Here is a 551,680-nt window from a genome sequence, read left to right as displayed (position 1 = left end):
TTCCGCGAACTAGTCTCGAACAATCCGGGCGGTGTGGCATGGCGCATTATCCTGCTGAAAGACGGCACCGCCAGAGGGGAACACCGTTGGCATGAAAGGGTGTACCTGGTCAGCAATGATATTTAGGTACAAAGTACAAAGTGTGTTGAGGGTCAAACGGCGCCAGGAATTTCTCCCATCTCCACGAGTGTTCGCTGTATCGAGGGACAGTACTCTGTCAAAGCCAGAGATTTAAAAGTGTGTGGATCATGTGTTATGTAGTATGTTGTGCCCATTGTTCTTCTGGACTATTGGCCGTTGGGCCTCTGATGGGACCCGACGTTGTCCGTATTATGCCAAGGAGGAGGCTGGTCAGGTGTACCCTGTAATTTTCTGTACTCTGGCAGGTCCCGCCGCCTAATTTCCTGGGATTTCAGTGGCTGGGTCCCAAAAAAAAAAAAAAAAAAAAAAGATAATTGCGGTTGTATTTTTGCAAAATCACTGTTAAGAGACAGTATGTGGGGTTTGTTCGCTGAAATGACTGTGGGGTTGTAGGCTAAGATGATAAATTCTAGAGGCCTAATGGATTGGGCAATAATTTTGATGTTAATTTCAATTTGGATGTGTGGGGATTTCGTGGTGTAGTCATTTCTATGAGACCTTGCATGGTAGTCTTGTTGTCTTGATCAGGTTGTCAAATGCCTGTGCTGGATGAGGCTGTCTAATAGGGTTGTCACAGTGTGATTTTTTTTTTATTTGGTCACGTCCAGGTCAGGTCCAGTTATCTTATCCATGTCATGTTCATGTATTGAATGAGATTGTAAAGTTAGGTGAATACAGCTGTGGTGAAATCGTCACGTCAGGTTGCCATAGAGATTGTCACTTCAGGCAGACTCAGTTGTGATGTTTGATTCCATTGTTGTTACACCCTGGTCATGTCCAGTTCATCATCTGGTTAGTTCCCGGGGCATGTGTAGACTTTCTGCTGGTCTGCACGGCATCGTTGTTTACGGTAGTGGCTGAGGCTGCGGAAGCGTCCTTCTTCTTCTGAAGAGGTCCTTGGCCAACTGCGTGAACGCCTTGTATGTGTCGACTTCAGTTATGGCGAGGTGTTCTTGATTACGGATGTTAAGATATGTTATAGTGATGAACCTGCAATAGCGGTCCTCATCTAGTGGGCAACTGTACATTAGGCGCTTACACGTTTTACTTTCACCACAGAGGCAAAACGGCATTTCACAATCCAAATCCTTGTAGTTTGTCTCTAATGGCCCCGTGTACCATTAGAAGGTAGGTGGTCGGTGTAGAGTCCTAGTGAGAGCCATGGCGGATAATCCGGGTATACCAGCCGTATGTTGGGTAGAAATCTTCTAGTTATTGCACCTTTGCTGAGGTCTCCCAGCGGACCTGCCAAAATTGTTGGAGGTAAGCAGAGAGACGGTTCCTTTCTACTTTGGGATCATTTGCCTGGTCTGTGGTATAGTCTAGGCATGTTGCCTTTTTGCCTTTGGTCGGTTGATAGAGTAGCCCTTAACAATCTCCGGGTCCAGAGTGAGGAATCCCGTTAGGGCCTGGAGTGCGTTGGTACTTACAGTGTTACGTTCTTTCAAGATGGTTACAAGAATATGACTCTGTGGTCTCCAGTTTATTCCCGTACACTGCAGTGGTGACCTTGTGATACCATATTCCAGCAGCATATCTAATCGCTGGCAGGCAAATGGCTATATAATAGAGGCTGAGGGTTTTTCTCTTCAAGCCCCATTCATTGCGCGGAGTATCCAATTTTCTTCCGTAAGTACACAATACAAATTTGTATGTGGTGTAAAGCTCAGATTCTTGTCTAATACGACTCCAAGGTGCTATAATTCGGTGGTAAGCTTAACTGTGTTACATTGTATCTTGATTTGAGGGGGTCGTCTGATACCTGTGGTTCCTTTTAATAATATAGACCTTGTCATCGAGAATGAGACCTTCAAGTTATTGCTGTTAGCTCAGTCCTGTAGAATTTCTATTGCTCTGGTGGCGGTGGTGTTCTCCAGTTGGACCCTAGACCTCCCAGGCAGCATCAGGACCAAATCGTCCGCGTAGGCTAGGGGAACGACTTCGCCTAGTTTCAAGTTCAAAGAGCCGTCTAATATTTAGGTATATATATTTTTATAGGTATAGGTATGTTGAGGGTCTAACGGCTCCTAAGATTTCTCCCATCTCCGCGTACGTTCTATGTATCGAGTAACAGTACTCTGTCAAAGCTAGAGATTTTAAAAGTGTACAGATCATTTGATATGTTGTGCGTTGTGCCCATTGTTCATCCGGTCTGTTAGTCACCAGGCCCCTGGTGAGAGCCGATGTTACCATACCCAGCCATGCGTAGGCCGACCGGGTGTACCATTACGACAAATCTACTCTGGGAGATCCTGCCACCTAATTTCTTGAGATTTCAGTGGCTAGGACCTAAGAAGAAAAGGACGACTGTGGTCTATTCTGCCAATAACTTTAGAAATTTCTGTAGATGGGGTTATGCCCTGGAAATATCCAGCTATGGGCCCAATAGGTCGGGCAAGAATTTTGGTGTTAATTAATTTTGGATGTGTGGGGTAGATGCGGTGTGAAGTGAAAGAAGGGTAGGGAGACTAAAGGCTGGGTTGGAGGAAAAGGAAGTGAGGGGCCGATAGAGTAGATGCTCCCTGCCCCAACAGAAGGAAAATAGGAGGCAGGGGAACAAATTCCTCTCCCCCAGGTAGTGTGTTTAGTGTCAAACGGCACCACGAATTCCCCATATCCGTGTAGTATACATTGTGGATGTGAAACAGAACTGTCAATGCCAGAGGTTTAAAAGTGAATGGATTTTGTATATATGTATTGTCGTTCCTCTGGTCATTTAGCCGCTGGGCCACCTAATGCGACCCAACATTGCCCACTCTTCCCCGTGGAGGCAGACCAGATACCCAGTAGTTTAGATATTATTTACTCTGGCAGGTCCTGCCACCTAATTTCCTGAGATTTCAATGGCTAGGACCTTTAAATAAATACATAATAATAAAATATTTAAATAAGATAAAAAATAAAATAAAAAAGGGCGAAAACGCTAGAATTGGTAGCCAAAAGTCGTGCGAGGTTCAATTTTGACATGAGGGGCGTACTCTGGTGTATAGGTAGAGTGAGGAAGGGAGACTGAAGAGTGGGGGGAAAAGACAGAAGAATGGGGACAATAGAGAAGACGACCCGGTGGTCAGTGGGACCTGCTCAGACCCCACCAAAGGAAAGGAGAGTATAAAGTAAATCGAGACAGGCAGCTCGATTTAGACCGCCAATAAGGCAGTGCAGCAGAGCTCCACTGCCAGGTCCGATGGTATCTGTCTAGCCTCCACAGAGGTCCAATCAGGTAGTTGTCATTCATGAAACTCAGGTCCCGTCCGTGCTGTCTTCAGTGTAGTCCTTACAAGTGGTAGTCAGGTCCAGTGTTTGTCACCCCAGTTAGGTTGTTGATGTCAGAGTGCCCGCCAAATGGATGACTGTACCCAGGATATTCCAGCAGAACATCGCCCAAAGCATGACACCGCCGCCACAGGCTTGTTTTGGTTCCATGGTGCATCCGGGCGCCATCATTTCCCTTGGTAAACGACGCACACGTACCAGGCTATCCACATAGTGCAACAGGAAACGTGATTCATCGGACCAGACAACCTTCTTCCAATTACTCAAGGTCCAGTTTAGATGCTCGCGTGCCCATTGGAGGTGCTGTCGCTGGTGAACCATGGTTAGCATGGGCACTCAGAGCAGCCTGCGGATACGCAGCCCCATTTTCAGCAGGGTTCAATGTACTGTGTTGTGACACATTACTCTCGTCTCGAGCATTCCACAATTACCGGCGAGTTGCGACACAGCCGCCCTTGCATTGCAATGTACCATCCGGGAGAGCCTTCCCTCACCTCGAGCATCGATGAGTCGTGGTCGTCCAACACCTCGCCAGCAGTTTGTGGGTTCCCCCTCCTCGTACCACTTTCGGTAGGTACTAACCATGGCTGACCGTGCTCTGACCTAGGCACCTCTGTAGCCAGGTGGAAAGGAGCAGCAGCGCGTAGCACACGCTTCTTGATCAGACCGGGGTTCGAGCTCGTCACCACCAAATACGGAGGATGCGGAAAGGTCAGGGAATGACCACCGCATATCCCGGAGCAATATGGCCTTAGTTGCTAATGCTCCTAAAAACCAAATAACAAACAAACAAACAATGCTCTGACCTAGTCGTCTGGCCATTACAATTTGGCCTTTGTCAAACTTGCTTAAGTCCTCTGCCTTTCCCATCTGAAGAACAAGAGTGACTGTTTAACAGAGCCCAGTATCAGCTGTTTTTTATAGCGTGTCCCGACCCGGGCACGTGCCGTAGTTCACCTGCGGTTGCTTCGATTTGCATAACGACCTACTGGTCATAATTTTTTGGCTCATTGGTGTATAATGAAGATCTTGAAATTCAATATTAAAGTCTTCTTTCTGTTTCTTCAAATGGAACATCTACAATAGCAAATAGTCATATGAAATTGAATCTTTTTCCATAATTGACAGGAGCGACAAGTTAGGTAGCCAAGACCTCTTCGATTCATATGGATATAAATAGGTTCATTTCATTTCTAACCCGAGAATAATTTTCAGAGCTTTAATTATATTCATATCTCTGCCTTGTAGTCTTGTTTGGATATCATTAAACTTCCAATATACACTCACTGATCGCTGAATCCTGACCACCTACCTAATGTGTTGGGCCACTTCGCAAGGATAACAGCCGAAATTCGTCAAGGCATTGACCCCATTAGATGTCTGAACATGACCGTAGAGATTTGCAAGCAGTGGTGTGATTCAGCTAGTTCGCACGAACCTGTTCCTAGAACTCTTCCTGAGTTTGTCGAAACGGTCCCTAAAGGCCGGTTCACACCGAACGCCACGCGAGCTCTGCTACTTTTAGCCTGTTTGGTTTTTTTTTTACCTTGAAAAGGGGAGTAAGGTGATATAGAAACAGTTTTTAAAATTTTTGATTCCCACCACTGTCTGCAAAGCTTTCGCAGTGTGAGAATTAATGATGGTTGCGTGTCTACACTTCACTTCACGCTCCAAAACATCCCACAGATGTAAAAAACCTGGATTGAGGTGAATGTAATTTGGAGGCCAGTCAAAAAAAAAAAAAAAATATCTTGGAAGATCCCCTTTCTGGGAAAAAAATGCAACAAGGCAAGGTGCACATGGTCTACTAAGAACTTCTGATAAAAATTATATTAAGGTCACCCATAGATGATTACATCTACCAATATATTTATTTTGACTGTAAATTGCATGTGTAATCTGGTTGATTGGCCTGTTCTGCTGGATGAAAAAACCCGTTGCTAGGAGGAAAAAAACCTTGCTCTCTACGTCTGAGACCACCACTGGTCTCAGACGTAGAGATGCGGGCTCAATTGGAGCATGTTGGCAGGCCCCCCTTGAAAATTTTAATATTAACTCCTCAATTAGAGAAATAGAATGGGCTAGTAAATCGGAATGTCTTATAATGGGGGATTTTAACTTTCCAGATATTGACTGGAACTTGTGTGTTGGGCACTCACACACTAGTCGGACTTTTGTGGATTTATTGGATGATTGTTTTCTGCAGCAGCATGTTCGAGAGGCAACCAGAGAAAGTAATACTCTTGATCTGGTTATCAGCAGTGAACATTCATGTATTAGGAATTTGCAGATAAAAGAACCACTAGGTGGCAGTGATCACAGTGTACTGACGTGAGATTTACTTTAAGACTTAATTACCATCGGGGGTAAAGGAAAGGGTTTTTGCTTCCGTAAAGGCGAGTACAGTCGTCTCCGACAGCTTTTACCTTGACAAATGCAAAGTACTGCATATGGGTAGAAGTAACCCCAGAGAAACTTACTAACTGTGTGGTACTACACTTAAGATGGTAGAAAATGAAAAAGACCTTGGAGTAATTGTGCAGTCAGATATAAAGTTCTCTGAGCAATGCAGTCAGGCTGCCAGGGCAGGTCATGGGGTTTTGTCAATGATATATAGGAATTTTGCTAGCAGGGAAAAGGAGGTGTTTATCCCTCTGTATAAGGCAATGGTCAGGCCACGCCTTGAGTACTGCGTACAGGTCTGGAGGCCTCATTTTAGGAAGGATGTAGATTTGCTTGAGCGTGTACAGAGAAGAGCAACAAGATTGGTGAGGGGAATGAAGGGATCCTCTTACCAAGAGAGGCCTAAGTTCTGCAAATTGCAGTGGCTGGAGACTAGGCACCTGCGCGGTGATCTGATTGAGGTATATAAGGCCTTGAATGGGTTGAGCATGCCGAATTCTGATGGGATCCTTCCACTTGTTCAGATTACGAACCTAAGGGGGCATAAATTCAAATTAAGAAAAGACAGATGTAGAATAGATGTGCAGAAATTTGCCTTTAGCCAGCGGGTGGTTAATTGCTGGAACAAACTTCCATCTGTCGTTATGGAAGTTGATAGGTTGAATAAATTTAAGAAGGAACTGGACAGGCATTTGGAGGGAATGGTGTTTTTTTTTTTTTGGCTGATGCTGCATAAGCTCATACATTTGCTTTCTTGCATCACATGCCACTACTACTACTACTACTAATTATAGATTAAGGAATAATTACAGATATTCTTAGCGATATGAATAAATTCGAAAATCCAGTGACTGTTTCATTGGTTGCTAGAAATTTTAAAATATTTAAAGTACCACAGGGGCTCACATCTGATGAGTACGGGCTTGGCAACCCAGGGTCCTCAACTGGATATCATCATTCTTCTCTTTCTTGGTGATTCCTTTCTACTTTCTACTTCTGACTCTTTTTTGCTCTCTTTTTCTCTCACTCTCAGGGTAACTCAGAAATTTTGTTTTGGCTGGTGCAGCATAAGCCTCATGCTTCCTTGCACCATATGGCTAATAATAATAATAATACAAATTTATTTATCATTTGAAGTTGTTTACAATACAAGAACTCGTTAAGAAAAGTAAATTTCTTGACAAGTTGCAATTCAATAGTTAAATCAGTTTTTGGATACAAAATTGTTAGCTAACAGAAAAGACAATGAACTCATTACACATAGTACATTCCACTCTGTAAACAGAGGTAGTGATTGATCTGCATTGAAAATCTATTCTACTGTATCATTGAGTATCAAAAATTTTTTAACTAGGAATTTTAATTTGGAGATTGAATAACCTCTCCTGAGCCTGAAATCAACACTTGCCAACAAGTTATATAATATGTTCATTGCATGCCTATCTCCAAATCTATTTAGTACCCTAGGGTGAGGCAAAACAACTGCTTTTGGATTCCTTAAATTGTGTGAAACATTCCTTTGAAGATTCAACTCTTCATAAATAGTGTTAAGATTTTTCAAGAATAAATTTAATTTCAGTTTTTGAATTGGATATAGTACAGTATTTTGTATTTTAATAAAAATTGCCTTCTCTTATTCAGATCATTTCAAGAGTTTGTCCACATTAACAGTTTCAGAATCCTGTTTAGTAAATTGTTTTTAACCCTTATTTCAGTTATATTTGCTCTTGCCCATACATTTACTAAATAATTGAGTTGGGAGTCCACTAATGAATAATATAAGGTGACTTTTGTTCTTTGATTTAATTTATTTTTAATATAATAAAAGAAGTACACATAAAATCTAATTTTTTTGTACAAATTTGTTATTTGCATTGCCCAACTTAGATTATAGTCTATCCATAACCCAAGGTAACAGTGATTTGAAACTTCTTCAACTGTTAGACAATTGGAATTCTGGAAGTTCTGTTCATGTAGACATTCATGTTTATGTAATTTAACAGAAGGATGAATGTCCAGGGTTTGCTGAGAGGGTCTAATTACCAAGAATTTGTTTTTTCAAAACTGAGTGCTAATTTATTGTCATGCAACCAATTTTGTAAATGTATTACATCCTGCTGTAAATCTAATGCCATTTTTGTAAGGTTCTTTCCAATTGTATATAAGAATAAATCATCTGCATAAATTTTTAAAAAGGAGTTCTTAATTACTTGGAATATGTCATTTATATAGATGTTGAACATGATTGGCCCTGCATGGGTGCCCTGTGGTACTCCTCTCTTTATACTGTATGATTTTCCCTTTGTATTCTCTATTTCAACTGTGATTTTTCTTTTGGTTAAATAAGAGATGTTAAAAGTTGATTGACTGTTCTCCTTATACCATATTTCAGTAATTTCTGTTTCAAGATTGAGATTTCAATTAAGTCATATGCTTTGGTCAAATCTATAAATAAGATAATTATGAAGTTATTGTTGCTCAAATGTACCAAGTTAAAAGAGTCTACTAAACTCTCTAATAATGTCTGTGTGCTCTTACCCTTCTGATATGAGAATAGAGTTATTTAACAGTCCATACTGATGTAGATATTTACTTATATGGGTAAATATATAATGTTCTATTATCTTATTTATAACTGACTGTATTGTTATTGGTCTATAATTACAAGTCATCAGGTGGTCCCTTTTTATATATAGGGATTATTTTAAAAGAAAGTAAGTTTGTAGGATAGACTCCTGACGCCATCATCCGTGCTATAAGCTCCACCAAGAGAACAGTGAACGTTTTTTTATTTCTCTTTACTTCGGTTACTGTAATACAGTCAAGTCTGTAAGATTTCTTGCTCTTTAACTGTTCTATGATCTTGAGAATCTCCGTGTACTGTGGAGCAAAGATTACACAGGAGTTCACTACGTGAGGAAGATTAACTTTTTGAGCAAGGGCATCTTGGCAATAGTGTATATTGTATCTGCTGAGCTCTAATACAGCTTTGGCAAATCTGTTTGCAGCCTCATATTGTTTATTTGTACCAGATACCTGTTCTAATAGTGTTCTGATTTGATTTCCCGTTGACTTTTTCTTCCTTGTACTTAGCAGGTTATTTATAATGCTCCATTTATCCTTTTGAGTTATTTGTTTATTCATAAAAAGTTGATTGTAGCAAGTATTTTTCTGCTTTCTAATCAAACCTGTCAATTTATTTCTAATTGTTTTATAATTGTGATAATGTTCTATCTTTGATGGACAATTTCTATACTGCCTGAAGTATTTTATCTCTTTGTACCATTAATTCTTCTATTTCTCTTGTCATCCAAGGTTTCTTATTTCTCAGTTGCAAGCTGAGAGATTTATTTTTATCTCTGTATTAATCCTCGAATTGTTTATTATTTGTATTATTTTATTTGAAAAGACATTTACATTAGTTGTGTAAGATGCTTGCTCTTGTCTTAATATGTTTTCTGTGTTGTGTGTTTCAGCTTGCCTGTTGATAAATATTTGTTCTTCGCAACATTTGTTAATTTTTTATGTTCACATGGGTGTTCTTTTAAGTACATATCTATTATTAGTATGCATGTTCTATGATCTGAAAGTTGAATTAGTAGTTTGTAGGAATTTGCATACTTCAACTTTATATTTGTTATAAGATGATCTAAGCAGGAGCTTACTGTTCTATCTCCCTCCATCCTTTGTTGCCTTGTTGTTCCAAATAAGGTATGTTCAAATCCATAATTATTTAATATTGCAGAGAATCTGGGTATTACATTTTCTGTTTCATCATTTAGTAAATTGATATTGAAGTCTCCCACTAGTATGGTCTTATCAGCTTGTATGTCTTCCCATTGCAGAATTATGTTATCTAATTCTGACAAGGACAATGATGTCCAAGAGCTGCCAACACCACCCAAAGTCAGCCGTGGAGAGACTCACAATTGCTCGGAAAGAAGGAGGAAGGGAACTGGTAGACCTCCTCGAGCAACAGAAAATAGCGATTGCTAACATGAAGGATAACTTCCAGAAACACACAACGGCACTCCACCCGGCCATAAGGAATTTAGACAAGAGGTATACCCCACTCAACCTAAGCGAGAAGTCTGCTCCCAACCATGAGGCACAAATGAAGTTAGAAAGATGGGCAAAGAAGACACTCCATGGCAGACACTACAGTGATCTCCATCAAGATCACATAGATAAAATTGCTTCCAATGCATGGTTCACGAGCGGAATGCTCTTCCCCAAGACTAAATGAATCATGCTCGCCATCCAAGAACAGGTAATCAACACTAGAAACTATAAAAAAAACTAAACTAAACTATTATATTTAAGCCACCTGAATAATTAAATTCATCTGCCGTGCTGTGTCTTATGTCTGGTAATTGGGTGTGTTCTATAGTCGATTTGTTTGTTTTCTGGATGAAAAACCTCAGTTTGTGGGGGGAAAACCTTGCTATCTACACCTGAGACCGACTAACTCAGCTGCGGAGTGAAAAAAAAGCCCACTAAAGTTCCTTGCGTCATCGACGGGATTCGAACCTGGGCCTTTTCTACCCGGTGTGGGGAGGATGGTGGCGATACCACTGCGCTACACGTGCAGAGAGCAAGGAAATACCAGCTGATCGAAGAAAGTGTACCTTACTACAAATATGAACCCCAGGTATTACACTAAAAATCCAATCCATAAGCTGTACCGGAACCGCTCCAAAATAACGGATAAGACAATCCCACACAATAGACCGGACATAACTCTTGTAGACAAGAAGGGAAAAGGCTACCTATCTAATTGACATAGTGGTACCCAACACTGGCCACCTGCAGAAAACCGATGGGGAAAAATCAAGAACTACACGAACCTAAGACAAGAGATGAAAGATATGTGGCATATGCAATAAGTTACGACCATCCCGATCAACTCCACCAATATGATGCCAAAGATCCTACATAGCAGCAATAGGTCTCCCAGCGAACACCTACAAGGAACTCCGGAAAGTTGCAATCCTGAACACCTGTGAGATAGTCAGAGTTTGTCGACCATCGGTGACACCGGACACAACAACAACCATTCTGTGTACTTGGTAGCAATACCCGTCACGAGGTGGAACCCCCAATCAGGGAGAAATAATATAAGAGCAATAATAATAATAGAACTTAAGATCGTCATTATGCAGTCCGCAGATTTGTCATTGTCATGTTCGTTGAGCAGCGCTCATTCATTATCTTAGGCCTGACGTAGCCGAGTGGTCAAGGGCGAGAGCGAGATGCAGGGAAACGCGCTCTTTGAGTGGATCGTGGTTGAAGCTCGTGACTGCTGAATATGATTAATGTTTATATTGATGATTTATTGTAAACTCCCCTGACCTGGTGGTCGTGCCGGAGTATAAACAAGAATATGTTTTATGGTGTACCGTAACAAGAACCCACGGAAATGAGGACTAACAGCTTGGGGGGGACGAAAATTCCACCACACGTGTATCAAAGTTGTCTGCTACTTCCGTTTTAGAGTTATATCGGAAGTAGCAAACCAAACACTGAAAATTTTAATTTTAGTACGCAAATTTATAAGTGTGTACGTAACTAACGCATAACCAGATAAATGCGTATATTTTCAATATCTTTGATATATAATGTTTTTATTTCTGATTAATCACAAATAAAATTTTAGTAGCAAATTAAGAAAATACGGAAATTAGGCTTGACTCTTAGAGAATCGCTGGAAAGGTGGATTAAGTTATAAACATTTAAGATGTTTCATGACTATTTAAACAAAAACTGGTGGTAATGCTGTTGCATCTGTCGGTTGTGTTTACAAGACAAATGCGTTTATTGGTTTGCGCGAATGTGTATCGTGCGATTTTCGGAAATACTAACAGAAATATAATGAACAGACTCCCATTGTCTTGCGATGTGGAGCGCACAAGCAGTGAAGTCTTGGCAGAAAAGAGGATACTTGGGATAAACTTTTCTCATTGTTTGTATAAGCTTTTGATAAATGAACGTTTATTTTCGTCTTCATGTTTGGGGCCAGCCACCTTTTTGTTTCCAGTAACGAAAATTCAGGTTCGTTACAGAAGGAGCAAAAAAAGTGGGAGACAGGTATGTTCCAATATGATAACTACAAGTGGATAAAATAGTCTGAAAAAAAAAAAAAAAAAAAGGTCTGAAAACTAAATATAAATATATAAAACTACCTTTGTTTTATTCACCATTTGTAATTTGAAAATAAAGGAACATGGTGGTCATATGCTCCTCCCGCAACCCAAAGAAGGAAGTAATTAAAATAAGTATTGGACAATAACTTTTTTCTGTATTGCCCTTCAGCTTTTTTTCCCACCTCCTGTAGCATATTAACCCCTTGTTGCCAAGTGTTTTGAGTTAATGCTCTTCCATGATTCCTTCATATAATTCCATTTACTGTCATTTTGGCACTAGCATTAGTAGAGGCGGCATATAATGCAAGAAAGCAAGCTAATACAACATCAGCCAAAAAAAAAAAAAATGCATCCAATTTCACCCATCGATTCAATTCAAAACTTTGTCTAGTTCTTCCTTGAATTTATCAACTTCTACAACAGATTTGTTCCAACAGTTTGTTCCACCAATCAACTACCCGCTGGCTAAAGGTAAACTTCTGCACATCTATTCTACAACTATCTTTCCTCAAGTTGAATCTATGCCAAATCAGGTTCTTGATCTGAGCAAGTGGAGGAATCCCATCAGCATTGAGCCTGCTCAAACCATTCAAGGCCTTATACACCTCAGTCAGATCATCTCGCAGGTGCATAGCCTTCAAACGCTGCAATTTGCAGAAGGGCAACAAGATTGGTGAGAGGAACAAAGGGGTGATCTTACAAAGAAAGGCTTAAATTCTGCAAATTACAGAACTTAAGCCTTTCTTCGTAAGATCACCCCATTGTTCCTCTCACCAATCTTGTTGCCCTTCTCTTTACTCATTCCAGCAGCTCCACATCTTTCCTAAAATGAGGTCTCCAGACCTGTACATAGTACTTAAGGCTTGGCCTGACCATTGCCTTATACAAAGGGATAATCATCTCTTTTTCCCTACTAGCAAAATTCCTATATATCATTGACAAGACACCATAACTGTTCTGGCAGCCTGTCTGCACTGCTCAGAAAACTTCATATCGGACTGCACAATTACCCACAGTTTTTTTTTTTTTTTATTCTCTACCACCTTGAGTGTAGTACCACCCATTTGGTGTGTTTCTCTGGGGTTACTGCTACCCATATGCAGTACTTTGCATTTGTCAATGTTAAACTTCTCAGCCCATCTGCCAAACTTATCTAGATCATATTGCAGTAGCATATTGTCATTACTATTATTACAACCCTGCCAACCTTTGTATGAAGCCTGATATACCTTCATGAATGGCATTTATAAATATACAAAAGAACAATGGGCCCAACACCATACCCTGTTAATACCGTAATCCTGGGGAACTCCACCTATAAAATTATTTCATGAAGAGCAGTATCCATTGATTATCACTATCTGTCTTCTCCTACTCAATTATCCTTTTATCCATTGTAGCAACTGGTCCCTAATGCCATACTGCTCCTATTTCTAGAGTAGTCTTCTGTATGCAACATTATCAAAAGCTTTCCTGAAATTCAAGTAGATGATAACAAAATTAATTTTTGTATCCAGTTCCTTTGTGACCACATCATATCCAATAAAATTGGTCAGACAAGACTTCCACTTAACAAACCTGTGCTATGTCTGAATTATTACTGCAGTCTTGTCTAGATGATCCTGCAATGCTTCTTTAACTAGTGACTCCATTATTTTCCCTAGAACAGAAATGAATCTAACAGTTATGTAATTACTTGTGTCACCCTTTGATATCCCTTTGTGAATTGGGGATACATTACACATTTCCAGTCTGTAGGGATCTCCCCCGAGTCCAAGGATGAGGATGCTCTTATAATTATGGGCCGCCTCCGTAGCCAGGTGGGAAGGAGCAGCAGTGCGTAGCACACGCTTCTTGATTAAACTGGGGTTCGAGCCCGTCACCACCAAATACAGAGGATGTGGAAAGGTCAGGGAATGACCACTGCATATCCCGGAGCAGTATGGCCTTAGTTGCTAATGCTCCTAAAAACCAAACAACAAAACAAACAAACATCTTATAATTATGGTAAGGGTTTGCTTACTTCCTTTGCTGCCTTCTTTAATGTAATTCGATAGATCCCATCCACCTCAGGTGCCTTTCTTATGTTTAACTTTAACAATTTCTCCTCCACTTTGCTTTCAGTTATTACAAAATTATTTAGCTCTCTGTTAGAGTTTAATAAGCGTCTGTCCTCCAGTTTTCTACAGAATTCCTCATGTGTGAATGTAGATGCAAAATACTGTTCAGTTTGTCAGCTATCTGAGCAGGATCATCGATATCAGGTGGACCAATCTGATTTATCCCCTTCCTTTTAGAGTTCGTATTAGTAAAGGAGTCTTTGCTGTTTTTCTTTATATCTTTTGCCAGAGATTTCTCGTAATCTGCCTTCAGTTACCTAACCTTTTTTGTGACTTGATTACAGAATAACCTATATCTATTATATGCTTCTGTGTCACCTGATAATTTATATGCATCCCATGATTTTTCTTCCCTCCCACGTGTTTGATTAATTTATGAACTGAACAACAGCAGCAGCACAGTACACGTAATGCAAGTATGATAAGTGGATGCAGTTCAACGTAAACAGCCCAACACAACAGTTTGATTGATCAGGGCACAAATTTCATAATGCTGCCCATCAACCAAGGGTTATAATATGAGTTGTATGTACAAGGCAGCCAGCCTAATAATAAAAGTTAATTATGCTAATTATGTTAAAACATGAATTAACATAGGCAGATGTTTTCGTGACACTAGTAAAAGAAAAATACTGCACCACAAAAATTTCACAGAACCATTATGTAGTAGTATTTATGTACCTGACACAGGTATTCAGAGTTTTATCTCCAGCTCCCTACCCCCCAGTAATGCCATGGAATTTAAACCATTACAACTTTGCATTTATCAGGTGAGGTCTGACAAACCCATGTATTTATATTTTAATTTGCTCATTACTTATTTTATGCATGATTTTGTTGGTAATCAAAAAAAAAAAAGTACTGACCTTCTGGCCAGTACTTTTTTTTTTTTTTTTTTTTAGTTTATTAGGAAATAATACCAGTACTATCTTTGTTGTAGTCTGAGATCCAACCTGGATGCTAATGTCTGTAAAAGGGAGAGTTGCTTGTCCAGTTGTTTCACATATTAGATTGTTGTGTGTACCACTGTTCTCTACTACTGTAAAATGACCAGTTCTGCAAATTTCAGTGTCTGGAGACAAGGCACCTATCAAGTGATGTGATTGGAGGTGTTTAAGGCTTTGAATGTATTGAGCAAGGTCAAGGCTGATATATTCAAAGGTTGGTTGCAGAATGGGTAGACATGTGGAGGTTTGCATTCTGTGAGCAGGTGGTTGATTGTTGGAACAAACTTCCATCTGTTTTTGTGGAAGTAAGTAGTTTGAATAAATAAAAGGAAGAACTAGACAAAATTCTTGGAGGGGATAGGTGAGGTGGTTTTTTTTTTTTTTTTGGGTTAAAGCTTGCTATCTTGCATCATTTACCACTACTACTGTTCATAATAATAATAAATATGGGTTGGATGCACTAAGTATCAATCCCAGTCTGCTTACAGCTATTTACAGAAGTAGGCTACACCCAAGCATGTACAATAATGCTATATAGCTTTCATAGTTTTAGGCTTTTGTTTTGCCCTAGACTTAACTATATAAAAAAAATTTGTAACTTCTTCCAGGCTATAAACTTTGCAGTTAAAGAATTTTCGGCTTTTGGAAATGGGTAAAGTTTTCGAAAAATTTTGCCTTTTTCATTATCATTATTAGCTATGTGGTGCAAGGAAGCCTGCGGCTTTTTCTGCACTAGCCAAAAAAAGAAAAAATTCCTGAGTTACCCAGAGAGAGAGAGAGAGAAAGGAAATCACCAAGAAAGAGAAGAATGATGATATTCAGCTCAGGAACCTGGGTGTGCCAGGCCCATACTCACCAGATGTGAGCCCCTGGGATTCTTTTGACTTAACATATTAAATTGTGTTCAATAAATAGTTTGATAGTCCTAGTTATGTTTATTAGCTTATTTTTAAATTTAGTTAGAGATTTTGTAAGTTACAACTTAATATATTTAGAGCTTTCTTAATTGTGATTGGTGCAAATATTGTATCAAGTAACTAGTAGTGTAGCACATGTTATTGGAATTGTAGGTTTTCAGTTGTGGTTTTTTTTTTTTTTTTTGATTTGGTAGTTGTTGGCGCATCGGCTTCTGTGGCCATATTGCACCTCCCAAGGTTTTTGCAGTACTTTGATCCAAGCCCGAGGCGGGAATCGAACCCGCGACCTTTGGGCTGCCGGGCAGGTACTTTACCCACTCGGCTAGCCCGGTCGGCCTCAGTTGTGGTAAATAAGTAGTTCGAAGGTTCTAATCATGTAGATTGCCACATATATATATATATATATATATATTTTTTTTTTTTTTTTTAGCTAAGAAATTTTATTTTATTTTATCTAATAAGGCTAAAACCAATTTAAAAGTCTGTGAGTATAACAGCACATTGCTGTCAAGTTTACATATAATGTAAACTTGATAGTGTAGTGTTTATTATTTTTTCGAAACCTGCGAATAGAGTAGTGTTATTATTGCATTTAGGTATCTATTAGTATAGTGTAGTATTCTCAAATTAAATTGAATTTAAATGGAAATTGATGCCTCAGTTTAGAGCAGTAAAGGAAGGGGCTGAAAGTAGAGGGAGTGCTGTGGCTTGGTGGAGAACTGAAGGGGGATGGTTCTATTATGAATCATGGCCTTACAAAATGCGCTACTTGTTTGATATTATTATTATTATTAGTAGTAGTAGTAGTAGTGGCGGCATACGATGCAAGAAAGCAATCTGCTGATCTGCTTATAAACCATCAGAGAAAAAAGAAAAAAAAAAGCTCTATATCACCAAGTCCATCCCCTCCAATGATTTTTCTAGTTCTTCCTTGAATATATTCAAACTATCCACTTCCACAAAACAGATGGAAATTTGTTTCAACTGTCAACCACCTGCTGGCTGAAGGCAAACACCGTTAACCAATTTGATTTTATGCCACTTCATGTGTGTAGTCTGAGCATGAGTAAGAGTGCCATCTGCATCGAGCTTGCTCAATCCATTCAAAGCCATATTCACCTTAATCAAATCACCTCACAGTCCCTAGTATCTAGATGCTTCTATTTTCAGAATTTCGTCTTGTTACCCTTGGCGCATTATAGCCATAGTTGCTGATGCGCCAATAAAAACTCAATCAATCAATCTTGTTACCCTTCTCTGCATCCATTCCAGCAGATCTACATCCTTCTTAAAAGGAGGCCTCCAGACCAGTATGCAGTACTCAAGATGCAGCCTAACCATTGCTTAGTACAATGAGATAATCACCATTATCCCATTGTACAAGGCAATAGTTAGGCTGCATTGTACAATGAAATAATCACCTCCTTGTCACTGCTGGTAAAGTTCCTGTATATCATTCACAAAACCTTGAACTGCCCTGGCAGCCTGCCTGCATTGTTTAGAGAACTGTGCAGTCATATCTGACTGCACAATTACCCCTAGCTCATTTTCATTTTTCGCTACCCCAAGCGTAGTAAAACATATTTGGTATGTTAATCTGGGATTACTACTAATTCATATCAGTGTTAAACTTTAACTGCCATTTCTCAGCTGATCCGCTTAATTTTTTTTAGATATTGTTGCAGTAGCTTACCCTGATTATTGTCATTAACCACCCTGCCAACCTTTGTATCATCTGCAAGCTTAAACATTAAGCCTGATATACATTCATCAATATCCTTAATAAATATAGAAAACAACACTGGGCCCAGCACTGAACCCTTCGGACTCCATTAATAACATTAGTACATGAAGATCTGTGTCCTTTAATAACACTCTTTCCTATCCCACTCAACCATCTATTTATCTGGAACACTTATTTCACGATGATCCACAACAGGGCTGGAAATCCCTGACACCGAGCAACTCCAATCGCCCTGCTGAATGCAGTATACATCAATATAAAGTTGTTTAGTAATATTGGTGGGTTTAGTAAGAGAGGACATAAGAAAATTTAATGCAAGAAAAGTAGAACAAGCATTAAGGAAAAACAAAGGATTTAAATCAGCAGCCATGAGCAGTAATACAGAAAGACAAATGATACTGAAACTGAAGAATAGTTATGGTGTACTTATAAATAGCAGAGAAGGCATAATTCAAATAGCAGAAGACTACTATAAAGAGTTATACAAGGAGCGAGGGAATGATGCCAGCAGTGGGGAAGATGGATCGCAAATTAGTAACAAATACAACACACCTGATGAGGTAGAACATGCGTTGAAGAAAATGAAGAATCAGAAACCCCCGGGAGAAGAGGAAGTTACTGTAGAATTGTTAAAATTGGGAGGAAGAGACATGACACTATCTGGGAAGACTCTTCACAAAATGCATTAGAAAAAATGTGATGCCTAAGGAGTGGAATAATGCAATCATAGTTTTGCTGCATAAGAAAGGAGATAAATCAGAAATTGGAAATTATAGACCAATTAGCTTGTTATCCCACATCTACTAGTTGTTTACAAAGGTCATTACTAACAGATTAGAAAGAATACTTGATGAGAATCAACCAAAAGAGCAAGCTGGCTTTAGGACAGGATTCTCAACTGTGGATCACCTTCGTGTAATGTCACAGCTAATGGAGAAAGCAAATGAATATAAAACACCATTATGCGTAGCATTTGTGGATTATGAAAAGGCATTTGACTCCATACAGCATAAGGCAATTTCGGGCATTGGAAAGACAAGGCATAGATACACCATATATTATGATTTTGAAGAAAATATATGAGAATGCTACCTCCTTTATTAGACTAGACAAAGCCAGTAGTAAATTTAAAATTGAGAAAGGAGTTCGACAAGGAGACACAATATCTCGGAAGTTGTTTACTGCTACCCTTGAGGAAGCTTTCAGAAGATTAGACTGATTGCACAAAGGAGTCAATGTGAATGGAGAGTACCTAAACCATTTACGGTTTGCAGATGACGTTGTTGTCATCATAAGCCATGATCCCAAAGAATTAGAGGAAAATATTAGTCAGTTATGCAGAGTTAGTAAGGATTTTGGACTAAACATGAATATGGCTAAAACAAAAGTAATGATGAACAAGTATGCCACAGAAAGGGATATAATGATTGAAGGAGCAGTAATTGAAAAGGTGGAGTCATATACTTACCGGGGACAAGTCATTAGCTGTAATAATGATAAATGGCTGGAAGTCAAGAGAAGAATAAATTTTGGATGGATAGCATTCAGGAAATACAGTCACATACTGAGAAGCAATATCCCAATTTGTCTGAAACGTAAAATAATGAACCAATGTATACTCCCCACCATGACTCATGGAAGTGAAACTTGGGCACTCACCAAAAGAATGGAAGAGAAGCTGAGAATTACACAGCGAAGAATGGAACGAATTATATTGGGAATCAGACTGTTAGATAAGAAGAGAAACACATGGATCAGGCAGTAAACTCAAGTAAAGGACATTCTTATCAAACCTAAAGAACTAAAATGGTCTTTGGGCAGGACACATAGCTCGAAGACATGATGGACTAAGAAAATAACAGAATGGTACCCGAGAGGAGCTAGAAACCTGGAAGACAACAACGGAGATGGACAGATGAAATTCATGAGTTTGTGGGTAGTAAATGGATGGCCATTGCACAAAACAGAAGGAACTGGAAAGTTGCTGGAGAGGCCTTCATCCTGCAGTGGATTGAAAATGGCTGATGATGATTATGATGTCTGCTCTTGAACATATATCAATTCTGTTTATTTTGGTAATAGTTTATTTACTGAACTAAAACCATTTTAAACCTTATAAGACATTGGAAAACAAAGATGTACTTTGGCCATTTCAGATCACATTGTTGGATAAAGAAGTTTAGTTGTTTTTGATCCCCACAACTCAGCCATTCCACCTTTTTTGAATTTCAAATATTTCCACGTTTTCAGTGAAGGCTTTTAATACGCATTTGCAGTCTATCACCATAATTAATTTCCCTTGAAGTTTGAAGTGATACCTCATTAAGTTTTCGAAAAATCCATGCCATATAGTATGTGTTGTTTGCTAAATCTGTGTCTCCTTCACTTTTTAAAAAACTAATTATCATATTAAAAAGGTTTACAAATCTTGTTAGACACTTTCCTTTAGAAAGCCATCTGACTTCTGTATGTAAAAGAAGCCTCACACACTGTTCCTCATTATCAACACAAAATTTTCTGAAAAGGCGATCATAATTGGTATGTGACTATTTTTTTGATGGTTTTAATAACTATACTGAGAGACTGATAAAGAACTGGACTAATATTTTTTGCAACCAGATGATGTCAGTGCACTGCAAGAACTTTAGAACATACTTCCTTTAGGTGGCCTATAAAACCTTTGTCTTCCAACCATGGATTTAGCACCATCAAGGGCACAGGATACCAAATTTTCCAATGGTACTTGTTTTTCATCAAACCATGTTTTTACAGCAGCAAAAATGGATGCTTCAGTACATTCATTCAAGATACCGTTAAGACACCCACCACCCAAGCCGAAGCTTATATGTGGCTTAGAACTTAACTTTTTTTTTAACTCATGCCGTATAATAGAACTCAATGTATTAATTAATTAATTAATTTAACACAACTCAAAATAACACGAGTAACTAAGATTGAGAGCTCATTATGCCGCTTGGCCCAAGCCAAGTTAGATAAACTTTGGACATTCATTGTAAGTCCTGCTTATCCTAGTGGACTTGGTTTCCATCCCTGCCATTGGGAGGCGGGCTCTGCTATTTTACTTTTATTTGCTCTCTCCTTTTAAATACAGCATAAACAAAATCATTAAAATAAGCAAACATATTTTTCCACAAACATAGTCCATAAGGATCTTTTCTCAAGCCTTCCTATCATTATCTCCAGTCGACTCCTTATATCGACATAACAGCTGCAATAGAACATTATATGTTCAGATGTTTCCTCATGGTCTCCACATGGGCAATTCTGATCTTGTGCCAACCCATAACTCATAGTCTTTTAGCAAGACCATGCCCAGTAATAAGGAAGGCTGCATTCACACCAAACTGCTGCCAGACTTTCTTCCTTACATCAATAATATTAACTTTTGGCAAGAACATGTAGGTAACCCTACCTTTATCTGAGGTGTCCCACCTCCTTTGCCATTCTAACATTAACTCTGACAGTATCCTTCTTTTCTCAGCTTGTACATCTTGGCTGGTATACAGCCTTCCATCATCCAGGCACGAACTCACATTTAATATGGTCTTTCTTATATTCCTCCTTGTGCAATACATCAAAGAGGACAGAATAATCAACAAATCTGCCGGCAGCCTACCTGAAACAACTTGAAGAGCATCTGTCGAAACAGTTCGACATACTCTAGTAAATCGACAAAAGAGCAAACCTTTAAGCCTGCAATATATACTTTTTAATTAATGAATTTGTCATTCTATGAAGCCAAGCTGCTGAGGCATAAGTTATTATTGGGACGGAGAGGCAGTCATACAATAGATTAAGTGCTCTGCCCTTTATGCCCCAGTCCACCCTTATAACTCTCTTTAGCTTGGCCTATAAAGTTCTTATCTTATTTTTCAAATACTTAGCATATGGGACAAAACTGATTTGCTTTCCTATCAACACACCCAAGTACTTAACTGTCGTGACATATCGAACAGACACTCCATATGCACAAACCAAAGGGTGCCTATTCTTGCTCAATTGTCCTTTTAACAATTGTTGCACAGTTTGTTTCAGAAATTTGTAAGCCGTACAATGTGGACTATTCCATTAAATCTCCCAAAACTCTTGCAGCCTGTTCTTCTATATGAGTTCAAGCATTACCATATGGCGCCTTCGTAGCCAGGTGGGCAGGAGCAGTAGTGCGTAGCACATGCTTCTTGATTAGACCGGGGTTCGAGCCCGTGACCACCAAATACGGAGGATGCGGAAAGGTTAGACAATGACCACCGCATATCCCCGGAGCAATATGGCCTTAGTTGCTAATGCTCCTAAAAACCAAATAACAACAACAGCATTACCATAACACCAAAAACAGAAGGTCATCGGCATTGGCTATCACATCAACACCTGCATAATTTCATTTCAGGAATTCATCTATTACTATGCACCAGGCCTGAGGACCAATCACAGAGCCCTGAGGACAACCTCTCACTACATTTTTTACAATTTCTGTGTAAGCTGTTCTTACGACAACTTTCCTACCTTCAAAATATTGTCGAAACAGAAAACAATTTTTCAGAAAATTTTGTTGCTCTTAACCTAATTAAGATCCCTTCCCACCACAGCCCTAAAATGCACCATGAAAATCCACAAAAACACCAAGTACATACTGCTCCTCATACTCCTGTGTATACCTCACCATATGACACCAGCATCTTCTGTTGACCTTCCCTTCCTATAACCAAATTCATTATAAGAGGACAACAGGTTTTGTTTGTATGTAATCATAATTTTACTAATACATAGTCGTTCGTATGTTTTTGCCAGCACAGATAGTAAAGCAATTGGGTGGTATGCACCAGGCTCCTCTGGTATCTTATCTGGACTTTTTATAATTATTCTTAATAGTGCAGTTCTCCAAGCCGGGGGACAGGAACCTTTATCTAAACATTTATTATACCTATCCACAAAGACAACAGGTCTCAAATGGAATGCTCTTTTCATTACTTTCACCTCTATCAAATCAAAGCCTGGCAATCGGTCGTTCTTAGCCTGTGCAATCGCCTCTGAAACCTCATCTTGAGAAAACAACACTTCATCCTTATCAGATTGATATGAAACATTGCCTCCGACCATCCCTTGATGTGCGTCTCTTTGTTCCATTTCTAATGCGAAACAACTGATCCAAGATAATGTTTGTGAAATTGTACTAATCAATGGCACTAAAATTTCCACTATTAATTGCATAACTCATTTCATTAAAACATACTTTTTTCAGTTACAATCTTAAAAATTGATCCCCATGGGTCTCTAAATCCTTTCTCATTCACAAATTTCTTCCAAGAAGTTTCTTTTACAACCTTTATAGTCCTAACATATTGTTTCCTTAACCTCCTATATTCTAATTTATATATATCAGCTATATTAACATCACCAACACGACAATAAAATTGAAATTGTTTTTCAACAGTCCTTAACTCCTTTCTCCGTAAATCCAATAATCCACTCCACCAATTTACAGGACACCTTCTAAATTTCTTTTTACGCATACTACACTTTGATGATACATATAAAGCTTTTTGTAACTCTCGTACCTGCTCAATATCCGACAATTAATTTCATTTGACATTATTTATCTGAGTACAGAAAGCCAGGTCGAATTTGGTCCAGTTTGCAGTATGCACTGCAAATCTTGCTAACTCCTCTTCTCTGGCAATTACAACACTACTTATTTCAAAGAGAATTGCATTGTGGTCACTAGTCGAATAGTCTTCAAGGACCCGCCAATTTTCTATCTTACTATAAACAGAAATCGTACTCACAGTTAAATCTATATGGGACTCCCCATGTACAGTGGAATAAGTAGGCTGATGTCCTTGTGTATTTATTACCACCAACCCCAAGGCAGAAAGGAAATCCTCAAGAATCTCACCTCTTTCATTGGACTCCTCCCACCCCAGAGTGGGGAATTCAAATTAGAATCAAGAGCAACAGTTATATCATTAGGTAACATGGCATGTCCCCTCTGACTTATTTATATATGGCTCAATTTCCTCAGAAGGTGGACAATATAAGGAAACAAAATAGATCTTCCCAATAATTTCACAACATATTATACTTTCATCTGAAAGATGAGTTAATTTGGTTGCCACCATTCTTACATTCCTTACCAAAATAACAGTTTTGGGATGATCACCTTCAGACACAATCCTATAACTCATAGGATATCCTCTAACTTTACCCATCACTTCATAAGGTTCTTGAACCAGAGCAATATCTAATTCTTTCTTCTCCATCTCATATGCCAATTGTGATGCTACACCTTTTGCTCTTTGTGCATTTAACTGTACCACACTCAGTTTTTCAGTCATAATTTATCTTCTGTTTATACATTTGCAATGTTCTTTTATATTCTTGGAAATTCTTATCCACTGCAACATGGTTTCGTCCTCTTCCTCAGTTTGCAATTATTACAAACCGGTCCTTCATTTTTAAGAGTACAATCTTTGTAAGAATGACCTGTTTCGGAACAGTTAAATTTATGGTTTTGAGGTTCATTTGCCATTTCCACAACAACATTCTACCCTTGTCTATTGCTTTGTTTCCATACAGCCAACAGACTCTGGAATAATACATTTTATAATGCTTTTACATGTACCTGTTCTGTTTTCATTTGTGGCGGGAAAATTTGTTGCAAAGTTATTTGGAGTAACTGGGAAATGAAACAAAAACATTTTACCAATTACAGATATTTTCATTTACTTTATTGGCAGAGAAAGAAAGTTCTGCAGCTCTTATCAAGCATCATGTACCATTCTGTGATTCCACATTTTCAAGTGCAGTGATTCTACATTTTTAAGTTTCTCAGAACGTGAAAAAATTTACACATTACCACCATTTTTTTCTAACTTTAGAAAGGCTGAAGATGTAAGTAAATTTATTATTCCAGTTTTCATTCACAAAATTGTGGATTCATAATTTGTGAATGTGGACCATTCACAAATTATGAATGATCCATGACGTCAGCGATTTATTTATTTATTATTTACTATTCCTTTCATGTTGTTACAGTTTGACAGAACGATTTTTTATTTTATTACTCTGATGTCAGTAAATTGTTTTTATTGAATAAAAATGTTGGATCATTTACAGATCAGAGAAATATATATGAATTTCCAAAAGTTATTTTTCTTGTCTGCACGTTGTTTTTTTTTTCTTATGCACTCAGTGAACAATAAATGTGCACCTCTGAATAGAGAAGTATGCATTTATTTGGTTTGTGTGCAATGCAATGCCAACTTTGTAGTGATTCTATAATAGCTGATTTTATTATTCCAAGTAAGTGAATTTATTATTCCAGTATTTATAAGTTTACATGATAGACCATTTGCAAATTATGAATGGTCCATGATGTTGGCGATCATCAAACATTGTATAGTTTGTAATAATATATGTTACTCATTGCTGTAGATTTATTTTATTTTATTTTATTTATTTATTGTTTCTTTTTACTGTTCTTTGCATTTTGTTACAATTTGACAGAATGATTTGTAATTTTATTATTCTGATATCAGCAATTTTTTTTTTTTTTTATTGAAAATTTGTTGCTGGATTATTTACAGATCAGAGAAAGATATTATAATGTGAATTTGCACTAATCACTCCGAACTCTTCAACTTCCTTTCTTTGAAACTTTCAAATCATGATCAATGGCTTAAAGATGACTCTGTAGATTAGATGGTGACTATTTAAAATGTTTTTGTAAATATTATAAATGCATGCTGACAGCCAAATTAAGTAATATTGAAATTATATAATAATATTTTTGGTTTCTTGGGTAAATTTCTAAGAAATTCAAAGGATGAGTTAAGAAACCACGCTGCAAATTTATAAATCACACTTTCAGATGCCAAAATCATTGAGGGCAACAAATTGGTCAAGTCTGTGAAGGTGACAGATATTGATGGCCATATGCTAGTGGAGGAAATGGAAGCACTAAAACCAATTCTTCCAGAATTGTGCTTTGAAAATCCTTTAAATATTTAAAAATTTCTCACAACTAATGAAAGAGCCACTGGATTTCTGAATTTATTCATATCGCTAAGACTACTTTAATGATTCCAGTGACTGCAGTGTCAGGGGAAAGAAGCTTTTCCCGAAGTTAGTTAAAACATATCTGAGATCGACGACGCTTCAGGAGAGACTCAACAGCCTTGCAATTTTATCCATTGAATGAGAAGAAGCATAGAATTTAAATTTTGAGAAAGTTTTGAAAGATTTTGCCGATAAAAGGGCAAGAAAAATATCCTTCTGATTAGTTTTGTTTATATTATCAAAATGTCTAGTCAATTGTTAATACATTGTAATATAAAAATAATGAAGAATTATTAATAGTTTGTTTTTCATTTTTTCAAATAACCCCACCAGCATGCTCCAATCGGGCCTGCATTTTCTGAGACTGGCACAGAGACTGGAAGGTTCATTTTAGAAGGACGTGTTTTTAAACAGAGTTCTGAAAAAGAGTTCTCTGAGGCTTTAGCCAAGAGATGTGTTTTAAGATTGGTGACAATAACAAAAAGGGTGCTATTACCAGGAAAGGCCTCAGTTTTGCAAATTGCAGGCATCTGGAGACTAGACACATGTGAGGAGATCTGACTGGGGTGTTTAAGGCCTTGAATGGATTGAATTAGCCCAGTGATAGTGGAATCTTTTCTCTTGCTCAGAGTGTACACATGAAGGAGGTATAAATTGAAATTGAGAAAGGATAGTTTTTCAGATTGAATGTGCATAAATTTGCCTTCAACCAGAGGGTGGTTGATCGTTGGAATAAACTCCCAGCTGGTATTGTAGAGGTGGGTAGTTTGAATAAATTCAAGGAAGAACTAGATAAACTGTTAGAGGGGATGGAAAGGTGAAGTGAGAAGTGCTGGTTTTCTTTTTTAGTTGATGCAGTATAAATTTGTTTTCTTATGTCATTTGCTAGTAGCGCCTCCGTAGCCAGGTGGGAAGGAGCAGCAGTGCGTAGCACATGCTTCTTGATTAGACCGGGGTTCGAGCCCGTCACCACCAAATACGGAGGATGCGGAAAGGTCAGGGAATGTCCAGAGCATTATGGCCTTAGTTGCTAATGCTCCTAAAAAAAAAACCAAATAACAAATAACAATAACAGCTAATAATAAAAATTAGGAAGTCCCCATGTCTTAAGGCAAATCTTTAAGTATGCCTTTATTCATCTTTATTCCTTGTTCTGTGGTCTTCAATCATTTTTATTTTGTTGATTCCTAAAAAAAAAAAAAACCCAGAAAATGCAAAATATGGTACTCAAAGTACCATATTTTGCATTTTCTGGGTTTTTTTTTTTTTTTTTTTTTTGAGACTTGATTATGGTATACTTTAAGACGTGATTTGATTTTTTACACAAAATACATTAAAAGTTTTACATTAAAATTTTATTGTCTTTAAGGAATATCTTTAAAGTTATCCTCAGTTATTCAGTAACTTTCTTTTAGGCAAATGAAGATACTGATGATGATGATGATGATGATGAAGAAATTGAATTTGATGATGATAGCTTTATCAAAGACTATAAGGATATGATTGTTGTTGTACCATCACTACGACTGGATGTTGTACTGAAGTCAGGTTTAAATGTTTCAAGAAGGTAATTGAATTTTTAGTGAAATATTAAATTTTTTATTTTTTGAAGTAAGGTACTTGATCCTTATTAAAGATTCAAGTTGTATAGTGTTAATTGCAATGCGGCTCCGGGGGTTTTCCCAACTCGACAATCCCAACTCAAGCAATATGATGAATATAAAACTCTGTAAAGGCCAGATTTATATGGTATTAGTGTGAGATTGTGTTGGCTGTGTTGTTCCTCTTAGCCTAGGGGCTTGTATTTTCATATGAAAACCTCTAGTTTATCGTCCAATGCTGAGGAGGCTGGCTGGGCACTATAGTGGCGAACCCTGTGGTGGTCAAAGCTACAGACAAGGAGAGCCCATTAAAAAAAAAAAAAAGTGAAGGTAAAAAGGTGGTAGTGAGGAGATAGGAAGTGGGAGGGGGTAAAAGTGGCAGAAAAATAGAGGGGGCAGTAGTGAAGGTGCCTGCCTGAGTGAAAGGGGAGACAGAAGGTGACCCCCAGGTCAGGATGCCCATCATGCCCTGGGGATGGGAGTTGAGATGGCAGTGGGATTACCCAACAGGCAAAAGGGGGGGGGGAGTGTGGGAGCAGCCAACTCAGGTGGTAAGAGTGATGGTTGATAGGGAGAGGGATCCCAGTGTTAGAGCACCTGTTTGCTGCTCATTCTCATACTAGCCAGGGGTTAAGCTCAACTGATCAGTGTCTGTGTCCCACACCATGCCGACTAAGTAGTTATGCCGTGGTGTTTGCATGGTAGGTAGGGGCCCATACTGGTCCTTCTGCCCACCAGTCATTCCAGGGGGAGGATGGGGAAGTCATGCAATTCTTCCATTCAAAATCTTTATTTACTCCCTGCTGGGTTTTTTTTTTTTTTTATACACTGATTTTATGCTTTTCTTACATTTACTGTTAGGTTATTTATTTATTTATCTTTTTATTCATCCATCTTTTTTTCTCACACCTGGGGGAGGTGAATGCAATGGTATGTTGTGTAGCTTAATATACTAGGACATAATACTGAGATGAAGTAGATTAAGACTAGTGGTTAGTGAATTAACTGTAACATTATGTGGCTTGTGTTCTTTCTCTCACACAATTACATTCACATTCATTTTTCTGGCTTTCATTTCATTTGTTCAGTGCTTTCTTGCTTCACTGCACTCTCTGGGCACCTCAGCTTACTATTATTCTTTAATTGAGGTGCAAGCCTGGTTGCAATTTTTGCAGACCAGGAGAGAATGCAGTGGGTAAGATCCAAGTAATGTCAAAGATAGATATATAACACTGCAGGAACCATTAGGAGACAGCAGCTACAATATTATAAAATGGATAGTGTCCAAAGAAATTTTGGCCAAAGAAAAGATGAGAGACTTCTTAGGCTGTCATCTGGCATGGCAATTTCAGGTTTCTGGATACCAGTGCTTTTAACAAAATCTTTAAACAGATTATGATGGAAGCCACAAACATATTTGTTCCAAACATAAAAAGGACGGTGTCAAAATGAATGACAAGAGAATTGACAGACCTAATACAACTAAAGAAAGAAACATGGTATAGTTACAGATTACCATCTGACATTGACACATATAAGAACTGTAAGCTGATATGAACAGTACTACATATCAGGTAATAAATATGAGAAATCACTGGTGAAAAGGATAAGAATGAGGACAAGGAATTCTTCTCACATGTGAATTCAAAAAAAGAAGACATTAAATCAAATAGGTCCCTTCCAGATCCAAAATGATGAAGGCATGAGCAGTCCAGGTGGAATTGCTGATGAATTGGAACAGATATTTGGGCCTGCTTTCCCCAAAAAACATCCAAACCTCCATCATCATTATCAGCCCCAAGTTCCTTAACAGCCAAAAATGCCTGTGAGCTGCCACTCTATACCTTGGCATGTCCTTAAAACATGTGACCATGACCACTGACTTGCTATAACCCTTCTAACAAGCTGGGTCAACACCGTTGCACAATATGCCTCCTCAAAGAAGATCAGGATGTCGTGGAATCCAGAGGAAAACATGGCTTTTCTATTAAAGCAGCAGCTGCACGGTTTGGAAAAGCACTCAACGTGTTTCCGATATAAATTATATCTTACTCAAGAGCACAAGTGTAATTTAACAGGGAAAAATCAAGAGCAATAACAGCACACCTTGGTGCCCAATTTCAACAAGTGAAAATCTCATACAGCTTCAGAGCCCATAAGCCCATACCTTCCCTAGTCAGCTGGACCCAACCCAATGGCTAGAGCATATCACTAGATTCAATACGCCTGCAGAAAGGCTAAACCCTCTTCTACATTCTAACCATGAATCACAACAAGACATCCTACATTCCATCACCATCTCTACATACCAAACGATAGCAGTGATAAATTTGCTTCCAGCGACTCCAACCGCTTGGGCTGACAAAGTGTCGCAATTCATGGTAAAATGCCTTAGCCTGTTCATCCTCCAACTACGCAGGCTCATCTTCAATGTAATTCCGATCACAAGAACCTTTCTAAAGCCTGGAACAGCCACCACATCCAAAAGCTCAAACTGCACTCTACCCACACACTTTCAGCCGTTATCTAACCCCCTCAGCACTTAAAAATCCCAGAAAGAATTATTCTGCCCATCTTAATGAATCCACACCCTTGGAGATAAGCCATAACAGATCCACTACACCATCTGAACCAGTCCACAATGATGAACCTCCTTGCAGCCACATGTACTATATTGTCTACTTTTGAGTGTCAAGCAGAACTCGCTATCATGTGCCTAGATATTGAAGCTGCCTTTGATGCAAAAATAAATGTTAGCACTCCTCTGCATATCTGAAGCCCACTGTCTAATCCAGGGTGATATCTTCTGGTTCATAGCATCACTCCTCCATGACAGGGTCAATCTGTAGTACAGGGTACTACAGATTGATGCCCATGGACAATCACACAAGAAAGCAATTTCTGCTGGTGTTCCACAAGGAGGAGTCCTATCTGGCTTGTTATTTATAGCCATCATCGCTCCTCTTGTCCGTAACAATGAGAAAATCATTGTGTATGCAGACAAAAAAATTCTGATGCCTATTGCTCCCAACAATGATCCCGAGGCCACCACATATATTAATAACAGTCTTGTCGACATTGCCTTATACCCTGAATAGTATGGACTGTCCCAAATAACAAAATGAATGGTTTTTCCCCCCCTCAAATCAACTCCAACAGTAATAGCTGCAGTGTTCGACCCCAGGGGCTCACATCTGGTGAGTATGGGCTTGGCACACCCAGGGTCCTGAGCCAGATATCATCATTCTTCTCTTTCTTGGTGATTCCTCTCTCTCTCTCTCTCTCTCTCTCTCTTTCTCTCTCTCTCTCTCTCTCTCTCTCTCTCTCTCTCTCTCACACTCTCTCAGGGTAACTCGGGAATTTTTTTTTTGGCTGGTGCAGCATAAGCCTCAGGCTTCCTTACACCATATAGCTAATAATAATAATAATAATAATAATAATAACTGTATTATCACATATTACAGTTATTATTATACCACTCCTACCAGCTCAGATTTGAGAATAGTATTTGATCCAAAACTTTGGCTTTATGTTGACATGGACAAGCTTACTTCCAGAGCAGCCTCTCTTCGATGGACTGCTAAACAACACTTAATCTATATCAGTTATCCTCAAATAATTAGGAAATACATTAGAACAGTAATCTGTACTCCACTCCTCTATGCTACAGAAGCGTGGGCATTGTCAGCTACCACAATGAAGAAGTAAATCCTTGCTGCAAAATTTGTGCTCCTTTAAGCAAAAAATATATTCAATTTTTGCGATCAGTGGCTCAAAGACGTTAAATATAAGAACTGGCTCTGCAAATTAGATGATGATTATTTAAAATGTTTCTGTAAATACTGTAAATGTAAGCTGACAACCAAATTAAGTGACAACCTTATAATACAATGAAGCACAAGAAAGTCAAAGAGCCTCTTAGTTTTCAGTATTAGTTGAATTTCCATTCAAGAAAATTGGCAAAAGAGAAGGTGCAAAGGCAGAAAGTAGCATAGTTTTTGAAAGCTGTGCATTAAGGGTAGTTAATTATTTGAGTGACCTTTGTAAATTTCATTTTTCAGATAGCAAGGAATGTAAGGACTTCAAAATGTGAAGAATAAAATGTACTTCAATAATATGCAATGCTATAGCACCACATTTCACAGATGATTTAAAATCTGATTTAGGAAATAGAAACTTTGGTTTAATTATTGATGAAAGTAATGACACAAGCATTATAAAAATATTGAAAATTGTAATATGGTACTATTTGAATTTCAAGAATCGATTTGTGGTAACTTTTCTTGACATGATTGAACTCAATGAATGCAATACAGAAGGAATATGTGAATCTTTGAAAACATTTCTAAGAAATAATGGATTAAATATTCACAGACTTATTGCACTTGGTGCTGATAATGGATCTGTAATGGTTTGTATTAACAATGATATATATAAGAAATTACAGGCTGAGATTCCCCATCTGCTTCTTATCAAGTGTGTATGTCATTCGCTCCAACTAGCAGTGTCCTATGCTGTCGATGAGTGTCTGCCACGAAACTTATTTTCTTATTAAAGAAATGTACAATTGGTTCTCACATTCACCTGTTTAATCAGTTTAATGAATGATGGAGTTCAAAGGAGGAAGTTAATTCAGTACAGTCAGACAAGATGGATGTCAGTTGAAATTACAATAGTGAAATTACAATTCTGCTGCAGTCCTGTAAACTTGAGTATCATTTTGAAATTTTGAGAAGAAATGAACACTATTATACATCCAAAATACAGGATGTCCCAAAAAGGTGTAATCAATTTTAAATGTTTGTAACAAATGTAATTTTAATGATAGAAACACAAAACCTGCACTAAATGTGAGAAAAACAGTTAAAGTTTTTACTGACATTCAATATGTGCACCACTTGTCACACGAACAAAAAGGTGTAACCAATTTTAAACGAGCAATACAAACATGTTGGAGAAAATGGAACAAGGTGAACGTGTAATGACACAGATTTGTTTCATGGGCAAGTGCATATTTCATGTTTCGGGAAAGGTGAATAAGCAAAATGTTCAGAATTTGGGTGACTGAAAACCCATGCTGCATGCAGGAGTATCAGCAAGATAGCCCAAAGGTGAATGTGTGGTGTGGCATCATGGTTGATCGTGTTATTGGACCCTTTTTCTTTCAAGAAGTGACTGTGAGAGTGGATAATTACCAGGACATGCTTGAGCTTTATGTGTATCCTCAATTGGATGAATTGCCAAATAGGGTTATTTTCCAACAGGATGGAGCACCTGCCACATTGGGCTTTGAGTGTGAGGAGGTCTCTTGATGACAAGTTTCCTGGCCATTGGATTGGGCGTGATGGTCCCATTGTGTGGCCACCACGTTTACCAGATTTATCTCCTTGTGATTTCTTCTTATGGGGATTCATCAAAGACAGTCTACAAGACCCCTGTTGCAGACATCGCAGACTTAAAGCGTAGGATTACAAATGCAATTACCATGATTAAGCATGACATCCTTGAAAAAACATGGGATGAACTTTATTACCAATTAAATATTGTTCGTGTGACAAGTGGTGCACATGTTGAATGTCAGTAAAAACTTCAACTGTTTTTCTCACATTTAGTGCAGGTTTTGTGTTTCTGTCGTTAAAATTACATTTATTACAAACATTTAAAATTGGTTACACCTTTTTGGGACACTCTGTATTATATTCAATGTTTAGTGATAAGAGAAATTAGTTTCTTTTATTTTTGAAACAAATTCTTTGAGAAGTGCAAATGGCAAATAAGAAATTTGAAGCTGAAGTAAATGACCCTTCAAAGTTGCTGAACGACTTGGTGCATTTAATTAATTCTATGTGCTCAAAAGTTGTTATTCCAGGAACAAAAATAATCACTGATAATATAACTAAAAATAATTTAACTGTGAAGTCTTACTTGGTTTATGAATTTGAAAAGGTAATATGTGACTGAAAACTTTCGGATGAAGATAAAAAAATAAATATTTGCATTAGTTGTGCGTTAGTTCCTGATTGAACTCATAAAACAACTTTGTCAACATTTGTCAGCATATGTTATCGTCTTAAAGTCAATGTTTAAGTACACGTGAATGCCTAAATCCTGTAAAGCAAGATATTTTGGATCTAGCATAAATGTTCTATAGTGGTGTGGAAAAGCTTACACGCATTGATTTTCAATGAAAATAATTACATCAGATTAAATGGATTCAAGTCTCTGAAACTCGGTTTTGGGCAGAAATCACAAATTACAGAGATGCTACAGGTGAAAATCCATTTGAAGATATATATATATATCTTTATTGCAATCATTGAAAATCAGTGAAGATCTTTCTCAATTTGCTTTAACAGTAATTTCATTACCTCATTCTAATGCTACTACTGGTGTAGAGCATTTATTTAGTCATACAAACATTGTAAAATCAAAGTTATGTAACAGAATGAAACTGAAAACTTGGAACTCAATTTTGTCTGTCAAATATGGATTGCAATGACATGGAAAATGTCACAATTAAGAGTTGCCTGCAAATGTTTTACAGAAAAATACCACATTGAATGTGTATAAAATTGGTGTTAAAGTAGACACTTTGGAACTGCTGAAGAGCAAACTAACAGCGAGGATGATGATTTCATTTTTTAAGGGGTCACATAATTGATATGCAATATTTTTAAGGGTATTCTATAATAAATTTTCAGTTATTTCTTTTTATTGAAATTTAAAAAAATAAGAGCATTCATTAATTCACTAGATGTGTGTTCAGAACTCAGCATTGGTGTATATTTAGGTCCATTCTGTTAAAATCACTTTGTTTCAAAATATAAAGAATTAATTTTATTATGGTTATAACTAATTTAAATAGGAATTAAAATGTGTTCTGCACTGCTGTAAGCTTCTTTTAGAATTTCATTTTTAATTTAAAGGGAACTCTGCATGCATGCATGTATGTAATAAATGTATTTGATAGTATGAACTAGAGCTGTAATACAAATTTGTAAATGTAGGAAAATAATGAAAGAAAAAATTTCTTTTCAGCACTTTAGTGAAAATTAGCTAAAAATAATTTTAGCTAATTTTTATAGATTATCTAGCACAATTTAAATATCTCAAACTGCAACACTGTTTCTGTAGATAAAGGAATAGTTGAGTGAGAGAAGACAAGTGGTTATTAATGGACATTGCTCTTCATAGACTAATGTTATTAGTGGAGTCCCTGAGGATTCAGTGTTGGGATCATTGTTATTTTCTGCATTTATTAATGATAATGATGAAGGTAAATCAGGTTTAATATCTAGTAATCAAGGTAAGTTACTGCAGCAAGATCTAGAAAAATTAAGCAGATGGGCTGAGAAAAGTTTAACATTAACAAATGCAAGGTACTGCATATGGGTAACAGTAATCCTAGATTAACATACCAACTATATGGTAATATGCTCAGGTTAGTGAAAAATGAAAAAAAGACCTGGAAGTAATATGTTGTCAGATATGAATTTCTTTGATCAGTGCAGACTGGCTGCCAGAACAACTGATGGGGTTTTGTAAATGAAATACAGGAATTTTGCCACCAGGGATAAGGAGGTGATTATCCCATTGTACAAGGCAGTGGTTAGGCTGCATCTTGAGTGCTGCACACAGATCTGGAGACCTCATTTTAGGAAAGATGTGTACCTGTTAATATGGGTGTAGAGAATTTAACCAGATTGGTAAAGGGTACAAAAGTGTGTGCTTACCAAGAAAGCCTTCATTTCTATAAATTGCAGTTTCTGGAGACTAGGCACCTGCAAGGAGATCTGATTGTGGTGTTAAAGGCTTTGAATGGATCGAGTAAACTCAATGTTGATGGTTTTGCTGATACTAAATGTGTGAAGGCGCATAAAACAAATAAATTGAGAAAGAATGGTTACAGGATAGATGTGAGAAGTTTGCCTTCAGCCAGCATGGGATTGATTGTTGGAATAAACTTCCAGCTGTTTTTTGGAAGTGAGTAGTTTGAATAAATCCAAGGAAAAACTAAAGAAATATTTTGGAAGGAATGGACCGGCGAGGTTGGTTTTTTTTTTTTTTTTTTTTTGCTTTATAAGATTGCTTTCTTGTGCATCATTTGCCACTACTAATATTAAATAACAAATGGACCCTGAAAGCATGGATTTTCACAAAATTTCAGTGTTTTAAAAATTTTTTTTTACTTCATTCATTCCAAATTAAAATTAAAGTCTGACAAACAAAATCGTGTAACTTTTGATTTTTTATATACATAAGTATAAAAATATATGATTATAAAAGGAATCGGAGAGCGTTTTTTTATACATATGATATAGCATATATTGTAATTTAGAATGTTACATAAAAATAATTAGATATAAATAATTAGTGATTAAAATTTTGAATTATATACCTATATTTCTAGTTGTATTTAGAGGATTTTTGTTTACCTGTCTACTTGGAGTTTGCATTTATTTATGCTAAAGAGTTGGTGTATGGTAAGTACAATGACAAAAAAAAAAAAATAAGTAAAGAAAACCAACAACTGACTGCATATTGTTTGACTGGTAGTGGGGAAAAATATCTGGTTTTCAGATTATCATGGTTTCTAGGATTGTGTAATCCTTAGATGAGAGGTTCATCATTTATATGGAGGTTGAAGCACAAACATTTTACTATGAGCATGCACCACTTTCTCTTGTGGTTGCCTGTGATTGTGTTTTCTTGGATCTAATTTGAAATTATCATTACTGTCTTTTTCAATTTGTTCCCCAATAACCTTTCAGAAACAGAATATACATCCTCTCACCTATGCCCTTGTATAAAAATCAGAAAAATGAATGCAAGCTTTGGTGCACCCGGATCATTAATGGAGAACATTTCTTAAACTCCCATTACTTCCATTTTTGACTTGTTACCTTTACTGAAATACAAAGTATTTGAGTAAACATTTCTTTGTTTCAAGTATTTAAGTATGTGTGTGTGTTTTTATATACAGGTAGTTCTCAACTTTATGAGTTAATTCGTTCCTAGCGCGTGCTCGTAAAGCGGGATTTATTTCCCATAGACATAAGGTTAAAAATAGGGGTTACCTTCTCAACAATATAATTAGTTAGCCTAATTAGTTTGTTTAAACAATGATTGATTTATCGAAAGAAATGAAAACATAGCCTGTAAAATCAAGCAAATTATAATAATAGAGAAATTATTTACGACTTACAAATGTTAAAGAATGTTTATTCTTCATCATCATCATCGACTAAATGCACACTCGTTGATCACTCATTATTGGCTCGGCACTCATTGGTTTGTTGCACAAGTTTGTTGTCTTTTTCAGAAATGTTTCAAGAGGCATTTGTTTCCAAGATAATCTTCTCTTTTAATTATAAATTTTACGATTGCATGCATAAGCAGTTTTTAACGGCACACAAAAATTGCGACTAACACGATTCGCGTGGAGTAACAAGTTTATTAAGCTTTTAAAAAAAAGGAATGAAGAGAAGATTTTGAAAACTTATGTTTTTTATACAATTGAAGATTTCAGTAAAGGGGAAACACATTTCACCATAATAACGTAAAGAACCACACAATTCCAGCTATCGGTATTTTCGCAAATGCAAGAAGATCAAGTTTACTACCTGTTTAAAATTGCTTGTAGTGACAGAAAAGCCCAATAAACCAAAAAAGTGCAAATTGTTTTTATTGTTTTATGGTCATGACCTCCAAAAATGTGCTTTAGAAAAATATCACAAAGGCGTTTAAAATTGATTCTTATAGAGCATATGATAATGATGAAAGTGTAGTGCATTTTAATGATTTGAATTGGTAACTAATACAATTTGCAAACCAAGCTCACAACCTTTTATATGGCCTTAAGGTCAAGCTCCTGACATTAAAAATTACATTTTAGAGAGATAAATAGCTTAGTTATACAGTGAAAATTTTAATTTCCGAGATCTTGAAACGAATTACCAAACAACAACGTGTTATTATTGGGTTCACATTACAATATTTTAACGATACGATGGTGTCTCTGGAACTGATTAATATCGTAAAGCAGGGTACACTGTATTGTATAGCTACGCACGTGGTTTGGAATGCGGTATTTATGAATGTTTAACATTAATTTTTTGCAATTAATGTTCATATTTTCGATTTTGTTGATACTTGATACGTGGGGGAAAAAAACTCGTAAAGCGAGAACTGCCTGTATATACATACATAGTGAAACTGTTAGTAATGTTATGGGATTCTGATTAGCCTTTTTTGAAACTCCTTACTGAGTAGTGAAATGTGGGCTTACTGAGCCCATATTGGCTATGTAAAATAGATTACATATACAGTAGAACCCAGATAAGAAATTCCTGCATAAGAAGTTTTCCCCTCTACTAGGTTTGGTTTCTTAAGTCCCAATTTCAACTCTATATATATTGTAATGTATTATTTTCCCTTCCAAAAGTTCGTGGTAAAGAATACACAGTGTATTATTATAATGAAGTTTTCCCACTTAATGTTTTTTAAATATAGAAATTCTTTATTTCTATATTTGTTTCTTTATTTCTATATTTGCGTTGACCCCGTGAAGCTTTTGCCATTAAATTCTCACAGTTCTGAATTACTTAGTGGACTGTTGCTGTGTTTATTGTAATTGTGACCTTTTAAGGTATGTTGAAAGCTGAACTTATAATACTGTACTGTACTTTATTTATTTCTGTAGATTACCAATAGTATTTTTGATAATTGTTTGTCTCCCCCCTCTGGCAGTTTTATTTTAACACTACAAATATTAATTATTAATTATACTATATTATAATTTGGAAGGATGAACTCGAAAGAAATAAAAAGGTAGGCTTTCACATTAAAAGAAAAACTTGATGTCATAAAAACCGTGGAACCAAATTCCTCTTGCACATGAGTTGAGGTGGCAAAAAAACTTAATATGCAGTTTCTACAGTAAATGGAATTATGTTACAAAAAGAAGTGCTGAACTCAAATGTCCTTAATGTTTCATGTAAAGTTAAAAGGAGATGAACTGGAAAATATTGTGATATGGAGAAGGCATTAGTGGTTTAATTTTAGCAGATATCTGCAGTAAATGTTCCAGTTAATGGCAATTTGTTGAGAGAGAAGGGCATCGAAATTGCTGATAGGCCTGGAGTGGATTTCATTCCTTCCAATGGGTGGATTGATAGATTTAAGAAGAAATACATTTTAGTTTACAAAGTAATTTGTGGAGAATCTTCTAATGTGAATGTTACTAGTTGATGAGTGGAGAAAAAAGGAAACTACATGTTTTGATCAAACAATATAGAAAGTGTGATATTTTTAATGTTGACAAATTAGGACTCTTTTATAACCTACTTCCTAATAAGACTTACGCATTCAAAGGACAGAATTGCCATGGTAGTAAACTGAGTAAGGAGAGAATTACAGTGTTTGGGGGGGGGGGGGCTAATATGGATGGCTCAGAAACTACCATTAGCTGTGATAGGAAAACCCAAGAAACCATGCTATTTCAAGAATGTGAAAACACTTCCATGTAAATACAAGAACAGTAAATAAGCATGGATGACCTGTGCTCTTTTTGATGAGTATTTAAGGGCTCAAGATTCAAAGATGAGCAGGAGAGAATAAAAAAATTCTTTTATTTGTCAATAACTGCCCTGCTCATCCGAAAAACAATGAGCTTTTAAACAATGTCTACGTGGAGTTCTTCCCTGAGGATTCCATGTCAGTTGTGCAACCGATCAAGGAGTGATCGAACTTTCATCTTTGTAAGCACCTTGTACATAAATTACTTACCCGTGTAAAACAGAATAGAAAAACTGAAAAGTTTAAAATTTCTTTGTTAGATGCAATGCATTCTAAAAGATATTTCTTGGCCTAAGAGTATGAAGGAGTTTACTTATGCATGGGTAATGCACACACATCATTTCTGCTACTGAGGTAGTTTTAATGCATTGTTTTAATCATATCTCATATTATGAATACCTTCACAACGAGTTGCCATGGTATTGCACTACCTACTAGTCTTCATAGATGAGGCATTACTTATTCGAGGTAGTGCAATACCATGGCAACTCATTGTGAAGGTATTCACAATATGAGATATAATTAAAACGATGCATTAAAACTACCTTGGTAGTAGAAATTATGTGTGTGTGCATTACCCATGCATAACTAAACTCCGTGCAGTGCAGTGCATTATTTAGAAGCATCACGAGATACACTGAGCTCTACTGTTATAATTAATTCCTTTAAAAGGCTGGGTTCTATGATGATATAGAAGAAAATGTTGAAAGTGATGAATGGGAAGGGATTCCTTTTGATGAATGGGATTTCCTACAGAGTGCAATAGAGTGTCAGTTATCTGGAATAATTGATGTCAGACCTCTTCTGGTAACCAAATTTTCCATATAATTGATCATAAGGAAAATAAATTTAACTTTACCTTACGATTAAATTAAATAATTAAGATTAATTAAATAAAAAAATATTGTAAACCAATCATGGAAAACAGAAACATCCATCAGGCATTTTTATGATTTTTAAACAAAACAGGAAAATTAGAAAGATTTTTAAATGCTCTTGGTTTTTTTCGACTTAGTGATAACGAGCACAGACAATCTGTACGTCCCAGTAGCATTTGCACACATAGCAATTGTAACTTGCTCTTTTCTCATCTTAAAACCTGGTTCGTGCATCTCTCTTTTAGTGGCTAGGGTTTTTCTCAATAGTGTTTTCCATAATAAGCTTGTCTCATCAACATTATAAACATTTGATTTCTCATAATTTGCTATAACTGAAGCAAACTTACTTTTAAAGGACACTGCTGCCGATTTGTCTGCAGAAAGTTTCTCGCCTTGAATATCTAGTTCACATATACCATGTCTCAGTTTAAAGTTTTTGAGCCAACCTGTGCTTGCCTTAAAATCTTCATTACCTTTTAATATTTCATTAAAATCCAATACTTTTTCACACAACATTGGGCCAGACACTGGTTCACCTAAACTTTGTTCTGAAGAAAACAAAAAAAAATAAAGTGAGTGCACTCTCTAAAGTGGCATTTTCAGTTTTTGACATTGTCTTTTTCCTGCTAGATCCTCCTTCACTATCCATAATCGACACAAATTCTGTTATAGCATTGGAATTTTTCTTGATGTCATAAATTGTTGAAGTCCCCACATCTTTTTGGAGAGATTTCTTAAATTTTCACCTTTTCTAATTCTACTAATAATTTCCGTTTTTTGTTGCAATGAATGTTAAAACTACACATTTTCTTTTCGTTCACATTTTACTGTAAATAAATCGGTCAACTACTGAGTGCCGGGCACTCATTATGAATAGTCTGTAGTCACGAATGGTTGTTAGTGTAGTATCTCAAATAGAGAGCTTTATGGTAACTGAAAAAAAAGTTCTAGTACCCCGGCTTGGCCTAAAACTGAGGAACTAACAAAAATGTTTATTTGAGTCTTTTCAGTTGTTGCGAATGACAAGGGTGGGAGAAGCAACTCCGACTTCTTCCTGGAGAAGCGATTGAAGTCTTGGGGGAGAAGCAACTGACAGGTAAGGGCTGTGCAAGACTCCATGCAGGCACCTCCCCACCACCGCTGCCTCAATGCTGGCTCTCTGAGTACCTCCTTGCTGGGACAACTTCATCTTTGAAAATTGTTAAAAAATACTTCTCATTGCAAAATTTATAAATGAGCTTTATAGGATTATTAACCAACTGATACATTTAACAACCTTTTTGTCACCAAAAGGAGAGTTACTTAGTACAAAGACGTGTGCTATCAAAGTGCAATAAAAAATTTGCTTTTTAATTTTAATGCAAAAAGTAAATGATAGATTTCAATCAAAATAGTTTTCCTTTGATAAGCATCACATAATGCATAGCCAATGTGATTTTTAAATTTTTAGTTCCGTTAGCTACAGAAATAGAGGGGGGAACATGAAAATTACTCACATTTTCCTGTCTGGCGCCATCATTTTTAATTTAAAAATTATATTTTAAACCTACTCGTTGAATTCTTTCCAACGGTGTATAAAGCTATAGGTTGTCGAAAACATTTTTGTCCCCCCCCACATTTTATCCCCCAATTTCTCAGACAAATTTTTGTCAACAACGATCAACATCATATGTTGGCCCACATGATGTACAAACCCGTGCAAAATTTCAAGTCAATAGGTTGAGTGGTTCCAGAGATACAATGCTGTGACATACAGACAGACAGACGGATGGACAGACAGACAACTGAGTGACATTATAAGGGTCCTTCGTTAGATTATGAACCCTAAAAATTGAGAAAAATAATAAATTACGCAGTTTAGGGCCGATATTATTCTTACCAAATCTGGGCTAACAATCTGAAATTCACTAATGGTTTCCTAGAAAACCCAGTAGTCTCTGTGATATTTTTCTAAAGCACAATTCTGAAGGCCACATAAAGTTCTAGAGGTCACAACCATAAAACAGTAAAAACAATTTGCAGTTTTTGGTTTATTGGGCATTTTGTTTGTACAATCTGTTATAAACAGGTAGTAAACTCAATCTTTCGCTTATTAGAATCAAAATTCAATTTGCAAAAGGTGATCACTACTACTGGTGCTTACTGTTCTACAGGGTTAATAAAAAAAATAAATAAATAAAATAAAAAAAGAAGAAGAAAGATCAGCCTTTCAAATTATTCCGGATAACTGACGTACTACTGTAGTTTGGGATTTACAGTAAATTTTTATGATTATGTTAATGTAGACAATGATGTTATTATACGTGAATTGCAAAGTATTGAAGATATTTGCAATGAAGATCAGAACATGACCGATAGCGAGTGAACAAGAAGATGAGCCTGCTGTTCCAACATTCGGCGATGCAATGATTGGCTTCTATTCACTGCAGTAATTCATTCATAGTGTGCCCGATGTTCCTGAGTCAGTGTTGAAATGTGTTAGGGGAAACTGATTTATTCTGTATAAAGCTCTCCCAAAAATATTTGAAGCAGTCTTCTCTTGATAGCTACCTGAAAATTTTAAACATTTTTTAGTTATTTTTATTTATTTATTTTTTGTACTACAGTAAACCCTCGATTTAACAGACCCCGATATAATGGATTTAACAGACCGGACAAATAATAATACAGTAATGTACATATCGACCTTGACCATATTACTTTTTTTTAGGTTATACTTCAGTGTTATTATTAATTAAAAATTAATAATAATTACCTATTTCCATTATTGTTTTGATAATTACCTATTTTTATAATCAAATTCAGGAAATTGTTTTTTATTCTTTCTGAAAACGTGTTCAAATAGCTGTTTTCCCAGATAACAGATAAGAGCAGGCGGTGACTTGCGAGCTGAATGCGACTCTGAACACTAAACTGCAGGTTTACTGACTCACTTTGTTTTGGTCTCAGTCTGCCCAAAGCTATTGTGTGGTCAGGTTGTATGCAGAGTGTTTGTGATTTCTGAATTGTGACTTTATTTATTAAATAATTTTGCAATCCTTACAATTTAAAATGGCATCAAGTGTTAGAGGAGTTAAAAGAAAGCATGTGAACTTAAATGTGGCACAGAAATTACAGCTAATTGAGAAATTAGAACAAGCCGTCTCAGTAGCATGTGTTTGTGAAATTTACGGCGTAAAAAAAAACAAACTGTTTATAATATCCTTAATCAAAAGCCAAATTGCAACATTTTTATTTAAAATACAGTGTTGATAGTTCTAAATGTGGTTCTACAGAGGGGAGTAGAAAACATGAAAATTGCGCAAGATAAAAACTTAGAAGCTGTGTATAAGTGGTATGTTCAACAGAGATTTAGTGGTGTTAATGTACGAAGTTTTGAGTTGAAATCTGCATATGAAACTCTTGGAAAATACATGGGACTTAATGTTAAGGCAAGTGATGAGTGGCTGTGGTGTTTTAGAAAAAGGTATGGCATTGTGGACAAGAAAACCTGTGGTGAATCTTTAAGTGCAGACACTTCACAAGTTGAGCCATTTAGAAAATTTATAAATGAACTTTTTAAATCTGAGGGCCTTATTTTATCACTGGTTTACAATGCCGATGAAACTGGCCTGTTCTATTGTGCTCTTCCTGAAAATACGCTGGCCTACAACATGAACACAGCACTCCTAGTTGCAAGTTAAGTTAGGAGCAAATTTCTGCCTTACTTTGTGCAAATGCTGATGGCTTGCATCGCTTGAAGCCCATGGTGGTAGGGAAATCAAAGAAACCACACACTCCTAAAGACATGAATCAGTTACCTGTTATTTACACCAGCTCAAAGAATGCATGGTTTACTTCAGAGATTTTTTCTGACTGGTTCTTTTAACCACTTTGTCCCTGATGTGAGGTGCTTCCAGACAGATGTTCTGAAAATTTCCCCCAATAATGTAAAGGCATTGTTGCTACTTGACAATGCCTCTGCTCATCCTGGTGCTGAGAAGTTAGTAAGGATGGCAGAATTAAATGTCTTTTTTTGCCTCCTAACACAACTTCAGTTATTCAATCAATGGACCAGGGAATAATTGCAGCCTGCAAGAGGCTGTATAAGAAAAACTTTTTGGAAGAAGTAATGGTTGTGTTGGAGGATGAAGAAGAAGAAGAAGAGGATACAAGATGAACCAGGACACTTCAGAATCTACGAGCCTAAAACACCCCTTCTCCCCTAAGTCTGTGCTCTTTAACTTTACAGTTTCGTTGGAAGGAGATGAAGGCTACGACTTTGGAAAATGGTTGGAAGAAGCTGTTGTACAATATTGAACCTGATTTGGATTTTGAAGGATTTGAGTCAAATGACTTTCGGCACACCCTTGTAAATGCTGGCAACCGGGAAACAACTCAAGATGATGTTTTGAAATAGTTTGAAAATGATGGTGATCCTGCCTGCCAAGTCCTCACTGAAGAAGAAATTGTGGACGAGGTTCAATATGGCAAGGCAGGGGAAGAAAAAGACATCGAGGAAGAGCAAATTACACCAGCATGGCCTACGCTGTCTGAAATGAGAAATCTCACGGACATCGCTGTCTACTACATAGGGACATCTTCTGACCCTGAAATTGTCCCTTACTATGAACATTTTTGGCAGTTCAGAGTGATCATTATTAAGAAACAACATCAGAGTGGGAAACAACTGAAGCTGGATGCTTTCTTTAAGCAAACTTCACCGACTCCCAATCCTATTTCACCTCCAACTGCTTGTACATCTCAGACGTCTACAAGCAAACAGATGGCGCCTGTGCCTCCATTTGTGAACATTTCAGAAGAATCTGAAGCTGAGGATTCCTCTTCAACTCTACCTTCAGATACTGAATAACGACTGCTGTACTACTACCACTACGGTCACAGCAAAATACTCTTCAACTACACTGTCAAAAAGTTGAGTAAATATTACATATTCTTTTTTATAATTTAATAATTTTATATTGTACATTACTGTATATTATATTAAAGTTTTTTTTTTTACATTAAGAACAATAAAAAATGCTCCCTCCCCCCCAGGTTCCATTTGATTTAATGGAATTTTGGCATTAACGGACACCCCTTCTCCCCTATTAGTCTGTTAAATCGAGGGTTTATTGTACTTGTAATTATGGTAATTGATTTTTATCATTCTCATTACCTTTCTTCTCATTGAATCCTTGTTATAATTTTGAAATCTTATTAAATCGTGACTAATAAATATTAAATGACAATTTTTATTCTCGATAGTTTCCCTAGAATTCACATGCTCATTCACATGTATGTGCATCTTTTCATTTTTATTAGTTTAGTTAATATTTCATACCCTTAGGTAGGGGCTACTCGTCCATAGGCACTGCAGCACCTCCAGCTATTTAAATCTAGATATACAGTGAATGCGGGCGCCTCGGTAGCCAGGTGGGCGGAGCAGCAGTGCGTAGCACACACACTCCTTGATTAGACCAGGGTTCGAGCCTGTGACCACCAAATACGGAGAACGCGGAAAGGTCAGGGAATGGCGACCACATATCCCCGGAGCAATATGGCCTTAGTTGCTAATGCTCCTAAAAAAGCCAAATAACAATATCAGTAAACAGAGTTATACGAAATTTTGTGAAGAACAATGCAACGCAATGAATATTTTTATTAACAGGACCTGCATATAGTATGCACATCCTCTGTTTCCAGTAATTATTTCAATAATAAAAGAATAAAAACACGAAATCGTTTCCAACTTTGAAGTTTAATTAACTGTAGGCCTCACTGTGCACTAGGCAATGACACATTTTGCATTCCAGTGAATATCTGGTAGCTGGTTGCCATTGGAAATTTGCCAGTATACATTTTTAGAGGTGAAATGAATCAGTCACTGTAAAGCGTGCAGTGCAGATTTCATCGTTGACCATGATGGGTGTGTCGCCACAATATCAGTGTCTTTTTGTTATTCGCCCGAATTCCTATTACCTAACTAAATAATATCAGTGTTAAGTCAGTACTCAACATTCAACAGTGCAATTATGTGATTACAGCTTAATTGCGAATTGAGCTTGAACTTGGGAAGTTGAAGTTATATCATGAGGTGATGTGTAAGTAAAACATTATTTCTGTGACACACAATTTTGTGAAGTTTGATTCGATCATGGCCTCCATGCTTCCCCATGAAGTAAATTGCGTGAGAGTGAATAAACTTCAGCAACTTAGTTTTTGACAATTATCTCTCCAAGAAAAAAATGTGAATAAAAAAGAAGGCTGCCCCACATCAAAGGCCAGGTGGGAAGGAGCAGCAGCAGTGCGTAGCACACGCTTCTTGATTAGACCGGGGTTCGAGCCTGTCACCACCAAATACGGAGGATGTGGAAAGGTCAGGGAATGACCACCGCATATTCCTGAAGCAATATGGCCTTAGTTGCTAATGCTCCTAAAAACCAAAATAACAAACAACAAACAAACCACATCAAAGATTCCAATTTCTCAGCGGGAAATATGTAATAATAAGAAATATATTTGCAGTTTTAAAACTGAATGGTACCAAAGGAAAAGTTGGCTTTGTGATTGTGAAGTTAAAAATGCATTGTTTTGTTTTCCATGTTTACTGTTCCGAGGTGACTTAACGTGGACAAAAAGTGGCTTTACAAACAAACAGGATGAAAGAAAAAACTCTAAAACATGCAAGTTCAAAGAAACATATTGATAATGTGATTTCACTATTGCTTTTAGGAAGTGTAAATATTAAAGAACAGCTTAGTGAGGCCTACAGACTTTTGACCTGCAAACATAACAGAAAAGTTACCAAGAATTGTGAGGTATTATCTAAAATAATAGACTGCATTAAATTTTGTGGACAGTTTGAAATTCCTTTAAATGGACATGACGAAAAAGACGATTATAAAAATCCAGGTATTCAGAGGATTAATAAATTTCGCCTGTACATTAGATTCCAATTTAAAGAACCATTTAGAAAGTAATGCAGCATTTAAAGGCATTTCAAAAACTATTCAGAATGATATTCTTGACTGTTTGCTGCAAATATGCTGCTCGGATGAAATAAAAAGAGAAATTAAAGAAGCTTCATTCGTAGCTATCATGGCTGATGACACAACAGATGTTTCAGAACATATACAAATGGTAATTGTTCTGAGATATGAACTGAATGGAGACATTTTTGAGTGTTTTTTGGGGTTTTTTCACTCTGGAAAACCAAACGGCAGATGGAATATCGAAGTGCATTCTAGATCAGTTAGACTTAATCCTTGAAGGAAATCTCAAAAACTGGTTTCTCAGACATTTGTTGGCGCAAGTGTGAGGAAAGGCAAGAAAGGGAGAGTTCAGGCTAAAATAAAAGAAGTGCACATTTTATTCACTGCTATGCACACCAACTGAATCTGATGATGAGAAATGCAGCAAGTAGTACCCGAGATTCAAGAATATTCGTTTTGAACCTCATGTCAATACCAACATTTTTCTCGAGATCACCACAGCGTCTCTCTGTTCTCAGAAAGCATATGGACAGCCGTGTTGCCTGACCTTCCCCTACAAAATGGAACTTCAATATACGCACCGTGAACAGTGTTTATGAAAATTTTAAATCCTTAAAAAATTGCATGGAGGAACTACAAGCGACAGCAAACGCAGATAAGATGATTTCAGTAGAAACTGGAATTTTGCACATCTTGAGTAATGAACAATTCGAGTTCTGGTTAGAACTTTTCCATCAGATAATGCCTCACGTGGAAGTTATTTATTTATAATCAAATGCAATATCGAGAAATTGAGGCAGTTAAAATACATGAATATATAGGAAACTTTAAAAATGCCATTTTAAAAATCAGGAATTCAATGTACTGTGAAAATCCTTCAAAAACACTCACGATTGAAGCGAAGGAAGTATGCGACTATATGAATGTTGACATAGGTGAGAGTTATTCTTTTACAAAGCAATTAATTGCTGCTAAATTGTTTAACAAGGAGAACTTTGTTATTTTTCGTACGAAAATGCCCATTGAAGAGGTACGGGAGACTACTGAGGCATATCCCATGATTGAAAGAGAAAAACTTCTTATGGAATTACAAGTTTTCTATAGCAGACATGATCTACACAATTATTGAAAATTGACTGACTTGCTGAAATTTATCTCAGAAAATAATCTAGCTGAAGTTCTTGGTGAACTTACAAAACTCATAAAAGTTCTTTTGACCATTCCGATTTAGACTCCTTCAGAGCCCAAATGCTGCCATTTGACATTAAAAAGAATAAAAATATTTTTAAGGAGCACTATGAATCAGGAAAGGCCAAATGCTCAAGCAATGCTTTCAACAGAGAAAAGCTCGGTCAACAGTGCACCAAACATGAATGAAAAAGTTATTAATCTGTTTTCAACCAAATAAAAACCGAAGAATGGATTTTGTTTTTAAATAAAAGTTCAAGTCTGTTAATGGCAAATGTCTAGTTAATGTTTTGTAGTATTTTTAACTTGCTTATTATTATTAGTGTGTATGTCTACATTCTTATAACCAAGGCAATTTAATGTAACTTTAAGACGCAGCACCCCCAAACATCAGAGTCACAAGCCGCCACTGCCCTTAGGTCATTTTCCCTTCTAAGAAGATTTCCCTCGTAAGAAGTTCTAAATCCCTCTGGTATCTTGAAAAACTACTTATCTGGGTTCTACTGTATATTTATTACAGTATTTACAATATGTCAGAGGTGCCTCCGTAGCCAAGTGGGCAGGAGCAGCAGTGCATAGCACACGCTTCTTGATTAGACCCGGGTTCGAGCCCATGATTACCAAATATGGAGGATGTGGAAAGGTCAGTGAATGACCACCGCATATCCCCAGAGCAATATGGCATTAGTTGCTAATGCTCCTAAAAAAAACCAAAATAACAAAATGTCATATTTTAGTGTAAAGTATACATGGCTCAAAATGGAAAATTTTACTACACAATGCTCATTAACAAAACATTATTTTTAATAATTAAGTATGTGCATGATATGTAATGAATGGTTATAGTTATATTGAATAGTGTATGATATTCTGTGGATCTTAAAAATTTTGTAGCATCAAATTTCAGTATTTTTTTTTATTTAACTTATAATTTATCTTCTAATTTATAAGGACTGTAACTCTGGAATTTTTCTGCATAACCTTCATTAACTGAGAGGATCTATACTAAACACATGCTCTAAACATAATGTATATATATTATTGATCCCCAAGGTGTGTGCTCATAACCATAAGTGCATTATGTTTGTAGTAGTAGTGTGTATGTGTTCTGGGCCAATTTGCATGTTGTGTGGGCTTAAAATCTTGAATGACTCATAGGAGGAAGTCCTTCTACAAGTTGAGCTTTTTCACCATTATGACGCCCATGTAATTGGGATGCCTAGATAACCAGGCATTTTTGCACTTTGAGGAAAAGTACTAAATCTGTGTCCCTTTTTCCAATTTAGTCAGATGTTTTTAGGATTGTTATGCCCCTGACTTTGGTGCCTCTTTATGCCAGCTTATATTGTGGTACTGGTTCAAAGTTTTAAATCCATGTTCAAGGTCATTCCTTCAAAGGTTATTTATCATTAAGTTTTGTTTCAAAGGAAGGGTGAGATGGGCAGAAACTGTTCTCTTTTTTCCCTTTCCCTGACTGGAACCTCAATATACATGCCATAGCAAGAAATGGCAAATTCCATTTAATTGAAACATTTTTAGTCCTAGATGAGGAATCGACAGCTTGCACCTTGTCCTTGAAATAAATAAAATGGTCCTGAGTAAGGAACAAAAGACAACACTGATTATTTATTTATTCACAAAACATAAGTTTGTACACTACATGTAGTGTGCTAACTACAGAACAGACAGGCCAGTTACAATTGAGCAACTTGGGGTAAGTAAGTGTGTACTTATTGATATTCATGGAGATAGGGGTTGCCGCCTTGGTCATAAGTACAGTCCTGCACTATTGACTGAGTTCACTCATCACATCATAGACAAACTATTGAATAATTTATCATATAATGACTGTTATTAGATTTCCCAAATTCTATTGTCCCCCCCCCCATCAGCAATCTCTGCCAAGTCACCAGGAGCCAGTCTGCCCCTGGTACTTTGCATTTCATGGCATTCATTGGGAATGTAATCCCAATGAATGAAGTGTACTTAGTGCATTATGTTTTGTGTCTGAAGAAAATTATTGATATATGCACAATTTAAATTATTAAAATTGTGCATATGTTAATGAAAAGTGTTGTAAAGAAAACTTGTTTGTCAGTATTGGTAGAGTATATGAAAACTGCCAGATGGTCCAGTATCTTTACATTATGTATTGTTATGAAGGTACACAGAGAATATGTATAGAATCATATAGTCATCTACCACCTATCGGTAACTCTTGGTAACTCTTTGGGAGGCTTCCAGGTCAGCTAGTGTATAATCTTGCTATTCTGCCAGATAATGACTGGAGGGAGTCCAAGTAGTGTGTATGTGTGTGTGTGGGGGGGGGCATTGTCGAGGCCACATTATGTCAAGAATCTGGGTATATTCTTACAATGTGTACGCCATATTCAAAAATTTCATTACTTCATACAGCATATCCCCCCCCCCACACACTTTTTCTTACTATTGAATACACCACGAATTGTCAAACTAATAGAGTAAGCTTATCTCCAAAAAGATCTAAACATCCCAAACGCTTCCTAGTTCATTTCACAAATATACGTGGTCTCAATTCTAATTTCAATAACGTCCATTTCCACTTGCAGTCTTCCAAACCCCATGTACTTTTTCTGACAGAATTTTAATTATCGGTTGATTCAACTACTGCTCATCTCAGTTGTCCAAATTATTCACTGTATGATTCCTTTCGCCTCAAAGGTGGTGGTATTTGTGCATATGTCCATTCCGATATTCCCTGTCAGAGACTTGGTAATTTAAAATCTCCTCTTTTCGATCTTCTCTGGCTTAAAATCTCTACCTCATTGTGTCAAATTCATCTGTTGTCTCTACCGTTCTCCCAGCTCCACTAATCACTTGGAGCTTAGCATTAGCATTAGTAGAGGCATTTGATGCAAGAAAGCAAGCCTATGCAGCATCAGCCAAAAAAAAAAAAATAAATAAAATAAAATAAATAAATAAATAAAAAATAACCACTTCCACTTCACCCCTCTGTTCGTTCGAAATACCTGTCCAGCTGAGCCTTAAACTTATTTAGGCTAACAACTTCCACAAGGGATGGAAGTCTATTCCACCAACCAACCACCCGCTGGCTAAAGGCAAATTTCCTCACGTCTATCCTACATCTGTCTTTTCTCAATTTGAATTTATGCCCTCTCAGGTGATTATTCTGAGCAAGAGGAAGAATCCCATCAGCATTGAGCATGCTCAAACGATTCAAGGCTTTATACACCTCTATCAGATCACCTCGCCGGTGCCTAGTCTCCAGACACTGTAATTTGCAAAACTTAAGCCTTTCTTCGTAAGAGCACCCCTTTGTTCCATTCACTAATCTTGTTGCCCTTCTCTGTACTCATTCCAGAATCTCTACATCCTTCTTGAAATGAGGCCTCCAGACCTGTATACAGTACTCTAGGTGTGGCCTGACCATTGCCTTATACAAGGGAATAATCACCTCCTTATCCCTGCTAGAAAAATTCCTATATATCATCGACAATACACCATGAGCTACTCTTGCAGCCTCTGCACTGCTCAGAAAACTTCATATCTGCCTGCACAACCACCCCCAGGTCCCTTTCATTCTCTACCACTGTCAGTGTAGTACCACAGAGTTGATACGTTGCTCTGGGGTTGCTGTTTCCCATATGTAGTACTTTACATTTGTCAATGTTAAACTTCATTTACCACCTCGAATCCCATCTGCTCAACCTTTCCAGATCCTGTTGCAGTAGCATAGTGTCAGTAGTGGCATTGACAACCCTGCCAACCTTCGTATCGTCTGCAAACTTGGACATTAAGCTTGATATACCATCATCAATATCATTTATAAATACAGAAAACAATAATGGACCCAATACTGAACCCTGAGGGACTCCACTAATAACATTAGTCCAGGATGAGCAGTGTCCATTGATTACCACTCTCTGTCTTCTCCCCCTCAACTACCCCTTTATCCATAGCAGCAATTTGCCTCCAATGCCACACTGCTCCAATTTGTGCAACAGTATCAAAAGCTTTTCTAAGATCCAAGTAGCAGGAAGCAGTAGAGGAACCAGTAGCAGGAAGTGATCACGGAGTTCTACGGTGGATGATGACGAGAGAGGTAGCAGAAGTAAAAGGCAAAGGAATGGGTTTTAATTTCAGAAAAGGAAATTATGATGCCTTAAGGTACTACATGGCCTCTATTAACTGGGTAGATATCGCACAGAGAATGAATACATTTGAACTGTGGTACGCTTTTAAAACATTAATCACCGATGCCTTGAATGCGTATATACCATTAAAAAAATACTCCACGAGAAGGGTTCCAAGTTGGATGAATAGTGAAGTTGCCACATTACTTGAGCAGAAAAAAAGGTGGCATGGAAACGTTACAGAGCAATAAAAAGTACTGAAGCCTATAACAGCTACAAGGTGATGTGTAATAGAGCCACAGAAAAGGTTCGACAGGCAAAGGCAGTTTATGAGAAATCACTAGCAAACAGAGCAAAGAGGGGGGATAAAGAATTCTTCACATATATAAATGCCAAGAAGAGCAGGACAAACCAGATCGGACCTTTACGTAAGGGAAAGGGGATAGTAATAAATACACCAGCTGCCGTTGCAGATGAACTCAACAGTTATTTTGCATCGATATTTACAAATGAAAAGCCTTTTGTGGCAATGGGAAATTGTGGGAGCGAAGTTAAAAAATATGTAATTAATGATATTGAAATTTCGCAAGATTATTTAATGAAAAAACTTTCAAGCCTACAGACTAGTAAGGCTCCTGGAGTTGATGGAATATACCCTATAATCTTGAGAGAGGCGGCAAGCGAGTGCATTGAACCACTGAGGCTGGTTATGCGAGCATCACTAGACTCTGGGGAGATTCCCTTGGATTGGTAAAGTGCAAATGTATCTCCCATACATAAGGGTGGCTCTAAAAGTGAAGTGGGAAATTATCGACCTGTCAGTCTGACTTCAGTAGTAGGGAAAATCATGGAGGCATTGATCAAGGGTGGAATTCAGGATCATTTGTATCGAATTGAAATTCTCAAGGATACTCAGCATGGTTTTGTAAAGGGAAAATCATGTTTAACAAATCTGGTTCGCTATTTCGAAAGGGTCACTCACGAGCTGGATTTAGGGAATAATTTCGACATTGTTTATTTAGATTTCAGCAAAGCTTTTGACTCAGTCCCACATGAGCGGTTGCTTTATAAGCTGGAACAGGTTGGAATCACTGGAAAAATCCTTAGATGGATAGAAGGATGGCTTCAGGGCAGGAGGCAGAGGGTTGTGATAAATGGCTATTCCTCAGATTGGGTTGATGTAAGAAGTGGGGTTCCCCAAGGATCAGTATTAGGACCACTGTTGTTTTTAATTTTCATAAACGACATTGATGAAGGGATAGAGGGCGTGATGTCTAAATTTGCAGATGATGTTAAAATTGGTAGAGTAGTTAATGATCACTGTCAAGCTGAGCTTCTTCAGAGAGACCTAGATAGACTTCAAGAATGGTCAGAAAAATGGCAGCTGTGCTTTAATCCAACAAAGTGTAAGGTATTACACCTGGGAAACAGTAATCCCAAAATAACTTATTCACTTGGTGGAGTTCAACTAAACCCAGTACTGGAGGAAAGGGACTTGGGTGTTACGATACGGTCAGACATGAAATTCTCTGAGCATTGTAAACAGGTTGCAAGGAAGGCCCATGGTGTCCTATCGATGATCTATCGAACTTTTGCAAGTAGAGATAGGGACGTGATAATCCCATTATATAAGGCCTATGTTAGACCAAACTTGGAATACTGTGTTCAAGTATGGAGACCGCACCTAAAGAAAGACATCGAGCTTCTTGAAAGGGTGCAAAGAAGGGTAACTCGCCTGGTGAGATCGGCAAAAGGGCGTCCGTATGAAGAAAGACTTCGAATATGTGGGTTGCAGAGTTTGGAAACTAGACACCTTAGGGGAGATTTGATTGAGGTGTTTAAGGCTCTGAGAGGCATCAGTAAAATGAATGAGGACAAAATTTTCAAGATTATAAATGATGCTAGAACTAGGGGACATAAATTCAAGTTACGCGGGGAAATGTTTAGATTGGACTGCAGGAAGTTTTATTTTAGCCAGCGAGTTATAAATTACTGGAATAAATTGCCTTCATGGGTGGTAGAGGCCGACAGTTTGGGGAAATTCAAAGGTCATCTGGATAGTACTTTCGGGTAAGGGAAGCGCATAGGATGATAGGATTAATTTCCTTTTTATTTAATTTTTAATTTCATTTTATTATTTTTATTTATTTGTTTATTATTTATTTATTTATTTAATTTTTGTTTTTATCATTGTTTTGTTCGGATTTTTTTTTTTTTTTTTTTGGCTGGTGCAGCATAAGCCATAGGCTTTCTTGCACCATACGGCCATTACTAATACTAATACTAATATCGAAGTTATTCCCTGTATCCAGTTCTTTTGTTACTGCATCATAGTATCCAATCAAATTGGTCAGGCAAGACTTCCCCTTAACAAAACCATGCTGTGTCTGAGCTATGACTGAAGTCTTGTCTAGATGATCCTGCAGTGCTTCTTTAACCAGTGCCTCCATTAATTTTCCAGGAACAGAAGTTAAACTAACAGGTCTATAATTATTTGTGTCGCCCTTTGATCCTCCTTTGTAAATTGGGGTCACATTTGCACATCTCCAGTCCATGGGTACTTCCCCCTGTGTCCAAGGAAGCTCTCATAATTATGGCTAGGGGTTTGCTTACTTCCTTTGCTGCCTCCTTTAATATAACTGGGTAGATCCCATTCACCCCAGGTGCCTTTCTTGTATTTATCTTCAACAATTTCTCCTCCACTTTGCTCTCAGTTATTACAAGATTCTCTAGCTTACTGCCAGAGTTGAATACACCTCTGGCATTCCCCTCGCTGAATAACCTCATGTGTGAATGTCGATGCAAAATATTCATTCAGTTTGTTAGCTACCTGAGCAGGATCATCAACAGTTGACCCATCGATATCAAGTGGACCAATCTGATTCATCCCCTTCCTTCTAGAGTTTACATAAGTAAAGAACTCTTTGCTGTTTTTCTTTGCATCCCTTGCCAAAGATTTCTCGTAATCTGCCTTTGCCTGCCTAACCTCCTTTGTAACTTGGTTACAGATCAACTTGTATCTATCATAGGCTTCTGTGTCACTTGTTAATTTGTATGTATCCCATGCATTTTTCTTCTCTGCCATATGTCTCATTAGTTCATCTGACATCCACTTAGGCCTAAACCTTGAACAATATTTCTTAGTTGGTATGTAAAGCCTAGTAGCATTCCAAGATAAGTTCTTTGAATGCTTCCCATTTTGAATTTGCTGTTGGTAACATCCTCAGTTGGTCTCACTGTATAGAATTTAAATACTGTCTCAGTCCATCGTAGTCGCCTTTACAAAAGCAATAACCCTTCCCTTTACCCCTAATGGTAGTTATCTCTTTGAGTAAATCCCACTTCAGCACACTGTGATCACTGCCACCTAGTGGTTCATTTACCTGCAGATTCTTAATGCATGAAGAATCACTACTGATAATCAAATCAAGAGTATTACTCCCTCTAGTTGCCTCCCGAACATGCTGATGTAGAAAACAATCATCCAATATGCTTCGACTTCCTCTTTGCAACTTGACTTTCTCCAGTCCAACTTTCCTAACAGTGAGATACAGCAGGCCTCCCCCCCCCGTTATAACACGGTTCGCTTTACGCTGATTTGCTATAATGCTGTTCTTATATTATAACCTGTATCTGACTATAACGCTCTTTTACAGATTGCATTTTTGGCATATTTAACGAAATCGTTTCATTTGATGGAGTCGATAGCTTGAAAATGAATATCAAAACAGCATTAAAACGTTTCCCACGGCAACTTGAGAAATTTTCCCACGCTCAGTGATATTTTTGTGCATGCTAATTTATTTGCAGTACAGTGACTTGTTACGTAGTTCCGAGGTCAACATTTTAAAAAATTATCAAGTATATTATTGTAATATTTGTGTTATATGCATTTATCTGAAGTCTCATCATCACTAAGTACAGTATTAGACATCGTGCGTAACGGACAGTTTACTCGAACGTTGAATCATAATTAATGCAACCAACGCAGTTACATTTTCGAAGAGTTAATAATGGCGGATAAGAATGAAAAAGCAATAACGTCTGGACACAGTACGAAGACTAATAAATGTAAGAAAAAGACTGAATTTGAAAATTAAATTAGACGTTTTGAAGCGAATCGATTCCAATCATAGACAAGTGGATGTGTACCATAATTTAGGACTTGCAAGTTTAACTGTAAGAACAATCATAAAAATAAATAAAGAATTAATTTTAGCAGCTGGAAAAATAGCTGTTCCATTGCAAGCAACTAGGGCTAGGCCTGCTATTAGGATTTAATTGAAGATAATATCCAATGTAGAATTCAGTTAAGTTAAATATTATAAAAAAAAAAAAAAAAAAGAGAGAGAGAGAGATTAGCCAATATGATGATCTGAAGAAAACTCACCTGAAAAAAAAATATATATATGGAACCATTTAAAACTAGTAAGGGCTGGTTGAATAGATTTAAAATCCAGGGAGAAGCCGCAAGTGCAGATTAAGGAGCCGAAACTTTTAAAAAATAACGTGTTAAAATTATTGAAGAGGGATATTATGTGTTATACTTCTCAACAAGTTTTTAACATAGATGAAGGAGGACTTTTGTGGAAACGAATGCCTAAAAGAAGTTTCATATTGAAAGAAGGGAAAAAAACATGCCCGGTTTCAAACCGGCGAAGGATCGGTTGACTTTATTGTTGGGTGGTAAAGCTGCGGGGAATTTAAAATTAATACTCCTTTTAGTTTATTTGGAAGAGGGCCAAAGTTCAACCCAAAATCGACACATTTTTCTTGATTAAATTCATCAATTAAATTAAATCAATTAAATTCATGATTTTAATTGAAATTTTAAGTTTAATTTTGATTCGTAAGTAGTTACCACATAATTATATACGTATGTAATGCAGAATATTTTATATGTACAAATATTTGAATATTAAATATTTTGACCGATATTTGTGCATCTTTTCACCACTGTTTATTATTGATTAGGAAATATCCTATGGCGCCGACCGCAACTCACAAGTACAATTGTTACCTTATGGGATTGCGGCACTTCCCTAGCGCGGATTCACTTAGTGCTCTGTTTTTCCGGAACAAATTATCAGCGTTAAGCGGGGGTCACCTGTAATTTTCCTTGGTGATTTAAATGTTCACAACTCCGGCTGGCTTCTGTTTTCTAGTTACACCGATCCAGCTGGTTGAGATGCTGAGGCTTTTGCAATTTCTAATGACCTTGCACAGATTGTTCATTTACCTACAATAATAACGGACAATCCTAGCCATACAGCCAACATGCTTGATCTTTTTCTCACAAAAAATCCTAAGTATGCGGTCGAAGTGAAGGGTCCTTTAGGCACCTCAGATCACAAGTTGGTGATTGTCTCTTCTCCAATCAAGGCTTTATCTCATGGCTATTCCCAACCTCGTATTGTTTGGCATTACAAGAATGCAAAATGGAATGACCTGCGAGATTTCTTTTCCTTTCCAAGGAAAAGAAGAAAAGAAATTACCGTTTCAAAACTTCTGATGTCAACGTTTGTTCAGATTGCGTCAGTGAAATTATTCTTGTAGGATTGTAATCCTTTATTCCAAACCACTTTAAAATCTCGTCCTAAACTTTGATTTTTCAATAAATCTGCTCAAGAGAAGAACGTTGCATAGCATAATTGGCTTGTTTCCAATTCTTCAGTTTCATTTTCTGCCTACACCAAAGCTCGCAACAATTGTAAAGCAGTTATTAATCAGCGCAAACTAGATTTTGAACAGGCTAAGGGCAGAAAACTTGCTTCTTGCCCTAATGGTAGCCGAGCATTCTCGTCTCTTGCCAAAGCTATGGGCTGCAACTTTTGCCCATCTCTGCTCCCACCTGTCAAAACCAGATGGTTCTGGTGTCACTTCAGCCATGGATAAAGCTTGACCTACTAGCATTCCATTTTTCTTCCAACTCATGTATTAATGATCTTGGTAAAACACCTCCCACCATTCCCAACACACTCCATTCAATGCCTCCTGTGGTCTTCCGTCAAAAGGATGTCAGAAGAATTTTGACGAATCTTCATGTGAAGAAAGCTCCAGGTCCCGATGGTATTTCTCCACATTCTCAAAACCTGTGCTCCTGAACTTACTCCTATTCTTTGCCGCCTTTTTTCACTTTCTTATTCCAAAGATGTTTTTCCTTCTGCTTGGAAATTTGCTCATATTCAGCCAGTTCCTAAAAAGGGTGACAAATCCCTCCCATCCAATTATCGTCCCATTGCAATTACTTCTACTCTTTCTAAAGTAATGGAGAAATCAATTAACCGCCAACTCTTAAACTACCTAGAAACCTTCTGTCTGATCAACGATCGCCAATATGGATTCCGTCAGTGTCGATCCACTGGTGATATTCTGGCTTATGTTACCCATTTATGGACTAATTCAATGGAAAGGTTTGGTGAAACGCAAGTAGTTGCTCTTGACATCTCAAAGGCTTTTGATCGTGTTTGGCATAAAGGTCTTCTAAACAAGCTTCCATCTTATAGTTTGCCAACTGTTTTTTAATTATTTATCCAGTTTTCTCTCTGATTGCTCACTGTCTTCTAACTTCTCCACTAATGCTGGTGTCACCCAAAGTTCAGTTCTTTCCCCCACTCTTTTCTTCTTGTATGCTAATTATCTTCTTCCATTGACTGGAAATCCTATCCATAGTTTTGCATTCCACTTTCCATTTTGAGAGACCTTGCCCTGCTCATTCAGCTTCAACTTCTCGAATATCCGCTACTATTTCCTTAAATGTTGATCTCCAGGTAATTCTCCAGTGGGCCAAAGACAACTTAGTTGATTTCAATCCTTCTAAAACTCAGTCTTGTATCTCGCAAAAAGGATTCTTCTACTCCTATGCTTATCTTTGGTGTGATATATCATTTTGCCAATTTCTAGGCAAAATGATATATCTCCTTTGGGGATTACCCTGACTTCTAATCTCTCTAATCTCTCTTGGCACAAGCACATTACAAATATTGCTTCCTCTGCATTTAAAAACTTGGTTTTTTCTTTTGCTCTCGCCTTTACTTTTCTTCCAAACAGCTGTTCACTCTTTACAAATCGCAAATCCGTTCTGGAGGTGGTGCCCCCAGAACCTCTCTCAGGCTTCTTGATTCCGTTCAGAAGAGCGCGTTAGGTTAATTAATGATTCATCTCTAACAGAGTCTCTCCATTCTCATAGACTTACTGTTTCTGCTGTATGCATCTTCTACTGATATTTCCATGGGCACTGTTCTTGTGAATTGGCTTCTATAATTCCCATTTTCTCTTTCAAAACAGTCTGAACACATGCTGCCATCAGCCAATATCCATTTACTGTCCAACTTCAAACTCACAGAACCAACTTTTCATCTTCCTCGTTTATTCATTCAACTGCCGTTTTCTGGAACAATCTTCCTTCATACGTATTTCCTGAAAATTACAGTGTACAGAAGTTCAAGTCCAATGTCAACAGATATCTTCTTTCATCTTCTCAACCTCCAACCCAAGCACAGTACTAAGTACTATAGGTTCTAATACCTCTCGTGTTTGGGGTTTACATAAAAAAAAAAAAAATAATAATAATAATCAACTATCCATTGGCTAAAGGCAAACTTCCATACATCTATTTTGCATGGTGCCTCCGTAGTCATGTGGGTAGTAGCAGCAGTGCGTTGCACACGCTTCTTGATTAGACCGGGGTTTGAGCCTGTGACCATCAAATATGGAGAATGCGTAAAGGTCAGGGAATGACCACTGCATATCCCCGGAGCAATATGGCCGTAGTTGCTAATGCTCCTAAAAACTAAAATAAAAACAAATAACTATTTTGCAACCGTCCTTTCTCAATTTCAATTTATGTAGTCTGAGCAAGAGGAAGAATCTCATCAGCACTGGGCTTTCTCAATCTATTCAAAACTTTAAACATCTCAGATCACCACAGATGCCCAGTTTTCAGATTCTGCAATTTGCAGAACTGAAGTCTTTCTTTCATGTTAAAGAGCAGTACTTTGTTCTCCCTCGCTAATCTCATTGCAATTCTTTGTACCCATTCCAGCAGCTTTACATACATTGTATGTGTGGAAAAATGTTTGTATGGAAAAAATAAATTCTTATATTAAATTGGGTTTTAATGCAATATTGTTAACTTTAGACAGTCCTGTATAGTTTTGCCTGTATTCGCTTTGCACATAAGAAAGGAAAAGAAGAATAAAAAAGTATATAGGAGAAGAATAATCTATATTATACAGTTGTAATTAAACTGAATGGCAGAGTTCAGAGAACTATAGAATTTTATTAAGTGATTTATGAATTTATAATCTTGGTAAGTAATTGATAAATAGATAGCTGTATTTATTTTTCACTTCTATTACTCATAGAAAAAGAAAAAAATATATTTATTTAATAAAAAAAAAAAATCCAATTTAATTGAAATGTAACATTATCTAACTTGTTTAATTATTTGAAGGAAGGTTGTTCCAGAAAGTGCCAAAATCCTTAACTTATATTATATTTTCTTGATATAACAATGTTCCAATATGTCGATCAATTACATTTTGCTTTAGTGCTAAACAAAATATATGAACCTATATTAAACATCATAAATTGTCACTGTGTTATGTAATTTATTGCTGAAACTAACTAAATTTTGAATTTTGTTTTTAAGTATTGTTTGTCTCGCCCTTTTTTGTGAAACTTCTTACCCAGTTCTTCCAAAAAAAACTACTGGGAACTAAAGTCTTGCCTTTAACAGGAGAAAAAAAAAAAAAAAAAAAACCCAGAGAAACAATGTATCACTTGTAACTAAATTTAAAATTCAGCAGAATTTGTTCAGATAGTATGCAGGTATATATGTGGTGGTATTTGCAGATTAGATTTTTTTACCTGTATTGGTGTGTAGAGTAACTCACTTTGTATCAGCTAAGCCAGTGGCTCCCAACATTTTTTGACTTGCGAACCCCTTTCAGCATTATATTTTTTATTGCAAACCCCTTTCAACACAATATTTTTAATGCAACCCACTAAGCCTATATTCTCTGAAATCGTATAATATTTCTGAATTTTTATTAAAAAATATTTCCAGTACTACGTTTTTATAAGCGACATTGTTAAATAATAAAAATTATTAAGTATTAAAAAGAAGAAACCTTTATTGTACAATAAAGATACAATATATGCCCGCCACGGCCAGGAGCTTGACAAGGTTATGGGGTAATATAAAAACATGTATGACAAATAGACAAGAATTAAACCATGACATTAAATTAAATTTAAAATTATTATTTTAAAAATGCAATAAAATTACATTTTAATTAAATAAAATTAAAATATATTATTTATACTTTGTAAAGCAGTTATAAATCAGGCCACACTAGATTTCAAACAAGGCTAAGAGTAGAAAACTTGCTTCTTGTCCAAATGGTAACGGAGCATTCTGGTCCCTTGCCAAAGTTATTGGCTGCAATTTTTGTCCATCTCTGTCAAAACCAGATGGTTCTGTTGCCACATCAACCAAAGATAAAGCTGACCTGCTAGCATCCTATTTTTCTTCAAACTTGTGTATTGATGATCTTGGTAAATCACCTTAAACTGTTCCCAGTACACTCCATTCAATGCCTCCTGTGGTCTTATGTCAAAAGGATGTCAGAAGTATTTTGATGAATCTGATGCTAAGAAAGCTCCATTTGTTCTCAAAACCTGTGCCCCTGAACTTACTCCTGTTTTGTGTCGTCTTGTTTCACTTCCTTATTCCAAAGGTGCTTTTCCTTCTGCTTGGAAATTTGCTCATATCAGCCAGTTCCTAAAAAGGGTGACAAATCCTTTCCATCCAATTATCGTCCCATTGTGATTACTTCTACTCCTTCCAAATTAAGGGAGAAATCAATTAATTGCTAACTTTTAAACTATCTGGAAATCTTTCATCTGATCAATGATCGCCAGTATGGATTCTGTCAGTTTCATTCCACTGGTGATATTCTGGCTTATGTTACCCATCGATGGACATATTCAATGGAAATATTTGGTGAAACTCAAGCCATTGCTCTTGACATTTCAGAGGCTTTTGATCATGTTTGGCATAAAAGTCTTCTAAACAAGCTTCCACTTTATGGTTTGCCAACTGGTTTTTGGTATTGGTTATCCAGTTTTCTCTCCGACCGCTCACTGCAGCTGATGGTAGACGGCTCTCTGTCTTCTAACTTCTCCACTAATGCTGGTGTTCCCCAAGGTTCAGTTCTTTCTCCCACTCTTTTCCTCTTGTATATCAATGACCTTCTTCCATTGACTGGAAATCCTATCCGTAGTTTTGCTGATGATAGCACATTGCATTCCATCTTCCAGTTTGAGAAACCTTGCCCTGCTCAAACAGCTTCAACTTCTCGAGTATCCACTGCCAGATCTTTAAATGCTGATCTCCAGGTAATTCTCCAGTGGGGCAAAGACAACTTAGTTGATTTCAATCCTTCTAAAACTCAGTCTTGTCTTATACCTCGCAAAAAGGATTCTTTTACTCCACTTATCTTTGGGGATTACCCTGACTTCTAATCTCTCTTGTCACAAGCACATTACAAATATTGCTACCCCTGCATCTAAAAAACTTGGTTTTCTCTTTTGCCCTTTGCCCTTTTCTTCCAAACAGTTGACTGTAGAAATCGCAAATCCAGCCTATCATGGAATATTGTTCTCACATCTGGGGGTGGTATCCCCAAAACCTCTCTCAGTCTTCTAGATTCCATTCAAAAGAGGGTAAATGGTGATTTACCATTTGCCCTCTTTTGAATGGAATCTCAAAAGTTCTCACAGTTCAACTCGTCTGTAACACTCTCTCTGTCTCTGTCTCAACACATTCTGCAACCAGTCAGCATCCTTTTACTGTCCAAGTTCAATCCAACAGAACCAACTTTTCTTCTTCCTCATTTATTCATTCAACTTCTGTTTTCTGGAACAACCTTCCTTCATATGTATTTCCTGAAAATTACAATCTACAGAAGTTCACAGCTAATGCCAATAAGTATCTTCTTTCATCTTTTCAGCCTTCAACTCATGCACGGTACTGAGTACTATACTATAGGTTAAAAAAAAAAAAAAAGTACCTATACATAACAATGATCCTTGAGAATTTAAAAAAATTTAGTATGGGAAAACTTATTTATTTAACATGATATACTGTAAGATACTAAAGGAACTGTGGGAGACGTGGTTTCTTTCTTTGGCAATTCTTTACTTTTTATTTAATTTTATTTTACTTTATTATTTTGTAGTTTACAATAATATACCTATGTAAATCTAAGCAGATGCCATTACAGAATTTTTAGTGCTAACCCCATGGAACACTTTTACAAACCCCTAGGGATTTGTGAACCACTGGTGGGAACCGCTGAACTAATCCAACGTTCAGCATCTTGTCACCCATGAGTCACTGGGTGACCAGCCATCACAAGTTTTTTAAACCACTTATCAGGTTCCAATATATAAATAAACTCCAAATACTTTTTTAAAAAAAGTTAGATACTAGAAAATAATATACCAGACTATTCTTAAAGCTCTCAATGATTGTGTGAAGAAAAGGTGCAATTATTTGAAACTCTTCATAAACTGATGAGAGTATTAAGGTTTTGGCCAATGTTTACAAAGTTAAGTAAAGATGAACTATAGGCCATAAGCTTATTTTTTTATTTGCATATTTATTTGGCCTTGGTGTAGTTTAAGTGATTCCTGGTATGCACATTGTCAGTTCAACTCCATGTACTACCACAAAAAAATGCATGGCCCATTCTTAAAATGTGCTGCTATATTGCTTTATGATAAACTCTTTTGACTGCTGATATCGTTAATGATTATAGACAAAATTTATATACTAAACGTAGGATGCCAAGTTTATAAACCACTCGCTTGGTGGAGCTGCAATTGATTTTATTAAAAATTACATATTGGCAACATAAGGTGTTGCAGAAAAAATTACATGTTGGCAACATAAGGTGTTGCAGAAAACAAATATTTACCAATAATATAAAAGGTTGCTGATCAGTGAACTAAGCTTCACTGATCTTACAGATGGTTCCTGTTATTCCATAGGATTATTAGGAAGCAAGTTTTTATATTAAAAATCTTAGGGAAAGACATTTTCTAATGATGTTATGAAAGCAGATCAAAAATATTTTGAATAATAATATAAGACAGTACTATAGCATTTCATGGGGATAAATGTAGCTCAGTTCTGAGGAGGGGGGTTAAAGGTACACAGTGGTTATATATTTAAATGATTTTCTTTCGATGCACTGCTTGGTTGTTAACTTAGACAAAATACATTATTCATAGTTCAGCATTCATTCACTAATAGAGGCTACCCACCAACTGATGAGAAGCCATTAACTTCGAAAAGCTGTCGTGACAGCGTTTCAGCTTTTTAAATGTATAGCAAATTTGTCTTTTGGAGTGATGATTTACAGTTTAGAAAAATAAAACTTAGAACCATGGATAATGGTATTTGTGTCTACATTGAACACAAGTCCAAGCCTTAGTGCTCAGCCCTGGTCTTTGGTAGGAGCAGAAGGATCCCCCATGATTGAAAATTGAATGCAGTTATACCATACCAATTTTATTTAAACAAATATGAGACATAAGTGTAGCACAGTATACTTTATTTTCAATTTAAGTTCCAAATGATCCGAAATATATATTATAAATATCTGGAGAATATTTATTATTATAGAAATATAGGAGATATTTCCTATAAGAAAGATGGTTATAATTATCAGCATTTGGTAATCAACTGAAATTAACATGAAATTTTTTGATTCTGCAGTAAAGTGCAACAATACTTTTATGAAGGTAAAATTCGAGTGAATGGAAAGCAAGCACATAAAAAGAGTCAACAGGTAAGTTGGCAGAGAGCTTTTGTATGTTATGAGGGAAAAATTATTGAACTTTGTATAATTAATGTCAGTTTATTTAATGTGCAAATGAGTGTACTATATAAGATTCCAGTTTAAAAAAAAAAAAAAAGAAAAAAAAGAAAAAGAAAATTGCTCAGCAGTAGTATAGACACAGAATACTATACAGTATGCAAATAAGCACCAAAATATTAATATATGCACTGCAATTTTTACATCTATTACTCCTTTATTACAATTAATTAAACCACAGTTTGTATTCAATGTGTTAAAGTAATAAAACTGTTTATAAAAGTTTTCCCTTTCAAGCTACACCTGGAATAATTTTTGTTACAATACTCAATAATATACACTAGTGTTCAAAGAATGCTTCACCTAGGAATTTCACATTTCTAACCCTTTTCGCAATGGGTTACATTAATGACTAAATGACTAGCATCACAAATAGAAGTATAAACAAAAGATATTTATTAATAGTTAAGGCAAAGCTAAGTAATATTTGACAGGTGCTCTCAAAATATTCCAAAATGAGCATTTGCAACCTTTATACAACAGTTTTTGTAAACACGATAATTATGGCTGAAATGTAATCGGAAGCCCTCAGTTTGCTTAAGTTTATCATTTTGAATGGAAAACAAAATGAAAAGTTCACCAGATGCAAACTAATATTTAGTTTTTTTTTTTTTTTTTTATGAAAACCCCAAACACGAAAGGTATCAAAACCTATAGTACTTAGTACCGTGCATGGGTTGAAGGAGAGAGGGGGATGCCGGAAACTTTGCTCTAGAGACTAAACATGGGTTTTACCACTTCAAGCCTCCAATAAGCAAAGTGGTGGTATTTCACCGGTTGATGAAAGTCATCTAACACCGCCTCTGGCCCTGATGACAGCAGCACACTGTTGAGGCATTGACAAGATCAATTTTTGAAGATAATCAACTGATAATTTGTGGTTCCAAACATGAATTATGGCTTTCTGAAGTTCACAAAAGGGTCTTTGGTTTCTATAGGATTCAGGTCCGGGCTGTTTCCTGGCAAGCTAGGAGTTGTAATAGACCCTTCTTCCAATCATTTTTTCACCTGTAACAAATGTAAACACATTATTGTTGAACCTCTAATGCAAAAATTAAGCTAAAGTAACTGCAGAAGTGCCTACTTACACTTTTCTGCTCTTATATAGAGCATTGATTAGATCCCATTTAGATTATGGAGCTCCAGCTTATGATTCTGCCCGAAGGAGTATACTACATTGGCTTGATCCTATTCAACATAATGCACTGCAGATTTCAATTGGTGCGTATAGGACATCTCCAACTCATAATCTATACATTGAAGCTCATGAGCAGGGGTGGACCGCTAACTTTGGGGGCCCTGTATTAACACTATTTGGGGGCCTACCCAATTAACCCAAGTTTGAGTTAGTTGTGGCGACTCATTCGCCATCTTGTCAAAAAACTGTTTTTTTACCCTTTTTTAAATAGGAAAAATTATAGGCAACAGACATTGAAGAACTTTTTTATTTTATTTGATGCACTTGGATATACAAACTTTTATATACAGTTATAATGAAAAAAGGTTTTGTATACATATCAAACATAAATAAAATGTATTAGATATTACTTTTAGTAACAAACAAAAAAACGAAACAACAAATTGTCAGTTCAAGAATAAAGACTAAGAAAAAAAAACAATAATAATACTTATTCTTAAAAATAAAATAAATAAAACATTCTAAGAGTTATATAATGTAAGTATTTTTAATACATTAAAGACAGTTAAAGAGTAACTCTTCTGCATTTCTGTGCTGCAAATTCTTTTATTTGATCATCACATTGTAATTCTTTTGTTAAATCACAGTTTATGGAAAGAATTGATAAATAATGTAATCTTTCATTCGTCATTGTTGTCCTATATTTGTTTTCTATATAGGACATCCTGGAGAAGGATCGCTCCGCCTTGCAGCTGGTGATTGGCAATGCCAAAAAAATTTAAGATTGTATAGCAATTTGGAAAAACATCGACAAGTTTCTTTTCATAAATTAGCTTGAATATATCACCGCATGAGTTGTATGAATCTGGCTTAGTCTGTAAGTAGGATTTTAACTGAATGCATTCATTGACAAAATGTTCGTCTATGTCATCCGAATAATAATCAACAACATTACATGCACTTTCCAAGTCAATATTTTCAATATTAATGTCTTGCAAATCCATTAAAAATTTGAATCTTTTGCTAAATTCCCCATAGACTCTTCTGTATAAATCCATAATCAACTTATCTAATGCAACGTTTAGCGTATCCCATTTAAATTTTTCTGCGCCATTTAGTGAAACTTTCTCTATAGATTTATCCAAAAAATTTGAAGTAATACGTTTCTTTTTTAAATCACTGTATTCTTTTTCCACACTAGTACTTAATTTTTTGGCTGTCTCCTCATATTCGTTTAGTTTCTGATGTGATCTGATTGTTCTTGTATGTTGCTCACGAACGCTTCTAATGATGTAATTAATTTCTCACCTTCACATATGTCTAAGCCTGGGGTCTGCACTTTTTTGTTAACTAAATTGAATCTCTCTAAAATTTCTTCCCAAAAATCAGTTAAAATCGCAGTTTCAAGTTTTGCCAAATTATTATATAAATTCTGTGCCTCTCTTCGAAAATCAAGTTTCTCATCCATATTGTCACTAAACGTTTTTAATATGTTCATGATATCACCGTAACTATTTTTTAAAGCTCTAACAGCATCATAGTGACAAGACCGGCTAGTCTGGCTTAAACTTTTTATTGAAAATTTTAGTTTTGTTTCACGATTTAGAAGCTCCCACCTATGGGTAGTTGCAGAAAAGAAAACATATATTTGTTGCACTACTCCAAAATTTGAGTTGCAAATTTTCACAACAATTTGAGTTGCAACATTAACCGCTTCCCTACCAACTATATTTAGGGAATGTGCAGCACACAGCACATAATCAGTGCATTTATTTTTTTGTTTGAGATGTGCTTGCAAGCCATTGTATCGGCCGGACATACTTGCAGCATTGTCAAAAGACTGTCCTCTACAATTATCCAGTGGCAGTCCATGTTTTTTCTAGAAATTCTTGTAAGGAATTGAATAAAGATAAGCCACTGTGACTACTAATTTTGATGAAAGATGCACATCTTTCATACACTTTTCCCTCAAAACAATATCGTACTATAATAGCTAGCTGGTCATTGTGGTAACATCTTGGTCGAGTCCATCACAATTGAGTAGTACTTTGCATCGTCACTATTTATTTCAGCTATAATTCTTTTTATTACTTGTTTTCCCATAATCTCTATTATTTGTTCATAAACTGTTTTTGATAAGTACGAAGTGAAAGGCTTTGGTCGCAGTTCTCGTTGTTGGATATGTTCGTGCATAAATGGATCAAACTCTGCTAGTAATTCCAAACCCCCATAAAATTACCATTGTGCGGAAAGCCAAATATTTCCTCGTAACCTCTGAATGCTAAGCCCCTTACACTTCAATATTTCACCACCGCAATAACACGTTTTAGGACATTGTGGTAATATTCCGTATCTTTTCTTAGTTGCTCCTGCAACTGCTTGTCAATAACAGACTTATTTTCTTTACGTGTAAACCATACAATGATTTCTTATGTTCATTAGAATTTTCGTGACTTTCTAAACAAGGTCCCATATGTTTCCAGTCAGAGAATCCGGTTGTGTATTGAGAAGGGATTTTATAGAAAAGTTTGCAGACTAGACAAAAAACACTTCTCATTCTGGTAGAATAGCACAACCAAGATCTTTCCGGCGCCTCCGTAGCCAGGTGGGAAGGAGCAGCAGTGCGTAGTACATGCTTCTTGATTAGACCGGGGTTCGAGCCCGTCACCACCAAATACGAAGCATGCGGAAAGGTCAGGGAATGACCACCGCACCGGAGCAATATGGCCTTAGTTGCTAATGCTCCTAAAAACCCAACAACAACAACAACAACAAGATCTTTCCAGTAATTGACCATTTTTAATTTTTTTTCATAAAGTACTTATTTGAAAATGATCTGTTTTGTTCTTTGTAATTCCTTATTGAAACTGGATATATATTTTTTGGATCTTTATTTTGGAAATAAGTCATTTCATGTGAGAGACAGTGATTAATAAAATTATCATTTAACTGTGTAGGCCACGAACCTACGTCAACATATTTAGCAAGCAACTCTGCATTTTCTAAAGCCTCTTCTGCCTCTTTATCACTATCTTGCAAAACAGTAACAGAGACTTCAGAGAACTGGTCGTCGTCTAGATCTTGTATATTTTTTCTGGTACTGAATGTCCGTCAACGTCAACATTTTTACAGGTTTTTGGTCATGATTCTAGTTCTAGTAATTCTTTGTTATTGTTATATACATTTTGTTGTTTTTTCTGTTTCTCTTTGGTTAAGTTATTCTCTCTTTCACTTATTACTGCATCTACATCGTTTAGATTCTCATTTTTATTTTCCAATACTAAAAAATTTGAAATTTTGTCACATTTAATTCTTTCTTTTTCTCTATTTAATTGTATTTTTTGTTTTTCAGCTCCGCTTTTATATTTTCTACCAGACATTTTTTTAGGTATTTATTTAATCTGAAAAGAAATAAAAAAAACCTAAAAAAAAAATCCACCACCATATTAGGTTAGTTGTCATTGTCAAGTGGGCAAGCTTATAGCTTACGCTGCTTACTAGTGCCTACCACTTACTTCAAATAAACAAGTGTCCAGTTATTTTTATTATGGCTCATTTCGAGGAAATGCAAAAAACGATTGAATTTACGTGCCGACAAAATATTTCAGGAGAGTGATTTAACTTATATTTATTTAGTATTTAGTAAACTTTTCTGATACTTACCAGTGAAGAAACGAAGCACCTGAACAGTACACTTCACTGAACGAATGACTATTTAATGTTCAACTATACATAACCTCAAATGTCAAACGGAGAGAGCTACGCCAAGCTAACATGCTTTAGAGGAGCTAGACCTGCACTCCCATTCCGACGTTGCCACATCGTTGGAATGGGACACAGCATGGGTTTGTTAAGGGAAAGTCTTGTCTGACAAATTTGAGAATATTATGATGTGGTTACAAAGAAACTGGATGCAAAAAATAATTTTGATATCATATATTTCGATTTCAGGAAAGCTTTTGACACTTTGCACATGGAAGACTATTGTACAAATTGGAGCAGAATGGTATTATAAGGGTAAGTTGCTACAATGGATAAAAGGATGGTTCAGTAGGAGAAGACAGAGGGTGGTAATCAATGGGTTCTGCTCTTCGTGGACTAATGTTATTAGTGGAGTCCCACAGGGTTCCATGTTGGGTCCACTGTTGTTTTGTATATTTATCAATGATATTGATGAAGGTATATCAGGCTTAGTGTCGAAGTTTGCAGATGATACAAAGGTTGGCAGGGTTGTTAATGACAGTAATGGGCAGTGTGCTACTGCAACAGGATCTAGAAAATTTGGGCAAATGGGCTAAGAAGTGGCAATTGAAGTTTAACCTTGACAAATGCAAAGTACTGCACATGGGTAGAAGTAACCCCAGAGAAACGTACCAACTGTGTGGTACTACACTTAAGGTGGTAGAAAATGAAAAAGACCTGGGCGTAATTGTGCAGTCAGATATGAAGTTTTCTGAGCAATGCAGACAGGCTGCCAGGACTGGTCATGGGGTTTTGTCAATGATGTATAGGAATTTTGCTAGCAGGGAAAAGGAGGTGATTGTCTCTCTGTATAAGGCAATGGTCAGGCCACACCTTGAGTACAGCATACAGGTCTGGAGGCCTCATTTTAGGAAGGATGTAGATTTGCTTGAGTGTGTACAGAGAAGGGCAACAAGATTGGTGAGGGGAATGAAGTGATCCTCTTACCAAGAGAGGCTTAAGTTCTGCAAATTGCAGTGGCTGGAGACTAGGCACCTGCACGGTGATCCGATTGAGGTGTATAAGGCCTTGAATGGTTGAGCACACTGAATTCTGATGGGATCCTTCCACTTGTTCAGATTACGAACGTAAGGGGGGCATAAATTCAAATTAAGAAAAGACAGATGTACAATAATGTGCGGAAATTTGCCTTTAGCCAGCGGGTGGTTAATTGCTGGAACAAACTGCCATCTGTTGTTGTGGAAGTTGATAGGTTAAATAAATTTAAGGAGGAACTGGACTGGCATTTGGAGAAAATGGTGCGTTTTTTTTTTTTTGGCTGATGCTGCATAAGCTCATAAACTTGCTTTCTTGCATCTCATGCCGCTACTACTACTTCTACTACTACATTATTTACATAATTGACAAATGCCAAAGTATATTTTGATTTTACCAACTACCGACAGAGGCGATAGAAGACACAGCCGTATTTACTGTCATTTAAAACATTGATATTTTATTCAAATCCAATAGTGTTGCAAACCAACGATTTAAACTTTATCCAGGTATGAAAAAATTTTGTATAATTTATTTTTTCTTAAATTTTTAATTTAAATTGTTTTTATTTTTATTTTTTTGACCGTGAAGGGGCACTTTTTAATCACCACTACAGAAATAAACCAAGTAAAATCTGACCAGCTTGCCTACGGCTCCTTGAAATATCACAGAACTGGAATGTTCCTCTCCACAATAGGCAACAAATAAAAAATTACTCTCGTCCACCATTGACCCCGTTTCCTCAACTGACCTATGTATGGGGAAGGAATCACCTACCGACACTGAATGTGCAACAACTCCATGCTAGCGATATTGAAAGCTGTGCTGACTTCTTGCCGATATATACGGATGGTTCCAAATCTCTTTCAACTGTTGGAGCAGCAGCAGTGTTTCCCTCTGCTATCATATCAGCTTCCCTTCCACCTGAGTATCAGCAGAGCTCTATGCAATACAATTAGCTCTAGAAAATTTGACTCTACATCAATCTGCAAAATATATAGTTTACACTAACTCTCTCAGCTCAATTAGAGCAATACAGAATCCCTCTCAAAAGAATCACCATATTTTAATGAAAATCAGGAATTTGCTATTGCAAATTGATCATCGTCTAGTGAAGTTTTGCTGGATTCCAGCACATTCAGGCATAAAAGGAAATGAACTGGCTGATATATCTGCTAAAAATCCATCAACCTTAGACTTAACCTTTGTCTTCATTCCAGCTTCTGATTATAATATCATAATATAAACAGCATACCATGCACAGTGGACAGAGCTATGGCATAAAGAAACAAATAACAAACTTTTCCAGTTGAAACAGGACCCAAAATTATGGCACTCATGCATTCAGATAGTTTGGCAAGAAGAAGTGGTACTCGCACGGATTTGAATAGGGCATACCCATCTGACTCACCTCCATCTACTTACAGGCGATGATCCTCCTCAGTGTTCACACTGCTCTGAACTTCTAACAGTCAAACATATTTTGATTCACAACTATCAACCACATCGTACTTCAGTACTTCAAAATCTGGCTAATCTTCAAGAACCATTGACATTACATCATTTCATTGGAGAGGAGGCAAATATTAAGGAACTTTTCTGCTTTTTGAAACAAATTGGAGTGTATAATCTTTTATGAATAGGTTTCAGAACTGAAATGAAATTGAACTGTTTCATTCTTAATTATTTTCTGATATTCCTATGAATAGGCGCACTATAGCCGTAGCAGCTAATGCGTGAATAAACAACCACACACACACACACACACACACACACTTTTTGCCCGATGATAAGGAGCAGAGTTGTCCTGAAAGATGCAGGTTGAAATGGTCTCTAATGGTTGGCAGCAGTTTGCCTTCCAATATAGCCAGGTATCCATTGGCATTTACAGAACCTTTTATAAACTGCAGGTGACCTACTTCGTGATACAAAATGCACCCCCCATATCATTTGACTGGTAGGGAATTTCACTGTAGACATCATACAGTCTGGATGGTATTCTTCACCACGTCTACGCCAAATCGTTTGTCTCCCATCAGAGCCATGAAGGTTGAATTTCTTCTCATCTGAGAAAATAACTGACTTCCACTGCTCGGGTGTCCATTTGACATGCTCCTTACACCAAATTAATCGGGCCTTATTCATTTTTTGTGTGAGGAGGGGCTTCTTCTTATGATGACATGCTACAAGTTATTTTTTGAAGAGGCATCTTCTGATTGTTACTGCACTTGCTACCACTCCTGTATGTCCTTCCCATTATCTTTTCAGCTCAGACGAAGAAGCGTTATGGTTTTTAAGGCATAAGCACTTCAAAACATGGTGCTGTTTTGGCATAGAGATTCGTTTGCGTATGGTTCCTTTTTTCCTATCAGCAGAACCAATATTCTTGAGTTTGGCAAGAAATCTACTCACTGTCGACTGATTACAAGAATCTCTATAAGCAATATGATGGGAAGAGCATCATTCCTCACGTAAAACAACAATAGCACTCTTTCTTCGTGGTGTCAACTGCATGTAATTCGCCATCCTGATACAAGCAAGGAATGACTGCAACTCTTGCAGAGCGTGCTTATATAGCTGAAAGTAACAGCTGATGCAATATTACATCATCACCTACGCATGTCGATCTTATCTGATGCAATAACTTATGTTATTCAGGCGAAAGTTATAATTTTAAGGGGTGATGCACTTTCTTTGAACATCAGTGTATTTCTCAAAGTGGTCCATTGTAAATTTGTGGCATTAGCATTAGTTGTTGTTGTTATTTGGTTTTTAGGAGCATTAGCAACTAAGGCCATATTGTTCCAGGGATATGCGGTGGTCATTCCCTGACCTTTCCGCATCTGGTGGGCATGAGCTCGAACCCCGGTCTAATCAAGAAGCGTGTGCTATGCACTGCTGCTCCTGCTCACCTGGCTACGGAGGCACCATTAGCATTAGTAAGGCATATGATGCACGAAAGCAAGCTTATATAGCATCATCCAAAAAAAAAAAAAAAAAAAACTCCTTTCTCATTTCACACATCTATTCACTCCAAATGTTTGTCAAAACTTGGAAGTTTGTTCCAACTATTTGTTCCACCTGGCTAAAGGTAGTTGATAGTTGGAACAAATTTGGAATGCTGACTAAAGGGGCGAATTTCCATGCATCTGTTCTATAATTGTCTTTCCTCAATTTGAATTTATGCCCCCTCAGGTGAGTAATTTGAGCAAGAGGAAGAATCCTGTTACCATTGAAGGTAATGGGATTCCATTCAAGGCCTCATACACCTCAATTAGATCACTTCGCAGGTGCCTAGTCTCCATAAGCTGCACCTTGCGAAACTTAAGCATTTCTTAGGCATTGGCATACCACCACATTATCTGATGCCACAGAGACCACAACAAAAACAACTCCAAAAACTGCTGTTAACCAGATCCCGGGTGCCACTGTGTGCTCTGCAAAATTAAATTTAAGAAAGAAGAGGGTAAACGTGGCCACATGGAATGTAAAAAGTTTAAAAGAAGGCAGGATAGATATGGTCATCAATGAAATGGATAGGTATAAAATTGACATTTTAGGAGTAACTGAAGTCATGTGGACAGGACAAGGTAATTTCAAAACCAGAAATGGGTTTTTGGTTGTTTTTTTCTGGACGTGACCAAATAAAAGAACATGGTGTCGCTGTCATTTGAATAAGGAATGTTCAAGGTCTCTTCTTGTATACAATCCTATTAATAATAGAATGATGGCAGTTAGATTTCAGAGCCAGCCAGTAAATCTCACAGTTTTAGTTGCATATGCATGACATCAACATCCACAGACAAAGACAAGGTGACTACAGTGGTCTTAGACAGGTTTTAAATTCTGTACAGTGGGATCAACTGATGATGTTACCAACAGCAAATTCTAAGTGAGAAGCATTCAAGGAATTAATCATGGAAGCTACTAAAAGTTTCATACCTATTAAGAAATATTGTTCAAGGTTTAGGCCTAAATGGTTGTCAAATGAACTACTGAGATTCGTGGCAGAGAAGAAAAATACATGGGATCCATATAAATTATTAGGCGACATAGAAGCCTATGGAAGATATAAGCTAGTCTGTAATCAAGTCACAAAGGAGGTTAGGCAGGCGAAGGCAGATTACGAGAAATCTTTGGCAAAGGATGTTAAAAAAAAAAAAGCAAGGATTTCTTTATTTATATTAACTCTAAAAGGAAGGGAATGAATCTGATTGGTCTACTTGATATTGATGGTTCGACTATTGATAATCCTGCTCAGATAGCAAACAAACTGAATGAGTATTTTGCATCTACATTACACATGAGGAGTTATTAAGGATTGAAAATGGCAGAAGGTTATCAAATTGTAGCAGGGTGCTTAATGATTTTGTAATAACAGAGCAAAGTGGAGGAGAAATTGTTGAAGTTAAACATAAGAAAGGCACCTGGGGTGGATGAGATCTATCCAGTTATATTAAAGGAGGTGGCAAAGGAAGTAAGCAAACCCTTAGCCATAATTATGAGAGCATCCTTGGACTCAAGGGAGGTCCCCATGGGCTGGAGATGTGCAAATGTATCCCCAATTCACAAAGGGGGGATTGAAGGGTGACACGAGTAATTACAGACCAGTTAGTTTAACTTCTGTTCCGGGTAAAATAATGGAGTCACTGGTTAAAGATGCATTGCAAGATCATCTAGATAAGAATGCAGCAATAATTTAGACACAGCATGGGTTTGTTAAGGGAAAGTCTTGTCTGACAAATTTGATTGGTTATTATGATGTGGTTACAAAGGAACTGGATGCAAAAAATAATTTTGATATAATATACTTGAATTTCAAGAAAGCTTTTGACACTGTTGTGCATGGAAGACTACTGGACAAATTGGAGCTGTTTGTTTGTTATTTGGTTTTTAGGAGCATTAGCAACTAAGGCCATGTTGCTCTGGGATATGTGGTGGTCATGCATAAATATCATGACCTTTCCACATCCTCCGTAATTGGTGGTGACGGGCTTGAACCCCGGTCTAATAAAGAAGCGTGTGCTATGCACTGTTGCTCATTCCCACCTGGCTACAGAGGTGCCACAAATTGGAGCAGAATGGTATTAAGGGTAAGTTGCAAAAATGGATAAAAGGATGGTTGAGTGGTAGAAGACAGAGGGTGGTAATCAATGGGCGCTGCTCTTCGTGGACTAATGTTATTAGTGTAGTCCCACAGGGTTCGGTGTTGGGTCCACTGTTGTTTTGTATATTTATCAATGATATTGATGAAGGTATATCAGGCTTAGTGTCGAAGTTTGCAGATGATACAGAGGTTGGCAGGGTTGATAATGACAGTAATGGCAATGTGCTACTGCAACAAGATCTAGAAAATTTTGGAAGATGGGCTGAGAAGTGGAACTGAAGTTTAACATTGACAAATGCAAAGTACTGTATATGGGTAGAAGTAATCCCAGAGGAATGTGCCAACTGTGGTACTACACTTCAGGTGGTAGAAAATGAAAAAGGCCTGGGAGTAATTGCGCAGTACGTATCTATTTTTAACATTTCAGGAATTTTGCTAGCAGGGAGAAGGAGGTGATCGTCCCTCTGTATAAGGCAATGGTCAGGCTACACCTTGAATACTATGTACAGTCTGGAGGCCTCATTTTAGGAAGGATCTTTTTTTTTTTTTTTTTTTTTTAGGAGCATTAGCAGCTAAGGCCATGTTGCTCCGGGGATATGCGGTGGTCATTCCCTGACCTTTCCGCATCCTCCATATTTGGTGATCACAGGCTCGAACCTCAGTCTAAACAAGAACTGTGTGCTACGCACTGTTGCTCATTCCCACCTGGCTACAGAGCACAAATTGGAGCAGAATGGTATTAAGGGTAACTTTCAACAATGGATAAAAGGATGGTTGAGTGGTAGAAGACAGAGGGTGGTAATCAATGGGCACTGCTCTTCGTGGACTAATGTTATTAGTGTAGTCCCACAGGGTTCGGTGTTGGGTTCACTGTTGTTTTGTATATTTATCATTGATATTGATGAAGGTATATCAGGCTTAGTGTCGAAGTTTGCAGATGATACAAAGGTTGGCAGGGTTGTTAATGACAGTAATGGCAGTTTGCTACTGCAACAGGATCTAGATAATTTGGGCAGATGGGCTAAGAAGTGGCAACTGAAGTTTAACCTTGATAAATGCAAAGTACTGCATATGGGTAGAAGTAATCCGAGAGAAAAGTACCAACTGCATGGTACTACACTTAAGGTGGTAGAAAATGAAAAAGACCTGGAAGTAATTGTGCAGTCAGATATGAAGTTTTCTGAGCAATGCAGACAGGCCAAATAGACCAAAATCCTTTCCCTCACTCATATTAAAACTCATCATTAAAACCCACAGAATTCCAGCTGTCGGTATTATTGCAAATTCAATAAGATTGAGTTTACTATCCGTTTGTGATAGATTGCACTAACAGAAAAACCCAATAAACAGGTGACTGCCAATTGTTTTTATTGTTTTATGGTCGTGACCTCCAGAAATCCGACCATACCTCGTAGTTCGGTCAGAGACAATTGTAGGGTAAAGTCCAGTGCAAAAGTCTCCTGCCCCGATTAAGCGGCATATTGTCCCAATTAAGTGACCCTGGCTATTTTCTCAATTGTGTTCTGTTCTTTAAGATTTGTCCCAAATACACAGTTGCCCCGATTAACCAGTGGTCCAAATAACTGGAATCCACTGTATATTATATCTGTTATAAAAGCCTATTAATTTTAGGTAGTGAAAGACTTTTTTTATATTACTTTCTTCACTTAAAATGTTTTCCACAGCAAGGGAATCTTGTATTTTAGTTACAGACTTAAAGGCTATTTTTCTTTCATTTATAAAGGCTGGACAATCTAGTAGCAGATATGCCCTGTACAACAAACGTGTTTGTTGCTCATGGCACTGGATTACACTGAGGCAGATAGGAATGAGTAAGATATGTAGGTCCTATCCTTAACCTTGCAAGGGTTACTTCTTCTTTTCGGACATCTCTTTCACTGCTTTAAAACTAGTTTAATTTGAAAAAGTTTCTTATAAGTTTGCTCGTTCCATATTTTTCACCATTGTTCCTTGCTGTTCGCTTTGATGTTATATCTGTAGTCTGTATATGGTACTTTGGTGGTTGGAGATATGATGTCTGTTGCTATTTTTTCTGCACAGTCAGCTTGTTCATCCCTTTTAATTCCTGTATGTCCAGGAATCCAACAAAAGGTATCGTTTTGTTTTCTTTTAAGCAGTTTCCTTAGAGTGACTTGAATTTCTCTCACAGTTGGATAGAGATTCTTTGAATCACGCTGAATTGTTTGCACTACACTGAGGGAGTCTACGAAGATCAGACTATGGGGTAATTTTTGGTGCCATATATAGTCTATTGCTAACTTCACTGCTTGTAGTTCAGCTGTAAAGATGCTACATTCTGTTGGGGGAACTTGGGTTATTGTAGTATCGCAGAAAACTGCTGCTGCACCTACTTTTGTATTGGTTTTTGATCCATCTGTATATATTTATGTATACTGTGTATGTCCAGATAGATGGCATGTAGTTGAAAGCTGTTTCCTGGTAGGAATGTCTTCCCACTTATGGAAGTAGGTATCACAGACTGGCGATACTGTATCCCAAGGAGGGCTTGGTGTGTTACAGCTAGATTGTTGAAATCTAGAGAACAAAGTGGAAGAGCTGCTTAATGTGTATGTTTGCTGTTGGTGGATGTATTCTGTACATATTTTCTCATATTGGTGTATATAACGTTTCATACAAAGGATGATATGGAATGCACTTTATTTTAGCTGCATAAGTTAAAAGTAGTACTTGTCTTTTGAAATGGAGTGGTGGTTCATAGGCTTCAGCATAGAGACTTTGAACTGGAGAAGTATGATATGCTCCTAGGGCTACGCGTGGTGCGTTTGGTGTACAGGGTCTAACCATCTTAAGGCACTTGGTCTTGCAGAGCTGTAAACTGGTGCCCCATAATTGAGTCTGGATCTTATCAAGATTCTATATAAATGTAACAAAGTGTACCTGTCTGCTCCCCACTTTGTTGCAGATATAACTCTCAAAATATTTAATTTGTTTAGACAGTTTGTTCTAAGACATTTTATATGATCTAAAAAGGTCAGTTTCTTATCAAGTGTTAATCCAAGAAAAATTGTTTGATGTTATTGAGATTAGTTGTTCTCCTAGCTTTAGTTCTGGGTCTTGGTGTAAGTTTCTTTTCCTACAAAAGTGTATTCCAACTGTCTTTTTCTTAGAGAGTCGAAAGCCATTGTTTTGGGTCCACACTATTACTTTATTAATTGTTGATTGCAGTTGGTGCTCTATTGTTCGCATATTTTGTGAGTGACAAGAAATGGTGAAACCGTCAAAGTGCTGCATCTACAGTATTTGGTATTTGTTTAGCTATTGTGTTGATTTTTATGGCAAACAGGGTAGTACTGAACCCTGTGGTACTCCTTGTACAATGACTGCAATAGTGTGGTTAATATCCTAACTTGGAAAGTTTGTTGTTGCAAAAAATTTCAGATATATATTGGGAGATATCCTCTCATTCCAAAGTTACGAATGTCCCTAAGTATTCTATATTGCCACGATGTGTCGTACGCCTTTTCTATATCAAAACATATCATTACTAAGTTTTGTTTTCTTATGAAAGCATTCCTTATATTGTTTTGTGCTTTTATTATTAAGTCTAAAGTTGACCTGTTTTTTCTGAAACTACATTGGGCTGAGTTTAATAGGTTATGGGTTTCTAAGAACCATATTAGTCAGGCATTTACCATTTTTTTTCAAGTATTTTTCCAAGGCAGCTAGTTAAGGCTATGGGGAGAGAGTGATTCGGGATTGTGGGATTTTTATCTGGTTTTGGAAAGGCTAAGACTATTGCGTGATGCCATTGATTCGGAAAGGAATTTTCTATGTATATCCTGTTATATAAGAAGAGCAACGATACCAAAGATTTCTCATCTAATTGCTGCACTATCATGTACAGGTAGTTCTCGACTTTACGAGTTAATTTGTTCCTAGCGCAAAAGCGAAAACTCATAAAGAGGGAATTTATTTCCCATAGACATAAGGTTAAAAATAGGGGTTACGTTCTCAACAATGAAATTAATTTTAAACAATAATTGATTTATAGAAAGTAAAATCAAGCAAATTATAATAATAGGGAAATTATTTATGACTTACAAATGTTAAAGAATGTTTATTCTTCATCATCGAATAAATGCACACTTGTTGATCACTCATTATTGGCTCGGCACTCAGTTTGTTGCACAAGGAGTCTTCTTCAGAAATGCTTCAAGAGGCATTTATTTCCAAGATAAGCTTCTCTTTTAATTATAAATTTCACAATTGCACGCATAAGCATTTTTTAACGGCAAACAAATTGCAACTAACACGATTCGCTTGGAGTAACAAGTTTACGAAGCTTAAAAAAAAAAAGGAATGAAGAGAAGATTCAGAAAATTTGTTTTTTATACGATTGAAGATTTCAGTAAAGGAGAAACACATTTCACCATAATAACATAAAAAACCACACAATTCCAGCTATCGATATAGGATTTACTCGATCTTCTTGCATTCGCAAGAAGATTGAGTTTACTATCCGTTTATAATTGCTTGCAGTAACAGAAAAGCCCAATAAACCGGAAAGTGCAATTGTTTTTATTGTTTTATGGTCGTGATCTCCAGAAATGTGCTTTAGAAAAATATCACAAAGTCCTTTAAAATTGATTCTTATGACAATGATGAAAGTGTAGTGCGTTTAATGATTTGAATTGGTAACTAATACAATTTACAAACCACGCTTGCGACCTTTTATATGGCCTTAAGGTCACACTCATGACCTTAAAAATGACATTTTAGAGAGATAAATAGCTTATTTATACAGGGAAAATTTCAACTTCCGAGATCTTGAAACGAATTTCCAAAAACCAATGTGGTATTAGGTTCGCATGACGATATTTTAACGATAAGATGGTGTCTCTGGAACTGATTAATATCGTAAAGCGGGGTACACTGTATTGTATAGCTAGCACGTGGTTTGGAATGCGGTATTTATGAATGTTCTACATTCATTTTTTGCAATTAATGTTCGATTTTGTTGATACTTGATACTTGGGAAAAAAACTCGTAAAGTGAGAACTGCCTGTATAATATTTCATCTGGACCTGCTGTGCTTTGCTTTGTCTGTGAAATAGCTTTATGGAGTTCTCTGAGAGTGCATGGTTTGTTACAGGATTCATTACTTTTAGTGGAGAAATTCAATTTAAGTGTTTCTGCATATGCTCTTAAGTTTTTGGAAAGCTGGTTCATAGGAGCTACTACCCGATATTTTTTTAAAGGCTCTGCCTAGAGCATTTGCTATGTCTTCAGGCTTAGATATATCTTGTCCATTCCATTTTATAAAAGGAGGAGAAAATTCTTTGATATTTGTTGCTTATTTTATTTATTTTGACCCAAACCTTCGGGCTGTCTGTTTCCTAGTAATCGTTGATATAAAACAGATCCAAGTTTCTTTCTTATTGATCTTAGTAATGTGTCTGACATTTGCCCTTGCTTTTTGAATTATATCAGGTTCGTTGTGGTAGGGTGTCTTCAGAAAATATTCCATGCTTTAATTTTCTCACGTTTTTGATATTGTTAATTTTGCAGCTTGGAGGAGTTTGTCAGTTACATATTTCACTGCAGAGTCTATTGACCCCTGTTGGAATCACGAATGTATATAATTTAAATTAATAAAGAACCTTATTATTATTAAATAACATCAAAACAGTAATCAGAAAACTGCTGAAGAATAGCCACTGCAACAGTAGAACTAATGTTGGCATTAACAAAAAAGAATCACGTGCAGTCACTTTCTTTTTCCAAAATGAATTTTGAACTTTTCGTTTCAAACATGACTTCAGTGTCTTGCTGTATCTGGAATAATTTTATAACATCTTTCTCTCTCTCTTTTTTTTTTTTTTTTTTGAAGAGTATAGTGAAAGCAATGAAAGGAAGCAGTAAGCTGCAATGTGCAGCATTGTTGCGAGCCTGATACAGGGGGAAAACAAAAAATTCATGCAACTGTTTCTTGGCATAAGAAAAGTAACCGAAAGAGAACTGCAACAAATTCTTTTTTAAAAACAAAAAGATCGTACTTCCTTTCTTCAATGTGTATTGCATATACTAACACAAAATCAAGGAAATTCATCTATTTGAATCCACAGTGGAAACAGGAAAACTGGTATCTTTGATCTTACAAAATTTCAAGAAAATATTTCTATTGATAGCCGCATTATAAACTTCTAAATCTGGTGTTGAAGGAACTTCGCACGAACATTCAAACAGTAGTAATTGTTTATTGCACGGAAAGTAATCCGTTACAGTGTGGGTAGTAGAGAATGTTTTCTGCTTCAAATGGACGGAAAGTACTTGTCAACATTCCATCTGGAAATAATGTCAACTGGTGTGAAGACAATAACAATAGGTGTTTTATTCTGAGTAGTCCCTTTCTGTAAAATCTAATAGGTAGTTACCCTTTATGTTTCCGAAAGTAATTCATTATGGTGGGGAATGTGAACTGTTTTCTGCTTTGTTTTTTTCTTTCTACCCGAATCAACTGTATACATAAATGCGCAATACAGTAAACCCCCGCTATTCGTGGGGGTTACGTTCCTGAGAAATGTTGCGAATACCGAAAACGCGAATACTGAGTTATGGCTCCCATAGTAATAAAGGGGTTCCATTCCAAAGTATGAAATATATAAGAAAAACTAGTCTAAAATTTTGTCTATGTATGTATTATATGTACCTTCATAATATGACTATGTACATAGACAGTACATAGTGAAATGCAAGCATATGGCTTCGAAATGAAAATAAGAAACAATTTAATATTAAATGTAATATTTATTAGATTTTTCAAACAAATCTTTCAAACCAGCACCTTTGCTAGCAAAAAAACTTATCCCGCCAGTGCTATCACCAGTTTTGCTAAAGTGTTGATAAAGGAGTTTTGCCTTTTCATGAATGATGAGTGAACTTAACGGAATTTTATTTTGAGTTCGGTCTTCTATCCACAGATTTAAAGCCTTTTCCATTTTTTTCTAATTTAACATCACGAGTTACAGAGCAAATTTTTGAAGCAATTAGCACGTTTTCACGGACACTACGGCAGATTTTTTTCTTCTGATTTTTTGATTGATCGTACCTTTGACTCGTTGATTTTATAATGTTTTGCCACTGAAGAGACTTTCACCAATAGAAATTTTATCTAATAACTCAATTTCATTCGCTAATGTCATCACCTTCTTTGATATTTTCACATTTCCCTTGTTATTCGTAGCCATATGTATGTACTACGTTTTGTACGGGTAAAAAAGAACTTGTCCACAATAAAGGCACTTTCTTCCGTTATTAACTCGAAAAAGTCTGTTTTACACTGCAAAATGGTAGATTTATCACTTTTGTAAGCATATCAATTTATATATTGATAAATTTATTCATTTCTAAGCATATAAATTAAAAGCAAATGACCAAACCTTCCATGACAAGCGCATTACACATATTGAACAAGGATTAGCGAGAAACATCCACGCTCGTGATTTTGTCACCCCTCTCCCCCACCCACTGAACGCTGTTTTGACCGGGAAAGATAATTTTAGCCACGCCCATGTTTTTTTTATGGCGGAAAATATTCACAGCGCATTAAAATTCACAATTTTTTAGGTTTCATTTTATATTAAATCAGCGATCGCGAATATGCGAAAACCGGGGGTTTACTGTACATCCAACTTGAACAACGTCCATCTTGAAATTGAGAATAGAAAAAGTGAGTTGCTGGTGATATCCAGTGTAACGTTATAAACATACCTTCTAGTTTGAAACGATCTGACATTAGGAATGCTACGTGTAGTTTGCTGTTTTGGAGGCATTCACAGTGCCAGCTGACACCGGCACTTTAAGCGCTCATCTAGTATAGCCCTAATGGTTTGGAAGCTAATTGAAAAGTTTTCACTTTACTTTTTTTCTTAAAAATTTTAAACTACCTCATCATCATCATCATCAGCCATTTTCAATCCACTGCAGGATGAAGGCCTCTCCAGCAACTTTCCAGTTCCTTCTGTTTTGAGCACTGTCCATCCATTTACTACTCAAAAACTCATGAATTTCATCTATCCATCTCCGCCTGTCTTCCACGTTTTCTTCTAGCTCCTCTTGGGTACCATTCTGTTATTTTCTTAGTCCATCTGTCATCATGTCTTCCAGCTATGTGTCCTGCCCAAGACCATTTTAGTTCTTTAGTTTTGATAAGAATGTCCTTTACTTGAGTTTGCTGCCTAATCCATGTGTTTCTCTTCTTATCTAACAGTCTGATTCCCAATATAATTCGTTCCATTCTTCGCTGTGTAGTTCTTAGCTTCTCTTCCATTCTTTTGGTGAGTGCCCAAGTTTCACTTCCATAAGTCATGGTGGGGAGTACACATTGATTCATTATTTTACGTTTCAGACAAACTGGGATATTGCTGTTCAGTATGTGACTATATTTCCTGAATGCTATCCATCCAAAATTTATTGTTCTCTTGACTTCCAGCCATTTATCATTATTACAGCTAATAACTTGTCCCAGATAAGTACAAATGTATATGACTCCACCTTTTCAATTACTGCTCCTTCAATCATTATTTCCCTTTCCGTGGCATACTTGTTCATCATTACTTTTGTTTTAGCCATATTCATCTTTAGTCCAAAATCCTTACTAACTGTGCATAACTGATTAAGATTTTCCTGTAACTCTTTGGGATTGTGGCTTATGACCACAATGTCATCTGCAAATCGTAAATGGTTTAGGTACTCTCCATTCACATTGACTTCTTTCTGCGACCAGTCTAATCTTCTGAAAGCTTCCTCAAGGGTAGCAGTAAACAGCTTCGGAGATATTGTGTCTCCTTGTCGAACTCCTTTCTCGATTTTAAATTTGCTATTGTCTTTGTCTAGTCTAATAAAGGATGTAGCACTCTCATATATTTTCTTCAAAATCATAATCTATGGAGTATCTATGCCTTGTCTTTCCAGTGCCCGAAACATTGCCTTATGCTGTATGGAGTCAAATGCCTTTTCATAATCCACAAATGCCAGGCATAATGGTGTTTTATATTCATTTGCTTTCTCCATTAGCTGTGATATTACGTGAAGGTGATCCATAGTTGAGAATCCTCTCCTAACTCTCTAGCTTGCTCTTTCGGTTGATTCTCATCAAGTATTCTTTCTAATCTGTTAGTAATGACCCTTGTGAACAACTTGTAGATATGGGATAACAAGCTAATTGGTCTATAATTTCCACTTTCTGATTTATCTCCTTTCTTATGCAGCAAAACTATGATTGCATTATTCCACTGCTTAGGCATCACACCTTTTCTAATGCACTTTGTGAAGAGCCTTGCCAGTTTTTGTGTTATGTCTCTTCCTCCCAATTTTAACAACTCTAAAGTAACTTCATCTTCCCCCGGGGCTTTCCGATTCTTCATTTTCTTCAATGCATGTTCTACCTCATCAGGAAGAATATTGGGTATGTCGTATGTGTTGCTACTTTGCAATCCATGTTCCCCACTGCTGGTATCATTCCCTCGCTCCTTGTATAATTCTCTATAGTAGTCTTCTGCTATTTGAATTATGCCTTCTCTGCTGTTTATAAGTACACCATCGCTATTCTTCAGTTTCAGTATCATTTGTCTTTCTGTATTACTGCTCATGGCTGCTGATTTAAATCCTTTGTTTTCTCTTAATGCTTGTTCTACTTTTCTTGTGTTAAATCTTCTTATGTCATCTCTGAGTCTCTTTCTAATGGCTTTGCATAACTCAGTATACGCAATTTTCTCCCTGTCAGTGTTTTTCTTGCTCTTCATTTGTTGTCTTTGGTTCATCATGACAAGTGTTTCTTGGGCTTTATCACTTTCAGAAAGTTGTAATATTCCTCGTCGATATCTTGGTTCTGAGCAGTCTGCAGAAGCTCAAACTTGTTCTTAAGTTCCAGTACATACTGCTTTTTCTCCTCCTCTGTTATTTCAAAGACCTTTGTATTATTTACTCGAGTCAGTTTTTTCCTTTCCTTTCCTACATCTATATCAAGTGTACATCTTACCATTCTGTGATCACTTCCAACATTTACCTTATTCAGGGACGGTAACATCATTCACAATATATCTTCTGTTGGTGAGGATGAAGTCGATTTCATTAGTTGTTAATCCATTTGGACTCTTCCATGTCCACTTTCTGTTCACCCTTTTCTTGAAAAAAGTGTTCATTACTGACAGTCCTTGAGATTCTGCAAATTCCACAAGTCTTTCACCTCTTTTATTTCTTTCACCTCTTTTATTTCTTTCACCAATTCCAAAATTTCCCATAGTTCCTTGTTCTGCACTGTTTTGCCTTTTTCCAACCTTAGCATTGAAGTCCCCCATAATAATAGTGTAGTGGGTTTTCTGCTCATCTAGATGACTCTCAATTTCAGTGTACATGTCTTCAACCTCTTCTTCATCATGGCTCGATGTTGGTGCATAAATCATTATAATCTTTAGCTTGTACCTCTTAGAAATCTTGAATATTAGTCTTGACACCCTTGGTGATGTACTTTTGAATTCCAAAATGTTGTTTTTAAAATCTTTATGGACCAGAAACCCAACTCCACCTTCACTCCTTTCACTGTTTCCATTGGTGTACAGCAGATTTCCACTTGATAAACTTATAAGTGATTCATTTCTTCTTCTTGTTTCAGCCAAAATGATATTCCAATTCACATTTTCTAATTCCTTTTCCAGCTCTAATATGTCTTCACCGATGAGTGATCGTACGTTATAACAGGCCAAGTTCAGTTTCCGTGCATGGCAGCCTGGTCGTACCCAGAGATTCTTAGCACCCTCTGCTTCCACTCTGATCCTCTCGCTGCCGTAAGAGGGAGAGTGAAAGCTGCTGGGGACTGAGGGCCATTTGTATTGTTGTGCTCTCATTGCTGGAGGGTTTGGTCTTTTCCTCTTCACACTGACCAGGCGTCTTGAAGAGAACCACTCTACACGTTCGTTGCCATCTAAGTGACGTAACAGGGCTTACCATCGAGAAGGTGTGCATGAGTGGATTTTAGGGAGGCAGGCCAACCGGACTTCTCCTAAATCTTCTGTAATAGAGAGATATTGGATTCATCAGTGTTTTAGGCTGAGTGTCTGATAACACACAGGATACCTTTTCCCCTCTAAACTACCTAATGAGTCTTATAACTGGTTATTCTTATGTCTCAATTAAAGGAAGAGCTATTACAATGTACAATACAATTATATATGTACTTAAGAATTATTTAATTTTTATTCAATTTTTAGCTCTCAATAGGAGATGAAGTGGATTTAATTAAAGAAACTGATCCTGAAAATGAAAGCTTTCTTTATGTCAGTAGAGTGATTGTGAAATCAACAGGAAAAGAAAAGGACACAGGACTAAGTGTAAAACTGCGGCGATTTAGGCACCTTCTTATTGCAGATAATGCAAACAAGTGAATATGGCGAGGTGAAGAATGGATAAGTGAATAGATTTATAGGCTGCATTTAAACTCTTTAATTTTAAATTTCTCTCCTTTTATAGATTAACAGTTTTAAAATTAAAAACATTTGTGCAACATTTATCACATAAAACAGATGCAGGAATATTCCAAGAACATAAAGAGAATCGAAATAGAATCAAAATTATGTACAAAACAAGAAAATTAGAAAACAAAGAAAGTAAGATCAGGAAAGGAATTAAATGCAGAAGAAATTAAAACAATAATAGGAAAATAGCAGATAAAGATAAAATAAATAGTTACTAAACTATGCAGAAGAAAAGCTAACTACAGAATTAATGATATTATTGAAATCTTTACCATGTCCCATAACTACTACTTTATCATTTTGTCTTGCACGACCAGATGCAAATTACCACTGCTGTAGTGTACGAAAGTGTTCATCTTTTTATACTACAAGCAAGTCCATTATGGATTGGGTGGTCATAATTCAGCGATCACTGTGTGTGTACACGCGCGCACGCACACACACACAGGGCTCACATATATACAGTAATACCCCGACTTACGTGAACTCGGAGTTACGCGGTTCTTGATTTTTTTCGTTTGGCAACGCTGCCGCCCACTATCTTCAAGGTCTTTTTTCATATGTTATCGATATACGGTGCGACGGCGGAGAATGAGAGCGAAAGATGAACAAAATTCAACTTTGCTGCTTTTATGTTTTTTATATCAGTGAAGGGGAAACACATTTCACCATAATAACGTAAAAACCAACACAATTCCAGCTATCGGTATAATCGCAAATGCAATTAGATCGAGTTTACTACCAGTTTATAACAGATTTCACTAGCAGAAACGCAACTGGATTTTTATTGTTTTATGGTAGTAACCCCTAGAAATGTGAGGTGTTAATAGTGTATCTCTGCCTTTATGGTGTTGTTTATTCAGTTGCTACATGCGCGCAGCTTTGTTTATGCGTATCAAGCGTGCCTCCTCGTTTTGTAATTGTGCTTTATTCCCTAAAAATGAGTAAAATACTTAATTAAAAGGTGTGAAAAGGAAGCGTCTTGGTGAAGACACTGCAGATTCAGAGAGAAAAAGAAAAGCAATTCTCGATAAACAGAGGCGGACTGGGTCAAAAATTCTTACCCGGGAAAATTTATAGTGGCCTCATACTATGGTTTATGGCCAAAATCACACTGGCCCACCGGGGTTTCCCCGGTAAGGCTTATGGCCAGTCCACCTCTGTCGATAGAGAAAAAATATGAAATTGTGAAACGCTTTGAGCGAAATGAAAGACCATGTGATATTGCACGTGCTACAGGCCTAAATGAACCAACGGCGAAAAGCACATGACAATTGCAAACTTGACAGGTTGAAAATTGAAAAGGGCTCAATTGTAAAGGGCTTAAAAATTTTAGAAAACATAGACTCCAACGAAGAACGCGTTATAGCTACAAAGCAAGGAATAAAAAAAATTATTAGCTTGCTACGAAGAAATTCTGCGTGAAAAAATGAACGCGCTGTGTCGTCAGACGAATTTGTTAGATTTTATGAAGCCATCGACATCGAAATAACTTTTTTACGTAAGTCATTTGTTTTTTTTAATACATATTTTGTATTAATATGTGTAAAGAACTGCAATTTTATTAATATTTTTCTTCTAAACTAGGTTTATGTTAGTCCTTGGTTCCAATTAAGCAAAATTTATATGTATTTATATGCAAAGTTGTACCCTGACTTACGCAAATTTCGTCGGACCCACCTATCGCGTAACTTCGGGGTATTACTGTACAGTGGATTCCAGTTATTTGGGCCACCGGTTAATCGGGGCAGCCGTTTATTTGGGGCAAATCTTAAGAAACAGAAACCAATCGAGAAAATAGCCACAGTGTTTACTTCGCTTAATTGGGACAGCATGCCGTTTAATCGGGGCAGGAGACTGCAGCACTGGAGATTACTCTACGATTGTCTTCGACGGTACCACGTGGTTCAGTCGAAATTCTGGAGGTCACAACCATAAAACAATAAAAATAAATTAGCAGCCACCTGTTTGTTGGGCTTTTCTGTTAGTGAAATCTATCATAAACGGACAGTAAACTCGATATTACTGAATTTTCGATAATACCGACAGCTGGAATTCTGTGGGTTATTATGGTGAAATGTGTTTACACTTCCATGAAATCTTCAATCATATAAAAAAACTAATTTTCAGAACTTTCTCTTCATTCCTATTTTTAAAGCTTCGTAACTCGTTACTCCCTGCTCACTTGCGCAAATTGTGTTACTTGCAATTTGTGTGTGCCATGTTCTTTGTTACTGATTGCTTATCTTTTTACTGTTTTAAATTTTAACCCCCACCCACAAATGTCAGTGAACAGAAATGTCAACTAGTTGGTATGTACATATTACAGTAATTATTCCAATTATCATGTATATTCTTCCGATTTTCTCATATCATTTAATTATTTAATTGGTAAGGTAATAAAGGGTAAATTTGTGCTTAATATATCTTTACTTTTATAGCCCGTGGATAATATTGCTCCTATTTTCACTAATTACAATCGCTGTTTAATAGAATTAAAATTCAATTCACAAACGTGATCACAATGACCGGCGCTTACTGCACATCGTATCGCGAACGATACTTTACTATGTTGAGTTCGTCGTAACATGATTTGATTGTACAGTGAACCAATTGTAAAGGGGGGGGGATACATTGTATTTTTAGCTATTTACGTGAAACTTCGGATAATTGGGGCAGCTGCACTAGTCTCGATGTGTCCCAAATAACTGGAATGGACTGTACACGTGTACACACACACAAACACACATTAAACCCTTGATTATTTTAACGGATCCTGATCCAACGGATTTTGGATTTAACGGACTGGACAAATAACAATACAGTAATGTATATTAATCTTGACCATATTATTTTTTTTTAGGTTATACAAAACTTCAGTGTTATTATTAATTAAAAATTAATAATAATTACCTACTTTTATTTTTATAATCAAATTCAGGAAATTGTTTTTTATTCTTTCTAAAAACACGATCAAATAGCTGTTTTCCCAGATAACAGATAAGAGCAAGCAGTGACTTGCGAGCTGAATGTGAAACTGTTTCTGATAATCAAGGGCCAAATTGCAACATTTTTCTTTAAAATATAGTGTTGATAGCTCTTCCCCCCCCCCCATTAAGAACAATAAAAAATGTCCCCCAGGTTACATTCGATTTAACGGACATCCCTTCTCTCCTGTTATCCGTGAAATAGAGGGTTTACTGTATATATTTATATATATAAACATATGTGAAATTATGTTGAGGAATAGAAAAGGAGTATCAGAACAGATTAATGCCATCAAAATAATGATTGAACATTACATCAGTGTGTAAAACATATATTACATTATTTATTAAACTGATTACCAAGGAAATACAACTGATGAAATTTAATAAGAATTTGGAATATAAGTAATAGGGGTGAAAAAATATACCTATGAGGCCATAGGGCCAAGTATTTTGGTAACCTAAGTTGGACTTCATTGTTACACCCTATAAGTTATTGATAGGATGTATTGAGTGGAGTTAGCCCTAGTTAACATTCCATTCAATGTATCCATTAATCAATAATTTGCTATAGTTAGCGGCCTGTGTGTGCTCTGGATTCATTATGGTGAGTTATTACGTAGCACAGAACGAAATGGAAGACAGAATAAATAAATGACAAGTTTAATATTAAATTGTAAGACACATATATTAAATACATGCAGTACAAATAGCTTTCGGTTATTATGGTAACCTTCATCAGTCAAACTGACAGTTTAGGAATGTAGAACATAAGGGTGTGTAGTGCCAGTCATGTATAGTGAACTGCGTGATGTAATAGTTAACTGTTTGATGTTGAAGCCTGTGGTTGTGACATATGTGAACGTTTGTCACTCATGAGAATGGTTGCTTCAATAATAGGGTGGACATGACATCTGTTGACTGAAGTATTAGAGCACATGATGTGCAATGACTCCAACCAGGTGCGGTGCCAGTAACGGTGGGACTGATCAACAACCACGACTCGCGGTGCGGGTCAATGTCATGTAGTGCTGACCAGAAGTGCTCAGCAATGGCCGAGTGTTCTATGTCCGCTAAGCAGATGGCTCTTTCGTGTTCTGAAAGACGTTTGCCAAGATGTCTCCCAGTTTCTCCGATGTAGCAGCTAGTGCAGTCATGGCAAGAAATGCAGTAGACTAGTCCACTTTGTAGTAAGGTGGGAACCTGTGTTTTCACTCTAGAGTTGAGGGATCACAGTTTCCCATACTACCCAAACCTATCACAGCAGGTTTCTAGGGTCCTGAAATCACATGGAATAAAGTGTGTACAGCTCCCAGGCAGGAATTTGTGATCCCTCATGGCGCCTCCGTAGCCAGGTGGGCAGGAGCAGCAGTGTGTAGCACATGCTTCTTGATTAGACCGGGGTTCAAGCCCGTGAGCCGCCAAATATGGAGGATGCGGAAAGGTCAGGGAATGACCACCACATATCCCCGGAGCAATATGGCCTTAGTTGCTAATGCTCCTAAAAACCAAATAACAACAGCGATCCCTCATCTCTACAGTGAAAACACCGGTTTCCACCTTACTATAAAGTGGACTAGTCTACCTCATTTCTTGCCGTGACTGCACTAGCTGCTACATCAGAGAAACTGGGAGATGGCTTGACGAACGTCTTTCAGAACACGAAAGAGCTATCCACTTAGCAGACATAGAACACTCGGCCATTGCTGAGCACTTCTGGTCAACCTAACAGATGCCAATGAAACAAACTTCATATCTTGGCAAGGTAAATTCTATAAATTACTGTAATATTTGTTTATTTATTAGAAACTTAAAATGTTTAAACCTGTTAGCAATTTTATTAGGTTTCTATCTTTTTTTTAGTGTTTTACTTACCAGACTGAACATTTTTTTAGTGCTCTGCCCCTATCCCTATTTTTCCCATGAGCTCTGTTGTTTTTAATACACGAAATACGATCGCAATTTCCCATACTACCCAAACCTATCACAGCAGGTTTCTAGGGTCCTGAAATCACTTGGGATAAAGTCTGTACAGCTCCCGGGCAGGAAATTGCAATCCCTCATCTCTACACTGAAAACACCGGTTCCTACCTTACTACTAGTGGACTAATCTACTGCATTTCTTGCCGTGGCTGCACTAGCTGCTACATTGGAGAAAGTGGGAGACAGCTTGGCAGATGTTCTGAAAGAGCCATCTGCTTAGCGGACATAGAACACTCGGCCATTGCTGAGCACTTCTGGTCAACACTACACGACATTGACCTGCACCGCGAGTCGTGGTTGTTGATCGGTCCCACCATTACCGGCACCGCGCCTGGTTGGAGTTGTTGCACAACACGTGCTCTAATACTTCAGTCAACAGAAGCAGCAGATGTCATGTCCACCCTATTATTGAAGCAACCATTCTCATGAGTGACAAACGTTTGCATATGTCACAACCACAGGCTTCAACATCAAATAGTTAACTATTACATCACACAGTTCACTATACATGACCGGCACTACATGCCCTTATGTTCTACGTTCCTAAACTGTCAGTTTGACTGATGAAGGTTACCATAATAACCGAAAGCTATTTGTACTGTATGTATTTAATGTGTCTTACAATTTAATATTAAACTTGTCATTTATTTATTCTGTCTTCCGTTTTGTTCTGTGCTACGTAATAACTCACCACAATAATTTGCTATGTCATTTTATTTTTATTATTTTATTATAATTTATGTGTTTATTTATAGGATACAACAATGAAGTCCAACTTAGGTTAACAAAATACTTGGCCCTATGGCCTCATAGGTATATTTTTTCACCCCTAATACTTTATTCCAAATTCTTATTAAATTTCATCAATTGTATTCCCTTGGTATTCAGTTTCTAGTTAAGAAACTGAATACCTCCAGACCTGTAGGCCTCATTTTAAAAGGATGTAGAGCTGTTGGAATAAGTACAGAGAAGGGCAACAACATTAGTGAATGGAACAAAGGGTTGCTCTTATGAAGAAAGGCTTAAATTTTGCAAATTACAGTGTCTGGAGACTAGGCACCTGCGAGGTGATTTGATTGAGGTGTATAAAGCCTCGAATGGTTTGAGAATGCTCAGTGCTGATAGGATTCTTCCTCTTGCTCAGAATAATCACCTGAGAGGGCATAAATACAAATTGAGGAAAGACAGATGTAGGATAGATGTGCGGAAGTTTGCCTTTAGCCAGCGGATAGTTGGTTTGTGGAACAGACCTCCATCCCTTGTTGTTAGCCTAAATAAATTTAATTGTTGGACAGGTATTTGGAACAAATTGGAGGGTTGAAATGGGAGCAGTTTTTTTTTTTTTTTTTTTGCTGATGCTGCATAAACTTGCTTTCTTGCATCATATGTCTCTACTAATTAATGCTAATAGCTGACAACCCAGTTGTGAATTTTTCAGCTGTTATAACATCAAATTGTACCCAACTATGAGGGACCAGATAGCCCTGAAACAGCCATCTGTGTGGTGGTGCCCACTGAGAATAAATAACAATTGGTGTCTCGATGATATAACAGCTGACAACCCAGTTGTGAATATGTCAGCTGTAATACCAATGGATTGTACCCACCAACCAATGAGGGGCCCAATAGCCCTAAAAGGGTTGTCTAATGTATTGTGTTACTTATTCTCTGTGGTGCCCGCTGAGAATAAGTGACAATCAGCACCTGTATGGTATAACAGCAGACAACACAGTTGTGAATATATCAGCTGTTATACATCGGATTATACCCACCCACGGAAGTTTTGTCTGTGGTCTTAAATTTAATTTCACAATGTACCTAAATATTCTAATCTTTTCTTTACTACTGATAAAGTCTCCGACTCTGAATTAACGCGATGAATAGGAGGTGTTTTATGCACTTCACTGCATTTTAAAATGAGTTATTTTACTGAGCAGTGAATTTGCCTAAAATTTTGTTTCAACTTAGGGAATCCCACATAATATTAAAAACAGCTTTCAGTGGTGCTGTGTTGCAGTAGTTGGCCGAATTTAAAGATAGAGGGCCACTTATCCATAAAAGATGATCCACACTATAGCTGCCCTTCTACTTCAAAAACCATTGATTCAATTGTTCATGATCAAATCAGGAGTGATTGATATTACTATCCATAAAGTTGCTAGTGAAATTAGTATTTCTTATGGGACGTGTCAATCAGTCTTAACTTGTGAGTTGGGAATGCCAATGCATTTCAGTCACATTTATGCTTCCCACCATTAATGATATTCACAAGAGAGCTGCAAGTTCTTGCACTTCAGGAGTTTCAGCAACTTGCTGCCACTGACTACACACTTTGTTTCTTATGGCTATGACTCAAAACAAATGCTCAGTCCTCTCAGTGGAAGACTCCACCAAAGCCCAAAAAATAAAAAATACAAGCAGGGGCCAAATTGCAAACCAGCTATTCTATAGTAGTTGTGCAACTTATGTTCAGAGAATATGGCCAGAAAGTGCCCTTCAGGGAATTGGTGCTGGCATCACAACACCCCTGCTCACCTGGCACTTTCCATTCAAGAAATTCTTGTGATATACTCCATCACTGCAGTTTCTTATCTACCATATTCATGGAATTTAGCCCCTTGTGGTTGATTTTCTGTTTGTTTCCCAAGCACATTTGAAAGTCATAGCTTTGCAACTGCAACAACCTAAGGAAATTATTTAGAATGTAATACTAAACAAATCCAAAAGTAGTGTATCAGGAATTCTTCCAGAAGCATTGGAATCTATGTATACAGTATCAAAGAGAATAATTCAAAGAAGATTCATCCAAATAGCTGATAAGCTGCTTCATCATTTTCCAAACATTATGTTCAGGCTCCATTCTTTTTGATCACATCTGTTAGTTTTTTCAGTTTGATTGTACAGGAAGCTATTAATTAAATGTTTTACCTCATTTCTTCTAATGGCTCATTTTTTACACTCTCTGTTATTGGTTACTCTTTCATCTAGAAAGAGTGATGGCAGTGTAGCCCACACAAAACAGTACTGTTAGTAAACAGAACTAAATAACCTTCCATTACTTGCCTTTTTGTCTGGGTCATTATGTATTGCATTAAACTTATTTTTATTTTTTGATATAGGAAGCTTCTTTTCCAACTCGCTAATAATTCATGGGGAAGGCGATATCAATTTTGCAAAACATTGTCATAAAGTTAGATTTTGAAGGTCTAAACGGGCTAATAATTAAGGATCGATTTTTCTTTTTGGTCCTGTGGCTGGAATTTTGAGTTAAATTTAGGGGTCTAATAATTGGGTAAGGGGCGGGGGTGGGGGTAGGGGTTGGGGGTTATTCTCTACATTCCTTAAGTTGGACTAGAACTTTTCGGGGCATCATGTTCACAGGAAGAGAGTTACTCACAATTACTCACAAGTTGTGTTGAATATTTATAATTTTTACTGAATTTTTTTATAATTTTTGTTGTTGTACAAAACAACACGAAGCTTCGGTGCGGGCGGGTCGTTCAAATGCATCGGAACTTTCGTTCCACGCAATAAATGAACGACATACATTCGGCTTTACTGAAACAAAAATTATAAATATTCAACACAACTACTACAAACTACTCATTGCAGAAACCTTAGAGATGAAACTACATGAAACTTCAATCAATATCCGTAGGCCATTCCTATTGTCCGACGATTGGTCACTTATACGCATGCGTGAAGAACAAATACTACAACATAAGGAAAGAAAAAAAGTTTCGGATTAATTGTGAGTAACTCTCTTCCTGTGAACATGATGCCCCGAAAAGTTCTAGTCCAACTTAAGGAATGTAGAGAATAACCCCTACCCCCCCACCCCGCTCCTTACCCAATTATTAGACCCCTAAATTTAACTCAAAATTCCAGCCACAGGACCAAAAAGAAAAATCGATCCTTAATTATTAGCCCGTTTAGACCTCCAAAATCGAACTTGATGACAATGTTTTGCAAAATTGATATCGCCTTCCCCATGAATTATTAGCGAGTTGGACAAGGAGAGTTGGAAAAGAAGCTTCCTATATCAAAAAATAAAGGTAAGCCCTGTTGATTCATAATATAATAGAATATAGGAATTATCGAGCTCTCTAGTATCAAATTGCATTAAACAAAGGACACCTGAACTCCCCTTCACAACCTTGGGTTATGGTCTATGCTAGATTATACAGTTTTCCGACCATGGAAGGTAAACTAACACAAATAATATTTGTTATTTTACATTTAAGAAAATAATATTAGCATAATTACATACAATAGCAGCAGAAAAACTGCATTCCTTTGCTGAAACTGACTGCATGGGCTTAGCAGTTGGATGTCTTTGTACATGTGAAATTGTCACCTGAAGGCACCATTTCATCATCATGTAATACTACAATTCTGTTGCATTGCATCATTCTGTATATAAAGCCATGTTTCTATTCAGCACCAGTATGGCACACTAGCAGGAAGAAAATTAATTATAATTCTTGAAAGGGAGGGCTTTTCTAGTTTGTATATTTCACAAAGTAAATGAATTAGTACTCCAGCACAGGAAAGACTTAAAACATTTCAGCTACTATAGACCTAAAAGCCACGTGGTAGGGACATACTGGGTTTGGAATGAAAGAACTGTTGGGCAACTTGTTATGAGTGGTTTTAAAGCATATATCAACCTCTTAAGAAGCCCTTAACTGACTAAATCCTTGGGGGGGGGACATAACCTGGCCTAAAGAACATGCTAATTAGACAACTGGGCAATGGAAATTTAATCTAACCTCCATTGGTCAGGTGGGAACTACATTTGCTGTATACCCCAATTGCACTAACTCAACAGTGATGTTTCCACTAAGCCGTTTGGGGTTGTATAAAAAACAAAGGGGTGAGCAGAATGCACCTTGTTAACGATGGCTAATACAAAAAAATTTCAAGGAGACTCTTCTGCCTGTTACCATTTTTAGGAAAAAGGAAAACTATTTCCCAGCATGATTCTGCTCCTTTCCCCATTTGTAGGCAATATAAGTACATTCTTACATACAGTGCTCACTTACAATATAACTGGAGAATTGTATTTGAGTGATTTGGATATTATTACTAATTTGGTGTGGTTGAGATGTCCCCAAGCATCATCTTATGACTTGAAGTATCATATTGATTGACATGTGGGTGGGGGGAGGGTACACAACTGCAATGCAGTCTGTGTATATATATATATATATATATAAAAAATCACTTATTGATGGAGCTGATGAGTGAAATAATCAATAAGTTCATCATAAACATATAATAGTGGTAGCATACATCCTAATGCCATAAGTGGTGTTAGGATTATGCACACACAAAAGATGCTGTATCACTAGCATCAGCAACAATAAAATTTTGCTGTGTACTTCATCACTGAGAAACTCAGTATGTATGTTTTTCAATAATTATTTAATACAAGCTTCTTGAATATGTTTCTTTTGTTCTGCCAATACAGAACATCACACTATTCCATACTGATAAAATATCAAATCTATCTAAACTTTTTTTTGTCACTTTCAGTACAAGAATTTTCCCCCCCCATGCTTAAACCGGATGTAAATCGAATATTCAATTTACATCCGGCCTATACTGGTTTATATTTGGTCAGATTTAAATTACTTAGCATATATTGATCATCACAGAAACAGAGAACTTCTTGTCGTTTTTTGCCTTCATTCTGGGTGGTTGGCCCCAGTTGAAGTCATCTAGATTGTCGGTAAAAAGCGATGATTATATATATATATATATATATTTTTTTTTTTTTTTTTTTTTTTTGGTTTTCTTAGATCCCTGATGGTATTATTATTGGATTGATTTACTTATTCCAATGGTTCTTTATATTATCCTTAATATTATAGGCATTATGGGTGTATTGCATGATTGCTTGCAACTGCATTGACTCAAATATTATTTACATATTAGTTACAGTTATTGTCGTTTTAACTTTCTTTCTTTATTTTTTATCAATAATTATATATATATATATATATATATATATTCATGTCTAAAAATATATATAAGTTCATACACCGACCATTGAATAAAATTTAAAATTTAATATGACTACAATCTTAAATATTTACAATAAACTATTGCGGAATGCTAAAAACTGTAATAAAAGATCATTTACAATAAAATTTGCTAAAATATAAAACATTAAAAGCGCTAAAAACCTGAAGCTTTCGGGAGCGTCAGCTCCCTTCTTCAACAGTGAAATGACTTCCTGCAACATCTCCTGAAGTAGCAGGCTCACGGTAACTCCACACGTGGTATTTCTCCACGTGGTTCAATCGGCACATGGTCAGAACTGGAAGCGGAAATGTCTCGGGAACGTGGCAAAGAAAATCGTTCATCCAACCTTAATATAATTGTTTCAAAGATAGGATTAATACGTATACCTCTTTCTCTATTGATGGTATTCCTACTGGATGAACTAATCCGTAAACCCTCGAGCCATTTACGCTCCCAGTATCCATGTGCACGATCCAAAATAATAGCGTCCTCCGGGGAGATTAGCAGCATCAAATCTCCCCGGAGGACGCTATTATTTTGCGTTTTCCCGACATGAGTTTTCCCGACCTCAGAGGCCTCTTTCAGGATATAATATTCAGTTTTGGTATATTCTCCACCCCATTGAACCATTTTTTCCCCAGCCCACTGGACAAGGTTCAAAATTCAGTGTATTACTTAAATATCTCTAGCAACCTTGTTTTCCTCTTAAATGTTTATAATTAGGAGTCATAAATCTCTTACCTTAAAATAAAAATAGATATACATAACCTTTCATAGGATATGTTTATACAGTACTGTGTACAATAAGTTTCAGTGTGGAAAGGTTTGACTGTATATTCAAATAACATCACATCATTTTTAAGTTTTCCTCATTGCTGAAAAATATATGATGCTAACTTGTGGATTCATTTATTTTACTGTATCACACTTCTGTAAACATAAGATAAATGCCTATTTTTTTTATATAAGAAGTTTTTGTAGGTAAACAGGCCTGTGCATTCTGGATTCATTATGGTAAGTTATTATGTAGCACAGAAGACAAAATAAAATAAAATAAATGACAAGTTTAATGTTAAATTGTAAAACACAATGTTAAGTACAAAAAGCTTTCAGTTATTTATGGTAACTTTCATCAGTCAAACTGACAGTTTAGGAATGTAGAACATAAGGACATGTAGTGCCAGTCATGCACAGTTAAACTGTGTGATGTAATAGTTAACTGATTGATGTTGAAGCCTGTGGTTGTGACGTATGCAAACATTTGTCAGTCATGAGGATGGTTGCTTCAATAATAGGGTGGATATTACATCCATTGCTTCTGTTGACCGAAGTATTAGAGCATGTGATGGGCAACAACTCCAACCAGGTGTGGCATTGGTAATGGCGAGACCGATCGATATGTTTTATGGTAATGACCTCCAAAAACGTGCTTTAGAAAAATATCACAAAGGCATTCAAAATTGATTCTTATAACTGAACATATGATAACGATGAAAGTGTAGTGAAATTTTAACGAAACTTTTAACGATTAGAAGTTTTTGTTTTATAAAGCAAGTATAAGAAATAATGGTTTATTTCAAAAGTGAAGCAGACTACCTGGGGAGGAGAAGAAATCAACAAATGGCAAGAGCTTGTCTTCATAAATATTTATTCACCTATATAACAGTGAAAATTTTTATTACAAACATCCCCTCACATATGCATGTTTGAAGGTGACTAAAATTGACACTGCTGCAGTTGTGTGACATATAGCTTCCTTCGCTAAAATTTCTTTTAGATCAATACAGAAAAACACTATTCTATATATATGATATTTGGTCATAAACAAGTGACTAATAATATGTGGGGCTGCAGAGAATAAATGGCAGTTTTAATTTCATGTGCATAAATAATTAACTTGTATTTACAAACATTTTTGTTTGATAGAACTGCACAAAAAATTTTGGCATATAACACTTCAGAATAAAATGGACATCTCATTCTGAAATATTTCCCTATTATTACCCTTTTTGGCGCCTCTGTAGCCAGGTGGGAAGGAGCAGCAGTGCGTAGCACACGCTTCTTGATTAGACCGGGGTTCGAGCCGGTCACCATCAAATACGGAGGATGCGGAAAGGTTACAGAATGACCACCGCATATCCCGGAGCAATATGGCCTTAGTTGCTAATGCTCCTAAAAACCAAAAATAACAATAACAAATATTACCCTTTTAACAGCTGTTTTCAACAACAACAAAAAAAAAAAAAAAAAAAAAATCAGAATAATTTCTGATTGCTATACGATGGACTCTCCATAATAAAATACTATTCACTATATGTAATGTGACATGCTGGTCATTGTGATCATGTTTGTGAATTGAATTTTAATTATATTAAACGACAAGTCTAATAAGTGAAAATAGGAGTAATATTATCCACAGGCTATAAAAGTAAAGATCACAAATTTGCACTTTATTACATGCCGTATTTCCCATGTATAAGACCCACCTTAATTTTGGGGCCCGAAATTTGAAAAAAAAAAATGTATTACATAAAGTTATTGAATTCAAGTTTTATTCATTATAAAATTCATACAACTCCTCATCACTGTCAAAACTCTCATCCATTAGCTTGTCCTCATCTGTGTCTGATGACGAATCACTGTCTTCATATATTGCCTCGTCCTCAGTTCCATCTATGGCATTTGAAATGCCACACTTCTTAAATGACTTGACAACGATCTCAATCTTGATATTATCCCAGGATCTTTTCACCCAGGTACAAACTTCTTCTATAGTTGGTTTCTTCACTCTTCCTGCTGGTGTCAAATTGTCCCCAGAAGACTTCATCCATTGGTTCCATTCATCTCTCATGGCAGCTTTGAAGGGTTTGTTAATGCTGACATCAAGTGGTTGGAGCTGGGATGTCAAGCCTCCAGGTATGATGGCAAGTTTTGTTTTTTGCTCTGCAGCACTCTTCTTTGTGTTTTTTGTTATGTGTGCCCTGAACTGATCAAGCACCAATAGGGCAGGTTTGCATAAGAGCCCACCTGGTCTCCTGCTCCAAACTTGCTCAAACCAGATCTTCATCCCATCCTGATCCATCCAACCCTTGTCATGAATGTGGACAATCACTCCTCGAGGAATGTCTTCTTTTGGCATTGTTTTGCGTTTGAAAATCAGCATAGGAGACAGCTTGGTTCCATCGGCACAACAAGCTAGAACAACTGTATAATGGCTCTTTTCATGTCCACTTGTCTTTACAGTTACAGTTTTCACCCCCTTCTTATCAACAGTTCTGTTACTTGGGACATCAAACTGAAGGGGGACTTCATCCATATTTGCAATCTGTCCCAACTCAAACTGATGTGTCTTCCGACACTGAATGACAAATCGATGAAATTCAAGGACCTTCTGCTCATAGCTTTCAGGCATCTTTTGGGCAAGTCTGGTGCGTGTACGCATGCTTAGTCCACTTCATTTCATGAACCTTAAGCACCAATTGTGTCCTCCTTTGAAATCAGTAACTTCTTTTTCATCAGCAATTCTTCTTGCCTCATGCTGAACCATCTTTGTGGACACAGTAATTCCAATTGCCCTTTGCTCTTCAATCCATATCTTCAATTCCCTCTCTAAATCAGGCCATTTTGCTGACTTGCCTCTCATGGCCTTCTTCTGCCGTGGCGTTTTCAGTAGGGTGTCTTCTTCCCGTAGCCAGTCTTGGATTGTTTTCTCAGTTGGAGGAGGACTAAACTTACGTTCAGCAGCACGATTTCCATTCACTTTTGCAAACTGGATCACGTTTAACTTGAACTGGTTCACTGTACGAAAATCTTTTCTGAGCCATTTCTAGGCAGAACGTGACAAAATGTAACCTAATATACCAGTAACAAGTGTGAAACAATGAGCGCAAAGACAACAAACACGAAAAATGCAAGTAAAAAAATCTACAACCACTGTATAAGACGCACCCAGTTTTTAGACCCCAAATTTTTCGAAGAAGGGTGCGTCTTATACATGGGGAAATACAGTAAGTGAAAATTGGAAGAATATTTTCCACAGTTTAGCAAAATAAAAATAAATTTATGCTTACGTACATAGCATAATTAACCTAAATTATGTTGTAAAATTTACTTTTAAAACAGTAAAAAAGATAAGCAATCGATAACAAAGAATACGGCATGCACAAATTGCAACTAACACACAAGTGAGATATGGAGTAGCAAGTTCACAAAGCTTAAAAAAAATAGGAATGAAGAGAAGATTCTGAAAATTTAATTTTTTTTTTTTTTTTTTATATATATATGATTGAAGATGTTGGAAGGGGAAAAATATCACAAAGGCATTCAAAATCGATTCTTATAACTGAACACATGAGAAAGTGTAGAGCATTTTAATGATTTGAATTGTTTTTTTAAAATTAAAGCGGCTGATTCCACTAACCAGTGATCATGTTAACCGCGCTCAGCCAATAGCAGCATTTGTAAACATGTTGGCCATGTGTTTTGTTTTTGTATCCTTTAGTTGAAGTGATTTTTTTGTGTTGTGCTTTAATCAATATATTAGTTTTAATCAACATGTATAAAATTCACCGTTTAGAGAGATAAATAGCTTAGTTATATAGCAAAAATTTCAACTTTCGAGGTCTTGGAACGAATTACCATAAAACAATGTGTTATGGGTTTTCGCATTATATTTTCACGATATGATGGTGTCTCTGGAACGGATTAGTATCGTAAAGTGGGGTCCACTGTATATTATATAGAAACTATGTAGCAAAGGTCTGTTATCCTAGGTGAACTGGGCTGGACATATTTTGGTTAATCTAAAATTTTATCTGCCATTCTCAGTAAAATACAAAGAAATTTGGTTTGAAAAAAAAAAAAAAAAAAAAAAATGCTCTGCATAAATAATAATTACAAAGTTGATATACATTTTCATTTTTAAAATATTACTTATGAATTATTAAAAAATAGTTAAAAAATAAATGGAGGAAACTACCTGATCTTGAAAATTCTCTTGAACATTAGCTCATTTCTCTTTTGTCTGTGCATTAAGTGATAGCAGAGATGAAGAACAGTAGCAGTACAGCCAAGAATTTTGTGCCGCATCCTGTATTTAAACTATTATTCTGACTACAAAATAAAGATGTACTGCAAAAATACTTCATGCCTGTACCTACTTAATTTTTTTTTTTATTTAAGGTTTCTAAAATGTACAGCTCTTTTGTGTTAACTCTTATTGAATTAATTCACTAGAAACATAACAAATATGTAAGTTTTAAAAATATATAGTAATCAGATCTAAAGTAGGTTCTTAGACATCCAAAGTAGGAGTAGTGCTTGAATAATATGAAATTAGGAACATTAAAAAAAAATGTTCAACATTTATATTTAAAAAAATATAATAAAGTAGAAATTAGGAAATGATTTAAGCTGATTAGAAAACTTTTTTTTTTTTACTTTTTTGCCAGAATTATAACTTTAATTGTGTTTTAACCCATGCCAGTAGATGGATTTGATGAGTGTGCAACAAATCTTTAGTTAAAGATAACTGTTTTTCATGATTTCCCTCTCAAATATTAAAAAAATAATAATAATATGGTTATAAACACTTTGATTGAAGTTAACTTGATAAAAAAAAAAATTTTAATTTTGTGATGGGTTTCTTATTTCATGAATTTGCAGTAGCTTGAAAAATTTCTCTTTGAAAAAAAATAAAATGTTCTTGCAAGTTAAAGAGTATTTACTAAACTCAATCATGAATCTTGAATAAATAAAAAAAACCAAAAAAAAACAAAAAAAAAAAAAAAAACAGTTTTATGTTTATGGGAGAAACCAAGAACAAATACAGCAGCGAAGTGTTTCTAAGTTTGATTCGGCATTCATGTCTTCTATCCTTATTGTGAAAACTGCTGTTTGTGGCTTAGAACATCCATTAGGAACAGGTTGTGTACATCTGAAATTCATTACTGTTTGTAATGGCTCTATGACCTTCTACAATAAGCAGTTTTCTTGTTAAATTTAATCAATGATGAGCCCAAATTCAGTCACCAGAAAAGACTATAAATGGTGAGCAAGTACATGTTGTACACATCCTTCCAATCCCTGGCTGGCATTTGTATAACACATTATTATATATTTTCTTTCTGTCTATAAAAAAATGCTGCCCCCCCCTTCCCTTCAAGAGAATTACTAGCTTGGCTGATTAAATATTTTACACTGAGTTGCCACCTTAATAGATACACCTACCCTTTTCACAAAATAGAGCACTCCTTCAGTAAACCATCATATGTTCATACCCTTTGATATAAAGCAGATATGTATGGACGTTGTATGTGTGCAATTCAGAATGAAATATTTTAAGTAGCTTTAAAGGTGGTGGGGGTACTCATTGGCAGATGCACTGACATAAATATTTAAGAAACTACAGCCCTGCTTTAGTGTATTATCGTGTCTCGCTAACTTATTTTATTTTATTATTTTTTTTTTTTATGAAGATCCCAAGCATGAGAGGTATTAGTACCATGCATGAGTTGAAGGGTGAGAAGATGAAAGAAGATACTTGTTGACACTAGACTTGAATTTCTGTAGGTTATTCCAGAAAACAGAAGTTGAAGGAATAAATGAGGAAGAAGAAAAGTTGGTTTTGTGAGTTTGCAGTTGGATAGTAAAAACATGCTGACTGGTTGCAGCCAGGGCTGCATTAATGTTACGGCCAAACCAGTCATGGCCGGGGGCCTCACCTGAAGAGGGGCCTCATTTTCAGTATAAATATTTTCTAATAATAATAATAAAGCAAGAAAATGTGTAATATTAAAACATACTTAAACTAAACTTGTTAATGTGTTTAAATTTTATTCTTATATCTTTTTATTGTACAATAAATAAGTTAAAAATTTCTATTAAAATTGTTTTTATTGTTACTTTATTTTTCAAGTCAAAACACACAAAACATTTTTGACCTCTTAGTTTACATTTTTATCAAGGCATCATTATTCACAATATAAATATAAAAACCTGTGTAGTATTTATATGTATGTGCTATATATATATAAGGGGGCTCAAATTTAAATATGGCCAGGGCCTATTTCATCCTTAATCCAGCCCTGGTTGTGGCATGTGCTTGGACTGGTTTGGAAGAAAGAGAGCAGGAATTATAGATATTAAGATGAATTATAGAAGCTAATTCAGAAGAACAGTGACCATGGAAGTATCTATAGAAAAGGCATACGTCAGAAACAATGTCTATGAGACAGAGAGTGGAGACACTTTGTTAGAGATGCGTCATGGAATATAGAAGCCTGAAAGAGGTTTTATTTTTTTTATTTATTTTTTATTTTTTATTTATTTTTTTTCTGGGGTGGTGCCCCTGATGTTCCCACATCAGGGGCACCACCCCAGATGTGGGAACAATATTTCATGGTAGGGCAGGTTTGCTATTTGTATAAATGAGCAGCTGTTTGGAAGAAAAGTAATATTGACAGTGAATTTTGTGATGTGCTTATGCCAAGACAAATTAAAATTTAGAGTAATCCCTAATAGAGATATGTGATCTTGTCTAGAAATCTTGAGCATCATCAAAGATAAGCATAGGAGCAGAAGAAACCTTGATAATTGGTCCAATAATCAAATAACATCTTGTCAATGATTGATGCAAGAACAAAGGTTGACATTACATGTGTAAGGTAACAGTATGGCTATATTCAGTCAAATAACAACTCACTATAACAGTGGAGGATTGGAAAAATGTTGCTTTGTTAGACAAATCCTGGTTCCTGCTGTTTCATACAAATGGGAGGACCAGAATATGGGGAAACAGCACAAGTCTATGGATCCATCCTTGTCAGGAAGATAGTTCCATGGTGTACATTGAGCCCCTTATTACCAGTGGAACAACATTTGCATGCTACAGGTTATTTGGACATTGTTTCTGAAGGAACATTCCTTCATAGCTGCAGTAATATCCACCTGAAAATGGGTTCTACCAACAAGTTGTACAGAACTGGTTCTAAGAACACGAGAGTGAATTCACTCTACTGTGGTGACCTCTCTCTGACCACATATCATAGGTACTCAATCCACCTGAGCATTAGTGGGGATGAGCTCTTCAGAGCAGAGATCTGCAACCGACATATTTGAAACAGCTGTGAGGACTGACTGAATCAATGTGGACCAGTTTGTGGCATGCTTTTAACACCCCATCAAGTCCATACCATGACAAATCCAGATTGTTCTGAGGACTTAAATTGTATCGCATAACCTATATGCTGTTAGTTAGGTATACCGAATAAAGTGGCACTCAGTGTATATGAAAATCCCTTCAGGATTTAGAACTAATTATAGAAAATAGTGCTAAATTTTGAAGCATGATTTTTTGAAGATAAAAGGAATTTGGGTGGTAGAAGTAATAATAATAAAAACTATCCCAAGCTTTGATATCATATTGACATAAACAACCATGCTATACTAGTGTTCAAATATTTACAAAATCTCTGTGCGGCAGAATTAAGCTTATCACAGAATAAAGGAATATTTTAATGCAGAAGTCAAAATCTTCTGCGGGATGGACAAATGATGCAAGTATTTTATTTTATTTTTTTTCCCCCGTAAATCTTTCTTGCTTCATTTGTCACTCCTAATACATGTGGTATAACCTATATGCAGCACTATACAATTTAAAAATATATTAATGACTAAGGCAGAACTGTGGATAATGGTATTTGTTTCTAAGCTGAATGTAAGCCCAAGCCATAGTGTTGATTTATCAGCCTTGGTCTTCAGTAGAATCAGAATGATTCCCGTGACTGAAAATGGAATATAATGAAGCAAACAAATTTATTTTATTATTCATCCCAAGAAATCACATTCCAAAACCCAAATGGCAGTGAAAATACAAGATATAAAAATAAGCTAGCAAGGTTCCTGGGAAAAGTTAAGTGGAATAAAAACCCTTTTTTTGGAAATAAAAGAAAATGCATATATAAGGTTTGTACCAAAAGCGATGAGCACCAGGCTATTGGTGCACACCACACTGGAGTGCAAAATTTAAGGACCAGTCAGGTTTTCACCTGTAGCTTCTCATAGGAGTGGCCTGGATATGGGAAAAGCATACCAAAGGAACCTCGTGAGGTATAGAAATGATGAAGGAAACAAAATGGTACAAAGGGACTTTATTCAAAAATGGCAACATAGCACTGGCTGCCATGATACAGATGCATCACGGCCAAAGATGGAACAAAGGGAAGAGGTGGTCCTCAGTAGGAGATATGGCCATCCCTAATGTAGATGCAGGCTTTGCACCACCTGTCCATACTTAGAACAATGTTGTTGATAAGTTCTTGCGGTAACATTGTCCATTCCTCTGTCAGCGCCGTCTTCAGCTGGTGAATATTTTCTGGTGGGTGTAGACGTACCGCTTGGCATCTCCCCAGAGCATCCCATATGTGTTTGATGGGATTTAGATCGGCAGAATGGGCAGACCAATCCATACAAACAATATCCTCACTTTCTAAAAGCATATCACAGCTGCAGTGAGATGGGGTGTGGCGTTTTCATCCATAAACATGAACTCGGGGCCCATGGCACCTCAGAACAGATGCACACGGGGGAAGGATTACCTCAGTACAGTAACGTGCACCGGTTACAGTACCACCTTCCAGTATCTGGAGTTGTGTACGTCCATCCAAGATAACATCTTGACCGCCATATCAATCCCTTTCAATGATGTTTGTGGGGTGATACCGTGTACCAACCTCTTGCCAGATTAGCTGACTTCCAGAATTGCTGCTGAGACTGAATCTACTCTCATCAGTAAAGAGTATCTTAAGTAAAGATTTTGTGGTTGTAACCTTTAGAATAGTGTTGGTCCTTAAGTTTTGCACACCAGTGTATATTGTGTAAAACAGGGTTATCTATTCTTTCCACTAAGAATCATATTTCATCAACATGCAGCAATTGAATTACTGTGAAGTAGGGGAACTCAGCAGCAGGCAACTACATGATATATACAGCTGCCAGCATGAGTGACAAGTAAAGTCAGAAGATGGATGAAACACTTCAAGAATGTGAATACAGATTTTGTTAACAGCTATACTGTGGTTTACCAATAACTACAGGAAGTCAAAAATCGCATGATGGCTTAGCAGTAGATACCATGCCATATACGAAATTATAGCATCCTTGGAATATAAACTTTCATTGTACAATCAGAAAATAAACAATATTGTTATACAAGCCCTTCACAGCCAAAACTGCACAAGTTTGGGTCCAAACTTGGTCCCTCACCTGAAGGCTTTTGAAAAATCATGGGGTGGGGGAATTATGAGAGTAATACAGTGTCACCGTATCTCCCATATGTGTTACAAGAAGCTAAAACACTTAGCAGTATTTAACTGTCTTGAGATAGCGGAGAATGAAAAAGACCTGATATTCATGGATTTATCTGCTGCTTTTTTTTTTTTTTCTTTTTCTTTTTACAGAAGGGTAATAAAGTGTACAGGTATTTCTGGGACCATTTGTTTCTATTTTTGTGCCTTCTCATTTGTCTAAAATAAATGTGCTTTTTACTTTTATCACAACCCTTATAGTATTTAAGAAAATTATTGTGGTTTACAACTGACTATTCTGTACAAAAAAAAAAAAAACCACATATATGCTACTGTTTTTAAACAACCATTGATATACTAGTCACGATTATGGCAATCTCATATTATAGATACAAACCTTCTTTAGTGACAGAATTTGGTTACCCTTATAATCATTAAGTATGACTATTATGATAAACATTATTACTCACTTTCCAACACAACAAGAAATGAAACTGGTTTAATCCCCAGAAAAGCAGCAACACATTCAACAACACAAACTTAAGTCTTTGTATTGTACCGATACATTTTTTTTTTACCTGAAAATTTTAGAGCTTATAGGTTTCAACTATTTTTAATAAATACATTAATAACTAACATTATTGTTTATGCTGAATTATGAACAAAAAATAAATTTTCTTTTGAAATTACTGCAATCTCCACAATACTGAATTTTAAAAAAATGGCATATATTCAAGAGCCAATAAAAATGTTATGTTGCATTTCAACCACTGCAGACTACAAAAAAAAAAAACCCTAAATAATTCCAACAAAATCATTTGAGATAGCACATTTTAGTTAGACTAAAACACATGAAAAATATGAACATACATACATGATTGGTGCAAATGTCAAATAGCTTACAAACAGGAAGACTAACTGAGCATATGACTGGAATGTATCATTTTGATGAGATGATCATAGTTAAAATTCTTTAAATTATGCTGTTTATAATGAAATTATCAACTCAATCATCAAGTTTGCGCTTCGGTTTCTTAGGATTTCTTGATCTACTTTTGGCTTTACAAAGTGGGCAAATGGGAGCATTTCTATGTATTTGCTGATGACAAGAAAGGCAGGACTAGAAGGGGAAAAAATTATGATCAATTATTAATAGAATAAGGTTATATATTTTAGTTTTAAATGAGTTTTAAAATTTTGTGTATTAAAATGTTCAGTTAACATAGCAAACTTCAATATACTAAGTTTTTGAAATAATTTAAACAGTTTCTCAACAAGTACCTAGACATCACCAATTAATGCAGTTCTTTAGAACATTTTTTAATTTAGTATATCCCACACTATGTATGGTGGTTGATATCAGTAGGAAATCTCATGATGAGTACTGTGATTGTGAGATTTCTTTACACAATCCAAAAATGCAAACTAAGCCATTTTTTAGCTGATCTGTGCCTAATGTGAATACTGCATTCACCTAGGAATGACATTCATAAACTCACTACAAGCCAGTTAATCATTTATGCAATTATTCACGACATGTAAATTTGGGTGGTAGATTGGATGAACACCATGTTTGCTATTTAATCAATTTAAAGTGACATAACAGGTCAAAAATGCATGATATTGTTTAACAAAATGTTGCCACATGTTACTTCACAAAGGTGACTAATGGCGTATGGAACACAGAAGGATCTAAAATATAGACCTTTGGCTGTTACTCCGTAATCTCTTTTGGGCATTTAAAATATTTTTACATAATTGTGTAAAATGTGTTGTTTTTATTACTTTCTAAATTTGAAATATCACTCAGAACTTCTTGATTTCTTTGGAATGCTACTTTCTCCAATTTAAAGTTTCAAACAGGGAAGCAATTATCCTTGCCAATTTTATAATAACATTATTTGCAATTATGATTAGGTAAATGTTCATGGTGACAGCTTGTAATCTTCCAGAGTTTAGAAGGAATACATTCATATTAACTTTTTCCCTTCACATGAATTTAAAGTTTAATGGACACATTGTTTGAAGCAATTCAAAATCTAGAGCTAAATGTATCCTTCCTGAAGTATCCTTCAGGATATAAATGTATCCTTCCACACATAAAAAAAAAAAAAAAATATATATATATATATATAGATCAGTGTTCCCTCATACAAGGGTTAAGTTGGAATGGTTGCATCTTTACAAAGGGATTATTTTGCAACAAAGTTCCTTTCTTTTATGGATGTGGGTGGCTACATTTTCAGCTCTCAAGTTACTTTGCTTATCCATAAAAATGTTAACTTCATTTAGTATTACTTGTTAAGTTGTTATTGGATTATTTTGAATTGTGATGTATTTTGAAGTCACTGCTATTCCCCCAACCAATGATATGGGGGTTTTAATATGCATTTTTATATGAATTATTCAAAATGTCATCAATGAAATTCAAAGTCCCACAACTTGTGAACAGCTTTAATCCAAAAAGAATGTTGAAACCATATGCAAAACATTGTTAAAACAAAATGTCCTACTTTCTAGTGTAATTTTATAGGCTGGAATACCTATTTAATAAATGACATAAATTCTTTATATTTACTAAAGGCATTACAATATGCAGTAAATGTGTAAATTACTGCAGGGAAATTAATTATATCTGCTGTTGATATCATACCATAACTGCTACAGTCTTCCCTCAATGATTGTGCAATGAATACTGCCAGAGCTTATAGAAATTCTTTCCATACGTGTTATGGTGTTTCAGACTTTTTTTTTTTTTTTTTTTTGCAGCCCACCTTGGCAATAGCAAAGTTTTGTGTTAAAAACTTGCTTCTTGTCCGAACGGACAAGAAGCAAGTTTTCTATTCTTAGCCTGCTCAAAATCTAGTTTGGACTGATAATAACTGCTTTACAATTGTTATAAGAATTCTTGTAGGCAGAAAATGAATCCAGAGATTTGGATGCAACATTCTTATCTGGAACAGCCTTAGGACATTTATTGAAAAACCAAAGTTTTGATAAAGGATGAGATTTTAAAGTAGAGTGTGAAATAAAGGATACCATCCCTATAAGAATAACTTCACTCACACAATCTGAACAAATGTTGACATCAGGAGATTTGAAACAGTAATTGACCAAGGAAAAGAAATCTCGCAGGTCATCCCATTTTGCATTCTTGTAATGGCAAACAACATGAGGTTGAGAATGGCCATGGGAGAAAGGCTCCACTGGAGAAGAGACCATCACTAAGTTGCATCTGAGGTGCCTAGATGACCACCCACCTCAACCATGTAATTAGAAGGGTTGTTAGTGACAAAAAGATCTAGAGTGCTGGCTGTATAGTTGGTATTGACTGGTATTCACATAGGCAAATAACAATCTGTGCAAGATCATTCGTAATCAAAAGCAGACCAACTAGTTCTGTGTGACTAGAAAATGGAAGCCAGCTGGAATTGTGAAAATAAAAATCACCAAGGAAAATTACCTCACTGTTAGGAAAGTTGGACTGAAGAAAGTCATGTTTCAAAGAGAGGAAGTAAAAGAGTTCCAAGTGATTAATGGAGTTGGGAGAACGAGAGAGAGAGACAATAGAAAGATTATAAGCCAAAGAAGAACAAAAAGAGGATTCTAACTTACTGAGTCTGTGACAAAGAATATCAGAACATACATATACACAATTACTACCTTTGAAGTGAAAGGAATTATATAGCAAATAATTCAAACTGAGATGAGCAGTGTCTGAATCAACTGATAATTGGGATTCTGTCAGAAAAAGTATGTGGAGTTTGGCAGGTTGTAAGTGGGATTGAACATCATTGAGTTTGGAACTATGTATATCTTATATTTGGAACTATTGGTATATTTTGAAACTATGTATATTTGTGAAATGAACAAGGAATCTTTTTGCATGTACGTTTGTTCTATTAGTTTGACTATTCATGATGTATTCAGTAGTAAGAAAAGGTAGGGAGGACATGGTGTATGAAGTAATGAAGTTTTTGGATATGGCGTACACATTGCAGAATATATCCAGCTCCTTGAAGTAACATGGCCTTGGCAATGCCCCCCCCCACATACTACTTGAACTCCCTCCACTCACTATATGGCATATAGAGGCAGTGAGCTAATACATTAGCTGATCTGGAAGCCTCCTAGAGAGTTACCAACAGGTTCAGTCTGCTGAACTATCTAGTAAATAGCCTGAGAACACATTTTTAGAGCTGTACCCTCAATGTTGAATCTTGCCATGATGCCCATCATAACTGCAAAAGACACCCATCATGGTGTGTGTGTGTGTGTGTGTGTGTGTGTGTGTGTGTGTGTGTGATTGGAAGAGATGGGAGGGTTGCTGGAGCTTTGCTGTGCAAACTAAACATGGGTTCCACCACCTCAAGCCTCCAATAAACAAAGCGGTGGTATAATACTGGTTGAGGAGAGTGCCTGATAACACAGAGGGGTGGCATTCCTCTGTGTGTTAGGGATGAGACACCTCTATCCCTGCTTGCATTAGTCCACATCTGGGTGGTAACCTCCAATATAATAGGCAGCATATTTCAGGACTTGCACATGGGGTTATACCCAAAGCTACTAACAGTCCCACCATCGTGAAGGTGCAAGCAGATTTGGCTGTCACAGACCAACCAGACTTGGCTGAAATTTGGACTGCTTGACTTTAGTGTCACCCAAATATTAATTCCATCAGTATTTTAGACTCCATGTAGCGAGCCAAGCTTGACATATCTGAGATAATATAACAGCCTCGAGGATCAATGGGCAAGATATGTGCCTTCGAACCATCCGTTATCTTCAAGACCACATGTAACAGATCAAAAAAGTAACCCCCAATCACAGTTCCACCAAAAATCATTTTACACAATCAAATAAGAAAGAAACCACAAAGGCTAGATGCAGTTCAATCAATACAGGTGACCCCCACTTAACGCTGATAATTCGTTTCCAAAAAACAGAGCGCTAAGCGAGCACCGTATTCCCGTAATGTAACATATGTATTTTTGAGTCGAAGATGAAAAAGAGTAAATGACCAAGATGGAAAGAGTAATTGATCTTCATGCAGAAGATGATATGGGGATGGGATGCTCTCTTGATTCAAGCATAGAAGAAGATGGTCAAGACTCTAGATACCCCTTTTTTTCCCTTAAGAAAGAAAAAAGTAAAAATGATTGGCATAAGCAAACAGCCCATAAAAAAACAGACAGATTCATCTTACACTAGCAAAGATAAATAATGCAGTATGTCCTTCAATGGAACTGCAGAGGTTTACGGAGCAATATCGATGATCCCAATGGTTTAATCTCCTGATATAACCCAGTAGCTTTGTTTTAAAGAGACCAGTTTAACCCCACTGATTAAAAGTTATACATTTTATTGAAAGAACAGAAATTTAACTTCTCACCCCACGGAGGTGTGGCAGTTCTAATAGATTTGAGAATACCATTCAGTCATATCTCTTCTCAAACCTTAATTGAAGCAGTTGCATATCCATGATATGTTTGTATTTTATTTAACTATCATTTCTGTATGCCTGTTGCCAAATCATCCATTCACCACCAAAGACCTAGAAGAACTTGTAGCACAAATACTTGCTCCTTTTTGTTTAGCCAACTTCAATGGTCACCACCAATTAGGAAGTTGTGCCCGTATGGGCAGAAGAGGACAGATAACAGAAAATTTACTGGATGAGCAAATGCAAATAAGTAACGTTACTTAACACTAGATCATATACTCATCTGTACTTCCCAGCAGGACTCACCTCTGCTATTGACCTCTCCATATGCTCCCCATTCTACTCCCAAGCATAGAGTGGATTGTACTAAATTATCCTTATGGCAATGATCATTTTCCATCTACAAACAACAAGATTATTACATGCAGAAAATTGAACAGCCTGGAAATTTTCCAAAGCAGATTGTAAAAATTTTTTTGCAAGTATCTGTCTTAAGAGTCACATTATACAGAAACAACCCATATGCAATGTGACTGAATACATTACTAAGCAAAAGCTAGGCAAATTAGATGAACTGGAAAAAAAAAAAAAAAAAAAAAGGCTCATGGATACACTTTGCATCTACTATTACTAAAGACATGGATATCAACATAATCCGGGGGAAAAAATCAAACAGTTAAAGGGCAAATATCCACCGATATACCCCCCCCCTCCAATTTTCAGCTGGAATGGATAGGACATATCCTCCTCTCTGGAGATAGCAAATGCCCTTGCTAAAATATTCTATAAAGCATCAGCTGTAACTACATATAACCAATCAAGGACCAAAAATTGCCATTGTAAGGGGGAAAAAATCTTATTCAACAGAAGATTTAATGTGTCTAAACTTGAAGAGTACCATTTCCCATTGAAGCATTTTAACAATAATACATGAGCATTTACAGATGTCCAATGTTTGGACAAGGTGGATTTCTGGAAACCCCCTCTATTCATGACAAATATTGGAAGGTGGAATCCTAAAAATAGAATTTAAACTAATTCTTGCTAATCCAGACAGATTTTTATCCCATTTGATGACTGGTGGTAAAAGGCTAAATTTTTATGGGCTAAAAAAAATAGGGATAAGGGGCAGAGCACTAAAAAAAAAAAAAAATGTTCAGTCTAGTGAGTAAAACACTAAAAAAAGTTAGAAACCCAATAAAATTACTAACAGGTTTAAACATTTTAAATCTCTAATAAATTACTGTAATATTACAGTAATTTATAGAACTTTACCTTGCCAAGATATGAAGTTTGTTTGATTGATATCTGTTCACTGTCATTTTCTTTCTTTTTTGGATTGTAAAATTTAAAACAGTAAAAAAGATAAGCACTCAATAACAATGAACATGGGATGCACAAATTGCACAAGTGAGACTAGTTTACAAATCTTTAAAAATAGGAATGAAGAGAAGATTTTAAAACTTTGTTTTTAATATGATTGAAGATTTCATGGAAGGGGAAACACATTTCACATTAATAATAAAAAACCCACAGAATTCTAGCTATCGGTATTATGGCAAATGCAGTAAGATTGAGTTTACTACCTGTTTATAGGTAGTAAACTCGATAAAATAGTTTTGGTTTTATGGTAGTGATCTCCAGAAATGTGCTCATCTGCTCACGCCTCATGAAATTTTTGTTTGAACAGAAAAATGTGAGCTCCTGAAAACATAAGTCAGCCTACAATTGTGAATACACTGAATGAGAACAGTGTGTCTCCGACCAATACAACTACAGTAAATGGGGAAATATAGCTCTCACACATTTGTCGTTTGACATTTTTTAAGCTTCGTATTAACTTGTATGTATTGCTGCACAGGTTGACACGTTCAACTTGGTGCTGCATTCACCTAATTTTACTCACAGACAAAATCGCGCATCAGCCAACATGAAAATCGCATTATACTCACATTTTTCCCTAATATATCAGTCGAATTGTGAAAATGTGCATTATAGCAGAACTGACTGTAACAATAATAAAAGAATTTTGTGCCCGTCTTTTTTCAGAACTTGACCACCTCTCATATTACATTCACTTATGGCATTATTAAGAATATCACTCTGTTAAAGCTCACTGCTTCTTAATGGTTTTCCATACTCTTCCCCCAACCTCTTGCAAGGAAGGTCTTATCAACAGATCTTAACAGGTGAATTATCTTTATAAAGAAATCTATAATATTTTGTAATAATCACATTTCTTATTAAAGCAACTAAGAAATATGATAGTTTTCAAAAGATCGTATACTGAATTTAATTTAAGAATTTGCTTTTTTGCACCTCTGCTGCTACTTTATTATATAGTGGGAAAGGTGATGTGATCAAGCACCTTTCCACAGTAATGAAACAAAAGGTGGGAAAGCTAAAGACCTGTTATTTTTTAATAGGTCTTTGGCCACTGAAATATAACCTCCCCCCCATATACAAATGGGAGTGGGATGGACCTCCTTAAATTTTGTAATATTCACTTGAAAATTTAATTCATGAACTAGTAGTTGTACCAAACATGGAAAAATACTCGAAGAGCTGTTATACACTTAACGGACAGTGAATAAATAAAGTCTGTGGAGCAGTACCTACACTACAGTAAAACATTAGTGCCTCCCCTTTTTTGCTGATGCACTATATGATCACAGTACTTCTGATTAATTCAATGTTCAATTGACCAAAATGCGTCTTTTGATTTAAATGGGTTCAAAATATACATAAAAGTTCAGTACATTCAGTATTAATTAATCAAGAGAAATTTTTAGTCAGATACTCAACAAAACTGCAGAATTTTCATAATTCTCCTTTAAAATTTTATTCTTTTAATTATATGAATAATATTCACAAGTAGATGGATGTTAATTTAGTCAATATGAGAATGATAACAATTTCACTGAGAAGAATTCTGTTGATTTCTCGCATGTGATAGGATTGCATGGGTTCTTTTGGCTGCCATTTAATAGTCATATAGTTTTATATTAATGTACATATACACAGCCTGTGTATATGTACATTAATTCATTAAAAATAAGTATTATATTGTTTATTATGTATAACTGTACATATATACAGCCACTTCCCGGCTAACGTAATACTCGACTTATGGACATTCGACTTTACGTAAGTTTTTGCTGTGCGGTGCAAACTTAAATAAATCATGGAAGCGTATTTTGCATCCCATAGGAATAAATGGAGGTATCTTGAAACTAGCAGGGATAGGGAGGTGATTATTCCCTTGTATAAGGCAATGGTCAGGCCACACCTTGAGTACTGTATACAGGCCTGGAGGCCTCATTTCAAGAAGGATGTAGAGCTGCTGGAACGAGTACAGAGAAGGGCAACAAGATTAGTGAATGGAACAAAGGGTTGCTCTTACGAAGAAAGGCTTAAGTTTTGCAAATTACAGAGTATGGAGACTAGGCACTGGCGAGGTGATCTGATAGAGGTGTATAAGGCCTTGAATGGGTTTGAGCATGCTCAATGCCAATGGGATTCTTCCTCTTGCTCAGAATAATCACCTGAGAGGGCATAAATTCAAATTGAGGAAAGCCAGATGTAGGATAGATGTGCGGAAATTTGCCTTTAGCCAGCGGGTAGTTGGTTGGTGGAACTGACTTCCATCACTTGTTGTTGAAGTTAATAGCCTAAACAAATGTAAGACTCAGCAGGACAGGTATTTTGAACGAATGGAGGGGTGAAATGGGAGTGGTGTTATTTTTTTGGCTGATGCTGAATAAGCTTGCTTTCTTGCATCATATCCCTCTACTAATGCTAATGTCGATATGAACCCAATAACACATTAGTATTTTTTTGATAATTCGTTCCAAGACCTTGGAAGGTGAAATTTTCTCTATATAACTAAGCTATTTATCTTTCTAAAAGTCATTTTTATAATGGAAATTGCACTACCCTTTCATCGTTATCATATGTTCCGTTATAACAGGCCTGGGCAAACTTTTTGGCTGAAGGGCCACATTAGGAATTCAAAAAGAAGGCGGTCCACATGTAAAATACTATTTTTAGATATATATTATTTATCATGAAGAAATATAACATAAAAATTATTCTCTAACAACCAAGAATTTAATGAGATGAATGGAACTGTTTTACATCTTTTAACATTTTTTTAATTTCGGGTGTTAATTTTGTAGTTGAGATTCTTAAAACTGCTTGTAAATGTTCACCAATGATGCTTGATCGTAAAGAATTTTTATTTAGATTCATGATGGAAAATGTTTGTTCACATATGTAGGTTGATTCAAAAATAACCAACATTTTTCGGGCAAAATCTTTAACTTCATCGAATTTGTCCGAATTAAGAGTACAGTAAACCCCCGCTATTCGCGGTATCTGTATTCGCGGTTTCGCGTATTCGCGATCGCCGATTTAATATAAAATGAAAACCTAAAAAATGTGGATTTTAAAGCGCCGTGAATATTTTCCGCCATAAAAAAAACATGGGCGTGGCTAAAATGATCTTTCCCGGTCAAAACAGTGCTCAGTGGGTGGGTGGGGGAGAGGGGTGACAAAATCGCGAGCGTGAATGTTTCTCTCTAATCCTTGTTCAGTATGTGTTATGCGCTTGTTATGGAAGGTTTCGTCGTTTGCTTTTAATTTATATGCTTATAAATTGAATAAATTTATAAATTGATATGCGTACAAAAGTAATAAATCTACCGTTTTGCAGTGTAAAACAGACTTTTTCGAGTGTGTTAACGGAAGAATGTGACTTTATTGTGGACAAGTTCTTTCTAACCCCTACAAAAATATGACTACGAATAGCAAGAGAAATGTGAAAATATCAAAGAAGGTGATGACATTAGCGAATAAAATTGAGTTATTAGATAAAATTTCTAATGGTGAAAGTGTCTCCTCAGTGGCAAAACATTATAAAAATCAATGAGTCAACGGTACGATCAATCAAGAAATCGGAAGAAAAAATCCGCCGTAGTGTCCGTGAAAACGCGCTAATCGCTTCAAAAATTTGCTCTGTAACTCGTGATGTTAAATTAGAAAAAATGGAAAAGGCTTTAAATTTGTGGGTAGAAGACCGAACTCAAAATAAAATTCCGTTAACTTCACTCATCATTCGTGAAAACGCAAAACTCCTTATCAACGCTTTAGCGAAACTGGTGATAGCACTGGCGGGATAGGTTTTTTAGCTAGCAAAGACGCTGGTTTGAAAGATTTATTTGAAATTTCTAATAAATATTACATTTAATATTAAATTGTTTCTTATTTTCATTTCGATGCCATATGCTTGCATTTCACTATGTACTGTCTATGTACATAGTCATATTATGAAGGTACATATAATACCTACACAGACAAAATTTTAGACTAGTTTTTCTTATATATTTCATACTTTGGAACAGAACCCCTTTATTACTATGGGAGCCATAACTCAGTATTCGCGTTTTCAGTATTCGCGGCATTTCTCAGGAACGTAACCCCCGCGAATAGCGGGGGTTTACTGTATTGTAAAATTTACAGATTTCCTCATGACGGTGCAATTCCCTTAAATCTGTATCACACTGCAGATTTATAATCTGAAGTTGCAGTTCACTCGGTGCACTATCAGTTTCTATTGAAAATGGGTCGTGCACTATTGCCAAACTTGTCTCAATTTTTCGGAGGTCTCCAAATCTTTGTGAAAAGTCGTCATTCAGTGCGTTGATAATTTCACAATATTTTTCAAATTTATTTTCTAGAATCTTCAGCAACTTCATGGTTGGAAAGTGGTTTACCTTGTTCATCAATAAATGTCGAAGGAACAACTGGAATTTTAATTGAAATCCATTCAAACTTTTTACCATGTCGTGGGCATATAAATTTTTCCCTTGTAACACGGTGTTGAAAGTATTTAAGTGTGTCACAACATCCAGGGTAAACGCAAAATCACAAATCCAGTTATTATCAGTTAATTCGGGAAAGTCCATAATATTTTTCAGTTTTAAAAATAGAATGATGTCATCTTTAAGATCCCATACTTGTCGAAGAACTTTTCCTAAGCTAAGCCATCAAATTTGGCTATGATAAGGAATATCTGTGTACTCGGATTCAATATGTTAAAGAAAATTAACGAATTGTCTGTCTCAGGCCCCTCGATCATATTAAATTTACTAGTTTAATAATACAAGATGTGACATGTTCAACTTTTAACACAATTTTACATAATACTTGTTGATGTATAATACAATGAATTGTAATTAAATTATAATCAGGATAATTTTCACAAATTTTATCCTGAATTTTCTTTAACGCTCCAACATTTTTACCTGTCAAACTTGGTGCTCTGTCAGTTGTTACGCTTACCATTTTGTTCCATTGTAAATTATATCTTGTTAAGCATTTTTCAACTTTTTCAAATATATCAGCCCGTTGTTTGGTCTTTAAGAGATTCCATTGAAAGAAGCTCTTCAATAATTTGAAAATTAGAGGTGGTACATCCACGTATGAAAATTAATAACTATGCAGTATTCTTTAGGGTCATTACTTTCGTCAAGAGCTATTGAGTACCATGTTATGGATTCTAATACTGATAATAATTGCTCATTCAAATTTGTATCGATACATTCAATTCTTCTTACTACGGTTCGCCGAGATAAACTTATATTCTCAAATTTGTGTTTAATGTCAGGACATATAATTCCACAAACTTCAGTCATACATTCTTTAATATAGTCTCCATCAGAAAAAGGCTTGTTGCTTTTTGCAATTATATGAGAAATAACAAAACTTGCCTCTACAGTAGCTTCTTGTTCCTTAGTTAGCCGCATAAACACATTTTGTTGTCTAGATAAATTTTGAATCGATCCATCAGCAGTTTTCTTTCTCACTTCCGGAGTTAAATTGGCACCATATTCAGAATGTTTAGTAGTGAAATGTCTTTTAATATTGTACTCTTTCAACACTGAGACACTCTCCCGGCAGATGAGACAAATAGTCGTTATTTATGTTAGCAAAAAAATATTTTGTGTTCCACTCTTCATTGAAGACACGATGCTCTTGTTGAAGTTTTAATTTTTTATTCATTTTTAAAAGGGCATAAATATTATTTTTATCGCTACGGCACCAAGATAATAACCAAAGATAACTAACTGCGGGATGACCGTCAGAGAAAACAGATTGGAACTGCGACCGGTCAGCAGTTCTATCCTATTACTCTGCCACCACAGCAAAGCCGTTGTCGTCATCACCGGTTGTCTGTTACTGTAGTTTTGCGCAGTTAGTTTATAATCGCAAATTATACTGTTATAAAAGCGCCTGTTGGCTCGCTCCGGTTCGTGCACAATTTCAAATTCTATCTCAATTTTAACAATACAAATTGGCACCATATTCGGTAGTTCATTTTTACAAGTTACAAGTCGACAAATTCTATAATGTATTACATATACAAATTTAATTTTCAAAAAGGCATCGCAAAAGGCATAAAATAAGTAAACTTTTTTCGAAATTACAATTAAAGCTCATAGGCCGCATGCGGCCCACGGGCCATAGTTGTTCAACTTTATTATAAAAATCTGATTTTATTGTAAGAGCCTGTGTTATAAGAATCAATTTTGAATGCCTTTGTGATATTTTTCTAAAACACATTTCTGGAGGTCACGACCATAAAACAATTTGCACTTTCCAGTTTATTGGGCTTTTCTGTTAGCGCAATCTATTATAAATGGGTAGTAAACTCGATCTTATTACATTTATGATGATACCGATAACTGGAATTCTGTGGGTTTTTACGTTAGTATCATGGTGAAATGAGTTCCCCTTCACTGAAATCTTCAATCATATAAAAAACAAATAAATTTTCAGAATCTTCTCTTCATTCCTATATATGTATTACAATGGTGAAGGGAAAGGACCAATGGAAAGTGCAAGTGCTAGGAAACAAAACAAAATTGATTTAGAAATGATGATTAATTAAGAAGTACAAAGCAGGACAAAGTTTGCTATCTATTGTGCGGAATTAGGTCTTGCTGCTTCAACAGTGAATACTATTTTAAGGGATAGTGCATGTATAAAAGATCATGTTAAAGGATCAACGCATTTAAGATCAACAGTGATCACAAAACAGCGTTCAGGTACTATATATCGAAGATGGAAAAGCTATTAATAATATGGATGGAAAATCAGATTCAGAAGCAAGTGCCCCTGAGTCCAATGACCATTCAAGCAAAAGCAAGAAATATTTATGAAGATATTATGGATAAGTACGGTGAACCCCAAGCCAAGTTCATGACAAGCAATGGGTGGTTTAAGCATTGTGCTGGTTTCCAAAACATTAAAAGTATGCGGTGAAGCCACCAGTGCTGATTCTGCAGCTGCAGAGAAATTTTGTGATGTGTTGGAAAAAACTCCTTCTAAATCTCCAAGGCCCTCAACTTCCACAGCTGTGTGCTTGTCAGCTGGAGAGTTAATTCTGGCAACGATGCTCGAAAGATAAAATTTGTTGACATTATACCTGTCTCTTCTCTCTTTTTGTAATTTTATAATTTTGAAATTTTTGTAATTTGGTACACTTTTGTCAAACATTTCTTTTTTTCTTCAATCAAATTTGCGAGTGCTGCATAAGCATTTAGGGAAATTCCATCTTACATAGATTTCCGCAGAACGCAACCCTCATGTAAGTCGAGGAGTGGCTGTATGTGTCCATGTCTTTGGAATATTATTTGCTTATTTTATACTTGTAATTCACATAAAAAAGGGTAAACTTTGTAACTAAGCACAAACTGCTCTTGCTAATTACACTATGTGAGCAGTGACCAGCTTGTTGCGGTGGCATAGCCAGGATTTTTTGTCAATAGGTACATTCACATAAAAAGACACCAACTGCCTAATGCTAACCTACCTGTTATTTTTGGTTTAAAAAAAAAAAAAGAGGTGCCTGAATATCTGTATATGCCTGTATTACAAAAATTATATATTAAATATGTAAATAATAACAAACTATTTTATAAATGATTATTTTATTAATATATTTAGTAAGTACTTTTAGTTTTTTATTCATTACATACATGATATCATATACAGTATGCTATAAATTATAAGCAATGCATAGGCATTGCTTATAATTTATAATTACGATAATAAACATGTAAAACAAAATAAACTGCAACAATGATACATAAATAAAATATTACAAGGAAAAAAAAACTAGATATACATAAGGCAGAAAATTTTAAATTAAAAAAGTAAAATGTTTTACTTTTTTTTTTTTTTTTTTTTCATTCTTGAGAACTTTTCTAGAACTTTATCGTAATTTAACTGTAATGATAAATCACACTCAATACTTAAGAGAGATGAGAAAGATACAGAAGGGTAGAATATTATTGTGAAAGGGGGAAATGAACCTCAAAACCATAAATTTAATGAAACTGAATGCTTTAGAGTGATTGGAGTAGACTCTTTACTCTGCCTGTTCATTTAACGCTTCTCTGAACAACACGGGATAAATGCTAATTACAGGAAGGGGTGCGTTCCAATACAATAGTCAGTTTAAAAATGTCATCGACATATGCAACAATCAAAGGGTCTGCAATTTAGATGTGCCCCTGGTTAGCACAGTAATATCTCATTCATAGTCCTTTTTCATTTTGGATAAAATGTGCAGCACACAGACCTCTATCACTTGTGAAAATTATAATCCTTTCCAAAAGAATGCAGCGACCTTCTGAAATGCTTAAGAAATATGATACCCAGGAGAAATCATGTATGGGTATTGGGGTAGCAAGCAGTGCCTGTTGCTACAGGCTAGTTGCAGTGGGCATCACTGTTGTAACATAGCAGTGTAAGTATGTTAATGATCATTAAAGACAATGTATGATGCATGTAATTTAATATTTTTAAAAACATTGAATAAATACTTAAGTTGTACAATGTATATCGTGGTATTACTTTTCTAAAAAAGTGTCACAATACCAGATTCCAGCATCAAGGGGTACATAACGTACCTGCTGACCCTACCCTGGCTTGTCACTTTAGAAGAGCTGAAAAAATGTTTAATTACGGTTGTGAACATTTATATTTACTATATCACTATTTTCTAAGTTCACAAAGGAGAGAAATCTAAATTGATGATACATTTTTTTTTTCTTTTTTTCAGTGATGCTTTAAAAAAAATTCTGAAAAAAATAAGTAATTGGGATCTTTTTGCAAAATAATCTTCAACAAGGAATAAAAACATGATTACTATAAATTCTGTTATAATTTGTTTGTTGAGTTACTTTTCACATTTGCTTTTTTTATTTATTACTGTTTTTTTTTTTTAATACACCATTAACCTCTTGGGTTATTAGGCAAAATTTAGTGCCCTGAGTGCAAAGTCATATCATCCATGGGAAAGTGCAACTGACTTTTGGATAAAAAAAAAACACCACCACCAGTTAGAAGTGTCAAGCTCATCATGTACCACTTGAGTTTTTTTCTCAATGGCCCAACTTATTCCTCTGCATAGAGGAACAAAAGTTAAAAGCTATGTTCCTCTTATATTTATAAAAATTGGACACTGTTAAATTATAATCACTTTGTTATTGCTGACAAGGGCACTAAATTGCAAAAATTGGCCCTGAAACATGGCTATAACATTTGTGTAAAGAAAACCAGTCCCAGTAGTAGGAATGAAACATTCCCAACTTTCTCATGTAATACAGTCCTGATCGAATTTAAGTTGCTTACTACTTGGAATTTTTTCAACAATGGCTCCCCACTTATGGGAACAAAAGCTAAAAGTAGGTTATCCCTCTATCTGATGGAAAAAATTTACCACAGATAGAGGGATAACCTACATTAGTTTGGCATTACTAATGAGTGCAGGGGATTCACTGAAACTTCGGATAATTGGGGCAGCCGCTTAATTGGGTATTTGCATAAAGCTTTTCTGACCCTTTCTCCTGGAAAAAATTCAGATCTTGATTTTTTTTTCTCTTTGGCAAAGATTTCAATACTTTCATTCTGAACTACTCTGAACTCTATACAGTCCTGGATTGAGTCTAAATCCAAGCCCAGAAACTTCAGTTTTATCATTCCTCGATTGTGATTCCTAATTAGGCACTAAAATCGCAGCAAACTTGAGAACATGCATAATAATTTTGTCAGCATTACCATTGGTGTGGGAGAATATTTACCCAAAACTAAACACATGTGAAGAATCCTCTCTATTCTTTCTTATTGGTTTATCAATTGGTAAATCAGAAATAAGTGTTTATGACATTCACACATAGAGAAAGGTGGTAGAAGAATGTTTTACAGAATCTTTTGTTCATCAAAAGATTCTGTAAAAAATAAATGCATTGAGGTACTTCTTCCCCCATGCTACTCTTCCCGGTTATGCCTTCAATAGGTGTCAGAATGCTAAGATCTTTTTAGCAGTCACAAACAGTTACAGAAGGACCTCTATTGCTTCTAAGATATATATATATATAAAAATTGTATTTATAAGAGGTTGAAGAGGAATATTAAAATATAGTAATATGGATTATGGACTAGGGACACAACGGCTGTAATGAATATATAAGTTAATTGATTGAGAGCACTAGAATAGGAAATAAGCTACCAAACAGGAAAGCACCTCTGTATCCAGGTATTTTACTGTACAGTAAAATCACGTTACAATGAACTCACCATAGTAAGGTACCGTTCACTATGTGTAGTAAGCGCCGGTCATTGTGAATTGAATTTTAATTCTATTAAACAGCGATTCTAATTAGCGAAAATAGGAGGAATATTATCCACAGGCTATAAAAGTAAAGATATTAACCACAAATTTATCCTTTATTCAGTGGTGAGCTGTGAATATTTTAACAATGGACTCGCAGTTTTTCCAACTTTCAACCGAGTAAATTTGATCGGTCACGGAGGTGACGTCATCCACGGCTTCCACTAGAGGAACTTCCTATGCTGCACTACTAGTAGTGTGATTAGAGCGCGTGACCGTTATGATATCTGGAGTCAGGGGCAGATTTAGGGGGTGATACAGGTGCAGCTTATTACCCCCTTAACCATGCGTATAAGTGAATGTGTAAAACGTCTAGGTCTATCTAAAAAAAAAAAAAAACTTAAAAACCTGGTCATCATGCCTTGCCTTACGATGATAACTGGATACAACAGTGACTTGAGTTCTAACTTTTTAGAATTTTTGAATAGTATGACATCACAATCATGCTTCCTGAAGTTACTACTGCAGTAAGTATAATTGCAACAATACAAATATTTGTCAACAATTTCTTTTTTCGTCTTGCATTTTCGTTACATTCCATTGTTAGGTTCCCCTAACAGCTGTGTATGTTGCTTCAACTACAAGATCGGTACATCAATCGGTGCTGTTTTACAGAGATATTTAGATATGTTGCACTTGCAAGTATACATCTTACTTTAGTTATCATAAATACATTGTATCTCATCTGCCAGAAATTATGAAAATCTGTGAATGATCAATAAAATACAGTGCATTCCCGTTATTTGGGCCACCGGTTAATTGGGGCAGCCGTTTATTTGGGGCAAATCTTAAAAAACAGAAACCAATCGAGAAAATAGCCGGGGTTTACTTCGCTTAATTGGGACAAAATGCTGTTTAATCGGGGCAGGAGACCTCAGTACTGGAGATTACCCTGTGATTGTCTCCGACCGTACCACGTAGTTCGGTCGGATTTCTGGAGGTCACACCCATAAAACAATAAAAACAATTAGCAGCCACCTGTTTATTGGACTTTTCTGTTAGTGCAATCTATCATAAACAGATAGTAAACTCGATCTTATTGAATTTGCGATAATACTGACAGCTGGAATTCTGTGGGTTATTATGGTGAAATGTGTTTACACTTCCATGGAATCTTCAATCATATAAAAAAAATAATTTTCAGAATCTTCTCTTCATTTCTATTTTTAAAGCTTTGTAACTCGTTACTCCGTTCTCACTTGCGGCACATATTGTGTTACTTGCAATTTGTGTGTGCCGTGATCTTTGTTATTGATTGCTTATCTTTTTACTGTTTTAAATTTTAACCCCCACCCACAAATGTCAGTGAACAGAAATGTCAACTAGTTTAGTTAGTATGTACATATTACAGTGCGTATTAATTATTCCGATTTTCACGTATATTCTTCCGAATTTCACGTATCATTTAATTTTTTAATTGGTAAGGTAATAAAGAGTAAATTTGTGCTTAATATCCTATTTTTGCTAATTAGAATCACTGTTTAATTGAATTAAAATTCAATTCACGAACGTGATTACAATGACCGGCGCTTACTACACATTGTATAGTGAACGGTACTTTACTATGGCGAGTTCGTCGTAACATGATTTGATTGTACGGTGAACTAATTGTAAGGGGGGGGGGGGGTACGCTGTATTTTTAACTATTTACGTGAAACTTCGGATAATTGGGGCAGCCACTTAATCGGGCCAAAATGCACTAGTCCCGATGTGTCCCAAATAACCGAAATCGACTGTTACAATAAAAAATCTCTTTTATTTCATAATCGATATATATAAATCAAAATACCTAAAAGAAACGCAAAGGATGTTTCGCATAAACCATCTACCGCGCGCGTGCTCGGCACCTGTGCAACTTTTTTATTCGTCTTTTTTTAAACAACTAGGGATACATTATGATGGATACATTTTTTTCATGATAAAATTTTAATATTGCGAATAAAAAATAACATGAAATATTTTTCATATCACAAATAACATGAAATATTTTCCATATCACAAATAACATAAAAACTATCACAAAACATTCCACAATATAAAAACAAATATTACATAAAAAACAAAAACAAACTTTCTATAAAAAGTACACAAAAAAATCACAGATTACACAAAAAAATTATTTTACAAATATTCAAGAAAAATTTATTCTAAAAATTGCCATATAAATTTATTTCTTTATTAATACTGTATTTGTTGTCAATCTTCTGGTTTGCTCAATAGCTGAGCAATGATTACAGAGGAATGATTTGACTTAACGATACGGATCAAATTGAAGGAATGGTTTCCCATTTAGATGTACGGTCATCATAATCTGCAACGTGTTCAACTGTCACAATATTATTCATTACGCTGAAAGCTGAACTCAGCTTCAGCACTGCTAATCGCAATGGTTTCAAAGATAAACTTTTTTTGACAAAATCTCTAAAATCATTAATTTTTATTTCATATTTTATCAGAAAACTTAAATTTCTTATTCAGTTTTCACTATTTTGCCACCGAGACAAAAGTTCTTTCACATTCCACAATTTCAGGTGGCATACGTTTAAAATTTCTTTCAATGGTATCGTTATTTTGTTTATTTAATTTAAAATCACCCTGTTGCATTAATAACTTATCCTTTAAGGATAAAACAGTACATTTAATAACTTGTCACAAGGTAATTTTTTTACTTTCGATTTTGATTCCTACAAATTCTTTCCACTTCAACAAGCTCTCAATTTTAGCTTCATAATTTCTTTCAGAATTTTTCAAATTAGCAATAGCATTGATAGTTTGAATAATTAATTTATCTGCTTTTATTACCATTGTGATTCTGTAAAGCTCCTGAAATGCAAGAGCACTCCTGCAGGATGTCGATCATTAGTGCTAAATGGCTAAGAAAATTCCAAATTTAAAAGTCAATTTAATAATCTGGAATATTTAACTTCTGATTCAAAATGTTTGCACAAAACGGGATAATTCCTCCAATCTACAACTGCTGTCCGCAAGCTACAAGCTACTCATCGTGGCCCAAACACCCGACCGATCTTTATAGTTTCCACATCAAGTTCTTTAGCAATCATCCTTAATTTGCGCTAGTTTTTTGGAAATTGGTGATATAATGCTAATTATTGCCTATATGCCATTATATTTTAGAACATTTTCTACATGGTGAAAAGCTCGACAAAGTTTCAAAATCTGCCAACATTTCATCTTCTTAAAGTTTATATAATACTTTAGTTGCCTCAATCCCCCCCCCCATCTACGTTGCTACTCTCACTGGTTCTTTGAATACAGTGCAAAATGTCGGAGCTGTTGTTGTTGTTGTTGTTTTGGTTTTTAGGAGCATTGGCAACTAAGGCCATATTGCTCCGGGAATATGCGGTGGTCATTCCCAGACCTTTCCGCATCCTCCGTATTTGGTAGCGATGGGCTCGAATCCCGGTCTAATCAAGAAACGTGTGCTACGCACTGCTGCTCCTTCCCACCTGGCTACGGAGGCACCGCAAAATGTCGGAATCACACGGATATTCAGCTACTGCGACCATGTAAACATAGACAGGAGATATTTACTGGAAGGCATGGATCACTCACTTCTCCGAAAAACATATGCCTGTTTGTCGGAGAATATATAATCCGTGTCGAGAATCTTCTTAATCCTCTGACTGGCTATGGAAAGCATATTGACTAGTGCGACTTCTCGGTACGTGACTGCATGGGTTTTATGGACACCACTAACATTGTGAAACGGTAATCCCTTTCACCCTTAATTAACACTTTCTAATTACCTAAATTGCCTAAAGGCCAGGGGTGAGAACAATGCATACAAAGTTGTCTCTCTTAATCTGTTCGTTACAAGCAAATTTTCTTTGTTCAACGGAAACTATTTAAATATAATTACCAAGGGGTATCAAAAAAATTCGCTATAAAGAAGTTTGTTAAACAGAGGTCCGACTATAATTAAATCAAAAATGAAGCAATTTTAAAATACATAACCGACTGATTGCGCCATTAAAATGCTGGGAATGAGCCCCGCTCTCCCCACCGTAGTTTCGGCTCTGGATATTCATTAATTGCATTCAGGATTTTATTTGTAAAATAAATGATCGTCTCAACAACAGGCTCGCAAATTTTCAAAAAAAATAATGGGCTCTCGCAAGCCCACTATAGCTCACCACTGCCTTTATTACCTTACCAATTAAAAATTAAATGATATGTCGAAATCGGAAGAATTAATATGTACATACTAACTAGTTGACATTTGTGGGTGGGGGTTAAAATTTAAAACAATAACAAATAATCAATAATAAAGAACACGGCATGCATAAATTGCATGTCACACGATATGTGCAAGCGAGAATGGAGTAGCAAGTTAAAAAGCTTTAAAAATAGGAATGAAGAGAAGATTCTGAAAATTAATTTTTTTATACGTTTGTAGATTCCATGGAAATGTAAACATGTTTCACCATAATAACCCACAGAATTCCAGCTGTCGGTATTATCGCAAATTCAATAAGATTGAATTTACTATCCATTTATGAAAGACTGCAACAGAAAAGCCCAATAAACAGGTGACTGCTAATTGTTTTTATTGTTTTATGGTTGTGACCTCCAGAAATCCAATGGAACCACGTGGTATGGTCAGAGACAATCGTAGGGTAATCTCCAGTGCTGCAGTCTCCTGCCCTGATAAATGGCATGTTGTCCCAATTAAGCAAAGTAAACCCCTGGCTATTTTCTCGATTGGCTTCTGTTTTTTAGGGTTTTTCCCAAATAAATGACTGCCCCGATTAACCGGTGGCAAATTTACTGGAATCCACCATATTATGTAGGCAAATCTATGAGAACTGCAATCCTTAGTAGTTCTTTTAGGTGAGACTTTTGAAACTGGGCCCAAACTCATACTGGCAGTCTTACTTTTTATTTATTTTTGCTATTCTTTCATCACCTTGAGTTTGAACTTCCTTGATTTAAAATAACGTGGGATGTACTTTTCCCTCCCACACCACTAGAAATACTGGAGGATTCAAACATCTAAAAGGGGGGGGGAACTGGAGGGGCTGTTGATAGCTAACTGTCCAGTAGACCTAATTAAACTATTAATGGAAAAAGGAAGTTGAAAAAGCAGAAATACTCCAATTTCCTGGTTTTTTTTATTAAATAGACCAGCGGTTCCCAACCGGTGGTTCGCGAAAGTGTTCCAGGGGGTTTGCACTAAAAATTCCATTATGGTGTCTGCTTAGATTTACATAGGTATATTATTGTAAACTACATGTTAAATAAATATCTAAAATTATTTCTTAACTAAATGTCTACGAGTATGAAAAAAGTTGTTTATGCATGGGTAGTGTGAGATATAATCAGATGCATGCATACTACCAGGGTAGTAGAAATGATGGAAGTGTATTACCCATGCATAAACAACCTTTTTCATACTCTTGGAGGTTTAGTCAAGAAATAGTTTTAAGCCATGCACATCATCAAGCATCTCTCATATTGTGTAGTTATACTTCATAACCGGGTTGTCACTATTGCAACAACAGGGTACCTGCCCAACCAGCTAACTTGTAAGCGAACAAGCTTCGAACCGGTACCATCTGGGTGGTGGTAACCGCTGAGAATAAGTAACATTAGTCTGGTGAAGTTACTTATTCAAAGCAGTGCAATACCTCGGCCACTCGTTCTGAAGGTTCATTCACATGAATAAACGATGCATTCATACTAACTGGGAAGTAGAAATGATGGAAGGGTATTACCCGTGCCTAAACAACCTTTTTTAAATACATGTTTTCCGTACTATTTTTTTTTTTTTCATTCTCAAGGATCATTGTTACGTATAGGTACTTTTTTTTTTTTTTTTAGAACAGATAGTACTTAGTGCCGTGCATGGGTTGAAAAGATGAAAGAGGATATTTGTTGACATTAGACTTGAACTTCTGTAGATTGTAATTTTTAGGAAATACGTATGAAGGAAGGTTGTTCCAGAAAACAGAAGTTGAATGAATAAATGAGGAAGAAGAAAAGCTGGTTTTGTGAGTTTGAAGGTGGACAGTAAAAGGATGTTCACTGGTTGCATCATGTGTTTGGACTGCTTTAAAAGAGAGTGAGAAATATAGAAGCCAATTCAGAAGAACAGAGCCCATGGAAGTATCTGTAGAAAAGACATGCAACAGAAACAACATCTAAGAGACAGAGTGGAGAGACTCTGTTAGAGATGAGTAATTAATTAACCCAACTACCCTCTTTTGAATGGAATCTAGAAGCCTGCAAGAGGTTTTGGGGACACCACCCCAGATGTGGGAACAATATTTCATGGTAGGGCGGATTTGCAATTTGTACAGAGTGAACAGCTGTTTTGGAAGAAAAGTAACACTGAGAGCGAAAGAGAAAACCAATTTTTTAGATGCAGAAGAAGCAATAGTTGTAATGTGCTTGAAGTCATGGTAATCCCCAAGATCTTGCCTAGAAATCGGAGTGTCATCGAATATAAGCATAGGAGAAGAAGAATCCGTTTTACGAGATATAAGACAGGACTGAGTTTTAAAAGGACTGAAATTAAGTTTTCTTTGCCTCACTGGAGAATTCCTGGAGATCAGCATTAAAGGATTTGGCAGTGGATACTCGAGAAGTTGAAGCTGTTTCAGCAGGGCATTGGAGGCAAATTGCTGCTGGGGTGGCTGAGGGGGAGAAGACAGAGAGTGGTAATCAATGGACACTGCTCGTCGTGGACTAATGTTATTAGTGGAGTCCCTCAGGGCTCAGTGTTGGGTCCATTATTGTTTTCTGTATTCATAAATGATATTGATGATGGTATATCAAGCTTAATGTCCAAGTTTGCAGACGATACAAAGGTAGGCAGGGTTGTCAAGGACACTACTGACACTATGCTGCTGCAACAGGATCTGGAAAGGTTGAGCAGATGGGCTGAGAGGTGGCAAATGAAGTTTAACATTGACAAATGTAAAGTACTACATATGGGAAACAGCAACCCCAGAGCAACGTATCAACTCTGTGGTACTACACTGACAGTGGTAGAGAATGAAAGGGACCTGGGGGTGGTTGTGCAGGCAGATATGAAGTTTTCTGAGCAGTGCAGACGGGCTGCAAGAGTAGTTCATGGTGTATTGTCAATGATATATAGGAATTTTTCTAGCAGGGATAAGGAGGTGATTATTCCCTTGTATAAGGCAATGGTCAGGCCACACCTAGAGTACTGTATACAGGTCTGGAGGCCTCATTTCAAGAAGGATGTAGAGCTGCTGGAACGAGTATAGAGAAGGGCAACAAGATTAGTGAATGGAACAAAGGGGTGCTCTTACGAAGAAAGGCTTAAGTTTTGCAAATTACAGTGTCTGGAGACTAGGCACCAGCGAGGTGATCTGATAGAGGTGTATAAAGCCTTGAATGGTTTGAGCATGCTCAATGCTGATGGGATTCTTCCTCTTGCTCAGAATAATCACCTGAGAGGGCATAAATTCAAACTGAGGAAAGACAGATGTAGGATAGACGTGCGGAAATTTGCCTGTACTCACCCGTGCAGGGCAGACGGGTGGTTGGTTGGTGGAACAGACTTCCATCCCTTGTCGTGGAAGTTGATAGCCTAAATAAGTTTAAGGCTCAGCTGGACAGGTATTTTGAACGAACAGAGGGGTGAAGTGGAAGTGGTTATTTTTTATTTATTTATTTTATTTATTTTTTTTTTGGGCTGATGCTGCATAAGCTTGCTTTCTTGCATCAAATGCCTTTACTAATGCTAATGTTAATGCTAAAAAGGGCAGGGTTTCTCAAACTGGAAGGTGGAAAGTATTGTGCTATCACCAGCAAAACTATGGATAGGATTTCGGGTCAATGGAAGAAGACCATTAATATACAAGAGGAAAAGAGTGGGAGAAAGAACTGAACCTTGGGGTATACCAGCATTAGTGGAGAAGTAAGAAGACAAAGAGCCATCTACCATCTACCATCACCCACAGTGAGCAGTTAAAGAGAAAACTGGATATCCAATTACAAAGCTCACAAACCATAGGATGGAAGCTTATTTAGAAGACCTTTTTTATGCCAAACACAATCAAAAGCCTTTGAAATGTCAAAAGCAATGGCTTAGTTTCACCAAAAACCTTTCCATTCAATTTGTCCATAGATGTACTTCTTCTTCTTCTTCAAGGGGAGTGTTTCCATTTACAATGGGTTTCCTCAGCCTACAAGTTATTTTTTGGTAGGAATTTTTTCCCACCATAAAGTGCAGTTCAAGATGTCTTAGTCAGTTAAACCCCGGGCTGTCATGCACTCCCGTTCTCCATCCATCCATGTCCTCCTTGGAGGTATCCATTCCAGGATAGCCTTTGGATATCTGGTTTCTTGCATCCGTTTTACATGTCCATACCATGTGAGACGCTTTTCTTTGATAGTGTTAATATTCTTTTCACTTCTATTTTCTCTCTTATGGTTTCATTTGTTTTCTGTCTCTTCTAGAAGTTCTTGCATAGATGTACATAAGCCAGAATATCACCAGAATATCAACAAAGACACTGACGGAATCCATGCTGGCGATCGTTGACCAGATGAAAGATTTCCAGATAGTTTTAAGAGGTGGCAGTTAATTTATTTCTCCATTACTTTGGAAAGAGTAGAAGTAATCACAATGGGACAATAATTGGATGGAAGCGTTTTGTCACCCTTTTTTAGGAACTGGCTGGATATGAGCAAATTTCCAAGCAGAAGCAAAAACACCTTTGAAATAAGAAAGTGAAGCAAGACGACACAAAACAGGAATAAGTTCATAGGCACATGTTTTGAGAACAAGTGGAGAAATACCATCAGGACTTGGAGCTTTCATAGCATCAGAATCATCAAAATCCTTCTGATGGAAAACCACAGGATTCACTGAATGGAGTGTACTGGAACTGTTTGAGGTGATTTACCAAGATCATCAATACATGAGTTGGAAGAAAAATAGGTTGCTAGCAGGTCAGCTTTATCTTTGGCTGATGTGACAATAGAACCATTTAGTTTTGACAGAGGCAGGAACAGAGATGGGCAAAAGTTGCGGCCAATAGCTTTGGAAAGACCAGAATGCTTGGCTACCATTTGGACAAGAAGCAAGTTTTCTACTCTTAGCCTGTTAAAAATCTAGTTTGGATCTTAATAATTTTTATTATGCAATATCGCTTATACAATCGTGATTGCTGGAAATATTTTATAATGAAAATTCAGTACTTTTATATGATATCAGAGAATATAGGCTTGGGGATTCACAATATAAATATTATGTTGAAAGGGGTTCGCGAGTCAAAAAAGGTTGGGAACCGCTGAAATAGACAAATCTGACTGTTTGCTCAAAAATGCGTCAAAGCAGATTGTGCAATTACAGATTTTAACTCAGAGCCACAGAAGTTCATAATACATACTACCCACAAAATTCCAAAATATAAATATATGGCATACTGCTGAAAGGATGTGAGACTGAAATTCTTTCAGCTAAACATCTCTTCATCTTTCCTTAATTTCTATTATCTATTTAATTTCTTTGCCAGAGTCATATCTGTCTACTGCTATTTATGGCAAATTATGGCAAGATTGGCAAATTATAATTACTCAGTTTTTTCTGGATCTCTCAATTCATAAGGTAAGCATTAAACAGATGTAACACATTCACTAAACGACTTTTAGATTGTTTGTAAACGGCATCAACACAGCAACTTCATTTGTACTTGACCATATGCTGCTTGAAAGAAAAGTAGGTGGCCCAGAGGATTGTGGTGCAAATACAAATCATTATGTATTGTGAAAAAGGCTGCATTTTGACTCATCCATGAGCGAGTTTCTCAAATGGGCTTAGTGTAGTGAATTTTTGATAGGGGCGGGAAACTTTCACTTTCATTTTGAAAGTAAAAATGAAAGCATGTACCTACATGCTTTTAAATATTAATTTCTTCTTATTTTGCCACAAATGCCCACCATTAAAGTAAAAAAAATTGTAAAAAGAAAAACTTGTTACTTTTTTTTTTTGAAGCAATGATATCATCTACATCACCAGCTCCCAACCTTTTTTGACTTGCGAACCCCTTCTTCCACTTCCACTCGCAAACCTTTTCTTCCTTCTTCACACACTACTCTTGTTTTCATGCCAAAATTAAAATAATTCCAAGCCAAAATTCCATATAATATTCCATTTATAATTTATATAATAATCATATCACAGAAGAAATATATCATGTTTCTTCCATGAACCATTTCCCCCTTTCTACACATCACAACCCTAGCCAATCAAATCCCTCTCTATTTATTTTGCCTCATTCCTCCTTGCCTTCATTTAATTATTACATTTATACAAATTTATTTGCCAGCTTCTCAAGCTAAGTATCTCTCTCTTTCCTTCCCTACCTTTCTCACTGAAACATTTCACAAAGCTTTCAACTGCCATTCTTTACAATTCGTTCCGGTTAAAGGCACTCCTCTCTGTGGGAAACATAGAACTCATTATGCTATTTATTTTCCACTATCTAAAGTCTATTCTTATCCTTCAATTTTTCCTAATCATTCTGCCTTTTTCAATTCAAAAGCTTGTTTCCAAGATTTCTTATGTAAATCTAAGTGGACGCCATTACAGAATTTTTAGTGCGAACCACAGGTTGGGAACCGCTGCTCTACATCTATTTATGTATCATTTGATTTTTTTAAAGCTAAAAATAGACAATGGCTGACAGGTGTAATGTCCCTGTTTGATTTTCAAAGCTATTTTTTGTGCTGTCATCTAATAAAATCATTATTAGTCAGAAACACATGGCTGCATATACTAGAAAAATTAAGAAATTCATACATACAAGAACACATTATTTGAAATATGTTCAAAATGACCTCCAAAAACATAAATTAACATATATGGTACTCCACAGACCCAAAACAAGAAATATGTATATCAATATGTTTACTCATAAAAGGATTAAAGAAACTTGATGGGGAGACTTCAGTCAGGAAACTGGCTGAAAGTTTTATCAATTGTGTATTGTATATTTTAAAGGGGAAATTATACTACTTTAAATGAACTGTAGAATATAATACTTTTTTAATGGACTCTGTAAATAATAAAGTGCTGTTTAGAAATGCTGTACTTTTTGTCCCTCCATCACAACTCTAATATAACTACCCCAAAATTCAGCAAGGATCAGGTCCTAAGATTTTCCAATTTGGAAGGTTCTGTATAAACAAATTTTAACCACACAATTTGTGGTTAAAATTTGTTTATGGAATTTATTGAGGGCGCTGACTCTATTTAAAAGTTACAGCTGACAGTTACAGGCTCCGCAAAAACGATAAGTGTTTGCCTTTTATTTACATGATTGTTGTTTTATATTGTACTTAATACGTAGTCATATAGTTATAGTTACGCTGGTTATTTTTTATTTTAATTTAGATAAAGAGTTTTTGTGGATTTTACTTACGATAGGTAAAACCGTTATTTTTGTTCGATTTTTGTAGCCATTGTTTTTGTATATAGGGAATTCAAAGTTTTTGTAGGGAATTCAAATTTTTTAATTGAGGTAGCTCTAACGCATAATTATATAGTAATACGCTTCACTGTTTCTATTTCATAGTTTCTATTCAAATACTACTGACATTTAATTTATTGATTTTATTAATTTAAACTACCATGCCCCGAACTAGAGCAGCAAAGCAACGGGCACAAAGTGGCAGGAGTGTTGTGACTCGGGGGAGAACTGAGGGGGGGCGATTCTCCAACGCGTCACAGCCTAAAAAAATGTGCAACTTGTGAAATGTTTGCCGAACTCTCTGGAACGGAACATGATATTGCCATGGGGGATGTCTTTGTGTGTGCGCGATGTAAGGAGTGTAAGGAAATCAGGCGACAACTCAGCGTTGTTATGGGCCTATATGAGAGTTTGAAGGACAGGGTGGATGCCCTCGAAGGAAATAAATTGAGGGGCCCATCAAGCTCTCAGCTGCCCACATCAACGCCAGAGCTTGCACTTGGTCATAACGCAACACAGCGGCAACCCCCAAGGCAGAATGCGCTGGTCCCACAGGAACTATTAGTTGTTGGTGACTCTATTGTCAGGGAAACGGGGAACATGCTATGTAAAAAGGATAGGTGGAACAGGACCAGGGTATGTCTGCCAGGGGCAAAGGTTGATGACGTTGTAGAGCGGATATCATCTTTCAAGGGCACAAAAGGTGATATAGTTGTACACGTTGGCACTAATGATATTAAGAGTAGGAGACCGGCAGAATTACTCAACAAGTACAGGTCACTGTTGAAAAAAAGCCGAGAATTAGGGTTGAATTTAAAAGTGTCTGCAATTCTGCCCAGACACGATAGGAGGGAGTATATGACGAGAGCCTTGTCGATCAATTCGGCCCTGGAAAGATTGTGCAAGGCTCAAGGGGTAGAATTTTTTTCAGCCTGGACTGTACTTGTTAACAGGAGAGATTGCTTCTACAGGGATGGGATACACTTAAATAGAAAGGGTGCAAGAATATTTGCTGATGCTATCGAGGCAGTGTTAGGTGGGTCGGAAAACTGCTAGCTTGGGGGGATACAAAGACTAATAGTTTAACAGTAACCGCAGGCAGAGGTGAAGGTGATTCTTGCACAACTTCTATTAGAATAAGAAGCAACCTGGAGCGAGGGGTGTTGGGGGTTTCAGGGACGGATGGCAGTCATCCTGGAATAGTTGGGTATATGGGATGTGTTAGGGTAATAAGGAATAGGCATAGGAGCATGTATGCTTGCATGTATACCAATGCTAGAAGTATAGTAAATAAATTTGATGAATTTGAAGTGTTGGTCAAGACATCAAAGGCGGATATTGTTGGGATAGCAGAGACGTGGTGTCACAAAGATATAAGGAATGCAGAACTGGAATTTGGGGAGTACAATGTGTACAGAAAGGATAGACAGGACAGAAAGGGAGGAGGTGTTATGCTGTTAATTAAGAAAAACATAAAATCAAAAGAAGTGCATCCAGTTGATATAGATGGACAGTGCACTGTTGAGTCAGTTTGGTGTGACATAAGCACTGCAAAAGCAAAAATAAGAGTAGGAGTGTGTTATAGGCCTAATGACTCGAATGAGTACAATGAACAATTGTACAGAGAAATAGAGTGGGCCAGTAAATCAGAATGTCTTATAATGGGGGATTTTAACTTCCCAGATATTGACTGGAACTTGTGGGTTGGTCACTCACACACTAGTCAGACTTTTGTGGATTTATTGGATGATTGTTTTCTGCAGCAGCATGTTCGAGAGGCAACCAGAGAAAGTAATACTCTTGATCTGGTTATCAGCAGTGATCATTCGTGTATTAAGAATTTGCAGATAAAGGAACCACTAGGTGGCAGTGATCACAGTGTGCTGAAGTGGGATTTACTCAAAGAGGTAACTACCGTCAGGGGTAAAGGAAAGGGTTTTTGCTTCCGTAAAGGGGAGTACAGTGGTCTCAGACAGTTTTTAAATTCTGTACAGTGGGATCGACTGACGATGTTACAAACAGTAAATTCTAAGTGGGAAGCATTCAAGGAATTAATCGTGGAAGCTACTAGACTTTTCATACCGATGAAGAAATATTGTTCAAGGTTTAGGCCTAAATGGTTATCAAATGAACTAATGAGACTCGTGACAGAGAAGAAAAATGCATGGGATGCATATAAATTATCAGGCGACGCAGAAACCTGTAGCAGATATAAGCTAGTCTGTAATCAGGTCACAAAGGAGGTTCGGCAGGCAAAGGCGGATTACGAGAAATCTTTGGCAAAAGATGCTAAGAAAAACAGCAAGGATTTCTTTACTTATATAAACTCTAAAAGGAAGGGGCTGAATATGATTGGTCCACTTGACATCGATGGTTCGACTGTTGATGATCCTGCTCAGATAGCAAACAAACTGAATGAGTATTTTGCATCTACATTCACACGTGAGGAATCATTACAGTTTGAAAATGGAAGAAGGTTATCAAATTGTAGCAGTGTGCTTAATGATTTTGTAATAACTGAGAGCAAAGTGGAGGAGAAATTGTTGAAGTTAAACATAAGAAAGGCACCTGGGGCGGATGGGATCTATCCAGTTATATTAAAGGAGGCGGCAAAGCAACTAAGCAAACCCTTAGCCATAATTATGAGAGCATCCTTGGATTCAGGGGAGGTTCCCACGGACTGGAGATGTGCAAATGTATCCCCAATTCACAAAGGAGGTTCGAAGGGTGACACGAATAATTACAGACCAGTTAGTTTAACTTCTGTTCCGGGTAAAATAATGGAGTCACTGGTTAAAGATGCATTGCAGGATCATCTAGACAAGACTGCAGCAATAATTCAGACACAGCATGGGTTTGTTAAGGGAAAGTCTTGTCTGACAAATTTGATTGGTTATTATGATGTGGTCACAAAGGAACTAGATGCAAAAAATAATTTTGATATCATATACTTGGATTTCAGGAAAGCTTTTGACACTGTTGCGCATGGAAGACTACTGTACAAATTGGAGCAGAATGGTATTAAGGGTAAGTTGCTACAATGGATAAAAGGATGGTTAAGTGGGAGAAGACAGAGGGTGGTAATCAATGGGTGCTGCTCTTCGTGGACTAATGTTATTAGTGGAGTCCCACAGGGTTCGGTGTTGGGGCCACTGTTGTTTTGTATATTTATCAATGATATTGATGAAGGTATATCAGGCTTAATGTCGAAGTTTGCAGATGACACGAAGGTTGGCAGGGTTGTTAATGACAGTAATGGCAGTGTGCTACTGCAACAGGATCTAGATAATTTGGGCAGATGGGCTAAGAAGTGGCAACTGAAGTTTAACCTTGACAAATGCAAAGTACCGCATATGGGTAGAAGTAACCCCAGAGAAACGTACCAACTGTGTGGTACTACACTTAAGGTGGTAGAAAATGAAAAAGACCTGGGAGTAATTGTGCAGTCAGATATGAAGTTTTCTGAGCAATGTAGACAGGCTGCTAGGGCAGGTCATGGGGTTTTGTCAATGATATATAGGAATTTTGCTAGCAGGGAAAAGGAGGTGATTGTCCCTCTGTATAAGGCAATGGTCAGGCCACGCCTTGAGTACTGCGTACAGGTCTGGAGGCCTCATTTTAGGAAGGATGTAGATTTGCTTGAGCGTGTACAGAGAAGAGCAACACGATTGGTGAGGGGAATGAAGGGATCCTCTTACCAAGAGAGGCTTAAGTTCTGCAAATTGCAGTGGCTGGAGACTAGGCACCTGCGTGGTGATCTGATTGAGGTCTATAAGGCCTTGAATGGGTTGAGCACGCTGAATTCTGATGGGATCCTCCCACTTGTTCAGAATACGAACCTACGGGGACATAAGTTCAAATTAAGAAAGGATAGATGTAGAATAGATGTGCGGAAATTTGCCTTTAGCCAGCGGGTGGTTAATTGCTGGAACAAACTTCCATCTGTCGTTGTGGAAGTTGATAGGTTAAATAAATTTAAGGAGGAACTGGACAGGCAATTGGAGGGTATGGTGTGATTTTTTTTTTTTCTTTTTTTTTTTTGGCTGATGCTGCATAAGCTCCTACACTGCTTTCTTGCATCAAGTGCCACTACTACTACTACTACTACTACTACTAATATGTTGAGCCTCTAATATGATGTACTGTTTTGACACACAGTATGTGCATAATGGCAGACTGAAAAGCAATACCCCTTACTGCATACATCTTTAAACAGGGATAAATCAAAAATAAAAGACATATTTATAGATAAAAAAGTTCTCATTAATTTGATATATCATTATATCATTTTTATACATGTGCCTCACCTAACTCAATACATTTTATCTAGTGCTTAATAAAATTTTATATGACATACAAATAAAATTCTTTGAGTCAAAAAGAAAGTTGTCTTTAATTTAATTATATAATTTCTTCAGAATCATATCTGTTGCCTCTGAAATGCTCTTTAAGCATTGGAACAAAACAAAACAAAACAAAACAAAACAAAAACAAAAAAAAATTTTTAGTCAAACTTTGGCTATATAGGAGAATGCAGGACAATTTTAAATCCAAGCAATGAAGTTCTTGCCATTACTGCATATATACGTGAAGGTGTTGAAGCAGTATTACTCTACTGCCAGGCCTTACTCATTTAATTTTTTTTTTGGAGCTTGTCAAGTAAGTAAGTAAGTAAGTAAGTAGCAGCCATTATCAATCCACTGCAGGATGGAAGCCTCTTCAACAATTTGTTGTTGAGGGAAATAGACCATAATCTGCCACGCTGGTCCAGTGCAGGTTGGCAGATAGACTGTATTTAGCAGTCAGAGGCTTGAACCCCAGTCTACTCAAAAAGCGTGTACTATTGCACTTGTGCTACTGACCACTAGGCTATGGAGGTACAAAATAAAATTCTTTTAGTCAAAAAGAAAGTTGTCTTTAATTTAATTATTTAATTTCTTCAGAATCATATCTGTTGCCTCTGAAATGCTCTTTAAGCATTGGAACAAAACAAAACAAAACAAAACAAAACAAAAACAAAAAAAAATTTTTAGTCAAACTTTGGCTATATAGGAGAATGCAGGACAATTTTAAATCCAAGCAATGAAGTTCTTGCCATTACTGCATATATACGTGAAGGTGTTGAAGCAGTATTACTCTACTGCCAGGCCTTACTCATTTAATTTTTTTTTTGGAGCTTGTCAAGTAAGTAAGTAAGTAAGTAAGTAGCAGCCATTATCAATCCACTGCAGGATGGAAGCCTCTTCAACAATTTGTTGTTGAGGGAAATAGACCATAATCTGCCACGCTGGTCCAGTGCAGGTTGGCAGATAGACTGTATTTAGCAGTCAGAGGCTTGAACCCCAGTCTACTCAAAAAGCGTGTACTATTGCACTTGTGCTACTGACCACTAGGCTATGGAGGTACAAAATAAAATTCTTTTAGTCAAAAAGAAAGTTGTCTTTAATTTAATTATTTAATTTCTTCAGAGTCATATCTGTTGCCTCTGAAACTGGAACAAAACAAAAAAAAAAAAAAAAAAAAATGTTTAAAGTCAAACTTTGGCTATATAGGAGAATGCAGGACAATTTTAAATCCAAATAATGAAATTCCTGCCATTACTGTATATATACATCAAGGTGTTGATGCAGTATTACTCTACTGCCAGGCCTTACTCATTTAATTATTATTATTTTTTTTTTTTTGGAGCTTGTACAATGTCTCAACGTATCACGCTGAACTGCAGTGGTACTTTTTTTTTGAAGTTCAGTGTGGATAACATTCACAGAATCCCATAAAACAGCCAGTATCACTTTGCCAGCTGATGCTTGGACTGAATTTTTTTTTTTGATATGGAGATGTTTTATGGCAAAATTCCTTGGACTGTCTCTTGCTCTCTAGATCGTAATAGGGAATCCAAGGTTCAGGGCTTGACACATCTAACATTTTTGGCATTTAGAAACTCATTACCTGTACATTGTTTGAACCACACATTCAAAGACACTACCATTTAAAACAGTGTAAACCTGCAAATGAAACAGCAAATAAAACCCCCACTGTAAATACTATACAGAAATTATTAACTAAGAGGCAATACTTTTCAGCACACCCTTGTATAAGTCTACCTTGGAAACACTAATTTTTCATATTCTGTCACAGAAAGTTAACAGAAGAATTATTTTTCACTTTCTGGGAATTGTAACCCTTCTCTTCCCATTATTAATAAGTATTTTCTATATGTCATTTTGCTGACTGCAGCAGTCTGCTGGTCCCAAACCCAATATTGTTGGGGAAATACCCATACATACTGTTCACATAATTTTACCTTCATTGGTGGAGGCTGTTGCCTGAAAGCAGCAGGCTGAGGTCTGTCTTGAGAAGCTTTACGACCAGACTGCAATTGTTGGGCTGATGCAGCTGATGCTGATGTAGTTAATGATGTCTGTAAAGCTGCTTCAGGTGCTTCACTCTGCCAGTCTATTTTCTGCTTTTCAAAAAATCTGCAGATAAATGATTAAGAGCTCGTGAAAACAAAATAATAAAAAAAGAGGGTTATAATAAAGAAGACAGATAAAGACAGAAGAATAAAAAAGAAAGCTTGTTCAAATAATTTATAATTTATACAAATTCTGAATTAAAAATTAATGGAAATGAATTTAAATGATAAAAATGTTCATTATTACAAAATCACTATACAAAATAGTGAAAATAGTGAATACAAAATGTTCATTATACTAAATAAATAAATAAATAAAGACTTAACAGTAAAAAAAAAAAAAAAAAAAAAAAAATCATCATTAGCATTCTAATCATATTCAAAAAAAGATGATGGAATGTAGAAAATATTTTTAAAAAAAAAGAATAAAAAAAAAAAGATCTTGGACACCCACTAATGCAAATATATTAACTTTTTGAAATAACTTATACAAGGATAGGTAATGCCTCCTAGCTTTTTGCTTTCAAATGTGGCGCCATAGATCTTTTCACGTGAGTGGTCACTAGAAGTATCTAGTGACCACTCAATCTAGTTTCACCATACTGAGTAGCACTGTAATTGGTCTTGTGAGTACAGCACATGGATAGTTCAAAATGGTGGATGTAACGGATATATGTATCAAGCAAAGAGTGGTGATCGAATTTCTTACCAAGGAAGAAGTGACACCTATTGAAATCCATATGAGTCTCAAAAATGTTTATAGTGACAATACTGTAGATGTGAGTACAGTAAACCTCCACTATTCGCGGGGGTTACGTTCCTGAGAAATGCCACGAATACCGAAAATGCGAATACTGAGTTATGGCTCCCAATAGTAATAAAAGGGTTCCGTTCCAAAGTATGAAATATATAAGAAAAACTAGTCTAAAATTTTGTCTATGTATGTATTATATGTACCTACATAATATGACTATGTACATAGACAGTACATAGTGAAATACAAGCATAAGGCATCGAAATGAAAATAAGAAATAATTTAATATTAAAGGTAATATTTATTAGAAATTTCAAACAAATCTTTCAAACCAGCCTTTGCTAGCTAAAAAAGTTATCCCGCCAGTGCTATCACCAGTTTCGCTAAAGTGCTGATAAAGGTGTTTTGCCTTTTCACAAATGATGAGTGAACTTAGAATTTTATTTTGAGTTTGGTCTTCTATCCACAGATTTAAAGCCTTTTCTATTTTTTTCTAATTTAACATCACAAGTTACAGAGCAAATTTTTGAAGCAATTAGTGCATCTTCACAGACACTACGGCAGATTTTTTCTTCCGATTTCTTGATTGATCGTACCATTGACTCATTGATTTTATGTTTTCCCACTGACAAGACACTTTCACCATTAAAAATTTTGTCTAATGACTCAATTTTACTCCCTAATGTCATCGCCTTCTTTGATCTTCTCACAATTCCCTTGTTATTCGTAGCCATATTTTTATAGGGGTTAAAAAAGAATTTGTCCACAATAAAGTCACTTTCTTTTAACCGTTAACACACTCAAAAAAGTCTGTTTACACTAACACACTGCAAAATGGTAGATTTTTTCACTTTTGTAAGCATATCAATTAAAAGCAAACGATGAAACCTTCCATGACAAGCACATAACATATACTGAACAAGGATTAGCGGGAAACATCTGTGCTTGCGATTTTGTCACCCCCCCCCACCAACTGAGTGCTGTTTTGACCAGGATTTTAGCCATGCCATGTTTTTATGGTGGAAAATGTTCACGGCGCTTTGAAATTCATATATTTTTAGGTTTCATTTTATATTAAATCAGTGACCGCAAATACGCAAAACCACAAATACAGATACCGCGAATAGTGGGGGTTTACTGTACAGTTATATGTCGTGTAAGACACTTTACCGACAGCCTTCTGCTGGTAAAGTCATGGCAACAATGTTTTGGGACCATATCTTGAAATGGGCAAGACCCCATTTCAAGATGGGGGTCTTGCTTCTGGACTTCTTGGAACGTGGCACCACAGTCAACTCAGATCAATATGTGGAAACGTTGAAAGCCTGCATCCGTAGAGTTCGAATGGACAAAAAATTTGAGGTTCTTCTCTCCAGGACCCCACACCAGTCTGCACCCGATGAAGGCCATTGCAAAACTGGGGTGCACTGTTCTTCCTCACCCCTTAGTCTGGATCTTGCACCTAACTATCACCTCTTCGGATGCTGAAGGATGTACTCCATGAAACCCATTTTGTGGATGATGACCATCTCAAGCACAGTATTCGCAAAGCCCTCTAGAGCAAGAGTAAGGATGTTTACAGGATTAGAATACAGCATCTGACTTAGAGATGCTGGAAGTGCATAGAAACTGATCGTGACTTTGTGGAAAAAATAACAGTGTTTATCAATGACTGAGGATTAATTGATGCAAAAGGTGTAGTTGTAGGAATTAAATTTTCTGAGGAAAAAATAGGAGGCATAACTTTCACATATCGCTCCTTGTATAATAAAGGTAGGGGGGGAGAGAAGAATTTCCAGGCATCATATAACCTTTTTTAGAGGAAATTCTGAAAAAAATAGATCAACAGTGGTAAATTATATTTAAAATAGCAGCAAAAATCACCTTAGAGATGATTCAAGTAACTATTCATGTAATTATTTTTGTTATTAGACTTAGTACAGAATCTGGAACTTATTATTAGAAGCCATAAAAGGAAGAAATCTTCGGTTTTATAAATAGTAAGTTTGACCAATGTTTTTTAGACTTCACTCAGTACCCTCCAGAAAATGTCTGTAAAATTAAATTCCACCTTATGGGGGGAGGAAAGGAGCCAGCTTGGCAAAAAGACAAACCAAAGTTGAATAAGGAGACCAGGTTTCATTTGCTCACTCTCCTTTTTTAGCTGACTTGTTTTGTTTTGTTTCAAGTTTAGAAATGCTTGCAGCTGTACAGCATTCATCATCTGAATGCCTTTAGTCTATATCAGCCAACTGGGCTTCAGTATGCATTTACTTACATTATAAACTATGCCAGAAAATTGTTGCCCCATTCATGCTGTTATTTTCTCAATATGTTTTTCCAAACATTTGGCAATATTATTTTTGGGGGGGGGGGGAATCTACAGATCTCCTAATGTAGTTGACAAAGTACACTGTTATGGACAAGTGAATAGATACACAGATGCCAATTTTGCCTTTCAAAAAGCTGGAGATTAGTAATTTGTTGGAAGGAGGAAAGCAAGAGATTTTACAGAAAAAGGGAAGTTTTTCAAAGACTACACTGCACTAGAAATTAAATTTCAGTGATATAATACATATTTTTTATTAAAAATATGTATTATACCACAGGACTGTTTACCAGTACAGTATGTCTTTAAACATTAGCTTACTTAACACTTTCCTGATGTGGATTTCTGTTTGGATTATCTGTTACACATCAACTGATTATGATTGATTCAAGAAAGATACTGTAGCAGACTTTGCACCTCATAAGAAATGATATGTGCAAGTTTTGTTCATAACAATGACACTGCTGTTTAGACTCGGCTGTCAGGGGCATTCGAAAACTGCACCAGCAAGAGACAATCTAAGTACTCTCTGACACTCAGAATTGCTATGAGGAATTATTAAAATGTCAAGAATAATTTGGGATAACTTTTTATATTTTCTGCTTCTTTGCACACTTTCCCAACCAAAGGTTACTGTATGTCAATTCTTTCTTCTTTCATAACAGCATCTGATTGGTTCTCATACTGAAACTGACAGAACTAATCCAAAACTACCTATTTCTTTATTTTCAGTGATATTGAGCAGTACTGCAAACTTTCTGCAAAATCAATTTGTTTCAATAGAGTTCTGTGACGACCACTTAAGTTACAAAACTTTTAATTAATTAATTATTTTTTTATAATTGAGATATTTTATTTTTATAAATTTTATAATGCATCAGTGATACTAACAAAAAAAAAAAAAAAAAAAAATTCTCTGTCAATCTACTAAATTATGTCTATATAAAAAGTTAACGGACAGGAAATTTTATTTATCTTTAAACTAAACTACTGCATTAAGAACATAAAATTTATGTTTATAGATTATAAAATATTTTGATTTCTTAATGGTTGTAGTACTGGTGACCAAGAAACAACACAATATTTCAGCTTTAACTACAGAATTGCAAACAGAAAAAAAAAATAAATTCAATGAAAAATGCTGACATGCAATTACAACAGAAATTGGGTGCAAATTAGTTACAAACAGACAAATAAATAAATAAAAATAACACATGAAGTATTCACACATGGCTGCATGATAAAGTGTTAAATACTGCACATATAAAATTGACAATGATCCTTTATATTATGAATTTTCTTATAAGAGGGGGGTTCAATAAATTATCTAGATAATTATGAAGGAAATGAAAAAGAGGCAAACATTTGTTTTTATTTTTCAATGTAACTCCCCTGGACTTCAATACACTTGTTCCATTTTGTTGGCAATGAGGAATACCAAACAAAATTCTTTGTCCTTCCATCAAAGAATGCAGAAACAGCAGGCTTAGGTTTATTATCATCAGCAAAGTGACATCCATGTACGATTTTTTTGAGGTGTCGAAACAGGAAATAGTCACTGGGGGAAAGATCCAAACTGTAAGGTGGATGAGTAAGTTCTGTAAATCAGTCTCTCAAAGCAGCAGCAGCAGCATGTGACCTGTGCACCAATGCATTGTCGTGAAGAAACAACACACCTCTGGAAAGTTTTCCATGGTGTTATTACTTTATAACATCCCTTAGGTTGTACAGTAGGGATGCATATGACTCCTGGTGACTGTCTACTTGTGTTCCAAGTAGTGAATGTACAAAATTCCCTCAGCATCCCAAAAAATGGTGGCCATAATCTTTCCAACTGAAGGTTGTGTCCGAAATTTTTGGGTGGGGGGAGAACCCTTGTGCTTCCTTGGTCTCGGGATCCCAGTGATGAACCCATGTTTCATCACCCATAACAATTCTGGAGATAAAAGTTTCAGGATCCATTTCATAAAGCTCTAAATTCTCCTCACAACATCATACTCTGAATTGCTTCTGTACAGGGGTCAGAAATTAGGGGCCCACTTTGCACTGATCTTAGTCATCCCCAAATGTTCATGGAGGATGGTTTAACATTCAGCACAAGGGTTTCCATAGCTTGGCACATTTCTGGAGTGGTCAGTGTCACAGGCCTTCCTGAACGTGGATCGTCTTCAATGGACTCTCTACCCGCATTTGAATTGTTTTGACCAGAATTTCACCTGGTACTCTGAAGGTGCACTGTTGCCATACACAGCCACCATCCTTTCACAAATGGCCTTTGGCCTATTTCCTTCTTTGGTGAGAAACTTGACTTAAAGATGCTACAATTTCAGCAAATCCATAATTTGACATAGGTGTCTTCCTTCTTTCTGTTACTGCAGCACAAACTAAAAACAGTGAGATCAAAATTAGTATGATTCAAGTTGAGATATGTAGGAACATGAAAAATCATGAATCATTGAAATATAAATATGGAAAGTACCTTAGATAGATATTTGAATGCCCCTAATAATTTTGATTAGTGAGACTATAAATACAATAGTTTAGATTTAAGGAGACCACAGAATTGTAAACAGGCAAAAATTTTGACGAAAAATACTAACAATCCAGTTACATTATTAATTTTTAGTTGGGGGGATGTAAAAATCACCCAGTATATCCACTTTACACCATGAAGTGAATAAAACAATTAATCAATAAAATAATAAAAAAAAAAAAATTCAGTGACAGACATTAAAAATGTCTGTGCTAGATTTGAGGATAGCTATTTCACATGCACTCTCTCATGATTTAAAAATGAACATGCCTGTTGACAAGTTAATGATGTCCTTAAATTAGCAATTTTACTTTAAAAATGGCTTAGTAAAATAATAAGAGGAGTTTACCTCAATATAGTACGTAGAACACTTCCATATGATACCCTCCAGAAATTAAAACGGAAAAAAACGAAAAAATTGAAAACTTACCGGTACATTAGAGTAAAATATAAATAATTAAATAATCAATTTAACACAATTCAAATCAATTTAAAACAATTAAAAATCAAATTAACGCAATTAAAAGAATCAACAAAAATATTCAAAACGGTTTTCCTTCCTGAAGCTGACAACGCTTTTTGACCGTATGTCGTGATCACAGGAATTAAAATTACCGAATCGGGTTAAACCTGATACTTAAATAGAGATTATTTGTCTTCGCGCATGCGCGTAAAGGTCCACGCATCGGAGATCAAATATGGCCGCCGAACATTAACAGAATTCTCGTGTAATTTAATTTCAACGGTTTCTGCAATTAATAGTTGTGTATAATTACGTTGAACGTTAAGTATTTTGGCTTCGTTTTTATTTAACGAAAAATAAATAAAACTTCGTTTTATTTATTTTTCCGTTTTAATTTCTGGAGGGTATCATACGGAAGTGTTCTACGTACTATATTGAGGTAAACTTCTCTTATTATTTTACTAATATTATTATCAACTGTACTACTCAATTAGGACATATTGAGTAGTACAGCTCTGATTCATACTATTTAAAAATGGCTGTATATCACATAGAAATACTAAATAAGCTACATATATCTTTTTATTTTATTTTAGTAGTGTACTTTCAACACAGCACTCAAAACTTCTTTCATAAATGAAATGGTAACAGCCAAGTAGGAGGAGTGCAGAAGTACACATGCTTGAGTGATTACTTCAAGCTCAGGTGACTATTAAATACAATTATGGTCTTGCTTATTCTATCATCAGAGTTTCTTGCGACACCGACTAACTGGTTAAAATAAATTTATTAAAATAAAAATATAATATATACATAAGATGAAATAAAATAAAATCGTTAAAATATAATAAGATAAAAGAGTTAAAATATTTTAACACTTTTATTATATATATTTTAACTCTTTTATCTTATTGTATTTTAACACTTTTATTTTATTTCTGTTTTATCTTATGTATATATTATATTTTTTATTTTAATAAATTTATTTTAACCAGTTAGTTGGTCGTCGCAAGAAACTTTGATGATATAATGCAACCCAACGCCCAAGGCCTGTTTTCTAATGAAACAAACTGCATGATTGATGATTCCTAGAATATATTATCCTATATTAGGATAATATATTCTATATTATCCTATATTATCTGTTTCTCATAGTCAAAAATTAAGAGGAAGAAGAGGTTAATATGTGTTTATTCCTTCCAGGGACCTTTAAAAAAAAAAAAAGGTGATTTAAATGGGAGCACTATAGCCATTAAAAAAAATACATGATATATCAGGGGATTGACAGTGAAACCAGAAGAAATGGCTGTTTAAAGCGGGATAGGGCTATAAGGGAGAGTTTACTGTATTTCATGCTCCCCATAAAGCTGAAGGCAAAACTAACACAGATGGTGGTAGTGTGTTAGATCCTTTCTGCATATATTCCAAGAAAACAATAACACGTCACTTAAACTGCTCAAGTAAGTCTGTATGTATAATTATAAAGGTAGACAGGGTTTCGACCACTAATCTGGAACAGAGATTAATGTGCAATAGACATATTGCAAATTAATCTCTGGCATACCCTAAAATTTATTTATCAGAATGAGTGACTTGTGATTTATGTTAAAACTGTTTAAGTGAACATAATTTGACATACTCAGGCTTGAAATTTTCATCTTCTTCATGAAGTTCTGGCAATTTGTTTAAACCAATGTCTACCCTAAGACTGTCAAGCAATTCTTTTATAGGCTTATATTCCTGATGCAGCTGTTTGGCAATTTCTAAGTGTTTGTTACGATCTTCTTCTGACTGCTTGATAACAGTCTCCATCTAGAGAAAATAAGAAAGGGGGAAGCTTAAAAATAAATGATATAAATCTGTTCTAAAATTACAAAATATATTTTTTCAACACAGGCAATGCAATGACAAGAATAAAATATTTACAGGGTGTCTATATCTTATATTCCTAATTATGAAACTCAATTAAAATTTTATTGTAATAGGTACTGTAAAACGATTTGTATGCTGCACTTAATAAAGCAACTCAGAATTTATCACACACCACACCTCAGTAAACCTCCACATGAACACTTTTGGTGATATGCAGACTATCAAGATGGCAGCTTATTTCATTCCAAGTGTTTCAAAGCATCTCTTGAGAAATGGAAGTAACTGACTGTTCAATCTGGTCTTTTAATTCTGTGATGTTTTTAACTTTTTTTTTTTTTATACACCTTGTCCTTTATGTAGCCCCATACAAAGAAATCCATATTATCCAGAGAACAAAGGGCCATCCTGGCCAATCCATTGGTTAGCAAATTTTTTATTGAGGAAATCATGCACATTAAGTGCTCCAGTGTGGTGGTGCCCCATTTTGCTGATGTACAGCATACAATTCAAGCATATCTAGATAATTTGCAGAGTTCAGTGTTTTTGTAGAAGAAAAAAAATCCAATCACCTAGCAGCTGAAGGGACAGTACACGCCACACATTTACCTTGGGACTATTGCTCTTGTATTCACAAACTGTGGGGATTTTCAGATCCCCATATGTGACAACTGTGTTAACTTTACCAGGCAGGTTGAATGTTGCTTCATCACTGTAAACAATATTTTCCAGAAAATGCTCATCTTTGTCTATACAGTTGAGAATGCGAACAGTGAATTCCTTTCATTATAGTTTGTCACAAGGCTTAATTTTCTTGACGATTTGCACTTTGCAAGCATAAACTTTGATCTCTTCTGAGCTACCCTATGCAATGTTGCTTGCCTAGCAGTAGATTTTGTAGGACTTTAGTAAACATCTGAATTTCCAAAACTTGATCTGCAGATAAACTAGACCTACCTGCTTCTTTCTGGTGCAGCACACTGCCAGTTTCCTAAAAGTGTTTCAACCATCACCTTGATTGTTCTTTAGGTGGATCTTTCTGGCATTCCAGAAAATGTCTCTTAACAATCACTGGAAATTTGGTATCCCATAGTTACAACACACATGCATCGCTTTCTTCTGGACTCTCACCATTTTAATGCTGTATTGTTGCAGTGCTTTCTCACATCAAGGCTGCCAACCACATGAGAAAAAACTCATTGGGTTGCTTTGAAAACTGCAACAAACCACTTTAAAATACTATTACAGTAAAATTTAAATTGAGCTTCATCAGCTGAATAATTGAATAATCCTGTATATCAGTTCATGTGCTACAAAAAGGAACACTGATTATAGGCATTGCCCTCATAAGCACTATATATCTCATATATGCATATGAGGGCAAATCAAATGAAATTTCTAATGCCTGAAGATAAATTATTTGCTGTCATGAGGAAGGGTATTGTGTGAGGATTACTGGTTCAGTTATAACTAAGAAAATAGTACGACAGTTCATGTGGCAATACTGTGATGCAGAGAAGCACAACAGCATTTGTGTTGACAGTTATATCTAATATATCTCAATGCAATGTGATTCAGTTTCTTACCACCAATGTCCCTATGACAAATGTTCACTAAAGCATATGGAGAAGACATGCATGAAGAACTACATGTTCCATCCATGAGTATGTATGTGAATGATCAATACCGTAAATAAAATGCTCAAAAAAAAAATCCACTCAACCATTTGCTATGAAAAGTAATTTTAAAATACTGACAAGTACATTTTTAACTTCACCCATTACAAATTTAAAATTAATAACAAATTTGGAGACAGCAATTTTTCTTTCAACAGTAAAAGCAAGATATTTATCTTGCTTTTACTGTTAAAATAATTGTTGTGGTAATATTTTAGTAATTTCAGAAAATGGCATGACATTAGTTCAAAATTGTACCATTTGATTTTTATTCTTGAAGCTGCTTTCACCTTCAATAATTATTCAACTGGAAGAACAGCTGGAAGAATAGCTTCCATATAAGCTATACTCAACTGTTGCATTAATGTGGTGGTTCCAATCTTTTTTCACTCAAGTCACACTTTAAGTAAAAGACGAATATTAGCAGCACATCGAAATAATGATTGCCATTGAACAAAGTGGAATTTTTCCTAATCTTGCAGCACACTTGAAAAGGGTCACGGCACACTGGTTGGAAACCACTGCATTAATGTATTGTGTTAAGCAATAATGCCATATTTATAAAGTTGTTAACTCAATTCATGTCAATTTATTCTCAAAAAAAAAAAAAAAAAAAAAAAAAAAAAAGTAACTAAAAATTTTCATAATTTTGGTTCACAAATTCCCTCCCCCCACTTATGCTGATGGAATTGTTAAGATGGTTGGGCATTCTTTGGGGATTCAATTATTTTTACCACAGTACACTAGTTCATATGGCAGTGGTTCTCAACCGGGGGGTTAGGGTTTCAGGGGGCAAATTGGGACCGCAGATTGACTGACTCAAACCATTGGAACATTGATCTTTCTACAAACTACAACTGTACAGAATCTATGGGACATCACACTTTATTGGATGTCACATATTAAATTAAAAAATAAATAAATATTTCACTTTTTTATTTGTGGAAACATTCCATTTATAGTTATATTTGACTTTTTGTTTTTTATGCACAGATTTTGGAGCCTTTTGAGTCAGACAATCTTGGAAAGGGGGGGGGGGATGGCATTCTGGCATACACCGATGAGCCAAAACATTATGACCAGTGAGTTATGAAAATTGAAGCAACTGCAGGTGAACTACAGTGCGTGCGTGGGTCAGGACATGGTATAAAAAACACCTGATACTGAGCTCCATTAATCAGTGTTACTCTTGTTCTTCGGATGGGAAAGGCAGCGGACTTAAGCAAGTTTGACAAAGGCCAAATTGTAATGGCCAGACGACTGGCTCAGAGCATATTCTAAACAGCACTGACAGTTGGGATGCTCCCGGTCAGCTGTGGTTAGTACCTACCGAAAGTGGTCCAAAGGAAAATCCACAAACTGCCGGCGAGGTGTTGAGCGACCAAGGCTCAACGATGCTCGAGGTGAACGAAGGCTCTCCCAGATGGTACATGGCAACAGAAGGGCGACTGTGGCGCAACATGCCAGTAATCGGAATGCTGGTGATGGGAGTAATGTCTCACAACACACAGCACATCAAACCCTGCTGATAATGGGGCTGCACAGCCGCAGGCCGCTCCGAGTGCCCATGCTAACAATGGTTCACCGGCGACAGTGCCTACAACAAGCACGCAAGCATCAAAACTGGCGTGATTGGAAGGTTGTCTGGTCCGATGAATCACATTTTCCTGTTGCACCACGTGGATGGCCGGGTAAGTGTGCGTCATTTACCTGGGGAAGTGATGGTGCCTGGATGCACCGTGGGACGAACACAAGCCAGTGGTGGCGGTGTCATGATTTGGGCGATGTTCTGCTGTGATACCCCGGGTCCAGTCTACCACCTACCTAAACATCACTGCTGACCAGGTACATTCTTTCATGGCAATGGTCTTCCCCTCTGGCAGTGCCGTCTTTCAGCAGGATAATGTGCCATGCCACACTGCCTGGATTGTTCGAGACTGGCTCGCAGAACATGAGGAAGACTTCCAGGTATTGCCCTGGCCTCCAAATTCCCCAATCCCCTCAAGCATCTGTGGTTTGTGTTGTCCTTGCAACTCCTGCTGTTGCAAGGACCTGCTGGTTACATGTTGGTACCAGATACCACAAGACACATTTAGAAATCTTGTAGCATCCATGCCTCGCAGGGTACGAGCTGTTTTGGCTACACACAGATAACCAACATTATATTAGGTAGGTGGTCATAATGTTTTGGCTCACCGGTGTATGGTGAAAAGGGTGCATGGAGCAAAAAAGGTTGAGAACCACTGTCATATGGTATTGGGCATGATCTTTATTGTGAACTATGTCAGCATACCACAAGGAAAGTGGGAGAGAAAATGGAAAAGAGATAGCTGTTGGTTTTCAGTAATGGTAGAGTATTCTGAATGTAAATCAGTTAAACTGAAACAAGATGATATAATATCATATTGTAAGGTTTCGATATAAATTTATCATCTTATGTAAAATTATAATGTAACTTGTTTGATGTTGCCAAACTTATAAGCTGTAAATCAAAGTCTAGTGCAAGGTCACTAAATATTCTTCCATTTTCTGAACTATAATAAAATAAAATAAATATCCAGTGCTATACACATTACTTTAATATAAAAATAAATCAAAGCTACAACACGAGAATAATATAATTAATACAAATCTGTAGCTGCAGTCATATTTTATTTATTGATGAGTATTTATTTTAATATTAGTTTTGGCAAACTGATGTAAGGAAGCAAGTTTATGTAGCATCTTAATAAAAAAAAATAATAAAAAAAAAAAAAAAATTAAAAAGCTGTACTTGTACAATCATCCTCTCAATTTAAATTGATGTCCCTTTATGTATGTCATGCTAATTAGTTAAAAGAGGACCCTCAGCATTTAGTTTTTTCAACCCTTTCAAGGATTGAAAAATCTTGATCAGATCATCCCAAAAGTGTTTGGTTTCCTTACATTGTAACTTATAGCAAGGGTGGCCAACTTAATTGTTGATGCGATCGACTTTTTTTCTTCAAAATGTGCCACGATCTACCATCTCAAGAAGTTCATTGCATATGGTTAAAAATGTTAATCAACACATTGGAAAATGTTTATAAATTTTAAAATTAAATACAATTCAGAATTCTTATTTTAAATTTATACATATTTAAATTTTTAATTTATATGATGTTTGTTTCTTAATGTCATCTGCCAAGCTTTCAAAATCGGGGATATACTATTTAACCCCAGGGGCTCACATCTGGTGAGTATGGGCTTGGCACACCCAGCGTCCTGAGCTGGATATCATCATTCTTCTCTTTTTTGGTGATTCCCTTCTACTTCTGACTCTCTCTCTCTCAGGGTAATTCAGAAACTTTTTTCGGCTGGTGCAGCATAAGCCTCAGGATTCCTTGCACCATATGACTAATAATAATAATAATAATAAGGCCAACTGTAAAGAATCTTCTGTATGCAAGTCTGTAAGAGTAGAGCGATTCCTCATTTTTTTTTGTTTCAAATACGAAAAGGCTAGTTCACTTAGATATGTGGAACCAAAACAGGAATTTAAAAGTTCACTGCATTTTTTTACAGTACTTTTCTCAGCAAACATATTTCCAAAAGTCTTTCTAATGACCTGGCATTTAAGAAGATATCGTTTTGCAATGTAATAATTTCATTTTCAAGTAATATTTTCTCCGTGTGAAAAATCTCAGCGATTTTTTCTGCAATTTGTTTCGTATCTAAGTTGTACAAGAAATATATTGAACAATGTCTTCAATTGTTTTAAAATCACTGAATTTAATTTAATTTTTTCAATGTGTTAAATATATCAAGACCTCAAGTTCTTTCTTTTAACAAAACCATACCCAGCAGTTCTTCTCTAGAGGCAGAATCATCGAAAAACATACGAATAACAATGAGCAATTGAGCTATATCACTGATGTCTGTAGATTCATCCAGTTGTAAAGAAAAGGACACACAATTAGCAATAAGAGCATGCAATTGTTCGCTCACATTTTTACTCATTTTTCCGATCCGTCGCATCACAGTATTTCAAGATAATTGTAGATTTTGAAGGGCACTTTTAATTCCATTTTTGTTCTTAAAATTTTCAAAAAGAGAATCTGTTATTTCTAAAAATGTATCTTTGATGAATTAACCATCAGAAAATGGTTTGCACTTTTTTTGCAAGAAATGACTCACTTTAAATGATGCTACAGTTACTGCTTTAGATTGTAAATTAGGTGTCATGAAGAAATTTTGTTATGCGAATAATCTGGATTTAAGTTCTTTTAATTTATTTTTTCTAAGGCCACTATTAGGTGAAAAATCTGATTGGTATTTACCATGGAGTGCTCTGAAGTGCCTTTCTAAATTTCCTTTTTTGGGTATAGCCACAGAAGCATTGCAAATCAGATAACATTTTTCTTTTATCATTACAAAAAAAAAGTATTCTAGTTCCCATTCTTCATGAAAATGATACGTTTTACTCTTTTCGCAGTATTCATTTTAAATCAAAGGGTATAAGCACTATCCAGTTATTAATATTAAATAAGCTAAATAAGAATTTGACACATATGCTATGCTCTCCTCAACATAACTGCGTGAATTTTCACTAGACAAGCTAGCGGCTGTGCGGCCACAAGAGTGGTCATGTGGTTCAAACGGATTTGTAATAAGCATATGCAGTGGGGCGCATAATAATAATAACATTTAGATTTTGACTAATCTATTTTTTATATATATTTAAAATTCGTCGTGATCGACCGAAATTAAAGCCGCGATTGACTTGTTGGCCACCCCTGACTTATAGAACAAGTCTGTCTAGATAAGAATAGCCCTTAACCAATGTTGTTGATCTTTCCTCTTTCTCCAAGGAGTTCACATAAATTAAAATTATTGCTTATTGACAGAAACAGAATAAAATTCTAAAAAAAGGGCAATACAGGTGACCCCCGCTTAACGCTGATCATTCGTTCCGGAAAAACAGAGCGCTAAGTGAATCTGAGGTAAGCGAGCGCCGCTTTCCCATAAGGTAACATATGTATTTGTGAGCTGCGGTCGGTGCCATAGGATATTTCCTAATCAATAATAAACGGTAATGAAAAGATGCACAAATGTCGGTCAAAATATTTAATATTCAAATATTTGCACATATAAAATATTCTGCATTACATACGTATAATTATGTGGTAACTACTTGCGTATCAAAAGTAAACTTAAAATTCCAATTAAAATAATGAATTTAATTGATTTAATTTAATGGATGAATTTAATCATGAAAAATGTGTGGATTTTGAGTTGAACTTTGGCCCTCTTCCAAATAAACTAAAAGGGGTATTAATTTTAAATGGCCCGCAGCGTTACCACCCAGCAATAACGTCAACTGATCCTTCGCCGCTTTGAAACTTGTCATGTTTTTTCTTCTTTCAATATGAAACTTCTTTTAGGCATTCGTTTCCATAAAAGTCCTGCTTCATCTATGTTAAAAACTTGTTGAGAAGTATAACACACAATACCCCTCTTCAATAATTTTAACAAGTTCTTTTTTGAAAGTTTCGGCTCCTTGATCTGCACTCCCTGGATTCTAAATCTATTCTACCAGCCCTTACCAGTTTTAAATGGTTCCACATTTTTTTTTTTTTTTTTTTAGGCGAGTTTTCTTCAGATCATCATATTGGCTAATCTCTCTCTCTCTCTCTCTCTTTTTTGTTAATATTTAACTTAACTGAATTCTGCATTGGACATTATCTTCAATAAAATTAAAGTCTTTCCATTTCAATCCTAATAGCTGGCCTAGTCCTAGTTGCTTGCAGTGGAACAGCTACCTTTCCCGCTGCAAAAATTAATTCTTTATTTTTTTATAATTGTTCTTACAGTTAAAGTTGCAAGTCCTAAATTATGGCACACATCCGCTTGTCGTTGACCGGAATCGATTCGCTTCAAAACGTCTAATTTTCAAATTCAGTCTTTTTCTTACATTTATAGTCTTCGTACTGTGCTCAGACGTTGTTGATTTTTCATTCTTTTTTCATTCTTCGAAAATGTAACTGCGTTGGTTGCATTAATTATGGTACAATGTTCAAGTAAACTGTCCGTTTCGCACGTTGGCTAATACGGTACTGGGTGATGAGTAGACTTCGGATAAATGCATATAACGCAAATATTACAAGCAATATACTTCGTCATTTTTTAAAATATTGATCTAGGAACTACGTAACAAGTCACTGTACTGCAATTAAATTAGCGTGCGAGAAAATTTCACTGAGCGTGGGAAAATTTCTCAAGTCGGCGTGGGAAACGTTTTAATGCTGTTTTGCTATTCATTTTCAAGCTATCGACTTCATCAAATGAAACGATTTCGTTAAATATGTCAAAAATGTAATCTGTAAAAGAGCGTTATAGTGATCTGTGACAGCGTTATAGTCAGACACGGGTTATAATATAATAACAGCGTTATAGCGAATCAGCGTATAGCGAACCGCGTTATAACGGGGGCCTGCTGTATATTACAAATACTGTATTTGTTTGCTTATAAGACACTGTAGAATGGAAGATGCACCCTAATTTTGGAACAGCAAATTTAAGAAAAGAAAAAAAAAAAAACAACTTTTGAAAACATTATTGTTAATAAAATGGAAATGTAAAATTCAATAAAAATAAAACCCAAAAGCCTATAAGTATAGGATTATTACTCTTATTATTTTAGTATTATTCAACTTCAGATTCTTTACTGACTTGATTATCATTATCCTCAACATCATCATAATCATTATCCTTTTCACTAGTATCACTATCACTCTCATACAATAACTGATATTCAGTGCCATCCATCGCATTACTTATACCACATTTTTTAAAGGACTTAACCACAATTTCAGTCTTAACATCATGCCTTCAGCATGCCTTCAATCTTAACATCAGACTTCAGCACCCATTCACACACTTGTGCTACTGATGGACATTTCATCCTTCCTGTAGGCATCGCATCATGGTTCCCCTCTATCATCCATTTATTCCATTGCTCCCACATATTATTCTTGAATAGCTTATTGATGCTAACATCTAACAGCTGTTACTGGGAATTTAAGCCATCCAGAATTACGGTCTGCAATTCTGTGTTCATCATTTCAGCCAGTTGTTTGTTTGTTTGATGTTTTCAGTCTTATGTGCTCTAAACTGATCCCATACTAGTAACATTTTTACGCCGTAGTCCACCAGGACACTTGGATCAAACTTCAACAAACCAATCCTTAATACATTCTTCATCCATCCATCTCTCGATTGTACAAGTACATGAATTCCATTTGGCAGTTTATCTTTTGGTAAAGTTTTTCTTTTAAATTAACATTAGCAGAAGTTTGGTCCCATCAGCACAACAAGCTAAAACTGCAGTGTAGTGTGTCTTTTCATGTCCAATGGTTTTAATAGTTATAGATTTTTGCCCTCTCAGATTTACGGTATTATTGGATGGCACATCAAAAGTCAACAGAATTTCATCCATATTCCCGATTTGGCTAAGTTCATGGTTCTGTTCATACTCAGCAGGCATTCTCTGGGCTATTCTAGTTCTTGTGCCTAAACTTAACCTGTTTCTTTTCATGAAGCTGTAACGCCAAGCTCCAGTTCCTTTAAAGTCGTGTATCCCAATATCAGCTGCTCGTTTCGGTGCTTCTACTATTATCGTTTTAGTACTCACTGCAATACCCACATCTCTAAGTTCCATTATCCAACTACACAAGTTTTCTTCCAATTTGGCCATTTAGTTGTAATTTTATGAAGGTTGTCCTTTGTTTCTCAGCTTCTTAGCAGAAAGTTTTATTAAACATATAGTATAAATAAAACTTTCTGCTTCCTCCACTGACGAATCATTCTACCCTTGTCTATTGCTTTGTTTCTATACAGCCAACAAGAAACGGACTTGGTTGCTGGCCATGAATAATACATTTTATAACCCTTTTATATGGATCTGTTCTGTATTCGTTTGTGTTGTGAAAATTTGTTGCAAAGTTACTTGAAGGAGTAACTTGGGAAACGAAACAAAAGAATTCAGCCAATCAGAGATTTTTTGTTTGCTTTATTGGCAGAGAACATTCTGCAGCTGTTATCCAGCATAATATACTATTCTGTGATTCTAAATTTTCAAGTGTACTGATTCTACATGTTTCTCAGAGGACAAAAAAAATTTACCCATTACCACCATTGCTTCTAACTTGTGATAGAAAAGGCTGAACACATAAGAAAATTTATTATTTCAGTTTTCATTCACTTGATGATGATATCCAGCTCAGGACCCTGAATGTGCCAAGCCCATATTCACCAGATGTAAGCCATACAATGCTAACTTTGTAGTGATTCTGTAATAAGTTATTTTATTATTCCATGTAAAGGAATTTATTATTCCAGTTTTCATAAGTTTACATGATGGACCATTCACAAATTATGAATGGTCCATGGTATCGGCGATCGTCAAACATATAGTTTGTGATACTAATATATGTTACTCATTGCTGTATATTTATTTTTTTTTACTATTCTTTGTATTTTGTTACAATTTGACAGAACATTTTGTAATTTTATTACTCTGATGTCAGTAATTTTTTTTATTGAAAATTTGTCGCTGGATCATTTACAGATCTCCGTAGCCAGGTGGGAAGAAGCAGCAGTGTGTAGCACACGCTTCTTGATTAGACCGGGGTTCGAGCCAGTCACCACCAAATACGGAGGATGCGGAAAGGTCAGGGAATGACCACTGCATATTCCCAGAGCAATATGGCCTTAGTTGCTAATGCTCCTAAAAACCAAATAACAAACAAACAACAACAAATTTACAGATCAGAAAAAGATATTATAATATGAATTTCTGCCAATCACTCAGAACTGTTCAACTTCCTTTCATTGAAATTCCGCTTTCTGCAGTCAAAACTTTCCTAATATAGAGGGTCACTTTATGCTGGTTCACTTTTCGAATTACTGGAGTATCCTGCCGAAAACATAGATGCAGTAACTTATATCATTTCTGCATGCAGAACACTGTTCTGAATAGGTTTAACAGAGAGTGTTAATGAAAACTTGTCCTTTTTCGTTTGTGTTGATTCAATTACTTTGAGTAGGTAACAATTTTTTTTTTTTTTTTTTTCCTTTTGCTTGTGAATTTTCATATTAAACTATAGTGTGCATTTTGCCCCTTTGGAAAATGAGCAAAAAATGTATTCAACACTTTTGTGATCAATGACTCAAAGATGCTAAATATAAGAACTGTCTCTGCAAATTAGATGTAATTATTTAAAATGTTTTTGTAAATATTGTAACTGCATGCTGACAGCCAAATTAAGTGATATTGAGAGGCATCATAATACAAACAAAACCCCATGAAAGCTTAAGAGCCCTTTAGTTTTCAGCATTGGAGAGTATTGCCATTCAAGAAAATTGGCAATACAGAAGATGCAAAGGCTACTTTCATGGCAGAAAGTGACATTGCATTTTTAATAGCTGTGCACTGTGAATTAAGAGTAGTTGATCATTTGAGTGAGCTTTGTAAATTTTGTTTTTCAGACAGAGGAAATTTAAGAACTTCAAACTGCAAAGAACAAAATGTACTTCAATAATATGTAATGCTAAAGCACCACATGTAAGAAAATTTTTACTAATTTGTCTGTTGTCTTATAATTTCCAGGGACTCACATCTGGTGAGTATGGGCTTGGCACACCCAGGGTTCTGAGCTGGATATCATTATTCTTCTTTTTATTGGTGATTTCCTTCTACTGCTCTCTCTCTCTCTCTCTCTCTCTCTCTCTCTCTCTCTCAGGATTACTCAATTTTTTTTTCTTTTCCGCCTGGTGCAGCATAAGCCTCAGGCTTCCTTGCATCATATGGCTAATAATAATAATAATTTCTTTTTAGAATGAAAAAAAAAAAAAAAATTTTTTTTAAAATACAATTCCGAAATTGTCTTCTTTCTTCACCGGAAGCAACGTGAGCTCTTCTATTTCTACATCAATGGATACAACAGTATCAGCATCATCATCTTTTACAGCACAAACTACAGATATAGATGTAAATAACCAAACAAACACTAATGAACTATAACTATTATAAAATTTAGTTACGAACAATATCCAAGTGACATCGCTAATCACCAGATATAATAACAACAAATGTGAAGACATTTATTTTACATCATGGATCTTGTAGACCTAATGGCCAGTTCACAAAAAATCACAGCAAGAGGTCATTTTCAGAAAGGTATTACAAAACAATAAACAAATCGGGTCTTAAAATGAACAGAATTCGGTTGTGTTACTTCCCAAAATTGGACACAGTGTATTGTGCAGTTGAAAGAAGTAGTATATCTTCATACTACGAAAGTGGAAGCTTTTACCACTTCTCTGTCATTATTATTATTATTATTATTATTATTATTATTATTATTACTAGCCATATAGTGCAAGGAAGCCTGAGGCTTATGTTGCACCAGCTAAAAAAAAAATTTCTGAGTTACCCTAAGAGAGAGAGAGAGAGTCAAAAGTAGAAGGGAATCACCAAGAAAGAGAAGAATGATGATATCCAGCTCAGGACCCTGCGTGTGCCAAGCCCATACCAGATTTGAGCCCCTGGGGTTCAACAGCAAGTATAACAAACATAACTGGACATGCCTACAATGTTATATAGTTTGATGTTGATCGCCAAGTGATGCGGTAAAAATTTAATTTCATTGACATAACATTGACATAGGGGAGAGGTTGATTGGGAGTTTTGTGTTTAACACATTCAGTGAATTGTGTTGACGAAACCATACAATCTAATTATAAAATTCTCCAAAATGAAGCTTTAGTTATTGAATGGTTTCATCAACACACGTCATTGAACAAGTTAAACACAACTCCCAATCAACTGAAGACGAATATCGAAAGTTACTCGTGCACAACAAGTACTGGCTTTTTATTAATAATTAATCCATTCAAGGTTATCCCCACCTTTACAATTTTAATTGACAACCATGGAATGGAATGTACATTCCCTACTTACATGCATATTTTAATGGATTTAAATTAATTTTATGGTTAATTTTTTTAAATTTAAATTGAACCACGACTTCAGTAATGATTTAGTACATGTAAGTCTCTCACTCTTATTAACTATGTATCTTCTATAAATCATTACATCCAAGTGGATCCATCAAGAGGTGAGTGCTGAAAATTAAATGGTGCTACTTTAATATATGAGTTTAATTGTCAAAATTTATACAATATAATAATTCAAGACAAAATACAGTCAGTTTTTCCAAATGCTGAAACTACATTTTGAATTTTTGTTACTTGGATGATGATAACTGCTCTGGAGAAAGATCATTTAGCAGGCTTAAGAGGGTAAAAAATGAATGTCATACAACCATGCTTCAAAACAAACCCTCTTCCTTGAGCATCTTATATAAAAAGTGACAAGCTTAGAAGCTTATCATTTGAAGATATTGTTTCACATTTCGCCATAATGAAATCACGGAAGCAAATATTTTAAATAATTTGAATCAATAATTTTTTGTTGTTAATAAAATTATTTATTAATCATTAAATAAAAAATTATTTTATTTATCTGTTACAAGCAAAAAATTGCTTTATTTTATTTTTTTTAGCAAAAATGATGAAAATAATGTCTTTTGTTTTATTATTTTATTAATTTGATTGATATTGTTACCGTTACCAATGTCAAAAATATCTGTTATTTTTTAACAGTTAATAAAAATGTATGTAGCATTTATATGCACCCTTTAATGAGCATGAAATGCTATTAAACCTAAAATTTACTCAGTGGGGGGGGGCCTCTTAAAAGTTATAGCTTAGTAGCCACAACAGCCTTAAATCTGGTCCCGGGTCCAACTGTGTATACATATATATATATATATATGTATATATAATAAAAATTTCTATAATAATTTTTAACAATGCTAGAGAATATCATTATAAGAAAAAAGAAGATAAAAACAGAGTATTGGTGGCCAGTACAAACACTACAAAGATATTATGGTGAAGATCACTAATTCTTAAGTTGTGAACATTGAGCACTGGCTTCTTGTCTTAATGTCAGCCACTTAATAAAGAGGAAACAATATCATGATTAGATTGAAACAGCATTTCAGGCCTGTGTAGCTTAAGAACTCATCTCAGTCTATAGGAACAGTTTTGCTGAGAAGCAAATACTGTACTTAAACCTAATGCAAATTTAAGGGCACAGTTATTTCCAGGAACCCACTGTTTTGTTTGACTGTTCCATGGAAATGGTTATCTTCCTCTTGTTCTAGGGCTGACAATTGTATTTCAGAAATAAAAAAAAAAAAAAAAAAGGGGACAACAGCTGGAATTGGTGTTACATCTGATAAGGTAGCTATTCTTATTTTGCCTTTTCATCACACAACTTGACTCTTCATAACCATAGTAATAACAACACCCATAGCAATATCCAGCTGAAGTGTTAAATCTTTTTAACAATGCTAGAGAACAATGCTAGATAAGAAAAAGGAAGAGAAAAACAGTGTTGGTGGCCAGTACAAACACTAAAAAGATATTATGGCAGTTTATGGAAAACAATATGTGCTTATGCACTTTATAAAATGCATTTATTAGGTATTTATAGGTACAGTGATGTAATATGCATGAACAGCATGGCTCTTCATATGGCTGTTTAACAGAACAAGGACTAACTAAGGCCATGATGTCCTTATCCAGAGATTTCTACAGTTGAAAAAGTCAGTCAGATTTGCATCATTTCCTATTACATGTTCTAGCATCAATGGCTTCTCTTAAGTTCGTTAAGAGATTGAAGAGTTGCTGCCTTATTATTGCAATGAATGCAGTCAACAAGGATGTATTTAACTGAAACCTGCATATTGCAATGCATGTGGGGGGGGGGGGTATGCATCCTGAGATACCAGAATGTCCTGGAATACAGTAGAATGTTACAGTCTTGCTTTTCATTCTAAAATGCATAATATAGGCTTGAATTTGTTTCATCATAGGATATGTAGAGAAGTGCTGTTTTTCTGCTGATATCTCATCACAGTCAGTATATGTATATTAATATCTGGAACATGTTAATATATTAACATGTTCCAATGCTAGCAAAATGGCATACAGTTCACCAGTATAAATACTATATTCTATTGGCAGGGAGTTAGCAGTATACAATGTACAACACACTACTATTGTTGTACCCAAGGCAGTATCTGTTAAAACCATCAGTGTAAATTTGATAAAATATCAAGGCAAATACAACTGTTTATCAGATCTACTCTAGTAAAACTGTAACAATGGTGGATCAAAAGGTATTACTGAGCGGGATGTGACAGCAGACTCCAAACTTTAGCAGCATACCCGAGCAGTAGTATTTTCCTCCTGAGATGTAGCAAGGTTCATCTACTTCTATGTAAAGGCCCTGGATTGGAATGTTCAAAAAATTCCCAAAGAACTTCTCAAGGCACATGGTATTCAATTTTATAAGAATACTTTTCTAGCAGAATCATAAACAATGTAGAAGGGTGCAATGATCAGCGCCCAATGTTGCAGAAATACTTTTAAGAAGTTTAATTTTTTTAAACACAAGGTACATAAATGTGTTCTGTAAAGGTGAACTTGCTAACTATTAGGCCTAGAAACTAAACAGTTAGTTACTGGGATTAGATAAGTTTTTCAACCATTGTCCAGATTCAGAATGCATGCTACACTTCTCACAGAAGTGGATAGCTGGAATTCTGTTCCAAGAGGCAATAACCATTATGTGCCATCCAGCACATTTTTTTTTTTTATTGAAGTCTAAAATTGCCTTTCAACAAAGTGCATATTCTGTGAATGACATTATCTTCATCTGCATGTAGATATGTTTTAATGGTATTTGAGATATTATCTTGTATCAATGTTCATTTGAATAGAAAAAGAAGTGGCTGTAGTGGAGGGTATATGCCATATACCTCTCTGGATATTTTTTAGGCGAATAGTGTATACCTTCTGGATTTATATTAATACAGTGTGTATATATATATATATTAATATAAAGATGTAAATATGAGTTGCACGGAAAGCCAAAAATGCAAAAAGGAATAATAGCCAAAACATAAAAGAAATATTTTAAAGGAAGTGACCTGTAAAATAAATAAATAAATAAAATTGACCTGTAAAATAAAATAACGGTAGCTGGCATCAGACAACGGTAGATAAATTTAGCCATAGTTCAAAAAAAGGTGAAATAGAACAAAAATAGAATTAAATCCAATGTCAGCAAAAATAAAAGTTGATACATAATCATGTTTTTCATCAGGGGACTACACCTGACCATGTATCAAAGGACTGTGTTTATATATATATATGTATATATATACTGTATATAAATATACACACAGGTATAGTCTGGAATTCAATTAATCAGCACAGTATACTCTCTGCATACATGACATTCACAGAGTATACCTTCTGCTAATTTTACGACTACAGCCGTGGGTATAACCCTTGCAGAATGCCTTCTTCTTGAATATATGATTGAGATAGTACATTTCTGTGTCATATCTGGAAGGTCCTAAAATGCAAACACTTTATATGAGGCGGCACATTGTCCCTGTTGACATAAGGTGATCTTGTAGCATACTGAATTTCTATGTGATTTTAAAAGCTTTTTTTGATGCACAATAACTTCTTTTTTGATAAATGCATTATGGATGTTTGACTCTGCTTTAATCATCACGTCAAGTGTACATCTATTTTGCCTACATACACACTGATTTTTCATAAATGACGGGTCTAATATTTTTCATAAATGACAGGTAGGTGATATCAGTCAGCAATGTAGGGCTGATTGATCTTTACTGGTTTCAAGAAAGCTCAGACAAAGGAATGTTGTCATGTTTGTGGATGTGACTTTTCTAATAGGATCTGATTATAAAAAATCAACAGTGAATTTAAAGCAATTTCATTTAAATATTTTAACATATTATATATTCTTTCTGGACACTCTGGACTTGCAGCACTGATGGATGCAATAGTTAAAAACGAAGAATTATTGTGAATGGTTATCAGTCTTTGGCTATAATCAATAGATAAATTAGTGTTAAAATTTATTTTATATTGCTCAGCTATCATTTTGATATTAATATCAGCAACTATCCAACCCTCTAATTTTTGTCTGGTTCCTTCTTAAATTTATTCAAACTACCCACTTCCACACCACCACATAGAAGTTTGCTCCAACAATCAATTCCTGCTGACTGAAAGCAAATTTCAACACATTATTCTGCAACTACCCTTCCTTAATTTAAATTCATGCCCACTCAGGTGTGTTACTGAGGAAGGAAGTCATCAGCATTTAGCTTACTCAGTCCATTCAAAGCCTTAAACGACTCAATCAGATCTCCTTGTGGGTGCTTAAAGTTTCCAGATGCAATTTGCAGAACTGAAGCCTTTCCTGGTAAATGTACCCTTTTGTTCCCCACCCTAATCTTGTTCTTCTCTGCATTCATTCCAACAGGTCAACATCCTTTGTAAAATGAGGCCTCCAAACCTGTAAGCAGTACTCAAGATATGGCCTAATCATCATCTTATGGAATAATCATCTTATTTTTCCTGCAGGCAAAATTCCTGTATATCATTTATAAAATGCTATGAGATGCCTTAGCAGCCTATCTGCACTGCCGATGCATTATAGAATGTTTCTACAAGAGCTGGCGCACTGTGGCCATAGTTGCCGATGTGCCTAATAAATCCCCAAAACAAACAAACAACTAATCTGCAAGAGCATTTGCAGAAGATAGAAGTTAGCCTTAATACTACTTAGAATGCCTGTGTTGTTTAGTCTCTGTTAGGATTTCTGATTAACCATTTTGGGCGATTTTGTTGCATTTTCAAGACACCTTCGAATAATTAAAGGAAAGGGCCTGCTCAGGCTCATGAGTGCATAACCAAGAAATCTGGTGGTTCTACTCATTTGTGTCATTTTTTAATCTCTTTTGGGTAAGAGGTTAAGATCAATATGATGGAAGTCATTCCACTGAGAGATCAGTGGCTCCAACATTGGATAGTCTGTTGTGTCCATTTAGTGTTCCTTTCAGCCCTTGGGATTAATTTTATCACACCGGTTTCAGGGTCCTGACACAGGGAGGTAGGATCAGTGCTGCTAGAGTAACTAAGTAGTAAGATTAGTTTGTTAGAGAAAGGAAAAACAGAGAAAAGTAGTTTTCTAGGACTGGCTTACAGTTCATAAAGCAAAATCTTTTTTTGATGAAAATGGGAGAAAAAATTCAAAAACTAAATAAGAACAAGGCAGAATGCGCTGGTACCGAACGAACTAGTAGTTGTTGGTGACTCTATTGTCAGGGAAACGGGGAACATGCTTTGTAAAAAAGATAGGTGGAACAGGACCAGGGTATGTCTGCCAGGGGCAAAGGTTGATGACATTGTAGAGCGAATATCATCTTTTAAGGGCACAAAAGGTGATATAGTTGTACACATTGGCACTAATAATATTAAGAGTAGGAGACCGGCAGAATTACTTAACAAGTACAGGTCACTGCTGAACAAAAGCCGAGAATTAGGGTTGAATTTGAAAGTATCTGCAATTCTGCCCAGACACGATAGGAGGGAGTATATGATGAGAGCCTTGTCAATCAATTCGGCCCTGGAAAGATTGTGCAAGGCTCAAGGGGTAGAATTTTTTTCAGCCTGGACTGTACTTGTTAACAGGAGAGATTGCTTCTACAGGGATGGGATACACTTAAAAAGAAAGGGTGCAAGAATATTTGCTGATGCTATCGAGGCAGAGTTAGGTGGGTCGGAAAACTGCTAGCTTGGGGGGAGACAAAGACCAATAGATTGACAGTAGCCACTGGCAGAGGTGAAAGAGATTCTTGCACTGCTTCTATTAGAATGAGCAGAAGCCTGAAAAACAAGATGCATGGTATTTCAGAGACTGCTGGGAGCCATTGTGGTACAAGTAAACACATGGGTTGTGTTAGGGTAGCTAAGAATAGAAACAGGTGCAGGTATACTTGTGTGTACACCAATGCTAGGAGTTTAGTAAATAAATTTGATGAATTTGAGGTATTGCTCAAAACATCAAAGGCAGATATTGTTGGGATATCAGAGACGTGGTGTCACACAGATATAAGGGATGCAGAACTGCAATTTGGGGAGTACAACGTCTACAGAAAGGATAGACAGGATAGGAAGGGGGGAGGGGTTATGCTATTAGTTAAGAAACACATAAAAACCAAGGAAGTGAAGCCAGTCGACATCGCTGGACAGTGCAGTGTTGAGTCAGTTTGGTGTGACATAAGCATTGGGAGATCAAAATTGAGAGTAGGAGTGTGCTATAGGCCTAATGACTCTGATGAGTATAATAAGGAACTGTACAGGGAAATAGAGTGGGCCAGTAAATCAGAGAGTCTTATAATGGGAGATTTTAATTTCCCAGATATTGACTGGAATTTGGGGGCTGGTTACTCACACACTAGCAGGGCTTTTGTGGATTTATTGGATGATTGTTTTCTACATCGGCATGTTCGGGAGGCAACTAGAGGGAGTAATACTCTTGATTTGATTATCAGCAGTGATTCTTCATGCATTAAGAATCTGCAGATAAATGAACCACTAGGTGACAGTGATCACAGTGTGCTGAAGTGGGATTTACTCAAAGAGGTAACTACCATTAGGGGTAAAGGGAAGGGTTATTGCTTCCGTAAAGGCGACTACGATGGACTGAGACAGTATTTAAATTCTATACAGTGGGACCAACTGATGATGTTACCAACAGCAAATTCAAAATGGGAAGCATTCAAAGAACTTATCTTGGAAGCTACTAGGCTTTACATACCAACTAAGAAATATTGTTCAAGGTTTAGGCCAAAATGGATGTCAGATGAACTAATGAGGCATATGGCAGAGAAGAAAAATGCATGGGATACTTACAAATTAACACATGACACAGAAGCCTATGATAGATACAAGTTGATATGCAACCAAGTTACAAAGGAGGTTAGGCAGGCGAAGGCAGATTACGAGAAATCCTTGGCAAGGGATGCAAAGAAAAACAGCAAAGAGTTCTTTACTTATGTAAACTCTAGAAGGAAGGGGATGAATCAGATTGGTCCACTTGATATTGATGGGTCAACTGTTGATGATCCTGCTGAGGTAGCTAACAAACTAAATGAATATTTTGCATCGACATTCACACATGAGGAGTTATTCAGCAAGGGGAATGCCAGAGGTGTATTCAACTCTAACAGTAAGCTACAGAATCTTGAAATAACTAGGAGTAAAGTGGAGGAGAAACTGTTGAAGATAAACACAAGAAAGGCACCCGGGGTGGATGGGATCTATCCAGTTATATTAAAGGAGGCAGCAAAGGAAGTAAGCAAACCCTTAGCCATAATTATGAGAGCTTCCTTGGACTCAGGGGAGGTACCCATCGACTGGAAATGTGCAAATGTGACCCCAATTCACAAAGGAGGATCAAAGGCTGACACAAGTAATTATAGACCTGTGAGCTTAACTTCTGTTCCAGGAAAATTAATGGAGGCACTGGTTAAAGAAGTACTGCAGGATCATTTAGACAAGACTTCAGTTATAGCTCAGACACAGCATGGTTTTGTTAAGGGGAAGTCTTGCCTGACCAACTTGATTGGATACTATGATGCAGTCACAAAAGAACTGGATGCAGGGAATAACTTTTATATTATATACTTGGATCTTAGAAAGGCTTTTGATACTGTTGCACATGGAAGACTGCTACACAAATTGGAGCAGTGTGACATTGGAGGCAAATTGCTGCTATGGATAAAGGGGTGGTTGAGGGGGAGAAGACAGAGAGTGGTAATCAATGGTCACTGCTCATCGTGGACTAATGTTATTAGTGGAGTCCCTCAGGGCTCAGTGTTGGGTCCATTATTGTTTTCTGTATTTATAAATGATATTGATGATGGTATATCAAGCTTAATGTCCAAGTTTGCGGACGATACAAAGGTTGGCAGGGTTTTCAAGGACACTACTGACACTATGCTGCTGCAACAGGATCTGGAAAGGTTGAACAGATGGGCTGAGAGGTGGCAAATGAAGTTTAACATTGACAAATGTAAAGTACTACACATGGGAAACAGCAACCCCAGAGCAACGTATCAACTCTGTGGTAATACACTGACAGTGGTAGAGAATGAAAGGGACTTGGGGGTGGTTGTGCAGGCAGATATGAAGTTCTCTGAGCAGTGCAGACGGGCTGCAAGAGTAGCTCATGGAGTATTGTCAATGATATACAGGAATTTTTCCAGCAGGGATAAGGAGGTGATTATTCCATTGTATAAGGCAATGGTCAGGCCACACCTAGAGTACTGTATACAGATCTGGAGGCCTCATTTCAAGAAGGATGTAGAGCTGCTGGAACGAGTACAGAGAAGGGCAACAAGATTAGTGAATGGAACAAAGGGGTGCTCTTACGAAGAAAGGCTTAAGTTTTGCAAATTACAGTGTCTGGAGACTAGGCACCAGCGAGGTGATCTGATAGAGGTGTATAAAGCCTTGAATGGTTTAAGCATGCTCAATGCTGATGGGATTCTTCCTCTAGCTCAGAAAAATCACCTGAGAGGGCATAAATTCAAATTGAGGAAAGACAGATGTAGGATAGACGTGCGGAAATTTGCCTTTAGCCAGCAGGTGCTTGGTTGGTGGAACAGACTTCCATCCCTTGTGGTGGAGGTTGATAGCCTAAATAAGTTTAAGGCTCAGCTGGACAGGTATTTTGAACGAACAGAGGGGTGAAGTGGAAGTGGGTTTTTTTTTTTTTTTTTTTGGCTGATGCTGCATAAGCTTGCTTTCTTGCATCAAATGCCTCTGCTAATGCTAACTGTTGCTTCAAGAAGGAATGCTTTATAAGTGGCACAAAGAATCATTTGGCTTCTGGAGCTCAAAGAGCACAGAAGAAATAATTTTAATTGCCTTACTAATTTAAGTTGGGTATGAGAGTACACGTGAACAGGTGAAGTTTTTACGGCTCCAGCTAATAGAAGTTTTTTTAAATTTTTGCTTTTTTATTGACTTAAATTGGCATATTAATTTATTTTCTAGAGTTGCTTTATATTCCTAGTAACAATACTTTAGTTTAATTTGAACTTAGATAGAGATTTTGTAGGTTATTACTTAGTATCGGTAAGGGTATCTAATCCCCATGTTGGACAAGTTTTGCAGCTCCCTCGAACGCTAAGTTTTTAATTATATTTAGCCGGTTTATTGACTTAACTGTTAGATTAAATTATTTTCTATAAGTAGCTTATAGACCTAGTCAAGCTCTGCAGTTTATTTTGTATTTAGATAGAACGATTTTGAAGGTAATTAATACTTCATGTTGTAGATGTACCGTTCGTAACTTGCCGCCATTGTTATATAATACAACATGTACCCCAAACTAGATAACGTAAGGTTTAACGGAAAACTAGATAGCGAGTATAGTAGCATAAATTAATCAGTAAAATTTACTAATCTTATTAAATTTCATTGTCAATTAATTGTACTTTTTTAACTGAATACATATAACAACCTAGTTTTTACAAACGTAACATTATAAATTCATACATATAACTTGACAGGAGATAAGAAAGTCATATAACATAACTCAGAGATAATATTCGATACTGAAATACATATATAGTGTTATAACTGCATTGGGATATAAGTTTAGGGTTATATTTTGTACTGGAATTTTATTTGAAATTGAATAGAAATCATGACTCAGACCAGAGCAGCAAAGCAAAAGGCTCAAACTAATGGGAGTGCTGTGGTTCAGGGGAGAACTGAGGGGGGCGGTCGTCCTCTGAATCACAGCCTTTTGAAATGCACTGCTTGTTTGATGTTTGTGGAGCTACCAGGAATGGGACGTGATACTGCCAAGGGGAATGTTTTTGTGTGTATGTGCAATGTAAGGAGTGTGAGGAAATCAGGTGCCAACTCAGAATTGTTATGGGCCTATATGAGAGCTTGAATGACAGGGTGGATGTCCTCGAAGGATTTAAATTGACGGGCCCATCAAGCTCTCAGCTGCCCACATCAATACCAGAGCTTGCACTTGAACATCACTCAACACAGCGCAACCCCCAAGGCAGAATGCACTGGTCCCAAAGGAACTAGTCGTTGGTGGCTCTATTGTATGTCTGCCAGGGGCAAAGGTTGATGATGTTGTAGAGCATATATCATCCTTTAAGGGCGCAAAGGATAATATTGTTGTACATGTTGGCACTAATGATATTAAGAGTAGGAGATCGGCGGAATGACTTAACAAGTACAGATCAATGCTGAAAAAAAGCCATGAGTTAGGGTTGAAACTGAAAGTGTCTGCAATTCTGCCCAGACACGATAGGAGGGAGTATCTGATGAGAGACGTGTCGATCAATTCGGCCCTGGAGAGATTGTGCAAGGTTCAAGGGGTAGTATTTTTCTCAGCCTGGTCTGTGCTTGTTAACAGGAGAGACTGCTTCTATCCCAAAACTGCTAGCTTGGGGATACACGGACTAATAGATTAACAGCAGCCGCTGGCAGAGGTAAAAGTGATTCTTGCACTACTTCTATCGAAATGCAATTGAGCAGCAGCCTGGAAAGCAAGGCAATGGAGATTTCCAGGACTGCTGGGAGTCATAGTGGAACAAGTAAATACATGGGCTGTGTTAGGGTAACTAAGAGTAGAAACAGGTGCATGTATACTTGTGCATACACCAATGCTAGGAGTATAGTTAATAAATTTGATGAGCTTGAAGCGCTAGTCAAGATATCAAAGGCAGATATTGTTGGGATATCAGAAAAGGGTTTTTGCTTTCGCAAAGGTGACTACGGTGGTCTGAGACAATATTTAAATTCTATACAGTGGAACCAATTGATCATGTTACCAACAGCAAATTCAAAATGGGAAGCATTCAAAGAAATAATCTTGGAAGCTACTAGGCTTTTCATACCAACTAAGAAATATTTCAAGATTTCGGCCTAAATGGATGTTAGATGAAATAGTTAGACATGTGGCAGAGAAGAAAACTGCATGGGATACATATAAATTAGCAGGTGACACAGAAGCCTATGATAGATATAAGCTGGTCTGGCAAACCAAGTCACAATGGAGGTTAGGCAGGCAAAGGCAGATTTACAAGAAATCTTTGGCAAAGGATGCAAAGAAAAACAGCAAAGTTTCTTTAATTGTGTAAACTCTAGAAGGAAGGGGATGAATCAGATTGGTCCACTTGATATTGATGGTTTGACTGTTGATGATCCTGCTCAGGTAGCTAACAAACTAAATGAATATTTTGCATCTATATTCACACATGAGGAGTTATTCAGGGAGGGAAATGCCAGAGATGTATTAAACTCTGGCAATAAGCTAGATAATCTTATAATAACTGAAAGTAAAGTGGAGGAGAAATTGTTGAATATAATTGTTGAACATAAGAAAGGCACCTGGGGTGGATGGAATTTATCCAGTTATATTAAAAGGAGGCAGCAAAGGAAGTAAGCAAACCCTTAGCCATAATTATGACAGCTTCCTTGGACTCAGGGGAGGTACCCATGGACTGGAAATGTGCAAATGTGACCCCAATCCACAAAGGAGGATCAAAGGGAGACACAGGTAATTACAGACCTAAGTTTAACTTCTGTTCCAGGGAAATTAATGGAGGCACTGGTTAAAGAAGTGCTACAGGATCATCTAGACAAGACTTCAGTTACAGCTTGGACACAGCATGGTTTTGTTAAGGGGAAGTCTTGTCTGACCAATTTGATTGGATACTATGATGTAGTCACAAAAGAACTGGATGCAAAGAATAATTTTGATATCGTATATTTGGATCTTAGAAAGGCTTTTGATACTGTTGCACATGGAAGACTGCTGCACAAATTGGAGCAGTGTGGCATTGGAGGCAAATTGCTGTTATGGATAAAGGGATAGTCGAGTGGGAGAAGACAGAGTGGTAATCAACGGACACTGCTCTTCGTGGACTAATGTTATTAGTGGAGTCGCCAAGGGTTCAGTGTTGGGTCCATTGTTGTTTTCTGTATTCATTAACGATATTGATGATGGTATATCAGGCTTAATGTCCAAATTTGCAGACGATATGAAAGTTGGCAGGGTTGTTAATGACACTAGTGACAGTACGCTGCTGCAACAGGCTCTAGAAAAGTTGATTAGATGGGCTGAGAGGTGGCAACTGAAGTTTAATATTGACAAATGTAAAGTACTGTATGTGGGAAGCAGTAACCCCAGAGTAACGTATCAACTGTGTGGTACTACACTGACAGAGGTAGAGAGTGAAAAGGACCTGGGGGTAATTGTGCAGGCAGATATGAAGTTTTCTGAGCAGTGCAGATAGTCTGCAAGAGTAGCTCATGGTGTCTTGTCAATGATATACAGCAATTTTTCTAGAAGATTAAGTTCTTGCATCAGGGATAAGGAAGTGATTATCCCTTTGTATAAGGCAATGGTCATGCCACACCTTGAGTAATGTATACAGGTCTGGAGGCCTCATTTTAAGCAGGATGTAGAGCTGTTGGAATGAGTACAGAGAAGGGCAACAAGATTAGTGAATGGCACAAAAGGTTGCTCTTATGAAGAAATGCTTAAGTTTTGCAAATTACAGTGTCTGAAGACTAGGCACTTGAGGTGTATAAAGTCTTGAATGGTTTGAGCATGCTCAATACTGATGGGATTCTTCCTCTTGCTCAGAATAGTCACCTGAGAGGGCATAAATTCAAATGAAGGAAAGACAGTTGTAGGATAGAGGTGCTGAAGTTTGCCTTTAGTCAGTGGGTGGTTGATTGCTGGAACAAAACTTTCAACTGTCATCATAGAAGTTGATAGCTTAAACAGATTCAAGGCAGAACTAAACAAACGTTTGGAGTGGGTGGATGAGTGAAATGAGAAGGGGGTGTGTGTGTGTTTTTTTGGCTGATGCTATATAAGCTTGCTTTCTTGCATCATGTGCCCTTGCTAATGCTAAATTATCCTATGCTGTTTACATGTTTGGTATTATATTTTGTAGAATGCGCAAAAAAAAAAAAAAAAAAAAAAAAAGACTTCATTACTTGGACTATATTGTTTCAGATGATTTTGCAAATCTCGCCAATGAAACTTCAATGAGGAAACATTACTGGGAGGGAAAAGAGCTATGGAACATTAAAAACTGTTCTTTTCACAGCTGATGCTGTATAAGCTTGCTTTCTTGCATCATATGTCACTACTACAGCTAATGCTAAAAAAAATAAAAACTGGAGAAATGAATGAAATAGGTTAATGTGGAACATTTTTAAAATAGCATCCATTTCTTCTTCATATTTTTAGAAAAGAAATTATGGAACTTTTTCTCATGCTACTAGAAAAACCATCAAGATAAGTATACCATCAACTTAATTCAAAGGCAAAGTGGAATTAGCAGAACAGGGTTAATATTGTATAAATACAGAAAGTATCACATAAACCAAAAGGATGAATACATTGTGAGCTGCAGCTGAACAATATTTATGAAACAGAGTTTGCAAGGGAGTTTAATTGGCTGGCAAGCATTATCCAGTAGAGTTATATGGGCAGAATTTAAGACAAAAAGTTTGGTGATGAAGTTTGTGCATATCTGCACCTATGAATGCATGATTCATCCCCCTTCCCATCACTGATCACGTGCTACGGTGCACCATCACATTCGCTCTTATCCAGTGCAATGGGCAGTTACCACTTGGCATACATGGACTAGTTGTCCCTTTATCCCTGCTCTTCTTGTTTACCACAAGTTGTTAATATAAACTTTACACTTTCACACTTGTAAATATATCATACAGTTTGCAGAAAACCACTCATAAATCAGTTATTTTTATAATTCCTTCCATATATTTTTTTTTGATAGTTAGAATTTTTCCCTTGAAGGAAAATCCAGTCCGGATCATCGGGGTTCTACTGTATATATGGTACGTGAAGGCAAGTTATATCAAGCCACATGACCATGCTAAGGCCAAAAAAAGTGTGAAATATCACAAATATGATGCAAAACCAACACAAAAGAAAAATAAATATAGGACAAACAAAGTAAGGATCAAAAAATGGACGACTGTTGCATCCAATCTCATCAGAGGGCACTGCATACAACGGCCATGAACATTAGCATTAGTAGAGGCATTTGATGCAAGAAAGCAAGCTTATGCAGCATCAGCCAAAAAAAATAATAATAAAATAACCACTTCCACTTCACCCTTCTGTTCGTTCGAAATACCTGTCCAGCTGAGCCTTAAACTTATTTAGGCTATCAACTTACACGACAAGGGATGGAAGTCTGTTCCACCAACCAACCACCCAAACATTATTGCATTTCGAATGAAATGAAAATTACCGCAATGGACAGAAGAAGGCATTCACTGAAATGCCAGCCCACCAAAGCAATAAAATTAAATCACGGAGGCCCTAATGCAGTAACTGTAAAAACACAAAAACTTAAACACTCACTGCTAAAAACTAGACTGCCACCAAAAAGAAAGAAATGAAGTTAATTACAGAAATGAAACATATCATACAGGACTTTTTCTAAAACATATAATTTAGAAAAAGACATATATTTTAGAAAAAGGAAATTGGTTTTGAAGGACAAGCTTGCATAAATCTGACTTCGTTTTGACAGGAAATACAGACAGAAATAATTCTATTTGAAATTTATGTGGTGTTCTCCTTTCTTTAATGCATTTGCTTTCTCACTGCATGTTATAAATGGTCAGTAGAAACCCCAATGTGCTTGGAGCTTGCTGTTCTTATTTATTATTATTTTTTTGGAACAGTTGTTTATACTATTTTCTAGTTAGTTATTGCCATTTTATTACTAATTGGTATTCTGAGTAATTATAAAATGGCAATAACAGGCTCCCAGTTATCGAGAGGGTATTTGAAATTAATTTGCCTAAATAATTGAACCTCTGAATAATCCACAAAATGAAAGAAAAACTAATAAATTTGACAAATATGTAAATTATTTACAACTGCATTCATATCCATAAAAGTACATCAAGAGTTAGAAGAGTGAGAATACAAGACAAAATTTAATAAGAACACATGCTTTTTTGAAAGAGGAAAGCAGCAAAGTTTGCCTTTTTCACCTGACTTCCCTTTATCTTTCCCTTCCCAAAAATGGCACTATTTAAATTTTGAAGCATCACTTTGTCAGTCAGTGAGCTTAGTGTCTCCATGCTATTCTAGGTAGTCAAGCAGAAATTCATTAAAGTTGACATTTTAGTGCCTTTCTCATGTTTACGGATGAGATAAAAACTTTTGTTCAATAGAAGAATGATCGTTTTCTGTTTTAACATGTGGATGCATGTCAACACAAATTTAAAAAAAAGACTGTTAACATTAAAATTAACATTACAACCTCTAATGGATTCTACATATTTCTCTTTATGGTGCAACTTAACCTGACTCAGAATTACATGGGCATTAGAAAACCCTAGTTTTCTAATGCCCATGGAAAATACATTACAAAACCTCCCACTCCTGGATATCAAGGGTCTGCTGCATATTAAATTCCTTTTATTTACCAAATGCAGTGCAAAGCTTTTTTTTCATATTAAGTAATCCTGTATACGTCCATGCCCTTCCATGCTTATATTAGAAATAAGATCATTTCAGTAAATATTACATTTTTCAAGATACAAAGTTATTTTTGAATTTGTGCCAAGGCAGCTACAGCCATATAACATCAGGAATATTGTATCTGTAAACTGTTTTTGAATTCTTTGGTCAGTTTGCCTGCCTCTGGTGGATATAAAAAAAAGGCCTGTATAAATTCCTCTCATCTCAAAGGGAATCAAACCCAGGCCTTTTTCAGTTGGTCTGGGAAAATAGTAATTATTAAATCATCTGATAACTGTTTATAAGAAACAAAATATAGCAAGATGCTTCTTCATTTCAGACATTATTTCATAAATTATAAAAAGTAATAATATATAAAGATGATATAATTTTCACAAAATGATAATTGATTTGCTCAATTCTAATTGAGCAAATATTCCTGCTTTGTTGATCCCACTTACAAACACTTATGTTCAGGTATATTTAAATTCTTAAAATATATTGCAGTGTTAAAAACAAATGAAGGAACAGACTTATACAAATTTAATCTTTTTTTACCACGTTAATATCTGCATGTATTTGTCGAAGTTCCTCCACATGAGCCATTTTTTCTTGCAAGAGAAGATCCATTTCATGCCGATATTCTTGTAAACATTTTTCTTCACTCTCAGTGGACTCTACCTCCTGACGTAATCTTGATTTAAGCTTTTCCAAGTGAATAGTCTTTGCCCTATTTGAAAAAATTAATACCTTTTGCAATACAATATAGTATTATACAATGGTAATTTTGCAAAATATTCTAATGACTTCAGCCCAAATGATTATTATAAAACAGAGTCATTGCAAATATATATATATATATATATATACTTCCTGTATTTCTAGTAGAACTGGAAGTTAAATGGTCATTATTAAATTAATTTAATTTAATAATTTTTAAACTGAAAAATTACAATGGAATTCATGACACTGTACACAAGTAGAAATCAGAGAAAACATTAAACAATTATTAACTTATTTGATAAGTCAATGAACTGAATACTAGTATTATTTTAACAATTGTTTTCTTGGTGTCCTTTCTTCTTAAAACATATCTCAGGGATAAAAATAAACGAAGAAATAGACATATGCAATGTATCATACTTGAAGTAAGGTACTTGAACAGAAGTCAAAAAAGACACCTGGGATGAATGGGGTCTATCCAGTTATATTAAGAGAGGCAGCTAAGGAGGTAAGCAAACCATTAGCCATAATTATGAGAGCATCTTTTTGATTCAGGGGAGGTCCCCACAGGCTGGAGAGGTGCAATTATATCTCCAATTCACAGAGGGGAATCAAAGGGTGACACACAATTACAGGCTTGTTAGCTTAATTTCTCTTCCAGGGAAAATAATGGAGTCACTAGTTAAAGAAGTAACGTAGGACCATCTAGACAGAAGTGCAGTTATACTTCAAACACAATATGTTGTGAAGGGAGAAATCTTGTCTGACCAATTTGATGGGATACTATGGAAATTTAATACTATGGAAGTCAAAGGAAATTAATGCAAAAAAAAAAAAATTTAATATCATATACTTGGATTTCAGGAAAGCCTTTGATATTGTTGCACATAAAAGGATGCTGTATTTAAAGACTAAATGCACAAGGCATAATTCCATATAGGTTTAAATTAACTATATAATATTGGTATAGATAGTTAACCAATTGGTATAGATAGTTAACCATAGTTAACCAATAACTTTAAACTACAATGTAGTGTAAAGGCATCGTTTTAATTATATCTCATATTGTGGCTACCTTCACAACGAGATACCAGGTATTGCACTACTTCAAATAAGTAATGCTTCTTAAGTAGAGAAGACTCTGTAGTTGGTGGGGCCCACTGAGAATAAATAACTGTAGTCTTCTCTACTAGAGAAGTGTTACTTATTCAAAGTAGTGCAATACCTGGTATCTCATCGTGAAAGTAGCCACAATATGAGATATAATTAAAACGATGCCTTTACACTACTTACTACTTTACACTACATATCTCATGGCTATTCCCAACCTCGTGTTGTTTGGCATTACAAGAATGCAAAATGGGATGACCTGCGAGATTTCTTTTCTTCTTTTCCTTGGTCGGATTACTGTTTCAAAACTTCTGATGTCAATGTTTGCTCAGATTGTGTCAGTGAAATTATTCTTGCAGGAATGGAATCCTTTATCCCACACTCCACTTTAAAATCTCATCCTTTATCTAAACCTTGGTTTTCCAATAAATGTGCTAAGGCTGTTCAAGAGAAGAATGTTGCATATCGTAATTGGCTTGTTTCTAATTATTCAGTTTCATTTTCTGCCTACACCAAAGCTCGCAACAATTGTAAAGCAGTTATTAATCAGTCCGAACTAGAGTTTGAACAGGCTAAGAGTAGAAAACTTGCTTCTTGCCCTAATGGTAGCCGAGCATTCTGGTCCCTTGCCAAAGTAAATTAGCCGCAACTTTTGCCCATCTCTGTTCCCACCTCTGTCCAAACCAGATGTTTCTGTTGTCACTTCAGCCAAGGATAAAGCTGACCTGCTAGCATCCCATTTTTCTTCCAACTCATGTATTAATGATCTTGGTAAAACACCTCCCACCATTCCCAACACGCTCCATTCAATGCCCCCTGTGGTCTTCCGTCAAAAGGATGTCAGAAGGATTTTGACAAATCTTGATGCTAAGAAAGCTCCAGGTCCCGATGGTATTTCTCCACTTGTTCTCAAAATCTGTGCCCCTGAACTTCCTCCTATTCTTTGCCGCCTTTTTTCACTTTCTTATTCCAAAGGTGTTTTTCCTTCTGCTTGGAAATTTGCTCATATCCAGCCAGTTCCTAAAAAGGGTGACAAATCCCTCCCATCCAATTATCGTCCCATTGCAATTACTTCTACTCTTTCTAAAGTAATGGAGAAATCAATTAACCGCCAACTCTTAAACTACCTAGAAACCTTCCATCTGATCAACGATCGCCAGTATGGATTCCGTCAGTGTCGATCCACTGGTGATGTTCTGGCTTATGTTACCCATTTATGGACTAATTCAATTGAAAGGTTCGGTGAAACACAAGTAGTTGCTCTTGACATCTCAAAGGCTTTCGATCGTGTTTGGCATAAAGGTCTTCTAAACAAGCTTCCATTTTATGATTTGCCAACTGTTTTTAGTAATTGGTTATCCAGTTTTCTCTCTGATCGCTCACTGAGGGTGATGGTAGATGGCTCTCTGTCTTCTAACTTTTCCACTAATGCTGGTGTCCCCCAAGGTTCAGTTCTTTCCCCGACTCTTTTCCTCTTGTATATTAATGACCTTCTTCCATTGACTGGAAATCCTATCCATAGTTTTGCTGATGAAAGCACATTGCATTCCACTTTCCATTTTGAGAAACCTTGTCCTGCTCAATCAGCTTCAACTTCTCGAAAATCTACTACCAATTCCTTAAATGCCGATCTTCAGGTAATTCTCCAGTGGGGCAAAGACAACTTAGTTGATTTCAACCCTTCTAAAACTCAGTCATGTCTTATATCTCGCAAAAAGGATTCTTCTGCTCCTATGCTTATCTTTAGTGACACTCCGATTTCTAGGCAAAATGATATCTCTTTTGGGGATTACCCTGACTTCTAATCTCTCTTGGCACAAGCACATTACAAATATTGCTTCCTCTGCATCTAAAAAACAGCTGCTCACTCTGTATAAATCGCAAATCCGCCCTGCCACGACATATTGTTCCCACATCTGGGGTGGTGCCCCCAAAACCTCTCTCAGACTTCTTGATTCCATTCAGAAGAGGGCAGTTAGGTTAATTAATGATTCATCTCTAACAGAGTCTCTCCACTCGCTGTCTCATAGACGTACTGTTTCTGCTGTATACCTCTTCTACAGATACTTCCATGGGCACTGTTCTTCTGAATTGGCTTCTATAATTCCTGCTCTCTCTTTCCAAACAGTCCGAACACGTGCTGCCACCAGCCAACATCCATTTACTGTCCAACTTCAAACTCACAGAACCAACTTTTCATCTTCCTCGTTTATTCATTCAACTGCCGTTTTCTGGAACAACCTTCCTTCATACGTATTTTCTGAAAATTACATCTACAGAAGTTCACGTTCAATGTCAACAAATATCTTCTTTCGTCTTCTCAACCTCCAACCCAAGCACGGTACTAAGTACTATAAGTTCTAATACCTCTCGTGTTTGGGGTTTACATAAAAAAAAAATTAAAAAAATACGTAGTTTAATTTTATGAGTTAACTATGGTGCATCTACACCGATATTATGTAAAAGGATGTTGTACAAATTGGAGCAGTGCAGCATAAAAGGATGGTTGAGTGGGACAAGACAGATTGGTTATCAATGAACACTGCTCTTCATGGACTAATGTTACTAGTAGAGTCTCCCAGGGTTTAGTGCTGGGCACATTGCTGTTTTCATATTTATTAATGATACAGATGAAACCATATCAGGATTAATGTCCATGCAGATGATACAGGGATTTACAAGGTGATTAATGAATAATGACAGTATGCTACTACAACAGCATCCAGAAAATTTTGGCAGATGGGCTGAGAAATGGCAATTCAAGTTTAACACTGACAAAGGCAAAGTACTGCATATGTGTAGCAGTAACCCCAGAGTAACATACTAACTGTGTGGTACTACACTCAGGGTAGCGAAAAATTAAAAAGACTTAGGGGTGATTGCACAGCCTATTATGAAGTTCATTGAACAGTACAGACAGTCTGCCAGGACAGCTCATAGGGTTCTGTCAATGATCAATGATCTACAGGAATTAGGCTAGAAGAGATAAACACCTTGAGTACTGCATACAGGTCTGGAGGCCACATTTTAGCATTAGCATTAGTAGAGGCATATGATGCAAGAAAGCAAGCTTATTCAGCATCAGCCAAAAAAAAAACACACCACTCCAGTTGAGCCTTAAATTTGTTTAGGCTATCAACTTCAACAACAAGTGATGGAAGTCGGTTCCACCAACCAACCACCCGCTGGCCAAAGGCAAATTTCCGCACATCTATCCGACATTCGTCCTTCCTCAATTTGAATTTATGCCCTCTGAGCTGATTATTCTGAGCAAGATGAAGAATCCCATTGGCATTGAGCATGCTCAAACCATTCAAAGCCTTATACACCTCTATCAGATCACCTCGCCGGTGCCTAGTCTCCAGACTCTGTAATTTGCAAAACTTAAGCCTTTCTTCGTAAGAGCAACCCTTTGTTCCATTCACTAATCTTGTTGCCCTTCTCTGTACCCGTTCCAGCAACTCTACATCCTTCTTGAAATGAGGCCTCCAGACCTGTATACAGTACTCAAGATGTGGCCTAACCATTGCCTTATACAAGGGAATAATCACCTCCTTATCCCTGCTAGAAAAATTCCTGTATATCATTGACAAGACACCATGAGCTACTCTTGCAGCTCGTTTGCACTGCTCAGAGAACTTCATATCTGCCTGCACAATTACCCCCAGGTCCTTTTCATTCTCCACCACCGTCAGTGTAGTACCGCAGAGTTGATACGTTGCTCTGGGGTTACTGTTTCCCATATGTAGTACTTTACATTTGTCAATGTTAAACTTAGGAAGGATGTAGAACTCCTGCATTGGGTACAGAGAAGGGCAACAAGATTGGTGAAAGAAACAGAGGGTGCTCTTAGCAAGAAAGGCTTAAGTGCTACAAATTGCAGTGTCTGGAGACTAGCCACCTGCGAGGTGATCTGATTAAGGTATTTAAGGCTTTGAACGAATTGAACAAGCTGATGGGATTCTTTCTCTTGCTCAGTCTATGCACATGGATGGGCATAAATTCAAATTGAGGAAGGATGGTTGCAGAATTGATGTGCAGAATGGCCTTTAGCCAGCAGGTGGTTTATTGCTGGAACAAACTTTCCATCTGTTGTGGAAGTGGATGGCTTAAATAAATTCAAGGAAGAACTAGACAGACTACTGGAAGGAATGTACAGCAGAACTTCGACTGTCCATCACCCTATTTACTGTCAGTCTCTGTTAACCATCACTTAACCACACTACGGTGTAATGCATTGTGATTTGGGGCCATCTGCCAATCAGTCTTTTTTTCAACTCACTGTATACGGTTGCACTGTAACCTGTTGTTTCATGTTTTAATATATTTTTTTAGTAAATCCATTGAAATGACAGAGAAACGCAAGAGTGATGTAGTGTTGGGATTATCAAAAAATTGAAATAATCAATTACCTAAGAAAAGGTGAAAGTGCTACAAGTATAGCATCGGTTTATGAAATAGGAAGAACAACAGTAAATGATATAAAGCATGATGCAGACAAAATTGAAAACCACATGTCGAAAATGGAAACATCTGACGGTAATGTTTAAAGTTGTAAAACCACGAAGCTTGCTAAAAATGAACAATTGGATACTGCAATGTTTCTTCGATTTGTTCAAAAATGTAGCCAAGGAATTCCATTGTTGGGACCTATAATAATCGAAAAAGGCATTGAAATCAATAAAAAACTAGGCGGAGATCCTTAGTTCAAGGTTAGCATTGGGTGGTCGGACAAATTTAAGTTTCGCCATGGTATTCGACAGGGGACGATCCAGGGTGAGAAACTAAGTGTAAATAGTGCAACAATTTCTATTTATCATGAAAAACTACAGAAAGGAATAGTTGATTGAAGTTTAGTTAACACGTTCGCTGCCGGTCATCAGTCAGCATGCTATCGTCAATAGCGCGGCACAGAAGGCGGAGACTGTCGCCAGAAGCCGGCTGTGTTTCCATAACCAAAAAGCTTGAAAATTGGTAATAAGGGATTGTTCGGTATACCATATCAATATTTAAGTGTCGTATAAGCAGTTTCCAAAAGATTTTGAGATTCACGCGCCAGCGCGTGATAGGCACTGGAGGTCAAATTTGGCTTTAAATGCCGCATCACGCGCTGGCGCGTGACATAAAAACATAATAATATAGTTTGTAAATAATAAAACAAAAAACATGGTAACATTAAGAAATACATTTTATTTCATACCGAACCAATACAGATTATAAATACTGTGTCAGAATGTTACTTATGTATAATTTTCGCACAATCTAAGCAATAGCCGGGTGATCCTTCACAAACACTGCAGATATAGATTGTATCCTTACGTTTCCCTTCGGAATAGCAACGTTTGCATTGCTTCCTCAATATCTTTCCACCTCTTCTTTCTTCGCGTGGTTTGAGCACATGTTCCAGTTCAGGTACATGATGCACAGTATGAGGGAGATCAGATGGCTGTTTTAATAAAGATCTGATCACTGATAAACGGAAGTCATAAAGTTGCACCTTGTTATGTGAATATTTATTATAGATATGGTGTACATTTATCATTATTAGTTGCAAAATATGCATAAATATTTTTGTAGGCCACCTAATGGTTTTCCTTTCGCAAGGATAATAGGCAAGCATTTGATCTTGCTTGTCAATGCCTGACATAAACCTATTATACTCAATTATAGGCAATGGTTTTGATTTCAGTTCGCCTCGTTTGTTCTGCATTTCCACCATATCATTTTGGTATTCTGTAGATATGTAACTGACATCTCTTCTATCCTTCCACTTAGCAATCATTACACCACGGGCACACCTTGATAAAGTTTCTCCTTTCTTCAGTTTTTTTTCTCGAACCTCTTTCGGAAATGTTTTCCTATTACTTCTGATTGTCCCAGTACAATGTGTTTGTCTGTCAGCGAGACACTTAGCGAGTTCATAGCTATTGTAATAATTGTCCATAAATATGCTATGCCCGACATCTAACATCCCATCAAGTAAGTTCATGACGACTTTTTGTGCATGTCCTTTTCCACCAGAATCATCCAACATACCGGTATACACTTGAAATTTGATAACCATGCCAGTAGGCGTTGTGATCATATACAACTTGATGCCGTACTTATGGCGTTTGTTTTGAATGTACTGTCGAAAAACAAACCTTCCATGCCACAATATCATAGACTCATCTAAGCTAATCTCACGTCCTGGATAATATATTTCCGACATTCGTTCATTGAACAGATTCACCATTTTCCGAATTTTATATAGGCGATCCCGTGGACATACCTCTTTCTTTTCTGGATTTTTTGCAAAATGCAAGGCCCGCAGTAATAATAAGAAACGATTCCTGCTCATGTTGTCTGCGAATACATGTAATCCGAACAGCTTATCTGTTTTCCAGTAATCTTCTATGCGGTTCAGTCGAATGGTTCCCATATGTAAAATTAATCCTAAAAATATCAGCATTTCATCTCTAGTGGTGTCCTACCATGCATTTATTCAAGAATGTTCTTTATTTTCTCTGGGAAGAAGTATTTCATGAGCATAAACATTTGTTTGTGTAATTATTTCATCCAAGATATTGTCGGTTAATAAATGACGAAAGTAATCTATTGGATTCTCACCTGGCATGGGTTGCAGCAAAGACTCGGATTTTGTGAAACGAAACTGTTTCATCGATGTTACGTCATTTTCCCACACGACGTTTTCCAACTTACAGGGATCCTGCAGTGAAAGTGTAGCCTCTTCCACAATACCTTCTTCATCTACACTTTCCGAATCCAAAGCGTCCTTTAGAGGGATAAAATCTTCATCATCGTCGTAACTGACGTCACTGGAATATACGTCAGATAAATCCTCCAATATTTCTGCAATTTCTTCATCTGTAAGGGATTTTTTATAGTGCACTTTTCTTCTTTTCGGGCCCGACTGGCCTGCTAAACTGTCATCTGCAAAACTCATATTACAAGGCTTTTCCTCACATCACGTAACAAAATATTCAACACCACATACAACTACATATAGTTTAAACCCTTTACTTGACGCCAAAACAAATATAAACAGCAGAAACACAATGCCAACTGAAGTTGACAACTTCATACAAAAGTCTAGTGAATCCCGCGCCCGCGCGTGATTGGCTACTGGGTAATGATGCCACATCCCGCGCCAGAGCGTGATCGGCTCTTCAATACTGCTGCGACATCACGCGCTGGTGCATGGTCGGCAGCGAATGTGTTAAAGACCAAATATACAACTGCGATGAGACTGGCCTAAACTGGAAGGCACTACCTCAAAAAACACTGGCTTCAATGACTGAACATATGGCACTGGGACATAAGATGCAAAAAGATCACATCACTGAAAATTTCCTGGAACAGAAGTTAAACTAACAGGTCTATAATTACTTGTGTTGACCTTTGTGAATTTGGGTCACATTTGCACATCTCCAGTCCATGGGTACCTCCCCTGAGTCCAAAGAAGCTCTCATAATTATGGCTAAGGGTTTGCTTACTTCCTTTGCTACCTCCTTTAATATAACTGGATACATCTCATCCACCCCGGGTGCCTTTTTTATGTTTATCTTCAACAATTTCTCCTCCACTTTCCTCTCAGTTATTACAAAATCATCCAGATCACTGCCAGAGTTTAACTCACCTCTGGCATTCTCCTCCCTGAATAACTCCTCATGGGTGAATGTAGATGCAAAATACTCATTTAGTTTGTTAGCCCTAAGCAGGATCATCAACAGTTGAACCATCAATATCCAGTGGACCAATCTGATTCATCCCTTTCCTTCTAGAGTTTACATAGGTAAAGAACTCTTTGTTGTTTTTCTTTGCATCCTTTCCCAAGGATTTCTCATAATCTGCCTTTGCCTGCCTAATCTTCTTTGTGACTTGGTTACAGACCTGCTTATATCTGTCATAGGCTTCCATGTCACCCATTAATTTATATGTATCCCATGCATTTTTCTTCTCTGCCACATGTCTCATTAGTTCATCTGACATCCATTTAGGCCTAATCCTTGAACAGTATTTCAATATTTCTTAGTTGGTATGTAGAGCCTAGTAGCTTCCAAGATAAATTCTTTGAATGCTTCCCATTTTGAATTTGCTGTTGGTAACATCATCAGTTGGTTCTACGGTACAGAATTTAAATACTGTCTCAGACCACCATAGTCACCTTTACGAAAGCAAAAACCCTTCCCTTTACCCCTGATGGCAGTTACCTCTTTGAGTAAATCCCACTTCAGTACACTGTGATCACTGCCACCTAGTGGTTCTGCAGATTCTTAATGCATGAAGAATCACTACTGATAATCAGATCAAGAGTATTACTCCCTCTATTTGGCTCCCGAACATGCTGATGTAGAAAAAAATCATCCAATAAATCCACAAAAGCCTTGCTAGTGTGTGAGTGACCAGCCCCCAAATTCCAGTCAATATCTGGGAAATTAAAATCCCCCATTATAAGACTCTGATTTACTGGCCCACTCTATTATCCTGTACAATTTCTTATTATACTCATCAGAGTCATTAGGCCTATAGCACACGCCTACTCAATTTTGATCTCCCAATGCTTATGTCACACCAAACTGACTCAACACTGCACTGTCCAGTGATGTCGACTGGCCTCACTTCCTTGGATTTTATGTGTTTCTTAACTAATAGTATAACCCCTCCTCCCTTCCTATCCTGTCTATCCTTTCTGTAGACATACTCCCCAAATTCCAGTTCTGCATTCCTTATATCTGTATGACACCACGTCTCTGATATCCCAACAATATCTGCCTTTGATGTTTTCAGCAATACCTCAAATTCATCAAATTTATTTACCAAACTCCTAGTATTGGTGTACATACAAGTATACATGCACCTGTTCCTATTCTTAGCTATCTAACACAACCCATGTGTTTACTTGTACCCCAGTGACTCCCAGCAGTCTCTGAAATATCCTGCATCTTGTTTTCCAGGCTGCTGCTCATTCCAATAGAAGCAGTGCAAGAATCACTTTCACCTCTGCCAGTGGCTACTGTTAATCTATTAGTCCTTGTATCCCCCCAAGCTAGCAGTTTTCCGACCCACCTAAACACTGTTTCGATAGCATCAGCAAATATTCTTGCACCCTTTCTATTTAAGTGTATCCCATCCCTGTAGAATATGAGGAATGTTGTCAATAAAATGAGTGAATTTCAAATGCTGGTTAGGACAACAGATATAAAATATGTAATTAATGATATTGAAATTTCGCAAGATTATTTAATGAAAAAACTTTGAGCCTACAGACCAGTAAGGCTCCTGGAGTTGATGGAATATACCCTATAATCTTAAGAGAGGCGGCAAGCGAGTGCATTGAACCATTGAGGCTAATTATGCGAGCATCACTAGATTCTGGGGAGATTCCCTTGGATTGGAAAAGTGCAAATGTATCTCCCATACATAAGGGTGGCTCTAAAAGTGAAGTTGGAAATTATCGACCTGTCAGTCTGACTTCAGTAGTAGGGAAAATCATGGAGGCAATGATCAAGGGTGGAATTCAGGATCATTTGTCAAGGATACTCAGCATGGTTTTGTAAAGGGAAAATCATGTTTAACAAATCTGGTTAGCTATTTCGAAAGGGTCACTCACGAGCTGGATTTAGGGAATAATTTCGACATTGTTTATTTAGATTTCAGCAAAGCTTTTGACTCAGTCCCACATGAGCGGTTGCTTTATAAACTGGAACAGGTTGGAATCACTGGGAAAATCTTTAGATGGATAGAAGGATAGCTTCGAGGCAGAGGATTGTGATAAATGGCTATTCCTCAGATTGGGTTGATGTAAGAAGTGGGGTTACCCAAGGATCAGTATTAGGACCACTGTTGTTTTTAATTTTCATAAACAACATTGATGAAGGGATAGAGAGCGTGATGTCTAAATTTGCAGATGACGTTAAAATTGGTAGAGTAGTTAATGATCACTGTCAAGCTGAGCTTCTTCAGAGAGACCTAGATAGACTTCAGGAATGGTCAGAAAAATGGCAGCTGTGCTTTAATCCAACAAAGTGTAAGGTATTACACCTGGGAATCAGTAATCCCAAAAAAACGTATTCACTTGGTGGAGTTCAACTAAACCCAGTACTGGAGGAAAGGGACTTGGGTGTTACGATACGGTCAGGCATGAAATTCTCTGAGCATTGTAAACAGGTTGCAAGCAAGGCCCATGGTGTCCTATCGATGATCTATCGAACTTTTGCAAGTAGAGATAGGGACGTGATAATCCCATTATATAAGGCTTATGTTAGACCACACTTGGAATACTGTGTTCAAGTATGGAGACCGCACCTAAAGAAAGACATCGAGCTTCTTGAAAGGGTGCAAAGAAGTTAGCCTGGTGAGATCGGCAAAAGGGTGTCCTTATGAAGAAAGACTTCGAATATGTGGGTTGCAGAGTTTGGAAACTAGACACCTTAGAGGAGATTTGATTGAGGTGTTTAAGGCTCTGAGAGGCATCAGTAAAATGAATGAGGACAAAATTTTCAAGATTATAAAAGATGCTAGAACTAAGGGACATAAATTCAAGTTACGGGGGAAAATGTTTAGATTGGACTGCAGGAAGTTTTATTTTAGCCAGCGAGTTATAAATTACTGGAATAAGTTGCCTTCATGGGTGGTAGAGGCCGACAGTTTGGGGAAATTCAAAGGTCATCTGGATAGTACTTTCGGGTAAGGGAAGCGCATAGGATGATAGGTTTAATTTTTTTGTTTTTTTTTTTTATTAATTATTATTATTTAGTTATTTATTTATTTTTTTTTTTTAATCTTTTTTTTTTTTTTTTTTTTTTTGGCTGGTGCAGCATAAGCCATAGGCTTTCTTGCACCATGTGGCCATCATTAATACTAATACTAATACTAAAATGGTATGTGCTAATGGGTAACAGGAAAATATCCCATTTTCTTATTATTATTATAATACTTAAGATTATTTAAGTATTATTATATTAAGTATATTAAGATTATTATAATACTTATGATTATAATTTGTATGATAATTTTGCAAATTTCAATCTGTGATTTTGATATCATTAAACTGTGATTATTGTCAGTAATGTGGTGTTTGTGAACTGATTGTATACTATTATTATTTAAGCGTTAAAAAAATATTTTCTTTTGTTTCGTATTTTATTTTCTCATATTGTCTTATAACAGTGAAAATTATGAATATTACATGATATAATATTCGAGTTCTGTAATTGGGTGATTATCGTGAAGGCATTTTCTTTCTGATTGTTTTGTGTCGTCAAAGAGGCGGGTGCTTAACTTAGGTAGGGTGTTCCCCCAATCCGCTGTTTTTGAATCAGAAAATGAATTTGTGATCTAAAAACAGCAGCAAGTGAAAGGATGTTTTGTGTTGTCAAGGTTTTTTTTTTTTTTTTTTTGTTTTTTTTTAGGAGCATTAGCAAATAAGGCCATATTGCTCCCAGGATATGCAGTGGTCATTCCCTGACCTTTCCGCATCCTCCGTATTTGGTGGTCACGGGCTCAAAACCCAGTCTAATCAAGAAGCGTGTGTCTGTCTTGTCGAGGAAGGGGGTGCTTAACTTAGGCAGGGTGTTTATCCCCCAACCCACTGTTTTTGAATTGGAAAATGAGTTCATGATCTAAAAACAGCGGGAAGTGGGACGATAAACACCCTAGACATATCTAGGAGGACACTGGGCGGGGAAAGTAGTGAATGGCGCCTGCCAATCACTGCTTTGTTCCTGTCTGTTAGTCGAAATATGGACTTGTATCCAAGATCTGGAGTTTTACCAAATAATCTTAAGTATTATAATAATAACAAGAAAATGGGATATTTTTCATGGATTCATGCTAATGCCAGCAGTATTCATAAATGGCCTTTAGTTGTTATAAGAAAACCAAAAAAAAGCCTAGATAATTTAAAAATATTAATTTAAATGCTTTGCCAGTTAAATATTTCTCACAAAACAACATATGGATGAGCCAAAATATATTTCATGATTAGTTTCGTAAAATATTTGTACCATGTGTAAGATCACATTTGGCATCGAAAGGTTTACCAAAATATTCAATGCTACTGATGGCAAAATATTAAGCCACCTTTGGCCAGCAAACACGACATCTCTCATTCAACTGATGGACCAAGACGTGATTGAGAGTATGAAACATCCTTATCACAAAATGTTAGTTCAAAAAATTTGTTTAAAAGAAAATAAATTAGATGTGATAGTTTTGGAAAAGCTACACTATAAAAGATGCAATTTTCAATGTTTCTGATGCCTGGAATGATGTTCCAATTCAAACAATACAAAGAAGCTGGAATAAGTTGTGGCCAGAAATATAATCAACTGATACAAAAACCATTCCAAAAGAAACTGAAATTTTGCAGTTATGTTCCTGGTTTCAATAATATTTCGATGGAGGAAGTAAATGATTGGCTGGATATGGAAAAATGGACATCGGATGTGAAATTTTAGACGACAATGAAATTGTGCAAAGAGTGACGACAATTTCGGATGATTCTGAAACTGAAGAAGAAGAAAAAGCTGCTGCTGATGGAAAAAGCTGCTGCTGATGGATAAAACATAATTAGCTACTGTGAAGTCAAAACTATGTTGTCAAAGTGCGCTGAGTGGCTCGAGGTACAAGAAGCAAATGCTACGCAAGTGTTACTTTTGCATAAAATTCGTAACATTGCCTCCCAAAAGGCTTAAGGGATAATGAAACAAAAGAAATTAGAACAATGTTGTATGTATGTAATATCATTTTCTTTTAAATTTTTTTATGATATTACTAGATAAAATATTCAGTCAAAATATTAAAAATAGGTATATATGTAGATATCTGTATTATGATTTTTTGATGACCTGGTAAAAAATAAATAATAATTAAAGTTTAATTAAATTTCATTAGGTTATGTCTATTGTATGTATAATGTTTTTAATTTATAGGGTTGTTAAAATTAAAATATCCCTATGTAGAGGACTCTGGAGTGAGTTCTGAGGCTCGTACTGAAGAGAAATTTGGACAACGGGTACAATAAAGAATGCACTTGCCATTTATTGGAAAAAAAAAAAAAAATTTGTTACAAAATTTATAACTAAATGATAAAGCACCCTGACAAAATCCCAGAGTCTCTGCCTCAAAGAATCACTTATCTGAAGGTTAAGGATAAAGGCACCACAAACCCAGCAAAGTACCTACCGATCACCTGTCGTTTAACAAAGTACAAGATCCTGACCAGCTGCATAACCAAGAGAATATCAGACCACTTGGAGAGCCAGAACATCCTGGCCGAGCAGCAGAAGAAATATAAGCAGATGAGCAAAGGATGCAAGGAGCAAGCCTACAAGAAACACCACAACCAGTACACAGCCTACATCAATTACTGCAAGGCCTTTGACTATGCACCCCCCATAGCTGGCTGATGGAGACACTAAAGATCTACAAAGTTAACCCAACACTAACACACTTCCTAGAAGCAACTATGATGAAAACATCAGATGAAGAAATGGGGATCTTCTAGGGAAATGCCCTAAATTTACTATGGTTCTCAGGATGCAATTTGGTCTAGAGCAGGTGTGTCAAACTCATTTCTGTTGCAGGCCATTTTTCATGATGGTATGATTTTCACAGGCTGCATAAATTTTTTAAAATATTATATATTGATTCAGGATTCAGTAGCATAGTCAGGATAATTAAAACTCATATGTAATTAACATTTAAATTTTTATTCAGATCTACAGAATACAAGTAATTTAGAATTTAGTATGTATAGTGAAGAAAGGGGAGTAAAGTGGCTTGATGAACTGGTAACCAAAGGAGCGCAAGGCAGCCAGTCACACTCCTCTATTAGTTACAATTTATTAGGAAACGTTTCGGAAATCGCTACAAAGACTGAAGATGGATTTTGTAACAATAACAATTTCCGAAACATTTCCTAATAAATTGTAACTAATAGAGGTGTGTTACTTTGGCTGCCTTGCGCTCCTTTGGTTTTAGTATATATAATTGTTATATTATTATTTTTATTTAAAAATTAAATATTTAATATATTTATGAAAATAATTAATTTGTTTTTCCCGGAAACCTGCCAGCGTTTACCCCCTACTAGTTTTTTCAACATCAGGAGTCAAAGACTGGGAACATACTAAAAAATTGTATGTCGGAAAGATGTTTATCTGTCAATCTCGATCTATATGCCATTTTATTTAATTTTCATACATGAAAATAATTGCTCGCATAAGTATGTACTCCCCAAAGTAGCACATAATTTGCGCAGCAAAACTTTTTAATTTCCGGGTATTTTTTCGCCTAAGTAAGAATATATTTTTGGAATTCCTACTTCTCGACATTTGTCTATCAAAAATGAATCATTTTGGAAATCAATTAATTCCAGTTGAATCAAAGTGGGAGCTTTTTCGATTTAAAATGAAAAAAGGTCCAACAAAAAAGAGAAAAACATATCTTCTAACTCTTTAAAATCATTAAAACGCTTACTGAATTCGTTTTTGATTTCCTCAATTTTTGTCACAATATTGTGAGAAAGAGCAATTTTTGATTTTGTGTTTTTAACTGCTCACAAGTAGGAAAATGGGTCAAAAACGTCTTTTTTTTAAATGATTTTTAAACAACGTTAGTTTTTTGTACAAAAACTTGCTATTGCATTGTACATGTTTCGTTATTAACTGATTTTTTACCTTGCAATGAAAATGTTAAGATTATTGAGGTGGCTTGTAATATCAATTAAAAAATGCCAAATCCTTAATCCACAAAGGATTTTTTTTAACTGATACATTTTCATTTTTCATTTCAAGAAAAAACTTATTTCCTCCAAAAGCATATAAAAATCTCTTTAAAAACTTTGTGGCATGATAACCATCGAATTTCTGTATAATAAGGGAAGATCGTTGAACTCAGATTCTAAATCTTTTAAGAAGAGAAGTAAATTGCCGATGGGTGAGTGCTCTCGCTCGAATAAAGTTGATTGTTTTTTGTTACTGTTCTCAATACATCGTCCATTTTTAATATTTTTTAAACACAGAACTTGTTGATGAATAAAGGCAGTGGAAAGCCATGGTTTTTTGGTTTATCTGGGTACTCAGCTTGTAATTTTCTAATCAATTTTGACAGAAATTGATTAGAAAAATTTTCACCTGTCATTGATTTAGCACCGTCGGTTGTTACAGACACAAGTCTGTCAAGTGGAAGCTTACACTTTTTCTAAAATGCTCCACACAGCAGCAAAAAATATCTTCGCCAGTCGTAGTTCCAAGAAGAGGGATAACTTCCAACAATTCTTCGGTGATCCTCATGTTATTATCGCAACCACAAAAAAAATACAGCAACTTGAGCAACATCTCATATATCTGTACTTTCATCAATTACAATTGAAAAAGAACAAGACTATAAAATATATCCTGTAGTTGTGAACTGATGTTATCTGCCATTTGGCTAATTCTCTCTACCACTGTATTTTCTTGATAATGAAATATCGCAAAATGATTGCACTTTTTTCAGGACAGACGATTTCAGCTGCTTTTTATCATACATTCTTTAATTAACGAAACCATCCGTGAACGATTTTGAAACGTTTTGCTAACAAATAGCTTATTTCATAACTTGCTCTTACTACTGATTCATTAGTTTTTCATGAATTTTTGTATATACTTGTTGTTGACTATGAAGTGTTTTTCTTCATTGTTTTTTAATTTTTTCTTCTCTTATTTTTTCCTTCGAAGCCCGAATATTGTTCCTTATGATTAGAGTTATAATGCCCACTTAATGTTGTATTCTTTAGCAATACTAATAATTTTCTTTACAAATTAAGCATGTAATTTTTACTGTTTCACTTCCATACAAAAAATAGTTCAGCTTCCACTTTTCCTTGGAATTTTTCTTCCCTCGTTATCAATTTTTCTTTTCTTGACTGGTGTTGAAAGCAACATTTTTCGATATAAATTCTATAGTTGAAATTAAAAATTAAAAAAAATGATTACTTAGGTATTTGTTAAATTATAGATAGCAAAACACGACGCACACAACACAAACAGATCCCGACAAAGAAAACTAGTACAAATGAAGTATCTTTTCGATAAAATTATAAAAAAAAATGCTGCATTTGCAATATTGTAATATTAATTTAAATGTAAAAGAAAATTTAGATTAAGATTTTCTCCATTTAAAAAAAATAAAATGTAACTCTTTTATTTTTTAAAGAAATAAACTAAAAAAGTACAATGTTATTTAAAGATAATAATTTCAATTTTTCATTCATTTGAAATTACTATTTTTATTTTTAGTTCTTTCTAATCAAGGCTCCATCGATCCAGTCTTTTTTTTTTAATTATTATCAATTAAAAATGATTATTTTTTATATTTTATTACAGAGGTTTTTTTAATCCTTATATTCTAGAATTAAAAATAGGTACTTTTTTAATTGTTTACTTTAACATTTTATTTTTTGGGCATTGCGAGCCACAAAAAATTTTGTCGTGGGCCGCCAGTTTTGACACCTAAGGTCTAGACAAATGCAAAAACCCAATAGACTGCATAAGTGAAATCCAGTCTGCTGGAACTACCAGCTGAAGACTGGTGAACAGATTGAAGCCATGAGAGAGAGAGAGAGAGAGAGAGAGAGAGACAAATATCTGGGGGATGATGCAAGCTGAACAGTTAGAACAACAGAGATCAAGGCCCACCATACTGAAATAATACCATAAGAGAGTGGGCCCCTGCTAAAAGCAGCTGAATGGCAGGAACATGGCCAGAACCATAGACACATTTTACAGTCCCAGTATTAACATACTCTTTCAGGATCATAGATTGGACTAACACTGAGTTGGAGGAGATTATGAGATTGACCAAGGTGATGATCAAAAAGTCACCAACACTGCTCAAAGTCAGCCATCGAGAGACTGACCATAGCCTGGAAAGGAGGGAGGAGATTGGTCTCACTGAACAAGAAAGGAAGGTGATTAAGAACCTGTGGGATTACTTCCAGGAAAAACACAGTGGCAATCTACCAAGCCAAAAGTAAGACCAACAAACAGCACATGCCACTCAACCTCAACAGGGAGACCCCACTCGCACAGACAGAAAAGACAAAGTTGGGCAAAGAAGGCACTCCATGGCAGACACTACAATAACCTCCATCAAGGACTACACAGATAAGATGGCTTCCAACGCATTGTGCACGAGCAGGAGATTCTTCCCTGAGACCAAAGGATTCGTGCTCACCATCCAAGACCAGGTAATCAACACCAGGAAATAACATCGCCAAGAATCCCAGTGTGACAAATGACAAATGTCGAGAGTGCCACCTGGCCCTTGAAAACAACCCAGAACATCACCATGGGATGCAGGATGATCACCTAGATGGAGTAAACTCAAACCAGGTCGCCAGGATAATACATCAGAAGCTACCACAAAAAATATTATTTGAGCAAAAATAAAAAAAAGTGTACCACATTACAAGTATGAACCTTAGGGCATGCAGGAGACCCCTACTGCACCATAATAACAGGCAAAAACACAATCCTGCACAACAGACCAGACATAACCCTTACTGACAAAAAGAAAAATGGCTACCTAACTGATCAACGTAGCGATGCCCAACACCAGTAATCTCCAGAAAAACTTACGAAAAAAAGATCAGGAAGTACACAGATCTAAGACAGGAAGTCAAAGAAATATGGCATATGAAGCAAGTAATGATCACCCCCATTTGCCATGTCAACCATACCGGTGCCATACCATACCACTGGTTTGGTACCCAAAAGCCTCCTTATATAAAAAACCTAGCCACAATAAGCCTCCCAGAGAAACACAAAAATACATGGAACTGTAGAAAGCCGCGATCTTGAACATGTGTAGGATAGTCAGAGAGTTCCTTGACCAACAGTAATAATAATAGTAAGTGGACAAAACCAAACACCCCATGCACTTGGTATCAATACTTGTCACATGGTGGAAAAATATCCCATAAGGAGAAAAAAAAAATCATAATAATAAATTCAATACAGTGTTGGAATAACTGACTAAACACAAGCTAAACTGGATGCATTAAACCACAAAACTAGAAAAATCACAACAGCCAATCACACCCTACACCCTCAAAGTAACGTCAACCGACTTTACTTACCAAGAAGCAATGGTGACTAAGGATTACAGGAAGTGAAAACAAACAGCAGATGAAAAAAAAAAAATGGCACTGAATGATTAGATCAAGTCTAAGAAAGAGAAAAATGTGGGCTGATGTCTGCAAAAAAAGATATAATTAAAGTAGGTGAAACAAAAGGCCAGCTGCAGAAAAGAAACCTTAAAAAAATCATACCAATGCATGGCAGAATAAATGACTATATACTTAATATACAAAGGCAACAAAGGCAAAACTGACAAGAGAATTAAATGGCAATGACTGCAAAATTGAACATTTAGAAAGGAAACAAAAGGGGCTCATATTTGCAGCACAGGAACAGGCACTACCAACAAATGTCAGGAAGTTGAGAATTATAGATTACAAATGAAAGTAAAATACAGATTATGCAAAGAAAAGTATATAAAGGTGTTAACCATATTATTAGCTTGTGCAGTACGATCGCACAAACAGACTACAAAAAATGTCATTACAAAGTTGCTGTATGCTGCTGTGGAACTTATGCAAAATGTATTAATTACCATCTTCAAAAATTGGTGGGAACATAGCCTGAAAAAAAATTGCCGAAAACAAAAAATGTTAAAATATTGTGGTTTTTTTAAAATCCAAACTGATAAGCAACTGGGTCATAATACACCAAACATTGTTGTGGTTGAAAAATAAGCATAATTACCACTGATCAATATGGCAATCCCAGGAGACAGCAGAATTGAAGAAAAAGAAATATAAAATATTACAAAATATTGGGATCTACAAATTGGAGTCCAGCATCTCTAGGAGAAGAAAAACTGTTATCTTGGAATAGTACTGGGTACTATTCCCAAGTTGTTTGATGAAACTGGCATAGACAGGTTAACAACTTGGCTATTACAAAAAGCAACACTACTGAGAACTTGCCATATTTTTACGACGACATTATACTCTGATTCTTGGTTAGAATACAAATCAGCAATGGACCAAAAATTCCAGTTGCAACGTCAGGTGGACGGTGATGACAACACAACAATAACAGTAATATAAATAGTGATGATGTCTAGAGCACAATTGAAGTTTTCTGCGTAAGCTAAAGTGTACATAATTACATAACATCATATGACAAAAAGTTCATACAATGTTATGTGAAGCATGAAAAAATTATGTAACGATATATAAAAATGTGGCCATTGTTTGGCTTTGGTATATTACCCTCTTCTAGCCTGTTGGCCATTACAAGAATGAAAAGTAAATAAAAAAATAAAAAAATAAAATGAGATAATATACAACAAAATATTATCATCTGGAATAACAAGGAAGAACCAAAAAAATTCCAAGAACAAAGCATCTCCATGATGGATTGGAGAGGCATTGAATGAAAATTGACCAAGGAGACAGACTTTTCAAACTGTTAAAAATTTTCTGTGCAGGATGGGAAAATGTTTCCATTTAAACGTGCCAAATGCTAGTGAAAAGTTTGCCAAACAGGCTATCTAATGTATTCAGGACCAAAGGTAGCTTACACCATATTAATATTGTTTCTTAGTCACTTAATATAAATAAACATTTATTGTTACTTTTTAAACCTATTCCTGCTTTGAAATACATATCATTCATACCAGTGGAAGGAGTTTCCAAACACTTTTGGCAGGATATATTTCAATAGAAAAACTACTGCATAGAGTTGAAGGAATCAAACATAAAAAAGATGTTGATGCGTAACAGAGTTATTAATCAAAGTGTTATACTGAGTATTCACAGAAGTAAACAATAGATTTCTTACTTATTTTTCATGAAAATTCAAGTAATCCGGAAACCACTCCCACCCCCACCCCGAAGTTGATATGAATTATTCAACAATTTTTAAAATTCTATGCAATGGGACCAACAGCAAATTTCTAAATGGGAAGCATTCAGGGAAGTAATCATAGAAATTACTAGACTTTTCATACCAACAAAGAAATACTCCTTCAAGGCTTAGACCTAAATGGATGTCAGCTGAACTATTGAGACATATGGCAGAGAAGAAAAGTGCATGGAATGCATATAAATTATCAGATGATACAGAAGCCTATGATATATAGAAATTTGTCTATAATCAAGTCACAAGGGAGGCTAGGCAAACTAGGCAGATTATAAGAAGTCTCTGGCAAAGAATGCAAAGACCTCTATGCTTATATTAACAATAGAAGAATGGGTTGAATCATAATGGTGTCTATGGCCACTTGATGTCTATGGGTTAACTGTTGATGACAATGCCCAGGTTGCTGACAAATTGAATAGCTATTTTGCATCTACATTCACACATGAGGAATTTCTGTAAGGAAAGGGAGGACAGAAGTTTACTAAACTCTAACATGGAGCTAAATGACTTTGCAATAACTGAAAGGAAAGTGGAATGGAAGAGAAACTTGAAGTAAACATAAACAAGGCACCTGGTGTGGATGGAATCTATCCAATTATATTGAAGGAGGCAGCAAGAAAGGTAAGGCCGACCGGGCTAGCCAGGTGGGTAAAGTGCCTGCCTGGCAACCCAAAAAAGATAGGTGGAACAGGACCAGGGTATGTCTGCCAGGGGCAAAGGTTGATGACGTTGTAGAGCGAATATCATCTTTTTAAGGGCACAAAAGGTGATATAGTTGTACACGTTGGCACTAATAATATTAAGAGTAGGAGACCGGCAGAATTTACTTAACAAGTACAGGTCACTGTTGAACAAAAGCCGAGAATTAGGGTTGAATTTGAAAGTGTCTGCAATTCTGCCCAGACACGATAGGAGGGGAGTATATGATGAGAGCCTTGTCGATCAATTCGGCCCTGGAAAGATTGTGCAAGGCTCAAGGGGTAGAATTTTTTTCAGCCTGGGACTGTACTTGTTAACAGGAGAGATTGCTTCTACAGGGATGGGATACACTTAAATAGAAAGGGTGCAAGAATATTTGCTGATGCTATCGAGGCAGAGTTAGGTGGGTCGGAAAAACTGCTAGCTTGGGGGGAGACAAAGACCAATAGATTGACAGTAGCCACTGGCAGAGGTGAAAGAGATTCTTGCACTGCTTCTATTAGAATGAGCAGAAGCCTGAAAAACAAGATGCATGGTATTTCAGAGACTGCTGGGAGCCATTGCGGTACAAGTAAAACACATGGGTTGTGTTAGGGTAGCTAAGAATAGAAACAGGTGCAGGTATACTTGCGTGTACACCAATGCTAGGAGTTTAGTAAATAAATTTGATGAATTTGAGGTATTGCTCAAAACATCAAAGGCAGATATTGTTGGGATATCAGAGACGTGGTGTCACACAGATATAAGGGATGCAGAACTGCAATTTGGGGGAGTAACAACGTCTACAGAAAGGATAGACAGGATAGGAAGGGGGGAGGGGTTATGCTATTAGTTAAGAAACACATAAAAAACCAAGGAAGTGAAGCCAGTCGACATCGCTGGACAGTGCAGTGTTGAGTCAGTTTTGGTGTGACATAAGCATTGGGAGATCAAAAATTGAGAGTAGGAGTGTGCTATAGGCCTAATGACTCTGATGAGTATAATAGGGAAACTGTACAGGGAAATAGAGTGGGCCAGTAAATCAGAGAGTCTTATAATGGGAGATTTTAATTTCCCAGATATTGACTGGAATTTGGGGGCTGGTTACTCACGCACTAGCAGGGCTTTTTGTAGATTTTACTGGATGATTGTTTTTCTACATCAGCATGTTCGGGAGGCAACTAGAGGGAGTAATACTCTTGATTTGATTATCAGCAGTGATTCTTCATGCATTAAGAATCTGCAGATAAATGAACCACTAGGTGACAGTGATCACAGTGTGCTGAAGTGGGATTTACTCAAAGAGGTAACTACCATTAGGGGTAAAGGGAAGGGGTTATTGCTTCCGTAAAGGCGACTACGATGGACAGAGACAGTATTTAAATTTCTATACAGTGGGACCAACTGATGATGTTACCAACAGCAAATTCAAAATGGGAAGCATTCAAAGAACTTATCTTGGAAGCTACTAGGCTTTACATACCAACTAAGAAATATTGTTCAGGGTTTAGGCCAAAATGGATGTCAGATGAACTAATGAGGGCATATGGCAGAGAAGAAAAAATGCATGGGATACTTACAAATTAACACATGACACAGAAGCCTATGATAGATACAAGTTGATATGCAACCAAGTTTACAAAGGAGGTTAGGCAGGCGAAGGCAGATTACGAGAAATCCTTGGCAAGGGATGCAAAGAAAAAACAGCAAAGAGTTCTTTACTTATGTAAAACTCTAGAAGGAAGGGGATGAATCAGATTGGTCCCACTTGATATTGATGGGTCAACTGTTGATGATCCTGCTCAGGTAGCTAACAAACTAAATGAATATTTTTGCATCGACATTCACACGAGGAGTTATTCAGCAAGGGGAATGCCAGAGGTGTAAGCTACAGAATCTTGAAATAACTGGGAGTAAAGTGGAGGAGAAAACTGTTGAAGATAATCACAAGAAAGGCACCCGGGGTGGATGGGATCTATCCAGTTATATTAAAGGAGGCAGCAAAGGAAGTAAGCAAACCCTTAGCCATAATTATGAGAGCTTCCTTGGACTCAGGGGAGGTACCCATCGACTGGAAATGTGCAAATGTGACCCCAATTCACTGGGTGGACTGGGTGGCTGGTTGAGTAAAAGAAGGAGGGAGTAATAATTAAGACATTCTTCAAAGTGGACTACTATAGTTTTATGTCACTCAGGGTTCAGTGTTTGTGACACCTCTTGTTTCTGATCTTCTCCAATGATATCTATTATGGTATACTAGGAAAGCATTTGAATTGTAACAAAATGGGCCCTGGTGTACTGGGGTCCATGGTTATGAAAAAATATATACAGTGATAACCCAGTTTAATATAATACAATAAAAATATACAATAGCAAAAGCTTTTGAGACGCTACAGTCTTGAAAATTTTATTGTATTATATTAAACTGGGTTATCACGGTATATATTTTTCATAAAGCATTTGAAGTTTGCTGATGATTTAAAGGTAATGGCAGAAACTATAGGTTGCCAGTATGCATAGATGATAAGAAAAGCAAAAGCTGAGTAAACAACTTGGAGTAGGCCATGATGGTTCTAAATGACTAAGAGCAGTTACATATATGGCAGAAAGATGATAAATGAAATTTAATACTACTAAATGTCAAGTTTTTCATTTGGGGAGGTGATATTCATATGTGTTTTAAAGACTGGGTGGCAAGAAATTAACGCAGACATGTTTATACAATGTATACAGGCAGAAAGGGAGACTCAGGGTGCACCAATAATTGCCTATAGTACCTTTGCTAGAAGGCTGTCATTATTGCTAAACTGATGATGATACCACACTTAGAATACTGTATTTAGATCTCTAGGTTTTGTTTTAAAAAAAATAAAAAATGTCTAATAGAAGGTAACTAGATTTATTAGTAGTGCTAAGAGTTGTCCCTAGTCAACTTCTTTGCTGCTTATAAAATCAAATTAGGGAGCCTGGAAACCAGGCACCTTGAGTGACTTGATTGAGATGCTTAAAGACCCTTAACATGTTTTCTGCCACTTAAATGTGAGTGAAGTCTTTCAGTGTGCATAATTTCAGAATGTTAATAAAAAATTAACATTCCTATATACCCAGCATTCCGAATATTTGTACATAATGGTTGAAAATTAAAAGGTTGGAATTCATTGCTAAAAATGAATATTTACTTTTGAACCAAGCTGTAAATCAGAAAAAAAATATATATATAAAAAGTTTTGTACAGAAACTAACATCAACACAAGAAAAAAACAAATAAAACTATATCAAATCTATAAACAAAAGCCAAGCATTACTGCAAAGTGCTCAATCAGTTTGTCTATTTTGATTGAATGCTTGTTAATTTCATGTACCTTTACATTTACAGCACTTGGTTGACCACTTATATGCATTCATATACGTGTGTGGCTTATATGGCCACTGCTTAGGTGCATTTTAAATGCAGTTATGCATTGCATCATGTCACTCTCAGTGCTAATTTATGCTTATATGCATAAAGGCAACAGCCTTGTTAAAGAAATAAGCAATGTACAAGGGAGGTACATACATGCTGGCAAGTAGAACTACGCAAGGGGATATAAATATCCTTGACTATAAAATTTTGGGATACAACAAAAGATCTGATGTTATGAGATTCACCTTTGAACAGTGTGTTGTTGATCACTGGAATAAGCTGCCTACCAAGCGGCATAAAACCCGACAAAGTTCAAGGCAGAATTGGATGGCTAGTTACTTTTTTTCTTTTTTGATTGCAAAATTCAGCTTTTTTCACCAGTTTTTGACCGATGCGCAGTAATTTTATTTCCTTGCATAATTAGGCTTAATATATGCTAATCATTAGTCACACATTTTGATTTTCACAAACCGCCTTTCTAAAGCTTATAACATCATTGCACATTAATATATATATATATATTTTCCCCAAGTGCTATTTATGTGTGCCCCTGCATCACTTTACCAGTAATATTATTCTCTCTTATATTTTCTATTTTCCTCCCTTTGTCAAGGATCCAGCTGACAACCACATAGCAGTTCATTCTCAATTATTAGAGATCCATGGTTTAAAAGTGGGGATAGCTCACATTCTATGCCTAGAATTATTGTGGGACAGAATTAATGCTATCAGAAATCAAAACATTATGAACAACTATCTCACTGTATATCTGCAAATGTAAGGTCTAAACATAAAAAGACAATTACTTATGTCCTTTTTCTTTCTAATAACCGGTACACAATCCACTTCTTATATTATGAGATCACTTTTTCTTATCGCATTCCCAGAGCTATAGTTACATATCTTTCACAAATAGACACTACATAAAATAACAAATTATGTAGTTCTATCTCTCTCTTCCACAACACAATTCTCCTTTTAAGTTATTATTTAAGGGATTTACAATAAACAGTTAAGTGCCAGTCTCTACACTAGCACTGTGCTGTGTAAAAAAACAAACATTTATAATATCCTAATTTATGACTTCCCGGCTCCGTATATTTTAATATTAATGAGTCTCATTAATTAAATGCTGTTCACTTTATACCGGTCTGTCTTCACTGTTTAAAACAATTATACAGAAGTTGGTCCTTTGACTAAATGTGGTGACACAATTAGCCTGGATTACAAATGAATATTTTTGTCTGGGGATGCAGAACCATATATATAATATTGGATAGAGAATAAAAAATAACAAATTGGACAGAGAATAAAAACTGGATTTTTGGATACTCAAGTACTGAGGGCATTCTATTAGAATAGTTGGTTGGTTGTTGGGTTTTGTTGGCGCATTAGCAACTAAGGCTATAATGCGCCAAAACCAGGTGATATATAAAAATCTCTATTAGAATATGTTTATACTATTATTATCATAATAAGCATATCAGAAGGGATTATTTTTCATTTGCTTACTTGTTGTTATGATTGAGGGGTTTTTGGAACAAGGGCCTTCTGGGCCATATTGTGCCTGTTCATGATTTGCTTATGACTGTATATTTTATATTATTATTAGCCATATGGTGCAAGGAAACCTGAGGCTTATGCTGCACCAGCCAAAAAAAATTTCTGAGTTACCCTGTGTGTGTGTGTGTGTGAGAGAGAGAGAGAGAGAGAGAGAGAGAGAGAGAGAGAGAGAGAGAGAAGTAGAAGGAAATCACCAAGAAAGAGAAGAATGATGATATCCAGCTGAGGACCCTGGGTGTGCCAAGCCCATACTCACCAGATGTGAGCCCCTGGGGTTATTCAGAGATGGTTATATAAATTTTTGCATTTCAAGTATTGAAACAGTTCTTCAAAATTTGCATTTTTGCCAAGTATGTGTAATAAAGTGAAAGGTTCCTGCAAATTGGATAGAGAATAAAAACTGGATTTTTGGATACTCAAGTACTGAGGGCATTCTATTAGAATAGTTGGTTGGTTGTTGGGTTTTATTGGCGCATTAGCAACTAAGGCTATAATGCACCAAAACCAGGTGATATATAAAAATCTCTATTAGAATATGTTTATTTGTTAGTTGGATCTGACAGATGGGACATTGAGGAGGTTTCTCTCCCATAAGCAAGAACATATGAGTTGTATAAGAATGTCCAATTCGGAGTCTTGCCAAAATGACTTTTTTTCGCCTGCTTCTCCTGAGCCTAGAAGTCCACAGCTGAGGTTCTTTTTTTTTAATTTGAAATAGATTATTATTGACTGGAGTTTGCCACAGTTCTGATCACTGAGTCCTACATGCCATTCACTTACTAAACGGAACGTTTTATATTATATTAATAGAGAGGCCTACTGTTTCATGAAGAATGGCAAAGAGAAACTGAAACCCATTCAGTTCAAATTTAAATTGTTTTAAATATCAATTATCAAAGCTTAATTAGTTAAAATATCAATAAACAATTATTTATTTCATTTATTTATTTATTTATTTTTTACGAAAATGAATGACAAAGCCAAATAACAGTGACACTCTTGTCTGTCATTGGAAGTTGTTTTGTTTCTCTTTCTTCAATAAAATAACATAGCACTGTGAAGAAAAAAAACAATATTTATTAGATTTCTTATACATAATATTTTTCTTTCTTTTCTTTTTTTTTTTTTTAATATGATCAATAATTGGAACCTGGTTACGAGTTCAAACATATTTTTCACGAAAAAATTTCATAGACATCATCGATGTACTACTACACATATTCCAGAGAATATTGATGGAGGAGAACTTTCCAAAGCTATTTTGTAAAACCTATCCCCAAAACAAAAAACCCAAAATCTGTAAAAGACTTCAGACCAATCGCTGTTGGATGCTCTCTGCAAAAAATCTTTGAAAAAAACAATCATGCACACCATTATCGAGCACAGGCCAGAATATCTGCACTCAGTACTGCCACAGAGATCGACCATCACCAACCTCATGGGAACGCTGCTAAGGATCCAGCAAGCACTAAACAGCAAGCAGCAATTGGATATAGTCTTTTTTAGATGTGGCAGCCGCATATGGTAACATATCCATCCCAGCTCTCATAGTCATTCTGCGGGACTACTTTCTCATTAAGGGAAATGCCCTCCATTTATTAAAGAGCACTCTTCGGCGCAGACAAATTACAGTGACAAACATGTACGCAACGTATGAGGTTGATAAAGGTGTCCCGCAAGGCGGAGTCTTGTCTGCCACAATTTTTGCCATAGCCCTTGAACCCTTCTTAGCCCAGAACAAGAAACACTTCATCACATACGCCGATGATATAAAAATTTTTATTGTCTCAGAAGATCAGAAATCAGCTGACTACCACAACCAAGTGGCTAATACTAAAATAAAAGAACTTCAAGGTAAATAGATTTAACCCCAGGGGCTCACATCTGGTGAGTATGGGCTTGGCACACCCAGGGTCCTGAGCTGGATATCATCGTTCTTCTCTTCCTTGGTGATTCCATTTTATTTCTTTCTTTCTCGCTCTCTCTGGTTAGTTCAGAATTTTTTTTTTTTTTGGCTGGTGCAGCATAAGCCTCAGGCTTCCTTGCACCATATGGCTAATAATAATAATAATAATAACATCTGACACTAATACATATATTCACCAGTCAGGGAATCAACAATGTATACAAGTATACAATTAAAAAATAATAATATTTTTGTGCATGAATTTATTCTACAGCTCATATGATAATTTCCTTTGAGACAAAATAAACAGAAATATTTTCAGTCATTTATAAATGTGCGCCTGAGCAAATTATTTTCACACAGAAACTCGAGAAACTGTCGCTCAACCACAGGGTAACATCTAGAATCTCTCCAAACATGTGCAACCCGTATAACTCACACATGGATCACAACTCATAATTCTGTAATTGTTTTAAGTTATATACAAACACAGACACATTACTTCTCCTAAATATTACTTGTAATCCTACCTTACTTCTTTTAAGGCTTCAAGTTTACCCATTAAAATTACTTCATCCTCCATTTTCATTGCTCTTTTACGACATGAACTTTCACACTATTATATTCTGAAGAACATCGACATACGCTGTAACGCAATTTAAACCAAGCCATGATACACAGAACATCGCACTCAATGTCTCTTTTCTCTGTCCGCTAAAAAAAAAAAAAAAAAAAATCAATTAAAAAGATTGAAAAATAATAAAAAAATAAATAAAATATATAACGGAGTTTGTTTATGCATGGGTAATGCACACACAATTTCTATTACCAAGGTAGGTTTAATGCATCGTTTTCATTATATCTCATATTGGGAATGCCCTCACAACGAATTGCCATGGTATTGCACTACCTAGAATAAGTAACGCTTCACCTATGGAGAAGACTATTGTTACTTATTCTCAGCGGATACCACCACTCAGACGGCACCGTTTCGAAGTTTAATGGCTTCTCATCGGTGGGTGAGCAGGTACCCTGTTTTGGCAATAGTGACAACCCAGTTTTGAAGTATAACGCTATAATATGAGAGATGCCTGATGGTGAGTGCGTGGTTTAATCTAAAAGATGTTTCTTGGCTAAATTACTCTTAGGCATTTAGCCAAGATATATCTTTTAGATTAAACCAAGCACACCATCAGGCATCTCTCATATTGTGGAGTTATACTGTATTCATAACTGGGTTGTCACTATTGCAACAACAGGGTACCTGCCCACCCACCGATGAGAAGCCATTAAGCTTCGAACAGTTACCGCCTGGGTGTCCGCCGAGAATAAGTAACAATAGTCTTCTCAATAGTTGAACTGTTACTTATTCGAGGTTGTGCAATACAATGGCAACTCGTTGTGAAGGTATTCACAATATGAGATATAATTAAAACTACCTTGGCAGTAGAAATGATGTGTGTGCATTACCCATTCATAAACAAATACCTTCATAAAATTAGGCATTTAGCTAGCCAAGAAATATCTTTTAGAATAAAATATATACTTTGAACAACCCCCCAAATCTGGCAATCTATTTTTCCAGCAATTTTTGCTATTTTTAAGAAAGTGGACGAATTCACAGGAGGACGGGATATTTGTTTATAATGTTAGTCGTATAAATGGTGCATCAGAGCGGAGATTTCATATAAAAGCCATGACGGCACATACGGATATTTTAAACATTCATGGGATTCCCCTACTACTGTTCTGGAACAAGATCAGCAACTCAATAGTAATATGCAAATGATTACTCAAAGCAGGGCCGACCCTTGCCACTAAGGAATTTAAATGATCGCCCTATGTTACCATTTGGTAGCGCTACCAATTCTAAACAATCTTAGATAAGATTATCTAACATAAGTAAAAATACGAAAATTTAGCTTAATGATGAGAGGTGTTTAACAATGATCATAGTTTTCAGTATTAGTAGTGGTAAGTAATACAAGGAAGCAAGTTTATACAGCATCAGTCAAAAAAAAAAAAAAAAAAGGGGGGGGGGGGAACAAACTATGACACTTCTTTCTATCCCGTCTAATCATCTGTCTAATTCTTAAATTTATTCAAGCTATCTCTTCCACACACTAGACAGAAGTTTGTTCTAACAGTCAATCACTCTCTGGGTAAAACAAATATTGCACGTCTGTTCTACAGTCATCCTTTTTTCAATTTAAATTTATGTCCTTAAGAGTTTATTATTATTATTGCTGCTCTTATATTATTTCTCCCTGATTGGGGGATTTCACTTCGTGAAGGGTATTGCTACGAAGTACACAGGGTGGTTGCAATGTCTGGTGTTACTGTTGGTCTAGGAACTCTCTGACTATCCTACAGGTGTTCAGGATTGTGACTTTCTGGAGTTCCTTGTAGTTGTTCTATGGGAGACCTATTGCTGCTATGTAGGGTCTGGCGCCTCCGTAGCCAGGTGGGAAGGAGCAGCAGTGCGTAGCACACGCTTCTTGATTAGACCGGGGTTCGAGCCCGTCACCACCAAATACGGAAGATGCGGAAAGGTCAGGGAATGACCACCGCATATCCCGGAGCAATATGGCCTTAGTTGCTAATGCTCCTAAAAAAAACAAACAGTTTAAACTATGTAGGGTCTCTGGCACAATACCGGTGGTTGACATGATGATCGTTACTTCTTGCATATGCCACATCTCCTTGACCTTATGCCCGTGTACTTCCTGATTTTTTCCTCATGGGTTTTCTGGACATTGCTAGCGTTGGGCATGGCTATGTCAATCAGGTAGGTAGCCTTTTCCATCTTGTCCACAAGGGTTGTGTCTGGTCTGTTGTGCAGGATGGTCTTATCCGTTGTTATGGCCCGGTCCAAGTACAGCTTGTGGGTGGTTGGGGTATCTAGTATTGCCTGGAGTTCGTACTTGTAGTATGGTACACTTTCTTTGGTCAACTGGTATTTCCACACTAGCTTCTGATGTATTATCCTGGCTACGTAGTCGTGTCAACGAGCCTACTCAGTCTGAGTGATCACCTTACATCCCCCCTGTGATGCGTTGGATCGTTTCTGAGGCCAGGTGGCATCGTCGACATTTGTCATCTGACATTCCGGGCTCCCTTGCAACGTATTTTCTATAGTTTCTGGTGGATGGCCAGCATGAATCCTTCAGTCTCGGGGAAGAGCGTCCCGCTTGTGAGTCATGCATTGGAAGCAATGTTATCGATGTGATGTTGATGGAGGTCATTGTAGTGTCTGCCATGGAGTGTCTTCTTCGCTCATCTTTCTAGCTTCGTTTCTTGTGCCGTCTGGGCTGGAGGGGGCTCCTAGCTTAGGTTGAGTGGGGTACCACTTATCTATCTTCCTTATGGGATGGTGGAGTGGTGCTATGTTGTTCTCGAAGTAATCCTTACGGTTAACTATCGCTGTTTTCTTTTGGTCTATCAAGCCCCTTCCTCCTTCTTTCCGAACTATTGTTAGTCTCTCCACTGCTGACTCTGTGGCTGAGTTATTCCGTCTCAGGCGTAGATAGCAAGGTCCCCCCCCCCCAGAGAAACTGGGGGGTTTTTCGTCCGGCAGACAGGCAACTCGACCAGACAGAGAACACACGCAATTTAGAGACAAAATAAATATGGGTAGATGTAATCATTTACAGGGGACCATAATATCATAATTTCGTTTTTTAAAAAAATTACCCTGAGAGAGATCTATCCACACACTTGGCCAAAAAAAGTTCAAAACTACGCCGGAATGATTGCCAGAATCAGCCGAGCCGATTGAGGTCTCATGCGCAGAACCCTGGCACTCATTTACAGAGCAATGTTTTTACCTGTAATCTCCTATGGTGCTGGCGTATGATTCCATCGCACAGCCCTAGATAGAAATAGAGCAAAATTAAATAGCATTCAAAGAACAATCTTATTAACAATAACTAGAGCATGCTGTACAGTTAGTATCCCGGCCCTGCAAGTATTGGCCGGAACCCAACCATTCCACCTTGAAATTGCAAAAAAAGGGTTATATTATAGACTTAAAAAAGGAATCCTCATGGGTTTCCTAGGCATAATCCCAAACCTTGCCAATGACATCAAGGCAGTGAAACGACAAATTGGCATACTTATACATCAGATATGGCAAACTGAATGGGAGCAAGAGCACAAAGGTGCCACAACCAAAAGGTTTTTTTCACAGGTGGCTATGGTTAGCCCAAAACCAACTAAGTGGTATGCTGCATGACTTTATACCACATTTCTATTGATGGATATCTTAAAGCTAATTCATAGATCCCTTAAAGCTAAATCATGGATCCTTTAAATCCCAATGAGTGCAATTAGGATTGGCCGGTGAACCCCACCGTACCTGTGGCGAAAGTGAGGATTGGGCACACATTCTATATGACTGTGTAATCTACGAAAATCAACGTAGACAGTTAATCACAGAAATTGGACGCCTTCCTAGGGGCCAAGAACATCAATTCACCATGGAGGAGGTCTTTTACAAAGCCTTCACCAAGTATGCTCAAACCATTTTTGAAATCCGCTGAACCCTGCAGAGACAAGCTCTTCAACCAGTCCCTGTAGCAAATCAATAGACCAAATACATAACCAGCCCATTTCCCTCCCCATGCCCAGTGAATGACAAAAGCTCTACATGACTGAACATAACTGAATTGACTCGGAAATTACCGGAACTTTACCAGAGTTGATGCCCTGCCCCTGGGAACTCCTTTGGCTCGTTGCCAGAGGACCATAGACGTAGAAATAATAACCAAATTTGACTGATGGGAATAAAGGCAGGCTGGTACTACCCTCATCATAGTATACGTCCAGCCAAAACAGACTGAGTTCCCAAACATGACAACACTCACGGAAAGGACTTTAAAGAGATAAGTATAGACAAGCAGCCAGGGTTACATGTCAGCTGGAAAAAAGCAGTAAGCTGCAGGTTTCTGAAGTATGCTAGTATAACTGAGAACTGAAGTGAATGTAAAGGCGAGATTATGAAAGGAAATGCTAGGAAGGGTGAGTGAATGGTAATTTATGCCTCTGGGTGTGTGGAGGATGGATGTGTGAGAAGGAGTGAGTTCTCAAAGAGTAAATGTGAAGATTGAATAAAATTAGCGAATGACTGTAGAGTCTGAGTGAAATGGAGGCTCTGTGAATGTAAGAGTGTACAAGTTTGTGCTTGGATGAGTGAATGAATGCGAGAATTAGTGTGTTGAATGTATAAAAGTCGGAAGCAGAACGTAATATTATGACAGGCAGTTTATTTAAAAGAAAAAAAAATTAGCATTAGTATGATTGTTATATAAATGTGTGTTTTTTTGTTATTTGTATGTCATTTAAATTGTGTGAGCTTTCTTTAATTTTTTTGCTTGCTTAAATTGTTGCATTGTCTTTAAAGCAAGCCTTAAAAACAATAATTTGACAGGCGGGACTGACAGCTTGGTGTCAGTTTTGCATGTTTAATGTCACCCCTCCCTGGTGGATGAATGGAAAAGGAATAAAAAAAAGTATAAAAAAGTTGTAAAAAGCTATAAAATGTTGCCTTTAAATGTAGGAAAAACAAAAAAAACTATAAAATGTAGAGAAAAGAAAGAAAGAAAGAAAAAATTTATGTGTGAGCGAATGATATAAATTGCATGTTGTATTCCAGCCTCTCAACCAGATGGATGGCCATGGGAACCTTATGGACCACAAGGTCATCCATGCTGTTGGCTGTTCCTAGCCGGCATGCTGTGGAAATGCTGTCCCAGGTGGGATACAACCATCAGCACAGCTCAACTACTGCCATTACGCATTCCTAGCCACGCCCCCTTGTGTGGTCCTTTTCCTCCACTCCTCGGGTGGGAGGGGGAGGTTACCTATTATCTTCCCCCTCCTTCGCCGCCCCTCTTTCCGCTGTGGTGAGGCAGACCTGCTCCACTGAATTTGGGGTCATCTTCTCTATAAACCCCATATCTCTGTCTTTTCCCCCAGCATTCAGTCTCCCCGCCCCCTCTAACTTACAACTACTAGCGTTCGAATCATTGCTAAATTGCTTGAGTCCTACACCCAAAACCTAATGACACCAAATCACATAACTAGTACTCCTTTTGGCTGACCCCTATCTATAGTGGTTTTTTTGTTTTTTTTTTAAGGTCCTAGCCACTGAAATCTCAGGAAATTAGGTGGCAGGACCTGTCAGATTAAATAACTATAATACTTATGTACCTGGTCTGCCTCCACGGGGTCGAGTGTGGGCAACATTGGGTTCTATTAGGGTCCCAGCAGCCAAATGACCAGAGGAACAACGGTACACGACACTACACATATACAAGTTCCATACACTTTTAACCTCTGGCATTGACAGCGTTCTGTTTTACGCCCACAATGTATACTACACGGAGATGGGTAAAACCCCTGGTGCCGTTTGACACTAAACACACTACACTGAGAGAGAATTGTTTCTGTGGAGCGAAGGAGAACTGATCCCACATACTCTTCGATTGTGCAATATATAATGAATCCAGAAAAAAGCTGAGGAATAACGTCCAGGGAGTCTCCTCAACTGCAGTGGAGCAGCTAATTCAAACAGCAAGTAATTTTGTAGCACTCCATGCCCGTACAAAAAAAGTTTTTGCTCGAAGAAGAGGCTTCTTCTGGAGGTGAACCCAGTTCTGCCCAGATCAAAAGTCTGAAGATAAAATTGGACAATAAGATTCGTTACACCAAGAAAACCTGGACAATAATTATAGTTTAAAAGTCTGTTTTTTATGTTTGAGTTCTTGATAGCTACAATTGTTTAAGATATGGATGAGATACTAGCATATATTTTATGTGTTGTTGTATTTTTTAAATTAATTTATATATATTTTTAATTTATTTATTTTATGAAACATGTAAGATACTCAGTTGAGAGATGTTAGGCAGATTTGAACCTATGTTCTGGTTGCCGCTTTTATTTTTAATAAACAAACACAGAGAGAGAGAGAGAGAGAGAGAGAGAGAGAGAGAGACTGAGACTGACTGACTGTGCGTAGCACAACACACCAGGCGAAAAAGACCCAGGTTCGAATCCCGTCAATGACGCAAGAAACTTTAATGGACTTTTTCACTCCGTGGCTGAGTTAGTTGGTCTCAGACGCAGTTAGGAAAGTTTTTTTCCCCCAGAAACTGGGGTTTTTTCGTCCAACAAAACAGGCAAATCGACCAGAGAACAGACACAGAAATCTTGTAAGATTTCTATTCGTCTTTTTGAATGTTCCTTTTGAACGTACTCTTGTGACGCTAAACAACATAAAGTTGAGAACAACCAGACAGAGATTCTGTTGGAGAAAAAACTATCATTAAGTTGTAATCTGATGCATCCAAAGGGAATAATATTAATACTAAGTTCATAATCACTTTTCGTTCAAGCGGCAGCCCACTTTTGATTGATTAGAAGACATTAACAATTTTGAGTTTCTTGAGCTCCCAAGATTTCTTTTAGGCTCTCTTTTAAATTCCCACACCTAAAAAGCTATGGAATAGAAATTAGAGTTTTTGGTCAAGTATCACTCCCAAGAATTTAATGTGGGGATAAAAAAAAGTGATAAGTATGTGAATTGGAGTGTCTGGTATTCAAGTACCCAAATGAGTAAGTCGGGTAAGGTGATTACTCACTAAAAAAATTAAAGCATGTCCACTAGTTGAGTCCATTTGACTAGAAAATCGAAACCAGCTGGAGTTCTGCACATTAAAATAACTAAATCAGAAAGAACTATTTGAATAAATTGCTTCTATGAGTGGTTGAAGCTGACGGCTTTGGGAAATTCAAAACTCCGCTGGATAGATTAGCTTTCAATTTCTCCACAGTCATCCTTCATGAGGAAAGAGTCAAACAAGCTGTTCTTTATTTTTTGCCGTTGCAGCAAAAGTCCAGGGTTCCTTGTACTATACAGATAATATTAATACTAAGTTCATAATCACTTTTCGTTCAAACGGCAGCCCACTTTTGATTGATTAGAAGACATTAACAATTTTGAGTTTCTTGAGCTCCCAAGATTTCTTTTAGGCTCTCTTTTAAATTCCCACACCTAAAAAGCTATGGAATAGAAATTAGAGTTTTTGGTCAAGTATCACTCCCAAGAATTTAATGTGGGGATAAAAAAAAAAAAAAAAAAAAAAGGAAACTGCAGCCATTATCAACCCACTGCGGGATGGAAACCTCCTCAACAATTCATGTTGATGTAATGCGGGGATAGAGTATTAACTTTCAGTTGGACAGTTAATATGCAATGGAGCTTTAGAGGGAAGAGTTGAAGCAAGATGGTCATTAGGTAAAGCTAAGACGTTCGCATAATTAATTAATCCTCTGATCGGGCACAGGGATCACTGGATCCAGGGTATCCCGACATTTATAACCAAGTGGCGCCATTACATCAAAGAAAAATACTGGGAGATGGTAAATATTTATTGACAGATAGGTAACTTTAATACCTAACCTAAGGAAAAATATCGGAAATGCTCGTTTTATAATAATAATGAAATTATAGTTATATTGCAATGTTAATTAATATTTTTGAATTATTATATTAGGGTCACCCATAGTTCATTATATGACACTGTTGACAGCTTTTGACACTGTTGACATGGAAGACTATTGTACAAATTGGAGCAGAATGGTATTAAGGGTAAGTTGCTACAATGGATAAAAGGATGGTTGAGTGGGAGAAGACAGAGGGCGGTAATTAATGGGTGCTGCTCTTCGTGGACTAATGTGGACTCCCACAGGGTTCGTTGTGTTGGGTCCTCTGCTGTTTTGTATATTTATCAATGATATTGATGAATGTATATCAGGCTTAGTGTCGAAGTTTGCAGTTGATACAAAGGTTGGCAGGCTTGTTAATGACAGTAATGGCAGTGTGCTACTGCAACAGGATCTAGATAATTTGGGAGATGGGCTAAGAAGTGTCAACTGAAATTTAACCCTGACAAATGCAAAGTACTGTATATGGGTAGAAGTAACCCCAGAGAAACGTACCAACTGTGTGGTACTACACTTAAGGTGGTAGAAAATGAAAAATATCTGGGCGTAATTGTGCAGTCAGATATGAAGTTTTCCGAGCAATGCAGAGAGGCTGCCAGGACTGGTCATGGGGTTTTGTCAATGATGTATAGGAATTTTGCTAGCAGGAAAAAGGAGGTGATTGTCTCTCTGTATAAGGCAATGGTCAGGCCACGCCTTGAATACTGCGTACAGGTCTGGATGCCTCATTTTAGGAAGGATGTAGATTTGCTTGAGCGTGTACAGAGAAGGGGAGCAAGATCGCTGAGGGGAATGAAGGGATCCTCTTACCAAGAGAGGCTTAAGTTCTGCAAATTGCAGTGGCTGGAGACTAGGCACCTGCGCGGTGATCTGATTGAGGTGTATAAGGCCTTGAATGTGTTGAGCACGCTGAATTCTGATGGGATACAGATTACGAACTTAAGGGGGCATAAATTCAATTTAAGAAAAGACAGATGTAGAATAGATGTTCGGTAATTTTCCTTTAGCCAGCGAGTGGTTAATTGCTGGAACAAACTTCTATCTGTCGTTGTGGAAGTTGATAGGTTAAATAAATTTAGGGCGGAACTGGACAGGCATTTGGAGGGAATGGTCTGATTTTTTTTTATTTTGGCTGATGCTGCATAAGCTCATACACTTGCTTTGTTGCATCACATGCCACTACTACTACTACATAAACCGGTATTTTGTATCTCTAAATTGCGTGTTCTCTGGTCGATTTTCCTGTTTTGCTGGACGAAAAAAAAACAAGGGGAAAAACCTTGCTATTTACGCCTGAAACCGACTAACTCAGCCATGGAGTGAAAAAAAGTCCATTAAAGTTCCTCGCGTCACCGACGGGATTCGAACTCTGGCCTTTTCCTTTCGGCATGGGAAGGACGGTGATGATACCACCGTGCTACCGCGCAGATGAATACTTTTGAATTGAATGTATGTATATGTGTACCCCGATGAGCTAAAACATTAAAAAACATTACAGGACACTGTTGAAAAAAAGCCGTGAATTAGGGTTGAATTTGAAAGTGTCTGCAATTCTGCCCAAACACGATAGGAGGGAGTACATGATGAGAGACCTGTCGATCAATTCGGCCTTGGAAAGATTGTGCAAGGCTCAAGGGGTAGAATTTTTTTCAGCCTGGTCTGTACTTGTTAACAGGAGAGATTGCTTCTACAGGAATGGGATACACTTAAATAGAAAGGGTGCAAGAATATTTGCTGATGCTATCGAGGCAGTGTTAGGTGGGTCGGAAAACTGCTAGCCTGGGGGGATACAAGGACTAATAGATTAACAGTAGCCACTGGCAGAGGTGAAAGTGATTCTTGCACTGCTTCTATTGGAATGAGCCGCAGCCTGGAAAATAAGATGCAGGATATTTCAGAGACAGCTGGGAATCATTGGGGTACAAATAAACACATGGGTTGTAAATAAATTTGATGAATTTGAGGTATTGCTCAAAAGATCAAAGGCAGATATTGTTGGGATTTCAGAGACGTGGTGTCACACAGATATAAGCAATGCAGAACTGGAATTTGGGAAGTACAATATCTACAGAAAGGATAGACAGGTTAGGAAGGGAGGAGGGGTTATGCTATTAGTTAAGAAATACATAAAATCCAAGGAAGTGAAGCCAGTCGACATTGCTGGACAGTGCAGTGTCGAGTCAGTTTGGTGTGACATAAGCATTGGGAGATCAAAATTGAGAGTAGGAGTGTGCTATAGGCCTAATGACTCTTATGAGTATAATAAGAAACTGTACAGGGAAATAGAGTGGGCCAGTAATTCAGAGAGTCTTATAATGGGAGATTTTAATTTCCCAGATATTGACTGGAATTTGGGGGCTTGTTAATCACACACTAGCAAGGCTTTTGTGGATTTATTGGATGATTGTTTTCTACATCAGCATGTTCGGGAGGCAACTAGAAGGAGTAATACTCTTGATTTGATTATCAGTAGTGATTCTTCATGCATTAAGAATCTGCAGATAAACGAACCACTAGGTGGCAGTGATCACAGTGTGCTGAAGTGGGATTTACTCAAAGAGGTAACTACCATTAGGGGTAAAGGGAAGGGTTATTGCTTTCGTAAAGGCCACTACGATGGACTGAGACAGTATTTAAATTCTATAGAGTAGGACGAACTGATGATGTTACCAACAGCAAATTCAAAATGGGAAGCATTCAAAGAACTTATCTTGGAAGCTACTATGCTTTACATACGCAGCATGGTTTTGTTAAGGGCAGGTCTTGCCTGACCAATTTGATTGGATACTATGATGTAGTCACAAAAGAACTGGATGCAGGGAATAACTTTGATATTATATATTTGGATCTTAGAAAGGCTTTTGATACTGTTGCACATGGAAGACTGCTGCACAAATTGGAGCAGTGTGGCATTGGAGGCAAATTGCTGCTATGGATAAGGGGATGGTTGAGTGGCAGAAGACAGAGAGTGGTAATCAATGGACACTGCTCAACGTGGACTAATGTTATTAGTGGAGTTCCTCAAGGTTCAGTGTTGGGTCCATTGTTGTTTTCGGTGTTTATGAATGATATTGATGATGGGATATCAAGTTTAATGTCTAAGTTTGCAGATGATACAAAGGTTGGCAGGGTCAGTAGTGTCCTTAACGACCCTGCCAACAGGATCTGGAAAGGTTGAACAGATGGGCTGAGAGGTGGCAAATGAAGTTTAACATTGACAAATGTAAAGTACTACATATGGGTAACAGTAACCCCAGAGCAATGTATCAACTCTGCGGTACTACACTGACAGTGGTGGAGAATGAAAAGGACCTGGGGATAATTGTGCAGGCAGATATGAAATTTTCTGAGCAGTGCAGACGGGCTGCAAGAGTAGTTCATGGTGTATTGTCAATGATATATAGGAATTTTTCTAGCAGGGATAAGGAGGTGATTATTCCCTTGTATAAGGCAATGGTTAGGCCACATCTTGAGTACTGTATACAGGTCTGGAGGCCTCATTTCAAGAAGGATGTAGAGCTGCTGGAACGGGTACAGAGAAGGGCAACAAGATTAGTAAATGGAACAAAGGGTTGCTCTTAGGAAGAAAGGCTTAAGTTTTGCAAATTACAGAGTCTGGAGACTAGGCACCGGCGAGGTGATCTGATAGAGGTGTATAAGGCTTTGAATGGTTTGAGCATGCTCATTGCCAATGGGATTCTTCATCTTTCTCAGAATAATCACCTCAGAGGGCATAAATTCAAATTGAGGAAGGACGGATGTCGGATAAATGTGCGGAAATTTGCCTTTGGCCAGCGGGTGGTTGGTTGGTGGAACAGACTTCCATCACTTGTTGTTGAAGTTGATAGACTAAACAAATTTAAAGCTCAACTGGACAGGTATTTCGAACGAACGGAGGGGTGAAATGGGAGTGGTCTGTGTTTTTTTATTTTTATTTATTTTTTTTTTTTTGGCTGATGCTGAATAAGCTTGCTTTCTTGCATCATATGCCTCTACTAATGCTAATGTTAATGCTAATACCAACTAAGAAATATTGTTCAAGGTTTAGGCCTAAATAGATATCAGATGAACTAATGAGACATATGGCACAGAAGAAAAATGCATGGGATACATACAAAGTAACACATAACATAGAAGCCTATGATAGATACAAGTTGATCTGTAACCAAGTTACAAAGGAGGTTAGGCAGGCGAAGGCAGATTACGAGATATCTTTGGCAAGGGATGCAAAGAAAAACAGCAAAGAGTTCTTTACTTATGTAAACTCTAGAAGGAAGGGGATGAATCAGATTGGTCCACTTGATATCGATGGGTCAACTGTTGATGATCCTGCTCAGGTAGCTAACAAACTAAATGAATATTTTGCATCGACATTCACACATGAGGAGTTATTCAGCGAGGGGAATGCCAGAGGTGTATTCAACTCTTGCTGTAAACTAGAGAATCTTGTAATAACTGAGAGTAAACTGGAGGAGGAATTGTTGAATATAAATAGAAGAAAGGCACCTGGGGTGAATCGGATCTATCCAGTTATATTAAAGGAGGCAGCAAAGAAATTAAGCAAACCCTTAGCCATAATTATGAGAGCTTCCTTGGACTCAATGGAAGTACCCATGGACTGGAGATGTGCAAATGTGACCCCAATTCACAAAGGAAGGTCAAAGAGTGACACAAGTAATTATAGACCTGTTAGTTTAACTTCTGTTCCTGGAAATTTAATGGAGACACTGGCCAAAGAAGCACTGCAGGATCATCTAGAAAATACTTCAGTTATAACTCAGACACAGCATGGTTTTGTTAAGGGGAAGTCTTGCCTGACCAATTTGATTGGATACTACGATGCAGTCACAAAAGAACTGGATGCAGGGAATAACTTTGATATTATATACTTGGATCTTAGAAAAGCTTTTGATACTGTTGCACATGGAAGACTGCTGCACAAATTGGAGCAGTGTGGCATTGGAGGCAAATTGCTGCTATGGATAAAGGTGTGTTGAGGGGGAGAAGACAGAGAGTGGTAATCAATGGACACTGCTCGTCGTGGACTAATGTTATTAGTGCAGTCCCTCAGGTTCAGTATTGGGTCCATTATTGTTTTCTGTATTTATAAATAATATTGATGATGGTATATCAGGCTTAATGTCCAAGTTTGTAGATGATACAAAGGTGGGCAAGGTTGCCAAGGACACTACTGACACTATTCTACTGCAACAGGATCTGGAAAGGTTGAGCAGATGGGCTTCGAGGTGGCAAATGAAGTTTAACATTGACAAATGTAAAGTACTACATATGGGAAACAGCAACCCCAGAGCAACGTATCAAGTTGGCCACAGAACTCAAGTACCTAGGAGTGATCCTGGACTGAAATTTATCATTTACACCCCACTTAAAATACATCCAGAAGAAAATTTAAACTATGCTGTCATGCTTGCCAGAATTACCCGCTGCGATTGCATATGCTTCTGGTGTCTGGCACCATAAGGCCTCTACGGCGGTAAATCGTCGGCTACTCAACATCATTCACCGACCGATTTTATTAACCCTCACCAGAGCGTGCCGCACTGTATCTACTCATGCACTGCAAGTACTCACTGGGACCCTCCCTCCTGATCTTGAAGTGATTCGCCTAGGCATGTTACAGCAGTTTACACGTGGAAATCCAACTACCTTCCATGATCACCACAGATCCAACTGCAAATCGGATAGTGGAGAAGAAAAGACTCCAGATCTATTTGCAATCGATATGGCAGCAGCGCTGGACGACCTCCACAAAAGGGGAAGTCACGCGGAGGTTCCTCCCCGATCTACAACAAATATACCCACAGTATCTGGTATGGCTTTGCCCTGGATTGTACAGCACGTATCTCCTAACAGGACATGGAGCGATCCGCCACAAATTACACCTTCTCGGAGTCGAAAACAACCTAATGTGTGCATGTGGCTCTGTGGAGACACCAGATGTATGACTGCGGATTTTATGAAGATCTTCGTGTTGAATTAATCATCCAAGTGCGCCTTAATCCCAAAAACCGGGAACACTACTTACTGGAAGATGAAGATATAGCGTTCACCAAGTTTGCCCAGAACCTGTATGCTAGACGCTTGACCATTCCTCTGCCTGCAAACTTCGAATAGATGTGTCAAACAAAGCTTTTCAGAGATCCCCAACCAAATGTCAGGTTTGACTGCTTGATCCTTCATTCAAGACAAAACTGGAACTTTTATGAGAAGTGAGAAAACTCCACTTCCCAGAACATTGACTACCGGACAGGACAACAATCCCATGAATGACTCCCAACTGTGACATTTTGCACAACCTATTGGATCGCCTCTGCTGGGCCTCAAGTTTTTCTGGATGGTGCGAACCTGACCCTGCGGTCTGGTTTGCTCCCACTCATGCACACAGGCCACATTGGCAACCTGAGCCAGCTCTCTTGTCTGGCTCACTGTCTCACCTCTTCCTGGCAGGAGGGGAGGGGACAGTAAACTGTCCCCTCCCCACCCTGCCACCCTATTTCTTCCCTCTGGTGGGGCATGGGCATGCCCCACTGTAAACTGGAGTTGCCTTCCCTTTCGGCTCCATATTTCTGTCTATTTGCCCCCCAGTCTTCAACCTTCACCCCACTCTATCTGATAGCAACGTGAACACACCCCACACAATCTAAAATCACCAATCTAAATTAATTTTGCCCAACATTTTGGACTTCTGGCGCTCCCCGCGACGCGAAAGCGATTTTTTTTTTTTTTTAGGTCCTAGCCACTGAAATCTTAGGAAATTAGGTGGCAGGACCTGCCAGAGTGAACTATGTACTAGTGAGTACCTGGTCTGCCTCCACGGGGCTAAAGTGGGACAACGTCGGGCCTCAGTAGGGGTCTGGCGGCTAAATGACCGGATGAACAACGGTACAAGGCATCAAATATATACAATTTAAATCTTTAAATCTCTGGCTTTTCCAGTCAACTGGTTCACCCACAATGTAAACTACGCGGAGATGGGGGAAACCCCTGGTGCCGCTTGACCCTAAACACACTTTACACTGACAGTGGTAGAGTATGAAAGGGACCTGGTTGTGCAGGCAGATATGAAGTTTTCTGAGCAGTGCGGACGGGCTGCAAGAGTAGCTCATGGTGTATCGTCGATGATATATAGGAATTTTTCTAGCAGGAATAAGGTGATTATTCCCTTGTATAAGGCAATGGTCAGGCCACACCTACAGTACTGTATACAGGTCTGGAGGCCTCATTTCAAGAAGGATGTAGAGATGCTGGAACGAGTACAGAGAAGGGCAACAAGATTAGTGAATGGAACAAAGGGTTGCTCTTACGAAGAAAGGCTTAAGTTTTGCAAATTACAGTGTATGGAGACTAGGCAACAGCGAGGTGATCAGATAGTGGTGTATAAAGCCTTGAATGGTTTGAGCATGCTCAATGCTGATGGGATTCTTCCTCTTGCTCAGAATAATCACCTGAGAGGGCATAAATTCAAATTGAGGAAGGACAGATGTAGGATAGAAGTGAGGAAATTTGCCTTTAGCCAGCGGATGGTTGGTTGGTGGAACAGACTTCCGTCCCTTGTCGTGGAAGTTGATAGCCTAAATAAGTTTAAAGCTTAGCTGGACAGGTATTTTGAATGAACAGAGGGGTGAAGTGGAAGTGGTTATTTTTTATTTTTTTGGCTGATGCTGCAAAAGCTTGCTTTCTTGCATCGTATGCCTCTACTAATGCTCATTAGCATTAGTAGAGGCATTTGATGCAAGAAAGCAAACTTATGCAGAATCAGCCAAAAAAAAAAAAAAAATCGATCCGATTTCACCCGTCCATTACTTCCAATTACCTGTCCAGCTCAGCCTTAAATTTATTTAGGCTATCAACTTCCACAACAAAATATGGAAGTCTGTTCCACCAATCAACTACCTGCTGGATGGGTCAGTTGCACCATAGTCGCCCGCTAAAGGCAAACTTCTGCAAATCTATCCTACAACTGTCTTTCTTTAATTTGAATTTATGACCATCTACATTATGACCAATTACCTAATATGATGTTGGTCCTTCACGTGCAGCCAAAAGAGCTCATACCCAGCAAGGCATGGATGCTACAAGATTTCTAAATGTGTCTTGTGTTATCTGATACCAACACGTAAGCAGTAGATCCTTTTAACTCCTCGAAAAAATGTGTAAAAATGTGAGCGAACAATTGTGTCCTTTTCTTTACAACTGGAAGAATCTACAGACTTCAATGATACAACTCAATTGCTCGTTTTTGTTGGTATGTTTTTCGATGATTCTGCCACTAGAGAAGAACTGCTTGAAAATTGTTTAGTTAAAAGAAAGAACTAGAGGTCTTCATATCTTTAACTCATTCAAACATTTTATTGAAAAAATTAAATTACCACTATTTAAGCTGGTATCAGTAACAGATGGAGCTTAAGCAATGACGGAGCACCTTAACGGATTCATCACATTGTGCCAAAAAGGATGATGAATTCCCAGATTTTTTGAGTTACCACTGTATCATCCACCAACAAGTGTTAGCCAGCAAAAGATTAAATACTACAAGTGTTATGGACATCACTTTCGAAATCGTGAATTTCATCATAGGACAATCTCTTCAAAGGAGACTTTTCAAAATGCAACTCGATGAAAAAGAACCAGATACGATATTACAAACATATGTGAGGTGGCTGAGTCGGAGTAAGTTCCTACAGGGATTTCGAAATTTGCTGAATGAAATTAAAAAAATTGTTGATCAAGGGGAGATGTTATCAGCAGCTACAAGATACGGAGTGGTTGTGTGATCTGATTTTTTTGGCAGATTTTACCAGTAAATCTGAATTTGGAATTACAAGGAAAAAATACAAATGTGGGTAACATTAGTAGTATTTCTGCATATAAATACTGTATCAATTTTTGGCAATGGCTAAGAATCTCAAAGGAAAAAAAATTCGACCATTTTGCAAATATGCAAAAATATCCTGTTTTTGAATTTAATAGTGAGAAATATGTTTCTGAAATTGAGAATTTTGTGGACGATTTTGAAACCAGAATCAGTGATTTTAAAACAATCGAAGACATTGTTCAATATATTTCTTGTCCATTTAAGGTCGACTTAGATACGAAACAAATTGCAGAAAAAATCGCTGCGATTTTTCACATGGAGAAAATATTACTTGAAAATGAAATTATTACGTTGCGAAACGATATCTTCCTAAAAGCCAGATCATCAGAAGATTTTTGGAAATATGTTTGCTGAGAAAAGTAACCAAATTTAAAAAATGCAGTGAACTTTTAAATTCGTTTTGATTCCACATATCTATATGAATCTGCCTTTTCGTATTTGAAACAAAGACCAAGAATCGCTCTACTCTTACGGACTTGCATACAGAAGATTCTTTACAGTTGGCCTTATTATTATTATTATTACTAGCCATATTGTGCAAGGAAGCCTGAGGCTTATGCTGCACCAGCCAAAAAAAATTTTCCAGGTTACCCTGAGTGAGAGAGAGAGTCGGATGTAGAAGGGAATCACCAAGAAAGAGAAGAATGATGATATCCAGCTGAGGACCCTGGGTGTGCCAAACCGATACTCACCAGATGTGAGCTCCAGTATATCCCCGATTTTGAAAGCTTGGCAGATGACATGAAGACACAAACTTCGCGCATAAATTAAAATTTTAAATACGTATGAATTTAAAATATGAATTCTGAATTGTATTGAATTTTAAAATTTATAAACATTTTTCAATATGTGTTGATTTAACTTTTTTAACCTTGTGCAATGAAATTTTTGAGATGGTAGATCGCAGCACATTTTGAAGGAAAAAAAGTAGATCGCATCACAATTAAGTTGGCCACCCCTGTTCTATAGGTTCTAATACCTCTCATATTTGTGGTTTTCATAATAAAAACAAAACAGCTCCACATCACGCTTGTTTCCTTGCATCATTTGCCACTACTAATACTACAGCTAGCAAAGACATTTTACCCACTTAATTTATTATTATTAGCTATATGGTGCAAGGAAGACTGAGGCTTATGCTGCACCAGCCAAAAAAAAAAAAAAATTCCTGAGTTACCCTGTGTGTGTGGGAATATTTTACGCATTGTAAATACTGAGTTCAATTTCATAATCCACATTACCTCATGAATATTAATACAGTATTATATTTACACAATGTTATTTATGATATTTAAATGAATCTTTGAAACCGTTTTCAATACAGTAGAACGTCAATTATCCAAACTAATTGTGGTCAACGTTGGTTCGGTTAATCAAATAGTTTAGAAAATCTGCAACGTACATGAGAATACCCAATTTATACAAAACAAAGTGTAAATAGTGGTAGATGACTTTCATCAACCGGTGAAATACCACCACTTTGCTTATTGGAGGCTTGAAGTGGTGAAACCCATGTTTAGTCTCTCTTTGCTCTAGAGACTAAACCCATGTTTAGTCTCTAGACCAAAGTTTCCAGCATCCCCCCCTCCCCTCATACTTCTCCTTCGACCCATGCAGGGTATATAGGTTTTGATACCTTTCATGTTTGGGGTTTTCATAAAAAAAAAAAAAAAAAAAATAGGCCTACAATTAAATTATTGTACACAAGTTTATTACTACTGGATTTTGAAATATGAAGTATTATAAAAAATAATCGATTCAGGAAATGGTTTGTAAATAACCCAAAATGTTTTGAAGAAAATGTATATTATGTATTACATTTATTTTGAACTTAACTAATTGTTTTACATGGTTTCAACTATTAATCACTTTTTTTTTTTTACATAAAAGAAATAAACAAACACAAGTAATTGCCCACAAATGAGTTATAATGAATCTTGCTTGGGAAGCTTTATTTTTTAAAATATATAATCTTAAAAGTTTTCTTTGAATCTTGCAAGATTTTTTTTCTGCAGCGAGACCTTTCATCTTCTTTAACAGCAATATCTCAATAGAACTGCATTCAGACTGTTGGCTCACACCATGCCATTGCAGTTTCTAGCGCAGGGAAGGACTTCACATGAGTGGGTCTGCTCCTCTTCTTCCCATTATTCTCATCAGAATCACCATGGTTAAAGTCAGCACATTCTCCATCTTGGACTAATGCAACAATTTCTTTTTTGGTTAAAATATGATAACCAGGATCAACATCATTGTTTAACCATGCCTCTGCATCATTTTGCCCACACTCGGAAAACCCGGGAATCCCTTGAAATAAAGTTACTCTCACCTATGTCTTCATTCAAATCTTGCACACGTATGACCAACTCTTTGGGAGCAACCCAGTTTATGCCATTCCTATTTCAGATTTCCCTCCAACATAATACAGGCATCTGCTAACATGTAGCAACAATCCTTAATGTTGAGCTTCTTTGAAAACTCAACCATGCTCTCTTCATCTCCCTCTGGTAGCAGCAAGCGACAAGACTTGTTTTTTGTACATCTTTTTTAGTTTTTCTATAACACCTTGATCCACCCTGGCTGCAACAGGGCTGTAACATTTGGCAGAAAAAAACCTGACAAAGAAGTTCTCCTAAATTGAATTCAGTTTTTCAAGAGGTGGGATGGCGCATTATTGATAATAAGCAAAACTTTACCAGTGTTACTCTCATTTTCTCGATGCCTCTTCACACTTGGAATAAAATCTTGGCTAAACCAATCCAAAAAAAATGTTGGAATTCAATCAGGCATTTTTCTGTGCTTTATATCGTACTGGTAGGCATGTTATACCTTTAAAGCACCTTGGATTTCTTAATCACCAAAAATGGTAAAAATATGTTATCCACTTGCATTTGCACACACCTTACCTTTGAAAACTGGAGCAGCCATTTCGTGTCACAATGCAAAAAAAAAAAAAAAAAAACAATTACATTAGGGCTACCCAGTAAGTTAATACATATACCCATATATATACTGTGTCTGTAAATTGCATGTTCTCTGGTTGATTTGCCCATTTTGCTGGACAAAAAACTCTGCTATCTATGCCTGAGACAGATTAACTCAGCCACGGAGTGATTAAAACCCATTAAAGTTTGTATCATCAACGGGATTCGAATGTGGGCCTTTTCCACCCGGTATGGGGAGGACGGTGACAATACCATTGTGCTACCTGCACAGACCTGTCACAATGCAAGTGATTTACAAGGGAGTGACTGCCAATTAAGACCAGTTTCATCTGCATTGTAAACGTCACCCTTGGAAAAACGTTCTACCTCTGCCATTTTCAGAAAAGACTTTTGAAAAGCTTCTTCTCCCGGGACATCACCCAATAAAGCTTCTCCTTGAATTTAAAGCTCCCTTATACAGTGTTGAAATTTTTAATTTTTCAGCCATCCTATACTGGCTTTAAATTCAGATGGGCTTTTAAACTTTTGATTCAATTGTAAAGTTTTTTTTGCATAACTCGGGCTTGTAGAGTGCATCTGTCCAACAGATGTGCTCTTCCCGGTAGAGGTTTGTGATCTTTTGTCTCGAGGGTGGAAACCCCACCCCCCCTTTTACGTAGCAGTACTATATACAGGATCACATGTCACAATTCTGGCAGCAGCTATGTGGGGGAAAGCTTCAGGAGGCTCCAGGACTGTCTTGCGGAACATGATAGGGTCATTCACCAAGTTGACTACACACTGCAGCCGCAGAGCATTTTTGGTCAGTGCAACACGACCTCAATCCCAGTTGAAACACCAAGGTGGTTGACCAATCCCGTCACTAATATCACTGTCTGTGGTTAGAGTCACTATACATATCTAGTTGTCGCAACGTTTTAAACCCCAATAGAGGTGTACGACTACACCCAATTTTGGAGTCTGTAGTGTTACAACATGACAAACGCTGGCAGTAAGCCCATATACACACCCTGTAGCAACAACAATCACCTAATTCGTAGTAAGTGATTCAGCATTTGTGCATTTACTCTTTCACTCGACATGAGCATGCACTGCTCATTCCATTTCTAATGTTATATTTATATATTCATGTATGTATGTAATTCTCAGCCAATGAAGAAATTCATTATCTCAAAAGCCATTGTCATTAAATATACTTAGCTACTGCTTTTACTGGACGAACTGAATTAGTTCTTAACAACAAACCAACTCATTAATTTAATCCTTGGTGTTAATCAAATTATCACCAGATATTACTGATTCCCAGCACAGAAATCATTTACATTTTTTAGCCATTCATCCATTATACCAAAAGAAATTTGCCATCACTTAAAACAATTTAGGAAGTGGGACATGGAAACAAAATGGCTGGTAAGCACTGAACAATACTCATGGTTGTTACTAATATTAAGCATACACCAAATTACTGTAATTATAAAGAATAGCAAGATAGTACTGCCTAATTATTAAATTCTTATGAAATAAAGTAGCAACTCTTGTGGATATAGTGGTTTTTTTTTGTTTTTTTTACAAAATTATTGATGCACATTTATTTACAATTTTTTCCAATTTTTCAAGTGTGCCATTTTGTAAAGCAACCCTTATTGCTTCAAAGAAGGCCATATAATGATGAATATTATGAACTGCAAGCAGTACTAAGCCAAGCATTTCATTACCACGCAAAAGATGGCATATGTAAGCACGTGTAAAGTGACGGCAGGTATAACAAGAGCAACTTTCAAGGATTTTGGAAAAGTCATCTTGATATTTATCTTCACTTAATAAAATATAAAATGAAGCTGTGGCATCTTCACATGCACCTTCTTGTATACTTGACCTTTTAGTCGAAGTGAATGGAAATGTCATTGCTGCAGAATAATAATCTGTCATTAGATGGCAAAATGAAGAATCAAATATGTCTATACCACATTTTACTGCATCGATAATTACTAAAGGATGTATACTCCCATGAAATATCCTTGGTTTCTCACTTGGTAATACTCTAATAGTTTCCTCAAGAACTGGCTTTATGTTTTTGAAAGTGGGATATTTTAAAATTACGCTACCACTATTTTCAAAGCCATCAATAACAAAGCCAGCAACAGGTCGTTTTGCTGTTAGCACAGCAGACAATTTTCGTGCTTCAATGTCATAGCCACCTTGAACAGATCCAAATATCGAAGTCTGATTCAGCTTTTCACATTGAAGATGTTTGTTTATACATTCATCCAGAAGTTCTATTGACCTTTTTATTGATGTCTGAATGCGTTTTTTTGAGGATGAAAATGGTGTATCGTTATCACAAAGTGCTTGGTAACAAAACGGAGCAAATGCTTCCTGAATTTTCATGAATTCTTCAACATCTAAACTTTGTTTTCCACTATCAGCCCATAGTGCTATTCCTAACTTGCCATTATATCCATGTGGAATATTACATGTTGGATCATGAACATTAACATAAAATGGATATTCAGGCAGGCCTACAAATTTTCCAATACCTTTTCCATAGTCTGCAACAGCTTCAATGATTCCAAGAACACCTGATAATGGACACATTACAGGAACTGTTCCAATATTAAGATGTTGTAAAACATCATAAGTTAAATTGGGAACGCAGCCAGATTTAGTATACAGCACACAGAGAGGAGTTTGATATTTTTTATCATTCCAATCACTACCTAACTCAGAAATAACACCTAGCCGACTCAAAATAGGACCTTGTTTTTCAACAACAAATCTCATGATGTCTTGTTTCACCACCTGCAATAAATGGAAAATAAATCATATTCTTTTGCTGTTCCTTTTAAAGTTAAATACTAATTAAATTTTAAGCATTAAAAACAGTAATTTAGGTTTATTTTTAATGCATTAAAAATAGTAATATTTTTAATGCATTAAAAATAGTAATATTTTTAATGCATTAAAAATAAACCTTCAAGGGGGGGGGGGAACATTATGTGATAAATGTAAATGAAGAAAAAAAAAAATCTCTACACCTAGTAGTATTACCATTCCATCTGAGGCACAAACTGATACAAGTCACATGTTAAGTTGTTTGGCTGCCAAATCCCTCAAAGAAAACTGATTCAGTAAAAGCTTCAGTCGAACTGAATCAATCAAAGAAATTGATTCAGTCCTTTGTGTGTTCAAGAGCAGTAACTTTTAAACTAGAGTTCTTTCAAGGCCTGCAAGACAAAATATAGCACCATAAATCATGGCCATCTTTTGCTTTCAACTCATTGTGTGGCAGATGCTTCCATTCTGAGTGAATAGTGGCAATGTATGTAACTTGCTGACTGAGGTTTTGAGAACGTTAAGTTACATAAAAAAAAAAAAAAAAAAAGGCACAAAACACAAATATTATCAACAGAATGGGAAATGATGCAATAGTAATCATAAAATAAAAAAAATTCCCAATTACAATCCAATTCCACCTACCACTTTGTCACTCTCTTCCTCAGCCACTTTTTGGGGTTATTTATTTCAGTGATCTACAATCCTGTCTAATGGTAGATAATGTAATCCTGTTTTCTGTTACTCTAAGATTTTATAATTTTTTCCCCCAATTCAAGCAGGTCTCCTGTAAGGGTGTCTAGTTTGCAAGCTTAGCAGACTGAATTGTCATGGGCAAATACAGATAATGTTCTGATAATAAACATCTCCAGATGTAATTAATTTATAATCTCCAAATTTTTCATGAACATATGGTACCTAAAATGCAACACTTGTTATCTGATTTTTTTACAACCACTTTTCACTTCTAACCCAATCAATGATACAGATCACATACCAAAACTATACCAACCAAAGGAATACTAACGTTCACAATAACATCACTTTAATAAATATTTTTATATTTTAAAGCATTTGCAGCACAGCAAGTTCTAACATTTGAACTTGGAATAACAGTGATACTTCAATAAATCTGATTGGTATGCATCATGATCAGTAGTGCTTAAGAGAGACCTTACCTTTTGCTGTTAAATGGTAAACATTTTACATCTCAATAAATAACCATTTTATATTGGGGGGGGGGGGGAAACAACAACCACGACCACCTTTAATCTTTAAGGATCTCAAAAATCTTCCAAAAAGCCAAACTAACCAAAAGGTTAATTTCTAAAACAAATTCTTTGAAAATCTTATAATTAAAAACCTAAATAAATGAATGAATGAAATAATGCAGTTAGAAAAACCGAAACTATGATTAAAAAATCCCTAATAATAATTAAATGGAATAAAGCAATTACCTGGACCATGATTAAAGAGTTTTTGTTTTATTTATTGCCCAATGTCACTAAAAAGGTTTTGCTTTTCATTTGCACTCCAGTCAGCATATAAGTAGGTATTTTTATTTCTATAATTTTCTTTAGCCACAGAAGTGTGTAGCACTTCAAAACATTTGACCATATAAATATCAGTTTTATTAATTCTCCAAATCCAAATTCCTATCTAATGCTGTATTACGTAAAAATTCTTCAAATTAGTATTTCTGTGTTCAAAATGTCCTTTAGTAGCTTTTTTGAAAGAAGAGCTGACCCAGTCCAACACCACAGTTCTGTAAACATGATGAAATTGTTTGCACTTTTTAACCTTCTACCTCAGATTTATTTGCAAGGAACATCAACTTTGTAAATGGAATGATTTGTTGTTGGATTTCAGGAGCATCAGCAATGTAGACCATATTGTACTACAGTGCATTGCATCCTCATCAGCATGGGTTCATTGCCAAATCTGCATGTTGTGCAAGCTGAAAAATTCATGGAAAAATCCCTACTGCCCTGCCTGACATCAGCTAACTACTGTTCCAACTGAAGAGGCCTTCAGAAATTCCTACAGTCTATGACAGGACTCAAACCCAGACTTTTCCACTATATGGTCACAGAGTACCAATATATGGTTTAGAATTTTTCTCAAAATTTAAAAAAAAAAAAAATTCATCCAGCCTAACATATTAAAAGTATTTTTGGTGGGATAAACATGTTTCCACTTTCATAATTCAATTCCCAAATGTTAACTATAATTTTTAAATTTTTTGTGGTGCCAAATAGCAAATCCACTGTACTGAACTCTGATGTTGACTAACAAACCTGCCTATTTGATGTAAATTAAGGTAAGCAGGGAAGTACAACTGTAAAGGGACAATTGCAAGGTACAACTGTCAAGGGAAGAAAGCCAAGAAAACACTAAACATTATTGGCAAAGTTTAGTGTTTCCACTGCCATGAGCCACCAGACTACAATTCAGCAGAGTGGTGCATTTGTTCACTGATGGATCAAAAGTCTGAAAGCTTTTTTTACTTTATAAAGGGAATTTTTTTTTTTTTTTTTTTTTATGTGAACCCCAAACACAAGAGGTATTAGAACCTATAGTACTTAGTACCGTGCTTGGGTTGGAGATTGAGAAGACGAAAGAAGATATTTGTTGGCACTGGACTTGAACTTCTGTAGATTGTAATTTTCAGGAAATACGTATGAAGGAAGGTTGTTCCAGAAAACGGCAGTTGAATGAATAAATGAGGAAGATGAAAAGTTGGTTCTGTGGGTTTGAAGTTGGACAGTAAATGGATGTTGGCGGCACATGTTTGGACTGTTTTGAAAGAGAGAGCGGGAATTGTAGAAGCTAATTCAGAAGAACAGTGCCCATGGAAGTATCTGTAGAAGAGGCATGCAGCAGAAACAGTGCGTCTATGAGAAAGCGAGTGGAGAGACTCTGTTAGAGATGAATCATTAATTAACCTAACTGCCCTCTTCTGAATGGAATCAAGAAGCCTGAGAGAGGTTTTGGGGGCACCACCCCAGATGTGGGAACAATATTCCATGGCAGGGGGGATTTGCGATTTACACAGAGTGAGCAACTGTTTGGAAGAAAAGTAACGCCGAGAGCAAAAGAGAAAACCAAGTTTTTTAGATGCAGAGGAAGCAATATTTGTAATGTGCTTGTGCCAAGAGAGATTAGAAGTCAGGGTAATCCCCAAAAGAGATATATCCTTTTGCCTAGAAATTGGAGTGTCACTAAAGATAAGCATAGGAGCAGAAGAATCCTTTTTGCGAGATATAAGACAAGACTGAGTTTTAGAAGGGTTGAAATCAACTAAGTTGTCTTTGCCCCACTGGAGAATTACCTGAAGATCGGCATTTAAGGAATTGGTAGCAGATTTTCGAGAAGTTGAAGCTGATTGAGCAGGACAAGGTTTCTCAAAATGGAAAGTTGAATGCAATGTGCTATCATCGGCAAAACTATGGATAGGATTTCCAGTCAATGGAAGGTCATTGATATACAAGAGGAAAAGAGTGGGGGAAAGAACTGAACCTTGGGGGACACCGGCATTAGTGGAGAAGTTAGAAGACAGAGAGCCATCAACCATCACCCTCAGTGAGCAATCAGAGAGAAAACTGGATAACCAATTACTAAAAACAGTTGGCAAACCATAAGATGGAAACTTGTTTAGAAGACCTTTATGCCAAACACGATCAAAAGCCTTTGAGATGTCAAGAGCAACTACTTGTGTTTCACCGAACCTTTCCATTGAATTAGTCAATAAAAGGGTAACATAAGCCAGAATATCACCAGTGGATCGACACTGACGGAATCCATACTGGTGATCGTTGATCAGACGGAAGGTTTCTAGGTAGTTTAAGAGTTGGCGGTTAATTGATTTCTCCATTACTTTAGAAAGAGTAGAAGTAATTGCAATGGGACGATAATTGGATGGGAGGGATTTGTCACCCTTTTTAGGAACTGGCTGGATATGAGCAAATTTCCAAGCAGAAGGAAAAACACCTTTAGAATAAGAAAGTGGAATAAGAATTACAGTAGAACCTGCATAAGAAGTTTTCCAAGGGACTGGAGATTTAGAACTTATGAGGGAAAACTTCTTAGAAGGGAAAATGACCTAAGTGTGTGAAATATTAACTACAAAAATAAAAATGAATAAAAAATTAAAGATGATTTTTAAGTACTATTTCTGAATTTATAAATATTTACCCCTGCCTGTGGGAAACAATTTTAAACTGAGAATTTCTAAATGTTTAACATTCTGTTCATTAAACTCATTACCAAGTTGGAAGAATGAGCTGCTTTGGAGGCTTAACATACCTTAAAAAGTCACAATTACAATAAGGCAGAGCAACAATCCACTAAGCAATTCACAACCATCAGAACTTAAAATGCTTCACTGTGCTTCAAGTGGTCGACCTAACCAATTATGGATATCGATGAAAACAATTGCAATATGTCACTTCCATTATATCAAAATGTTTATACTAAAAAGGTTTTGCGCTGAAAGCCTCAAGACTACAGAAAATTCACTAATCGAACAAGTTAGTGCCAAGCATCTTAGTTCGTAGTAAATCATCGACTGAAGCAGGTTAAATGGCATCGTTTCTGTTATATCTCATATCGTGAATGCCTTCACAACCAGTTTCCCTGATATTGAACTACCTCTTATGTGGTAGTTCAATATCAGGGAAACTTCTTATGTGGGAATTTCTTATCCGGGTTCTACTGTAATTTTCCTTAATTCCTGTACCTCATATACAAAGGAAAATTATAAAAGTAAAGACATGCCATTGAAGGCCAAGCATAATATTTTTATATGCTAACTATACAATATTTCCATGTTGAGCTTAGATATGGCCTCTTGAGTGTGGCACTGGAAGTTACTGCCATGAATAAAGGAACAGATGATGGGTATAAACAGATTACTTTTCTTGGACTAATGTTATTAATGGAGCCCCTCAGAATTCAGTGCTGGGCCCCTTATTGTTTTCAATATTTATTAATGATATTGATGAAGGGATATCAAGCTTATTATCTAAGTTTGCTGATGATACAAAGACTTGCTGGCTTGTTGATGAGAGGAAGCAAGGCATACTATCTAAACAAGAACTAAAAATATTGGACAGTGCGATGAGAAGTGGCAACTGAAGTTTTACATACCAACTGGGTGATAGCACACTCAAGAAGACAGAGAATGAAAGAGAACAAAAGGTAATCGTACAGTCCAATACAAAGTTCTCTCTCTGAGTAGTGCAGAAAAGTGCTGCTAGGAGAGCTCAAAATTACTCTATTTCATCTATCACTGATATACAAGAATTTTGCCAGCAGGGACATGGATGATTACAGTATTCCATTGTATGAGGCAATGGTTAGGCTGCATCATGACTACAGGTGCATACAGGTCTGGAAGCCTAATTTTCGGAAGCATGTGAATCTGTTGGAACAGGTAGAAGTGTAAAAACATTAGTAAAGGTCACTGAAAGGTACTCTTACCATGAAAGATTTCATTTCTGAAAAATGAAGCATTTGAAAACTAGAGTACCTGCTAAGGAGACCTTTACTAATGTTTGGATTGAATAAACTAGATGCTCATGGCATTGTAACTCTTTCTTTAACACCCAAGGGGGTATAAACTTGAAAACACTTTGTTGCAGGATAGATATTTAGCAATTTACTTTCAGCCAGAGTGACTGATTGTTGGAATAAGCTTCCATATGGTGCTGTGAAATGGACAGTTAAAATACATTTAAGGTAGAATTAAGCAAATTATTAGCCTAATTCTATTATATTCTGTTATATATTCATTTGTTTCTTGATAAATTTATCTCTACCTTGATTGCAATTGTTTTCAAATGATTATGATAACTGGACAGGGCCACTTTCTGAAATCTTAACAAGATTTTCTTAGTTTTCACTTTCTGAAAACTAAACAAATCTTGATAACAAACAAACATGCAAATGGATCTGTTATATATTCATTTGTCTACCTTGATTGCAATTGTTTTCAAATGATATTTTTAGAATTAGCATTAGCAGTCGCAAATGATGCAAGAAAGCAAGCATATATAGCATCAGCAAAAAAAAACACCTCATCACACAACATCGTTTCAACTATTTATTCCCTCCAATAGTTTGTCTAGTTTTCCTTGAATTTATTTAAGCTATCAACTTCCACAACGGCAGATGGAAATTTGTTCCAGCAATCAACCACCTAAAGGCAAACTTCCACAAATCTATTCTGAAACCATCCTTTCTCAATTTGAATTTTTGCTGTCTCGTGTGCGGTCTGAGCAAGAGGAAGAATCACATCAACACTGAGCTTGCTCAATCCATTCAAAGCCTTAAACACCTCAATCAGATCACCTTGCAGTGGTCTCCAGATGCTAAAATTTGAAGAACTGAAACCTTTCTTGGTAAGAGTACACTTTTGTTCTGCTAACTAGTCTCATTGCCCTTCTTTGTACTCGTCCAAGCAGCTCTACATCCTCCTTAAAACTGTATGCAGTATTCAAGATGTAGCCTGACCATTGCCATGGGATAATTACATCTGTATCCCTGCTAACAAAATTCCTGTATATCACTGACAAAATGAGCTGTCCTAGCAGCCTGTCTGCATTGCTCAGAGAATCTCATATCTGACTGCACAATGAACCTCACGTATTTTTTTTTCCCCTCATTTCCCACTACCTTCAGTCTAGTACCACGCAGTTGGTAGGTTACTATGCGGTTACTGCTACCCATATGCAATACTTTGCATTTATCAGTGTTAAACTTCAGCTGCCATTTCTTTGCACATCTGCCTAATTTTTCTAGATTCTATCATTACTGTCATTAACCACCCTGCCAACCTTTGTATCACCTTAAAACTTGGACATTAAGCCTGATATGCCTTCATCAATATCATTAATAAATATAGAAAATGACAATGGGCTCAAGAAATAATTTACGGACTTTGTTGGTAAGGGTTCAGAGTCACTTTTATGAAAAATTAACAAGATTTTTTTTAGTTTTCATTTTCTGAAAACTAAACAAATCTTGATAACAAACACACATGCAAATGTATTTTATTTTTAAAATTCTGAAAAACCAGGTATGCAATGAGAAAACTATTGTTCTCACTGCATTCCTTTTTATTCAGAAGTGTCTCATATTCATAATAATCATAAAAAAATTCAAAATAAAACTGGAAGAAACAAAAGGATATAGAAGAGGCATGCAGCAAAAGCAGAACATCTATGATACAGGAAGTGGAGAGACTTTCAAAGAGATGGGCCTTTAATTAACTAAACTTCTCTCTTTTAAATAGAGTCTAGAAGCCTAAGAGGGGTTATGAAAACACTGCTACAGATGAGGTTTTTTTTAGGAGCATTGGCAACTAAGGCCATATTGCTCCAGGAATATGAGGTGGTCATTCCCTGACATTTCCGCATCCTCCGTATTTGGTGGTGACGGGCTCGAACACCGGTCCAATCAAGAAGCGTATGCTACGCACTGCTGCTCCTTCCCACCTAGCTACGGAGGAGCCCGCTACAGATGAGTAAACAATATTCCTCAAATCCATGGTAGGATGGATTTGAGATTTGTACAGAATGAGTAGTTGTTTAGAATAAAAGTAATGCCAAGAGCAAAAGTGAAAACCTAGTTCTATAGACGAAGAGAATGCAATATTTGTAAAGTGCTTATGGCAAGGGAGATTAGAAATTAGGTATTAGCAATCCCTAATAGAGATATCTGATTGTCTAGAAATCTGAATGCCATCGAAGATAAGCACAGGGGAAGAATAAGAATCATTTTTTTATGAAACATAAGACAGGCCCGAGTTTTAGGATTGAGATGAACTGAGTTATTTTTGCCCCAGTGGAAAATTATCTGGAGATCAGCAATGTAGGAATTGGTAGCAGATAACCACGTGATCATTCCGGAGTATAAACAGAAAATTTATTTATTTATTTTATATTCAAGAAGTTAAGCTGTTTGTACAGGGCAATGTTTCTCAAACCAGAAGGTGGAATGCAATGTGCTATCATCAGCAAAACTATGGAAATAACTTCCTGTCAATGGCAGAAGGTCATTAATGTATAAGAGAGAAAGAAATGAACCTTGGGGAACAGCAATGCAGGTAAGCAAGCCTCTAGCCATAATAAATCAATAAAATTTGACCCAAAGATGGATCAAAGGGTGACATGAAATTACAGACACGTTAGCTTAACTTCTGTTCCAGGAAAAACAATGAGTCACTGATTAAAGAAGTAATGCAGGACTATCTAGACAGAAATGCAATTATACTGCAGTCACAGGATGGACTAGTTAAGGGGTAATCTTGTCTGTCCATTCTGATTGCATACTATGATGCAGTAACAAAAGAAATGGATGCAAAAAATAATTTTTAAAAATAATATAGTAATAGTATTTGCCATATAGTGCAAGGAAGCCACAGGCATTTGCTGCATTGGCAAAAAAAACCAACCAAATAGATAAGTAAACACAAATTATATGCTTCCCTCCTCCTCACACAGATAAGCATCCAGTAGATCTTTGAATTTATTCAAACTGTCAGCCTCACCACCTGCGAGAGAAATTTTTATCAGCACTCTATGACTTGCTAGCTAAAATAAAACTTCCTACAATCTAATCTAAACCTCAAGCCTTGTAATTTGAATCTGACCCACAGTTCTGGAATTGTTTAGAACAGTCAGAATTCCACCTTCATTCATTTTGCTAATCCCTCAGAGCCTTGTAAACCTCAATCAGATCCCCTCTGAGGTGCCTAGTTGCCAATCTCACCATTTGAGTTGCCCATCTTTGGACTCTTTAATTTTTAATACAATATTCCATACAATTGTCATATATGGCAGGATTATGACCTCTCTATCTCTAAAGGATACGTTCAATAAATCATCCATATAATTTATTTGTGGGTTGCTATTCCCCAAGTGTAAGACCTTGCATTTAGCAGCAGTAAAATATAGCTGCCACTTCTCTGACCATCTCTGAAGTCAGTGCAAGTCATCCTGAAGGAGCAATGCTTGGCACTGATCATTACCGACTCTGCCAATGTTTACATCATACCTTCTATCCCTTTGTCGATGTCATTCATGAAAATGAGAAACAGTGGTCCAAGAACTGATCCTTGAGGGACCCCACTCCTGACATTACACCAATCTGAAGACTATCCATTAATCATGACCCTCTGCCTTCTGCTCTGCAGCCACCCAGAAACCCATCTTAGAATCTTGCCAGTAATCTCAACCTGTTCAAGCTTATAAATAAACTCTCACGAGGGACCGAGTCAAATATTTTAGTAAAATCCAAATAAACTATGTCAAAATTATTCCCTAAATCCAGCTCATGAGTAACTGTGTAAAAGTAGCCTATTAAGTTAGTTAAGCATGATATACCCTTAGCAAAGCCATTTTGTGCATCCTTCGGAATGCCATATCTATCTAAATGTCCCTGGATTGCACTTTTAATCATTGCCTCTAAGATTTTTCCCACCACTGAATAGACTAACTGGTCTATAGTTACCAACTTCACTCTTAGAACAGCTTTTATATATTGGTGATACATTGGCACTTCTCCAATCCGAAGGAATCTCCCGAGTCCAAAGATGCCCTCATAATTAACTTTAATGGTTCAATACATTCCCTCAGAACTACAGGGTACGTGCCATCAACTTTGGGAGCCTTACTTTCCTTTATGCTCAAAGTTTTTCTAATAAACAATGATCTGTAATTATGGTAATTCTAATTTCACATGGCTCAGCCTCTTCTCAGCATCAGGGCTGCCACAAGTGGGTAGGCATTGCTTATGGGCAGCAAAACTTTTTTGACACTGCTTTCTGACTGGTTAACATGTATCCATATTCAACTTTTAGGGCAGCAAATTTTATTTTGTCTACCAGTGGCACATAGGGTCGCAGTGCTACTGCTCAGCATGAAAGGTCTTTTGTCAGTAAAGGTCGATGCAAAGTACCTGTTCAATTCATCCACAACATCAGGTGGGTTGTCTAAGGCTTTCCCACACCCAGTGCACAAGGGTCCGTCTGATTAGCTTTCTTCTTTGTTGTATTGACATACACAGAAAATTCCCTTCCTCATTCTTTGCTCTCTTAGCCAATGCTTTCTCATATGCAGCCTTAGCTTCCCTGACCTTACTTGAACTTGTAAATTAACTTGTAGCTGTTGTAGGCTTCAGTACTTTTCATTGCTCTGTAACTGTCCCATGCTATCTTTTTCTATTTGACCAGTCAGCTTCACAGTCATCCATCTCGGCATCCTCCTCCTCCAATATTTTCTTAAAGGTAAGAAATTTCCTAACATTACACCAATCTGAAAGCTATCCATTAATTACAACCCTCTGTTCATGGCTTCTGTGATTTTTGCTTTAAAAGTATTCCATAATTCAAATGTATTTGCCATCCCTTGGAAATCTAGCCAGTTCACAGATGCCATACAGCACCTTAAACTGTCAACGTTCCCCCTACTTCTAAGCTAAAACCCTTGCCTTTACCTTTAACTACTGACATCTTTCTCCATCTTCCAACTGACAATTGTTCCTGTACTTTAAACCGTGATGTCACCTGATTCATTTGTAATGATCAGGTCACGGGTATTCTCACCCTAGTACTCTAACAATACCATACACTTTGATTTCAGGAAAGCTTTTGATACTGTTGCAGACAAAAGATTGCTCTATAAATTGAGCAGTATGACATAATGGAAAGTTATTGTTATGAATAAATGGATGGCTTAGTGGGAGAAGGCAGAGAATGGTTATAAATGGACAATGCTCTTCATGGACTAATATTATTAGTGGAGTACCTAAGGGTTCAGTGCTGGGCCCCTTTTTTCTATTTTTATTAATGATACTGATGAAGGTATATCAGGCTTGTTGGTTAAATTTGCAAATGATATAAAGGGTGGTTAATGACAGTAATCAAGGTAAGCTAATGCAACAAGATCTAGAAAAACTAAGTGAAAGAACTGATAAATGGCAGCTGAAGCTAACAGTGACAAATGCAATGTACTGCAGAAGGGTAGCAGTAATCCCAAATTAATATACCAACTGTGTGGCACTACACTCCGGGTAGTGGGAACAACCCATGGATAATTGTGCAGACAGATGTAAAGTTCTCTGAGCAATGCAGGCAGGTTGCCAGGTCAGCTCATGGGGTTTTGTCAATAATATACAGGAATGTTGCTAGCAGGAATAAGGAGTTGATTATCCCATTGCAAAATGGCAATGGCTAGGCCTCATCTAAAATACTACATGCAGGTCTGGATTCCTCATTTTAGGAAGGGTGTAAAGCTGCTTGAATGGCTGTAGAGAGAATGGTAACAACATCGGCAAAATGAAGGAAAAGGTGGTCTTACAAAGAAAGGCTTCAGCTCTGAAAACTGCAGTGTATGGAGACTAGGCACCTGTGAGGTGATCTGAGTTGTTGAAGGCTTTGAATGGACTGAGCAGGCTCAATGCTGATGGCTTTCTTCCTCAGACTACACGAAGGGGGCATAAATTCAAATTGAGGCAGGATGGTTGGAGGATAGATGCACAAAGGTTTGTTTTCAGCTAGTAGGTGGTTGATGGTTTGAACAACCTTCCATGTGTTGTTGTGAAGGTGACAGTTTGAACAAATTTAAGTAAGAACTAGACAAATTATTGCAGGTCATAGGCAGATGATGGCAAAAGTTTTTTTTCTTTTCTTGGCTGATGCTTTATAACCTTGCTTTCTTGCATCATATGACACTACTAATACTAACACCGCCTCATTGGTGAACTTAGATATCCAATTGCAAAAAACAGTCTGCAATCCATAAGATGGGAGCTTGTTTAGAAGACCTTTATACCAACCTCAATTAAAAGCCTTTGAAAAAACAAGGGCAACTGCTTCATCACGCCAAACTTTTCCATTGAATTTATCTAAGGTGGATAACATAAGCCAAAATATCAACACTGATGGAATCCATACTTGCAATCATGAATCAGATGGAAGGCTCCAAAACAGTTTAGGAGTTGGTGGTTAATGAATCTCTCCATTACTTTGGAAAGAGTAAAGTGCAATAGGACAATAACTGGATGGGAGGGATGTCCCTCTTTCTAGGAACTGACTGGATATGAGAAAATTTAAAAGAAATAGGAAAAACACCAGTGGAATAAGAAAGTGCAAAAAGGCAACATGGAACAGGATTAAGCTCAGAAACACAGGTGTTTAGAATAGTGGAGAAATACCACCAGGACCTGGCAGGGCCGTACAGAGCCATTTTAGTACCTGAGGCAAGAATGAAAAATTGCACTGTGCCCTCCCCTAAAATATTTAAAAAAAAAAAAAAAAAATGACTTATTTAAAATACATTTCTGATACACGTTTCAAAAAAATTAAAATTGAGGTTATAAAAATGACAACCAGCAGGGCGACAACCAAGGTGGTGCCGAGGTAGCACTGGCACACTTCCACTCTGTACAGTGGCAAAACAAAGATTTTCGTCTTGCAAAAGCAAGATGATAAACGGATTGGAATAATCAAAACATAAAATCAAAAATGTTGGTAATTATTTATTATTTCTTTTAGCACACCTTTCAGCTTTTAACCTGAGGCAAGAGCCTCATTTGCCTCACTCTTGGCATGGCTCTGGGACCTGGAGCTTTCTTTACATCAAGACTGTTCAAACCTCTGCCATCCTTTTGACAGAAGACCACAGGAGGCAATGGGTGGAGTGCATACTGGGAATGTAAGAAGTGGTTTAATAGGGTCATTAATGCAAGCGTTAGAAGAAATGTAGACTACTAGTAAGTAAGTTGGCTTTTTCTTTAGTTGAGGTGGCAGTGGGAGTACGGATGGGCAAAAGTTGCATATAGTAGCTTTGGCAAAAGACCTGAACGCTCGATTACTATTTGCACAAGACGTAAGTTTTCTACTCTTAGCCTATTCAAAACCTAGTTTGGACTGTTTAATAACTGCTTTACAATTGTTGCAAGCTTTGTGTAAGCAAAAATGAACATGGAGATATGGATGCAAGCCAACTGCAATATGAAACATTCTTATCTTGAAAAGCCTTAAATATTTATTGAAAAACTAAGGCTTAGACAAAGGAAGAGATTTTAAGGTGGGGTAAAACTCCAGAATGGTGTACCCCCCCCTCCAACATGGTGGCAAGCAAAACAGTGGGAAAGCAGTGACTGACAATTTGTAACTCCACCCACTGTCCTCCTAGGTTGATATGCATAGTGTTTCCCCCCCACTTGCCGCTGTTTTTAGATTGCAAACTCATTTTCCGATTTTAAAACAGCGGGATGGGGGATAAACACCCTATGTACGCTAAACACTCCCCTTCTCGATGACAAAACAATCAGAAAGAAAACGCCTCCACAATAATCACAGAACTTGACTGTAAATCACAGCACTGAGCAGAAGGTGCATTCACCTGTCAACCACCGCTGCCATCTTTCCCAGGGGGCGGCTCGTCCACAGGCACTACAGCACCCCCAACTATTTAAATCTAGATATACAGTGAATGGAGTTATATGAAATTATGAAGAACAATGCAACGCAATGAATATTTTTATTAAAAGGATCCGCATATAGTATGCACATCCTCTATTTCCAGTAATCATTTCAATAATAAACGAATTAAAATACTAAATCGTTTCCAACTTTGAAGTTTAATTAACCGTCGGCCTCAACTGTGCGCCAGGCAGTGACATTTTGCATTCCAGTGAATATCTGGTAGTTGGTTACCATTGGCAACCAGCATAATGGCAACTTACCATATACATTTTTTATAGGTGAAACGAATCAAAGTCACCGTAAAGCATGCAGCGCAGATTTCATCACTGACCATGATGGGTGTGTAGCCATAATGTTGGTGTCTTTTTGTTATTCGCCCAAATTCCAATTATTAAATAATCAGCGTTAAGTCATTTGACAGTGTAATTATGTGATTACAGCTTAATTTCAAATCGCCCGTGGTAGGTTGAAGTTACATTATGAGGTGACGTGTAAGTAAAACATTACTTCTACGACACATGATTTTGTGAAATTTGATTCGATCATGGCCTCCATGCTTCCCCATGAAGTAAATTGCGTGACAGTGAATAAACTTCAGCAACTTAGTTTTTCACAATTATCTCTCCAAGAAAAAAATGTGATTAAAAAAGAAGGCCACCTCACACTAGATTCAAATTTCTCGGCAGGAATAAGTAATAATAAGAAATATATTTGCAGTTTTAAAACTGAATGGTACAAAAGAAAAGTTGGCTTTGTGGTTGTGAAGTTAAAAATGCATTGTTTTGTTTTCCATGTTTACTGTTCGGAAGTGACTAACGTGGACAAAAAGTGGATTTACAAACAAACAGAATAAAATAAAACAGCAGCTTAGTGAGGCCTACAGACTTTCGATAAGCAAACATAACAAAAAAGTTACCAAGAATCATGAGGTATTATTTAAAATAATAGACTGCATTAAATTTTGTGGACAGTTTGAAATTCCTTTACATGAACATGACGAAAAAGATGATTCTAAAAATCCAGGAGTATTCAGAGGATTAATAAATTTTGCCTGTACATTAGATTCCAATTTATAGAACCATTTAGAAAGTAATGCAGCATTTAAAGGCATTTCAAAAACTATTCAGAATGATATTCTTGACTGTTTGCTGCAAATATGCTGGGAAGAAATAACAAGAGAAATTAAAGAAGCTTCTTTCATAGCTGTCATGGCTGTGACACAACAGATGTTTCAGAACATATACAAATGGTAATTGTTCTGAGATATGAACTGAATGGAGACATTTATGAGTGTTTTTGGGGTTTTTTCACTCCAGAAAACCAAACAGCAGATGGAATATCAAAGTGCATTCTAGATCAGTTAGACTTAATCCGTGAAGGAAATGCTCAAAAACTGGTTGCTCAGACATTTGTTGGCGCAAGTGTGAGGAAAGGCAAGAAAGGGAGAGTTCAGGCTAAAATAAAAGTGCACAAAAATACACATTTTATTCACTGCTATGCACACCAACTGAATCTGATGATGAGAAATGCAGCAAGTAGTACCCAAGATTCAAGAATATTCTTTTTGAACCTCACGTCGATACCAACATTTTTCTCGAGATCACCACAGCGTCTCTCTGTTCTCAGAAAGCATATGGACAGCCGTGTTGCCTGACCGTCCCCTACAAGATGGAACTTCAATATACGCACCGTGAACAGCATTTATAAATAACTTCCACGTGAAAGTTAGTTAAAGGCAGTTAAAATACATGAATATATAGGAAACTTGAAAAATGCTACTTTTTTTTTAAAAGTCAGGAATTCAATGTACTGTGAAAATCCTTCAAAAACACTCATGACTGAAGCGAAGGAAGTATGCAACTATATGAGTGTTGACATAGGTGAGAGTTATTCTTTTACAAAGCAATTAACTGCTACTAAATTGTTTAACAAAGAGAACTTTGTTATTTTCGTATGAAAATGCCCACAGAGGTACGGGAGACTACTGAGGCAGTAGCCTCCCGTACCTCTTCAATGGTCAACAGTGCATATATATATGCATATATATTAAGTGCAATAGCATCATTAATACACAGCCATTTCTGAATAAACAAAATATTTATAAAGCGGCATCGTTTTAAGTTATATCTCATATTGTGAATACCTTCACAACGAGTTGCTATGATATTGGACTACTTCGAATAAGTAACGTGAATTACTTATCACTGCCGTGTCGGCGAGTGTAGAGAGGGTGCACCGAGTACTAAATCTTAGCCAAAAAAAAAAAAAACTTTTGCGCACGAATCACATGCCGCTAATTAAAACGTGAGTTTTAATCAGCAGCGTGTGATTCTTAGTCTTTTTTAATTAACAATCACAATACTCACCAGAAATTTTAATTCCTGTTATTTCTTTCTTAAGCCGTTCAACACAAGTATTACTCTGTGCACAAAAGCATACCTCAATTGCTGAAGTTCACGTGTAGCCAAGAGCACACGTGAGTAGTACGTTACTACTCTGTGACCAAGAGTAACGACCTATGACTTCTGGAAGTAGTACTAGGGACAAATCACAGAAAAGATACAGAGTGAACTCTTGCTCAATTCATCCCAGCGCCCTCACTTTCAGAACATGAAACTGAAGCGGCGATCTGTGGCCATCAAAATTCACTGAGTAATAACGCGCATACCCAACGCTAAGTTGCTAACACGTGGTTGCTTCTGTGTCTCGATTTCTAGTGTTCGTTGAACGTAGAAATTTTGTTTTAAGTAGTCTTTTTTTTTACTATTGTTATAATTATTTGTGTATTTAACCAATAACGTGGTTGCTACCTTCTTTTGAGTTCTAGTGTTCGTTGAAGGTGGCAATTTTGTTTTACATAGCTTTTTTTTTTTTTTTTTATTATTATAATTATCTGCTGACATCGTGCACAGAAATGAGTGTTTCGTGTGCGATAAATCTGGAGTTCGATTGTACCGATTTCCGAAAGAACATTTAAGATAATTTTTCAGAATTGATAGAACCTGGAAATGTTAAAAAAAAAAAAAAAAAAACTGAATAGCTGATTAATAACTAATTCATAACTTATTACACTAATTTATATGAATAGTGTATTGATATTAATCGAAGTAATAGTTTATGAAATAATTAAATTATTCCATAAAAAAAACTTCATGAAATATGGCATAACATCTTTACTGTTTCTGAAGTCAAGTCGGCCAGAGTCTCGCTGACAAAGTGAAAGAGTTATAATCGCCCAGGTACTGTGGGGATATGGATATTTATGATTAAGATGTATTGGCATATGTTTCAGGTTATCTAGCTAGAAATATTTTAAAGATCAATAATTGTGAAACATATTAGGCCCAAAAGATCATGATATGGACATTGTTGTATTAATGTTAATGTGAGAGAGAGAGAGTATGGATTAAAAGGGCCATTAAAGGAATTATGGAATACAGTGGAGTCCCACAGGGTTCGGTGTTGGGTCCACTGTTGTTTTGTATATTTATCAATGATATTGATGAAGGTATATCAGGCTTAATGTAGAAGTTTGTAGATGATACAAAGGTTGGCAGGGTTGTTAATGACAGTAATGGCAGTGTGCTACTGCAACAGGATCTAGATAATTTGGGCAGATGGTCTAAGAAGTGCCAACTGAAGTTTAACCTTGACAAATGCAAAGTACTGCATATGGGTAGAAGTAACTCCAGAGAAACGTACCAACTGTGTGGTACCACACTTAAGGTGGTAGAAAATGAAAAAGACCTGGGAGTAATTGTGCAGGCAGATATGAAGTTTTCTGAGCAATGCAGACAGGCTGCCAGGGCAGGTCATGGGGTTTTGTCAATGATATATAGGAATTTTGCTAGCAGGGAAAAGAAGGTGATTGTCCCTCTGTATTAGGCAATGGTCAGGCCACGCCTTGAGTACTGCGTACAGGTCTGGAAGCCTCATTTTAGGAAGGATGTAGATTTACTTGAGCGTGTACAGAGAAGGGCAACAAGATTAGTGAGGGGAATGAAGGGATTCTCTTACCAAGAGAGGCTTAAGTTCTGCAAATTGCAGTGGCTGGAGACTAGGCACCTGTGCGGTGATCTGATTGAGGTGTATAAGGTCTTGAATGGGTTGAGCACACTGAATTCTGATGGGATCCTTCCACTTGTTCAGATTACGAACCTAAGGGGACATAAATTCAAATTAAGAAAAGACAGATGCAGAATAGATGTGCGGAAATTTGCCTTTAGCCAGCGGGTGGTTAATTGCTGGAACAAACTTCCATCTGTCGTTGTGGAAGTTGATAGGTTAAATAAATTTAAGGAGGAACTGGACAGGCATTTGGAGGGTATGGTGTGATTTTTTTTTTTTTGGCTGATGCTGCATAAGCTCATACACTTGCTTTCTTACATCACATACCACTACTACTATTTCCTGGTTGAGATCTGTTGATCAATGAGGATGACCAAAACTCAGCATTGAAGAATATGAAAAATGACACAAAAGACCCAGGTGACTCACCAACCATATTTTGGAAAAAAGTCTGTCACTACTCTTAATCCTATCATGCTTCATATTTGCAACTTATATCTGAGATTGGGCATTTACCCAAAGCATTTCAATCAGGTTAACATACTTCTGCTATTCAAAAAAGGTGACAAGTGGTCTATATAAGATTTCCGACTATTCCCCAGCAAAAAAGGCCTTTCTAAACTATTTGACGCAGTAGTGCATAAACAACTTTTCAATTTTTTCAAGCCTTACATATCAAAATCAACATAGCTTTGGTTATAGAAAGTCAGCGTGTGTATGTAAGTTTTCTCTGGGAATCCTATTGCTGTTATCTAGGGTCACATTGCTGTTGTGGCTAACGAGCTGTATAATACAATGTTACAACAGTGTCATCATCATCCACCAAGTGAAGCCTGAACCATTTATCCAACTCTGTATATGTATGTGTGTTCTCTGTGAACATATTGCTGCTAGGCTCTTCTGTAGGGTCACATTGCTCTTGTGTCTGAGAAGCTATATAATGCAATGTTCCCAGTGTTATTAACAATCAAGTGAAGTCAACTTTTTATCCAACTCAGTGTATATGTTTGTGTGTGTTCTCTAAGAGCCCAATTGCTGTTAGGTTGGGTCACATTACTCTCTGGTGTCTGAGGAGCTATATAATGCAATGTTTCCACATTGTCATTAACAATCAAGTGAAATTTGAACCTTTTATTCAACTCGGTGTATATGTATGTATGTGTTCTATGGGAGCCCTATTGCTGCCATTAAGGGTCACATTGCTCTTGTGGCTCAGGAGCCATATAATGTAACGTTACCACAGTGTTATATCAATCACGTCTGAACCATTTGTCTAACTCAGTGAATTTGTATATATCTGTTCTCTGTTTACTTATTGCTGCTAGGCTGTTATGTAGAGTCACATTGCTCTTGAGGCTGTATAATGCAACGTTCCCATAGTGTCATCATCTACAATTGATTTCTAAACCTTTTATCCCACTCAGTGCAATACTTCACAAAATATGTGATGTCACCTCTACAGATTATGAAATCAATGATTGAATTATGGACTGGGACATGGTGCTTTATTAGTAGTAGTATTGTTGTTCTTACATTATTATTGATTGGGTGGATCCACCCTGCGACGGGTATTACTGCCAAGTGCACAGGGTGACTGTAATGTGTTACTGTAGATCCAGGAACTCTACAGGTATTCAGGATTGTAACTTTCTGGAATTCCTTGTATATGTTCTCTGGGAGACCTAGTGCTGCTAGGATCTTTGACACCATACAATTAACACTATACACTATGTTCTGGCTCTTCAAGTAGTGTGATATCTTCTTGGTTATGCAGCTGGTCATAATCTTGTATATTGTTGGGATACAACTGATAGGCCTGTCTGGATTCTGTTGAGTCCCTGTGGGGTTATTATTTTGATTATTAATTAAATTAATTTTGTTTCTTATACTAGGCATATAAGTCTTTAGTCTTACTTTTAATTTTATGAATTAAATCAGCATGCTCTTTTTACATATATAACAGGACATTTCATGTGAAGACATTACTAATTCAATTTGCATTGGACTACGCATAATTCAAATATCTTTCATATGAAATGAGAAAATTCATAAATAAAAAGAATTTTAATTATATAGTGGGTTTTTTTTGTTATTGTAATGCTAACTCAAAAAATGATCTAAATGAAAGAATGCTAAATTCCTTTTGTTGAAGAAAATAACTAATTCAGCAAAAAAACAGTCAAAATTTAGTCACAGAGAATTGCCTTCCAAAATTTTCATTCATTCCAGATTCTTTGTATTTCTGTGAAGTGTATAAAAAAAAAAAAAAAAATTATTAATGGCTCTGGTTAGCAGAGATTTAGTGTTCATAGGATGCCAGACATAAAACAATAAATAAATAAAGGAAAAGAATTAAATAAAAATTAGAACCGAAGTAGTTCAATTCATTCATTACATTGAAACCTAAAACAGTTGAGATTAGTCAAAATGACAGCTGTAAATTTATGCAGTCAAGGTCATAAAAGTAATATTTAAAAATATAATGGCCAGGCATTGCCTAAAATGCAGCCTACAAGGATAATAAGATGACAGTGATGTGTGGCATTTGCAATAAACATTAATAAATACAGAATTTCATGTAAACCTACTGGATTCAGGTGAGTGAAATTAAAAAGGTTTCAATAGAGTGAGACAAGTGTACTGGCCTCATTGTACTCACAGAATTGTACTGAAGCTTGCTATAATTAGCCACCTGATTATTTACACCCAGTAGTGTAAATAAAACTGTATTTATTAATGTCTATTGCAAATGGCATCTTAACCTCCTCCTAAGCTACATTATGGATGTTTGGCCATGACTTAAGAAAATATTAAGGAACTGGACAGGCATTTGGAGGGAATGGTGTGTTTTTTTTTTTTGTTTTTTTTTTTTTTGGCTGATGCTGCATAAGCTCATACACTTGCTTTCTTGCATCACGTGCCACTGCTACTACTACTACTAATTCGAAAATTACTTAAAATTTGTCTATTAGTCAGAATTTTTGACAGGGGGGGGGGAAATGTCAGTAGAGGGCCTTCGGGTTTTATTTTGTATTTTTACAAATTTTACAGCAAAGTTATTTTGATAATAAATACCAATCAAAATATTTAAAAAAATAAATATGAAATGCTATGTCCTCATATCAAGCACAAATGGCCACAAACTGAATTTCTTCTACACCGGACTAGGTTAAATAACCCCAGGGGCTCACAAAAAACCCAAAATAAAATCTGGTGAGTATGGGCTTGTCACACCCAGGGCCCTGAGCTGGATATCACCGTTCTTCTTTTTCTTGGTGATCTCTCTCTCAGGGTAAGTCAGGAATTTTTTTTGGACGGTGCAGCATAAGCCTCCGGCTTCTTTGCCACATATGGCCAATAATAAGAAATAATATAAGAGCCTTTTCGATTTCCTTAGGCAGTTAGTGTTTCTGTGGCATCTATGTCTCTTTTCAGCATCCCGCATCTTGACATTCCATTTCCCTTGGTACATTTTCCCATTTGTTTTATAACCTGATGAAATATTTTCTCATACTCTTCACAACTAGGTTTTCAACTGTTATACTACTGGGGGACCTACCCACACATGGATGAGGGGAAAGATAGCCCTGAAATGGCCATCTGGGGGTTGGTACCCACCAGAGCCGTGCCGAGGGCGAGGCAAACGAGGATCTTGCCTCAAGTTAAAAGCTAAAAGGGGCGCCAAAAGAAAGATTAAATAATTGCCATCATTAACAGTAGGTGCAATTTTTTATTCTTGCCTCAGGTACTAAAATGGCTTGTCACGGCACTAGTACCCACTGAGAATAAGTAACAATAGTCTTCCATAAGCAGAAGGGTTAGTTATTTGAGGTATATTGAGATAGTGGAGGGGTGAAATGAGAGTTTTTTTTTTTTGGTTGATACTGTCATAAGCTTGTTTTCTTGCATTGTATGCCTCTAATAATGCTAATGCTAATAGGGAACTCCATGTGAAGGAATTCATATATAAATTGTCATATGTCATGACGTGCAATTTCGGCTGGTTTACTACATATAGGCTTGGCACCCCCAGGGTCCTGAGCTGGATATGATCATTCTTCACTTTCTTGGTGATTCCTATCTCTCTCTCTCTCTCTCTCTCTCTCTCAGGGTAACTCGGGATTTTTTTTTTTTTTTTTTTGGCTGGGGCAGAATAAGCTTCAGGCATCCTTGCACCATATGGCTAATAATAGTAATAATAATTAGAAAGTACACGAACCTGAGACATGGGGTAAAGGAGATGTGGCATATTCAAGAAGTATCGATCACCGTGTCAACTACCTTTATGGTACTAAAGACTCTACATAGCAGCAATAGGTCTCCCAGAGAACACTTACAAGAAACTCCAGAAAGACGCAATTCTGAACACCTGTAGGATAGTTAGCGATTTCCTCGACCAACAGTAATACCAGACATTACAAGCACTCTGTGAACTTGGTAGCAGTACCCATCACGGAGTGGAATCCCCTAATCAGGGAGAAATAATATAAGAGCAACAACAATAATAATAAGAAGGGCAAGACCACCCAGCCCCACCAACTGGAAGTGCTTCCTGCGCAACTGCGCTAGTGACGACCCAGGAAGGGAGAAAACGCCAACGGATGAAGTGGAGCATCGAAATGAATACGTACATCATGCAAGCATATTACGACATTACGAAGCTGGAGACCGATATGACAACTTACAGGCCGGGACTACATATCAAGTGGCTGGAATGATTCCCGGATATTCAGGTCAGTGAATAGCGGACCAGAGAAGGACCATCGTCACGAAGAACCTAATAGCGCCTGCAATCTTGGAAAAAATCAAGCAGGGCATGAGCGATCAATTACAAAGGATAAAAAATATGGAACTAGAGGAGGAAGAACATACCACCGCCAAACCAGAGGCAGAAGAGCAAGAGTAAATACAACCCGCAGCAGCTGAAGTGGAAACAGACGAGGTCATGATATCCAGAATAGAGGACGAGTGGAAGAAGGCCCTAACAGAAATCGAAGGCATGGACCCCACAAAGACTCACGTAATACTGAAGCAGAGGCCGAACAGAACCTTGTGGAGAGCCACAGACCATCTGAATTGGCACATAATACCGCATTACCTCGACAGTAATGGTGCAACACTGAAGGCTATCCACACAGCTGTGTATTGTGCTGTGGTAGCAGCCACGAGGATTAATGGAAGAGAAGCAAGAGACCAGCAGCAGAAGAACCGAAAACAGAAGGAACCACCAGCTTGGGAAAGAAGACTTCAGCAGGAGATAAAAGAATTAAGAGTCAAGATAGGCCAATTGACCCAGTACCAAGGGGGCAATAGGAGTAAGAAATTAATTGGAAAAGTGAAGAGCATCCGCAAGAGAGACAGCGTCCACAGCAAACATGAGACAAAAAAATCAGAGATTAGAAGAGTACTTGGACACATTGAAGCAGAACCTCCTTGCACTCAGCAAGAGATTACGCCGACATAAAGAGAGCTCCAAGAGGAAAATAAACAACAGAATCTTCGATGAGGACCAAAGAGATTTCTACAGGAATCTCGGAGAAGACGGGAAACGAGGGAACGGAACACCCGAGAAGTAGACGATTGAGGATTTCTGGGGAAACATATGGAGCAGGGAAGAAAAACATAACAGACGAGACACCTGGATAGAACTAGAACACAAGAAAACCAAGGACGTACAAGAAATGAGAGGATGGGAGATTCGGGAAAAAGAAGTAAAACAGACGATCAAGAACTCTCACAGCTGGCGAACTCCAGGAATAGATAACGTCCACAACTACTGTTATAAGAAGCTCACTTGCACACACAAGCGCCTGGCAGAGCAGTTCACCCAAATGATAAGGCACCCAGAGATAATCCCGAAGTTTCTCACTCAAAGAATCACATATCTGAAGCCTAAAGACGAAGATACAAGAAACCCAGCGAAATATAGGCCAATCACCTGCCTCCCAAAAATGTACAAGATCCTGATCAGCTGCATAACCGGGAAGATAACAGACCACTTGGAGAGCCAGATTATAATGGCCGAACAGCAGAAAGGATGCAAGGAGCAATGAACCATAGATGTTGCGGTTATAGATCAAGCAGACAAGAAGCAATTAACTTCAACATGTACACAGCCTACATCGATTACCACAAAGCCTTCGACTCCGTGCCTCATAGCTGGCTAATAGAGGCGCTGAAAATCTACAAAGTCAATCCAATAGTGACAAACTTCCTAGGAGAAACGATGGCGAAATGGAGTACCACCATTAAGGTCGAAAACATCACAACCAGGCCAATCCCCATCAGGAGAGGAATCTTTCAGGGAGATGCCCTGAGTCCATTGTGGTTCTGTCTAGCACTGCATATGAGTAACAGTAATTCTAGAGTAACTTATCAACAGTGTGATACTACACTTAGGGCAGTGGAGAATAAAAACGTCCTTTGGGGTAATTGGGGAAAGTACTGTATATTAGTCGCAGTAATCCTAGGGGAACATACCACTTGTTGTTGGAGGTGCCTAAGATTTTAGGTACAGCAGCCACTTAGAACATATTGTGCTGTACCCAGTACGTTTTCTAAATTGAATTTGTTTTGTGATCGATTTGAATGCTTGTTGGACGGAAAACTAGAGTTTCTGGGAGAAAGCCATGCTATCTGGTGAGTATGGGCTTGGCACACCCAGGGTCCTGAGCTGGATATCATCATTCTTCTCTTCTTGGTGATTTCCTTCTACTTCTCTCTCTCTGTCTCTCTCTCTCTCTCTCTCTCTCTCTCTCTCTCTCTCTCTCTCTCTCTCTGGGTAACTTGGGAATTTTTTTTTAGCTGGTGCAGCATAAGCCTCAGGCTTCCTTGCACTATATGGCTAGTAATAATAATAATAATAATAATAATAATAATAATACCCACGCCTGAGATCGACTAACTCATTGTGGAAAAAACCCACAATGAGTTAGTGATGGGTGGAAAGACCTGCGATTTCGATCTCAGGTCTTTCCACCCATTGTGAAAAGCAAGGTGGTTTGACAATCGTGCATCCACGGGGGCTCAAGTGCAGGAGAGTAAACTGATTCAGAAGCAAAGCTAATATCAGTATAAACAATATCTACATGTACTTATATTTTTTATTTTAGAATTTTACGATATAGACGGTTGTGTAAAGGTTAGTTATAGTTGATCGATTGGAGATACCATAAAAGAGATATATATTTAAATAATTTTTCTGTTTATACTCCGGGACAACCGCGTAAGTCAGAAGTAGAGAGAATTCAAGAAAATCACCCTATTCATTAGTCATGTGGGCTTGAACCACGTTCATTTACTCAACTGTGTCTCCACTCTTACCCAATTGAAAACAAACACTCTAAAGAAAGTTTAAAGTGGGAGAAGAACTGAGATGGGCGTTATCTTTTAAGTACTTTGAGATTTTGCATTTTAGGAGGGGAAGAGAGTTTTGTATGTTGATCAATCACAGGGAAGGAAATTAGCCTATTGATTACAGAAACATATGAGAAGAAAAAATGTATTTATCTCATATTGTGAATTCCTTCCCTACACATGCACTTCCAATAAGTAAGCTTTCCCAAACAGAGAAATATACTATCCTCCAAAAGATTCAGAAGACCTGCTTTCAGTTCTTTGGTTTTAACCGATAAAGAAGGGCTTGCATGCCTCTCTGAGTCCACTGTTGATTTCAAGAGGGAAGTTTTTGTCAGATGTCGCTTGATGGCTTCTGAATTCATGCAATTGCTGATAAATTTTATCCAGTGTTGCTCGTCAGTGGTCATCTTGAAATGGAAGCGGGATGTTACCGTCGTCTGACAACACACAGGTAAACCAGAAATGCTCACTCTGCTTTACCAGAAAGTATTTGTAAGGGCAATACAACAATCTTCTTAGAGATCCCTGCAAGACATCAACGAGGAGTGGAGGCCTGTATGTATGTATGTATGTTAGAGTGGCACATAGTATAGGGTCGAACTCCGCCTTGCGTCACCGTACAGATGCAGATCACAGTAGAAAAGGAGGAGTGTGGGTTAGTGTGAATAATGAGCGTTGTGTTAGTGTATTGTTCTGGCCACTGGGCTATCCACAAGCAGGATGACTGATTCCGGGTACACAACCCTAACTACAGGAAGGTGGACCAAATCCACTATGAAAGCATTGTCTGCCTCCAAGGAGACATATCCCCAGTGCAGGAAGTGGCACAATACCTGAATTGGGATAATAATAACGCTGGTGGCCCCATTCAGGTTTTCTTTTTTTTTTTTTTTTTTTTTTTATAAAAAAGGGTGGTAATAGGGATTCATAAAAAAAAAAGGACAACATTAGAATACATATCCAAGAGATAAACTTTCTTTAAGAAGGATATGTCAGAGTAAGAACTGAAAAATGCCACACGAAAAAAAAAAAAGTTCAAGATTTGGACAAATTGGCACTAACTACATTGCCTTATTTACATTACCTACACTATTTACATTAATTTCTGACAGTTTCCTGCGAGGGAAGACCACTGGTAAACTCCTGGAAAGAGGAAACATTTTGTTAAGTTTGAAGGAGCAGATATTCAAGTCCAAGAGAAAAGTCAGGAACAGCAGACTTCAGCTTCATTCTGATGTCTTCATAAAGAACGTATTCGCAGAGAGTGTGACTGCAATTTTATTTTGCACCACAGCAATAGAGCTCAATTGGATGGAGACCAAATCGATAAGGATTTTCATTTAGGGAACTGTGGCTTTTTACCAAATATGAAGTTTCCAATAGCTTAGAGAGCCATGATCCGACAGATTTAGAAAGCACAAAAGTATTGGGGAAGAACTCTTCTGGTCAGAGCTCCAAGAGGGGACGTGTTCCACCTGGAACCCTAATTATTAACAAGTCCATTAAACCATCTAGCCTTTTATTTTTCTGGATCAAAACTTAAACTTAATTAAATATCAAATATTTTCGATAGAATTTGCTTTTCATAGGAAAACAGAGCTCAAAGGAGAGTACAAATAAATCAAGAGGATTGGACCCTGCAATCATCTGCACAGCAACTGTCGAAACAGTTCTGCAAATCCCGTGATTAGACAGAAGCATGCCTCACAGAATGGAAATTAATTTGACTGCATTTTGGAATTACTTGCCTGAGGGAACTATGCACCTGCTGCATAAGCCATAGGTTGGGGTCTGTATGACTAAAACTATAATATTAGGGCCACCCATAATTTCATATACGGGTATATGCCCATATATATATTTTGTCTGTTTTGCTGGACGAAAAACCCCAGTTTCTGGGTGAAAAACCTTGCTATTTACGCCTGAGGCCGACTAACTCAGCCACAGAGTGTAAAAAAGCCCATTAAAGTTCCTCGCGTCATCGACGAGATTCGAACCCGGGCCTTTTCCACCCGGTGCTGGGAGGACGGTGCCGATACCACTGTGCTACAGCGCAGGTCTGTATGACTGCACTACATAGTGACATAGTGTTTTTTTGACAGGCGGCCCCAGTGCTTTCGCACAACTTCGCATTTGAATCTCTTGTGAAGTAAGACAGTACTGTCAAGGCCAGATAGCATATGTTAGTGTATGTTCATGTTTGCTTAGTGCGGGTTATGTTCATCTGGCCGCTTAGCCTAGGGTCTGTGGAACACCACAGACCGCTAGTTATCGTCACTGGCACTGGGAGCCGGACCAGGTAAGTGGGAAGAGAACTCTGGCTGGCCGACCCTGGGGTTAGCCTGAGCTTCCCAGGGAGGGCCAAAAAAATAAAAATAGAAATAAATAAATAAATAATTTTTTTTTTTTTTGAAATAGGAGAAGAGGTGAGAGATTGAGGAGAAGAAAGAAGGTAAGGAGAAGAAAGAGGGCGAGGTAGGGTGAGCTCCCCCCCCTTTGGGGGGAGCCCACCCTACCTCAGGAAGAAGAGAAAAGATTGTGAGGTCAAGTGACCCACAAAGTCAGGTTGCCTAATAGCATGACCCTGCATTTGAAAAGTCAAATGCCAGTCCCACACCCAGAGGAGTATTTATGTGAGTTCCTACACAAGTAGGAAAATCAGTATTGTCCTACACCTCGAAGAGAAGAGGTGCCAGCAAGTGAGTGGGTCCCACACTAGCCAAGGGTGACTTGTAGGCAATGAGCAGTGTCCCACACTGGGTAGAGGACTTGGATAATCTTCTCTTAGGGGATGAGAGGAGGCACATGGATTCATGAAGATCAAGGATTGCTTGGAGTTCTTGTGTCTAATGTAGAAAAGTCCTTTTTTGGATTGGTGGGTTTGTCAGATAGCTTCCTTTGTGAACGTCAAGAGATTCCTGTTAGGTCAGAATAAAGATCAATATCCTGTTGGTGTTTTCTTTGATTCCATTCAGGATATGTTTGCAACGTAGGTTTTCATGGTGGAGAGCGAGAGAGAGAGAGAGTAGCAGTGATCAAGCCAAATATTAATCGCTATCATCGATTTCGCCATGCATGGCACACTGAATGCTGCAGAAATCGGTTCTGTGAGAGGTAAATATCACCAAACCCTATTCTGATGAAATGGGCAGGGATGGACGGTGGTTGCCTGGAGAATATCCGCTTCGGGAGTGCAGTGTGCAAATAATAAAGTTCAAGTGAGGTTGGGCTATGGTGTTGTGCTGTTTCTCATGGTATTGCCATGAGAAACAGCACAACACCATAGGCCCTTTGCTGGTTTTGAAGAAGAAAAGTGAATGCTAATATTTATTATAATATTCTGGATTCCATGCTCGTGACATGGTAGTTATTTTGCACAGAGCAGTGTTTGCGTTAAACGGATAACGTCCCCTGCCATAACGCTACTGTTCGAGAATCGTTCAGGGATATGTGCAAAATTTTCGAAAGATACGGTTCGAGGTTTTAAAACGATGTTGAGGACATGATATAGCCAAGGGGGAGGATGACTTTGTGTGTGTTCGGTGCTAAGCGTGTGATGAGATAAGGTACCAACTCAGGGTTTGGACAGGCGTTTATGAGAGCTTGAAGAGGAGGGTAGAAGCCCTCTAATGAATTAAAAGAGGGCCCAAACTGCCAGGAGCCTAACGCAATGCTAGGGCTTACACCTGTGCATCAGACAAGACAGTGGCTATCTCCAAGGCAGAATGTGCTGTCCCAGAGGAGATAGTTTTTTCAGTGACTATATTGTTAGGGATACGAGAAAAACTCATATATTGTGCAAGAAGCATAAGGTTTGTCTAGCAGGGGCAAAAGTAGATATGTTGTAGAGCAGATATTAACTTTTAAAGGCACAAAATATGATATTGTTTGCACATTGGCACTAATGATATTAAGTAGATGATCTGAGGACCTGCTTAACAAGTACAGGTAAATGTTGGAAAAACTCGAGAGTTAGGAATGAATTTGAAAATGTAGGAAATTCTGCCCAGATACCACAGGAGGGAGTACATATTGAGAGTCTCGTCAACTAATTCTACCCTCAAAAGACCATGCAAGGCTCATGGGGAAGAATATTTCCCAGTCTGTTCTTTTTAAAAAGAGAGCCTACGTTTACGGAGATGGAATACGCAAACAGAATGGTGCTAGAATATTTGCTGTTATCAAGGTAGTGATAGGCGGGTTGAAACACAAATAGTAAGTACAGTTGGTCAAATTCCGCAGTGATCGCTTGACATCTTGACGAAAAACTGATTTCTTTTGTGACTTAAAGAACGATCTATTTATTTTGAGAATATGATTCTGACAGTCAATGGAGTTTCCAGTGACTGTCAGAATCAGGTCAGGTCATCTGTTAAGACTTAGGTGGAAACACGCCGCAAGTCTAGGTACAAACTCATCTATGCCCAGGCCACTACTACTATTATTTTAAGGCCACCCGAATAAATAAATTAATTTGGCGTGCATTGTGCGTTATGTCTGTAAATTGCAAGTTCTCTGATCGATTTGCCTGTTTTTCTGGATGAAAAACCTGAGTTGCTGGAGAAAACCTGACCAGGCCAGTAAATCCAACCCCAAAGGCATACTTTGGGTCTTTGCGTTCAAAGAGTTTTCACACTGGGGAATCCAGTGTCCGTATTTCATCCCACTTGGCATGCCAGGCCAGCAAGTATACAGCCTACCATAAATGGGTTTAGCAGGGGTGGAATTCATCCACTTGGCAGAGGCTAGCCGAATTATCCCACTCAGTGGTTAATGTATTTGCCATATCCACAAGGTTTTTTTTTTTTTTTTTTTTTTTTCTTTTTTGAAAGAAGGGACATGTGGACACGTTTTGTCTTATGTACGGCGACACTTAAACGTTAGTTCAACTCCGCATGATACACTGTGATGAATACAGAATTCTGTAAATGGCTAGATACGAGTATGGTGCTCTGTTTGCAAAGTGTGTATCTTGTTCTGTTGTATATGGCCACTAGTAAGTGACATTTTTGGAACAGCTGACGAATGTGGTGTGAGTGAAAGATCGGCTAAGTATGAGAAGAGGAAAGACAAACTGCGCCTCGCACCCGTAGCTGATTGCCGATGTATTCTACGTGTAGCCACCGAGAACCGTGTTCCAGCATTTACAGTGGAGCATGCCATGAAAACGCGGTCAATTTCTGAATTGGCCGCTTCTCCGTATGCAAATTTCTGTATAATAACACCACATGTACATTTATATTCCGGAAACTAGCTAGAGTATGAAATTAAAATAAACAGAAGTTTGCTAAATACGTATGACTCACTGTCGCTCACTTCAGATGCATTCAGGGCCGGCCTTAGGGCGATTGGTCCCAATCGGATCCCGCGCTTGGCAGAAAAATTAAAATTAAACGAAAAAAGGAAAAAAGAATAGTTGAAAAAAAAAAAAAAAAGAAAGGAAAAAGTTTTTTTTAAGTTAAAGGGCTCCTGTGAAACCCGAAACAATGACTTTTTTTTTACATATCTTTAGAAAATATCATTAGCATTTTATAATGAGTACAAAGGATGCAGACAAAAATAATGTTTTAATTATTGTTATTATTTATTTATTTATTTATTTTTGAATTCATAATATGTGAAAAGCAAAGTCTGTATAATTTATAAAGGTGTGGAAATTTTGGCCATTGTGTAGGTAATTATCTCAAGACCTGTTTTTACACATCCCTTGAAATAACAAAAGTAATTAATTTTCACACATGTATACCCCACTTTAGGTATGAGCCAGACATAACTAAGGTGGGTATATATGTATGAAAATTAATTACTTTCGTCTGACTCCCACTGTATGGCCAAGCAACTCCTCTTGCCCCTCCGGACGCAGTATGCATCACTATAAAGTTGTATTTTAATGTTGGTGTGTTTTTATTTGAATAATTGTGCTCCTTACGTAAGTAAGTAAAATTCATATTATTCTTCATTTTATTTATTGAGTTGGAGCTGGAACGCGACACAAACCCAGTTGGAGCCGAACTTAAAAGGGGCCTCATGAAATTTGAACGGCAGATTCATTTCTCAAGACAATTCACGATTTGCATTCATAAACGAGCAAGTTTTTTAAATTAAATGTAACACATTCTTGTCGACCCAGCTACTGGCCACCACCAATCGCTGGTGGTGGCCAGTTTAAACTGATTCCATGCTTGTAGAAATATTAGTAAGTTAGTATGAACCAGAGCTGTAAAAATGCTCAATAAAAGTAATTAGTAGATAAAAGATAGTAGTGAAATATTCAGCAACACCAGCGTCAAATATTAAATATACATCACAGGCTGATTTTATTTTAGTGTTGGTGAATTTATTTTACATTTTTTTGTGTGTACTCGGATTGTTTTCGTAGGGAAATGTTTTATTTTTCAATACACAAATTTGTTGTATAACAGTCTGGCTGTGTTGTCGTTTTTAGTGCCTATCGTGCTAGATTTGGCTTTCTTTTCTTTTTTTTTTTTTTTTTTTTTTTCTGAAACGAAAAACTGCAAGGAATGAGTTAAGATTATGGAGGTTCATTTGCCATTTTCACAACTACATTCTACTCGTATATTGCTCTTTTTCTACACAGCCAAGAAGACCAGGAATTTGTCACTGACCATGAACAGGGGCGGATTTAGGCATGGTCTTTATGGGCTGCAGCCCCGGGCCCCGTTCAATCAAAGGGCTCTCTTCGCGGTCAAAAAAATAAAAATAAAAATAAAAACAATTTAAATTAAAAATTTAAGAAAAAATAAATTATACAAAATTTTTTCGTACCTAGATAAAGTTTAAATCGTTGGTTTGCAACACTGTTGGATTTGAATAAAATATCATTGTTTTAAATGACAGTAAATAGTAAATACGTCTCTGTCGGTAGTCGGTAAAATCAAAATATACTTTGTCATTTGTCAATTACGGGGCGCCTCCGTAGCTAGGAGCAGTAGTGCATAGTACACGCTTCTTGATTAAACCGGGGTTCGAGCCCGTACCCACCAAATACGGAGGATGCGGCAGGTCAGGGAATGACCACCGCATATTCCCAGCCCGGATAAAGGGTGAGGGTTGGCGTCAGGAAGGGCATCCGGCCGTAAAAATTGCATGCCAAAACAATAAAAACGCTGACCCCATATAATAATGGGAAAAGGCGAGGACAAAAAAAAATTGTCAATTATGCAAATAATGTGGCAACGTCGGAATGGGAGCGCAAGTCTAGTTCCTCTAAAGCTCTCACTGTTTGACATTTGAGGTTATGTATAGTACAGTATAGTTGAATATTAAATAGTCATTCGTTCGGTGAAGTGTACTGTTCAGGTGCTTCGTTTGTTCACTGGTAAGTATCGGCAAAGTGTACTAAATAATAAATAAATATAAGTTAAATCACTCTCCGGAAATCTTTTGTCGGCACGTAAATTCAATGGTTTTTTGCATTTCCTCGAAATGAGCCATAATAAAAATAACTGGACACCGTTTATTTGAAGTAAGCCGTAGGTACTAGTAAGCTATCAGTTTGCCTACTTGACTATGACAACTAACCTAATACGTGCAAAGTGTGCGTGGTATTAGGGTCAGGCGCCACGTGTGGTTTCTGACATCTACGGCATATGTTCGCTGTGAAGGAATACAGTACTACCGTAAATGCCAGAAAAGTGTTGTGTGTTGTATATGACATATTGCGTTAGGTTCTGTAGTGTGTCCTGGCATCTGGCCGCAGGGTCCCTGGTGGGACTCTACGTTGTCCGCACACACACCACTAGGAGATAGCCAGTCTGCCCATTATTCTCTAGCTTGTCTTTGCCAGGGCTTCCTGGACGGAGACAAAAGAAAAAAAAAAAAAAAGGTAGAGTCAGGGAAGTACAGAGTGTACGCAAGAAAGGAGGGTATATCTAGAAATATGGAGGATGTAGGCGAAGGCATCCTCCAGGTTATCAATGGAGGAATAAGCGTCATCAGTTGAAAGGGGAACCTGGGAGGGACGATAAATAAGACAGCAAGAGAGCTGCGTGTAAGTTGCCACTGAGGAATCAGGTGGCCCGTACACCAGTTGATCCTATCCAGGTTAAGATCGGTTGGCCAGTTAGGTAAGGATCAGATGTTTGTTCCTATTTTGTGTTGGCAATAAAGTGCTAAGTCTTGTGAAAAGGGCTTGTGCGAACTTGATAAACTCATCAAGCCCGTGACTACTAAATACGATAAATATTTGTATTGACGATTTATTGTAAACTCTACTGACTTGGTTGTCGTGCCGGAGTATAAACAGAAAATTTATTTATTATTATTTATATTAGTAGTTTTCTTGCACAGTAGTGGTTGTGAATGATTCCCGTGGATGTTAGTTTATGGTCCGTGTCCGGTAATGTGGTAGGTGGTATAAAGACCAGGAGAAAACCAATTTGGAGATTTGGGAAATACGGCATTCACATAAGGTATAAATTTCTTGGTGATTGGGCCCTTGTCGGTAGCAGTCTATCTGTCCTGCCAAGTCTGAAGTAGTAGGATGGCAATTTGTTTCTTTTCCTGCCTGATTTCATTCGAGTTATTGATGGAGTGTCCAAGGATAGTTGCTGATTAACCTAATATGGTGGTGGATTGTTTTTTTAGGTTTTTTTTTTTTATTTCTTTTCAGATTAAATAAATACCTAAAAAATGTCTAATAGAAAATATAAAAGCGGAGCTGAAAAACGAAACATACAATTAAATAGAGAAAAAGAAAGAAGTAAATATGCCAAAATTTCAAATTTTTTTGTATTGGAAAATAAAAACGAGAATCTAAACGGTATAGGTGCAGTAATAAGCGAAAGAGAGAATAACTTAACCGAAGAGAAACAGAAAAGAACAACAAAATGTATATAACAATAACGAAGAATTACTAGAACTAGAATCACAACCGAGAACCTCTAAAAACAATGTTGACGTTGACGGATATTCAGTACCAGACAAAAATATATAAGACCTAGACGACGACCAGTTCTCTGAAGTCTCTGTGGCTGTTCTGCAAGAAGATAGTGATAAAGAGGCAGAAGAGGCTTTAGAAAATGCAGAGTTGCTTGCTAAATATGTTGACGTAGTTTGTGGCCTATACAGTTAAATGATAATTTTATTAATCACTGTCTCTCACATGAAATGACTTATTTCCAAACTAAAGAATCAAAAAATATATATCCAGTTTCAATAAGGAATTACAAAGAACAAAACAGATCATTTTCAAATAAGTACTTTACAAAAAAAATTAAAAATGGTCAATTACTGGAAAGATCTGGGTTGTGCTATTCTACCAGTATGGGAAGTATTTTTTGTCTAGTCTGCAAACTTTTCTATAAAATCCCTTCTCAATAGAAAACCGGATTCTCTGACTGGAAACATACAGGACTTTGTTTAGAAAGTAACAAAAATTCTAATGAACATAAGAAATCATTGTATGGTTTACACGTAAAGAAAATAAGTCTGTTATTGACAAGCAGTTGCAGGAGCAACTAAGAAAAGATACGGAATATTACCACAATGTCCTAAAACGTGTTATTGCAGTGGTGAAATATTTAAGAGTAAGGGGCTGAGCATTCAGAGGTCACGAGGAAATATTTGGCTCTCCGCACAATGGTAATTTTATGGGGGCTCTGGAATTACTAGCAAAGTTCGATCCATTCATGCGCGAACATATCCAACAACGAGAACTGCGACCAAAGTCTTTCACTTGTACTTATCAAAAACAGTTTATGAACAAATATAGAGATTATGGGAAAACAAGTAATAAAAAGAATTATAGCTGAAAGAAATAGTGACGATGCAAAGTACTACTCAATTGTGATGGACTGGACACAAAATTTGTCCCACAATGACCAACTATTATAGTACGATATTGTTTTGAGGGAAAAGTGTATGAAAGATGTGTATCTTTCATCAAAATTAGTAGTCACAGTGGCTTATCTTTATTCAATTCTTTACAAGAATTTCTAGAAAAAAAAATGGACTGCCACTGGATAATTGTAGAGGACAGTCTTTTGACAATGCTGCAAATATGTCCGGCCGATACAATGGCTTGAAAGCACATCTCAAACTGATTATGTGCCGTGTGCTGCGTATTCCCTAAATCTAGTTGGTGGGGAAGCGGTTAAAGTTGCAACTCAAGTTGTGAACTTTTTTGGAGTAGTGCAACAAATATACGTCTTCTTTTCTGTAACTACCCATAGGTGGGAGCTTCTAAATCGTGAAACAAAACTAAAATTTTCGATAAAAAGTTTAAGCCAGACTAGACGGTCTTGTCACTATGATGCTGTTAGAGTTTCAAAAAATAGTTACGGTGATATCATGAACATATTAAAAACGATTAGTGACAATATGGATGAGAAACTTGATTTTCGAAGAGAGGCACAGAATTTATATAATTTGGCGAAACTTGAAACTGCGATTTTAACTGATTTTTGGGAAGAAATTTTAGAGAGATTCAATTTAGTTAACAAAAAAGTGCAGACCCCAGGCTTAGACATATGTGAAGGTGAGAAATTAATTACGTCATTAGAAGCGTTCATGAGCAACATACGAGAACAATCAGATCAGAAACTAAACGAATACAAGAAGACAGCCAAAAAATTAAGTACTACTGTGGAAAAAGAATAGTGATTTAAAAAAAGAGACGTATTACTTCAAAATTTTCGGATAAGTCTACAGAGAAAGTTTCGCTAAATGGAGCAGAAAAATTTAAACGGGATACGCTAAACGTTGCATTAGATAAGTTGATTATGGATTTATACAGAAGAGGCCATGCCTATGGGGAATTTAGCAAAAGATTCAAATTTTTAATGGATTTGCAAGACATTAATATCGAAAATATTGACTTGGAAAGTGCAAGTAATGTTGTTGATTATTATTCGGATGACATAGACGAACATTTAGTCAATGAATGCATTCAGTTAAAATCCTACTTACAGACTAAGCCAGATTCATGCGGTGATATATTCAAGCTAATTTATGAAAAGAAAGTTGTCGATGTTTTTCCGAATTGCTATACAATCTTAAAAATTTTTTGGCGTTCCCAATCACCAACTGTGAGGCGGAGCGATCCTTCTCCAGGATGTCCTATATAGATAACAAATATAGGACAACAATGACGAATGAAAGATTATATTATTTATCAATTCTTTCCATAAACTGCGATTTAATCAAAGAATTACAATGTGATGATCAAATAAAACAATTTGCAGCGCAAAAATGAAGAAAAGATACTCTTTAAATGTCTTTAATGTATTAAAAATATAAAATTATATAACTCTTAGAATGTTTTATTTATTTTATTTTTAAGAATAAGTATTATTTTTGTTTTTGTTTCTTAGTCTTTATTCTTGACCTGAGAATTTGTTTCATTTTTTTGTTTGTTACTAAAAGTAATATCTAATACATTTTATTTATGTTTGATGTTTGTTATGTATACAAAACCTTTTTTTATTATAACTGTATATAAAAGTTTGTATATCCAAGTGCATCAAATAAAATAAAAAAGTTCTTCAATGTCTGTTGCCTATAATTTTTCCTATTTGAAAAAGGGTAAAAAAAAACAAAAAAAAAAAAAACAGTTTTTCGACAAAATGGCGAATGAGTCGCCACAACTAACCCAAACTTGGTTTAATTGGGTAGGCCTCCAAACAGTGTTAATCCTGGCTCCCCCAAGTTAACGTCCGCCCCTGGCCATGAATGATAAATTTCATAACCGTTTTATGTGTACTGTATCTTTTCTGATTTCGTTTGTGGTGGGAAAATTTGTTGCAAAGGTAATTGAAGGAATAACTTGGGAAATGAAACTAAAAAATTCAGCCAATCAAAGAGATTTTCATTTGCTTAATTGGCAGAAAAAGAAAGTTCTGCAGCTCTTATCAAGCATCATGTACCATTCTGTGATTCTACATTTCCAAGTGCAGTGATTCTACATTTTTAAGTTTCTCAGAACATGAAAAAATTTCCTCATTACCTCCATTGTTTTTCCAACTAGTGATAGAAAGGCTGAAGATGTAAATTTATTATTCGAGTTCACAAATTGTGGATTCATAATTTGTGGGCCATTCACAAATTATGAATGATCCATGACGTTGTCCAATTGTAATACTAATATATAGGTTACTTATTACTGTAGATTTATTTATTTATTTTACTATTATTTGCATTCTGTTGCAATTTGACAGAACGATTTGTAATTTTATTACTCTGGTGTCAGTATTTTTTTTTTTTTTAATGAAAATTTGTTGAAAGATCATTTACAGATCAGAGAAAGATATATCAATTTCAAAAGCTATTTTTCTTGTCTGCACTTTTATTATTATTATTATTTTTTTGCGCTTCGTGAACAATGAATGGGTACCTCTGAATAGAGAAGTATGCATTGATTTGCTTTGTGCGCAATGCAATGCCAACTTTGTAGTGATTCTGTAATACGTGATTTTATTATTAAATGTAAGTGAATTTATTATTCCAGTTTTCATAAATTTACATTATGGACATTCACAAATTATGAATGGTCCATGACGTCGGGGAAGGACAAACGTATAGTTTGTAATAATATGTATTACTTATTTACTTATTGCTGTAGATTTTTATTTTATGTATTTAACTATTCTTCTTCTGCGCTGTAGCAGAGTGGTATCGCCATCATACTTTCCCCACACCAGGCAGAAAAGGCCCGAGTTCGAATCCCGTCAACGACGCGAGGAACTTTGATGGGCTTTCTTCACTCCATGACTGAATTAGTCAGCCTCAGGCGTAGATAGCAAAGTGTTTTCTCACAGAAACGGGTGTTTTTTCGTCCAACAAACAGGCAAATCTACAAGACAACACATGCAATTTACAGACAAAATAAATATATGGGCAGACGCAATCATTTACGGGAGACCGTAATATCATAATTTTTTTTTTTTTTTTACTATTCTTTCCATTTTGATAAAATTTGACAGAACGATTTGTAATTTTATTACTCTGATGTCAGTTTTTAAGATTTCTAAAAATTTTTTACTAATCTTAATTAGTAAAAGATAAAAAATTAGTAAAAATTGTTACTAAGCGTCTGTTGCCTTATAACTTCTTTTTAGAATGTAAAAAAAGAATAAAAGCACACAAATCGGCCACGCTAAAACGAAGAGGAAAATAGAGTCCACAGAAGCACTGGAAAAAAGAATTTTTCTAGTTCAATGAAATCCGCCGAGTATTTTGCTGTTATTCTTGATTTTACACCCAATATCAGCCATCAGGAATAGCGCCAGATAAAGGTATTCCTTCACCCCGGGCAAAAAGATTATTTTGGCGCCCCTATGCGTATCCTAGAAATCTGGATAAAGATGCCAACTCTGAGCTATAATCAATTTCTGGAGCCCCTGTGTCTGCGGGGTTAGCACTGTGGTATCGTCACTGTCCTACCCCCACCAGGTGGAAAAGGCCTAGGTTCGAATCCCGTCGATGACGCGAGGAATTTTAATGAGCTTTTTTCACTCCTTGGCTGAGTTAGTCGGTCTCAGGCGTAAATCGCAAGGTTTTTTCCCCCCAGAAATTGGGGTTTTTCGTCCAGCAACAACAGCAAATCGACCAGAGAACACACGCAATTTACAGACACAAAGACACATGGGTAGATTACGGGGGACACTAATAAAATATTTTTTTTCCTGGAGCCCATGTAAGAATGACGCACCATGCGACTGCCCTGTTAGCTCGTGCCTTCCGACACTGATCAGAAACAAACGGCCCCAATGGAACGTTCCCCAATACGCCAGTTGGTGTGTATTCATAAAATTTATCAATGTAAAGAGCAATAGCGGAGAAAATTTGCACAATGTACTGAAACAGGATTGCGAAATATTTGGCTTAGACGTAACTAATATCCGAGGTCAAAGTTATGACAATGGAGCTAATATAAAAGGAAAGGTTCCAGGTGTTCAGGCAGGACTTTTACAGGAAAATTCAAGGACATTTTTTATATCATGTGCTTGTCACAGTCACAATCTAGTTCTAGGGGATATGGCCAAAACCTGTCCTGATCGCCGAAATCAAAGGAAGAAACGGCAATAAGTGGGTGTAGCCTGTTTCTGACATGAAATACAGTCCCACTTCTTTACTTCCAGCCTCTGTCTGGTCAGCCATGAAATACAACACTACATTATAAATATTAAAGTTAAACAAATTATTTTAACTGATTTAAACAAACCTTACCTACTTCCTAGTATACCACGTGGGCTGTATTTCATGTCAGAAACGGAGGCTATACCCACTTATTGTCGTTTCGTTCTTTGATTCTGGCGGCTGGCCCTCGAAAAAGGTGTACGAACAGCACTAAGTTATTCTTAATGGACGAACAGCACTAAGTTATTCTTATTAATCATTATTATTTCCCCTTTATCTTAGCTCCCGGCTTTGTTCACCGTGATTGTGATCTGTAAAAATGTCATTTTTACTTTTTATTCGTCTTTGAGAGCAGTCACCACTCCAAGTCACCTATACCTTTTGCCACTACTATATTTGTAGAACATCCACTTCCTGTGAAGGCTGTTTTTCTTTCGCTCTAACACACGCTCGTTGACGCCGCGCAAGGGAAAGCAGCAGTTGAAACATTATTCCACCGTATGAGTCTGGCTGGCAAGAGATCGTCACTCGATCGGATCGGACGAACGTCGTGCACGTAATATTTATAAAAACGGTGAGAAAGTATGCGACTTTCGTCGGGGAAAAGAGAGTAACATTAGTAAGAAACACTTTTTAGCGTAATCTGAACCAGGTATCTATGGGGTACTTGTTGTTTGGAGATCCTTTGTGTAGGAGTGGGCGAACTTTATGTCTGGTAACCTCCGCTGGGCAGTTCGGAGACGTAACCCCATGCAGATATGAAGTTCCCCTTGCCCCTAATAAATTCCATTTTTAGCTGTATCAGGTCTCCTAGATGACAGTCCCTGGCTTTTCTTCTTCCCGCAAAGCTGACCTGTGAACCAATACAAGTTCGGGGAACTGAAAAAAGGGGACATATATGTATGGAGAGGGGAGAAGGAAAAGGGGTTGTTCATGTGTTGGTAGTCTTTGTTGTTGCGGAGAAGGTCGTCGTCCAAGAAGAGATGGAACGGGTATGGAGAGAGATCGGCCGACGAGAAGTGGACGTCTGAAGAGTAGATGCGATTGTGGTTATCCTGAATTGTCAACCCTGGAGCATAATCAAGAGTTTTTGGGTAAGTCCACCCTAATTTCCTAATAGTTAACTGCATGAAACCGTTTGACAATAAGACACCCTTTTCTTACTGATGCCACTAGCGGACATCCCTCCTCCTACCCATACACTATGATAAATTTATATTTTATGTATCATCAACACGACCCACTATTGAGTGTATTACTATCAATATTGTTAAACTTACATGTAAACTTTACACTGGTACTTAAACATTTGGACAGTGAGATGTTCGTCAATTCCTGAGAGTACGAGCAATAGTTATCTACCAAAGGCCACATGAAGAACACAGACAAATCTACAGATATACAAATGTATATCATTATCATGTTAGTCCACTGTTTAACCAGAAATAAAAGTATAGAGTTTGTTACTATACTAAAGACATAACCTTTTGTTTCTTTTACCCATTTGTATGATGTTTAATAAATCATGTTTTGTTTATTCATCCTTGCCTCTTAGCCATTCTCTTGCTACACACTATCCACAGCACAAGTTTATAGTAAAAGAACTATAATTTTGCAGCACTCTGAGGTATAACTACTGGGAGGAACTCTGAGTGAATTACACAGCGCCTTCTTGATGTTGCGAGCTTATTCTCCACGATTCAGAATAGGTCTTGAGAACACGAGATGTTTGTCCTAAAATTAAACCACTAGTCGATCACATAAAACACAGGCGTTTTCTGGAACATCAATGCTAGTGCTTGAACTTGCCCGGAAACCTTATTATACACATTTAATTATAAGTAATAGTATTCTCTCTTAGTAAAACATTACCCAGCAAGCACCCAATAACTGAAAACCTGTGGAACAGATCACAGTTCCGTTCGCCCTTTGTTCTCCCTAACCAGCATTACCAATCAAGTAACATTAGCACATTGCCCTTCACGATTACTAACTTATATATATATATATATACACATACATACTAGGCAGTATCAAAAAGTTCGTACCCTGACTTAGATAAAACATCTGTAGGAAGATGCCATTTTTAATATAAGTTGTCTGCATATTCAATAACTAACATGTGAAATTTCATTCCCATAGGAGATAGTACACCAGAGGTGGAGCCCAGAATCTGAGGAAGAATGCCATGGTTGACAAAGTGGAGTATCGAACAGTGATCAAGTTCCTACATTTGCAGGGCAAGAAAGCTTAGAAAATTGACAAAGAAATGAAAGCTGGGTATGGGCAGAATTGTCCATCCTATGAGACTGTAAAAAGAGTGGAAACGGGAGTTCCAGTGTGGTCGTACAAGTGTTTTTGATGAGCCAAGAGAAGAAAGGCCATTAACATCCACAGTGTGAGATGGTTGCAAATGTTGAACAGCTGGTGCTGAGTGACAATTCATTTCATTGCAAATGCAGTGGGAATTAGTTATGGGTGTGCCAATGGCATTTTACATGGCCATCTGCACATATCTAAGGTCTCAGCACAACGGGTTCCAAGATTGCAGACCTTTGCAGAAGCAATGTCGAATGCAATGTTCTCGCCAACTGTTGGATTTGTGTAATGTGCATGTTGAGAACGTTGACCGGAGGGTGAAAAATGAAGTACAGATAAGAGCAACAAGACCGGCGAGAGGAATAAAGGGGTGCTCTTACCAAGAGAGGCTGAAGTTCTGCAAGTTGCAGCATCTGGAGACTAGGCACCTGCAAGGTGACCTGATTGAGGTGTATATGGCCTTGAATGGTTTGAGCAGGCTCAATACTGATGGAATACTTCTGCCTGCTCATATTAGCATTAGTAGAGGCAAGGCATATGATGCAAGAAAGCAAGCTTATGCAGCATCAGCCAAAAAAAAAAAAAAAAAAACCCTCCATTCGTTCCAAATGCCTGTCCAGCTCAACCTTAAATTTATTTAGGCTATCAGCTTCCAAAACAAAAGATAACAGGGAGCATAGATTCAAATTGCAGAAAGACAGTTGTAGAATAGATGTGCAGAAGTTTGTCTTTAGCCAGCGGTTAGTTGATTGCTGGAACAGACTTCCATCTGTTGTTGTAGAAGTTGATAGCTTAAATAAATTCAAGGCTGAACTTGACAAACATTTGGAGCGACCAGATGGGTGAAGAGGTTTTTTGTCTTTCTTGCTGATTCTATATAAGCTTGCTTTTTTGCATCATATGCCTCAACTAATGCTATGAGAAATGCTGGGTGTACTAGTATGATCCGAAGATTAAAGAAATGTCAAAACAGTGGAAGCACACCTCCTCCCCACTCCCCAAAAAGGGAAAGACCACTCCATCTGCAAAGGTAATGTCTGTGTTTGGGACAGAAAAGGAGTTATCCTGACAGATTACCCATCAGATGTCTTCTGTCAGATGATGCACCGGCTCACACAGCCATTGCCACCACCAACTTTGTTGCCCAGTGCAGCTTTGAACTAGCACAGCACCCAACCTATTCTCCTGACATAGCGCCGATAGGACTTCTTGTTTCGAGAAATGAAGGAACCATTGCATGGACACCGCTTTGATTCGTCTCAGGAAATCGTCAATGAAGTGGAATAATGGTCTCAAGCAAAAGAGTGTGGACTTCTATGATCAAGGCATTAAACAACTGATCCATAGATGGGAGAAATGTGTTACTATACATGTTGTTGTTGTTATGGGCGTTTAATGGCGCATAAGCTACTATGGCTATAATGCGCCTATTCATTTTTTTTATAGGGAAATCAAAAAATTTTTATAAAATCAGAAAAGATTAAAAAGTCCAATCTGCTTCAGAAAGTAGAAAAATTCGAAAATATTTGCCTTGTCACCAATGAGATTCTCTAAAGTTATTGGTTTATTAAGATTTACCAGTGATAGCAGGGTTGATGCTCTGTCTTGTCTATAGTAGGGGCAGTCAATGAGTATGTGTTTAACAGTCAGATTTATATAGCAATGTGGACACTGTGGTGGATCGTCTCCTCTAAGTAAATAAAGATGGGTTAGATGGGTATGACCTATTCTTGCCCTTGATAGGATTACTTCTTCTCGTCTTGATGTACGGATACTGGAGCGCCAATTTTTTGGATCGTGTTTAAATTGAAAGAATTTATTATTTGTTTGAGAGTGCCAGATTTTGTCCATTCTGACAAGCATGCAGCTTGAATAGCTAATGCAAAGTCTGATGGCGGAACAGGGATATTAGTTAAGTCTAAGCTAGTTGGATTTTTTGCGGCTTTATCAGCCAGTTCATTGCCCAAAATACCAGAATGTGCTGGAATCCAACAGAAGATGACCTGTTGATGGCGTTCTTCAATTTTTAGTAATATGCTTCGTATTTCTTCTATAACAGGGTGAACTTTATCTGAGAAATTACATAAAGCCATGATTGAACTAAGCGAATCGGTGTAAATAACTGATTTTAAAGATCGATCAGCACACAGATTTTGTAAGGCCAGTTTAATTGCATATATTTCAGCTGAAAAACTGCTGAATTCAGATGGAAGGGATACTGAAATAACGGTATTTGGAAACACTGCAGCTGCTCCAACGTTTGAATTTGATTTAGAGCCATCTGTAGAAATTGGGGAAAAATCACTATATCTTTGAGTGTGAACTGCAAGAAGTTGTATGATATTAGATGCTTGTAAAATGTCTTTTCCCCATTGGCAGAGATAAGTGTCACAAGTCACTAGAGGAAGAGAAGCCCATGGTGGTTGACAGCAGGTTGCTACCTGTTGTACGGAATGATTCCAAACTTCCATCAGTTCAAGGAGACGAAGACCAGCTGGCTTTACTATGCTAGGTTTATTTCTGAAGAGGTTTTCTAGTGGTGGATTAAACAAGTATGACTGAATCGGATGCGAGGCACAGCTTTGTATCTTAACCGCATACTTTAGTAACAGTGTTTTTCTACGTAACGATAATGGGGGCTCATGAGCATCAATATAGAGACTATGTTTGGGCGACGTTCTAAAAGCACAAAGTGCAATCCTCAAAGCACTGTGTTGAATGGGATCAAGCCAGCGTAATGCGCTCATTCTGGCAGAATCATAGATGGGAGCTCCATAATCAAGGCAGGATCTGATTAATGACCTGTATAGCCGAAGCAGAGAAGTACGATCTGCACCCCATGTTTGGGCGGATAAAGCTTTGAGAATGTTTAACTTTTTTAGAGAGCAAGTACGTACATTTTTAATATGGTCTATAAAATTAGCATTAGCATTAGTAGAGGCATTTGATGCAAGAAAGCAAGGTTATGCAGCATCAGCCAAAAAAAAAAAAAAAAAACCCACTTCCACTTCACCCCTCTGTTCGTTCAAAATACCTGTCCAGCTGAGCCTTAAACTTATTTAGGCTATCAACCTCCACCACAAGGGATGGCAGTCTGTTCCACCAACCAACCACCCGCTGGCTAAAGGCAAATTTCCGCACGTCTATCCTACATCTGTCTTTCCTCAATTTGAATTTATGCCCTCTCAGGTGATTTTTCTGAGCTAGAGGAAGAATCCCATCAGCATTGAGCATGCTTAAACTATTCAAGGCTTTATACACCTCTATCAGATCACCTCGCTGGTGCCTAGTCTCCAGACACTGTAATTTGCAAAACTTAAGCCTTTCTTCGTAAGAGCACCCCTTTGTTCCATTCACTAATCTTGTTGCCCTTCTCTGTACTCGTTCCAGCAGCTCTATATCCTTCTTGAAATGAGGCCTCCAGACCTGTATACAGTACTCTAGGTGTGGCCTGACCATTGCCTTATACAATGGAATAATCACCTCCTTATCCCTGCTCGAAAAATTCCTGTATATCATTGACAATACTCCATGAGCTACTCTTGCAGCCCGTCTGCACTGCTCAGAGAACTTCATATCTGCCTGCACAACCACCCCCAAGTCCCTTTCATTCTCTACCACTGTCAGTGTAGTACCACAGAGTTGATACGTTGCTCTGGGGTTGCTGTTTCCCATGTGTAGTACTTTACATTTGTCAATGTTAAACTTCATTTGCCACCTCTCAGCCCATCTGCTCAACCTTTCCAGATCCTGTTGCAGAAGCATAGTGTCAGTAGTGTTCTTGACAACCCTGCCAACCTTTGTATCGTCTGCAAACTTGGACATTAAGCTTGATATACCATCATCAATATCATTTATAAATACAGAAAACAATAATGGACCCAATACTGAGCCCTGAGGGACTCCACTAATTAGTCCACGATGAGCAGTGTCCATTGATTACCACTCTCTGTCTTCTCCCCCTCAACCACCCCTTTATCCATAGCAGCAATTTGCCTCCAATGTCACACTGCTCCAATTTGTGTAGCAGTCTTCCATGTGCAACAGTATCAAAAGCCTTTCTAAGATCCAAGTATATAATATCAAAGTTATTCCCTGCATCCAGTTCTTTTGTGACTGCATCATAGTATCCAATCAAGTTGGTCAGGCAAGACTTCCCCTTAACAAAACCATGCTGTGTCTGAGCTATAACTGAAGTCTTGTCTAAATGATCCTGCAGTGCTTCTTTAACCAGTGCCTCCATTAATTTTCCTGGAACAGAAGTTAAGCTCACAGGTCTATAATTACTTGTGTCAGCCTTTGATCCTCCTTTGTGAATTGGGGTCACATTTGCACATTTCCAGTCTATGGGTACCTCCCCTGAGTCCAAGGAAGCTCTCATAATTATGGCTAAGGGTTTGCTTACTTCCTTTGCTGCCTCCTTTAATGTAACTTTAACTTGTTTAATATAATAATATAAATTTAATATAATAATTTCTTTTAATTTAATATCCTTTAATATAAATTTAACTTGTTGTCAAGGATTAATCCTAGAAATCTGATATTATTAGTGACCGGGATGGAGACATTAGAAATTTGAAGTTCGGGATCTGGATGAAGTTTGCGCTGCCTACAAAAATGAATTGCAACTGTTTTCTGCTGCGAGAGCCGATAGCCATTGATGCTAGCCCACTGTTGTATTTTATTTAGTGATATCTGAAGCTGCCGCTCAATAGACCTCATATTTTGGGAATGGCAGGAGATGGAGAGGTCATCTGCATAAAGATAAGTTTCGACTGAATTTGGAAGCTGTCTTGAAATAGAATCTATTCTAAGAGAAAACAGAGTGGCACTCAGTACTGATCCTTGTGGAACACCTTCTTCCTGCATGAATGTTGTAGAGAGAGCATGTTGGTACTGAACTTGAAACGGTCTAGTACATGGGAAGTTTTGAATAAATATAGGAAGGTTGCCCCGCAGACCAAGGGCGTATAGATCACCAAGTGTGCCATGCCGCCAGGTGGTTTCAAAAGCCTTCTCTATGTCTATTGAAACCATTACAAGATGTTCACGTTTAACGAAGGCATTTCGAATGGCGAATTCAGCCTTGACCATAAGATCTAAGCACGACCTATTTTTATGAAAGCCATATTGACTATGGCTCATTAGATGTTCTGACTCAATGATCCAGACGAGTCTTCTGTGGGCAATCTTTTCTAGGATTTTGCTGAGGCAGCTTGAGAGAATTATCGGTCTATAGCTGTGGGGGTTGGTTGGATCTTTCCCAGGCTTTAGAAGTGCCAAAACAGTAGAGTGATGCCAGGAAGCTGGAAAAACATTTTCTGAAAATATACGATTGTAAAAAACCAGCAGCAAGCGCAAAGCTTTGTCATCAAGATGTAGCATCACATAATAAATCCCATCTGGCCCTGCAGCACCATTGTGGGCTGTTCTAATAGTATGCAAAAGTTCAGAGTATTGCAGAGGCTTGTTATATGAAAGAAGGCGGGCAGTGTGAAAGTTTATAGAATGCTTTTCTTTGGTGTTTTTAATTCGTTTGAATGATGTAGAAAAGGCTGATGCTGCTGAGATTTCAGCAAACGTACTGCCCAAAGCATTAGCAATATCTAAGGGACTGGATAGATCTTGCCCTTTCCAGGAGAGAATTGGAGAAGGCATAGTAGGAAACTTACCAGATAACTCTAATTTTTTTCCATATAGTTTTCTGATCAGTGTTTCTGTTAAAGGTCGATGCAAAACGGGTCCAGGATTCTTTCTTGGCTTGCCTTTGTACAAATCGTGCTTTTGCTCTTAGTTTCTTATAGTTAATGAGATAGGTTGTGGTTGGACATCGCCGAAATAAATTCCAGGCTTTAATTTTTGCTTTTGTACATTCCTCATTCTACCAGTAATTATAATGCTTGCGATTAGGGGGATTTGATAATGGTATTGTCTCCTTGGCCACTTTTAGAAGATGTGACGTGATGTACTCTGTCACATTATCAATATTCTGGAGCTGGATTTTTTCCTCATCAAGAGAGATTGATGTCCGAAATTTTGCCCAGTCTGCCCGAACAAATTTCCATTTCCTGCGGGGTTTGTTTGAAGGAGCCTTTGATATTAAAAAATTGCATATGATTAGAAAGTGATCACTGCCCATAGGATCATTTGAAACATGCCACTCTATGCTTGGGACCAGGACTGGAGAACAAATTGAGAGATCTATTGCTAAGGTGTGTCCAGTTGGGAGTTGTGTGTGCACCAGTATTGAGTATGGTAAGATTTTGCGACTCTAGAAAGCTTTCAATTAGTCGACCCCGTCTATCTAGTTTAGGGTCGCCCCATAAGGGGTGGTGCCCGTTAAAATCTCCTAATATACAGAGGGGTGGCGGTATCTGTATGAAGAGATCTTAAAGGTCTTTTAAGGAGTAAGTATGGTTTGGTGGTAGGTAAATTGAGACAATTGTCATTGAAATACAGTGTTATATGAACAGCGATAGCTTCTATTTCAGTTTGAAGTGGAATATGTTTAGTTGGGATATTTGAATTTATTAGGATTGCTACACCACCATGGGCAGCATTTGTTCTATTACGATCTCTTCGATAAAGGCAATAATTCTTTATCGAAGGAGAAATTTGTAAGGTTAGGTAAGTTTCCTGAAGACAAAGAGCAATTGGAGAATACCGGTTAATTAAAGCATGGATGTCATCTGTGTTGCAACGAAAGCCTCTGCAGTTCCATTGTAAAACACAGGCCATTATTTATGTTTAGTTGGAGCTGTATCTGACTGCTTTTTAAGGGTGGCTGGCTTATTTCGTTCCAGTTTTGATTTGTCTTTTTTGAAAACTGGTCGACCAGTATCCATTTCTTCTTCAGCATAGATTTCTAAAATTGGTTCTTCATGTATAGTTGTCCTGGGTATTTTTCTTTGATTTTGGGTTTGTAATATCAGATGTATTAGCACATATCTGAGGAGGAGATGCAGCTGGTATTATCAGAGGAGTGTTATTTGCCTGGTCTGAGAGTTTGGGTTGTTGTTTATGCACACTTGGTTGTTGCTCAGAGAGGACAGTTCTAGCCCAATCAGAAATTGACTTGGTAATGGGAACTGTGACATCTGTTTGAGTGGAGACTGTTTGGAATTTTTTTACTACATTAGCATAGGTACTATTTTTGTTTATAGTAGGTGAAACTAGTTTTCTTGCTTCTTGGTAGCTGACTTTGTTTTCGACCTTGTATTGTACTATTTTTTTTTTTTTTCAGTTTTCCATTTTTCACAAATTTTGGAATATGCCGGGTGGTCACCTTTGCAGTTCGCGCACGTCATTTTTGCAGCAGAACACTCACTCTGATTGTGATCTGAGGACCCGCAATTTGGGCAGACAAACTCCCCTGCATACAGTTTGCGAATGACCAAATTTTTGGCACTTAAAAGCACTGGACTGGGTTCGGGATGTAAGGTCTTACCTGACACCTAAGGTAACCAGCTTTTATAGTGGTAGGCAGGTTCGGTGTTTTAAATGTATCACTGTCCGAGTAGGGACAGACTCTCCATCTTTTTTGATGACGATTCTTTTTGCGTGTGTCACATTTTGATCTTGTAGTTCCTGGACAAGTTCATACTCCGATACATTTAAAAGATCCCACTCTGATATTATCCCTTTAGAGGAGTTTAAGGTGGCATGTGGGGTAACCTTCATGGGAATTCCACCAAAGGTAGATACTTTTAACACTCTCTCAGCGTGTCTACGTTCGGTCATTTCAATTAATAAGTCTCCGGATCTGTTGCCTAACCATTTTTGGAGGGCCAGCCACATTTTCAAGACATTTTTGTATCAAAAATGGGGAAAGCTTACTCAATGGTTGGTTTGTGGAGGAGTGTAGAATTAAAAAGAGAGGTACAGTATTATCCGTTCCTTTTTTTTTTTGTCGTTTAGCATGGGATGTTGTGTCATCATGATCTCGATCATGTCTCTCTAGGTCTGGACCAAAAGATCCATAAGTGGACTGTTTAATTTTGTCCATCTTTGCTCCTTTTTGCCCTGGGAGGGTGGCTTTCTTCTCCCAGATTTCCAGCCCCGCCACGTGGAGGCAGGAGCGGTGCCACCAGTGACCAAGCGATAAAGGAAGGTTAGTAGTTAGTGCGTTAATAAATAATCCTATGTACAAGAAGAAAGGTGTCTTTCTTTACTTTAGAACAGCAAAATTAAATAACTGTGAGAAACGAAGGATACTACTATAATTATCAGCCGCTCTTTGAGAAAATCGCTTTAATATCACTTAGAAATTGCTAGTCACTCGCTTGGCACTCGAGGCCGTTACTATACATGAAGAAGAATTAAAGCTCCTGTGAAGTTTCACTTTTCTAGGTATGGATGCAAACTTTCTGATACCCCCTTATATACAGCACTCTCAATTTGCCGGGATCGGATTAACCAGGACACAGACTCCAAATTAAAAAAAAAAAAAAAATCAACCAGAAATCATAAAATTCAAGTAATAACCAGAATAGGTATAAACAGATGTTTTGAAAGTCAAATAAACAACCAGAAGTGGCATTATAAGCCATCATTGGGAGATTAGTGGTGCACCTATTATTTAGCAACCACCGCTGCTAAAAAAAAAAAAAAACAGACCCAATGTTTAGTTAGTTTTAGTGCATCACATCCATTGTACCAAAAAAGGACAAATTTCGTTTCGTTATTTAAGTCAGGGATTTTTGTTTAGAAATCACGAAAATGATGGGCAAATGCAAGAGTTGTGCTTTCAATTAAACAAAAACTTGAAATTATTCAAAAGTTTGAAAACTGTTCATCTGTCAAATCTCTAAGGGACCATTATAATGTTGGTGACCAAACCATGTGACATTGTAAAAAATAAAAGCATTGTATTGGACACGCGTATGTAGTGCGTGGTAAGTTTTATCGTTTTTTATTTATCGCCATACTTTTTATGCAGGTTGCTGAAAATTTTTCGATACACTAAATCCGACTTATGTAGCTTCGGACTTGTTATTTACATTTTTTTTATGACTGAAGATTTCAGTGAAGATAACGTAAAAACCCACAGAATTCCAGCTATTGGTATTATCGCAAATGCAATAGGATCGAGTTTACTACCCGTTTATAACAGATTGCATTAACAGAAAAGCCCAGTAACCCAGAAAGTGCAAATTGTTTTATGGCAGTGACCTCCAGAAATGAGCTTTAGTAAAATGTGAGCTCGCGTGGGGTGATATAGTGAGTTTTTGCCTTAACCCTTCTAAGTTTTCAGAAAATTTTATTTTAGCCGATATCATGGTGCTGACTAAGAGAATAAGTGACAGCTGTACTAGTAAGTCTATCAAGAAAAGGTAAGCGATAGAGCCAGATCCGAAAATTAAAATAATAACGATGTATGAAAATGGCCAAAAGTTAACAAGTGTCGTGCGGAATTCAGATTTGTCAGTGGCAATGGTGAACACAAAGGAGAAAGACAGAATATGAGCAGTGAATAATAACCGGGACTACGAAATACATGTTTTTACAGTACAATAATATGCATTTTTTCTTCCTTTTATGTTTTCTTTTCTTAAGTGCCACTATCTGGGGACAGTAGTGAAGTGGCCAAAGTTTTTAATTGAAAATTTTGGCTACTTAGTTATATATATATTAAAAATATATAACAATTTTTCTTCATTCTTCTGAGGATATTATGCAGTTTTTGTAATTTTAGCACATCCAGGATATGGTAATGATATTTTATTAGTCATTCCCGAGTTATGTAAAACTCCACTTACGCAAGAAGTCCCGGAACAGGAGCTCACATCTGGTAAGTATGGGCTTGGCACACCCTGGGTCCTGAGCTGGATATCATCATTCTTCTCTTTCTTGGCGATTCCCTTTTGACTCTCGCTCTCTCTCTCTCTCTCAGGGTAACGCGGGAATTTTTTGACTGGTGCAGCATAAGCTTCAGGCTTCCTTGCACTACATAGCTAGCTAGTAATAACGTATCTCTTACGTATGTCGGAGACACTATTTTTGAATTAGCCGGGAATTTTTTTTTTTACCATCTACCCAGGAAAATCTAGTCTGTGTATATATATATATATATAAAAAAAGTACTATAAATAAGATTCTCAAAAACTAAATTAATGCAGAAAATGTAACAATTAATATAAAATTAATGCAACAATAGAAATAGGTAATTATTAATTAATAACAATGAAGTTTTGTTTAACCTAAAAAAAAAGTATGGTCGAGATTAATATGTACATTACTGTATTATTATTTGTCCGGTCCATTAAATCCGTTATATCAGGGGTCCGTTAAATCGAGTGTTTACCGTATTTTAAATTTAAAACCTTTCACAATCAAATTTCTGGAGAGTAGTAAATCACCTGGAAGTTTGCAAAACCACATACAGAATGTTTTTAAATATTAAAACCCCCACCCCCCCAATTTTAACTTTATAGACAAGAGTAGGATTACTGGTCTAAAATCAATTCAAAATTTCATTTAAAAAGGGAAAAAAACTAAAAAAATATTAAAAACTATAAAAAATAAACTCATCACTACTTGTTTTTATACAAGTAATATCTTTTTATGTTTCCATCGTATTATTTGATTTAATTTCAACTTCTGGTTCCAAATTCCACAGAATTTCTCCAATCTTGATTTTGGTTAGCCATCCACATTGTCTCTAAGTTTGTTGAAAGGGTGCACTCTTCTATGCTGATATTTGAAACTATCGTAAATATAGCAGCATGTCCCTATATAGTTTCAAGAGAAACTGTACATACAAAGAAAATCTGTTGATGAAAGAATTTAAGTATTCTGAAAGAACCTTCAAAACATATATACATGCACACTTACAAAAGTGTGCAAGGTATAAAATGACAAATATCTTCTTTACTTCTTTGAGCATTTCCTATTTGGCAATTCACACTTGTTAGATTCACCAACTGAATGGAATAAAATAGAATTAAAAAAAGAAAAAATCTGTACAAAGTAAGTGTCCTGCAGCTAACACATTTAATGTGTTTTACATTTAAGAGTCATCGGCAGGCATTACAAACGTTTTAATTTTCAGATATTAATAAAAATTACATACCGGTTACTGAAAGTATTGGTCTGTGATGACTAAAGTAGGATATATAATTTTTACATTAAGAGATTTTAGTTCACGACTAAATACACAATCTATAGTTGTTTCATTACGTGTAGTATTTATTGAAAGATCTGATGACATGTCCAAGTTGAAGAATGTTTTCATAAATGGGCAGAACTCTTTTCTAGCCTCAGAGTTTAACTGTAAAGAAAAAAAATTATATTCAATCTGAAGACACCTGGGGACTTGAAACCAAATGCGTTTTCGAATTAATGCATTTCCCAGTTTCCGAAAATATTTTTGGATCTTAAAATCTTAATATTTGTTTCTAAATTCCTTAGCTTTCAAACGATATGCTATACATCCACATAACCCCGTTCATTATGTGAGAAAATTTCCTTGATCAGATGTTCATATTTTCCACTATCCTGGAAAAACTACTGCAATTTTCAGAGGTTTGAAAATTTTTCCTCTAGTATACAGCTAAGATGAAGCTCTGTGCAAAATTTCATTAAATTTCTTCCAGCAGAAGATAAAATTATCATCATTTAAGTATGATTGCAACAATACAAGTTACAATAATTTGCATCTGGCAGCAGCTGAAGATGACGTCACTTCCATAACATTTTTCACATGAGTTTTTTGCTACTAAACTTTTGGAATGATGCCAGTAAAAACGTTTTTAATGCCAATAATGTCAAATACTATCATAAAGTCCCTTGCAAAAATTAAAACCCTTCCCTTTACCCTTGACAACAGTTCCCTTTAGATATGTTCTACATTAACACATGATTACTATTTGCTAATGTCAGAGTGAAAAAGTTGATCATGCTCTGACTTGAACATTTAAGGATTTTTAAGAAGTATGGGTGTGACTTGGCATCAAAAATGACTTGTGGTAGCTTGGTACTTTAAGCTTACATTTTTGTTAAGTCTTTCTTTCTTTTTTTAAAACACATTGCATTTGAAATTAATGATATGCTGTGAACACTTTCAACAACCAATTAGATTATGAAAGCATAAAAATATTGTCACAAACAAATAGCGTATTCAGACAATACGTGAAGTGATACTGGGCTGTCATCTATTTCATTTAGGGGAAACAGTTTGTAAATAACTGTATGTAGCATAATGGTAAAGTATTAACGGCAATCAAATGTGGTGACATTAAATGTGCTCCTGCCGTAGGGTGTTAATATATTGAGAAGTCCTTGCTACATAAATTTAACAGTAGATACTGCACCATGATATCAAGTTCACTAATTTTTTTAATTTCAATTTTTACAAAACCTGAAAAGAGTTACAAAAATGTACTCTTTTCAGGATGGGTTGAAAACTACTTTGTTTTGGAAAAATAATCCTAAGTTTCACAAAATAAAGGAGCAAATATTTTATTTTTCTAGTTCATTAAGCAACCAACAAATAGTCATTATCAACAGACCCTTTCTCTAACAGCACCATAGACAAGACATATCAGCACCAACACCTTATCTTTAAGGACTCTGACCAGAGAACGACAAAAATCATGGGTGAAATACATACACATCAATTTACACTCTTAGTTTCCAGCACTTTCAAATTATAATATTCCAGTACAAAAGTATATAGTGCTTTTTTTTTATTTTCTTTTTTAATCCCATTATTTTACGAACAAAAGTGCTTTGAAAGTCAAAGCTTAACTTCACCCAAAATTAAGTTTATCAAATTTGTAAAATATATATAGCAAACTAATATTCTTCAGAATGCAACTTCGATAGAAATAGTGTTTCAGATATATATAAAATGGCAGGCATCACTTAAGTTGCAAAGTATATATCTTTTAAGGATATGTTGAAAAAGCTCAGTCCATTCGGAGTGAATATTTCTAAAGAGTAATTCTATGCTATTCATATATTGTTTTATTATGAAAAAATAGGTTATCAACAACATGAAAAATAGGAAGTCCCAGTAAAAACAATGTCAAAAAAATGTTCAAAGCAAAGATCTATATGACAAATAACATTTAGTAGGCACATATACTGTGATTCAGTTAAAAACTGTCAACAGTGAATTTTTGATAACATGGACACCTTTTGGGCAGAATTAACGATTTGGATTTCTGCAGTTAGAAATCACAGCAACCTGGCATCTCTAATTTGGCTTATTCTTGGAGTTCTGGTGACCAGTGATATAGACCAAGAAGAACTTGATCTAGATAAGGAACACATGAAATATGGAAATCTACAAAGACTGTTCAAAATATTAACAGTTTTTAATCATTAAAGATTCTAAAGTACTGCATAATGTGGAATGCATTAACAAATAAGCATACTTGACCACATTGCTGCATGACAGTACCCAATGTCCTCAATGTTGGCCATTAACAAGGTTCCTAAGGATTAAAATTTGTATCCCAAATTTCAAATTGCTGTTTAAAGGGAAGGTCAACAGATTGGCTACATATTTTCAAATTGATCAACTCTTCTTTTGGTATTGCCTTTCCTAATCTCTCTTAATGTTTTATACTTGTCTCTTCCTTGCCTTACATTTTCTTGATGAAGTATGTCATTTTTGGTCAATTTGGATTCATCTTTTGATTCAGCCAATTCACTACTAAGCATCTAAAAGAAATGAAATTTCTTTTAATGAACACAAAATAAAATTATAAATTAAAATGTAATACCTCTAATTAACCAAAACATAGTAACAGATCAAAATACATAGAATTTTTAATGTTCTCATTCACTGAATTCTGTAACTTTTAAAATCATATCAACAAAATACAGAATTCTATATTCTGCTACAGTTCATGAACATCATTTTACATTGCCTCATGAAATTTCCAGTTGAATTTAAAAGGTTCAAATGTTTTTAACATCACGATAAAAATAAAGAGTACTTTCCAGAATTAGAATTGTGTAAAAACAGGTGACATATCAAGGAATTTTCTTTATGTAGTTACACAAAGAGGGTTTTCTGGGGCTGCTCAGATACAATGTGTGGGCTACTGAAATACAATATAGGAATGTTTAATTACATTCATCATTAAAAGCAATAGTGAAACTAATATCCATCATCTCTGATGCATTCCATGCACCTGAGAAGGTTCTGGCTCAGATGGTGCAGTTGTTCCAAGTTGTGTGAAGATTTTCTGTATGCACTGACCTTTCGATAGCCTCACAAAAAAAAACTACACAGTCATAATAATACAGAAGCCATATAATTTTCTTGTGCAGAAAGGTGGATGGCAAAATTGTTTCAATTAGCTTGAGAAAATTTCCATTTCCTGTAGGACTGAGCTGGTGGGTTTCTTCTTGTTAGTATAATGGCCATAGAAGCGCATCAGCTTCTATGGCCATAATGCACCTCCCAAAGTTTTTGCATTTTACTGTGATCCAAGTCAGAGGCGGGAATCGAACCCGTGACCTTTGGGTTGCCAGGCATGCACTTTACCTACCTGGCTAACCCGGTCGGCAAGAACTGGTGGATGGCTGCCCTAACAGCTACAACCTGTCATTAGCAGAATGTAACTATTGGGGAAAGGAAAAAATCACTTACCACAGCATAATTTTTAACAAAATGCTGCACAACTGGAATAAAATAGAGAAGCAAACGTAGAGGTCAGCTGCAGAGTTTAGTTCAGATGGTATCTGTATCATCATTGTTCTGTCTCTCTCTCTCTCTCTCTCTCTCTCTCTCTCTCTCTCTCTGTGTCAGGGTAACTCGGAAATTTTTTTTTTTGGCTGGTGCAGCATAAGCCTCAGACTTCCTTGCACCATATGGCTAATAATAATGTTTGCATTGATATAAAGTATTGTAAGATTTCACATGCCTAAAGTTCTTTCAATTGCCAATCTTGCCTGTCTAATTCCTATAAGGGGTAATGATCATTAAATTTCCCAATTGAGAGGGTGGTTTTGGGGAGAGGGGGAATAACCATGTTAAGTGCTCCTCAAGTTTACTGTAAAAGTAGTTATGATTTTGTGGAAGATATGGAGACAAGTGTTAGGATGATTTGCATAATTAAATAATGTACAGCAGCAGATTCTAGTTGGGTCCGAAGGGAAATTTATTTGGCTGGAATTCTGGAATTAATCCTGATAGCTGCACTGCCATTAACAGCATTTGTAACATTCCATTCTTGTTAATTTTTTATTATTTTTTATCATTATTATTGAGGGAGAAATCTGAGAAGTTATATTGATGGTATTAAATAAGAGTTACTTAATTTGCATCTGTATGTAAGTTAGGTTACAGAAGAAAAAGAATCTGAGCCAATTCAGCAAATGAAATACCAGTAGAGGTGATGACAGCAGTTTGGATGGCAACAGATGATTTTACAAGAATGGTAGTTTCGGCATAATTAGTATAATTGGCTTTCTTCTTTCCTGATGACTATTTTCAATTTTACTATTCCCCCCCATCCCTCCGGTTTTATACATTAGCATGTCTGAGAATGCACAGCTCAGGTACCTTTAAATGCTGCTTAAAAATAGTAATGCTTTTGGGATTTATAACATTTCAGTGGACTGTTAATTACAAATTGACGAGAGCAAGGTGGAATAGTGAAAGTAAGAATACTTTTGCTTGCAGCTAAAAAGATCTTTTTAAATCACAATTCACTCAGCTTTTAATCAAATTTCTTTCTTGAAGTTGTGGAGTGATCTATGCCATTCAGCAGATTCCAGAAATACTTTCACCAGAAAGGGGCCAATTTATTCACTAACTGATTAGCTGGCTGATCAAAGACCGAAAGAAAAGGTGGGTATGCAGTGTCTTCATACTTTTAGCACTGTCATTACCACAGTAACAAGAGCACTCATCTACAGTGGAGGTGGATGATGAATCAAGGACGGGAGAGGATTCTGTCTATCTTGATACTTCAAGGTGGACACTCTTTCAAAAATGGACTTGTAGAGCATCGGCCTAAGAAGCCCCTCTTCACACAAAAAACGATAAAGGCCCGATTGATTTGGCGTAAGGAGCATATCAAATGAACCCCCGATTAACAGAAGTCAGTTATTTTCTCGAATGAGAATAAATTCAACCTGCATGGCTCTGATAGGAGACAAACGATTCAGCATAAACGTGGTGAAGAATACCATCCAGACTATTGTGTCTACAGTGAAATTCCCTACCAGCCAAATGATATGGGGGGGGGTGCATTTTGTATCACGGAGTAGGTCACCTGCAGTTTATAAAAGGTTCCGTAAATGCCAATGGATACCTGGCTACATTGGAAGGCAAATTGCTGCCAACCATTAGAGACCATTTCAACCTGCCAAGTAACTATTTTTCAGGATGACTCTGCTCCTTGTCACCAGGTAAAAAGTGTAAGTAGGCACTTCTGTAGTTACTTTAGTTTCATTTCTGCATTAGAGGTTTGACAGTAATGTGCTTACACTTGTTACAGGTGAAAAAATGGTTGGAAGAACAGTCCATTACAACTCTTAGCTGGCCAGGAAACAGCCCAGATCTGAATCCTATAGAGAACTGTTGGCATCGTGTGGAATCTACAGTTGCCAGAAAGAAACCAAAGACCCTTCATGAACTTCAGAAAGCCATAATTCATGTTTAGAACCATGAACTATCAGTTGGTTATCTTCAGAAATTGATCTTGTAAATGCCTTGAGGGTGTGCTGCTGTCATCAGGGCCAGAGGCAGTTCAACTAAATATTAATTTGCACTTGAACTTTATTTTGTTTTCCATTTAAAAGGTTTTAAATATACATTTAAAACATATATTTAAAAACCTTTAGATATTCAGTTTTAGATAAACTGAAGCAAACTGAGGGGTTCTGATAACATTTCAGCCATAATTGCCATATTTTACCAAAACTGTTGTATAAAGGTTGCAAATGCTCATTTTGGAATATTTTGAGAGCAGTTGTCAAATATTACTTAGCTTTGCCTAAACTCTCAATAAATATCTTTTATTTCTATTTGTGATGCTAGTCATTAATGTAACATACTATCGCAAAAAAAGGGTTAGAAATGTGAAATTCCTAGGTGATACACTTTCTTTGAACACCAGTGTATATATATAAAGTTTTTCACCTGCCATAAATATTTTGTCAGTGATCACAGTGTGCTGAAGTGGGATTTACTCAAGGAGGTAACTACCGTCAGGGGTAAAGGAAAGGGTTTTTGTTTCCGTAAAGGGGAGTACAGTGGTCTCAGACAGTTTTTAAATTCTGTACAGTGGGATCAACTGACGATGTTACAAACAGTAAATTCTAAGTGGGAAGCATTCAAGGAATTAATCGTGGAAGCTACTAGACTTTATATACCGATTAAGAAATATCGTTCAAGGTTTAGGCCTAAATGGTTATCAAATGAACTAATGAGACTCGTGACAGAGAAGAAAAATGCATGGTATGCATATAAATTATCAGGTGACGCAGAAGCCTGTGGCAGATATAAGCTAGTCTGTAATCAGGTCACAAAGGAGGTTCGGCAGGCGAAGGCGGATTACGAGAAATCTTTGGCAAAAGATGCTAAGAAAAACAGCAAGGATTTCTTTACTTATATAAACTCTAAAAGGAAGGGGATGAATATGATTGGTCCACTTGACATCAATGGTTTGACTGTTGATGATCCTGCTCAGATAGCAAACAAACTGAATGAGTATTTTGCATCTACATTCACACGTGAGGAATTATTACAGTTTGAAAATGGAAGGTTATCAAATTGTAGCAGTGTGCTTAATGATTTTGTAATAACTGAGAGCAAAGTGGAGGAGAAATTGTTGAAGTTAAACATAAGAAAGGCACCTGGGGTGGATGGGATCTATCCAGTTATTTTAAAGGAGGCGGCAAAGCAACTAAGCAAACCTTTAGCCATAATTATGAGAGCATCCTTGGACTCAGGGGAGGTTCCCACGGACTGGAGATGTGCAAATGTGTCCCCAATTCACAAAGGTGGATCGAAGGGTGACACGAGTAATTACAGACCAGTTAGTTTAACTTCTGTTCCGGGTAAAATAATGGAGTCACTGGTTAAAGACGCATTGCAGGATCATCTAGACAAGACTGCAGCAATAATTCAAACACAGCATGGGTTTGTTAAGGGAAAGTCTTGTCTGACAAATTTGATTGGTTATTATGATGTGGTCACAAAGGAACTGGATGCAAAAAATAATTTTGATATCATATACTTGGATTTCAGGAAAGCTTTTGACATTGTTGCGCATGGAAGACTACTGTACAAATTGGAGCAGTATGGTATTAAGGGTAAGTTGCTACAATGGATAAAAGGATGGTTAAGTGGGAGAAGACAGAGGGTGGTAATCAATGGGTGCTGCTCTTCGTGGACTAATGTTATTAGTGGAGTCCCACAGGGTTCGGTGTTGGGTCCACTGTTTTGTGTATTTATCAATGATATTGATGAAGGTATATCAGGCTTAATGTCGAAGTTTGCAGATGACACAAAGGTTGGCAGGGTTGTTAATGACAGTAATGGCAGTGTGCTACTGCAACAGGATCTAGATAATTTGGGCAGATGGGCTAAGAAGTGGCAACTGAAGTTCAACCTTGACAAATGCAAAGTACTGCATATGGGTAGAAGTAACCCCAGAGAAACGTACCAACTGTGTGGTACCACACTTAAGGTGGTAGAAAATGAAAAAGACCTGGGAGTAATTGTGCAGTCAGATATGAAGTTTTCTGAGCAATGCAGACAGGCTGCTAGGGCAGGTCATGGGGTTTTGTCAATGATATATAGGAATTTTGCTAGCAGGGAAAAGGAGGTGATTGTCCCTCTGTATAAGGCAATGGTCAGGCCACGCCTTTAGTACTGCGTACAGGTCTGGAGGCCTCATTTTAGGAAGGATGTAGATTTGCTTGAGCGTGTACAGAGAAGAGCAACACGATTGGTGAGGGGAATGAAGGGATTCTCTTACGAAGAGAGGCTTAAGTTCTGCAAATTGCAGTGGCTGGAGACTAGGCACCTGCGCGGTGTTCTGATTGAGGTCTATAAGGCCTTGAATATGTTGAGCACGCTGAATTCTGATGGGATCCTTCCACTTGTTCAGATTACGAACCTACGGGGACATAAGTTCAAATTAAGAAAGGATAGATGTAGAATAGATGTGCGGAAATTTGCCTTTAGCCAGCGGGTGGTTAATTGCTGGAACAAACTTCCATCTGTCATTGTGGAAGTTGATAGGTTAAATAAATTTAAGGAGGAACTGGACAGGCATTTGGAGGGAATGGTGTGATTTTTTTTTTTTTTTTTTTGGCTGATGCTGCATAAGCTCCTACACTTGCTTTCTTGCATCATGTGCCACCACCACTACTACTACTACTATTTCTCCCTTCTACTTCCAATTATTTCAGTGCACCTCCTAACTAACATTTTATTGAAATGTCCTGTGATGAGCATTATTAAAGTGTCAACTACCTAATTATTGAATGGAAGTTATGTTATAAATTTTTCTGGGCTATATTTCTACATAATTGTACTTTAAAAAGAAACATTCATTAAACAATGTTTTACCATGACAATAATAGTACATGATTGCCATAACTAATCTATTTATTTAAGAAAAACTTATGTAAATGATAATAAAATAAAATTTGCCTTCTACATTAGTTTTGCTGCTTATTTCTTGTCAATATTTCTCCACAGCATTCCTGTTCGAACGTAATTTTTTTTCTGTTTTATCCCATATTGGCCGTCTCATATAAAATTTTTGAAATTAAAGATTGTGTCCATGTTGAAATCAGTGCCTAGTGTCAACAACCACTGAGCTTAAATTAAAATTCGTTTCAGCAAGCAAGGAGATTAACAACCAGCACTAACCAATTCTGAAACATTTTTATGGAAATGATTGTCTACTTGTGACTTGGTGGGGGAAGGGGTTGAAGAGGTGAATCACTTTTTCATTTTTAATGGGTTAATTATGGGTGATAATCAGCAATTTTATTATTTTTTGGGGTTTAGCGTAGTAATAGAAACTAAACAGCATATGATTTCCATTACTAAGCTAAATACAATATGTACTTTTCAAAATAATTAAGTTTCACTTAATGTTAATTGCAGACGGGAAAACCTAGATTAATTAGGAGACAGGGAATATCAAACTGACGTGTTAGCAACTGTCTTTTTAGGCCGTGCTTTAATAAAACAATGGATATTTTATGCATCATGAAGGCCACAATTTGTTGTGGAAAGCAAATCAGTAAGAATAAAAAAAAAAAAAAAAAGCATTTATGAAAAAATTCGATGATAATAAAATGCAAAGAAATATTTTTAGAAACATTAAGTATAAATCTAAAACCTGAAGTAATGAAAAATTAATTTTACAAATTACAACTTTATTTCTTCATTGTCATACTGATTATTATTATTATTTTTTTTAAGATCTGAAAACAATAAGGAACTGATAGGTATACCCATTCCTGCACATTATAGTAGACAATTTTGAATATCATAATTTATGTAATAAATTTGAAGGTTATCAAGGGCAATTTTTAAATATAGCAGGCCCTCGTTATAATGCAGTATGCTCTACTGCTGATTCGTTATAACGCTGTTCTTATATTATAACCCATGTCTCACTAACACTTTTACCAGCGTACAGATTGAACTTTTGGCATGTTTAACGAAAACATTATCTGATGCAGTCAATAGCTTGAAAACGAATAGCAGTTTCCCCCCTTTTTTTTTTTTGGCTGATGCTGCATAAGCTTGCTTTCTTGCATCATATGCCTCTACTAATGCTAATACAATCTGTTAGTTCAAATAAAATGGTAAAGCATTAGAATATGCAAACAAGTAGTGTGAAAAGCCTTACTTTCAACTGTTCCTGAAGATGTTTTTCTTTTGATACTTGGGTACTCCGTTCCTCTTCTGGCCTTGGCAGATTGATAGAATCATCTTTAGATAGCTCAGCACCTAAACAGTTAATTCTATTATTAGAAGTAGATTATTTAAATAATAATCTAGTACTTTATGTATTTCATATAAATACATTTTATGTATTTTATATTTCATGTCACCTATAAGTACAAATAAGTAACTTGTCGGAAGTTATCTGGAAGGCCTCAATTTCTTTAGCTAGACCATCTGTAAGTAATCTGGGGATAAAAAAAGAATAAGTCCTTCTGTTATAAAATTACCTTGATAACCTGTTACAGTCACTCAATTTTCTAAATGTGAATACTAAAATTATTAAGACTACCTTGTTAAAAAACACTTTCAAAAGAATCATGTGAATAAAACCAGTAATCCATAAAATTTAGGATATGTCAATGACAATCGCATCACAGGAAGAAGTTATTCAGTTAGAGCAGAACTTTCATAGTTTGGAGGATCTGCTCTAATTGATGTTCTCAGCTGATCCCCCCCCCCCACTATCCCTTCTCCACTCCCCATACAACAATATGACCATTATTCCACAATTCGGACATTGCATGCTATACACTACCCCACTCCTACACTCTTCAACAATCAGTTCTCGCTTGCTTAATAATAGTGTACAAGCAGGGCTGTAGTGGTATACACCATATACTCTCTGGATTTTTTTTTTTTTTTTTTTAGGTGAAGAGCACATACCTTGTGGTTTTTGAAAGACTTGTAAAAACAAAGTATTTACTGAAAATTAAAAAATAAATGTATTATAATTTTATTCTTGTGCAATACTGAAGTTTTATTTTTAATATATATGGCATATATATAAATAAGAAAATATTCCCCCCACACACACACTCTCAGGGATTCAATTAATATGCACAGTATACTCTCTGCTTTTCTAACATTGATAGAGCATACCTTCTGCTAATTTTACAACTACAGCACTGTGTACAAGCCATGTGGGAATTTCATGCACTGTATACAACAGGACCAACAAATGTCACGAACAATCAGTAAGGAATGTACGCAGGGCTATCACAGCAAGCATAACACTCTGGGCTGCCTAAATCGCCATAGAACACACAATGTGAAGGAATGAGCCACAAGTGATCTGCAGTATGCTCACCCCAGCGCCTAAGCAAAGATCGGGACAAATGTTTGTTGCCTGTAAATCTGAAGGTGAAGCTTCTACTTTTTTTTTTGGGTTGCATGTGATTTTACTACATAGCTGATTTACAGTCAGCTAAAAATCTCTTGGAGGATTTCATTTCTGTAGCAATTTCCTCCTTCAACAAACTGTTCCAAGCTGAAAGCCTGTTTTCAAATGAGTTTATTCAAAGGAGCTTTTGTATAGCAATAAGATAAATATGATATTGCTGGTGAGCCCATGAGCACATGTGGGGAATGCCATGGTGCAATTAATGTGTTGGGAGAGTTGATATGCAGGCTAAAATACTGTCACTTGTTGAAAAAAGACAGTTGGAAGGCATGGAAATAAAAAAGCCTTTTCCATTCTTTTAATATTTTAAGTTATTGAGTTATGACCTCAGAATCCATCAACCTTGGAGTAAGATCATACTTACTTCTCTTTGTAATGTATGTATCCCAGACTTAGATGTGGGTATTAGCCTGGAATATCCCTCACTGCCTTTTCTTGTGCTCTAAGCTAGAAACAACAGATTTTTTTTTGTTGCTGTGGTGCTCTAAATTATTTGAGTATTTTCCAAGTAGCTTTATTCTTCTCTGCTTGTGGGAATCAGAATGGCTGATACCCATAGGCAAAGTTTTTATGCAGCATGGTGTGGTTGGTACCATTACAGACAAATATTTATTTATTTGTTCACATGCCATACTTCAAATTTCTGTATAGTCCCTCAATTTAATTTTCCATAAACAAGGATTTTCTACAATTCAATGAACTAATTCTTTGAATATCAAAATACCCTGGACAATGCACAAAACTAAAGAAAGCATGAACTGTGCATCCACATTGTTTCTGCAATGATGTTTTCTGATAATCAACCCAGATGATCACTTTGTGAAGATGATAGTTTTACCATTAAGTATTAATATGAATCGGATAGAAATTGATAATGAAGAGTTGAAGAATATATAACACTGAAACCAACAATCAGTAGCTTTTAACAGCTTTAAGATCACTATTAGATGGGCAGAGTCTCAAGAAGAAATTGTTATTTATTTTGGTTTTTTTTAGGAGCATTAGCAACTAAGGCCATATTGCTCCGGGATATGCGGTGGTCATTCCCTGACCTTTCCGCATCCTCCGTATTTGGTGGTGACGGGCTCGAACCCCGGTCTAATCAAGAAGCGTGTGCTACGCACTGCTGCTGCTCCTTCCCACCTGGTTACGGAGACGCCTCAAGAAGAAATGAATGAAAAACTAATTTACATGTCTGATGAAAAGACAATCATGTAGAGAAAAGAACTATGAACTATTTTTAAAGCAGCCAAACATTGGCAATTTTAAAGTGCTGTATAGAGCACATTTATTTACATAATGAGTAAATAAGAAATGCAAATTACTGTAATTTTCTCTTATTCATATGGAGATTGAGTGCATTCAGAATCTATTATCTGATATCATTCTACTGTTGGCATTCGTGGTATTATCTGAAAATAATATTATCTGATATCATTTTACTGTTGGCATTCGTGGCGAGCAGATGTGCCTATTACAGCTCTTCATAGCGACACTGAAGAAGCATAGATAAAAAGGGATTAAAGCAGGATTTCAAAGGTTTTTAGTATTAGTATATTGTAAAGTTTATTTTAATAAGTTGTTTCCCCGTAATAGTTTGATTTATTTTTTTATATTATAAATATAATTTTTTGAAAGTTTCTTTCATTAATAATTAGTAAATTTCATAATGGTTATTACATGATCTGCCTTGAACACTTCGTCAGAGGGTACCATGACTCATATGGAAACAGCCGATAGTGATTTCCGGGCGAGTCATGATTTTATACTTTGCAGAACCTGTGGCATGTATTCCAAGATCGATCTAGTGGATAATCCTAACTCACTTGGAGATATTTTCTTTATCACCATTGTAAGGAGTGTACTGATCTTAAGTTACAATTTGGTGCATTGCTAGAACAATTTGAGTACTAAAAAAAAAAAAAAAATATGGGTGCTCGCCCTCGAGAATAACGTAACTGAGAGCTCATCAGGACTCAAGACTCTAGCAACCTACCAAGTAAATGCACTCCCGATTCGGACCCTAGAACAGCATAACAAAGTGCAAACTACTCTGGTTCAAAAGGACTTAGTTTATTAGGAGACTCCATTGTCAGGGAAATGGAAAATATTTTTTGTAATAAGGATAAGTGGAATAGAACCAGGGTATGTCTGCCAGGAGAAACTATTAATGATGTCACAAACAGACTGGCAGATTTTAAAGGGGGAAAAGAGAATATTATTATTCATGTGGGGACTAATGACATTAAGCATTCACAATCTGACGATTTGTTAGACAAATATAAGACCACACTGAAGAAATGTTGTGAGTTAGGTCATAATGTCTGTGTCTGCAATTCTGCCCAGGCACAATATGAGGGATTATATGCTGAAAGCCTTGAGGCTAATTATGTGGATTAACTCAAGACTTGGACTCTGCATGGCTTTTGGGGGGAAATTTCTATTAGCTTGGCCCGCACTTGTAGGTAGAAGGAATCTGTTTTGTAGAGACGGGATACATTTAAACAAAGGCTGTGGGTGCAAAAGTTTTTGCCAGTATTATTGAGGATACCTTAAAGGTTCTGCGAAATTGCGAGTTTGGGGGAGGAAATAAGGGTAATATAGATATGTGGTTATCTGATAGTATTGGTCAAATTAACTCTGCACATACCTCAAGAGCATTTGTTTGTTACCACAACAGAACATAGCAGCAAGATGTTCTGAGGGCAAAAGTGTTTCAAATGAGTGGGTAGCAAATGCCAGGGAAGCAAGCTTAAATAACTTTAAGGGGTGTGTCAGGGTAGTTAACTAAACAAGAACACTGCCTTAATTGTTTATACAGTAATGTCAGAAGTATCGTCAATAAAATGAGTGAATTTGAACTTGTCCACTGTTTAGGACAAGTAATGCTGACATAATAGGGCTTACAGAAACGTGGTGCCACCCGGAGAAAAGGGATGATGAGTTTCAGTACGGTATGTATAATGTATTTAGGAAGGACAGGGAAGATAGAAGGGGTGGTGGGGTCATGCTTATCAAAAGTAGCATGAGAGTGACGACAGCTTTCTCGGATTCAGACGTTTTGCATGCTAGTATAGAATCTGTATGTTGTGAAATAGTTGGAAGCAAAGGTATAATGAGAGTGGGCAAGTAAGCGTGAATGTCTTATTATGGGCGATTTCAATTTGCCACTAACTGATTGGAGCAAATGGGAAGGAAACTCCATATGGGGGGACAAAATTTTAAAATCAACTAGATGATTGTTATTTGTATCAACATGTCAGGGAAAGTACTAGCGAAAAGAATACTCTAGACCTCATTACCCATGAACCAGATGATATAATAAGGCTGACAGTACAGGAACCAGTAGCAGGAAGTGATCATGGATTCTACGGTGGATGATGAAGAGAGAGAGAGAGAGAGAGAGAGGTAGCAGTAAAGGCAAAGGAATGGGTTATAATTTCAGGCAAGGAAATTATGATTGCTTAAGATGCTAACACAGCCTCTATTAACTGGGAAGATATCTCATAGAGAGCAAATACAATTGAACTATGGTATACCTTTAAAACATTAATCAACAGAAGCCTTGAATGTGTATATACTATTAAAAAAAAATAATAATCCACGAGGAGGATTCCAAGTTGGATGAATAATGAAGTTGCCAGATTACTTGAGCAGAAAAAAGACAGCATGGAAAAGTTACACAGCAATAAAAAGTACTGAAGCTTATAACAGCTACAAATTAATCTGTAATAATGCCACTGAAAATGTTAGACTGGCAAAGGCAGATTATGAGAAATCAGCTGGCAAAGGGGGGGAGGGATAAGGAATCCTTCACATATATAAATGTAAAGAGAAGGACAAACTAGATCAGACCCTCATGTAATGGACGTGGGATAGTATTAGATACCCCAGCTGAAGCTGCAGATGAACTCAAATTACTTTGCATTGATATTTACAGAAGAAAATATCCTTCACATCAATGGGAAATTCTGGGAGTGAAGTTGAAAAAAAATGTAATTAATGATGTTGAAATTTCACATTTATTCAATGAAAAAAAACTTTCGCACCTACAGGCCAGTAAGGCTCCTGGGGTTGATGGCATTTACTCTATAATCTTAAGGGAAGCAGCAAGTGAGTGAACTGAACCATTGAGGCTAATTATGACAGCATCACTGGACTCAGGAGTGATTCCACTTGATTGGAATAGTGCCAATGTATCTCCAATACATAAGGGCAGTTCTAAGAGTGAAGTGGGAAATTACTGGCCGGTTAGTCTAACTTCAGTAGTAGGGAAAATCATGGAGACCATGATCAAGGGTGGAATTCAGGATCACTTAGATAGAAATGGAATTCTGAAGGATACTCAGCATGGTTTTGTAAAGGGAAAATCATGTTTAACTAATCTGGTTAACTATTTTGACAGGGTCACTCAAGAGCTGGACTTAAGGAATAATTTTGACATTTATTTGGATTTCAGCAAAGCATTTGACCCAGTCCCACATGAGCGGTTACTTTATAAGTTGGAATCACAGGGAAAATCCTTAGATGGATAGCAGGGTGGCTTCAGGGCAGGAGGTTGTGATAAATGGTTATTCCTCAGATTGGGTTGATGTAAGAAGTGGGGTTCCCGAAAGATCAGTAGTAGGACCATTGTTGTTTTTGATTTTCATGAATGACATTGATGAAGAGATAGAGGGAGTGATGTCTAAATTTGTAGATGATGTAAAGATTGGTAGAGTAGTTAATGATTGTCGCCAAACAGAGCATCTTCAGAATGACCTAGATAGACTTCAGAGATGGTCAGAAAAATGGCAGCTATGCTTTAATCCAGCATAGTGTAAGGGGAACAGTAGCCTGTACACAAAATAACTTATACATTTGGAGGAGTTGAACTAAAGCCGATAGTGGAGAAAAGGGACTTTGGTATTATGATATAGTCAGATATAAAGTTCTCTGAGCATTGTAGATTGCAAGGAGGGCCCATGGTGTCCTATCGATGATTTATCAAACAATTGCTAGTAGAGATAAGGATGTCATAATCTCATTATATAAGGCTATTGTTAGACTTGGAATACTGTGTTCAAGTATGGAGACTGCACCTAAAGAAAGACGTTCTTCTTGAAAGGGTCCAAAGATGGGTAACTCGCCTGGTGAGATCGGCAAAAGGGCATCCATATGTGGAAAGACTGAATATGTGGATTGCAGTCTTGGAAACTAGGCACCTTACTATACTGTGGTATTCCACTAGGATCCCAGTTATCCAAAATATCTGCGACTAACAGTACTTTAGGTGGTAAATTTTTTTTTTTTTTTTTTTTATTAGTATTAGTAATGGCTACATAGTGCAAGGAAGCCTATGGTTTAAACTAGGCACCTTAGAGGAGACTTGATTGAGGTGTTTAAGGCTGTGAGAGGCATAAGCAAAATGAATAAGGACGAAATTTTTAGAGTTATAAATGATTCTAGAACTAGGGGCCATAATTTCAAGTAACAGGGGGAGTTGTTTAGACTGGATTGCAGGAAGTTTTATTTTAGCCAGCGAGTTATAAATTACTGGAATAAGTTGACTACATGGGTGGTAGAGGCTGAAAGGCTGGGGAAATTCAAAGGTAAGCTGGATAACTACCTAAGGGAGGAGGAAAATGCATAGGTTGTCCATTTACTTTTCTATTATTAATTATTATTTTTTAAAATTTTCTTATTATCATTATTAATTTGTTTTTTTTATTATTATTTTATTTTATTTATTTATTTATTTTTTTTTTTTGTTATTTTTTTTTGACTGGTGCAGCATAAGCCATAGGCTTCCTTGCACCATGTGGCCATTACTAATAAAAAAAAAAAATAAAAAATTGACCACCTAAAGTACTGTTAGTCCCAGATATTTTGGATAAATGGGATTCCAGTGGAATACCACAGAGTATAGTCATTGCAAAACACATGACTATAGCTCACTCATTATCTGCAATTTGATAACTGGCACTGTTAAATGGAATAAGATTATATATATATACTTAATCTATTATGAAATATTGGAATAGATGTAAAAGGTATATCAGATCAGATTAATGCAATCAATTGTAGATTGAACATTACACATCAGTCTAATCTAATTACTACTGTAAGAGTATAATCGGTACTATATAAGTACTCAAAGTGTATTAAAACAATTCAAGTAATTCGAGAGAAATTGAGATACTATTACTATACTTATTCTTACCTCATTTCTCCTTATGTCAGCATAAGCTTTCTTTTGCACATGTATAAAATAAATAAAAAACACAACTGAAGTGAAAATTACAGTTGTCACTCTTTCTGTATTATCTTCTTATACAGGCAGTTCTCCCGGGTTTGAGGTTTTTTTTTTTTTTAAGTATCAAGTATCAACAAAATAGAAAATATGAACATTAAACATTCATAAATATTGCATTTCAAACCACGCACATAGCTATACAATAAAGTGTACCCCGCTTTACGATATTAATCTGTTACCATCGTATCGCAAAAATATCATAATGTGAATCCAATAAATTGTTTTTTTTTGGTAATTCATTCCACGACCCCAGAAGTTCAAATTTGCACTATATAACTCCTTAAAATGTTTTTATAGTGTAAATTGTATTAGTTACTAATTCAAATCACTAAACACACTACCCTTTCATCGTTATCATATGCTGGATATCATCATTCCTCTCTCTCTCTCTCTCTCTCTCAGGGTAACTTGGGGTTTTTTTTTTTTTTTTTTGGCTGGTGCAGCATAAACCTTAGGCTTCCTTACACCATGTAGCTAATAATAATAAATAATGTTATAAGAACCATTTTTGAAGGACTTTGTGATATTTTTCTAAAGCACATTTCTGGACGTCACGACCATAAAACAATTTGCACTTTCCAGTTTATTGGGCTTTTCTGTTACTGCAAGCAATTATAAACGGGTAGCAAACTATGTTATTGCATTTGTGAAAATACTGATAGCTGGAATCGTGTGGGTTTTTACGTTATTATGGTGAAATGTGTTTTCCCTTTACTGAAATCTTCAATTGTATAAAAAACAAATTTTCACTATCTTCTCTTCATTTTTTTTTTTTTTTTAAGCTTTGTAAACTTGTTACTCTGCGTAAATCGTGTTAGTTCCAATTTGTGTGTTCTGTTAAAAAATGCTTATGTATCTACTGAAATTTATAAAGAAAAGGTAAGATTATCTCGGAAATAAACGCCTCCTGAAGCATTTCTGAAGTGACTCCTTGTGCAATGATGAATTCTTTAACATTTGTAAGTCAAATAATTTATTGTTATAATTTGCTTGATTTTACAGGTTATGTTTTAATTTCTTTGGATAAATCTATCATTGTTTAAACAAACTAATTAGTTAGCTAATTTCATTGTTGATAACTTAACCCCTATGGGAAATAAATTCCCATATTGAGTTTGCTTTACGAGCACATGCTAGGAACGAATTAACTCGTAAAGTCGAGAACTACCTGTATTCGTTTCAAAGCTATCTGTCGGGCTAGTTGTTATCTTGCCTGTTTGCTGTTAAATTTAAAGTTTAGCATACATTGCCTTTATGTTTATTATTTGGACCTGGTTAAACAGGCAGATAACAATCAAAAACAGACAGCCTTGCTAATTATTGGTGGGATATATTGAATGGTGTTAGCCCTTGAAAAAGTGCCATTCAATGTATCCAATTATCAATAATTAGCTGCATAACATTTTATTTTATATTGATAATTATGTTTAATTCTAGGGTTCATACTTAATAGTATGAACCAGAGCTATAATGCCCAATACGTTCTACGTTGGAAGGAAAATTGTTTTGCAATTTTTTTCGTTAAATTAATTTTTTACTTAATTTTTAATTGTGTTCATTTGATTTTTAATTATTGTTAATTATTTCTACTGTAACGTAAGATTTTCAATTTTTTAATTGTTTGTTTTAATTTCCAGAGAGTATCATATGGAAGTATTCTACATATCATATTGAAGTAAATTTCTCTCATTCTTTTACAAGGGTATAGAGCAATGCAAACCAACACAGGCTACCTTAGTCTTTATAGGTTCTTTTGGCCTTATGGCCCCCCGAGTACTTTTATGCCAATGTTTTAATACACTGAGTATCTATATAGTACCAATTATACTCTTACAGTAGTAATTATATATATACACACACAGAACCCAGATAAGTTTTCCAAGGAAGTGGAGGTTTATAACTTCTTATGTGGGAAAACAACTTAAGGGTAAGAAATATTAACTATGAAAATGAAAAGATGCACATACATAAGTTGAAGATCATTTTTAAGTACTATTTCAGAATTTATAAACATTTTACTCTGCCTATGGGAAACATTTTCAAAGTGAGAATTTCTAATTGTTTAACATTTTGTTCATTAAGCTCATTACTAAGTTGGAAGAATGAGCTCCTTTGGAGTTCCAAAGAAGCTCATTTAAAAAATGATCACGATTACAATAAGATAGAGCAACAATCCACTAAGTAATTCAGAACTGGAAATTGAACATCAGAACATAACGGTATGTGTATCACTGTGCTTCACATAGTCGACAATATCCAATTATGGATATTGATGAAAACAATTGCAATATGCCACTTCCATTACAGCAGATCCTCTTATAATGCGGTTTGCTATAATGCTGTTCTTATATTATAATGCTGACACAAATCACTATAACGCTCTTTTACTGATTGCATTTTTGGCATAATTAACGAAATCGTTTCATTTGATGGAGTCAATAGCTTGAAAATGAATAGCAAAACAGCATTAAAACATTTCCCATGCAGACTTGAGAAATTTTCTCGCATGCTAATTTAATTGCAGTACAGTGAATTGTTACGTAGTTCCGAGATCAACATTTTAAAAAATGATCAAGTATATTGCCTGTAATATTTGTGTTATATGCATTTATCCGAAGTCTAGTCATCACTCAGTACAGCATTATACACCGTGCAGACAGTTTTCTTGAACATTGTATCATAATTAATGCAACCAATGCCTTTACATTTTCGAAGAGTTAATAATGGCAGATAAGAATGAAAAAGCAACGTCTGGATGCAGTACAAAGACTACAAATGTAAGAAAAAGACTGAATTTGAAAATTAAATTAGACGTTTTGAAGCAAATCAGTTCCGGTCAACGACAAGCAGATGTGTGCCATAATTTAGGACTGGAAAGTTCAACTGTAAGAACAATTATATAAAATAAATTAATTTTAACAGCAGGAACCCACAGAATTCCAGCTTTTGGTATTATTGCAAATGCAATAAGATCGAGTTTACTACTCGTTTATAATGAATTGCAGTAACAGAAAAGCCCAATAACCCAGAAATTGCAAATTGTTTTTAATGTTTTATGGCAGTGACCTCCAGAAATGTGCTTTAGTAAAATGTGAGCTCACATAGGGTGAAAATAGCGAGTTTTTGCCTTAACCCTGTGAAGTTCTTTTCAGAAAATTTAATTTTGACCGTTATCATGGTGCCAACTAAGAGAATAAGTGACTGCAGTACTAGTAAATCTATCAAGAAAAGGAAAATGATCAAGTTGGATCAGAAAATTGAAATAACAAAGATGTATGAAAATGGCAAACAATAACAAGTATCATGCAGAATTCAGATTTGTCAGTAGCAACGGAGAACATAATAAAATAGAAAGACAGAATACGAGAAGGGGTGAAGCAATCAGTACCAATGAAGTCAACTATAACAAGCAAAGCTGCGGAACAGTTTTTACAGTATTAACATGCATTTTTTTCCCCTTTTATGTTTTCTTTTCTTACTTGTCACTCTGGCTACTGCCATCCCCAGATGAACTTTTTAATTGAACTAATTAAAAATATAACTATTTTTCTTCATTCTTCTGAGGATATTATGCGGTTTTTTTAATTTTGGCATATCAGGGGTATAGTAGCAATATTTTATTAGTCATTCCCGAGTTAAGTAAAACTCTACTTACGTAAAAAGTACTGGAAAGTATCTCTTACGTGTGTCGGGGACTTGCTGTATTTTTGGATTAACCGGGAATTTTTCCGCCCCCCCACCTATCCTGGAAAATCAAGAGTCTAGTGTGTGTGTGTGTGTGTGTGTGTATGTGGTATAAAAGTAATTGATGCAGGCATATTTATAAGAATTTTTGAAGGATTATATTATAGACCTGGGGATATTATACCACTGGTGATATTCTGGCTTATGTTACCCATCTATGTACAAATTCAATGGAAACATTTGGTGAAACTCAAGCCATTGCTATTGACATTTCAAAGACTTTCAATCGTGTTTAGCATAAAGGTCTTCTAAATAAGCTTCCATTCTATGGTTTGCCAGTTCTTTGTAATTGGTTTTTTTTTTTTTTTTTAATCCAGTTTTCTCTCTGACCACTCACTGTGGGTTATGGTAGATGGATCTCTGTCTTCTAACTTCTCCACTAATGCTGATGTTCCCCAAGGTTCAGTTCTTTCTCCCACTCTTTTCCTCTTGTATATTAATGACCTTCTTCCCTTGACCGGAAATCCCATCTTTTGCTGATGATAGCACATTGCTTTCCACCATCCAGATTGAGAAACCTTGCCCTGCTCAAACAGCTTCAACTTTGAGTATCCACTGCCAATTCTCAAATGCCGATTTCAAGGTAATTCGACAGTGGGGCAACAAAAACTTAATTCCAATCCTTCCAAAACTCAGTCCTATCTTATATCTCGCAAAAAGGATTCCTTTGCTCATCTTCAGGATTATCCTGACTTCTAATCTCTCTTGTCATAAAACATTACAAATATTGCTTCCTCTGCATCCAAAAAACTGGGTTTTCTCTTTCGCTCTTGACGTTACTTTTCTTTCAAACAGTTGACTCTATAGAAATCACAAATCCACCCTACCATGAAATATTGTTCCCACATCTGGGGCAGTGGCCCCAAAACCTCTCTCAGGTTTCTAGGTTCCATTCAGAAGAGGGCAGTTAGGTTAATTAATGACTCATCTCTAACAGTCTCTCCACTCTGTCTCAGACATACTGTTTCTGCTGCATGCCTTTTCTACAGATACTTCCATGGGCATTGTTCTTCTGAATTGGCTTGTATAATTTCCCGCTCTCTTGTTCAAAGCAGTCCGAACACGTGCCACAACCAGTGAACATCCTTTTACTGAACAAGTTCAATCCCACAGAACCAGCATTTCTTCTTCCTCGTTTATTCATTCAATTTCTGTTTTTTGGAACAAACTTCCTTCATACGTATTTCCTGAAAATTACAATCTACAGAAGTTCAAGTCTAATGTCTTCTTTCATCTTTTCAACCTATGCACGGTACTAAGTACTACAGATTATGAAAAAAAGTACCCATACATAACAATGATCCTTGAGAATGAAACAAAAATTAGTATGGAAAACATTTATTTAAAAAAAAGAGATTGTTTATGCATGGGTAATGCACTTCCATCAATTCTACTACTCAGGTAGTATCTTTCAATTATCTCATATTGTGAATACTTTCACGAGTTTACGAGGTATTGCACATCCTCTAATAATTAACGCTTCAACTAAGGAGAAGACTAATGTTACTTATTCTTGGCAGATACCACCACACAGACGACACCATTTGAAGAATGGTATGGGATAAGATACTCTTATCCACATACTGTCCCTATTAGACTTTGGAAAGCAAAAGAGGTGTAGGAAATTGATAGTAGGGGAGGAAGAGGAAAGGAGCAGTTACTCCTCACACTCACTGAACTCAAACATTCATGAATCCTCCGAATAGGCAATGCTTCCCCATTTAGGGAAGATTGTTGTTACCTATTCATGGTAATGAGGGCCTCATCAAGACCCCCCCCCAGACGGCACCGTTTCGGATCTGATTGGCTCCTCTTCGGTGGGTGGCCAGGCACCCTGGTGTTTTAATAGTGACAACCCAGTTATGAAGTATAACTCGACAATATGAGATATGCTTGATGCGCATGGTTTAATCTAAAACTATTTCTTGACTAAATGTGTACGAGTATGAAAAAGATTGTTTATGCATGGGTAATGCACTTCCATCATTTCTACTACCTAGGCATGCATCTGTTGATTATATCTTGCATTACCCATGCATAAACAACCTTTTACATACTTTTAGAAATTTAGTCAAGAAATATATTTAGATTAAACCACGCACACCAAGCATCTCTCATATTGTGGAGTTATACTTCATAATTGGGTTGTCACTACTGCAACAACAGGGTACCTGCCCACTCACCGATAATTAAGCCAAAAAACTTTGAAATGGTGCCATCTGGGTGGTGGTACCTGCCAAGAATAAGTGACATTTCTCCACTGGTGAAGTGTTACTTATTCAAAGCAGTACAATACCTCGGCAACTCGTGAAGGTATTAACAATATGAGATGTAATCAAACAATGCATGCATACTACCTGGGGTAGTAGAAATGATGGAAGTGCAGTACCCATGCATAAAGAACCTTTTTCATACCCTTAGACATTTAGTCAAGAAATAATTTTAGATATTTATTTAACATAATATACTGTAAGATAGTAAAGTAATTATAAGGAACTGTGGGAGATGTGGTTTCTTTCCTTGGCAATTCTTTAATTTTACTTTGTTTATATTAGTTATATTTTCTATTTTACAATAATATACCCATGTAAATCTAAGCAGACACCATTAAAGAATTTTTAGTGCAAACCACTGGTGTAGATCAATGTAATGGAAATAAAGGCTATGTACTGGCATCATTGAACATATAGTGTGTAAAAGCGACCTCAGATGTTGGAATGCAGTAAGACGTATGGGGTTAAAGTTTTTTACTACTTACCATTTCTCTGCCTCTGTCAAGGTCAGCCATGAAATATACGTCAGCATTCCATATATTAACCACTAAGCTTAACCTGGCTTCCATACACACTCAGATTATAACTCAGTTTCTTTATATCTACCATGTACTATGTATATTTCATGTCAGAAAGAGAGGCCTTACTTCTTTCTGCATTTCCTTTGGTTTTGAAGGCTGATCCTTGAGAAAGACATTAAAATCATCTAATTTGCAGCATTAAGTGCTTTTAATATATTGCTTTTACCTTTATTTTTACAGGTAAAATTGGTCTATTATGACTTAAATTTCTGGTTTTATTCCACGATTTCAACTTCCAGTTTTATTATCCTACCTACTCTCATCCACTAGCCACATTCATTACCTACTCTTCTATACATATGTGTGTGTATTTTTACAAATAATGTCTTCAGACTTTTTTTTCCACAGAAAAAAAAGAACATTATTAAAACAAACTAATATTGCATATAAATGCAGCAATTAAGGTTTTACTGGACAAGGTGTAATTCTGATATCTGAATATGAAAATACCATAGCATAAAAATATAGTGACATCCACTTTAAGCAGTGCAAGCGCATGACTGCTCACACAAAGATACATTCTCACACCCACCAGAGGATTAGTGCGTGTGCTCTCTCTCATGGAAACTATATAGGAAGACTCAGCGGTGAGCTATAGTGGGCTTGCGACAGCCCATTATTTTTTTTGAAAATTTGCGAGCCCATTGTTGAAACTATCATTTATTTTACAAATGAAATCCTGAATGCAATTATTGAGTATCCAGAGCCGAAACTACAGTGGGGCGAGGGGGACCCCATTCCCAGCATTTTAATGGCACAATCAATTGGTTATGTATTTTAAAATTGCTTCATTTTTGATTTAATTACAGTCTGACCTCTTTAGCGAATTTTGATTCCCCTTGGTAATTAAATTTAAAATAGTTTCTGTTGAACGAAGAAAATTTCCAAGTAACGAACGGATTAGGAGAGACAACTTTGTATGCATTGGTCTCGCCCCTGGCCTTTAGGCAATTTAGGTAATTAGAAAGTGTGAATTAAGGGTGAAAGGGATTACTGTTTCAGTTTCACAAAGTTAGTGGTGTCCGTAAAACCTATGCAGTCACATACTGAGAAGTCGTGCTATTCAATATGCTTTCCATATCCAGTCAGATGATTAAGAAGATTCTCGACACGGATTATAGCCTCTGGTCAACCTGTGTTGTGGTTCCCCTTTACTCTGTCAAGAAGTCATTTATCTTTCGGAGAAGTGAGTGATCCTTGCCCTCTAGTAAATTTCTCCTGTCTACATTTACATGGTTACAGTAGCTGAATATCTGTGTGATTCCGACTTTTTGCATAGTATTCAAAGAACTAGTGAGAGTAGCAACATAGGGGGGGGGTTGAGGCAACTAAGATATTATATAAACTTTGCGAAGATGAAATGTTGGCAGATTTTGAAACTTTGTCGAGTCTTTCACTGTGTAGAAAATGTTCTAAAATATAATGGCATACAGCCAATAATTAAAAAAAAAAACAAACACTATCACCAATCTCCAAAAAACTAGCGCGAATTAAGGATGATTGCTAAAGAACTTAATGTGGAAACTATAAAGATTGACCGTATGTTCGGGCCACAATGTAGCTTGCGGATGGCGATTGCAGGTTGGAGGAATTATCCCGATTTGTGCAAACATTTTGAACCAGAAGTTAAATATTCGGGATTATTAAAGACTTAATCTCGAATTTCTTAACTATTTAGCACTAACGATCAATATCCTGCAGGAACTACCTTACCTTTCAGAAGATTTACAGAATCACTATGGTACGGTAAAAGCAGATAAATTAATTATTCGAACTGTCAATGCAATTGCTAATTTGAAAAATTCTGAAGTATGAAGCTAAAGTTGAGAGCATGTTGAAGTCGGAAGAATTTGAAGGAATCAAAATCGAAAGTAAAAAAAAAATTACCTCATGATAAGTTATTAAATGCATTGTTTTATACTTAAAGGATAAGTTATTAATGCAACAGGGTGATTTTAAATTAAATAAAGAAAATTACAATAACATTGAAAAAATTTTAAACGTATGCTACCCGAAATTGTGGAATGTGGAGAAGAAAAAAAAAAAAAAAAAAACTTGGCCTCTGTTACAAGACTGAAAACCGAATAAGAAATTTAAGTTTTCTGATAAAATATGAAATAAAAATTAATGATTTTAGAGATTTTATCGAAGACATTTATCTTTAAAATCGAGTGAAGCTCCCTTTTACCAGAAAATATCTTTGAAACCATTGCAATTAGCAGTGCTGAAGCTGAGTGAGCTTTCAGCGTAATGAATAATATTCTGACAAATGAACACTTTGCAGATAATGATGAGAATACATCTAAATGGAAAACCATTGCTTCAATTTGATCTGGATCATTACGTCAAATCATTCCTCTGTAATCATCGGTCAGCTATTGAACAAAGCAGAAGATCGACAACAAATATTAATAAAGAAGTAAATTGGCAATTTTTAGAATAAAGTTTTCTTGAATATTTGTGAAATAATTTTTTTTCATGAAATCTGATTTTTTGTGTACTTTTTCTAGAAAGTTTGTTTTTTGTAATATTTGTTTTTATATTGTGCAATTTTTTGTGTTATTTGTGATGGGGGAAATATTTCATGTTATTTTTTATTCGCATTATGAAAATTTTATCACGAAAAAAAATGTATCCACTATATTTCCCTGGTTGTTAAAAAAATACCAATAAAAAAAGTTGCACGTGTGCCAAGCACGCACGGTAGATGGTTTATGCGAAACATCCTTCTTGTTTCTTTTAGGAATTTTGATTTGTATGCATTGATTACGGAATAAGAGCTTTTTTTTATTGTAATTATTTTATTGATCATTCACAGATTTTCATAATTTCTGGAAGACAAGATACAATGGATTTATGATAACTATAGTAAGAGATATATACTTGCAAGTGCAACGTATCTAAATACCTCTGTAAAACAGCAGATTGATGTACCTGATCTTTTATTTAAAATGATATACGCAGCTGTTGGGGAGCCTAACAATGTAATGTAACGAAAATGAGAGACAAAAAAAAAAAAAAAGAAATTGTTTACAAATATTTTTGTATTGTTGCAATCGTACTTACTGCAATAGTAACTTCAGGAAGCATGATTGTGACGTCATACTATTCAAAAATTCTAAAAAGTTAGAACTTCACTGTTGTATTCAGTTATCATTGTAAGGTGAGACATGACAACCAGGTTTTTAAGTTTTTTTTTTTTTGATAGACCTAGAAATGTTTTACACATTCACTTATATGCATGGTTAAGGGGGGTAATAAGCCACATCTGTCCATCCCTTAAATCAATCCCTGACTCGAGATATCATACTAGTCATGAAAAATGCATCACACGCTCTAATCACACTACTAGTAGTGCGAGCGTGGGAAGTCACTCTAGTGGAAGCCACTGATGACGTCACCTCCGTGACCAATCAAATTTACTCGGTAGAAAGTCGGAAAAACTGCGACCCCCATTGTTAAAATATACACAGCTCACTACTGGGGAAACTGAATATAAACCTGAAAGTGAAATAAATATTTGTTAATATTTTGAAATAGTGATAAAGCCCATTACTAATTCTTAGGAATATCTATTTCAATCAATATTTAAAAACTAATAAAGGATTGATGGTGAATTCTGCTTTTAATAGAGCAGATCTGTAATTCATACACAATTCAGTGTCTGAAGGATCATATGGAAAAGTAATTACAAATACTTAGGGATATTTATGTCAATCAAGTTTTAAAAGCCAATATCTAATTTTAAAGCATAAAACAATTACATATGGCTATTTACAAGAATAACTAAGGTATACTGATGGTGAATTCTGCTTTTAATAAAAAAAGATTCTTAATTCATACCATATTCGGTGTCTGAAGGCTCATCATTTTCTTCCTCATCATCTTCTGGAACATGATGGTGCTGTGGTGTAGTAGTAGCAGCTAGAAGGGCAGCATTTACTTCATCTTGTTTCCGTCTGGCTTCTTCTACTTCCTCTTGTAACCTCTTTGTTTCTTCATCTTTTTTATTTACTTCTTCTTGAATAAACTGTACCTCTTCTTGTTTTACCTTGATTGCTTCTTCCTGAACCAAAAGATATTCTCTGTTTATACTGACCAAGAAGCTATTAAGATGTGTCCAATTCATTCATAAAGAATAGTTCAATATTTAAACACCCAGTTGCATTAATTAAAGTGCAGCAGTGAAAATTTAATAATAATAGCAAAGTCTGATATTACATGAGAACTAAAAGAATAGATTTCTTAAACTTCTCAATTACAGTTTGGATAATTTTAATTTTGGACTTCAAGTGCAAAAGATATATAGTATATCATCTAATTCAATATCAATTTATTCAAAATTCACACAATGAAATTGAGTCCAAACTGGGTCCCACAACTTGTAATCCTCCCCCCCCCAATTAAAATTCTTATTTTAAGGTGGCCACCAATCAAGTCCAGAAAGTTAGATTCTTTTAGAAGTTATACAGGCATTATAACTTATTTTAGAAGTTATGCCTATATACTTTGAATTTTAAGAGTCAACTTTATGAGGACAAGAAAACACAGTACACCAATTTATTTGGCATAATCCTTTTGAGAGGAAAACTTAAGCATACGTATGAACTATTCAAATGTTCTTCGGGTTTCTTAAAAATATCACAAGCATGGGGAATCTAGATCTTCTATGTCAACAAATAAATGGCAATATATACTTAAATATGCTTTTTTGGTCCTGTTCCACCTATCTTTTTTACATGCTTTGTAAAAAAGATGGGTGGAACAGGACCAGGGTATGTCTGCCAGGGGCAAAGGTTGATGACGTTGTAGAGCGAATATCATCTTTTAAGGGCACAAAAGGTGATATAGTTGTACACGTTGGCACTAATAATATTAAGAGGAGACCGGCAGAATTACTTAACAAGTACAGGTCACTGTTGAACAAAAGCCGAGAATTAGGGTTGAATTTGAAAGTGTCTGCAATTCTGCCCAGACACGATAGGAGGGAGTATATGATGAGAGCCTTGTCGATCAATTCGGCCCTGGAAAGATTGTGCAAGGCTCAAGGGGTAGAATTTTTTTCAGCCTGGACTGTACTTGTTAACAGGAGAGATTGCTTCTACAGGGATGGGATACACTTAAACAGAAAGGGTGCAAGAATATTTGCTGATGCTATCGAGGCAGAGTTAGGTGGGTCGGAAAACTGCTAGCTTGGGGGGCGACAAAGACCAATAGATTGACAGTAGCCACTGGCAGAGGTGAAAGAGATTCTTGCACTGCTTCTATTAGAATGAGCAGAAGCCTGAAAAACAAGATGCATGGTATTTCAGAGACTGCTGGGAGCCATTGCAGTACAAGTAAACACATGGGTTGTGTTAGGGTAGCTAAGAATAGAAACAGGTGCAGGTATACTTGCGTGTACACCAATGCTAGGAGTTTAGTAAATAAATTTGATGAATTTGAGGTATTGCTCAAAACATCGAAGGCAGATATTGTTGGGATATCAGAGACGTGGTGTCACACAGATATAAGGGATGCAGAACTGCAATTTGGGGAGTACAACGTCTACAGAAAGGATAGACAGGATAGGAAGGGGGGAGGGGTTATGCTATTAGTTAAGAAACACATAAAAACCAAGGAAGTGAAGCCAGTCGACATCGCGGGACAGTGCAGTGTTGAGTCAGTTTGGTGTGACATAAGCATTGGGAGATCAAAATTGAGAGTAGGAGTGTGTTATAGGCCTAATGACTCTGATGAGTATAATAAGGAACTGTACAGGGAAATAGAGTGGGCCAGTAAATCAGAGAGTCTTATAATGGGAGATTTTAATTTCCCAGATATTGACTGGAATTTGGGGGCTGGTTACTCACGCACTAGCAGGGCTTTTGTGGATTTATTGGATGATTGTTTTCTACATCAGCATGTTCGGGAGGCAACTAGAGGGAGTAATACTCTTGATTTGATTATCAGCAGTGATTCTTCATGCATTAAGAATCTGCAGATAAATGAACCACTAGGTGGCAGTGATCACAGTGTGCTGAAGTGGGATTTACTCAAAGAGGTAACTACCATTAGGGGTAAAGGGAAGGGTTATTGCTTCCGTAAAGGCGACTACGATGGACTGAGACAGTATTTAAATTCTATACAGTGGGACCAACTGATGATGTTACCAACAGCAAATTCAAAATGGGAAGCATTCAAAGAACTTATCTTGGAAGCTACTAGGCTTTACATACCAACTAAGAAATATTGTTCAAGGTTTAGGCCAAAATGGATGTCAGATGAACTAATGATGCATATGGCAGAGAAGAAAAATGCATGGGATACTTACAAATTAACACATGACACAGAAGCCTATGATAGATACAAGTTGATATGCAACCAAGTTACAAAGGAGGTTAGGCAGGCGAAGGCAGATTACGAGAAATCCTTGGCAAGGGATGCAAAGAAAAACAGCAAAGAGTTCTTTATTTATGTAAACTCTAGAAGGAAGGGGATGAATCAGATTGGTCCACTTGATATTGATGGGTCAACTGTTGATGATCCTGCTCAGGTAGCTAACAAACTAAATGAATATTTTGCATCGACATTCACACATGAGGAGTTATTCAGCAAGGGGAATGCCAGAGGTGTATTCAACTCTAGCAGTAAGCTACAGAATCTTGATATAACTGAGAGTAAAGTGGAGGAGAAACTGTTGAAGATAAACACAAGAAAGGCACCCGGGGTGGATGGGATCTATCCAGTTATATTAAAGGAGGCAGCAAAGGAAGTAAGCAAACCCTTAGCCATAATTATGAGAGCTTCCTTGGACTCAGGGGAGGTACCCATAGACTGGAAATGTGCAAATGTGACCCCAATTCACAAAGGAGGATCAAAGGCTGACACAAGTAATTATAGACCTGTGAGCTTAACTTCTGTTCCAGGAAAATTAATGGAGGCACTGGTTAAAGAAGCACTGCAGGATCATTTAGACAAGACTTCAGTTATAGCTCAGACACAGCATGGTTTTGTTAAGGGGAAGTCTTGCCTGACCAACTTGATTGGATACTATGATGCAGTCACAAAAGAACTGGATGCAGGGAATAACTTTGATATTATATACTTGGATCTTAGAAAGGCTTTTGATACTGTTGCACATGGAAGACTGCTACACAAATTGGAGCAGTGTGACATTGGAGGCAAATTGCTGCTATGGATAAAGGGGTGGTTGAGGGGGAGAAGACAGAGTGGTAATCAATGGACACTGCTCATCGTGGACTAATGTTATTAGTGGAGTCCCTCAGGGCTCAGTGTTGGGTCCATTATTGTTTTCTGTATTTATAAATGATATTGATGATGGTATATCAAGCTTAATGTCCAAGTTTGCAGATGATACAAAGGTTGGCAGGGTTGTCAAGGACACTACTGACACTATGCTGCTGCAACAGGATCTGGAAAGGTTGAGCAGATGGGCTGAGAGGTGGCAAATGAAGTTTAACATTGACAAATGTAAAGTACTGCACATGGGAAACAGCAACCCCAGAGCAACGTATCAACTCTGTGGTACTACACTGACAGTGGTAGAGAATGAAAGGGACTTGGGGGTTATTGTGCAGGCAGATATGAAGTTCTCTGAGCAGTGCAGACGGGCTGCAAGAGTAGCTCATGGAGTATTGTCAATGATATACAGGAATTTTTCCAGCAGGGATAAGGAGGTGATTATTCCATTGTATAAGGCAATTGTCAGGCCACACCTAGAGTACTGTATACAGGTCTGGAGGCCTCATTTCAAGAAGGATGTAGAGCTGCTGGAACGAGTACAGAGAAGGGCAACAAGATTAGTGAATGGAACAAAGGGGTGCTCTTATGAAGAAAGGCTTAAGTTTTGCAAATTACAGTGTCTGGAGACTAGGCACCAGCGAGGTGATCTGATAGAGGTGTATAAAGCCTTGAATGGTTTAAGCATGCTCAATGCTGATGGGATTCTTCCTCTAGCTCAGAAAAATCACCTGAGAGGGCATAAATTCAAATTGAGGAAAGACAGATGTAGGATAGACGTGCGGAAATTTGCCTTTAGCCAGCGGGTGGTTGGTTGGTGGAACAGACTGCCATCCCTTGTGGTGGAGGTTGATAGCCTAAATAAGTTTAAGGCTCAGCTGGACAGGTATTTTGAACGAACAGAGGGGTGAAGTGGAAGTGGGTTTTTTTTTTTTTTTGGCTGATGCTGCATAAGCTTGCTTTCTTGCATCAAATGCCTCTACTAATGTTAATGTTAATTCAAATAACATGTTTAAAATGTAACTTGACAGAATTTTACCAAAAAATGCACTTTAATACTGAACTTTGGAAGCCACTGGAAAGTTAACTCTATCTATACTTATTTCAACAGCAAAGGCAACATTTGTAACAGCAAAAGGTAAACATCTAAATTTACAGCACATGGAACAAAGGGGTGTGATAATGAAGAAAGGCTTCTGCATGTTACAGAATCTGGAGACTAGGCACCTGTGAGGTGTATAAGGCCTTGAATTGGAGCAGAATGGTATTAAGGGTAAGTTGCTACAATTGATAAAAGGATGGTTACGTGGGAGAAGACAGAGGGTGGTAATCAATGGGTGCTGCTCTTCGTGGACTAATGTTATTAGTGGAGTCCCACAGGGTTCCGTGTTGGGTCCACTGTTGTTTTGTATATTTATCAATGATATTGGCAGGGTTGTTAATGACAGTAATGGCAGTGTGCTACTGCAACAGGATCTAGATAATTTGGGCAGATGGGCTAAGAAGTGGCAACTGAAGTTTAACCTTGACAAATGCCAAGTACTGCATATGGGTAGAAGTAACCCCCAGAGAAACATACCAACTGTGTGGTACTACACTTAAGGTGGTAGAAAATGAAAATGACCTGGGAGTAATTGTGCAGGCAGATATGAAGTTTTCTGAGCAATGCAGACAGGCTGCCAGGGCAGGTCATGGGATTTTGTCAATGATATATAGGAATTTTGCTAGCAGGGAAAAGGAGGTGATTATCCCTCTGTATAAGGCAATGGTCAGGCCACGCCTTGAGTACTGCATACAGGTCTGGAGGGCTCATTTTAGGAAGGATATAGATTTACTTGAGCGTGTACAGAGAAGGGCAACAAGATTGGTGAGGTGAACGAAGGGATCCTCTTATCAAGAGAGGCTTAAGTTCTGCAAATTGTAGTAGCTGGAGACTAGGCACCTGCACGGTGATCTGATTGAGGTGTATAAGGCCTTGAATGGGTTTAGCACACTGAATTCTGATGGGATCCTTCCACTTGTTTAGATTACGAACCTAAGGGGGGCATAAATTCAAATTAAGAAAAGACAAATGTAGAATAGATGTGCGGAAATTTGCCTTTAGCCAGCGGGTGGTTAATTGCTGGAACAAACTTCCATCTGTCGTGGAAGTTGATAAGTTGAATAAATTTAAGGAGGAACTGGACAGGCATTTGGAGGGAACGGTGTGATTTTTTTTTTTTTTTTTTTTTGGCTGATGCTGCATAAGCTCATACACATGCTTTCTTGCATCACATGCCACTACTACTACTACTTATGGCTTGAGCAGGCTCAATGCTTGCTCAGATTAAGGGGGCATAGATTCAAATTGAGGAAAGACAGTTGTAGAATAGATATGCAGAAGTTTGCCTTTAGCCAGCAGGTAGTTGATTGCTGGAACAGAATTCAAACGTGGAAGTTGATAGCTTAAATATATTTAGGGCTGAACTAGACAATCATTTGGAATGACTGGATGGACAAAATGGGAAGGTGTTTTTTTTTTTTTTTTTTTTCTTGGCTGATGCTGTATAAGCTTGCGTTCTTGATTATATTCCTCAACTGATGCTAATGTGCTACACACTACCCTGTTGGAAACATCCATAATAATTTCACAAGGCCACAATTCTACAAAGCTGATTCCAGGAACATGAGTGAATTCGGCCTACTGTGGTGGCCTCTCCAGTCATCAGACCTCAATCCAATTAAGCACCCATGGATGAGATAGAATGAGCTCTTTGAAGAACAGATCTGCAACAACTGCATGAAGCAAATGAGTCAACATGGAACAGGAACCCTGTAGCACACTTTCATCACCCCACCTGACTCTGCCATAATGAATGTATGGCTGTTCTGAGGGCTAAAAGAGCTCCTCATTAGGCAGGTAGATATAATAAAGTGCCAATCAATGTTTAGTAATTGTACAGTGCACACGCCAAAAACCTTGACTGTGCACTCTGATTTTGGTTATTTCATGTCTGTGGAGAGTTGATATTTTAATGGAACTCTTCCTTATGCAACTTTCATCTTTATACATATATGAACTCTTATAAAACTAAAAAATTTGGTGCATTAAGAATATATAAATCTTTGTTAAAACTATTACTAAGTAAAATGTATCCTTATCTTCTTACAATACAGTTTTTAAATGTAAATTCCACTGTCTTCTATACCAAGCAAAATAAAAATGGAACACAACAGAAGAGCATCTGTCAAAGTAATATAAACTCCTTAGGATTTGCTGACTATAAAGCAGGTAGGGGAGAGAGAGAGAGAGAGAGAGAGAGAGAGAGAGAAAACCCTTTCCTTGATCTGAAAAGGAACTGCCAATATATTGTACTTCTGAACCAACAAAAAAAAAAAAAAAAGAAAAGAAAAAAGTGGCCTATGAAGGAACTATATAATGAAAAACATTACCTTAACTCTGTTCCAAACTTAGTAAGAAATGAAAAAAAAAGTTTGTAAAAAAGTTTGTTTTAAGCTTATCACTGAATTTTAAGATGACCACAAAAAGAGTCCAAAGTTGCTTTCTTTTAAAAGTTGTCTGTATACCATAATTTTTCAAACAGTATGCTGTTTTCAAAATCTTGCCTTGTAAATATTGTGTACAGAAATACCAGATTTTGGAGTTTGTTTAGAGTCAACTTTATGAATACAAGAAAACACAGTACACAAGTTCATTTAGTATAACCCCTTTGAGAGAAAAATCATGTTCCTTAACTTGTAGAGTAATTGAGGGAGTCCAGACTTGGCCAGAGAAATGATAATTAATTTTTTTTTTTTAAATTCTAGAAATTATTATTATTCAATCCGTTTATTATTATTATTGCAAGTGATTGCTTTCACCCCTTTTACACAGCCAACTGGCTAGAAGGGTGTACAAAAAATGCAAAGATAGCAATTTTTACAATACAATATTTACAAAAGTGCAAACCATTTACAGTTATTTAAAGAATGTAATTATCAATAAAATTAAAAGAGGAAATTATTCACAGTATCATATAACGGTATATGTCCAGCAGTTATTTTATATGTTGGTCATTCCATCTTATTTATAAAGTTCAAGTTTCTAGCTTTTTATACTTCTATAGTTCAAGCTGTGCGCTTCAGAGAGGCGCACAGCTTGAACTGTACTGTTCAAGCGTACAGTTCTGTGCACTGTACAGAGTGCACAGTGCACTCTGTACTGCTTGTCTTCAGAGTATTTCACAGGGTCTATTGCCAATGATTTGAAAAGGGTGTCTGCATTGTTCAGAAAGAGGTTCTTCAGACAGCACAGGTTGGACAGTGTAGAATGCAACAGTAAGTAGGGGTGTCATTACTGCATCCAGCATGTGGGGTAGAGATAATTTCATGAAGACTGGGGATGTCAATCACACCAGTTAGCATCTGAGACAGAAGAAGAATATTCCTGGATGCTATGTGAACTCTCCAGGGAGTGATATTTAGGTTAGTATATAAAACCACCCTGGAGATAGTGAATGTGTTGCCTGTGACCCTGTTCATCCATCGCATTACCCAGTACTCGACTGCCAGCAAACTGTTTATGTATGACGTCGGGGCAGAAGACCAGATGGGCAATGCATATAGTGCAATAGGTTGCATGCACCGCTGGATGTATTCTCTGACTACATCGACGTTGGGTAACCCTGTCAGCTCTTGTCGAATTGCCCACATCGTCGAGAAAGTCTTCATTTTCGTGGTCAAAAAATGGTTCTGAAAAGTGAGGCCCTCATCCCAAGTCAAGCCAAGCCGAGGTCGGTGTGAGACTTCACTTTCCTTATCTGCATTCCATTGTGATAGGCTCTGATATCAATTAATTCTTTTTAGTAAATGTGATTTGAGCTGATTTAGATATGTTTAGCTCCAGACCTATTTGCAGTAGACAGGCTACAACACTGTTGATCAGGACGGCAACTCGCTGATTTATGAGGTGGGTTTGTTCAGGATCTTTTGATTTTATATATGAACAATGAATATTCAAATAATGAATAATTTATTTATTCTTTTATATAAGGTTAAGGGGGGACATATCCAGTGGTGTGCTGGTAAATTTTTTAACAACTGCCTCACCCCTTTTCTTTTTTTTTTAAACAATCCCCGCCCTCTTTGGAAACTATTTGCGGCAGTTTCTTCCTTTGTGAGAATTGCAACACCCCCCCCCCCACAAAGTATAAACAAATTCCGTTACAGTATCAGCTTAAATGTCCGCGGGCCACTTCTTAGAGTAATGACTTTAATCAGCTTTAAGACAATTCTAGAAACATGAAATCTTCAACAGATGTTAACCATTGGAATGTTATTACCTTAAGAAGAAGGTGCCCAGGCAAAATTAGGTGGATATTTGTTGGAAATGATAATCCTGTAAAATTGCTAGCACAGATAATCCATACACAGGCTGCTGCATAAGGAAGCACAAATGATGATAAAATAAGTGTGCACTGGCTGAATTTTCCACATCTTATCACCCAAATGCCACTAGCCATTGTGGATTGAAGTGTGTGCCGCTCTACAGTTTATAGCCCTTGTTGGTTTAATTAACAACCGGCTCGTAAAATTCTTGAAAATTTAACAATTGGCTCATGCAAGCCAGCTCCAGCACACCACTGCACATATCTGAGGAAAAGAAAATTGCCCTTAAATAAAAAAAAAAAAAGTACTTTTTTTTATGTGGGTCTTTATTTAGTGTAACTCAAGAATATTTTAGGTTTGTGCAAGTTGAAAGCCAGTAGATGCCACATTATCCAAATCTCTTATACCAAGTGGGTATACAGAAACTGCTGTACATCATTAGCTGCACACATGGCTGGACAGCTTCCAAGTAACAATTTAGAAATTTGTGTTGCATTGGGACAGATTTGAACTGCTGAAAAATAGTGAAATGTTTTTTCATTACAATTTAATATTAATGGGAGTTATCTTTTTTCTGTAATAAATCATTTGAAACAACTTTTCAATCATCATCCATGAAATAGTTATTCTTTTACCAAATACCTTCAAAACTGGGAGAATACTAATAACCATGCAATATAACAAAATCACTATATAGAAGTGTACATTGAACATTCACAATTCAAGACTGAAGTGATTTTGCCATTCTACATATTAGCTTCTTTGCTATTTGAGTTTGATGTAGTTTAATCACTAATAAAATATGATATGAACCACAAAGATTCTGAACAACAACACACACCAGTTGTGCTTTTGTTTGTTTCCCAATTTTATTTTCAAATATCTACTTAGAATGAAAAACAATTACCAGTTTAGATCTTTCTTCGTGTTCCATAAGTTTATCTTCCTGAAGTTTCAGCATCATTTCTTCTAGTTCATGTTGTTTTATTTCCAGCTCCTCTTTTGATTTCTGCAGTTCTCTTAACTGCTCTTCAAGCCTACGGATTGTATCTTGAGCTTCAAACAATTCTATTAAAAAAAAAAAAAAAATATCTCCAAGTAGGTAATAAAATACTGAATCTTAAATGTTGTACTAGAGTAATAACTACTTTAATATTAATACAGTAACTGAAAACTATATTATAATCTGTGAGGAAAGTCATGATTTATGGCTTATTCCAATATTTCAAGAAAAAGGATGAAAACTGGTTTACATCCTTAAATAAAAGGACACAGTCAAACTGTTATCACATATTTTATACATTTTTTGAACTAGTTTGGTGGTTGATGTTTAGTGGCACAAGGGCTACTAAGATCAAGTTGTGCTTATTTCTGTGCCACTATAAGATCATTAAAATAAAAAGTTGTGTTCTACATTTAAATCTATCAAGTAATTTTATTTTCTTTAGGAACAATGGATTCCACCAGGTATGAATTGTCTTCTAATATTACTCAAAAGATAAAGGTCACTGTAGCTAAGGTGATTTCAAAATTGTCCCAGACATTATGGTTAACAGCTACAGTCCAAAAGTTTTATGGCAAGTATGTTATGACAGTCAATGCAAATAAGGTGGACCTTCTCTCCTTAAATAAATAAAAATGCATTATATGAGAATGTTAAATTCAAGTCTGGCAAGAACTACCTCCTCATGCCTATTTGCTGATGCTTGACATCCATAGCTGTGTTTCTTGTTTAAATTATAACAGCTTATTGTTACCCTGAATCTTCCTAATTTGAATCCATTTTTCTTTATAGACTTTTTGACTAAGATTTATATTCTGTACATGGTACTTAACAGTGAACTGGATCGCGAATGGACAGATGTTTAGCAGTTTGATCTGCATTCCCCTGGATGATTGCATGCCCCAGCATCTGAGAACAAAATGGTTCTCAGACATGTGCCTGTTTTTTTTAAATTTAATTTTAATATTCAGCAGGATTAACTGTAAGGTTAATCTCTTGCAGCACAATTAGTTAATATTTATTTGTTAAGGTGAGTTGTATTCTTTAATATTGTTATTGCAGTTAAGGAATGATTTATACTGATTCCTTAACTGCAGAGCAGGTACTATGTGATACTTAAAGAGATACAGAAACAGACTGCAGAAGAAATTGCTGCTGTTACCTGTTTTTGAGGTCTAAGTATATATTTGGCAACACAGAATTTGAAACATGTGCTATATGGATGCTGCTGGTGGCAAGATCTGCTACTTGTTTTCCACATCATCGAAAGAATTATTGCAGACTGGCATTATTCTGACCATGGAGAGTTATATGTACTTATTTCTATAAGTGTTTTTGTTGTGTTTATTCCTATAAAAGGTGGTCCCCTGTGGCAAATAGGTATGCCCAGATGGGATGAAACAGACTGTCTGTATAGATGAGTAACAATCAGTTCATAAGCTAAGTACGAGTTCATATACCTCTATATGCACTGTGGATAGGAGATATACGAAACACTCCTATGACAATTTTTAGGGCACTGTGATGAATAGTGTCAAGCAAAATGAGTGCACTTTTTCTGGTAGATTCGTAGACAGGCAAATGATAATCCAGGCAAGATCTGATTAAAGTTTAATAAAAACGAAAGAGGTGCATCAATCAGCACTCCATGTTATTACAGACAGTATACCGAGGATATTCAGTTTTCAGTGAAGGTTCTCAGATATGTAGCGTGTTCTTTGAAGTTTAATTTACTATTCAATACTAGACCCAGGATTAACTGATTGTTTTGGCATTTAATGGCACATGGGCAACTAAGGCCATGTTGCACTAGTTCATATGATAAAAGCAGTGAAAACTATCCTAAGGAAGTTTCCCCACACTTAAATACTAAACCAAACAGATATAGAGGTAAAGGTTAAGAAAATAGTGGCACAACTTAAAAGCTAAACAATTCCCCTGGTTGCTGGAATGGCAAAAGCATAACTGGAGTTGTTACTGAAGGAGGGACATTCAATAAGAAAATTATTTAATCTCCTCAATGTCACAATTTATACATTGTAGGGTTCATCTGCTTGTAGGACAGAAATGAATCAGATTTGTATGATCAATCTGTCATCAATCAAGGATTATTACTCTGGATTTTACATGCTAGACTGACATGGGGCAATTGGTTTAATTTGATATAGCTTGTTTTGAAAGCTGCTGCTAGGATGTTTTGTTCAAGGATGTTTGCTATTATGAAAGGCAATAATTTTGGACTATTTAATCTGTGTCTAAACCACAAGGAAAGTCTAAACCATTTGCATTCCAGAATTATTTTATTTGATTGATAGAGCTGGACTGCAGCTCTATCAATCAAATAAATGACTAGGTGAAATGTGATGTTCAAAAATTTACTTTTGTGTTTATGCAGCATTATATATTAGTATGAGCTAATACATAAAACAGCAACAGTTTAGAACACTATTTCTTATACAATAATTTAAACAACACAATATTTCTTCCTGGAAGAAAATATTCACAAACCAATCATTTGGATAACTGAATGTTTTTTTTTTTTTTTTTTTACTTTAGAGCCCCTATTTTGAATTCCTTGTTTGTCCTTTTGGGTGGGCAGAGATGCAACATAGCAAATATTTTCAGGATTATCTTATTTGAAAAATTTTTTTTAACACAATTTCTTCAGGGAGGTCTATAATGATTTCCCAATTCTGCTTTCAGAAAGGCCCTTTACTAGATCTCAGCAGCATGCCTAAATGCTTCACTTTAACACAGAGCAAAAGTTACTTTGTGACTTCTATACTGAAAAACAAAGGTACCTGCTGTTCACAATTGAGTATAAACTGAAAATATATTAGCAGGAGGAGATTTATAATTGGACACATTGACAGACATGCCAGTTTCGACAATGGAGTTGAGAAGGGCGATACCTGCAATTCACTATTAAAAATAAACATCAATTTAGTTTTTCAGATTGTTTATATGAAGTATAAATAAATGGCAGTACGCCAGGAAAACAAATTTCCTACATTGGAAACACTGATGGTTGAAATATCCCCCCCCCACCCAATCCACTCTTTCTGAAGTAGTTGATTATCACACTTGATGCAATACTGTCCCAAGCAATAATAACATTACACATAGCATCCAAGATATTCCACTTCGGATATAAATTGTTCCCTCCTTTATTGCAGATAAAGTACCTTATCAGATAAGCCCCGTATGCTCTCTTGAAGTTATAAATAATGCCTTGATTCATTGACTGCATAAAACTGGTAATAGCATTGGGAGATAAAAACTGTGCAAATTGGACATATTCTGCTGCGCAATTATGCATTAGCAGAGGCATATGATGCAAGAAACCAAGCTAATACAGCATCAACAAAAAAAATAAATAAAATAAACTTCCCATTTCACCTATCCATTTACTCCAAAATGTTTGTCCAGTTCTTTAATTTATTTAAGCTATCAACCTCCAACAATGACAGATGGAAATCTGTTCCAGGAAGCAACTACCTGCTGGCTAAAGGCAAATTTCCGCACATCTATTCTACAACTGTTGTTCCTCAACTTGAAACTGTGCCCCTAAGGTTCTTAATCTGAGCAAGAATCCCATCAGCATTCAGCTTTCTTAACCTATTCAAGGCCTTATACACCTCAATCAGATCGCCTCGCGGGTGCCTGCTCTCCAGACACTGTAATTTGCAGAACTTAAGCCTGTCTTGGTAAGAGCACCCTTTTGTTCTCGTTCTAGCAACTCTACATCTTTCCTAAAATGAGGCCTCCAGACCTGTACACAGTACTCTAGGTGTGGCCTGACCAATGTCTTGTATAATGGGATAATCACCTCCCTGTCCCTGCTAGCAAAATTCCTATATATCATTGACAAGACTCCATGACCTGCCCTGGAAGTTCCAATTTAAGTACTGCAATAGGTACTCATAATTCAAATGAGTTTAGATTAAACTGCTACTTTGTGTTTGTGATATGGAGGAGAAAAGGTGAAACAGTTTTCTTTAAATGAAAGGAAAAAAATTAGAGATAAGAGTGAAAGAAGTGCAGCTATTATAAAGTTAAAATTTCAGTGACAATGGACTAATACAGCATTAGTCCACTGGTACTGCATTTCTCAAATGACAAAGAAAATTGAGAAAAAAAAAATGATCCCAATGCAACTGCACAACAGGAAAAAAATTGGTACTGCAACCACTAAAGTTGACAAAGCAACGTAAGTGGTTTTTGAAGCAGGTCTTAAAGAACATTGCATTGCAATGATGGTTGCATGGTGTGTGTGTGTGTGTGTGTGTGTGTGTGTGTGTGTGTGCGATCCCTCACATGCTCGTTCAGTCTAACTGAATGAATTTAAGGTTAGTAAGGGTTAATTGCACAGATTCAGAAAATACTGTGATCTGCCATAAAGCATGACAAAAAGTGATGCTCTTAAGGATACTGAATTGTGTGTGTGTGGGGGGGGGGGGGGACAACTGAAGATTAATCTACAGTATTCTGTGGAAAAGATATACAATAGTGACAAAACAAGTTAATGCCTAATAAGAAACTTGCATTTAGGAGCAAAAGATGCACAAGGAGTAAAAATTGCAAAGGATTTCTATGCTGCTGTGCACAAATAAAAGCATCCCCTCATTATTAGGAAATACAAAAGCTCTTCAAGTTTGAAAAATGTGCATCATCTGCCTTGTGAATATTGCCAAAATACAAAGGCTTGGATGACAGGTGATATTTTCCAAGACTGGATTTTGATATTAGAATGGTGAATGAAAGCAGAAAAGAGGAAGATTTTGCTTTTAACTGAATGTTCAACAGATAAGACACACTGAATACATTAAGGTTATGTTCTTTAGGTCTAAGATCATCTATTTTGCAGCCTCTGGATAAGGGATAATCTATGCTACAAAAGGTACAATACAGGTCATGGCTAGTGCAATAAATGCTAGCCAGTACAGTGAGGCCTCGACATCAGATATTCTCGGGAACCGATATACCTTCTATATGATCTCTTATTTTAAGGACCGATAATATTTCCAGGTACCAATGGCTTTCCGATATAGTTAGAATGACATGCCTTACGGAACATCACTTGTACAATCGTTCTCAGCCAATCAGTCTTCTTTATCGTTCAACAACTTTATTGTTCAACGCGTGGCACGCGGAACATCACTCGTACGATTGTTTCAGATCTATGACAATCTGAAACTTAAAAGCTCCACCAACCAGCGGCAGTGCAATGTGCTTTGAAGACTTGAAAGCCTTCAAAGCCTTTATGCTTTCAAAGCCTTTCAAAGCCTCTAAGGGGGCATAAAGACTTGAAAGCCTTTATGCCCCCTTAGGTTCGTAATCTGAACAAGTGGAAGAATCCCATCAGAATTCAGCGTGCTCAACCCATTCAAGGCCTTATACACCTCAATCAGATCACCTTGCAGGTGCCTAGTCTCTAGCCGCTGCAATTTACAAAACTTAAGCCTCTCTTGGTAAGAGGATCCCTTCATTCCCCTCACTAATCTTGTTGCCCTTCTCTGTACATGCTCAAGCAAAATCTATATCCTTCCTAAAATGAGGCCTCCAGACCTGCACACAATATTCAAGGCGTGGTCTGTCATTTCTTGTCGGGAATGTTTAAGAGAAGTGGTAAAAAAACACCCCGACATTGAAAACACTGATCTTGCGATGGGCAAAATGGAAGATGAAGTAATTTCTTACTTCAGGAAGCTACAAGAAAGTTATCAAAAATAGTCCACTTTGGACAGTTTCTTTGCCAGTAGTGACAAAACACTGAAAAGACACCTGACGCTTGATTGTCCTACCACCGGCAACACCACACCACCATTGATTTCATTAGCTCTGCTCTTCAAGTCTAAGGTAAATGCTAATTTATTGTTTATTTTAAGATGTTTTATAACTATTTATTAAATAACCTTTATAAAACACTCATTTTTAATGTAAAAATGAAGTATAATATATAAGAAATACCTATTTTATGTGTTGTTGGGAAACTAATCACAGGGAATCAATGTATTATTGTTTTCAACATACAATGGGTTTCGTAGAACAAATTACCATCGGATGTTGGGGACCCACTGTATTTCAGTGCGTGACTTTACTATTTTGGAGGCTAGCGAAATGTAAAGTGCAGCTACTATTGCAAGCTGTTTTCTCTAATCTGGCATTGTCTCAAATTCTTCTATTAACTGCGAGGAAGCTGATAAATTCACAGCCCAACCCACTTCCAATTTTTTATTCTTTTTTTTTTTTTTTTTTGACAAACAGGTATCAAATTATGAAAGAACATTTAATTTTTAATGTTAAACAGCCATATGCTTAAAAATAAAAAAAATCTAATATGCATTATTTATTTATTTTTTTTTTACAGGTTGAAGAAAGGCTGTCAGCCCAAAATGTCACTTCAGCAAAACTGAAGGTAGAGCATTCCGAAATACCTATTTCTACAAGAGAAAACACAAAAGGAAGTTCATGCTAATATGTTGGGTGACATTAGAACACTGTCCATGACACTCAACCATCAAAAGCTGGGCTGCAAAATTTAAAATGTAATTTTTTTCACTGAAGATGCAGAGAAGGCAGGAAAACAACTGGTCTTCCTGTCCTCAACAGCACCTGAAAATATTGATATTGTCAGATAGATGAATTTCTGATAAAAGAATAGCTGAGATTTGGATATGTTATTCATGGCATTTTTGACGTGCAGAAGATTTCTACTAAATGGATTCCCATGTCTGAATGCTAATTAAAAGCAACAGTGTCCAGTTTTCAACTGCCATTCTTCCCTATTTTGAGCAAGGTGCCAATAATTTTTTGGTGTGAACTGTGACTAAAGATGAAACATGATTGTTTTGCTATGATCCAGAGACCAAAGAACAGTTAAAGGAGAGGCACAGTGGCTCCCTTCATCCAAAGAAGTTCCATGCCAAAAGTCTGCCGGGAAGGTCATGGCCTCTATATGCTTTGGGACAATTTTGTTTATTGACTACCCGGAAAAGGTTAAACAATAACTGCTGAGCATTATTCACTTTTGGACAAACTGAAGGAGGAATTGAAAAAGGGATTGAAGGCCAAATGCAAGGAAAGTTCACCCAAGGAGTGCTGCTTTTGCAGGATAATGCTCTGGCACACAAAGCACATCAAACATGCCAAAGTAGCTGAACTAGGCTTCTGGCTTCATCAACTCCTATTCTTATTCACCAGAGCGTGTACCCTTGAACTAGTACCTCTTTCCAAATTTCCAAATTAAGGGGTACCAAATTTCCATCAAATGTCATATAAGCGAAGCAACAGAATCCTAGTTTGGGGAGTACTCACTATTTCTATTCGAGAAGTTTACAACCGCTGGAAAATTGTTGAAGCAAGCACATGGATTGAAAGGCAAATATGTTGAATAAACTAGTTTATTCAACATATGTTGTTTCTTCTATTATAGGCCTTATCAGGACACCGTTCATATTCTCTAACTTAGTATATTTTATCCTTTAGCCTTTTTTTTCCCCTCTGTTTCAATTTTGCATCATATTCCTGCTTAAAAAAAATAAATAAAAAAAATAAATAAAAAAAAAATAAGGCGAACATGTTAAATGGCTGAAATTCAGACATTGTGAGCAACTGGAAAAATTCATGCCAAATGTTAAGTGTTCTTTCAGAAGTATCACTGAATGATAACCACTGTTGTTCTGAAAAAGATAGGACAAAGTATCCAAATTATTGATGGAGAAGGGCAAAGAGTTGGTTGACAATGTTGAAAAGGACAATGAAAAAAAGTAGTGGTAATGCTACAATTACTCTCTCAGACAGTCAGTATAACAAAGCCTTCATTATTTCTTAATATTATACAGGAAGACATTCCAGGCAGTGTGTTGGAGATACAGCATGTACAAAAAAAAAGCCTTCAAGAAGTGAGCACTAATTCATGCTAAGTTTTAGTTATAATTATTTTGAAATAACTAACTACTGTTCTGACATTATTGTATTTCACTGTACATATATGGCTTTTTTTTTTGGTAGTTCCAGCATTGCAATGTACTCAAAATAAAGTTAGTTCTGAGAGGTAAATCTGTCAGATGCTACACTAAATTCATTTCAGATTCTCAACTTAGTATATTTTACCTTTTTGTCTTCTTTCCATTTCTTCCTGCATCTGTTTCAATTTTTCAGCATATTCTTGCTGTTTCTTTTCTGCTTGTTCTCTTGCTTCCATTTCTCGACGAAGCCGTTCCCTAAAATGGTTAAGTTTTTGTAAATAAATTTTATTAAGGTTCAATAGCCCATTGCTAATAACAAAGGCAGTATAATTTAAAATAAAATAAGTTTCTGAACATTCAACAAATGGTATTACTATTAATAGTGAAAAATGAAGATTACAGAGCATCGGACTCCCTTTATATAAGTGGACAGAACCTATGCACTCCAGTTGCCTTATTTTTAGCTTCAACGATTTCTTTTCCATTTTCCTCTCAGTTATTGCAAAATCATTTAGCTCTGTTAGAATTTGATCAATTTCTAGCATCCCCATCTCTAAAAAATTTCTCATATTTGAATGTAGATGTTTATCAGCAACCAGAGCTTCATCAAAAGTTAACCCAGTCATCTAGTGGACCAATGTAATTCATTCCATTCCTTCTGGTGTTTACATAAGTAAAAAAAAATTTTTCTCACATTCTTTGCCAGAGATTCTTGTAATCTGATTTAGCTTTCCTAACCTCCTTTGTGGCTTGATTACAGACTAGTTTATCTACTCTAGGCGTCTGTTTCACCTGATAATTTATATGCATCCCATACATTTTTCTTCTGTGTCACAAGTGTCATCAGTTTCTGACAACCATTAAATCTAGGTCTTGAACAATATTTCTTAGTCAGTATATAAAAAGGACTAGTAGATTCTATGATTGTACTCCTGATTACTTCCCATTTACACTTTGTTATTGGTAACTTCTTTAGTTAGTCCCACTGCATGGAATTCAAGAACTATCTGAGATCACTGTGGCATATAATGAAAGGAAACCATAGGCTTTTGCTGCACTGGCCAAAAAAATAATAAATAATTAAATTAATTAAAGAATAATAATAAACAATACTAAAATAATAAATAAATGATATATAAAACGTAGATAAGAAAACCGACTAATACTTCGCACATATGTAACTATTCAGTTGATCTCTGAATTTTTCTTACAATTGTCAGCCTCAACTATATAGGCAACTTGTTCCAGCAATCAAAACTTCTTACAATCCAGTTCAAACCTCTTCCATAATTTTAATTTCAGCTTCTAGTTCTGGAACTCTTTATAGCAGTAAAAGTTCTGCCTTCATTTATTTCACGATCACCTCTCAGAACCTTGTAGACCTGAATGAAGTCTTTTCTAAGGTGCCTGGTTACTAAATTTTGTAGCTCACAATAATAAAATGTCTTTCTTCGTGTGGATGCCCTCTTGCTGATCTCACCATGTGAATTGCCTGTCTTTGGACTCTTTCAAGAAGTTCAACATTTTTTTTTTTAGACGAAGCCTCCACACACTAGGACTGTATTCCAAGTGCAGTCTTACAATTGCCTTATACAGTGGGATTACAACCTTCCTTTCTCATCAGGTTATTGTTCAATAAATCATTAGGAAACCAAGGGCTTTCCTGGCTGCATATTACACTGCTCAGACCTACCCATATTATAATTCCCAGATCTCTTTTTTCCTCTACTGCTTTTAATTCAAACCCCCCAAGTATACTATTTATTTCATGGTTGCTATTCTCTAAGCAAATGAGTGACTGTGGCCACAGCAAACTCAGGGTTAGTTTTCTAATAAATTTTTTCCATCTCAAAAACTCTTGAGATCTCAGACCCTGTGCAAGTGTCTCAGGGTTAACCACTCTCCCATCCTTTACATCTGCAAATCAACAACATGCCCTGTATCCCTTCATTGATGTCATTTCAGAAATTCAGAAACAGTGGTCCCAGAATTGATCACCGAGGACCCCATTTCTAATGTTAGCCCAATCTGAAGAATAACCATAATCATAACCCTCTGCCTCCAGCCAAGTTGTGATCCCAACATGTTCCAGGTTACAAAATTAATAATTTCTTGTGCACAACTATCAACTTAACTCTCACAATTGCCTTTGTGTATTGGCAACATGCTGGCACTTTACCAATAAAGAAATCTCTCAAGCCCAAAGGTGCCTTCAAAATTACTAGACATGATATCAATTTCTTACTTTCCTCAGGGATTGTAAGTTTTTAATACACAATCTTCTTTAATTTCATTTTCACTAATTTCATGTACAATGCCTAATTTGCACAGATTTTCCTCAGTATGAAGTATTTTGTCAGAAAGAGTCAATGCAAAGTATGGGCAGCTTCTGCTTTAAGAGTTCTTTTCTTCAAGTATCAACAAAATCGAATTATGAGCATTAATTGCAATAAATAAATACTAAACATTCATAAATATGGCTTTTCAAGCCATACGCATAGCTATACAATACAAATGAATGCACAGTAGTATGCATATCATACAATATTGTATAGCTATGCACAGTGTTGTAGTTGCAAAATTAGCAGAAGGTATACTCTGTGAATGTTACATATGCAGAGTATGCTGTGCTTATTAATCGAATTCCAGAGGGTATATGGCATATACCCGTGTGTGTGTGTGTGTGTGTGTGTGTGTGTGTGTGTGTGTGTGTGTGTGTGTGTGTGTGTGTGTGTGTGTGTGTGTGTGATTCAAATTAAATTACAATGAATCTAATATTAGACAGTGAAAATAAATGCAAAATTAAATGTAAATAAAAAATAAAGACATCAGAGCAGACATGCAGAAACCACGTTGCATGTATTTAACTTTAATAAAATGTAAAGCAAAAATAAAATAAAATGTATGCCAGTAGCATGGCAAACCAACAGAGCAAAACTAAATTTAACATATAATAAAACTAAAAATAGAGAACATACCATAATATCAAATATTTGATATTATGGTATGTTCTATATTTTTAGTTTAATTTAATTCAGGAACAGGTGCCTATCATAGGATGTGCCATTAAATTTCTTTTAATCTGGACTATTTTCTAAATTATTTAGGAATGTTTCTCCAACAGTACACATTTCATCTGTTATATGTTAATTTATCTTCACTATGCTGGTTTGCCACGCTACTGGCATACATTTCATTAAAGTTATTTTTATTTACACACACACACAGTGGAACTTCTCTATTACGAATTTCTATTTAACGAATTTCTCTATATTACGAATTTTTTCGCGAAACATTGCACCTTGAAATGAAATCCCATGTAAAATTAATCCCATATAACGAAGTTAGTCTCTCTAACGAATTTTTAAAAAAATTAGTAAAAGCATTTTTGAAGATTTTCAAGCATTTACTGCTAAACAGCCACTCAAATATACTGCCTCCTTCCCTCCGAAATTTCACATTAGTATCTGGAATTAAATAATCATCCTTTTAGTGAACACTTGTGGCCATTGACACCCATAGGGAGGGTCTTTGTTTCATTTTTGTTACAGTTATTAAACCAAATGGGTTTTCTTAAAAGTGGTTGTAAACTTTACAATAAATAGGGTAGATTTGTAAATTGATGTTGGCTCAGGGGAAAACTAAATTCACTGCAATAAACCTTTAGCATGCTGCGGCGGCAATACATAGAACGCTATGCTACCATAGTCGGTTTTTAGTAACGCCTACTGAGTGACATTCGCTTCTCACCTCAACTGTACCACGTGACCTTCCTGTCAATCATTATATGATATGTCCGTTCTCGTTTAACTGGACTCCAAGTAGATGGTTTTTGTGAATTTTTTTTTATTTTTTATTTTGTTTATCATCAATCACATAGGCTATATGCTTTTGTATTTTTTTTTTTTCCTGAAAAGTAACATACAGCATACGTTAATCATAATTCTTTCGTATATATATGAATGAAAGCGGAATAAAAGAAATTCACAAAGTCGTATATTTCTTCAAAGTGAGTGATACTGTTGAATTGGCAAGCGAACGTCATTGAGTAGGTGGTACACCTGTACTAACAATTCACTATATGGCCAGCGAAGCGAAGTTTGCGGTGTATGTATCGGCAAGAGCTGCAGTCCAGTAATTTTTACAATTGCGAATACAATGTCGAAGAGAAAGCGTTTAAGTATTAATGATAAAGCAAAGATTGTTATGATATTGACCAGGGTTTTAGGAAAAAAGATGTTGTGGAGAAATATGACATATCTCCAAGCAGTTTATCTACGATTTAAAAAAAAAACGAGAATCAATTTTAAATGCAATTGAAGGAGGAGCAGACAAGAAGTGAATTAAGTTGTGTATATACGAAGCTGTTGATAAAGCTGTTCTAAAATGGGTACAAATGATACGTGAACAGAATATACCAATATCGGGTCCAATAATTAAGCAACAAGCTCTGAAATATGCACAGTCCCTGGGCCATACAGAATTTAATGCGAGCACTGGGTGGCTAGATAAATTTAAGAAGCGCCACAGAATTGTGGAAAAGGTTATTTGTGGAGAAAGTGTTAATCTAAGTGAAGAAGATTGCAACAGTTGGAGGAACAATACCTTAAAGAAGATTTTGGAAGAACATGAGCATAAGGATGTTTTTAATGCTGACAAAATGGGTTTATTCTTTAAATGTTTACCAAATAGAACACTAGGATGATAAATGTTTTGGCGGAAAACAAAGCAAAGAAAGAATCACTGTGCTAGTTGGAGCAAATATGACAGGAAGTGAAAAATTAAGACTTTTAGTCATCGGAATATCAAAAAACCAAAGATGTTTTAGAGGCACAAAATCTTTGGAAGTTGACTACACCTTTTAATAAAAAAGCATGGATGACAAGTGATATTTTTGAAGAATGGATATTAAAACTAGACAAGCATATAACAAAAGAAATCGTGTTGGTAACTGACAACTGGCCAGCACATCCTGCCAATATTTCTGCCAAACTTAAAAGTGCGAGTTGTTTTACCACCAAACGTAACGTCAAAACTCCAGCCAATGGACATTATTAAAAATTTTAAATTTCATTATCGAAAGAGAATAATAATGAAGACTGTCCATGCATTATCAGAAAATAGAAACTTGGAGGTTTAGAGATTGCATCTCTGAACTGGCAAAAGTTTGGACAAATGATGTCACTGAATATGCTATTCAAAATTGTTTTTCAAAAGCGGGATTTGCATTGAATACAGAAGTTGAACAACGACTGGACGAACAAGATGAACTGCCCCCTTCACAACTGAAAAACTTTTGGATATTATTAGAATCGTCCGGAAACATCGAAAATGAAATAACACTGGATAGTTATGTTTATGTAGGTCACAGGAGAACATCCAAATGAAGATGAAATACTGCTGAACAGTGTTAGACGTGACCATGATCACGAAGAAATTGATGATAATGCATCAGAACAACCCGTAGAAAAGCCAACTTGCGAAGAAATGATTAATGCTTGATTAACGGTTCGTATGGGTCTACAGTTTTGTGAAAATGTTCCTGATAATGTTTTTAATGCTCTGAACAAATGTGAGGTTTTCTTTGAGAATCAGACAATTTTTTAATTGTACTGTGCAAACAAAAATTAGATTTTTTTAATTTGTGATATTTACCGGCAAAAATTGTGTAAACGTAATTTAAATAAGTATGTTTTTGAAATAAAATACATTAAAAATAAATGTAGATTCTTTTTCATTCTCTAATTAGATAATTTCTAATAAAAAAGATACTCTGTATAACAAAATTCCTCTATAATGAATTTTTTTGCCGGATTTATCAAATTCGTTATAGGGAAGTTTGACTATATATATATATATATATATATATATATATATATATATATATATATATATATCATATACACTAGTCACCTAAAAAAATCCAGAGGGTATACGCTCTGCATATACCCTCTACTACAGCCCTGGTTATGTGTACTACCATGCGTGTTTGTTTGTTTGTTCAGACAGATGAAAGCCTCTCATCGACTTCCACAACAAAGCAGTTATCACACTGATGTTACAGAGTGGTTGTTAATTTTTGCTGTTTTGTCTTATTTCAAATTTATCCCGTTTATTAATACTATACAGTATTCCAAAACGAAGTAATACTACTGAACAGAGTGATATTAATAAAAAGAAACAGCGATGAGGAATAACACTGGAAACAAAATATGAGATCATAAGCAAACATGATTTCATTATTTTTTGTTATCAGTCGATGAAGATAAACATTCTTTAATGTTCGTATGACAATTTCTTCATTACAGTCGATTCCGGTTACTTGGGACACATCGGGACTAGTGCATTTTGCCCCAATTATGCGAAGTTTCACGTAAATAGTTAAAAATACAATGGACTCCCGCTTTGATTGATTTTCTGTACGATCAAATTATGCTATGATGGAAAGTACTGTTCACTATACGATATGTAGTAAGTGCCAGTCATTGTGATCACATTTGTGAATTGAATTTTAATTCTATTAAATAGCAATTCTAATTAGCAAAAATAGGAGGAATATTATCCACAGGCTATAAAAGTAAAGATATATTACGCACAAATTTACACTTTATTACCTTACCAATTAAAAAATTAAATGATACATGAAAACCAGAAGAATATTTTCCACAGGTTAGCAAAATAAAAATAAATTTACGCTTATGTGAATAGCTTAATTAATACGTACTGTAATATGTACATACTAAGCAATCAATAACAAAGAACACGGCACACACAAATCACAAGTATCATGATACTTGCAAGTGAGAAAGGAGTAACAACTTATGAAGCTTTAAAAATAGGAATGAAGAGAAGATTCTGAAAATTTGTTTTTTATATGATTGAAGATTTCGTGGAAGGAGAAAACACATTTCACCATAATGTGAAAACCCACAGAATTCACACCTATCAGTATTATCACAAATTCAACATGGTCAGGTTTACTATCTGTTTATAATAGATTACACTAACAGAAAAGCCCAACAAACAGGGTAACTGCTAATTGTTTTTATTGTTGTGACCTCCAGAAATCAGACTGAACTACGTGATATGGCCTGAGACAATCGTAGGGGAATCTCAATTAAGCGAAGTAAACCCTGCATTTTCTCGATTGGGTTCTGTTCTTTAAGATTTGTCCCAAATAAACGGCTGCCCCAATTAACTGGTGGCCCAAATAACCAGAATACACTGTATTATAATTTTCTTGATTTTAAAGGCTATGGTTTCATTTCTTTGGATAAATAAATCATTTGTTTAAGCATAAACTATTGTTTTCTTGACCTTTATTTAACATTACTATGGTCAAATAATAGAATAGTACCCAAGAGGTTAAATAACAGAATGGTACCCAAGAGGAGCTAGAAGAAAACCTGGAAGACAACGACGGAGATGGACAGATGAAATTCATGAGTTTGTGGGTAGTAAATGGATGGCCACTGCACAAAACAGAAGGAACTGGAAAGTTGCTGGAGAGGTCTTCATCCTGTAGGGAATTGATAATGGCTGATGATGGTCAAATTTCATTGTTGAGAACATAATCTCTGTTTTTAACATTACAGCTATGGGAAATGAATTCCCACTTTAAGACTTTGCTTTACGATCATCCGCTGGGAACGAATTAACTCGTAAAGTCGAAAACTACCTGTATTAACTTCATGCTTTTCAGCTTCACTAGCACACTTTCTCCTCATTGTGAAGGGTCTTTTTTTGTAAATATCAATGCAAAGTACCTGTTCAATTCATTAGCTATAGTGGTATAGGTCGACAGTCACTAATCCGGAGCACTGGGACCTGTGGGGTGCAAGATTAGTGAGTTTGCCGGATCACCAGTGGTTATTTTAGCACATACAGTTTACCCAACAGCTAACCACCTAATCCTACCTTTAACACGTTGACTGCCAAGCTAGTTTAAGAAAAAAAAAAATTCCCCAGGAGCCAAAAAATATTGAGCAAATAATTTGATTAGTATTTCTAAAATAAATATTGTAATGTCAGTGTTGTCGTTTTTTCGCTTCAAATATAAAAAAAGTTTTTTTTATGTTCCATATATGTGGCCGACATGGCCCAGTAGGTTACTTTATTTCTTGAGAAGCTGTGTCAGCCACATACGTGCGACACTATTACAGCATACATATGAAGGTCGTTTGTGATGAGTTTATTGCACGCGTGGCAAGTGCTGCAATAAAACTAATTGTGATAAAATAAACTCAAACGTTGCAATAAGTTTGTCAGTATTGTTAGAGATTTTGTGAAAACAAGTTCGTTAGTGTGCTGTATTATCCATCATATTGTGTTGTTTTTCAGAAGTTTGTACAAGTGTGTTGTACAAACTAAAAAGAAAATTACTAAAATAAGCGGAACTGAGAGAAATTGCTGGAATTTACAATTAAGCAGAGTTAAACTTCTCACAGACACACCACTGTCAAGTTTTTTCAGAAGTTCAACTTTATCTGTTATGGACAATGTACGGTGTTTGTGCTTTACACCACGAGAGACACTTCCTTTATGCATTGGAACCATGGCTGGGGCTAAATGTGAGAAGGTTATAATAATAAAATGCAGAAAAACAAGTGGGAATGGCTTGCCAGTGTTCACGAGTTCGCACCAACAGCTGATGCTGCAACTAATGCCACCAAAACAGTAGCGGCAGGTCGGTGCGATGACCCGGGAAATTTGAAATTATGTTCGGATTAGCGGTGGAACCGGATTAGTGACGGTCGACCTGTATTACCAATATACATTAGTGATTAAATAAGACTTTCTCATAGCCATTATGCAAGGATCCAATCTTATTCATTCTTTTCTTCTTTGTATTCACCTATACAAAAAACTTGTTCCTATGCTTTGCTCTCTTAGCCAGTGATTTCTCATACTCTGCCAGCCTAATCCTTCTGTGGTACTATTACAGAGATCGGCTTGTAGCTGCTATAGGATTCGGTACTTTTCATTGCTCTGTAACTTTCCCATGCTATCTTTCTTCTGTTAAACTGGCCAACTTCATATTCATTCACCTCAGCATCCTGTGCTACATTTTCTTAATGGCACATATACTCTCCCTCCCTGTGCTAACTGCCCATTTGACAGAGGCCATATAAAGTCAAACTGTCACAGGCCCCTTTCGTGAAATTAAAACACACCTTTACCTTTAACAGCTGCAATCTTACTTCATCACTGTTCAATTTAGATCTGTGTGATCACTTTGTGTTAATGGATCTTGTACTATCAACCCTATGATGTTATCTGGTTGGTGGGCAATGTTCAGGTCTAGAACATTCTTGCTTCTAGTATTTTCTCTTTCTGATATAATTATTAATAATCTACTGTTTGAAGAACCTTATAAAGTCAACAATATGTTACACATTCTATCAGACACTGATCACACTACATTCAAAATTCTGTTAATACCAATAAAGACAAATATAAATATAATATAATAATTTCATATAATTAAAATACAAAAAGGGGAATTAGCTTTCAACAAATGAATATTAAATCTTCTTCAGCCATATTAATTTGGGTTAACATGGCAATCTGTTTTAAATAACTAACTTGGCAATCCATTTTAAATAAACCTGTGATACATGGGATTGGCCATGTGTCCTTTGTTACTATATGCTTCTATCAAAAGTAGTCTGAGAATGACAAAAGCATTTACAGATTCTGTAAATGCTTTTGTCATTCTCAGACAAAAAAAAAAAAAAAAAACCCCAACAAAACTCGGACAAAAGTTGGCACAGAAAGCAAAGTCTAAGTATAAAAAGCTATAATTACTGCCCTGAATGTTTCCCATTCAGAATTTGCAGTTGTTAACACTATTTTCTTCAGAAAAGAATTTAACCACCCAGGACAATAGTAAATTAAGTCAACTTTACAAAAGGAAAATCCCTTCTCTAGTTATATAATTAAGTTTTAATTTAATTTACTGTAAATTTAGCTTAATTTCCTATTGTATTCAACCAGTTGGGAGGTGTAAACATGTATGCAATCCATTGTTAAGGAGAGACAGGCTGTCTTAATCTATTCCTTTTTTGTATAAATTGTTCTTGCTTGTTAATGAATTTTTATTTTTTCATAGAGGGCGCTCATATCTTCCAGTCATGCAATAAGCACGAGGAAGCTGTACAATGAGATCACCATATTGCATATTTAAGTTTGGTAATACATAAATCAAACAACTATTACATGTATGGCTATCACCTCTAGTGAAGAATTTAAGTGGGTTGCTTAGAATGGTAAGAGGACTGACTAGTATTGTTATCCCACCACGTATTCTTTGATTCAATCTTTGCTATGCATGCTACCTTTGATGTAGCCAAGCAGTCAGGAGGGAGAGTGCAGTAGCACCTGCTCTTTGAGTGAAAGGGGGTTCAAGCCCGTGACTGCTAAATATGATTAATATTTGTACTGATTGATTTACTGTAAACTCCACTGACCCAGTGGTCGTGCCAGAGTATAAACAAGAAGATTGTATAACCAACATTAACAGATGGGATCAGAATTATGTATCATGTAAGAGGTGATGGATCTCATCCAACAGAACTTTTACAATTCCGCTGAATGATGATATTTCTTATTTGTTTTTGGTTCAGATGGGTGTTCTTCAGATGTTTCCAGTTTGAGGCCAGGTATTTTGCTGCTTTAAATGTGTTTGGGGGGGGGGGAAAGGTTTCTCTGGGTGTTTCTTCTCAGAAAATCTCCAAAACCAATTTTGTTTTGTCATGTATTTTCACCTGATTGTGAGATTTAGCATGTACTGTGGCATTCATTTCTTTGTTTTCTGATTTAGATGGTGTGATCAAGGAAGATATTAGCTGCTCATTCCTATGACTGAGATGGGATAAGTGATTTCTGTACCTGAGGAAGAATTCTCCTGTGCAACTGATGTCCATAAAAGTCCTTACTGATCATTGTTAGTAAGTTATTTGGGCAGAGGATGGTCTACCTGTGTTAACTGGTAGGATTGTGTTTTTAGGTTTTTGGTAAGGTATGTTTCTACCTATTCCAGAGGTTGCATGTATGATTATAAGCAGGATGGCTGCCCTTATAGTTTTGAAGTTGTTCTCTAACATTTGACTATTTTACTCTTTAACAGCAACATATGGTATAGACCAGTGTTTCTCAAAGGGTGTGCCGCGAATCTTAAAAAAAAACTAGCGTCATTTTTATTTTAACATCATTGTCCGAATATACAGTACATACAATACCATTAATAAGTATTACCATTAATGGTATGTACAATACCATTAATAAGAATAAAGTACACGAAGGATCTTTTTATTACGAATTGAAATTGACATATCCGAATACAGGGGCGTCTGCAGTTCAGGCGCCAACACTATTTGAATAAAGACCAATTATCTGTCGCTCGCAGATCACGTGAATCGGACCGACGCGATACTGTATAAGTGCGCAGCGCCCCTGAATTAGCTCATTAAGTCAAAATAAGGGATCCCATCTCTAGTCTCTCTCTAGTTCTCTGGGAGTTGTACGCGTAGGCATGCGGCGTATTACGTGTTTATTTATATATATCGTATTAATATTGTCATATTGAACTGTGTTTGTGTTGTAAAGTAAATAATTTAGGGTTATTCTACAAAACCGTTTTTTGTTTATTAGAAAAAACTGAAAATGGATATACGAAAATTTTAAAATAAAAACAAAACTATTGATGTAGGCGACAGTAGTTCTGCAGCAGATACAAATATATCCATTGAAAATAGTGATAATATGAACATTACCAGCGCCGATGAATCTTAGCCAAAAAGATCGAAAATTAGTACAAGAAAATATAATGAAGATTACTTAAATTTTGGTTTTACGTGGACAGGGGACATAAATTTCCCCTTACCTTTATGTGTTGTATGTGGACATAAAAAAGCAAACAGTGCAATGGTTCCTAGCAAGCTAAAACGCCATATGGAAAAAGTTCATAGAAATTTGATGTCTAAAGACAAAAGGTATTTTGAACGATTAATGACAAATAGTGCCAAACAAATACAAAAATTGGAAAACACAATAAAAAAGTGTCTGACAAAGCACAAATTGCCTCCTATGAAGTAGCGCAACTTATTGCACAAAAAGGGAAACCTCATTCGATTGGAGAAACGTTGATCGGTCCTGCTTGTCGTATAATGGTGAAATGTATGTTTGGCAAAGATGCAGAAGCTGAAATAAATAAAATTCCTCTTTCCAACGATACTATAAGTCGAAGAATAATCGATATGTCGGAAAATATAGTAGAAATGTTCAACAAAAACTTGATGGTCAAATTTTTGCTCTGCAAATAGATGAGTCAACAGATATCAGCGGGAAAGCACAATTAATGGGATTTGTTCGATTCATTAACGGAGATTTAATTATGAACCAATTTTTATTTTGTCAAGAATTGCCAGGAAGAACGACAGGAACGGAAATATTTAATTGTGTAGATAACTTTTTCGAAAAGACAAAGTTATCATGGAATTTTTTTACAGGCATTTGTACAGATGGTGCTGCATCGATGATCGGACCTGGAAAAAGGTTTTTTGGCGTTTGCAAAACAAAAAAATTCAAATCTTATTTCTACACATTGCATTATTCATCGAGAAGCTTTAGTAGGCAAAACTCTCCCGACAGAATTAAGCATTGTACTAGAACGTAATAAAAATTTTTAACTATATTAAAAGCAGACCTTTAAAATCAAGAATTTTCAAAGAATTATGCGACAGCATGGAATTTAACTACAATTGTTTATTACTACATAATGATATTCATTGGCTTTCTAGAGGAAAAGTTTTAGCCCGTGTATTTGAATTGTGAGCAGAAATTTGTACATTTTTTAAAAATGAAATAAATACAGCAGGAAAACAAAAGAATCTTATGAAAATACAAAAATTTTATGATTGTTTTAAGAATGAATTGTGGTGTGCAAAACTGGCTTACATAGAACATATATTTGCACATCTTAATATTTTAAATACTAGTTTACAAGGGCAAAACGAAAATATCTTAACGTCAACAGATAAGTTAATTGCTTTTGATAAAAAATTATGCTTGTGGATGAATATACTTGATGAAAATAATTTAGCTATGTTTCCTAAGATTCCTGAACAGATGAGAAATTTTCTTGCACCAGTGGTGAAAAACCATTTGGAATTGCTTCAAAAGGCAATAAAAACATATTTTCCATCTATTAAATCGGAAAAATATGACTGGATTCGAAATCCTTTTATTAATGATACATCAAACTGGAATCTTTGCCTTAAAGAAGAGGAAGAACTGATTTCCCTTTCATCCGACAGAACATTAAAAATCAAACATTCGGAATTTCATTTGGATACTTTTTGGATTTCAGTCAGAGATGAATATCCAAAGTTATCTAAAAGAGCAATATATATTTTACTCCAATTTTCTACGTCATATTTATGTGAGTTAGGATTTTCAACTCTCACTAACATGAAAAATAAAAAACGATCAAGATTGGAAAATGTCGAAGATGACCTGCGAGTTGCTCTGTCTGAAATAAGACCTAATATAGCAGAAATAACAAAACATCGCCAATCACATATTTCACATTGACTATAATTTTTTAAATAAAAATTCATTTGATTTCTATCAAATATTTGAATAATTTAAGGCTTTGTTGAAGGCGTACATATTTTCTTTTTGTAATTATTTATTTAATTATTTTTATATTTTATTTTGGTTGTAAGAATTGTTTGCATAACACAGATATAATATAAGTATAAATAAAAAAATTGTTAATATTATTTTTCGTTCTATTTATTTAATTTAGAAATTTCTTCTTCTATGACTATGTAGGTGTGCCGCGAAATTTTTCTTCTTTGGAAAATGTGCCACGAGAGTAAAAAGATTGAGAAACACTGGTATAGACCAGTGTTCCTCAGCAAGCTACCTACACATGTCAAAAACTATCATACAAAACAACACAGGGGTTCAATTATATGTTCTACCTTGGATTAGTAAGCATCCTGGTTTAATTAGTGTTGGGAACTGTGGTATGTCAACTATAGGTATATGATACTTTCCTGGTTGGAAGTAACATTTGCTCCCTCCCTGATGAGCATTTCTTTACTTCAATTTCTTGTTCAAGTTCATTATGCATTTCTTTTGAGGCATAAAGAGATTCCACCTGGATATTATTCCTCTTAATGTAAGGAGAATCAAATGGGGGAAAATTCCTAACTGGGAATCCAAACCTACAATGCTTGAGTAATTTTTCAGAATGCACTACCTAGCAGTTTCAATTAGGAAGTCTACAGATTTGTTTCTTTAACTGTTTTTGGTGTTTCAGCTATTCTTTCAAGTGCATTTTGGATTATGGATGTTGATAGTTTCCAACTGTAGTTTTCACTACAGTTGGAAAACTACTGCAGTGAATAATGAGATATATTGGTGCATTGCACAGGTCTATCATAAAAATGACAGCAGAAAGAATCATTCAAGATTTTAAATAAAGAAATGTACCCACCTTACCAAAATAATTTAACATTATCTCATCTATACTGTTTACTTTTCTATTGTTTCTTAACAGTTTTCCCTCTTGAACTTAACAGTTTATTATATACAAAAAATTAGTAAAAAAGCATTTGTTGTAATTGTGTTTGAGAAATGAGACATTTGTAAAATTTTTTGTGCCTGTTACAACAGGCACAAAGAATTTTACAAAGCACTTGCTGGCTCTTCTGCGTAAGCTGGTGCCACCCAAGCCAACATTTTGGAATGCCATAAAAAGGCACAACGTGTCTTTCTCAAGACAGTATTGGATAGTTTTAGCTCTCCTCCCTCCTGCTTGACCCAAGTTCTCTACCATTAGCTACAGGATTCATCCCCCATACCCAAGCCTTTCTTGTAAAGTGTCAAAGTGCATGCAACATCTAGCCTGTAATATCTTGTCAATGAGCTCTCAGGTAAAACTGCTTACAATTTTCATGCAAAGTGAGGTTGGTTTATTGTAGACCACCCAAACTGCTACATGGGTCAAACCAAGAGGCTTATAAGGCCATATAGATGAGTATTTTACTTCTATTCGAGAGGAAGATGTGAAGAATTTCCCTCTCTGCCGAATGAACATTTTTGGAGTATGAAATGTGTTCTCAATCCAATTAAAGTTTACACGAAAGATCATGTCAGCTGTACGATTGCCAGTGGATGGAATTACCACAAAATTTCACCACTCCCACTTGCTTTATAAGTCAGGTCTATGCACTGACTCCATTTTTGAACAGGAATTAACCAAGAGGGATAAGAGATGGGAATCATAGATCATTGTGTGAACAGTTACTGACCACATGGTCCACCAACCTGCTCTGGTATTGCTCAACTGTCTATCTATCATAGTATTGCTCTAAAGAACTTTGATATTACAAAGACATCCTGGAATGCCCAAAGCTACAATTCATTTTTTGTCTTGTGTTTATACTGTTATAACCTTGCTTTTCACTTTAATTTAACAGTTTTTACTAGTTATATTTTGTGTAAATATTGTTTTGATTTTATTTTTACTCCTGTATACAGGAGTAAAATAAAATAAAGTATAACTGACCAAGTATACTTGGTCAACTGGATTCATTGAATACTTGGATGTTAAGAACCTTTTAGTTCCATTGTAGTAGATGTTCATTAGTAGATATTAATTTAATCAATATGAGAAAAATAGCCATGGAATTGTACTGTGCAGAAATTCAATTTCTGACATATAACATACTGCAAAGTTTGTTTTTGCCACCATTATCAATAATACAGTTTGATACAAGCTGTATATTGAAACAGGTAATTGGATTATTACGTATCACTGCTCGTAATCAATACAAAAAGGCAGTTATATATTATTTTTTAGTACTGTTGACTAATTAAATGAACTTTGAAACTTGGAACAAATTGCTCTGGAACAGTACAGCTACAAAACTTGTCATACAGCATTTGACTAAGCCAATGATGTCATTCTAAACAGCTGGAATCTTATGTTTGATTACAGTTGTGTGGAATCTTATGAAAGGATTACAGAACTATATACTACAATAAAATATTACAAAAAAAAAAAGAAAAAAGCCAGTTGTTTGCAGGATGTTAGAATTTTCTAATTCAAATGTGGAGGTATGCTTTTTTATTATTATATATTTTTTTTTAACTTGGCTTAGCAAAATGAAGCCAAGTTTCTGAAAGTTTCCAGAGTTACTCTTCATAAACAGACAATTTACATGCACAAAAAATTTAATCCTGCATAAACCAAAGTAAAATTTCACAGCTACTGCATAATCAAATGTGCATTTTTCTAACTGCATCCAAAACACCAAACATTTTCTATCTCTTCACTCTCAGATGTTTATGTAAATCAACAGTCATCAACTTACACAAGTGCTCGCTGACCTATTCTTTTCTTGCAAATTACAACTAGCTAATTGGCAAGAGCAGCCTGTGTTAAGTTAAAGTTCACTAAGTGCCAGTGCTAAAAGGGAGGAATATACCTTTTTTGCATGAATCATACATGTATTAAACAGCAAATAATATCTCCAAATATGGTCTTTTGCTCTCTTTTGCCGAGAAGTACAATTATACATAAGAATGTAGCTCTTGTTTTAATGTAAACCTCAATGTGCATGACTATTATAACAACAAAAACGAAGATCAATAATCTTTATAATTGCATGTGATAAACATTTCACACACAATAAAATTTTTTTTATTCTCTATTGCAAGGGTATTTTTTCTCTGATGCACACTCATTGTTATTCTCTCTCTCTCTCTCTCTCATTAAGCATGTACAGTACACATGTGGTGACAAAGGAAGCTGTACAGAATCTGTTGGGAAATCTTGCATTTTTTGTCATTAGTGACGAGTGTATTTTGGTTTCAGTGGTGTGAATAAAACTGGATTATATGTCATCTATAGTGTGACTTAGAGCTATGTGAATTACCCATAGGCAATTCACAAAAGCAATTTTTGGGTGGACAGAAATTGTAAAATTTAATGGTGAAAAATATACTGTGCAGTAATGAATTTTTGTTGTAGTTCCATTCAATTTCATTACAACAATGTTTGACTGTAGTTGGGTGAGCAGTCTTTTCAAATTACACACTGTATTCACAAGCTGTGGAACCCAACACTTTGAATTTCATTATAAACACCTATTTCAAATTATCCATAATAAAATGGAATAACTATTTTGTTAGTTAGGGAACAGTATGGACATCAAAATACATTTAAGTTTAATTGCTTCCCAAATACCACCTTTACTACCACTGTCATAACATTATATCGCAATGCACTTTCTTCACTAAACTGAAATGAACGAATTAAAGATTAAATCTTATTTAGAAGACTGCACTCAAATGCACAAGTTTTACTGATTCAGGTCTATTACAAAAGTTTTCAAAATGTAAATATGGAAAGCAACTAATAAAGCTAAACTATAAACTCAAAATAATTAACTAAACTAACCTTTCTTGCTGTTTAGCCAATTTTTCTTCTTTTGCTTGAGCTTTCATCTGCTGAACTTCAATTGAATCTGGCTTTCGGCGACGCATGTATAATTCATGGTTTCCCATACAAAGAGCAAGAATTCTTTTATTAATCCGTAATCGGGGTGCAAAGAAAACGAAATCCTGTAAATGAAAAATTTTTATCTAACTTATGGCACCATTTTTGCTATGATTAAAATCTTCCCTTGCTTTATCCTGCCTACATTTCTGATGGCAACAGATCACATGATAATTAAAACAGTAGATATATAGTCTTAATAGCTGGCAAAGAATGAATGCTACTAGTGCTGATAAACATTTAAGAATTTGTAATGCAGTGTGTACTTTCCTGTATACAGTGTGTACTTTCCTGTACACAAATGTGTTCTGACTGAACAATATTTCTAAAATTAACAAGTGCACTAGTCATTTAAATGGTAAAAATTAATAAAAGCAGACTACATGAATTACAACAGCTGTCTTTAAACATTGTTAAACACAGAAGCAAATTATTACATTAGTGTTTCATTTTTTTCAAAGTGCCAAAAGAGAAACTTCACATATCTTTATATCTTTTATAACTTCCAACTTTATATCTGTAACCAAAAGAAATAGTACAGAAATATTTAGATCCTCAGTACTTCATAACCATTTGAAAGACTGGTAGGTCAAAAATCAAAGTGTATGTTCTCATATAAACTACAATCTCAGTTAATCACAGCTTCCTGAAATTTAACTAACAAGTAATAGCAATGCTAATTCATCTTCCTATCACACTGTTCAAAAACTGGGAAACTAAATGCAACCTCGTAAAACACAATCAAAATCAGAGAATAGCAACTTTTCACAAATGGTGTACGAGGTCTGAAGTCACTGATGCCAAAGGTGAATTTCTGAAAACAGGAGTTTCTACAAAACCAGTCTACAAAAATTGCCTGCTCATTTTATAAAAAGGGATGCACACAGGGTGAATGAAGGTTTTCGAAATATATTTAGGGAGCTTCACTTTAAATTGGAAGCCAGCCCACTTGTTTATCTTTGATAAAACTATCACAGCAAGTTTTTTTTTTTTTTTTTGGGGATAATTAAATGAAATCATCCTATGGTACCACTTGAGTAAGTTCTTGGTGCAACTTTAACCGATGCCTTTAGTTGTTCACCTTCCCCCAATCTAAACAATTGTGCAATTAGCATACTATATGGTCACTGACAACTGAAAGATGGAGAAAGTAGGCTATGCCTATGACCCTTGTGGCAATTGTGAAAAACAGTTAATTTGAACTTTAACTCCATAGATAGCATTATGGTTTTAAAAGAGGCACACATACAAAATAAAGCAAAAAATATGGTTTGATATGGGTGAGGAGGGTAAGTTTGTGTAGAAGTAATTAGTAAGTCAAATTCAAGAGGCTTTTGGATATTCTCCCAAACAGAATTGGAAAGACACATCCACCTAAATAATTACGCATCTGACTCCTGCTCCAAAGTATAAGACTTAGCATTAGCTTGGGCACATGATGCAAGAAAGCAAGCTTACATAGCATCAGCCAAAAAAAAAAAAAAAAACCCATCCCTTATTTCCCCCATCCCCTCACTCCAAACATTTGTCAAGTTCTGCCTTGAATCTAAGCTATCAACTTCTACAACAGATGGAAGTTTGTTCCAGCAATCGACCGCCTGCTGGCTAAAGGCAAACTTCCGCACAAGGCCGCTATAGCCTAGTGGTCAGGCGCACGGGTGCATAAGTACATGTGCCTTGAATGACCGGGGTTCAAGCCCGTGACTGCTGAATACGGAGCTGTTTCTTGTATTCTGTGTATCTTGTAAACTCCTCTGACCGTTTGGTTGTCCCAGAGTATAAACAGAAAAATTTATTTATCTATTCTACAACCATCTTTACAACCATCCTTCCTCAATTTAAATTTATGCCCTCATGTGATTATTCTGAGCAAAAGGAAGAATCCCATCAGCACTGAGCATGCTCAAACCATTCAAGGCTTTATACATCGCAATCAGATCACCTCGCAGGTGCCTAGTCTACAGACACTAATTTGCAAAACTTAAGCCTTTCTTTGTGAGAGCAACCCTTTGTTCTGTTCACTAATCTTGTTGCCTTTCTCTGTATACTCATTCCAATAGCTCTACATCCTTCTTAAAATGAGGCCTCCAGACCGGTATACTGTACTCAAGGTGTGGCCTCACCATTGCCTTATACAAGGGGATAATCACCTCCTTATCCCCGCTCGAAAAATTCCTATATATCATTGACCAGACACCATGAGCTACTCAGAAAAGTTCGTATCTGCCTGCACAATTACCCCCAGGTCCTTTTCATTCTCTACCACTGTCAATGTGGTACCACAGAGTTGATATGTTACTCTGGGATTACTGCTTCCCATATGTAGTACTTTACATTTGTCAATGTTAAAACTTCATTTGCCACCTCTCAGCCCATCTGCTCAACTTTTCTAGATCCTGTTGCAGCCGTGTACTGTCACTGACAACCCTGCCAACCTTTCAAAAATTTTTTTTCAGAATTCATCCTGCCTAGGTATGATGTTTTTGCACCTCTCCTACAACTGACACTTTGTAGAAGCCAAAATTCAATGAAGTTTCACTAATTCACCTAACTATCTTTTCATGAATTTTCATTGCAGTGTTTTTGACATAACCTCTATTTCTTGGATTGTTTTTTTACCTTTTCATAATTGAGATTCTTACTTTAAAATTTTCTCCCAATAATTTCTATCCAAAACATACCAAGATAGTTTTATTATTATACCAATATTTTCTGGGGATAATATTGCTAATATTTTTTTATTTTGTAATAACTTTGCCCCTCCCACCCTTCTGTTTCAAGTTGCCTTTTGTATGGCACAGGTTTAGTTTCCTTGAGGAAACTAGAAAATATGAAAACTAAGTGTGGTTAAGGATCAAATAAACTACCTCTGAAAAAAAAAGTAATATTTCGAAATAAATCGGCACAAACAAATAACACGTACAAAGACTAACAAACCTAAATTATTCAATCTGCTTCTGTTAATATACACTTCCATATATTTGAACATTGTATGACCAAAACTTAACTGATAAAACATTAACCACAGTAGCATAAATAAATTGATATAACCTTGCATCAAAATAATATACCTTAGGTAAGATTAATTCAATTTTAATAACAAGTATTTAGCCTTTAGTTCTTTAAAAAACACCAGTATGGAATGTATCATGAGCATTCTTCGGCAATGCTTTTGACAACTAATATGACACCATCTTTCAGCACTTATTTGAAGAAAAATATACCATCTACCTCTGCTAAGTGTGTGAGATCTTTCTTCGACAGCAACAAATTAAGAAAGATTAAAGTAGTCTTGCTATAATGTATTCCTCTGAAATTTGCAAACATTTGAAATTCTGTAGCTTACTGTTTTGACACACACACAGAATTTTTTTTTTTTTTTTGCTGGTGCAGCAAAAGCTTCAGGCTCCCTTGCACCATATGGCTAATTATAACAATAAATTATTTGGGCTTATCTTTTACCAAAAGAGTTTTATCCTTAAACAAAATATCATAATTTTCTCTATATAGAAAGCATTTAGTTTAATCCAGGAGATTATAAATTTTAAAGCATAATAAGAACATATGATTCAATGCTTTCTTATTTAAATGCTTTTCAAATATGTTCCCACCCCCTTCTCTACTCTGTTCTTCTGTGCCCAATGGCACCTCTCACAACCACACGCAATCACCCTTGCAAGTTGTGTTGCATGTGCTGAGTATTTTAGTCAAACTGAAATAAAGTTGCTCAGAGCTTTAGACTACTAAATATGTTAAATCTCTTTCAAACAAGAAATCATAATAATATCTCACCAAGGACTTTGAAACACAAGTATAAATTTATGTTGTTTTTAAAAAAAAGTTCCACAGAATGGCAGTTCATATTCACTACCTGGATGAAAGGCTTTAATTAAACTTCACCCACATTTCTACACTATAACCTTTGGTACACTACAACTGCATAACAGCAAAACAGAGGGAAATTTCGGTAAGTGCTTAAAAAACAATCTAACTCTGATCTTAGGTGTCATCTGGCAGGTAAACTAACTTCCTTGCCAGAAATATGGAACAAACAATTACATATGATTTCCCCACTAAGTTTATAAAAATGATTCAAAATTAAAGAATTATGTTAAAAAGCCCTAATTCAGAGAGCACTCAGGTGTGTGAGTGTGAATATATAGGTTAAAGTGTAAACAAAATTCATACAAATATGAACTGCTTGAGAGAAATGTTTGTTTGTTATTTGGTTTTTAGGAGCATTAGCAACTAAGGCCATATTGCTCCAGGATATGCGGTGGTCATTCCCTGACCTTTCCGCATCCTCCATATTTGGTGGTGACGGGTTAGAACCCCGGTCTAATCAAGAAGCGTGTGCTATGCACTGCTGCTCCTTCCCACCTGGCCACGGAGGCGCCGCTTGAGAGAAATCTTTAATCAAATTTTTTCTTACCAATCACTTAGCTAAAATTAAATCCTTTAGGTGATTACTAATAACAAACCAATTATTAATACGTACTGGTGCCTTCTTGTCAATTGGTTTTATAACAAATTTCCTGTCATTGAATGATATATTTCTAATTTCACTCCAAGGAAAGCCTATTTTTGGTGTTAATCTAGGAAGGGAAAAAAAATTAAGTCAATACTAACATACATTAGCAAGGATAAATTACTAACAATTAGCTTAATTAAGACAAATAACTCCAAGATTGGAGTAAACCTTAAATTTTATGTAACATTACAGGAGCAGCACAAAGGGCATAATGAAAATTTTAAAATACAAATATAAATTAACAGTCAGGACAAATCAACAATGTTGGTTAACTGTCATGCTGAAGTATCCCTAATAACTCATTTCTTTCAGGTGTATTTGTTAGACCATAGCAACCATTTTGGTTTTTGTTTGCCATGTCCATATACAGTAGACTCGATTTTCTGTAATAGATGGTAAAAAAATATTCCCGGATAATCCAAAAATACAGTTAAGTCCTCGACAAATGTAAGAGATACGTTCCAGAACTTCCTACGTAAGTCGAGTTTTACATAACTCGGGAAAGACTAATAAAATATTGCTGCTATATCCTCAGAAGAATGAAGAAAAATAGTTATATTTTTAATTAGTTCAATTAAAAACTTTATCTGGGGACAGCAGTGAAGTAGCCGGAGTGGCACATAAGAAAAGAAAACATACATGTTATTGTACTGTAAAAACTGGTTACGTATTTTGTAGCCTTGGTTATTATAGTTGACCTTCATTGGTGCCGACCACTTCTCGTATTCTGTCTTTCTCCTTTATGATTGTGTTCACCGTTACCACTGACAAACCTGAATTCCGCACGATACTTGTTAATGTTTGGTCATTTCATACATCCTTATTATTTTAATTTTGTGATCCAACTCTATTGCTTTCCTTTTCTTAGCAGATTTACTAGTAGCGCCATCACCGCCACGATAATGGTCAAATGAAATTTTCTGAAAAGAACTTCTTAGGGTTAAGGCGAAAACTCACTATTATCACTCACATTTTACTAAAGCACATTTTTGGAGGTCACTGCCATAAAAGCACTTTCCAGGTTATTGGGCTTTACTGTTAATGCAATCTATTATAAACATGTAGTAAACTCTCTTATTGCATTTGCAATAATGCAGATAGCTGGAATTCTGTGAGTTTTTTCATTATGGTGAAATGTGTGTCCCTTTCACTTGAAATCTTCAGTCATCAAAAAAAAAATAAAATAAATAAAATAATAATAAATAACGAACATAAGTTGGGGTCTTACTGTATTGAAAAATGGTCAGCAACCTACGTAAAAAGTATGGCGATAGATAAAAAACGAAAAAAAACTACCACGCACTACTCACGTGTCCAATACAATGCATCCGTTTATTTTTTACAATGTTGTATATGGTTTGGTCACCAACATTATAATGGTTCTTTAGAAATTTAACAGATGCATAGTTTCCAAACTTTTGAATAATTTCAAGTTTTTGTTTAATTGAAAGCACAACTCTTGCATTTGCCCACCATTTTTGTGATTTCTAAACAAACAAAAAAAAAAAAAAGATAAAAAAAAACAATTTACACTCCTGACATGCATAATGAAACAAAATTTGTCCATTTGCAGTGTGACGGAACACAACAATCAATGCGATGCACTAAAACAAACTAAACATTTGGGGTTTTTTTTTTTTTTTTTTGATTGGTGGGTGTAAAGACAGCAGGGTTACAAGATAATAGGTACACTAATCTCCAAATGATGACTTATAATGCTGCTTCCTGTCGCTTATTTGCAAAACATCTATTTATACCTATTCTATTTATTATTTGAATTTTATGATTTCTGGTTGATTTTTTTATTTGGAATCTTAGGTGATTTATTTGGTTAATCTGATCCCAATTAATCGAGACACTGCTGTACCTTATAAATGTAAATAGTATTTTAACAGCTTTTTTTTAAAATGGTTCCAACTTTTGGTATACTATATGTATAGATTAAAAATATATAGAATGAATAAAAATTTCTGCCAAAATCATAATAAATTTTGATCTATTACTTAATCATATAGTTCGGTGGAGTCCAACCTTTTCCCCGTACAAGGGCCATATTCAAAGTTGGATTTGTTTCGTTGGCTGCAATGAGTGATTCAAGAAAAATTAATGTGTTAAATTTTCTGTATCCTGTTACATGTAAAAGGAAGTTTTATATTTTCATGTTACCATCTTTTATTTTCAGACTTTATATAAATGCAAATCCCAATACTTTTATATGCAACAAATCTGTCAGTAATTTTTTTTTTTAGATTTTATTAAAATTATTAAAGTTATAAAACTGACTTACTTTTGTTTTTTAAAAAAAAAAACACCTTACTTTTGTTTTTAAATACTCACTTTAGAAAATTTACAACCTGAAAAGGATCATGCTTTTCAATATTAAGGTGAATAAATAAATATGATACAACTAAAATTGAAAATATTAGAAAATTTTATTAACTACGATACACGAACATTTACTGAACAAAACTAAACATTTAATGAGATGACTGGGGCTGGATATTTTGGTTTCAACCAAAATTTGGTTGAACATTTGTGGTGGCAATTCTCAATATGGAATGAAACTGCTCAACTATTATTCTGTTTCTTTTTAAATATTTATTTGATTTCATGCATGAAAAAATTTGCTCGCAAACATACGTTGATCCAAACAAAGTAGCCATTTTTTTGGCATTTTCTTTTATTAGCAGAAAATCTTCAGATGGGAGAACCAGGTAGAATTCAAATAGTTTATTTTCACAGTCCATATACGTATTTTTTAACCATGCTTTGGCTTGAAGATCAATAATTTCAAGTTGCAAGCTGGGATTGTAGTTTTCAGCCATAGAAGTAAATGGATTCCCAAACAAGCTTATGTCTTTTTCATGGGATCTTATATCAGCAAATAGACTTAAACTTGCCGAAAAGTAATTGTAATAATGTGACGGTTTCACTTTTAGGTAGTTTCTTTTTTAGCTCGGTACAACATTCAAAGTGAACTAAACTGTCTTGCCCAATTTGGGATTTAAATAATAACTTATTCTGAAATGATTTGATGTCACCATACAAATCAGAGACCAATTTTCCTTTCCCTTGCAGTTTTAAATTAAAGGCATCACAATAAGTAGAAATGTCTGTAAGAATTGCAAGATCAGCTATTCCATATTTGATACTTGTTTCATTGGTTTCCCTTTTCCTGTCATAAAAATATCAATTTCATGATGCAGTTTAAAGAAACGATATAACACTTTGCCATGACTAAGCCATTTCACTGCACTATGTAAAATTACATCTTCGTATTCATCTTCAATTTCTGAAAGAAAAACAGTGATTAAGGCCATGGGATCTTATAAAATTTACAGTTGAAATAACCCATTGGTTTGACCCTTTTTTTAATAATAGCACCCTTAAGTAATTTATTTCATTTTGTGGCACCCCTACTCATTTTCTGCCTGTTCTCTCTCTCTCTCTCTCTCTCTCTCTCTCTCTCTCTCTCTCTCTCTCTCTCTCTCTCTCTCTCTCTCTCTCTCTCTCTCTCTCTCTCTCTCTGTGTGTGTGTGTGTGTGTGTGTGTGTGTGTGTGTGTGTGTGTGTGTGTGTGTGTGTGTAATTTGCATGAAACTACTGGCCTATCTTGCTACTGGCTGCATAGATAGAGCTACTAGTAATTATATTTATTTTATGTAAATGCTATGTATTATAGTTAAGTCATTGTCTGGCTGTTTAGACAATGGTAGGCAAAGTTAGCAAGGTAATGGATAGAAATACACTCCTGCCATTGGTATTACACCAATAGCTCAGAGTGTGGAAGAATTTTAGTTGTAGAGGAAAGTAAATAGTATATGATTGAAGAATATAACGCTGGTGCTCAGGTTATCACGGAGTGCAATTTTCCGTCCTTGTTAGTACAGGCGGGTCTCGATTAACGTGATTAATTTGTCCCACGAGCGCATCGCGCAAACACGTTAATTGAAGATCATAACCAATAGGAAAAATTATAATTGGTCCTTGACCTTCTGGAATGTCTGTAAAGAATTTTAAAAATACCTTTTAAATAACTTTTTAACTGTATATAATGTAAAAGATAATGAAAATAATTATGGATTTAAATGTTTATTACATAAAACAGCGGTTGTTAAACTGTGTGCCACGGAATATTTTAAATTTTCGAGGAAAAACACAGCAATGCTCGACATCTGTCGGACACTGCGCGAACTACTAGCTCGAGGTAGTTCACAGTTTCAGCATTTCTTATTAAGTTGTTTGGACCTAACTATTAAACAAAACTGTTAGGTATTTCTTTTGGTCTGGGTGCGCCTTGAAAAAATTACTGAGACATTAAAGGTGCCGTGAACCGAGAAACTCTGGGAACCTCTGACATAAAATACACAATGAAGAAATTACTGCTGCGGAAATATTTGAACAGTGTTGACTTTCTCTTCTCATCAATCAATTTCCGATAGCCGACAACAATCTTCTCTGGGCCCTGGCGAAATAAATATCACAGAGAACGTCAAACCTTTTGTTTGAGGTTCTATGCAATACGAAAGATTTCATCTAATTCTTTTACCGTTATCTCCTTCGCAGTAACATTTTCATCCAGCTCATTTAAAAATTTGAATTTTTAAATGCAAGTCTGCATTGACTTTATTAGCAGGAGACAAACATGTCTTCTTCCGATGGTTGATGGAACACACCGAGGCAGGTAGCAGGCAAATGCTTGTTTATTGACCGTACAACTCGCAGTAAGCTTAACGTGCGATTCAAATCTTTTTCAACTATCGCATAAAAAAAAAAGATCTCGTTAACTGGAAATTTGCATCGTGTAAAGTGAAAAGTGTTATCATTTTTCAAATAGCGTTAACTGAATATCACGTTATGCGAGGCCTAGCTGTATTTCCATATATATATATATATATATATATATATGGATGTATTATATGTACCTTCATAATATGACAATGTACATAGTGAAATGCAAGCTTATGGCATCGAAATGAAAATAAGAAACAATTTAATATTAAATGTAATATTTATTAGAAATTTCAAACAAATCTTTCAAACCAGCGCCTTTGCTAGCAAAAAAAAAAAAAAAAAAAAACCACTTATCCCGTCAGCGCTATCCAGTTTCGCTAAAGTTTTGATAAAGGAGTTTTTTGCCTTTTCACGAATTGATGAGTGAACTTAACGGAATTTTATTTGGAGTTCGGTCTTCTATACACAGATTTAAAGCTTTTTCCATTTTTTCTAATTTAACATCACGAGTTATATAGCAAATTTTTGAAGCAATTAGCGCGTTTTCATTCGCTAATTGTAATTAGCGAATTACAATTAGCCACACCACACTGTCACTTATGGACACTACGGCAGATTTTTTTCTTCCGATTTTTTGATTGATCGTACTGTTGACTCATTGATTTTATAATGTTTTGCCACTGAGGAGACACTTTCACCATTATAAATTTTATTTAACTCAATTTTATTCGCTAATGTCATCACTTTCTTTGATATTTTCACATTCTCTTGTTATTCGTAGCCATATTTTTGTAGGGGTTAAGAAAGAACTTGTCCACAATAGTCACTTTCTTTCGTTAACACACTCGAAAAAGTCTGTTTTACACTGAAAAACGGTAGATTTATCATTTTTGTAAGCATATCAATTTATAAATTTATTCAATTTATAAGCATATAAATTAAAAGCAAATGACGAAACCTTCCATGACAAGCGCATAACACATACTGAACAAGGATTAGCGAGAAACATCCACGCTCGCGATTTTGTCACCCCTCTCCCCTCACCCACTGAGCGCTGTTTTGACCAAGAAAGATAATTTTAGCCACGCCCATGTTTTTTTATGGCGGAAAATATTCACGGCACTTTAAAATTCACATTTTTTAGGTTTCATTTTATATTAAATCGGCGATCGCGAATAGCGGGGGTTTACTGTATATACAGGGTGTTTCAGTTAAATGTTTCAGAACTTCTAAGAGGGGTAGGGTACATCCTGACAACTCGAAATCATATACCAATGGGCAGAATCGAAAATTCCGAGCTTTAGTGCAGGGAATCTTAATTTCGCACAAGAACGCCAAGTTAGTAGGATGGATGATTACACGAACGCAGAGTTAGCCGATATGCATTTGGCGTACGGGGCTGCAAATTGTAGTGGGCCAGCCGCACAGCGTTTGTACGCGGAACGATATCCGACGAGGCGTATTCCCAGTCATAATTTCTTTGCAAGACTGCACCAGAGGTTAGCTGAGAGAGGTTCATTTGAAAGAGCTGACAGGGACAGGGTAAGAACAGCACGGACTCCAGCCGTCGAACAGAATGTGCTTGCAGCATGTACAGGGGAATCCAAGAACGAGTACACGAAGTCTAGCAAACGCAGTCGGGGTTTCCCATTGCAGCATCTGGAAGATTCTCCGAGAACAAGACATGCATCCGTTTCACGTGCAGCGTGTCCAGACACAGCAAACGGAGGATTATGCACCTCGTATTGCTTTCGCACAGTGGTACCTTGGAAAATGTGCTACAAATCCCCTTTTTCCTGCTGAAGTGTTGTTTTCCGATGAGGCATCCTTCACAAGGGAAGGAATTTTCAACACACATAATGACCATATCTGGGCGGCCGAGAACCCGCATGCAATACGACGTCGTGCAGCACAGATTCGATTTTCGATCAATGTATGGGCCGGTATTATGGGAGATCACCTCATCGGACCTTACCTGTTACCGTGTCGTCTAACCGGACCTATCTACTTGATCTTTCTGCAGCAAGTATTGCCACAACTTTTGAGAGATGAACAGATTTCTGCATCGACGCAACAGACAATGTGGTTCCAACACGATGGAGCCCCTGCCCATTATAGCGGAGATGTTCGTAACTACCTGGATGTCACATTTGGTCAACAGTGGATCGGACGTGGTGGTCCCGTGCGTTGGCCTGCTCGGTCACCCGACCTATCATGTCTTGATTTTTATTTCTGGGGTCATATGAAATCGCTAGTTTATGACACCCTTGTTGACAATGCTGAGGAGCTGGTTGCAAGAATCACAGTAGCTGCCGAAGAAATTTGAAATTCGCCTGGAGTATTCCAGAATGTTCGGATGTCCATGCGTCGGAGATGTGAGGCGTGCATTGTAGCCCGTGGAAGAAACTTCGAACACTTACTTTAATCCATGTACCTTTTGCTTCTTTTCATGTATTATTAAAACGATTTCTCACTTACGGTCTCTTCTCTTTATGGTGCTTCTGTGTACAACACCGCTTCAGGAAAGCATTTCCGACCCCACATTGCTATATGATTTCGAGTTGTCAGGATGTACCCTACCCCTCTTAGAAGTTCTGAAACGTTTAACTGAAACACCCTGTATATATATATATCAATATTAAAAAAGTTATATGATAGTTATTATAATAATAAGGATTTACTTTTTTATAATGAAATAAATACTTAAATTTAAAAAAATAATAAGTTTAAGTAACTTAAACCCAAATTACATGGTACCCCTGGAATGTTGAAGCACCCTGGTTGAAAACCACTGAAATAACCACATTCATAACATGTTGGAGATACACATTCCCACAGAGCTTCTTTATACAAAATGCAGTGAATTCCAATTGCAGGTTCAGCTCCAATATCTATCATTTTCTTGGTTATTCTACTCTTAAGCAAAATGTTTTTACCAATCATATTTTTTTGCACCGTCAGTTGTGACTTCTACCATGTTTTTAATGTTTAATCCTAACTTTTCAAAAATTTTCAAAAAGATTTACCTGTAGTTTTCCGTGCATACTCTGTAAATCAGCTAAATCTTCAAACTGGTACAAAATTATCATTAATTTCACATATGAAGATAAGGATTGGGCTGTGTTATTTACATCAGTACTGTCATCCAGTGTCGCACTAAAATATTTCATTTGTTTTGTTTTCAAAAAGTTGTTCAAACAAATTATTTTCAATATCTTCTACTCTTCACATAATTATTGGTTGAGATAAAGACTTCTTTACTTATGTAAATACTAGTAGAGGGGGAGTCTTGTATCATTGTTTGTTTCTCCAAACAAATTTATTCCACAATTTTTAACCAACAACACTTAACAAATTCACCATCAACGGTTTACTTTGAAAAGCAATCAAATGTGCAACTTGATAACTGGCACTTACAGCATATAAATTTCTCTAACTGATACGTTTTCAGTGTGTTTTGTTGTTTTGTAACTTTGAATACTTTTCTTTTCGCAATGCTCCTTTATGTTCATCGTAAGATTTATGCTTGGAATCAGTGTAATTTTCAATTATATTCTTTAAAACCTGACAGTTTCCTTACACTCCAAACACACTGCTTTTCCATTGTACTCAATGAAGAAAGTCTTCAGTCCACCTTTGATTAAAAACACTAAACTCCAAATCAGCTTTCCTCTTTCGGAACATTTTTAAGGATGATTTTTTAATTGAATACAATGAACAAGTTGTATCAAAATAGTAAAATTTCACAATATGAAAAGATTGATACATACAAAACTGTATTTAGCATACATATGACTGCACTGAACCACATTGTGCATGTTTGATGCAGTCGAGCTCAATGCTTGCATACCCAAAAACAAGCAGTGGAGCAACTCTCTAAAATGCTGGTTTAGTTCACTTTCCGCACAGGTTGTAGATTGGGCACTACTGATATAGCTGATTAATTGCCGTGTTCAGATTGCAACCCCTCATTGTTGAATACACTTTTAATCTGTTAGGTGCATTGATTGTCATGTTTTTCTGAGAGTATTCTGACAGCCATAGTAATATGGTCCTCAATGATTCCTTTCAGTTCTTGTGGATTTCTGGGTTTCAGGTTGTATACAAGCGATTATTCAATTTGGCCCTGGCAACCAATCCATTGACTTCAATGATAAAGATTAACTGTGTTACAGATTGAGTGATTTAAGTACATAAAAGCAACGAGAAAAAAAAAAAAATTAACAAAAAAGGAATAACATTTCCAAAGGAATAACACTGGGTTAGAAAGTTGATAAATCTCCCTGAAGTGAAACATTCTCAGAAATTTCAATTCAGTAAAGAGATTGTGGAAGTAGAGAAGGATGTTATTTCAAGTTCTCAAAAGTTATTTCGACAACATGCATTTGTTGAACTAATTATGATATGCTTAATGTGAATACAACATTCACAAAATGAAAATCCATGCTCATTCTCATAAAATGAGATTTTTTGATGTGAACTACCATAAACCTCACACCTGAGGGAAGAGTTTAAAAAAAAAAAAAAAAAACTTCAGAAAGCCTGGCACTGAACTGAAGCCGCTAGTTTCATTGCATAGCATGATCACTCCACTAATGTTAGGCCCAGGGGTTACATTAATTGTACAAAACCAAAACATTGTTTATCAATACTTGATGTTATCTTTGAATGTTAAAACTTATGGATAATTTAAAGTACTTACATGACATTGTAAAGAATGTCTATTTGAAGTACACAGTTGTTAAAATTAAAGTATCCCTATGTAGAGAGCTCTGGAACAAGTTCTAAGGCTCGTACTGAAGAGAAATTTGGACAACTGGTACAATAAAGAATGCACTCAGCATTTATTGAAAAAAAAAAAAAATAATAATCAGTCACAAAATTTGTCACTATATGGCACTGTGGCAATACAAATCACTTAAACAGCACTACAATTGTTCAATGTGTCTTCCATTTTGGTCAACATGAGTTTCCATTCGAAGAACAGCATTTTCTACAATATAACATAACATGTCAACTGGAACAGCCAGCACATGACATCTAATGCTGTCCTTCAGATCTGCCAGAGTTTGATATCCTTCCCGATACACCTGGTTCTTCAAAAAACCCCACAACCAGAAGTCACATGGGGTGAGGTCCGGTGATCGGGGTGGCCAAGATATCTGGAAACAATGGCTGATGACCCGTTCGTCTGTAAAGTGTTGCCTTAGCAATCTTTGGACAATGGTGGATGTGGAGTGGCGTACCATCTTGCATGAATATGATATCCTGAAGGCACCCACATTGTTGCAGCTCTGGTATTACAAAATTTGCCAACTTTTATCGCTGTCCAGTGAAGGAACAGGTGTGGGGTCCAGTCGGTGTTACCTGTTCAAAAAAATGACCCAATCATGAATGTGGCCGTAAACCCACACCACACTGTCACTTTTGGAGAATGCAGCAATACCCCTTGGATAACTTGGGGGTTTTCTGTTGCCCATATGCAATAGTCGTGCATATTCACTTGTCCATTTAAGCAGAAGTGGGCTTCATCACTCCAAAGGATGTTCCATGGCCAAGTGATATTCACTGTCATTCGCACCAAAAACTGAAGTGCATATGTGAAACGAATAACTGCATCACCAAGCTTTAGCTGCTGCAGCATGTGCATCTTGTAAGGATAGTACTGCAACACCTGATGCATTACTAGCCTTACAGTGGAATATGCCATGTCCACTTCATGAGAAACAGCTGGCACACTTGCACTACCATATGGAGTGACTTGATACGAATAACTGCATCACCAAGCTTTAGCTGCTGCAGCATGTGCATCTTGTAAGAATAGTACTGCAACACCTGACGCATTACTAGCCTTACAGTGAAATATGCCATGTCCACTTCATGAGAAACAGCTGGCACACTTGCACTACCATATGGAGTGACTTGATACGAATAACTGCATCACCAAGCTTTAGCTGCTGCAGCATGTGCATCTTGTAAGGATAGTACTGCAACACCTGATGCATTACTAGCCTTACAGTGGAATATGCCATGTCCACTTCACGAGAAACAGCTGGCACACTTGCACTACCATATGGAGTGACTTGATAAATCTACAACAGCCATAGCCACATCTTCAGTACAAGAGGAGTCCACTCGTTTTTTACTTCTACATGGTTGAACACCAAGATGTCCTGTAGCCTCAAATTTCACAATCATTTTGCAGACAGCACAAACAGTCATAGGTCCATGTGAGTCTTATGCACTTCTGACGCCAGAATTCTCTGATAGCCGTAGCTGCATTGTTGCTGTTCTGATAGTACAGCTTCACTAATAGTGCCTTTTCCTGCAATGTTGTTGGCATTGCTTCTGTAGTGCAGGTAAACATCTACTGTATGATTTTGAAGAGATTGCTTTGCTTTTATACAGTACAGTAGAGCTGAGTAGTGGCGCTGTGGCAATAACTTACAATATTTGCATAATCGTAACTAAGATAGTTACGGGCCAGACAGTGACAAATTTTGAACTAATTTTTTTTCCCAATAAATGGAGAGCGCATTCTTCATTGTACCTGTTGTCCAAATTTCTCTTCAGTACGAACCTTAGAACTCTCTCCAGAGCCCTCTCTACATAGGGATACTTCAATTTTAACAACCCTGTATATCTCAGGGAGTCTTGCATTTTCCCTTAAAAGCAACTCACAAGAACATTGAGGCTAGCATATTAAATGTATAACTGTGTGACCGAAGATGGTCTGAAATCTTAAGCACTGCTAGCAACTAAACTTTGAAAGGCTTGTTATGGATGATATTAAACTTTATGGGAGAATGGTATGGAAGCATAACCTAAATAGTTGCTAGTCTTCTGACTGAAGAAAGTGAAATAATGAAGTTACACTGGCAGTGACAATGTTACTACTGTCATGCCATTTCTGCAAGAGGGTTTCAAAAACCTAAATCACTGGAATAAACATTTGAATATCATGGTGATATTCAAATACAAAGATATTCTAACAAAAAATAAGTTTAATTTGTAACCTGGATGTATTATATACACTAGATCCAGATATTTATTACCTCAAGCACGAAGTCTACTGAAGAGTAATAAAGCATATAATGCCTAACTTTAGCATTAGTGGAGGCATATGATGCAAGAAAGCTAGCTTATATAGCATTACACATAGTATGGTCAAAAATTACAGGACTCTCATATTAAACAAAACTAAACCTAGACACAGCCACTCTAAAAGTATTCGTCTTGAGCAGTAATATACATTTGCCACTATGTACTTTTCTCCACAGGCAGTTGCTATTGCAACAGCCTTTGGAGAAAAGAAATAAAATTGCAGTGAGTGATCATGAAAGTAAGGAAGATGTAACACAATGGTATTGTGTTTACCAAGCTTGTTGCATGAGGAATGAGCAGTGTTGCAGGTATTCAAAGGTTACATGCAATCCAAAAGTTACATGCAATCCAAAAGTTTTGCGATGGATTCGGAAGGATAACATCAACAGAGACCAGTAAAAAGGGCAGAAACAGTCATCAGCAGAGCAGCTGAAGTTGGGATTAATTTGATAGAAAAGGGTCAGCATGACAGAGAATAATAAAGAATGATTTGAAGACAATTCAGTAAAACATGCAGAGTTGCCATAACAAAGAGACATTGGTCTAGATGTAAAAATTTGTCAGAAGAACAAGTCTGACAGAATGCTGTCTATAAGTTTTAGACAGAGGGAACAAATAGGTAAAAGGTCTTTTAGCTCTTGTGCTTGCATGCTCAGGGATGGACAGGATTTACCTTGTAATTTGTCAAGATATCTACGGAGGTAGATTTCTGCTGACAGAATCAACAGTAGAATTCTAATCTGCCGTCATTGTTTTCATATCGATATAGCAGATACTGGAAGTTTCTACGTAACTTGTAGCAGTGTAATCAGTATCAGCAGAGAATTATAAAATACATTGTAATGTACGAAAGTAATAGTCGTAGAGCTTTAAGAATATAACTTACCTTGATAGGAGATACAAAATTCATATTATGCAACTTGGTAGGAGAAAACTCAATATTGAAACACACACACACCTGCCACTTTATTAGGTACACCTACCTAGTAGAGTGTTGAGCCTCCTTTAGCCTTCAAATTCGTCTAGGCATGGATTGAACAAGATGCTGAAAACGTGCAGGAATGGAGTACCATGCAGACATGGGTGTTACGCAGTTCCTTGAGATTCGATGGAGGTGTAGGCCTGCAGCGAACAGCCCTTTCCAGTTCATCCCAAAGATGTTCAATAGGTTTGAGATCCAGGGAGTGAGCGGGCCACTGCAGCAAAGAAAAGCCATTGTCACATTCCTGGAACCATTCCATAGTGATTCGGGCTTTGGGCACTGGCGCATTATCTTGCTGGAAGTAACAATCTGACTGAGGATAAACTGTCAACATGAGTGGATGCACTTGGTCAGCAACGATGTGGCATTCAGATGTGAATCTATGGGTATCAATGGACCCAATGTGTGCCAAGAAAACATTTCCCACACCATAACACTGCCCCCACCACCTTGCACAGTAGTCGTCAGACATGATGGGTCCATGAATTCATGTTGTTTTTGCCAAATTCTGAGGCTTCCATCAACATGATGCACGAGGAACTTCGACTCGTCAGACCAACTGTTTTTCAATCCTCTATAGTCCAGTGCTGGTGTTGCTGCTCTCATAGGAAGTGTGATAACAAAGGTCCACAAAGGTGATGTGCGACATTGTGGCCTGTATGTTTGCTTGCACAATTCTAGCCATCCTCCTCTGACCTCTCTCATCAACAAGTGATTTTCTTCCACAGGAATGCTGTTAAAAGAATGTTTTCTGTTCGTTGCACCATTCTTGATACACCCTTGAAACTGGTGCATGAAAAGTTAAGGAGAATTACCGTTTCAGAGATGCTTTGTCCAGCATGTCTTGCACCTACTACCATGCCATGTTCGAAGCCCGTTAGATCATTCCTTTTTCCCCATTCTTGCTATGGTTTGTATGCTTAACTGATAATAAAAAGGTTGTTCTGTTGCATTTATGTCCACAACTGTGGTCATGTGACTTGCAACGTTGTGGGGCCAACCATTTGTGTGCACAGCAGGGGTGTACCTAATAAAGTAGCAGCACAATGTATATATTTAGTGTTCTAACTGCACTGGAAGAGAAGTTATATTTTTAATTGTATTGAAAATGAATCAAAATCATGCCTCAGACGAGAGCAGCAAAGCAAAAGGCTCAAGGTAGTGGGAATGCTGTGGCTCAGGGGAGAACATCGAGGGGGGCTGTCCTCAATCACAGCCCTTTGAAATGTTCTGCTTGTTCGTTTGTGGAACTATCAGGAACAGGACAAGATATTGCCATGAGAAATGTCCTTGAGTGTGCTCAATGTAAGGAGTGAGAGGAAATCAGGCACCAACTCAGAGTTATGGTCCTTTATGAGAGCGTGAAGAACAGGGTAGATGCTCTCGAAGGATTTAAATCGAGGAGTCCATCAAGCGCTCAGTTACCCACATCAACGCCAGAGCGTACAACTGAACATCAGTCAACACAGGCAATCCCCAAGGCATTAGAATGTGCTGGTCCAACAAGAACTAGTTGTCAGTGACTATTGTCAGAAAAATGGGAAATATTGTGCAAAAAGGATAAGTGGAACAGGACAAGGGTATGCCTGCCAGGGGGCAAAAGTTGATGAAGTAGAGCAGATGTCATCTTTTAATAGCACAAAAGGTGATATTTTGTACACGTGGGTGCTAATGATATTAAGAGTAGGCGAATGGCGGAATTACTTAACAAGTACAGGTCAATGTTCAAAAAAAAACTTCAGTTAGGGTTGAATTTGAAATTGTCTGCAAATCTGCCCAGACACAATAGGAGGGAGTATATGGTGAGAGCCTTGTCAATCAATTCAGCCCTGGAGAGATTGTGCAAGGCTCATGGGATAGAAATTTTTTCAGCCTGGTCTGTGCTTGTTAACAGGGGAGACTGCTTCAACAGGGATGGGATACAGTTAAATAGAAAGAGTGTAAGAATATTTTCTGATGATATCGATGCAATGTTAGGTGGGTCGGAAAACTGCTAGCTTGGGGGGAATACATGGACTAATAGATTAACAGTAGTCGCTGGCAGAGGTGAAAGTGATTCTTGCACTGCTTCTATTGGAATGAGCAGCAGCCTAGAAAACACGGTGCAGGGGATTTCAGAGACTGCTGGGGGCCATCACAGAACAAGTAAATACATGGGCTGTGTTAGGATAGCTAAGAATAAAAACAGCTGCATGTATACTTGTGTGTACACCAATGCTAGGGGGATTTTAATTTCTCAGATATTGACTGGAACTTGTGAGTTGATCACTTTCACGGTAGCAAGGGTTTTGTGGATTTATTGGATGATTGTTCTTCTACATCAGCATGTTCGGGAAGCAACTAAAGGGAGTAATACTCTTGATCTGATTATCAATAGTGATTCTTCATGCATTAAGAATCTGCAGATAAAGGAACCACTAGGTGGCAGTGATCACAGTGCACTGATGTGGGTTTTACTTAAATATTTAACTACCATCAGGGGTAAGGTGAAGTGTTTTTACTTTCATAAAGGTGACTACGTTGTCTGAGACAGTTTTTAAATACTTTACAGCGGGACCAACTGATGTTACCAATAGCAAATTCTAAATGGGAAGCATTCAAGGAATTAATCTTGGAAGCTACTAGGCTTTTCATACCAACTAAGAAATATTGTTCAAGATTTAGGCCTAAATGGATATCAGATGATCTAATGAGACATGTGGCAGAGAAGAAAAATGCGTGAGATACATATAAATGAACAGGTTTCACAGATGCCTATGGTAGATATAAGCTGGTCAGTAATCAAGTCACAACGGGGGTTACGCAACAAAGGCAAATTACGAGAAATCTTTGGCAAAGAACTGCAAAAAAAAAAAAAAACAGCAGAGTTCTTTACTTATGTAAACTCTAGAAGGAAGAGAATGAACCACTTGATATCAATGGTTCAACTGTTAATGTTCCTGATCAGGTAGCTAGCAAACTGAATGAGTATTTTGCATCTACATTTACACATGGAGTTATTCAGGGAGGGGAATGTCTGAGGTGTATTAAACTCTGGCAGTGAGCTTTTTTTTTTTTTTTTTTTTTGTAGTTCTTGGTGTATCGGCTTCTGTGGCCATAATGCACCTTCCAAGGTTTTTGCAGTACTTTGATCCAAGCGCGAGGCAGGATTCGAACCCACGGGTTGCTAGGCAGGCACTTTACCCCACCTGGCTAGCCCAGTCAGCAGCAGTGAGCTAAATGGTTTTTGTAATAACTGAGGGCAAAGTGTAGCGGAAACAGTTGAAGATAAACATAAGAAAGGCACCTGGGGTGGATAGCATCTATCCATTTATATTAAAAGAGGCAGCCAAGGAAGTAAGCAAACCCGTGGCCTTAATTAAGATACCTTCCTTGGACTCGGGGGAGATACACATGGACTGGAAATGTGACCCCAATTCAAAAAGGAGGATCAAAGGGTGACAAGTAATTACAGACCTGTTAGTTTAACTTGTTCCAAGGAAATTAAATGGAGGCAGTGGTCAAAGAATCATCTAGACAAGTCTTCAGTTATAGTTCAGACACAGCATGGGTTTGTTACGGGGATGTTTCGTAACACAAAGGAACTGGACAGAAAGAATAATTTTGATATCATATACTTGGATCTTAGGAAGGCTTTTGATACCGTTGCACATGAAAAACTGCTGTATAAATTGGAGCAGTGTGGCATTGGGGGAAAATTGTTGCTATGGATAAAGGGACGGTTGAGTGGGAGAAGACAGTTGTAATTAATGGACACTGCTCTAGTGGAGTCCTTCAGGGTTCAGTGTTGGGTCCACTGTTGTTTTCTGTATTAATTAATGATATTAATAAAGGTATATCAGGCTTAATGTCTAAGTTTCAGTCGATACAAAGGTTGGCAGGGTAAGTTAATGACACTAAGCTACTAACAACAGGATCTAGAAAAGTTGAGCAGGTGGGCTGAAAGGTGGCAACTGAAGTTTAACATTGACAAATGTAAAGTACGGCATATGGGTAGCAGTAACCCCAGAGTAATGTATTAACTGTGTGGTACTACACTCAGGGTGTTAGAGAATGAAAAGGACCTGGAGGTAATTGTGCAGTCAGACATGAAGTTTTCTGAGCAATACAGATGGTCTGCAAGAGTAGCTCATGTTGTCTTGTCAATGATATAAAGGAATTTTTCTAGTAGGGGTAAGGAGGTGATTATCCCCTTGTATAAGGCAATGGTCAGGCCCCACCTTGAGTACTGTATGCAGGTCTGCAAGCCTCATTTTAGGAAGGATGTAGAGCTGCTGGAACGAGTACAGAGAACGGCAACAAGATTAGTGAATGGAACAAAGGGTGCTCTTATGAAGAAAGGCTTAAGTTTTGCAAATTACAGTGTCTGGAAACTAGGTACCAGTGAGGTAATGTGATTGAGGTGTATATGGCTTTGAATGGATTGAGCAGGCTCAATGCTGATGGGATTCTTCCTCGTGCTCAGATTACAAACCTGAGGAGGCATAAATTGAAGTTGTGGAAAGAGTTTTCGAATAGATGTGAGGAAATTTACCTTTAGCCAGCAGGTAATTGACTGCTGGAACAGACTTCCATCTGTTGTTGTGGAAGTTGATAGCTTAAATAAATTCAAGGAAGAAGTGGACAAACTTTTTGAGCAAATGGATGGGTGAAATAGGACTTTTTTTTTTTTTTTTTTTGCTGATGTATAAGCTTGCTTTTTTGCATCATATGCCTCTACTCATGCTAATATATGAAAGAAATAAGCAAATGAAATGAGAAAAGGGACATTGGTTATATACTTGAATTTTTTGCTGAGCTTAGAATTCTTACATCATATTGCCAATACTAATAACTCCCACAAAGCTTTCCAGTTCAATAAAATACAAACCACACAACTGATTTACAGAAGATAAGCACATATTTAACAATTCATATCTAAATCATTCCATATCTAATTCCAGGTAAAAATTTATCATAATCATTAGAATATAAATTGTCATAAAATACTTACTTGTCCTCTTTTTCATAAATATTTAATCCCAATGCATCCACACCCAACCATAAGTCAGTGCCCTTCTTGTTTTTGATATCAAAGTAGTTTACACCATACATTTCTAGATCCTGAGCAATTTTCAGATATTCCATCATGGCATCCTCTCTGTGTATAAGAAGAATAATTTTACTGAATTCTGATAATGTTGAAAACCATAATCTTAATAATGCACTTCTGAAAAGTTGTGATAAATTAATTCTATTACCCTACTTATATTTTAATTAAGTTTAAATATTTTCAGCTCTATCATAAGTCTTATTGGGAGACCCCCCCCAACCCAATTTGCAAGAATTACTTTTTCTCTTATTTTCAGATTATAAACACAGGCATAAATTGAAATTTCTAAAAAACCTATAAACAGTTGACTAAATGCAATTTATATCATTTTTTGGTGAAGGTAAAGAAAGCCAACACAAAAACGACGGGAAACTTAACGGTCAAAGGCATTTCAAGGGTACTGCAGCTTCTCCCTGCATTCTCGGTAAACAGATGGCGCATGTTATCAGTAATGGCAGTAGAAGCTAATAATGATGTATTGGTTAGTTTTTTTCTCATTATTAAACAGATTATTGGAGTTAATGAGTGTAATGCCTTTGCGGCTGAATTTACTTACGGGTACACCCTCCAGACTGCCTCAGTTTTAGGGTGTTTATCCCCCCTTCCCACTGTTTTAATCTGATAGGGAAACAACTTCTACTGCAACTACCAATAACACACACCATCTGTAGAAGTCGTTTTTAGTATCGGGTTAAAACAGTGGGTACAGGGGATTAACACTAAGACTGAGGCAGTCTGGAGGGTGTACCCATAAGTAAATTTCAGCTGACTCAGTTTGGTATGGCATAAACACTGGCAAAGCAAAATTGAGAGTAGGAGTTTATTATAGGACTAATGATTCCGACAAGTATAATGAACTGTACACAGAAATAGTGGGCCACTAAATCACATTGTCATATAATGGGGGATTTTAATTTCTCAGATATTGACTGGAACTTGTGAGTTGATCACTTTCACGGTAGCAAGGGTTTTGTGGATTTATTGGATGATTTAATAATAAGGGAAAAAAAAAAAAGCTAATCAATACATCGTTATTGACTTCTATTGCCACTACTGATAACATGAACCATGTTATTAGACTCCCAGATAGCAAGCTGTCCTTGCTACCTGGGAGTCTAAAACGCTGATGGATTTGATTTGATTTAAGAATTCTTGGCACAAGAGCTACTGCGGCTAAAATGTGCCTGTACGCTGATGGAACTGATATTTGGGTGACACCCAAATCAAGTGGACCTAATTTCGGCAAAGTCCAGTCAGTCTGTGACAATCAAATCCCCTGTTTGCACCTTCACAATGGTGGGACTGTTAGTAGCCCTGGGTATAACCTCCATGTGCAAGTCCTGAAATACAGCACCTAGCACACTGTGGGTGACCTGGTGGTCACCCACAGTGTGCGCCAACATAAACATGGGTCGAGGTGTGGTACCCACACCACATGGAAGAATGCCGCCCCTCTGTGTTACCAGGCAATACTAGGTGGTATATGACTCCTAAACCAATGCACTGCCACCCCTTTGATTATTGGAGGCTTAAAGTGGTGGAACACACATTTAGTCTCCAGAGCAAAGTTCTGGTAAACCCTCTCCCAACTCTTCCATCATGCAATATGATTGTCTTTTGAGGTTATGGACATCATGACAAGATCCAATCTCCCTTACATTTTGAGGATACAGTTCAAAAACTGTGTTCACATGCTGGCCATTAGCAGTACACCAGAACGAACCTATTGGTAACTCTCCAGGAGGCCTCCAGATCAGCTAGTATATAATCTCACTGGCTCTACTCTGCCAGATAGTGACTGGAGGCTGTCAGAGTAGTGTGTATGCAGGGGGCATTATCGAGGATCTGTTATGTCAAGGAGCTGGATATATTCTTACCATGTATGTGTATGCCATATTGAAAAATTTCATTACTTCATACAGCATGAAGTAATGAAAGTTTATTCAGTAGTAAGAAAATGTCCTCCCAACAAATTGTCAAACTAATAGAACAAACTTATCTGCAAAAAGATCTAAACCTCACAAACAGTTACTTATTTCACAAAAATAAGTGGTCTCAGTTCTAATCACAATGTATTTCCATTTGCAGTCTGCCAAACTCCATGTACTTTTTCTGACAGAATCACAGTTATTACTTGATTCTACCACTGCTCATTTCAGATTTGTTTCGAATTATTCACTGTATAATTCCTTTCACTTCAAAGATAACTGTGCATATGTCCATTTGATATTCCCTGTTGGAGACTTAGTAATTTGGAATCTGCTCTTTTCGATCTTCTCTGGCTTAATCTCTACCACATTCTATCAAATTCATCTGTTGCCTCTATTATTCTCCCAACTCCACTAATCACTTGGAACTCTGACTTCCTCTCTTTGAAACTTGACTTTCACACAGACCCAGCTAGTCAACATGCTGACGCTTTGCAATTACTAATGACCTCACACAGATTGTTCATTTACCTACCAGAATACCAGATAATCCTAACCATACAGCCAACACAATCTTTTTCTAGCAAACAACCCTTCTCACTGTACCTGGTTGAGGTGAGTGGTCCTCTAGGCACCTCAGATCACAACTTGGTGATAATCTCTTCTCCAACAGAAGCCTTTCTTTCATGGCCTCGTGTTGTTTAGCATTACAAGAATGCAAAAATGGGATGACCTGCAAGATTTCTTTTCTTCAGTCAGATTACTGTTTCAAAACTTCTGATGTGAATGTTTACTCAGATCATGTCAGTGAAATTATTCTTGTAGGGATGGAATCCTTTATTCTACACATTCAAGGGAAGAATGTTGCATATCGTAATTGGCTTGTTTCCAAATGTTCAGTTTCATTTTCTGCCTACACCAAAGCTCGCAACAATTGTAAAGCAATTATTAATCAGTTCAAACTAGATTTTGGACAAGCTAAGAGTAGAAATCTTGCTTCTTGTCCAAATTCTAGCTAGCCAAGCATTCTTGTCTCTTACTAAAAGGTATTGGCCACAACTTTTGTCTATCTTGTTTCCACCTTTGTCAAAACTAGATGGTTCTATTGCCACTTCACCTAAGGATAAAGCTGACCTGCTAACATGAAGTTTTCTGAGCAATGCAGATGGGCTGCCAAGGCAGGTCATGGGGTTTTGTCAATGATATACAGGAATTTTGCTAGCAGGAAAAAGGAGGTGATTGTCCCTCTGTATAAGGCAATGGTCAGGCTGCGCCTTGAGTACTGTGTACAGGTCTGGAGGCCTCATTTTAGGAAGGATGTAGATTTGCTTGAGCGTGTACAGAGAACGGCAACAAGATTGGTGAGGGGAATGAAGGGATCCTCTTACCAAGAGAGGATCCCTTCTTTTGGTAAGAGGATCCCTTCCAAATTAAAAATACATAGCAAACGTGAATTCAAAAATAAACAGGCTTATGCCCTAAGTCAATCAATGTGCGTATAATGTTTGATAACTATTATAATAGCATTAACATCACATATCTACAACACTTATCTGAAAATTAAGTTTATTTCTTTATAGCGCGTGAAACATAAAATAAACATTTAAGTTCATACATATAATTACTGTTGTATATAAGATAAGGATGTTAAATAAGAGTGTATAAAGTACAACACCATAGAATAAAAACATTCCAAGGCAGTTCTGAGGCCAAAAGAATTGAATAAGTGTATTAAGTACAATAAAAGCATTCAAAGTTAACCTTTAGGTCAATAAGCAGATGTAAGGTAAGTATTCCCAGTGAGCTATGAGGCCAAAAGAACCGATAAATGCTAAGGTAGCCTGAGTTGGTTTAATGCATTATACCCTATAAATAAAAAATTAATAATAAAATAAAAGTAAAATTAAAAGCAAAATGATGGGGAAAATTATTGATAATAGAATACATTAAATGTACATTGATGAGGGCTAACACCATTCAATACTTAGCAAAAGCCATCTGTTTCTGTTTCCTGCTAGTTTAGCTAGGTTCAAATGATAAAAATTTATTTGAAAATTAGCCAGCAAACTATATTCAAGTTTAGCAGCATACTTTTCCATTCAAGCATTTTACTTTATTATTTATTTCATAAAAGATGACAGACAGACAGATGAGCCTATAAACATTAGGGGGTTGATTGGTTGGTTGTTCGGGTTTTAATGGTGCATCATCAACTAGGGCTATAATGCACCAAAACCACGTCCCATACTGGATAACAGTAAAAATTGTTGTAGTGCTTAGGTCACTATGTCAATATGTATAAAAATATAAATATTGTATGAGGTAAACTAATATAAAGATATTTACATGTAAGCAAAAAGGTTTGATTTTAAAAACCTAAAAACAGCTGACACATTGTCGTTGTCAGATAAAATCTGACTGAGTGTATAAGGCTCAGTCAGATGGCTAAAAACGTTAAAATACATAAAACGTTGCTGTCTACATCGTGGACATTCGGTTAAAATATGACGAATGGTTAAAAAGGTTCACAATCCTTGCTGACCCTCTCAGATTGACTACCAAATATATCTTCATGCAGCTCACTACTGAAATAACTTCACCACCTGAATGGGACCTGTCTGTCCCAGAATTGCACTACTTGAATTTGGCCTTCTCTGACTGGACTCTGCCAACTGACTTCATGCAGCATTGCTGCCAATGCCACATGGCGATCCTGAACCCATGCCTCATTGCACGGCCCTGCTTCTCCCCTGTCCCCCTGGTGGGGGGAGGTGACAGTCCCCTCGTCTCCTCCCTGCTGCCCCTTCTTTCCTTCTGGTGGTGCATTGGGTCTGCCTCACTGATTTTGGGGTCATCTACTCTATCGACCCTATACTTCTGTCTCTCACCCCCCAGCCTTCAGTCTCCCCTCCCCCTCTAGCTTTCCAACTAGCATTCATCCCATGTCAAAATTATCCTAGTCCTACACCTAAAATTCTTAATTGCACACTGTATAACTTAAAACTCCTTTGGCCTGACCCACAACCTCTGGTGCATCTTTTTTTTTTTTTTTTATAGGTCCTAGCCACTGAAATCCCAGGAAATTAGGTGGAAATTAGTTTAAATAAGTACTCAGGACCTGCCAGAGTACTTATTTAAAAATACTGGTGTACCTGGCTTGCCTCCACGGGGCTAAGTGTGGGCAACGTTGGGCCTCAGTAGGAGTCCAGCGGCTAAATGGCCAGATGAACAACGGTACACGACACTACATCCAACAATATCCATACACTTTTTAATCTCTGGCCTTTACAGTGTTCTGCAACACACGACAATGTAGACTACACGGAGATTGGGGAAACCCCTGGTGCCGTTAGACCCTAAACACACTTTACACTTTAATCCTTGCACATAGGAGAGTCATCTGCCCTCAACAAGAATGCATGCATAAGATGACTATGTCCTATGCGGAGGCGAGCTAAAACAACTTCCTCTACGGTTCCTGTGCAGACTACTGCCAATGCTGAATAACAGGCTTTATCTGATATAACTTGTTAGTGACCTGTTCATGCCAAGACTGTTGCCATTGGAAGAGTATTGCAGAGTGTATTAGCTGCCTGTAGTCTGTATAAGGGACTAAGGCTGCTGTTGTTCTGGGACTGCAGTGATCTGGCAGCAGTGTCAGCCAATTCATTACCCTTGATCCCAATGTGGCTTGGGATTCCACAGAAATGGATGTCAAAGGAATGCTCAAAAGAGAGCATGTAACCTCTGATGGATACGTTTCAGCAATAGGCAAGAATTTTACCCAATCCCTGATAAAGCCTGTATTATACTTAATGAGACAATAGCGGGCATACTAATATATACTAATATCTTGATTGTTATTTATTTATTTAGTTTTTTTTAGGAGCATTAGCAACTAAGGCTATATTGCTCCGGGGATATGCGGTGGTCAATCCCTGACCTTTCCGCATCCTCCGTATTTGGTGGTGATGGGCTCGAACCCCTAATATCTTGAACTATACCCACAACCACAGAAATCATAAGGGCCTGCAGATTATGCAAATGCTGGCCTTTCAACAATGAAATGGATAGAATTTATCTGGTATTTAAGAACAGTTGTCAACAAAATCATATCAAAATCCAATTGAAACTCAAAACTCTAATTACAGTGGTGTGCTGGAGCTGGCTTGCATGAGCCAATTGTTAAATTTAAGAATTTTGAGAGCCGGTTTAAACTGTAGAGCGGCACACACTTCAATCCACAATGGCTAGCAGCATTTGGCTTGCAATAACGCCTGTATAGGGTGACACGGAAAATCTAGACAGGGAACACTTATTTCAGCACCCTTTGTGCTTTCTTTCTCCCCCCCCCACTTCCTTACGCAGCAGCCTGTGTAGGGATTATCTCTGCTAGAAATTTTACGGGAATATTATTTCCAACAAACATCCGTTTAATTTTTCCTGGGCTGCTTCTTTTTAAGGTAATGACGTTCCTATTCTTGACATCTGTCAAAGATTGTGTTTCTAGAATTGTCATGATTCATGAATCACATACCAATTGCCTATACGGAAATTATAATTTAACAAAAATGAATATTTTATTATTGTTTGAAATTTTTGTATTCCAAATTTTGTTTCTTGTAAGTCAGCAAAAGTTACAATAAATATAAACACACACATTATTGGTTTTTTTTTTTTTTTTTTTAGCGAGCCAGTTGCTAAAAATTTATCAGTACACCACCATTTAACTAGTATAGTTAACTGAAAAAAAAAAATTACCACATTTATGCCTCCCCTTTTCCAAATTAGCAAACATGGCAAAAACTACAATAACATAATGAATATACAAAGGGTACTAGGAAAGTTTTGCAATACAGCTTTGTTTAATTTTTTCAAAGTAATTTCCTCTACATTCAATACACCTCTCATCCTCCGAAACCAATCTTTAAACCAGTTCTGCCAAGTTTCACTAGGGAGTAAAGCACAACTCGTTGTCCCAAGCCCGTAGAAGGTCCTCATCACTGGAAAACCGCTCCCTTTTAGCTGATCATTTTCACATGTGGGAACAGTGCAAAGTCGCAGGGAGCAAGGTCTGGACTGTAGGGAGGGTGCTCCAGAAGTTTCAGTCCTGTCGTGGTCAAATATTCGGTGCAGGCTTTGGCGCGGTGAGCTATAGCATTATCGTGATGGAGGAAGGTACCAGGTGTCCATTCTTGACTTTGGCCACAGGTTCTTCATAGATCCAATGACTTTAGGCAGGCATTGTTCAGTATACCACTTAGCTGTGACTGTCTTCTGCGTGTCCAAAACGACATGTTCCACAATTCCACTCGATTTGAAAAATACAGCTATCATTTTCTTCTTTTACAGATTGGGATTTTCTGACAATTACGGGTGTGTCGTCATCATCAAAGACCCAAACTTTGTTTTGAGCCTTGGTCGGCAGATCGTAATAGTACGGCCAAGTCTCGTCACCTGTCACGATGTTGTTCACATACCGAGATTGTCCCTTATCAAACTTTTTTAACATCTCCCGGCACCAAGTCACACGTTGTGTCATCTGCTCTTCAGTCAGTTGATGCGGCACCCAGAGAGAACAAAGTTTCTTCACGTGCAAATGATCTTGCAGAATCGAACGAATTGCTGGTGCATTTAGGCCCAAAGTATCCTCTATCTGTTGGTAGGTCACTCGCCTGTTTTCGTCAAGCATTTTCCTCACAGCAGTAACGTTTTCCTCCGTAACTGACGTTCGTGGCCTTCCCCGCCTCTCAGAATCCTCCAGAGTGAAATTTCCCCTTTGGAATTCTCTATACCACCTGAATATCGTTGTACGATGTGGACAATCATCATCTAGTGCAAGAGTCATTTCTTCTAAGCACTGGTCTATGGTTAAACCACGCACGAAATTATACCGCAAAACTGTCCTTATCTCATTTCGTGACCCCGATGCCATCACAAGCACTTTACACTCTCACTACTAATGAATAACTGAGCCCATCGACTTGGCGCGGTGGCTACTATGCACGTATGAACATGTCTCAACATGCAGCAACAAGCAGCTTCCTATGATTCATTGTTGCATCATATTGCAAAAACTTTCCTAGTACCCTTTGTACATCCAGCCACAGCTGCCACCTTTTGACTTACAAAGAAGTTGGAGATCAGGTAAATGTTAGGAGAGAAATGGGAATTTCTTAAAAACAGGTGATTTTGTAAACTACATGCTGCACTATAATTAAATTTCACTGAAAACTACACATTTCATATTAAAATAAATCATAGGATTCTTTACCATCTAAGGTAATCTAATAAAAAATAAAAATTTTTATTAGATTACCTTAGATCTTTCTATTTGCAGGTTTCTGTTAGACAACTGATTACGAATGCTTCAAAACACATTCATAATCTATTTTGAATGCTGTTGTAAACTTTGTCCCATTCAGAAAAGCTCAGTCAAAGAACTTTATGAGGCACTGTCTAAAGACTGCCATTAGACCTGCCATTAAAGTTTCAACCAGAGTGATATGAATTTTTTTTTAATCATCTGGTTGAATATACTCTCACACTCAGCACTACTTTGAGGAATTGTTAAATTACCAAGCATTTTCAGCTATGCACAACTGATTCACTACATCTAACACACAAAAAAATATCACTGCACCCCCTCCCACCACAATTAAATGATGAAGTGACTGGCAAAAATTATCTTATGCAAAGTAAGGAATTGAGAATAACACAGCTCATCACATAAATAAACTTGACCTATCTTACCATACTTGATGTCAAGACCACTAATGAATTTTTTTTTAGAAACACCTCTAGGCTCCACAAATAATATTAACCATAATAAAAGCATGCTAATAGATAAACAGATTTTCATAAACAGAGTTTCAGAATAAATCAAAAATGAAAATAGTAATGGAAATAAAAATAGTAAAACAAAAATTAAAATAACAAAAATAAAGAATCCTTTGCTATTCCAGGTAACATAATTCATACTTGCTTCATAGAGTTCCAAAATAGAAAGCAAATCATTTAATCCCTTAAATCTGGGTCCTAAAACTTGATTATCACCAAATTTATAATGATTGTCACCAAAATTTCTTAATACTATCAGCTAAATAATTAACCTTTGTTGTAATGTGTGAAATTGACAGTGTAAAGACAGTAATACTATTATTATTACTTATTTATCCATTAAAATCAATCAAAATAATATCTAGTAATATTTCCATTAATCAATTCAAGTACCAACCCTTTCCTATTTTATAATCTTTACAGTGCTTAATCCACTTGTCACAAGGATTTCATCACTACAAGAACAATTCCAGTGACAATGATAATAGAATTAAGATTTAAGGGAACAGTCTAACCAAGGAAAACAGGAATGGAAACTGTACTGGTCCCACTTCCCACTGATTCCAAACAAAGCTGAAAATGGCCATGAAACAGTCCATCCTTATGTTGTGATCACGGGCACCTAGAGGCAACCAATGATACTTGTGCGCTTTTCAGTAACTCAGCGTTTTCCAAACTGGGGTCTGTAGACCAACTCCAGGGGGTCTGCGAAACGTTCAGAAGGTATCAAGTAATAAGTGTTTATTTTCTTAAAAAATATACTGATAGAATTACGATGAATTTCGTTATAGAACATTACTTATTTTTGATATGATTAGTATATATAATTGTATACATATTTCAAAATTATTCATTCTATGTATAGCAAATTGATAAAGTTATTATTATATATCTGTATAAAAATAGAAATAAAATTCAGTTGTTTCACACATTAAATTTTGAATTTTCTTTTCAGAAAACCCAGTGTTCATACTGGGTGTTTTTTTTTTTTTTTTTTTTTTTGAAGGGTGTCCACAAACTTGTTTTAATTTTTGAAGGGGTCCGTAAATCTCAGTAGTTTAGTAACTGCTGCAATAACTTAATAAGTGTGCACAGTTATTGTTGTTGTCCTTGAGTTTGTTGGTGAAGAAAAGACGTGGAGTGTTGGTGTATCTAGGACTGCCTGGTAAGAAGATTAGTTGTGCAAGATAAATAATAGCAAATGCCTTAACATCATATCTCTACCAGCTGAGTCTGTGCAACCAGAAAACTGAAGTTAGCCAAGTTGTCAGTAGTGAAATCACCAAGCAAAATTACTTCACTATTAAGAAAGAATGAAAAGTAATTTTAATGAAAGTCAAATAGTGTTCTGGATGACCCAATGAGTTGAAAGCAATAAAGACAATAAATGAATATGACAGTATTGAGTAAAGCAATTTTGAGCCAAAGGTAAAAAAAAACAAAACAAAAAACTGCAGTTTAAAAAGCCTCTGACAAGCAATAATAGAGTGCACACATACTAAACTTTAATTGGAGACACAGTAAATAATCAAAGCAAATGAGAAGGACAAGGTTAAGGACACCAGGAAGATTACATATCAACTGAATCACATTCTTCCTATAGCATTATCAATAAGTTTGGTCCAGCAGAATATTTCCACCTGGCTATGTCTCAACCTCAAAACACAAGATTCACACAACACAACAGAATAAATACATAATTTTTCATTGAGCTAAACATGCTGTTGCTTCATACCCCATTCCAGTCTTATTATCCTACATAGCTTGTTTGGGAATATAACTTTTTATTTCATCAGAAGCTCAATACTCTTAAGCTGAGAAACCTGATGTGCTGGAAAGACAGTTCAGTTTATAATGAAGAGTCTTTGTTCTTATACAAAGATGCTGTACTTAGATTAACTCTTTTTCTATTATACTTATGGCTGATGTTTAATCTTACATTTTAAGATCCATTTTAACAAATAAAACAGTAAACTACATCAACACAACAGGGTGACAAAAGAATTAAATATAAAATAAGGTCTGATATTAACTTACTTTGGCATGCCACGATGTTCCATCCACCAATTTTTTATTCTGTCTTCCCACTGTTCTTTGCTTAATTTATGTTGATCTGTAACTCTGAGTAAAAGAAAATAAGGAACACTCAAAATATTAAAATTAAAAAATAATCACTGACTAAAAACCTGCAAATGCTACATCTGCATTTTTTACATAACTATTTAAAAAGTAAAATATAATATATGAATGAATTAAATAAGCCATGCCAAATTAGACATAATAATAATGGTCAACATGGTTTACACCTCCACTAACATATCACTGTTTTTAGTAAATTTTTATGTACAGATTTCAAAAATAAATTCTTAATTTTACATCTCATCACAATTTCTACACATGCAGGTTTGTTTTCCTATAATACATATTTTTCTACAATATAGAAAAGCAGATATGATACTGATCTAAATTTATTATCTGAAAATAATGTTTGCCTGTGCTAATAGATGGAAGTAAGGTTGGGGGAATTAATGTGTTCAACTTTGTCTATCCACCTCCCACTCCTCTTTCAGTAATGAAAAGATTGAAAATGAAATGAATGAAAAGTTAGTGTGGTACATGTAGAGTTTATCTGTGTATCTACTGCATATTTTTAGCATTGTACTGTTAAAATGTTTAAGCATAAGCAAAGGACATCCAATTTCTGCTGTGTGTTATTATTAACAGCTATATGGTGCACAGTTAACAAAAACTCAAATACTATAGAGCAGTGGTTCTCAAGTGTAGGGTTGCAAGCAGTATTTGCTAGTTCAATTTTTTTCTCTCAATCTTTGACTATACTATAGTGGAACAGTCAATGCAAATCATTTAGGTGAATATTTGAAAAGATCTAGAACAGTTTTTTTTAAACTAAGTATTTATCTGTGTGCAACTATGTTGGTCTCATTTTGTATGACAGTGGAAAATGTCATTGTTAAGATCCAAGACATTAAATTAATACAATAAAAATTCAAAGAGAGACAGTATATTTTCAAACTATTTCCATGCAGTCAGTCCTTAGCATCAGTTGTGCTTTTTGGCTTGGTCAGTAAACATATTGGATTTTAGTGAAATTAATCGTAAGTGAATCAACATTTTTGTTCAAAGGTTCAGAAGAATGTCTTAAGACGCCATTCCATCTTGTTTGAATTGAAGTAAGGGTTACTTAACTTGTTAAGTTTAGTCAAAGCAGAGCTAATTTTATACATTTAGAATTTTTTAAAAACTTTCTAATATAAAAAAATTTATTCTTTTGATTTCAACAACACCCTTTGTAAACACTGAGCAAAAAAGGGAACAATAACAAAGCCTTCAAGTTTGGATTCACTAGTATTATAGAAAAGGGATAGACAAAGCCTCAGTGTGTTGTCTGCATGTCAGTCGAATCACCAGAATAATTGAAACCAAGCAAGATGGAATGGCATCTTAAGACATCATCCTGAACCTTTGAACAAAATATTAGTGGAGTCCCCAGGGTTTGGTGCTGGGCCCATTGTTTTGTGTATTTATTAATGATATTGATGAAGGTATATCAAGATTGTTAATGATAGTAAAGACAGTATGCTACTGAAACAGGATCTAGAAAAGTTAGGTAGATGGGCTGAGAAGTGGCAACTGAAGTAACATTGACAAATGCAAAGTACTGCATATGGGTAGCAGTAACACAAAAGAAACGTACCAACTGTGTGGTACTACACCCAGGGAGGTGGCAAATGAAAAAGACCTGGGGGTAATTGTGCAGTCAGATATGAAGTTCTCTAAGTAGTGCAGACAGGCTGCCAGAGCAGGTAATGCACATTTTGTTGATGATATATAGGAATTTTGCTAGCAGAGACAGGGAGGCGATTATCCCTTTGTATAAGGCAATGGTCAGGCCACACCTTGAGTACTGCATACACGTCTGGAGGCCTCATTTTATGATGGATGTAGTTGCTAGAACAAATACAGAGAAAGGCAACAAGATTGGTGAGAGGAACAAAGAGGTTCTCTTACCGGGAAAGGCTTAAATTCTGTCAAATGCAGCATCTGGAGACTAGGCACCTGCAATGTGATCTGATTGAGGTGTACAAGGCCTTGAATGGGTTGAGCAGGCTCAATGCTGATGGGATACTTCCACTTGCTGAGATTAAGAACCTGAGGGGGCATAGATTCAAACTGAGGAAAGACAGTTGTAGCATAGATGTGCAGAAGTTTGCCTTTAGCTAGTGGGTAGTTGATTGCTGGAACAGATTTCCATCTGTTGTTGTGGAAGTTGATAGCTTAAATAAATTTAAGGCTGAACTAGACAAACATTTGGAGTGACCAGATGGATGAAATGGGAAGGTTTTTTTTTTTTTTTTTTTTTTGGCCAATGCTCTTAAGTTTGCTTTCTTGCATCATATGCCTCAACTAATGCTAATGCTAAAAATGTCTATTATTTCAATATGAAAGAAGATGTGAAACGGAAAAAGCTGCATGCTGTGGTGTTTCACATATGGCTCATCATTCAGTGCTGAAAGCAAGTTACGAGGTTTCTTACTTATTGCACCGAAAAAGAAATCACACACTACTGCTCAAGAACTCATAATTCCAGCAAAAAAAATTAACAGTTCACAACGCGCTTGGTAAGGAGCTGGATTATTGGACCAGATCTCGCTGAGTAATTCAAAAGTAAAACGACAAATTTTTGATGTGGCAGAGGATATTAAGGATTTGGGAGCTACAAACAATCAAAGCATGAAGTATTCAAACTGACTAGAGCACAAACATTACTAGCCTTGCACATTTAATGGCATTTGTGTGATATATGCATGACAATAAGTTTAAAGAAGATTATCAATTTTGCTTGTCCCTTGAGGAGCACACCCGTGCAGCAGATATATTTCATCCACTGTGAGATATTGGTAATCAATATAATCTGCTCTGGAATAATTACAGATGGTGCAGCAGCTATGAAAAATAATCACATCATGGCTTCATATTTAATGTATAGTATTTCTCCAAACATTGGCCTTTGTTGAATTTTACACTGAGAAAATGCTTCTTTTTCATACAGAAGTACAGTAGACTCTCGATTTTCTGGGTTAGATGGTGAAAAACAAATCCCGGATAATCGATTTCCCAGTTAATCCAAAAATACAAAAGTCCCCGACATAAACAAGAGATACATTCCAGGACTTCTTATGTAAGTCGAGTTTTACGTAACTCGGGAATGACCAATAACATATTGCTATTATATCATTATTGACAAATCTGAATTCCACACGATACTTGTTAATGTTTGGCCATTTTGATACATCCTTATTATGATTCCTTAGAGATTTAACAGATGCACCGTTTTCAAACTTCAAGTTTGAACAAAAACTTGAATTTTCAGTTTTTGTTGAAAACAACTCTTTGAGTTTGCCCATCGTTTCTGATTTCTAAACAAAAAAATTTTTTTTTTACTATAAAAAAAAATTCCGACATCCCTGACAAATAACAAAACAAATTTTGTCCTTTTGCACTGCAACAGAACACAACAATCGACGCGACGCATTAAAACAAACTAAACATTTGGTCGCTTTTTTTTTTTTTTTTTTGAGTGGAGTGTGTGAACACAGTGGGGATTGATGACTTATGCCACTTGTTGCTTTATTTACAACTTGCAAAATATGTTTATACCTATTCTAGTTATTACTTGAATTTTTTGATTTCTGGTTGATTATTTTTTAATTTAAAGTCTTGAGTGTCCCGGTTAATCGAATCGAGTACAATGATTATCGAGAGAGGTCTTGGAACAAATGTTCGAGCTGAAATCTGAGGTACCTTTTTTTTTTAAAAACAATGGGAAAATGAGTTTACGCACTTTTAGAATTCAACGTGGCTCCCTAATTTGGCATATTTAGCCAACATTTTTGGCAAACTTAATATACTGAATAAAACACTGCAGGGATCAGAGAAAACAATCAACAAAACAGAGAAAATCAAGCATTTCAAGACAATGTTTGACCTTTGGATCATAAAAGATAAGTTACATTCTGCTGCTGCTTTCCCCACACTGGCACAGTTCATAGAAGACACTGAGGAAGATCTAAGTGAGGTTAAAGTTCCTATTTATAAAAATTTGTGAACACTAAAAATGAAACTAGAGTGATATTTTCCAGTTATCTTTTTAGGACAAGTAGATGTAAAAGAGGATAATACTCACAAAGGACTATTCAATTTATGCAGAGATGGAGATGTCAAAAATGTTGCTAGATTCTGGTGTGAGCTTAAGAGTTTTATTTTAAGATGAAGGGAAAAAATAAAAATATTTTCAGCTTACAGAACAGGCCCTAGTGGTTTTTACACTAATTATCTTTGTGAACTTGGATTTTCTAGTTTAGTGTCAATTAAATATAAAGTGAGAAAAACTGATAGATGCTGATAGCAAATTACATTGTGTTTAAAGTTAGTTGTGTCCCAGAATTGAAAAGTTGCATTTAAACAATAAAATTCTTTAAACTACATATTTACAATTAAACAAATTTGTTAGCATTAGCATAGACACAAGATGCAAGAAAGCAAACTTATACAGTATCAGCCAACGAAAAAAAAAAAAAAAAAAAAAAAAAAACCTTCCCATTTCACTGATTCATTCATTTCAAATGTTTGTCCAGTTCTGTATTTAATTATTTAAGCCATCAACTTCCACAACAACAGATAGAAGTTTCTTCCAGCAATCAACCACATGCTGGGTAAAGGCAAACTTCCGCACATCTATTCTACAACTGTGTTTCCTCAGTTTGAATCCATGCCCCCTCAGATTTATAATCTGAGCAAGAGGAAGAATCCCATCAGCAATGAGCCTACTCAATCCATTCAAGGCCTTATACACCTCAATCAGATCGCCTTGCAGATGCCTGGTCTCAAGAGGCTGAAATTTGTAGAAATTAAGCCTATCTTCATAAGAGCACCAATTTGTTCCCTTCACCAGTCTTGTTGCCCTTCTCTGTACTTGTTCTAGCAACTCTACATGCTTCCTAAAATTAGGCTTCCAGACCTGTACACAGTACTCAAGGTGTGGCCTGACCTTATATACAAGGGGAATCATCTTATCGCTGCTCGCAAAATTACTGTATATCATTGATAAGACCCCATGACCTACTCTGGCAGCCTGTCTGCATTGCTCAGAAAACTTAATATCCCACTGCAAAATTATCCCAAGGTTTCTTTCATTCTCCACTACAATGAGTGTAACAGCACATAGTTGGTACATTTCTGAGGTTACTGCTACCCACATGCAGTACTTTGCATTTGTCAATGTTAAACTTCAGTTGCCATTTCTCAGCCCATCTCCCCAACTTTTCCGGATACTGTTGCAGCAGAATACTGTCATCACTGTTATTAACAACCCTGACAAGCTTGGTATGATCTGTAAACTTACACATCAAGCATGATATACCTTCATCAATATCACTGATAAATATACAAAACAACAATGGCCCCAACAGCAAACCCTGGGAGACACCACTAGTAACATTAGTCCATGAAGAGACATGTCCATTGATTACCATTCTCTCTTCTCCCACTCAACCATCCTTTTATCCATTGTAGCAACTTGGCCTTAATGCCATACCGCCCCAATTTGTACAGTAGTCTTCCATGTATAACAGTATCAAAAGTGATCCTGAAATCTAAGTATACGATATTAAAAATTATTTTTTGAATCCAGTTCCTTTGTGACCACATAACTATCCAATCAAATTGGTCAGACAAGACATCCACTTGACAAACCCACCCTGTGGCTGAATTATTACTGCTGTCTTGTTTAGATAATCCTGCATCACTTCATTAACCAGTGACTCCATTATTTTCTCCAGAACAGAAGTTAAACTAACAGGTCTATAATTATTTGTGTCACCCTTTGAACCCTCTTTGTGAATTGGGGATACATTTGCACATCTCCAGTCTGTGGAGATTTCCCCTGAGTCCAAGGGTGCTCTCATAATTATGAGAAGGGTTTGCTTACTTCCTTTGCCACCTTTAATATAACTAGATAGACCCCATCTCCCCAGGTGCCTTTCTTATGCTTAACTTCAACAATCTCTTCCAATTTGCTCTCAGTTATTACAAAATCATTTAACCCCGTTAGACTTTGATACACATCTGGCCCTTTCCTCCTTGAATAACTTCTCATGTGCTAATGTAGAAGCAAAATACTCATTTAGTTCGGCAGCTATCTGAGAATGATCATCTACAGACAAACCATTAGCATTAGCTGAGGCATATGATGCAAGAAAGCAATCTTCAGCATCAGCACAAAAAAAAAAAAAAAAACCTTTCCCATTTCAGCCCTCCATCCATTCAAAATACCTGTCCAGCTGAGCCTTAAACTTATTTAGGCTATCAACTTCCACCAACCAACTACCCACTGGCTAAATGCAAATTTCCACACATCTATCCTACAGCTGTCTTTCCTCAATTTGAATTTATGCCCTGTCAGGTGATTATTCTGAGCAACAGGAAGAATCCCATCAGCACTGAGCATGCTCAAACCATTCAAGGCTTTATACACCTCGATCAGATCACCTCGCCAGTGCCTAGTCTCTAGACACTGTAATTTGCAAGACCTAAGCCTTACTTCGTAAAAGCAAGCCTTTGTTCCATTCACTAATCTTGTTGCCTTTCTCTGTAATTGTTCCAGCAGCTCTGCATCCTTCTTCAAATGAGGCCTCCAGAACTGTATATAATACTCAAGGTGTGGCCTGACCATTGCCTTATACAAGGGAATAATCACCTTATCCATGCTAGAAAAATCCCTGCATATCATTGACAAGACACTATGAGTTACTCTTGCAGCCCATCTACACTTCTCAGAAAATTTCATATCTACCTGCACAATTACCCCCAGGTCCTTTTCATTCTCTACCACTGTCAGTGTAGTACCACAGAGTTGATATGTTACTCTGGGGTTACTGTTTTCCATATGTAGTACTTTACATTTGTCAATGTTAAACTTCATTTGCTACCTCTCAGCCGATCTGCTCAACGTTTCCAGATCCTGTTGCAGCAGCATACTGCCAGTAGTGTCCTTAACAACCTTGCCAACCGTTGTATCGTCTGCAAACTTGGACATTAAGCTTGATATACCATCATCAATATCATTTATAAATACAGAAAACAATGGACCTAACACTGAACCCTGAGGGACTCCACTAATAACATTAGTCCACGATGAGCAGTGTCCATTGATTACCACTCTGTCTTCACCCCTCAACCATCCCTTTATCCATAGCAGCAATTTGCCTCCAATGCCACACTGCTCCAATTTGTGCAGCAGTCTTCCATGTGGAACAGTATCAAAAGTCTTTCTAAGATCCAAATATATAATATCAAAGTTATTCCCTGCATCCAGTTCTTTTGTGACTGCATCACAGTATCCAATCAAGTTGGTCAGGCAAGACTCTTTCCCTTAGCAAAAACCATGCTGCGTCAGAGCTATAACTGAAGTCTTCTTTAACCAGTGACTCCATTAATTTTCCTGGAACAGAAGTTAAACTCAAGGTCTATAATTACTTGTGTCAGCCTTTGATCCTCCTTTGTAGAAGACTGGAAGAGAAGCTGAGAACTACACAGCGAAGAATGGAAAGAATTATATTGGGAATCAGTCTGTTAGATAAGAAGAGAAAACACATGGATTAGGCAGCAAACTCAAGTAAAGGACATTCTTATCAAAACAAAAGAACTAAAATGGTCTTGGGAGGGACACATAGCTGGAAGACATGAAGACAGATGGACTAAGAAAATAACAGAATGGTATCCAAGAGGAGCTAGAAGAAAACCTGGAAGACAAAGGCAGAGATGGATAGATGAAATTCATGAGTTTGTGGTTAGTAAATGGATGGCAGTGCTCAAAACAGAAGGAACTGGAAAGTTGCTTGAGAGGCCATCCTGCAGTGGATTGAAAATAGCTGATGATGATGACCTAAACCATTTGATTTGCAGATGACATTGTGGTCATAAGCCACAATCCCAAAGAATTAGAGGAACATCTTAATCAGTTATGCAGAGTTAGTAAGGATTTTTGGACTAAAGATGAATATGGCTAAAACAAAAGTAATGATGAACAAGTATGCCACAGAAAGGGATATAATGATTGAAGGAGCAGTAATTGAAAAGGTGGAGTCATATACTTATCTGGGACAAGTTATTAGCTGTAATAATGATAAATGGCTAGAAGTCAAGAGAAGAATAAATTTTGGATGGATAGCATTCAGGAAATATAGTCACATACTAAAGAGCAATATTCCAGTTTGTCTGAAACGTAAAATTATAAACCAATGTGTACTCCCCACTATGACTTATGGAAGCGAAACTTGGGCACTCACCAAAAGAATGGAAGAGAAGCTGAGAACTACACAACGAAGAATGGAACGAATTATATTGGGAATCAGGCTGTTAGATAAGAGAAACATGAATTAGGCAGCAAACTCAAGTAAAGGACATTCTTATAAAACTAAAGAACTAAAATTGTCTTGGGCAGAACACATAGCTTGAAGACATGACAGATGGACTAAGAAAATAACAGAATGGTACCCAAGAGGAGATAGAAGAAAACCTGGAAGACAACAGTGGAGATGGAAAGATGAAATTCATGAGTTTGTGGGTAGTAAATGGATGGCCATTGCACAAAACAGAAGGAACTGGAAAGTTGCTGGAGAGGCCTTCATCCTGCAGTGGATTGAAAATGGCTGATGATGATTGTCCCATTACTGTCTTTGGATAAAGTTCTGATGGAAATTCCTCTTACAGGACTCAATCTCTTTTTTCATACCATGTTAAAAGCTTTTCTGACATATACAGAAATTTGTTAAGGCAAATAAGAATAGTTGCACTAATACTAGAACTAAACTAAAATATGAAAAAATATAAAATCAGATCAAACATTAATAAAATAAGGAAATAATTAGGAGGGGATAAAATGTACATACCTCTGTGGAAGTAGTCTATCATTTGCAAGGGAACCAGGATTGTATGTATCAGGGGCATAATCACCATATTTAGCTTGCACTGCATATGATGCAAGAAGTACTGATGTTTCAGGTGGACAGTATACTTCATCACTTAGAATAGCATTTTTCACTTGTAGATAGAAGAGTTTCTGTTAAACAAAATTTGATATTTTGACTAAACACCCCATTAAAGTATCATTTCACTGCAATATAATTAGTTAACAAAATGGCTCCATTTAAAAATCAATGCTTACCTTTAAATGCTTATTTGAATCCATCTATTAATTTCTGTTATGGTGTCACTGCTAAACACGCGTGCTGTCTCACAAACTTACGATAATTGTGATAAACTTTGTTATCAAGCAATATAAAGATACTAAATCAAGGTGATTATTGTAATCCAGATTAACTATTCTGAAATACAATGCTATCAAGCAAACCAAATTTAAGTAATGAAATGAAAACAACTTACATTAGAGTTAAATAAACTATGTTTCTGTAAGAAACAAATTTAGTGACCTGTAATACTTAGAAACTCTACAATACAGGATATTCAATAAATTAAACTATCCTTTTTACAGACCACCACACTTCAAGGCAGTCATATCACCCACCCTCACCCCAATTCAAAAAAACTAAACTATGACTGGATACAACTGTTTTCAAAGAAAACAAAAAAAATCCTATACTGGGTTCAGAAATTGTTTTTAAAAGAAAAATATAATTTAGTGTGTTTTTATGCAGCATATTGCAAGCAACCTGTGGCCTCAAATTTCTCATCTAATTGTTCACAGCTTTACTAGAACATGGACCACGACTGGGGATGTTAGTGGCTCTGCACAGACCCCCCCCCTCCAGGCTAAAGGGCCAGAGGAACAACACAACCCACACTAATACTTCACAAAACACACACCCTGGCCTTATGAGTATTGTATTCAACACAGTGTAAAAATGCAGAGTTGGGGGGGGAACCTCCGGTACCACCAGAAAAAAAAAAATAGTGTCTATCTGATACACTGCTTTTTTCACTTCCCACATTGAATTTTAAAGCAAATGTCTTTATAGATTGTTTTTTAAAATCTGACAGTCTGTTGACTAATACCAGAAACTCATCAGCAATATTTTTTTCCAGGAACACCATTTAAGTTGTTCTATCGCTTTGAGTTTGTTAATGATAGTTAAAGTAACGTATTTTCTTTTTATTGCACTTTAATTCTTTAGAACCCATAATCATATAAAATATGTTAACTTATGTACATATAAAGAAGTACACAAATGAAGAGCTATACACTGAGTGGACAGAAATCATGATACCTACCTATAATGGGCAGGCCCATTTTTCGCCCGGATAAGGGTAGTCACACTGCAAATTGAGTCCACCAATTCACAAAACCGTTTCACAGGAACTTCCATCCATGCTTGCTGCACTGCTGTCCATAATTCCGTTGCATTCCTGGGTGGAGGATACAAAGCTCGGATGGACCTTTCCACAGCATCCCAAAGATGTTCCACAGAGTTCATGCCCTGTGAACGGGGAGGCCATTCCAAGGTGGTAAAATCTGCAGAATGCTCTTCGAACCACGTTCTAGTCACTACGGCTCTGTGGGGAGGCACATTGTCCTGCTGGAAGAGTCCATTGCCCAGTGAGTGCACAATAATCATGAAGGGGTGCAGATGGTCTGCAAGGATGGACATGTAACCCATACCATTATACCAACCGTCCACCTGCCTGAACAGTTTTGTTGATGACACGACGGGTGCATAGCTTCGTGCAGTTTCTGCCAGATATGAAGCCTCCCATCCACTCTAAATAACTGGAAACAGGACTCATGAGACCAGAAGACCTGTCTCCAATCAACCAAGGTCCAGTACCAATGTACTTTCACCCAGTTGAGGCACAAAGTCCATGTTGTGGTGTTAGTAATGGAACCCTGGTGGCTCGACGGCTCCCATAACCTATTGTGGCTAATAATCACTTGATAACCTTGGAGACATTTCTGGCACATCACTTATTGAAGTCGGCAGTAATCTGTGCCACTGTCTCTCTCCGATTGGCTGAAACAATGAGACATATCAATGGCCACGTCCATCCACTACCTTTCTTCGCCCACAGCGCTGTTCATGATGAGATGCGATTCTTGAAATGGCATATTTCCAATACACTCTTGATACTGTTGAACGGGGATAGTGCAATTTCTGTACCATTTCCACGATAGAGTGACCCATGCACCAAGCACCCACTATCATCCGTCTTTCAAAGTCTTAACTCACGACTTTTATCCATACTGACATTGTCTACGTGAATGCAGTGATGTCGTGTACCTATATACCTTCCAAATGATGGGTTCCACCACTAGTGAGAGGAGTTAGTGTCACGTTGCCCAGGAACCAGGTATCCCATGGGATACCTGGATTTATGGATGAATTCTGTCCTTGTGTAAGCAATAACATTGTTCAACTCAGAGTCAACAACGATACTGAGCAACAGGAAACACAATTTAACGTATTCTCCCTCTCTCCACAGTCAGAGTGATTCATCTGCCTTCCTAAATCCAGTGTGTCTTTCAAAGTACTCAGCTGTGAACAGAATTTTTCATATTTCGATACGGATTAGCAAGAGTTTACTGTATATATTTTTGAAAGACTCCAAACAAAACACTTATTGTATTTCAGCTAAGTAAAAATATATGGGATAAAACACTAAAAAAATTTAAAGTTAGACAAGAGAACAGTAGATGCAATAGAGCAAGTTCCCAAAGCCTTGACAACTTCAAAACATTACTCACTGAATAAGATAGCAATCCTATTAACATTAAATTAATATATAACACTGTTCACACTAAAACAAAACAAGCTGAAAGCCCTTAAAAAGATCTGTCCACAGTACCAGTTCAGAAGCTTGCACTAAAGCACCTTATAGAAGCCACAATTAAATTTAAAATAGGATACACCAGCCCCAAAAATTAAAGAAAAAGGACTTTGTATAATAAAATATCAGAATAACATACTTAGCCATGTCAATCTAAAAGGTATTATTGGTAAAACCGCAAAATATTTACCTATTGACAAAATTAAGAGATTAAACAGTTAGGTATAACTTACTGGATTGGCTACATGCAATGAAAAAAAAAAAATTTGCAGATTTTAACAAGTTTGAATTCCCTTGTTTCTGTAAAGAAGCCATACATAACCCCAGTGTATGGGCTTGGTACACCCAGGGTCCTGAGTGTGCCAAGTCCCTCTTTTCTTGGTGATTCCCTTCTACTACTTTGTCTGTGTTGATAATTTGGAAATTATTATTTTTTTTTTGGTTGGTGCAACATAAGCCTCAGGGTTCCTTGCACTATGGCTAATAATAATAATAATAATAAAGCATTTATAGATCAGCATCACAAGCACATATAACAGGGGACCTTAATATAGCTGAGAATATTGAGAAAAATCATTAAAAAAAAGAAATGAAGTTCAGGCCTTTGAAGCACAAGTAACATCCAAAGCTCTATTAGAATGGATCTACTACAGTTTGCATAGCAATTGGCCTGTAAACACAATACACCCATGGAAGTTTTTCCAAGTTGGATTAATACCACTTCAAATTACATTACAGTAAGCTTCAGAAATAATGTACAATACGACTAACTACAAACAATACAAAACATTTAAATAAAATATTAAGGAGTTACAAAATAAAGTTATCACAAGCATAGATAAAGCTAATAACTTCAGTACAATTCACAAAAAATTTCATTTGGATATATTAAAAAAGGGAACTGAATGACAATGAAATGCAAAATTACCAATTCTACCTCTAGCATCATCACAAAAAAAAAAAAAAAAAAACCCTAATGGCACTACACAAAAAAGTTCAAAATTTACATTTGTTTAATGAATTCCAAATTCCATAAAGTCCCAGCAGGCAGCAGATTTATAACCTCACATAGAAATAGCCAAGTTAAAATCCCCAGTAAAAAACTGAAGGCAAAAATTTAATTATCACCAATACTAAATTTATTTTTGACAACAAAGTTTTAGAAAACACAATAACATTAGCGAAGTATATACCTACGCCTTCAAAAATCAATTCATCAGTATTTCACAAAATAATCTAAAAACAGTAGGTTAGGTTAGGCTAACGTAACCTAACCTACAATATTATTATGAAGAGTTAAGACATTTTAAATTGCAGTAAATACTACTGGTTATATCTGGTTTCATTATGTGTGCTTAACAATGACGATAATATTTATGTGCAACGTGGAAGTGTGGCAATGGGAAAAAGTTGTTCATGCTCCATTGATAACTTCTACTTGCTTTGTTATGAGTATAAAATGAAAAATTGCATTAAATTCTTCAGATATACTGTGATGTTTTGTTATCAATTGCAATGATTTCAAAAATTTAGCATAGGAAACAAATCCCACAACTTGGCTATTGAATGCAAAATTTGGATAGTCAACTACAGGCCACATACCTAGATATCCAAATCTTAATTAAAAATAAACCTTGCACTATGACAAACAAGACTACTTCAAATTAAGTTAAACCTACTAAGTGGGAAATAAATTTAGCTAAATAGGTACATGGTAATGTAATTAGAACCCAAAATAACAGAATGATACGCATTTGCAATACCCCAGAAAATACGCTCTGTGCATTAGTAAAGTTAAAAGCCAATTTAGTCGCATAAAATATGTCCATTAAATTCATGATATTCCATATCATGCAAGGCTTTTGTGGATTTATTGGATGACTGTTTTCTACATCAGCATGTTTGGGAAGCAACTAGAGGAAGTAATACTCTTGATTTGATTATCAGTAGTGATTCTTCATGCATTAAGAATCTGCAGGTAAATGAACCACTAGGTGGCAGTGATCACAGTGTGCTGAAGTGGGATTTACTCAAAGAGGTAACTACCATTAGGGGTAAAGGGAAGGGTTATTGCTTTTGTAAAGGCGACTACGATGGACTGAGACAGTATTTAAATTCTATACAGTGGGACCAACTGATGATGTTACCAACAGCAAATTCAAAATGGATGCATTCAAAGAACTTATCTTGGAAGCTACTAGGCTTTACATACCAACTAAGAAATATTGTTCAAGGTTTAGGCCTAAGTGGATGTCAGATGAACTAATGAGACATATGGCAGAGAAAAAAATGCATGGGATACATATAAATTAACATGTGACACAGAAGCCTATGATAGATATAAGCTGACCTGTAAGCAAAAGTTACAAAGGAGGTTAGGCAGGCGAAGGCAGATTACAGAAATCTTTGGCAAGGGATGCAAAGAAAAACAGCAAAGAGTTCTTTACTTATGTAAACTCTAGAAGGAAGGGGATGAATCAGATTGGTCCACTTGATATCGATGGATCAACTGTTGATGATCCTGCTCAGGTAGCTAACAAACTAAATGAATATTTTGCATCAACATTCACACATGAGTTATTCAGCGAGGGGAATGCCAGAGGTGTATTCAACTCTGGCAGTAAGCTAGAGAATCTTGTAATAACTGAGAGTAAAGTGGAGGAGAAATTGTTGAAGATAAATACAAGAAAGGCACCTGGGGTGGATGGGATCTATCCAGCTATATTAAAGGAGGCAGCAAAGGAAGTAAGCAAACCCTTAGCCATTATTATGAGAGCTTCCTTGGACTCAGGGGAAGTACTCATGGACTGGAGATGTGCAAATGTGACCCCAATTCACAAAGGAGGATCAAAGGCTGACAAGTAATTATAGACCTGTTAGTTTAACTTCTGTTCCCAGAAAATTAATGGAGGCACTGGTTAAAGAAGCACTGCAGGATCATCTAGACAAGACTTCAGTTATAGCTCAGACACAGCATGGTTTTGTTAAGGGGTAGTCTTGCCTGACCAATTTGATTGGATACTATGATGCAGTCACAAAAGAACTGGATGCAGGGAATAACTTTGATATTATATACTTGGATCTTAGAAAGGCTTTTGATACTGTTGCACTTGGAAGACTGCTGCACAAATTGGAGCAGTGTGACATTGGAGGCAAATTGCTGCAATGAATAAAGGGGTGGTGAGGGGGAGAAGACAGAGTGGTAATCAATGGACACTGCTCATCGTGGACTAATGTTATTAGTGGAGTCCCCCAGGTTGTTGATGTTGTTATTTGGTTTTTAGGAGCATTAGCAACTAAGGCCATATTGCTCCGGGATATGCGGTGGTCATTCCCTGACCTTTCCGTATCCTCCGTATTTGGTGGTGACGGGCTCGAACCCCAGTCTAATCAAGAAGCGTGTGCTACGCACTGCTGCTCCTTCCCACCTGGATATGGAGGCGCCAGTCCCTCAGGGTTCAGTATTGGGTCCATTATTGTTTTCTGTATTTATAAATGATATTGATGATGGTATATCAAGCTTAATGTCCAAGTTTGCAGATGATACGAAGGTTGGCAGCGTTGTCAAGGACACTACTGACACTATGCTACTGCAACAGGATCTGGAAAGGTTGAGCAGATGGGCTGAGAGGTGGCAAATGTAAAGTACTACATATGGGAAACAGCAACCCCAGAGCAACGTATCAACTCTGTGGTACTACACTGACAGTGGTAGAGAATGAAAGGGACTTGGGGGTGGTTGTGCAGGCAGATATGAAATTTTCTGAGCAGTGCAGCCGGGCTGCAAGAGTAGCTCATGGTGTATTGTCGATGATATATAGGAATTTTTCTAGCAGGGATAAGGAGGTGATTATTCCCTTGTATAAGGCAATGGTTAGGCCACACCTAGAGTACTGTATACAGGTCTGGAGGAATCATTTCAAGAAAGATGTAGAGATGCTGGAATGAGTACAGAGAAGGGCAACAAGATTAGTGAATGGAACAAAGGGGTGCTCTTACGAAGAAAGGCTTAAGTTTTGCAAATTACAGTGTCCGGGGACTAGGCACCTATGAGGTGATCTGATTGAGGCGTATAAAGTCTTGAATGGTTTGAGCATGCTCAATGCTGATGGGATTCTTCCTCTTGCTCAGAATAATCACCTGAGAGGGCATAAATTCAAATTGAGGAAAGACAGATGTAGGATAGACGTGAGGAAATTTGCCTTTAGCCAGCAGGTGGTTGGTTGGTGGAATAGACTTCCATCCCTTGTCGTAGAAGTTGATGGCCTAAATAAGTTTAAGGCTCAGCTGGACAGGTATTTCGAACGAACAGAGGGGTGAAGTGGAAGTGGTTATTTTTATTTTTTTTTTGGCTGATGCTGCATAAGCTTGCTTTCTTGCATCAAATGCCTCTACTAATGCTAATATTAATGTGGCTATCAAGGCCAATGTTGGTGAACATCATTCTAATAATGCTCAATGCTGATGGGATTCTTCCTCTTGTTCAGAATAATCCCCTGAGAGGACATCAATTCAAATTGAGAAAAGACAGTTGTAGAATGTGCAGAAGTTTGCCTTTAGCCAGTGGGTAGCTGATTGGTGGAACAGACTTCCATCTTTTGTTGCAAAAGTTGATAGCCTAATTAAATTTATGGCTGAGCTGGACATGTATTTAGAATGAACGGAGGGGTGAAATGGGAGCAGGTTTTTTTTTATTGGCTGACGTTGCATAAGCTTGCTTTCTTGCATTGTATGCCTCTGCTAATGCAAGATAGTAAATTATAGGGAATTATGGGAGATGTGGTTTCTTTCTTTGGCAATTTTTACTTTTTATTTAATTTTATACTACTTTATTTATTATATTTTGTAGTTTACAATAATATACCTATGTAAATCTAAGCAGATGCCATAACAAAATTTTTATTGCAATCCCCCTGGAACACTTTCACAAACCCCAGGGGTTTGCAAACCACCGGTTGGGAACCGCTGTACTAGAGAAGCATTACTTCTGCTTCTACTAGAGAAGCAGTTATTGTGGCTACCTTCACAAAAAGATACCAGGTATTGTGCTACTTCAAATAAGTAACCTTTCTCTAGCAGAGAAGCTATTACTTATTCTTAGGATGCCTCTGTAGCCAGGAGCAGAAGAGCGTAGCGCATGCTTCTTGATTAGACAGATTCAAGGCTTTATACACCTCAATCATGCCTCCTCGCAGGTGCCTAGTCTCCAGACACTGTAATTTGCAAAACTTAAGCCTTTCTTCATAAGAGTAACCCTTCATTCCATTCACTAATCTTGTTGCCGTACTTGTACTTGTTCCAAAGCTCTACAATTAGAGCTGTTGGAACAAGTACAAGAAAAATGAGGCCTCCAAACCTGTATACAGTACTCTAAGTGTGGCCTGACCATTGCCTTATACAAGAGGATAATCACATTATCCCTGCTAGAGAAATTCCTGTATATCACTGACAAGATACCATGAGCTATTATTGCAGACCGTCTGCACTGCTCAGAAAACTTCATATCTGCCTGCACAATTACCCCCAGGTCCTTTGCATTCTCTACCACTGCAGTACTACAGAGTTCATACATTACTCTGCAGTTACTGCTTCCCATATGTAGTACTTTGCATTTGTTAAACTTCATTTGCCACCTCTCAGCCCATCTGCTCAACTTTTCTAGATCCTGTTGCAGCAGCGTCATCAGTGTCCTTAAGAACCTTGCCAACCTTCTTATCGTCTGCAAACTTGGACATTAAGCCTGATATACCATCATCAATATCATTTATAAATAGAGAAAACAACAATGGACCCAACACTGAACACTGATTTCTACAGAGTCAACTTTTTGGAAGAAAAGTAAAGCCGAGATCGAAAGAGAAAACTCATTTGTTATTTATTTTTTAGGAGCATTAGCAACTAAGGCCATATTGCCCCAGGGATATTTTATTAGATGCAGAGGAAGCAATATTTGTAATGTGCTTTATGTCAACAGATTAGAAGTCAGGGTAATCCCCAAGATCTTGCCTAGAAATCGGAGCATCATCGAAGATAGCATAGGAGCAGAAGAATCCTTTTTAAGGCCTGATGTAGCCGAGTGGTCAGGAGTGAGAGTGCATAGCATGCCTTCCTTGAGTGGACCGGGGTTCAAGCCTGTGACTACTAAATACAATAAATATATTTGTATTGACAATTTATTGTAAACTTTACTGACTTGGTTGTCGTGCCGGAGTATAAACAGAAAATTTATTTATTTATTTTATAAGAACAGGACTGAGTTCTAGAAGGACTGAAATTAAGTTATCTTTGCCCCACTGGAGATCAGCATTTGAGGATTTGGCAGTGGATACTCGAGAAGTTGATGACATTGTAGGGTGTAGTTCATCTTTTAAGGGCACAAAAGGTGATATAGTTGTACACGTTGGCACTAATGATATTAAGAGAAGGAGACCAGCAGAATTACATAACAAGTACAGGTCACTGTTGAAAAAAAAAAAACAAAAAAAAAAAAAAAAAACAGAATTAGGATTGAATTTGGAAGTGTCTGCAATTCTGCCCAGACACGATAGGAAGGAGTATATGATGAGAGCCTTGTCGACCAATTCGGCCCTGGAAAGATTGTGCAAGGCTCAATGGGTAGAATTTTTTTCCGTGTGGTCTGTACTTATTTAACAGGAGAGACTGCTTCTACAGGAATGGGATACACTTAAATAGAAAGGGTGCAAGAATATTTGCTGATGCTATCGAGGCATGTTAGGTGGGTTGGAAAACTGCTAGCTTGGGGGGATACAAAGACTAATAGATTAATAGTAGCCACTGGCAGAGGTGAAAGTGATTCTTGCACTGCTTCTATTGGAATGAGCAGAAGCCTGGAAAGCAAGATGCAGGATATTTCGGAGACTGCTGGGAGTCACTGCGGTAAAAGTAAAAACATGAGTTGTGTTACGGTAGCTAAGAATAAGAATAGGTGAGTGTATACTTGTGTGTACACCAACGCTAGGAGTTTGGTAAATAAATTTGATGAATTTGAGGTATTGCTCAAAGCATCAAAGTTGGATATTGTTGGTATATCAGAGATGTGGTGTCACACAGATATAAGGAATGCAGAACTGAAATTTGGGGAGTACAACATCTACAGAAAGGATAGGAAGGGAGGAGGGGTTATGCTATTAGTTAAGAAACAAAATCCAAGGAAGTGAAGGCAGTCGACATCGCTGGATAGTGCAGTGTCGAGCCAGTTTGGTGTGACATAAGCTTTGGGAGATCAAAATTGAGTGTAGGAGGGTGCTATAGGCCTAATGACGCTGATGAGTATAATAAGAAACTGTAAGGGGAAATAGTGGGCGAGTAAATCAGTCTTATAATGGGGGATTTTAATTTCCCAGATATTGACTAGAATTTGTGGGTTGGTCACTCACACACTTGCAAAGCTTTTTGGGGATTTATTGGATGATTGTTCTTCTACATCAACATGTTCAGGAGGCAACTAGAGGGAGTAATACTCTTGATTTGATTATCAGTAGTGATTCTTCATGAATTAAGAATCTGCAGATAAAGGAACCACTAGGTGGCAGTGATCACAGTGTGCTGAAGTGGGATTTACTCAAAGAGGTAACTACCATCAGGGGTAAAGGGAAGGGTTATTGCTTTCGTAAAGGCGACTACGATGGACTGAGACAGTATTTAAATTCTATACAGTGGGACCAACTGATGATGTTACCAACAGCAAATTCAAAATGTATGCATTCAAAGAACTTATCTTGGAAGCTACTAGGCTTTACATACCAACTAAGAAATATTGTTCAAGGTTTAGGCCTAAATGGATGTCAGATGAACTAATGAGACATATGGCAGAGAAAAAAATGCATGGGATACATATAAATTAACATGTGACACAGAAGCCTATGATAGATATAAGCTGACCTGTAAGCAAAAGTTACAAAGGAGGTTAGGCAGGCGAAGGCAGATTACAAGAAATGTTTGGAAAGGGATGCAAAGAAAAAAGCAGCAAAGAGTTCTTTACTTATGTAAACTCTAGAAGGAAGGGGATGAATCAGATTGGTCCACTTGATAACGATGGTTCAACTGTTGATGATCCTGCTCAGATAGCTAACAAACTAAATGAATATTTTGCATCGACATTCACACAGAGGATTTATTCAGCAAGGGGAATGCCAGAGGTGTATTCAACTCTGACAGTAAGCTAGATAATCTTGTAATAACTGAGAGTAAAGTGGAGGAGAAATTGTTGAAGATAAACACAAGAAAGGCAGCAAAGGAAGTAAGCAAACCCTTAGCCATAATTATGAGAGCTTCCTTGGACTCAGAGGAGATACCCATAGACTGGAGATGTGCAAATGTGACTCCAATTCACAAAGGAGGATCAAAGGTTGACACAAGTAATTATAGACCTGTGAGTTTAACTTCTGTTCAAGGAAAATTAATGGAGGCACTGGTTAAAGAAGCACTGCAGGATCATCTAGACAAGACTTAGTTATAGCTCGGACACAGCATGGTTTTGTTAAGGGGAAGTCTTGCCTGACCAATTTGATTGGATACTATGATGCAGTCACAAAAGAACTGGATGCAGGGAATAACTTGGATATTATATACTTGGATCTTAGAAAGGTTTTGATACTGTTGCACATGGAAGACTACTGCACAAATTGGAGCAGTGTGGCATTGGAGGCAAATTGCTGCTATGGATAAAGGGGTGTTTGAGTGAGAGAAGACAGAGTGGTAATCAATGGACACTGCTCATCATGGACTAATGTTATTAGTGGAGTCCCTCAGGTTCAGTGTTGAGTCCATTATTGTTTTCTGTATTTATAAATAATATTGATGATGGTATATCAAGCTTAATGTCCAAGTTTGCAGAGTTGTTAAGGACACTACTGACGCTACACTGCTGCAACAGGATCTGGAAAGGTTGAGCAGATGGGCTGAGAGGTGGCAAATGAAGTTTAACATTGACAAATGTAAAGTACTACATATGGGAAACAGCAACCCCAGAGCAACGTATCAACTCTGTGGTACTACACTGACAGAGGTAGAGAATGAGAAGGACTTGCGGGTAATTGTGCAGGCAGACATGAAATTCTCTGGGCAGTGCAGACAGGCTGCAAGAATAGCTCATTGTGTCTTGTGAATGATATACAGGAATTTTTCTAGTAGGGATAAGGAGGTGATTATTCCCTTGTATAAGGCAATGGTCAGGCCACACCTTGGGTACTATGTACAGGTCTGGTGGCCTCATTTCAAGAAGGATGTAGAGCTGCTGGAACGAGTACAGAGAAGGGCAACAAGATTAGTGAATGGAATAAAAGGTTGCTCTTACGAAGAAAGGCTTAAGTTTTGCAAATTACAGTGTCTGGAGACTAGGCACCGGCGAGGTGATCTGATAGAGGTGTATAAACCTCTTGAATGGTTTGAGCATGCTCAATGCTAATGGGATTCTTCCTCTTGCTCAGAATAATCACCTGAGAGGGCATAAATTCAAATTGTGCAGATATTTGCCTTTAGGCAGCGGGTAGTTGGTTGGTGGAACTCTTACTTCCATCTCTTATTGTGGAGGTTGATAGCCTAAATAAATTTAAGGCTCAGCTGGACAGGTATTTCAAACAAAGGAGGGAAGAAGTGGAAGTTTTTTTTGGCTGATGCTGCATAAGCTTGCATTCTTGCATCATATGCCTCTACTAATGCTAACAATTCCCAAGTTGAAGCTGTTTGAGCAGGGAAAGGTTTCTCAAACTGGAAGGTGGAATGCAATGTGCTATCATCAGCAAAACTGTGGATAGGATTTCCAGTCAATGGAAGAAGGTTATTAATATACAAGAGGAACTGAGTGGGAGAAAGAACTGAACACCAGTATTATTGGACAGTTAAAAGACAGAGCGCCCTGTACTATCACCTGCAGTGAGCAGTTAAAAAGAAAACTAGATACCCTATTACAGAGAACAGCTGGCAAATCATAGGATGGAAGCTTATTTATGCCAAAACACAACCAAAAGCCTCTGAAATGTCAAGAGAAATGTCAAGTTTCAAACTTTTCCACTGAATTTCTCTGTAGATGGATAACACCATCTACAGAGAAATTCAGAAATTACCAGTGTAACGACACTGATGGAATTCATACTGGCGATTGTTGATCAGATGAAAGATTTCCAGATAGTTTTAAGAGCTGGAGGTTAATTGAATTCTCCATTACTTCGGAGAGAGTAGAAGTAATCGCAATGGGATGATAATTGGATTGAAGGGGTGATTTGTCACCCTTTTTAGGAACTGGCTGGATATGAGCAAGTTTTCCAGCAGAAGAAAAAAACACCTTTGGAATAAGAAAGTGGAAAAAAAAAAAAGACGACACAATACTGGAGTAAGCTCAGAAGTGTAGGTTTAAAGAACAAGTGGAGAAATACCATCAGGACCTGGAGTTTTCTTAGCATCAGATTCATCAAAATCTTTCTGACATCCTTTTGACAGAAGCCCACAGGAGCCATTGAACGGAGTGTGCTGGGAATGGTTTGAGGTGATTTACCAAGATCATCAATACACGAGTTAATCTGGTTTTTTCAGAGGTGGGAACAGAGATGGGCAAAAATTGCAGCCAATTGGCAAGAGACCAGAATGCTCAGTTACCATTTGGACTAAAAGCAAATTTTCTACTCTTAGCCTGTTCAAAATCCAGTTTGGACTCATTAATAACCACTTTATAAAGTATAAATAATAATTTTTATTATTACACAATGTTACTTATAAAAACGAAGTACTGGAAATATTTTATAATAAAATTTCAGAAATATTATACGATTTCAGAGAATATAGGTTTAGTGGTTCGCATTAAAAATATTATGTTGAAAGGGGGTTTGCAATAAAAAATATTACATTGAAAGGGGTTTGAGAGTCAAAAAAGGTTGGAAGCCACTGCTCTAGTAGAAGAATAAGACTGCTGTAACTTATTCTCAGTGGTGCCCACTGAGAATAAGTTACAGCAGTCTTCTCTAATAGAGAAGCGTTAGCTATTCGAAATAGTACAATACCTGTTATCTCTTTGTGAAGGTAGCCAGAATAATGCTTCTCTAGTAGACTAATAAGTAACGCTTCTCTACTGTTACTTATTCTCAGTGGTGCCCAATGAGAATAATAACGGAAGTTGTCTCTAGTAGAGAAGCATTACTTATCCGAAGTAGTGCAATATCAGGTATCTTGTTGTGAAGATAGCCACAATATGAGATATAATTAAAATGATGCCTTTATACTACATACATAGTTTAATTTTATTTATTTTTTTTGGTAGTTGTTGGTGCATAGGCTTCTATGGCCATAATGCACCTCCCAAGGTTTTTTTTGCAGTACATTGATCCAAGCCCGAGGCAGGAATCGAATCCGCAACCTTTGGGTTGCCAGGCAGGTACTTTACCCACCCAGCTAGTTTAATTTTATGGGTTAATTAAGGTGTATCTACACCGCTATTATATACAGGAACTCTCCGACTTACAGAAATTCGACTTTATGTAAGTTTTTGCTGGCTGGTGCAAACTTTTAAAAAATCGTGGAAACTTATTTTGAATCCCATAGGAATAAATGGCGGTATCGTGAAAATATTGTAATGTAAACCTAATAACACATTAGGTGTTTTTTTTGTAATTTGTTCCAAGTCCTTGGAAGTTGAAAATTTCGCTATATAACTGGATTATTTATCGCTCTAAAAGGTCATATTTATAATGGAAATTGCATACACTTTCATCATTATTTAAACATCTTTTAAAAAATATCACAAAGGCATTATAAGAATCAGTTTTGTTTTGAACACCTTTGTGATATTTTTTTAAAGGACGTTTCGGGAGGAACAAATTTCCTCCAGAAGAGTTTCTCATGACCATAAAACAATATGCACTTTCCGGTTTATTGGGTTTTTCTGTTGTGCATCCAATTATAAATTTTTTTGTGCATCTAATTATAAATGGGTAGTAAACTCAATCTTATTGCATTTGCAATAATCCTTATAACTGCAATTGTGTGGGTTTTTACACTATTATGGTGAAATATGTTCACCCTTCACTGAAATCTTCAATCATAAAAAACAAATTTTCAAAAACTTCTGTTCTAAAATAAAAAGAACGAGTTCTTTTTGTTTTAGAAGAGAAGTTTCTAAAGAACTAAAATAAAAGAACGTCAAAGGATCAATGCACTTAAGATCAACAGCGATCACAAAACAGCATTCAGTGCTATATCGAAGATGGAACAGCTGTTATTAATATGGATGAAAAATCAGATTCAGAAGCCAGTGCCCCTGAGTCTAATGACTCATTCAAACAAAAACAACAAGTATTTATGAAGATATTAAGGATAAGAATGGCGAACCCAAGCCAAGTTCGTGGCAAGCAACGGGTGGTTTAATAGGTTCAAACATTGCACTGGTTTCCACAACGTTAAAGTATGCGGTGAAATTGCCAGTGCTGATTCTGCAGCTGCAGAGAAATTTTGTGATGTGTTGAAAAAAATTATTGAAGGCGGCTATTCAACGCAGCAAATTTTTAACATTGACTAGACTGCTCTATATTGGAAAAAAAACGCCAGATCAAACATACACTGCCAAAGGGGAAAATACAATGCCAGGTTTCAAGGCGTCAAAAGATAGGGCCCGCTCTTGCTTGGGGCTAATGCAGCAAGAGATTAGATTAAAACCACTGCTTGTGTACCATTCTGGAAATCCTCGTGCATTTAAAGGCATCAAAATAAAGCCACCCTACCCGCGCATTTTTGATCGAACCAGAGAGCACGAATAACAATCTCTTTGAGGACTGGTTTAAATGGTGCTTCATAGCTGAGGTTGAAAAATATTCTGCAGCTGCAGAGAATTTGTGATGTGTTGGAAAAAATTATTAAAGGCGGCTATTCAACGCAGCAAATTTTTAATATTGACAAGACTGCTCTGCATTGGGAAAAAAATGCTGGAGCGAACATATCGAAATATTGTAAAGACAACAACATTCCTTTCAAGATTTTTCTTCTATTAGATAATGCTCCTGGACATCCTACGCATCTAGACTATTTGAATTCAAACGTGAGTCATATTTCTACTGCCAAACACTACTTCATTCATCCAACCTATGGATCAGGGTGTTATTTCGAATTTAAAAGCATACTATTTATGCACATTTGCTCGGGCATTGTGTGCAGTAGACGATGAGAAAAATTTTACATTAAGAGACCCTTGGAAATCTTACAATATTTACCATGCCATTTTAAACATTAAAAAAGCCTGGGCAGAAATTACTGAAAGTTGTTTAAATGGCACATTGAAGAAAATATGCCCACGGCATGTAAAAGGCTTCGAAGGATTTCAAAGCAACGAATCATATGAAGAGGTTACAATAAGATTGTAAAGATTGCAGAGCTACTTCAGTTGGAGATGGTTGCCAAAGACGTGGAGGAGTTAGAGGAAGAAGAGGAATTGTCTAACGAAGAACTTATTGACTTGCAGGCAGCGACAGTGAAAGAAAATGCAGACGAAGCTCGAGATGAACCAAATGAGGAGCTGAGAAGCTTCATCACCAGAGGGATGGCAATGACATTTTGTGAAATTGCATCAGCAATGGCGAGGTTTGAGAAGATGGATCCTGACAGTGAATGATTCTTAAAAGTTAACAGAGGGATGAATGATATGCTTGCTTGCTGCAAAGAAATCTATGATGAAAAGAAAAAAGCTACCATCCAGTCATCCATTAATATGTTCTTTTGTAAGGTTGAGGAGCCAACCCCTTCTAAATCTCCACAGCAGTGTACTGATCAGCTGAAAACGTCGATTCTGGCAATGATGCTAGAGAGGTAAAACTTACTGACGTTATGGCAGTCTAGTCTCTTTTTTTTTGTAATTTTATTATAAATTTTTTAAATTTCGCACTTTTGTAATTTTTCCTGCACATGAGATAAAAAAATCTAATAAAAACAATTCTATTTACATGTTCGTTGAACATTTCTTTTTTAATTCAATCAATTCAGCGAGCACAGTTACTAGTGCTGCACAAACATGTGGGAAATTCTGACTTACGTAATCCTGCTTTTACTGATCTGTGTGGATTTGGTGTGTTAAAAATGAGTATTAGGTTCTTGGTGGGGGTGATTGTCCATTCTTTTTTAATTGTAATTCTTTTTACATTAATGACTCCTTGTTCCTGAAGTTTGCTTTGAATTTCCTCTTCAGGTACATTTAAAAGGTCCCATTCCATTATTACACTATTGACATATTTAAGGTATTGAGGTGATACCCTTACTGGTATTCCTGCAAAGGTTGTCATTTGTAACAATCAGAGTGTTTAGAATGGGCTGTTTCTATTAAAATATCACCTCATTTTAATCTGTTAACATTTTTTGGTGGGCCAAAGTAACTCTCAAGGTCTTTTGTATGGTGAAAGGTGACAATTGGCTTACCGATTTATCAGCATTTGAATGTATTATAAGGTATGCTGGGGCATTAAAGTATTTATGTCACTTTTAGGTCTCTTTGTGGAGACAGTCTTTTCTGTCACCTTTTCTAGTTATTTTGGAAGTATCTCCATATTTGGATCCATGAACCCAGTATATTTCTGGGTATTGAAATCAGTTTGCTCCATTTTGCCCTGGAAGGGAGAGTTTTTGTCCAGATTACCTGCCCCGCCACGTGAGGACACGAACAGTGCCATCCTAGTGTGACCAAACACTAGGTCAGTAATTAAGATATATACAAGAAAAAAAAGGAAAAGAGAAGGTTGCTTTCCTTCTTAATCTAGTAAAGTTAATTTCTAGACTATAGATTAGTTATTGTATGTTAAAAAATATTTTAAATAAGGAAACTATTTCTACTTCAAGAAAGAGCGATTCAGAGCAGGGTTGCTTGATCGCAGAATCGTTTGATACCTGGGGCCTTTTAATACAGATGAAGCAAAGTTGTACTAAGGGCTACCCCAGACCATTCCATGATTTTTAAAAATTCCTCTGCATCTACAGGAAAGAAGATCAAAGACAGGATTAATGTGCAACATGACATGAACAATCAAGATGAAGCCATTATAGTTACATGCAAGAGTAAATTGCCTAGATGTTTTAAAGGAGTAAAACAACTGCCTGTGTAATATGCCAATGGTTGGATGACAGTTTCTCTATTTTTGAAGATTATCTTCATAAAAGGGATTTGCAATTGGATAAGAAAAACAAAAAAAATTGCATTTGTTTTGGACAACTACCCAGCTCACCCAAAGTTGACTTTCAAAAACATTGAATTACTTTTTCTATCTTGGAATACCACATCACTGATTAAGCCTCTTGACTAGGGAATAATAAAAACCTTCAATACCTTTTTTATAGAATGGATATGAGGTGATGGTTGAGTGCTTCGTAAGCAGTTTTCAAAACCTGCATTAGCAGCTGTTTCAAAAAAATGTGGGTTAATTATTCATGATGGTCAAACTATGTCAAGATACTGACACATTGAAAAGCCTGAAGATATGGATGAACAGGAATTGAATGACTGGATGGATATAGATGGTGATCTACAAGTTACTACAGCTTTAACAGATGAAGAAAAATTAAGAAGCCGAACGAATTCCAGTTACAAAATGGCAAACTCCCGAAGATACGGATGTCCTGAGGAGAGCATTGGAAGAAACTGGTGCAAATGATAGAGAATACAGACTGTTATACAATATAGAAAGATCTATAAATAGACTTTGTATTGAAAATTTAAAGCAATCTAAAATAAGTGACTATTTTAAATTATAATCATATTATAAAGTGTTATATTTAATATGAACAGTATATTAATTAAGTTATTTATGCAAGTATAAATTTATTTTTATTTTGCTATACTGTAGATAATATTCTTCCAATTTTCACGTATCATTTAATTGGTAATAAACTTTATTTTTATAGCCTGTGAATATTAGTCGATTTTCGCTTATTAGAATTGCCATTTATTAGAATCAAAATTCAATTTGCAAATGTGATTACTACAACCGGTGCTTACTGCACATATAAAACATAATACGAAACTTCCTAACAGTATGAGCATCCATCAAATAAATCACTGTTGTTCATGCAAACAATTGCAAAGTGTGTGGCCAGGAACTTGATAGATTCTCACATGCAGTTACTCTACCAAAATCATAAGAAATCACTTCAGAAACTACCATTGTAAATTTTTTACTATATTTAAGAAGAAAAAAAATTCCAGATTTAAAATCAGTCCATTTTTCTTTTGTGGACAAAAAAAAAAAAAAAAAAACAGATATGAACACTAAAAAATATGCCTAATGATAAATTTCACCATACACTCAAAAAATATGAAGTTCTATAAGTAAACTTATTATTACTCACATGTAAAGTATTACTCACACGTAGTGTGATCCTTGGCACTGCATTTCAATGGCCAGTTTTTCAAAATTTTGAAATAAAGGATGATATTCCTGCATGCAGAAAAATTGTCAAAGTAAGCACCAATTAGTTTAGATCTGTGCTTTGATTTTATAACGTTCATAGCTAAAAAAAAAAAGAAAGTAATTCACACAGATAGTTGAAACCAAAAAAAGTTTCATCTTGTATGCTGCACTTTTTTAAAGAAGAAAACTTCAGTCAACCAGATTCCAAGAGTCCTCCTATGTTGCATAGGATTTCATAAGTCATTTTGATTTCATGAGTCATTTTTCATAAGTCATTTTGAGTCAAAATCTCCAGTTCTGCCCTTAAATGCAGCAGTTTCTATGAATTCACTTTAGAAAGTAAACGAATTTATGAAAATGCTACCACCATTGGCTCAATGGTGGACTGCTGAAATCTATTTTTGAACTGCTTCAGAAGCATCTGAAAGAGACCTAACAAATGGTGATAGGTAAAAATCATTCTCAACCTACCATCTTCATATTTGGGAAGAGTACAAAAGACTTCATCTTCATATGTGACACTGACAAGACTAGTTTTCCTTTGAATAATTTTACATTGTCATTTAGTTCACTGAAATCTGCATTTTTTGATTCCAGAAAATCTTTCATCTCCTTAATCAAGCTTAAAAATCATGTAAGAATTTTACCTTTGCTCAGCCATAACACTTCTGTATATAAGATAAGATCATCAGAATGTTTGTCTTCAAGCTCTTCCAGCAGGGCCTTAAAAGTCAGTGTTGCAAAGGAGCCACACAAATAGAGTTAACTATTTTTCTAGCAACATTCACATGTACAAACAGAAGTATTTTAACAAAGTTTTCAGGCAGATAATACAGTGGTAAGATATAGTCTGGAAAAGTTTAATTCTTTTTACAGAGGACAAAATATCAATTGATGCTGCTCAACACTGCTGGTGTTCTATCAGTAGCGATTGCAGACAACTTGGAAAGAGGCAAACCGATTTCTATTGCATAGATTTTAAATGTTCTATAAACATCGCCTTCTGTTTGCCTCTTCATAGGAAGTAATTTCAGTAGCTCTTCTTTTACAGTGGAGTCGATAAATATGATTCTCACCATGATTGCCAACTGTGCAGCATCTGATATATCAGATGAGTCAAGAAACTGCAGTGAGAAGTCACACAGTTCCAAGTCACTCTTCAGTTGAATTTGCATTGTCACTTGAAACTACTTATATCCTCCTGTTATCAGATAACTGGAAATCTTGTATTGCCCACATAATCTCATGTGTTAGAAAAAACTCTTTAAAAAGCTATCAACCAATCAGGAATGCTTCCTTCAAAAACTCACCATCCTGAAATGGGTTTTTTCTTCTTCATAAGAAATTGGGAAATTTTCAAGGAAAGCAATAGTGGTATTTTTAGATTTTATCATGGATACAGTGAAAATAGACTGCTGGCCTGAGAGAGTTTTGATTTCCATTCATTTATTTTCTTCTTTCTTAACTCAGATTTAATTCGATAGTTAGCATTAAAGGAGTTGTGATTAGGCTGAAAATGATCAATATGCTTCTTTGGCACTGCAACACTACTACCACACAACAAACATTTACCTTTCTTGTGGACAAAGCAATAATTTCATCCCACTCTGCATTGAAATTAGAGGTTCTTTTGTCCCTTATTTTGTCTACTCATTTTGGGGCAAAAATAGTACTATTAGCACAGAAAATAACTCTAAGCATAAAACACAAATTTTAAAGAAAACAAAAGATCCCACTGGAAGTACAACCCACATTGTCACACTGTGTTCGCACAAGCTTACTAGTAAACAGCAGTCACTTGCAGGCACACAAATTGCTGCATAAGCAAGGGAGGTCTTTTAAATTGTGGTGTGACTTTCTTCAAATGGGAGACAAAACCTCCCATTGCTTACACTGCAATTTTCAGGTGCCATCCCTCCCTCACTAGCTGTATAGTGAACATCAAGTTACTAGAATCCAGCCAGAATGGTAAACTAAAACTGACATACTTTGTACACACATAGTATTGATGTACCTTGCGAGTTTATAATATTAATGTACTATCCTTACTTTTATATTACCAATTCCATTATAACTTTTCTATAAAAACAGGCACCATGTTGGATTTTCGTTAGCTACTATGAGATAGTCACAAGAGCCATGGATGTAAAATGTGATTCTGACATCATATATACTTAAATTATAGAAATGATTTAGATACTGTTCCACATAAATGACAGCTGTACAAATTCAGCAATATGGCATGGGAGGGGGGATTAGTGCTACAGATAAGGAGATGGCTGAGTGATTATTAATGGCCATGCTCTTCATGGTGAAATGTTATTAGTAGAGTCCCACAAATTTCAGGGTTTGTTAATTATTGAAAACTTACTGTTTTCATTAAGTATTAATGATACTGAAGAACAAAAGTTTAATGTCAAAGTTTGCTGATGACAAGGTTAGCAGGGTGGTTAATGACAGGAATCAGAATATCCCCTGCAAAAACATCTAGAAGTTAGGCAAATGGGCTGAAAAGAGTGGTAACTGAGGCCTAATACTGATATGCAAGGCACAGCACTTGAGTAGCAGTAATCTCAAAATGACATACCAACTGGGTTATACAATACACACAGTGATAGAGAATGATAAAGAGATACGGGCAACTGTACAGTCTGTCATGAAGTACTTCTGAGCAATGCACCCTCCCAGTACATGTCTGGAATGATATTCAAACAGCTCATGGGGACTTTGTCAATGATACACAGGAATTTTTTCAGAAGACATATTAAAAAAAAAAGTCCTGCTGTGCATCAATCCCTTGCCAACTATAGAGATACACTTGGCAAAACCATGATTGGCAAGTTAAGGTCCTGTAGAAAACTGGAGGTTAGGTGAAAAACAGTAATTATAGATAAAATGTATGGAAAAAAAAAGACATTTACCATTTATGTTACATAATCATTAAATTTTGTTTTCCATTTATGCAAAAAAAATTCTCAGCGTGGACTGTGCTTGTTAAAAGGAGAGTGTGTTTTTACAGGGATGGGTTATACTTAAATCAAAGGATTGCAAGAATATTCACGGATGATATATAGAGGGAGTGATATGTACACTCCCTCGATAGTCCAATGTCCAATCTCTTTCTATGGAGATTTTTTTTGAAGTCAGATGTTTACCAAAAAAGACCTTGAGAGTAACTTTTAGCTTGTAGGGATTATAAGGAATGTAGTTAGAACATCTAATGTAAATATTTTGAGAGGTAGACTAAATAAATCTTCCTGCAGCAATGTACTTTAGTAATACCCAAATTATTTTCCACTGGAAGGGTTGATAATAAAACAGAGACACAGATTAGCATAAACAGCTTGTTTTCAGCCCTTAATGGAAATTTGCTATACCAAAATAACAGAATATATATATATATTTATCAAAACTAAGATACTTTGCTCTTTTGAAAACACAGAAAAGCAAAACAAAACTGTTATAAATGTTTAATCCTTTATAAGGGGATTTAGAAAATTCTTTGTGATGATTTAATATAATTTAAAATATGATTAAATAAAGACTTTATATATATATATATATATATATATATATATATATATATTCTCATATTATTATTAACGGTAGTACAGTAAGCTCCAGTTACAGTGATCACATTTGCAAATTGAATTTTGTTTATAAGCGAAAGATCGAGTTTACTACCTGTTTACATAACAGATTATACAAACAAAAAGCCCAATAAACCGAAACCTGCAAATTGTTTTATGATTGTGACCTTCAGAAATGTACTTTAGAAAAATATCAGAGACTGGGTTTTCTCAGAAACCATGAGTGAATTTCAGATTAATTTAGCTCCAGATTCTGTAAGAATAATATCCGCCCAAAACTGTGTGATTTATTATTTTTCTACGGTAAAATGTGAACAAAAAGAAAACACGTAGTTTAACATTTCTAATTCTGTTAATTTCCTTTTTTGTTGCAAAGGTGAAAATCTCTCCAAAGAATTTTATGTGGAGACTTCAAAAATTTACATCAAGAAAAACTCCAATGCTATTACAGAATTTGTGTCGATTATGGTTAGTGAAGGAGACTTTAGGAGGAAAAAGACTATGTTGAAACCTGAAAATACCATTTAAGAGAGCGCACTCACTTTATTTTTTTGTTTTCTTCAGAAGCGAAGTTTAGGTGAGCCAGTGTCTGGCCCAATGTTGTGTGAAAAAGCATTGGATTTTAATCGAAAATTAATAAGTAATGAAGATTTTAAGGCAAGCACAGGTTGGCTCAAAAACTTTAAACTGAAACACGGTATAAGTGAACTAGATATTCAAGGCGAGAAACTTTCTGCAGATGAATTGGCAGCGGCGTCCTTTAAAAGGAAGTTTGCTTCTTCAGTTATAGCAAATTATGAGAAAGAAAAACGTTTATAATGTTGATGAGATGGGTTTATTATGGAAAGCATTACTGAGAAGAAAAGAAAAAAAAAAAAAAAACTTAGCCACTAAAAGAGAAATGCCTGCACCAAGTTTTAAGATGAGAAAAGAGTGAATTACAATTGCTATGTGTGCAAATGCCACTGGGATGCACAGATTGTCCATGCTCGTTATTGGTAAGTCAAAAAAACAGAACATTAAGTCTTTCTAATGTTTCTGTTTTGTATAAAAATCATAAAAATGCCTGCACAATAAATTTAAATAAATTTTTAAATTTATTTAATCTCACTGAAAAAATTATCTGGAAATTTTCCGGTTCGATTATCCAGAAAATTTGGCTATCTAGAAGAGGTCTGAAATCAATTATTCTGGATAACTGACACTACTGTATATTTAAAAAAAAAAACTACCTACGGGCAAAGTTTTGTAAATGTATATAAAAGCAATTGTTCGAGATTAAAATCCTACACTATAAAACTGCTACCAAACTTACGCGAGTCAAAAGAGCAGACCAGCATACTCATCAATTAAGTTCATCCAAAATTTTGAATGATGATAAAGCCAACAGTATTGATTGGCCAAATTCTGGAAGACCTAACTAGAGCACCTGCCTTTGAACTCTGTTTCTTTGAATCAGATAGTTTTCTATTTTAGTTTTACATGAAAGAGAATGGTCTATAATTATACCTTTTATAAATTATAAAATAAACTTAACTATGTAAAAAAACATACCCAGGTTTAACTTGTTGGATAAATTATCAATATTACAAGATAATAATTTTAGTGATTTAGTTCAAGTTTCTTATGAAGAAATTCAGTTTTACTTTCACTTAATGTTTTTTTGTCTATTGTTGGGTTAATAAGGTAAATCTAGTGTTTTTTTGTGTGTGTGTGATTACAGGCAGTTCCCGTTTTACGAGTTATTTTTTTCAAATATCAACAATTGAAAATATGAACATTAATTGCAATAAATAAATGCTAAACATTCATAAATATGGCATTTCAAACCATATGCGTAGCTATACAATACAGTACTACTACTAAACCATATGCGTAGCTATACAATACAGTACTACTACTAAACCATATGCGTAGCTATACAATACAGTACTACTACTAAACCATATGCATAGCTATACAATACAGTACTACTACTAAACCATATGCATAGCTATACAATACAGTACTACTACTAAACTATATGCATAGCTATACAATACAGTACTACTACTAAACTATATGCATAGCTATACAATACAGTACTACTACTAAACTATATGCATAGCTATACAATATAGTACTACTACTAAACTATATGCATAGCTATACAATATAGTACTACTACTACTACTACAACAGATTGTACAAAATGAAAACAGAGTCAGTTGTTAATACTGCTAACTAATTACAGCTTGAGGATTCTACGACTGCTACCTATCTGCTTCATGCACACAATGGAGAGCTAAAAAACTAAGACCTCATTGATATGACAAAATGTGAAGAAGCTGAGGAAAGGAAGATTTAATAGCTGAAATTCCTGTCAGTTCCTTCACTCTCAAGGTTCTTGACGAAACTTTAACACACAGCAAAAGCAACTGAGATTTGAGTCAAGATTCAAATTGAGCACACTAGAAAAGTTACTACAGATTTAAAGTGTTTACGCATGCTATCGTGAAATTTATAAAGAAAAGAGAAGACTGTTTGGGAAACAAGACTCTTGAAGCATATTTGAAGAAGACTCCTTGTGCCACCAACAATACATGCCGAGTCAACGAGTGACAAACCATAGATTTGATACAACTTTAGCCCTTAGAGTGTGCATTTAGTGATGAAGAATAAATATTCTTTAATAATAATTTCTTTATTATTATAACGTGCTTGATTTTAAAGGTTATGTTTTCATTTCTTTGGACAAATAAATCATTGTTTAAGCATAAACTACTGTTTTGTTAACCTTTATTTAACATTACTATGGTCAAATTTCATTGTTGAGACTAACCCCTGTTTTTAACATTATGGCTATGGGAAATAAATTCCTGCTTGTAGGCTAGGAACAAATTAACTCGTAAAGTCGGGAACTACCTGTATATGTATTAATCTTCTTTTACTAAACTGCATTTACCATTTTAATGGAATAATGATGCCACAAATACATGCACTACTTAAGAGTGTTCTCTACCTGTGGTCCTCAAGTGGTGATAGGAGTACCCCTGGGGGGGGGGGTATCTTGAGTGGTACCAAGGTACCTTTGGATGTCCATCCAAAAGGAATTTATGTACTTATTTTTTAGTACATGAAATTTATTTCTGATGACCTGGAATTTATCGCATTTTGAGAAAACTAAATTAAAACCAAACTGTCTAGCCTATCATAGTGCTGAAGTGAAGTCACATGATTTCTCCATGATTCACTTGTCAGTTCATGTATATTTTTGTCTAGTTTAGCCCTTAGCAGTTTTTGCTAAGGACTAAAACTAGACAAATTATCTTATTTTACTTTGCAACTTGATGAAAGCACTGATGTCAGCAGCCTAGCTGTCCTATTAGTATTTATTCAATACCTGTATAATGGTGATCTGTGCAAAGACATTATGTGACAATTTGAATACCACTACAACAGAAGCTGATATTTTTGAAAAAATTGCAGATTTTTTTTGTGTTCATGAACTCGAATGGAAGAAGTGTATTGATGTCTGTACTGACGGTGCCAAGGCTATGCAGGGTTCGATTGCAGGTGTTATGATAATCAAGGCAGTAGCACACCTTTGCTGTTCAAGTAGTCATTGTGTACTCCACAGTGGAAAATTTTGCTGTGAAAAACATTCCTGCAAAACTGAAAGATATTTTTAAGACACTAGTAGAAGTCTTAAATTACGTGAAATCTAGTGGCTTAAATAGAAGGCTTTTCTGGCAGATTTGTGGAAAAATGGGCAGCAACTACAACTGCTTACTTTTTTACACAAAGGCATATTTGGCTGAGGCAAGGTAAAGTGCTGATGAGATTGTCTGAATTACACTCTGAAATTGTGATGTTTCATGCCATTCGTAGAGCAGAAGCTAAAAGAACACCAATGAGATAAACTCCAGAGATTCATCAACTTTGTCTAGCAATCATAATTCACAAGGGATTGCATACCTTGCCAATATATTTCACAAAATTGAACGCACTAAATCTATCGCTTCAAGGTGAAAACATGACACTTTTCATGAATAATGATAAAATCTCTGGATTCAAACAAAATTATTCTTTGGAGAAAGAGAGCTAAAGCAGAACAATGATACCTTTGATACTTTTACATCTTGTTGAAAAAAAATATCTCCGCAGAGTCAGACTTACAGAAAGCAATAACTGACTGCCTCAACACAGCTGTCAATCTCTTTTGAAGAATATTTTCTTGTCAATATAGATACTGAAAATTACAGGTGGACAGCTAGCCTTTCTTGAAAAACTGAAACTCCTCTGTCCTATCCACAAAAGAACTGACTTGATATCTCACAACAGTCACTCCAAGAAAAGTTTTTTTTAGTGTTACACAGTCTTCATTCTGGACTAGTTTGTTAGACTCTTTTCCTAATATAGCAGAAAAAGCAGCTCGTAAACTTTTACCATTTATGATGACTTATTCGTGTGAATGTAGGTTTGCCAAATATTGTGACAAAAATCAAAAGATACAGACTTGACGCTTCAGCAGAATCGTCAAGTGCTGTTAATACAGACAATTGCTGTTAATTATCAGCTTTGATGTCTTTCAGCAAAATCACTGAAAATCTGTAGCAGCAGGTCTCTCATTAGGCTGACTGAGCAAGACTTTTTTATTTTTTTTAATTTGGAGTCTTAATGCTTACTTTTGTTTAAAATTTTAGGAGTAGCGATTATTTTTTGGTTCCACTACAATACAGTACACAAGTGCAAAAACCAAAAAATGCCCCTTCCTTAGCATTCTATATCTACAGTAATCAGATAGTACCTGAGGACCTTGCCGAAATTCCAGGGGTACCTCGACCAAAAAGGTTGAGAACCACTACATTAATGTATTTAATATAGTATTCATTGAAATAAAATTACAATAATTAGCATTTACTATATCTGCTTTATTGAATAAATTAAGCAAGTAAAGCTCATTATTAATGATATAAAATATATAGAGAAAATTAGAAAGTATTTCATTAAAGAAACTGGGACTTCTGCTGGTTCTTTAGTGTTTACTGATCCATAATGCAATCATTACATTAAAAAGGAAAATTCAAATTAATTTCTTATTTAGCAAGAGTTTGGCAAATTTAATTTAAGCTGACTTAAAAGCTCCTTTAAGTACAGAGGATGCAGAGAGTTTACTTGGAATTAAAGTATATAAGAAAACATCAAAGAATGAAATAATTCAGCGATAAGCATTTAAATATGAAAACAGAACAAAAAGGTACAGTTCACACCATAATATTCAAATACTAAAACAAATGAATAACTTTTGGTTACAAAAGTTGATCTTTTCAACAAAGGCCAACTTTTTAACCTATTAAAAATCTGATAATTAGAGAATAAAATTAAATTTACAACTTACAACTGTTATATCCTGAATAAGTTCTTCTGATACTTCTTCAGGAAAAAATTTTCCACGAAACTTAAATTGGAGAGGGTTCTCTTTTTTGACATCTTGAGCTAAAACCTAAAATAATTTTTTTTTAAATTTTCCATTTAATGACCACAACTTGGTATTATATAATAATAACAAGTCAACTTTTCAAAGAACAAGTTAATTTTCACTTTTTTTTGGGTAGGAAAAGACTCCAAGGATGACTAATGTAATATTTTACAAAGGTCAATCAAGTGAAATCACAAAAGTTAGTTTAATTTCACAAACACTGAAACTATACATATCACTCTTCAAAGCAATCCCCATTGCATTTGACACTTTCTCCAGTGGTGCACTAATGCCTGGATTCCTTAAAATAGAAGTTTTGTGGCTGGTGTTGAAGTAATTCATGCAGTCATTTTGACCTCATTTTCTAATGAGAAGTGATATCCTCTTAGTGCATCTTTTAGAGGCCAGAAAATGTAATAATGAAGTGGAGCTGAGTCTGGTGAATGCAGCAGATGGCTTCAAACTTCATCTCCCTATCTGATTCACAGTAGAATGGATGGTGTAAAGAAAGGTATTATCATACTACGGGCATATGCCTGAGGATAACAAACCACATTTCTTTTGAATTGTTGCCTTTAAATGGTACAGAAGCACACCGTATTCTCTCTCTCTCTCTCTCTCTCTCGATAATGACAATGTGCATGCCTTGCTCAAGGAGAATCGTCAACACTTTTAATACTAGTCTAAAACTTATTCACCCACTCAGACTCGGCACTGACTGATGAGCTTCAACATTGAGCTAACATTCTACAATAAGTTACAAGTTTTATTTGTTCTGCGTTAAAAAATCAAATTAGAGATTGTATCTACTTTAGTACACAAATGCCAGGGTTCCACATTTTCAGAAATTGATTAATTCCAAATAATGCCAGCAGATGGTGCCATGTCGGTGCTTGATGTTGCCATGACTTTAATCAATAATCTCACATAAATTATTAGTTTTTTGCATTTTGCATGTTTTGCAGTTGGCACATTTTTGATGACCTTTGTATCTAGCCAAAACACTGCAATTACTTCATAATTATATATCTCAACTATAATATTATAAGAAAGCATCATAAGTAAGATGTTATATCACAGCAAGTGCTCTTTGTGAATAATCTGATATTTACAGCAGAAAGAACTAAGGATATAAGAAGGAAGAAACAATAACATCCAAAAATTCATAATAGGGGAGGGGGAAGGAACTACAGAAAAGACTCAAGGGAAAGCGGCTTTAGAGTGAAGAAGCAGCAGATATGGAAAAGACAAAAAATTCATAATATTAGGAAAACAGCACTGAAGGAGTTTTTCATGATGAGAAAGCAAAGCATAGGATTACAATGTTAAAAATGTATTCTTTATCTATTGTATTTGTATTTTATTAAAAACAAAAAATGTGGTCAAACCACAATTAACATCATCATATTCAACATGCAACCTTCAAAGTGCCACCAAGGTATAAGCCCATATGCACTAAAATTATCTCTAACAAATAAACATAATATATAGACCTAATTTAAAAAAAAAAAAAAAAAAAAAAACTTTAAAATCTAAAAAAACTCTGTCATCTTGAACATAACTTTATAAAACCTTGTAAAATCAATAACTATAAAATATAAAATTTTAAAAATTTTGACATGCATTTTGCTGGTTTTTCAGTTTTCAGCAGAGGAAACAAGTTTCCTGTGCCTCTGTTTGACATCTCGAGCCACTAGAAGGCATGCCTTCCACCTCTAGCCTTTTACGAATTATATTTCTCCTATGTTTAAAAACTATCTACATATTTACAGAATAAAATAATATTCTCTTAAATGAAACAAGAAAGGGAAATTATCTTCATTAAGCAAAAGCGTTCCTCTCTCCCACTCAGCTCTCAAGCCAACATGGTTGATATGGTTAAGCATGACATGGGCACCCGTTTGCATTTCCTCAAAAGAGCAAAGACCAGAGGGAACCAAACCAAACCAAACTGACTGAGTCTAGCAGTGTCCAGTCAGCAAGAAACAGGCATTAAGATTGTACTGGCACCACAGCTTTGTCTTAAAGCTGACAGTAGACTGAGGGCAGGAATCTATGTCTGTGCCTTTCTCAGAGCTATGCCATCTCGTTTGCCATATATTTATCAGCTAATCACCGATTCTTCTCCTCTCCACTGCCAACTGCTGTGTCGGAACAACCTCCCCATCCACAACCAAATGCCCAAAATGTCAGTGGCAATGCCTCTCCACAGAAAATACATTAGCCAAGCACAGGCAACCATTAAATCAGCAGGCATTTTCCCTACTAAAACTTGAAGTGTGGCAGTAGATAGTGTGGCAAGACCTGGTTATGCCCAGAAGAGTGAACCTCTGGCCTGGCAAAAGATGTTTCTTAATGACCACATTTGACAGCCTCTTACACCAAACCATTCAGGCATAAGTAATTATGGGGACAAAAACAAATTCATACAACATTAGCAGAGGCATATAATGCAAGAAAGCAAGCTTATATAGCATCAGCAAAAAAAAAAAACCTTCCCATTTCACCCATCCATTCATTCCAAACGTTTCTCCACTTCTTCCTTGAATTTATTTAAGCTATCAAGATGAAAGACGACAGATGGAAGTTTGTTCCAGCAGTCAACTACCCACTGGCTAAAGGCAACTTTCCGCACATCTATTCAACAACCCTCTTTCCTCAATTTCATTTTATGCCCCCTCAGGTTTGTAATCTGAGCAAGAATTTCATCAGCAATGAGCCTGCTCAATACATTCAAGGCCTTATATACCTCAATCAGATCACCTACCATGTGCCTAGTATCCAGATGCTGCAATTTACAGAACTTAAGCCTTTCTTCGTAAGAAGACACCTTTGTTCTCCTCACAAGACTTGTTGCCCTTCTCTGTACACATAACAACTCTACATCCTTCCTAAAATGAGGCCTCCAGACTGGTACGCAATACTAAGGTGTGGCCTGACCGCCTTATACAAGGGGATAATCACCCCCTTATCCCTGCTAGCTAAATTCCAGTATATCATTGAGAAGATCCCCATGACCTGCTCTAGCAGCCTGTCTGCACTGCTCAGAAAACTTCATATCTGACTGCACAATTTCCCACAGGTCTCTTTCATTCTCCACTACCCTAAGTGTAACACCACGCAGTTCGTAATTTCTCTCGGATTACTGCTACCCATATGCAGTACTTTGCATTTGCCAATGTGAAACTTCAGTTGCCACTTCTCATCCCATCTGCCCAACTTTTGTAGATCCTGTTGCAGTAGCATACTATCATTACTGTTATTAACAACTCTACCAACCTTTGTATCACTGCAAACTTCGACATTAAGTTTGATATACCTTCAATATTATTGATAAATATACAAAACAACGAGCCCAAACCCTGGGAGACACCACTAATAACATTAGTCCACAAAGAAACATGTCCATTGATTACCACTCTGTCTTCTCCCACTCAACCATCCTTTTATCCATTGTAGCAATTTGCCCTTAATGCCATACTGCTCCAATTTGTACAGTGGTCTTCAAAAAGTGATTGAGAGTCTGCTGACGAGGCTACTAGGAGACGGTCGTGTTCAAAGCTGCTAAGTGGATTTTTCTTATTTATTGATTTGAAATTGTTTTTCTAAAACTTTTGATTTAAATTTAGTAGTATAACATTATTTTGTGATTTTCTGATTAATTTGGTGTATTTATTCTTTACTCGGCCTTGTAATTGCATAAAAGTATCGGTAAGGGTATCCACGTGTTTGCAACTCCGCTGAACGAGAAGTTTTAGCCATATTTAGCCGCTTGATTGAATATTTTTTACATCGAATTATTTCTGTAAGTAGCTTATAGACCTAGTAAGGATCGTTAGTTTATTCTGAATTGAGACAGCGAGATTTGAAAGTTAATTAATACTTAAGTGTCCGTAGATTTACCGTTCGTAACTTTCCCGCCTTTGTGATACGATAGTTATATACCGTACTAGATAGCGTTAGTTGAACTTCGTTAGCAGTTAAATTGTACTTTTAAATAAATACATATAACGACTTAGATTACAAATGCAATATAATTAATTATATTTAACATAATTAATAACATAACATAATTATAATTAATTAATAGAATCATGATTCAGACCAGAGCAGCAAAGCAAAAGGCTCAAGCTAATGGAAGTGCTGTGACCCAGAGCAGAACTGAGGGGGCCAGTTGTCCTCTGACTCACAGCCTTATAAAATGCACTGTTTGCTTGATGTTTGCAGAGCAATCGGGTACAGGACATGATACTGCCATGGGGGATGTCTTTGTGTGTGCGCGATGCAAGGAGTGTATCGATATCACGCAACAACTCAGCATTCTTGTGGGCCTATATGAGAGCTTGAAGGACAAGGTGGATGCCCTCGAAGAAACTAAATTGAGGGGCCCATCAAGCTCTCAGCTGCCCACAACGCCAGAGCTTGCACTTCGGCATCACGTGACACAGAGGCAACGCCCAAGGCAGAATGCGCTGGTCCAGAAGGAACTAATAGTTGTTGGTGACTATTGTCAGGGAAACGGGGAACATGCTTTGTAAAAAGGATAGGTGGAACAGAACCAGGGTATGTCTGCCAGGGGCAAAGGTTGATGACGTTGTAGAGCGAATATCATCTTTTAAGGGCACAAAAGGTGATATAGTTGTACACGTTGGCACTAATGATATTAAGAGAAGGAGACCGGCAGAATTACTTAACAAGTACAGGTCACTGTTGAACAAAAGCCGAGAATTAGGGTTGAATTTGAAAGTGTCTGCAATTCTGCCCAGACACGGTAGGAAGGAGTATATGATGAGAGCCTTGTCGATCAATTCGGCCCTGGAAAGATTGTGCAAGGCTCAAGGGGTAGAATTTTTTTCAGCCTGGACTGTACTTGTTAACAGGAGAAATTGCTTCTACAGGAATGGGATACACTTAAATAGAAAGGGTGCAAGAATATTTGCTGATGCTATCGAGGCAGTGTTAGGTGGGTCGGAAAACTGCTAGCTTGGGGGGAGACAAAGACCAATAGATTGACAGTAGCCACTGGCAGAGGTGAAAGAGATTCTTGCACTGCTTCTATTAGAATGAGCAGAAGCCTGAAAAACAAGATGCATGATATTTCAGAGACTGCTGGGAGTGATTGCGGTACAAGTAAACACATGGGTTGTGTTAGGGTAGCTAAGAATAGAAACAGGTGCAGGTATACTTGCGTGTACACCAATGCTAGAAGTTTAGTAAATAAATTTGATGAATTTGTGGTATTGCTCAAAACATCAAAGGCAGATATTGTCGGGATATCAGAGACGTAGTGTCACACAGATATAAAGGATGCAGAACTGGAATTTGGGGAGTACAACGTCTACAGAAAGGATAGACAGGGGAAGGGGTTATGCTATTAGTTAAGAAACATAAAAACCAAGGAAGTGAAGCCAGTCGACATCGCTGGACAGTGCAGTGTTGAGTCAGTTTGGTGTGACATAAGCATTGGGAGATCAAAATTGAGAGTAGGAGTGTGCTATAGGCCTAATGACCCTGATGAGTATAATAAGAAACTGTACGAGAAAATAGAGTGGACCAGTAAATCAGAGAGTCTTATAATGGGAGATTTTAATTTCCCAGATATTGACTGGAATTTGGGGGCTGGTCACTCACACACTAGCAGGGCTTTTGTGGATTTATTGGATGATTGTTTTCCACATCAGCATGTTCAGGAGGCAACTAGAGGGAGTAATACTCTTGATTTGATTATCAGTAGTGATTCTTCATGAATTAAGAATCTGCAGATAAAGGAACCACTAGGTGGCAGTGATCACAGTGTGCTGAAGTGGGGTTTACTCAAAGAGGTAACTACCATTAGGGGTAAAGGGAAGGGTTATTGCTTCCGTAAAGGCGACTATGATGGACTGAGACAGTATTTAAATTCTATACAGTGGGACCAACTGATGATGTTACCAACAGCAAATTCAAAATGGGAAGCATTCAAAGAACTTATCTTGGAAGCTACTAGGCTTTACATACCAACTAAGAAATATTGTTCGAGGTTTAGGCCAAAATGGATGTCAGATGAACTAATGAGGCATATGGCAGAGAAGAAAAATGCATGGGATACTTACAAATTAACACATGACACAGAAGCCTATGATAGATACAAGTTGATATGCAACCAAGTTACAAAGGAGGTTAGGCAGGCGAAGGCAGATTATGAGAAATCCTTGGCAAGGGATGCAAAGAAAAACAGCAAAGAGTTCTTTACTTATGTAAACTCTAGAAGGGGATGAATCAGATTGGTCCACTTGATATTGATGGGTTAACTGTTGATGATCCTGCTCAGGTAGCTAACAAACTAAATGAATATTTTGCATCGACATTCACACATGAGGAGTTATTCAGTGAGGGGAATGCCAGAGGTGTATTCAACTCTAGCAGTAAGCTACAGAATCTTGAAATAACTGGGAGTAAAGTGGAGGAGAAACTGTTGAAGATAAACACAAGAAAGGCACCCGGTGTGGATGGGATCTATCCAGTTATATTAAAGGAGGCAGCAAAGGAAGTAAGCAAACCCTTAGCCATAATTATGAGAGCTTCCTTGGACTCAGGGGAGGTACCCATAGACTGGAAATGTGCAAATGTGACCCCAATTCACAAAGGAAGATCAAAGGCTGACACAAGTAATTATAGACCTGTGAGCTTAACGTCTGTTCCAGGAAAATTAATGGAGGCACTGGTTAAAGAAGCACTGCAGGATCATTTAGACAAGACTTCAGTTATAGCTTGGACACAGCATGGCTTTGTTAAGGGGAAGTCTTGCCTGACCAATTTGATTGGATACTATGATGCAGTCACAAAAGAACTGGATGCAGGGAATAGCTTTGATATTATATACTTGGATCTTAGAAAGGCTTTTGATACTGTTGCACATGGAAGACTGCTACACAAATTGGAGCAGTGTGACATTGGAGGCAAATTACTGCTATGGATAAAGGGGTGGTTGAGTGGGAGAAGACAGAGTGGTAATCAATGGACACTGCTCATCGTGGACTAATGTTATTAGTGGAGTCCCTCAGGTCTCAGTGTTGGGTCCATTATTGTTTTCTGTATTCATAAATGATATTGATGATGGTATATCAAGTTTAATGTCCAAGTTTGCAGACGATACAAAGGTTGGCAAGGTTGTCAAGGACACTACTGACACTATGCTGCTGCAACAGGATCTGGAAAGGTTGAGCAGATGGGCTGAGAGGTGGCAAATGAAGTTTAACATTGACAAATGTAAAGTACTACACATGGGGAAACAGCAACCCCAGAGCAACGTATTAACTCTGTGGTACTACACTGACAGTGGTAGAGAATGAAAGGGACTTGGGGGTGGTTGTGCAGGCAGATATGAAGTTCTCTGAGCAGTGCAGACGGGCTGCAAGAGTAGCTCAGGGAGTATTGTCAATGATATACAGTAATTTTTCCAGCAGGGATAAGGAGGTGATTATTCCCTTGTATAAGGCAATGGTCAGGCCACACCTAGAGTACTGTATACAGGTCTGGAGGCCTCATTTCAAGAAGGATGTAGAGCTGCTGGAACGAGTACAGAGAAGGGCAACAAGATTAGTGAATGGAACAAAGGGGTGCTCTTACGTAGAAAGGCTTAAGTTTTGCAAATTACAGTGTCTGGAGACTAGGCACCAGCGAGGTGATCTGATAGAGGTGTATAAAGCCTTGAATGGTTTGAGCATGCTGAATGCTGATGGGATTCTTCCTCTAGCTCAGAATAATCACCTGAGAGGGCATAAATTCAAATTGAGGAAAGACAGATGTAGGATAGATGTGCAGAAATTTGCCTTTAGCCAGCAGGTGGTTGGTTGGTGGAACAGACTTCCATCCCTTGTAGTGGAGGTTGATAGCCTAAATAAGTTTAAGGCTCAGCTGGACAGGTATTTTGAACGAACAGAGGGGTGAAGTGGTTTTTTTTTTTTTTTTTTCCCCTTTGGCTGATGCTGCATAAGCTTGCTTTCTTCCATCAAATGGCTCTACTAATGCTAATATGCAGTAGTATCAAAACCTTTCCTGAAATCCAAGTATATGATATTAAAATTATTTGTTGCATCCAGTTCCATTGTGACCACATCATAGCATCCAATCAAATTGGTTAGACAAGACTTCCCTTTAACAAATCCATGCAGTGTCTGAATTATTACTAGTCTTGTCTAGATGATCCTGCAATGCTTCTTTAACCAGCGACTCCATTATTTTCCATGGAACAGAAGTTAAACTAACAGGTCTGTAATAACTTGTGTCACCCTTTGTTCCCCCTTTGTGAATTAGATACCTTTGCACATCTCCAGTCTGTGGGGACCTCCCCTGAATCCAATGATGCTCTCATAATTATAGATAAGGGTTTGCTTACTTCCTTTGCTGCCTCCTTTGGTATAGCTGGTTAAATCCCATCCAACCCAAGAAGTTCCTTTAGGTTTAACTTCAAAAATTTCTCTTCCACTTTGCTCTCAGTTATTACAAAATCATTTAATTCCCTGTTAGATTTTGATAAACATCGAGCTTCACCTCCCTGAATAACTCCTGTGTGGATGTAGATTTAGATTAATCATTTAGTTTGGCAGCTATCCGAGAATGATCATCTACAGTCAAAACCACTGATATCAAGTGGGCCAATCTGATTCATTGCATTCCTTTTAGAGTTTATATAAGTAAAGAAGTCTTTGCTGTTTTTCTTTGCATCCTTTGCCAAAGATTTCTCAATCCGCCTTCGCTTGCATAATCTGCTTTGTGACTTTATTACAGACTAATTACCTACCATAGGCTTCTGTGTCACCTGATAATTTATATGCATCCCATGCACTTTTCTTCTCTGCCACGAGTCTTAGTTCATCTGACATCCTTTTGGGCGTAAACCTAGAATGGTATTTCTTAGTAGGAATAAAAGAAGCCTAGTAGCTTACAAGATTACTTCCTTGAATGCTTCCCATTTAGAAAGAATTGGAAGCATTCCTTGAATGCTTCCAATTCTGCTGTTGGTAACATCAGGTAGTACCACTGTATACCATTCCAAAACTGTCTGAGACCACTGTAGTCACCTCTATGAAAGCAAAAACCCTTCTTTTTCTTTACCCCTGATGGTAGTTAAGTCTAAGTAAATTCCCCATCAGTAAACTGTGATCACTAATACCTAGTGGTTCCTTTACCAGCAAGTTCTTAATGCACAGAATAATCACTGCTGATAATCAGATCAAGAGTATTACTCTCTCTGGTAGCCTCTCTAACATGCTGCTGTAGAAAACAATCATCCAATAAATCCACAAAAGCCTTGCTAGTGTGCGAGTGACCAACCCAGAAGTTCCAGTCAATATCTGGGAAGTTAAAATCGCCCATTAGAAGACATTCTGATTTACTGACCCATTCTGTTTGTCTGTATAATTGTTTATTGCACTCATCAGGCCTATAACAAACCCTACCCTCATTTTTGCTTTCCCAGTGCTTATGTCACATGGATGCACTTTCCTTAGATTTTGTGTTTCTTAACTAACAGCATAACCCTTCCTCCCTTTATATACACATTGTACTCCCCAAATTTCAATTCTGCATTCCTTACATCTGTTGGGATATCAGAGATATGACACCACATCCCTGATATCCCAACAATATACATCTTTGATGTCTTGACCAGCACTTCAAATTCATCAAATTTATTTACTATACTCCTAGCATTTGTGTACATGCAAGTATACATGCACCTGTTCTTACTTTTAGTTACTCTAACACAGCCCATGTATTTACTTGTTTCATGACCCCCAGCAGTTCCTGAAATCCCCAGCAAGTGGCTTTTTTGGGCTTCTGCTCATTCCAGTAGAAGCAGAGCAAGAATCATTTCCACCTTTGCCCCTGCAGCTACTGTTAATCTATTAGTCTGCAAATCCCCCCTCAAGCTAGCAGTTTTCTGATCCACCTAACATTGCCTCGATAGCACCAGCAAATATTCTTGTGGCCCTTCTATTTAAGGGTATCCCATCCCTGTAGAAGCAATCTCCTGTTGATAAGCACAGACCCCGCTGAGAAAAATTCTACCCCATGAAACTTGCAGAATCTCTCCAGGACTGAATTGATTGACAAGGCTCTCAACCTTATATACTCCCTCCTATCATGTCTGGGCAGGATTGCAGACAATTTCAAATTTAACCCTAACTCATGACTTTTCAACACTGACCGCTAATTTATTATGCAAATTCGCAGATCTCCTACTCTTAATGTCATTAGTTCCAATGTGTACAACAATATCACCTTTTGTGCCCTTAAAAGATATCTGTTCTACAACGTCATCAATTTTTGCCCCTGGCAGACATACCCTGGTCCTGTTCCACCTATCCTTTTTGCATATTATATTCCCTATCTCCTTGACAATAGTCACCAACAATAACTAGTTCCTGTGGGACTAGTGCATTCTGCCTTGGAGATTGCACTCTGTGTTCTGTGATGTGCAAGAGTGAGCTCTGGTGTTGAGTTGGGCAGCTGAGAGCTTGATGGGCCCACATTTTAATTCCTTCGAGGGCATCTACCTGACTCTTCAAATTCTCATAGACACCCATCAGAATGCCGATCTAATATACTACAATAATGGCAGGAAGTTTCAAATGGTACAAGTTTTGCCGATGCTTGGTAATAACCTACAAAATCTATCTAAATTCAAAATAAACTAAGTATCGTAACTAGGAATATAAAGTTACTTCCAGAAAATAAATTAATGTCAATTAGGTCAATAAAATGGTAGAAATTTAAGAAAAACTTCTATTAGCTGGAGCTGTAAAATCTTCACCCGCACAGAGATCAGGGAACAACCCTTTATCCCCCATTTCATTCTAACCACATAGCAGAGCTTGCCATAAAGTAACAACCTTTTGTTTTACATATTTAAAATGTTCAGTAAAAAACATTCTCTCCTCCAGGCAGATCCCCAGGTATTTGGCACATGTAGAATATCTGAGTTAGACATCCCCACACCAGACAAGCGGTGGCCTTGTCAGCTAAGCTTCCCTTTCAACAAAATAATTACTGTTTTATTCTTAGATATTTGTCATTTATGGTTGGCACTACAAGTCAATAGTTTCTCAAGTACACAACTGGCTCTCTCCTCCAACTGCTTCCGGGAATCCCCAGGAACTAGTAAAACCAAGTGATGAGCATAGGCAATGGACAAAACATTGCCCATGCCATGCGCTAAAAACTCATCTAATAAAATATTACACGTGAAAGGTCCAAAGATCAAACCCAGAAGACAACCATGATCCACCTTCCTACCCACCTCCTTCCATCTAGATCTTACAATAACCTTACAATCCGAAAAATATCCCAAAGACCCTATATAATTTTGCAGAACAGAGGGCAGTTCTAGCCCCACAGAGGATGCTACTCCACTACAGGGCATCAAATGCCCCCTAAAGTCACTGAACATAATGAGTACGTATTTCCGAGGTTCCTCCTGAACTATACCAACCAATTTCTTAATTGCATCCTCCATAAAGGAGGCCCTTTTTAAAACCATATTGTTTCTTAGAATCAAGTCCAGAAGAAACATATCTAGGACAAAATCTTCCTATAAAAAACCACTCAAAGGTTTTGCTCAAAATGGGGAGCAAAGCAACTGGACGATACGAAGTCTGTTTGTCCAAAGACTTACTCAGACCCTTGAAGACCATTTTGAAAATCGCAGTCTTCCATAACTCAGGGAATATGCGCCCTCTTAAACATCCATTGTATGTATCCAAAAGATATTCAGGATATATTAAGTGGAAACATTTAATAATTTCTGCCTCCAGGAAGTCAATCCCCCAGAGTTTTCCTGTTCTTAACAAGCATAACAGTTGAACACCATTCCACTAGTGAGAAGGGCGCTTCACTCTCAGAAGATGTATTCATTATTTAGTTTTAAAACTTCCTTTTATCAAGTAGAATTCTCCTCATGAGAATCAGATACAATTAAATCAGCCAAAACCCGATGGACAGATCAGGCCCACGCAAATGCTGACTTCCAGCAGGATCGCTGTTCACGAGACCTCCCATTCAACGCCTTCTACCGCATGACGAAGACATTTCAGACCCTGCAATGCTATGTGATTCCGATTCGTCTTTGTGCCCCCCTACACCTCCTGCAAGTTTGTTGCACTGGTAGTGAATCACCCTGTATATATTCAGCCTGGTAAGTAAAACACTAAAAAAAGTTTGGGATCCAATAAAATTGCTAACACAGGTTTAAACATCTTAAATTTCTAATAAATAGTACTGTAAATATAGCTTAAAAAATAGGAATGAAGAGAAGATTCTGAAAATGTATTTGTTTTTTACATTAAGATTTCGTGTAAAGGGGAAACATTTCACTATAATAACGTAAAAACCCACACAATTCCAGCTATAGGTATTATCATAAATGCAATAAGATAGAGTTTACTACCCATTTATAATTAGATTACACTAACAGAAAAGCTCAATAAACAGGAACTGCAAATTGCTTTTGTTTTATGGTAGTGAGCTCCAGAAATGTGCTCCTCTACTCACTCTATCACGCTTCACAAAATTTCTGTTCAAACAGAAAAATGTGAGCTCCTGAAAACATGAGTCTGCCTACAATATCACCTGTTATCTTGTGAATATAGCAATGTCTCTGACCAATACAACTACAGTAAATGGAAATATAGCTGTCAACACTTGATGTTTGATATTTTTGTAAGCTTCGTAAACTTGTAAAGCTGCACAGGTTGCTACATTCAGCTTGGTGCTGGGTTTTGTGTTCATCGGGCGTTACTCACAGACGAAATCACACATAAGCCAATGTGAAAATCTCATTATATTCTCTAATATATCAGTCGCATTGGACCAAATTCACATTTCAAAAATGAATGTTATAGCAGAACTGACTGTATTTGCTAAAGTAGCATATCACATTCTCTTTGATGATTTCCATGCACTATGTGGATAGAAAGTGCAGGCGTAGATTTTAAGAAGTTCAACATAAGGTTCTTGAACCCCTGGCTGGCTAGGATAGCCTAACAGTCTGGTCAATTGTTTGGATAGGATACCATATACAGTGGATTCCGGTTATTTGGGCCACCAGTTAATCGGGGCAGCCGTTTATTTGGGGCAAATCTTAAAAAGCAGAAACCAATCGAGAAAATATCCAGGGTTTACTTCAATTAATTGGGACAGCATACTGTTTAATTGGAGCAGGAGACCGCAGCACTGGAGATTACCCTACAATTGTCTCCAACGGTACCACGTGGTTCAGTTGAAATTCTGGAGGTCACAACCATAAAACAATTAGCAGTCACCTTTTTATTGGGCTTTTCTGTTAGTGCAATCTATCATAAACGAATAGTAAACTATCTTACTGAATTTGCGATAATACCGACAGCTGGAATTCTGTGGGTTAGTTATGGTGAAATGTGTTTGTACTTCCATGAAATCTTCAATCATATAAAAAAAAATTAAATTTTCAGATATTCTCTTCATTCCTATTTTTAAAGCTTTGTAACTCGTTACTCCCTTCTCACTTGTGCGTATTGTGTTACTTGCAATTTGTGCGTGCTGTGTTCTTTGTTATTGATTGCTTATCTTTTTACTATTTTAAATTTTAACCCCCACCCACAAATGTCATGAACAGAAATGTCAACTAGTTAGTATGTACATATTCCAGTACGTATTAATTATCTGATTTTCACATATATTCTTCCGATTTTCACATATCATTTAATTTTTTAATTGGTAAGGCAATAAAGGGTAAATTTTTGCTTAAATATATCTTTGCTTTTATAGCCTGTGGATAATATTCCTCCTATTTTCACTAATTAGAATCGCTGTTTAATAGAATTAAAATTCAATTCACAAATGTGATCACAATGACAGGTGCTTACTGCACATCGTATAATGAATGGTAGTTTACTGTGCTGAGTTTGTCGTAACGTGATTTGATTGTACAGTGAACCAATTGTACGGGGGGGGTCATTGTATTTTTAACTATTCACATGAAACTTCGGATAATTGGGGCAGCCGCTTAATCGGGTCAAAATGCACTAGTCCCGATGTATCCCAAATAACCGGAATGGACTGTATCTGCTTATACCTATTGATCAGTGCCTCACTGGAGACTAACAGAGGTCCATTGTTTTTGACCATGTGCACCCATTTATGGTGACTCCTTGCAGGAACACCAAGACATCTTTTTAATAAAATTATACACTGTCATAGGGTTGTGATACCATCACTGCCAAACTTGCCCAATCTCAGTCAAACTGAACAAGTATAAAATATCATGGAACAGTCCTTTCAGCACCAGGATCCAGTCCCACCAAATACCTGAAAACTGCAGGATGGTTGGTGCACGTTACTGTATCTATAGACACCTTCCATCACATTGTGGAGAGTCCCTAAGATAATGTATCCGGACCATGTTATATGCTAAAGTTAACACTAAACAGCTGCCTTAATAATGAGAAATATGCACATATTTCTGCTTTATGCGCATAAAGCTTCTTTAAACAAAGATTAAAACAATCCTGAGAAATTTGAAGAAAATAAAAAAAAAAGCAGAGTCCATGGTTAATCAGTGGTGAACATGTTTAAAACAAAAACCTTTCATTTCTGTAAAACTTAAAATTAGAAAAACACTTAAAAATTAAGTGAAAACCAAAAACTTATCCTGTATTAAATAACATTTGGTCCTTACCTTTTTGTTTAATTTTAGCCATGTTGAATAACCTTTGCTGTCTATGTACTGAAGACCAAAGAACCAGATTTCTCGTAGTCCAATGGTTTTCACAACCTGTTAAATAGAATACAGCTGATTTTTTTTTCACTTTTCGCTAGTAAGGAGTAGAGGTGGGAATTAAAATTATTCATAAAAAAATTAATCTTATAATTATACAGAAATGCAAGTCTATCACTACTTAAGCTAATGAGGCTCAGTTATATTGTCTGTGGACTTCCAAAACCCAATTAAAGTTTATTGAAAATTTTGTAAACTTTTATTTTCCAACAGAATACATCAATGTAATTTGTATCATTGCAAGCAGTATGAAATTTCACACTTATGCTTTCACTTTTCCAGTACTTTCATTAGTATCAAGTTTAATGATACAAGGTCTATTAAAGTTTTCCTTGTCTCATTACATACTTTGGTACTGGACAAAGTTTCTATCACAATCAGAGTTCATGTACATAGTTTTGCATCATTTCCAAGAAAATGAGTTAATGACTGTGAAACTTGCATCCTGGAAAATAACTGGCAACAAAATAAAATCAAAAAATGTAGAAAAATCAATCAGTAAATGTCCTCACCATCAAAGTAAGAACAGGTGTATAAGATGAGTATGACCAAATTTCAACCTTGCCAACACCAATTACTCTCATCTATTTCTTCAAAATCCATTGGGTCTTACTGAGGATTACTAATATTAGTTTTCCGTATCTATGACCAATCGATCATAACCTTCGCAACTAACAGATTTATAGTTGATAAAATGTACCTAAAAATGTTTTTAAGCATAGCATTAAGTTGTTCAGCAGAAAGGTCAGCACATTTTCATTTCACAGAATTCTACAATGGTCTGGGATCCAGAAAAAAAAAGAAAAAGTTACTGACTGAATGGGCTCACTACATGAGGATAAGCAGGATTATCTTTTTTGGTGTAGAAGATACCTGGAGTATCTTCTCCTACACCAAATTCTTTCTTGTGGAAGATGCCCCACTGAGAAGAACAGGTATAAATTCAGGTGGGAAAGGTGGAAAGCTCAACAGTCTGATCAAGTGCAACTTAACTGTACATAATTCAACAGTAAAGACACTGCACATTACATCCTCCATATTTGGTGGTGACGGGCTCGAACCCCGGTCTAATCAAGAAGCGTGTGCTATGCACTGCTGCTCCTTACCACCTGGCTACGGAGGCACCTGTGTCACTTCACTGCAGGGTCATACTACATCTCATTCCCCGTAACAATCGAATTCAGGAAGTTGGGTTTGCTTTCAGTGGCCTCAATGAGTTCTCTGCAGTGTTAAACTCGCAACTGTCATTGACAGTCTGTTAACAAATGTGGAACAAACATTCACAGACCTTAGTTTTCTTCAAATTCTGGGTTATTATTTTTCAAATGATTTCCTTATTAAAGCACAGATCTTCTGAAATCGTTTGGAGCATTGCACATCAGTCATTGGTAATGATTGCCTGCACCTTTTCAATCAACTCCAGTGTTTGAACCTTTTTTGCTGGACCCAAATGTTCATAGCCTTCCAACAATTCTCTTCCAGGGCCAAAACTTTTATGCCACTCACACATGTAAATGAGATGTGTTTGAAACATGGCACTTTTGCCCATTGTCCTTGCACAACACAGACACGAGGTGCAGTTCAGTTCAAACTATATTCTGAAATGGAGGCATTTTTCTGCTGACCTTGACTGCAGCACTCAAGGAACAATCACTCTTTCATTTTTACTTCTAGTAGATGGCAGCACCAGCACTTCTCTCAACATCAGTCTCATTCACTTTCCAATTGCTGCATTGTGTAAGCTACCCACATATCGTTGTAGCTGAAGCAGTTTTTTTGTTGTGCACTGATTGAAAGAATGAATAAAAATATGTTGTTGTTGTTGTGATGGGGGTTTAATGGCGCACAAGCTGCTGGGGCTATAGTGCGCCTATTCATAGGAAAATAATAAAACTCAAATTTTGGATAGAATCAATTTATGGCTTATTAGAGTGATGTTTTAAAATTTATGATACAATCCAATTTTTTTCAAAAAAGAGAAGAATTCATTGATGTTTGCATCGTCACCTATAATATTTTTTAATGTCTTCGGTTCCGGAAAATTTTTTAGGGAAAGGAGGATGGATATTCTGTCCTGATCATAGTGAGGGCAGTCAACGAGAATGTGTTTGACTGATAAGTGCGAGGAACAGTGTGGACAATGAGGAGGATCCTCTCCTGTAAGTAGGTGAAGGTGAGTCAGATATGTATGTCCTATCCGTGCTCGTGCAAGCACTACTTCTTCTCTTCGTACTGTTTTGATGCTAGAGCGCCAAAGCTGTGGATCCTGTTTCAACTGATAAAGTTTATTATTGCTTTGGGTGTCCCATATCTCTTTCCACATCGCAAGACATGTTGTTTGTATGATATGATTATAGTCATAGATTGGAATAGGAGCAAGGGTTAAATCATAAGTTGTTGGATTTTTGGCAGTTTTGTCAGCGAGTTCGTTCCCCTTTATCCCCGAATGGGCTGGGATCCAACAAAAGGTCACTGATTGATGACGTTCCTCAATTTTTAATAATAGGCTTCTGATTTGGTTTAATATAGGATGAACCTTATAACGAAAGTTTTGTATTGCTGTAATTGAGCTTAGAGAGTCAGTATATACAATATATTTTAGAGATGGGTAGAGATTCAGGTTTTCTAAAGCTAACTTTATTGCATGAAGTTCTGCAGAGAAGCTGCTATACTCAGGTGGAAGGGAAGCAGAAATGATTGTAGAGGGAAATACTGCTGCTGCTCCAACAGCTGAGTGTGATTTGGAGCCATCAGTATATATTGGCAATAAACTAGCATATTTCTGAATATGGCTTGCATGGAGTTGTTTCATGTTCAGTGACGGTAAAAGATTCTTTCCCCATTTTTGAAGGTAAGTATCACAAGTTAATTGTGGAGGAGGTGTCCAAGGTGGGTGTGAGCATTTCATTATGTCTAGCCTGTTGACATTAGGAATATTCCAACTCTGTGTTATTTCAATTAGTCGTAAGCCTGCCGGTCTTATTTTACTGGGTTTGTTTCTATAAAGGTTTTGCAGTGGTGGATTAAAGAGATACGGCCCAATAGGGTGCTGACAGCAGTTTTGTATTCGGGCTGCATACTTAAGAAGTAGTGTTTTCCTGCGGAGACAAAGAGGGGGCTCATGTGCTTCAATATATAAACTTTGGGTAGGGGATGTCCTGAATGCGCCAAGGGCAATCCGCAGTGCACTATGCTGTATAGGATCTAACCAGCGTAGTGTACTCTTTCGGGCAGAATCGTAGATTGGAGCACCATAATCCAAACGGGATCTGATCAATGCTCTATATAGCAGAAGCAAAGATGTACGGTCTGCTCCCCAAGACATTGCAGATAAAGCTCTCAGTATGTTCAGTTTTTTAAGGCAGGAAGTACGTAGCGATTTAATGTGTTCAAGGAAATTTAATTTTCTGTCAAGGATTAATCCCAAGAATCTGATATTGTTGGTCACTGGAATGGGAAAATTTGACATCTGAAGTTCAGGATCTGTATGCATTTTTCGTTGATTACAAAAGTGGACTGCAACAGTTTTCTGCTGAGATAGACGATAGCCATTGAGTCCTGCCCAACTTTGCACCTTATTCAAGGATAACTGCAGTTGCCGTTCAATGGATCTCATATTCTGAGAATGGCAAGAAATGGATAGATCATCCGCATAAAGATAGGTCTCAACTGTATTTGGGAGTTCTTTTGTTATAGAATCAATTTTAAGGGCGAAGAGGGTTGCACTCAATACAGAACCTTGTGGCACTCCTTCTTCCTGTAAAAATGTCTTAGAAAGAGAGTTGTGGTATCGGACTTGGAACGAACGGTTCTGGAGAAAGTTTCTGATAAATATAGGAAGGTTGCCCCTTAGACCAAGGGCATGGAGGTCGCTGAGAATGCCATGACGCCAGGTAGTGTCAAATGCCTTCTCTATGTCAATGGAAACCAAAACCAGATGTTCATTTTTTACGAAGGCATTGCGAATTGCAGACTCTGCTTTAATCATGAGATCTAAGGAGGACCTGTTCTTACGAAAGCCATGCTGTTTATTACTCATTAGGTGTTGTGTTTCGATGGTCCAAACAAGTCGATTATGAATAATTTTTTCAAGTAATTTACCGAGGCAACTGGAGAGGGAAATTGGTCGGTAATTGTTTGGCCTTGTAGGGTCTTTTCCAGGTTTCAAAAAGGCAAGAACTGTGGCATGATGCCAGGAGATGGGATAAATGTTTTCCATAAATATTCTGTTATAGTAGACCAGTAGTATTTGTAAATTTTTGTCACCAAGGTATTGTAACATGATATAAGATATGCCATCTGGCCCAGCAGCACCGTTGTGTGTCGTTTTCATGGCATGTAGGAGTTCGTGATATTGAAGAGGCTGGTTATACGGAAGGAAGACTGAGGTTCGAAAGTTTATAGCTCGTTCTTCAGTCTTGGTCTTTATTTTCTGAAAATCCGCCGAATAATTTGACACCGCTGAAACTTTAGCAAACGTTTCGCCCAAAGCATTTGCTATGTCCTCAGGAGCTGAGAGTTCCTGCCCATTCCATGAAAGAATAGGTGAGGGGGTTGTAGGGAATTTTCCAGAAATCTGTCTGATTTTCTTCCATATTAACCTGGAGTTAGTGTTTCTGTTTATGGTAGATGCAAAATGAATCCAAGAATTCTTCTTGGCTTGCCTTTGAATGAGACGTGCTTTCGCTCTTAGTTTCTTGTAATTGATTAGATTAGTCGTGGTTGGTGATCTGCGAAATATATTCCATGCTTTATTTTTTAACTTCTTTGCTTTAGTGCAGTCTTCATTCCACCAATAATTATGGTGCTGTCGGGAATGCGGATTCGACAATGGAATTGAACACTTAGCTGCAGATAGTATGTGTGAAGTGATATAATCTGTGGCTTCATCTATCGACTGTGTCCGTATATATTGCTCATCCAGGGTGACTAAAGATTTAAATTTGACCCAGTTGGCTTGAGAAAACTTCCATTTCCTGCAGGGATTGACTAATGGTGGTTGAGCAGTGAGCAGATCACAAATAATGGGAAAATGATCACTGCCCAAGGGGTCATCTAAAACAGACCATTCTATGATTGGATACAGAGTCGGGGAACATACTGATAGATCAATTGCAGAAGTTTGTCCAGTTGGCAATTGTATGTGAGTGGGTGCACCAGTATTAAGAACAGTAAGGTTTTGTTTGTCTAGAAAAGTTTCAATTAATCGGCCATGTGTATCTACTTTTGTTGATCCCCATAAGGGATTGTGGCTATTGAAATCACCCAACAGACAGACCGGGGGTGGCAATTGCATTAGCAGGTTTTCAAGATCTTGGTAAGAGAAAGTATGACTTGGTGGGAGATAGACCGATGCTAGTGTTAACGCAATCTGGGTTATCAGACGTACGGCAACAACTTCAATATCAGTTTGCAAAACAATTTGTTTGGTCGGGATCTTTGAGCTGATGAAGATGGCCACACCTCCACGGGCAGCATTTGAAGTATTACGATCTTGTCGATAGATGACATAGTTCTTAATGTTGGTGGAAATTTGTGGAGTTAGGTAGGTTTCCTGTAGACAGAAACCAACTGGAGAATAGCGGTGAATTAGGACTTGAATATCATTAAGGTTGCTACGATATCCTCTGCAATTCCACTGTAGAATATAAGGCATTATTGGTGTTTAGTAGAAGAAGCTGTATCTGACTGCTTTTTTAATGTGGTTGGCTTGTGACGTTCAGGCTTTGGTTTGTCTTTTTTGGAAAAGAATGGTCGACCGGTGTCCATTTCTTCTTCCGCATGTAATTCTAATATAGGTTCTTGTCTAGATGAGTCGAATGTATCCATAGATGTTTCTGGGATATTCTTTTTTAAATGTGAGCTCCGATTATTTGATGTAGAAGCAGTCACTGTGGGTGGAGAAGGAGATGTTGCTGGTACTGTAATTGCAGTATTATTTGCCTGGTTCATCTGCTTAGGGGTATTGGATTGTTGCTGGGAGAGAACAGCCCGAGCCCAGTCAGAAATTGAAGTGTTTGTAGGTATTGTAACATCGGTTTGGGTGCCCACTGATTGATACTTTTGCGCAATACTGGCGTATGTACGCTTAGTTAAACTGGGAGCAATTACTTTCCTTGCTTCTTGAAAACTTACTTTATTTTCAATCTTATATGTCACAATTTTCTTTTCAGTTTTCCATTTCTCGCATGACCTGGAATAGGCAGGATGGTTGCCTTTACAGTTGGGGCAGGCCATTTCTTTTGCTGAGCAATCACTTTGAGTGTGTTCAGAGGACCCACAATTGGGGCAAACTTGATTTCCTCTACATGCCATTTGAGAGTGACCATACTTTTGGCACTTAAAACATCTCAAAGGATTAGGAATGTAGGGCCTAATTCGACAATGTAGATAGCCTGCTTTTATCGATGTTGGTAGATTTGGTGTATTGAAAGTGAGGATAATGTTCCTTGTAGGTGCAAGTATATTGTCTTTTTTAGTCTTAATCCTTTTGACTGCAATGACATTTTGGTCTTGAAGTTCTTGCATTATCTCCTCCTCCGTGACATTCAAAAGATCCCAGCTGGATATAATCCCTTTGGATGTATTTAGGGTAGCATGGGGAGAAACCTTTACTGGAATTCCAGCAAAGTTGGCAAGGTTTAGTAGTTTCTGCGAATGTCCATGGTTTATTGTCTCCACTAGTAGGTCGCCTGATTGCAGCCTCTTGACTGTCTTAGGCGATCCTGCCAGACTTTCCAGATGTTTTTGGATAACAAACGGAGAGAGCTTACTGAGAGGCTGATCTCCAAGAGAGTGCATTATTAGAAATGCAGGACAATTTGTCGCTGAGGAAGTGGTTTTCATCCTCTTGGGTTGCGACGTGTTATGCTCGTTGTCTAACTCTGGCCGAGAGCTTGTCGGCTCGAGAGGCGGAAAGGCATGTTGATCCATGTTTGCTCCTTTTAGTCCTTGGCAGATGAGCTTTTCTGCCAAGACTTCCGGCCCCGCCACGGGGAGGCAGGAGCAGTGCCTGGTGTGACCAAGCGTAGAGTATTAGGTGTTAGTAAAAGAAGTATGAAAAATAAAGAAAGGTAGCTTTTCTTTCTTGCTCTGTACAAGTACTTTTTGTGACAGTAGCTGATATAAAAAATAAATTTCTTAAGGACAGTAACTTAATATAACTTTAGATCGCTTTTGATAATCACTTTTTAAGTACAGAGAAAACGCTCGATCACATTCGCTTGGCACCCGGGGCCAATAAAAATATGGTGGATGCACAGAAACGAAATGCTTTTGGTTTTTACATAAGTCATTGCTTTTTTATATATACACACACAACCCCACCTAAAAAAGTTTGGAATCACAGCATGACAACAGTTTATTCATTTTTAGAAATTAGTAAGTTTTAATATAAAAAACACACTACAAAATATTTTAAGATTGAGCATGGAAAAATTTACATCAAAAAAAAAAAAAAAAAAAATACTGAAATGATTATCCTTAACAAGTATACTGATTTTCATCAAAACATCCTCCACAAGAATTTATCTCACTCTCACACTGATTAATTTTACAAATGTCTTAACTAACATTATTCCGAACGATCTGCAAGGTTTCCCATAAATTTTGGGAAGATTGGCAGAATTTGTGCACTTGAGGGTAAAAGCTCTACTGGGTTTAAGTCACACAACTGGGGGTGGCCAAACCATAATTTGCACTACGCCCCTCCTGTTTAGTTGCTAGAAAGTTGCTGCACTTTAGGTTACTGTCCTGTTGTAATATAAAATTTATTCCACAAAGTCAAACTCCTGAGGTTATTGGATTATGTTCAAGAATGTTTTATAGTTATCTTTTCTTAAAACTACAATTCTGACGACGTCACCTACTCCAGAAAAACAGAAACAATCTAGGCTCATGATAGAGCCACTGGGTTTGATAGTCTCATACTCTTGGTTCCAAAACATTCAAATTTGGATTCATGCATGCACAGTACATTTTTAAGCCCTTCAATTGTTCAATGTTATGGCTCTTAACCAAAGCCAACTGTTGCTTTCGGTTTTCTGGTTTTAATAAGGGTTTTGTGGACCACTTCACAACCATGACATCCTGCTTGTTTATGACTAAGTTTTACAGAGGACATAGAAACTGGAGTTCCTCTGTTGAACTCAGCTCAAATTTCAGGAGCAAGTTAAGTCAAATTACTTTCAGAAATCAGTGTTATGGTCTTATCTTGTGCTTCTGTTGTTATGCACAGTCATCATTATCGTGGTTTATCCTTTAAACTGTCAGTCTCCTCGAATCACTAAATGGTAGTTTATACTCCTTTAAATGAAACACCTAGATTTTTTCCAATACTGCTCATGGTATTAACTTTCTTTATACAAAGTAATAAATAGCACTTGCTTTCAATGCTCAGTTCCTTATTTCTTGCATGTTTATCACAAACTTCAAACTCTTTCTGAATTATGTGTGTTTGATTTTATAAGTTCCAGCTCTCTCTTCAATTTATATTATTGCAAGACATTCTAGAATCATCTATAATACTGAAACAATACTCCCACTTTCTAGACTCACCTACAATGTACTACCACATTCAGGAGTTTTCTACATCTCTCTGGAATTTTGTAGAAATTTCTTAAATGTAATACTTTAGTTTTTCAATTTTATACATAAAATATTTTAATAAAAATCGGTAAACAAGTTGGTCTTATTTTAATAAAAAAAAACTTTGAAAATTAAGAAAAATGATTCCAACCTTTTATGTGGGAGTTGACATGCACACACAATGTATGTACGTTTGCAATGATTTTCATTCCACAACTGTTGTCAAGTGGGCCCTCTAAGAAGAATAGACTAAATAGTAGTTTTGTTTTTCCATTTTTGACCCTTTTATCTGTTTTTAGTTGTTTTATTTATTTTTCTTCACTTATCTGTTATACTTTTGTGGTTGACATAGTATTTCTTCATGATATTTCATGTTTTTCTGGCCTCTGCATTGTTTGAGGTTGATACCAGTCAAAACTCATTATTTACTGTCTCATAATCTTGGCTACATTTGCCTTTTATTTAAATGTTCTAAATTTGATACATTCTTTCCACAGCACTTTTCTATTTTTTTTTTTTTTTACTTCTACCTTGTTTTAAATATTTTGTCTAACTTCTTGATACTTTACTTTTCCATTCTTCTGCCTTCCTCCTGTTTTACTTTATGTACATTATAATACAGGCTACATGGTGTTGTAAAAAAAAATTATAAAAATAATTTTTATTTTCATGAAATTTTTATTAATAAACTAATAATATATAAAAGTAATTGTTTTCTTCACTGCACATCTCTCAACTAATATTTATGTTTTGTAATATTTTATAATCAGCAGCACAGTAACAAATAATATCTAGTGCTTCAGCTGCAATACATAGTATATAGATAGCCTATGTGATAAGAAAGGAGGGAAAAAAAGTAATGATTTAAATGGAATTTGGGAAACTCGACAAATTAGTCTAAAAGAGCAAAATATAAAATTTCATGAAAATCTGTCCAGGTTAAAGTGTGTTAGTTGTCTGACGGCACCAGGGATTTCCCCCATCTCCTCACTGTATTCTTTGTAAGTGACACAGAACCCCACGGAGGCCACAGATTTAAAAAGTGTGTGGGGAGTGGTTTGTTGTGTAGTGTTATGTTGTTTCTCTGACCATTTAGCCGTGGGCCCCTATTGGGACCCACCATTGCCACACTTTACCACGAGGAGGCAGGACAGGCATTTAATAGATTATTAAATGCCTTACCATTTAGTAGATTAAGTACTCTGGCAGACTCCACCACCTAATTTCCAAGGATTTCAGTGACAAGGCAAAAAAAAAAAAAGGCTGAACATTAGAATTTGGAAAGGCTGAAAGAGATTTACAAGAAAGTGGTAGAATTTAGACATTGATTAGAATTTGGCGGCATTGTTAGGGGCATACTCGGTCGGTTTTAACGAGAGGGGGAGACTGAAGACTAGAGGGAAAACAGGTATAAGGATGGTGACAACAGAATAGGCATCCCAAAAGGTCAGTGAGGACAACCCCCACCAGGCAAAGTAGGGAGAGGAGGAGACGGAAACCTGTCTCCTCCCTTCCCTTCCCGGGGATGGGGTTTTAAAGGGAACTGGGTTAGGGTACCCAGTTCAGATCTCCAAATGCCATGTTGTGTCGATTCTGGGAGGATGGCCAAATTGCTCATCCTGTTCTGGGAGTAGGATATGCTAGCTGGAAGAGACATTTACTTCATTCATAATCTGCATTCTCACTCAACTTGCATTCTATTTTTATATTTTATAATATATATATATTTTTTTATTCTTTCACTCATCTTTTTCACACACACCAGAGGGGGGTGCAATGGTGTGTAATATAAATTTAAAGACTAATGCATAATAGTTAAGCTAAATAAGAATATAACAGATTAAAACTAGGGTTAGTGTGTACTTAACTGCAACATTTATGGTTTGTGTTCTTTTTCTCACTCACACACACGCACAAGCGCGCGCGTTCTTCTGGCTTTCATTTCATTTGTTCGACTGTTGCTTTCTGCACTGAACTCTCTGGGCACCTCAACTTACTGTTATTCTTCAGTTGTGGTGCATGCCTAGCCACAAGTTTTTTGCAGGCCAGGAGAAAATGCAGTGATAGTGTTTGTGTTGTTAGTATATAAAGTAAGGTAAGTTATTATTAACTCTGTATTCTTTCAACCAATTACATTTGCTCTTCCACTCATTCCCATTCACCATAACACTCATTCACTCTTTCCCTCGTGCTGGGTCAATCTTTCTTTCACCAAAACTGAAATTTATTCCCTTTTACCATAATTCCCAATTCTCTCAATGCCCAGCCTATTCATTCTGTCTTTCATTCTCATTTATTCTACATTGCATCCCCTTGCTACTAGCTTACTGATATTTTTCAGCCAATCTGCTTCCATGGCTGCCTGTACATCCCCCCACATGGTTGCTTATTTAGTGCACCCCAGGTTCCTACACATGGCAGGATAGTCCTGGGGGAACCCAGGTCAATCAGGTTTTGTCATGTCAGGTTTCTATCAGGGTTCAGAATACTGCTATCCGACAGATTTTAAGTCATCATCATCTAGGTGTGGTGGGAAACGTGGGCAATTTTTACTACTGATTATTGTTTAATTGCTGGTGGGCTGAATTGCCCTTATTTGGATAATTCTGCACATTTCAAATGTTTTCTATGTGAAGGTTGTAAAGGCTTTATAGTTTTAGGCTTTATACACTGGTGTGCAAAACTTAAGGACCAACACTATTTATAAATCAAACTTTACTTAAGGTACTCGACTGATGAGAGTAGATTCAGTCTCAGCAGCGATTCTGAACGTCAGCTAATCTGGAAAGAGGTTGGCACACGGTATCACCCCGCAAACATCACTGAAAGAGATCGATATGGTGGTCGAGGTGCTCTTGTCTGGGGAGGCATTATCTTGGATGGAAGTACACAACTCCAGATACTGGAAGGTGGTACCTGTAACTGGTGCACGCTACTGTCCTGAGGTAATCCTTCCCCATGTGCATCTCTTCTGAGGAGCCATTGGCCCTGAGTTCGTGTTTATGGATGATATCGCCACACCCTATCACACTGCAGCTGTTGATATGCTTTTGGAAAGTAAGGACATGGATTGGCCTGCCCGTTCTAAATCCCATTGAACACATATGGGATGCTCTGGAGAGATGCCTAGCGGCACATCCACACCCACCAGAAAATGTTCACCAGCTGAAGATGGCACTGACAGAGGAATAGACGATTTTACTGCAAGAACTTATTGACAACATTGTTCTAAGTATGAACAGGCGGTTCAAAGCCTGCATCAACATTAGGAGTCGCATATCTCCTACTGAAGACCACCTCTTCCCTTTATTCCATCTTTGGCAGTGATGCATCTGTATCATGGCAACCAGTGCTATGTTGCCATTTTTGAATAAAATCCCTCTGTACCGTTTTGTTTCCGTTGTTGTGTCGGTGTTTCCTTCATTTCTGAACCTCACAAGGTTCCTTTGATATGCTTTTCCCATATCCAAGCCACTCCCATGAGAAGCTACAGGTGAAAACCTGACTAGTCCTTAAATTTTGCACACCAGTGTAGAATGTGTGCCCAGTCTTCACTCTCACCACAGGTGCAGTTTGGGTCATAAGTCAGCCCTAAGGAGGTTAATTTTGCCTTTAGGGAGCCGTGACCTGTCAATATAAAAAGTCCAGGGGCATACCATTTAGGTGGCTTTGGGCCAACCATTGTCACCAGTGGCAGAAACCGTTTGGTAACCATACCTCTGGTTTCCTGCTCCCGATTTGTTTGCCATAGCTTGTGGAGTTTTGTGGTTATTCTTTTTCTTTCAACGTTGAGGGCGTTGGCTGTATCAAGGGCTACCCCCAGAAATTCTGTGGGTATGCCTTTTTAAGTCTATAATATAACTCTTTTAGCTACTTCCAGATAAAGTGGGAGAGCTCCAGCCAGCAACTGTAGTGCAGGTGTGCTTACTGTGCAGCATGCTTGGGTAATAGTGAGAAGTATTGTTCTAAGTATCGATTCAAATTTATTCCAATTGCTTACTATGGCCAAGCAGTTGAACCATGCACCAGCTCCATAGGTGATAACAGGTAGGAACATTGCACAGTATATGATTACCAGGGTCTTTCTTTTTAGCCCCCAGGTATGATTGCCAGGATCAGTCGAGCAGACTGATCCTGGCAATCATACCTGCATAATTTCTCACTTTCTTTGCCAAGTAGGTCAAATGAGGATAAAAAGTTAATTTTGAATCAAAGACCACTCCAAGATATTTTAGTTTAGTTACCATTTTTATAGTTGGTGTTAATTTTGATTTGTGGATGTCTAGTTACTACACATGGACAGACAAAGAAATAAATGCCAGCATTTTTATAGGTTCAATTTTAATGAAATTTAGGATGGCTAAACAAATATTTCTCAAAGAGCCATATATAAAATTTCACAAAGCTCCACTGGAAGTAGTTACACCATGTGGAAAGTTCTGGTTAATCTTTACAGTTGTCAAATGAATCTGAGATATCAAACAGAACATGATAGAGCAATTCTGAGCCAAAAGAGGATAGATTCCAGATGAGGAAAAATGATAAGGAATATAAGAGCAGACATACACAAAGTACCATCTTTAAAGCAGAAGGAATCAGAAACCAACATTCTCTCAGAAAAGTTGGGCTAGGCAGATTTTTCTCTGAAACCACAACTCTGTGGTTTCAGAGAAGAGTGGTTCCAACTTCCAGAACCTGCCACAGGCAGGTTCTAAAACTTTATACTTTTCAGGCAGAAGTGAAAAACACCAGTAAAACAAGATGTGAAAATGTCCTTATTTCCTAAGTCCACTTCTTTGGTGTTAAGCAGGAATTTTACATTACTGGAAAACGTGTATATATGCAGTTCCTGCTTTATGAGTTCCTGGATTTACAAGTTATTTTTTTCAAGTATCAACAAAATCGAAAATATGAACATTAATTGCAATAAATAACTTGCTAAACATTTATAAATATGGCATTTCAAACCACATGGTAAAATACAGTACTACTGTGTCTTCTTGAGTGCATGGGTGATCTAGCGTCTGGGGCTGGTTGATGCAGACTTGTTTTTGGGTACTTGGAGGGTTCACGTACAGGAAGTATGAGCACATTGAGGTATTTTTATAATTTGCTTATACTTGGAGATTTAAAGTAAAATGCAAATTTTGATTTATTCTAATTCATTTTATCCCAGAAGTTGGAAAAGAAGATCTCCTATTTGGATACTGAGATAACTCTCAAATTTATTAGCACAGTTTATAAAAAGGAGATAAATTGAGATTTTTATCTCTTAGATACTTTATAATACTATTGTGTATGTTTGTTTGTTCGGGCAGAGGTAAGGAGGGAGGTCCAACTCCAAGAATTTTGGAAAGAATTCCACATTGCAGATGCAATCAAAATAACAAAAAAAGTGCAGGACAAAATTACAGAGAACACAGTGTGTTGGGAATAAACTGTCATTAGTTTCTTGATAACTTTCAAGGATTAAGAACCAGCAGAGATTGTACAAAATGAAAGAGAAGCAGTCGCAGATGTTGCTAACCAATTGCAGCTTGAGATTTTTACAACCGAAGTCACTGATCTGCTTCAAGTACACAATGGAGAGCTCACAAATGAAAACCTAATTGAAATGGCAAAATGTGAAGAAGCTGAGGTAGAAGGTTTAACAGCTGAAACCCCTGTTCATTCCTTCACTCCCAAGGGGCTTGATGAAGCTTTTCAACACAGAAAAAGCAACACATGTAAAAAAATGCTTATTCATGCTATCACAAAATTTATAAAGAAAATATAACACTGTCTTTGAAACAAGCAACTCTTGAAGCATTTACAAAGAAGACAACTCCTTGTGCTTCCAGCAAGCCAAAAACGAGTGCCGAGCTAACAATGAGTGATGAACCATCGATGAGTGTGCATTTAGTTGATGAAGAATAAACATTCAACCTTTGTACGACATAAATTTCTTTATTATTATAATTAACTTGATTTTAAAGGCTACGTTTTCTTTTCTTTGAATAAATAAATCATTGTTTAAGCATGAACTATTGCTTTGTTGACTTTTACTTAACATTACTATGGTCAAATTTCATTGGTGAGAATGTAACCCGTTTTTAACATTACATCTATGGGAAATATTTTTCAGCTTTACGAGTGCACGCTAGGAACAAATTAACTCAAAGTCAGGAACTACCTGTATACAATAACTCTCTAAGAGGCATCTGAATCAGCTAGTGTATAATCTCGCAGTCTCTACTCTGCCACGTAATGCCTGGAGAGAATCCAAGTAGGGTGTGTGTAAGTGGGGCATTGTCAAGGCCACGTTATGTCAAGCGGCTGGATATATTCTTGCTGCATGTATGCCACACCCAAAAATTTCATTACTTGATACATCTATTTTCCCCACTCCCAACTTTTTTCTACTGAATACATCATGAACAAACTAATAGAACAAAATCTGCAAAAAGATCTAAACCTCCCAAACACTTTTTCGTTAATTTCATAAATGGGAAACAGTAACCCCAGAGCAACGTATCAACTCTGTGGTACTACACTGACAGTGGTAGAGAATGAAAGGGACTTGGGGGTGGTTGTGCAGGCAAATATGAAGTTCTCTGAGCAGTGCAGATGGGCTGCAAGAGTAGCTCATGGTGTATTGTCAATGATATATAGGAATTTTTCTAGCAGGGATAAGGAGGTGATTATTCCCTTGTATAAGGCAATGGTCAGGCCACACCTAGAGTACTGTATACAGGTCTAGAGGCCTCATTTCAAGAAGGATGTAGAGCTGCTGGAACGAGTACAGAGAAGGGCAACAAGATTAGCGAATGGAACAAAGGGGTGCTCTTATGAAGAAAGGCTTAAGTTTTGCAAATTAGTGTCTGGAGACTAGGCACCAGCGAGGTGATCTGATAGAGGTGTATAAAGCCTTGAATGGTTTGAGCATGCTCAATGCTGATGGGATTCTTCCTCTCGCTCAGAATAATCAGAAGGAATAAATTCAAATTGAGGAAAGACAGATGTAGGATAGACGTGCGGAAATTTGCCTTTAGGCAGCGGGTGGTTGGTTGGTGGAACAGACTTCCATCCCTTGTCGTGGAAGTTGATAGCCTAAATAAGTTTAAGGCTCAGCTGAACAGGTATTTTGAACGAACAGAGGGGTGAAGTGGAAGTGTTTTTTTTTTGGCTGATGCTGCATAAGCTTGCTTTCTTGCATCAAATGCCTCTACTAATGCTAATTGAATGAGAAAGATGAGAAAGTGTTCAGGAAGTCTGTTTGGGAGTATATGTGGTCTCAGTCCCAATATCATTTCCACTTATACTCTACCAAACTCCCACTTACTTTTTCTGACAAAATCCTAATCATCAATTAATGCAACCACTACTCATCCCAGTTATCCTAATTATTTGCTGTACACAGTGCTTTTTTTGTAAAAAAAAAAAAGTGCCGGTACTCATTCTTTACTATCAGGAAAAATTGAAAATTAAAAGGATATGAAGAGTACTCTAAAAAAATTTTTTTTCCCTGATAGTTACTTTTGTAGTAATGTTTTTGGTATAAGAACAACAAATTTAGTATATTACACAGTTCATTATGTATAAATTTATTATTCAAGTATATATATAGAAAAATAAGTTTTTTTTTTTTTTTTTTTTTTTTATGTGAACACCAAACACGAGAGGTATTAGAACCTATAGTACTTAGTACCATGCTTGGGTTGGAGGTTGAGAAGACGAAAGAAGATATTTGTTGACATTGGACTTGAACTTCTGTAGATTGTAATTTTCAGGAAATACGTATGAAGAAAGGTTGTTCCAGAAAACGGCAGTTAAATGAATAAATGAGGAAGATGAAAAGTTGGTTCTGTGGGTTTGAAGTTGGACGGTAAATGGATGTTGGCTGGTGGCAGCACGTGTTCGGACTGTTTTGAAAGAGAGAGCGGGAATTATAGAAGCCAATTCAGAAGAACAGTGCCCATGGAAGTATCTGTAGAAGAGACATGCAGTAGAAACAGTACGTCTATGAGAAAGCAAGTGGAGAGGCTCTGTTAGAGATGAATCATTAATTAGCCTAACTGCCCTCTTCTGAATGGAATCAAGATGAGAGGTTTTGGGGGCACCACCACAGATGTGGGAACAATATTCCATGGCAGAGCGGATTTGCGATTTATACAGAGTGAACAGCTGTTTGGAAGAAAAGTAACGCCGAGAGCGAAAGAGAAAACCAAGTTTTTTTGATGCAGAGGAAGCACTATTTGTAATGTGCTTGTTCCAAGAGAGATTAGAAGTCAAAGTAATCCCCAAAAGAGATATATTATTTTGCCTAGAAATCGGAGTGTCACTAAAGATAAGCAGAGGAGCAGAAGAATCCTTTTTGTGAGATATAAGACAAGTCTGAGTTTTAGAAGGGTTGAAATCAACTAAGTTGTCTTTGCCCCACTGCAGAATTACCTGAAGATCGGCATTTAAGGAATTGGCAGCAGATTTTCGAGAACTTGAAGCTGATTGGGCAGGACAAGGTTTCTCAAAATGGAAAGTTGAATGCAATGTGCTATCATCGGCAAAACTATGGATAGGATTTCCAGTCAATGAAAGAAGGTCATTGATATACAAGAGGAAAAGAGTGGGAGAAAGAACTAAACCTTGGGGGACACCGGCATTAGTGGAGAAGATAGCAGACAGAGAGCCATCTACCATCACCTTCAGTGAGCAATCAGAGAGAAAACTGGATAACCAATTACTAAAAACAGTTGGCAAACCATAAGATGGAAACTTGTTTAGAAGACCTTTATGCCAAACACGATCAAAAGCCTTTGAGATGTCAAGAGCAACTACTTGTGTTTCACCGAACCTTTCCATTGAATTAGTCCATATATATGGGTAACATAAGCTAGAATATCACCAGTGGATCGACACTGACAGAATCCATGCTGGCAATCGTTGATCAGGCAGAAGGGTTCTAGGTAGTTTAACAGTTTGCAGTTAATTGATTTCTCCATTACTTTAGAAAGAGTAGAAGTAATTGCAATGGGATGATAATTGGATGGAAGGGATTTGTCACCCTTTTTAGGAACTGGCTGGATATGAGCAAATTTCCAAGCAGAAGGAAAAACACCTTTGGCATAAGAAAGTGAAAAAAAGGTGGCAAAGAATAGGAGTAAGTTCAGGAGCACAGGTTTTGAGAACAAGTGGAGAAATACCATCAGGCACTGAAGCTTTCTTAGCATCAAGATTCATCAAAATCCTTCTGATATCCTTTTGAAGGAAGACCACAGGAGGCATTGAATGAAGCATGTTGGGAATGGTGGGAGGTGTTTTATCAAGATCATTAATACATGAGCTGGAAGAAAAATGGGATGCTGGCAGGTCAGCTTTATCCTTGGCTGAAGTGACAACAGAACCATCTGGTTTGGAGAGAGGTGGGAGCAGAGATGGGCAAAAGTTGTGGCCAATAGCTTTGGCAAGAGACCAGAATGCTCGGCTACCATTAGGGCAAGAAGCAAGTTTTCTACTCTTAGCCTGTTCAAACTCTAGTTTGGACTGATTAATAACTCCCTTACAATTGTTGCGAGCTTTGGTGTAGGCAGAAAATGAAACTGAAGAATTATAAACAAGCCAATTACGATATGCAACATTCTTCTCTTGAACAGCCTTAGCACATTTACTGGAAAACCAAAGTTTAGATAAAGGACGAGATTTTAAAGTGGAGTGTGTGATAAAGGATTCCATTCCTGCAAGAATAATTTCACTGACACGATCTGAGCAAACGTTGACATCAGAAGTTTTGAGAAGAGACAATCACCAAGTTGTGATCTGAAATGCCTAAAGGACCTCTCACTTCGACCGTGTACTTAGGATTGTTTGTGAGAAAAAGATCAAGCGTATTGGCTGTATGATTAAGATTGTCTGGTATTCTCGTAGGTAAATGAACAATCTGTGCTAGGTCATTAGTAATGGCAAAAGCCTCAGCATCTCGACCTGCTGGATCAGTGTGACTAGAAAAACGGAAGCCAGCTGGAGTTATGAACATTAAAATCACCAAGGAAAATTACCTCACTGTTAGGAAAGTTGGACTGGAGAAAGTCAAGTTGCAAAGAGAGGAAGTCAAAGAGCTCCAAGTGATTAGTGGAGTTGGGAGAACGGTAGAGACAACAGATGAATTTGACACAATGAGGTAGAGAGATTGTAAGCCAGAGAAGATCAAAGAGAGGAGATTCCAAATTGCCAAGTCTCTGACAGGGAATATCAGAACGGACATATGCACAAATACCACCTTTGAGGTGAAAGGAATCATACAGCGAATAATTTGGACATCTGAGATGAGCAGAAGTTGAATCAACCGATAACTGAGATTCTGTCAGAAAAAGTACATGGGGTTTGGCAGACTGCAAGTGTAATGGACATCGTTGAGATTAGAATTGAGACCACGTATATTTGTGAAATGAATTAGGAAGTCCTTGGGAGGTTTAGATCTTTTCTCAGATAAGCTTGCTCTATTAGTTTCACAATTCATGGTGTATTCAATAGTAAGAAAAAGTGATTGGGACATGTATGAAGTAATGAAATTTTTGGATATGGCATACATGTAAGAATATACCCAGATCCTTGACATAACGTGGCCTTGACAATGCTCCCCGCATACACACTACTCAGACTCCTTCCAGTCACTATCTGGCAGAGTAGAGGTAGCAAGATTATACACTAGCTGATCCGGAAGCCTCCTAGAGAGTTACCAATAGGTTCGGTCCGGTGTACTAACTAGCGACCGGCCTGCGAACACCGTTTTAGAGCTGTACCCTCGAAATGTAAGGAATATTGGATCTCGCCACGACGTTCATCATAACCTCAAAAGTCATCAATCATACTGCATGATGGAAGAGATAGGGAAGGGTTGACCGGAACTTAGCTCTAGAGACTAAACATGGGTTCCACCACTTCAAGCCTCCAATAAGCAAAGTGGTGGTATTTCACCGGTTGATGTGAGTCATCTACCACCTAGTACTGCCTGGTAACATAGAGGGGCGGCGTTCCTCCATGTGGTGTGGGCACCACACCTCGACCCCTGCTTACGTTGGTTCAAAGTAAAATGTGAATAAAATAAGTAAATAAATCTGTCAACTACTGAGTGCCAGGCACTCAGGATGACACGAATTGTCGTTAGTGTAGTATTTCAAATAGAGAGCTTTATGGTAACTGAAAAAAAAGTTTCTAGTACCCTGGCTTGGCCTAAAACTTAGGAAATAATGAAAATGTTGTCTATTTGAGTCTTTCCAGTTGTTGTCAATACCAAGGGTGGGAAGAAGCAACTCAGATTTCTTCCTGCAGAAGAGATTAAAGTCTTGGGGAAGAAGTGACTGGAAGGTGAGGGCCCCTGCAAGACACCCGCAGGTGCCTCCCCACCACCGCCGCCTCAACACTAGCTCTGAGTATCTCCTTGCCGGGACAACCCCAGCTTTGAAAATTGTTAAAAAATACTTCTTGTCACAAAATTTATAAATGACCTTTATAGAATTATTAACTAACTATTTAGCAACCTTTTTGCCACTAAAAGGAGAGTTACTTAGTAAAAAGAAGCACGCTATTGAAGTTCAATAAATTGAAGTGCAACAAAAAATATATTTTGAACTAATTTTAACGCAAAAATAAATGATAGATTTCATCAAATAATGCATAGTTAATGTGATTTTTAAATTTTTAGCTCCGTTAGCAACGGAAATAGAAGTGGGACACGAAAATTACAATTTCCTCCTGTCTGATGCCGCCATTTTTAATTTCAAAAATATTTTAAAATTATATTTTAAACATACTCGTTGAGCTCTTTCCAACAGTGTAGCTATAGGTTGTCGACAACATTTTTATCCCCCCCCCCTCCATTTCTCAGACAAATTTTTGTCAACAATGATCAATATGGCGTTATTTTAGCCCACTTAATGTGCAGACCCATGCAAAATTTCTAGTCAATAGGTCGAGTGGCTCCAGAGATACAATGCTATGACAGACGAACGGACAGGTAGACAACCGAGTGACATTTTAAGGGTCCTTCGTTAAACTGTGGCCCCTAAAAATAATAAGTAAATATAATTTTATAAAGTTTTTGTAGAATATTCCAAATTTTTATTAAGTTCTCATCCGACACCCTATGCCGACTTCTTTTCTTCCTCTTCATGTGTGTCGGTTGTTGAATGACATTTCTGAAGCAGGTCAGCAGTAGGCCTACAATTTTAAGAAACAGTAGTGAAGAAACTGTTTTTGTCATCAACGAAGCTCTAGTTGGACTGGCGATCAGATTCATTTGTGAAAATCCTCATTCACATTCACTCGAAATTGGTATCGTACTCCGAGCGTCCATCAAATTCTTCAATTCTTCCGAAGCCATCTTTTCAATTAGGTACCCCCGAAATCCACGAATTGCATTTACCTGTAATCTGACAAATTTCTAACTTCATTTTCACCAAATGCCAACAATTCATGCTTAGGTTTAATACCTTCGTTGTCCTCATTTTCCTTCTCTCATCATCGCTATTGTCACTAGTTCTTAAATTTGAATTTTTTTTGTTTTTTTTTCAAAAATGTCAGTGCCATTCGGATATTCAGGTACTGTGACCATGTAAACAGAGATAGGGAAAATTTACGGAAAAATGTGAATAACGTACTTCTGCGAAACAACAGATTATTTGTTGGGGTAAAAGAAACTACTCCCTCCTAATTCTCGAACGGGGCGCTTACAGTTGATTCACGAAGGTGTCCAACCTAAGGTCCGCGAGGAAAGTGAACTAAAACAGCATTTTAAATTTTGTTAATTATGAAAAAAAATTCTCATTAAATGTTTTGTTCAGCAAATGTAATTGTGTATTGTACTTAATAAAATTTTCAAATATTTTCAATTTTACTTTTACATGCAACAAGATATGGAAAATGTAACACACTAAAGAAATCTAACTTTGAATTTTTTTGAATATGGCACCTGTACAGGAAAAGGTTGGACACCACTGCAGTAGAAGATGGGCCAGAGCCCATTGGGAATACACCTTGATCTGCTCACTGTTGACCAGCGCAACTTCTCCGTACGTGGGACAGGTGGTCGGATAGGTTTTACCAGGTACCACTAAATTATAGAATGGTGGTCCCTTTAGCTCTCTTAATTTGCTCAGCAGCACTAACTGCCAGAAATGCGAACAGTGCGTACCGAGTTAATTCTCTCCTAATCCGTTCGCTATATGAAAATTCTTGCTCAACAGAAACTATTTTAAATGTAACTTCCAAGGGGAATTCAAAATAATTAAACAGAGGTCTGACTGAGCAATTTAGAATTATAAAAATGGTTATACAGTTTTATAATAGAAAATATCTTAACAAAATTTACAGAATATTACAAATTTTGAAGTGCACTGAATCCAAATGTCACACATAACTGTTAATAAAGGTGCCGGTACGCCGTACCATCACAAAAAAAGCACTGGCTGTACAATTGCTTTCACTTTAAAAGGTGGTAACTGTGCATATGCCACTCTGATATTCACTATCAGAGACTTAGAAATTTGGTATCTACTCTTTTCAATCTTATCTGGCTTAAAATCTATTTCATTCCATCAAATTCATCTGTTGCCTCTACTGACCTCCCAACTCCACTAATGACTTGCACCTCTAACTTTCATTGAAAGTTTCTCCAATCCACGTTTCCTAACTGAAGTAATTTTCCTTCAGAAAATTAATGTTCACAACTACAGCTATCTTCAGTTTTCTAGTCACATGTACCCAAATGGTCAAAATGCTGACACTGAAATTAATAACCTTGCACAGCTTGTTCATTTATCTACCAGAATACTACACAATTCTACCCACATGCCCAACACTTGATCTTTTTCTCATAACCAATCTTTTAAAGTACATGGTTAGGGTGTGTGGTCCTCACAACTTTCTCTTCGCCAATGGGGCCTTTCTCTCATGGCCACTTGCATCCTCGTGTTGTTTGGCATTACAAGAATAAAAATGAAATGATCGGCAAGATTTCTATCCTTCTCTTCCATTGTTGAATGTTTTAAATCTTCTGATTTCAATGGTTTCTCTCAGATCATGTCACTGAAATTATTCTTGTGGGGATGAGATCCCCACAAACAATTTATTCTGCGCCCTATATTAAAATTTAGTCCTTTATCTAAATCTCAGATTTTCCAATAAATGTGCTATGGCTGTTCAAGATAATGTTCCATATCACAACAGGCTCACATCCAAATCTCTGGGTTAATTTTCTGCCTAAGTAAAAGCTTGCAACAACTTTACAGTAGTCATTAATCAGTCCAAACTAAATTTTGTACAGGCTAAGAGCAAAAAAACTTTCTTCTGTTCAAACTAGTTAAGCCTTCTGGTCTCTTGACAAGGCTGCAACTTTTGCCCATCCTATACTCCCACTTCTGTTATAACCTGATTGTTCTATTGTCTCCTCAGCTAAAGATAAGAGACTTAACAGCACCTTACATTACTTTCACTCCTGTAGAATTGATTTGACAACCTTGGTCAGAAGGTAGTCAGAAGAATTTTGAGCAATCTTGATGCCAAGAAAGCTCCAGGTCCTGATATTTCTCAACTTGTTCTCAAAAACTGTGCTGCTGAGCTTACTCCTGTTCTGTGTCACCTTTTTTACACTGTATTATTCCACTGGTGTTTTTCCTTCTCCTTGAAAATTTGGTCATACCAAGACAATTCTTACAAAGGAATGACAAATTCCTAGCATCCAATTATCATTCATTCACTGCATTTACCATGGGTCACGGATGTGGAAAACCACCAGTGGCACCAGACACCAAACATTATGCACTTATCACAATACCCAACAACTTTCATTCATCTGACTTTGCAGATTCTTGTATCTGGTGCCACTGGACTTTTCAATGGAAAAGTTTCATGAAACTCAAGCAGTTGCTCTTGACATTAAGACTTCAATCAAGTGGATACCCAATTGACATTGGTCAAGTGGATACCCAAAAGTAGCAAAAGATTCCTTTGCTACTTTTTCTTAACCAAAAATTCTCCTAATTTACCTCTGAGTACTTAAACCAAAAGGAAACTTGATTACGGAATAACTTACAGTACTTGTAAGATTCTTTGTCTCCTGACAGTTTATAATCATTCCACGATTACAATCATGCATTTTTTCTCTACCCATCAGTTCCTCTGATCCTATCATGGTCTAAACCTTGAACAATACCTTTTTGTTGGTATATAAAACTAGTAGATTCTAGGAACACTTCCTTGAAGACATCCCATTTGTAAAACCATCAGTTGGTAACCACTGAAAAGAATTTAAAATTAAGACTATGGTGCCAAAGATTTTGTATGTTTTGTTGGACCATATTTAATGATCCAACAAAACACACAAAAAATCATAAAGACAGATAAATATGTATATATTCAAATAATCTAACTGTGGCCTGAAAATGCTTTCAGAAGTCCACCCAATTTTGTAAATTAACAGTGGGTAATTTCCACCACAGTTCTGATTTTAAAAATTCACCATTGATACCACGGATTCCAACTTACAGTGTACTTGCCACCTACTCCAACCACACCATCCCTAAAAGGTTGCCAACCTCTATACTAAAAGTGAAGGATATAATATGGAAAACAGATGCTAAGATGAACTAACTTCACTTGCAGACTTTTGGTATTTAGCAATCTAGTGGACATGTGGGGGTGGGTGCAGGGATAACATACAGCCCTTTCACTAATCAGTTTTTCCTTTTTGGGCAAAATGCAAAATAATAGATTAAAATGGGAGACTTTAAAATATCATTCTTAATTCTCACATATTAGATAGTATGAACACAGCAAAATTGTTTTATATACATGAAATATAATAACTGAGAAAATATGTAAAACCAAGGTAAATCTATGGAGCACACAAGTAAAATAATGTTTAAAATTATATACAACCCTATCGCTGCATACCTATAATTTAGGTGATGTTTTTGACGGTTAACCATCCTCAAACCTATATCAAGAAGAAATAACCCAGCCTAAATGTTGCTCCTGGATTAAGGAACATCTATAGGTTTATTGGCAGATTACCAACACAGGCTATTATACATCAAAACAAGGTTACAGAATGTTAAATTCTGGTAACCTTTGAAAGAGGCTAACTCATCAAAAGGTTAAGTAAAAGGGTAAAATGTGGTATATATATTAAAAAATATATAATGTTTTATATATGTGTATATAAATTAATACACTGTAAAAAATTAAAATAGCTGGCATGTCATTGTTGGATAAAATCCGATTGATCTCACGAGGCTCAATCAAATGGTTAAAAGCATTAAAATGTTTAGCATTAAAACTTGTCTAATAGTTTTCATAGTAGGATCATCAACCCTCAGCAAAAAAGGAACGTATCAAATGACTGTCCTATGGAAGCAAGAACAACTTTCTCTTTACGATTCCTGTGCAGAACTGACTGCCATGGTTTGATTACAGGATTTATGTGATGCAATTTATTTGTTAACTGCCCATTCTGAAATTCTACCATTGGGTGTGAATCTTATGAATTATTGCCTGTATTCTGTATAGGAGCCTGACAGGCCATGATGATTAGTAGGAATTGCTGATTTGGCTGAGGTATCGGCCAAATCATTTCCTCTAATCCCAATATGGCTAGGAGAAGCAGATATCAAAATTATGTTCATATAGAGAATGTAGTTTCTGCTGAATCCAAGACAGAACTGTATCTCTATGATAGAAAGCCTGTATAACACTCAAAGAATCAGAATATATAATAAATCGTTGGTACTGACAAGTCCTGATGTGATTCAAGGCTAACTATGGTGTGCAGCTCTGCAGTGTATAAGTTGCATTCAGGAAGAATCTGTTGGGATATAGTAGTGTCTGGAAAGAGAGCAGCAGATCCTATACATGATTCCAACTTCAAGCCATCTGTGTAAACTGACAAGAATTCAGAATTTTCAGTCCAGTGTGCAGGTAGACAGATGGAATATCAGACTTTACCTGGTTCTTAAGGGGAAAAGTCACATGCTGGAATGAGAGCAGACCAAGGAAGTGTTTGCCTTGGTGTTTGGACAACCTTGCCTACAATGATATGCAAATTTTGGAGTAGCTCTTGGACATGGATACCAAAAGGATGATTGGCAGTCTGACATGAATACAAATTTTCCCATCATGGCTCAAAAACTGTTGTCCATGTAGGATGGTCTGGCAGGAATTTCAGTTTTAGAGCATTCTTTAGAGAACCATTTCCGTTGAAGCAATAATAGTGGTTCATTTGTTTCCATGTATAGGCTCTGGACAGGAGATGTTCAAAATGCTCCAGTAGCAACACAGATAGCCTGATGACAGATGGGTTCCAGCGGTCAAAGAATGCCAATTGTAGCTGATGCACATACCTGGTACCCATAATCTAGTTTAGATCTACAAGTGCACAGTAAATGAATAATAAGGTGAATCAGTTCACACCCAAGATGTAGAGAAGAAAGCAGAGATATTCAGCCCTCTCATCTTAAATCCCAACAATTTTGGGTCTAACACTCCTGTAATAGCATTTTGCCCAGCCTCATGTCAGGTTCAGGATGATGATTATGTTTACAACAAAAATGTATGTAAATGGTGTTTTGTGGTGAGAACACAAATACATTAGCAAGTGCCGAGAAGTTAAAGCAATCAATGGGTTGTTGCAGTTGTCTTTCAATAACCCTCATGTTACATGACTTCGAAAATATGCTAAAGTCATCAATGTAGAGGGCACTATTTATAGCTGGAAGTTGTTCTGTAATGGAATTTACTTTGATGACGAAAAGTGTAATACTTAAAACTGATCCTTGCAGTACTCCCTCCTCTTGGCAAAAGGAACAAGAGGGTGGATCCTATGTGAACTTGGCGCCTCCGTAGCCAGGTCGGCAGAAGCAGCAGTGCGTAGCACACGCTTCTTGATTAGACCGGGGTTCGAGCCCATGCCCACCAAATACGGAGGATGCAGAAAGGTCAGGGAATGACCACCGCATATCCCCGGAGCAATATGGCCTTAGTTGCAAATGCTCCTAAAAACCAAATAACAAACAAAAACCTATGTGAACTAAAAATACTGATTGGATAAAAACATTTTTAATAAAAATGAAGAGGTCACCTCTAAAACTGAAGCTATTAGGTCATTTAAAATTCCAAATTTGAAAGTTGTGGTATACGCTTTTTCCATGTCAGAATACAGACACTAGATGTTCTCATTTTAGGAAAGCATCCCAGATGGATGTTTCCAGTCAAATTAAATGGTCCAGGGTGGACCTGTTTTTTCAGAAGCTATACTGCATGTTGGAGAAGGTCATTAGATGCCAAATACCATATAAGACAAGTGCTGACTAATCTCTCTCTCTAGGATTTTGCACAAACAGCTAGTCAGAGCTAGTAGATTGACAGTTGGTAGGAATTCTAGGATTCTTTCCTGGCTTAGCAAAAGCAAGAACTGTTGCCTTCCATGGCATCCAGAAACTGCTCTTGAATAAATATTCCATTACACAAAAAAAAAAAAAAAAGCAGGTGATCCATAGATTTTTGAGAAAGGTGCTTAATCATATCATAATGGATGCCATCTGGTCTAACAGCACTTGCCTTAGAGAGGGATTAGAGCTCTTCAGCTCCTGCACAGAAAATGGCCATTGTAGGCTTATGCCTACTTTGACGTAAGATTAAGGGCTAGTTTCATTTTTACATTTTAAGACCAGAAACTCTGGGATGATGATGTAGAGATGTTAGAAAATGTTTCCCCAAGAGCATTAGCTACTGCAGTTGGCTCTGCGATAGTGCATTCATTGTACCCCAGGATTGATGCACAGCAAGATGTATATTTTCCCTTCATTTTCCAGATTTTATCCCAGACCACCTTAGTGCTGGTAGGCTGGGTAATAGATTACATGAAACAGATCCACAATTCCTTTTGACTCTGATAGCAAATGTAGTATGCATCAGCTCATGCACATTTAAAGGCTATCAGACTGGCCATAGTAGGATACTGTCTGAATATCCCCAAGATTTGTCTTGAGCATTTTGTTGCTGCTGCTGTGCATTTGGCATTCCACCATGGTTTGGGAAAGGTGGAAACCAGACAGATGTTCTCAGAATAGCAGTTTCTGCTACATGAACAATATTTCTGATATTGTACATCACTGCATCACTGATTGGCTCTGAGTGCAGTGATACAAACTCTGCCAGAAGTTGATAGGTGGTGATTAGGGATAAGGAGGTAATTATCCTTTTGTATAAGGCAACTGAGGCCACACCTTGAGTACTGTATACAGGTCTGGAGGCCTAATTTTAGGAAGAATGTAGAGCTGCTGGAATGAGTACAGAAGGGCAACAAGATTGGTGAGGGAAGCCTTGATAACTTGAGCCTTCCTCTTACCAAGGAAGGCTCAAGTCCTGCAAATTGCAGCATCTAAGGACAAGGCACCTGCAAGGTGATCGGATTGAGTTGTATAAGGCTTGACAGTTTGAGCAAGCTCAATGCTGATGGGATTCTTCCTCTTGCTCAGATTACAACTTGAGAGGGCATAAATTCAAATTGAGGAAAGACAGTTGCAGAATACATGTGAAAATCTGCCTTTAGCCAGCAAGTGGCTGATTGCTAGAACAAACTTTTCAAGCGAGTGGATAAGTGAAATGGGAAGGTTTTTTTTTTTTTTTTTGGATGATGCAGTATAAGCTGCTTGCTTTCTTGCATTTTTTTTTTTGGTAGTTGTTGGCGCATCGGCTTCTATGGCCATAATGCACCTCCCAAGGTTTTTGCAGTACTTTGATCCAAGCCCGAGGCGGGATTTGAACCCGCGACCTTTGGGTTGCCAGGCAGGCACTTTACCCACCCGGCTAGCCTGGTCGGCTTTCTTGCATCATATGCAACTACTAATGCTAAAGGCGTTCCAGTCAGCCTAATTAATCTTCCAAGACAGTCTCCCACTAATAAGGTGGTTGTCACAGGGAAGTGATCACTTCCACATGGGTTCTCCTCCACCTCCCAAATAAGTGAAGGGAAAAGAGAAGGGGAGCAAATAGCAAAACCAACAGCAGAAAACGTACAGCCAGGCACGTGGAAGAAGGTTGTTATTTGGTTTTTAGGAGCATTAGCAACTAAGGCCATATTGCTCCAGGGATATGCGGTGGTCATTCCCTGACCTTTCCGCATCCTCCGTATTTGGTGGTCACAGGATCGAACCCCAGTCTAATCAAGAAGCATGTGCTACGCACCACTGCTCCTGCCCACCTGGCTACGGAGGCACCTGTGGAAGGTATTAGTTACCACATTTAGAAGGGAGATGTTATTTTCAATAAGCATATGCTCTATGACATGTCCCCCTTCCATTAATGTCAGCACTAGCCCACAGGGTGTTATGTCTATTGAAATCCCAAGAAATAGAACAGGGGAAGATAGCTTCACAATGAGATCAAGGTCTACCTGGGAGATGTCAGCCCCCAGGTGGCAAATAAATCACACTTAATAAAACCCTACTGCAAAGCAATTTGCTAACGCTTCTATGTTGGTGGAAAGTGGCATAGGTTGAAATGGGGTCTGATTGCCCACAAAGATAGCAATTCCTACATGGATAAATTCATGGAGGACCTGTTGTCCCCAGTTCTGTCCTTACATGTGATAGTAGCATTGTGAAAGGAATGGTTTTTCATTTGCTTTCAAATATGTCTACTGCAATCAAAAGCAAACTGGCTCATGCTTTTACAGGAGTGCTTTGATATCACCTGCATTTTGGTGGAATCCAAGACAATTCCACTAGAAATGTAGCCATTACTTGGGCTTAGTGGATCGACCAATCAGCTTCCAAATTGCTGAGGGCTTCTTTTTTCTCAAAATTTATCTTTTTTGGATAAATTTTGAGAAAAAAGATGGCTATCCTGCATCCATTTCTTCCTCTGGAAAAAGTTCAAGTTAGTCTTATGTCTCCTCCTCCTCCTGTTCTACATCCCTTTGTTCTTGAGATGGTGGCGGTTTTGATTGCTTTTCCCTGCCATTTTCTTTTGGAGGAGCTGGTGCAGCAGAGGGTTTGTTTGTTATTTGGTTTTTAGGAGCATTAGCAACTAAGGCCATATTGCTCTGGGAATATGCGGTGGTCATTCCCTGACCTTTCCACATCCTCCATATTTGGTGGTGATTGGCTCGAACCCCGGTCTAATCAAGAAGCATGTGCTACGCACTGCTGCTCCTTCCCACCTGGCTACAGAGGTGCCACAGCAGAGGTTATTGAGGTGATTGGCCCTTTTTGAGTTGGTTTTAATGAATGCAGTAAATGGCAGGAGGAGCAAGAGAAGTGAGTGACTCTGATGGTAGTATGATCATCCTGGTCTGCATCCCAGTGGTGTATGTTGCAGAAAAGTTCTAAATGTGTGAAGGCTGGTTGCTATTTATTACTTGGGTGTGTTTTTTGGACTCTTGATAGATGTTCAGCTGTTTTTAGTTTTTAAATTTGTTTTACTTCCTTCCACTGCTGGCATGTTTGAGAGTATGCAGGGTGCTTTCCTTGGCAAATCATATATATTGCCTTATGAAGCTGAACATTCCTTGCTCTCATAGTCTTTGGCACCAAATCAAGCACAGGCAGAGGAGTCACAATACACTGTTTGAAAGTGGCCATACTTTTGGCATTTAAAACACCTCAGTGGGTTTGGAATATAAATCCTCACTGGGCAGTTTAAGCAACCTGACTTGAGTCCACTTGGTGTTGAATGTTACGATGAGAACTCTCATAGAAACAAGGATTCCCATCCTTTTGCATCTATATTCTCTTGACAGCTGTCACACTTTGATCTTTTAATTCAGAGCAGATCTTCAGAGACATGAAGATCCTACTCTGATATGAGCAGTTCAGAGTTTTATGATGGGTTACAATGATAGGTATTCTCTTATTGATGTGGCTTTTAGAAATTGCTGTGCATGTTTTGGGCTTGCAGTCTCAATTAAAATATCTCCAGAACATAGTCTTTTGACAGATCTTAGAGATCCTGCCAACCCTTCTAATCCTTTCTGGACAAAGAAGGATGTTATTTTTCCAACCTACTCACCAGTGAAATGGAGAATAAGCAAAAGCAGTGTCACTCATGGTTGTCTATCCTCCATTCTGGGTCTTTTTGAATTGGTGTCTTCCAAATGGTGAGCAGGGGCCTTATTAGTGTAGGGGAGAAAAATGAGATTTAAATTACTCATGAGAGTAAAATAAAAATTTAATTCCCTAATTACCTCATCCACCATGGAGGGGATGCCCACTTGTGAACTAGCAGGTACTGTGTATACGAATGGGATGCAAAGCTTACTTAGAGCATCATAACCACATTTCCAACAAGTCTCGACCATGTCCAGGAGGGAGGGAGACTTGTTCGAATGCAGTTGACCCTAGCATAAGAACCACCCGCCGAATGAACTCAGTCGAGCCAGTCTGGGACCTCCCATCTTGTCAAAGCAGAGGCAAAAGTGGTGTATTAGGGATGACCCCCTCACTCACCAGGGTTCCCCTTATCAAGTTACCAAGGGTCTTGTCAAATGGCTACACATGCTAGATTCCAGAGATGTAACCCTGGAACTAAGGTATGAGCAATGGATCCCAGTGATGCAAATCTGGAAAATATATATATAAATTGTATGGATTATTTATAATTTAGTAATATAATTTTAATTTTTTTACATCAGAATTACACACATTGATTAATCATTAGCCCAACAGAGAACAAAATGAAAATATTAGCAGAGAAAAAAGAAAAAAAAAAAGTAGTGAACAGACTTACCATGCCCAAACAACATGTGAACTGCAGCTACTGATCAAAAGAAATAATCAACAAATGTTAGCACATATAGGGAAATTTTTTTTGGAAAGGACAATCTGTGTTGAACACAAAATGTATAATATTGTGCCTGAATATAGCCCAACAGGTAATTAGGTTCACACAACAAAATTAAAATGTAGTAGTAAGAATGGCTGATGGAGCAGGAAAGACAGAACCTGAATTCCATAAAGGTAAAGAGATAGTGACATAAGCAGATATAGTTTCTCATTCATCTTCAAATAAATCTAATAACCTTTAAAAAAAAAATAAAAATGAATATTATAGAATAGCTGAAAGTGAGAGCCAAGATATGGTATTATATCAGGTAAACTTAGGGTCACTTTCCTATTCCTATAAAAAGACCTTGAGCTGAAGTTGCCATGTGTGAACTTTATTTGTGAAAAATAGCAGTGTATGCTATATACAATACATAGTTTGAAAACCTGATTGAATCTAATTCACCAGCTGGGTAGAGGTTTGGCAATTTTTTTTTTTTTAATTAGTAATATTTATAGTTTTTCTAAAACAATATAAAATTAGAAATTTATTAAAAGCCCATTTATTATTATAAAAGGATATACAGGTTACACTTGTTATTTATAGAAGCAATTCTGAGTCACTGGGACAGAATAGTATTAACATGTACTGATTTTCAAATATTAGAGGAGCAGCGAGTAAGGCACCTAAAGAACTTGAAACATCCCTTTTGTTATATACACGTATATCCTTTGAAGTGGAGATATCAATTTTAAGGTTTAGGTAATTAATATGATCTGAAGTGTTCTTTTTCTTTAAATGAAAGTTCTTCAGGATATAATTTACTGAAATTGATAGTTGAGGATAAATATATCCCCTACAAAATGGAAGAATAGAGGTATAGGTTAGCAATTATACATGAAGCCTGACTACCCACGGACATCCCTTTGAACACTTTCACTACTGGCTTCAGCAAGAAGCTTTTTTGGCCCAGAAGTGAAACCACAGGATTGAATCAATCCAGACTGTAAGGCAAAAACATATCTGAGCTTTCTTCTCACTATGGCCACTGGTGAAGGTTTCTCTACAAAAATATCCAGTTTTTGTTCTGTCAAACTGGAAGAAAAAGTTCTTAATCAGGCGGTTTTCCTTTCCAAGTGGATTTTTTAATGGCACATATTTGCATCACAAAAGTGAATGTGTTAATTTGTAGATAAGGGAAGTTCCATTGAATACATAATTATGGAATATACATAGGTGAAGCAATGTATTCCAGTAAGTTATGTTACAGTTTATGGCTACATGTTCCACATAATTCAATCAGGGCCAATTTAAAGTTGATTTGATTTTATACTTGTAAAGTGCAAGTCAAAAGTCTGTATCCATACATGTTACACACTGTTATTCAGTAGTTTCATTGTTGACTATAATATTGCTATTAGGGATGTTTCTCAGGATCGATTTTAATAACTTTTCAAAAGGTGTGTATGAGATTTTTGTATAAATTAATAATAATTGGTCCTGAATGAGCTATACATGGAACACATACAGGCTTTAAACTGTAATATAACCTGAAATACATTACTTAACCTATGTATGTGCCATAATTATGAATTCAATTAGTATATAATCTATATATTAAATATAGAATTACATATATTAATAAATTAAATGAATTATTACTATACCACTATATACCTATTTCTTTTCATTATTCACACAATGCGTATGTAGCAAAACCAGCGAAAAATCAAAACCATTGAAAATTACCCAATGGACATTTTTTTTTTTTTTTTTTTTATGTGGCACAATTTTCACACAAACGTGGATCTGGAAAGAAGTTTACACCTATACTTTTCCAATTAAAAGTGAACACCACAGTAGAGGAATACTAAAATTCAAACTTCTGTAAATTCTATTTATTATTTTTTTTTAATTAAAGGTTCTGTTTTTGGTATAAAGTTTACACCAAAGCATCTGCAAAAGGGTTATTATTTAGCATGTTGATGTAGGAAGTTATAAGGGAATATAGTGAGGACAAACAAGTGCACACTACACAGATTTAGGATAAGTTACTGTCTCTGCTGATAAGATAAAGATTTCTTCTATTATATAAAGCATAAAAAGCAAATTCAACAATTTAATGTGCACAGTGCATTAACTTCCAGGTTCGTTAGCAATAGTAATAACTCATGATTTACTTAAAAAAAAAGGAAAAATGCACACAGAAAGAAACAAAAAAAAAAAAAAAAGCAATGATTTATGTATAAACCAATAGAATTTCATTTCTGTGCATATGCCATATTCCCATTTGTTCCTCCAATCAGCCCATGGCAAAAAAAAACAATATTAATAGACAACATAGTGAAGGCTCAATAAATTGTTCCAAATGATCCACATATGCAATTACATGAAAATCCATCTGCTGAGAACAAAGTTATTACATGCAGATGAATAGACAAAGAAATAAATTGCCAGATTTCTATTGGCCTAATTTTAATGAAAAGCCAACCATTAGGTTTACACATGCATAGATGGATGAATGGATAGACATGGTAAAGACAAGAGCATTATGCATATATGCTAATATTCCTGAAAACACATGATATCAACATAGTCTAAGAACCTACATGATGTTACTACAAATGGATATTTTTACCATTTCATGTATTCTTTGGACAAAGGGAAAAGTTTACCGGAATCAGACTGGAATAAAACTAATTCATTACAAATAAAAACAGCTTTTTTTACCATATATTTAAAAATATATTCACTATCACTTTAAATAAAATACATTCAAGAAATAGAAACTTTATTACTTGAATTGTTTTTAATGAGAGTAAAATAATTAAATAAGAAAAATGAAATTTTCATTATTCCATAGTCTTACTTGATCAAAAAGCTGCTTTCCTAAGGTATTTGGCTGGATGGCAAACTCAAGTTCAGCATCCATTGTAAGAACACGAACATTTACCTAAAACATGATGCAATTAATTTTTCACTATTTTATTCTGCTATTTCAATCAATTTCTTATGAAAATAAAATTTCAAATTTTCTAGGATTCATTTTCATGCTGATTTTCAGTTTATTTATATTCTGAATGCATAATAAAATTTTAATGACCACTGGCTGTTATATCCATATTAATTTAGATGGCTTAAGTAAACAGATATACAGTAAAACACTAAATATGGTACCATCTGGACATTGAGAATGCCAGATTTTAGAAGTATACACAGTGGTTGAGCAGTTTTAGAAAAGCAGATGTCAATGAATATTAAGTACTAACAACAACTCATTAACATCTGTAAATTATTATATTAACTAGCACAGCACTAATGATTAAAATGTAAATAATCTTCCAATTTACTAAATACAAACAAATGACAATAAGCAGTCATGGCAATTGTTATCAGAATACCAACAGACATGCTTCAGAGAAAATACTTTTGCAACAGAAAAAAAAATTCTTCTTCAAGAAGAATTATTATAATGAGGCAATCTTTCGTGGCATTTTAATAATGTACTGTGGATAAATTCAATTTCTCAGACCTAACAAATATTAAGTTTTGCATTACCCAACATAATTATAGCAGAGAAAAATGACAGGCTGTCAAGGTCACTCACTAAGCACTCTTCCATGATGTTAGTAGAGAGCAGAAGCAAAGTGAGTGACATGGAACAGCATGTTATAACTGCATTAGTCATGCACAGGCAAGCTGTATGGAGACTTCTGAATAAAAGATGTTGAGCTTCTTAAAAGGATCCAAAGATAGGCAATTACATGGTGAGATCGGCAAAAGGGTGACCATATGAGGAAAGACTGATTATGCGGGCTACAGAGCTTGGCAACCAGGCAACTCATAGGTGACCTAATTGAGGTTAGTAAAATAAATGAAGGCAGAATTTCACTGTTATAAAGAATACCAGAACTTGGGGTGGGGGAGGCATAAACTCAAATTAGAAAGAAAAAAGCTTTAGACTAGATTGTAGGAAGTTTTCTTTTAGTCAGCAAGTCGTTGATTGCTGGAACAAGTTACCTTCACAGGTAGCTGAGGCTGACAGCTTAAATAAATTCAAAGTTTAACTGGTAGTTACTTACGTGAGAAGAGAAGCAAATAATTTGTATTTTCTTTTGGCCAGTACAGCAAAAGTCTGGTGCTTACTTGCACTATATGACTATTACTATATAACTAATTACAGCAGCAACAAAATAACAGTGGTTGTGTGAAATTAAATCTAACCTTAGATTTAACAAAGGTATACATTTTTCCAGCTGTACCCACACTGGGCATTTTCAATCTCTTTGCTCCCAGCTGTTTTAAAGTGACAAAGTCATCAGGTTATGCAAGCCCTGCACAACCAGCTGAATGCGAGAGAGAGCAATTCAAAGTTAATAAATATGAGGATAGTTCAATAAAGAATCGCACTGACCTTGCTGCAGAGGTGCTAGCCTATTGATTCTTGGCACAGGTTTTAGTCCTTCTCTACATAGCCACCGTGCAGATTCACACATTTTTCCGATCAATGGATGAGGCTACGGATACTGTTTTTGTAGAAGTGGTGAGGTTGGTCTTTTGAACCATGACCTCTGTTGCAGAAATGAGTGTCTCGTCGTCAGGGAAGTGGGTCCCTTAAAGAAATGATTTGAGGGAAAGAAACAAGAAGTCCGATGGTGCAAGATCGGGTGAGTAGGCTGGATGGGGCAGTATTTCATATCCACAAGTGGCCACTTGTGTTGTTGCAATTTCAGAAGTGTGAACTGGGACATTGTCTTGAAGCATTCTCACACCTTTGGACAACATGCCACACCTACATGTTTTGATTTTCTCCCCTAATTTTGTGAGTAATTTGGCACAATAGGCACCTGTAATTGTTCTACCTTTCAGCAGGTAATCAGTCATTATTACGCTTTTCTAATCCCAAAACACTGTCAGCAAGACCTTTCCTACTGACGCTTGGACCCTTGCCTTCTTGGGGGTGGGGAACCTTGATGTCACCATTCCATAGACTGCTTTTTACTTTCAGGGTCGAAATGGTGTATCCAACTTTCATCCTGAGTGATTAGACGAGAGAAAGTCTTCCTCATTTTTGTGGTACAGGGCTAACAACTCTTATGATTTCTGTTGTCGATCAGCCTTCTGGAAACCAGTCAATAAACGGGGAATCCATCTTGGACTCAATTTCCGTAAATGGAGTTGGTCATGAAGGACTGTTTCAACAGAGCCCACACTAATCTTAACCTGGGACAATTCGCACATATATCAGGAAATCTTCCATGATTAACGACCATTTTTCTGATCTTGCTGTCATCGATTGCTGAATGGGGACAACCACACCTAAGTTGTCTATGCCAGTGCTTCACAATGCTAGGATGGGGCTTCATCCTTATATACAGCAGTCATCTCCTCGTGGATTTCTTTAGATTTCCCCTTCAAGAACAGATACCGGATTACAGCTGTCTTCAACTTTGTCACACATTCAGCTCTGTAAGAGAAAAACAAATTAAGATACGGATGAAATTTTACACCTTTAGTACAGAGATATGTATGATGCTACACACAAAATATCATGATTGCTGTTGTTTGTTATTTTGTTTTTAGGAGCATTAGCAACTAAGGCCATATTGCTCCGGGATATGCTGTGGTCATTCCCTGATCTTTCCGCATTCTCCGTATTTGGTGGTGACGGGCTCGAACCCCGGTCTAATCAAGAAGTGTGTGCTACACACTGCTGCTCCTTCCCACCTGGCTACGGATGTGCCTTATCATGACTGCGATGTGTGGAAAGAGGCAAGGGCAATTCTTAAAAGAAAGTATAAGTCTGCAGGACTATCTAATCCTTCCATCAGTTTTGCCATGCAATTGGATTTAAACACATTAATAATGTAATGTGTCTTAATTCTCACAGCAGAAGAAGTCATTATAATTAGTTGCCTTGGTATTGCACTACTTTCTAGAAGATCACCTTCCTAAAAGTGTAAAAGATGAGGCTGCTGTGACAGTGTTTCAAGACTACCAGTCCCTCATCAGACAGCAGATAGTCTCTAGTGACAAAACTCAAATAAGACATGGTTTTAGCTATATTAAAAGTTCAAAAACTACAACTTCCTATAACATATGGCAGCTCACATCGAACAACTTCTTTACAACTGTTTTGTTGCCACTACTAGACCACCTACTCTTTGATGAGGTTTCAGGTCTGACTGGTCCCTCTTTGATGAGGGACAAGTCAGACCTGAAACAGGCTGCCATAGAAGTCTAATTTTTAAACAAGCAGCTGATAGCCTTTTGATGAGGCCTTCAATTTGAAAGTAATCAAAAACCAAGTAAAGTCAAGTATGTTGTGTTGTAAAATTAAGTCCATTGCACTGTCTATGTAGTTTAAACTGTTTTTGAAGCCTGTAAGATTTAAAGGACAAAATAAATACTGTATGCAATTCATATAAATAGAGAAATGTCACTTTTTTTGGAATTATTAGCTAGATTAGTGCTGGATTGCTCTCTTAATATTTCCAATCATAAAATGTTGATTTTTTTTGTTTTTTTTTATTGCAAATTTTGCCACATTTTAAAGAATTCTGCTTTGGAAGGTGCGATAGACTTTGCAGAGTTGATATTGTACAGGCCACGTTTCAAACCTCTCGGCTTCATCTGGCTAATAATTCCAAAAAATAAATAAATTTAAATGTTGCTAAGGTGGAAATATACAGAAAGAAAAATTAAAAGAAATAATGAACAGCAACTTCAGTGCTGTCAATAAATTAACAGTCCCTGATGATTGGACTAGGAAGTCTATGAGAAACTACTAGCTGTAAATTCCATTTCTCTTAGTTGCTGGTTTTGTGTTGATCTTGTTATTTGGAGGGGGGCAGGGAAGAAATGTTACCTAAGGAGCTGGCATTGCCTCTAGCCAAGGCTGAAGCTTTGAATAGCAGGTGAGGAAAAAACTGGCTGTCTTACTACTGAGGTTGATATTGCAGAACCTCAGAGCAACATTCCCCAAACTGTTCCATGGGATGTGAACAAGTGTTCCGTGAAAAGATGTAATTAATAATTTTAAAAAAATAAAATAAATTTTGCATATTTGCAGCATACCCCACTTTTGTATCATTATAATTTTTAACATTTCATTTTTTTCGGTTATTAATATACTGACAGACTAATAATAATCAAATAGACCATGGAATATTTTATTTTGGCAGGCTTTTGCATAGAGACGTATGCATAGAAGTAATGATATCTATGAAAAAGTAGCAATGTAGTGATCATATAAGCCATTTGTATGCAATTTAGCCTGAAGTACACAGGTTGAAGAAAAAGGAGAAGCGAACCGTTATCATAATTAAACTCGCTTCCTTGTAGTATAAATTTTTTTTTTACAATTATCAGTATTTCGAAATATTATTATTAAAATAAATAACCAAGGATTTGTGGTTGAAAAAAGGAACTTTAAAACAAGAAGCAAATACTTCTAGTATTGCAACTGTGGTCGATGAAAATTCCATTCCATTTCTCAAGAGTTGTTTGTTATTTGGTTTTTAGGAGCATTAGCAACTAAGGCCATATTGCTCTGGGGATATGCGGTGGTCATTCCCTGACCTTTCCACATCCTCCGTATTTGGTGGGCACGGGCTCGAACCCCGGTCTAATCAAGAAGCGTGTGCTACGCACTGCTGCTCTTGCCCACCTGCCTACGGAGGTGCCCAATAAACATGAAAAAGGTGCTGAAGTGTCGCCTATAATTATTCTACTTGTCTTGTGTCAAAATTTATATAGTAGTAATGGAATGTGCAAGGATACATAATCAGGAATGTGCAAGGATACATAATCAAGATCACAAGCATTCCCAGGAACGCTTGTGATCAAAGGTACTAAGAAAATATCTGCTGTTTCTCTTAATTTCTAAATCAAGAAAGCACGGTTTCATTTTTTGAAAAGAGGGAAAAAAAATCGTTCATATTATATTTTACATCAAATCTCACGTTGTAGTAAACCTTTATAAATAGGAATACAGTATGTAAATAAATATGTAAATATTCATTTAAACACATAAATAAGTTTACATTTGTCACAATCACTTTTTCTTTCATTTTGAAGATTATCCAGAGTTTCAGATTATCTGGGTAAATTTATTTTCTATCCACTCAAGATAATTGAGACTAATGTATTAATATTTTGATATGCTAATAATCCTGATAGTTTGTGTGTCAAGTATGTAAATGAACAGCAATTACACACAAAACAAAAGAACAATTTCTTCTATGATTAAGATAACTATCAGAATTCTGGCTGCAAAATAAGAAAAAAGATGAGCCTTCTCGATATATCTGAGGTACACCTTATGTGATAACTTCAACAATGATTGAATGCAAAAATAAAATACAAGCCAATGATGTGACTGGACCAAGATCATTGGCTTTTCATCTAAAAGTTAGAAAATCTAATATCCCAAACTGCCTACCAGTGTTGCCAGCAGTTCTTTCTGACGACATACCAATTTATAAGACTCTGCAAACCTGGACTTCAGAATACACAAAAACAAGAAAGCCAAAATCATTTGGTTAGTGGTACCATATGAGCTGATTTGAGAAACATATTTCTGACAATCACAATGGACTCTTGGGTTCCAGATTAGATATGAAACTTTTCACACAACCATATCTGGATATCCGCATCACCAAAAGCATTAACATTTAATAGAGCAGATCACGTTTTGCAGTGATATTCATGACTTAATAGATGATCAAGATCACAGGCATAATCTGAAGAGCAGTTCCTTTAATAAGCTCAAAATATAGCTTAAACGCTAAGCTGCTGCATAATGGAGTCCTTCATAACAGCTTATCATGACACACCAGCATCTATCACTTGTTTGGAGACTTCTGCTGATTCTCATCAGCAATTGGAAGAATTCACATCAAAGGCAGATACTGTTGAGATATCAGAGATGTGGTATCACACAGATATAAGGAATGCAGAACTGGAATTTGCAGAGTACAATGTGTAGAGAAAGGATAAGAAGGGAGGAGGAGTTATGCTATTAGTTAAGAAACACACAAAATCCAAGGAAGTGAAGCAAGTCGACATTGCTGGACAGTGCAGTGTCGAGTCAGTTTGGTGTGACATAAGCATTGGGAGATCAAAATTGAGTAGGAGTGTGTTATAGGCCTAATGACTCTGATGAGTATAATAAGACACTGTACAGGGAAAGAGTTGGCTAGTAAATCAGAGTCTTATAATGGGGGATTTTAATTTCCCAGATATTGACTGGAATTTGTGGATTGATCACACTCACTAGCAAGGCTTCTGTGGATTTATTGGATGATTGTTTTCTACATCAGCATGTTCAGGAGGCAACTAGAGTAATAATACTCTTGATCTGATTATCTGTAGTGATTCTTCATGCATTAAGAATCTGCAGATAAAGGAACCACTAGGTGGCAGTGATCACAGCGTGCTAAAGAGGGATTTACTCAGAGGTAACTACCATCAGGGGTAAACAGAAGGGTTTTTGCTTTCGCAAAGTCAACTACGGGGGTCTGAGACAGTATTTAAATTCTACACGGCGGGACCAACTGATGATGTTACCAACAGCAAATTCAAAATGGGAAGCATTCAAAGAATTTACATACCTAAAAAATATTGTTCAAGGTTTAGGCCTAAATGGATGTCAGATGAACTAATAAGACATGTGGCACAGAAAAAAAAATGCATGGGATACATATAAATTAATGGGTGACATGGAAGCCTATGATAGATATAAGCTGGATTGTAACCAAGTCACAAAGGAGATTAGGCAGGCAAAAGCAGATTATGAGAAATCTTTGGCAAAGGATGCAAAGAGTTCTTTACCTATGTAAACTCTAGAAGGAAAAGGATAAATCAGATTGGTCCACTAGACATTGATGGTTCAACTGTTGTTGATCCTGCCCAGGTGGCTAACAAACCAAATGAGTATTTTGCATCTACATGAGCTAGATGATACTAGTGAGCTAGATGATTTTGTAATAACTGAGGAAAGTGGAGGAAAAATTGTTGAAGATAAACAAAAAAAGCACCCGGGGTTAGTATTAGTAATGGCCGCATGGTGCAAGAAAGCCCATGGCTTATGTAGCACCAGCAAAAAAAAAAAAAAAGACAAAAAATAATAATAAAATAAATTAATAATAATTAGTAAAAGAAAAGGAAATTAAACCTATCATCCTATGAGCTTCCCTGACCCAAAGGTACTATCCAGATGACCTTTGAATTTCCCCAAACTGTCAGCCTCTACCACCCATGAAGGCAACTTATTCCAGTAATTTATAACTCGTTGGCTAAAATAAAACTTCCTGCAGTCCAATCTAAACATTTCCCCCCGTAACTTGAATTTATGTCCCCTAGTTCTAGCATCATTTATAACCTTGAAAATTACATCCTCAATCATTTTACTAATGCCTCTCACAGCCTTAAACACCTCAATCAAATCTCCTCTAAGGTGCCTAGTTTCCAAACTCTGCAACCCACATATTCGAAGTCTTTCTTCATATGGACACCCTTTTGCCGATCTCACCAGGCGAGTTCCTCATCTTTGCACTCTTTCAAGAAGCTTATATATCTTTCTTTAGGTGCAGTCTCCATACTTGAACACAGTATTCCGAGTGTGGTCTAACAAAAGCCTTATATAATGGGATCATCACGTCCCTATCTCTACTTGCAAAAGTTCGATAAATCATCAATAGGACACCATGGGCCTTCCTTGCAACCTGTTTACAATGCTCAGAGAATTTCATGTCTGACCGTATCGTAACACCCAAGTCCCTTTCCTCCAGTACTGGGTTTAGTTGAACTCCACCAAGTGAATAAGTTATTTTGGGATTATTGTTTCCCAGGTGTAATACCTTAACACTTTGTTGGATTAAAGCACAGCTGCCATTTTTCTGACCATTCCTGAAGTCTGTCTAGGTCTCACTGAAGAAGCTCAGTTTGACAGTGATCATTAACTACTCTACCAATTTTAACATCTGCAAATTTAGACATCACACCCTCTATCGCTTAATCGATGTTGTTTATGAAAATTAAAAACAACTGGTCCTAATACTGATCCTTGGGGAACCCCACTTCTTACATCAACCCAATCTGAGGAATAGCCATTTATCACAACCCTCTGCCTCCTGTCCTGAAGCCATCCTGCTATCCATCTAAGGATTTTCCCAGTAATTCCAACCTGTTCCAGCTTATAAACCAACTGCTCATGTGGGACTGAATCAAAAGCTTTGCTGAAATCTAAATAAACAATGTTGAAATTATTCCCTAAATCCAGCTTGTGAGTGACCCTTTCAAAATAGCAAACCAGATTTGTTAAACATGATTTTCCCTTTACAAAACCATCTACAAGTTATATTAAAGGAGACAGCAAAGGAAGTAAGCAAACCCTTAGCAATAATTATGAGAGCTTCTTTGGACTCAGGGGAGATACCCATGGACTGGAGATGTGCAAATGTGACCCCAATTCACAAAGGAGGATCAAAGGGAAACAAGTAATGATAGACCTGTTAGTTTAACTTCTGTTACAGGAAAATTAATAGAGGCACTGGTTAAACAAGCACTGCAGGATCATCTATACAAGACTTCAGTTATAGCTCGGACACAGCATGGTTTTGTTGTGCACAGGGAAAGTCTTGCCTGACTAATTTGATAGGATACTATGATGTGGTCACAAAGGAACTAAATGCAGGGAATAACTTTGATATTATATACTTGGATCTTTGAAAGGCTTTTGATACTGTTGCACATGGAAGACTGCTGCACAAATTGGAGCAGTGTGGCATTGGAGGCAAATTGCTGCTATGGATAAGGGGATGGTTGAGTGGCAGAAGACAGAGTGGTAATCAATGGACACTGCTCATTGTGGACTAATGATATTAGTGGAGTCCCTCAGGGTTCAGTGTTCAGTCCATTGTTTTCTGTATTTATAAATGATATTGACGAAGTATATCAAGCTTAATGTCCAGGTTTGCAGATGATACAAAGGTTGGCAGGGTTGTTAAGGACACTAATGACAGTACGGTGCTGCAACAGGATCTAGAAAAGTTGAGCAGATGGGCTGAGAGGTGGCAAATGAATTTTAACATTTACAAATGTAAAGTACTACATATGGCAAGCAGTAACCCCAGAGTAACATATCAACTCTTTGGTACTACACTGACAGTGGTAGAGAACGAAAAGGACCTGGGGGTAATTGTGCAGGCAGATATGAAGTTATCGGAGCAGTGCAGACAGTCTGCAAGAGTAGCTCATTGTGTCTTTTCAATGATATACAGGAATTTTTCTAGCAGGGATAAGGAAGTGATTATCCTCTTGTATAACACAATAGTCAGGCCACACCTTGTGTACTGTATACAGGTCTGGAGGCCTAATTTTAAAAAGGATGTAAAGCTGTTGGAACGAGTACAGAGAAGGGCAACAAAATTAGTGAATAGAACAAAGGGTTGCTCTTACGAAGAAAGGCTTAAGTTTTCAAATTACAGTGTCTGGAGACTAGGTATCTGCAAGGTGATCTGATAGAGGTGTATAAAGCCTTGAATGGTTTAAGCATGCTCAATGCTGATGGGATTCTTCCTCTTGCTCAGAATAATCACCTGAGGGGCATAAATTCAAATTGAGGAAAGACAAATATAGGATAGATGTGCAGAAATTAGCCTTTAACCAGCAGGTAGTTGATTGGTGGAACAGACTTCCATCCTTTGTTGTGGAAGTTGATAGCCTAAATAAGTTTAAGGCTGAGCTGGACAAATATTTGGAACAAACAGAGGGGTGAGATTGGAGTTTTTTTTTTTTTTTTTGGCTGATTCTGCATAAGCTTGCTTTCTTGCATCATATGCCTCTACTAATGCTAATTCCTGAAGTGCTCTTTAATCAAGTGTGTAGTTGGCCTATATCAGGTGAAGACAATAGAGTCCCTCCCCAAGTTATTCTGCATTTTTCAGTACACATCACATGCAAATCAGACCATTTCTATAGACAAATGTAGTACAAAGATTTCAGTGACAAGTGGCAACCATTAAAGAATTTAAATTTTTGTTGCATAATGGGTATACCTATTCATCTATACCAACTGTTATTAGTATTAGTAGTGGCAAATGATGCAAAAAAGCAAGCTTATAAAGCACCATGCAAAAAAAGCACTACAAATTTCACCCATACATTATGTTATCCTTTGAAGGAAAGCTACAAAAATATGGAATAATTCAACACAAAAAATTAATTACATAGGATAATGTGGAAGATTTGTTTCTGATCTGTAAGTGGTTACTCTTTCACTAAGTTTTTAACTTGTTTTCACAGAAATTTCCATTTCTTGGGTGAACAGGACAGCAGAATAAAGGGTAGAATCAAGACTTGTTCATCTTGGAAACTTATGTTCCTGGAATTCTACAAACCATAGTTAATAGGGAAAAGATTTTGTTCTAGTATGCATATTAAATTAGGCTTAATGGAAAGCTTCATAAAAGTGCTGGACAAAGAATGTAGTTTTCAATACTTGAAACAAATTTCATGGACTTAGCGATGAACTAAGTCCACAGTGAAGAACAGATTAAAAAGGAAACAATGGTCTGCAAACCAAGATGTTAAAGTCCTTTTGATGACTTCCTCCGAGTACACAAAAAAACATAAGAATGTCTTCAAGGCATTTGACATGGCATTTTTTTTGGCTGTTTCTTTTCTTTTTAACTTCACAGGAAATCAAAGATCAGCGTAATGAGGATCTTGTTGGAAATCTAACGAGGATCTTGTCAACAAACTCCTATGACTATACAAAAATTGGCTTATAATACAAGCTTTTAAGTCATTTTTTTATATTTGCATTTTAATGATATTGACAAATACTGTTTTTAGAAATAAATTTGTTTCTATTTGAGTTAAAAAAAAAAAAAAAACCTTGTTCTCCAAACAGTATTATTAGATGAAAAATTTATTTTATTAATACAATTGTATTTTAAGCTAAAGCATTAAGTTAAGTAATATTTAAGTCTTCCAATAGCCCAGTTCAGCAACTTTTTATCTACAAATTCTGCTTGTAGCTAGCAGATACCTTTGAATGCTGTAAGGGAAACTTATGTTTTTTAGCCTTCAGAATTCACAATAGGAAGCCACCTGGCCAACAAATTTATAAGTCCACAATTTACTCCAAAAGTCATACAGCTTCTGCTATGAGTAATAAATATTTGAAATTGTAACACTTCACTGAATCATATCAGCATACAAGTCACCTTGATGGTACACAATATGAAAACCTCCACTAAATGCTTTTATTTTTTTACCACATCAACTTCTTTTGACATTCATGGTGTACCGAATCTTTTTCTCTCATTGATCTTTTGTAATTGTGATTGACAAGAAAGCTTTCCTTTAAGGCAGTGTTTTGACTCATATCTAGACTATTTGTAACTCCAGCTGAGAATGCATAATTTATTTTCTTTGAAGATAAATCTTTAATTATAATTATTTTATATTTATTCCTAATTTATATTTAACTGGGTTATCATTGTATGTATATATTTTTCTTAACCATGAACCCCAGTACACAAGGCCCATTCGTTACAATCTTTAATTATATTAGTTTTTAATAAACTTTATTAATTGTTATTGCTTTCTAAACAGAGGTTATCACTGGGTTATCATTTGCATTGCATTGGAAATGAAAATCTGCAGAATAGTTTTGACAAGATGAGAGCATGTCAGTAACAGGAGTACCTGCGGCATGAAATGAAGTGCACATATAAACAATTTAATTCCAGACGATGCATCACTAGAAGCCAGAGAGCATTACCAATTGGAGAAATTGCATGTGGCGGTAAAGCAAAGTTACTGTCAATAACCCTTCATGACATGTCAATCAACGTGTCTATAATTAGGTTTAACTTAATCGTGAATTTCTCCTTATTATAGGATAATGAAGACATTTCTAGAATTTTCTGCAGAGAATTCAATGTAAACACTTTCAATAATAATTATTAGAATTTTCTGCTGTGTAGATGTAGTGAAACTATTCCATCCAAGTGACGGAGCAGCAAGTAATTCATGTGAGGTCAAATTGACCCCACATGACTAACACAAGGCTAGATAGTATTACAAGTGGGTACATTATGCAAGGAAGCAAACTTATGGAGCAACAGCAAAAAAAAAAAAAAGCTTATGCAGCAACATATAAAAAAAAACTACCCACCATCTATATGCCTCTAATAATTTGTAATCCTTAAATTTGTTCAGACCACTCACTTCCATAATAACAGGTGGAAGTCTGTTCCAACAATCATTTACTCAAAACAAATTTCTGCACATCTATCCTACAATTTGTCCTCTTAGATGTGTTGTCTGAGAAAGAATAAAGATGTAATCAGTGTTTAGTTTAGTCAATCCATTTAAAGCCAGGTATTCTTTAAGGTGCCTAGTTGCAAGTATTGTAATTTGAAGAACTGAAGTTTTTCCTGAAAAGAAAATATTTTTTTGTGTCCCTGAATAATTTTGTTGCACCCACTATGCCCGACTAATCTGTGCATCCATTCCAAGAGATCCACATCCTTTGAAAAATACAACTTCCAGATGTGTATGCAGTACTCAATATGCAACCCAACCATTTTTTTCATACAAGGTGCTACCCAAGGGGCTTAGAGGGGAACAGGTACAGGTATCCTGCGTGTTATCAGGTGTTGTTATTTGGTTTTTAGGAGCATTAGCAACTAAGGCCATATTGCTCCGGGATATGCGGTGGTCATTCCCTGACCTCTCCGCATCCTCCGTATTTGGTGGTGACGGGCTCGAACCCTGGTCTAATCAAGAAGCGTGTGCTACGCACTGCTGCTCCTTCCCACCTGGCTACGGAGGCGCCTGTGTGTTATCAAGACACTCAGCCTAAAACACTGATGGATCCAATATCTCTCTATTACAGAAGATTTAGGAGAAGTCCGGTTGGCCTGCCTCCCTAAAATCCACTCATACACACCTTCTCATGCAAGAAACTTGATGATTTTATGCATGACTCATTGAAAACAAGTCATTCAAGCATGCAAATTCTAGTCACTAGTTATTGTTGAGGGAGAATAAAAGTAGCATCAATTCCAACAAGTCCTCATGAGCATAAATATATGAAATTTGAGTAGTTGACATCTAAGATGCACTTTTCTCATAAGGACTTGTAAAATCTTCTTAGATTTCTCCGTTGTATCAACGGTTATCCTCAACACAACTTTTTTTATATATACACGCACGTGCACGCACACACTAATTTTGTTTCTCCATTCTTTTGTCTTCCCAGTCGGCCTTCTTCAATTTCCTCTTTTCCATAGCCACCCTCACTCCCTCCATCCATCCATGTGCTTTTCAGGTCTTCCTCTCCTTTTCCTTCTAAGGGTGCCCATTCCATGGCTTTTTTTTTAGGTAGTCTTCCTTCCTCCATTCTCATAACATGTCCATACCATTCTAATCTTTTTTGTTCTATTTTCTCAATGATATTTGAGCATCCATTTCTTTTCTTATGTCTTCATTCCTCACTCTTTCTTGGTGATTCCCCCCCCCCTCTCTCTGGGTAACTCAGGAATTTTTTTTTTTTTTTGGCTGGTGCAGCATAAGCCTTAGGCTTCCTTGTACCATATAGCTAACAATAACTCTTTCTAATTTAGATCTCCAAAAATCATCTCGACAGCTGGCAATTTCTTCCTTGCCTTTATAATCCAAATCTCAGATCCATATAGTAGGATACTCTGAAATATTGCATTATATATTAAGTGTTTGGCTTTTGGTAGAATATTATTGCTCCATAATATTGGATTCAACATTCCCAAGACCTTTCTTCCCTCATTAATTCTTCCTGTAATCTCATTTTCAGATGAACCATCCATCTGCACAATAGCTCCTAGATATTTTAACCTGCTTCACAATCTGTGCTCCATTTACACTCAATGTCCCCTGTTGAATTCATATATTCTGCCTTATTGAAATTTACTGTCAAACCACATTCTCTATATTGTTCCAATACCTTTCTGCACATATTGTCAGCATCCTCCACAATCAGTACTTGGTTATCTGCAAACAAAAGATTTGAAAGGTAATTTTTTGAGCCACACAATCTCATTGGTCTGCAATCTTTGGGACCAAGCTTCCAGAGTCACTTCCAGATACAACTTGAATAACAAGGGGGATAAACAGCACCCCTGTAGCCAGCCCTTTGATGTTTTGAATTTCCTTGATATTTCTGACCCAAATTTTAATGCAGCAAGTGTTATTTTTGTATATTTTTTGGAGGTATGCATCTTTTTTTTCCTTTATTAATTCTTTTAACTCTGAATTCATCCAGGTACTTGGTGTCTTTTTATCCATTCTGCCCAATACTTTTCTGCAATCTTCATCACTGTTGTTTTTAAGTGCTCTTAAACGTCATTTGTATTCTTTCGGTTAATTCTTAGCTTAGTCTTCTGTAGAGATCCACAATACTCTTTTCCTTTAAGGATTCAATGTTAAATCTATTATCATTGTTTTGTTCATTTTTGGATTCATAATTCTTTCCTTTATGGTATATCCACGAAACACCAATGCAGAAAGTGATCAGACCTGCAGTTTACTCCCCTTTGGACTAACATTTTTAATCTGGATTGTACTTTGCTGTTTAAAAATTACGAAGTCTATCATCGATTTCAGTTTCCCTCTTTCTTGTATCCATGTATCTCTCGGTGTTGAAAAAAAGTATTACCAATCTTCAGTTTGAGCTGTTCACACAATTCAATTATTCTCTCTCCATTCTTTTAATTTTCTCCAAATCTTCCTATAATTTTACTATCTTCAGCCTGTACAACTCTTGAGTTCAGGTCTCCCATTAAAAAGGGATCTCTAGAGCTTGGTATTTCTTCCATTACTTCTTTCAGTTCTTTCCAAAACCCTTCTTTACACTTTGTAGATGTATCATTGGTAGGCGCATAAACTCCAACACAATCAAGATTCCTTTTCCAAATATCTTGAATTCCACAGTTAAAATTCGTTCATTCAAAAGATCTCACTGTCAAATTTTCTGATTCTTTTATGGATGAGTATGGAAACTCCTGCCTTGGTTCTATGTCTAATAACACCACTCAAACAGATGGACATACTCCCCGATTATTTCCTTGCCCTTTCCTTTCTTTGTTTCCGACAAAACAATCACATCCATTCCTAATTCATTTGATTCCGATAAAACTTGATCTTGGCTTGTATTTAAACCCTGTACATTCCAGCATCCAACATTCAAAATCCATTTTCCAGTTAGTCTGAGTTTTCTGTCTGGCTTTGTCAGGTCTTTTAGCATTGCTAAGTTTTTACAATGAATTAGGAGCATCAACCCACAACCTGGAGGGCCAGAGTACCTCTTAGTCTGGCTCCTCACTATAGATCTGCCCAGCTTTGGCAGATCTTTAGCCCCCCACCAACGACAAGGTGGAGATACCTGCAGGAGACCCTTTTAAAATACTTTGTATAATACCTTAACATTACACTTCACATGTAACAGAAAGAAGCAATTATTGTGCTGCATACTAGTTCTAGATATAGTAAAACTGGTACTGCATGCACATATGGTAGATTCATGGTATCACAGCTAGTTCCTGGTGGTGGCACACATCACAGCAATAAGTTGGAATCATCTAACTCTGCTTGCCTTTAACCATTAAAGGCTCAAGAGCCCAGATTTTTTTTTTCTTTTTTTGTTTGTTTAATTTTTAAATTTGTGGGTGAATCTAAAAATAGTTTTCATGGCTCTACTCACTTGCTAATGGAAAGTAGTTTGCTTTTTTCAAAATATAGACAAGAGATGTAAAGTTTAAAGAATATTTTAAATGCTTATTTTAATATTAGTAATTACCTATAATACTGTATACTTCATATTCATACAAAGAAAAACTGATAAAAATGTTTGGCTAGAAACAAATTCGTTTTACATTAATGAAATACTTACTGGCTTAGGCATCTTATAAAAAAAGTTACAGTACACCAAGCAGAATCTGAAAACAAAGTATTACCTTATTACTTATTCAAATATTTTTGTACAAATGAAATAAACTCAAACATTGAAATAATCATGTTGAAACAGAAAGTAAATTATATTAAAAAAAAGTTTTGATATCCCAAGTCATTAAGATAATTATGTAAGATATTCACTTTAAATTAGTGAATTTAAGAGATTGACCACTTATTAGAAGTATAATGTTACAACTTTTATAGCAAAATACAGTACTTTGTGCTACTAGTTGGATTTTGTATTTCAAGCCCTTAAACTATATGTAACTTTAATAACAAGAATATAATATTTAATTTGGTGCATTTCTTTCTTTTCAACTCTTTAAGTAACAGAACTCTGGAATGAGTGAAAAACTGACAGAACACCATATTTGTACATATATGCAACTTTAAATTAAAAAAAAAAACAAAAAAACTTGTCTTCATGACATTGTATTTAATAGCTAAGTATATAACTGGAGAAAATCAACTCCATATATGCTACATATCAACACCTGTATTGCAAGATGTTTTAAGATATGCTCAGTCATCTCCATAAATGCATAACTAATTTATGACAAAAATCCAATGAAGCTATTTAAGCATTTTACATTTCGTAAACTAACGTCCATTTTAATTATCATCCTATTCACTATGATTGTTACAAGTGATCACTACCATAGTAGTTTAATCAGAACCAAACCTGATATAAATCAACACCTAAGAACATTTCTTATCATTGATGGAAATAACTATTTCTTCAAGGATACTAGATGATTATGAATTTCTACTAAAATTCAGTGCTATATCTTAGTAACCATTAACAATACTGACATGCATTAGTAACCATACATTATTAGCACCAGAATGCATAACTGAAAAGTTATTTTAAATAGATTCCTAGTGTATACATCCATTGCAAAAACAAAACAAAAAAAAAGTTCCAACACTGGCAACAATTTCTGCATTAGTAGCGATGCATGACATTACTAAATATCACTGCTTTTTTTTTCTCTGTAGCCAGCAGTTCATATATTATATCCTTCAACCTTTTTTTTTTTTTTTTTTTGTTAGTTGACAATGATTAGCAACAGAATGAAATGAATAAGGTGCTTGATCAGCATTCCAACTGTAACAGGATATACAAATGGTGACTATGAAACTCATGCAGAGTTAATGGTAGCAAAAAAAAAAAAGCACCTCTGAGCACTACTACTTCAAAACTTTTTTTCTCTCAACTGATATAGAATTTTTGCTTTGTCATCCTTTTTGCTAATGGCACATTTTCTGATTGGTAGTGAAAAAAATTGATTTTTTCAGCTTCTTTCATAACCTTTGGCTTTTCACCTGTAGTAAAAGAATGATCATTTTATCTGATTCAATTTCAGAAAGGTATGTATTGAAAGGTTATTTTCAATCTATGACAATGATTTGTTTGTTATTTGGTTTTTAGGAGCATTAGCAACTAAGGCCATATTGCTCCGGGGATATGCAGTGGTCATTCCCTGACCTTTCCACACCTCCGTATTTGGGTGCGTAGCACACGCTTCTTGATTAGACCGGAGGTCTAATCAAGAAGCGTGTGCTACGCACTGCTGCTCCTGCCCACCTGGCTACGGAGGCGCCTATGACATAATGAATGAATGCCAATTGTGCTAAAATATGAGAATGATTAATTCTTACAGTATATATAACCACTTCAAGAAGTGAAAAATGGAAATGTGTTGCAAAAAAAAAAAATAAATAAATATAAGTAAGTAAGTAAATATAGTTGACTAAATAAACATCACTGAATAAATATTTTCTTCATGTGTCAATACTCCAAAGTACAAATCCTCATAACATACATGGCAGGATTTGTAATTTAAAATTCAGAGAGAAAAATATACATGGTAATTCTTTAATATATAAAAACTAGATATACCCAGTGTAACATACGGCATCTTTCTGATTATGGTGTAAATAGTTTAATCTAGATCCTTCAGTCTTTACCATTCAGTGTTCTCCTCAGAAAATTTTGCCAGCTGGGTGGTATTATGAAGTAGCCAGATGGGAAAGTATAATAATTCGCAATATTATAAAATTTTCTGTATTTATAAATGTGACTTAAACGAACCGGAGCAAAAATTAATTGCATAATTTAAATGCTATATGCTCCTGTCGCATTAATCTCTATCGCATAGTATGTTCAAATTAATATTTATCGAGACCGGTAAGCAGTACCATACAGCACCATGAGAATCACTTAAATTTTAGCCAGGCAGTGCGCTCAATTCAATAGGTCCTGGGTAGAACACTGCCATTCTTGTTTAGCAGTGATATAATTATATAGCAGTCACCTGTGGGATATATGCATATGTCTCTATTTGCAGATGGTTCCCTGTCTTCTCCAACAAACATTGTAGCAACCTCTGTTTTGGATGTAGGTGCATCATATCATCTCTTATCTAAATCCGGGTCTTCTATAAGTGCCATGTGAACATTCATTATAGGATTGAGCTGGGTTATTTGATGCATTTGTTTATATGACTCAGCAAATGGGTTAACTTGTCACAGCATCTTGTCCAATTGTTGCATTACTTCTGCCATACACCCTTGATTTGATTGTTTTTCAAACCATTTTGTTGTTGCTTCAGCAGAAACGAAAATATAAAGTTATCCACATCCTGGCTTATTTGCCTTGTTCAGATATAGCAGTGAGACCAAATGGTAAATATGGCCATGTATTCTAAAACAGTATGGACCATTTCTAGGCAGTGATTTAATCTCTGCACCCATTGATGTGAATGCCATTGCTGAGTTGTACTCTCGTATATGTTCTCTGTACTCCAGGGGCAGGCATTATGTTCACGTAAACATTACATATATGTTCTGTTCTCTAGGGGCTTAGAAGGGAACAGACATTCTGTGCTTTATCAGACACTCAGTCTAAAACGCTGATGGATCCAATATCTCTCTATTACAGAAGATTTAGGAGAAGTCCGGCTGGCCTGCTTCCCTAAAATCCACTCATGCACACCTTCTCGATGGTAAGCAATGAACGTGTAGAGTGGTTCTCTTCAAGACGACTGGTCAGCCTGAAGAGGAAGACCAAACCCTCCAGCATATGACAGCACGACAAAACAAATGGCCCTCAGTCCCCAACAGCTTTCACTCTCCCTCTTACGGCAGCGAGAGGATCAGAGTGGAAGCAGAGGGTGCTAAGAATCTCTGGGTACGACCAGGCTCCCATGCACGGAAACTGAACTCTGCCTGTTATTACGTAAGATCACTCATCAGTGAAGACAGGATATTAGAGCTGGAAAAGGAATTAGAAAATGTGAATTGGAATATAATCGGTTTGGCTGAAACAAGAAGAAATGAATCACTTATAAGTTTATCAAGTGGAAATCTGCTGTACACCAATGGAAAAAGTGAAAGAAGTGAAGGTGGAGTTGGGTTTCTGGTCCATAAAGATTGAAAAAAACAACATTTTAGAATTCAAAAGTACATCACCAAGGGTGTCAAGGCTAATACTCAAGATTTCTAAGAGGTACAAGCTAAAGATTATAAATGATTTGTGCACCAACATAGAGCCATGATAATGAAGAGGTTGAAGAAATGTAAACCGAAATTGAGTCCTCAAATTGAGCAGAAAACCCATTACACTATTATTATGGGGGACTTCAATGCTAAGGTTGGAAAAAGACAAAACAGTGCAGAAAGGGGAACTATAGGAAATTTTGGAATTGGTGAAAGAAATGAGGTGAAAGACTTGTGGAATTTGCAGAATCTCAAGGATTGTCAGTAATGAACACTTTTTTCAAGAAAAGGGTGAACAGAAAGTGGCCATGGAAAAGTCCAAATGGATTAACAACTAATGAAATAGACTTCATCCTCGCTAACAGAAGAATAATGTTGGAAGTGATCACAGAATGGCAAGATGTACACTTGATATAGATGTAGGAAAGGAAAAAACTGACTCGAGTAAATAATACAAAGGTCTTTGAGATAACAGAAGAGGAGAAAAAGCAGTATGTACTGGAACTTAAGAACAAGTCTGAGCTTCTGCAGACTACTCAGGACCAAGATATCGATGAGGAATATTACAACTTTCTGAAAGTGATAAAGCCTAAGAAACCTATAGGGGAAAAAAATCCAAAGAAGAAAAAAAAATTAGTCAAGAAACACTTATGATGAACCGAAGGCAAAAAATGAAGAGCAAGATAAACACTGACAAGGAAAAAATTGAGTATACTGAGTTATGCAAAGCCATTAGAAAGAGACTCAGAGGACATAAGATGTAACGCAAGAAAAGTAGAACAAGCATTACAGAAAAACAAAGGATTTAAATCAGCAGTCACGAGCAGTAATACAGAAAGACAAATGATACTGAAACTGAAGAATAGCAACTGTGTACTTATAAATAGCAGAGAAGACATAATTCAAATAGCAGCAGACTACTATAGAGAATTATACAAGGAGTGAGGGAATGATGCCAGCAGTGGGGAAGATGGATTGCAAAGTAGCAACACATACGACATACCCGATATGCTTCCTGATGAGGTAGAACATGCATTGAAGAAAATGAAGAATCAGAAAGCCCCGGGGAAAGATGAAGTTACTGTAGAGTTGTTAGAATTGGGAGGAAGAGACATAACACAAAAACTAGCAAGGCTCTTCACAAAGTGCATTAGAAAATGTGTGACGCCTAAGCAGTGGAATAATGCAATCATAGTTTTGCTGCATAAGAAAGGAGATAAATCAGAAATTGAAAATTATAGACCAATTAGCTTGTTATCCCACATCTACAAGTTGTTCACAAGGGTCATTATTAACAGATTAGAAAGAATACTTGATGAGAATCAACCGAAAGAGCAAGCTGGCTTTAGGACAAGATTCTCAACTATGGATCACCTTCACGTAATATCACAGCTAATGGAGAAAGCAAATGAATATAAAACACCATTATGCCTGGCATTTGTGGATTATGAAAAGGTATTTGACTCCATATAACATAAGGCAATGTTTCAGGCACTGGAAAGACAAGGCATAGATACCCCACATATTATGATTTTGAAGAAAATATATGAAAGTGCTACCTCCTTTATTAGACTAGACAAAGACGGTAGGAAATTTAAAATCGAGAAAGGAGTTCGACAAGGAGACATATCTCCGAAGCTGTTTGCTGCTGCCCTTGAGGAAGCTTTCAGAAGATTAGACTGGTCGCAGAAAGGAGTCAATGTGAACAGAGAGTACCTAAACCATTTACGATTTGCAGATGACATTGTGGTCATAAGCCACGATCCCAAAGAATTAGAGGAAAATCTTAATCAGTTATGCACAGTTAGTAAAGATTTTGGACTAAAGATGAATATGGCTAAAACAAAAATAATGATGAACAAGTATGCCACAGAAAGGGAAATATTGATTGAAGGAGCAGTAATTGAAAAGGTGGAGTCATATACTTATCTGGGACAAGTTATTAGCTGTAATAATGATAAATGGCTGGAAGTCAAGAGAAGAATAAATTTTGGATGGATAGCATTCAGGAAATATAGTCACATACTGAAGAGCAATATTCCAGTTTGTCTGAAACGTAAAATAATGAACCAATGTATACTCCCCACCATGACTTATGGAAGTGAAACTTGGGCACTCACCAAAAGAATGGAAGAGAAGCTGAGAACTACACAGCGAAGAATGGAATGAATTATATTGGGAATCAGACTGTTATATAAGAAGAGAAACACAGGGATTAGACAGCAAACTCAAGTAAAGGACATTCTTATCAAAACTAAAGAACTAAAAAATGGTCTTGGCAGGACACCTAGCTCGAAGACATGACAGATGGACTAAGAAAATAACAGAATGGTACCCAAGAGGAGGTAGTTTTCTTCTAACTCCTCATGGGTACCGTTCTTATGGAAGAAAAACTTGGGCACTCACCAAAAGAATGGAAGAAAATCTGAGAACTACACAGCAAAGAATGGAATGAATTATATTGGGAATCAGACTGTTAGATAAGAAGGGAAACACATGGATTAGGCAGCAAACAAAGGTGGAGATGGATAGATGAAATTCATGAGTTTGTGGGTAGTAAATGGATGGCCAGTGCTAAAAACAGAAGGAACTGGAAAGTTGCTGGAGAGGTCTTCATCCTGCAGTGGATTGATAATGGCTGATGATAATATGTTCTCTGTAGTTATTTGCTTCGTGTGTATCCCCTGTAAGCAGCTCTCAATAACAGAGTAGGTGTCTCAGATAGTGGGTCAAGAGAAACCTTTCCATCATGACAGCATTTAGTGTATTTATTCAATGTGTTTAACTCGTGTCCACAAAATATCTTGCACTGCAATACTCACAGTTGTAACACAAATATTTCCTATGTCATGCTCTTCCACATTAATTACAGCTTGTTGATTATTCAAATCCCATCCGGTACTTATATTTGATTAGTCCTATGGCATCTTCTCATTTCCAATCTTGCTTCTCTTTCTTCGATGTTTTCTGCCCATCTTTGTAGTTCTAGTCTCGTTTCGGTCTCTTAGATCTCTCCTCTAATGTTTCATTAGCATTTCTTCTATTTTCTCAAAGTTCTTACACACTGTTCGCCATTTTTACACTTCTTAAAACTTAGAACAGTTTATTAAAATTGAAGACATAAAATAAACAGTTAAAATAAACATACATCGATAGCTTTCAGGCATAGGTTGCCTTTCTTCAGTAGAAAAATGTTAGTACAAAAATTAATAAATATATCAATTTTAATTTTGGCTGGTAAGGTAGTCATGTGGGGTGAATAGGTGCTGGCAACAATTAGCAGTTGGAAAATCTGGGCAGCATACCCAAGTATTTTATATATATATAGCATTCAGTATGCACACTGCTAATAGTCATAATTGAAGAAACAAGAATAATCTTATAAATCCGACATTCTCAGGACCCAGTACATCCCACATTTTTTACAGCGATGCACATAGCCTAACTATTCAGGATTAATTTGTTATTTTTATTAGCTATTATGTAGCTCTAACCCCTATAATCTACATAGAATGATAGCTGCCAACAATAAGCCAAAAGGTTAACCCATACTTTCAGAATTGGTCCAGAGGATAATTTACTTGAATAAGAAAAAGGTGGCAGGTTCAAATTAGACAGTCAACATCCCTCCAGTAGGGGTGTTGACTGTCTAATTTATTCTTTAATGATGTTAAAATAGTGCGATACAATTTCAGCAATCAAATCACCCTAAAGACAATAGATATTTCATTAAGTACTATACAGGCAACTTTCGGTTTATGAACATTCGCTATAACAAACGTCACAATTCATTCAAAATTTTTTAGTTGCCAATAGATAGAGTTCCTTATAAAACAAAATGCCAAATGTATAGTGAAAATAAATGTGATTTAAATAAACTTTTAAAAAATGTATTTATTACAATAATTATCAGGAAATTGTTGAACTAGGCAATAAAATGGACATGCATTAGTTGGTTTTTGGTTTGTGACTGATGTGAGAGAGCTTTTGGACTCATGAGGAATTAACTACCGATGAAATAATTTAAATAGACATCTAAATTCTGAAGTAACAGATGAACCTGATACTGTATTCCACTTCTCAGAATATTTACAAAGCAGAAAATGGCTGCAGCTTTTAAATCAATTTTTCAGGAGTTAGCAATCTTTGAAGAAGATGCAAATATGGAAAGAATTGCAAAAGTGAAAAGAGGCATTTATGACTGTCTAGCATGCTACAGTGAGATTTTTGAAGGAAAAAAAATAATAATAACTAACTGTGCAATCTTCTATAAAAACACTTTAAAAAAGTGGAAAACCCAGCTGTTTCTTCTTTATCAGACCCCTTCCATTTACCTCATCTGCACCTAGTGTCAGTTATGTGGAAAATATTGAACTCTGATGAAGATATTGACAAATAAAAGTTGAATACATATGTATGTACAGTACATACATGGCGATTCACTATCAGTGCGACAAACTTGCAGGAGGTGTAGGGGGCACAAAGACGAATCGGAATCACATAGCATTGCAGGCTCCGAAATGCCTTCATGCGGCAGAGGACGTTGAACAGGAGGTCGCGTCAACAGCGATCCCGCTGGAAGTCAGCATTTGCAAACCGTTTCTGTTGAAGAAACCAAGTAGCAGAAGTCCTCCGGAGTGGATAATCCGCAGGCTCCAATGATTGGACGCGTTGCAGATGGTATGAACTCATTTGGTTTGTTGACAGTATCCTCCATACAGTGGATTGGGAAATACCCAATCATTGGCTTATTGCTCGAGTACTCTTACTTGGATTGCCTTCTGCAAGACGTAGGACATTCTCCTCATTGTCTGGCGTCCTCGTCGTTCGCTATCGATTCATGGTACCTCTCGTGAAACAACCAGTCTCACGTAACCTTCTGTGCACACATGCAAAAATCGTATGATGAGGAGCACGCCTGTGCGGGAAACGTTCCTGGTACAAGTGCAGAGCGGCGTGCCCATTACAGTCCACAGCTCCATACGCGAGGTGCATGTCGGCCAGTTCAACGTTTGAATACTTGTTCATCCTACTGCCTCGGGAACCAGTTTGCAAATGCTGACTTCCAGCGGGATCGCTGTTCGCGCGACCTCCCATTCAACGTTCTCTACCGCATGATGAAGGCATTTCGGACCCTGCAATGCTATGTGATTCCGATTCATCTTTGTGCACCCTACACCTCCTGCAAGTTTGTTGCACTGATAGTGCATCACCCTGTGTATTATGTTAGTACTCATACTCATTTTCTTTATTTCTGTTTTGTAGCTCTGTTTTTAATTAAAAAGTACGATATCTCGTATTTTTATTATTTTCTTAATTTACATTACAAACAATAAAATGTATTGTTGACGTTTTATTATTTGCATTCTGTTGAACTCGTTCCTAAACCGAGAGTTCCCTGTACAAATGGATGATTTTATACATTGTAAATACAGTGTAACACACAATCAAAGAAATAAGTGAAACAGAAATAAATGCAACATAATGCATAAATCTGGCACCTTTGGTTTTTTTTTTTTTTTTTTTTTTAGGCACATTAACATATGTAAGTACTATAACTTGGCTCCTAGTGGATGGATTTTCATGCAATTTATATTTCTGTAAGGCAGAAATATTTGTTAAGCAATACCAAATTCCCAAATAAAAATCTGGTAATATTTCTTTATCTGGCCACATGTAATAACTTGGTCCAATTGGATTTTCATTAAATTTTATATATCAGCCTTTCAGAAAAATTTGGCATGCAATCCCAAATGTCACTGAAATTGGAACAATAAATATCTATTATTTCTTTGGCCATATGTCTACATGTAGTAACAACTCCCAAACAATGGATTTTCGTGCAATTTCATATTTTGTTCTTTTAGAAAGATTTCCCAAGCCTTCCCAAATTTCATTAAAATTAGATGGTGGGGGGATATAAACTGGGGCTTGACAGACACCCAAGTGTAATTCTATACCAGGTGATGCTTTACAAAGTCCGGCCTAGGACTTGAATAATCAAGTGCAGAATGCTCTAGCTCTGCAGAAGTTAGTACTGGAAGATTCAATTCTAAGAGAAACCAGGAGTATATTTTCTAAAAACAAGCCTGAACAGAGTATCTGGTTGATACAAAATTTTATGATATAAAAACTAGCTTCCAGTTCTTAAGGGTACCAAAGGAAATATGATTAGTTATCCATGTGGGAAATGATTTAAAGCATAAATGACTGATGACTTGGCCACAAAAATAAGGTCATGCTGGAAAATGCAGTAGTAGTAGTGGCATGTGATGCAAGAAAGCAAATGTATGAGCTTATGCAGCATCAGCCAAAAAAAAAAAAAAAAAAAAAAATCACACCATTCCCTCCAAATGCCTGTCCAGTTCCTCCTTAAATTTATTCAACCTATCAACTTCCACAACGACAGATGGAAGTTTGTTCCAGCAATTAACCACCCACTGGCTAAAGGCAAATTTCCATACATCTATTCTACATCTGTCTTTTCTTAATTTGAATTTATGCCCCCTTAGGTTCATAATTTGAACAAGTGGAAGGATCCCATTAGAATTCAGCGTGCTCAACCCATTCAAGGCCTTATACACTTCAATCAGATCACCATGCAGGTGCCTAGTCTCCAGCCACTGCAATTTGCAGAACTTAAGTCTCTCTTGGTAAGAGGATCCCTTCATTCCCCTCACCAATCTTGTTGCCCTCCTCTGTACATGCTCAAGTAAATCTACATCCTTCCTAAAATGAGGTCTCCAGACCTGTATGCAGTACTCAAGGCGTGACCTGACCATTGCCTTATACAGAGGGATAATCACCTCCTTTTCCCTGCTAGCAAAATTCCTATATATCATTGACTAAACCCCATGACCTGCCCTGGCAGCCTGTCTGCATTGCTCAGAAAACTTCATATCTGACTGCACAATTACTCCCAGGTCTTTTTCATTTTCTACCACCTTAAGTGTAGTAGCACACAGTTGGTATATTTCTCTGGGGTTACTTCTACCCATATGCAGAACTTTGCATTTGTCAAGGTTAACCTTCAGTTGCCACTTCTTAGCCCACTGCCCAAATTATCTAGATCCTGTTGCAGTAGCACACTGCCATTACTGTCATTAACAACCCTGATTACCACCCTCTGTCTTCTTTCACTTAACCGTCCTTTTATCCATTGTAGCAACTTACCCTTAATACCATTCTGCTCCAATTTGTACAATAGTCTTCCATGCGCAACAGTGTCAAAAGCTTTCCTGAAATCCAAATATATGATATCAAAATTATTTTTTGCATACAGTTCCTTTGTAACCACATCATAATATCCTATCAAATTTGTCAGACAAGACTTTCCCTTAACAAACCCATGCTGTGTCTGAATTATTGCTGCAGTCTTTCTAGATGATCCTGGAATGAATCTTTAACCAGTGACTCCATTATTTTACCCGGAACAGAAGTTAAACTAACTGGTCTGTAATTACTCGTGTCACCCTTCGATCCCACTTTGTGAATTGGTGATACATTTGCACATCTCCAGTCCGTGGGAACTTCCCCTGAGTCCAAGGACGCTCTCATTATTATGGCTAAGGGTTTGCTTAGTTGCTTTGCTGCCTCCTTTAATATAACTGGATAGATCCCATCCATCCCAGGTGCTTTTAGCATTAGCATTAGTAGAGGCATTTGATGCAAGAAAGCAAGCTTATGCAGCATCAGCCAAAAAAAACCCACTTCCACTTCACCCCTCTGTTCGTTCAAAATACCTGTCCAGCTGAGCCTTAAACTTATTTAGGCTATCAACCTCCACCACAAGGGATGGCAGTCTGTTCCACCAACCAACCACCCGCTGGCTAAAGGCAAATTTCCGCACGTCTATCCTACATCTGTCTTTCCTCAATTTGAATTTATGCCCTCTCAGGTGATTTTTCTGAGCTAGAGGAAGAATCCCATCAGCATTGAGCATGCTTAAACCATTCAAGGCTTTATACACCTCTATCAGATCACCTCGCTGGTGCCTAGTCTCCAGACACTGTAATTTGCAAAACTTAAGCCTTTCTTCGTAAGAGCACCCCTTTGTTCCATTCACTAATCTTGTTGCCCTTCTCTGTACTCGTTCCAGCAGCTCTACATCCTTCTTGAAATGAGGCCTCCAGACCTGTATACAATACTCTAGGTGTGGCCTGACCATTGCCTTATACAATGGAATAATCACCTCCTTATCCCTGCTGGAAAAATTCCTGTATATCATTGACAATACTCCATGAGCTACTCTTGCAGCCCGTCTGCACTGCTCAGAGAACTTCATATCTGCCTGCACAATCACCCCCAAGTCCCTTTCATTCTCTACCACTGTCAGTGTTGTACCACAGAGTTGATACGTTGCTCTGGGGTTGCTGTTTCCCATGTGTAGTACTTTACATTTGTCAATGTTAAACTTCATTTGCCACTTCTCAGCCCATCTGCTCAACCTTTCCAGATCCTGTTGCAGCAGCATAGTGTCAGTAGTGTCCTTGACAACCCTGCCAACCTTTGTATCATCTGCAAACTTGGACATTAAGCTTGATATACCATCATCAATATCATTTATAAATACAGAAAACAATAATGGACCCAACACTGAGCCCTGAGGGACTCCACTAATAACATTAGTCCACGATGAGCAGTGTCCATTGATTACCACTCTCTGTCTTCTCCCCCTCAACCACCCCTAATTCCTAAATGTTCTTGCATTGATTCAATAAACATGATAGGAGGAATTATGATAAAAGCCTTATAAATTAACCTGATTAAGGATTCTACAAGACTTATGGGAAAAAATTTTCACCAGCATAGATAGCCTGCCATAGTTAGAACTTGTTTTGCAAAGATGACATTCTGTTGAACAAAAGTGCAAGGTTTTTGTTGTCAAAGATTCAGGGAAACTGCTAATTTAGGGTGGGTGGTCACAAGATTTACAAAGGTAAGTGACATCAGCCAAAATTGTACTTACACCTTCCTCAAGAGGAGCAGTGTAAACTAAGGATTTGCATAAAAAGACAGAAATAGGCACCAAACCCAACAGCAATTACAAATCACAAATAGAAACATGTTTAATAGAAAGATTTGTCAAGCAATACCAAATTTCATTAAAACTGGAACAATAAAATCTGGCAGTTATTTCTTTGTTCATCCACATGTAATAACTTGACGCCAAATGGATTTTCATGAAATTTTATATCTCAGCCTTTTAGAAAGATCTGGCATGCAATTCCAAATTTCACCAAAATTGGAACAAGAGAAATCTTATTTCTTTGGCCATAAGGACAGCTATAAGAATTCAGTTTGGGTTTAAAGTTCAATGGCACATCAGCAATAAATGCCATAATACCACCTTTCATAATCACTGACATACTCTCCACCTAAATATGGCAAAACTTAGATGACAAGTGAAGCAGTACCTCCTCTATATCAAGGATATTAGCATCATAAAGAAGTATATCACAACAGCTGTTCACTTAGCAGTCCTGTGGAGCAGAAACTTGGCCTTCAGCAGCCCACACAACAAACCAGTGTACACTTCTGAATACTGGCTACTCATGTGGGCCAGCTCATAAATGGTGTGCTCCCAATCAGCAACCCTAAAGCCCTGGTGCAACCCCTAAAAATCCTGAGGCTCCACAGCTCAATCTTTGAGAGATGACTCACTACCACTGTAAATATGCTGATAGTGCTTATTTCAGCTCCTGATCTGTTGGATACTATTCACTGGAAGATTCACTCTGTACTCTTTGGGCAACTCCTTCCCAAACCACCAATAGAAACAGGTTGCACACAGGTGATAGATTTCTCCCTGGGAAAATGCTGAAAGTTGAACCATCACTTGATGTGGACCTTTTATTTTCACTACCAACAAGAAGTATTGCTAGAAAATCTTAGCCCAAAGACCTGTTCTTGTGTGCTAATTGAGCCAGCTCTATAAATTTAGTAAAATTGTAAACAACGTAACTAAAAAATCTCTAGTAACTTGCTAAATCTGTTAATACAGCATTCCCTGTTAAGGATGTATTGAAGAGAATATAGTGTTTCAGTTTTCCTAACCAACCAAACTCCATACTAACTTATTTACTAATGCAATGAACACATGATGAGGAGGATACTGAATATCTTGATATAAACTTCCTCCTTGCCAGTTAATTCTTCAACTATGTAAATCCCCTGGCCAATATTTCTGGCCATGGAGGAAACTTTGTCATTATATATATACTTTACTGTTTGTATATATATCCTTGGCAATAAAGATTTATTTATAATTTATCAAGTCTGGTTTTAAAAGATAAACACAGGACAGGAATTTGACGGATTTAAATAAAACTTATCATAAAATACTGGACAGAATAAAATGGTAAAAAAAAAAAAAAAAAAATTGGTACAGAAACACTTTAAAATAAAAAAAAAAAAAAAAATGTTATGATCTTGTTACAAAGGCACCAAATGTGCAACAATATCTAAAGCTTTCCTTCATTATTGTCATTAATCCCCCTGCCAATCTTTATATCATCTGTAAACTTAGACATTAAGCCTGCTATACCTTCATCGATTTAGATGAATTTGGATGATTCATGAAATTTAGACAAATACAGAAAAAAAAGAAAAAAAAAAAAAACGATGGGCTTAGCACACCAATCCCTATGGAACTCCACTAATAACATTAGTCCATCAAGAACAGTGTCCGCTGATAACCACTATCTTTGCCCAGTCAACCATCCCTTTATGCATCACAGTAACTTTCACTTAATGCCACACTGCTCCAATTTGTACAGCGGTCTTATGTGCGACAATATCTAAAGCTTTCCTGAAATCCTAGTATATGATATAAAATTACTTTTTTGCATCCAGCTTTTAGTCACTGCATCATAGTATCCAACAAATTGGTCAGACAAGTTCTCCCATTAACAAACCCACACTATGACCAAAGTATAACTACACTGCTGACTAAATGGTTCTGCATCACCTCTAACCTGTGACCCTGGAACAGAAGCTAAGCTAAGATGTCACCTGATCCCGCGCCTTTGTAAATTGGTGATACATTAACGCATTTCCAGTCCACAAGGATCTCCACTCAATCCAAAGAATGCTCTCATAATTATGGCTAGGGGGTTTGCATATCTCCTTTAATATAACTGAATAGTCCCATCCATCTGGTGCCCTTTTTATGTTTAACTTTGACAATTTCTTTCCACTCTCCTCTCAGTTATTAAAAATGATTTAGCTCTCCTTTAGAGTTCTATAAACTTCTGGTATCCACTTCCCTACAGAACTCCTCGTGTGAATGTAGATGTAAAATACCTATTCAGTTAGTCAGCAAACGGAGCAGGAGCATCAACAGTTAAACATCGATATCAAGTGGACCACTGAGATTCATTCCCTTCCTTCTAGTGTTTAAATAAGTAAAGAAGTCATTACTATTTTTCTTTGCATCCTTTGCCAAAAGATTTCTCATAATCTGCCTTGGCTTGTCTAACCTCTTTTGTGACTTGATCGCAGACCAGTTCATATATACCATAGCCTTCTGTATCACCTGATAATTTATATGCATCCCAAGCTTTTTTCTTCTTCTCTTCCCTGTGCTTTATTAGATCATCTGACATCCATTTAGGTCTAGACTTGAAACAGTATTTCTTAGCTGGTATTAAAAGCCTAGCAGCTTCTATGATTGCTTCCCATTTGAATTTGTTTCTGGTAACATCATTACCTGGTCCCACTGCATAGAATTTAAAAACTGTCTGAGACTACTATAGTTCCCTTTAAAAAAGCAAAAGCCCTGTTTGTTGTTTATTTGGTTTTTAGGAGCATTAGCAACTAAGGCCATATTGCTCCGGGATATGCGGTGGTCATTCCCTGATCTTTAACTAAATCCCATATCAATAAACTGATCACTTCCACCTAGTGGTTTTTTTACCTGTAGCTTCTTAATTCATAATCACTGCTGATATATCACATCAAGAATATTGCTTCTTGTTGCTTCTCTAACATGCTACTTCAGAAAACAGTCATCCAATAAATCTGCAAAAGTACTGCTAGTGCGCAAGTGACCAACCGTAATTTCCGGTCAATATCTGGAAAGTTAAAATCTCCTCATAAGATGTTCTGACTATTTCTCCGTATAGTTGTTCATTGTACTTGTCACAGTCATTAGGCCTATGATACACATTTTTTATTTTCCCAGTGTTTATGCCATACCAAACTGACAGAATTGCACTGGCCACCCATGTCAACTGGATATACTGCCTTAGATTTTATGTGCTTCTTAACTAAGAGTATAAGAACTTCTCACTCCTGTCCCATGTGCCCTTTCTGCATACATTGTACTCCCCATATTCAAATTGTGCATCCCTTATATCTGAGTGACATATCTCTGACATCCCTATAATGTCTGATTTTGATGACTTGACCAGCACTTCAAATTCACCAAATTTATTTACTAATGTTCCTAGCATTGGTGTACATGCATCTATTTTCTTACTCTTAATTACTCTAACACAGCCCATGTATTTCCTTGTTCCAAGATGACCCACAACATGCCTTGAAATGACCAGTACCTTGCTTTGCAGGCTGTTGCATGATCCAACAGAAGCAAGAATCACTTTCAACTCTGCTATGACTATTGTTAATCTATTAGACTGTATATAATCCTGCAAACTAGTAGTTTCCAACCCTCAATAGCAACAGCAAGTTTTTTGGATCCTTTCCTGATTTAGGGGAAGCAAGCACAACTGCCTTATGCCAGGAGTCCAGAAACTTCTTGCTCTTCAAGGTAGATTCTATCAAAGAAATAGCAGGCAATCCACAGATTCTGGTAAAAGATGACTAATCACATCATAATGAAATGGATGATATGATTAATAATTTTTTTGCCAGTCAATGATCACTGGTCTGACAGGAATCATATTAGGAAGGGCAGTGGCATTTTAAGTTTCTGCTTTGTAAACTGTCAGTTGTACACATTAGAACTATCAGAACACTGTAATTATTGTTCCAAATTTTGCTGCAGGGCCAAAACGCTGGGGAATATAATCTATTCCAAACACTTCAGCAAATATTTCCCTCTAGAACATTGGCAATTTCAGCTGGGTCTACACTTGCATATCCATTATGATCTAGGATCAATGAAGATAGTAATGTATATTTGCCCTTCATCTTCCAATGTTTGTCTGAGATAATCATGGAATTGATGGTGCAGGCAATTAAAGACGAAGTAAAACAAGATTCCTTCTGATCCTGACATCGGAAATAACATACTTTGGCACATGAACATTTGAAGACTATTACATCATCTGTGGTAGGATTTCATCAAAATATGAAATGGTGGAAACAAAGTGGATGTCTTGTTTTTTGTCATTGCAACTATTGCTTGGACAATACTTTCTATGACATACTTAATTGCAACATTACCTGACTGATTATGGTAGTGTTAAACATTGCCAGGTGTTTAAAGGCATTCCAGCCAGCCTAATCAATCTTCCACCACCATGAAATCCATGGATGAGATGGGCTCCTGTTACACAGGATTGATATTGCTTCCATACAGACTTTCTTAATTTTCCCACATACACAAAGGGAGGAGAGAAGGGATGCTGATAGAAAAATCAATGGCAACAAACAAATGGGTAAGCACATGGAAAAAGATTGGCTTGAACCCCAATCCACTCAAAGAGCATGTGCTACTGCACTTGCACTCCTGACCACTTGGTTATGTCATATGACTGCAACAATACAAGTGTTTGTCATGACTGCGACAACACAAATATGTCATATGACTGCAACAACACAAATATTTGTCAATTTCTTTTTTTCGTCTCACATTTTCGTTACATTCCATTATTAGGTGCCCCTAACAGCTGTGTATGTCGTTTCAACTACTTCAATCAGTACTTCAATCGACGCTGTTTTCCAGAGACATTTAGATATGTTGCAATCAAAGTATGCATCTCTTACTTTGGTTATCGTAAATCCATTGTATCTTGTCATCCAGAAATTAGGAAAATTTCTGTGAATGATCAATAAAATATTTAAATAAAAAAGCTCTTTTATTTCGTAATCAATATATACAAATCAAAATGCCTAAAAGAAACAAAGGATGTTTCACATAAACCATCTATAAATGTAGCCACAAAGACTGTCTCTAACACCGGTTCAAAGAACATTAAAGATTAGCCAATAGTAAGTAGATCAAAAAACAGTACTGTTACCTCCTCTACTTATAAAGCCAAGTTTAATGAAACATTATATTCAATCACTGAATAAAGAAGGGAATCATTTCAAGTATGTTTGCACTAAATTCCCATCGTTTACATAGAAAAAAATCAAAACAGGAACTTTCATTGAACCTCAAATCTGCAAGAGTTGCTACTAGACTTCCATGAACCAAATTGAAAGACACCTGACTGGCTTTAAAAATATAATATGCAATTTTTTGGGAAACAATAAAACACCCAAATTATGAGACAATCACCAGTGACATTATAGAGAATGTCCAAAAATCTCAAGGCAATATGAGTGTTAAGGTATACTTTTTGCAATCTCATTTCAACTATTTTTCAAAAATATAGTAGGTAGTTTAAGTGAAGAACAGGAGGAGAGCATTAGCATTAGTAGAGGCATATGATGCAAGAAAGCAAGCTTATTCAGCATCAGCCAAAAAAAAAAAAAAAAAAGATTCCATCACGATATATATTAAAGAAATGTACCAAGGGAGATGGTATGCCAATATGATGGCCAACTACTGCCAGATGCTAAAAAGAGGAACAATCACTGATAACTAGCTGTGCGAGGAGTCATAAAGGCAAGAGTTTAATCCTTGATATCTGTTTTTACCTATTTTTTTATCATTATTTTGATATAAAAATGAAGTACTCATAAAATCAATAAAAATACAAAATAAACCAAATTCCCCACAATTTTTTTTGGAGATAGTAATTTTTTTACTAACTCCAAAAAAAAAAAAAAAAAAAAAAATTGTGTCGAGACAAAGCAAATCAAGCAGTTCTCAAATTTTCCCATTAAAAATGTAGTTAAGATTTCTTATCAGCAGTAAAACAGCAGAGAGCTTTTCTTAAAATGCAGACCAGCATTATTAATATCCAATGCTCTTCACATTCTAATGTCAGTTGTTCATGAAGAGCAGTAGACTTCTTTTCAAAATTTAGGACTAATTACACAGACATTAGTACCTCTGGGTTCAGGACCACTCAAAATAACTGGAATAACAGTACAGTCTAACGTGAAGTTCTGTCAAACAATTCAGACAGCCTACTCATATACAGCCTGTGGGGATTCTGTCAATCACACAGAAATTTTGCGAGGAACAAGTGATTGTCCCGTTGTACTGGAATCTCTCACCAACCACATGTGGTATGTTACTGAAAAGGAAGTACCACAGTCAGAAAGATTAAGGTCCTCTAGAAAATTGAAGGATAAGGAAAAAAACAATAACTGACAAAACATAAGAAAAAAAAAAACAAGAATTTCATTTTCCATTTATGGAACAAAGATAAAACTGACAATACCATAAGAAAAAATAAGAACGAGATAACAAGCCAGATATAAACCGTACACACATTCCTTTCAACACTTATTGAAGGTTCTGGAGTAAATGGTAAATAAATATTAATTTACCTTACTTCCATGTCAGATTTTCAAAGCATTATGAAATCAATCCAAAATGACCAGGAAAAATGCAAATGATAGCCAGAAATGTTTATGTCAACAGTATATATATATCAGGGGTCATTAGTTAGCAGACTGATCTGCCTCTGGACAACAAATTATTTTTCATGGACCACAAATGATCTGAATCAAGTCAATTTAAAGTAACTTCAGAGAGGAATTTTTAAAATTTTCTTAATTTGATATACACATAAAAAAAAAAAAAAAAAAATATATCACAGGTTATGCTGAATGCCTTTCCTAACGTTCATTCTTTGTAAAAGGAAATTAAAATACATTACCATATTTTCTAACACAAACTATAATAAGTTGCATATTTTCTAACATGCACTGCAAAGAAAATTAATTGATAACCATCAGTATACATGGTACCAATGAATATGTTATTGAGAGGGTAGAATGTAAACAAATCCACTCCATCTGCACACGTAATAGCAGGACAGATTTACCAAGAGTAGTGACAGATTGTAGTCCAGGAGCCAACTTTTAGGACTCCTAGGATCGTAGTCCAGGACCTTATTTTTAGAGCTTTTAAAATGTGTATCACAGTCCCAGGTGACAAATTATTGCCTGCCCCTTGCCTTAGCACATAGGTCTGGCCTATGATTGTTCTGGCTGATTCGCAGTGACAAAACCTACTAGGGAGGCTTTGTCGCTTTGGAGCAAAGGAAAAGAGTTTAACCATATTTTCAAATAAAGAGTCAAAAAATTGTTTCTTTTTATACTACAGTTAACATTTTATTTTCAATTTCCTCTGTTTATGGCAATGAGCAATGAGCATGTAGCAATTTATAATAATTCAGATAGTTATTCTTCCACTTGTGCCCTAAATGGAGCAAATATGCCTACAGGTGTTTGTGAGACACCTTTTGTTTTATTTATAAAAAAAATTAACTTTTTTTACTGAATTAAAAACTGAAGTTCCATTATGATTTTTTAAACTCAATTACCAAATATCAAACAGAAATATATGAAAGAAACCAATACTAAATTAAATTATTACGTCAGCATATCCCAATCTTTTGTCACTGAAGTCAAAAAAATGCATATTCACCTCACACCTAAATAGCAATTGCCATTGAACTCAATGAGGTTTTTCCTAATCTCAGGGTACACTTGAAAAGGGCTGCAGCATACCAATGTGCCGGGGTACACCAGTTGGGAAACACTGAATTACATTACTGATTCCCTACATAATTATATCTATCTAGGTAAGTGTTTATATCTATATATGTTCATGAACAAATTTGCATGTCCTACAAGCTAAAAAAACCTGAATAACTCACAAGGGGAAAAATCCTATTCCTTCTGCCTGAAATCAGTAACTACAGCTTAAACGGAAGAGAACTGCTGAAATTTCTCTACTATACTGTCACAGAAGAGTATAATAGTAACTTTTTATGTATATTTCTTAGAAAGACGAAAAAGCATAGCCACATTTTTTTTCGGCTGTTTGCATTTAGTTAGAAACACCTAATCTCTACAGAAAGATTAGACATTTCTTGTTGGTATCATGCAAGAATAGGAGTTGTGTAAGAATTATACACATTTGCCTGCCATCTGTTAAATACCAAACAAAAAGTTCATTTCTCTTAATTCATAGTATATATAAACAAAAACAGAAAATAGTTATAATCGTTTAGAGAACATTGGTGGGGAAAGATACATAGGGAGATTTTATTTCATTTCCTAATTTAAAAATTGGGAAATAAACAAAAAGGGTAAAAAAAAAAAAACTGGCATCTGTCAGATGCCATATTAGCAGAGGAGGGTTAAACAATTTTCATACTATTTTCAGGAATGCAGAAGGAATTAAACAATACTACAGTTTGCTACACTGTAGTAGAAAACTACCATATACAGACCTGTAGTTTTATTTTTCTGTACTTATGGAAACTAAAATATCACTATTATAAGTACAAGAAATTAAAACCAAAGTAATAATGTTAGAATATGTAAAATGAACTTATTACTTTGCTTTTTAGATTTATACTTACTGTTTGTTAATTTTTTTCTTGAAATTAATTTTTTTAGATTTACACTTTTTTCTTAAGTAAAAATATATCATTATTATTATTTTTTTGGAATATCCTTATTTTTTAAATTTGCAAATGGCTCCAAAATAAGTTACAGATGCAAAGGTCCCAAGATACATTTTGTACATGAACAAGCAAAAACTACTACACTATTTTATTATAGCTATATAGCTTCAATTTGTTTTCAATTGCAAAAACAATTCTGTTTGTTTTTATTCAAGCAGAAAGTTATTTTTCTATTGTTTTAAATGAACAATTCTGAAATTGAAAAATCTTAATATTTCTCATCTTGTGATTTGTCATAAGGTATTCAAGGTGGTGAAATAATGTGTAGTTTGCCAAATTCCGTGGAAACGGCAAGAACTACTTAAATTAACTGTAGTGTGTGATGACAACTATCACAAATAAATGACAATTACAGTTCTTTATATAAAAGGAAGTGCTGCTTTTCTAGTATTGCAAAAGTGCGGTAACTCATGATGATAACACTGCAATCACAATGCTGTGAAACACAACCTAGGGCCGTAGCAAATCCGATACGGAAATTTTTTGTACGGCCCTCGCAACACCTGAGAATATGAATATCCCAACATTTTGTCCGTCCAGGACTCTTCAGCCTCCACAGCAGCAGCCTAAAAGGGCTCTATATGGTCCTGTCACTAGTCCGAAAGTTTCAATTCGCTGGCCATCACTATACTGAACAACATGTTCATGTGAATAGGCTGTTCCATCTCTTAAAGGGAAAATAAACAAACAAAAACAAAAAAAAGCAATAAAATAAGTCGGCAAAACAACAACTACGACCAGACTTTTTATGTTTACCCTAACCGAAATTTAAAGGAAAAAAAAAAAAAAAAAATCTGTTGCCAATGGCAGAAAAAAAGGAAACGGTCTATCATGCAAACGAACTTCTTACGTTTACCCTAACCGAAATTTAAGGGAGGAAAAAAAAAAAAAAAAAAAAAACCCACTTACTACTCAGAATCTGTTGCCAGTGGCAGAAAAAAGGAAACGGTCTATCATGCAAACAAACTCATAACGCGACCCCCTGCCTAAAAAACTGTCATATCATAATGAAGAACAGCTCTCCCTTTTCTTGACACCAGAAAAGGTCAACGTCATAACACGTTAATACTAACCCCAACTTTCCTCAACGAAACAGCAAGAAAATCAAATGTTCTAACTGCTATAGTTTTATTATTTCCTCATGGCATGGAACCTGTTTCTAGCTCAGTGCACTACTACACAAGAAAAATATGTCCAACTCGCACTTTTCATGCATGCCAAATATGGATAAAATGATACTCCACACGTATTACTCAAGCGAACATGACGGTAACGGCCAAATGCAGTCTCAAATATTAAAATGATTATTAATACTGTATTATCAACATTTAACACGTTCCTCAAGAACCAATACAAAACTTTAAACCAAAGTCGTAAAATTACTGAAAAAAATTATACCTTACATACGGTATCAGAAAATAAAATTTCCACTGCACAAAAATCTTAGATTTCTGGATTCTTTTTTAAGAAACGTAACTGGAAAGAGGAAAGAATATATATGTTAATGTGAAACCGAATATATATATTCTTGATCGTGAAGCAATACACGAATAGCAAATCGATGAATTGAAAGTTTCCAGAACTCTTAGCAAAAGTTAAAGATCTGATATATGAGTATGTATGTATGTATATATATATATGTGTATTAACTTGACAATATGAATTCGTCGGCATATTTAGGCTATTTTTTTCAGTTGCTGTTTTTTTGTTATAAAATTATTGTCAAGTTATTTACAACCATCAGCCTCTAACAAGTGGTTTCACGCGATACATTACTTATCAACAGTTTGAATAATTCAATTGAACTCACCGAATGACGACTTCTCATCCAGCCAGAAAAGTAATCACCAATGCGATTTGGCGGTAGACACCTGCCAGCTAAACTTATCAAAATGGCTGGATGTTCAGGGTGGGGCAAAACGCATGCGTACGAAACAATTTCCGTTTCAGCATTTTATGATGACCTCAGTTATTAAGCAAGAAAGAAACCTTCGAAATGCATGTTACTGGTTCTTAATTTCTACTGTTATGCTAATTAGCTTTGCTTTACAATCTGCACATTTGATTTTTTTTCTTCCCAGAAACAGCAAAGTCAAGAGCGGTTTATTTTGTTATTATTTTTATATATTTGTGTAATTGTTATTTAAGTCATGGAGGCTTGGAAGTTTCTCAGTAACAGTTCTAAATATCGTGTGAATATGAATGAATATTGCACATAATTCATACTGCAAAATTACTGTGCATATGATCACTGCTTATTTTCGTTCGTCAATTACGTAACTGGAGAAAAATAATCTACATCATGAAAGTCTGGTATTCTGTAAAAAGCATAAGCTTGGGTTACATTAAATTATTCGTGAAATTAAAAACATTTTTACGTCACAACGGTTGATCTTACTTTTTGTGTACACTTTTTTTTTCTCCCTGTTATGGAACGACTAAACTGTAACAAATTAATTTTGGTGTTTGTTTTTCTAACAATAATAATAAACTGGATATTATTATTATTTATTGAATGCTTCTGTTAGTCAACAAAAGGAATATTGGCTGACAGCAGTGGGGTACTAAGAGAATATTTTTGAGGAGAAGGCGGTTAAACACCTTCCACCTTTGAAGCTGCATAGTTTTATTTTTAAAAATAGTTTAGAAAATGTGAGGCAAATTTTATGATAAATAAAATCCATTTAAATACTATATGTATAAATACATATTTAAATGTTTATTGTTCGTTGTATTAAAAAAACGGCATTTAAGACGGCAAAATTTTGAACCATCCTTCATATAGTGACGAAACTACCATATTGCCGGGTTTGCCATCACTGGGGGAAGAGTCAGGAGACCTGCATGGTTAGAATTAGTTGTTCAAGATCACAGTAGTCGCTCGCAGGGGTTTCACAAGTTGTAATTTCGCTACTGCCGCCATAATCCGATTTAATTTACGCCAAAACTTAAAGGTCTGTTGGTTGTTGTTATAGAGGTTTAGGAGCATCGGCGACTAAGGTCATATTGCTCAGTGTACACTCTCTGCAAATTGCTTGTGTTCTGAGGGGAAAAAAAAAGACCCATAAAAATTCCTCATGTCATCAATGGGATCGGGCACTCTCAGGTGTTATGCCCTGGGCTTGCCCAGCAGGAGATAATTGATCCTGGCCGCCTCCACGTGGCGGGGATGGGGGGTGAGACGTAGTGACCAGGTGTTACTGCTTCTTATCTGCTAAGAGCCAGGCACCGGCCGATAACATAACAACAGAACACATCATAACACTTACACGACCAACACACTACATACAATTGGCCGGTTTTGGCATAAGCTTCAACACAAGAAGTACAATAGCGGCTTATGGGGGAAACCCTGGGATCCGCCACAACAACACATGAATATCCCCCTGAATATCCCCTGTCATCAATGGGACTCGAACTCTGGTCTTTTCCACCTGGTGTGGGGAGAACGGCGAGTCTACCAACTCTACTGCCCACGAAGGCCTGTTAGTTGTAAATACCTGACCACTGTGTCCGAAAGTGGAACAAAAAACATTTTGTGCAAACAATAACACTCCGTGGCTGACTTAGTCGGTCTCAGGAGTAATAGCAGGTTCTTCCCTCAGAATTTGAGGATTTTCGTTCAGCAAGACAGGCAAATCGACCATAGAACACACGCAATTAACAGACATAAGACACACAGTACGGCATATGAATTATTTTATTTATTTTTTGCAAACAATAGCGCACTCAGATTTTTTTTTTTTTTTTTTGAGAGAGAGAGATTGAGAGAAATCGTAAGTTCCACATTGGTAGCTTTAAAAAACGTCAGCATATGACAGCCCAATTATATGAAATAAAACAATGTGTTCTTCGGAAGCTTTACTTCTCTATGATCCCCATGGGTGCACCTAAATACAAGTCAATTAGTTCAAGATTTCTGGATGTAGGCTTTTAAACTTAAATTTTCAATAATTCAATAAAATAATAAAATTTTATCACAGATGCAATGAAAAATATATTTCATCTCACAAAAAATCATCAAGTTTACCAAAAATTTTCTGGAGGGAGGGGAAAGATGTAACTTATGAGAGACGGTATCTGTTTCCCATACATCTCTCTAACTAGAAAGAACTGACGAAACTATCCGATAAACTGCATTCATAACTGTGATCTATAAAGAGGTAAGCAGTAAGCACGCCAAGTTGTTCAGCACATTTGAATGTTCAAAGTCTGATTCCTCCCTGATAGGATTCCGAAAGTAAAAAGCAAAAAAAATGCTTGTAAACGTTATTTTACTTATTTATTGTACTAGGCGGTCCCTCCCAAACCTTGAAAACCTCTCCATATATTTACAATATCACGAGCCCTTGTGGGTAGAACAGTTGGTAGAATTGCCCTCCTCCACACACTGGGTGGAAAAGGCCAGAGTTCAAGACACTTCAATAACATGAGGAATTTTTATGGACCTTTGTCAGAACGTGGCTGAGTTAGTCGGTCTCAGGCGAGGGGCAGCATGGTTTCTTCTCCCGTAAACTCGGGTTTTTCGTCCAGCAAAACGAAAACTAACCACAGAACATACACAATTTAGAGACACTATACATGGAGCACTCATTTTTGTTCTAACTCTTGCGTTGCGATCTTGGTAAACTATCTCTTGTCATATTCAATATACTTTACGCAATGCCGACAATGGTTTCCCACTAGAAGAAGAATTCTGAACAATTTTGAAGCCAAGAAAGCTTCAGGGCCTTATGGCATTTCTCCGCTTATTCTAAAAACATGCGCTCTTCTAAGCTTGCTCCTGTTCTCTGTTTTCACACTTTCTTATTCCACTGCTGTTTTTCGTTCTGGTTGGGAATTTTCTCATATCAACCCAGTTCCTTAATAAGAATGACAAATTCCATATACAGGGTGATTCACTACCAGTGCAATAAACTTGCAGGAGGTGTAGGGGGCACAAAAATGAATCGGAATCACATAGCATTGCAGAGTCCGAAATGCCTTCGTCATGCAGTAGAGGACGTTGAACGGGAGGTCGCGTCAACAGCGATTCCGCTGGAAGTCAGCATTTGCGAACCGTTTCTTTTGAAGAAACCAAGTAGCAAAAGTCCTCCGGAGTGGATAATCCGCAGGCTCCAATGATTGGACGCGTTGCAGATGGTATGAACTCATTTGGCTTGTTGACAGTATCCTCCATACAGTGGATTGGGAAATACCCAATCGTTGGCCTATCGCTCGAGTACTCGTACTTGGATTGCCTTCTGCAAGACGTAGGACATTTTCCTCATTGTCTGGCGTGCGTCCTCGTCGTTCACTCTCTATTCATGGTACCTCTCGTGAAACAACCAGTCTCACGTAACCTTCTGTGCACACGTGCGTAAATCGTATGATGAGGAGCACGCCTGTGCGGGGAAACGTAGTAGTAGTAGTAGTAGTGGCACTTGATGCAAGAAAGCAAGTGTAGGAGCTTATGCAGCATCAGCCGAAAAAAAAAAAAAAAAAAAAAAATCACACCATTCCCTCCAAATGCCTGTCCAGTTCCTCCTTAAATTTATTTAATCTATCAACTTCCACAACGACAGATGGAAGTTTGTTCCAGCAATTAACCACCCGCTGGCTAAAGGCAAATTTCCGCACATCTATTCTACATCTATCCTTTCTTAATTTGAACTTATGTCCCCGTAGGTTCGTATTCTGAACAAGTGGGAGGATCCCATCAGAATTCAGCGTGCTCAACCCATTCAAGGCCTTATAGACCTCAATCAGATCACCGCGCAGGTGCCTAGTCTCCAGCCACTGCAATTTGCAGAACTTAAGCCTCTCTTGGTAAGAGGATCCCTTCATTCCCCTCACCAATCGTGTTGCTCTTCTCTGTACACGCTCAAGCAAATCTACATCCATCCTAAAATGAGGCCTCCAGACCTGTACGCAGTACTCAAGGCGTGGCCTGACCATTGCCTTATACAGAGGGACAATCACCTCCTTTTCCCTGCTAGCAAAATTCCTATATATCATTGACAAAACCCCATGACCTGCCCTAGCAGCCTGTCTACATTGCTCAGAAAACTTCATATCTGACTGCACAATTACTCCCAGGTCTTTTTCATTTTCTACCACCTTAAGTGTAGTACCACACAGTTGGTACGTTTCTCTGGGGTTACTTCTACCCATATGCAGTACTTTGCATTTGTCAAGGTTAAACTTCAGTTGCCACTTCTTAGCCCATCTGCCCAAATTATCTAGATCCTGTTGCAGTAGCACACTGCCATTACTGTCATTAACAACCCTGCCAACCTTCGTGTCATCTGCAAACTTCGACATTAAGCCTGATATACCTTCATCAATATCATTGATAAATATACAAAACAACAGTGGACCCAACACCGAACCCTGTGGGACTCCACTAATAACATTAGTCCACGAAGAGCAGCACCCATTGATTACCACCCTCTGTCTTCTCCCACTTAACCATCCTTTTATCCATTGTAGCAACTTACCCTTAATACCATTCTGCTTCAATTTGTACAGTAGTCTTCCATGCGCAACAGTGTCAAAAGCTTTCCTGAAATCCAAGTATATGATATCAAAATTATTTTTTGCATCCAGTTCCTTTGTGACCACATCATAATAACCAATCAAATTTGTCAGACAAGACTTTCCCTTAACAAACCCATGCTGTGTCTGAATTATTGCTGCAGTCTTGTCTAGATAATCCTGCAATGCATCTTTAACCAGTGACTCCATTATTTTACCCGGAACAGAAGTTAAACTAACTGGTCTGTAATTATTCGTGTCACCCTTCGAACCTCCTTTGTGAATTGGGGATACATTTGCGCATCTCCAGTCCGTGGGAACCTCCCCTGAATCCAAGGATGCTCTCATAATTATGGCTAAGGGTTTGCTTAGTTGCTTTGCCGCCTCCTTTAATATAACTGGATAGATCCCATCCGCCCCAGGTGCCTTTCTTATGTTTAACTTCAACAATTTCTCCTCCACTTTGCTCTCAGTTATTACAAAATCATTAAGCACACTGCTACAATTTGATAACCTTCTTCCATTTTCAAACTGTAATGATTCCTCACGTGTGAATGTAGATGCAAAATACTCATTCAGTTTGTTTGCTATCTGAGCAGGATCATCAACAGTCGAACCATCGATGTCAAGTGGACCAATCATATTCAGCCCCTTCCTTTTAGAGTTTATATAAGTAAAGAAATCCTTGCTGTTTTTCTTAGCATCTTTTGCCAAAGATTTCTCATAATCCGCCTTTGCCTGCCGAACCTCCTTTGTGACCTGATTACAGACTAGCTTATATCTGCTACAGGCTTCTGCGTCGCCTGATAATTTATATGCATCCCATGCATTTTTCTTCTCTGTCACGAGTCTCATTAGTTCATTTGATAACCATTTAGGCCTAAACCTTGAACAATATTTCTTCATCGGTATGAAAAGTCTAGTAGCTTCCACGATTAATTCCTTGAATGCTTCCCACTTAGAATTTACTGTTTGTAACATCGTCAGTCGATCCCACTGTACAGAATTTAAAAACTGTCTGAGACCACTGTACTCACCTTTACGGAAGCAAAAACCCTTTCCTTTACCCCTGACGGTAGTTACCTCTTTGAGTAAATCCCACTTCAGCACACTGTGATCACTGCCACCTAGTGGTTCCTTTATCTGCAAATTCTTAATACACGAATGATCACTGCTGATAACCAGATCAAGAGTATTACTTTCTCTGGTTGCCTCTCGAACATGCTGCTGCAGAAAACAATCATCCAATAAATCCACAAAAGTCTGACTAGTGTGTGAGTGACCAACCCACAAGTTCCAGTCAATATCTGGGAAGTTAAAATCCCCCATTATAAGACATTCTGATTTACTGGCCCACTCTATTTCTCTGTACAATTGTTCATTGTACTCATTCGAGTCATTAGGCCTATAACACACTCCTACTCTTATTTTTGCTTTTGCAGTGCTTATGTCACACCAAACTGACTCAACAGTGCACTGTCCATCTATATCAACTGGATGCACTTCTTTTGATTTTATGTTTTTCTTAATTAACAGCATAACACTTCCTCCCTTTCTGTCCTGTCTATCCTTTCTGTACACATTGTACTCCCCAAATTCCAGTTCTGCATTCCTTATATCTTTGTGACACCACGTCTCTGCTATCCCAACAATATCCGCCTTTGATGTCTTGACCAACACTTCAAATTCATCAAATTTATTTACTATACTTCTAGCATTGGTATACATGCAAGCATACATGCTCCTATGCCTCCTTCCTGGTACAAGCGCAGAGCGGCGCGCCCGTTACAATCCGAAGCTCCATACACGAGGTGCATGTCGGCCAGTTCAACGTTTCAATACTCGTCCATCCTACTGCCTAGGGAACCGGTTCGCAAATGCTGACTTCCAGCGGGATCGCTGTTCACGCGACCTCCCGTTCAACGTCCTCTATCGCATGACGAAGGCATTTCGGACCCTGCAATGCTATGTGATTTCGATTCGTCTTTGTGCCCCCTACACCTCCTGCAAGTTTGTCGCACTGGTAGTGAATCACCCTGTATACAATTATCTACATTGGTTTCTAAGTAATGGAGAACTCCTTTAACCGCTTTCAAGTATCTCGAAACCAACTGAATTGAAGAACGCTTTTACCATGTAGCTTAACTTCAAAATTATACACTGATAGAGAAAATTCACAAAACAGAATTAAATTAACAAAACACGTAGTGTAACTCGTGCATCTTGCAATTAACTGGACAAAATTTAGTATGGTGGTGTACCACAGGATAAAGACGAAATTATGAGGCAGCGAGAAACTTCGGTCAGGCATAAGGGACATTTATAGGGATTGTACGAGGGGTATTCAATAAATTATCTACCTACCAGCGACACAGAAGCCTATGGCAGATATAAGCTAGTCTGTAATCAGATCACAAAGGAGATTAGGAAAGCGAAGGCAGATTACAAGAAATCTTTGGCAAAGGATGGGAAGAAAAACAGCAAGGACTTCTTTACTAATATAAACTCGAAAAGGAAGGAGATGAATCAGATTGGTCCACTTTATATCCCTGGTTTTACTGTTCATGATCCTGTTCAGATAGCTGACAAACTGAATGAGTATTTTTCATCTACATTCACACATGAGGAGTTATTAAGGGAGGAAAATGCCAGAAGTTTATTAAACTGTAACAGGGTGTTTAATGATTTTGTGATAACTGAGAGCAAAGTGGAGAAGAAATTGTTGAAGTTAAACATAAGAAAGACACCTGCGGTTGACGGGATCTGTCCAGTTATATTAAAGGAGGAGGCAGAGGAACTAAGCAAACACAGCCAAGGACAGCATCCTTGGACTCAGGGGAAGTCCCCATGGACTGCAGATGTGCAAATGTATCCCCAATTCACGAAGGGGGGTTGGATCTAAGTGTAATACGAGTAATTAGAGAGCAGTTAGTTCAACTTCTGTTCAGGGTAAAATAATGGAGCCACTGGTTAAAGATGCATTGCAGGATCATCTAGACAAGACTGCAGCAACAATTTAGACACGGCGTGGGTTTGTTAAGGGAAAGTCTTGTCTGACAAATTTAATTGGATATTATGATGTGGTTACAAAGGAACTAGATGCAAAAAATAATTTTGATATCATATACTTGGATTTCAGGAAATCGTTTGACACTGTTGCGTGTGGAACATTACTGTACAAATTGGAGTAGTATGGTATTAGGAGAAATTTGCTACAATGGATAAAAGGGTATTTGAGTGCGAGAAGACAGAGTAGTAATCAATGGGTGCTGCTCTTCCTGGACTAATGTTATTAGTGGAGTCCCACAGCAGTAGCGGATTAAGGTCGGTTGAGGCCCCGGGTACAGAAGAAAATATTGGGCCCCTTAAAAAAAAGAGAGAGACAGGGAAAATAACAATACATGTTAACCATTTTTTTAAATAAATAAAAAATATTATGTTATACTATTAATGTTTTATTTTCAATAAAGTTTGAATATAATATATGTATAATATAATTAATAGCATAATAATAATCACAAAGTTTTGAACTAATAGTTGAACATATTAGTTCAACTAATTTGTTGGGGTTTTGCGTGGGCCCTTCAGAAGTCGGGGCCCAGGGTGCGCGTCCGGTGGGCCCGCCGTTAAATCCGCCTCTGTCCCACAGGGTTCGGTGCAGGGCCCACTGTTTTGTATATTTATTAATGATATTGATGAAGGTATATCAGGCTTAGTGTCGAAGTTTGCAAATAATACAAAGGTTGGCAGGGTTGTTAATGACAGTAATGGCAGTGTGCTACTGCAACAGGATCTAGAAAATTTTGGAAGATGGGCTGAGAAGTGGCAACCGAAGTTTAACATTGACAAATGTAAAGTACTGCATATGGGTAGAAGTAACCCCAGAGGAAGGTACCAAATGTGTGGTACTACACTTAGGCTGGTAGAAAATGAAAAAGAACTGGGAGTGATTGTGCTGTCAGATACGAAGTTTTCTGAGCAATGCAGCAGGCTGCCTGGGCAGGTCATGGGGTTTGTCAATGATATACAGGAATTTTGCTGGCAGGGAAAAGGAGGAGATTGTCCCTCTGTAAAAGGCATTGGTCAGGCCACACCTTGAGTACTGCATACAAGTCTGGAGACATCATTTTAGGAAGGATGTAGGGTTGCTTTAGCATGTACAGAGAAGGGCAAGATTGGTGAGGGGAACGAAGGGGCCCTCTTACCAAGAAAGCTTAAATCCTGCAAATTGCAGCGGCTGGAGACTAAGCACCTGCGACGTGATCTGATTGAGGTGTATAAAGCCTTGAATAGGTTGAGCACTTCTGGTTGGGATTCTTCCACTTGCTCAGATTACGAACCTGATTGGGTATAAATTCAAATTGAAGAAAGGCAATTGCAGAATAGATGTGCGGAAATTTGCCTTTATCCAGCTGGTGGCTAATTGCTGGAACAATCTTCCATCTGTCGTTGTCGAAGTCGATAGCCTAAATAAATTCAAGGAAGAATAGAACAAAATTTTAGAGGGAATGATTGTGTGAAATTGTTTTTTTTTTTTTTTTTTGGCTGATGCTACAAAAGCTCATACACTTTGCATCACATGCCTCTACTACTACTACCTATGAGGGAAATGAGACAGATGCAACTCCTTTGAACTCCTTGATGTAATTCCTTTGAACTTCATTGAACTTGTTCCATTTTGTTGGCAATGAGGTGTAAGTGTAAGTGTAAGTGTGTGTTGTTGTCTTACGGCACCAGGGGTTTCCCCCATCTCCGCGTTGCTTTCATTGTGGTGAACCAGTTCACTGGGAAATGCCAGAAATTTAAAAGTGTGTGGGAATTGTTCATGTGTTGTGTTCTGTACCGTTTCTGGTACCGGTTCATCTGGTCATTTAGCCATTGGACCCCTATTGAGGCCCAACGTTGTCCCACTTACGCCCCGTGGAGGCAGACCGGGAACCCAGTAGCTGTAGATTCACTCTGGCAGGTCCTGCCGCTTAGTTTCCTGGGATTTCGGCGGCTAGGACCTTAAAAAAATAAATAAATAAAATAAAATAAAATAAAAATATAAGTAAATAAAAAATCTGCGCTGGGGTAATGTCGCTTTGGTTTGCTAGGCCGAGTTTTGGGCGTAAGGTAATTTTATCATATTAAGTTTTTGACGTGTGGGGCTTTCGCTATGATGAAGGTAGAGAGGGGAGGGAGACCGAAGATTGGGGGGAAAAGACAGAAATATGGGGCCAATAGAGTAGATAGCCCCAGTTTTCAGTGGGGCATGCCCATGCCCCACCAGAGTAGATTGGCAATGAGGTAATGCCCCAGCAATGAGGTAATGCCCCAGACAAATTTAATTCTTTGTTCTCTCCATCAAAAAATACAGAAATAGCACACTTCAATTCATTATCATCGGCAAAGCGCCGACTGGGCTAGCCGGGTAGGTAAAGTGCCTGTCTGGCAACCCAAAGGTCGCGGGTTCGATTCCCGCGGGGCTAGATATCACGATAGTGCCGAACCAAGCGGTTGGTTGGATATCCCGGCCACGATACACGAAAGAAGCAAGAAAAAACTGGTTCCTTCGTGTATTGATCACATCATACGAAATAAATAAATCGGCAAAGCGACGTCCATGTACTTTTTTCTTGAGGTGTTGATACAGGAAATAGACACTATGGGGCCAGGTCTGAACTGTAAGATGGATGGGTTAGGTCTGTAAAGTTACAGTCTCTCAAAGCAGCAGCAACAGCATGTGACCTGTGCACTGTGGAGTTGTCCTGAAGAAGCAGCACACCTCTGCAAAGTTTTCCACTGTGTTTTTCCTTTATGACATCCCTTAGGTTGTACAGTACGGATGCATGTGACTCCCCAGTGATTGTCTGCTTGTGTTCCAAGAGTGAATGTACAAAATTCCCTCAGCATCCCAAAAAAATGTTGGCCATAATCTTGCCAGCTGAATGTTGTGCCCAAAATTTTTTGGGTGTGGGAGAACCCTTATGCTTCCATGGCATTGATGCCTGCTTGGTCCCAGTATCCAGTGAAGAATCCATGTTTCATCATCCGTAACAATTCTGGAGATGAAAGTTTCAGAATCCTGGAGGTGAAATTTTCAACTCTGAATTGCATCTGTATAGGAGTAAGAAATCTGGGGACCAACCTTGCACTGACATTAGTCATCTCCAAATGTTCATGGAGGATGGATATAATTGTTCCCTCAGATATGTCATATTCTCTAAAGATTTGGGCACCTTCTGTCATTCAAAACAAAGGTTTTCACATCTTGGCATATTTCTGGAGTGGTCCCTATCACATGCCTTCCTGTGTGTGGATTATCTTTCATGGACTCTACTCCACTTTAATTGTTTTGACAAGAATTTCACCCAGTACTCTGAAGGTGCACTGTTGCCATACACAGCCACCATTCTTTCATGAATGGCCTTTAGCCCATTTCCTTCTTTGGTGAGAAACTTCAATTTCAACAAATCCATAATTTGATACAGGTGTCTTCCTTCTTTCTGTTACAGTAGCACAACCTAATACCATAGTGGGATCAAAATTAAAATGATTCAAGTTGAGATATGTAGGAACATGACTAATAACGAAACATTGAAATATAACTATGGGAAATAGCTTAGGTAGATAATTTATTGAACGTCCATCGTCCAATAATTTATTGAACGTCATATTACAGAAGTCGATATAAGATGCTCAAAACGATGGTTACTTAATACCATCCTGAGTACTACAGTACGGAATATGATCCCCTTCAATAACTAAACAGGTCTCACAACGTGCTCCATATAAAGGTGTGAACCGTGCTCGATATAAAAGTGTCTATAAGATTCTGTGGCAACAAATCCTATTCTTCCACTAGCACAGAATTTAGCTGAACAAGTGACCCAGGAGCTGGCTGTTGGCATGCAATGAGACGCCCAACGACATCCCACACATCTTCGATCGCATTTAAGTCTGGTGATCGAACGGGCCACGGCAGTCGTTGGATATCTTTAGTTTCAAATTTTCCCCCACCACTTGATGCTCTATGTGCAGTGGTCTTGTCGTGCATAAAAGGAAAATCTGGGCAAACCTCACCTTAAGACGTCGCACATAGAGTTCGAGGATCTGTTCTCGGTACCTCTGCGCAGTTATGGTACCCTTATCAAAAACATGATGAAGGGTGCGGCCGTTTATCATTATTTTTCCCCACACGAGAACACAGTCTCCACCGTAAATGTCCCTTTCTCTGTTTTTAGAGGGATGCTACCGCATTCCTCTTTGTCTTCAGATGAAATAACTTCTAAAAATCTATTGTCTAAAATGGGACTCATCAGAGAACAAAACAGTACCCTATTTGTCACGTGTTCATGGTACGTTCGACGAGTTCTGTGGTGGTTTGGGGTTAATGGGATTATTATTATTATTATATTAGGTCATCCGTAATTCATTACATAAACCCGTATTTTGTGTCTATAATTGCGTGTATTCTCTGGTCGATTTGTCTGTTTTGCTGGACGAAAAAAATCCAGTTTCTGGAGGGGGGAACCTTGCTACCTACGCCTGAGACCGACTAATTCATGGGGTAAATGAGATACAACTACTGGCTTCCTTGCGTAGAGTCCGCTTGAATTGAGCCTTATTGACACAGTCCGGTTGGAAATGTTTTCACCTGTGGCCGCAAACACCTCAAGAGACAGTTGTTGACAGGACATCTTAGGATTCCGTCTTGCTGGTATAGTCAGATAGCGGCCTGTTCAGGTTGTCGTACGCTTCGGGAGACCTTGGCTAGCTCTTCTTGCAATGGCTCCTGAAACTGCTTCCAAAGTGCCGAGATGACACTGCGTGACTCATTAGCCAACATACCACCTCCACCTGCGATTGCTCGGCTTCAATTTGTTCAATGGCACGCTATCTCAAAGAATCACCTAAATGATGATGACTTGCCATCCTGAGTGGGACAGCTACATCTCTAGTGAAATGTAGCTGTCCCACTGAGAAAACCACGGGTTGCGACCACACCAGTTCATTCCTGTTTTGGGAATGAACTGATGTGGTCCCAACCAGTGTTTTTATAGGCATGAATAATTTGCATAATGTGCGGCTCTGTAAGGTGGTAGATTGATTTCTATTGGATACTCGGAATTTGCATGCCAGGATGCCTATTATGTCAAATATTCGCCCGCTGTTCACAATAAAATATCCAAGAAAAACAGTTTGTTCTACTAATTTTGTCGAGCAGTTAATATTTCGAAGCCCTCATGCATGGCGCCTCCGTAGCCAGGTGAGCAGGAGCAGCAGTGCGTAGCACAACGAGGTTCGAGTCCGTGCCCACCAAATGCGGAGGATGCGGAAAGGTAAGGGAATGACCACCGCATATCCCCGGAGCAATATGGCCTTAGTTGCTAATGCTCCTAAAAACCAAATAACAATAACATACAGCCCTCGTGCGTAGCACAGTTGGTAGGACCGCCGTCCTGCCCACAACGAGTGCAAAAGAACTGAGTTCGAACCCGTCGATGACGGGAGGAATTTTTATGGGTAATTTTCACAACGTGGCTGAGTTAGTCAGTCTCAGACAAGAGTAGCATGGTTTTTTCTCTCGGAAACTCAGGAAATTGACCTCAGAACTCATGCAATTTACAGACAATATACACGAAGAAACATGGCCTTAGTAACCGATACTCCTAAAACCTAATAACAACAATAATATCTCGAAACCGCCAATATGGATTCGGTTAGCGTCGATTCGCTGGTGGTACGTTTGCTCATCTTTTGCTCATACATTTGGACAAATTATATCGAAAAATTTGGTGAAATTCAACCAGTAACTCTTGGACATTTCTACGGCTTGCGATCGTATTTGGCATAAAGGTCTTCTAAATAAGTTTCTATCTTTTTACCTGCCACTTGCTTTTGATGATTTTTTTTTTTTTTTAATTTTTATTTACTTTTTTTTTTTTTTTTTTTCTTTTGAATTGGGTATCCCGTTTTCTCTCTGTATGCTCTCTGCGGTAATGATAAATTGGGCTCTATCTTCTAACTTCTCTGCTGGTGTTCTTCAAGTTTTAATTCTTCTTCCAATTCCTTTCATCATGTTTAATGACCATGTTCCGCTAACTGGAAAGGGGCGCCTCCGTAGCCAGGTGGGCAGGAGCAGCAGTGCGTAGCACACGCTTCTTGATTAGACCGGGGTTCGAGCCCGTGCCCACCAAATACGGAGGATGCGGAAAGGTCAGAGAGTGACCACCGCATATCCCCGGAGCAATATGGCCTCAGTTGCTAATGTTCCAAATAACAACAGCGAACTTGAACAACAACAGCTAACTGGAAATCCTATCCATAGACTTTCTGTTAATAGCGGTAATAATTAAACTGCATCGCTTGTGTAGCTTTGAGACAGAAAGCTAATCGCAGAGCTAAAATTTAGAGTAAGTGATAGAGGAATGGCCTAGCATGAAATGGAACGTTTTACAGAAACATGTTAAAAAACATGATTCTGTAAAACGTTCGGAAACATGTTAAAAAACATGTTTCTGTAAAACGTTTGGCAACGTGTTTTGGCAATGCCTTGTATATACTAGATTATTAAAAATAAGCCAGTTTATTACAGAGCGTTCCGTTTCGTAAAATTTCCTTCTCCTCCTGACAGTCCATTCGAAAGAGATGGCATAAAAAAATTAGTTCCGTAAAGTACTACAGCAGAGAGATAGAGAAACAACAGGCGAAACTAAATGAGTGGCCTTCAGCAGCCTGTTGGAAAAATAACGCTGTCTCGAAGAATAATGGAAATTATACCTTGATGAAATATCCTGGAAAGAGCTATACACAATAAATTCTCCGTGTAGCACCTTGAAGAGCTAAAAAGAAGGGAACTACCAGAAACAAAAAAAAAACAGTATAAATGTGAAAGCGTCGTAAAATGAGACAACCTTTTTTTGAAACTATTTTTCCATTTTTAATAAATATTTTCATTGATAGTATTGATATTTAAATTTTTTTTTTTTTTTTTTTTTTTTGCAGTGTTTATGAAGCAATGGTGTGTATGTAAGTTGAAAACCTGAACCCTTAACATATTACACTTACTTTTTTTTTCTTTTTTTTTTTTTTTTTCAGGCGAGTTAGCACATAGGCGTAATAACTATTATCTTCACCATAACCGTCCATCCGCTCGTCCGCATGTAATAACCCTACTCCCGATGAATGCATTTTCATTAAATTTTATATTTGGCTCTTTTTAGAACAAAAATGTTGAGTCATCCCAAATTTCATTAAAATCGGTCTAATAGAATGTTAATAATAAAGCTAAAACCAAGATAAAGAGCAATATAAGGGGGAAAGTTTAAATGAGCGCCGTATCCGGTAAAAAAAAAATGTATGCACTTCAGGGAAATGACCACGAAAGGAGGGTGAAGAACAAAAGAGCGTTAAAAGCGGAAGTGTTATAATGAAAGTTTATTGTATTAGGACATAGGCGATAATAGAACAACAACAGAAATTAGAAGCATAAGACTTGTAATAAAGTACATACTGTGCTTTATTTGTAAGCTATTTTACCACATAGCAATTCTTTTGGCTGCTCATCCGCCTTTTCGGCATTTATCTGGTGTGCACTGGGATTTATTTTGGTGTGCATTGAAGCGCTTATCCAAAATCAAGTGATTTTAAAGTTTTAAATGTTACAGTTACAATTTGTGTTTGTTTTGTTATTTTTAGTCTTGTTTACAATTCAATAATCGATTACAGTGCTATATCTTATTCTGTTTTGTAGTAGTAGTAGTAGCATGTGAGGCAAGAAAGCAAGTGTATGAGTTTATGCAGCATCAGCCAAAAAAAAAAAATCACACCATTCCCTCCAAATGCCTGTCCAGTTCCTCCTTAAATTTCCGCACATCTATTCTCCATCTGTCTTTTCTTAATTTGAATTTATGCCCCCTTAGGTTCGTAACCTGAACAAGTGGAAGGATCCATCAGAATTCAGTGCTCAACCCAATCAAGGCCCATTCATGTAAATTACTAGTATAGGCAGAACAGTTATGTTTCAGTTACTAATATGATTATCGTTATATATATTTCAATAATAATAAGCTCCATTAATAAAGACGTAATTTCTAAAATTTTATTATTTTTAAAGAGTCAATTCACAAATCGATAACATTTTGTATAACAAAAAAAATTGTGTGTGTGTGTGTGTGTGTGTGTGTGGAGCACGCATAGCGGAAGTTAAGTGAAACTTCTTTAGGTGAGCATTTATCACTTGACCGAGGATCCCGTATTGACCGTATGAATGCCGCAGGCGACGAATCTGCATGAGTGAAGGGAGCCTTGGAGATGTGAGACGTTCCATTACCAAATAAATAAATCTTTATTTGTATCTACTTTCGGAAAGTGCTGTGCCATCAGATGATATTTAAAACCATTTGACTTCGATAGAGCCAGAATCACTGTTCTTGAGAGAGAGCCACGACAGCCATTACAGGCAGACATTTGACTTAAAATAAAAATAAAAAATATTTTTGTTTATACTCCGGGATGACCAAATGGTCAGAGGAGTTCACAAGATAGACAGAATACAAGAAACAGCACCGTATTCAGCAGTCACGAGCTTGAACCCCGGTCACTCAAGGCACGCGTACTTATGCACCCGCGCGCATGACCACTCGTCTACGGTACATCCTCATTTGGAAATGCTGTTTGAAGAAGAGCGTGATCTCGAGCTGCTACAATCTTCAAATCGTTCTTGAACCAAAGCCGATCACACATGGAACAGACTGAACCGAAATCATTATCCAAGAATGTACATTTAAATTTTGCGTGGATGCTTCAGTGTTTCTTAAAACCCTGTTGCTGCTCCGGCTGTGTATTACGTGTTGAACGATTTGATGGAGTCGGTTTTGGCTTCTTCGCTTTTCGTTTACGACTGGGCTTCGAGGACTCTTCATCTGTTTCATTTGTAGTATCAACTTCCTTGACTCCTTTCAAATTCACTTCTAACATTTCTGGGGAAGTGTAAGGCTCTCAAGATGTGGATGGATCTTCTCTGGCTTCTTTGTTCAACTCCATCGCACGCTGTAATTTCTTCCACTGTCGAAATAGCTTATATCTTTCCTTTGTACTCAATGGAGGTGATTTCGTCGGTCGCATTGCACGTATATGTGCTCTTACATCGCTCACTATTAGTCTTAGACGTGTTGAATTATATATTTTTTTCTGTCGAAAGTACCCATGACCCAATCAGTATGGGTACTGATTGGGTCATGCGTCACTTGTGCCTGGTACGGAGTGGTACAATGGTGGGGGGGATGAATCATTTCGTGTGGCACTTTCTTTTTTGTCAATCCACGGACGCATTGCACGTGTATGTGCGCTATACGTCCTACAACGCTCACTACAGTGAACCACGGCTTTACGTCCTGCAACGCTCACTACAGTGAACCCCCGCTTTACGTCCTACAACGCTCACTACAGTGAACTCCCCGCTCACTACAGTGAACTCCCCGCTTTAAATAAATTTTAAATTAAATTTTCTGTTTATACTCCGGCACGACAACCAAGTCAGTAGAGTTTACAATAAATCGTCAATACAAATATTTATCGTATTTAGTAGTCACGGGCTTGAACCCCGGTCCACTCAAGGAACGCGTGCTATGCACTCTCGCTCCTGACCACTGGGCTACGTCAGGCGATTGGTTCACTTTACAATGGACACTCCATAACGAAATACCCTTCACTATAAGATATATAGTAAGCACCGGTCATTGTGATCACGTTTACGAATTGAATTTTAATTCTATTAACAGCGATTCCAACAAGCGAAAATAGGAGGAATATTATCCACAGGCTATCTTTACTTTTATAGATTTACACATTATTACCTTACCAATTAACAAAATTAAATGATACGTGAAAATCGGAAGAATATTTTTCACAGGTTAACAAAAGAAAAAAAAAAAAAAAAAAAGAAAGGAAGGCAAAAAGTGAACTACACCTTCTATTCCCAGGTGGTTACCTTTCCATTACTACAGGGGTTAAACGTTGATTACCTTCGGTAGTGGTACGAGAATCGGGGCTGTTATCCTAGTACGATAGTTAGCTGTTCAGAGTGCACGTATTTTGTTTACTTATGGCAACGGTCACATTTTTCGTTGGTTTTTTGTCAATTCACGAACGCAAGTTACTCCCATTTGAAAGCTGCTTGGAGCGCGCCTAAAAAGTTTTGAACCCCCCGCCCCCCAGTTATCACATAACGAAACACTCAGCTTCAGTTTATTTTATATTTTTATGTAAAATCCTTGTTGTGTGACAATCATGAGTTCCCCATTCCCCGTACCTCCACATGTAATGCATCGTAACATTTTACCTGATTCGAATAGTGATGAGCAGAACAGAATGATTAGTAATTGAGATTGCAATAACTGAATGATATCATTCGAATCATATAATCGATTATGCCCACCACTACTCTACCCTCCCCTCTCCCACACTACATTCCCTTCCGTTGCATTGTGATCAGTGAATATTCGGTATTTTTTGAATTTTCTGTTATGGATGGGGACCAGATTTTCTTTTTATATTTGAGCCGATTTTCGGTAGTCACGTCACTGATTTAAAGAAATGCTTTGAATTACTGTTATGTATCTGTTTTTTTTTTTTTTTTTTACTTTTATCTGTCTATACAGTTTATGTACATTGTCCTGCGAAAACGCATGATGATAATACTAGGTAAAGTAGAAAACAGTTAAGTACCTGCTAAACGGAAGAGGATGTAGCTGTTTTCAAAATTATTTCAGTACCTTAAGCTTCAAGGACACTTCTTTGCCACTGCTTCTGTACTGAGATTGCTGTTCGTGGTATGAATAGGAGAATAATGGCCTAAAGAGCGATGTAGTTGCGCAATCTTCCTAAGATAGAAAGCACTCTTTTGTTGCCCTTGACTACAACGCTTTCTGTTGAAGTTTTACAGTATGCATTTGAAATCTAATATTCTTGTGAGGTCATTTTTTAAGAATAGAGAAATATTAAAACTTGCTGTTTATACAAAGTGTACATTATGCTTTATATGTTGCAGAGAGTGCGTGGGAGAGATATGTTAGCTAAAGATTTATTAAACAAGTATTCAGCATAAATCAGACCAAAAAAGTGACGTAAGATTTTTGTCGCTGATGTACTTTAGTGAAACATTACTGTGACTTAGACGGCGTCATATTATTTTCGGTAGTGGACATGGATGCTGGTAAACACGAAGGTCGTTTGATGGACAACTTCGGCTGGATCCAGCTTGCCAGCCCTGTTCGTATGACCAGCGGAAAACTACCGAAACAAATCATTGCTAAGCCTCTATTACTTATTCTGCAATAAAATTGTACCTTTCGAAGACTAACATGTCATCTGGCAGTCCATTTTTTTTTTTTTTTTTGTTTTCGATTTTCATTTCTTTGAATTTGAGAATGTAGCCATATCCAAGATCTTATTAAAATGAAAGCCTAGAAGCAACCGCCACCTCTCAGAGATCATAACACGATCTCTGAAAGGTGGCGGCAGAGAACTCGATGGTGCAAGTGGTTACCGCACCAGGGCGGCAATGACTAAGGGGCGGCAGAGACCAATTGTAAACACTAAAAGAGACGGCAAAGGCTAAGGAGACTAAAAGTTCAATGTATCGAAGAATGTGTTTTGTAGTATTTTATATTAACAAATAATGAATTTTAAATTTAAAACTTTTTTTTTTTTTTTCAATATTTCTCAGATGTCTGACGGGACGGAACGAAACGACTCGCTGGTTATGAATACAGAAAAGGGGGTAAAAAAATTAAAAGCGACCAAATAAAAAAACAAAAAAAAAACACCGTGTACTCAGGAAAGATGTTTTATTTTATGTGAAAACATCCTTGGCTTGCAAGAGGTTAAAGGGTTTTAGTATGAAAAGAATCCGAACACGTTTAACATTTTAAAGCACTTTTTTTTCCCGAAAGTTTCATGAATTTGAGGTTGCAATACGTGTTAAATAGGTAATTTATTATTATTATTATTATTATTATTATTACTAGCTGTATGGTGCAAGGAAGCCTGAAGCTTATGCTGCACCAGCCAAAAAAAAAAAAAAAAAAAAAAAAATTCCCGAGTTACCCTGAGAGAGAGAGAGAGTCAAAAGGGGATCACCAATAAAGAGAAGAATGATGATATCCAGCTCAGGACCCTGGGTGTGCCAAGCCCATACTCACCAGATGTGAGCCCCTAGGGTTACTTACAATGGCTTTGTGCTAGCTAAAATATGATACATACACTGGAGATTGTAAAGAGTGTCTTTGAAACACAGCATCAATTATAGTTCCATGATTAGTAGTCGATACAGATCTAGAAGTATTTAAAATTAGTCCAAATTTATTTTCTAAGATATCAGTCAAAGGTTTGGATTGAGTATCTGCAAAATTAACGTTGAAATCTCCAGTAAGTATCATTGGTAGTAGGTCGCATTTCTTGTGAGAAAATTGTTGTATCAATGCAGCTCCTTCAATCGTGTAAGAAAGTAAATAAAACGAAATGGATGAATTCAATGATGTGTTCGATCTTTTGGTTAGGTGAGCCCATAAACTTTGACAATTTAACGTTAAAATGGAAAGATCTTGTCGTTTACTGATGAACTGGTATAAAGTATCTTGCATACTTTATACCAGTTCATCAGTTACTGATAAACTGGTATAAAGTATCTGGCATACTTTATACGAGTTCATCAGTAAACCGGGCAACCTGGCCATTTCAGCTTGAAGTGCAAGAGTGGATGTACCGTGTGTCAGTCCATGATAAAATTTCTTTTCTCCATTTGCAGCAATAATGTAAAGATCATTGATATCGGTAACTCGGGATAATTCAACATAAACTAGTTGCTGTTCGTGACATTTTCTCGTATTCATAAACTATGGAATCGAAAGTACCTCACTGAGATATATGGATGGTAATAGCACAAGCCAATATTAGCGGAAAATGATTTCGTTTAGCCGAGATCGTTCTGTTGCTATTCAATGAAACACTCCTTGCGATCGGTACGGCTTCTAGATCGATTTCTCTAGCCATAGCAAACTGACGAGCCTTCGTTCTAGCAAGTCGACCCAGAGCAGATGATGCTGGAAATCCTTCAAAGATTTTTATTTTTATTTATTTTTATTATTTTATTATTAGCCATATGGTGCAAGGAAGCCTGAGGCTTATGCTGCACCAGCCAAAAAAAAAAAAAATCGAGTACCCTAGAGAGAGAGAGAGAGAGAGAGAGAGAGAGAGAGAGAGAGAGAGAGAGAGAGAGAGAGAGAGAGAGAGAAGTAGGAGGAAATCACCAAAAAAGAGAAGAATGATGATATCCAGCTGGGGATCCTCGGTGTGCCAAGCCTATGATCCTGTATGGCTGATGGCTTTGAAGCAGCTTCTTGATGAGAATTCGATGTTGATATTGATCAAAATGTTGAGAAGCAGATTTTATTAAACTCTGCATTTTTTTTTTTTCGTTCTCTATATTTTTGAACCCCGTTCTTTTGTCGTCATAAGAAGCTTCTTCTGTGGCTATGAATCAATTCATAGCCTCAGAAGAAGGAATCAATTAAAAATCCTCACGTAATTCATTTGAACTCAAATCTTCTGAATCGAAATCTTCAATAAGTTCTTGAATATAATTTCATGATGTCGACCGTCCAGCTTCTTGATGAGAAGTCAATGTGGAAGGTGATGTTGATCAAAATCTTAGGAAGCAGATTTAATTAAACTCTGCATTTTTTTTTTTTTTTTTTTTCGTTCTCTATGTTTTTGAACTCGTTCTTTTGTCGACATGGGAAGCTTCTTCAGTGACTTTGAGCTTTTATTATTGCATACTTCTCTCGATTTCCCTCAATGAATTCTAGTAAAATCCATTTGTAGACTAGTATGAATGAATCTTGAATCAAAGATTGCGTTCTTTGATTCAAGATTGCGTTCTTGAATCAAAGCCGTCTAAAAATTAAGCAACGAAATGGTCTTGTGTGAAAGAATTCTTTATAAAATCTTTATAAAATTTCTTTTATAAAATCTGCCGATTTTATTAAAGTCTGCATTTTTTTTCCGTTCTCCATCTTTTTGAACTCATTCCTTTTCGACACTAGAGGCTTCTTCGGTGTCTTCAAACCTTTTATTCTTGCATTATATTACTACCCGCTGCTTACAGGTTTGTAAATGCCAGAAGGCTATCAAATTGTAGCAGGATACTTAATGATTTTGTAATAACTAAGAGCAAAGTGGAGGAGAAATTGTTGAAGTTAAATATAAGACAAGCACCTGGGGTGGATGGGATCTATCCAGTTATATTAAAGGAGGCGGCAAAGCAACTAAGCAAACCGTTAGCCATAATTATGAGAGATCCTTGGACTCAGGGGAGATTCCCACGGACTGAAGATGTGCAAATGTATCCCCAATTCACAAAGGGGGATCGAAGGGGTGACACGAGTAATTACAGACCAGTTAGTTTAACTTCTGTTCCGGGTAAAATAATGGAGTCACTGGTTAAAGATGCATTGCAGGATCATCTAGACAAGACTGCATCAATAATTCAGACACAGCATGGGTTTGTTAAGGGAAAGCCTTGTCTGACAAATTTGATAGGATATTATGATGTGGTTACAAAGGAAATGGATGCAAAAAATAATTTTGATATCATATATTTGGATTTCAGGAAAGCTTTTGACACTGTTGCGCATGGAAGACTATTGTACAAATTGGAGCAGAACGGTATTAAGGGTAAGTTGCTACAATGGATAAAAGGATGGTTAAGTGGGAGAAGACAGAGGGTGGTAATCAATGGGTGCTGCTCTTCGTGGACTAATGTTATTAGTGGAGTCCCACAGAGTTCGGTGTTGGGTCCTCTGTTGTTTTGTATATTTATCAATGATATTGATGAAGGTATATCATGTTAGTGTCGAAGTTTGCAGATGATACAAAGGCTGGCAGGGTTGTTAATGACAGTAATGGCAGTGTGCTACTGCAACAGGATTTAGAAAATTTCGGGAGATGGGCAACTGAAGTTTAACCTTGACAAATGCAAATTACTGCATATGGGTAGAAGTAACCCCAGAGAAACGTACCAACTGTGTGGTACTACACTTAAGGTTGTAGAAAATGAAAAAGACCTGGGAGTAATTGTGCAGTCAGATATGAAGTTTTCTGAGCAATGCAGACAGGCTGTCAGGGAAGGTCATGGGGTTTTGTAAATGATATATAGGAATTTTGCTAGCAGGGAAAAGGAGGTGATTATCCCTCTGTATAAAGCAATGGTCAGCCCAACTCCTTGAGTACTGCGTACAGGTCTAGAGGCCTCATTTTAGGAAGGATGTAGATTTGCTTGAGCGTGTACAGAGAAAGGCAACAAGATTGGTGAGGGGAATGAAGGGATCCTCTTACCAAGAGAGGCTCAAGTTCTGCAAATTGCAGTGGCTGGAGACTAGGCACTGGCGCGGTGATCTGATTGAGGTGTATAAGGCCTTGAATGGGTTGAGCACGCTGAATTCTGATTGGATCCTTCCACTTGTTCAGATTACGAACCTAAGGGGGCATAAATTCAAATTAATAAAGGACAGATGTAGAATAGATGTGCGGAAATTTGCCTTTAGCCAGCGGGTAGTTAATTGCTGGAACAAACTTCCATCTGTCGTTGTGGAAGTTGATAGGTTGAATAAATTTAAGAAGGAACTGGACAGGCATTTGGAGGGAATGGTGTGATTTTTTTTTTTTTTTTGGCTGATGCTGCATAAGCTCATACACTTGCTTTCTTGCATCACATGCCACTACTACTACTACTACTACTCTACCGAATCAACGTTAGTGACTGAGTTAGCAGTCTTTAGGAAGTGACGTCATTCCGGTATCGTAGTATGAACTTATTCTACTGAATCAACTCTTACCCTACCGAATCAAAAACTACTACTTACCCTACCGAACAACTACTTACCCTACTGAATCAACGTTAGTGATTGAGTTAGCATCGTTAGCGCCATTTAGGAAGTAACGTAATTTGCGTCATTTAAAATCTAACAGCCACCTAATAGGAAGTGACGTAATTTGCGTCATTTAAAATCTAAATTCTCATTTCCGTTACAAGAAAATTTCGTTCTTACCAATCAATTGCGTCATTTGCACTATAAGAAAATTTTCGTTACCAATCGATTTTACTCTAGTGCCGACATAAATGTTTTCACATCAAAAAGTAACAAGTTCGATTACCAGGTTTCTGGACATCCAGCCACAGCCAGGTCCAACGACTTCGATTTTCTCTAACTTTGCTACTGTTGATGAAGAAACTGAAACAAGTGAATTATCATCTGTTCAGGATGTTGGACAGGTGATAATTCGCTTGTTTCCAATTACAATTGAGCAAGAACAGATGCAAGTGAAGCAAATTCGGATAATATACTTTTTTAAATTCCAAAAAAAAAAAAAAAAAAATGATATAAGAAAAATGACCGTGGGTGTAGGGGCGGCAATAAGAAGTTACAGCAAGGGCGACTTTATATAGCCTTGCGTGGCGGTTGCTTATATTTAAAGTGATCAAACGTCCCGGATTGGACATGTAGCCTCCATACTTAATGCCAAGCATAATGCAAACCATTTGCATTATGTTTGCGGCAACCAATGGTACAACGGAAAGTTTTTTTGGTAGTAAACAATCTGTGGACGTCAACAAAAACACAACACCGAAGAAACGATGAAAGCAATACTACCAGTTAAGTGCAAGTTTGCTAATTCTTGTGAAGAATTTTACGAAGAAATAGCAAATAAGGAAGAATTATTAAGAAAAAATTCACTCAGCAGAAAAATATATTTATTTATATTATTTAATTTCTCTTGTTTTTATTGTTAAAAGAAGTATGTATTTTTATTATTATTTCACAGAAAAAACCTAAACTTTTTTCACTAAACAAAAATGAAAGTCGATTAAAAACATGATCCCTCCAATAAGTGTTTTTCTTCACTTCTAATTACAACTATTTTTCTCAGTTCACGTCCTTCACGCAACCTTCTTTGCTCGTTACGTAGCGTACCACGAGGGGTATGGTATACTGAATTTCAGCCTTTCTGCAAAAAAAAAAAAAAAAAAAAACCAATAACAAAAAACAAATATAGGCTATATTTGGTTTTTTTTTTGTTTTTTTTAAGAAGTGTGATATTTTATTTTATAAGTTTAGTTCATAGAAGTATATATATATTTAATTTATATATAAAATTAAAAAATATATATATGTGTATATTGTTTCTAGGGGAGGTGAAACCCTCCCCCCCCCTAGATGTCCCGCATTGGAATACTAAGGATCTGGTCGCTTTTACTTATTATTATTATTATTATTATTATTATTATCCATATGGTTCAAGGAAGCCTGAGGCTTATGCTGCACCACACAAAAAAAAATTTCTGAGTTACCCTGAGAGAAAGAGAGGGAGAGAGAACAAGAGTCGAAGTAGAAAGGAATCACCAAGAATGAGAAGAATGATGATATCCAGCTCAGGACCCTGGGTGTGCCAAGCAGATACTCACCAGATGTGAGCCCCTGGGGTAAATTATTATCTTTATTCTTAATCAATTATTTGTTCTTTATTTTTTGAAAATTCACTAAGATTACTAAGTTGATCTTGTCTCACCGATGCGCTTAGTTAGGAGAGAATTAATTTTAGCTTACAGCGCCCTCATATTCTGCCGCCGGGTGGAAAATTCCTTCTACTCCCACCCTATTGTTGTACCACTGTTTTTCATTTCTGAAAATTCTCTTCCACTCATTTATATAATTTATTTAGAATAAAATTATGTCTGAAAAAAGACTTACCATCTCACTAACATTTTGTAGTTTTCTTTCTTTTTACAACTCTTCATTCACTTTATATAATGGCAGTCTTTATTTAATTCTTTAACCTATCGTTAAAATTTTTCAGGTTTCTAATCCTGCTCCCCTATCGGTCGAAGACTACTAGAATATTATTATATGTATTTTAATTCCAACCTGATAGATGATTTTTATAGTTTATTCTGATTTGTCTCAGTGGCTACTATACGCCACTCGTTGCAACTTCGAGCATATTTTGTACAACTTGATAACAACTTTGCAATATCTGTGTGACTCTTAACATATTTTTCTGATTTCACAACGGCTGCAGATTAACAATAATTTATGATATCATAATTAAGGTCAGTGAGATAAGATCACCTGTTATTTAGCTCCCTTTAAATTATGCTTCTTTTAATGAATTCTAAATTTCTAAGTAGCTTTATTGAACCTTAAATCTTTCTGACTTACGGAAAAGATACCAGTACACATCGGACACCATAGGTGATCGGAGTGGGCTATTTGATTCTATAGCATATAGAATCAAACAGCCCACTCCGAACACCTATTAGAAATAAAATATATAAATGTGTGTGTGTTTTTTTTTTGTTTTGTTTTTTTGTTGCTTTCTTATCTTCAGTAATTTTCTCTAGTCGCGTCATATAATTTTTAGAGGCCTGATATTTTATCGCGTTTGTTGTAGTAATACGGTATAATTGCTGGTTTTCTAAATGTAATCTTTGATTATGTAATGTTATGCAATGGCTACATGGATTATGTAGTGTTAGACATTTTTTTTTTTTTTTTTTTTTTAATAGACAAAAGTTGAATTCAGTGATGTTCCAGGTGTCCCTCGAGTTACACGAATTCATGCTTCTCATTTTCGTATATACACTGTATAGGCAAACAGTATGTGCTCAGCACCAAGCTTGGAAAAAAATAAGAAAATTTTATATAAAACGTAAATTAAAATTATATATAACTTATATTAAATATTAAATCAAAATTTATGCCAGTAGCATGGCAAATCTGTTGAGCGAAAAATAATAAATTAAACATAATGATTAATCAACAGGGAGGGAGAAGAAAAGGTGAGACTAAAAATTGTAGCAGAAAATCTCCAAATAATTTAGAAAATTCAATACAAAATAATAAATCAATTTTAAAATTTAGAGCCAATTACATAAGAATTTAGCGGCATCCCCCTCGTAAGATGCCAGCGAAATATCACAAATAGAGACTAAACTAACTACAATAAAATAATGATGATTAATAAATTTTCACATTTTCAGTAATATTAGGGATGGGGCGTGAGATTTTTATGTTAGTTGAAAGGGGTATGGAGTCAAAAAAGGTTGAGAAACACTGTTTTACAATAGTTGTAAAACAGTGTTTCTCAACCTTTACAATAGTTGTAAAACAGTGCTCAAGTTTTAGAATAGTACTTGCAACAGCACTTTTTACAACGGTTTATAAAACACTAATCAAGTTTTACAATACTGCATACAGGTCCAGAGGCCTCATTTTGGGAAGGATATAGAGCTCCTGGAACGAGTACAGAGAAGGGCAACGAGATTGGTGAGTGGAACGTAGGGTTGCTGTTACCAAGAAAGAAAGTCTGCAAATTGTAGTTTCTGGAGACTACGCACCTGCGAGGTGATCTAATTGAGGTGTATAAGGCCTTGAATGGGTTGAGCAAGCTCAATGCTTTACTTACTTACTATCAGTTTATTAACACAAGGTTCACCCCCTGTACAGTAAGTGGGCTAGGAAGGTGTACAGAAATTTTAAAATATACATTATACACTTTTGTACAAATTTTCAGATCTTTACAATATAATTATTGTGTAATAATAACTATTAGATAGATATATACATTTGCTTAATTGTATTCACTTTGAAATAACATAGATCTTGATAATTGAATGGTTTAATACATAGGTTGACTTCTTTATCAGCAACTAACATAACAGATTTATTTATTTTCATTATATTATTGCATTTAATTGTTCATATAATCAAATTTCTAATAAAAACTGCTCAAATTTCACAGCAATCCTGGTGATTTAGTCCAGATTTGGTCTATAATTTGGCTTCTGTAGGTTTTGTTGACTTCAAACTTTACCGGATCAATGGAGAAGGTGTTGAAGTGTTCAATGGTGTTACATGGGAACATTCCTTTTAGGGAGTCCAAGTTTGATAGCTTCATCCTTAGTGGGTGATGGCTTCTATTTCTTCCTCTTGTAAGTGCGATGATATCTTCTACTGATGGGGCATCAATCTGGTGAGTTAGCAGCTTGGTAAGCGTTGACAGATTTTTTTTGAGGACAGTGAGCTTCCAGAAGGTCATGCCTAGGTTGACTAGGAGAATGGATTTCGAGATGGTGAAGGGGTTCTCTCCCAGGCGGTTCAGCCACCGCAGAATACAATATTCCATTGAAAAAAAATGTCGAGAAGTAGATGCAGAGGACCAGATTTCTGAGGCATATAGTGGTATGGGTGTGAGACATCTATTAATGTATTGCCCAATCAGTTTGGTGTTGTGACAGCCTGCGAGCTCCTGGCGGATAGCCCAGAAAGCAGCATATGTCTTCTTCTTTGCCTTTAGGAAGTGTTCCTTGAAATTTAAGTCTTCATCCTAGGTTAGTCCCAGGTCAGTATGAGATGAAACTTTGGGGACTGACTCACCAATAACCGTAACTCGAATGTCATTCTTGACCTTCCTCTTCATGATTGCCATGTGGGCTGACTTGGCTTGTTGAGTTGGAGTCCAGCTCGCTGTAAAAAGTCAATTAACTGTTGAATTTGCTTGGAGTTTTCATTATTAATTTTTTGTATCTGTTTGGGGTCTTTTGAATTGATAAAGAATTTTAGATCATCAGCGAAGGAACTAAAATTTGGATTTTTTGCGAGGAATGGTTCAAGTAGGATTGCAAAGAGGGTTATCGACATCACCCCACCTTGAGGTACACCCCTCGTTGCATAGGTTGTTTTCTAGTGAGTTCCGTTGGCTATAATTAAGTGTCTCCGCTGTAGTAAGGACTTCAGAATGCTGACAATTTGGTTAGATACTTTGAAACATTCTATTAAGATGCCTATAACAGTAGGAATGGAGACAGTATCGAAGGCAGATTTGATATCGAAGAAGATTATGTCCAGTTGGGCTCTGCCATTCAAGGCTTTTTGTGCTCTGAAGAGAGTATCGAGGAGATTAGAGGTCGTGGACCTATGGTGCAGGACTGTGTGGAAGTAGGGTGGTCGGTGAGCAAAACAGTGTTGAATAATCACTGGGTGTATGAGCTTTCAAATATCTTTAATAATGTGCATCCTATGGAGATTGGACGGAAGTCCTTAGGCATCTTGGGATTTCCAATTTTAGGGAATTGTTTGGCATAATAAGATTTCCAGATTTCCGGTATGGTGCCTGTTTTTAGAATCTTCTGGAAGATGTTTAAGAGAAGATCCACAATGTACACAGAGCACACCTTAACTATAAATAGTGGTATACCGTCAGGGCCCTTAGTAGCTTTGTTGGGCAGGCCATTTATCACGTCAATGACCTGCTTCTTAGTGATAATAACATCATCCATGGCAGAAAGAGTGTTCTGGTTTACACTATACAGGGTTGAAACTTCAGTGGTCGCATCTTGATGATCGAAAGATATGCGAGTCCACTCCTCAAATAGCTTTTCATCCGTGTTGAGATGGTTGTTGCGCTTTGAAAAAATTTTCTTGGTTTTTGTAATTTGGGATGCTAATAGGATTCTTCCTCTTGCTCCGATTACTCACCTGAGGGGATATAAATTCAAATTCAGGAAAGATAATTGTAGAATAGATATGCGGAAATTTGCCTTTAGCCAGCTGGCGGGTGATAGTTGGAACAAACTTCCGTCTGTTGTAGTGGAGGTCTACAACTTAAATAAGTTCAAGGTAGAACTAGACAAACATTTGGAGTGAATGGATGGGTGAAATGGGAAGGGTTTTTTTTTTTTTTTTTTTTGGCTGATATTATATAAGCTAGCTTTCATGCTAATAATTGTTAAAAGTGTCGTCCTTGCCCTTGAATGCAACCTTGGCACGTTGAATTAGTGACTGTCGAACATCCGCAATAGTGTGGATGGTTTCATATTCAGTTTTGATGCAGTTCTACAATAACCGGAACTTCAGTTTCATACATCAAGGTCTTTAAATAATCTTACAGAAAATAGTCAAATGGAGCGCTATTGTGCACGAATCACATGTCACTTCCTTTCAGCAGAGGAATATCTTCAACAATCCCTGAAAAATATTCAAAAAAATGTCGGTATGCTCAACAACTATTAGTTGCTTTGAAAAGCACGTGGCACGATTAACCGATCATCGAGCATATGAAAAGAAAAAATTTGGTTTTGATTCGCTGTAATCTCTGAGAAAGGTGGAGACCTATTGTGGAGACCAAATGATATCAGGATAGTCAAAAACGAAGTATAAACTGCTTGTAGAGAAGAATTACATCTTAATCACTATTGAAGTCGAGGAAGAACGTTTCATTAAACCAAGTAGTTCGGAACTATGAGATATTATGAGACTAATGTGAAGGGATGATAGGATCGGACTGAAACACTTGAATGTCTTAAGAAACTTTGCAATAAAAACATTCCCAATATAATAATTAGTGAATTTGCAATAAAAACATTCCCAATATAATAATTAGTGAATTTGCAATAAAAACATTCCCAATTAATAATCAGTGAATGCTGAGTCGAAGTGTACGATTCGAGCGGAAGCGATTTCATCATTTACATTTCAACGGGTTTAGAAACATATTATATTTGTTGTGTACAAGATACCAATTTATACAGGATATCAGAGTTACTGTGGTACGTTCTAGATTTTGCCAGGAATCTCTTTCAGCATAGCCGATAGTTTCAGCGTAGTTCCTTTATAGCCTTCGATATCCCATTTTTAAACATTCGACTTCAGAAACATTTCTAGTTCTGTTTCTGAAAACGACGCCTTGCTCTATAAACTTGTTTTCTGAGAATTGTTAAGTTTCCGTTCCGCCAAATGACTTTTTGAAGGTAATACATACAGTTGGTATATGGTAATACAGTTGGTATATATGGTAATATATACAGAACCATATAACGAAATCGATCGTTCGCTTGAAAAAATTCGTCATACGGAAATTTCGTTATAAAGAAATATGACCTTTTCAACAATGAAAAAATACTGTAATTCAACATTCAGAAATACAGTAAAATATGAGAAATAAGTGCGAATGAATAAATTTTCTAACATTTTAAAACAATTGATTTATTAAAATCACATACTGGAATGACTACTTACACGATGCGCACAATATATTAGTACACTTTTAAGAATTATGTCGTAAAATATTTGGTAATTTTTTGTACACGGAAATTTATTGTACATCGTTCATAAAAATGTTCGCATTTCTTTGCTGTCAGGATTAATATTGACCTCATTGCCTTCGTCGATATTGTCACTAGTTCTTTGAATACTCTCCAAAATGTTGGAGTCACTCGGATATTATTATTATTATTATTATTATTATTATTATATGACGCAAGGAAGCCTGAGGCTTATGCTGCACAAGCCAAAAAAAAAAAAAAAAAAAAAAAAATTCCCTAGTTACCCTGAGTGAAAGAAAGAGTCAAAAGTAGAAGGGAATCACCAAAAAAAGAGAAGAATGATGATATCCAGCTACTATGACATCGTTATCAACTCCTAAAAATTCTTCAAGAACAATTTCTCCACTGATCAAACCTCTAGCTTAGAGTTCTTCCCAGGATTGCTCAATAGCTTGTAGTTCATCCCTCTCATTGCTGTTAATTGTCGTTTATCAAAACCTGCTTTTGCGAAACAATTCTGTAATCGTCGTTTCCGTCACATTGTGACTCCACACTTTTGCCAACTCTGATATGCACATCCGCAAGTCCTAGTTTTAAGTCCTATCGGACTCCTCTAGGAAGACATATGCCACCACTTTGCAACAGGGATTGAGCACTGTGAAGTGCAAAAGTTACTCTAACTCTGTTGCTTCACCACAACTTTCAGAAGACAACTATATTCTAAGACAACCTAAATCGAATGAACAGCATCAAACTTCCCAGACAACTCCAAAACAAAATGTTTTGATCATGCCACAAATAATTGCAATATGGAATCAAGTAATGAAATCAAAAACACAGTTGTAACAACACTGCGAGAAGAGTACAGAAATGTTAAAATAAGATCTCTACGCACAATTAAGAATAAAGGCATTGTTCGGAAACCACTAGCTCTCATGAGCTAGACAAGATTGCATCTTCTGAGACAATTATCAAACAAGGTCTCTCTCTCTACAGCCAAGCCGAAGATGAATGATCCCACAGTACTTGTGTATGATGTACCCAAAGTATTATCAAAAGATGATATCATATCTGACATATACCATAAGAACCTACAGAATTTTGCTTCAAATTTGATGAAGTCAAAGAATTCATCAATCTCAGGTTTAACATAGGATCTAAAGCCAACTCAACAAATTCGGTCATTGGCTTCCCTGAAAAATTTCTAAAATGTCTTTTTCAACACTACAGACTTTATCTTGGGTATCAAGCCCATAAGTACCGTCTGTTTACAATAGTGAACAATGCTTTAGATGTATGGCTTTTGGTCATTCATCCCACAACTGCAATCAAAAAGTAGTGCCATGTGGTCATTGTGCCATGGGAGGACAGGACATATATATGCAGGAAAGACCAAAATGCATCAACTGCAAGAGGCGTCATAAGGATTACTATCTTTCTGTAAAGGACACTTCGTGTCCAGAATACATTAGAGCACTGGAACAGGCTAAAACAAGAACCATTAATGAGTAACATCGACCAAACTTCTGCCCTTAATGCAACTTTGCCTAACCATGAGGATATTACCATACTGCAACTGAATGCTCATCGCTCCAGGAATGTCACAGATGAAATCCGAGTTGCCATCACTGAGAATTCCCATGACTTGCTCTGCTTATAAGAACCCTATTTTTCCAGAAGTCTCCATGGACACAACTCAAAATTAATGGGTTTCCCAATCCTTGCCCGGATCATACATGCTGACGCAGAACATCCAAAATCTGAAATAGTGGCATTTAACACCTCACTTGATATAACAGCTTTTTCTTCCCTGCGTAGACCAAATGCTAGATGTGTACAAATCTCGTCACTTTCTCATACTTTCTATTTGGTATCACTCTACTGTCCTCCAATATCTTCCTGTATAAATCTTCCTGTACTATCTAGATTCTGTCATTGAAAAACTATGTCCATCACCAGTCATTATAGCTACAGACTCCAATGCTGTCTTTTGCCTATTACCAAAAGCTTCAGTTTTTCATTATCAGCCATATTTGCACCAACCAAGACTAATTATCTCCTTACTATTTTTACCACCTACACATTTATCACCTTTAAAAGCAAGTATCTTGTTCGGCAAACATTTAAAAAAATAAACCCGTTTCATCAACGTTGAATATATTCTTTGGGCTCGTAATTCTCCATAATTTTTTTCGAAACTGTTTCTTTCCAATGAGTATAGTCTTCTTCAATTACAACCCCACTTTCACCAGAAATAACTTTTTCGAGTAAGCCATGGCGCTTTCTAAATTTGTCCAGTCAACCAGAATTGCCTTGGAATGTTTTATTATTATTATTATTATTAGCCATATGGTGCAAGGAAGCCTGAGGCGTATGCTGCACAGCCCAAAAAAAAAAAAAAAACTGAATTACTCTGAGAGAGAAAGACGCTACAGTATAGGCTTTGCGTGGTAACACTAAATTGTGGAATGTTCTTAAGAATGCCCCCTTAACCAAAGAATGCCCTCTTATGCCCCCTTAACCAAAAATTTGAAAATTAAAGAAAAAGAAGGGAGGAGGCGGTCTAAAAAAAAAAAAAAAAAACTCAAAGCCCTGATCACTATTCCCCCCACTTACGATGATACTTGGTCGCCATTCACCCCTTACGATGACACCTGGATATGCCGCTTCCCGGAACAGAAGTTAAACTAACTGGTATGTAATTAGTCGTGTCACCCTTTGTGAACTGGGGATACATTTGCACATCTCCAGTCCATGGGGACCTCCCCTGCTTCCAAGGAAGCTCTCATAATTATGGCTGACTGATTTTCTACGATTTTCTATGCATTTCGAAGATGAGCTTTTTTGCCATACGCAACGATTTCCTCGGACACTAGTTTACTGCGTAACTCGATTGGTCGGTTGTTATAGGGTTTTAGGCGCATCAACGACTTAGACCACATTGCGTCGTATGTATATTATGTGCGCTAAATTTTATTTAGCATACATAATATACATAATAAAATACATTGCGTGATTTCTGTGGTTGATTTACTGTGGACATAAAACTACGCTGCGCTCGACTAAGACCGACTTAACTGAGCTACGTTGGGAATAAGGCCCATAAAATTGCTTGTGTCATTGATGAGATTCGAACTCAGGTCCTTTCCTCCTGGTGTTGGGAGGATGGTGATCATAATAACTTTGCTACATAGGAGGGCTTGTAACTCCAAGGTGTTTGAATAAAAAACGTGTGTTCATCCACTTGCAATATTTCTTTACGTTCCATTTTCATAATCATCAGCTGATAAACACTGATAAGACAGATTTAATCTTTGTCAATTTTTTGTGCTGAAATTTTTATCTATATATTATTTAACATCAAATATTATCGCTGGTTTTATCTGCTCTACAACAGAATTAGTTTCTGCTTATTGCTGCTTAACCAATTTCTCCTTGTGGTTAATTTCTTTCTTTCTTTTTTTACTTCACCAGTTTTAATCATGTTATCCGTTCTTTTAGCGAAAATCGACCTTTTCTTTTAAATTCCATTCATTCTTTCTTTTTAATTTTACAAGTTTTTATATTTTATCTCATTACTAATATAGATTCGATAAATTTATTATCACCTTAGAATTAGGAACTCATACTTAACATACTGTATCTACAAATATAATTAATGAAGCTGTTTAAGGAAAAAAAAAAACATTATTCATTTGCTGATTACATTTTCCACAAATAATAACCGAGCTCTTAATTAGCATGCGATGGTAATGTTTTTGAACGAATGTACATTTTTGTCAAGATTCATTATATGTACTAACGTAAATTTCTATCTGTCACTTTCCATGTCAGCATACATATAGAAGAGATTTTTGGTGAGTTCAAGAAGGTTTAAGCCACACACATTTCGTTAGAACATTGTAGCTTAGCCTGTTAGTATACGCCTCTGCGTATCGCGACTAATGACTTCTGGTAATACAATGACCAACAAACTTAAGAACAACGGGTTGCTCTTATAATAACAGCTTTTCATGTAATGATTCATAAATGACGTAATTTTTCTTAAGTTTGATCACGACTATGAAACAGCTAAAGATTTATTTTTTTCAGTAAATCGATTGAATTCATCCAGCTAAATTAAAGATTTTTGTATATTTAGTTCAAGTAATATTCACTATTTTTTTTTTTTTTTTATCATTGCAGAAAAGGTTTCATGTTCGAGTTCCATCGACTGGAATTCGAACATAAATGAAATAACAAAAATGAAATTCCATTTCAGAAAATGCATAATTAATCGTGGACACAGTGTTTTTGTTAAGCTTTGGGCGAAATGATGTTGGGTACCATAATTTATGTGTTGTTCATTAGGCCTATTAGTTACTGAGAGGTGCGATCACCAAGGAAGGCGCCTCAGAGCATTCGTCCATGGAACTAGAAGCCGGACTAGGAACGGATAAGAACGTCAGATGAGGCTGGCCCCTGGCAGAGCCAAGGGCCAGCTTCATCTGACGTTCTACTATGGTGGTTCCAGGAGAGCTGCCATGTCCGTTTGACACCTTAGTAGCGAAATTAGAAAAGGCAAAGATGGCTGTCTTTGTTGCAGTCAGGGAATGGATACATTGCAGGTTTTATAGTTCACTCTCCAGAAGAAGTTGTTGTCTGAGGTCCAAGTAGGCAACACAGTTGAACACGATGTGACTCCAATCTTCCACGTCACTGCAGATGCAAAGGTTATCATTGGAGAGGCCCAGTTTCTGTAGTTTGGCCTTGAGTGACCTATGTCCGGAGAGGAGATATGTCGTCTCCAGTTTGGGGGTGAACCAGGTCAAGATGCAGCTGAAGCCGCGGTCAACGGTAAAGATAAACATCTTTGTTATAACACCTTTATCAGTAAGGGACCATTGACGATATTCACTTCTTGCCAAATACGTTTATTTTCTACTTTCAGGTCTTGGTCAGGTCTGGTGCTTATACCTAGGAATTCTGTGGTTATGTTCTTCCCGATGCATTCCATTAGACCACAGAAAGCGACGTTACTTGGAGAGCGGGTGTTGATATGGTGCGGCATGCTCTGGACATGCGTATAAAGAAGAGACATTGGATCTTTCCAAGTCGTCTGTAGATGATGGTCTTATTGTCCACACAACGAAACAAGATTTGGGCTCCATAAGTTATGATCGGTAGGAAGACAGTGCTGTTAAGGAGGTGCAGAATTCTTCCTTTTAGTCCCGAGTCAGTCCTGGTTACACAGGTTACACATTAGTTTTTTTCTGAGGTTTTTTAGTTTTTTTCTGAGGGAGTCAAGATGTGGTTAGAAAGTCCACTTATTATCTAGGAACTTGACTGAGCTTGCATATCGAAGAGGATGGCCATGCAGTCTAATCGTTTTCGCACGTGAAGAGTGCCCTTAATCAAGAGTGTTTTGCTTTTAGTTCTGCTAATCATCAACTTATGGGTTGAAGCCCTTGTGGCAAGGACTTCAAGGACATGATTTGCTCGGTTCTAAAGGAGGAACGAGTGGGTCCATCCACCAGGATAACGAGGTCAACGGCATAGGAGAACATTGAGGTATGCTCGAAGGTGTAGCTTAGCCACTCATCCAACACCATGTTCCACATAGCCGGGGCCAAAAATGAAGCCATGAGGGCACCCTTTAGTGGTATTCTTTGTAATCCGATAGAATGGGGTCTTGATTGTGATTTTCCTATTTTTGAAATAGCTGTTGAAGCATTTGTAGAGCTCAGGAGAACATTAGGTGGCCCTAACCCCTCTAACGACACTAGACCACTATATAGAGTTAAAAGTCCCTTTGATGTCTATAAAGATAGCAGTCAATAAATATAAAGATGATGATATATAAATATAAATCCTTATCTTCATATAAATATAAAGATGATAGATGGTATAAATATAAATCTTTATCTTTATATAAACATAAAGATAAAAATATAAAGATGATAGCTGTCAATAAATATAAAGATAATGTATGTATTTAGAATCCGATCGCTCTTTTGCATTGCAAAGCTCTGGATTGTGTCAATAGTGGAGCATCTTGGTTTAAATCCATATTGATAGAGGGAACTGAATCCCTTGTTTTCATAGATAGGTAATAGCCTAGCTAGCAGAAAGTGCTCTAGGACCTTGTCTAGAATGGGTAGGAGGGCAATTGGTCGGTAGGAATTTGAGACTCCATTTGAGTTTGAGTGAGAGAAGAGGAATATTTTGGTATTAAGCGAAGGTTTGCGTGCTTCCAGCGGGCGGGTATTAAACAGAGCTTGAAGAAAGTTTGGAACAAGCGACCATAGCCGTTGAATTATTTCACCTTCGATCTGGTCAAGTCCAGGAGCCTTGCCGCACTTTATTTTTTGGATGGCATTGGAAACCTCCTGCCCATGGAAATGTAGGTTTTCTGGAATTATGTGGCATTGTTGTCTGGATTGTATGATGATTTGTTTGAGTATCTTTCCCATGGTGTCCTAATTTATTATATCTGGAGTGCCGAGCTTGTCATGTGATCTTGTGGACTATGCCCCATGGATCTCTGTTTTTTTCAGTTTGGACAAGGTGCCTCCAGGTGTTCTGCTTCTGGTGATAAATGGTATTACATTATCTTCACATGAGTGTTTTGTAGTTTTCAAATAGAGACTCTGCCAGCCTCTCTACGCATCCTTTGATATTCCTTTCTTGCAGCTCTTAGCTCAGATCTCAAAGTAAACAATTTTTGTGTCCACTAGAGTACGCTTTTTTGGATGGCGTTTCTTTAGTTTCATAGGTGATCCGAGGCTTTGGTCAGGAGTTTGGTGATAAAATCTGCTTTATGGGTTGCTGTCATGGTGGGCAAGTCTTCCGGTGATTGTTCTTGGATGATTTGCCAGTGTCATCGAATAGCTCCCATCTTGCAGATCTGATGGCATATCGAGCCACGTCGTTCCGAAGGGGAAGGCATGATTCGTATACTTTAAACACCATATACATGATTAAACAATGATCACTGGTGGTTAGATATATCTTAGACCAGGGAGGGTATGATCATGGTGAGGTCTATGTGGGACTGGGAAAGTGCCCTGGTTTATTTGCCAAGGGCAGGTCTCCTGAGGCTAGGAACTCTTCCATGAACATGCCTGTGGTGTCAGTATAGAGACAGAACCACAAGATGGTCTTGGCGTTTGCATCTACAGCTATGATGAATCAGCAGCCATTCATATCCAGGGTGCAATACAGCTCTGCCAGGTGAGGTGCAATGTTGTGACAATACTGAAAATATCAGGAGACGACTATGACAATACTGGAAATATCAGGAAACGACTATGATTCTACCAAAGTCGCCTTCCAGAGTTGCTGCAGCCAGATGTGATGTGGTAAGAGAATGTATTCGGGTAATGACGATGCCTGGGTTCCTGATTATAATACGTGCAAAGTAGTTACTTCCAGAGGTCTGAATTTTCTGTAGGCTAGGGTGTGTCCAGCTATTCTGCCCTGTGAACAATATGGCTCTTGGAGGAGCAGAACATCGATTTTCCTTTCTTCAAGTATTTGGTGCAATTGGTTAGCTACAGTTATTGATTTTTGGGCGTTGATCTGTGCAAAATGAAGCCTGATTAATGTTAAAGCTATGGCCCATATTAGGTGTTGGATTTGAGAGTCTCTACTGCACTTTGATAGACAGGACATGCATCCTTGACGGAATGTTCATGAGGTCGGTTCATATATTTATAGATAGCACATTTTGCTAGGAGATTCTTGGCTGGGTAATCTCTGAACATGCGACCCTCCTCAATACAGTGCCCCATTTTGGTTGTGGCAAATAACCATGCCCGAGGCATCTAAAGGATGTATGCCCATATCCAAGGCAGTTATGACACTTGGCGACGGGCACAAAATCACGGAAGCGCACGAGGACCACCCTAAGAATATTCTTGATTTGTTATCAGGATAGTTTTTACAGTTGGGGAGACCTCTACAACCCAGTTAAGGCTATTTTTAGCCTTTGTCCTTGTGAAGTACTGCACTCTGACCTGGCGTTCTGCTTTTGGACTCCAGGAAGCCGGCAAGATTTCAAGTGGTTATCTCTGAGGCTAGCTACTAACTGGAAAGAGAGGCATAAACGAGGATGCTGGATCCCCGTAACTTGGGAATCTCGGCCGTGAAGCCCATGCCTTCCAGGCTTTCACACTGTTGGATTTGATGCCAGCCTCCTGAATGTACTTCTTGTCTGGAATAATGGATTCATTACCTGACAGTGACTGGTGACAGTGGCGACCTGAACGGAGCGCTCAAGCCCAGTTCACTTTTAATCCCCATTCCTTGGGCAGGGGGGAGGGGACGGTTTTACGTCCCCCCTGCTCCCCTCTTTTCCCCTGGTGGGGCTTGTCCCCACTGACCAGGTTGGGGTTGTCTTCCCTATCATCCCCATGTTTTTATTTTATTTTATTTTATTTTTTCATTTTTTTTTATTATTTTATTTTTTTATTTAATTAAAAAAAATTTTTTAGGCCCTTGCCACTGAAATCTTCGGAAATTAGGTGGTAGGACCTGCCAGAGTACTTAAGCGATCCCTCTACTGCCTGACCTACCTCCCCCCCGGGCTAAGTGTGGTCAACGGGGGGAGTCCCACTAGGGGCCCCAATGGCTAAATGGTCAGAAGAACAACATAATACGACACTTCACAACGCTAACACACACACACACACACACACACACACACACACACACACACACACTACACTTTTTAAACCTTTGGCCTCCACAGAGTTCTGTGATACATAAACAGAGTACACATCGCGAAGATGGGGGAAACCCCTGGGGTCGTTAGACATGGAACACTACACTTTACACTTGCACTTTAGAGTGCTACTTTCATTTGCTTTTGGTATAACATGTTTGGGTACTTTACTGGTTGTAGGCTCTGGCTTTTTTAATGCAGCAGCATAGGAAATGTATGGCTTGTTGATGCTCCATTCTTTGTAACCTCAACTTGGGGCTCTTCTGAAGCTGTGCTTGTGCTGGATACTTTACTAATGACAGCAGCAAGCACCTCGTTCTTGGCTTTCAGTTGTTCATTATTCAGTTGAAGTTGGTACAGGAGCTTTTCCATAGCTCCCCATACGCGAGTAATCTTACAAAGCTTTCTTTGTACTCTGCTCTTTTCGCTGGACAAACGACATTCAACTCGGCGAAAAAGCATAGGTATTAAGTCAAGGCTTGGGATTTCTCTAATATTGAAGCTGGGAAGGTGGTCCTTTCAAATATTTAGGTCTGTCCCCAGTTTTACTTTGGGAAACTTGTCTTCTGGAAGTTCAAAGCAATCTTTTTTATTATAGATTGCATCTTGGAGGCAGAGCCCTGGGGCCCACGCCCTTGGCCACAGCATCTTCTTCCAATCGTTCATCTTGTTGAATTTGATTTTGATATTTTTTGGATTCTGTGGCTTTATTATTTTATGGTGCTTGTTAAGGGGTCAGGGTATTGAGTGGCCCTCACTATGATTGTCATTAAGCTGGTTAGCCTATTCTACTTCTTGGATACAGTCATTCTCCTGCTGTTCCATTATTTCTTCTAGCGAGGACAGATTTGGAAAACAGGTCTGTTTGTTTTTTCTTTGCAGTAGCCCTTGTAATGTGTGGTGGAGAAAGCAGTGATTCCCTTTTGTAAGTTCCTCGAACGAAGGTTCCCTTTCGGCGGCCTTTCATTAGCAACTATGGGGTTGAACGATTTGTTCCAGTCTTCAGACACATTAGCATTAATTGAGGCATATGATGAAAGAAAGCAAGCTTATAGACCATCATCCAAAGAAAAAAAAAAAAAAACCTTCCCATTTCGCACATCCGGTCACTCCAAATGTTTGACTACTTCAGCCATAAATTTATTTAAGCTATCAACTTCCACAACAACAACAGATGGAAGTCTATTCCAGCAATCAACTACACGTTGGCTAAAGGCAAACTTCTGCACATCTATTCTACAACTGTCTTTCCTCAATTTGAATCTATGCCCTCTCAGGTTCTTAGTCTGAACAAACAAAAGTATCCCGTCAGCATTGAGCCTGCTCAATCCATTCAAAGCCCTGTACACCTCAATCAGATCACCACGCAGGTGCCTTGTCTCCGATGCCGCAATTTGCAGACATTAAGCAGTTCTTGGTAAGAGGACCTATGCATTTCCCTCACCAATCTTGTTGCCCTTCTCTGTACTCGTTCTAGCAACTCTACCTCCTTCCTAAAATAAGGCCTCCAGACCTGTAAGCAATACTCAAGGTGTGGCCTGACCATTGTCTTATGCAAAGGGATAATCACCTCCTTGTCTTTGCTAGCAAAATTCCTATATATCATTGACGAAACTCGATGACTTGCTCTGGCAGCCTGTCTGCACTGCTCAGAGAACTTCATATCTGACAGCTCAATTATGCCCAGGGTCTTTTTCATTCTCCATATCTTTGAGTGTAGTACTACAGAGTTGGTATGTTTCTCTTGGGTTACTGCTACCCATATGCAGAACTTTGCTTCTGTCAATGTTAAACTTCAGTTGCCACTTCTCAGCACATCTGCCTAACTTTTATAGTCCTGTTGCAGTAGCATATTGTCTTTACTGTCATTAACAACCCTGCCAACCTTTGTATCATCTGAAAACTGAGACATTAAGCCTGATATACCTACATCGATATCATTGATAAATACACAAAACAACAATGGGCCCAGCACCGAACCCTGGGGAACTTCACTAAGAACATTAGTCCACATAGAGCAGTGTCCATTGATTGCCACTCTTTGCCGTTTCCAACTCAACCATCACTTTATCCATTGCATCAACTGGCCCTTAGTGCCATACTGGCCCAATTTGTATAGCAGTTTTCCTTGTGCAACAGTATCAAAAGATTTCCTGAAACCCAAGTATATGATATCAAAATTATTTTTTGCCTCTAGTTCCTTTGTGACCACATCATAGTACCCAATCAAATTAGTCAGACAAGACTTTCCCTTAAGAAACCCATGTTGTGTCTGAACTATTACTACAGTCTCGTCTATGTGATCAGGTATCACTTCTTTAGCCAGTGACTCCATTATTTCCTCCGGAACAGAAGTCAAACTCATAGGCCTATAATTATTTATGTTACCCTTTAAATCCCCCAGGTGTGGGAAGGACGATGACGATACCACTGTGCTGCTGCGCAGACTGCCTTATCATTCGAGTGAACTTCCCTGCTAGGGGTTTGTGCATGCAAGTGAGCTTCTTGTACCTTTAGTTGTAGACGTTATCTCTTCCCGGGGTTCGCCAGTTGTGGGAGTTCCTGATCGACTGTTTTACTTCTTCCTCTCTCATCTCTTTTATCCTTGAGTTTATTCCGTTCTATTTCTACTCAGGGGGTTCGGCTGTTATGTCTTACTCCCTTGCTCCATATGTTTCCCAACAACTCCCCGATTGTCTTCTGCTAGGTTGGGTCCATTTCCATTTTTTTCCTTCTCCTCCGAGACTCCTGTAGAAAGCTCTTTGGTCTGCACCGACGATTCGGTTGTTTATTTTACTCTGGAAGCTCTCTTTGTATAGGCGTATTCTCTTGCTGAGTGCGAAGAGGCTCTGCTTCAGTGTGTCTTGATAAACTCCTATTATCTGATTTTTGCTTTCGTGTTTCTGTGAAAGCAGACTCTCTTTTAATTTTCTAATCAATTTTCGAATTCTGTTAGGCCCATTGGTATTGGATCAATCGACCTACCTTGTCTCTTAAATCTTCTATCTTCTGCTGAAGTCCCCTCTTTCCCAAGCTAGCAGTTCTTAATTTTTCCGGTTCTTCTGCTGCTGGTCAATCGTTTCTCTTCCATTAATCCTAATGGCTGCTATGGCGGCACAGTATACGGTGTGTGGATGGCCTCCAGTGTTGCACCATTGTTGTTGAAATAATGTGCTATTATTTGCCGATTGAGGGGGTCTATGACTCTTTACGGGATTCTATTGGGTCTATGGTTGATATCACGGGTTTTTGTGAGGTCCATTCCATCGAATTATGTTAGGGAATTCTTCCACTCGTCTTCTATTCTATATATCATGACCTCGTCTCTTTCCACTTCAGCTGCTCTGGGTTGTATTTCTTCATGCTGTTTTTCCTCTAGTTCTGTGTTGTCCATAATCTTTAATCTTTAAAGTTGATTGCTCACATCCTGTTTAATATTTTTCAGGATTGCAGGAGTGTCAGGTCCTTCGTAACGATGGTCCTTCTCTGGTCCGCTATTCGCTGTTCAGTGACCTGAATATCCGGGAATCGCTCCAGTTACTTGGTATGTAGTCTTGCTCTGCATGTTGTCATATCGGTCTCCAGCTTCGTTATTTCGTAGTATGCTTGCATGATGTACGTATTCATCTCGATGCTTTTCTTCATGCATTGGCGTTTTCTTCATTCCTTGGTCGTTACTAGTGCAGTTGTGCATTCAGTTGGTTGGATTGGATGGTCCTACCCTTCTCTTGTGGTAGCCATACGGGGACAGAGCCACTTGCTCCACTGTTTTCTTCGGGAACTGTCTCCGACATTTCGAACTGATCCCTGAGTCTATAGCCTGGATGCGAGTGAATTTATTCTGCACCACACTCGATGCAGTATGGTTATTATTTCTCTTCGACATCATCCGTCTATGGAAGTGTACATGTTTTAACTACAACTTGCGTCTAAAAATACAAATTATTATATTAGGGTTACTCGTAATTCAATATATCAACCAGTATTTGTGTCTGTAAGGTGTAAGGTGTATTTAGTGTCAGACGGCACCAAGGGTTTCTCCCATCTTCGTGTAGTTTTCCTTGTGGGTGTACCAGTTTGCTGGAAATGCCAGAGGTTTAAAAGTGTATGGATATTGTATATGTGTAGTGTCATGTACCGGTGTTTATCTGGTCGTTTAGCCGCTGGCCCCTACTGAGGCCCAACGTTGCCCCACCTTCGCCCCGTGGAGGCAGACCAGGAACCCAGTAGGTTTAGTTTCACTCTGGCAGGTCCTGCCACCTAATTTCCTGAGATTTCAGTGGCCAGGACCTAAAAAAAAAAAAACGCGCGCGCGCGCTCTTTTATATGCACATATGTACAGACAGACAGATCCATATATATGCGATACATATATCCATCATCGATACTTATATCCATTATCCAACATATATCCACACAGATACATATATCCACGATACATATATCCTCACGTAACGATCATAAAAACATCGGTTTTTATGATCGTTACGTGAGGGGGATAACGCTTGCATAATAAAGGCCGAAAAATTGGGCGGACGGTAATTTTGACATAATTCAGTTTTTGTGTGTGTGAGGCATTCGCTTGCATAAAGGTAGAGTGGGTGGGAGACTGAAGGCCGGGGGGGTTAAGATAGAAATATGGAGATGATAGTGTAGGCAACCCCATAAGTCATTGAGGCAGGCCCCTTTACGAGGAGAAAGTAGGGGGAACCAGGGAGGACGGTCCCACTGTTCAGGGGGAGGGGGTGGAAAGGCACCAGGCAAGGGAGCCCGGTGCGATCGCCAACAGGCGTCTGCAAGAAAACTATACAATGACCCTGCTGGTGGTGTCCAATCTGGTGTCATGTCTCAGTTGTCATCTGTGGGACCGGGGTCCCGTCCATGTTAGTCCTTTACCTTAGTGTGGTTTATTTCCTAAGCCTTCCAGTTCTCAGGAAGTGTCTTGTTCACATGGACCCAGCTGGTAGGGTGTCTAAGTTTGGTAGTCATCTCCATTTGTCATTCATGGGACCCGTCGATGTTAGTCTACTTTGGTATAGTTTGTTTCCTGAGTTTTCTAGTTCTTGGGGGTGGGTCATTTCTGGTGTCCCAGTCCAAGCGAGCTGAAGAAGAGATGTTCTTTGGTTATAATGGTAGTGGGTTGTGGGCTGTGGTGATTTGGTTTCTTCTCCTCGCGAACAGTGCCTGTAC

At 36.9% G+C, this 551,680-nt stretch overlaps 4 protein-coding genes across 4 annotated transcripts; 1 reads left to right on the top strand and 3 right to left on the bottom strand.

The window, feature by feature from the left end:
• Positions 1-11,584: 11,584 nt before the first annotated feature.
• LOC150091372 (uncharacterized) lies at positions 11,585-87,485 on the top strand. The gene is made up of 4 exons (XM_090383523.1): positions 11,585-11,904; positions 27,180-27,331; positions 64,906-64,978; positions 87,297-87,485. Exons 1-4 carry the CDS (start codon positions 11,590-11,592, stop codon positions 87,468-87,470), a joined length of 714 nt encoding a protein of 237 aa, XP_090239649.1. The 5' UTR covers positions 11,585-11,589; the 3' UTR covers positions 87,471-87,485.
• A 22,202-nt stretch (positions 87,486-109,687) lies between these two features.
• Positions 109,688-210,117, bottom strand: LOC150091371 (zinc finger C4H2 domain-containing protein). The gene is made up of 5 exons (XM_090383509.1): positions 209,995-210,117; positions 180,661-180,832; positions 151,649-151,821; positions 143,820-143,994; positions 109,688-109,984 (listed from the first exon to the last, which is right to left on the bottom strand). Exons 1-5 carry the CDS (start codon positions 210,051-210,053, stop codon positions 109,871-109,873), a joined length of 693 nt encoding a protein of 230 aa, XP_090239635.1. The 5' UTR covers positions 210,054-210,117; the 3' UTR covers positions 109,688-109,870.
• Positions 210,118-231,377: 21,260 nt separating this feature from the next.
• On the bottom strand, positions 231,378-232,508 carry LOC150091370 (queuine tRNA-ribosyltransferase accessory subunit 2; the record flags this gene model as incomplete). The annotated part of the gene is made up of 1 exon (XM_090390129.1): positions 231,378-232,508. A coding segment is annotated over one exon (1,131 nt), but the record flags the coding sequence as incomplete, so codon positions are not given.
• Positions 232,509-286,421: 53,913 nt separating this feature from the next.
• LOC150091369 (moesin/ezrin/radixin homolog 1-like) lies at positions 286,422-507,040 on the bottom strand. The gene is made up of 15 exons (XM_090375244.1): positions 506,935-507,040; positions 483,776-483,821; positions 467,702-467,785; positions 433,357-433,452; positions 418,581-418,685; positions 390,330-390,499; positions 381,397-381,480; positions 370,493-370,639; positions 352,648-352,744; positions 348,051-348,214; positions 330,720-330,829; positions 322,509-322,669; positions 312,836-313,058; positions 294,822-294,922; positions 286,422-287,646 (listed from the first exon to the last, which is right to left on the bottom strand). The coding sequence occupies exons 2-15, from the start codon at positions 483,785-483,787 to the stop codon at positions 287,482-287,484; spliced, it is 1,719 nt and encodes a 572-aa protein (XP_090231370.1). The 5' UTR covers positions 483,788-483,821; positions 506,935-507,040; the 3' UTR covers positions 286,422-287,481.
• Between the last annotated feature and the right edge of the window lie 44,640 nt (positions 507,041-551,680).

Source organism: Mastigoproctus giganteus, chromosome 1 (genome assembly GCF_048544385.1).
Source record: "Mastigoproctus giganteus isolate SK-2022 chromosome 1, ASM4854438v1, whole genome shotgun sequence".
Taxonomy (NCBI): Eukaryota; Metazoa; Arthropoda; class Arachnida; order Uropygi; family Thelyphonidae; genus Mastigoproctus; species Mastigoproctus giganteus.
The sequence above is the reverse complement of the archived record's forward strand: the minus strand, read 5'-3'. Positions and strand labels throughout refer to the sequence as shown.

Coding starts and splice junctions, on each gene's coding strand:
- LOC150091369 (XM_090375244.1), bottom strand. Junction 370,640..381,396: donor GAACATCGTGGCATGCCAAA/GTAAGTTAATAT, acceptor TCTTATACACAG/AGAGGATGCCATGATGGAAT. Junction 348,215..352,647: donor CAATTGACAAGAAGGCACCA/GTACGTATTAAT, acceptor TTTCATTTACAG/GATTTCGTTTTCTTTGCACC.
- LOC150091371 (XM_090383509.1), bottom strand. CDS start 210,053: ATGAAAATGGAGGATGAAGTAATTTTAATGGGTAAACTTGAAGCCTTA. Junction 180,833..209,994: donor GAAGCCTTAAAAGAAGTAAG/GTAGGATTACAA, acceptor TTTTTCAAATAG/GGCAAAGACTATTCACTTGG. Junction 109,985..143,819: donor AACAGCCTCCACCAATGAAG/GTAAAATTATGT, acceptor TTCCCCTTCTAG/TCCTGCCTTTCTTGTCATCA.
- LOC150091372 (XM_090383523.1), top strand. CDS start 11,590: ATGCTGTTGCATCTGTCGGTTGTGTTTACAAGACAAATGCGTTTATTG. Junction 11,905..27,179: donor GCAAAAAAAGTGGGAGACAG/GTATGTTCCAAT, acceptor ACTTTCTTTTAG/GCAAATGAAGATACTGATGA. Junction 27,332..64,905: donor GGTTTAAATGTTTCAAGAAG/GTAATTGAATTT, acceptor TTGATTCTGCAG/TAAAGTGCAACAATACTTTT.